This window comes from Phodopus roborovskii, unplaced genomic scaffold, assembly GCF_943737965.1.
Source record: "Phodopus roborovskii unplaced genomic scaffold, PHOROB, whole genome shotgun sequence".
In the NCBI taxonomy this organism is placed as follows: Eukaryota; Metazoa; Chordata; class Mammalia; order Rodentia; family Cricetidae; genus Phodopus; species Phodopus roborovskii.
The window spans coordinates 6442110-7016118 of record NW_026126638.1 but is presented as its reverse complement, the minus strand read 5'-3'; the positions used below and the strand labels follow the sequence as shown (position 1 = coordinate 7016118).

The 574009-nt window shown below is 43.4% G+C and overlaps 9 protein-coding genes, 1 long non-coding RNA gene and 1 pseudogene across 11 annotated transcripts; 4 read left to right on the top strand and 7 right to left on the bottom strand.

The window, feature by feature from the left end:
- Positions 1-9387: 9387 nt before the first annotated feature.
- On the bottom strand, positions 9388-12888 carry Apold1 (apolipoprotein L domain containing 1). 2 transcript variants are annotated; one of them, XM_051173197.1, is made up of 2 exons: positions 12529-12888; positions 9388-10350 (listed from the first exon to the last, which is right to left on the bottom strand). In XM_051173197.1, exon 2 carries the CDS (start codon positions 10345-10347, stop codon positions 9607-9609), a length of 741 nt encoding a protein of 246 aa, XP_051029154.1. In that variant the 5' UTR covers positions 10348-10350; positions 12529-12888; the 3' UTR covers positions 9388-9606. The 2 variants fall into 2 exon arrangements, with proteins under 2 accessions (XP_051029154.1, XP_051029155.1); XM_051173198.1 differs by lacking the exon at positions 12529-12888 and adding an exon at positions 11134-11190.
- A 25314-nt stretch (positions 12889-38202) lies between these two features.
- LOC127212985 (uncharacterized) lies at positions 38203-58832 on the bottom strand. The gene is made up of 2 exons (XR_007833603.1): positions 58562-58832; positions 38203-38472 (listed from the first exon to the last, which is right to left on the bottom strand). It is a non-coding gene; the product is annotated as an uncharacterized LOC127212985 (long non-coding RNA).
- A 3583-nt stretch (positions 58833-62415) lies between these two features.
- Cdkn1b (cyclin dependent kinase inhibitor 1B) lies at positions 62416-67344 on the bottom strand. Its single transcript, XM_051173199.1, has 3 exons — positions 66345-67344; positions 65698-65828; positions 62416-63738 (listed from the first exon to the last, which is right to left on the bottom strand). Exons 1-2 carry the CDS (start codon positions 66817-66819, stop codon positions 65707-65709), a joined length of 597 nt encoding a protein of 198 aa, XP_051029156.1. The 5' UTR covers positions 66820-67344; the 3' UTR covers positions 62416-63738; positions 65698-65706.
- Positions 67345-114076: 46732 nt separating this feature from the next.
- Gpr19 (G protein-coupled receptor 19) lies at positions 114077-115397 on the top strand. Its single transcript, XM_051173191.1, has one exon. The coding sequence runs from the start codon at positions 114094-114096 to the stop codon at positions 115339-115341; it is 1248 nt and encodes a 415-aa protein (XP_051029148.1). The 5' UTR covers positions 114077-114093; the 3' UTR covers positions 115342-115397.
- A 9860-nt stretch (positions 115398-125257) lies between these two features.
- Crebl2 (cAMP responsive element binding protein like 2) lies at positions 125258-155400 on the bottom strand. Its single transcript, XM_051173203.1, has 5 exons — positions 155099-155400; positions 137995-138192; positions 135336-135480; positions 134426-134463; positions 125258-128192 (listed from the first exon to the last, which is right to left on the bottom strand). The coding sequence occupies exons 1-4, from the start codon at positions 155111-155113 to the stop codon at positions 134450-134452; spliced, it is 372 nt and encodes a 123-aa protein (XP_051029160.1). The 5' UTR covers positions 155114-155400; the 3' UTR covers positions 125258-128192; positions 134426-134449.
- Positions 155401-225377: 69977 nt separating this feature from the next.
- On the top strand, positions 225378-263474 carry Dusp16 (dual specificity phosphatase 16). Its single transcript, XM_051173185.1, has 6 exons — positions 225378-225972; positions 227352-227490; positions 239791-239954; positions 253455-253614; positions 258353-258476; positions 259880-263474. Exons 1-6 carry the CDS (start codon positions 225745-225747, stop codon positions 261042-261044), a joined length of 1980 nt encoding a protein of 659 aa, XP_051029142.1. The 5' UTR covers positions 225378-225744; the 3' UTR covers positions 261045-263474.
- LOC127212972 (actin-related protein 3-like) lies at positions 246291-466808 on the bottom strand (annotated as a pseudogene).
- On the bottom strand, positions 268360-335573 carry Borcs5 (BLOC-1 related complex subunit 5). The gene is made up of 4 exons (XM_051173196.1): positions 335284-335573; positions 331996-332139; positions 291898-292055; positions 268360-268865 (listed from the first exon to the last, which is right to left on the bottom strand). Exons 1-4 carry the CDS (start codon positions 335510-335512, stop codon positions 268638-268640), a joined length of 759 nt encoding a protein of 252 aa, XP_051029153.1. The 5' UTR covers positions 335513-335573; the 3' UTR covers positions 268360-268637.
- Mansc1 (MANSC domain containing 1) lies at positions 341261-362811 on the top strand. The gene is made up of 4 exons (XM_051173190.1): positions 341261-341704; positions 349449-349764; positions 354150-354290; positions 361213-362811. Exons 2-4 carry the CDS (start codon positions 349542-349544, stop codon positions 362121-362123), a joined length of 1275 nt encoding a protein of 424 aa, XP_051029147.1. The 5' UTR covers positions 341261-341704; positions 349449-349541; the 3' UTR covers positions 362124-362811.
- Positions 401330-521860, top strand: Lrp6 (LDL receptor related protein 6). Its single transcript, XM_051173184.1, has 23 exons — positions 401330-401666; positions 420913-421306; positions 444458-444655; positions 453141-453337; positions 455365-455496; positions 458208-458604; positions 459592-459763; positions 481891-482107; positions 482565-482854; positions 484066-484292; positions 486658-486842; positions 487377-487703; positions 494003-494205; positions 496096-496307; positions 497265-497455; positions 499912-500121; positions 501659-501784; positions 507258-507494; positions 509229-509339; positions 512399-512629; positions 514029-514165; positions 515101-515198; positions 517245-521860. The coding sequence occupies exons 1-23, from the start codon at positions 401612-401614 to the stop codon at positions 517537-517539; spliced, it is 4842 nt and encodes a 1613-aa protein (XP_051029141.1). The 5' UTR covers positions 401330-401611; the 3' UTR covers positions 517540-521860.
- A 7783-nt stretch (positions 521861-529643) lies between these two features.
- Positions 529644-551368, bottom strand: Bcl2l14 (BCL2 like 14). Its single transcript, XM_051173174.1, has 6 exons — positions 551290-551368; positions 544370-544833; positions 539920-540090; positions 537002-537072; positions 534936-535202; positions 529644-530047 (listed from the first exon to the last, which is right to left on the bottom strand). Exons 2-6 carry the CDS (start codon positions 544824-544826, stop codon positions 530009-530011), a joined length of 1005 nt encoding a protein of 334 aa, XP_051029131.1. The 5' UTR covers positions 544827-544833; positions 551290-551368; the 3' UTR covers positions 529644-530008.
- Positions 551369-574009: the final 22641 nt, after the last annotated feature.

The window sequence follows — 574009 nt, the reverse complement described above, 5'->3', positions numbered from 1 at the left end:
GAAAGCCATGCATCCAACCTCGTCAACAACAAGCAGGAAATATGCACGTTACATTATAATCCTTACGTCAAAAGCCACAGAAGCTAGGGTTTCAAGGTCAAGTTCATGCTATGGGCTGGGCACTAATAAAGGAAAAGCAGCTTTGACTCATTTCCTGGTTGTTTCAGATTCCTTATGTACAACAGGGGTGTTTTCTTTTTAAAGGCATGCCCAATTAAAAAGAAAAACACAGGCTACTAAAGATGGATTTGTTTATGAAATTCCTCGGCAACCAGATACTTTTCCCATGCTAACGTGCTGACATGCACATACAGTTTGCCATGATGACATACACGGTAGCATTGCCGCATTTTAAAACAGGAAGCTTTCCAATATAATACAGTGGCATCAAATGATTGCCACCAATAAACAAGAAAGACAGCATGAGGGGGAGCTACTGTGTGAATCCCTAATGCTCGGTGATAATCTAGCATCTTTTGAACTGTATCCATCCCGTCACAAGTCCGTGGCCTTGAAGGAGAAACCCACTCATTCTTCACCCTGCCTGGAACACGTTGCCTGGCTTGCTTCAGTGGTGTATGATGGTCTCTGATTCTTTTCTCCTGGTCCTTCAACATCTCTAAGCTGAGCTGTAAGATAGCTAAGTGAGCGAAAGTGCTTGCTGCCCAGCCCGATGTCCTGAGTTCAATCCCGAGGCTACAGGATAGGGGATAACTAAGCTTGCACGAAGCCGTGGCTTTAACCCCCAGTTTCATGGAAGATATGGACCACTAAGCGCCTGACCCACCAAGTTTGCTTTAATCACTTTGCCTCCTGCCTTTCTCCCTCTCCCGATCACCTACTCCCTTGAGCCTGGACCCTGCACCTGCTCTTCCGGATGCAGCCCTTTTAACAGTCCTGCGCTAGCTACATTATCTTAGCTCTTTACGGTATCAGCGCCCTAATGCACTGAGTAGGTGGTGCGAACCCATAGAAACTCAGTATGCTCCTGAAATCTGCACTGAAGCTCAGAACCAAACTTGATTTATTTACTTATTTAGAGATTTTGTTTCTCCCTTGACAGACTCTCATAAGTTTCCCAGGCAGGGCTGGAACTTACAAGTCTCCTGACTCAGAACAAATATCCAGGCAAAACATACATACGTATAACATAAAAGTAAATACCTTTTCTTTAGAAACAATAACAACAGCGAAGAGTTAGAAAAGGAAAGGGAAAAGGGACGGGGCAGGCTGACTGGGAAAGACACATGCTGGGAAAGGCAGGTGAGAAGGGAGTCTTTGGGAGCGGTGCAGACAATGGAGTTAGCAATAGGCAACTGGAAAGCAACTGGAAAGCCGGCCTTGTCTTTCCCATTCCCCTCGCGTGGCTCAGTTTGGCCCCACACTCACCATGTAGCTAAGAACAATCCCAAACCTCTGCTTCTCCTACCTCCATCTTGCAAGAGCTAGGTTTATAGGGGTTTAGTGTGTACTATGTCCGATAGAGGCGGAAGAGTGGAAAACTTCGGGCCAGTTTTACTGTGGAGAAGGTGGAGGGGGCACTCTCCATGGTGGGAAGCCGTGTCAGTGTCTCTGTGGAGATGTGTAGTGCTGTTCCTGTGTTCACGCCACAGACATTGTTGCAGGAGCCAGAGGCACCACCATGGGGAGACTCAATGGTATCTGTGATGCCGTTTCTGTCCCTAAGGACCTCAGGGTAAGCAAAAACTTCTTCAGTAAAACTGGTCATCGGAAGAGCCACAAACACTATACTCTTGGATGTGCGGGTTAGAGAGCACATCAGTGTGACATCACAGTGTGGCTCGACAGTGACAGGCACGGGTCCTCGCAGGGACACAGCCACATCTTTCTCCTCCACACATTTTGGGTTTCATAGTTCTTCATCTCAATTCGTGTCCATCAAGCTCAGGTTGACCCAAGAGAAGAATGTTTTTGTTTTTGTTTGGTTGGTTGGTTTTGGTTTTTCAAGACAGGGTTTCTCAGTGTAGTTTTGGAGCCTGTCCTGGAACTCGCTCTGTAGACCAGGCTGTCCTCGAACTCACAGAGATCTGCCTGCCTCTGCCTTCCCACCCAAGTGCTGGGATTAAAGGCGTGCGTCACCAATGGCCAGCTGAGAAGAATGTTTTAAAGTTAGGTCCTACCAGATCAGGAGTGGGAGTGAGGCATGGAGAGTGGGCACATGTGGTGTGGCGGTAAGAGGGTAGCCACATAAGAGTCTAAAGTTAGGGGATGCTGAAGTTTAGGGATGGGGCGGGGGGGGGGGGGGCTACCAAGGAAGAACCAGAAACATCTATAGAGGTTGTTGTGAGAATCCAAAAGAGGAGAAATGCTTTAAGAATTGACATGTGCAGGGCACTGGATGTGATCACCAGCACTCAAAACAAAACCAAAGAAGGAGGGAGGGAGGGAAGGAGGGAGGGAGGGAGGGAAAAAAACAGAAGGAATTAGGAAGCCAGGCCTGGGGAGACAGCTCATTAAAGTTCATGCCACAGTAGAATGAGGACATAGATTCAGATTCCTAGGACAGAACTATATAACTCCAGTGCTGAAGAGGTGATGGCAACTGGGTCCCAAGGACTAGGTTTCCAGCTAGCCAAAAGGGTAAGCCCCAAGTTCAGTGAGAGACCCTGTCTCAAAAACAAGGCGGAGGGCAATCAAGGAAGACAACTGATACCAACCTCTGTCCTTCACGCCTGCACCACCACACTCATGTGCATACACACATACACCACACACAGCAATTACTATTTGTTTATGTTTAAATTAAAAGTTGAAAGATAATTTCATAGTGTAAAACACCACGATCAAAAGCAACTCCAGGAGAAAAGGCTCTACTGCATCTTACAACTCCCTGGTCACACTCGCTCGCTCACCCAGAGAAGTCGGGGCACGAACTGAAGGCAGGGACCAAAGCGGGGACCATGGAGGAGACCGACTTAGTGCTGGCTTTTTCAGGACTTGCTCAGCCTGCTTTTCTATAACCCAGGACCACCTGGGAATGGGTGGCACCACGTATAGTGGGCTGGCCTCCCTCCTTAATCATTGACTAGGAAAATGTCCCACAGATCAATCTGATAGAGGCAATCCCTCAGCTGCGGTTCCCTCTTCCCAAGAGACTCTATAGTTTTATCAAGGTGACACAAACTAGCACGGGCAGTCCACAATGTCAGATGCTTTAGGGAAGTTAGAACGGAGTGTAAACATTAGTGTCTTACTGCATCTCAGAGGGTAATGTCAAAAATAAATCATCTGACCAGAGCATTATGACTTGGCGTTATTTAATGGAACCCAGAGTCTTACTCATCTTCACACCCATTTACTCACCTAGAAGCTTCCAGAAGTGAGTGCGTGCAATTGGACTAAAAGTGAGTGCACACCCTAGCAGGAAGAAAATGAGAGCTGACAACCAGGGACAGTGGTAGTTTTGATGGCATGATCTCAGGAAGTTTCTTTTCTTTTCTTTTTTTTAGTTTTTCAAGACAGGGTTTGTCTGTTTTGTCTGTATTGTTTTGGAGCCTGTCCTGGAACTCGCTCTGTAGACCAGGCAGAAAGTTTCATTTTAAGGAGTTTGTTAACTATTTTTAGTTTCTATTGCTGTGGTAAAACACCATGACCAAACAGGGCGGTGGTGGCACACGCCTTTAATCCCAGCACTCAGGAGGCACAGGCAGGGGGAATCTCTGTGAGTTCGAGGTCAGCCTGGTCTACAAGAGCTAGTTCCAGGACAGCCTCCAAAGCCACAGAGAAACCCTGTCTTGAAAAACAAACAAACAACAAACAAAAAAAAAAAAACCACAAAAATAAAACAAAAAACACCGTGACAAAAAGCAACCAGGAGAAAAGGATTTATTTGGCTTCCGCTTCCGCCTCACAGTCGAACATCGTGGATAGTCAGGGCAGGAACTCAAGGTGAGAACCTGGAGATAGGAGCTGAAGCAGAAACGTGGAGGGACGATACTCCCAGGGTCCTCCCTCCTGGCTGGCTCAACCTGCCTGCTTTCTTGTATCATCCAAGACCACCATGGGTGGCCCCATCGGCAGTGGACTGGGCACGCGTACATCAATCATCCAACGAGAGAGAGCACCACAGGCTAGCCCACAGGTCATCTTGGGGGGGGGGGAGACATTTTCTTAACTGAGGTTCCAGCTGACTTTAGCTTGTGTCAAGTTGACATAAAACTAGCCAGTACATCCAGTAACTGCTTTTTTCAAGTCTGTGTGATCTCTGATAACACTGAAGGTCTCAGCGCCTCAGCAGTTAGCACAAACTCCTAATCCCTGCTCTTTCCACCAGTTTTGTTTTCACAAGAGCTATAGCCTCACTTTTAGCTTTAGATTTTCTTTCTTTCTTTCTTTTTTAAAGGCACAATATTATTCTGTATCCCAGGCTGGCCTACACTTCCACTCTATAGCCCAGGCTGGCCATGAACTCATACTTTTCCTGTCTCAGCTTTCAGAATGCTAGGATTAGACACATGAGACACTCTAGGAGGAGCTGTATTCACTAGTTGAGTAGGTAGGAGCATAACTCTAGAATGAGAGAGACCATTCTATAACTCAAATCTTGGGTTGCTGTCATTGTGTGCCTTCTCAGGTTCCTCATAGTATCTAACAATACAAGGTAACTAGAGTGTCCACTTGGTAAGAGTATTGTAAATTAAATGAGATAATATGGTCAAATTGTACTTAGAACAGGCTAGCAAGTTCTTAATGATTGTTAACTATGATTACTAAATACCTTACCAGAAAGCTCTTATATTTTTGCCAGAATCTAATTTTATAAGCACTGAAAAAAGTATTGGTTTTGATTGTTGGCTTTTTGAGGCAGCATCTTTAGGCTAAGATGACCTCAAAATTATTACTCAAGGTAGCTGAAGCTGGCTTTAGGCTCTTGATTCTCCTGCCTACAGGTCCCAAGTGCTGGGATTATATGCATGGATTAAATGCATGCACCACCAAGTCTAGCTAAAGTAACAACAATAATAATGGTTTTTAATTGCGCTGTAAGTATTATGTAATTAAATCATAAGGTGAGGGCAGTGGTGTTAGTTGCTAGAAAAAGCAGCTTCCACCTATGGGAAAGGTTTTTTGGTATCACTCCCTCCCAGCTCTACCTGCACAAACAGCCTCTCTCAATTTCAGCCGTCTTCATAAATTTGGCCATGGGGACCAGTCAGTATCTAGCTGTGGACAGGGAGCCCAGAGACCTTGACAGTGTCCCCTGGCTGAAGCTCTGAGACCAAGCAGGCTTCAAGCCTTTCTGCACCCCACTTTGGGCACAGGAGTGAGGGTGAGGATTGGGGTGTTACAGTGAAGCCACACAAAATCATTAAGTAGTAAGACCACAAAAAGCCACTCTCTCCACAGCCTCAGTGTCCATGCTGGACCGACCTCAGTTGCTGAGGATCCCAAATGTGCATTCCTGGTTCTAAGATGGAACTCACTAGCAACACAATTTCCCTTCAGACAACTCTGGTTGCTAAGAGAATGTTCCCAGGTCTTAGGGCTCTTCATGTCCAGCCCCAGCCTGCAGCAGGATTACATAACTACTTGCAAATTTGCCAAGAACAAAAGTAGCTTTCCAGTTTTCCAAATTCCTATCAAGAGAATCGTGGCGGTCAACGGAGAGGATGCTTACAGGAACTCTATAAGCATGGGACTCCAGCTTGTGGCAGGCTGTGGCTAACAGAGTGGAGCTGACACAGGCCATTGCAACTTCTAGGCCAGGCACAAAGTGCAGGTGCATAGATGGGCAATCAGAGAGAGAGACCATTCCAGAGTATCTGTCCCCACTGCTGGTGGCAACCACAGCTAGGCTTTTGCTTTGTTTTGGTTTTCAGTTAGGTCTATGTAGACCAGGCTAGGCTTGGATTCTTCTGCCTCCTACCTGGGGCTCCCTAGGGGTGGAATTTTAGCAATAGATACTGTATCTGACCACACCTGATAATTTTGAATGCTTTTTTTTTTTAATTGAGATGGGGTCTCATGGAGCTCCGGCTGGTCCTCCATAGCTAAAGCTGGACTTGACCTGCTGATCTCCCCACCTCTGCCTCCTGCCAGACGTGGCCTAAGTAGCTATGAGAAAATAAAGAAGCTTCGGACTTGAGCCACTGACTCCAATAGAAAGGGAAGGACTAACTGACTACTGTGGAAGGAATGAACTAGGCTGCTATATTCAGCTTTGTCTCTACTTATCTCTGTACAACCTCTTTTTTACATTTATTTATTCATTTATTTATTTGTTTGCTTGTTTGGGTTTTTTGAGACAAGGGTTCTCTGTGTATCTTTGACTGGTACTCCCTCTGTAAACCAGGCTGGCCTCGAACTCAGAGATCCACCTGCCTCTGCCTCCTGAGTGCTGGGATTAAAGGCATGCGCCACCAGTGCCCGCCACCTACAACCTTTTTTTAAAGACTATTTTTATCTATGTGTGTGTGTATGCGGGTCTGCAGGTGACCTTAAAAGGTCAGAAGAGGGAATTAAATCCCCTGAAGCTGGAGTTCCACATAGTTGTGAGCCAACTAAATGGGTGCTGGGGGAAAAAAACAGCAAATAAATGCCCTTAACCACTGAGTGATTGCTTCAGGCCCCTGCACAATCTCCTTGTCTAATTTATTTTTCATACCAGCTACTGAAGTAGAGAAATGTGAAGTTGACCGTCCGACCCAATCTGCAACAGTCTCCATACCCTCCTATCCCTTTCCCTGAAGCCACAACTTTTACCTTCGACATTTGCCCTATTGGAAATGGCAGGTGTCTAGGACAAATACACTGGAGTTAGGATCAGAATGCTCACTACAGATTATTTCTTTTTGTCTTTCTAAGATTATTTTATGTGTATGAATGTTTTGCCCACATATATGTATGTATACCATGTGCATGGTTGGTGCCCTCAGAAGTCAGAAGACGACATCCCGTGGAACTGGAATTACAGATGATTGTGAGCTCCATGTAGGTGCTGGGAATGGAACCCTGGTACTCTGCAAGAGTAACAAGTGCTCCTAATTGCTGAGCCATGTTGCCAGCCCCAAGGGTTACTTCTTAATGGAACGGAATGGCACTTTATTGGAGCTGTAGGATGCAGACCAAATGAATTCCCTTTGCTGTGTAACCATATAACTCAGAGGTCTGTAAGGCCAAGAAAGGAACAGAGAAACATTCCAACAGTTACAATAAGCATGTATTTCCCAAACCTGGCATCTCTCCCTCTCTCTCTTTCTCTCTTCTTTTGCAACAAATCCTTTCAACCTGTTTGCTTACAGAAGGGAAAGCTCACTCCAAAGTCCCATGAACAGAACAGACAATTTGTCTCTAGCATCAATTTTAACAAACTTTAACTCCTCTTAAAGCCTCCAATCTTGTGTGCATTCATGCGCCCAAGAAAGTGAATGATCCTTCTGTATCAAGCAGTCCCTAGTAATGCAGCTCAGATGTGTTTTCAGTTTTTGTTGTTTGTAGCTCCAGTGCCCTGAGACTCTCAGCCCTTTTGCCACGATGCCCTGGTTGCTTTTTTAATTACTGCTATATCCAACCTATTGATAGAAAGTAGACACTCTTCCACACTCGCAAACAGCAGACCACTGTCACAAACTTCAGAACTTTAGTGCTAAGATATTCCCATCTTGGTTCATAGGGAACAGCTCAGTATTGGGGAAATACGATCCAAGATGAAGCATCAGTACATGACGGCATAAGAAACGGCTGTAGCTGGATGCTATAATTATGGTGTGAAATGTACTGCAGCATCCACATGAGGCAGTCTAGAAACGACACCAGTTTAAAAACAAAAAACAAGGGCATGGTGGCATACTCATTTAATCCCAGCACTCAGGAAGAAGAAGCAGACAGATCTCTGTGAGTTTGAAGCCAACCTAGTCTACACAGTGTCCTCCCCAAGAATCAATGACAAATTAAGCCAGGATATGATCCAATTACAATTTATAGGCAAATAAAACAAATATAGAACAGCAACCCCTCTCCCTCATGCCAAAATTACATTTCCTTGGACACAAGGCCATCATTGGGAAGCATAGGAGTTGTACAAATGTTAACATTAAATAATTTAAAAATACAGCCAAGGTTTCTTGGGTATGGTTCCAAAGACTTTCCAGCTTATTTTTTAGGATAACTTAGGAAGACGTTGAATAAATTAGAAGTACTTTGTTAAACATAGCTAACAGGTTCTTACAACCCCCAAAGTCAAAATGCAACCTATCTCTACTGTAACACAATCTCCCAAGACATCAGGTTTCCAAGATCTAAATGCTTCCTTCACATGGCTCTATTTGCCCTCTTCTCCCCAAACCAAATTACAGGTTTTTCTATTCAAGTCAAGTGTTCTGTTCTGGCAAAGTACCTTCAGGACACATGTGCTTAATCATCCATATATTCCACAATTCCAGACTCCATTTCCTAGTTTAAAAATTAGCTTAGTCTCTCTATTCAGGACTCTCGCCCCATCTTACTCACAAGGATCATGTAAAACACTAGAAGAAGCATTCCCCTCAGAGGGAAGAAGGATTCTTTAGAAATTAAAATTTGGCCTCTTGGAAAGAGAGTCCCATTCAAACACTTACTATTCTTATTATTGTCTAAGTGTGATGGTTAAATAAAATTAAATGTAAATAATAGGCAGTAATTAAATAACTCTTTTTAAATAAATAAAATTATGTCACCTGGAGTTTTCAGAGAACAAAGATGGCTTTTCCCAGGAAGTTCACATTCCTTTCTGTACCAGTTTCTACAAAGAACAAGCAACAGAGCCCTCTAAAGGGCTGTAGTGTTCCGTCTCCTATCCCGTAGGGGACAGAGTGACTGGGCCAGCCTCTCCTGGGCTTTCTATGAGAGATTCTGAAGATCACAAAGCCCCTGGGAGCCGTTCAACAAGTCTATTGAAGAGAGTCGGGTTTGCGATCAGAGTTTTATAATCCTGGGTAGCCTCGAGCTTACTACGTAGCCAAGGATGACCCTGAACTCCTGATCCCCCTGTCTTCATCTCCAAGTTCTAACCTTACAGGTATATACCACCACACCTGGCTGGAAATGAATATTGCTTGCCATCCTTTTCAAACGTTATGGCGCTTTGGAATGATGTCTCTCATTCTAAACTGACTGGGGTGGGAAGAGCAGGGAGAGTCAGCTCCGGGGCCCAGTTTGCAGCTACAACCCCAATCCCTACAAAGGCAAGGACAGGCCTTCCTTGTTGTGGATTCTGGAGTTCTGTGTATCAGAATGTGGACTGCAGAGTTGTAAAGCAAAAGTCTCCTCTGGCCAACCTTTTGAGAGTCCCAGGATTCCAGTAAGAACTTAAAGAGATCCCAGCGGAGGGACACCTCTCCAGACCTCAGCTCAAACCATCAAGGTGCGCCCCCCCAAGGGAGAGTCAGCCCAGCTGTGTGTAGCAAAAAGGATTCTGGCCCCCCACCACCAAAGTGAGTGATTAAGGTCACATACGCCATTGGGATTACAAAAGTGAAAAAGTCCATCGCACACGAGGAGTCGAGGACCGACACCTACAAGAACAGTTTGTCTTTTGCCCTCCACTTATGTGGCGTTTCCCCGTGGATGCTACAGATCTAGACCATCCCACGAGGGTAAAGGGTGTTCTTAGAAAAACAGCGCTGCGTCCTGATCAGCGGAGACCCTGCGGTTGTGGCCACGGCCGGCCTTGGTGCAGAGCTGGACCCGGGATTCCAGCTGCTCGCTAAGTTCATCCAGGGCACCGGTGCAGGACTCCAGGCTCTCCGACAGTTTCTGAATCTTGGCCTTCAGCACGGCCTGGCTGACTTTGGTGGCCCCCTCGGCACGCTTGGGGATAAGGAAGCCGCGTGAGCCGAAGAAGACGATGAAGTACACAGAGTTGTAAAGAGCCATGGAGGCGTCCCTCCCGCTCTGCAGCAGCTGGCGGTCCCCTCGGCCCTGCCACTGACAGAAGAACTCCAGGCAGCTCAGGAGCTCGCGCATCTGGTCCTGGCAGGTGGCGGCGATCTCCTGCACCCTCCGCACCTCCCGGGAATTGCAGAAGATCAGAGAGAGGTCGGACGTGATGGTGACTGCCCCTCCGGCGGTGGCCACCCCTAGGCCCACCGCCGACGCCACGAGCGAGGCCCCCAGGGTGACCGGGCTGAGTGACAGCCCCACGATGGCGGCCACCGCGCCGGCGGCGCTCAGAGAGCTGCCAGCCACGTTGGCCGCCAGGGAGCGCCTGCGGAGACGCTCGAGCCTCCGGGCCACTTCGCGCAGGCGCAGCACTTGGCCGTGCAGCCGGCCTCGGCGGTCCAGCAGCAGTCCTTGGAAGCGACGTAGCGCATCCACGCCCTGCGGCTCCCAGGCCGCCAGTCTCTCCATGCCCTGTGGGGACACAGACAAGCAGTTACCCCGGAGTCCCGCTGCCCCAGCCTAGAGCTGGCCGGTGCACAAGAGGGAATCTTCGAAGATTAAGTAGACCTAAGGCTGGAAGTGTGTCTTAATGGTAGATCGCTTGCCTAGCATCCAACCCCTACATTTAATCCCCGACGCTGCAGAACTAAATACATGAATAAATAATTAAATGTCCGTTACTACCAGTCAGGGGATTGGGGAGGGGGTGCGGTAGGTTACCACCCACTAGGTCATGTGTCAAGTTTTCAAAGGCCAGCTCTGGAGTCATACAAATTCTCAGAACCCGTTAACTGCGCACATGCAAATAGAGATTGAGCTGTCTTCTGCTTTTACTCCCAGGGAAAAGAATCTATGGATTTCATACTCTGGTTAAATACGAATTCAGCGCGAAGGTGGAGAGTACTAGAAGGCTACTCCAATACGAAGACTTTGCTCCGTCTTCCAGATGACCCTTGGACTAAAGGTGTAGTTCAGTGGTAGAGCCACTGCCTGGCATTTGCAAAGTCTGGTTATGATACCCCCATCCTATCTCCCCTCCTCCAACCCCTGGCAGTCAAGAACCAAGAAAAAGAGGACAACACTTTACAAGTGGCAAACTGCGAAGTAACAAAAGCTTTTCATGTGTGGAGACCTGTGTCCTCGGGACTCGAAGTACAGCAATTTCCTCTCTCTCTCTCCCCTCCCTCTTTCCTCCTCCCTCCTTCTAATCCCAACACTTGGGAAGCAGAGGATCATTGATAGTTCAAGGCCAACCTGTTCTAAATGTTGAGTTCTAGGCCACCCAAAGCTACATAACAAGCATCTGTCCCTGTCTCGAGGCTAAGAAAGAAAGGGGGTAGAATAGAGAGAAACTCACTGAAGGCTTCCTTGGGTGGAGTTGGGCCCTCCTTCCCTCCTGCCATCCCTCCAAACACATAACCAAAAGCTCAAAAAGGTACATAATTTGTCAAACTAAAGAGACTATTCTTTCTAGCAAGGCTAGCCTGAGCTACATAGTGGATTCAGGGTTAGCCTAGGTTACATGAAGTCTCGAAAGGGAGGGTAATAGAAAGATTAGGGCAAAGGAGTATGGGAGAAAGAGAAGGAGAAGCAGCAAAAGCAAATTATGCTTGAAAATGGCAAAATAAACCCTACTGGGCTAACTTAAACAAATAAATAATCTAACTTAGCTGCTTCAGAAAAGCAGACTTTATGTTTTTAATCCATTCTAAGATATAATTTTCTATTTATTCTAAGTTAGGACCCTAAGGTCCTCAGACATCTTGGTCTTTGGTGAAAACTTAATTAAAACTAAATTACATCCAGTTAATACTAAGTCTCTTCATTACAAAAGTGCCATGAAAAAAAAAAATAGACTAGCCAATAGACTTTTTTAAAAATAGCCAAGTCCCTTGTGGTGACACACTTCTCTAATCCCAGCACTTGGGAGACAGAGGCCAGGCCAGATCCTTGAGAGGCCAATTTGGTCTAAATATTGAGTTCTAGGACACCCAAGGCTACATAAAAAGTGCCTGTCTCAAGGCAAAAAAGAAAGTGGGCAGGGGGAATAACAACTCCCTGAAGGCTTCCTTGGGTCAAGCTGAATTGAAGCCAATAAAAGGTGACTAAAAGAGAAAGCTGAACATACCAGGGTAAAAGTTCATCTGTCCCCGTTGCCAGAGACCCTGATTTTCATACTCACTAGACTTTCTACTATTTAGAATGTCTTAAAAAATGTCAAATTAGCCACAGAAAGAGCATATCAAAACTGAAATATCTGGACAGAAGTTATTAAATGTTTTGATCTCCATTTGTTGTCTTTAAAGACAGGATCTTATACAGTCCAAGTTGGCCTCAAACCCCTGAACCTCCAGCTTCCACCCTCTGGGTGCTAAGATCTCAGGCTTGCATCCGCTGGATTCGCCAGCCAGAATTCATCGGCATCAGTGAGGATAGAGGATTTTAGAGACAGGCTGCAGATCCAACTGATGCTTTCCAGAGCCCTGTAAAGAGCCCCGGTCTCCTGACTCAGGGGTCCTACTGTTCCTTGTTGACCTCCATGAGCCATCTGACCAGTAAGAAGTTGTTCTGAGTACACGATGACCCAAGAGTTGACCCCCCTTGTCACCAACTCCATTTCAGACTCATCTCCTGCAACTCCCCACTTACCCTTCACTCCGGACTCCAGGAAGAAAAGTAGCAGGCTGTTTCTGGGTGAGCTAGCTTTATAGTCCCCAAGAACCAATGACCGCTCTGGGAAAGCCTTGTCTCATTCTGAGAAGCTGCCATTTCCTGCCCTGACCCCTGCTGCCTTCAGCCAGGATATGACATGTTGGAAAATGAGCCGCTAGCGAAGCACATCCCGTATTTAGGAAATGAACATTGTGTGTTCGCTTTCCCCTCTAAACGCAGGAAGAGAACCACAGGCTCTTCCCCAACTTGAAACAAGTGCTGTCATCTCCCAGTGGGGATACCCTGCCTTTCCTTTCCTGAGAATAGCTACTGACGCCATCGGGAGGCTTTCCCATATGCCCCAGGCTGCCCAATTATAGTGTTTCTTTGAGAGGCCTCCATCAGAGAATCATTTTTTTAAAAAAGAAATGGGAGGGACTGGACGACTCAACTACAATTGATAGAGCCACTCATGGTCCATTTCAAAGAGCGCTGTGGCTCCGTGAGTAGCTGAAACATGTGATCCTCTGAAGAGCAGCAGCCAGCACCAAGAAGCGCCTAAGAAAGCAAGGCCACACCCACGGAAAGTGCTGCGTGCAGTTTGGGGCATCTCCAGCTGTGGAGAAGACACAGGAGGTCTCAGAAAGGGCACACACACTGAAGGCCAAGTGCGTCAGAAAAATCACTGGGGTCAAGCTGCACACCGAGCTAATTATACATTGTCCAGGCAGCGGAGAGATGATGGCTTCCGGGGTTTTCATCCCAAGCATGGGCTGTAGCTCACATGACTGCTCAGTGAGTGGATTCTATGTGCAGATTCCTCAGCAGAGCCTAAAGGGCAGTTATCTATTATAGATAATGCAGGCAGGAAAATGAGGGCATCTCCTATGTTCTTGCCGAGCATCATAGTGGGGAAATATACCATATCTATCCCCGAAGCAGTCAGAGGTGGGTGCACCATAGTCGGGGAAACTAGTCATAAGGCGAGTAGCCAAATACAGGATCCTTTGTCTGACACTGCCAATTTCAGATTAGAAAGGCCAAACTGGTTTTCACTTAATGATTCTTGTCTCCGACTGGGGTTGTAGTGGATTGGCTGGGGTTGTAATGGATTATCCAGGGGACATTGGATTTTACCACCTGCATCCCATAAACTCATCGTGGTGGCCCACACCTGTAATCCCAGCGCCAGGAGGTAAAAGCCTGAGGGTTAGACATTCAGGGTCACCCTCAGATACATAACTAGTTGGAATCCAGCCTGGGCTATGTGAGACCTTGCTTCCAGAAAAATCCCAAAGCTTCCCTGATTCATCTGGAGTCATTTGTGTTGTTTCTGTGAAGTGGGGGCGAGGGTTTCTCACTATGGAGTTCTGGCTGGCCTAGAACTCACTAAGTAGATCAGGCTGGCATTGAACCTGTGTTGATCCTCTTGCCTCTGCCTCGTTGGGAAAATCTCAACAGCTCTGTCCTTGCAGAATACATTTAAGCCCCTTGCTTTCATAAAAATAATCTGTCTTTACCTGAGCAATGCCACTTGCTTTTACACACACTCTGCTGCCCTTGAACTTGGTCAGTTTAAATTTAGGCCATGTCTAAGCATTCTGATAATAGAGCCTAACAGAGTAAACCTCAGGGGAGATGGCTCTAGTGTCTACATGTATCTTTGAGATAAGAGGCAGGATGGCTGGGCATGGTGGCACAAGCCTGTAATCCCAGCACCAGGGAAGCTGAAATGTCATAGTTGTTAAGAGTTCAAGGTCAGCCCAGGCTGTAGGGTGAAACTCAGAAGCACAGGGGGGCCTGAGTCCAAACCTCAGAACCAAGTGTGATGTCACTGGCAGCTCTGTCTCATGAAGATAGCCAGCACGTGCGGAACTACACTCAAAAGTTGTTCTCTTGCCTCCATATGCATGTGCATGTACACACACACACACACACACACACACACACACACACACACACTTTGCCTGAACACATAAGTTCATCCTGGTTAGTTTTTTGTTTGTGTGTTTGACATTAGACTGGGTCATCTGGGAAGAAGGAACTCAGACGATGGGTAGTGATTGGTGTAGAAGGGCTCAGCTCACTGTGAGTGGGTGCTGTTCCTGTGCAGGTCCTTGGTCCTGGAGTGGATAAGAAAGAGAACTGGCAAGCAGGGAATGGAAACCTCATTCCTGTGTGACCACTGCATCAGTTCCTGCCTTGAGTTCCCGCCCTGACATCCCTGGATAGTGGAGCACAAGAGGTTATAAACCCTTTCCTCCTTTAATTGCTTTTGGTCATGGTATTGCATCACAGCAATAGGAACCCTAAGGCATTCATACACACACACACACACACACACAAGCACACACACAAAACCAGAGTGCTGGAACACATCTGTAGTTGTGCACCCAGGAGTTAGAGGCAGAAGAATATCAAATTTGAGACCGTTCTGGTGTCCTAGTAAGATTTGGGTAGAGTGAGAGAGGAAGACGAAGATGACGAAGAAGAGAAGTATCGCTATTTTCATAACAATGTTAATTAGAAGTTGACTTTAAATATCTCTGTAATGTTCTACCTGGTAGATAACATATAGTACTTATTTTGAAGGCTTAATTTTGGGAAGAGGGTATTATGTGTGTGTGTGTGTGTGTGTGTGTGTGTGTGTGTGTGTGTGTGTTTGTCTGTGTCTATATAGGTATGTGCATATGAGTACAGCACCCTTGAATCCAGAAGATGATGTCAGATCCCCCTGGAACTGGAGTCATAGGTTGTTGTGAGGCAGATGCTAAGTACCAAACCCAGGTCTTCTGCAAGAGCAACACATGCTCCCAAGCACTGAGCCACCTGTCCCTGGCCCCTGAAAACAGTTGTGTGTTCTGCCTGCATGTTTGCCTGCAGGCCAGAAGAGAACACCAGACTTTATAACAGATGTTTGTGAGCCACCATGTGGGTGCTGGGAATTGAACTCAGGACCCTCTGGAAGAGCAAGTACTCTTAACCTCTGAGCCATCTCTTCAGCCCCATGATGTTTTTGTTTTATTCCTGTTTTCTGAGACAGGAACTCACTGTGTAGCCCTGTCTGGCTTCAGACAGAGTTCTGCCGGCCTCTGCCTTCACTGGGATTAAAGATGTAAGGCACAATGTCCAACTTTTGCTTTGTTTTTGTTTTTGAGTCCAGGTCTCAAGCAACTCAGGTCAGCCTCAAACTTACAGTGTTGCAGAGGATAGCCTAGAAATACTGGTCCCCTGCTTCTACTTCCTAAATGCTTGGATTCTAGGCCTCTGCCGTCACACCACCTGCTGCACAATACTTGGGGGCAGGTGGAGTCCATAAGATCTCAGCTGTTATTGTGATAAATGGATGGAATCTTACAGGTTCCAAAACACCCAGAGAACTCTGAACTGCAGCCATGTCCATTTTTTCCAGATTGGCCTCTGATCTTATTACTCTGTGCGCACACATACACACATCCATTCACACATCCTCAAACGCTAGCCTGTGTCCTTTTTTTCCACTTAACGTTCCTGCTGGAACATAGCTCGCTCTCTATGTTGACACTTCTCACCTCTGTCATTTTTAATAGCTATATAATAATCCCATTGTTTGCTCAGTCACTTCCCTGTTAGACACTTGGACTGCTTCCAGTTTTCACTATCATGACTACAGTTGCCTGGACATCTGTGTGCATTTCCCTCTTCTGATGGGTTTTTTTTTTTTTTTTCAATCTAGGGGAGTATTCACAAAGGGGGAAACCGTAAGTAAGGGAGAGTGGATGTCTGTCACATGGTAGTATATTTCTGTTCAAAAGAGCCAATCATTGTGTGATCTGCCTTGAAACTGTTGATGTTTGATCTGGTTTATTTCAACTGCACTAATGTGGACAGAGCACCTCCTGCAGGTGCTCTGGGCTTGAAATGTTAAGTAGAATATGGTCCCTGCCTTCAGCAGATAGTAATCTTTTGAAAGGGACGACACAAATCAGATCATTACAATTTGGCATGGAAAGTACCAGAGATGTGTGTGTACAGGAGGAAAAACACAAAACAAACAAAAAAGCAAAAATCAAAAACCCACAGAAAAAAGTGGGCAGCTGGAAGCACTAGACAGATTGTTTAGCAGCACTGGTACAGAGCTGAACCTGGCCAAGTAGTTGTGGGAGGGGACCAGCTGCTGGAGGGAAAAGACAAAGGCAAAGAGCAGTGCCCAGGACTATAGGCGGTTACATCATGCTGAGCATAGAAAGGGGGCTAGGAATACAGAGGGAATAGGTTGATGGTCTCAACAGAAGTCAAGTTGTGATGACTAAGAAGCGCCTTGTGGTGTGAAAAGTCACCAAAGGTGCTTCAACTGTGGCCTTGAGTTGGTTTTGACATCTTTGTCAACTTTGCAGAGGGTGGCTTTCTTAATGAAGTACATAACTAAAAGCCAGGAGGAAAGCTAGAAGCATGTTGAAGCAGCTGGGAGAGATTCTCACGGATTGGATAGTGCTGATAAGATGGGATAAGAAGGGCTAAAGGGCCTGGCATTCGTTAGGTCAGATGTAGTAGCATACACTTGTTATGTCAGTACTTGAGAGAGGTGGAGGCAGATGGATTGGGAGTTCAAAATCTTCCTCAAGTTACACACACACACACACACACACACACACACACTTCAGAAGCAAAATTGCAAAATTGACTAACTAGGCCTGGGAGTGTAACTCAGTGGGTAGAGTGATTACCTAGCATGCACAAAGCCCTGGATTCAGCCCCAGCATTGCACATACTGTGTTAGGAGCATGTTTTCCCGTCAGCCTGGTCCCACAGCCGCGCCAACCCCAAATAACACTCAGAGATGCTCTGTTAGATATAAAGCTGTTGGCCTGTTACTAGTGTTTCTTATTGGCTAGCTCTGTCTTAAATATTAACCCATTTCTATCAATCTAAATGTTTCCACATGGCCTTGTCTTACCAGAGAGAGGGTCTGGAGTTCTGCTCTCTCGGTCCTACATGTGGAATCTCCTCCTACCTCTTCTGAATTCTCCTTGTCTCCTAGTCCCACCTATCTTGCTTTCCTATTGGCCAACAGTGCTTTATTCATTAATCAATAAGAGAAACGTATTTACAGAATGACATCTCCCATCAATACTGTCCTTGCTACATACTCCAATCCTAGCAATGGGGAGGTAGAGGAAAAGAGGATCAGGAGTTCAAGGCCATCTCTGGTTATACAGTGAATTTGAGGTCAGCTTGGGATACATGAGAAACCTGTCCCCCTTGCCCATTTTTTATTTTAGTTAATCTCACTTAGATCATATTTAAAGCTTGTGTTCACATGTAGCACCCATCTACTTGCACTGTATGGGTCAATAAAGCCATATGGCCAATAAAACATAAAAGGGACAGGAAGCTATCTTCCTCCCATGGGGAGAGGTAAGCAAGGGAAACCCTATGCCCAATCCTGCCTGAGAACAGACAACAATTCCAAGGTGAACACAAGACCACAGGCCGCCTCCATCTTGTGTGTACACGTCCTCTTCAGGCATTTCTTTAGAATCTCAGGCTTCAAGTGGATGCAGCAAGAGCCTCGCTCTGGCTAATGAAAGGGAAGAACTGCTGGTGTCTAAGGGCACAGTCAAGAAGGGAAAAGCAGCCGAGTGTGGTGGCGCACTCCTCTAACCCCCAGCACCTGGGAGGCAGAGGTAAGAGGAGCTTCATGAGTTCAAGGCCAACCTGGTTTACAAAACAAGTTCCAGGACAGCCAGAGCTACAGAGAGACCCTGTCTCAAAAAAGGAAGGAAGGGAGGGAGGAAGGAAAAAGGAAGGAAGGAAGGGAGGAAAAGAGGAAGGAAGGAAGGGAGGAAAAGAGGAAGGGAGGAAGGGAGGAAAAGAGGAAGGGAGGAAGGGAGGAAGAGAGGAAGGGAGGGAGGAAGGCAGGGAGGAAGGAAGAGAATGAATGAATGAATGAATGAATGAATGAATGAATGAATGAATGTAGGTTCTGGGAGACCACTGGGTCTATCCAATGGCTGTGCTGGGCATAGTGAAAAAGAAAATTACAGCGAGGGTCAAATATTAGAGAAAAGTAACTGACAATTACAGAAAATATTCAGTGCTTTTTACTCTTATTTGACTCACCTGGATCTTATCCAGTTCTTCTCTGAACTGATTAGCAGTTTCACCACTTTTTATATAAAAATGCTTTGTACACATTTCATCAGTCTGGTCTGTTACAATTATTCATTACTCAGTTTATGTTTATTTATAATGCTTTGAGGTTTTGCTTTGTTGTTATGTTATGTTGTTGTTTCTTTTTAAGGATTGTTGGTTCTTTTTAAATTTTGTGTATGTGTGTGGGGTGTTTGTGCATGTGAGTGCAAGTTCCTCTGGAGTCCAGAAGAGGACTGGGTTTCAATTAGATTAGGCTGCCTGTAGCTGCAGTTACAGACCATTGTCAGTCACTTGACATAGGTTCTGGGAACCAGATGAGTCCTCTGCAAGAGTGGCACTTGCTCTTAACAGTGAGCCATCTTTCCAGGACCTGGTTTTGGTTTCGGTTTTGTTTTGAGAAAGGGTCTCATGCAGGTCAGGCTGGCCTTGAACTCAGAACATAGTCAAGACCGACCTCAAATACCTCATTGTATACGGTGCTGGTGATCAAATCGTGAACCTCGTACAGGATGTGCAAGTACTCTACCGACTGAGCTACATCCTCAACCCTTATTTTGGTCTCTGGAGACAGAATTTTGCTATACAGCCCTAGCTGTGTTCAAACCAGGGACAATCATCCTACCTCAGCCTCCTGAGTGCTGGGGTTATAGGCATGTACCATTACCTCTCTGCAGTTTATTTTAAATTCTATGATGCATTTTGGAAATCACTGCTCCAGAACCAGGGTTGGTGGTACACAACTGTAGTTAATCACAGCACTTGGGAGGCTATGACATGAGAATGACCCAAAGGGATCTGTCTCAAAAAAGCAAAGAAAACAAAACATGGCAGTTTTAATGCCAGAGCTTACCATCGTTGAGGGGTGTGTGTGTGCGCGCGCGCGCTTTTTTTTTTAAAAGGGAAATCTGCCCCTGACCCCCAGGGTAATTCAGTTGTCCCAGACTCCCTAATGTAATCAAGGGAAGGCAGTTTAAGTTTGCCTCCCTTCCTCCCCAGTGTGCACACCTGCACAGAACACCTGGGATCCTGTCGGGGAAACACACGTTTTATCATTAGCAAACCAGCATGCCCCATGGGCTGAGCTTGCAGCATATGGAGTTTGCCACGCCCCTTCTCCTGAGGTGCCAGAGAGACTGCAGCTGAGGGCACAGCCCTCCCTGCCCATAACGAGACTCTTATCTCCCGGGACACTGAGAAACAATTAATTGTGTCTCTTGGTTTCCCAGGCTCACATTATCTTGCAAGTTCTCAGACACACACAGTAGTCATTGCTCCTACAACACCTGCTTGTCTTGTATCTGCAGAGGCATCATAAATCTTAAGCTCTCCCTCAAATAGTTTCATTTATTGCCTGTCTCTTAGGAGTGAGATAACATTGGATACTGGTTTTCTATTGTAACGTTGCTAAACCGATTATTTTTTAGACGGCCTCGGTCTCACTATATAGACTTTTTCTTTTTCTTTTGGTTTGGTTTTTGAGGCAGGCTGTCTCTCTGTAGCCCTGGCTGTCCTGGAACCCACTCTGTAGACCAGCCTGGCCTCAAATTCACAGAAATCTGCCTGCCTCTACCTCCTGAGTGCTAGGATTAAAGGCGTGAGCCACCACCTTCCGGCTGAAATCTATAGGGAATTAATTTGCTTTTCTTATGTATAGGAGCAGTGTTTCGGTTTGGTCTCTGGTAGCCTGGACTGGCCCCAGGCTAGCCTCAAACTCACTGTGTAGGAGAAGGTGCCCTTGAGTTCCTGCTTTTGCTTCTCTACCTTCCAAGTGTTAGGATGACATGATGCTCATGTTTATACATTGCTGGGTACAGCCAGGACCATGTGCCTGCCAGGCAAGCATCTACTAACTAACTGCATCCATGGGCCTCTTCCTTTTTGTTTGTTTGGCTTTTCTGAGAGTTTCCTGTAACCTAGACTAGTCTGAGCCTGCTGTGTAGCCAAGGGTGCCCCTGAACTCCTGGTCCTCCTCTTTCCAATTCCCAAATGCTCAGAGACAAGCAGTATACCATCATGCCTGACTGTCCTTTGTGCACGCATGTGTGTGTGTGTGTGTGTGTGTGAGTGTGTGTGGTGTGTGTGCATGTGTGTGAGTGTGTGTGAGTGTATATATGCCTGTATTGTAGTATATGTGTGGTGTGTATATGTGTGTGTACGTGTGTGAGTGTGTGTGTGTACATGTGTGAGTGTGTGTGGTGTGTGTGAGTGTATATATGCCTGTATTGTAGTGTATGTGTGGTGTGAATATGTGTGTGTACGTGTGTGTGTACGTGTGTGTGTGTGTGTGTGTGTGTGTGTGTGTGTTTGTGACAAGCACAGGTGTTGTCCAGAGGTCAGCCTCTAGTGTCACTCTTCATCTAACTTGGTTTTGGTTTGGGGTTTTTGTTGTTGTTTGTTTTGTCTGGTCTAGTTGGTTGTATTTACTCTTTGGCTTTTTGGGAGCCCACCACCCAGCTCCCAGATAAATCACACAGAGGCTTATTATTACTTGTAAATGTCCGCCAGCTTTTCATAAATTATCCCATCTACCTTTTGCCTCTGGGCTTTTTCCTTACTTTCACTCTTACTCCACAGCTGTCTGGGGGGTGGGGGCTGGGGAGTGGGGGCTGGGGAGTGGGGGTTGGGGGGTGGGGATTGGGGGGTGGGGCTGCCCCCTGGTGCCCTCTTTCCCTCTCTTCTTGCTCCTTGATCCTCTCTTCCCAGATGTTTTCTTCTACTTATTCTCTCTGCCTGTCAGCCCCACCCATCCTTTCTCTTGCCCAGCTATCGGCCATTCAGCTCTTTATTAGGCCAATTGGGTGTTTTAGCCGGGCTAAGTAACACAGCTTCACAGGGTTAAACAAATGCAATGTAAAAAAATGCAAGACATCTTTGCATCATTAAAACAAATGTTCCACAGAATAAACAAATGTAACACATCTTAAAATAATATTTCACAACAGTCTGGCTAGTTTGGTTTTGTTGTTGTTGCATGTGTCTCTTTTTTTTTGTTTGTTTGTCTGTTTTCATTAATATCCCAGGAAAGAAGAATTTGTTTCTTAAAATAATTTATTTAGCCAGGCAGGGATGGTACATACCTTTAATCCCAGCACTTGGGAGGCAGAGGCAGGGGGATGTCTGAGTTGGAGGCCAGCCTGGCGTACAGAGTGAGTTCCAGGACAAGCAGTGAAATCTTATCTGAGAAAAAACAAAGATTTTATGTATTTTACTTTATTCATGTGTTTTTGCCTGCATGTATGTGTGTACCACATACATACCACATGTATGCCTGGTGGCTGTGAAGGACAGAAAAGAGCCCTGGATCCCCTGCAACTGGAGTTACAGACTGTTGTCAGTCACCGTGTGGGCTCTGGTAACCCAACCTGGGTCCTCTCCAAGAGTAGCAAGGGCTCTTAACCTCAGAGACAGCCCTTGATTTGTTCCTTTTAAATAACAAGTATAATTTTATTTTCTCAATGAACTTCCAAAACACCTAAGACCAGCATGGTTTTTTTCCTTTGGTCCAGGAAATGAAGATGATCCTGGGGGTATCAGAGGGAGAGAAGCGTGACAGTTTACTCAGGAATGGGGCCTGAACTGAGCCACAAGCCACTGAGGACCGTGGAGTGGGTTGGGGTAGACAGAGGGGTGCCTGGCTATAGTCATGGGAAGACGTCATGAAGGGCCAGTGTATCCGTGAGAAGGCATCAACAGAGAAGGTGATACTGCATCGAGGGGCGGGGCATAGGTGACCAATGGGAGGTCCTGGTGGGCTGTCCAACGGAGGAGGCCAGTATGAGATGTTCCAGGAGTCTGTCCAGATGGTGGCTGACCACCCCCCTTGACCCCAACATGGAGCACCAGCAGGGGAGAGTCCTAAACCATGAGGGCCATTGTGGGCTGGCTGCATCTAAAAGGACCCTGGTTAGGGCATCACAGCTGGTGGGAAAATGTAAATAGCCGTGATCAGAGACTTGAGTTCCTGGGCTTGGGGCAAAGGGGAGGGGGCAGTTGTCGGGGATGGGGAGGTTGTTGTATGTGGGGAGGGAGGTATCCCAAGAGGGACTCCAGAACTGGCAGTGGGCGTGGGAAGGAGCCAGGTGGGAAGGAGCCAGGAAGAGGTATGCTTGGTGAAGGAAGCCTACCTAGATCTGAATTATGATAATAACTGGGACTGGGAACAGAGGGCAGAGTGAAGCGATAAACGGATGGTGAGGGCTCTCAGCCTGGGACGGTGGGCTCTGGGCTGCCAGAAGTCACTCTGCTGCTGACATGGTGATCACCCTCTGAGGCCTTCTTGAAAGCAGCTCATGAGAGTTGGCTCTCTCCATTCTCCATTTTGTTCAGGGGATCTAGCTCAGATTCATTGTTAGACTTGGCAACAAGCACATTTACCCAATGGGTCATCTTCTCACAATCTCACGAGTATGGGTATTTCAAGTGTTACTGCTATTTTTCCTTTATGAAAATAACATATTACACATTAATGTGTGTGTGTGTGTGTGTGTTTTCACAAAAAATATATGGTACAGCACTGGGGGTGGGGTGCCTTGGTGGTAGCATGCTTGCTCAGCATGTATGAGAACCTGAGTTGAATGCCAAACTCTGACAAAAAAAAAAAAAAAAAAAAAAAAAACTTCTTGCAATAAGCCAGACGTTCAGGGCCAACCTGAGCTACATAGTGAGACCCTGCCTCAAAAGCAAAGAAACAAAAATATGTTCATTTGAACCATTTCTAACAGGGGCCCTCTTTATTAAGACAGTAGTCCAGGTTAGCCTTGAACTGTCTCAGGCTCCCAAGGTCTGAAGTTACAAGTGCGATCTACCAGACCACACACTGCTAGCATCTTCTCTTTTGGACAGTATTCCAAAGTACTACTCTTCTCTGTTGTTCATAATAGGGACTGGGTTACGATTCATTTGTCTAGGCCTTTACTGAGAAACAAATATATTTTCAATTGCTTTTCTATAAATAATAATTCAGAGAATATCCTTTCGTGTGGATTCTCATGTTTTACTTTCATACATGTATGTGCACCGCATACATGCCTGGTGCCCAAGAAAATCAGTAGAGGATGCTGGATTTAAGCCAGCTAGGGCTATATAGCAACACCTAGCCTCAAAATAAAACACACAGAGAGAGAAATAGCTAAAGTTTAAATTTATTGATTTAATTTAATAGAGATTCAACAGTTTCCTCTCCTGGGGACGCAGAACGAATGAACAAGAAACAAGCTACAGCTACAGCCAAACATTCATATTTAAGCCATTAATCCAAAAGAAATCATGGATATTTTTAACCCCCAAATAAATGTGTCTTTATAAGAATTTCTGAGTCTTACAGCTATTCAGACAGCGTAACCCTTCAACCAGCTTTCTGTCCAGCAAAGAGAACAATTGCTAACTGTTTGAACTAATCTGACCAGGAAAAGTCCCAGTAGTTTCTGTGTTGGATTAAGCACATGATTAAAAATAAAACCCAAAAGAATATCCTGATGATAAGTTTTAGAGAATGTTCATATAATAGACAACTTCTGTTTGGGCCCCCGATGCCAAGACATTTGCTACCATTAATTTTAACTTTAAGTTTACAGGTTTAGTGTCTCAAAGGGACAGGCAAGATCGCTGTCTTCAGCATTGTTTGTAAGAAAAACAATCTAAATTCCTATTGCTCAGAGAAAGGGTGGGGGAGGGGGGCCATCCAAAACATGGAATGTTGTGTTGTTCACTGTTTAATGTGTGTGTGTGTGTGTGTGTGTGTGTGTGTGTGTGTGTGTGTGTCTGTACAAGTGCCTATGTGCCTGCAGAGGCCAGCAGGTGATAGTCAATGTCCTAGTTTTATTTCTGTTGCTGTGAGAAAATAAAATAGCCTGACAAGATGCAACTTAACATCTCCCCTGATGTTAGTTTAGCTCGCAATCCCATGTTCTAGTCCATCATAGCAGGGTGTCAATGTGTGGGAACCCTCATAGTCACATTGAGAGTAGAGGGCGCAGCATGCATGTATGCTTACGACTCATCTAGCTTTCTCTAACTCAGAATCGAGGGCTCATAGTCCAGGATGATGCCATCCGCACTAAATAGTCCAGGATGATGCCACCCACACTAAGGTGGGACCTTCCCACAAACATGCCCACCAACCAGCCTGATGTCAACAATTCCCCAGGGAGACTCTCTTCCCACGTGATTCTAGGTTGTGTCCTGATGGCAAAGAAAACTGACCATCACATCAGATGTCTTCCTCAGTTTCTCCTGCCTTAGTTGCTGAGACAGGGTCTCTTGCTGAACCTGAAATTTCTGTCTGGTGACCACGAGGGAACCCTCTCTCTCCACCTACCCAGGGCTTAAAGTACTGGCATACCTTTCAAAGGGATGCTGGATATTGAAATGGAGTCTCTGTGCTTTCGTGGCAAGCATGTTGCAGATTAAGCAGGGTCCTCAGCTCTGTTGTTTGTTGTTGTTTTGAGACAGGATCACGTGTATTGCAGACTAGCTTCAGACTCACCATAAAGGTAAGGATGACCTTAAACTTCCATTCCTACCTATGCCTCCTAATGGCAAGGATTGGTATTTCCAATTTTAATTTTATTTTTATTTTATATACTTTGGTGTTTTGCCTACATGTATGTCTGTATGAGGGTGTCAGATCTCCTGGAACTGGAGTTAAAGACAGTTGTGTGCTGACTTGTGGGTGTTAGGAATTGAACCTGGGTCCTCTGGAAGAGCAACCAATGCTTGTTACTGCTGAGCCATCATCTCCAAAATATATATATATATACATATATATATATATATGTATGTATATATATATATATATGTATATATATATATATATGGTGGTTCATGAATAGCTACAAGCAGGAGTCAGAAAAGACTGTCAGATGCCCTGGAACTGGAGTTAAGGTGACTGTGAGCTGCCCAGTGTGGGTGCGGGGAACCAAACTCTGGTCCTCTAAATTTTAAAAACGTGGGTTGGGGAGGTGACTCATGAGTACAAAAGTATGCTGTATACATGTGGATACCTGAATTTGAATTCCTGACACCCACATAAGAAAAGCCAAATATGGCCACATAATCCCAGCATTGGGGGACAGAGAAAGGCAGATCCCAGTTACTACCTGGCCAGCCATCCTAGCTAAAATAATAAGCTTTTAGTTCAGTGAGAAACTGTCTCAATGCACCAAGGCAGAGAGCAATAGGGAGTCTCCAGATATATACCTCTGGCCTCCACATTGTGTGTCCATGAACATGTATGTGTACACACACACACACACACACACACACACATGCAGAGAGAGAGAGAGAGAGAGAGAGAGAGAGAGAGAGAGAGAGAGAGAGAGAGGTGGTACTATGAATAAAAATGTAAATTATATTTAAAAAAAAAAACTTCAGTGTTTAACTGATACCTGGACATAGCCAAGCCATGCTGACACATCACATAGCTCATTCTCCAAGATTCAAAGTCCAATGTTCGTGGATCCAAGGGGACTTTTCTACTTCCTGCTTCCTCCAGAAGACATATATATATGGATTACCAAGAATTCCTCCTCCTCTGCCTAGCATATCTAGTAGTTCCAGGTAGTCAGTCCTGTCTCAGAATCTTCTTTGTCGCTTGGTTTGTTTGAAAGTGACGGTAAAGCAGTTCTTACTTCCTGGGAAGGAGAAACTTAGTGAACCTGGTCAGTTTCAGGAATCCCCCTGAAGCCAGTTTGAGTTCAGTTCCTATCTCAATGAGTTTCCCTGAGGGACGGAGTGTTTCACCTCCCTGGAACCATCTTGTTTAAAACAGTCCGTTCTTTCACCTCCCTTTTATAGCCTGTGCCTTAAGGAGTTTCCCTCCAAAATGGAAGACTTTAACTAGGAGGAAATTGCCACACTGTAGCCCAGGCTGTCACCTGGTGTCCCGTTGTGTCACTCTCTGCCTTTGTACCTCTCTCTCTGAACATGGATCTTATCATTTTCCAGCTGGGCTGGCTGACCAGCAAGCCCCAGAAATCATCCTGTCTCCCTCCCATCCCAGTGCTGGGGTGACAGATACGCGTGGCCTCACCCCGCTTTTATGTGGGTGCTGAGAATTCAAATTCTGATCCTCATGAGCAAATGTCCTTGTTCTCTTTTGAAACATGTCTCCAGCCTTCATTCATTTATCTACTGTCTGTTTTTATTGTAGGTATCCACATAATTCATATAGCATACCAGAGGATCAACACTGAGATAGATAAAAACAACAAAAGCACACTACTTCTATGTCATGCATTTAAAAAAAATTTTTTTTTAGTAAGCCATGTGGTGATGGTGCATACCTTTAATCCTAGCACTTAGGAGGCAGAGACGGGAAAATCTCTGTGAGTCTGAGGCTAGCTTGGTCTACAAAGTGAGTTCTAGAACAGCCAGGGCTGTTTTGGGGTTGGGGGCAGAAACTTCAATAACACAATGTATCCTGTTGAGAAACTCGAACTTTAACACAAAGTTACTCTTTCCAAGAATGCAGGGAAGTTAAGTGTTACAGCTCTGGAGCGGAAGGTTTCCCCAAGGCAAGTGTTGCAGTTCTGAAAGGGAAAGGTATCTTGGCAGTCCAGAGTCGAGGAATACCTCAAAGTCACACAGCACAAAAAAAAACAAAAACTCACACAAGAGATTTATTGGGAAAAACACGGGAGAGTGTCTGCCTCTGCTCAGGCAAGATGCCCCAGAGAAACTGAGTGGGAGGCAGGCTTAGCGGGGGTGGAATTTTCTAGGGTGGGTGGTGAGATTTCAAGTCCTGAGCTGGGGTGAGCCCAGGGATTGGTGGGTATTTTAACTCAAGCAGGAATTGGTAAAATTTTGAGCCTAGGGATTGGTGGGTTTTTGAGTCCAGGGATTGAGCTCAGGCGTTTAACACTACGGTAGTGTCTGTCTGGTGGGGGGCGGGGGGTTTAACTGGGGTGCTCTGAGTCTCAAGACTGAGTAAGGATTTAACCACAGGCAAGAGGGCAAAGACCACCATGTAGAAGACATACTAGTCACTTTTATTAAGTTCCTAGGAAGACTATAATAGGCAGGACATGATGGTGGTGGCCCGCACTAGCAGGGTGTGTTGAAGGAGTGAAGGAGGATCATGCATTCAGGACTCCTCTGGGCTCCATTGTGTTGACAGGCAAGGCACATCCTGGGTGGAAGGAAAGATTTGACTAAAGTTGTCCTCCACACAAGTGGTCAGTGGCATTGCGCCCACATGAACACACAATGATAATAAATTTTAAATAAAAAAATATTAAAATCTGGACCAGTGAGATGTCTCAGTGGATTAAGTTAAAGGTCCATGCCACTAAGCCTGGACACTTAAAGTGGAAGGAGATAACTCACACCTAAAAGATGGCCTCTGATCTACACACACACACACACACACACACACACAGAGAGAGAGAGAGAGAGAGAGAGAGAGAGAGAGCTTAGCACATGAGTCCCCCTACATATGAAGGAATACAAATAAATAAGTAAATGTATTTGTTTAAAATTTGTAAATTCAGAAATGGTGGGTGGTACTTACCTTTAATAACAGCACCCTGGAGGGAGGCAGGGATAACCCTGTAAGTTCTGTACTAATATGATCTACATATTGAGTTCCAAACTAGCCAGGGTTACATAGTGAGATTCTGCCTAAAACAAAGAAACAATTCCTAGGAAGGAGCTCAAGCAAAACCATGCATGTAGAAGGGAGGGGGCAGTGAGGGATGGGGCAGGTGGGAGGGGGTAGGAGGGAGGGGGCAGAAGAGAGGGGCAGGAGGGAGGAGGCAGGAGGGAGGAGGCAGGAGGAGGGAGGGGGCAGGAGGGGTCAGTGGTTCATCAGTTCAGTGCACACACGCATGTACAATACACATGCATGTACACATGCACACACAAATAAATAAAATTAAATGTTAGTATGTAACTGAACCTTAAATTTTGCTTTTAAATCACATACACAGATCCAAGTGGCCTAACCCTGACCCTTGACTCTGCCTACTACCTTTCTCCTCCTCTGTTTGGATTTCCTACCTGGCTAAATCCTGCCTGTCCATTGGCTGAAACAGCTTTATCCATCAACCAATAAGAGAAACGTGTGTTCACAGCATGCAGAAGGAGATGCCATGTAGCTACCAAGGAAGCAAGAGACCCAGGCATCACTGTTAAGCTATGACATGTGGAGATACACAGATTAATAGAAATGGGCTAATAATTAAAAGAGCTAGCCAATAAGAAGCCCGAGCCAGCAGCATGATTTATATAAGCCTCTGTGTGTTTATTTGAGACTAAATGGCTATGGGACTATAGCTAGGGAAGGAAAAGCAGAAGAATCTCTGTAAAACTGAGATCAGCCTGCGGTACACCCACAGAATCAATATCAAACTTTTGAAGTCAGTTACAGAAATTGTGAACTCCCCAAGATGCTGGCTAACTGATGTCCTGAATGTGTTGCCTGTGAACATGGACATGTGCTAACCAGTAAGTTAATTTCAGGACTTTGGCATGTTTCTCTGAGAGAGAGCCATTAGAGCCTATGACAGAGAGTCTTCTTGCTAAGTTCAGAAATGTCCAACAGCAGCATCCTCCATCAGCACACCTCGTCTGAGGAGCCGTTCCATTGAAGTTTAAAAAGGATCTGGAGAAACAAATAGGCTGAATAGATGAACACCAGAAAGGTTCCTGGTCCCAAGGAGGCCTCTCGATGTTCTCCGGTCCCTATGCTACAAGCAAGAGAGCTCCCGGAGCCCCCTCCTCAGACTTAGTTCCCCCAGGTAACTTCTGCCCCTGGCCCCACCCCCAATGGGCGTGGTCTGTGCCACAGGTGCGGACAAAGTGAACGTCTCACTACTCTGTTCTTTCCCTCCTCTTCATTTGCATGTTCCTGCTAAACCCTAGGAGTCACTACCACCTGGCTGCAATGAGTGTGAACTCTGCCTGGTAAGGCCTCCACTGTAGTCCTAAAGGTTGTAATGCCTGTGCCTGCCTAGACTGTGCAGGCAGCCTGCGAGCCCTGTTACATCTAGCTTTTTAAACAGGGGCTGGAGAGTCAAACTCTGGTCTTCACAATTGCACAGCTTTCCCACGGAGCCATCTTCCCAGCTCCCAGGGCAGTGATTCCTGAGCCTTGAGAATTCAAATTTAATTCATCTACCCCCTCTTCTGCCCTTGAGGGTAACTCCAAACAACATGAAAGAAAAGTTAAAATGAGGGCTGTCTGTTTACTTATCGAGACCCAGCACTTGCTCACTGAAAGTGAATTCTTGTGATTGCTTTGTGGTCCATGAAGAGCCAAGCTGTCCCACAGTTAAACAAACAACAAAAGCCCCAGCAAGTTTCCTTCTCCTTAATATCTAAAAAGGCAACACATGAAAAGATGCCCCCCCATAACTGAACCCCTGCCCAAGCCTGTAGATTGGCTTCTCCACCCTGCTGACCCCTGCTAAGGCCCTAGCAGGACCCTGATGCCCTTGCCAAGGCCCTCCAAGGTCTTTTCCCCAGGCCACAGCTGTCACAAGCTGACAGCGCCATCATAAAAACCTACCTGGCCCAAGATAAACCTATACAAACTGCCAGCCTGGGATAAACATCCCTCACATGAAAGGGAAAGCACCAGGACCAAGGCCAATTTCTGGCCTCTCCAGAACCCCTGGCCTCTCTGTTTATTCTCTTGCTTCTCCCTAATTGTGTTTATTTCTTACTTATCAATTTTCTGACCAGTGCACCAAACGCTGGAACTCTGACAGGGTGCCCAGTGAACTAATTACACCCCTCCTCAGGATTTAAACAAAGCTAAACAAGACAGAGGAATGGAAGAAGACGCCAGAGTATTGCTTATCCCTGATGGGGCTGGGTTGCTGGACGTAGTTTAATATGAGAATCACAAGTTTCCCAACATCATGCTGATAAGTAAGACTCAGTGGTCTGAAGCCCTACTGGAAGAGCCCCAAATCTGCCAATTAGGCCACCAGCCCAAGGGCAGAGTTAGGAAAGGGGGTCAGAGAGAGCCAAGCTTACACTAACGCAACACAAACTCTCTTTACCTAGGAGGCTCTCTTGGTTTGTTTTGATTTGTTTTGTTTTTGAGACAAGGACTCATAGGTCACAGTCTGGCCCTAAACTTGATTGTAGCTGAGAGTGACCTTGAACTTCTGATCCTCCTGCCTCCACCTCCTGAGTGTGGAGACCACAGCTTTGAGCCACGACATGGCTTATGGGGTTCTGTGGATCACTCCGAGGTCTTACTGCTTGCAAGCCAAGTGCTCTGGTAGCTGAGCTGCATCCCCAGCTTTGGCGTGGCTTTGGCTTTTTGTTATTGTGCTGGATGTGTGGAGGTGTGCGTAGGTACAATCGAGAAGAGGACAACTTTGTGCAGTGAGTGCTCTCCTCCCCCTTTCCTGGGGCTCTGGGGATAGAACTCGGGTCCTGAGGGTGACCCCACCAGTGCTTTACCCACCGAACCCTCTACTTGGCCTTTAGTTGGTGTTTTGGGTTTTGTTGTTTGAAACAGGGCCATCCTGTGTTCCTGTGGCTGTTCTAGAATTCTATATATAGGCTGGGCTGGTTGTTCTATCTCTCACTGAAAAACAGTTTTTGCTCGACTCTCCCATGCCCCCTCCATGGCTATCAAACCCTGTGTGTTCTAAATAAACATTCTACCACTAAGGTCCAGCACCGCCACCCAGAAGGTGGTTTACTTATAACAGATACATTTGCATTATCTCACTATAGCTAGCCAGACATGGCTGCAGTGGCCTGTACTCCCAGGAAAGAGGAGGATGGACAGGAGGAGCATGGGGAGGGGAAAGAAAGGGAAAGCTTTGCTTGAGGCCAGCCTGGGTTCCACAGGGAGACACTGTCTCATTTGCTCGATTCTTCCTTAACCAATCAATTAAAAGAGAATTTCCTGACCGATCATGGAGTGGCCAGCTGACACCATTAGGAGGTATTAGACATGCCGCCGCCGACGGAAGCCTTGCTGTACCGTACCCAGGCAGGCACTGAACTCGTGTTACTCCTCCTCCCCAGCCTCCTGAGTTCTGAGATTGCAGGTGTGCGACACCCTGCCCAGCTTGAACATTTAAAGGAAGCAAAGAGAATGTGGAAAGCAAGAAAACTTCCTTTTAACTATTGTTTTGCATTTCCTTCTCTTCCTTTAAAACCTGTGCAGCTAAAATTAAAACAAAAACAAGATGTGCGCCATCAACAAACTGTATAGCTAACCCATCCCGCTTCCTCCTCAACTCACCTTTGTTGCCTTCTCAAGCTTCCGGTACACCTCCCTTCTAAGCATCACCCTCTTCTTGTGCTGGGAGGAGCCTTCTGACCTCCTTCAGCTTTTATCTCTCCCTGCTGACAATGCGCCTGCTTCATTTACCGAAGGCGCTCAAGTGAGCACACGGTACAAAGCTCGAATTCTTATAGACAAGAAGAGGCGTTGGCAGTGCATCGTGTTAACACGTCTCCTCCATCATGTGAGCATAAAATGAAATTCCGAACAGGCCAGAACCCAGTGGGGAAGAAAAGGCAATGGCAGGGCCACTCAGGAATGGGATCTAGGCAGACACAAGTTGGCTGCAATGGTGGTAGAGATTCCAGAAATGTGAATCTTGAGTTGAGGCAGGCATTGCCTAAAACCAGATTCCCACCTCAGCCAGGACTCAGCAGGCCAGGAGCTGGGGAGGGATCTCCAGAGATGCTGGGCATGGGCACAAGATGCAGAGTGGAGGGGACAAGCAACCTGTAAATTCACAGCAAGCATGGACCCCACTGACGGTGACAAATCCTGGAAATGGCAAGAGAGACAGCACCAGAGACATCTACCTAGTCAGCCCACCAGGCCAGAGCGGAGGAGTCGGGACCCAAACGGCTCCCGACTCCTCACACTTTTCATTCACACTTAAGAACATCAGCAGCCCTCTATGTCTGTAAATTCCACATGTGTGGGTTCAGCCACCCGATGGTGGGAAACATTTGAAAAATACTTGCATCTACACTGTATAGATTTTTATTCTTGTTAGTCCCTAAACAGTGCAGGATGGCTGTTTGTATAGCATTCACATTACAGACACATTCACATAAATACCAAAAACACAAATAAGGGACCGGAGAGCTGGCTCAGCGGTTAAGAGCACTGGCTATTCTTCCAGAGGACCCAGGTTCAATTCCCAGCACCCTTGTGGCAGCTCACAACTGTAACTCCAGTTCCAGAGGATCTGATACTTTCACACCAATACTTTCACACCAATTATTAAAAATATATAAAAAGTAAAATAATTTTAAAAAATAAAATAAACCACAAACAAACTTCTTTTTCGTGAAAACACCAAACGGCGTTTGGTACAGCAGGAGGGCTAGAACAAGGGGGTCCCAGGATTAGGAGGCCTCAGCAGCTTCTGTGGAGGATTCGGTAGAGATCTTAAGGGTTTGGGTCCTGGTCGCCGTCGAGGATGTGGATCTCCAGGAGGTAAAGCCAAAGACAAGGAGTGGTTCTCCGGCACCAAGCTGGGCATCCTTGTTAAGGACATGAAGATCAAGTCCGTGGAGGAGTCGTACCTGTTCTCACTGCCCACTAAGGAATCCAAGATTATTGATATTTTTTTCCCTGGGTGCATTCCTAAAAGATGGGGTTTAAAGACCATGCCATTGCAGAAGCAGACACTGCTGGCTAGTGGACCAGGTTCAAAGCTTTTGTCTCCACTGGGGACTACAACAGCCATGTTGGTCTTGGTGTTAAGTGCTCCAAGGAGGTAGCTGCTACCATCAGAGGGGCCATCATCTTAGCCAAGCTTTCCATTGTCCCTGTGCAGAGAGGCTACTGGGAGAATAAGATGGCAAAACCTCACACTGTGACAGACCGCTATGACTCTGTTGGTGAGTCTCATCCCTGCCCCCAGAGCATATTCTCTGCCCCTGTGCCCAGGAAGCTACTGATGGTGGCCGGTATTAATGACTGCTACACATCAGCCAGGGGCTGCACTGCCACCCTGGGCAACTTCACCAAGGCCACCTTTGATGCCATCTCTAAGACCTAGAGCTTCCAGATCCCCCATCTCTGGAAAGAGACTGTGTTCACCAAGTCTCTTTATCAGGAAATGACTGGCCACCTTGTGAAAACCCACACCAGAGTCTCCGTTCAGAGGACCCAGGCTCCTGCTGTGGCCACCACACAAGGGATTTTACACAGGGAAAGTAAAGTGAATTTAGTCTATTAAAATACACACACATGCTGGGCATTGGTGGTGCACACCTTTAAACCCAGCACTCAGGTGGGAGGCAGAGGCAGGCAGATCTCTGTGAGTTCTAGGCCGGCCTGGTCTACAGAGCGAGTTCCAGGACAGGCTCCAAAGCAATACAGAGAAACCCTGCCTCAACCCCCCCCCCACACACACACACCAAAAACTTTTCTGTTAGCTTCCTAGACAGGGATGTTTGTCTGTGTACATCTTTTCTCTTGTCTTGGAAGTCAAACCAAGAAACTGGATTATTCTTCCAGCCCAAGTGATAAAACCCCATGGCCAAAATCAACTTAGAGAGGAGAGGCTTTATTTTAGCGTATAGTCTCACATCACAATCCATCATCAAAGGAAGTCAGGCAGGGACCAGGAGTCAGGAGCTGAAGCAGAGACCATGGAGGGACTCTGCTCACTGGCTTGTTCCCCATGGCTTGCTCAACCTGCCTCTTATGGAACCAGGGACCACCAGCCCAGGGGTGGCCCCATCCACAGTGTGCTGGGCCCTTCCACATCGATCATTAATCACGAAATGCACCACAGCTTGCCCACGGGCCTTAGCAGATACGTGACTTTGATCTGGGCCTCTCTGCCTGAGAAAAAGGCAATGTTTGAGAAACACCAACACCCATGTTGACTCAAAACTTGAAAGGGGCAAGACTTGTTTGAGAAATCCACACCCTGGTTCTTGGTGGTGTTTCACTTTCTTCCTGCACACCTTCCTTTCTCTTAACCCTAGGGCTCCAAATCCACATTAAAATTGCATAACAAACTCCCAACTCTGCTCTAAAAACTTTAAAAAAAAAAAAAAAAAAAAAAAACCCAAAACATTCAGAACAAAACTTCTGACAGCCCAGCATGCTTTTCTTACCAAAAAATGTCCTTCATCCTTTGAGAAGGGAGTTCCCAAGCTGGGGTCACAGAAGCTTGCTCCTCCCTCTCTAAGCAAAGCAACCACTACCATTTTTCTCCTCACAGCCACCTTGTAAAGGGATGTCATTTTATCAGCCTCAGGAGAGACTGGGACACAGAGAGATAAAAATGTACCCCGTAGTCATTTGAATGCGGCAGGGTTGTGAGTTTGTTGTTTTAGTTACAATTATTATTATTATTATTATGCATAGTTATCTCCCTGTATCACAGGGTTCCAAGGACTGAACTCAATTGTTAGCTCTAGCGGCAACCACCTTTACCAACTCCTCAGTCCTCTGTTTATTTCATCAACTTTTGTTTTTGTTGGGGCACTTTGTGTGTGTGTGGTTTGTCATTTGTTTGAATTATAGCAGTGTAACATTCAGAGACCTCCATGGGGCAGAGCCCTGTCCATCTAGTAAGAGGCAGTGTGAGGAGTGGACCCTCCACACTTCGTGCTCAAGAAACTACCGTGACTTGGACTTGTGCGGCATAGCCCACCCCCTCTAGACAGTTAGCGCTGGTACAGAATGTTTGTTTCTATGGAAACAATTATAGGGCTGGAGATGTGGTTCAGTTAGTAGAGTGTCACCCGGCATGCACAAAGCCCTTGGTCTGATAAACTGGGCACATCTTTAGCTTTGGTACTTAGAAGGAGGAGGCGGGGGGTCAGAAATTAAAGGTCATCCTCAGATACCCAATAAATTGCAGACTGGCCTGGGCTGTGTGAGACCCGTCTCAACAACAAAAAGCGATTATAAAAGATATCAGTGTATCATTTTTCAATAAAACGGCAGGGCATTGCTGGCCAGAAATATTTAATCACCATAAGGCCTTTCAGTTTGGCAGAGGGAAAGGATAAATGTGGGATCAAGTGTCGCCCGGAGACAGCTGGCCTTGTTCTCCTCCAGATTATTTATGAGTGGCAGGTCTGCCTCTGAGCCACTCGGGAGTCACACACAGGAGTCAGCGAGACCTTCAACTGCCCTTGTTCAGCTCTCACTGTGACCCTGAGCCACAGCTCTGAAACGGTTTCCTCGTCAATATGGCTGCTTCCCAGAATCTTCATCGGGGTTAAAATAGGGATGGCAGCTTAGCTGCCTGAATATAGCACCTCGGAAATGGCAGCTTGTGTTATCATTCAGCTGGAGACAGAGAATTGTGTGGGTGGGGGATTGCGTGCTTCAGTTTACCTTCCCCTGTGTGCACATCTTAGCAAAATGCCTCCCAGGAACTCCAGGGAAGAATTACTCAAACCCTAATACCTGAAACCCAGCATGGTGACACATGCCTTGCCAGTATACTTGATGCAGGAGGATCACCAGGAGTTGTGGGCTAACTAGCAGGCTAACCAGCACTTCATAGCAAGACTGAACTTAAAAAGAGAGAGAGAAGGAGGAGAAAGGAGAAGGAGGAGGAGGAAGGAAGGAAGAAAGGAAGGAAGGAACGGATAGATAAAGAAAGAAAGAAAGGAAGGAAGGAAGGAAGGAAGGAAGGAAGGAAGGAAGGAAGGAAGGAAGAAAAAGAAATTTACCTTGAATAAATTGAAGGTTAACTCATGTTGCTATAAAATCCTTTGGTAGCAGTATAGAAGTCTGAAACTGAATATTCAGTAGTATTTGAATTCTTGCATGTCATTTTGATGAAATCCAGGCAAAGGATGAGGAGACAAGATTGATTAAAGAGATATTTCAGGTAGCATCTGTCTTCCCCTAAGTGAAGAGAAAGGCTGAAGGCAGTGCTTCAACAGACATGAAACGGGAAGGTGTACTAAGGCTTCAAATTACTTGTCCACGCCAAGTTTGGAAGGAAATTTAGAGTCCCAAATTCACATTTTTAAAAGAAGCATTTATTTAATTTATTCATATGGGTATCCGTGCATCATGTTTGTGCCTGGTGCCCAGGGAGGCCAGAAGAGGACCAGACGGGACTGGTGGTGGCTGGGAGCTGCCTCCTGGGTGCTGGGAATCAAACCTGGGTCTTCTGGAACAGCAGCCTGTGCTCTTAACTTCTGGCTCATCTCTCCAGCCCCCAACTCATGTTTTAAGAAAACAAAGAGATGGAATAGTAAGCTACCACATTTAGTTCACAAGCGATGTGTGGCATGGAATTGAGATTTATTGTTTTAACTTAAATTAGCAGCAGCAGTGATATTAATAGCTTTTGATGGTGTGTATGCATGCGTGTGAGCATGCATGAGAGAGACATGTGTGTAGGCACCGGTGAGGAAATCCTCAGGAGTCAGTTCCAGGCATCAAACTCAGGTTGTCAAGCTTGAGTGGAACCATTTTAGCCTGATGGGCCATGTCGCTGGCCCTGGATTTAGGTTTCTTATTGGTTAGGACACAACAGAAAGAGATGGCAAAATTACACAGGGCCAAGCCAACTTCTGTGTGCTTTACTATGTGTGCTGTAGAGCTGAGCTGCTTCTTTTCTTTCTTTCTTTCTTTCTTTCTTTCTTTCTTTCTTCCTTCCTTCCTTCCTTCTTTTCTTTTTTCTTTTCTTTCTTTCTTTCTTTCTTTTTTTTTTGTATCTTTTGAGAGGAAGGTCTAACACTGTGTAGCCCAGGCTGCCCTCAAACTCATTATGTCACCCATGCTGACCTTAAAGTCACAGCATCTTCCTTTCTCAGCCTCCCAACTGCTAGGTTCAGAGAATGAGCTAGAACCAGAGCATGGTCATATTTGGGGGGGCGTGGTCATATTTTTATAGTATGTATGTAAACAGTAAATGTCTAACGTAAAGCATCCTTTCTCACCTCACGGTGACGAGTTCATTATGAAGAGACAGCCATTCTCAGTGCAATTACATGCACTTTAAAGCTAGTAAAATCCATGGCCCCCTTAATGAAACCCGTAGTGCATGAATTCACTTTGTAAGTTACAGCAGGGTATGGTTTTGGACATTATTTAGTTGCTACCAAGTTAAAAGCAATCTTCATTAGACTTGGAATGTATCTTCTTAGACAATCGCATGTAACAAAACTTCCTTTCGCTGGGGCTGCCTCCAGGGAGTTGGCTTGACTTTCCTGTAATGCCGATACCCCTTCCCTGCTCCATCCTTCACCTGCTGCTTCTTTGGGCACAAAGAGCACCCATCTACTCAATGGCCCAGCTTTGAGGCCAGTTGACAATAGCAGACTTCAAATTACTCCATCAATAGACATGTAAATAGCCACTATATAATAGTACTTCATGGGAGGGTCCCTGGGGGAAAAGAAAATCAGTGACCCTTGGGAGGTGCACTGTCTGCCCCACCTGCCAAACCATCTTTACCTCCGGGTGCCCTCCAGGATGCTCCACTCCCCCAAATCCACCCCTGCAGAGTGACCAAACCAGCAGAATCCCATCCCAAGCTCAAGTTTGTCAAGGACTTCCCTATCAGTTAAGATTTGCATTTGGCAGTTAGTAACAGAGCCCAGAAACAGTAGTGGCATAAACCCGATAAAAGTTTATTTTTCTTTTCTGTAAAAGAATTCTGGAGATAAGAGACGCAGGGCTGGTAGGGCCTCGACTATATAGCTCCTGTATCTCTCCCCTCCACAATGGACCTTCTATCCTTACAGACAAAGACGCCTCCTCAGGTTGCTTCCGCCTTCTCCATCTTGTGGACAGCAGCGGGGGACAGATGGGCTCAAGGCAAGCTTCTTTTGTGATCACCTCAGGGCTCACCACGGTCCAGCATACATTGTGAGCAGCCCCTAAGAAACCATAAATGCAAAAAAAAAAAAAGTTTTTAATTTATTATTTGCATATGCATGTGGGTGCATGCATGTGTGTGGAGGTCAGAAGAAAACCTATAGGAGCCAGCTCCCCCTATTATGACGCAGGTCTGAAGAATGGAAGCCAGACCAAACTTTACTTGCTGAGCCACCTGTCTGCCCCAAAACATAATTTTGTGGCAACAACAGAGGAGACAATTTATCACTCACAAAACTTCAGCAAATATCAACAGTGTAGACCAGCAACCCCAGACCCCTGCAAGTGGATAGAGACAAGTATGATTTCAAGCAGTTTGCACAGAGAGTTCCAGGCCACCATAAGCTACATAGCAAGACCCTGTCGTGTTATTCTAACACTTTAGCTGGAAGCAGGAGGATCAGTAGTTTAAGGTCATCCTTGACTACAGCCTGGGCCATGTGAGACCCTGCTCATAAACAAACAAACAAACAGTATACAATATACTGTATAGTAAAATGTATAATATGCAGTATACAAACAGTATACCAATGTTGGAAACTATAGTTTGAAACTCTTACAAGGGCACTTTGTTATAAAACTATGTAATTAGGGACTGGGTATATAGGTGATCAGTACTAAGTGTTTATCTAGTATATGCAAGGCTCAAAGTGTGGTCCCTAGCACGGGAGGTGGAGGGTGTTAATAATAAAGTAAAATGTGGCTCACGATATTATCTGAAATCCCTAGAATTAAGTATTTCACCTGTTGCATTAAGAGACTGCACCTGCAGTAAAATGTACAGTATTACACCAAGAAAGTAAGGATGGGTACAGTAAGAGGCAACTTTTGATACATTCAAAGTTAAAGTAAACCCACAAAACTTTGCAGTGTGTGTGTGTGTGTGTGTGTGTGTGTGTGTGTGTGTGTGTGCGTGTGTGCGTGTGTGCGCGCGCGCCAATGTCTTCCTCAGTCAATGCCCACCTTACTTTTGTATTTCTAAACTGTATTTATTACTATGTAATAGTAATGCACCTGTGTGAGCTCCACGACACTCCCGTTAAGCCCAAAGGCAATCTTCATAGCATTCTCTCCTTCCACCTTTATGTGGGTTACCAGGATTGAACTCAGGCCACCAAGCTTCCTCAGCAAGCCACTTTACCTACTGAGTCATCTCGCCAGTCCTCCATGTTAGTTTTTGAGAATGTCTCTCTGAATCAGTTCTGTCAGGCTGGTAGGCCAGTGAGCTTCAGGGATTGCCTATTTCTACCTCCCCAAGAAGGGAACTTCAGGCACATGCCACGGAGCCTAGCTCTTTACTTGAGTGTTGGGAATCCACATTCCATTGCTGATGCTTATGGGACAGCTATTTTACTCATTGAGCCATTTCCCAGCCCTTCATCATTTTCGAAAAAGATCTCATATAACCCTGACTGACCTTGACCCTCACCTCCCAAGTGTTGAAATCAGCGGTGTATAGGCCATGCCCATCATCGAGGTAATTTAGAGGATGGAGGAAAAATTGCACAGGCTAGTGCAGAAGCTGCCAGGCTGCTGACTCACGGACCCAGGTGCTTGTGTGGGACATGCAGCCACAGCGACTTTCTAGAAGGATGCTGGACAACCTCTGAAAGTACAAGTGGAAGCCATCTGCACAGAGCAGAGGCATGATGGCTCAGTGCTACTTCTCACAGAGTGCTACTCCAGGGCTCAGCTGGCACAGCGATTGGCCAGTGTATATGAAGTCCTGGGCCTGATGCTCTGCGCCTCCTAAAGATAAAAGGTGATGCACACCTGTGACCTCAGTGTGGACAGGCAGACACGGGGGGGATCCCACAGCCCACTGGCCCGCCCTTCTACACAGTTGGAGCATTCCAGGTTCAAAGGGAGTCCTTGGTTTAAAATAAAGTATAGAGCAATAATTTTCAACCTTCCTAAGGCTATGACCCCTTTAATACAGTCCCTCGCGTTGTGGTGACCCTCCAATTGCAAAATTATTTTTGTTGTTACTTCATAACTGTAGTGTTGCTACTGTCATGAATCATAATGTAAATATTTTTGGAAGTGGAGGGTAGCCAACCAGTGGGTCACGGCCCACAGGTTAAAAACCACTGGTATAGAGCAATAAAGGAAGACTCCTGATAGCCACCTCTGGCCTCTGCAAAAGTACACACACACACACACACACACACACACACAGGTGCGCGTGTGCTCATACACATAGGTCCTCTGCTCCTGGGTAGGGAGTGTGTCATATTCTACAGAAACAATGTAATAAAATGCTGACTACAGCATAACTATTGTTCATGCGGAACTTTTAGCTAGCTCTTCACATGTATTAATTTGTTTTCTAGAAAAAAAAAAAAAAGATGCTTTTCAACATAAAGCCAGGCATGGTGGTGCACGCCTTTAATCCAAGCTCTAAAGATGCAGAGGCAGGTGGGTCTCTGTAAGTTCAAGGCCAGCCTGGTCTACATGGCAAGTTTCAGGACAGTCAGGGCTATATAGTGAGACCCTGGCTCAAGTTTTAATAATTACAATAAAGATTATTCAGAGAGACACACCTGGGAGTGAGGGATAGCACACGCCTGTTTTCTTTAGAAGCAGGAGGATCAAGAGTTCTAGGCCAGCCTGGTCTATATAAGATTTTTGTTTCGGGGGTGGGGGGGTGGGGGGGATGTAATTAGGGCAAGTTCTCAGTCCAAGTACACAAGAGAAACTCATTGTTATCAACGCTCCACTGAAGGTCCCAGGAGAGCCCCTTTTCTCCTCTAGATAACCAACCCGACACGCCTCCATTGTACACCCTCTTTCCCACGGTCAAAGAAGCAGCCAGGGACATCAGAGGTCCAACTCTTTTCAGGTGTATGGTACCAGTGCAGCCCCAGCCCTGGCATTCAGTTTGGGATCCCGGAGATAAGCAGCCACTAACCTTCGGCTCACTTTCCATCAGCACCACTCCTTTGAATGAAGATTGCTTTTATTTCGTCCTGTTTAGAAAGGGAGAGCCCGGTGGCAGAGGTGTGGGGGTGAGGACCGGGACACAGGGCAGTGGGGGGGGAGGACAGTGTGGGGGTGGGGAGTGGAAGGGTGGAGGACAGGGACATGGGGACATGGGACCACCAACACAGGGCAGTGGAGGAGAGCAGAAAAGGGAAACAGAGCTGATAAGATGTAGGGGTTAGTTCAGGGCAGAGCTGAGAGCTATTATTTTCAAGAATTATGAAAGATGAGGCTTTCAACTTTTCTCTCTCTCTCTTTTGAGGAAGATCTTGAGCTCACTATGTAGCTGAGGATAAACTCCAGCCTCCACCTCCCAGTACTAGGATTAAACATGTGCTCCACCACGGTCAGCTCTTCTTTGGTCTTAGTTTTTGTTTGTCTGTTTGTTTGTTTTTGTTTTTTGATGTGAGAGTTTACTCTGTAGCCCAGGCTGGCTTATAATTCACTATGCTGCCCAGGCTGGCCTCAAATCCATAGCAATCCTCCATACCCAAGTGGATGGCAGTACAAGTATGAGCTCCCATATCCAACAAGAACCCTTTTCCCCTGAAATATTAAAGGAATAAACAATGGGAGACTGAGGATATAGCTGCATTAGTAACGTGTTCATCTAGCACTGCCTAAGACTGGAGTGGGGGTGCTCACCTCAAACCCTAACACTTGGAGGCGGAGAGAGGCAGGAAGATGGGAAGTTCAGGGCCATCCTCAGCTACGCATGAATGGCCGGGGAGACTGGGTTGGGGGTTACAGATCACTTTCACGAGCTCCAAACAAACCTGAGTTGAAGCCAAAGAAATAAACAGAATAGCATCAATTTGCTAAATGAAAAACCCAAAGGTAGGTAACACTAATGGTGGCCTTTGCCCTGGCAACTGACCAACTCTAGTACTGTGCCACTTTAGCCAGCAGAGGGCTCTCTTTGCTAATCTTCAAGTTCCAAATAACAAAACAACAACAACAAAATAATCCCTGGGTTGCTACTCACCTGAGCTAAGGTAATGAAGAAACAGCAGGAAAGGGCAGCAAACTCCTCCAATCACAGCACTGCACAGAAGGAAGCTGAGCCAAGAGGATCAAAGCAGACTAGCCTGGGGAATAGTCTAGAAACTGATAATGGTAATAGTTTGAAGAAAAAAAAAAAAAATAGGAGAAAAAACTGACTGTGGATGTGACGGCATATACCTACAAATCCAGCCTTTGGGAGACCGAGACGGGAAGATGAGGATTTCAAGGATTTCAAGGCCAACCTCTTCTTCTCAGGTAACTTAAGACCTACCTGAGCTACATTAGACCTTATCTCAGAAAACACAGAAATAGGGGCTAGGGAGGTGGGTGGCTCGGTGGTAAGAGCACTTGTTGCCCTTTTGGAGGACCTGGATTTGATTCCCAGCACTTAATGTGATAATTCATAACTCTGGTTCTAGGGTATCCTGCACCCTCTCCTGACCTCCACATGTATGTGGTGCACATAGCATATATGTAGGCAAACACTTATATACATGAAATAAACAAAAACAATTTAAAACAACACAGAAATGAGAAACAAACACACCAAAAAAAGGTGCTGAGAGCCTATAGGATGGCTCAACAACTAAAGGGGCTTGCTGCCAAGCCTGACAACCTGAGTTCAAACCCTAGAACTGGATACATGCGAAGAAGAGAAGTGATTCCCAGTGTTGTCCTCTTTCCTTCACACATTTGCTGGGGCATATGCTCATGAGCGCGCGTGAGCACACACGAGCACGCGCACACACACACATTAAATAATCAATTAAATTTTTGTCTTTGTTTAGTCTGGTTTTTGTTTTTTTGAGACAGGGTTTCTCTTTGTAGCTTTGGAGCCTGTTCTGGAGCTCACTCTGTAGACCAGGCTCACTCTGTAGACTCAAACTCTAACTCACAGTGATCTATCTGCCTGCCTCTGCCTCCCGAATGCTGGGATTAAAACATGGCCACCACCACCTTGCTTCATTAAGTTTTTAAATACTGAGTTCTTTAAAGAAAATGAGTCTTTTGTTCATCCCAAGGCTATTTGCTCACACAGTCAGAGAGAAAACACCAATTGAACCTAAAATAGCACTAGCAGCCACTTATTAATGACGATAAAAAGGGAACTCGGGCTAAAACCAGTAACTGGGTGGAGCAGTAGGTCTACCTCCTGAGGTCTCTGACTCAGCATGCTGACTCTAGCTTGGGAGCTGGCCTTTCTCTCGCCCTTCTAAGCTGGTGGTGGAACCCAGGGTTATTATGTTGCTAAGCAAAGCTCCCTGCTGCTGAGTGGCACCTCCAGCCTCTGGCCTCTTTGAAAACCTAACTCACATCTTTGTGGCTACTGTGTGCTCAAGCCTGCCATCCTATATCTGGCTCACTTCATGAAGCCATAGTTTTTCTTTTCACATTCTTTGTGTGTGTGCATGCACGAGCAGGCTTCAGAGTGCTAAGCAACATATTGAGGAAAGATAAGGACTCACAGCTGGGCTGGGAGTGGTGGCATATGCTCATTATCTGGGTGCTTGGGAGGTGAAGGAGGAAGGGTCAGAAGCTCCGGGTCTGGGGCCTGGAGAGATGGCTCGGTAATTAAGAACACATACTGCTCTTACTAAAAACCCACATGGGGCAGTGCCCACCACCTAGAACTCTATCTCCAGGGGTTCTGACGCACTCTTGACCTCTGAGGACACAGCATACACACGAGCAAACATACAAGTACATAGTCATATTTTGTTTGTTTGTTTGTTTGTTTTTCTAGACAGGGTTTCTCTGTGTAGCTCTGGCTGTCCTGGAACTCACTCTGTAAACCAGGCTGACCTTGAACTCATAGAGATCCACCTGCCTCTGACTCCCTGGGATTAAAGGTGTGCATCACCACCTCCCGGCCACACAGACATAATTTTAAAAAATAAAAATAGAGGTTTTTGGACTAGAGAGATGGCTCAGTGGTTCAGAGCACTTGTTGCGATGACAGAGATGCCAGGCAGGTTCTAGCACCCACATGGTAGGTAACAACATAGGTAACTCCAGTTCCAAAGGGTTCTGATGCCTTTTTCTGATCCCCAGGGGCATTGCACACATGTGGTGTACAGACTTACATGTGGCCAAAGCGCTCGCCCACATAAAAATATAAATAAATCTTTAAAGAAAAAGTTCAAGATGCGCCTCTGCTGAGCAGTTCCAGGTTCAGTGAAAGCTGTCTCGAAAATAAGCTGGAGAACGAATGAGGAAGACGCTCAACTTCAGCCCCTGGCTTCCATATCCGCACACAAGTACACATCCAAATGAATATGCACAATTGCCTCCTAAAACGTTTATTCCGTTTATTTCTTTAGTGGGTGTGGGCGGCACATGAGAGGGCATACATATGCCACAGGCAAGCATGTGGCAGTCAGAGGACATCTTGTGGGAGGGGCTCAGTGTTCTTTTTCTACCATGTGGGTTCCGGGATCAAACTCTGGTTGTCGGGGTTGGCAGCAGCCTTTACCTACTGAGCAATCTCCACAGCCCTGTTTTAGTTTCTTGAGACAAGGTCTCATGTAGCCCCGCTTGGTTTCAAACTCCTTGTGGAGCTCAGGCTGACGTCTCCCTGCCTCTCTTGTTCGGTTTCCAGCACGCTTAGGGCATTTCTAGATTGTCTTTTCTTCATTTTTCTATTTAACATCAGATAGCATTACATCCGCAGATGAGTTAAGAGGGGTGTGTCGCGTGTTTGGTTTCCATGGCACATAAGGGAGGTATAGTTATCATCCCCATTAACTCAGGGATGCCTTAACAAACCACAGAGAATGAAGCCTCTTCCATCTTTTCAACCACATGGGATCCTATCGGGAACATTATTACCCAAACTCATATTCCTTGATCTTTGGCAGCTGGCATACCCAGAGATGCCGCCTGCGAGACCAGTTCCTGCCTCTGTGAGTTACTCAGAACACTGTACAGGGAAAATCGTCTCACATTTCCATCAGCTGGCCAGTCTCTAGCTGCCACTCTGCACTTGGCTGACCTGAGCTAGGTCACAGAGTTTTGGGTGCACGAGGTCACTCACCCAATCTTTCCATTTGCAGATGAGAACATTCTAATTTGTGATTTCCTGCAGGGACATTAGACAAGATGACTTATAGGTTCCTTCTGGCTCCGGTCCCAGGATCCCTGCTTCCTTGTCGGCATCATGCATTCCACTGACATAGATCAGGTTATTTTCCAAGAAAGCTAAGTTCCTAATTTTTAGCCACAAACCACATATTCACAGGAGTCAAAGGAAAACAATAGTGTCGTCGTGTAGGATGAGCAATGGACATATACGATCTTATTTGAAAAAAGAAAACCACGTGACACTATAACTTGATGGCTTAAACGAGCCAAACACTGCTTCATTCTGCAACCGATCTCAGGTCAGACTGTTATCATCAACATGACTAGTGTATTGTATTCACAGGCTCCAGTCTGCTTGAGGAGCTGGACAGGAATGTAATCACTACAGAGGATTAGGTAAGACTTCTATCCGATAAATGCTATGACGGGGCCTCAGAACTTCAGTTTTATGCTCTGAAAGTTTGAGGCTTGAGTAGCGGTGTCTAACTGAGCAAAGATGTAGAAGCTAAAATCTAAAATCTTTCTCCAGGCCAAACTGTGCTAGCAATAAATAAATAAACTAAAAAACAAAACAAAACAAAACAAAAAACAGGGAATCTTAAAAAAAAAAATCCATCCCCAAGGTCTAGGCATGATGGTACCCCTCCTTTAATCCCAGAATTAGAGAGGAAGTTTGAAGTCAGTCTGATCTATATAGCAAGTACCGGGTCAACTAACACTAACTTAACAACTTAACAACTAACTAAGACCCTGCATAGAAAAAAAAAAAAATCTGTTCCTAAGATTGAGCCATAGTAGTACCTACCTGTAATCCCAGAACTTGGGGGTTGAGGCAGGAGGATCAGGAGTTCAAGGTCCTCTTTGGTTATGTGGGGAGTTTAAGGCTAGTCTGGGATACATGGACTTTGTTTAATAGCTAATTCTGTCAGCTTCAGGGCCATTGAGATAGCTCAGAGGATAAAGGCACTGGCCACTAAGCCTGACCTCCTGAGTTTGATCCCTGGGACTCACATGGTGGAAACAGAGAATTAACTCCTGAAAGTTGGCCTCTGATCTCCCTGCATGTGCACACACACAGAAATAAATGTTTAAAAATGATATATAAAGCCAGGAGTAGTAGTGCACACCTTTAATCCCAATGCTTAGGAGGCAGAGGGAAATGGATTTCTGTGAGTTCCAGGCCGGCTTAGTGTACATAGAAAATTTCAGACCAGCCAGGGCCATGTACAGAGAGACTTTGTTTCAAATTAAAAATAAATAAATCAGTAGGTACAATGTGTGTATACATTTGTACACACATGTATGTACACTGCCAATTAGACAAGCTCTAGAATTGCTTTGTCTTAGTTTACTTCCTGTTGCTGTGATAAAATATCATGACTAAAGCAACTTGAAGGAGAAATGGTTTTTGTTTAGTTCACAGTTCCAAGCTATAGAACATCATAAAAGGGAAGTCCCAAAGGCAAGAGACTGAGTCTGCTGGTCACACTCCATTCAGTCAGGGACAGACAGCAGTGAATGCATGTGCACTCGTGCTGAGATCGGTTTCTCCACTCTTACACAGCCCAAGATCCTCTCCTGAGAGTATGGTGCCTTGTTGTCCCACACCAATTAACGCAGAAGATAATTACCCAGAGGCATGCCCAGCAGCCCACCTCCCAGGAGGGTCTAGATTCTGTCAAGCTGACTATTCCTAGGAACCATTACACGCCTAAGAGTCTCTCTCTTCTCTCTCTGCCTCTCTCTCGACAGTTTCTACTGAGATTGAAATATTTGATGGGAGACGTCATTCTGTAAATGTTTCTCTTATTGGTTAATGAATAAAGCACTGTTGGCCAATAGGAAGGCAAGATAGGCGGGACTAGGAGACAAGGAGGATTCTGGGAGATGAAGCACTGGAGAGTCAAGATGTAGGGACTTGAGAAGAAGGCCTGACCCTCTCTCTGGTAAGATAAGACCGCGTGGAAACACTTGGATTAATAGAAATGGGTTAATGTTTAAGACAGAGCTAGCCAACAAGAAACACTAGTAACTGGCCAACAGCTTTATATCTAATACAACATCTCTGTGTGTTATTTGGGGCTGATGCAGCTGTGGGACCAGGCTGGTGGGAAAACTGCTCGTAACATTACATCAAACAGGGAAGGTTTTTAAAGAAGGAATGTAAACAACTCAAAAGAGCTTCTGGAAGTCCCTGAAACGAACACGATTCACTGTGCCCCTCCCTGCCAGAATAATAAGTAATAATTGCCTGAAACAATAAAAGCTGAGAATACCTCTCAGAACAGAACAGACCAGCTACCATGGAGAAGCAGACACCCGCCGAGCTGCCCGGAAGAGGTTTGGACTGATGAGGCACCTGAAGGACACTCACTCTCGAACCTGTCAAGCCTCCTGCAGCTGTGCAGTGTGCTCCAGGTTTTCAACTTTGTGGCCTGTCACCAGGGCTGGGGTGGGCTTTTGGTGATGCTGCTGTCTCTGAGTCGTTTCTGCTCCTGTAAGTAACCCCTCACCCATATTCCTTTAAGTAACACCAATAAAACTCCACAAGTTGGACTTGGGTGGTATCTGTACTCCGGTCTGTTGTGGGTTCCCTATCTGGGGTGAGTAGATGTGTGTGTTGTATCTCCCCAGGAAAGTTTTGTCTCACAACACCATCCTAAATGTGAGTGGCACTGGCCCCAAGGAGGACCAGAGTTTCAGATTAAATAAAAAGGAGAAAGTATGCCAAACTCCATCATTCTTCACTCTCTCTGTTTCCTGACTTCAGAAGCAATGTCACCGGCTGCCTCATGCTCCTGCCAGTTAGTATACTAACACACACACACACACACACACACACACACACACACAGTCACCTGAGCCTGTGAAAATAAAATCAGTCACACAGAACTGATCCCGTGGAAGAACAGATTAGCAACATCATGGAAGAAGCAGCAGCCAGTGTAGAAGGTTGGGTCACTACAGATCAGAGGATGTCCCCAGCCCCAGATACTGAGAGAAAACCAATGAAGAACGGAGACACTGCAGAGAAGCTTGGGGTAAAGACAGATGAAAAGAAGACCAAGAAGACTTCCGAGGAGACAGGGCTGCAGAGCCCTGATGGAGCCAAGAAGTCTAGGTCTAGGGGCAAAGTCAGTGGGGAAAGAACTTACTCAGGGTTTGGAGGACACAGTGAGATTCCCCAGCCGCATGCAGCCAAGGAGAAAACGAGCGAGAAAAGCGCTGAAAGGAGTCTGGGAGATTCCAGTGTTGGGCGCTTGAGGTCCAGAAAAACTGGACAGTGAACCTCAGCCAAGAGTAACTCTAGGGACAAAAAAAAAAAAAAAAATCCAAGAAAGGATGAAGACATTTTTTAACAACAAGAAATTAGGAACAATAAGTCACAGAGACCGTGGAAATATGTAGCAAGACATTTAAGCAGGAAAAATTGGCTTAGTGACAAATTCCAGTCTGATTTTTACCTGCAGTGTAACAGAGAACTATAAATAATGCTGCCCGTGTTTAAGGGAGGAAGCTGTAAGCTTTCCTGGTTGCACTCTCTTCAAACTGCAATGGAGAGCATGATGGGCATCTCTAGGGATCTCAGAGCAATACCAATTTCAAAGTTTCAGAGTGGGCAGGCAGAAGAGTGGCCCTCTGTCCTGCACAATAAAGCTCCGACGTTAAAAACAAACAAACAAATCTATGCCTTTGAAAGGGGAAAAAGAAGGACCCTGGCCACTCTCCTGGAAGTGAGCGAGCACTGGGAGCTGGGCAGCTGCTGGAGCAGGAGCCAGAGCAGGCTCAGGTACAAGATAGGAAAGTCGTGGAAACAGGTTGGTGGCTTGTAACTATAATCCAAGCACTTAGGGCTGAGGCAGGAGAATTGCTACTACTTCAAAGTCATCTTGGGCTACATAGAATTCTAGGACAGGTTGGACTACACGAGTTAGAGCCTGAGGAGTTGGAGAGGGAAAAGACAGGGGAAGAGAGAAGTTTTAACGTCTTAGGTAACCTTCCAGGCCAGTGGTTCTCAGTGGAACTCTTCCTAACGCCACGACTCTTTAATACAGCTTGTCTTATTGTGGTGACCCCCAACCACAAAAGTATTTTCGTTGCTACTTCATAACTGTGATTTTACAACCATTATGAATCATACTCTAAGAATTTCTGGAGAAAGAGGTTTGCCAAAGGGACAGAGACTCAGAGGTTGAGAACCACAGTTCTAGGACCCTAAATTTTCCACCAGAATGTCTCATTCCATAAACATTGCTCTGATTGCTTTTTGTGCTCATACAACAGGGCCAAATTCGAATAAATCAAAACTGCTAAGAGATGCTTCATGTTTTTGGTTGTCCCATTGCTGGAGACTGAATCCATATACAAGTGCTTCCCCCACCCCGCCCACCTATAACGCAGTCCTACCAGGCACGTTTTAGAGTGTGTACTGCCCTTACAGAGGACCCAGAAGATCATTCCTAACACCCATGGCAAATGGCTCATAACCAACCCCAACCCCAGACACTCTCTTTCGTCCTCTACCGGCACCCATACACACGTAGCCTACACTCTCACACAGACACATACACGTGATTAAAAAAAAAAAAAAGACAGGGTCTTGTGATGAAGCTTAGGCTAACCTCAAACACTTGGCAATCCCCCTGTCTCTGTTTCCTAAGTGGGAGGACTACAAGTAGGAAGCACCATACTCAGGATCAAGTGTTTTGCTCAGTGACTTTTTTGTCTCAAAAGAAATCTGATAAGTAACAGTACAAGAGCATGCTAGAAAATACATCTGTTTATTTCCCAAAAAGTAAATTTGTAAAAAAAAGAATAGCAAAATAAAGAATATGCATTGCAAACCAACAGTGTATAAGAATGTGTATGCCATGTGTCTGTAAGTGTGGATATTTGTGCATTTGTGTGTATGTGCATATATGTATGTGTGTACTCTGTGTGTTTGTATGTGTATGTAGTGTATATGTGTGTTATGTGTATGTATGTGTGGTGCTATGTGGTGTGCATGTGTGTGTTGTATGTGTGGATATGTATGGATATATGTATAAGCATGTATGTGTGTATGTACATGTATGTATATGTGTGTGGGTAGAAGGGATTTAACATTTTCCCCAAGTTTTGCTATCACCTACCACTACGAATTGTGTATTAGTCTTTCTCCAATGATGTGATGTTTTACATGTCATGAAATAAATAATAGATGACCCGTCAGCTGAGTGTTGTAGCCTGAACCTGGGTTACATGCTTCACACTCTATCAAGAAAAAAAAAAAAATCTACTTGGAACTTTAAAAAGAGACTACAGTTTGAAGGCAAATGACTTGTCGGACAGCATCAGAAGCAGGGTGGCAGGCTTGTGAGAGGGCTGCAGAGGGCACCTGGGTCATCCACAGTAACGAAGGTGATGCCACTAAGCCAAGGCTTAGATAGTTTGAAGACAGAGATCTCATCCTGACTTTAACTCTGAGTTATTCACAAATCCCACAAAACAGTCTCCTTGCTTCCTTGGTCACCAATGAAGCTGGAGAAGTCACTGAGCCTTGGAGAGAAGTAACAGTGAAACTCAAGAATAGCCATGTTTGCTTTGGGGTGTTGTTGTTTCTGACTCAATTTACTTAAACTTTATGGTGTGTGTGTGTGTGTATGCGCCTACTCGTGGGAGCACAGTCTTTTTTTTTTAGTGGTGGGGGGTTGGTTGGTTTGAGATTTGTTGGGTTTTGTTGGTTTTGTTTTGGGGGTGGTTTTAATTTTCTGTCGGTTATGGAGTTAGACATGGATACTGGCCTACAACTCAATGTTGCAGAAACTGGCCTGTAATTGAACCCCTGCCTTCACCTCTGGGGCTCTGGGATTCCTAGCAGGTACTCCCATACACAGCAATGGTCTTTCTGTTCCTTTGTTGTTTGAGCCAGGCTCTCACTGTGTAGCCAAAGCTGTCTCAAATCCATCATCTTTCTGCTCCAGTCTCCCGGTGATGGTATTACAGACAGGTAGGATTATTACCAGCTAATGAATTGCCACTTTGATATATGTGTCCCAACCCTTTTTTACTTCAATATTGTCTTTGTATGTGGGTGAGTTACTGAGTTACTCATTACTACAAATAAAACTATGCTAGACCATTTCAGAAATTACGAGGGATGAGAGAGAATATAAAATTGAATACAAGGCATGTAGACATAATCCAAGTGGTTGGAGACAGACACACGGAGGATCAGTAATTCAAGGCCTGTGTGCTCTACACAAGACCATCTTTCAAAAAAAAAAAAAAAAAAAAGGAAGGAAGGAAACATTTTTTTAAAAGACAAGAGCAGGGGAGTCATTGCTTATCTTATTTACAAATATCCAATTGTTGTTATTTATTATATTCCAGGTGTTGTGCTAAGTACTGCACACATGCTAATTAGTCCATTGGATGGATACAGTGAGATCAGGCCTCACACACACCAAGCTGGCCCTAACCTGGACACAGACAAGGGTGCCCTCAAAACTCCTGATCCTTCATCTCTACCTCCCCAGGACTATAGACATTTCCCACCACACTCATCCTCAAAATGGTTGCTTGAAGTTAGGTGGTGGAGGCTGCCCTCAGCTACAAAGTACATTTGAGGTCAGCCTCAAAACAAACAAACAGCACTTAAGTAACTGGGTCTTAAACCCAAGCAGTCAGAGCTTGAAATCAAACTACTGTACCAGTTATCTGCTGTGACTGCAGAATTCTTTTAGATAGAACATGAACAAACTTTAATTTCTAATACAATTTGTGGATTTGTTTTTCTAATATTTAATTATTTTCAGTTATGTGTGCATGTGTGTCTCTACGTGCACATGTGAACACGGGTAACTGAGGAGGCCAGAAGAGGGCCTGGAGCTGGAGTAACAGGTGGTAGAACTGCCTGACATGGGCACTAGGAACTCAGTTCTCGTCCTCTGCCAGAGCAACAGTGCTCTATTGTTTTGTTTTGTTTTTTGGAGACAACCCTGTATTGTTTTGGAGCCTGTCCTAGAATTAGCTCTGTAGACCAGGCTGGCCTCAAACTCACAGAGATCCGCCTGCCTCTGCCTCCCGAGTGCTGGGATCAAAGGCGTGCGCCACCATAGCCCGGCTGCAGCAAGTGCTCTAAACCGCTTAGCCATCTCTCCAGCCTGGCCTCTGTGCAGTTTATTTTTTGAGTGTGTGATTAAAGACACATAGCTTGAATTTTATCACTTAAAATTGTTTTTAAGAACACAATCCATTGGCATTGAGTATATTCGCATTATTGGGACTGGAGAGATGTCTCAGTAGTTAAGAGCATTTGATGTTCTGGCAGAGGACCCAAGTTCTGTTCCCAGCACCCACATGGGGACTTAAAAACTTCAGTAAGTTCAGTTCCAAAACAACAAATGATGTCTTCTCACCTGAGGGCACCAGGAATGTACTTAGTGCATATATATATATGCAAGAGGGGGAAAAAAAACTGTTATCTACCGGACAATCTTTAATTTTTTCATTCACATTACTGTGCAATCACCATAATTTTTTAACTCTTCTTAAGTGTGCATTCCACACTGAAAAAAGTAATTAAAATTTTTAATTTTATGTCATCACATTTATTGTTATTTTATGTTTTTTTTTTCATAGAAATACCTCCTCCATTCTGATATTTAATTTTCAAAGATTTTCCCTGGGGGCTTGGCTGATGGCTCAATTGGTAAAGTAAAACAGGCAAGAAGACCTGCATTGGATCCCCAGGAGCCATGCAAAAATACGGTCCAAACAGGGCAGATCCCTGAAACGCAATGACCAGCCAGCCTATCTGAATAGATGCGTTTCAGATTTGGTATGAGAACTTCTCTGAAAATAATAATAATAATAATAATAATAATAATGTGGACAATGGTGAATGAAAGACACCTGACCTCAGCCTTTGGCCTACACACACACACACACACACACACACACACACGTACAAATGCCACACACAAATTCTCTCCGGTTTCCTTGTGTATAGTTATGATTTTATATTTTTCTACCCCATTCTTTTCTTTCCATTTTAGATAATTCATTGTGTCTGTGTTTGTGAGGGGGGCTTGGGGGTACATGACATGATGTGTGGAAGACAGAAGACAGGTTTGTTCTCTCCTTCCTCCTGTCCAGGAGTCTCAGGATTGAACTCAGGTTACCAGCTTTTGCCTAGTAAGCCTCTTTACCTACTCAGCTAATTTGCCAGCCCCTCTGCTACATTCTTTCTAATTCTTCAAGAATTTATCCCAGTGAAAAATGTGAGGTAAGGATCCCATTTTATTATTGTCATTTGTGCTGCCGGGTTTTAAATCCAGAACCTTGTGCATGTACGATTCTCCCACCATTACTGTCTAGCCCTTTCTATCTTTCCTTTTTCTCTTTCTTTGTTCTTTTATTTTCAAAGCAGAGTTTCATGTGGTTTGGACTGGGCTCAAACTCACTGCAGAGCTGAGGATGACCTTGAACTCCTGACCCTCTTGGTTCTGCCTTGAAAGTGCTAGAACCACAGGTGTGTGCCACACACATCTGGCCTCCCCTGTTATTTCTTTAAAGCCAACAATAATTAGAGTCAGAAAATTTAAATCCATATTGGACAAAGGAAGCTGGGAAATTTCTGGAAGGGGGTAAGAAAACAGAGCAAAAGAGTTGCTCTCACCAGAAATGAAACCATAGTCGGCATTTATATAAATAACATGGCCCTGGGTACATCAGAGACTGGAGGAAAAATAAAACAAACGGGGGTAGAGCAAGGGAGGGAGAAACATGGGGGGGGGTCAGGGGATGTGACTCAGCGGCATGTGCTAAGCATGTACAAGGCTCTGGGTTGGATCCCCAGTTCCGGAGGGTCATGGGGAGGGTACAGGATAATCAATGTATCGTTAGGTAAGTATAAATGCATAAGTGAAGGTTATCATCTTAATCATGGTCAGTGTATCAAAGAATACACTTCCCTTTTCCATCAGTCTGGGTCACCTGTCAGAGACCCCACCCTAGAAGAAGAATTCCACATCTTCTTCTGGTCCCTTAGAGAGTAGTAAATATGACCTGTTCAAATTTCGGAGTCTGTTTCCTTAATTACTCCTGATATACTGGACTTCCCTGTCTCTCAGCACACAGCAGGGAAGCTATGGTGATCAAGTCTGATTTCATCCGTTATACAGTCATGTGTTGTTGATCCCAGGGACACCTTCTGACCAATGTGTTGCGGCCGTGTGAACACCACAGAGCCGACTATAGACGGCAGAGTCAGCTGCACACCTAGGCTTCAGGACAGAGGCTGCAGCTGCTAGCCTGCAATCTGAGCAGCTTGCTTGTCCTCCATCACATACTTTAAGTGATTGTAAGAATAATGTTTGTATATCGAAACATCTAAGCCCAGAAAAGTAAAACTATTGTAGAAAACAGCTTACACGGCATATGAAACAGTGAGAGAAAATACTGCAGGAAAGATGGGAGGTGGAAGCTGGTTGTGGCCGCTCCTGCCCATTAGTGTCAGCACCGAGAGGCAGACAGGAAGACCAAGTGTGAGAGGCCATGTCGAGTGCATAGTGGTTTGAGGGTCACTCGGCCGTCTCAAAACAAACAAACACAAATACAAACGCTGTAACCGTATAGGACTCTTACCGAGACCAGAACACGCATGTCTGAGAGTTGCCCTGGGGTAATCAGTAACAGGCAATAGCGTGGAGACCACCGACACACACTATTGTGCACTCACTCTATACACACTTGGACACACACACAATTGGACTAGATGTCATTTATTTTAAGCAGTTTCTTTCTTAAGTAATAAATTAGCTTCTACAATATACTGGCTTTTTATAACATTAATTTTTTTTTAACTTTTTTTTTTTCCCCAACTGTGTAACCCAGGCTGTCCTCAGACTCAGTGTGTGTAGCCAAGAATGACTCTGAGGTTCACCTCGAAAGTGCTGGGATTACCAGCATGGACCATTATGCCTGCTTCTTAAAAAAAAAAAATCAACAACAAAACAAAACCCTTTTTAACCTTTGCAGTAAGATCTAGATATTTAAAAATATTGTCTTTGTGTGCTTAATCTGTGAGGTCATTTTTGTTTGTTGCTTGGTGGTTGTTGTTTTGTTTCATTTTGGGATAGACTCGTATAGACCAGGCCTTGTAACTTGCTTTGTAGCTGAAGATGACCTTGAATGTCTGATTCTCCTGCCTCTGCCTCCTGAGTGCTGGGATTACAGGTGTGCACCAGGCTTCTGTAGAGCTGAGGATCACAGCTAGGGCCTGCTCAGGCTAGGTAAGCACTCTGCCTATATCACCAGCCCTTCTGTTTTAATTTACTTTAAAAAAACATTTGGGGTTGGAGAGATGGCTCAGTGGTTAAGAGCACTGACTGCTCTTCCAGTACCCACATAGCCACTCACATGTAATTCCAGCTCCAGGGGACCTGATACCCATGGCAAAACACCAATGCACATAAAACAAAACAAAACAAACAAACAAAAACATTTTTTGTTATTGTTTTGTTATTGTTCAAAGCCAAATTCCAAAATACATTAGCCTACACATTAGCCTACACCGGATCAAGTTCAACATTATTTGAGCCAGGTGTAGTGGCGTACATCTGTAATACAAGTACACAGAAGGCTGAGAAAGGGAGATTGCTTCAAGCTGTAGGTCAGCTACTCGCTGAGTTCAAGGCCAGCCTAAGATCCACTGAATTTTAGTATGTTTGCCTACCATACACAAAGCTCTGGCTTCTATCTGGGTACTAAAAAGTATAATTGATATGACATCTTTTGCCTCCAGCTTTTTATCTGGACTTCCTGGAAGGTGGTTAAGGGTAGTGACATGCCTAAAACAGTTGTCTGTCGTGATGGCAATAATGCATTTGGAAGGACTAACTTGAGACTCTTTTTACAATTAACTTTCACACATATCTAAGTAGGAGTACACCCTAAGATGAGAGCAGAAAGCATGCTTCATTGCTGTGATAAACGCACGAGTCAGTAACAATCATTTAGTACTATTGGGTACTGTACATAACTGCATGGCAGTGCATTTGCACACTTGGCTCGTTTACACCAGCAGCACCACAAATGTGAGTAATGCACACTGCTATGATGTTAGAACAGCTGCGACATTAACACGCAGTACTTTTTCTGCTCCATTCCTGTCCTCTGGGGCCACTGTCAGCAGTAACATATCCCAGTAATTTGGCTCAAACCTAACACTGTTGAAGGATTAAACGGTAGGTGTTGATTCACCAGTAGAGTTCTTTTGTGTGTATACATGTGTCCTGTGTGCACACATCCATGCATGCCCATGTGGAGGTCAGAGGTCATCAGTGACACCTGTTATTAACTGTCATCTCAATGAATCTGGGACTCACTATGTTAGCTAGCATGGATGCCACTGTGACCCAAGAATCTACTTTTCTCTATCCAGTCACCAGCTAAGGGATTAAAAATTTGCACTACCGATGCTGGCTTTTAAAACAGGTTCTAGGAATCCAAATTCAGGTCCTCATGCCTGTGAAGCAGGCACTTAACCCACCAAACATCACCCTCCCTGCCAAGCCCTGGATGCTGGTAGATTTCTACTTAGTGGTTCCAGAGCCTGAGTTTAAGGCCTCTCTTTAACTGAAAAGTTACGGTGAGTGTAGTAGCACACACCTACGGGCCCACCGAGTCAGTAGATTAAAGTCAGAGATCCATTGAGCCCAGGAGTTCAAAGCCAGCAAGACTTCATCTAGGAGGTGGAGGGGGGGAACAAAACACTTTTTAAAATTATTTTTTTCTTTTTGGCCTGGACCTCATAGAGATCCACATGCCTCGGCCTGGTGAGTACTAGGATTAAAGTTGTGTGCCACTATGTCCAATGGGGTATTATTGATGGCCACTTTTGTTTGTACCCTTGTGTGTATGTTTGAGGGGCACGTGCAACCCAGGGTGACCTTAAATCCTCTATGTAGGCAAGGCTGGCCTTGAACTCCCGATCCTCTGGCCTCTGCCTCCTAAGTGTTCAGATTACAAGTGTGCTCCAGCATGCCAAGCTCAAACTTCAAAACCAGTTTGCACACTCATTTGCTGTCTGAATCTGATCTATAACACCCCATCGAAGAACATCCAGTGTTTGATTCTCACTCCAGATAAGGACCTGTTTCCTGAGACTAGATACTCCTTACACCTTAAAGTCCCTCCTTATGTTGGCACATTTTTCCTTATGGATTGCCCACTCTGATTAGGCGGGTCCTCCGAAAGGCAGAAGTGGCCAGTGCACCTCTGACAGAGTCAATAAATACAGCCTAGAGAAAAGCTCAGGGAGGTTGGTTTATGATGGGGGTCATAGACTTGGGAGTCTAGGAGAATGAAACGATTTGTCTGGCCAGTCCAGAATGGGGTAGCTAAAAACTAAAAGCAAGGTACACTGGTTTAGGATCTGTGGAGAGGCCAGGGCTGGGCATCTGGCTAAAACAGCGTGAAGAAGACACAGGGAAAAAAAATTTTTTTTCAAGGAAAAAAAAAGGGGAAGGAAGAAAAGCAAAGAAAAAAAAATAAATAAAAGGTATGTGTATGCTGGCTTCATTAATAGAAAAGTCTGATGTGGGACTACTTTTTATTATTATAAATGTTTAAAAGCTTCACTGCAAAGAGAAACATAGTTGGAGCCTAATTTTAAAAGGTCATCACTTGTATTAGATTTGTGCTACCAAACAAATCGTCCTAAATTTTCAGACCCAGAAATCAAAGGGACTTTATATCCCCTATCTCATCCTTGCTCAAAAACACAAAATAAGAGTTTGTTGGGTTTTTTGTTTGTTTGTTTGTTTTTTCTTTAAGGTTAAAAAAAAAGAAAGAAAAAAAAAGGAAATGGCACCGGCTGCCTTTATCATGATGGATTTTGACTTTCTCACGCCTGGAAATCACACTCTCTTTGCCCCAAATACAGTCTACAGACACACCTCGTATTTGGTTTATTTCCTTAATGGGGAAATACTCATTTCCAGGATACCTACCCGCTCCCACCCTCTCCAAATCTACCTTTCCAAGGCAGGGGAAGGTGAATCCTCGTCGGGTTCCCGCCTGTGCCTTCCTAGTACCTCTGGCCAGCAGCCCCGCGCTCCCTGGACATCCATGAATGTTTGATGCTACATCTCTACCCCAGCCGAAGCTTCCCGCCTGCACTCTGTCAACGGCATTTGCAGAGGGGAGGGGGGGAACTTTTGGAACAGAAAGCTCCACCCATCCTGCTCCCTACCGCCTTCAACCAAACCAGCTAAAGCACCCCACCTCAGGCTACCCAAGAAAGTCTCATCACATGATCGACGGTACTGTAATTTTTTTTTTTTAAACAAGAAAACAAGCAACCAAAAAAAAAAAAAAAAAAAATTCAAACTGCTTGCGCGGGCCAATGGGGAATCAAGGGAAGGTGGGCGGGGGAAGCGCGGCGGGCTGGGCGGAGACCCGCGGACCTGGGGACCGAAGGATTCGTAAAATGCAGCGATCGCACGGTTTGGGTTTTTTTTTTTTTTTTCTTCCAAAACTAAGTTAAGACCGAGGCTCCGCCTGCAGTTGCAGCCTCTCAGATCCACCTTAAATCTTCAGTGGACTCGGTGCAGGGATCAGTGGGCGCAGCCAATGCCAATCAAGTTTACAACCACCAGCCCAGGACCCGGGGTTGGGGGGTGGGGGAGGGATGGTGGGGGCGGTGGACGGGGACTAGAGTGAGGGAAAGAGGCGGGAGGGGGGAGGGAGAGAGAGATCTTCAGTTTATTCCTCCGCATGCACACATGACACACGCATACTGGCAAATACACGTACGCACGCACATGCACACGCACATGCACACGCACACAAAGGGAAGGAGGGGGCGAGAGACCGGTGCTCCCCGGCCGGGGTACATGTTTTGCAAACCCTTCAATCGAAGCTCACTGGCCACGGCCTGGACGCTCCGGGACGCGGGAAGCGCGGCCAGACCCGAGCGCCATGATGGTGGCTGCGGTTCGCAGCCCGTGTTCTGGAGGGGGAGCTACAAATGATGCAATTCCCCGGCCGGCGCCCGAACCGCGCTCCCTTCTCCTGGCCTTTCTCTTAACGTTCTTTTTAGAGGCGCGTCGAGGTTTCTCGCCCAAAACATGGATAAGGGTTTTATTTTATCTTTTTATTGTTAAGATTTTCTGTTTTCTAGTTCCTGTCTCTGCCCTGAGTACCCACGCATGACAAGCCTGGGACTTGGATGGAGGCCTGAGGGACTTGAGACTTGAGAGTTTACGTGGAAATAAGTACACTTTCGGTTCTCCGAGATCCGTCTGTGGAGGACCCCACCCTTTCCCAACCCCACGCGAGTGAAATGAGGGGGGAGGCGACCCCATAGTTTTCTAAGCAGGCCCCTTTCTCCCTCAAAGTCGTTAGCAAGATTTTTTTTTTTTTTTTTTTTTTTTTTTTTTTTTTTGGGCCAGGAAGAAGGGGGTGACAGGCATAGGGTGTGGCCCAGGTGAAAGATGGCAAATGAGAAAGAATCCGTACTTTGAAAAACAGGTCAGGGATCCTAAATGAACTAAACAAAACACCTTTTAGTCTAAAGTGCTAGAAGAGCAATCGGTGTCTTCTGGCGATGATGGTGCAATGGCGAAGGCAGAGTTCCCTGGCTCCTGGGAAAGGTCGTTCGGTGCGGCCAGGGCGGTGGGCACACATGCAGTGGCCTGGAAGGCCGACTACCTGCGCCCTCCCGCTGATGAATGTCCACGGCCCCCCAATCTAACCCATCACGCCCCCCACGCCCCAAATCCAATCCACATTTCCCCCAGTTCTTCCCTGCCCGGGTCTGCGGCTCTAGACAGACAAGGATTCAATGGTGGGGGACACTGTGCATCGCAGGGGCGATCCCCGAAAGTGGCAGTGGCAATCCACAGTTCCGCGCGCTTCGGTGACGGTCCCTTAGCCGCCGGCGAGCCGGGAAGGCTTTCGAAATGCGCGGGGCTGCGGATCATTGGAGCCCTGCGGGAGGGGTGGGAGCGGGCTGCCGCCCTGGAGGGTCCACGAACTCGGGGAAATTGGTCCCTTCGGGCAAGTGCCCTAGAGCTCTGGGGACAGCGGGGTGTCCTCTGGGAAGGACCGCGGGCCTTCCATAGCGATTTTCTTCGTCCGCAGGATCGATGGAGAAGGAGAAAGGTTTTTGTAAAGTAACCCTGCCCGGCTGCACGGACAGAGGCGCGGCCGCTGTCTGCGGCCTGCGAGCGCCCAGGGCGCGGGAACTGCGCGCAGCGACCCTGGCAGTGCGGGACTTGCAAGACGCCGGCTACATAGAGACTTTGGTCCACAGGCCCCAGCCAGCCCGACTACGGAATTGCCACAGCGACCGGGTGCCATCGGGGCTGCGGGACAGTTGGGGAGACTACCGCGTCGTGGCTGGAGCAGTGGGGTAGAAGGTGTCTGATGCCTGCGGCCGCAAACCCGCAAAGGAACGTTCGTGGAGGACACAAGAGTTCAGGTCCTGGGAAGAAGGACCATTTAAACCATCAGATTATATGTGGAGGCTTGACACAGACGTTCGGAGGATGGAGGACACAGTGACCTGGGCTGGGGTGGGGTTGAGGGGGTGCGTTCCTGTGGACTTGCCTGACCAGGAGCATCCACCTCTTCCCGGCCCAGCATTCCTAAAATGTAATCTCTCAAAATACACATTTTTAAAAGAAAAAAAAAAAGCTTTATGAAAGGAAAATGAGGTCTGTGCAGCAATAGAGAGGTGTGTTTTCACATTTTTAAATAGATTTTCTGACTCTTGGTCCTCCTACAAGTCACCCTTTAAATGTTTTAAACAGAACTACAAAAACACCTTTAGTCTTTAATTAAAATAATACCTACTTGAAGGACCGTGGCCCAGCCACCAAAAGATCTATTTTCCCATCCTGCACAGGAAGAAAAACCAACTCTTGCCTTATTTAAAAAAGGAAAAAAAAAAATCTTTCAGGCAAAAATGTTAGAACTACTTTGTTTATAAACCCTTTGGGGTGTGGTGTTTTAAGTGGTAGCATTTCAATGAATAGTTTAACCTGAATTTAGATTTTTCACAATTTACCCATAAGTTATCTTATAATTTACTTTTACACTTTAACCACATTTTAAAAATGGGAGCATGGTGTTTCAAGAATTATTTTGACAAACCTGGCTTTAAAGTGCTCAGTGTAAATAATATGCACCTCTGCTGAGCAGATGTGAGGACATGACTCTCAGTTTTAGTATTTTAACTTTTTTTTATGTTAACTATAATATGAACACTCAGAAATTGGGGGATTTGTCTATGACCAATTTTATTTACCAGCTAGTGTAAAATATACACCAGTTTCTTAAGGCCTTGTGTGTTTGGATATTGTGGGCCAGATTGGTCGGCTGGGGGTCTGGACATTGATTCTCATCACTCAGACCACTTCAAAAGTGTAAATAGAGACTCTAGAGAAGTCGTTATATCACTTTCATTTTCAATACTGAAGATGTGTGATCAGACTACACTTATGTAAGGGATCCCCCCTTTTGGTTCTCACACACTCATATCCTAGAAAACATAAATATTTGAATCAAATGCGGACTGCTGACAGTCCTACATGAAAATGTGGCTTTTCCTCTTCCACTTGGGCTTTGTCTACCCGGATAGGACTAGGGAAAAAAAAAAAAAAAAAAAAAAAAAAGGCCACTGCTTAGTACATTCAGGGGACACCCCCCAACACACACACACCAAAAAAAAAAAAAAAAAAAAAAAAAAAAAAAACCACTACTGACTGAAACCTAGGCCTAAATTTTCTAAATGTTTGTCACTTCACATTGTATTTGTGTAATTATCAGGGGCATGCCAGGCTGAATACCTCAAGCTCAGTAAAGCACATCACAGTTACACTCAGTGAATAGCTACGGAAGTTATCTTTATTGATTGCTTGATGTGTAACAATAATTGGCATCTTTTTCACACATTACAAAAATTATACTTGGCTCAGTATGCAACCTTTTAAGCATAGCCATATTATTTAACAAAGGGGGGGGGCTACTCTACCCAATACAGCATTTACAAATGCACAAAACCTGCCACTTTGGCTTGTATATTGTCTAGATTAAAAAAAAAAATCTCTTTTTAACATAAATAAGTTAGTATAATTTTCAGTGTCTTTACAGGGTTATATACACAGGCACACTTCAAAGGTTCTCATACACAGGCAATGAAGAAATACTGTTTAAAGATGTAGTATCCATTTCACTTATTCTACAAGTGTGCTTTTTCTAAAAGCACACCCCCTTTTTCCTTTAAAAACAGCGATTTCCTTGGGGTAAATTAACAAGTAGGATGAGAAACTTTTAATTAAAAATTATTTCATTATTTGTGTAAAGTTACAGACTTCTAAAGATATCCAGGGATTTAAGACTATTTTCAATGTCTCTACACAGCTCAAGTGAAAAGAAAATAAGAAATTTTCTCAACAAATATGGTGTGAAATGGTCAATTCTAAGAATTTAGAATTTCCTGTCATGCACACCGGATTTTTGCCTAGTATAACCTGGAGTGATTACTGTTGAACAATTAACTGGTAAATCCCAATTTTAAGGCAGGAGGTAGGGGAAAGGATAAGGTTTCTTTCTTTTTTTTTTTTTTTAAACCATTTGTGGCTACAAATCTTCAGAACTCCCAAATAATAAGCGTCATGTAAAAATAAATAGCAACTATATGTAGCAATTATTCAAATTTTGGTTATTTTAAAATAAAGGATCAGTTCTTACTGAAAGGGACACTACATCTTTAAAGAAAGCAATTCAAACCCTTCCCCCCACCTACGTTGCTTCTCTTCATGCAAGTCAAATATTTTCTCCTTGCTACAAATTGAAGCAAGTTCTTCACATCCCCCCCCATCCATGCTGATTCCTCAGCCCCACCCTGCCCTCCCATCCCTAATGTTTATGTGCTACATAGTAAAAGATAAAAACTATATACACAGGTAGTACAATGAAGCAAATAAGGAAAAACCTAATTGCGCAATGCTACATCCAATGCTTTTAGAGGCAGATGGTTTAAGAGTGCCTAAAATTTTTAGTGTTATTATGTTGCTGCTTTCTCAGTGCTTATACAGGATGTCCATTCCATGGAGTCAGCGATATGTATTTAAATTTTTTCATGTATATCTTCCTTGCTTCATAAAGCAGTGATGTATCTAACAAACAAGGAAATATTCTTAATTCTGCAAAAGAAACAAAAGAATTAGGGAGAAAGCACTAGAGTAACATTGCCAAAGTATAAGACTTATTCTGTTACTATCTTAGTTGACAAATACTTCAGTGATGGGGAATAAATACAGGCACTAAAGGCCTGATGACTACAACCACCTCAAAGGCTATCTTTCCTGAATTTTTGTTCTGCTCGGTATGGTGTTAAGAGTCAGGGTTCCTAACAAGTGGGCAGTTTTGTGCAGTCCTCCCATGCCCCAGGGGACATTTGGAAATGTGTAGGGACATTCTGATTGTCACAACTTCGGGAAGAGGATTGCTACTGGCATCTGGTGGGAGAGGCCGGAGATAATGCCAAACATTCTAAAATGTACAGGACAGCCTCCCACAACAAAGAATAATTTGGCCCAAAATGTCAACAGTACATGGGTTGAGAAACTCACGCTAAAGAATCTGGGTCAAAGAGAGTGACAAAGAAAAGAAATTCAGGAACCATAACACTTCAGAATAGCATAATTTCCTAAATTGAAAAATACCTGAAAATGCAATTTCAAAAGGACCCCAGAGGGGAGGATCTACGAATGCCTTTAAAACTGTAATTTATTTATAAGCACAAAATTTGCATGAATGCTTTTGACAACGGTCTTATGGCTACTTGGTCGGCTGTAAGCTGGTAATACAACTAACAAATGCCTCGTGATGAGGATGGGCCAGGTAGAAATCTAGGAGGCTCATCTGAAGAGCTAAACCACAAGTCCCACAAGCCAACTAAAGCTACAGGTGTGACAGCTACTTAGAAAGAGCTTCCATCCAATTCTCCCACTATATAATATGGAAAGTAGTTCTAATGTTCCATTTTCTATCCACTCTGAAAAAAACGCTAGATCTATAGAAGGTGTATTATGACATTATGATTTACAAACACAACAAACCGGAACTCTACATTCCTTAATTTACTTTTAAATTTCTATAGATGAGGACCTGTAAAGTTAAGAATAAATTGTTAAGATCTCTTTACATGCTGGGTTACGAGTGGACCTTAGAAATAGAGGCCACAGTCTTTATTTATAAGGAGCTCATAAACTATTAATATATGTAGTCAGATATTATGAATAGTTAATCTATGTAAATTTGGGGCTGGGTTACTCTAATTAGGTAATCAGGGTGATGAGATTTTGATACATGGTAAAATCCACACTGTGCAGACCCTCCTGGTCCTAATGTCTACCATCTATTTCCCCTACAAACATCCAAACCATCCTGTTCCAGCACAATTAGCATCCACAGCTGAGGATGGCTTCCTCTGGCTGCTCATTTAACTTCTGCTTTGTAACCCCAGGGTTAAAATGAGAAATTCTGTGGGAGCTATAGTACTTCTGAACTTTTTTTTTTTTTATATGAAGTTCCTTTCTCTCTCTCCAAAACTCAACCAGAATACAAGGAAAGTGACAGCTTATAAAATTCATAAAAAGAATGCAGGACACGGTGGCCCAATTCACACTCCTAATCAAATGTGAACTATTAGTACCTAACTTTTAAGATTTTTTTTTTTGTGTAACTGTATATTTGTCATTTTTCTATTAGTCAAAATAGATTATTAGCTCAAAATGAACCTCTGGGAAATGGATTTTCATGAAGTGAGACTGAGGGGGTACCTCAGTCCTTATTTACACGGGAAAGAAAATTGTCATTCCCGGCCTAAGTTATGGTGGGAATCATAAAATATGACCTTCCTATTCTTTAGAGCTTTGATGACAAGTACCTGACTCGGAAAAGATCTTAGGGATCTGATACCTTTGCCTTACGGTCCCCCACCAAATGAGTCCAACCTTCCCCACTGTTAATTTTCTGACCTAGGAAAATAATTCCTCCTGGCAGGCAACTAATCTGCCAGCAGACCTGGGGTCTGCAGGCCCCCCGGGGAGCGCAGCCCAGCTGGGGCGTCAGCTTCAGCTCCTTCCTCATTAACCCACCCGAGCTGTTTACGTCTGGTGTCTTCGGAGGCCGGGCTTCTTGGGCGTCTGCTCCACAGAGCCAGCGTTCAGGGAACCGTCTGAAACATTTTCTTCTGTTCTGTTAGCCCTTTTGTTTTGCGAAGAAGAATCTAAGAGGGGGGCAAGGGGAACATTTTTAAAGAACCCACACAAACCATCTTTATTAGCGAGAACAATGGCTGACAGAAGTTGGCCCGAGAGTCAAAGGATGAAAAACCCACCACCTCCACCCACGACCCCTGGACCGGTCATCCCCGGTAGCCACTAACGACACAAAATGAGGTTGTTTCCACTAACAGAAGGCGTATTCTACACCCCACATCTTTCTCGCCCTAGCCAAGGAGGAGGCAGTTGGTAAACATCCCAACTTTTGTCACATACCTACAGCTGGCTAGCGGGGAGGAACAGCGATGTGTTAGTCTGGGGAAGTTATCAGATCTTACTATCTCCGGCTTCTGACTTCAAAATCACAAACAGGCCAAGCAGTTGGCTAAGGGGCATTTCAAATCTAAGCTTCGCACAAGCTCCCTGATCTAAGCAGAACATGCCGGAAAAGCCAACTGAATACAGTCTAGCAAAGAGACGCTTCAGAGCCAGATATTTTACGTTTTTCAAAGGATCATTACCGTCCGCGGCAGGTCGCTTCCTCATCCCTGGGCACTGCTCCGCTAACCCCGCTGGACTGTCCGACGGATCAGGCATTTGGTCCACCAAATGCCGGTCCTCAGAGTTTGCCTGGGACCCAATTAAAGGCACCGCCTGGCGGCTCCCGCTGACATCCTGGCTCTCCTGCGCCGGCACCTTGCAGGCGCCCTTGGGGGGGCGCGGGGGTCTGTAGTAGAACTCCGGCAAGCTGCCCTTCTCCACCTCCTGCCACTCGTATCTGCCTTCCAGGGGCTTGTGATTCTGAAAGTCGAAATTCCACTTGCGCTGACTCGCTTCTTCCATATCTCGGCAGTGCTTCTCCAAGTCCCGGGTTAGCTCTTCGTGATTGACCGGGCCGAAGAGGTTTCTGCAGGCGGAGGGCTTGGGGTGCTCCGCTTGTCTGGCGTCCATCCTCTCCAGGCTCGGACTCCCGTTAGATACTCGTACGTTTGACATCTTCCTCCCCGGGCGGGCGTGGACCACCGCCTTGGCTCGCGCTCTCCGAGAAAAACAAAACAAAACAAAACAAAAAAATAACAATAATAAAATGAAATAAAACCGAACAAAAGCGAAACGCCCCGGCCGCAGCGCGAACCCCTCTTCGAGGTTCTGCGACTGCACACGGGAAATCCAGTGGAGCAGGGCCGAACGAGCGACCGCCGGAGCCGCAGGAGCGCGCAAGTCTGGGGGAGAGAGCGCAGGGACGCCCCAGCCGCCGCGCAGCTCGAGGCTCAGTGATCAAGTGTACTGGAGGGCGGGGAAGGGAGGGGAGGAGGCAGGAGGAGGTGGCGAACAGTCCGAGTGTAGGCTGGGGCGAGCCCGTGGGTCGCGCGAACGCAGCCCCTCTCCAAACCTTGCCGCTGCTCGAGTCCCGGAGCCGCGAGTGAGTGGGGACAAGGGATGAGGGGAGAAAAACACCCCGAAAGCACAAGCCCCCCCCCCTCTTTTAGTTGCCCAATATGGCGGTGGAAGGGAGGCTGACGAAGAAGAAGATGATTGACACTGCAAGTCTATTTAAACAGAGGAGGAGCTCCATTGGTCGCGGCGCCGGTTGCCGCTCCGCCCAGGCTGGCGAGCGCGCTCTTAAGGTGGCCCCGGGCGCGGCGCCGCCGCCTCTCCGCGTTCCCGAGCGCGCCGCCTTCCCGTAGCGCCGCCAGGACATTGGCTGGTCGCGTGACTGCTCGGAGGTGTACGACTGCCAACAAACCTGCTCTGGCTGGCCCCGGAGAAATTAAAAATAAGACAAACAAACTAGCCAAACGGCTGGAGAGCTGGGGAGGGGCCTGCGCGGCGGCCAGGCGGGGACCTGGGGATCTAGGTCCGGGAGCTGCAAAGCTGCGCTGGCAGGCGCGCCACCGCTCCCGACTGCGACCTCCAGGTCCTCTCCCGCGAAACCCAGGGCCTGGGCCAGTGGACTCCAAGGTCCTTGGGACTTATTAGGGGCCTCGGTGGCTAGTTGAGTCCACCTGCATTCGCCGAGATGGGAATGCGGGAGGGTGTGCGGGAGATCGGAGAAACTTTGGCTCAGCGAACGCCTGAGGCCACCCCCCCAACCCTCCACCCACCCCCCTTGGCAGGGTGCCTTAGCTGGGGTGCAGAAATCGGCCGCGTAGTCTGACCCCAGAAGTCTCTGCTATGCTACGACAAGCCGAGGGCTTCAGGAAGAAGCCAGGACTGATGATGGCTCCTGAGTTATTGAGGAGGGGAGTTTCTGAATCCAAGCAGCCCCCCCCCCATAGGGATCTCGAGATTGAAAACCCTCGGTGCTCTCTCAAGCCTTTTCATCTGATTTGTATCCACCTCAGGCACTAAATTTGGAAAAATCAAGTTACACCCCAGGATCTGATTTTCTTGTTTCCCGAAGCACAGCGGAGGCCATCGCCATGGGCTGCGTGTGGGAACTCGCCTCTCTACTTTTCAATTCTTTCCCGGGTTGAAGTCGTTTCCTCCACCTGAGTCCAGATGCCAACTACAACAGCTCCTTCCTTCCTCCCCTCTTCTCTCCCATCAGCCTGTTGCTCCCAGTCCACTCAGAGCAATATTCAAATGCAAGCGGATGCTTTTAGAGAGAATTGCGGGCTGTTAAAGGGTGAAAATACTTCCCCTTAAGGCTCCTATTGTCCATCACCATGACCGTATTACTAACTCTAGTAATGTTGTTGGGGCTTTTCTTCGCTCCTCTCACCGCTGAGCACAGCGATGCTTTGAAAAACAACATGCAGGCCTGTCATAGCTCAAACTGAGTTCAGTGGGACCTTAAGTCTAAGCTTTACTTACTGGTATTCCCAAAACAGTCTTGGTTTGTGCTGAACACAATACATTTTATTGGAAATTAAATTTGTTTTAGAATCATGCAGCTGCGTAGTTTTCTTATGCACCTATGCTGTAGGCAAGATTGAATGTTGGCTTGTTTTCTTAGCCACATCTTGTCTTGGTCAGTCTCTCGCTCTCTCTCTCTCCCCCCCCCTCTCTCTCTCTGTGTGTGTGTGTGTGTGTGTGTGTGTGTGTGTGTGTGTCTCCTAAATTCAAATGTAACAACAGTCCAGAAGGCCCTTAGCGACCCTGTGGTTTTAGCCTCTTTTTTTTTTTTAACCAATGAGGAAATTGAGACTCAGGTTTCCTGCCTGGGGACTTCCATTCAGTTGGTGGCAAAGCCAGGACTAGATGCAGGTCTCCTTATTCTCAGGCTAGTTCATTTTCTGTCCTTTCCTTCCTGGTGGCCTCATGGTTCCGGGTTTTGTCTGGATTCGCATGGACTGCAATCTGAAGGCCCTCCTCTCTTACAAGGATCCAAAATGGCTCATTCCAGGCCTGGGCTGCCTGCAGATGTTTCCTTGATATCACTATTATTTAGTGCAGCTGTCACTGGCCTTTGGCATCACCACCTACTAGTTCAATTGAAATACAGAGTTCAAAAAGATAGGTGATACCCAGAGAGCAGTGAACAGGGCAGCATCCAGGGTGAACATCAAAGTCAGGCCTTCTGAATTGACATGCATGGAAGACCTCAGTTGGATGAAGGTGGGAAGTTGCATCTTCTGTGGTGTTTTGTTTCAGGTGTTTTTACACTGTGTTGATCAGGCTGGCCTTGAACCTCTGGACTCTGCCTCAGCTTCCCAAGTAGCTAGAGTTGCTGAGCCAGGTGCCACTGTTCCTCATTGAGACAACAGGATCAGGAATTTAAGGTCATTCTTGACCACATCGTTGAGTTGGGGGTTAGAATGTGACACCTGAGACTCTATCTCACAAGACAAAAGCCCAGCAGCTGGAACTTGGACTACAGGCCTACTCCACTGCGCCCAGTTGTTTTTTGTTTGTTTATTTTGTTTTGTTTTGTATTTTAGATGTGGGCTGAGAGATGGCTCAGCAGGTAAAGGCACTTGCCAAAATGCCTGGCAAGTTCAGGTTTCCCAATCCATATGGTGGATATACAGTTGACTCCTGCAAGGTGTATTATGACCTCTGACCCACACACACACACACACACACACACACACACACACACACACCACAAGTGTAACAAAGTAATTGAACATCTTTAATTATTACTGTATATGTTGTGCACGATGTGCACATGATCATGCTGGTCAGAAGACAACTTTGTGGGGTCAGTTCCCTACCTGTGCCTACCTTTCTGTGGGTTCTTCGGTTCACACTCAGGTTGTCAAGCTTTTGTGGCAGGTGCCTTACCCACTGAACCATCCCACTGCCCCCCCCCACACATTTAACATTCCTACTTAATATGCTGAACTGGGGAAGAAGGCACAGTAAAATTGGGGTGGACCTTATGTATGTCTGCAACGTATGTTCATCCTCGACACAATACCATAAATCTTTTAAATTGCTGGAGATCCCAGCACTGTGGCGGTAAGGGCAAGAAGACCAAGAGTTCAAAGTCATCCTCAGCTTCACAGATAGTTTAAGGCCATCCTGAGCTGTGTCAGACTGTGCCTCAAACTTAAACTAGAATAAAATATGATTCCTAGACTGCAATAGCTCCTCTCTGTCTGTCTCTCTGTGTGTGAACTATAGCTCTTATGTAAAATGGAGAATTTACAACTCACTACAGAAGGTTTTGTAGTTCCTGACAGTAGTATCCGTATGAAAGCAGAAACTCGATACTTCTGTCCCTGTATGGCAGGAATCTTTCAGCGTTCAGTAGGAGCACCATTTTGTTGATGTGTTAATCTCACGTAAAGCAGCCCGGGCCACTCCACCTTAAGAAGTCTGGCTGCCAGCAGAAAGGCAGAGCTTAGCTGACCTCACTACGGATCTAAAGAGTTTTGTTTACAATCAAGGCACCCAAGAGCGTAAGGCAAATACTGAGAAGGCAGGAGTCTGCCGTAGTAGCGGCGAAGCGTGAAAAAAAAAAAAAAAAAAAAAACTATGGAGTCCTGAAGGAAGAGGCGGAGAGCAGAGGGCAGTCCCTTGTAGAAAGTTAGGGACCTGCAGAAAAGTGAACTAGGGGCGGATTTTTCACATGGGTAGAATAATGTCCCACAACACATTGCTTTCAATGGGGGCTTGCTTCGAAGCACCCCAGCCCTTCGTGAAGTTTGGTCATCTTCTCCACTCTCGGTGCTTTCCTAGTGCTGAGAAGTGTCACTCACAACCCTCCCCCGCCCTCCTCCTCCACCCACAGTTCTGACTTTCATGAGCTTAGCGAAAGAGGCTAAGACCAAAACGATTTAAAACACCTGTGTGGAAGGTCCGTGTCCCAAACCCGTAGTTGGGCGAGCAGCTCCGGGCTCCCAGGTGCGATCCTCGCGGGGCAATTATGAGCCTCAACTGTGTCTGTGAAAAATAGCCCGCTGCTGTCCTCCTACAGCAAACGTACACAACGGAACACCTTTCATTCAGTAGCACCAATCCTTATTCTTAGAGCTGTGAAAGCAGTGCCTGGTTTCTGAACTTTTAATTCATCTTAAATATTTACTGAGCTCCATCGGTTAACTTGCTGTTCTTTCTTGTGCCCCCCCTCCGCCCCCGCCCCCGTCCCCGCCCCCCCCCCCAGGCTACCTCAGCAGCCTCCTTTCCTGCCTGGCTTCTGCCTGTGCCTCTACTCTTCCCCTGTGAGTGTTAGGGTATTATTACTATAGGAGGTGCACCACCCCACCCAACCCGGGTTGTTGTCATTGTTCCTGCTTGTTTCTTTGTGTGTATGGGGGGGGGGGTGTTTTGGTTTTCTTTGGTTGGTTGGTTGTTTTTGAAAATGCTTCATTGTGTAATCCAGTCTGGCCTTAAACGTGCTGCAATCTTCCTGCTTAGGCCTCTGGGTTACAGGCCCCTACTACCACATAGCTTGCTTGCTTGCCTTTTTTTACACATTTATTGGCATCTCCTATAAACGAGGCGTCATCCTGGCACTTGGGGTATAGAAATGAAGAGTTTAAAGTTAGGATGAGACTTACCTTCTAATGGGGGGGGGGGTAAACACAGTGAGTGAAATGCAGGGCACACACAGAGGTGATAACCATGGAAAGGCCACGGCAGCGAGGGAAGGGAAAGTCATGGGACAATGTGGATAGGGTGGCCAGGGAAAGTGGCCTTCCAGAGAGACTTGAGGGCTTGAGAAAACAGGCACGCCGGGTGTCTGAGAGGAGAGGTAACAAGAAAGAGCAAACACAAACGCTCTGGTGGAACCTTGCAGGATATACTCGTTCAAGGACACCTGTGCTGTGGGCAAGGCAAAACAAGGGAAGAGCCTCAGCAGGGACACTGGACCACAGGGGCCTCAGAATACAGCTGTCCGCAGCAAGTGGTAAGGGAAGTCACCAGGCATCAGGAGGGTTTAAGTAGCAGAATGATGTGACTTTGCCATGTGTGAAGAAATCCGCAGGGCATCTGTTTCAGCAGCACTGAGGGATAAAGAAATGAATAAGCCATAGTTTTCGCCTGCATGGGAACATAGGCCCTTGGCAGGCAGACCACCACATACACAAAGAGCTGGAGGTAGGAAGCAAAGCACAGACAAACAGGATGCAATGAAGAGCTAACGTGTACGAATATTACAGTCCTGAAAGATGAGGAAAACTCGGGCCAGCTAGACAGCTCAATTGATTAAGAGTGCTTGCCTCCAGTCTCTGAAACTCACGTGATGGGAGGAGAGAACCGATTCCTACCAGTTGTCCTCTGAGCTCCATGTATGCCACATACATGCACACGATAAACAAATAAATGTCAAATAGATAAATGTCATTACAAATGTTTCTTTTGTTTTGTTTTTGGGCAGAGTTTCTCTGAGTAGCTTTGGAGCCTTTCCTAGAACACTCTGTAAACCAGGCTGGCCTCAAACTCACAGAGATCTGACTGCCTCTGCCTCCCGAGTGCTGGGATTAAAGGTGTGCCACCACCTCCGACAGCATAAAAACTTTTTAAAAGAAAAGATATCAGCTTGGTATGGTGTAACATGCCTTATAACTCCACAGAGAGGTAAAAGGCAAGAGGGTCATGAGTTCAAGTCCAGGCTTAACTACCTAAAGGGTTTGAGGCCAGGCCAGCCTGAGTTACTTGAAACTGTCTTCTGAGAGGGAAGAAGTTGAATATATGAATATACACATATGTATGTATGTACATATATAATCACAGCACCCTTGAGATGGAGGCAGAAGGATCCGTTCAAGAGCAGCCTTGATTACACAGAGAGAGCTGGAGATCACTCTGGATTATATCAGATGTCAAAAAAAAAAAAAAAAAATCAAGAAAGGAAGAAAATCCTGATAAAATCATAAGCATATATCATGAAGGAAGGTAATAGGAGGCTGAGATCAGACAGTCACAGGCCATGGAAGGCAAGCAAAACTAAAATCTGTCTTCTGTGTTCTGTGGTGGGTACTGCTAGAACCTTCTGGTGGAAAGAATGACATGACAGCTGTCCAAACCTGTCCCCTGAATGAAAGCAAGCCTGGGCCTGGGCCTGTGTTAGGGTTCTACGTTAGGGTTTGTATTTATCAGACAAAAGTGATTTCCAGATGTTGAAACCGAGGGGCATCTAAGAAACAGCAGCTAAGGCTGGAACTAACTGAAAAGCTGGGCAGACAGTCCTTCTGTAGAATGGGAACTGAGAGGCAGGAGTACAGGTAGGAAGCGGCCTGGCATGATCTCCTCACCGTCAAAGGCATGGCTGCACTTGTTTTCTGGTGCCTCCAGCCCTGGCTGTTCAGGGGCCCAAACTGTCTTGGACAATGAGGCCTTTGTTTTAGAAGTGGAGTCTGACAGCAAAGGGAAGGTTGGGTGTGATGAGCCTGGAGAGGCTCCACGGGGAGGTAATTTGGGAGGCTGCTGTACATGCCGGCCACAGATCGCGGTGAGTTAAATACTAATAAGGCAATGTGGACTTGGGATGAGGAGTGCTCTTTTAAGAACATCATCTTCAGCTGGTGTGTGATGGAGATGCTGATAATGGCTGTCTGCCAAGTGTCAGAAGAGAAGAAAAAGAACACTGGGTGATTGTCAGAAGTAGAGACTGGGACGCTGTAGACCTCACTCCTGGTAGCTAGTTTCAGTGTCATAGTCTTGTTAGTAGAACCATTGCCCTCTTTTGCCCCAAACCCTGTGTTACAGGCTTCTCTCTGTGGAATCTGACATTCACAGTTAACACAGTACTCTCCATAACCAAAGCAGCCTCCTCTGGCTTTGTCAGCTCTTAGCCTGCGCTGGCCATAGTTCTGATGAGGACTCTATGATCATCTTTTGCACACAAAACTCTGAGATAAGGACTGAATGTCCCACAGGCTCTCGGACTAGGGCGCCCCTCTTCTGGAGGTGACTGCAGAGTTCACTTTAGGAGACGCAATGATTTGATGGGTTTGCACATTGCACCCCTTCAAAGACCTCATCGGCTTAATTAATAGGGAGCTAGTCATAAACAGAAGGTTCTGGAGCTGGGAGATGGCTCACTAGGTAGACATGCTTGTCTCACAAGCCCGATAAAAGGGCTGAGTTCTATCTCTAGAATTCACATAAAGGCAGAAAGACCGAGCCAACTCCACAGAGCTGTCCTCTGACTCCACACATACATCCTGTATGTGCCCACACATGCATTATACACGCACACTCAGATAATTTTTCAGATACTTAGAGAAAAAAAAGTGGAATCTTTGGATGAAAACTACATGTAATAGGGAGGTTAGCAGGGTGTGGAGGCTCATGGTTGTAAGTCTAACACTTGGGGGATGAAGCAGGAGAAATGCCCGTAAGTCTGAGCTCTGCCTAGGCTAGTGAGTTGCAAGCCAGCTTGGGATTATAGAGTGAGGCCCTGCCTCAAAAACAAAACAAAAGGGCCTAAGAGTTATCTCATTGGTTAGGAACACTTGTTGATCTTGCAGAGTACTGAGTGCCAGAAGCCTCTTGACAGCTCACAATCACTTGTAACTGTAGCTTCAAGGGACACTACACCTTCTTCTTACTTCTCTAGGTACCAGATATGAATGTGGTACACATACAAACACGAAGACAAAGCAATCATATACATAAAATTAAATAAATACAAAAATGTTTTTAAAATAAAAATTTTAGGCCAGGCCGTGGTACACACTTTTAATCCCTGCACTCAGGAGGCAGAGGCAGGTAGATCTCTGTGAGTACAAGGCCAGCCTGGACTACAAAGTGAGTTCAGACAGCCAGGGTTACTACTACATAGAGAAACCCTATCTCAACCCCCCCCCCAAAAAAAATTTAAAAACTTAAATATGATAAGGTCCAGGATTTTAAAAATTGGCCAATTTTAGCTAGAGAGAGAGAAAAAAAAAAAAAAGAAATCTCCAGGAAAATGTAGTAAACAAAGGCAAGCTGAGCAGTATTGTTGGCATCCTATGGATAGGAAAAAACATAAGAACATGAATTCAAAAGCATGAACGCAATTCACTTTTCACATCTGTACAAAACATGGAGAAAATTTCCCAAGATCTAACCTTAGTCTTCAGTTTATTCAAAGTTACGCCTAAATAATAATATAATTAAAAAAAATTAAAATTCAACAACAAAATCTGGAAACTCCCCACTCTGTTCCTGATTAGTCTCTCTTAATAATCATTCATGTGATTATTTGTTCATTTCTTCATTCATTAAATTTTTAATGAGCCCTTAGCAGATGCCAGACTCTCTGGGGACAGAGCAGAGAACAAAAGTAACCAAAGTCCCTGCTGTCATGGAATGGTGCTTACACTCAAGTGTGGAAGGCATACAATACACAAATAAATAAGCGTAATACGTCATGTTGTTGTGAGTGCCAAAAAGGACAAAAAGACAAGTTGGGGGAGGAGAGATGAGAAGCCCACGCTGCATCAACAGGAAAGGATTCGTCAATAAAATGGCACCTGAGTAGAGACCTGAATTGGGAGGGCATAGACCATGGAGGTTCCTGTGTTCCAGGCACAGGAAATAGCAAATCTAAAGTCTCAGAGGTTCACAGTGTCCTTGGGATGGTTGAGGGACAAGGGAGCCAGAAGCATAGTGATGGGGGCTGGGTGGTAGACAATGAGATCAGAGCGGAAAACAGGGGCTCAGATGACATTCAATTCATAAACCTTGGTAAAGAATCAATTTTATTCCTATAGAAGTCTTTGAGAATAGTTTTGATCTGACTTTGGCCAACTTCTATTCCTTTCCCTGTTGACTGGGAAGTGCTTCTAATACGCAAGAGAGATACATGTAGGGAGACCGACCAGCTAGCAGACTCTAAAGAACCTCAGGTATGAAGGCTCAGCCCAGGGCAGTAGCTGGGGATGTGAAGAGAAGGAGAAAGCCCACGAGGTTTGCTACAGCTTTGGAAAATATCTGTGTATGAGAGAGAGGAGACCATAATGATGAGAGTTTTGGCCAAAACCAAGAAAGAAGCTGTTTGCTGAGCTGGGTTTGACTGAAGGAAGAACAAAATTTTGCTTTAAATGTACTGGGTTTGTGCCAAGCATACTAGCATATACTTGGAATTCTAGTACTGGGGAGACAGAAGTAGGAGGATTGCTTCAAGTTAAAACGTTTTTAAAAATGTTAAATTTGAAATGCCTACAACACCCAGATGGACGTTTGAATAGGGACTTGATTGAGTTCAGGGGAGAGAGATCTGTGTTGGAAATATGAATTTGAAAATTTTGAACACATAGGTGGTATTCACGCCGTAGGACTAGCCAGACCCACAGCATTTGGGAGGTGAACAAAAGAGGGCCAGTAGTTCAAGTTCATTCTCCATCTTCTTCATCTACACAGCAAGTTCAAGGCCAGCCTAGGCAAATGAGACCCTAGTGTTTTGTTTTGTTTTTAAAGAAGCTACAGGATGAAGTTAGGAGGAGTTAAAAAGCACTAGGCCAGGACAACTTTTAGAAGTGACTCAGAGACCATATAAAAGTGTTTCTAGGTGGGGGGGAAGGGGGAGAGCATTTAATCAAGTAAAAAAGAAGGGTGGGAGCTTACACTTGTGTTTAGTTGATCTTGATAAGAATGTTAACAGTGTAGTGGTGCAGGCTTTTAATCCAAGCACTCTAGAGGCAGAGGCAGGAGGATTTCTGTGAGTTCCAGGACAGAGAGCATAGACCCTGCCTCAAAACGAATTAACTAAATAAACAATTGAAGAAAGAAAGAATTGTATTGGGAGAGTGGAAGATATAGAAGTTTACTGAGGAAGGCTGAGAAGAAAGTTGTGAATCTGGCCATGTGGAAAAAACTAAACTAAACAAAACAAACAAACAAACAAACAAAAACCACACTAGTTGAAGCAGATGATAGGCCTAAGGTCAGGAGAGCAGTTTGGGAGCGGGCCAGATAGAAGCCAGCGGTGAGGTGTGGTTGCTAGGGGAGCAAAGGTATCAAAAAGTCACATAGGACTGAGATGCAGCTTAGGGGAAGACAGCATGTTTAGTGTGCTCAAGACTCTGGGTTCTATTCCCACCATTGAAAGAAGAAAGAAAGAAAGAAAGGAAGGAAGGAAGAAAAGAAAAGAAAGGTGTCCCCATATTGACCATCTCTTTTCTGTTTTATTGATTGGCTTTACATTGCTGCTTTCAATTTCTTTTATTAAATTTAAATTTTTTAAGACAAGCCTTCATATAGCCTAGACTGGCCTCATATTTGACATATAGTTGAGGATGGTCTTCAATTCCTAATTCTCCTGTGTCTACTTCCAAGGGCTGAGATAAAAGGTGTACATCACCATACCTAGCTTATTTTCTTACATTTCATATTACATTGCTGTGCCAACAAATAGCTTTACACTTTTTAGAAAGCTGAGTGTAGTGGCTAATGCCTATAATTTTTAGAAGGTTAAGGCAGGGGGGTTGCCCTGTGTTAGAGATTAGTCTGGGCTATGTGGTAAGTTCATTGCTAGCTTAGGTGTTGTATTAGTTAGGTTTCTATTGCTGTGAAGAGGCACCATGACCATGACAACTCTTATAAAGAAAAACATTTAATTGGGGCGGCTCACTTACAATTCCGAGTTCCAATCCATTGTCATCATAGTGGACATGGCAGTGTGCGGGTAGAGATGGTGCTGGAGAAGGAGGCAGCAGGAGTCTGTCCACACTAGGTGAGGCTTGTAGATCTCAAAGCCCACCCTGACAGTGACACACCAGCTCTGACAAGGCCACACCTCCGAATAGTGCCACTCCCTATGAGCTTATGGAGGCCAGTTACACTCAAACTACCACAGGTGTCAAAGACCCTGTTTCCAAAAAAGAATTGAAAACAAATATAATTTTGAGACCGGTAGCCCTGGTTGACTTGGAAATCTCTATGTAGCTGAAGCTGCCCTTGAACTCCTGATCCTCTTGCTTTACCTCCCCAAATGTTGGGACTGACAGTATGTGAAGAAGTCTTCAAGCAGCTGTTTTCCTTAGCCAATCACAGCAGGGCACAATCTTCTGAACCCACAAAAATAAAGTGTAAGGCATTACTGCAGAATTACCAAAAGGATAGTAATATGGGTGTTTTTGGTTGTTGTCCTGGGGATAGTGTCTCACTATGTAGCCACAGGTGGCCTGGAACTTGAATGTAGCCCAAGCTGATCCTCCTGAGTGCCGCCATGCCTGGCTATGCTGATTTTTACACAAAAAGCCTTTATTAGTGCTGTGCTCATGGTTCACATCTCAATTGTCTGTCTCGGATCTTTTCTATTTCAGAGAGGCCAGAACCATCAGCTCCAATTCTGCAAATATTCCAAACCACAACTAAATGTGCATCTACTTCTCTAACATACCTACGAACATTTTAATCTTCAGGACTAGAGAGAGCTCAGTTAAGAGCACTTCCTGTTCTTGTAGAGGACCTGGGTTTAGTTCCCAGCACCCACATAGTAACTCACAATCATCTATAGCTCCAGGGATCCAAAACCCTCCTCTGACCGCAGCAGCTTTAGGAATGCTGTGTGTGAACATATACGTGAACAAAACACTCATAAGATAAATGCATCTAAAAAATGTTAAGATTTTGTTTGTTTGCTTTGCTTTGCTTTGCTTTTTGAGACACGGCTTCTCTGTGTGACTTTGGAGCCTGTCCTGGAACTCTATCTGTAGCCCAGGCTAGCTTCAGACTTACAGCGATCTGTCTGCCTCTGCCTCCGGAGTGGGATTAAAGGTGTATACCATCAATGCTTGGCTAAAAATGTAAAGCTTTAATCCTTAGAACTTTGTTTTTGTTTTTTGTTTGTTTTTTTTTTTTTGTTTTTAGATGGGATTTCTCTGTGTAGCCTTGACTGTACTGGAACTTGCTCTGCAGACTAGGCTAGGCTCTAATTCAAAGATTCTCTTGTCTCCTGAGAACTGGGTTAAAGATGGTCACCATGAGGCCTGGTTTAATCCTTAGAAATTTAATTGAACTCCAAGCCTGCCAACATTCTACCTGCTAAACTTTTTCCCACAGTATAACATAATAATGTGAATTTAATTTTGGTAATTGTCTGTGTAGTCAGTATAACCCTTAAGAAGTTCATGGCTATGGTGGGACACAACTGTTACTACCAGCACTTGGGAGGAAGAGTCAGGAGAATCAAAAATTCAAGGTCAACCTCACCTACATACCCAGTTCCAGGTCTGGGATACATGCAAAAACAAAACAAACAAAAAAAAAAAAAAAAAAAAAAAAAAAAAAAAAAAAAAAAAAAAAGAAAAGAAAAAATTTAAGTTAAAAGGTGACTTGTCAGTTAGTTGTCCCCTTCACATATTTGTGGATGCGCACACACATGCACACACAACTATTTATTTATGTATGTATTTATTTATTTATTTTATGTGTATGAATATTTTGCCTGTATGGATGTCTGGCCACCAGATCCCCTAAAACTGGAGTTGTAGATGGTTGTAAGCGGCCATTTCTGCAGCTTCCTATAATGGCAATTAGCACAGACTTTGCCCTCGAAAAGGAAAATGGTTACTAATTAAGCCAACCTTACACTCAAAAGAATTAGAACTGAGAGGGATGGAGAGTTTACTCATTAGTTAAGAGATCTTATTTTTCCTGCAGAGGACTCAGGTTCAATTCCCAGCACCTGCAAGGCAACCCACAACCATCAGTAACTCCAGTCCAGGGGATCTGATGGTCTCTTCTCCATGGGTACCTGACAGAAACATCTTACACAAATATACATGCAGGCGAAAGAGTCATACACAAAAAACAATTAACAAAATAAATATATAAAGATAATTAGAACGGAGAGGTTCTTCTGTAGAATCAGAGATGTGGTTATTCACAGATCAGCAGTCACATATCCTGGAATGTTTAATCATGGACATCTACGGCAAGGTGTTTGATCCCCCAAATTTCTAAGAGATCTTCTATTCCTGTTTTTGTGTGACCCTTATAGCTGGGGTAGTGGTGCACACCTTTAATCCCAGCACTAGGGAGGCAGAGGCAGCTGGATCTCTGTGAGTTCAAGGCTACCCTAGTCTACATAGTGAATTCCAGGACAGCCAGAGCTACATAGTGAAACTGTCTCAACGCTCCCCCCAAATTAAAATAATAATAAAAACCACATGACACTTGTAAATGTCCCATAGTCCAGTTTTTTATTTCCTAAGAATTTGGCAGTATGGCTAACATTCTTGTGGCACACATTGCATGAACACACATGAACACATGAAAACACATATTGCACATGTTACCTGTGGTGACAAGAGAGACAGATCCTTTCATCCAAAAGACCTAATTCAACCATATCTCACAGACCTAGTCAGAGGCAGGTCCAGTTATGCTATAGACACTCTCCATATGATCAGTCAGGTCAGATTTAATAGTTAGCTCTCTGTATCTAAGACATGCACGCAGTTAACCCAGCCCAGATTGCACAGAACAGTAACAATTAGAGTTGATCATTCTTTTGGTATATTCCACTCTTTCTGTATGAATCTGTTGATAACCTACAATATGTCAGGCATTATGCCCAGTGGTGCAATCACAGACACAAGTAAGACTAAGTATCAGTGAGGAAGGTTCAGATACAACGTATAAAACCCAAAACAATGGGTCAGTGAGGTGACTCAGCATAGTTCTCATTACTTAAATGGTAGAGTCCCTTTGGCATTCGAAATTTTCTGACAGAGCTCCTATGGCCACATACAGCTTATCAGTCATGATGAGGTTTGGGTTAGTAAACTGTTTAACCAATCGAAAACACAAGGACAGGATTAAGTCAAAGCTCATCAGTGCCTCGATCATTTGTATGTGGGATGGCCTGACTAGACCAAGTTCAATGTAACCATTGTTTATTTAACACAAGCGCACACTTGGCAGGATTTTAATGTGACAGGATGTTTTAGACTTAAGTTATATATCCCTTAACAGTTTCTTGTCTTCATTTGTTTTCTTTTGTTTGAGACAGTGTCTCAGTATATAACACAGGCTGCAGGGATCCAAAGTTGACCTCAAACTCCAGATCCTTCTGCCTTAGCCTTCCAACTACTGGGTTTGCAGGTGTGTCTTAAGTGATTATCAACAGATGTAAACATGAAAAAACGTAAAAAAAAAAAAAAAAAAAAAAGAAGTAAACACATGTTTAACATTAGAGGAAGAAAGGGGGAGGCATTGAGTAAAGAGAAAGGAAGATATGGACAAGCCTTGACTCATCACGGGGGCTGAAGGGATGGTTCAGTGGCTAAAAGCACTTGCTGCTCTTACACCCACATGGTAGCTCACAACCGGCTATAACTTCAGTTCTTTGGGGGTCCCTGGTGGCCAGCAAGGATACCAGGTACACATGCATGAATGCATACATGCCCAAACATGCATGCAGTACTTGTAGGCAGAAACTCATACCCATAAAATAAAAATAAATGTCTTAAAAATATATATGACTCATCAATGTTTGGATCCAGATTTATCGTAGGTCCCTGTAGTCATACATAACTGCTTAAAATAAAATTTGAAAACTCCCATGTGCCTGCCTACTCTAACGTTCAGTCTGACTTTTGAACACTACTCATTCTGAGAGCACTTTGGGCCTCTCTGATAGGCTGTGGAGATGTGAGTCAAATGCCACCAGCTCTTGGGGTGGGAGTATATCTCAATGGTAGAACATGCACACAAAGTCCTCAGTTCAGCTGGCATGCTAATCCCCGTACTGGAAAAGCTGGGGCAGGAGGATCACTACAAGTGATCCTTGTGGATCAGGCTGCAAAGTGTGTTCCAGGACAGCCTGGAGTACAGAGTGCAACCCCACCAGAAAAAGAAAGAAAGAAAGGGGACAGCATTGGGTTCTCCAGCACCAAAACAATAAAAAACCTTTACTCATTTCACAACATCGAGTTATGTGGTAAAGCTGCAAAATATAAATGAAGGTGTGAAACCACTTTCTCCTGTGTGTGTTGGGGTACAGACTGATGAAGAAAGCAATATCCAGCCAGACATGGTAGCACACCCATGTGGCTCCAGCTACTGTTAAGGCTGAGGAATGGTTCCAAGTTCAAGGCCTGCCTGGTCAACTTTGGGAGAGCTTGTCTTGAAAAGCAAACAGACAGAACATGAGCATGATTCTACGTATGAAATCCAAGCACTAGAAAGGCCAAGGTGGCAACATCACTGAGAGTTTGAGACCAGCCTGGGATACACAGTGAATTCAAGTCTAGCCTGGACTGTATAGCAGGTCTGTAAGACCAAATAAGGAATCAGGTCTGGGAAGTGCTTGTTTAGCACATGCAAGGTGAGATTGCTCACACACACACACACACACACACACTCACACACACACACACACACATTCTTTCTCGATATTTATTTATTTATTTGGTTTTTTGAGACAGGGTTTCTCTATAGCTTTGGAGCCTGTCCTAATACTCACTCTGTAGACTCTGTACACCAGGCTGGCCTCGAACTCACAGAGATCTGGGATTAAAGTGCTGGGATTAAAGCCGTGTGCCACCAGTGACCCAACTCACACACAATTTTTTAAAGCAAACTTTTGAATCAGGTTTTAAATTTTGATGAAACCGCATTCGCTTGCTTCTGTGTCAAACCAGTCCTAGAGACTGAGCTTAAGGCCTTGTACAATCTAGGCAAACACTCTACCCCTGAGCTATAGTCCCAGTCATGATCTGGCTTTTTATTTAACTCAGTGTTCCACTGGCCCTGAACTTCTTCTAAAGCTCAGGGAAGCTCTGAACTGTAATCCTCCTGTCTCATGCTCCTATCTACGTGGGGCTGTAGGCCTATTACCTATGTCTGGGTGAAGCTATACTGTTTTCGTTTTCTTGAGAGGTAATATTGTTCTACAACCCAGGCTGGCTCAGACAGGCATATGGCACTACACTTGGCCTGCAACTGCTGTCCATTGTAACAAGTGCTCCTAAGGTTATGTATGTTCAAGGAAGCAGCCCCTGCTCTAGGGGTAAAGGCTCTAGGTGACACTGTCTAATAGAAACAGGGACACAGCAATTTGGGTTTCCTAATAGCTACGTTTTTACAAAGTAAACAAGAAACAAAAATGCATGTCATTTCAGCACGTAAGGAATATACAATTTATTAAGACTTTGTTGCTGTTGGTGAGGCAAGGTCTCAGTATATAGCCCTGGTTGGCTTCAGATTTAGAGACCTCCTCCTGCTTCAGCCTCCAGGCCCCAGAATTGCAGACCACTCATCACACCCAGCTTCTTGAGTTTTATATTTCCTTTTTCGTGCGGATTTCTTGAAATCTAGTATATGTTATGCTTACAAGCCATTTAACTTGGGTCGGCACAGTTCAGTGTTCCGTAGCCAGAGTGCTGGGCAGTAGCAGTGGGCGGGGAGCCTTAAAAGGCTAGGATAGTAAGTCCAAATCCAGTTGAGATTTCATTGGGTACTTTTCACCACTACACTATTCTCAAGGTTCCTAGGTAAAGTTTAAATGTACTACTCCTAACTTTAAACGTGTCATTTTTAAGGGCAGTTATTTGTGACAGGGCCTCATATAGTCCAGCCTGGCCTTGAATTCCTGATCTTCCCAGCTCTGCCACTGAACTGCTGGGACAACCACTGTGCACCACATGATCAGCTTAAAATGTTAGAGAAGGTTATTTTTCTATGTACGTACTTGTAGCTCAATATATGAGTTCAATATATGATGGAGTCCTAAGTAATAAAATACAAACGATTTATCTATTAAGTCATATAGAAAAGAAACTGTCCTTATGAGAGTGACTTCAAGAGGAATGCTGGAAAGCTACCCACACTCCTCATCCCTTATGTATTCAGAAAGATTAAGTAGCACAGGTTGGCTCCTATGTCAGCCTCCTAAGTGCTAGGATTAAAGGCATACGTCACTATGGCCAGCTGTCTCCTTCCTTCTTTTTGCAATATTTCCTATTGAGAACATGTATCATGGAATAATAAGGATGGGGGGGGAGAAACAGATAGGCTGAATAGATGTTTATTCAGGGAGAAATAACTTACAACAGAGACAGATGAACGCCAGCAGGTTCCCGTCCCAAGGATGCCTCCAGATGCTCTCTCAGTCCAGCAAGTGAGAGAGCTCCCGGGTCCCCTACCTCAGACCTAGTTCCCCCAGGTCACATCGGCACCTGTCCCCACTCCAAATGGGCGTGGTCAGTGCAACAGGTGCGGACAGAGGGAATATCTCACTACAAACAGGTTTAGGGGTATAACAACTAACTACCTTGGGATAATGACAAAAGACTCTTTAGCACAGTGAAGATAACAGAAGGGCATTTTTCTTATCAGAGATGTAAATTTATGAAGCCAACCATGCAGACACAGGACAAAGGGAGGCAAGGACAGAGTTCCCTATCAGAAGGAAAAGTGCGTCAGCAAGGTGCTCAATGGGCTTTGCCTAAAGAGTAACAACCCAAACCTGCCCTTCTCCCTGCCATTTCCCTCTCTTGCTACAGGTTCTTTCCTCCATCATCCCTTCTTCTGTTTTTAAAGACAGGGTTTCTCTGTGTAGTTCTAGTTGTCCTGGAACTCTACATGTAGACTAGGCTGGCCTCAAACTCACAGAGATCTTTCTGCCTCTGGGGTGCTGAGATTAAAGGCGTGTGCCACCATACCCAGCCCACATCATTTCTTTTTAAGGTACAACAAGAGCACTGGATTCCCCCACCCCCGGTAATTAAAGAATTTAGCAGCGCAGAGCTAAAAGTGATAGCAAAGATGTTAAAAAACCTTCTGCACTTGCCACCAGAAATGTCAAAGACATGCATTCACTCAATATGTGGACAGCAGAGTTTTCAGTGTTTCACAATGCTATGATAATCAGAGGCAAACATGCTGTACTCTGGTTTTGTGTGTCAACTTGACACAAGCTAGAGTCATCAGTGAGGAAGGAGCCTCAGTTGAGGAAATGCCTCTATGAGATGTAGCTTTAAGGTATTTTCTCAAGGAGTGACCAGTGGGGAAGGCCCAGCCCATGGTGGGTGGTGCCATCCTGGGGCTGGTGGTCCTAGGTTCTATAAGAAAGCAGGGTGAGCAAGCCAGGGGAGGCAAGTCTATAGCCTCTATATCAGCTCCTGCCTCCACGTTTCAACCCTCCTTGAGTTCCTGTTCCCATGACCTCCAATGATGGACTATGATGTGGAAGTGTGAGCCAAATAAACACTTTCCTCCCCAACTTGCTTTTTGGTCATGGCTTTCTTCGAAGCAACAGAAACCTTAACTAAGACATGTGCCCAGAAAGCTGGCTGAAGAAACGGCACTGCCAAGTGTTTGTTACTGACTGTGAAAACTTTAAGTATGTTTTCTGAGTTACATAGGAGACTAAATGGATGGCCATTACTTTGGTTCACTTCCTTTTCTTCTTTCTGTTTTGGTTTTTCAAAATAGGGTTTCTTTGCAGCCCTTGCTGTCCTAGAACTCACTCTGTAGATCAGGCTGGCCTCAAACTCAAGAGTTCTGCCTGACTCTGCCTCCCAAGTGCTGGGATTAAAGGAGTAAGCCACCACTCACAAGAAAGACATTTTGTTTGACCACTTACAATTTCTACAGTAATTTTTATCACATGTAGGTGAGTTAGAAACTCAAAGGACTCATTTCTTTTTAAATTCAGCTATCTTACATTTTGTGTTCGAGTGTGGAGACACTAAGCCCACATGTAGAGGCTAGGGGACAATCTTTAGAAGGCTGTGTCCTTCTATCGCTTTTGTCCAGAAAACCAAACTCAAGTCATCAGGGCTTGGTGGCAAATGCCTTTACTCACCGAGCTATCTTACCAGTCCAGGGCTCGTATTTCTAGCCACCTTTAAATTGGTTTTGTGTGTGTGTGTGTGTGTGTGTGTGTGTGTGTGTGTGTGTGTTTTATGTTGTTGTCCATTGCTGGGGTTTTTGTTTGAGACAATGTTTTGCTGTGCTCCTGAGGCTGACTTCCAACACCTGGATCTCCTCCTCAGCCTCAGGTACTGCCATTCCAGATGTACCACCAAAAGTGTTTTAGTTTTTGAGTTTCCCTGCATGCACTTGTATACATCACATGGAGCGCCCACAGAGGCCAGAAAAGGGTATTGGATCCCCTGGAGGTGGAAAGCAAGGGGTTGTGAACTGCCACATGGGCACTGGGAACCTGACTCCAGTCCTCTTCAAGAGCAAGTGCTCTTAACCACTCAGCCATCTCTCCCACCCTGCATGCACGAAGTCTTCATTTAACAGAATTTTCACTGGAGACGTATCATCATGTTCAGACTTTCAGGACAGCAATGGTGACACACTTCTGTAGTTCTAGCCCTTGGGAGAACGAGGCAGGAGGGCTCCAAGTTTGAAGCCATCCTGGATTACACAGCAAGAGTTTCTCTCAAAACAAACAAAAAAAACAAAACCCCCAAAACAACAACAAACAAAAAATTGCCACTATAATCTGCTCTTTTATGATAGCATTCAGTCTTGACAAAGCAAGCCCCCTTTTTCGACTTAATCTAATTACAAGTGTGAACCAGAAAGTTACACACCTTTTCTGTACTTTTTCCTTTATGAAGAAAATGTAGGTTCAACATAGGCTTGGAAAACTGGTTATCATTTTACCTCAGGTAAGATATTGTTCCTGTAGATAATGGAGAATTTTAAAGTAAGTGCCCACTTAAATCTGTTTTTAAGACAGGGTCTCATGTAGCCTAAGCTGGCCTGGAACTCAGTGTGTAGGTGGGGATGACCTTGAATTTCTGACCCTGCCTCTACAGCTGGGAATACCAAGCTCCATCCCATTTAGTTCTGGATGAAACCTGTAGCTTTTGTGCAAGGAGCCCACTAATTGAGCTACAAATCCCAGCCATCTATATTATCCCTTCTCTCTCTCTTTTTGCCATGTACCACCATCCCCAGATGGTACAGAAAAATTGTTAAAATGCTATATTTAATCTAACCATCATATTGAAGATGAAGAAAACCCACAGGCTAGCTTTTGAGATGATGGCTTCTCCTGTGACTGATTTTGGGGAGCATGAAAAGCCTTGTAAACCTGGCCCCGTTTGTTCACATACACACATTTTCCTCTTCTTACTGCCTGAAATCTCACTTTTCTAGTAGGAAATGATACAAACTTAAGTCTTCAAATTCACCAGTCAGAAAAACAACAAGGGTCTTAACAAATTGTCAAAAACACCAATTGTCTTATTAATCCTAGAAAAATATCCAGGCTTAGCTGATTTACTCCTCCTTATTTGTGGTTTTTGAGCATACTGGAATGTATCGATAGAAATTCTTTCATGAAATTTAAAAAAAAATCACTTTGCCTCTACTTGCAAGTGGATAATCGTGCCTAAAGCAAATGTGCTTGTCAGATCGTAGTTTATAAGCATTGTGTGTCTGAGTCCACTTGAAGCGAACTTGTAAGGGACACTGAAACTCTTAAAACCTGGCGTTTAGGCTTCTGCTTGATCTGGCTACTGCTTCTAGTGTCAACTCTTTCTAGTTTCAAAATTTGCATGGCTGCCTTTCTTCTGAGTTTGCTTCGAGAACCAGCCTTAAACTGTGCAGGAATTGCTCGAACTCGGCGGCCTCGGTGAGACTTATTTGCATCTTTGCCTTTAGCTAGCGCAGTCCATCCCTGAGTGAGGAAGGAGTCGGCGCCGCGCACTTCGGCGAGGGAGAGCGCAGCACCTGGACCACTTGCGCCCCTGCCTCGACACCGACTGCTGGGCGTCGCCGTTCCCACTTCAGTGCCCGGGGCTCTGGAGCGCCCTGGGCGCAGCGCTACCCCTCGCCGCACGCTTCCCCGTCCCTCGTCCCTGGTCCCCGGAGCAGCAGGGGCGGCTTCCCCGGGAGGGAGAGGTCCACGTCACCCGCGCAGGCGCAGGAGCGGGCTCACGCCGGCGGGAAGGGGCTGCGCTCGGCCCGCGGTAAACAAGCACTGCGCACGCGCCGCGGGCCCGGCTTTTGTCCTTTGTTTTGCATAGTAAAAAGGGGAGGGGGACGCCAACCCAGCCCTAGGACGCTCTTAACACTGTCTGAGGTGCCAGCTTCGCGGCCATGGGAGCCAAAACCCGCGGTCTCTGCCTGCACCGAGGCTGAAAGGAAGAACAGGCAGAAAAAGAATTTAAAAATTAATTTTTTTTTAAAGGGAGGTGGGCGGTCCCCACCACGTCACATAAAAACCTCCTGAGCCTTCCTCAGACAACGCGAGATCCTGCGCCGGGACGCGAGATCCGCACGCCCCGCCCCCTCCCCGAGGCCATGTGCGCATGCGTGTGGCTCTTTTGGCGCGCAGATCGGTTTCAAAACTTCCTGCTTGGTCACAGGTGGCCAGATTCGGGGCCCCGAGGGGTGTCTGTCAGGGGTCAGGCGCACAGCGTCACGTTCTCAGGGGTGTCGGTTCGAAATTCCACTCGGACGTAGCGCGTCCCCCTTCTCTGTTCGTAGATGGGTCATGAGTTCTGGGAGGTTCCAGCGAATCCAGTAGCCAGAGTGTTGGGCGAGCCCCCCACGCTTTTAAAATAAAACGTTGACTTTTAGCTGCGCAGAACGGTAACTTTGCGAGCAGCGTAAAAGGATGATGAGTCCGAGGGACGAAAGGATTCTTTTTTTTAGTTGAAGACCTTGAGAGGCTGTGAATGTGGACCGAGGTAAACAGTGGTATGAAGATGGGAAATGTTAAAGGTGGAATAAGTAAATGAAGGCAGTACCACATGCGTGAGAGATTAGTCCAGAAGGAAGTGTAGGTGGGAGACAAAGCTCAGCCTAAAGTATCTATGCATATTCATAAACAACAAGGCAAAAATGCCATTTGGCCTATGACAGCCGAGCGTGGAATGGAAGTGTCTGACTGAGGCAGACATTCCTAAATGGGTTATGAGCATTGGCTGAGCTTAGCACAGGGTAGAACAGGTAATATAATATGGAATCTCACTGATCTGGCCTCTCTTTTCTCCAGGGCATGTGGAACACCTGCACAAACACTGGATATTTGCCCTGCAACGTCTCAAAGGTACCATCCAACGCTCTGACGTGACCTCTTTCCAATAGAATCCCCCGACAATCGCCCACTACCTTCGCCCTTCAGCTAGAATGGGATTTAGCTTACAGGTTATTCAGATGTGCCACTGGCTCATTACAAGACTACATATTCCTGGTCTATAGCCTCTCAGTTTTGTAATCTTGGAATCCACCTTTTACACTGGGAGCAGTGCTATATAATACAGTCAGTGTTCAGTCATTTCTTATTATCCCCCAGCCATTGTTCCCAGGACCTTGCAGGGATACTGAAATCCATGATGCTCAAGTCCCCCGTGGAATAAGACGAACTATTCGCATATAACCTGTGTACATCTTCTTGTTAACGATCTCTAGATTACATGTGGTTTGTAAATCAGTGTAAGCACTGTGTAAATAGCTTCTTACTGTATTGTGTAGGGAGCAATGGCAAGGAAAGCGTTCAGTACAGATGCAAATTTTTCTTCTGAATATTTTTTTGTCTGCATCTGAGGATGTGAAACCCATGGATGTGAGGGCGTGTGGTGGTGGTGGTGGTGCTTTTCTCTGTGTGAAAGAGTCATCTCCCTGTAATGATCAAGACTGGCCTAAATGGGCTCGAAGCTAGGCTGTTGTCAGTCCTCCTTAACACTGCAGGAGTGTGCTGAATATGTTCAAGTCCTTTGTGTGCTCTACAGAGTAAACATAGGAAGACTGATGGGGCCCAAGAGTAGTGATAAGTGAGCAATATAGCTTCCTTCATCTGTAAGAAAACGGAATGCCATAGGATTAAAGCTGGCAGTGACAGAGAAAGAGCTAGTTATTAGCGTACAGAGGAAAAGGCTTAGAGGACATACACCAGTAGTCCCAGCTACCCAGGGAGGCTGAGGCAGGAGGACTGCTTGAACCTAGTTGGAGAATAGTCTGAGAGGTGGATGGAGAGAGGAAGAAGGATTGAGAGGAGGCAGGACCGCCATGAAGGACCCTAACAGGAAGTTCTCCGTACAGCGCTGTATTTTGGCAGACTGTATTCTGTCCTGTAGACTGTATGTGCTGAATTCACTGGAAAATGCAGGGAGAACATGGATACAATAGAATAGGATTTCTGGGTTGAAGCCTAGATATTTGGTTAGTGATTGTGATCATCTACTATCTAAGTATAATATAGAAACTGTTTAGAATCAGGGACCGAAAACCTGAGGCTGTACTCTCGGATCTGCCAGTCAGACCACATGACAGCTCAGAGGCTCACTTTCCCGATTTATAAAGGAAGGATTACAGTAAAAGCAGGCTGAGCGTATCTTTTCTTAAAAATTACTTTGGATGTGTGAGTGTTTGCCAGCACCATTTGTGTTCGTCATGCCCTCAGAGGCCAGAAGAGAACATCTGGTCCCTTGAGATTGGAGGCACAGATGGCCATGAGCCTCCATGTGGATGCTGGGAATTGAAACTTTGGAATAGCAGCCAGCTGTCTTAACTACTGAGGCGTTTCTCCATCTCTCTACTCAATGAATTAGTGTGATGACAAAATGAGCTACTACTGCAAAGATTGTGACTTCACAGCACAGAACTTAGCGTAGCCTATGTGATCGGTCAGGGAGAGCTTCTTGAGCAACATTAGTGCTTGCCGCCTACCGAATTGTGGGTGCTGCAAGGAGCATAAGTCTGTCTGTATTGGAAAGCCTTAAGGCAGGTCCTTTATCTTGCTTGTAGAGTGGAATTACCTGGGGAGCTTTGGAAGATTTTAATGCCTGGCTTTACCCTAGATCAGTGAAATCAGAACGTCTTGGAGTGGTGCTCCCAGACATCAGTGTTTTTTTTTTTTTTTTTTAAGATTTTTAGATTTATTTAGTGTGTGTGAGAGAGTGTGTGCATGCCACAGCTCATGTGTAGAGGAATTGGTCACACAGGTTTCAAACTCCATCAGGTTTGACAACAAACTTGTGCCAGTTAAGCCATTTCAGTAGCTCAACCATCGGTACCTTTTAATTTACGTTTATAATTATTGTGTACGTATTTGTTTGTGATGTATGTGGACTTCGATGCCTTTGCTTGTGCCTCAGTGTGCATGTGTAGGAGAGAGGGCAGCTGTGGAGTCAGCTCTTTCCTTCTGTTCTGTGGGTTCCAAGAATGGAATTCAGCTTGTCAGGCTTGCTTTGTGGGGCAGCAAGCGCCTTTACCTCTTTGACCCATCAGTATTATTATTATTATTATTACTATTACTATTTTGAAACCAGGCTAGCATCAAATCCCCGGATTCTCTTGCCAGGCACTGGGATGGAAGGTGTGCATGTATCCTATCATGCTCAGCCTCCATTAGTATTTTTGTGTTTTAAAGTTCTGGGTTTGTTTTGTTTGTTTGTTTTTTTAAGCAGGGTTGACCTGCTGAACCACTGTGTATAGAGTTCCCTCTAGAAAATGAGAAGGAAGTAAGACCCGTGGCTTAAGACCTGCTCTGCATAGTTACACACGTGAATTTTCTGGAGGAATAAAGGCAAGAGCTTGAGATGAGCACATGAGTTGGGCACAGTGAGGCAGATTGTCCGGGGAAGGCGCTGAAATAAGCACCCTAACTTGGGAGCAGCTAGTGTTGTCATTACTGCGTTTGCCAGGAACGCACCGAATTCGCTGTATGAAGACTTTGAAGCTCCCAAGCTGGCCTTTGATCTAGCACAGGTTTCTTTGCCACCTGGATCTGTTCTGCTCCATTGATTGGGGAAGGCATGATTAAAGTGTTTTCGCCCGGGTGGTCTTCTCTCCTGGGAGGGCAGGTGGGAATGCCTTCTCAGCAGGCATCGATAATGAAGCCTTTCCATAAGCCTATCAGAGGGATGAGGATGATCTGACCACACCAATGGTTTTGTTGTTGCTGACAGAAGAGAAAAGCGAGATTTAAGCCTATCGTTATAGGCCTTTCTCACTGCAAACAAAGTCACTTGGGGAAGGGGAATGTCTGGGAAAGAAACTTCTCCTTTGTGTGTATGTGTGTGCTCTTAACTCCTCAGTGATCTCCGCAGCCTCCGACCCTATCATTGAGTAGGTCCTGGTTTTTACGGAATCAGGCGTACACATGAAAGAGTCCTTGTGCAACAGACAGGTGTGCAGGAGAGATTGGTGTCTGGCTCAGGTAGTTCTGTTTTGAACTGGAATTAATTTATTATTGGTATGTGTGAGTGTGATGTGGGTGTGGGGTCAGGGGACAGTTTCTGGAGTTGGTTTTCTCTTTCACCTTTACATAGGATCCAGAGACTGAAAAAGCTCAGGGTGTTGGCTTCCTATGGTACTTTCTCACTGAGCCGGCTCACCGTGTTCACATGGATTTATGGGCTTGAGTGAGCCAAAAAACAAATAATGCTTGAGGTTCCTGCCTGATCTTTTCATTTACTGGAGATCATCAGTGCTTTTGCATAGGGGGCAAAACATGGCCCAACTGGGGAAAAAAATGTAGTTAGGAGGTTTGGATTGATAGCCTAGGGTAGAACACACACTCACTATTCTATTCATGGAGCCCTGCATTGGACCATCAGCTCAAAACCCGACACCACCTACCCACTCCCCACCCCCCCAATTAGCAAGTCTGGTAATTCTGTGCTTTCTGCTTTGTAGATAGAAAAGCAATGTCTGTTCAAAGTTTCATGCTATACCAATATGAGGTTCTGGTCCTTCATATAAGGGTGTCCAGTCCATCCTTCTGCTTCTTTAGGGGATGTTGGAAATTGAATTCTAATGAGAGTAGCTTCATTGGGTGTAATCGACTTTTCTTTGTAATGAATTATTTTTTTCTTTACAGAAAATATTTGAGAACTGGTGCTGTGAAGATCGAGGCTATGTTGTGTCTCCCATTATTGGAGTTGCAGCTTCCTATACCAAATGAAGTGTCATTTGGAAGCGTGGCAGTTTGCTCAAAGCACAGCTGACCCAGCTGAGATTAGAGCACTTTAGTCTGTGATAATCTAATAAGCATAGTGCCAAGAACTCTGAGCACTCAGGAGACAAAGAACAGAAGTGAAAGGTTTCAGAGGGAGGTTGCTAAAGTGGTACAGGGAAAAGACAAAAGCTTTAGTGTGTCCCACTCTATTTACCCATTTACCCACTTACCAAGAACATTGGTAAATGGCTACGCCCTGTTGGGGTTAGGAGGCCAAGGGTCCAGAGACTGCAGAGGCACATTCACCAGATGGATGAGGAACAGATTCTACAGAGGGTGAGCTGTGGGATGAGACAGAAAGAGAGATGCACATGGAAAGTTACACAAACAGCCCATCCATGGCAGCGCACGCCTTAGTCTTAGCACTTGGAGGTAGAGGCAGGCAGGTCTCTGTGAGTTTGAGGCCAGCCTGGTCTACAGAGTGAGTTCTGGAACAGGCTCCAAAGCAATACAGAGAAACCCTGTCTTGAAAAACAACAACAGCAAAAGGAAAGAAGAAAAAAAAAAACAAAAAACAAAAATCAAAAACAAAAAAGAAAAAAACCAACCAACACTAACCAAACAAAAAACCAAAACAAAAAAATCTACCCATATAAATGCTCAAAAAAGCAAATCAAAACAAAGACAGAATATTTTAATTAGTAGTATCTTTTAAATAATGGGACTACCCAAGTTTTAATTCAGAGATAAAAGGATCAACATATACAAAATGTTTTTAAAGGAACAGTGAAAAATAAAAATTAATTTGGGTAATACCCAAATTCATTTTATTTAATATATCAGAACATAAAGTTTTCAGTCACATAGCTGGCTTTTAAATTTTTTTTAAAATTATTTTGCGGTCCCTGGAGAGATGGCTCAGCATTTAAGGGCACTGGAGGGCCTCGGTTGGATTACCAGCACCTACACAGTGGTTCACAATTGTTTGTGACTGAAGTTCCAGAGGATCTGACACCCTCTGGCCTCCTTTCCTAGGTGTATCCATGGTGCACAGATGGAATAGCCATAAAATAAAACAGATTTAAAGAAAATTTTAATGTTTCTTTTTAATCTTGAAGCTATAAAGATGATTGGATGAGGATCTTTGAACGGGATGCAGTGTGTCACAAATGTGACTAATTCTGGCTCTTGGGAGGTAGAGCAGGAGGATTAGCAGTTCAAGGTCACCAAAAGAGACATGGGCCTTCTCCAAGCCAGCCTGGGCCATTTGAAGCCCTATCTCAAAAATAACAGCAATAACCCTTAAAACCAAAAAACTGAAATGCAATAAATTCATCGGTAGAAGTAGTATGTGTGAAAATTTGAGTAGCATATAGTGGAAAGGAAGATATGTGTGGGGTGTAGCTTGCTATAAAATGAATGCTTAGCAGCCTTGGCCCTGGTTTAGTGCTCAGCACCAAAGATCAAGAAGAGAGACAGGAGAGACTTGACTTGGAGGGTACTGTCTGAGTGACTATTTGTCGCTGTGAGAGAACCCTGATAAAAGCACCTGAAGACAGGAAGGCTTTGCTTTGGCTCAGGGTTTGAGGGGTATAGCTTAGCATGGAGAGGAAGGTATGCAGTGTGAGCTTGAACATTCAGGATGCAGAGAGATGAAGATTGGTGCTTAGCCCTCCTTGTTTTATTCAGTTCAGGACCCCAGCCAGGGGCTGATGTGGCCTGAATTCAGGGTAGGTCTTCCCTCCTCAATTAAATCACTGGGAGCCCCTTCACAGATAAATTCAAAAGGTGTGCCTCACTAATGCTTGTGTGTGTGAGAGAGGGAGAGAGGATGTCCACCTTATTCTCTGAGATGGAGTCTCTCACTGAACTTTGAGGGCACCAGTTTACCTGGGCTGGCTGACCAGTGGAGTTCAGGGATCCTCCCCAGCACTGGCATTACAGATCCTTGCTTCTGTGTCCAGTTTTTACATGAGTGCTGGGGATCTGAACCCTGGCCCTCGTGTTATAGGCCTGCCACTTTGCCCATTGAACCATCTCCCCAGTCCCTGGCTTTCTTTGGTAACTTGGCAAGGTTTCCAGTAGTGGGCCTGGTACACTAACCCAACCACAAAACCTTTGACCCACACCTGTCCTGCCTACAAGATGTTCTGGGACAATGGTGGCTTGGAGCTAGTGAGAGTGACCAACCAATGACTGGTCTAACTTGAGGCCCAAGCCGTGAGAGGGAGTCTGCATGGACGGCCTGGAGAAAGAGTCAATGATTTCTAATGATATTCTGCCATACTCATAGATCAGTGCCTAGTTCAGTCGTCATCAGAGAGGCTTCCTCCAGCTGCTGATAGGAGCAGATGCAGAGACCCAGACACAAATTAGGGAGAGCTAAGGGAACCCTGCAGAAGAAGGGAAGAAAGGATGGTGGAAGCCAGAGGGTTAGAGGACATCGGAAGAACATGGCCCACATAATCAGTTTGGCAGGGCTCACAGACTGGAGTGGCAACCACGGAACCTACGTGGGTCTGTGCTATGTCCTTTGCATACATGCTGTGGTTGTTTAGTTTGGAGTTTTTGTGGGACTTCTAACGTGGGAGAGGTGATGTTCCTGACTCCTGTTCCTGGGACCCTTTTCTTCCTACAGGATTGTCTCATCCAGCCTTGATATGAGGGTTTGTGCCTGGTCATGTTGTGTCTTGTTAAGCTGTTCAGTTGCTATTACTGGGAAGCCTGGTCTTCCTGAAGGAAAGCAGAGGAGCAGTAGATCTGGGGAACAGGTGGGGTGGGGAATGGGATGTGTAGAGAGTGTGGAGGCTGAGGTTGGTTGGGATGTATTGTATGGAAGGAGAATTAAAAAAAAAAAAAAAACCCAAAATCATAGTTTGAGAGACTAATCTGTTTTTGGAGTGGATAAGACAGAAACTCAAGTCTAAACCATGGAGGCATAAGTCAGAGAACTTAAAAATATTTTAATGAGTTTCCCAGGGACAATTGGATAGTGGTTTTCTTTCAGTTAATGTTTGAAGCAATCGGGGAGATCTTTTTTATTTTAAAACTGATTGCACTTACTGTGTCTGTCTGTATCTTTGTATGCATAGTGTGCATGTGTGGAGGTCAGAGGACAACTTATGGAAGTCATTTCTCTTCTACTACATGGGTCCTGAGGCTCAAACTCAGGCTGTCAGGCTTGGTAACTAGGACCTGTAGATCATCCTACCCCTTTCTCTTAAAAAATTACCCAGTCATGCGAGCCATTCACTTATCTTGTTTGGTTCTCAGAGGTTTATAAGTTCAAAGAATATAACCCTTGGAGGTTCTGAGGAAACAATGGGTGAATATAGTATTTCATTTTGTTTTTAATGATGAAGCCTTAGTATGTAGCCCAGGCTGGCCTTGAACATAAGCTCTTTCTAAGCCACCATTGATGGTGGATTTTGTTCATTTGTTTTGAGATAGTCTTGTTATGTAACCCAGGCTGGCCTTGGACTTGTTATCTTCCTGCTGTCCAAATGCTGGTATAGGTTGTTACCACCAAGTACAGTTTAGTTGTCCCTGATGCTACTATAAGTACTGACCAGCCTGCTTGCTGACTGGCAAAACATATTTAGAGCCTAGCTCAGTGTTACAGGACTGTAATCCCAGCAAGTTAGAAGGATGATGAGTTTGAGGACGACCTAACCCAAACAATACTAAACAAATAGATAATACATATCCAGCTTAGTTAGGCATTTTTAAATGTGGCAGATGTTAAAATTAAGAGCTGAATTTCTAACTGAGGATAGGAATATCCACCTGTAAACCCAGCACTGAGAGACAAGGGCAGAAGGACCATGAGTTGGAGGCTAGCCTGAGCTAAATAGGAAGAGTATTCTGAGTTTTATATAAAAAGGAATTAATGTGGCCTTTTTCATATAATAAAAGAAAACACAGGGCTAGGGAGATGATTTGTCAGTAAAATGCTTGAGGACCTGGGTTTGGATCTCAGGCACCCATGTCAAAAGCTGGAGCTGGCTGACTAGTCTAGTCAGATCAGGAGTTCTGAGTTTGGTGAGAAACAGATACTATCTCAGAAAATAATGAGGAGAGTGATTGAGGAGAGATTCAATGTCAACCTCTGGTTCCCACACAGATGTATATATGTGTGTCTGAGTGCTTACACACACACACACACACACACACACACACACACACACACACAGAGAGAGAGAGAGAGAGTGAGAGAGAGATCTTTTGATCTTTTAGTTGTGGATATTGAGCCAGGAAAGGGCCGATCTTCCACTCCCCCCCCCCCCATTTTGTTTTTTTAAGACAGGGCTTCTCTGTGTAGCTCTGTCTGTCCTGGACCACTCTGTAGACCAGGCTGACCTTGAACTTGCAGGGATTTACCTGCCTCTGCCTCCTGAGTGCTGGGATTACAGGTATGCACCACAACTGCCCAGCTGTCTCTCTGCTTTAAGTTTGCATTTTCACATCTTGCCAATCAGCATTTCTTCTCCAAAATAACAGCATTTGGAGTGCCTTGGTTTGTATTCTTAGTGAGAAATAATAAGTTATATGTCCACCTATGAAGCAAGAACATGGCTACACATATACATCTATTTATTACTTTTTAAAAGAGACTGGCAGAATGTATGAATGTGCACCATGTCTGGCATCTCTTGATGCCAGGGTGTCAGGTCCATTGGAACTGGAGTTACAGGTCTTTGTGAGCTACCTTGTGTGTACTAGGAACTGAATGTAGGTCCTCTGGAAAAGCAGCAAGCCTTTTCTCCAGCTGTTTATTTGGAGAGAGAGACAGACAGATAGACAGACAGGCAGGCAGATAGATACAGAAAGAGGTACAGCTACACAATGGCAGGCATGTGTGGAGGTCTTAAGACAACTATCTGGCATTGGTCCTGCATGTTGACCATGGGAATGAACTTGAGTTGTCAGAAAGCTATATTGCCAGCCAGGGTATAGCTACTTTAAATTCCTGATTTGGGGTAATCCAAATGCCCTCCAATTATTACATGATTTTATGTTTAAAAATTAATTTAGCAATCTGTAGTCAAATTGTATGTTTAGTTTCCCTGTAAAATGGCAAAGCATTTGCAAGCTGGGTCTCATGGTCAACTGCATTTGTGTTTCTTACATATCTGCAATAGGCTATTAGGAATTACATGAGTGCCTTCCAAAGAGAAATGCCTTTGTGTGTGTGTGTTCTTCCCACTGCTCTGTGGAAGTGGTTCTCAAATACATCTTCAGTTCAGTCCAAATGGATTTTTAAGGAAAGAAGAAGGGAGGATGGGAGGACTCACTGTTTTAGTGTAAATATGGGTTCTTAGAATTCTGGCAGTATGTAGGCCCATAGCAATTCAGTCAGAAAGAAGTTCACAAGCTAGATTTGGTTCTGCAAGTGCTCAGTGAAAGCTCTCTTCAACAATTCAGTTCTTTCCCCCTTTTCTTTAGTCTGCAGGGTCCCATGGTGACCGGTTTTGAAAGCAATAGTCCCCTTCAGCAGTTACCTAGCACCATGGCAACCAGGACGTCAGCAAAGCAGGCTAGACCCACACAAAATAGCTGTAACCAGGCTTCTATCCTGCCTCTCCAGTTCAACTCTGCCTGAGGCCCACTGATGGAGCTAAAGACATTTAGGCTTGTACACCCCAATGTTCTGTGTGTTAATGTGGATTTTCCCATAAGTAAAGATGTAGGAGCATTATATAGTAAACTATATCTTGAAATCCCCCCAACAAAACAAAACAAAAAACCCAGGAATATATTGAAGGGGCAAGAGGCCGGATAGGGGCTAGAAAGCAGATGTGGATTTAGTGAAATTAAGTCATTTCTTCTCCTAAGAACGTAAGTTGACAGTCATGGAAGTTAGAGCCCCAAATACATGGTGTGGTTTATATTTAAATATAAGACTTTAGGGAGAAGCTTTAAGAATATTCTTATTTACCTGGAATAGACAAATGGCTTTAAGATGTGCGGGAGGAAGGGCAATGCTGTCCGTGGTGCTGAATACTCCGTTGCCCAGATGTGCTCTAAGGGTGCCCCCGAGTTAGATTGAGGAGCACAGAGCCACACCCGCACGCTGATAAGAGGAGGATGAGGAAGTGGAGAGAAAGCATCCTTTTCTTCCTCTGCAAAGCAGCTGGGAGAGCTCAGGGTGAGATTACCTGATGGCAAAAAGAAAGTGAGGAAGGGAGGCTGGAGGTCTGCGTTCATCTTGCCCTTTTCATATGGAGATTTTCTGATCAGAGCCAATCAGGTCAGAGATTTCTGCTGCTTTGCTCCTGAAAAGAGAAGTTGGGGGAAGGGAGAGAGACGATGGCCACATTTCCCCCCAAGCCACATGATCCATTTCCCATGTGACAAATTCCAGAGCCTTGGAAAGGAGAAGGAGCCCCCCCCCCCCCAGTGGGGCTGGGGGTGGGAAGATGGTTTAACAGTCAACCCAGCACAGCGTCATCTTGTCTTCTACCAGGAAGCAGGCTGTGAGCTGAGGGAAGGCAGAGGACAGATATGAACGTGTTCCCAAGGTTTCCTGGTGGTTTATGGCACCCTCCAAAGTCCTGTTCGAGAGCTGCTCCTGATCAAGAAGACCTATGGAGACTGTCTCAGATCAAGTCCCGATGAAGGTATGTGCTCAAGATCACTCCATCACGGCTGAAATTTGGCTCACAGGACACAATACCTTCTCTTTCTCTTATTTTCTCCAGGCAGCTTGGAGATTTTGTGTGGGTTTGGGCGCTCATTAGGGGCATTATTAGATTTATTACAGGTCCAGAAAAGATGCCTAGGTAGTTCTGCAAAATAAATACTTCTCCTGAGTAAGCTCCTATTGAGGGAAAAAATTTGGTTGGAAATTGTATATAGTAATTGATAATAAAACCGTAACTCATTGATGAAAGGATTTCTCCTTGCTTAAACCCGGAAGGGGTGGGAGAATCATCACTTGGAAGAGCTAGGTTTCATTGTCACTGTTAGAAAACCCTGTCTCATCCCTTTGAGCTGCAGTTCTGTGCCCGAGGTACTGGCTGTGGCTTAGGGAGCCTGGGTGGGCAGTCCTGCTACTCCTTTGTGCTGTTAGCTCATGCTACTGATGTCCCTGACACCAGGAGCACCAGTGATTGTCCCCAAGCTCTGCTTTAAGATAGTGGACCGCCACAGAATTCCACATCTTACAGAAAGCCCCAGGGAAGCTCTTACAGGAATCTGCCAAATTTAAAGGCTACAATCTGCCATGCAGTCATCTTGATTTCTTTCAGTATTTCTGTCCAACACAAACAGAAGAGCTAGCAAATTCACATTTAATTTCGTTTAACAGATACTTGAAAAAGTTCTTGCTCTGTGCAAGCCATGATTCCAAGCATAAGCAATCATTAATCTTTACAAGAATACTGTTTAGAGGTAAAGAAACCCAGGCATAGAGGAGTTAGTTCAGGAGCTAGTCTAGGATCACTCAGGCCACATCATAAATGGAACAAGAACTGAATCTCAAGTCTTGAAGCCCTCTTTCTTAACCACTGAGCTATGCTGCTTGCCTTCTTGTGTTATCTCAAATGATGTCAACAGTCTATTGGGCTACAAATTTTGTTCAGCTGACGCTACTAGAAGATTGAGTCAGCTTGCCTGGCCAAAGCAGATCTCCAGTGAAATCTATATTTAATTTTGAATTATCCTGATAGTCATGTTCTGTACCCCCAAATAACCCAGTAAGTAATTGTCTGTTCTCTCCCTCTGTGCTGCATAGATACCTAGTAGTAAAACATGGTGTTACTATGGTAATCACTGATGTCTAAAGGAAAAAAAAGATAAATCTGGAATTATGCTATGGTTGACTTTTTAAATCAGAACTGAGTAACTAGCCCAGCCTAAGCATATTGCCTTCATCTGATACAAAAGAAAATGAATATACGAAGACAGATGATGGCTCGTGCCTGTCACCTGCACCAGGGAAGGAAAAGTGCCACAAATCTGAAGCCTGCCTGGGTTGCAGAGTCAGACTTTGTCTCAAAGAAAGAAGAAGACCTTAAAAAATTATGTATATTGACGATGATGCTTGACTCGGTTTGTTTTTTAAAATAATATCTTGCTTTTAAAATAAGGTGATCTCTCTTTGCAAATTATTTAAGGTTTTTAAGGGTAAAATAAATTTGTTAATACTTCTTTTAATAAGCTAGGAATTTCTGGGGCTGGGGAGATGGCTCACTGTATACAGTGGTTGCCAAGTGTGAGGATCTGACTTTAGATATTTAGCACTGAAGTTAGGGGGAAAAAAAGTTGAGTATGGCTATGTGTACCTATAATCTTAGCACTGGGAAGCAGAGGCAGAAAAGTCTCTTGGGCTTGTCAACCCTAGGGCTTGACCTCTGGCCTGCATGGTCATGGGTATGGGCATGTATACACAAACAATTTTTTCACTGTGAGTGGTGGACCATGCTTGCAATCTGCATGGGCATGTATACACACACACACACACACACACACACACACACAAAATTTTCTCACTATGAGTGGTGAACAAGGAGTGAGAGGTTAAATAAGAGAACCACCAAGAGTTCAAGGGTAGTCTGGGCTACAGAATGGACCTCTGTCTTATGAAAACAAACATGAAAAGTAAAAGATTTGGTCGTGATCTGTGTGGTTTTCCTTCTTACCTTCAATAGTAGGAGATACCTGGTCTCATTCCTCCATGCTTCAGAACCCTGAAAGAGGGGTTGGATTTAAAGCTCAGATTTGCAAACTTCTTTTTAAAACATTGTGTTTCCCTCTAATTCATTGCAGAGCACTTTGAAGAGTAGTTGCTTCCTTGGTGACATACACATTTCTCTGGGCCAGGTCACCTAAAAAGTGGCCTAGTGAATGGTAAGCTCTCAGTACACATGTGAACGCACAATTCGAAGACTCATTCTAATGGAAGCAACATTCTAATGGAGCTAATTTTGGTGCCTATGTCCATTTTATTTGTTTATTTATTTGGTTTGTTTCTGACATGGGATTTCATGTAGCCTAGGTTGGTTTCAAACTTACCATGTAGATGGCACGGGCCTTGAACTGATCCTCTTTGCCTCCTGTCCCTATCCTGGTATTACAGGCATGTACCACCATGCCCAGCTCGGGGTCTGTTTTATTTGCATGTGTTTATAGTGAAGCAGCAAATATGCAATAAGAAGTCAAAACTATGCTTGACATTTATGTGTCAGCTAGGTTCATCATGAACCGGAACTCCGTCGTGTCCATAAATTCTTCCCTGGGCGTCAGTGGCCCTCCTCATACTTCATTTGTACTTAACGGTGAAATTCTCATAGTATGCAGTGGAGAGCTGGATGGGGACAACTCCAGCGGTCTCATACTCTCCTCATATGTTTTGTCCAACACTCTCTCCTGTCATTAAAGAACTCACCCCAGGTTGAGAGTGACCATCTCCAGTGGTTCTGCCCCATGCATTCCCAGGTCACAGAACATTGTGCAGAGGAATCTCAGAACTGAGTAGACCCTTCCCTAGGGGTCCTTGAGATCCTGAGTGTCAGCGCTAGTTTGAGCCAAAATGTGGCAGTCAGGACCCATATGAAAGATACTGTCTCAAGGCATTGTCCCTCAGTGGCATTGGGGTCAAGCCCAGGGCCTGTGTGTATTGGCAAGCTTGCTTAGGATTTGAATTCAAGTTTGCAAGCTAACTAGTCAACTTCATGATCAGACACATAATACAGCCTTTATTGGTTTGCTGTCTAAATCATTGAAGACAGGAAGCTCCTTCCCTCCAGCATTACCTGCTAAGTTGTCTACACAGCAGAATAGCAGCCTGCTGCAGGAGTAGTTGCACTGCTGGGCAGCACAGCTGACGCCCAGCTGGGCTTTCTACCTGCCCCCTTAAATCTGAAAGGAGCAGCCCATCTAACTGGATGAACAGAAGACACAACAGAGTTGAGAATCATTGCCTTGAAGAGAGGCCCTCACAGTTTGGTTGATTTGGAGGGTAGGTGTGAAAGATCTTCGAGGAGGTGGACAACAGACCTGAGCAGAATCTGAGAGCAGTGGCTAGGTCCCATCTTGTAGACGGTGGTCTCATGTCTCTGTAGGCTGTATGTATAAAAGGGCAGGGAATAGAGCCAAGGAGCAAGTGTGGGTGGTGTACCCTCCAGGAGCTGTGGCAGAAGGTGCAGTGAAATGGAGTTGACTTCTCTAAGGGGATAGGTTAAGAGTGGAAGAAGAGTCACTGTCATGATTTTATTGTCCTGTTTGTGGTGTCACCTCCCCTTGGCAGAAACTTTAAAGAGCCATTTCCTGGAGTCTTCCATGCAACAGGCTCTCCCAGGCAGCTGTCAGCTGTCATATTGAATCTTCATAGCAACTCTGTGATCCACATTATTAGCCCTAAGGAAACCACAGCTCAGAGAGATTAACTGACCTAAATTCACAACTGGTAGCCAGCAATAAACTAGTTCTCTTTGATCCTAGTATATTGCCAATAATGTTCTTTTTTCTGTTCTTTAAAATAATATATTTAGGTATTAGAATAATAAAAACATAGTTCTCAAATATTGAACAGCCAGGCACTGGAGCTCTTCCATGGGACCCAGATTCAATTCCCAGCACTCACATGGTGGCTCATAAACATCTGTAATTCCACTTTTAGGGGATCTGATGCTTTTTTCTTGACTCTGGGGGTAACTAGTCATGTAGGTAATGCATAGACACAAATGCAAGCAAAACACCATGCATTTTCTAAAAAAGTAAACTGGGAAAATGCAGAATACTAAGCAAGAACATCTGTTAAATCCTGATGTGTTAAGCTCTTAGTTTGTTATAGATAATATTTGGGCTCCTTTCTTTGTTGTTATTTATTTTTTAACTTTTAACTCCTGTGTGTGTGTGTGTGTGTGTGTGTGTGTGTGTGTGTGCGCGCGTGTGCGCGCGTGCGTGTGTGGAAGCCAGAAGAGGGCATTGGATCCTCTGGAGCTAGAAATGAAACTGCTTCTCCTCCTGCCCCAGCCTTCCAGGTGCTGGAATTATGCTCATTCAACGCCACACCTGCATTAAACCCTTCCTCGTGTACTTTATTCTGACAGCAAATCAGTAGATATTGTCATTTTATTGATGAGGACAATAAGCACAAAGATAATTAGCTTGCCGTGCCTACACAAACTATAAGTGGGTTGAAACCCAGACAGGCTAGCTCGGGAGCATTTTTTTCACTACATTTGGTGTTTGGGGGCAGACAATTCTTTGTGTATTGTAGAATGTTTAGCAACACCCTTGGATTGTAACCCCCAGATACCAGTAACACACTCCTTTGAACCTAATGTCTCTAGATATTGCCATATGTCTTCTGGGAGGTAAAGTTGTTTCCACCTAAGACCTGTCCAACTGAAGCTCCAGTGCTCAGCCCGTGGCTTCTGCAACCTCTTTATATCTAAAATGGACAGAGTGTCAGGTGGCTCAGCCAGTAAAAGTGCTTGCTGCCAGGCCTAACAACCAGACCTTGAGCAGTGGGACCCACACAGTGAAAGGGAAAAAAACAGTCTCTTGTAAAAGCCAGGCTTGGGTGCACACTTGCAATCTCAGGATTTGGGAGGTAGAAGCAGAAGGACTATGAGTTTAAGGGTCATCCATGGTTGCATTTCAAATTTGGTGCCAGATTGGGCTATAAACCCTTATCTGAATAAATAAAAATTAAAAAAAAAATACTTAAAAAAATAGTAAGATGCGGGTAGAGAATTGGCCCAGAGGTTAAGAGCACTATCTGGGTACTCTTCCAGAGGTCCCGAGTTCAATTCTCAGCAAGCCCATGGTGGCTCACAACCATCTGTAATGAGATCTGGTGCCCTCTTCTGTCATACAGGCATATATGCAGGCTGAACACTATACATGATAAAGATTTTTTTTTTTTAAAGTAAGGTAAAGGAGTTTAGGGGTCTCAGTCGAGTAAACTGCTTGTTTTGAGACCAGGGGGATCTGAGATTACTCTGTAACACCTGTGTAATGTGCTGGGCATGGCAAGGATGCAGGCTTTGTGGATGTAATTCCAGTGCTGGGAGGTAGAGACAGGAGGGTCCTAGGGCCTTGCTGGCCAGCCATTTTAGCTTCATTAATGGGCTTAGGGCCAATGACAGACACTTGTCACAAAGGAGGTGGACAGCATTCCTGAGAAAGACACCTAAGATCGTCCTGCCTACACACACGCACGCATGCACGTGCACACACACACAAACACACATATGTGTAAACCTAAGAAGTAAGACAGTGAAAACACTGAAACACACAGCAAAAAAGAACAGGAGACACAGGGCAAGCACGTTTTGTAGCGCTTCTTTCTGGACCTGTCAGGTGGCTGAAGCTAGGGGCAGGGATAGTGAACTGGAAGCAGTGTCTGCCTTGTGATGTATGCTAGTGTGGTCTGTGCTGGACAAGTGTCAAAGGTCCTGTCTTTACTCTAGGAGCTTCCCTTGGTTCACGCCCGGGGCCTTTGTTGCCATAGTATAGCTTTGCAGCCTTTTCTGTGCAGGTGCCCGGCTGTCCAGTGTTTAGACCCTGTGGTGGCTATTGCTTTAGCTGGCAGGTGTAGGGGAGAAAACTACAGCACTGAGATCTGTACAGGCAGGCCATACTCCATACTCCAGCCACATCAAGCGCTCATCACCCTCCTGTAGGGGTGATGTGGCTGTGGATGAGATACAGTCCACTAGAGCTGCACAGTTCCCTCATGGCTGGTAGGCCAGTCCAGAAGTTGACTCACAAACTGACCTTGGACTCAGGGTTATCAAACTCCAAAGTGATTCTTAATTGATGAGGCCAGCATCTAACCCCTCAGCAGTTACCACCCCTGGAGACCCCACTGCACAAGCAGATCCTCCTGTGCCCCCAGCTGCCCTGTTCTCCACATTTGCATCCCTTGGAGGCCTCCTATCTGGGGACAGTGACGTGTTGATTCATACTCCATACATTGGCTGTCCATCCTCAGGTCCTTGGGGCAGCTCTGTTCTTTTTTCTGAGTTTCTCTGAACTGTCCTATAACATCCTTTGTGAATTCCCAATGTCTTTCCTTTTTTTTTTTTTTTTTTTTTAAATTTGGTTTTTCGAGATGAGATTTTTCTGTGTAATAGCCCTAGCTGTCCTGGAACTATCTCTGTAGACCAGGCTGGTCTCAAACTCACAGAGATCTGTTAAGAGCATGTTTCCCCCGCTGGTCTGGTTCCACCACCACACCAGCCCCAAATAACACACAGAGACGCTGTATTTGATATAAAGCTGTAGGCCAGTTACTAGTGTCTTATCAGCTAGTTCTGTCTTAATTATTAACCCATTTCTATTAATCTAAGTATTTCCATGTGGTCTCATCTTACCAGAGAGAGTGGCCAGCGTTCTGCTCTCTCCAGTCTTTCCATGCTGACTCCTCCCTACTTCTTCCTCTCTCCTCCTAGTCCCACCTATCTTGCTTTCCTATTGGCCAACAGTGCTTTATTCATTAACCAATTAGAGAAACATATTTACAGAATGACATCTCCCATCAGAGATCTGCCAGCCTCTGCCTCCTGAGTGCTGGAATTAAAGGGGTATGCCAATACCACCCTGCTGGAATCAGTTCCCACCCTGACTCTACTATACTGCATTAAAATGTAGCTTCTAATCCTCTACCTTCCCTGGAAGTCTAGCTGAGTCTTTTAATCTGATGGACTTTCTCTCCCTCCCACCCTCATTTTCTCCTTCCCTCCCCCCTCCTTCCTTCTTTTTAAAAGGAAGATTATATTATTTTTATTTCTATCTGTGTGTATCTGTGTGTGTATATATGCACCTGTACATGCAGGTGCCCATTGTGGCCAGAAGAGGGTGCCTTCCTGCCTGCCTTCCTGCCTTCTTTCCTGCCTTTCTTCCTTCAAGATTTACTTTTATTTATTATGTATACAACATTCTGCCTCCTTGTATGTCTGCATGCCAGAACAGGGCACTAGATCTCATTATAGATGGTTGTGAGCCACCATGTGGTTGCTGGAAATTGAACTCAGGACCTCTGGAAGAATAGTCAGTGCTCTTAACCTCTGAGCCATCTCTAGCCCCTGGCTTTTTGTTGCTGAGAATAAAAACCTCTGATCAAAAGTAGTTTAGAGGGAGAAAGGGTTAAATCATCTTACAGGTTGCATCCATCATGGAGGGAAATCAGGGCAGGAGCTCAGGCAGGAACTTGAATGAGAAAGAATATACACTGATTAGCTTGCAGACCCATGCTTATTAGCCAGCTTTCTCATAGAGACCAGGAAGAGCTGTCTGAGTAATGGAGCCTCCCACTGTGACATAGGCCCCAACCTCAAGAAAATCCCCACAGGCCAATCTGATGTGGGCTTCCCCTGGACTAAAAGTCCCTTCTCAGGTGACTCCAGACTGTGTCAACTTTACAGAGTTAGCTAGGGTGCCATCTAAACGTTCTTGTCACTCCCATTGTCCTCAGCCTTCCTTGTTTCCTTCTAGTAGTTTCGCAGTTTCAGGTCTAGCATTCAAACCTTTCACCCACTTTTAATTCTTTTATACCTGGCAAGAATTGGGGATACAATTTCATCCTGTTTCTTGCAGATAATCCTGTTTTTCCAGCACCATTTATTGAAAAGACAGTCCCTTCTCTAATATGTGTTTTGAGTACCTTTGTAAAAAGTCAGTGGGGTTTAGTTGTGCGGTTCACTTCTAGGAGTGTGTGTGTTTACTGTTTTATTTAAAATTTTTATTATATTTGTTTGTTTTGGGAGTGGCTGTACATGTCATGGCAGGAATGTGGAAGTCAGAGGACAACTTATAGAAGTCAGTTTTCTCCTGTGGATTCCAGGGATGGAGCTCAAGTTGTCAGGCTTGGCAGCAAGTGTCTTTACCTGTGGAACCATCTAACAGGCTCCTTCCCTCACCTCTAGTGAGTGTGTGTGTGTGTCTGTGTCTGTGTGTCTGTGTGTCTGTCTGTCTACGCCAAGACCATGCTGACTTGATTGTTACAGCTTGGTTTTGGCTATTTGTGGCTTTTGTGATTTAATAGAATTTTTTTCCCTAGTTCTATAAGGAATGTCATTGGTATTTTGGTAGCGTATGTGTTGAAACTGTAGAACACTTTGAGCATTATGGACTTCTATCCATGAACACAGACTTTATTTTCTTTTCCTTTTTCCCTTCCCCTTTCTTTTCCTCCTCCCTCCCCTCCCTCTTTCCTCCTATCCTTCCTAATCTTCTATTTCTTTCATCAGTGTTTTACAGTTTTCAGTGTATCAGTCTTTCACATCTGTGATTACATTTGCTCCTAGGTATTTGTCTCACAGCCACTTGAGGTCGCTTCCTTGAACCTAGTTTAGGTAGTTTGCTATTGGGGTATATCAAACTATTGGGCTTTTGTGTGTTTATTTTGTACCCTCTAACTTCGCTGAATTTGTTTATTAGTTACGTAGTTTTCAGTGGTTCTTGAGGGTTTTCTTCATGTAAGAGCATATTATCTGCAAACTGACAGCCTGGCTTTTGCTCTTTGCCACCTTGGTAAGTCCTTATGTCCTTGTTTCTTCTGCCTGTGATTCTCAAAATAACACTCAATAATGTGGAAATGGCACCCTTGTCTTGTTTTCCCTGAGAGAAGGGTCTTCAGCTTCTCCTCACTCATTGTGTTTGGCTTTTATTATTGCTGAGGGTTATTTATTTATTTATTTTCCCCTTCTATTCCAATTTGTTGAGGCTTTTTAAGTAATGAAGCAAGATTCAATTTTGAGTCAGGCTGTGGTGGCTCATGCCTTTAACCATAGCATTTGGGAGGCAGAGGCAGACAGATTTCTCAACCGGGTCTAGTTCCAGGACCCCTGCCTGTCTCGAAAAACAAAACAACAACATCAACAAAAAGATTCAATTTTGAATTTATTGTTACTATACTCTTTATTTCCTGAGACAGCATCTTACACTGTATCTCACTGTAGTTTTGGTTGGCCTGCAACTCACTATTTAGCTCAGGCAGGTTGTAACTCACTGTAGCCTAGGCTTGTCTGTAACTCACTGTAGCCTAGGCTGGCCTGCAACTCACTATGTGACTCAGGCTGGTTGTAACTCACTGTAGCCTAGGCTGGCCTATAACTCACTATGTAGTTGCTGTTGATCTCAGATCTGCAGTCCTCCTAACTTATTCCTCTCTAGTACTAAGATTAGAGGCAACACCTAAAATCCTAGCACTTGGGGAGTGGAGGCAGGAGCATTAGAAGTTCAAAATCATTGTTGGCTGTGTATCAAGTTTGAAGCCAACCTAGGACATGTCTACAACAACAAAAAACAGGAAAAAAAAAAATTCTTCCTTGATCCAAGGAAGTTCAAGAATTAGTTAACATTCACATATTTGCATACTTATTTTTTGTTATTGATTTCTAGTTTTATTACAGAGTATATTTAGAAAATAAACTCACTATGATTTCAGGTTTTTTGTTTGTTTGTTTTGCCACTTGTTGAGGCTATTTGTGGCCTATGAATGTCTGTCCTGGAGAGTGTTCCAGGTGCTGTTGGAGGAAGGCACCATGCAGTTGTTGAATGGGATGTTCCATAGATGTCTGTGCGGCCCATTGGGCTATGGTGCCATCAAACTCTGTTCTTCCCTTACTGATTTTACATCTGGGGGACCTGTCCATTCCAGAAAATGCTTTACCAAAGTCATCATTGGTTACTGTGTTGGCCACACACTCTCTCACATGAATATATGTGCACATGCACTAATTAATTAATTTTTGAGACAGGGTCTCATTGTGTAGACCAGACTGGTCTCTGATTTACAGAGCTCCATCTGCCTCTGCTTCCCAAGTGCTGGGATTAAAGGCCTGTACCACCATGCCCATTTTAAATGTTTAACTTTAAAAAGTTTTCTGCATGAAGTCTTAGGTTCAGTCTCCAGTTCCATAAAAGAAAATTAATTAATTAGCACTCAATGTGAGGGTTTCCACAAGGAATCCTCTGTCAGTTTCTGTGGGCCTCTTTTGACCATTGGCGAATCACAATTCCTGACTCTTTCTTTCCCTCCTCTGCCCCCAGCCTCTTGAGTCTGCTAAGAAAACAGTGTAACTGTTGCATCACCAGCCAAGTTCTTCGTTGTTGTTGTTTTTCCCTAAAAGTTCTCTTCAACAACTGTTACTTATTATTTGGTGTGTGTGTGTGTGGGGGGGTGTTCACGTGTCATGACCCAGTGTGAAGGCCAGAGGAAAACTTAAATTGGATTCTCTCCTCCCTCTTTATTTTAGTTCCAGCAATGGACTCAAGTATCCATAGTGACAGGCTTCTGCTAGCAAGACCACACCTGCTTCAACAAATCTATACTTCTTAAAAGTACCACTCCTTTTGGGGGGCATTTTCTTTCATATTCTACTCCCTGACCCCCAAAGACTTACAGCCATATAATAATGCAGAATGCATTTAATCCAACTTCAAAAGCCCTCTTGTCTATCACAGTCTCATCAGTGTTCAGAAGTCTAAAGTTCAAAGTCTCTTTTGAGATTTATACACTTTCTTAACTGTAATCCCTTATAAAATTAAAATAGAAAAGCAGATTACATACTTCCAGCGTAGAATGCCACAGGATATACATTACCATTCCAAAATGTAGGGAAGTGAGCACAGTGAGGAAATACTGAACCAATGCAAGACTGAAAATGAGCTGGGCGAACGCCAGACTCTGCATCTCCATGATGCTCTTCAAATTTCCAATTCCTTTTAGCTTTGTTGACTGCAACATACTTTTTTCTCTTGGGCTGGCTCCACTTTCTGTTAGCAGCTCTCCTCAGCAAGTATCTTGGGGTCCTCAAGGCAATCCAGGCTTCAATTTCACAGCTTCATGCAAGGATCTCTCTAGGCCTCTATTTAGGGACATCTCTGATACATGCCTGGTCTCCATGGGTTTATTCTATAACTCCTTTTTTTCTATCCTTATATCTAAACCCAGAACCACGTGGCCAGAGCTGCCAAGTTCAGTTGCTTGCTGGGGCTGGAACGTGGTCTCCATGTTCAGTTACATCTTCGTCAGCTTTCTGCTTTTGATTGTTACCCCCATTGCCTAAGCTTGGCTGTCCTGGAACTCCCTCTGTAGACCAGGCTGGCCTCAAACCCCCAGATCCTCCAGCCTCTGCCTTCCCAGTGCTGGGCTTAAAGGGGTGCATCCACTTTCCTTCTGCCTCTTCTGTGCTGAGATTAAGTGCATCACATCTAAGAGTACCTCTCTTCTTTGTGGCTCTTTTCTCCGTCTCATTAGCTTTCAGCTGCCTGCCTGCCTGCCTCCTTTCCTCCCTCCTCCCTCCCTCCCCCTCCCCTCTCCCTCCCTCCCTCCTTCCCTCCCATCCTTCTTTCTTTCCTTCTTTGCTTCCACTACATATGCATTTCAAAAAGTTAAATGTGTAACTTACACAAACATGGTGAACATGAAAGTTTTTTTTCACTTACTATTGAAGGAGATGTTGAGATAAGTGTGTGTCTAAGAGCATTTGAAGGAATGCAGATTTAGAGGCATTAAAAAAATGTCAGCATTAGAGCAGTGTCACCTGGTTAGACACAAAACTGATTAATGTGCTACAAGGCAGCAAGTGCCTAACCTTTGGGGCTATTTGTTCAGCTCCACAGGAATATGCAAGTTAACATATAACTTCACAGTGTATCTATAACTTCTAAAATTACCATGTATAGGTGACCCCAGACATAGTTACTAATTAAACAGCCCTTTTATTTCCCGGAAAGGCATTTGTTTCCACACTAGCAGAGGCCTTTGAGAACTTTTACTCTGGGATGCCAGAATGACAAGGGCCAGGCTTTGCCCTGCCTTGGGGTAGACCTGTCTGAGGACACCTATGCTGTCGCTCCTCTGGCTCAGTGTGGCAGTGGGACGGAATGACCAGTTTCTTCAGCAGTCATGTTTTCCTCTGTTCCTGTGGTCACCAGTGTCTCAGCTCCCTGAAGACACCGTCTTCTCTCCGCTCCCACTGAATTCTCTAGCAGAGCCGTGGGTAGGAGGAGTTTAAGTTCTCCGTCCTTATGGATTCAATTTAGTTAATACTTAACACGCAATTACTAATGCAGAGCCCTTCAGTTAGACTCTGTGGGGCCTGGAGAAAAGAATACTAATTCCTGCGGATCCCAGAGTTCAGCGGGGAGACAGAAGCATGTAAAGCCATCCACAGTTGTGTTTCTTAACTGTGACTGAACACTAGGGTCACTTGGGGCACTGAAACACCCTGATGCTTTCTGCGTTCCAGAGTCATTAAGTCAGGACCCCAGGGCTGGGGGATGGGACCCAGAAATCAGCATGTTTGAGAGGTTTCTGGGAAACTCTAGAGTATTGCTAAGCCAGAGTAAAACAAACTGGGAACACTTAGTGAAGGATTAAGTGCTGAATCAGCTGGGCACCACAGCCATTCTAGACAGGTGAGGAAGGCACAGCCTTTCATTGATAGCATGGGAAGTCTTGGGTCAGTTTGATTGCAAAGCTCCTACCAAACACACACTTTTGGGGGCCGGAGAGATGGCTCAGTCGGTAAAGTACTTGCCATGGAAGCACAAGGGCCTGATTTGATCTCCCAGAACCCAGTTGAAGGGCTGGGTACTGCGGGTGATCCTGTTGTCCCTGGTGCAGAGAGGAGACAGGAGATCTCAGGAGGGGCTAGCTAGCTGGTCTGAGAGCTGTGTCAGAAACTGCAGTGGGGGCCTCAAGAGGTGGCTCCGTGCTTGAGAGCGCCTGTGCTCATGCAGATACCCCAGCCTTGGTTCCCAGCACACATATCATGGTTTATAACTGCCTGTAACTCCAGTTCCGGGCAACCTGACGCCCTCTTCTGACTGCTGAAGACACTAGGCATGCACACAGTGCACATACATACAAGTAGAAAAACGCTCATACACATATATCTATGTTTGGCTATTACAACTTACCCATATTTATTTTAAAATGTAACAGAGGAGAGTTGAGTAAGGAAGACACTGGATGTCCATACACAGACAAATGCACTTACGGGCACACACACAAAGAGAAATATCTTAGGAGGTGTGCTGTGAAGGAAGCTGTGTCCGTTAAGGAGAAAGGGGCCTCAGAGATCAGCCCAGAAGGATACCTCTGGATTTATCCTCCGTGCTATTTTACCAGGATTTTTTTTTCCTCATGTCTATCTGAGGATCGATCCTCCCTCCCTCCCTCCCTCCCTCCCTCCCTCCCTTCCTCCCTCCCTCCCTCCCTCCCTCTCTCCCTCCCTCTCTCCAGACAGTGTGTCTCTGTCACTGTTCCTGTCCCAAAACTCACAGAGTTCTCCATGCCCAGCCCAGTAGTTATGTTTTCTTACCAGTGCACAAGTTCTAATCACTAACAGATGACCACCAAGCTCAATGTCAAATACGGTGGATCATCTTTCTGCCACTCCTGGATAATGCACACAGGACTCTAAGTTAGCTTACCACGGACGACCTGCATATCTGTGTTTACTGCAGACAGCACAAGTCACCACAGCCAAGATACGGAAATACAGAACCAGTCAACAGATGAATAAAGAAAATGTGATAACATACATACATACATACATACACACATACATACACACACATACATACACACATATGTATGTGTGTACATACACACACCCATACATACATGGGCACAGTAGAGTCCTATTCATCCATTAAAGAATGAAATGGAATCATTTATAGGAAAGTGGATAGAAGTGGAGATCCTAGTAACAAATAATGCAGACACAGACAGACAAATATCACATTTTCTCTCCTCTCCGGATCCTAGATTTTGAGTAGAGTAGATACATAAAATCATTGGTGTGTGTGCGTGCGTGTGTGTGTGTGAGAGAGAGAGAGAGAGAGAGAGATGACAGAAGCAAGATTGTCTGGAGAAGGAAGAGACTAACAAGAGAAGGGAGAAGAGGGAGCTTTGGAGGGTGAATGTGGTCAAGCACACGGCTTGCTTGAATGAAATGTCTTTATGAAGCCCTGTACCCACCGGTGAATGTTCTACAAAGACTTGTCTTGTTAGTAGGCGGCTTACAGGATACCATTTTAACAGGAGGCTTCGTTCTTCTCGTCCTATTCAGAACTAAGAGAACAGAGTGACTATGGTCTTTGCTCACAGAATGGATAACGACCAATCACCTGTACTTGCTGCTACCCTGCTGGTGCCCCTTCAGAACTACAGCTGCCTGGAAGCAGCTGAGGCCCTGCTGCCCCATGGCCTGATGGGATTCCCTGAGGAGCACGACTGGATGAGCAACAGGACAGACCTTCAGTATGGACTCAACCCTGGAGAGGTGGCCACAGCCAGCATTTTCTTCGGCGCTCTGTGGTTGTTCTCGATCTTTGGCAATTCCCTGGTGTGTCTGGTCATCCACAGGAGCCGGAGGACTCAGTCCACCACCAACTACTTTGTGGTCTCCATGGCATGTGCTGACCTTCTCATCAGCGTGGCCAGCACACCGTTTGTCGTGCTGCAGTTCACCACCGGAAGGTGGACCCTCGGTAGCGCCATGTGCAAGGTAGTGCGCTACTTCCAGTATCTCACTCCAGGCGTCCAGATCTACGTGCTCCTCTCCATCTGCATCGACCGGTTCTACACCATCGTCTACCCTCTGAGCTTCAAGGTGTCCAGAGAGAAGGCCAAGAAGATGATCGCCGCCTCCTGGGTCTTAGATGCAGCCTTCGTGACACCTGTCTTCTTTTTCTATGGCTCCAGCTGGGACAGCCACTGTAACTACTTCCTCCCTCCCTCCTGGGAGGGAACTGCCTACACTGTCATCCACTTCTTGGTGGGGTTTGTGATTCCCTCTGTCCTCATAATCTTATTTTACCAGAAGGTCATAAAGTATATCTGGAGAATAGGCACTGATGGGCGGACCCTGAGGAGGACAATGAACATTGTCCCCAGGACCAAGGTGAAAACGGTCAAGATGTTTCTCCTCTTGAACGTAGTGTTTCTGTTCTCCTGGCTGCCTTTCCATGTGGCTCAGCTCTGGCACCCCCATGAGCAAGACTACAGGAAGAGCTCGCTTGTCTTCACAGCGGTCACATGGGTATCCTTTAGCTCTTCAGCCTCAAAGCCCACTCTCTACTCCATTTATAATGCCAACTTTCGGAGAGGGATGAAGGAGACTTTGTGCATGTCCTCGATGAAATGTTACCGCAGCAATGCCTACACCATCACAACCAGTTCAAGGATGGCCAAAAGAAACTATGTTGGCATTTCGGAAATCCCTCCCATGAGCAGGACGATAACCAAAGACTCTGTCTATGACTCATTTGACCGAGAGGCCAGGGAAAAGAAGCTGGCCTGGCCCATCAATTCAAACCCACCAAACACTTTTGTCTGATTTCTAAGAATTCCTTCACTGTTATGTGCCAGAGATTAAAAAGCTTTAAATATAAAGAGGGAGTGATTTGCTTAGCTTTCACTCAACTGTCTACTTTGTAAAGTGCATACACGGTTGACTATGGTTTCTGCGGATTTTGTTCTAGTTGCCTTTGTTGGTTAATAGTGCTTCAACCATTAGATGCCCGTGGGAAGTTCTTTCCTGGGCTGGAGAGATGGCTCAGTGGTTAAGAGCACTGGTAGGTCTTCCCAGGACTCAAATTCAAACCCCAGCATAGTCCCCATTAATTCCAGTTTCAGGGAATTCAGTGACCTCTTTTGGCCTCTAGGGACAGCAAACACTTGTGATGCACAGTCATTTATGCAGATGAAACACCTGTACGTATAAAAGTAAAAACAAAAACCTGTTTGTTGGTGTGTTTGAAAGTTCTTCCCTGAATGTGGACACTGGTTAGGGGGTGAAGGCTCTTTCTACCGAGCTTGACAGTTTGAGTTCAATCCCAGTAACCCACATGGTGGAAGGCGAGACTCAGCTCCGGCAAGTTGTCTTCCGGTCTCCTCACAAGTATTGTGGCATGCATGCACTTGTGTGTGCACACACTTCCACTAAATGCCTGCAAAAGAAAAATCAGAAACACTTTGCTGTTTTTGCTCTGTCACACATCCATGTACACACTCCTCTATTTTTGGCTCTTGACAATAGGCACCTTCTTCCACTGAACTTTCTTACTGGTCTAAGCCTTGAAATCAGTTTACTATTTCCCCATACCTGTGACCCATCCACACAGTTTCTAGGATCCATATCTCCCTTCTCTAAGTCACCTACAGGCAAAGGAGTAAGTATACTTGCTAAGCCTGCCAAAAACAGGAATGAAATTTTTCTGTGCTCTGCAGTTCACAGAGACCTTCAAATGCTGGCCCTACTGTGACCACTGGGCAAGATTTGGCTACTGTTTCTCCTATAAATTCAGACATGAGGCCTTTTATTGTAATTGCAATTAAAAAATAAAACTTTTGCCTATGTGTATATGTGTGTGTGGGTGCCCACAGAGGCCAGAAGATGGCATCGGATCCTCTGGGGCCAGAATTACAGGCTGTTGTAAGACACCTAACAAAGGTGTTGGGAACCAAATTTGGGTCCCCTACAAAGACAATATGTGCTCCTAACTGATAAGCCATCCCTCTAACTCCATGAGGTTTATCTCTAGTCAGACATCCTCTTCTCTCTAAATTGAACCATAATTTGCTTCCATACTCAAACTTCCTTTTCCTGTGTGATTTAGGATTTGGCTTTTTTATTTCCAGGTGAACATTATTTGAAATCTAGCACTAGTATGTTTAGAAAGTTGTTTTTTTTTTTTTTTTTTTAATTGTTTTGTTTTACACCTGGGTGTATCTAGCCCTCTGGAGATGGAGGAAGAATCAGGAGTTCAAGGTCATCCTTGGCTACACATGTGAGACCTTGACTCAAAGGCAATACACCACAAGACGAAAGGAATTTATTTTTAATGAAGTAAGGGCTTACAGACAAGCCTGGTTTGCATTTTCATGGGCTGGTTAACAAGAGCTGCATGTAAAAACTCATTGTTTAGCAATCTGCTTGTATTAGCTCATTCTCTCAACAATTCCATGATGTGTTTATGGTTTTTGTTTGTGTGTGTGTGCCTGTGTGTTTAGATTGGGTCTCATTTTATAGCTCAGGCTGGCTACATACTCAAGGCGATCTTGCCTCAGCCTCACCTGTGATGAGTTCATAATTGTCTCTATTTACCAGATAAGGAGACTGGAACTTCTCAGTGAGGCAGCTTGTCAGGCTGGAATGTGACAGCTGGCGTTCTGACTCAGGCCCTCCTCCTGTGGCTCATTCCTTACCATTTCAGATGTCTCCTTAGAGAACATGAACTGCCCCACTGAGACATGCCCTCTTGGCCTGATCATGACTTAGGTAGAACCGAAAGGTCTAAAATCTGGCTGTTCCGATAACGTCAAGATGGAGTTCAATGAGCTGACTCGCACATTTCTCTTGGCCATGAATTGGTTCTTTAGTCTTTACTGCTGAATGTTTTGAGGTCCAGAAGTTAGTCTCAGAAACATCAGTAAGTAAGACAAGATTGTGTTTGGTATTTGTGACAAAGGACAGCAATGCAGGCACTCAACACTCAGGAGGCAGAGACAGGCAGATCCCTGAGTTTAAGCCATCCTGTCCTACATAGCAAGATCCAGGCCAGCTAGGGCTACATAGTGAGAGCCGGTCTCGAAAGCCCAGACAAAGCTAAGACATTTACTCTAAGAGCATCTACAGAAGTTTGGCATGCTGGCACACCCTTGTCGTCATCACTCAGGAGGCAGAGGGACCTGGAATAAGACCTAGCACTTCCCTCCGTCCCTCTTTCCTTCCTCACACGCTTGGCAGATGACTCCGGATGAGTCAGATGCTTGCCTAACTTAGTGCTTGCATTTTATGGTTCAAACTTTAGAAAGGACCCTTCTAGTTGTTCTATTTATTTTTGTTTGTTTTATTTTTCCAGACAGGGTTTCTCTGTGTAGCCTTGGCTGTCCTGGAACTCAGAGTACTCTGTAGACCAGGCTGGCCTCAAATTCAGAGAGATTCACCTGCTTCTGCCTCCCTCATGCTGAGATTAAAGGCGTGTGCCACCATGTAGTTATTTAAAGACCAATTGTAGTGTGTATGTGTGTGTGTGTTCTTGTAGATGTATACAAGTGCCTATGGAAGCCAGGAGAGGCCATGAGAACCTCCTGGGAAGCCAACTCTAGTCCTCTGCAAGAGCAGCAAGTGCTCTTAATTGCTAAGCCGTTTCTCCAGGCCCTGACTATTTTAACTTTATTATTGTTATTGTGTGCGTGTATGATGTCTGTGTGCACACTCATGCCAGGCTCACTCAGCAAGCACAGCCGTTTTCCTAGTTTGCTTCTGTTCCTGTGATAAACACCACAACCAGAAGCAGCTTGGGAAGGAAAGGGTTTATTTCGTTTTACATATCTCAGGCCCATCTTGAAGGGAAGTCAAGGCAGGAGCCTGGAGTCCGAAGCTCAAGCAGAGCCCAGGGAAAAAAGCTGCTTACCTGCTTGCTGCTATGGCTTGCTGAGTCCAGCGCCTCCAGCCTTGGGGTGAGCTTGCCTGCAGTGGTCTAGACTTTCTCATATCGATCATCTATAAAGAAAACACCCCAACAGACTTGCCTCCAGGTCAGTCTGATGGAGGCATTTTCTCAATTCAGGTTCTTCCCAAATGACTCTAGCTTGTGTCAAGTCAACAAAAAACTAACCAGCACGCTTGCCCCGGTTTTTTTTTGTTTTTTTTTTTTAATTTATTTATTTATGGATTTTTTTTAAATTTTTTTTTTATTTGTTTGGTTTGGTTTTTCAAGACAGGGTTTTTCTGTGTAGACTTAGTTGTCCTGGAAGGCACTCTGTAGGTCAGGCTTTGCCTCCAGAGAGCTGGGATTAAAGTCACGTGCCATCATGCCCTGCCACAGTAGGACCCTCTTAAAATTTAAAGAAGAAAATGTGCAAAGCCTCAGTGGCAAAGTGATGGTCTAACACATAAGACGTTGGGGTTAATCCCCACCACCACTGCACACACACTCAAAAATCAAAAGCATTTAGGTTCATGCGTTGGATCCTAGGAGGCTGAAGACTGTCTGTCATAGGTTTGAGGTCACCCTGAACTTACATAGTTGAGTTCCAGGATAGCCTAGGCTACAAAGTGAGACTATGTCTCATAAAAAGTAAATACATGAAATAAATAATGTTTTTTAGAGCAGGAGGGACACTGGAAACCTTCACCCTCCAGAAGATTGAACTCAGGGCAACAAGTAAAGTTAGGGATAATCTACCATTCTGGACAAACTGGGTGTGTGAGATGAGCTAGCCACCAAACTGAAGACCAGAGTTCTGTCCCTCCAGGGAAGGGCCAGCTCCTCAAGAACCATAACTGCTATGGTTCCCCACTCCCCCCACAGATTTCATTTAAAATTTATTTTTAAATAAAGATGGCAACTAGTTCTGTGTCTCTCACGATGCGCTTGTTGGAGAATAAACGTCCTCGCTGAGGGCGGCCCTAGAGAGGATACAATCTGCCTTTGTTCTCCTGATTCATTGCAAGGATAGGCTGGAGAACTCCAATGCAGTTCTGCGAGAGGCCGCTTGGTGGCGCTGTCCCTATCGGGCAGAGCCGGCCTCTCTCCACCACCGAGCTGGTCACCGGAATTCAGAGACTTCGTCTCTTAGCAACCACACAGCCAAGCTTAGCACCCAGACTCAGCTGTGGGCTAATCAATCAGCATGCTCTAAACATCCGAGGAAATTCCCTAGCAAACAATACCCGTTACAGGCGCGAAATCGCTATTCAAAATACTGTTTAAAATTCATTTTACAAATGTGTTAGTGCTTTAAAAATCCCATAGCTCACCAAACCGGCAGTGGTACCACCAGCATTTACCGAGGCCTCCCGGTTTTCTGTTCGCTTTCTTTCTTTTTAAGAGTTTCATACATCCCGAGCTGGCTTTGAACTAATTATCTCCTGCTTCTACCCCCATCTCCCTACCTCCATCCCCGCCGCCCCAAGTTCTGGGATTACATCACTCCTGGTTTTATTCATTGCTGGGCATCAAACTCAGGACTTCGTGTGTGCTGGGAGAGCACTCTACAAGCTAAGCGACACTGCACGCCTCTTCTGAGGCGTTTGTGATTTGGCTCAAAGTGCAGACTTCATAGCAGCGTCCTGCACTTAGTTCCCCCTGAGTGGATGTGCATGCTCACTTAGTGTGGGATGAATCCACTTTAGGTCCATCTCATTGACTGCACACCCGCTATAATGTTTTGATCTGCTACAATCTGGGCAGCTCTGGACTTTTTCCAAATGTGGACACTTCAAGAGTATTATATATTCTTTCTCCGAATCCTTTTTTTAAAAATATATATTTATGGTAGTGAGCCTAGCCTTTAACGGCTGAGCTACCCCTCCAGTCTTCAGAAGCCTTTTTTAAAAATACTGTTTTGGGGTCCAGTGAGACGATTTAGTGGTTAAAGTTGCTTGACATCTAGCCTGGGACCTAAGTGATTTCTAAACCCACAGGGTGGAAGGAAATAGATTCCCACAGTTTGAACTCTGTCCTGTATGCATGTACACACACACACACACACACACACACACAGACACAGACACACACACCTCTAAATAAATACAAAAAATAAATAAAAATAAAACACTGCTTTCAGCCAGCTGTAATGGCTTCCACTTAACAATCCCAGCCACAGGGACAGACCCTGCTTCATCAGTATCTAGGTATGGTGTCTTGTCTTTCTTAGTTCATTTTCTTGTTGATGTGATAAAATACTCTGCCAAAAGTAACTCGAGATAAAAAAACGTTTATTTTAGTTCCCAGTTCATGGAAGCTAACCAGAGACAGCAGGAGCTTGAGGGAGTTGATCATATCTCAGCAGCTAAGAAAGAACCAGGTGAAAGAAGGGGAAAGGGACAGAGGGAGGGAGAGAGAGGGGAGAGATGGAGGGAGGAAGGGAGGAAGGGAGGGAGGGGGGGGAGACAGAACAAGGAGACCCTAGCCGAGTCTTTCTTCATTCTAGGGTCCTCTGCAGAAGGAATTGTACCCTCATAGTGGAGGGTTTTCCCACCTTAGAGCAGTCAAGGTCTTGAAAATCCCCCACGTAGACACACCCAGGGGCCTGTCTCCCAGGCAATCCCAGGTTCCCTCAAATTGAACACACTAACCCTGATCATTTGGGAGGCAGAAACAGGAGAATTGGGAATTCAAGGCCAGGATTGGCTGCGGGAGATCCTGCTTGGGGGAAAAAACAAAACGAAAACCCCTAAACAAAACCCAAACCAAATCAAAACACAAGTGTTGCGTCACTGACTCTTACCGACTTCCCATCAGCTGTGTTATGCAATAGAGATTACAGAATTTGGATTCACTTCAAACTTGAAGGATGTGGGATCTTAGCTCTGTGGGGTGACCGATGCGTGTGTTGCTTCTGACTGAGGCGGTGGATCTGAAGTTCTGAGGACAGGATTTGGAGCATGTGGCAGGCCATAGGTTACTTATTTGTTCTTTTAACTTAGTCATTGCAACCTGGCTGTGGTTTCGTATATGTAAACCCAGAACTTGGGAGGGCCACAGGAGGGTCCTAGAAATTAGTGATCCCCAGAATGAGCGAGAAAAGAAGGTGCAGAGGGGTTGACAAAGACCTGCTGGCAACCTTCCTTCCTCCATGTCTCAAGCACATCTAGCTGCCTGTCCCCCTGCTGGAAGAGTCCCTGTCTCCTGAGCCCCGCCTTGTTGGGGTGCCCCCCTCCCTCCTGCCTCCTCCCTCGTTTTGAAACATGTGGTCCCTTGAACTCTGCTCGGGGTGACTGTGCTGAGCCTCCCCCACCTGAGTGCTGGGATCGCAGGTATTCACCGTTAGTGTGGAGCGAGGCATGGTTTGAGCTGGTGTCTGCTAGACAAGCTCTCTGCCAACTGAGCCCATGCCCTGGCTATGATGTCTTTCTCGAATTAGGCTGTTTCTCATTTGTACTCAAGGCCCTTTCTCGAAGCTCCAGGAAGGGCTCAAGGTACAAAAACATTCTTTTTTTCTTTTTTGGCCCATGCTAAGCATAGATCTTTGTCTTTCTGGTTGTAAAAGCTTGCTAGGTGGTAGTGGCACTCACCTTTAATCCCAGCACGTGGGAGACAGAGGCAGGTGGATCTCTGTGAGTTTGAGGCCAGCCTGGTCTACACAGCTGGTCCAGGACATCTAGAACTGTTACACAGAGAAACCCTGGCTACTATATGCATTTATCTTTTTGTTTTTTGAGATGGCATCTCACATTAGCCCAGGTTATATCTAAACTTGTTATGTTGCCGAGAATGACCCTTTTCTGTTCAGCTGTAAGGGGCCAAAATGAGGTCATTTCTTGTTTGTTGCCATAGACCTTGTATCTTCTGTCCTGTGGCCCTGGAAGGGATGGTCTTGGTGTGGTCTTTGCCCTGTTTGATTCTGAGCTGTCCCAGCCTTTAGACTCTGTCTCGGGGTCTTACAAGTGCTTGCCAGGAAGGGGGTACTGAGGGACGCCAAAGCTGGACTGTGCTTTTCCTGTTCAAATCTTTAATGATCAAAGGGTCTGTCAGGTACAGCTTACTGCTCAACTCTAGCCCAGTTCAACCCAGTCCAACCCAGTCCAGCCTAGTCCAGCCCAGTCCAGGCTTGCTCAGCCCAGTCCCACAGTGTTTGGGACCCTGTGTCAAACAGAGCAAATGGATTAGTTGAGTCTGTGGAGACCCCAGGATTTAAGAATTCAGCTGGATGTAGTAGAACAGGCCTTCAATCTCAGCTCTCAGTAGGAAGAGGCAGGGGGATTTCAGTGAGTTCAAGGACAGCCTGATTCACATAGCAAATTCCAGGCCAGCCAGGGATGAAGAGTGAGACCTTATTTAAAGAAAAGAAAAAGAAATTCAGCCAGTTTTCTGCCTCAGGATCCTAGAGTGGGCAGGGCTTCAGCAGCTTCCGGATGGTAACTACAACCTGTCCTACAACAGCCTGAACTTCCGGGCAGTTCCGTGCTGCTGAGTCCCTGAGTTCCTCCAGCCCACTTGTTCTGGGAGCCTACACTCTGGGGCCTCAAATGTGCCTGTTCTGAGATGGGCTGTGCTAGCCGACATTTGGGGGACATTGATTGTCCATGATCTGCGGCATTCGCTGGTTTCCGTAGAGTACACACACCTACCATTGCTGAGTAACTAGCACACTGATGTCACGGAACATGGAGTAGAAGAAACACACTGAACTGGGCTAAAACCATCTGTAAAATGCAGTTATTTTGCACACTTTTCAAAAGGGCACCCCTGGTGAGTTGAGGAATTAAACAGGTGAGCTGGTTGGGTAAATTCTGGGCAGACCTAGGCAACAGGCATGTCTCAATGAGCGGATAACAGGTGGCTTTCTCCCAAAGGACTTACTAAGGGGGAATGTGAGCTGGAGTTCAGGCCCATCAGCCACCTTCACTGTGTGTCTTTGTACACTGTGCCATCAGCACAGCTTTACATGACAGTCCAGACTTGGAACAACAATAACAACAACAAAACCCTGTTACTTAGCAGCCTGGAAATCGTTGTATGTAGATGATCAGAGCATAGTATCACTGGTTGGAATATCAGTGGTTCTTAAGATGAACCTAATTAATTAAAGGCTATTATTGTCACAAAGAGCCTCCAATTATACCAATTCAAAGGACAAGCATAGCAATATATAGAAAACAACCTGGGAATAGGCTAATATTACACATTTTTGTTTGAGCTCATTAAACATTTTTATTTTTGGTAATTTAAATCCTTGGATACTGGGAATATTTTTATTTTTTTCTGCATTTGTTTAGTGTGTTTATGGGTGTGTGACTAAAGAACATCTTGGGGGAGAGGGTGCTCCCTTCTGCTGTGTGTGTGGGTTCCAGAGATCAACTCAGGTTGTCAAGTGTGGTGACAAATGGCCTTTACCTGCTGAGCCATCTTGCCAGCCCAGTCCTGTGCTATTTGACAAGCTGGTTTCCATACCCAGTGGTTAATCTTGTCAATTTGATGAGATTTTATCACCCAGGAATACCTCTAAGTTTGTCTATGAAGGCATTTCCAGAGGAGTTAACAGAGGGAGCACTCACCCTGAATGGGGACAGCTTTATCCACTGTCTGGGGACACGAACCCAGGATAAAAAGAAAAGCTCATCAGAAGCATCAACCATGCAGCCTTACTGCAGGTGCAATGTCTGCTTCTTTATTGCAGGAGCAGTGACATCAACCCTGCATCCTTACTGCAGATGCAGTGACATCAACCCTGCATCCTTACTGTAGATGCAGTGACATCAACCCTGCATCCTTACTGTAGATGCAGTGACATCAACCCTGCATCCTTACTGTAGATGCAGTGACATCAACCCTGCATCCTTACTGTAGATGCAGTGACATCAACCCTGCATCCTTACTGTAGATGCAGTGACATCAACCCTGCATCCTTACTGTAGATGCAGTGACATCAACCCTTCATCCTTACTGCAGATGCAGTGACATTAACCCTGCATCCTTACTATAGATGCAGTGACATCAACCCTGCATCCTTACTGTAGATGCAGTGACATCAACCCTGCATCCTTACTGCAGTTGCAGTGACATCAACCCTGCATCCTTACTGTAGATGCAGTGACATCAACCCTGCATCCTTACTGCAGTTGCAGTGACATCAACCCTGCATCCTTACTGCAGATGCAGTGACATCAACCCTGCATCCTTACTGTAGATGCAGTGACATCAATCCTGCATCCTTACTGCAGTTGCAGTGACATCAACCCTGCATCCTTACTGTAGATGCAGTGACTAACTGCCTTACATTCCTACTGCAGTGCCTTCCCTAGGTTGGATTGAACCTTAAACCATAGGCCAAAGTAAAACCCTTCATCAGACATTTTGTCACAAGAAATGACTAAAATGACCCAACTTGTCACACCAGCTACCCTTTGAAAGTGACTCTGCTGATTAGATCATTCAGAGTGACTCAGAAAATGGGATGAGGATCTGCTTAGTCCCATTTAAATACAAAAGAGTTATGTTTACATGCAGGGGCCCATCAGATCCCTGTAGTTGCAGGCTGTGTGAGCCATCATGTGGGTGCTGGGAACTGAACCTGGGTCTTCTGCAGGAGCAGCAAGCAGTCTTAACCACCTTGAGTGCAGAAGCAGAGGATAGATCACGAGTCAATTCTCTCCCTTCCGCCCTGTGGGGACTGAACTGTCGGGCTTGGCAGCAAGTGCCTTTGCCGGATGAGCCATCTTGATGATCCGGTTCCCTTTTCCTTTATCTGCTCTAAGTGTATACAGAGGCATTTCAGCACTGTGAAACAGGCAATATGACTTGATTTTGGTGAATATACTTTATTTTTCATAAAAATATAATTGTACAATGCTCTTCTGAGAAAAAACATCCTTCATTGCCCCCAAATACCATGTGGTTTAATTATCTCTCATCTTTAAAAAAACGAAATATGCATTTTAAAATTTATAACATGCAGCTGATTTCTGTGAAATATATTTATTTTTGTTAAATTTACTTGCTTTTAACTAAAAGTGAAGCCCAATTTAAATATTTTTTTTTTTTTTTTAATAACCAGCCAAAGCAAATCCATCACAGTTCAAAGATGGTAAATTCTAGATGGCGATGCTGAGCACTGTCTGCAAGGCAAACAGTGGCAGGGATGGTGGCTATATGGTTGTCACAGAAAAGAAATTAAGAACTTCAGCTACAGCCTAAAAGCTGACCAGACCAGATCAATTCCATATTGCACCAGTTACTTTAATATGTGGAAAGTGGATTCTAAAATTATAGTGGATTCTAAAATGATAGAGTTGGATTGGTGAATTCACAAATATATTTTCTCCTTAATTTTTGAGATAAAAAGAAAAAGGAGACAGGCTCTGTTGACTGAGGCACATGGCCTCTTCCTGCCCTGGGTGAAGGCCTTGGGATCTGTCCTCTCAGCCTGCTATCCTCTGGGAAGGAGGCGCAGTCGCCTGCAGTGCCACAGGATGGAGATGGAGATGCTCCAGCTCTTGGGAGTCAGGACCAGTGATCAGATCGCAGGCTTCTGAGGAAGAAGGGCCAGCACAGTTCCCAGAGCAATCAGCACGTCCCCTTCAAACACTAAGGGCCATTCTCTTGGTTTGATTTCTCTAGAACACTAAAGCGATACAGGCACAAGAATAAACTCGAGTGTATTCAACTTCACTCCAAGGCCAACTGCTCTACTTGGGGATGACCCTGCATCACAATTAGAGCCTGCAGAGTCATTAGCACAGTGCAGACATTCCACTGAGGGCCACATTCATCCTGGAATGTTTGCTTTGAAATCAACTTTCCTAGAGAGTTCTAAGGTACTGAACAAAGCAACATAAAGTCATGGGCTGTTCTGCAGAGTAATAGTGTATGACTGAGTAGACCAGCTGGCAGAAACACACCCAGGACAGTCTCAACACTATATTTGAAAACACTTAAATTCTGAAGGGTCTGAATATCAACTACCCTTTGTCTACATTTATGGTCCTAAGAAGATATTAAATACCCTTAAATGCCCATTTTCTTAAACACAGAGAGCCCCAGCAAGCTGGGCTAGTGGTCTGTCGGTGGTCACACACACCTAACATGGGATCTAAGTTTGAAGCTTGAGATCTAGGGATCTTGAGCTAAGGGGAGGCATCTGTTTAAATGCCTGCCAAGAGACCCATCTCGTGTCCCACATCACAGAAAACCTGCCAGGCATGTCTGAACCATGGCTTGCAAGCTGTACATGCCTCAGAATAGCTAGGAATGTGTCCCAGCACAAAACTGTAAACTCACTTAAAACATTCAGTTCTCAGGCTTCAAGTCACAATGTCAAAATGTTGGACATGCCTGAAGAGTATGACACCTCCTCACCCTTTGCCAGTCTGTAGCAAACACTTCTTTTTTGGAAGCCAAGTTCCTGCCTCATCAGAGTGAGGAACAATTGTAGTTTAGCAGCAACAGAGAACACAATATCTGACTGAACTAGCAAGAGTGAAGAAGAAATTCCTCATCTTGGCATATCCTACTATGAGCTCTGCCCCTCAACTCTCACTCCCTATCGTGTAAATGCAGCTGGGATGGAGACCATACAGGGCCACCTGCCATTCCGTATGCCTGCCAGGCCCCAAGCTGCAGGGTAAGGCACAGCTCAGGGTGCCCCGGCACAGCGGAGGCACAGGCTAAAGCAGGCACAAGCACATGGTGGGTTCTTTCTGGCTCAGAACACATTCACAAGGACACTCGCGTCAGGGAAGACACTGAATACTCTGCCAAGGGCAGCAGCCATCAGCATCGCCAGCGGTGCGCCTGTGCTCTGACAGGCGGGAAGGCAGACACTCAGTCTCAGCAGCTAGTTTCATTCTATGTTCTTCAAAAAATTCCATGCTTTAGTTGAGCACACAAGTAAACGTGTGTGAACATTCACTCCTGTCTACTCCATGTACATGTAGATATACAACAGAAACACATGTGAACCCACACACTGCAGGTTCAGATAATGAATGCTACTGAAGGGTACTTTTCACCTAAAAATAAAACATGGCTAATTCTCCAAGCTCGGATTGGGCCCTAGCCAACTTTCATAAACACAGTGTGAGGAGACAGCAAAAGAGGCTGTCTGTGGCGTTCTTGTTGGGTTTCTTATGTACATTCTTTAAAACAGGCATATCACTATGGATTATAAAAATAGAAATGTGTATCTGTTAATATATACTCACAGCTTGTGCTGGAATGGCTCACAGACAATCAAACATTACTCAAGTAAATATAAAGGAGTAACATTGGGTCCATAAAGGCTGAGAACCACAGCAAACAAACATCCTGTTTGGTTTCTTTTTGCAGAGTGATTAAAACATGAAGAGAAGGGACAACTAAACACACACATAAACAAATACACGAATTACATAGGAAAAATATAAATTAACCAAAAAAGCCATACGGCTAAGGTGCAAACATGCGCTTTCCATCCACTTTCCTCTCTTCTTGTGGTTTCAGGCGTCATAACTTGTTGACCAACATGGAGAACAATACAGAGCAGGTCTGAATGTTGGCAAATCTAAGTGTTGAAAATTAAAGCAAAGGCCTTCGTGATGTATAATCACACGTTTTGGTAGAAACTTCGGATTTACAGAGATGCCTACTGAGCAGTAAGCGGTAGGGGGAGACAAGAAGCAAAGTCCTGCCCATGTGTCCTCCATAGTCGTTAGACCATTGGCTTTGATCACTGACTCCATTTTATATGCTCTTCACCCTGGACAGAAAACAAATACACCAGCAGGAGAATGTTTTTAGTCACGAGGTTTGATCACTCCAGTTTTAAATTTGTGAATTTGTTTATTCATTTATTTCTGTGTGAGTGTGAAAATGAAGAGGCCTCACCACATCAGTGCAGCCATGACAGGTGCAAACTAGCAACACTGGGACTAGGCCTCACCCTTACAATAACCAGGAAAAACCGCATGATCCCCTGGGGAGCAATCAGAATTGAGACAAGCAAGTACTGGATGCTCCAGAAAATTAAGAATAGCTTACCTACCTTATCCCTAACTGATACACAGGTTGCCAATTTCCTTACAGCAACACCAGTACCAATCCCTGTTTGACAAGACTCCTGCTACCCAACTCCTGCCAAACCAGGAGTTCTATCCCCATCTGAATCTGGGATCCCCCCTCCAATCCTCTACTCCTTAAAACCCTGCCATCGCTGAGCTCAATGTTCTCCCTGATCCAACAGCCATTGGAACTGACAGAAAGTCCAAGCTCAAGCTTGCAATAAAAGCTCTTTGCTTTTGCATATGAACTCTGACTCCTGGTGGTCTGGGGGAGGGGGTTCACCACTCGGGCATAGCATGTACAGGCACATGCCATGGCACACATGTGGAGGTCAGAGGACAACCTTACATCCAGTCTTCACTTCATGGCACATTTAAGGCAGGGTCTTTTTGTTTTTCGACCGTGTATACCAGAACTGCCACCCTGTGAGCTTCCAGAGACTCCTGTCTCCACATGCCCTCTGGCTATTGAAGCACTGGGATGGCACAGCAGACTATCGTGCCTGGCTTTATGATTCTGGGATTCAAACTCAGGTCCTTGTGCTGTCACAGGAAGCACTTCACTCACCGAACAGTTGTGGGTTTTGGAGACCGGATTTTATGTATAGCCCAGGCTTGTCTCAAGCACTCTATGTAAGAGGATGACCCTGAGCCTCTCTTGTCAAGTAATGGAATTACAGGTGTGTACCACCACACCCAGCTACAGTTCTTCACTTTTTCTTCAGGTTAATATATACAGGAAGGCTTGTGTTGATGCTATTGTTTGTTTTGTTATGAGACATGATCTTACTCCATCCCAGGATGGCCTGGAATTATGTTCATCAGTGGATGGTTACACTGATGAACTCTAGAATCAGCTGGGAGAAGGTTTGTGGGGGTTTACTTTGTTGCACTAATTGATATGTAATGGCTTACCTTAACTAATGGTGGCACCATGTCTGAGACAGGGGACTTTGGACTGCATTGTGTGGACAAAGAGAGCTGAGTATCACTACTCTTTGCTTCTTACTGGGGATGTGCTGTGAGCAGCTGCCTCAAGCTCCTACCTCTGTGACTTCCTCACCATGGTGGTCTGTATTTTGAACTGCAAGCTAACATAGATTGCAGTGGAATGATCCTTCTGTACACTGTGAAAGTGTATCACTCTCATTGTTGACAAGAAGCTGATTGGCTGATGGCTAGGCAGGATTTTCAGGGAGAGAGAATGCTGAGAAGGAGAGCAGAGGAGTAACCAGTCAGATGGAAAGGAAGCAGGACATGCAGGAGAGATGAAAGCCAGCCTTGGGGCAGCACATGGATGAATAGAAATGGGGTAATTTGAAAGAGTGAGTTAGTTAGTAATAAGCCCGAGCTATCAGCTGAGCATTTATAATTAACAATAGTCTCTGAGTGGTTATTTGGGAGTGGGTGCTAGGACACAGAGAAACTGCCTACAACAAACTCTTTTCCAGTTGGTTTCATCAGGGTATTTTATCACAGCAACAGGAAGAGAAACTAAGACAGTAGTCCAGACTGACCTCAAAATCATAGTAATCTTTTTGTCTCAGCCTCCTGAATGATCAAATAACAAGTGTGAGTCACACGTTCAAGTACTAAGGCTTTTAAAAAATTATAAATATATAGAAAATTAGTTATGTTGGTTATTTTAATAAGGCTTTTAATAAATTATAAATATATAGAAAATTAGTTATGTTGGTTATTTTAACTAGTTTAATTCAGATTAAGGTGTAATGTTATCTACTAAAAGTTATCAAAAACCAAATTCCTTTAATTTCCTAACTTTGAGATTATGTCTCACATAGCCTAGGTTGTCTTGCCTCCACCTCACTGGGCACCCAGTATGGCAACATTTACTTATAACTGTAGCCCTCCTAATAACAAGGAAAAGAAGGAAGTGCCTGCCATTTTCATCCTCCACCTCCTGGGTGACAGATTACACACCGAAACCATGACATCCTAAAACCTTCACTCTCTTCAACCAACAAACACGTGCAAGACATGAGTCTCTGCGTTGTGTCACCAAGGAGGCTGAGCTCATTGTGCACCCTTGATTATGGAACCTTTTCATGTGATGTTAAAAGCACCAGCAACAGATGATAAAAGAAGCTAACCAGAGTTAAATTTTTGTATATCCAAGGACACTATCAATAAAGCGACAACACAGCTGAGTAAGCAGGAGAAAAGCCTGCAGACCACACACCTAGTGCCTAGAGCAAGAGGGAACTCCTAAAACTCCACAGCAGAGCATGGGGAAACATTCATATCCTAGCTCACAGGAAGCTAGGGAGGAGGATCGCTGAGGTTCAGCAAGCTTGGGCTGGACGGTGAGACTCTGCCTCAAAAGAACACAAACAACATAAAAAAGTGTCAACAACATAACAAAACACTTCACTGAGACACTGGCAAACTTAAACATGTCTCCAAAAAGCATATACAAATGGCCAATGCCCACAAAAACAAAACACGGAATCAGTATTTATTAAGGTATTGTAAATGAGGTGCTCGTGAGATGCCTCAGGGGTTAAAAGTTCTTTCTATCTAATCCAGGTGACCGGAGTTTGATTCCCAGAACTGACATAAAGGCAGGAGGTGTTGTGGAATGTTAATTTAAGATGTGTTACATTTGTTTATGCTGTTGAACATTTGTTTAATGACCAAAGATGCGTTGCCTTCTTATGTTTCATTTGGTTAACTCTGTGAAGCTGTGTTACTTTGCCTGTCTAAAACATCTGATTGGTCTAATAAAGAGCCGAATGGCCAATAGCAATGCAGGAGGAAGGATGTGTGGTGCTGACAGGCAGAGAATAAAGAGAAGGAGCAAGAACAAGGAGAGGAAGATGCTGGGGGCCAGCCACCCTGCCACACAGTCAGCCACAGGGTAAGAGGTAAAGCAAGATACACAGATTTAAGAGAAAGGTAAAGCCCAGAGGCAAAACATAGACTGGCTAATTTAAGTGAAGAAAAGCTGGTTAGCCAGAGCGTGTGGCCTTGGACCCCGGCTGCCAGCCCACACCGGGAGACGGTGGAAGCTATTTGACCATGAACCAGACTCTCACCCTCAGCCCCGACTGCACCTAGAAGAGTGCTCACCATAGCCAAGGCACCACTGACACCGGGAGGAGGGCCCCAGAGCTGTGGGTCTACCTGCCTGCAGTGAAAGCAGTCTCCAAAGGCTCAGCTGCCTGCACCTGAAAGAATGTGCAGTGGAACCACAGCGCCCAGCTACACCAGTGGGAGGGAGCGGGAGGCCTGGGAGCACAGCCACCTGTGCTGATTGGAAGAGCTGCACAGACGACAAGGTAAGAGAGCATTGGACAACAGAGAACGATGCAGCACCAGCAGAAAACAGCGGTGCCACATCAGTAGACCTAAACATCCCAACACAGACGAAAGCAGGAAAACTCTGATGACAGCTTATGCTGGATATGATGGGGGCCAAGGGGAACACTCCCCCATTGCTGGTGGGAATGTAAACTCGTACAGCCACTTTGGAAATCAGTATAGGGGTTCCTCAGAAAACGGGGAATCAATCTACCCCAAGACCCAGCAATACCACTTTTGGGCATATACCCAAAGGATGCACATTCATGCCACAAGGACATTTGCTCAACTATGTTCATAGCAGCGTTATTCGTAAGAGGCAGAACCTGGAAACAACCTAGATGCCCCTAATGGGGCTTGTCCTTCTGTATACATGTTTCTCATATTGGTTGATGGATAAAACACTATTTGGCCAATATCCAGTAGAGGCAGAAAGATAGGCAGGGCTAGGAGATGAGGAGGATGTTGGGGAGAGATGCCACATAGAGACTGGGAAGTTAGGATGTGCCAGGCATTCTCTGGTAAGATGAGGCTATGTAGAATTACATAGATTAGTAGTTATGGGTTAATAGTTAAGAGAGAGCTAGCCAGTAAGAAACCCCAGCCATAGCTAACAGATTTATAATTAATATAGTGTCTGTGTGCTTACTTTGGGACTGAGAAACAGTGGTGGGACCTGGCAGGACAAGAAACTCCAGCAACATGCCCCTTAACCAAATAATAGATAAGGAAAATGTGGTATATTTACACAATGAAATATTACTTACTCATCGGTAAAAAACAATGACATCTTGAAATTTGCAGGCATATGGACAGTGCTAGAAAAAGCCATCCTGAGTGAGGTAACCCAGACCCAGAAAGACAAATATATTATGTACTCACTCATAAGTGGATATTAGACATAGAGCAAAGGACAACCAGCCTACAGGGCACACCCCCAGAGAACCTCAGTAACCGAGGACCCTAAGAGATACACGTGGATCCGTCTAGGAAGGGGAAAGACAACATCTCCTTTGTAAATTGGGAGTGTGGTGGGTAGGGGGAAGAGTGGAAGAGGAGTGGGGAAAAATGTATAACTGAATAAAAAACGAGAAAAGCTGGCTAGAAACAAGCCAAGCTAAGGCCAGGCATTCATAAGAAAGAATAAGCTCTGTGTGTGATGTATTTGAAGCTGGGTGGTGCGCCCCCGTAAGAGTAAAGAGTAAAATCAACCAACACGGAGAACAGATTCCACAAAATCGTCCTCTGAGCTCTACACATGCACTGTGTACATGCACGCCCAATCAAAGCACACACAGTACCAAACACAATGGTACTGCAACATGCTCACTAGAAGGGCTATAGTTTAAAAACAAATGATCAATCCATCAAACAGCTTGGACACTGGGCATGGTGCCTGCTAGCACAGATCTGTAACCTCGTCACCTGGGAGGGGAGGCAGGGGCAGAAGGATTGCAGGAAGTTCAAGGCCAGCCAGCATAGTAAACATGAGTCCTAGGTCATCTAAGGTAACATAGCAAAACTCTTTACAAAAATAAATAAAATAAAATAAAGCCATAATCCTAGTACTCATGAGACAAAGGAAGGTGAATCTGGGTTTGAGGACAGCCTGGTCTACAAAGTGAGATTCAGGACATCCAGGGTTATGCAAAGAAACCCTGTCTTGAAAAACTAATAAATGAATAAATAAAATTTAAAACAAAACCCCAAATAGGGCTGCAACAGTGGCACATGCCTGTAACCCTGGCTACCAGAGAGGCCGAGGCACAAGTATTACTTGAGCCCTGGATTTCAGTCCCAGGCAACATAGTGAGATCTCATGTCTCACAAAAAAGACAGAAAATGGCAAGTATTGATGAGATGTAGAGAAAGCACTGTTAGTGGGAATTTAACACACCTTGGCCATCATAGAAAAGAGTTCAGCAGTCCTTAAGAGAGTTAAACAGAATTCCTTATGGCCCAGCAGTTTGACCCCAGGAATACATGCGGAAGAGCTGGGCAGGCTGAAGGCAGGAGGGTCAGGGTGCAGTTTCTCCATAGTTACACAGTGAGTTGAGGCACCTCCCTCCCCCCGCCCAGCCAAGTCAAGCCCATACATGAACACCTGTATACACATGTTCACAGCAGCAATGTTGACAGTATCCCAGAAGCCAGCAGATAGAAACAAATGCCTATCAAAATGGACAGATGGATAGACCACCATGGTATGTGCATCTATAAAATAATGGATCATAAGAAAGAATGAGATTCTGATACATGGTATAACATGAGTCAGTCATGAAAAGACCAGACTAAGTTAATGAAGTCAGATGCAGAAGATACTAAATGATCCCAAATATACGAAATGCCTACAGTGGATTAATCTATTGGGACCTCGGGTCCATGGTTGCAAAGGGCTGTTTAATGGTCCAGGGATCTTTTCTATGGTAATCACATATTTGTGGTTAAAGATGACAGTTGTGTAACACCACAAATACACTAAAAGTCTCTGCACTGTAATTTTAAAATGGCAGATTTTTAAAGCTGCCATTTTAAAGTTCATTTCATGTCACATGAATTTCACCTCAACAAAAATAAAAACCACCCTGGGCTGGGCACGTAGAGAACTTACCTAGTTATTTCTGAAGCTATGGGTTCAATTCCCCAGCACTACAAAAGAAGAAAAACACCTTCAGTTACAACTTACTGTAGCAAGAGCCTGGACTCTAAAATTTCACTTGAGAGACCCGGGGCCTCACCCAGCCACTCTATTTCTCCTCTCCTTTCCTGTTTTGGTCTTTGTCCTGGGACTGAATGGTAGGCCTAGAGCAATGGTTCCATCCTGTGGGTCAAGACTCCTTTAACAAACCTCTATTATCTCCAAATATATCTACATTACAATTAATCTTTATTTTTGAGTTTTTGTTTTGTTTTGTTTTAAGACAGAGTTTCTCTGTGAAGTCCTGGCTGTCCTGGAACTAGGCTTGCCTCTGCCTCCCACGTTCCGGGATTAAAGGCATGTGCCATATCACCTGGCTTACAATTCATAACAGTAGTGAACATACTCTGAAGTAGCAATGAAAAATAATTTTATGATTGGGGATCACCAAAAATGAAGAACTGTTTTAGAGTCAACAGCTCTTTAGCACTGTTATTGGATTAAATGTCTAAGTTAAATGTTAAACTACCTTGTAAGCTGTGAGTAAATGCACATGTAAAAAAAGTTGTATTAACACTCTGAGGGCCACTTTAAATTATGGTCTGTCTACCATATATTCACCAGCTGACTGGGCTATTCATTCTGTCTTTTGACATGGGGTCTTTCTATGAAGCCCATGCTGGCCTCCATCTCGAAGCTTCCCTACGTGACGGCCGAGCACGTGTACACCACCACACCCTGCCTTCTGCTGGCTTTCACTTCAGGGTTTGGGATCTTCTACCACAACACTTGCTGACTAGCAATCTTAAAATGACATCAGTGCTCCATTTTATTTCAAGTCTCACTCACTCCACCTTGGGATGTTTCTGTGGACGGTACTCACACAAATTGGTGTTAGCATCTGTCTTCCCAGCTTTGGGATGCCTGCTTGAGTTCTGTTGAGACTTGTTCTGCTCCTCTCCGGTGAGTAGGGCCCTTATTTCAGAAGGGATTTTCCCTTGGTCCATTGCCATGCACCATTGCTTGTACTGAAATATTTAATACAGTTAAGTAAAATGCTAAATTGGAGTTCAGATAGCATGTGTGGAAATCCTAGATACAGGAGCTGCCCTGAGGGCTTGACTGTAGCTCACTGCTAGAGCACTTGCTTAGCATGCAAGAGGCCTTGGGTTTAATATCAAGTAATGGGTGAGGGGAGACTCTCTCTAGTAAATATTCACTAAACAACTACCAGTGGTAGCTGCACACACTACTATTACATGTATGAGAACACACACACACACATTCTACCACAGTGTACACTATAGACTTTGGGGGTATACAAAGATTCTGCCCTCAGGCAACTTATATTGCAGAAGCCAAAGTAATAACATGACATATAACAGACCAAATTCAACATAAAAATCAATAGCAATGTATTACAAGAAATAAACGGAAGAGCAGCCATCTGGAGCATCTTAATGCCTTTATTACTTCTTTGCTTTTTGTGCATGGGTACAAGTGCATGCCTGTGTGCATGTCTCACTGCATGTGAGTTCATGTAGAGACTAGCAGTTGATGCCAGTGTCTTCTGAATTTCTCCCCCATTATGTTTTGAGACAAGGTATCTCCCTGACCTGGGAGCTCACTGATTGGCTAGATTGCTGGCCAGACATCCCCAGGGACCCTCCATCTCCCCTGCCCCTAGCACTGGGATGTCAAGTGTGTGCCACTGTCCCTGCTATGTGAATTCTGGAGACTGAATTCATGTTTGCATAGCAAGTGACTCACCCAGTCATCTCCCAGTGCCCCTTAAGAATTGTATTATTATTACTGCGTGTATGAGCTCACATGGCACACACAGCATTTATGTGGTAATCAGAGGACAATGCTGTGAGCTGGTTCTCATCTCCCACCTTTATGTAGTTTGAGGTTCACTGCTCAGGACGACAGACTTCTGTGTTAAGTGCTTTACTCAATGAGCCATCTTGGCCCCTTCCTGTTTCTAAATTCTTTAGGCTTGGATCATTGCATGTGTGGAAGTCATATGACACAGCTGTGTGTGTCAGTCCTTCTCTTCCACCTTCAGATAGGGTCATTTGTCATTTGCTGCTGCATATTCCAGCCTAGCTGGCCCCAGAGCATCTGGATACTGGTGCTTTTGTCCTGCATTTTGCCAAGGAGCATTGGGATTACAGATGTGTGCTGCCATGCATCCAGCCTCATGTGGGTGCTGAGGGTCTGCTCTCAGGCACTTTGCTCGGCCCTATGGGTTTTATTTTTAGATGGTCTCATAGAATTCAGAGGCTGGCCTTGACCTCCTGATCCTCCTGTCTCTATCCCCAGGCATGCACTACACTACACCCCGCTTCCTTACTTTTTTTGGAAAGCCAGATTTGCAACAGTCATGGTAGTACCCTCTCTTCTCTCACCTGTTACCTCATCCCTGAGTTTACAGTTAAAGGGTTTTCTTTGTTTTCTCTACTCTCACATTTCCTCAATCACCGTTAACTCTGAATGCAAAGTGAATAAACCCATGGGAACACAAATGGCAGCCTCCCATGCAGAATCATGGACTGTTATGTGGCTCTTTCCACTAGGAATACATCGTGAGCATCCTTCTGCATCAGTAAATACTTCTGTGCACTGTGATTTGGGGGGCACAGGCCCTCTGCATCTTGCCTCAGCCTTCTAAGTGCTTCTCCAAACTTGACCGCATTGTGGCCCCCATACTTGTCACAAGTAGCCTCATCTATGAATACAGTGCGATCAATATCTCAACAGCCTGCTATTGCACTGTTGCCTTTATTTGGGGGTGGGTTAAGACAAAGTCTCATTATGTAGCTGGAAATGACCTTGGGCTTCTGCTCCTCTACCTCCTGAGTGCTAGGGTTACAAGCATGTGTCATCACACCCCATCTCATGCAGTACTGGCATCACACTCAGAGCCTCATGCTTGCTAGATAAGCACTCTGCTAACTACACTACATCCCCTTCCTGTTTAACTTTCATCACACTCACTACAGTGATGAGCACGCATGTGGAAGTCAGAGGAAAGCCTGCAGGCACTGGTACTCTCTAGCCACAAGGTGGGTTTTGGGGGATTAAATGAAGGTCATTGGTCTTGGTGGCAACACCTTTACCTGCTGAGCCACAAATGGGATCCTTGGTTCTTTTTTTTTTTAACTCCCCCTCCCCAATTTGGGGAGGGCCACAGCTTTTTTTTTTAAGGTTTATATAATTTATATAATTTACGCATGTATGCCTACACACGGGAAGAGGGCACTGGATCCCATCACAGATGGTTGTGAGGCGCCATGTGGTGCTGGGAATTGTACTCAGATCCTCTGGAAGAGCAACCAGTGCCATCTCTCCAGCCCCCATTTTTTCTACCACCAGCACTGTACTAAAAAATGCCTATTTGCCTACAGTGTGGCAAAAAAGATGAACATTCTTTCCATTGTTTGCCGATTAGACAGTAACGGCTGGTATGACTCCTGTTTTACTGCCAGTCACTGACAGCCAGGTTAGGATGGGTGTCTGTCCTGTTGCTGAGACTTTACCATTTCCAGTTCCTCTCGGAGTGCACATATAGCTCTCTCCCGGCTGGACACCAGCTCCTCCAAGTACTGGTATCTCAGCTTTTTCCTGGCCCGGCACTCTCTTGCACTCTGTCGGCTCCGCTCAAGTTTTGCTTTCAAGTCAATTTTGGCTGGCTTCCGTCCTCGTTTCCCAGGCTTCTTCACTTTGCCTCCAACCACCTTCAGCAAGAGAGAGGAGACACGGTTTTTCTTTTTAGTTTTCTTTATGACAAAGCAACTGTGGCTACCTATTAGCAAGGAGAACGCTTATAAATGAGGGAGTGAAGTCTACAGAGCCAAACAAGCATAAATCTGTCCCAAAATCTTTCTGGGTCCTCATTTTTTCATACTTTTGATATCATGAGTGTGAGATAATATATAATGCAAGCTTTTATTAGTTCTTCAATTATAATAAAGTTTAATAGTTTAACAATAAATTCTATATGTCACATGAAGTTGGACATTTTTTAAATTTTTATTTTCATGTTTTTAAATTATGTGTGTGTATGTTTATGCATATGAGAGCAATGACCTAAGGGGACCGGAAGAGGGGACTGGATCCCCTACAAGAGAGTTCTGTGACCTTCCAGACACAAAGGCTAGGATCTGAACTCATTACCTATGAAGGAGCAATACCTGCTCTTAACCACTGAGCCATCTCAGTAATGTTATTGCCTCAAGAAAACTACATCAAGATAAGTAAAAACACTCCAAATCTGGGGCTGGTTCAGAGGTTAGGGGCACTCGTTGCTCTTGTGGAGGACTCAGGTTTGATCCCCAGAATCCACGTGGTGGCTCCCAACCATCTGTAAGTCCACTTCCAAGGGATCTGACATCCTCTTGTCACCAAGTATGCATGTGGTACACAGACATACATGCAGCTAAAACACATACACAGAAAGTAACACAATGATTCAAAAGTAAAAATAAGTGTATCTTGGTGTCTTTTAGCGTTTTCTGTGTATGGGTGTTTTGCCTGCACTTAGTGCAGCACATGTGGACCTGGTGTCTATTGAGGTCATGAAAAAGTATTGGATCTCTAGCAGCTGGAGTTACAGGCAGCCATGTGGGTTCTAGGAATCGAACCCAGGTCATCTGTAAGAACAAGTGTTTTTAACCACGGAGCCATCTCTCCGGCCTCAGTTTATCATGACTTCAACATAAAAATGTTAGCAAACAAGGACTTCTTTGCTGGGTATTACATGTGTATTTTCAATATTTCTTTTCTTTGTTTGAGGATGGCTGCTGGGAGTTTATTTGCTTGGTACAAGCACAGCTATGGGGTCAGGAAAGTTCAGTGCTGTGAGAGAAGAAGGGGCTCTCCCTCTCCAGCTCCTGCTGGTGCCTTTGCCTTGTAGCAGCCTGCCTAGTTTACAGGGTGAAGCGGATGATTGGGGTCCTGGCCTAGCACCGCTGAAGCTTTGGTTGGCTGGTGGTTCTGCCAGGTCAGGATAGGACCCTGTTGTTGGCCTGGCCAGATAACTGGGAGCTGCTTCATGGTTTCATGAACCAGGCCATAGGTGATCCCGATTCTGGAGGCCTGGGGTGGGGGTGGGGATTGTACTGAGTTCTCAGGAAACTCTAACACTGGCCTAGGGGAGACCCCAGTGTAGGGGCCAGGTGTCCCCAGGGTACCAAGCATTTCAGCAGGAGCTGTTGCTGGGCGAGGAGCCCAGGCATCACAGATACTGGTCATGGGTAACTAGAAGGGAGCCACTGGAACGGATGGCTGCCATGCTTCGGATATCTCTCAGTGGTGTCACGGGTGGCAAGGACTACAGGGATAATCGTGTGCTACTGGACGACCTGCACACGCATACTTACGCACTTCTTATTTTCAAGATTTTTAACTTTACAGTAGATAAAATATATAAAACCTACATTAAATTGTGTGTAGATGTAAGTTAATACGCATCCTAAGTGACTTAGCTATAAGCTTCCTCTTCAAATTTATTGAGCCGGTAGGAGGAATCAGAAAGACCCTGAAATTTTCAGGAGTCCTTCCCTCCTGCCTTTAGAAGCCTGTAATTATTGCTCCAGACTGTCTCCGGTTTCTGCTTGTCCCACAGACACACACTCCAGATCACCATTTACTTACTGCTTAGGGACAATTGTCAGGAGACTGGCAGAGAAATTTAAACTTCCTCACTATTTAGTTCTGAAACTGAGTCACTCCAGCAATGCCACTCTTTATGTCTTTCTTGGGGGAACCCTTTTGGATAGAGTTTTTACAAGCCTCACTACTTCGGAGCTCTTTAAATGTCTCCACTATTTCACTGTCCATCTCTGTCTGACAAGACTGAATGATACCGCATTTCCCCTGAAAACCACCCACCCTCGGAGAAGAGTTGGCACTGGAGCTCGGTGACAGAGTGGGGGCTCACAGTGGTGGAACCCAACACTGTATAAAGCCCTAGGTTCAATCCTCACCATCACCACATTCTCACCCTCAATGTACTGAATGCGGGCAAGGCAAGTCTAAAGGAGAAGGTGCAAAATCAAACACCAGCAATTAATCACTGCAATAAATGTAAAACCTGCAAGGCAATAAAACTAAAGAGCAATGTTCATTTGTTTATCTGAGACCATTAATAGTATCACACTATAAAAATCAGACCACAAAATATAATGGTTAAATTTTTAAAAAACTAAGGTCAGTGTTTGTGGCACACCCTTTAATCCCAGTCTACTGGAGGAGGAGGTAGGTGGACCTCTGTGAACTTCAGGCCAGCCAGGGCTACATAGAGACCCTGCCTCAAAACAAACAAAAAACCAACCAACCAAAACAAAACACAAACAAAGAAAAAAACCCCAAAGCCTATTTATTGATTTACTTATTGGTTCTGGAGCTCCAACCCAGAACTTTAGCCCTAAAAACCAAGCAAACACCCTTCATATTTTAAAAACAAATAGGCCATTTTCATGCCTTTACCAAATTCCACTTCTATGCTTCTAGCATCTTACAGGATAGCTTTGAAAGGAGACAGTCTACTTAATAGCTGTGGGGAAAACCATGCCATTTCCACTACCATATTAGACGCTAGCTGTGGACTGGAGTGAGGTTCAATGGTTAAGAGCACTGGCTATTCTAGGATCAGGGTTCAATTTCCATCACGCGCACACACACACGCACACACACACACACACACACACACACACGGAGGCTTATAACCATCTGTATCTTCAGTCCCTGGGGATCCAATGCCCTCTTTTGGTGGATGTGGGCACTGCAAACATTTGATGCACATACATACATGCAAAACACAAACATTTAAAATTTTTATAATTTTTATAAAGCCATCTACTCTAATACTTATCTCTGATTAGTTTCAACTTGTCAAAAATTGGTCTTTGAAAGCTTTTCTGGTCTATACCATCATGTTTATCTTCCAGTATGATCAGAAAGCTTTTCAGGGCCAAATGCTTGTTAGTAATTCTAGAATGGCCTCAGTGACCTCAGCATTATGAAATTTTATATGATGTTCATATTTCATAAACTACACAAGTTAAAAACAATATTTTGAAACCACCCTTCATCTGATTTGTGATTGCTACAGTTTTTAGAAAGCAATATAAAGGGTCAAGTTTGACAAAACATAGAGGTACAGAACTTGCCCAACATGCACATGCAACATATAATGCCAGGCATGGTAGAATATGCTGTATTCAGGAGGCTGAGGCAGGAGGATTGCTTTGAGTTCATGATCAACCTCAGCTACAGAATGTGACCCTGTCTCAAAAGGTATAGACAGACAGACAGACACACACACACACACACTCACTCACTCACAGCGAGGAAGGGTATAGCATATGTCTATAATCTCAGCACTCAGGTAACTAAGCAAGAAGCTCAGGAATTTGAGGGCAGCCTGGGCTTCCTTCATAGTGAGACCTTGTCTTCAAATGAATGAACGCCACAGAGTAAAGGCTCTAGTTGCATAAACTTGATGACCTGAGTTCAATTCCTGGATCCCATGGTGGGACAAAAGGAGAAATCAACTCCTATAAAGTTGAATTTCTGACCTTCATATGCATGTCATGTCACAAGCGTGCACTCTTGATCTCTCTTTTCTCATAGAAACACAGAAATTGTTTTTAAAAAGGCAATCTACGTTGCAGTGTAGCTGAGTCAGCAATCATAGTGCTATATCCACTCCTTCCCACACTGCTGCTCTAGTTAATTTAGGGAAGGCTGCCTCCAAGAACAGCCATCTCTGCCAGCAAGAGAACAGCATGTACAGCAGTCTTCTTTGAGTTCTGAATTAAATCTGGCAACTACACATACCATATCTATTTTACTTTCATCACAAAATATGCAATTCATTTTTTTGTATGTATGGGCATTTTGCTTGCATGTATATCTATGCAGCACTTATGTGCCCAATGTCTGTAAAGACTAGAAGAGAGTGTGGGGTCCCTTTGGAATTGGAGTTAGAAGTAGTTGTGGGTGCTGAGAATCACACCTGAGTCCTCTGGAAGAGCAGCCAGTGCTCTTAACTGCTGAGCCGTCCCTCCAGCCCCAGCCCACGCACTCCTTTCTTAAAGTTGAAAGGCACAGCTAATTAACAGGGAGTTCTGTACTTTATGTTATCAATACAATTAGATTTAATGGCATATAACCACTACTTCTTTTGCATAACTGCTTCTGCACTGGGCCAAAGTGTCTGCTTTTTGTAGCAGCCACAGTCTGGTATTTAAGTACACCAGTGTTCTAGAGAGTTGTTAGCATCAGAGGACAGTTTTAAATAATCTCAAGCCTTGTAATATATCCCAGCAGTTTACAAACCAAAGCATTATATAAATATGTTAGATAATCAAGGCACTAACACTGAACTTTATGCATTCCATAAGCCATTCAAGTATTGGTGGGGGGAGGGATGGCCCAGTGGTTAAATATGTGTACTGTTCTTACACAGCACTCACATCAGGCATCTCACAGCTGTAGCGTAGAAAAAAAAAATCAGAAACTAATCTGATATTGGGTTTCAAGCTAAATATCAGAAAAGCAAAGCAGCCAGCCACTAGCTCTCGCCTCTACCTCAGCTCAGACCAAAGGGGCGATCCTCAGACTGCTCCTCAGTTTCACTCAGACTGCTCTGCTCTCCTCAACATGGCTAGAGACTCCTGAGATTGACTCCCGAAGACCCTGCTCCTATCTTTTATACCTCTATGGTACTGGGATTAAACATGAGCTCTGTTACTCTCTTTGATTGATTCAATCTTGTGTAGCCCTGGTTGGCCTTTAACTCAGAGAGATCCATCTGCCTTTATCTCCTGAGTCCTGGGATTAAAGGTGTGCACCACCACTGCCTTATCTCTGTAGCTTGAGGCTGACTTTGCTTTCTGAATCCTCAGACAAGCTTTAATAAACCATAAATAATATATCACAATTTCCCTTTTTTGTCTAATACAATGAGAAAAACTACTAACATAAAAACTATATACAATAAGTATGTATAATATATACAGCAATAAGTTCATCAACAATGTCTAGTCCATTTGTATTAGACAAATTCAGAGAAAATACTCCAGTATCTATCTTACCTTGGTGAGTCCAAAGTCTTGTACCTACTTTATTTTCTATTCTAATTTGCACTATCAAATTATTTTTTAATGTCTCTCAAACTTTTACACTTCACACCTCTTTAGTGATTTTCTTTTCTGGGTCTGGTAAACAATGAAAACATAACTATACTAATTAGTATAGACCCAAGAAGGAAATGTTATTGACTGAGTAAGCAGGAAGTACAAGCAGCAACTTTCAAAAAATGTGAGAAATGGTAAAAATAACTGGCTGTCTGGACAGTCATCCAAGGTTCCTCTGCAACATTGGGGCACCCATCTTTGTCCTACAGGCCTAGCATCTCTCACAGACTTTTCTGTGAAACAGGATTTTCTGAAGGACTGCCCGCCTTGTTTTGTTTGGCAAGGGTTTGCAGTCACTCTCTTTGGTGTCCTGTTTGTCCATTTGGACAGTATACTCTCAGCAGTCGAGGCAAGGGCATTTTTTTTGCCACAAAGAAAGTAAAGTCCATGTGGAGTTTCTTCAATACCCATCATCTTATCTGAAGTAGATTGGTGCTACCAGGAGCAGACATGTCTCATTGTCATAAAAAAGAACCTACGATTGTAAAACATTTTAAATGCTATATTTTGTAGATCTCTGAAGTGTTTGAAGACAACCTATCTAAAATCTATCTCCATTCAACTTTGAAAACATCTAATGTGACTACAAGTTCGATTGTAAAAGCTGACTAATTACTTTCCTGCACTTCCTTATTGACTCATGTAGTTGGTAATAATAATTTTCAAGAACCAGAAATTTGCATTACTTTGTTAAGTGGACTGTATAGGTACAATACCTTGAACAATATTAGAAGCATATATACAGTGTTTTAACCAATTAATTTAAAATGTATACCAATATTCAGTATTTGTATACAATATACAGAAGTCCAATCCAATGTAAATATTTAAAACTGGTAGTTGCTTTTTAAAGGTAGATTCAATAATCCACCTCTTCATCTCATTATATTTATATCCTCTGTTTTTTCTTTTCAGAGTAGATTCAACAATCTACCTTTTTATCCTATATCTGTATTCCCCTTTTTCAAAACAAAAACCTTGAATCTGATTTCTAATTTCTACAACTTTCTTCCTGACTATAACCAACATTTTGTAACCAATTCCCCTAAACAATAACAAACATCTATAACCTATTCAATGATCAAAAACCACACACCCGACTTCGTGTGCTCCAGGGGGATCCCAAGCCTCTGGCTGCTGTGGGCATCTGCACACCCCTACACAGACACACGTGCACAAAATTTTAAGAATAACATTTTTTAAATGGCTTTGTTTTTTTCTCTTTCTGGCTAGTTAGGATGATTAGATGGACGAGACTAGCAACACATCGGGAGTGATCCTCCTGTCTTTGCTTCCTGAGTGCTGGGATTTATAGGCCTGTATTTGTTAACTATCTGTTTATAACATCTTCTCTTAGACAATTGGAGGCAGAGGCAGGTGGATTTCTGAGTTCCAGGCCAGCCTTGTCTACAGAGTGAGTTTCAAGACAGTTAGGGCTACACAGAGAAACCCTGATACAAAAGACAAAACAATTTTTCCCCTTTAAGTTAAACTAAAATTAAAATGTCATGACTCTTAGAAACTAAATATCTGGAACAATATCATAATGTATTACACAGTAATACATATATTTAGTGTAATTAAAAATATTTCTTAACAATCAGAGAATACTGGGAAATTAGAAAACTATTTTGAGAAAACAGACTATATTGTTATTATAAGGGAATTAGAAAAACTTTAAAAAGAATGAGAGTGAAAAACAGTATGAAATGTAACTGAAGTGCTGCTCAGAGGACATTCCGCATTAACCGACTTCCCATCTTCAAGAGCAAGAGAAAGAGCAGAAAATCAGAGGCAAAGCAAAGTCAGACGGTAATAAACACACACAGGCAGCAAAGCAGGCTCAAGTCCACAGTGCTTGTGGCAGACCTCTAACAAGCAGTCTGAATTAGTTCTAAAAACACCCAGAGAAAAGCCAGCTTCAGGTGACTTCACCAGTAATTTACACCAACAATTAAATAATGAACACTTAGGCTGGACAGAGTGGCCTATGTGTATAACCTGAGTACTTATGAGGTATAGTTCAAGGTCAGAGTTCAAGGCTATTCTAGGCTACACAAGACTCTGCCTGAAACACAAAACCAAAGAATAAACACTAATCCTTCACAAACTCGCAAGAAACCTATGAGGGATAAACATTTCCCAATTCCAATGAGGCTAACACTAGATGGAGTCAGGGATGGTAATCCTAGGTTGCAGGAAGATGAGGCAGGAGGATCACATTTTCAAGGCCTGGCTGGGCTATATAGTCAGACTCTGTCTCTAAACAAGAATAAGGCACTGAGAGTGCAGTCTCGCTGGTAGAACACTCATCTAGCATAAAGCTTGGGTTCGACTCCCAACACCACACAAACTGGACACACTAGCACATGCCATAACCCCAGCACTTGGGAAGGCAGGAGGATCAGAAGTACAAGATCACACTTATCTACATATCGAGTATTAGGTCAGCCTGGACTACATGAGACTCAATCTCACAAAAAAACATGAGGGGGAACTGGAAAGATAATTCAAAGGTTAAGGGTGCTTGCTGCATAATCCCTAGTATCAAAGTTCAGATCCCTGCACCCATGAAACAAGCAAGGCATTTAGTATAGGCCAATAAGCCCCAGTTCTAAGGGAGGCAGAAACAGGAAAATCACTGGTGCTCGCCAGCTCTTAGCCTGGCTGCGAAAATATGAATCCCAGGTTCAGAGAGAACCCTAACCCTGAGTCAAAGGACTAGATGGAGAGTGATAGGAGAGGCTATTAACATATGCAGCTACACACATGCATGTACACACACACATGCACACACACACACACACAAATGAATAAGTCCCAAACAAACAACAAAACAGAAAACAAACAAAACTCATAAGAGTGAATTCAGTAACAAAAAGAGGACTCTACCCCTTGACCAAGAGGGATTTATCCAGGAATAAAGACCAGTTTAACATCTGGAGATCTTTTATAAAACACTGTATCACAAGGAGGGGAGGAGGGGAGGAATAGTGTCGGTCCATAGTGTTCAAGGGTATCCTGGGCTACATGAGACACAATATGAAGTAGACAACCCCCCCCAAATCCTACATAGCCAGTCGGTGGTGATGCACACCTTTAATCTCTGCACTTGGGAGGCAGATACAAGCAAATCTCTGTGAATTTGAGGCCAGCCTGGTCTACAGAGAGAGAGTTCTAAGACAGACTCCAAAGCTACTGAGAAACCCTGTCTCAAAACAAAACAAAACAAATAAAAACCCTACATTAATAGTTTTCAAGATTCAATTTTCATTTTAATTATACTAATTAACTTCCTTTATATAAAGTACAAACACAGCCTCATCTAAAATGATGAAAAGTACAGACTATACAATAAAAGTACCTCTGTAGACAGAGAGGCCTTCTCAGTCAAGTGACCCGTCCTCACCGATTCTTTGCTTGGCAAAGTGATGAAACTGAGCTGAGCAGAACTTAAGTGACAGGGGAGTTTCAGTGACCCTGCTTACTACCAGCTCGTGTGACCATAGTGACTGGGAAAGCAAGACCGGGCTCATAGGGCATCTGAGCCTAGAGGTGCAGAACCTCCTCTTCACCCATGGGGTAAGCACATGGGAGGCAGGGGCAGTCTTCTTCTGTAGAGCTGAACTGCCAAGCTGAGACCAAGGAGGCAAACACCGCAGCAGTGATTGCCCTGGCCATGAGTCTGTCCTCCACCTGTGTGTTTCAGCGTCTCTTCAGCTTCACCTGGATTCTCAAATTCTACATGCGTAGCCTTTGGAAAGATGAGGATGCACCCTTTCTATTGGCACATCAATCATTTTGATTTCCCCACAGGTAGAATACATCTCCATAGTGTGAGCGTTGGTCACATTCTTGCTGAGCCTCCTAGTGTGCACTTTGGTGGTTCAGGAAGGGCTCTGCCTTGTCCTCTGTCAGGTGGCTTGGATTCAGGGCAGGAGTGTCTATCATGTGTGGGCGATCACAGAGGTCTATGAGCCAGCAGAGTAGCTGTGGGTCATACCGGAGCTTCCTGAGCCTCTGCTCAGGCTGCAGCTGCTGCTGGATGCTGAGCTGGACAGAGACCTGGTGCTGTTGCTTGCACCCGAAGCACTGAGCCTCTTCAGTCTTATCCCTGCCAGTCCTCTTGGCTCCACGGCTTAGTGGCCCCCCAGATTTAGAGCCATCCATCCCTGCAGCAGTCCTTGGGGTTGGTAGAGTCCTAATGCTGGGCTTTTTATTTGACTCCTTGAAAGCTCTTCCTTTCCATTCCTGATAAATCCATGGTATCTCCTTCTGAAGTGTTCAATGCAGCCACACTGCCTCACTTATCTGAACTCCCACATTTAACTCAAGTCTCAGAAGAGATCCCTAAGCGATGGCAATTAGTTCAAAGGACAGCATCCTCCAACAGCTGCCACCACCTCACACTCCTCTCACACTGGTGTGCAACTCTCTCTCTCTCTCTTTTTTTTTTTTAAGTCCCAGGGCATTACATGATAACACTATATAGCAAATGCAGGGGAACATTCTCAGTCTGATTAAGATCATCTACAAAACACCCACAGCATCACAGTTGGTGAGGAAAGACCAAATGCTTTCTGCTGAAGATTAGACGCGAGACAAGGATCGTGTCTTCTCTCACCACTCTTAGTCAACAGGAAAGAAAAAGAAACAGAAGGCAATTCTGATAGAGAATTCTATAGATAACATGATCTTGTATGTTGAGAATCCATAAGAATCCACACAAACACTATTAGAGCAAATGAATGAGTACAGCAAGGTTTCAGGAGTCAATATCTACATACAAAGAACCATGTGTTTCTTTTCTATTCACTATCAAGGAAAATATGAAAATGAAAATAAGATAGAGCACTGTGGCTCTTCCAGAGGCCCAGGGTTGATTCCTAGAATCCCCATAACATGTGAACCACTCTAGTTCCAGGGTTACACCCTCCTCTTCTGGTCTCTTTGGGCACTGCATGCGCATGGTATACAGACACACATGCAGGCAAACACCCATACCCATAAAATAAATAAGTCTTTAAAAAAAGAAAAAAGGCAAACAAGCAATTTGATGGGCAAGCAGCTCTATCACTGCCATACCCATTGTTCTCTGCAGTGTGCTAAAGCAGCAACCTGTTTCTTCTTCGTTTTTCTTTCTTCAGTCCAGGTCCTTTATATCTGTCTGTATGTGAGGCCATGAATTCCTATGAAACATGCTCCAGCAGCTCAGGTTCCTTCCTGTTAGTCCTCACCAAGTGTGCTTCTCTGGGTGGAACAGGCTGGCACTTCAGCTGAACCCAGGTGCCCTTCTCCTTGGCTTCTTCTCATCATTTTCTGTCACCCACTACTCTGCCCTTAGAGTGCCTGAGGTGCTCAATCTGCACATTAATTCTTTTGGCAAGAGTTCTGACCTTAACTTGCTTGTTTACAGCAAAGCCACGCATGCTGTGTGATATCGCAGACTCTTCTGGTTTTGCGTTGCTTACACTTATAGGGCCTTCCCTTTTGAACTGTGCCCATCCCTTGATGTCTACAATGTCACCCTTCTTGTGGATTCACACGTATGTGGCCAAAGGAACAACTCCACATTTCCTAAAAGGCCAATGAATATGCATCGAGTGCCCCTCCTCTATCCCTTTGTGTTATTTTGGTGAGTTACTGGAAGATGGCTGCTTCAGCCAAAAGGAGAGCCTATTTCTTTTTATTCACATTTATTTATCTATTTATTTATGTGTATGGATGTGCATGTACCACACACAGCACATGTGTGATGGTGAGAAGACAACTTGTAAGAGTTGATTCTTTCCACCATGAGAGTTCTGGAAATTGGTCTTGGTCAGGCTTGATGGCGGTGCTTTTACCCACTGGGCCACCTCATCAGCCCACAATTTGTTTTAACAATAAAATAAATAAAAACCAAGATATATTAATGAAAAACAAGTAGGAATCTAGAAATACTCACATTCATGGTGAACTAATTTTCAAAACGTACAGGTGGGTGTAGCTCACCAGTTTAGCACAGGTACATGCTTTGAAAGTGTAAGGCCTTGGGTTTAATCTCTAGCTCCCTAACCCCCAAATATATCAAAATAACGTATTACTGTTATTACTATTATTTATTGTTGTTAATTTTGGGACAAAGAGTCTCATTACGTAATGCTTGCTGGTCTGAAACTTGATATGGAGTCTAGACTGGCCTCAAACTCAAAGATCTACCTACTTCTGCTTCCTGACTGCTGGGACTAAACACATGTACCACCATACCAGCTAACACCAAAACATTAAAGGAGAAAGTTCAGTTATACTAATAGAGTTCTGGGATAGAGCTGGGTAGCCACATGAAAAAGAATTGTGTTGGCCTTCTAACCCATTTTGCTGGCCCTTACAGTTAATTTTTGTGTATGTAGGTGCATACATGTGCACGTGTGCATACACACACACACACACACACACACACACACACAGAGTAATAAAATTTAACTACAAAGAGCTAATAATAACTAAAATTATCAAACTCTTTATAACTTTTTACTGGCCAATAGTTTCTTAGCTATGATACCACAAACACAAAGCAGCCAAAACCACTGTTCAGTGAACTTCATCCAAATGAAAAGGGTTGTGATTTAAAGACATTATCAGAGTGGAAAACTTAATAAGTCATATTTAAGATAAAGGAATTGTACTTTATCCTAAATGCATTGAAGAACTCTTAAAGTCAATAATGAAGAGGCACTCTAATTGAAAGGGTGGTAACCACATCATGGGATAGGATGGGATACTGAGGAGGTAAGGCTGACTGGCTGTTGGCACCTGGAGTCCATACTTGAGCCCATGCTCTGGGCCTGTCTGTTTTGACAAAAGCACAGGACCAGTGCCAGACAATGCAGTGTCACACAGAGCAGTCTCCTCCCCTTAATGTCCATAGTGCTCCACCTTCTCCTCTCTCTGAAGCCATGGGATCTTTCTCCATGGTTCTTTCTGCCTTTTCCAGACTGTCACACAGAAGTACCCAGCATGCAGCCTTTTCAAATTGATTCCTCTTGTTAGTAATTCACATTTAAGGCTCCTGGAATCTTAAATGACTCCGTGAAACCTTTCATAGATTCATAAGTTTCTCTGTTACTGAATAATACTGCATTGTATGGATGCTTTAGTCCATTCATAAGACTAAAAAGCAAATCATTAAATTTGTACGTGAAATGAATTTATGATACATGAATTATCTTTCAATGAAGCTGTGATTAAAACAACATGGGGGCAGACTACATGGCTTGACCAGTCAGGTGCCTGAATTCCATCCTTGGAACCCACGTGAAGGATGGAGAGAACTTTCCACTCTATTAGTGTATAGTGGCATGTGCACATCCCTCTTCTACACTAATGCAGTAACTTAAGTAAAATGAATAGTAGAAAGTGAAGAATCAAGGCAGTACACTAAGCTGGAATAGTGTCATGTCTGTTGTCATCCTGTACTCGGGAGGTGGAGGCAGAAGGCTCAGGAGTTTAAAGTCATCCTCAGCTATACAGGGAAGAAGAAAGAAAAGGTACATGGGCTAGGAACACTGCTTAGCAGAGCATCTGTTTAGCATGCACAAAGTTCTCATCCCCATTACGGGATGTATAAACACAGAAACTTATGAGAACAAATGCTATGGCTAGAAGAACCCTACCTGTCCTAATTAGGAGATTTAAAATCCAAGAATTTCCCTGGGTCTGGAGTTACAGACAGTTATAAGTCACCCTTTGGGTATTAGAAACTGAACCCAGGAGCTCTGGCTGAGCAGCCAGTGCTCTTAACCACTTGAACCATCTCTCCTATAAGGTTTCTGGGTCCAGAGAACAAGTGATCCATTTCACAGGTCACCTCAGGTGGCTTACAGGAAGAGGCAGAAATTTACTGCTATGCTCAATATCCACTTTGACCAAATACTGTAAAACTCTATTTTGCCATCTTTTATGCATGTATCCACATTCAAATGTTCTAGCGGTTCTTGGTTGGTTGGTTTGCCTTTTGAGATTGCCCATGCTGACCGAAATTCACTGTGTAGCCCAGAATAGCCTTGAACTCACAACATTCCTTCTGTCTCAGCTTCCCAAGTGCTAGAATCACATCTCTGACTATAATGCTATATTTTTAGGCGACTCGTTAAAGATCAGTGGTTAAGAGAAGTGGTGTCCGAGCTCAAACAAGAGAGGGGCCTTACTTCACCTTTCCCTAGGAAACACACAGCACGTGCCAGTTAAAGGAGACAGCTGTGCCTAGCCACTGCCCTTCCCCACCTTCAAGAAATGGCAAGAGAGTGTCTCTCTCTGGGGCTCCGAGAGACTTCCCTCACTGTGTGGCTTAGAACTTTTTTTTTTTTTTTTTTTTTTTTTTTTAAACAAGAGTTTCAGAAAGCAAGAGAATGTAACCACATCTTCCTGTTGCTAACCTTTCTGCCGGTTTCGCCTATCAGGAGAAAGAAGAAAATGCAGGCATCTCTAACTCCCACGGCTCCCTTTCCACCTCAGGTCTACCCTGGGGCCACACACAGCTATTCCGTTTGACCCTGTAGTACTGTACAGTTCATACCGTGTGGACCTTACCAATGCCTGCCTGCCTGGGTCCAGTGGTCTACACTTACTGTGTGTGCTTCTCTGTGTGAACTTCTTCCACAGTGGACATGGTTTGTCGTCTGCCCTATCACTCTGCTGAAACTGCTCTTGGTGAGTGTTGGACTGTGCAATACTCTGTAGAGGTCTTTAGCCAGTTTTCAGATGGGCAACAACACATCTGTTCTAGAATATTTCAGCTTATTCATTCGTTAAACATAAAATTAAAAATAAAAAACAAGAACCTCTGTGATTTAAAATAAGGTATCTCTATTTTCTTTCAAGACTGCAGGTCAAAAAGAGGTTTTAAAACAGAACAAAACTTCTTCCTGGTGGAAGATGCACAGGAAGACTTGAAAGTGACCTTTGCCACACATTTTATGTCCCATCATGCGTCTCTCGTCCAGTCTGGGGTACAGTTAGGGATACTGTCTAGTTCGAGTATAAACATGGCTACAAATTTCACTTAGGAATGGCTATAACAAGGATGTCAGAATCCACAGATGTTTCTTCTTGGTAATATGACACAGTCGTGTTTGCTGAGTACTGACTGTGTGTGAGAGTCAGTACTAACCACTCGTAGGTACCATCTCAAACCCTACCTGAGCAAGCCTCCACCAAACGGACTGGCCTTATTTAAAAAACTAGGTAGAAGCTCAGCAACCTAGCTAGTTTTTCTTTCCTATCTAACCTAATAGGACTCTAGGAAATCAGTATTTGAGTCTTATTGCTCAGCGCTTTCCCAAGCCCCCCATCCTAGGTGTTCAATCTAGCAGCTAGATTCTAGCTTAAGATCTATTTTTTTTTCCCCCTAACTGCAACAATGTCTTCGATGGCTGATGAACACACCTGGGGCACATTAGTCAATGAAGCTTGAGTACATGAGGCAATCTCAATGTCACTGTTTCAAACAATCACTATTACCTAGCATTTTAAGTTATACTACTAAATCAGTTTTATATTTAAATAAAATTGCCCCTAGCCCCACTGCCATGTGCTAGTTTCAGAAATAACCTCCATGGAGTTGGGGATGTAACTTAGTTGGTAGTGTGCTTACACAAAGCCCTAGGTTCAATCCCCCGCACCACATACACCCAGATATGGTAACACAAGCTTGCAGTCCCATCTCTTGAGAGGTGGAGGAGGGTCAGAACTTCAAGGTTGTCCTTCATAGAAAACTGGGAGACCAGCCTGGGCTACAAGACTCTTTTTCTAAAAACAAACACCCCCCTCAAAAACAAACAAAAATCGTATGCGACTTTGTTTTTGGTAATTAACTTAAAAACTGTTGTGGATTTTTGTTTGAAATTATCGGAGACCTTAAAAAAGCTGTTAAATATGTCAAAGGTCTGGAAAAAAAAATACAACCAGAAATTACATCCAGTGAAAACTCTCTAGTTGAGAAAGATGAATACTACAGTCCTTCAGCATCCTTGAGATTATTTTCTGGGAAAGATAATATTGTTTACAGACTTCATTTCAGAATCAACACCAAAAGACCAAGGTAGCAAAGACTGGAAAAATATTTTCTGGAAAACTTTCAGAACTCTCCCTTTCTATTTTGAAAATACCACTTCCTGTCAGAGGAGGGGTTTGTTATTTCATAAGTCATTGGTTCTTCTAGGTGTGTCCAGGAGGCAGATTACAGTACTGGGCTCTCCCTTCTACCACTCTTTTCAGAGCCTTCCGCATAAAAAGGAAACGCTACTAAAGAATAAACCAGCCCAGATAAACTGGAAACACACCCCCACCTGTCTGAGTATAAGTGAAACAAACAAACAAAAATTTAATAAAAGCAACAGAATTATGTTTTTATACGGTGGAAAAAAGAGGGGGGGAGGTCCTAGAGGGAAAGCTCTCCTAAGGGATAGAACATGCTATGAAACATTAGACTCCGGAAAGCATAGGGAAGAAAGCTTTAAATATTGACAGGATGTATGCCAGACATGAGGTTCCCACTGGACATGCCAGCCCTTGGCAGGTGGAGAAGGCAGGAGGGTCAGCCGAGGACCACCATCTCCCCGCTACTGAGAGAGTTTGAGGCTAGCCTGGGCTACACAGACCTGGCTCCACAAAGACAAATTTAAAAGTTTGATTCCTTAAAATAAAAGGTTCAACTCCCAGACATCATAAAACATTAATAAGGGACTCTCTGACCACTCCTATCTTTATGAAGTGAGAAGATAGAACCATCTATTAGTTAACCCATAAGGAGAACTATTTTATAGTCATACAAGTGTGCTTGAGATTAAAACGTAGCTGGGGACGGGACACTAAGTTGAATTTAAAAGGGGGGAATGCTGTTTTTCTTAAAGATTTCCAGAGGTTTGATTACAGGCTCGGGCCAGATAGCAACAGGAGCTAAGCTCGGTTCCAGCCAATCACAGGAAAATAGCTCGGGTGGGGGTGGGGGGCTGAACTGATTATATGAATGGAGCATTGAGTGAGCGAGGCTGAGGGAAGGAGGGAAAGCCATCAAGGGTGATTATGTCGAGTTCAGGATGCACTAATTAATCTCTCCCAACTGGAAAACGCTGGGAGGGGGCAAGACGGGGCAACCAGAAAAAAAGAGCACGGTAGTTTCTTCGCTTATTTCGACCTGCAGGTCAGGGCTTGCACTCCTTAGAACCCCTCGCACACACGGTTACCCCGGGAGCGAAAAATCTGCAAGGGCGAGGGCCCCTGCTAGAAAACTGCAGCCCGGTGCTCCCCAATGTCCTGGCGGGGTGCCAGGGCCCCGAGGCACACGGGTATCTCTGGCAGGTGTTTCACGAGTGCTCGCGTGGACTTCTGAACTGAGCCTGGGCGGCGGGACTACGTGCGGCGGCGACAAGCAGGCGGCGGCGGCCAGCCCAGGACTTACCTTGCTGTCATCCATCTCCGCAGACAGGCCGGCCCGGCCCGGCCCGGCGCCCTCCCGGCCCTCCCCCGCCTCAGCCGGCCAGGCCCGGCCCCCGCCCTGGGGAAGAAGGGGATATGGCTCTGACTGCCGCCTCCTCCTCCTCCGCCTAACAGTTCCCTGAAGCCACGGTCACGGGGACCCGGACCAGTTCAGGAATGGCAGAGCGGACCCTGGAGGCTGCCCCAGGCACCTCCCCGCTCGGCCACCGCCTCCTTCACCCGCCCCATGACAGGCCCCCGGCGTGTTTACAGACGTGCTGGCTGGCCGCCCAAGCCGAGGGGGCGGGGCTGTGCAGCCGAATTGGCCCCTCCGGCCGCCATAGCACGGCGGCATTCTGGGAGTTGTAGTTTTACCTCTCGTCGTCTCTGAGCGGCCGACTGTAAAGGGAACTACGACGCCCAGGCATCCTCTGCCGGCTGGGCTGTTTTCCTTAGGCCTAGGAGTGCCCTGGAGGCGGGTCTGGACCAAGACGGAACTATTTCCCCGGAACGCTTAGTCTTAGTAATGTTTTGGTCGTGGTGGGATGGGACGTTGCCGAGACTGTTCGAGGCCCTGCCGAGGCCGAGCAGGAGGTGGAGAACTGGAAACAGGCCCTCTTCTGGGAAACTAGGGCAAATGCTTCCTCTGCTTCCCGCGCCAGCCCACGGTAAAGTGGGGCAGCAGCTTTGGGAAGCAATCAGGCAGTTCGGAACATTAAACACAAGAGCTAGTTGCCGTATAACCACTTCTAGGTATGCGGTTAAAGGAAACGAAGGCACATAACCACTCAAAAGCGTGTGCACAAATGTTCTCAAATGTACTCAAAAAGCTTGGGCAGCCGGGCATGGTGGCAAAGCCTTTTCATTCCAGCACTCAGGAGGCAGAGGCAGCGAGTTCCAAGACACCCAGGGAATCAAAGTGAGGCCTGTCTTTAAAAAAACAAAAACAAGCAAGCAAACAAACAAACAAAAAAAAAAAAACCCAAACCAAAACAGAAAACAAAAAACCAGAGAAACAGGTACACTCTACTATACGAATAAGCTAAGTTTTGAATTAAATATTAGGAGCTAGACACTAACAGAAATGTCCAGCATTGGTACAACTAAAGAGAAAAGTCAGTCAGTTGCCAAACGCTGAGTCTGAGGAATGTCAGGGAAGAAGGAGAGGAATTCTGGTTTCTTTTTGCAGTAATGAAAACATTCTGAACAATTTTGGTGATGTCTGCACGGCCATGTGAATAAGCTAAAAGGTTATTGAGCATTTTGGTCAAGTTATGAAGAGAACACCTGGATGTCTCGATGCAACGAAGCCACTTTGTTAATGGTTATTTCAGCCTCTCCTGGGCTTTGTGATTTTTAATCTGTTACTTCTAAAAAGCCCCGAGCTCGTACTTTACAAACGCTTCTAAAGTACCCTTTCCGAAATTCAACCGAGTTAGTAGTAAATACTTAGGCTACAGAGTCACATTTATCTGTGTGTGTTGTATGAGGACGTTTGTGTGGGTGTGTCATATGCGTGTGTATGTGCATTTTCATAGACCAACCTCAAATGCCCTCCTCCGCTCTGACCCATATTTTGACCCAGGGTTATAGGGCTATCTGGCTAGTGAGCTCTCTGAAGCAATCCACCTATCTCTGCCTCCCTGGCACTGGGATTACAGATGTGTGTGGGGGGGGGGGCACAGCTTTTTACATAGGCGCTGGGGATCCGAACTCATGTCCCCATAATTGTGCACTGTAGCCCTCCCTCCTTTTTTGATAGAGACTAAAACTTAATATGTAGAGTCAGTTTATTTTTGGTTTCTTTTTGTTTTGTTTTGTTTTTAGGTTTTACATGTTTATTTTATGTCTATAGGTGTTTGCATGGGTTTCTGTCTGTGCACCACATGCATGCTGTTCCCACAGAGGTCAGAAGAGGGAGCCAGAACCCTTGAAACTGGAGTTAAAGCCGGTTGTGACCCACTGTGTGGGCACTGGGAATTGGACCCAGGGTCTTCTGGAAGAGCAGCCAGTGTTCTTACCAGATAAGACATCTCTCCAGTCCCCCATAAGATATACTTTTTTATTTTTAAACAAGTCCTTGATTTTCAGTAGAATACAATGTGAGTGGGCAGCTTGTCCTTCACCTGGTGAAACAGGAAGGTTGGAGGGTCTTTGTCGGAGCTACATGAACAATGAGAAGAATTAAAGCAGATCCATGTTTCCCGTGAGATGGCACCTCATCCCCAGATCCTGACATCAGAAGCAGGTCTGGCAGGGTGGCCCTACTGTGGTCAGGCCCAGCCAGGCCATCCCAGCTGGCTTTCCTAGTGATGAGAGGGATGCCTAGTGTTGTGCTTTCTAATGATTAGGGGAGCAAAGCCTGAGTAGGGTCCAGAGCGGTGGCTCAGTGGGTAAAGGCACTTGTTGCCAAGCCTGGTGATCTGAGCTTGGTCCTTGGGAACCTATATGGGCAAGCACGTACACACGCAGGTACGCAGTCGTGCCCATGCACACATGCACACACATACACACACCTTGTGTAGGGTGGCTTTCCATCTCAGAGCATATCTTTCTGTTATAGAAACTGCTTTTGTTAAAAAACAAAACCTAAAACATTAACTCTCCACTTGGGTTTTCAAGGTAGCTAAGCATTAGTGGTATAGCCCAGTTGGTAGAATGCTTCTCTAACTTCGGTGAAGGACTGGGTTTAAGCCCAGGGTCACATTGAAAAACAGGTGTCATAAATCTTCAGAGTTAGCGGCTACCCTGTGATACACAAGACCAGTCTTTAAAAAAGGGTGGGGGGGGGGGAGAAGAAGCTAAAGGTAAGATGATTCAAGGCGATCTCTGCTTTCACTTAGTGTTTGCCACCTTTATTAGGATCACCTGCTTCCCTCCCTGGGTACAGATGTTAACGAGTATATATAAAAACCAGCGGTAAAGGGCCTGTCCTATCCTCTCTAAGGCTGAAGGCACAAAGATAAGAACAATGGAGGAACCTTACCTTAGCCTTTATAAAGACTGCTCCAGGCCCCAAAAGGCACCTCCAGTTGTCCTAAAACTTTCAGTCACTTTAGATCACAGGGACACTGACCCTGAAGGACAGATACCCTCAAACAGCTTGCAGAACCAGAGCTGATATCAGCAGCAGCCAGGGTGACTTAGTACAGACCCCTGCCCTGCCCCATTCTCCCGCCATTGTGTCAGCACTACAAAGTGAACTTGGGGCCACAGTGTGCAATGATCAAATCCCCTGTTTTTTACTAATACTAATTTCTTTAATTGGCATTTATAATGGTCACATCTAGTCAGTGGAGGCTGCCAGGGCCTATGCAAACTCTGGTTATTATGACAGGTTCTATTGGGCTTCGATCCTCAACCCTCAGCCACACCCTGGTCACTGCTGAACCCGCTTTTTTCAGAGTGGAACTTTCTGGGCCCTCTGCTCCCCTCTCTTCTACTCAGCTGATAATGATTTAGCCAGTCCTCTGAAGAGGCACTTATCCATCTTGTCCTGCCTTCAGAAGACACGGGTGGCTAAGTGTGCCTGTGTGTGAACTGTACTCAGGTCCTTGCAGCCCTTCAGGAGCAAGGACCAAGAACATCTCAACCACAAGATGGACTCTCAACATTCAGGTGTGTGTGTTCTCCAGGTTCAGGGGAGTGGCCATCCCTGGGGAGGGAGGGACATGAGTAGGATGTAAAAGGCTTTGGGCAGTTAGCTGTATGTTTCTCTCTCTCCCTCTCTCTCTCTCGCTCCCTCCCTCTCCCTTTCCCTTGTTCTTATGAGATTGGTCTCATGTAGCCCATATGTCCTTGAAGTCACTATGTAGCTGAGGATGACTTTGATCTTAATGGCCATCCATCTCCATCCCTGGAACCACAGGCCTAGCTTATGCGGTGCTGGGGATCAAGCCCAGGTGTCTCTGTGCTAGGAAAGCCCACTGAGCTTCATTTTAGCCTTTTTTGGTTTTCTTTCTTCCTTTCTTCCCCTGCCCTTACCCCCTTTACACTCAGTCTCACCATATTATTGACCAAATTGGTTTAGAACTGTCCTCTGATGAGTGCTGAGATTATGTGTCCTTTAAAGGAATAGAAGAAAAAGGCTCTAACTTTGGTATGTATGAAACATATGATGTATTTATATTTCTTTCCATCTGAAAGTTTGTACAGAACAGGAATTGCATACTTGTTTTGTTTTGAGACAGGGTCTCTCAGCATACCCTGGCTGCCCTGGAACTCACTATATATGTAAACCAGGCTGCTCTTGAACTCAGAGAGATCTACCCACCTCTGCTTCCTGTGTGCTAGGATTAAAGGTGAATTTTCACTTTATTTAAAACTAAACTTTTCACTTGTTAAGACAGGGTCAGTACTGTGCAGTTTAGAGTAGCCTAGAGTTTGTGGCAATAATCTTGCCTCAGTCCAAACCTGCTCACTTTTTAAAGGCATAGGGCTGAAGGCAGAGCTCAGTGCTGAGTGTGGGCTTAGTCTGGGTAGATACTGGGCTCAATCCCCACACCAGGGAGGGGGTGTGGAAATATTCAAGCTTACACAAGATTAAATGTATCAAATAAATCTGGGGCTATGTGTAGTTCAGCGGTAGTGTGCCTGCTCAGCATTGGAGAGGCCTTCTGTCTCCAGCACCAAAAGAAAAGAGCGACGGAGTGAGGGACAGAGAGAGAGAGAGAGAGAATACCAATAAGGTCAAAAACACTTGGTGAAGGGAAGGAAGTCTTATGAGGGAGTATCCTGAAATGTTGTGAGGCAGCTTTTTATAAACACTTAAACACTTGCTGGAGGTACCCAAAATGATAACAGAGACCAGAGAGAGAAAAACAAAAGGATGTGCTGCCAGTTTGTGTCAAGGAAGAGGGAAACTTAGTTTCGGAATTGCTTCGGTCAGATCCTCCTTCTGCCACCTCCCAAGTTTGGGATTACAGGCAGATGCCACCAAGTCCAGGTTAACCTTTTCCTACAGTGTCTTCTCAAACGAAACACATGCAATTCCTTCGGCAAAGCCTGCCTTTCTCCTCCCTTCATCCCTTCACGTGTGCATCATCTACTACTGGACACCCACAGAGAGGCGCTGGTGGCTTGTGATGCAGTAAACCCGGCTGCCTTCAGAGTCTTTGTAGTGGTGCCTTGCACAGAAAGGTGCTCACCCTTCCTTGGTCTGCCTGCTCTCCATTCCCTTCTCTCTCCCTTCCCTTCTGTTCATCTCGTGCCTTTGGTGGCTCCCTTACAGCTGGGCTAAAAGAGCACGGACGTCCAAACAAAGCTGGGATGATTTTCCTCTCCAAGGCTCACATTTCTGCTGCAGCAGGAATACCATGAGGGAAAGCAGGTTGTGCATGCCTTTAATCCTACACTTGAGGGTGCAGGCTGGAAGTCAAATTCTGAAGTCACCCTCAGCAATACAGCCAGTTTGAGGCTAGTCTAGGCTACATGAAACCTTCTCTCAAAAAAGTCTTCCCATTAAGCATATGACTGAAAAATTAGAAATTGCTCTGCTGTTTCCTAGCTTTCATTGAAGCTAAAAATTTTTTGATGCAAACTTGGCATGAATGCAGTCTACAAATGTCTTTTTTTAAAAAAGGCCTGCCAAAGAGGGGTGTGTGTGTGTGTATGTGTGTATGTGTGTGGTTTGTATGTGTGTATGTGTATGTATATGTGTGTGTATGTATGTGTGTATGTATGTGTGTGTATGTATATGTGTGTATATGTGTATTTGTGTATGTGTATGTATGTGTGTGTATATATGTGTGTGTATATGTGTGTGTGTGTGTGTCTCAGTTGATAGCATGCTTGCTTTACATGTACAAAACTCTTCCTTCAAGCCACTTGTAACTCCAGCACTGCATAAACTCAGTGTGGTGGTGTAGGTCTATAATCCCAGCATTCAGGAGGCAGAGGCAGAGGCAGGAGGGCAAGAGTTCCAGGACAACTTTAGCTACCTATGGAATTTGAGGCCATCCTGGCTATATGAGACCCTGTCTCAAAGAAAACAAACAAACAAAAAACAAAAGAGATAAAGATGGCCATGAAATCCATTGTGTTAATGTGTGAAGATGTGGGTTTATGTATGTAGGTTTTTGTTTTGGTTTTTGTTTGTTTCTGAGACAGGCTGCCTCATTATGCAGTCCTAGCCAGTATTGAACTTCTTTTCTCAGTCTCCTGAGTTCTGGGATTTCAGGCACGTGCCTGACTCCTCAGTGTGTTTTACCTATATGAAGCCCTTGGCTTTGGGAACAAGCCCAGTGCTCTACTAGCGAGCTCTCCACTACTCCCTTCTGAGCCATGCGACCCAGCATCATGGATTTGGGTCTCCAGGGTCCATCCAGAAATGGCTGTTCATGACTTCTCTTTCTCTGACCTATCTTTAGAGAGTGGACAGTCTGTACCCGAGTGTTGAGATGTTAAAATGTAGCATGGTTTACACAATGAATTTGTACATTGTTCAAGCCATGACAGAGAGGAGAAAGGGAAGAAGGAAAATGAAAAACAAAACTGATTGAAGAGAGGAAGGGGGTGGAATGAGATTGAGAGAGGAGGCGACGGGAACAAAAATTAACGTTATCAGAGAAACCGTGAACAAGGGAACAGTGCAGTATTCTACATTTGGGAATGCTGTGGTACTGAGATACACATCTGGCACTTGAACAACAGGGTATTATTGCTGCTGATACGGTAATCTTCAGAGGTGCGGGAGGAAAAGTGGGCGGGTCACGTGACATTCATGAAATGCTCACGGTGAACTCACTGCTGAAGTATTAGTCACATTTTGTCTTGTGTGTTCCCTCTCCCAGTTTACTTGACAGAGAAATAATTCCTCTGTGTTCATTGTTTCCTAAAAGTGTAGCTTATTTTCAGCAGTGCTTTAAAATGTTTCATCTCAAAAGTTTGTTGCTGTTCTAAAGATGGTTGGCAACACGCCTTGCCCCCCTTTGGCCTACTCAAACAAATATGCCTACATTTACATACATACATACGCTCTACATTGACTAAAGTTCTGGGATAGTCTGAAGGACTATGTTCAGAGTGAGCAACTAATTTGGCCTATAGCTTTCAGAAAGAACAAAAGACTAGGAAGGAAGAAAGAATGAAAGAGATGGGGGGGGGGGGGAAAGGGAGTAAGGGAGGGAGGGAAGGGGAGGGGAGGGAGGGGGGGAGGGAGGGAGGGAGGGAGGGAGGGGAGGCTGACAAGAGCAGGGAATGTTAACCCTGTGCTGTCATCCCTGCACTCAGGAGGCTGAGGCAGAAGGTTTGCTGATTTGAGGTCAGCCTGGGCTATATAATGAATGTAAGGCCCATTTGAGATCTAATACACATTGAAACTCTGTATCAAAAGCGGGGTATAGTTGTGTGTACCTGTAATCCCAGCACTTGGGAGGCAGGACAGTTGCCATAGAGATCAGGCCAGTATTGTCTACATAGCTAATAGCCCTGGCAGCCAAGCAACAAAAATAAAGCACTACTTCAAAACAAGCAAGCAAGCAAACAAGCAAACAAACAGAACGAAACTGGAGCTGAAGAGATGGCTCAGTGGCTAAAGTGCTTGCTGAGCAAGATGAGGGACTGAGTTTGGATTGCAGCACCATTATAGAATCCAGGTATAGCTGTGTGTCGGGGGTCTGAAACCCCAATGCTGGTGTCTTGGGGTTACTATTGGTGTGATGAGACCCCATGACCACTGCAATTTGGGGAGGAGAGGGTTTACGTCACTCACAGTTCCACATGACAGTTCATCATCAAAAGCAGTGAGGGCAGGAACTCAAGCCGGGCAGGAACCTGGAGGCAGAAGCCAATGCAGAGGCCATGGAGGATGCTGCTTTCTAGCTTGCTCCTCATGACTTGCTCAGCCTGCTCTTTTTTAATTTTAATTTTTTTTTCCTTTTTCAAGACAAGGTTTCTTTGTGTACAGCTCTGGTTGCCCTGGAACTCACTTTATAGACCAGGTTGGCCTCGAGATCCGACTGCTTCTGCCTAGCTAGTGCTGGGATTAAAGGTGTGTGCCACCATGCCCAGCTCAGCCTGATTTCTTATAGAACTTAGAACTGTTGTTTGATACGTTTTAGTCTTTCAGGAGCCCACCACCCAGCTCCCAAATAAATCACACACAGAAAGTTACTATTACTTATGAATGTCCAGCCTTAGCTTGGCTTGTTGCTAGCCAGATTTTCTTAAATTAAATTAACCCATCTACCTGTCCCCTCTGGGCTTTTATCTTTCTTACTTTTGTGTGTCTTACTTTCCTTCTTATTCTGCGGCTGTTTGTCTGGGTGGCTGTGTGGCCCCTGACCACCTCCTCTCCTGGTTTTCTCGTTGTTCCTCATTTCTCCTGTTATTATCCTCTCTGTCTGTCTGCCCTGCCTGTCCTTGCTCCTGTCTCTCACTATTGGCTGTCCAGCGCTTTATTAGACCATCAGCAAAGAATCATAGCTTCAGAGTTAAACAAATGCAGCATAAACAAAAGTCACACACCTTGAAATAATATTCTGCCGCACTGAACCACCAGTCTAGGGATGGCACTGCCCACGATGGGTCGGGCCCTCCCCCATTACTCACTATTTAAGAAAAGCTTTACAGCCCATCTGTGGAGGTATTTCTCTGTTGAGGCTCCCTCCTCTCTGGTGACTCTAGCTTGTGTCAAGCTGACATAAAATTAGCCAGTATAGCTGGGTAGGCAGGGAATGGCAGAACCTAGAGGCTCACTGGGTCACCAGCCTAACCAAAATGGCACGTTCCTGGTACAGTGAGAGAGGCTGTCTCCAAAATAGAGTCTGTAGTGAAATATTCACCTTGTCTGCACCTGTCATAGACCACGCCCATTGGAGGGTGGAGTCAGGGCCTGATATGACCTGGGGGAACTAAGTCTGAGGAGGGGGCTCCAGGAGCTCTCTTGCTTGCAGCATGGGGACAGGGGTACATCCAGAGTGATCCTTGGGACCAGGAACTTGCTGGTGTTCATCTGTCCCATTGGGGGTGGAGACAGGGGGCAGAAGTTACCTGGGGGAACTGGTCTGAGGAGGACCCTGGGAGCGCTTCTTGCAGCACAGGGACAGGAGAGCATCCTGAGGCATCCTTAGGACCAGGAACCTGTTGGTGTTCATCTGTCTCTGTTGTAAGTTATTTCTCCCTGAATAAACATCTATTCGGCCTATTTGTTTCTCCTGATCCTTATTAAACATCAAGAGAAGTCAATTGAGGAAGATAATTGATATTGACCTCTGACCGCCACACATATACCCCCAACAGTAAATAAATATACTGTGTGTTTTCTAGAACCCTAAAAAATAAAGCCCAGAAGTATTAAAACTATCTGGCCTGAAAGGATACCGAGAGCCAATCTCCAGCATGAAAATAAGGAAAAGGAAATGAAGCTCAAAGAACCAAAACCTCCCTCATCCCAATGCTCTTTCTCACCTCCTCCTCTTCAGCAGGGTACCAAGAGTTTTTTGCCTCAGACTGAAGGTCTTGCTTGTAGCCCTCTCTGGCCTTGAACTGGTTTGTGGCAACTGTTCTTGGCTCAGACTCCTCAGTGCACCACCATACCCAGCTTTTGACTCTATTGTAAATACTATCTGGAATAATCCTCTTGTCCACTGTAAAGATTTGTCACTCAAATTGGTTTAATACAATGTTGACTGGCCAGTAGTCAGGCAGGAAGTATAGGCAGGGTGACCAAACTAAGGATGCTGGGAAGGAAAAGATAAGAGTGAAGAGTTGCCGGTTGGATGTGGAGGGAGCAGGAGCTGAATGTGCCATGCTAATAAAGGTACCATCAGGTGTCAGAATGTAAATAAGGAATAGGGATTAAGTTAAAATATGAGAGTTAGCCGGGTGGTGGTGGTGCACACCTTTAATCCCAGCTCTCGGGAGGCAGAGGCAGGCGGATCTCTGTGAGTTCGAGACCAGTCTACAAGAGAGAGTTCCAGGTCAGCTTCCAGAGAAAACCTGTCTCTGGGCGGGAGAAGGGGAGTAAGAGTTAGCCAGTAGCAAGTGTGAGCTATTGCCTGAGCATTTGTAAATACTATTAATCCTCTGAGTGGTTATTCAGGAACTGGTGGGTGGGAGAGAAATGTCCGATTACAACTACCCCCTTTGTACTTGAAATACTGCTATTTTTTATGAGTCATTATCTTCCACCCAATAGAAAAAAAGAAAAAAACAAAAACAAACAAAACAATAGGACACTCATTTAGGTAATAAGCAAGTGCTCAAAACTGTGTTTTTAACCTCTGAGCCACCTCTCCAGCCTTGGATCTCAGATATTTAAAAAGCAAAGGGTTAGGAGTCCTGGCAATTGAGAACGAAGCATGCTTCCTTTCAGGAAGAAATGGAAGAATGATAGAGAAACCACTTCTACTTGGGAAGCTGCCCACTTCCTCCAGTCTGGATATCCATCAATGACACACATGCTGTCCGGGGTGTGTGGATAGAAGAACACCATTGTTGTGGTGCGAATTTAAACTGTGTAACTGCTGTGCAAATCAGTGTGGAAGTTCCTCAAAAACCTGAAAAGGAGCTAACACGTGACCATGTGTGTGCTAACTACCGTGTGAACATGTGTACTAACTACAGTGTGACCCATCCCTACTTTGCTTATATACTTGGGACTCTGTCAGCAGATGCTTGCACACCCATGTTTGTAGCTATACTATTTACAACAGCCAAGAAGTGAAACAGCCTAGCATTCTCTCAGCAGACAAATGGGTAGAGAACATGTGACACACATGCACAATGGAATTTTATGTAGCCATGAGCTTAAATGAAACCATGGTATCTGCAGGAAAATGGATGCAAATGAAAGTGACGTTAAGCAAAATAAGCCAAGCAAATACTGCTGTGGAATATTATTTTAACTAAGCAAAGATATGTTACATTTGTTTATGCTGTGGAATACGACTTCAACTATGTGAAGGTGAATTTCAGCCATTTATGCTGCATTTGTTTCATCTGGCCCGCCTAAGGCACTCAGTTGGTCTAATAAAAACCTGACTGGCCAATAGCTAGGCAGGAGAGGGCTAGGCAGGGCTGGAGGGTAGAGGAATAAGTAGGAGAAGTCTAGACTCAAGAGAGAAGGAGAGAATGAGGGAGAAAGAACGGGAGCCGCCCAGGGTCAGAAGCCAGGCAGCTGTCAGTCAGACACAAGAAGCAGTAAAAGTAAGATACACAGAAGGAAAGAAAGGTAAAAGGCCCCGAGGCAAAATGTAAATGAAGAAAAATAGGTTAAGTTATAAGAGCTGTGAGACCAGCAGATAAGGTCCAGCTTTCGCAACTAATAAGAAGCCTCTGTGTTGGGAGCTGGGAGCCGGTTGGTGGCGCAAAAGAAAGCCTGGCACAAAACACCACTTTTTTCATACGTAGAAAGCGTGTGTGCGTGCGTGCGTACGTACGTGTGTGTTGTGTGTGTGTGTGAGCGTGTGAGTGTGTGCATGTGTTAGTGTGTGTGCATGCGTGTGAGTGCGAGTATGTGTGTGTGTAAGAGTGTGTGTAAGTGTGTGCATGTGTGTGAGTGCGAGTATTTGTGTGTGTGCATGTGTTAGTGTGTGCGCATGCGTGTGAGTACGAGTATGTGTGTGAGTGTGTGTGAGTGTGTGTGTGTGTAAGTCACAAAACTGGAAGGGGGTGCTGGAGAGATGGCAAGGAGGTTAAGGCCACCAGTGACCCTTCCATAGGACCCAGGTTCAATTCCCTCTACCATGTGGTGGCTCACAACTATCTGATTCCAGTTCCAGGGGATCCAATGCCGCCTTCTGGCTTTTTCTGTGCATGTGTGGTGAACAGACATAATTGCAGGCAAACAACCATGCACATGAAAATAAAAATAAGACATTTAAGAAGATTCATTAAAAAAGAAAACACTAGGAAGGGGATCATGAAAGGTGAGGAAGAGATCTTTAGGGAGGGAGAAGCAAGAGGGCAACCGGATACACGTGACAGGAAGTGGGTGTGCAGACCAATGGGAAGAAAGGGAACCAGCCCGAGGGGAAGAGGGAGATGTAGGTGGTGGCGGAGAAGAGTGATTGGGAACGGAAAATGACGCGTGCTGATGATGATAATGCAGGGAACTGTTCTTAACCGATGCGCCATATCTCCATATCACCCCACACGCACAGGGTTTTGTTTTGTTTTTTAAAGAAGTAACTTTTTCCTTGATTCCTCTGCTTCTCTCCCTTTCTTTTCTTGAGACAGGGTTTCATGTAGCTCCAGGCTGTCCTGGAATTCATTATGTAGCTGCAGATGAACTCAAACGTCTGACCTTACTGCTTCTAGATACGGTGTGATGGGATGACAGGGTTATGCCGCCATGCCTGGTGTGCGTCCTGCTAGGGAATCTGACCCGGGCCTTCATGAATGCTGGGCAAACACTCTACTAATTGGGCTTCACCCCTGCTCAGCTCCCCCATCTCTGAGGGGAAATATGTAAATTGAAATGTACTGCTGCAGGTATGGTAGCTCACACACGTAATTCCAGCACTTGGGAAGTCTGAGGCATGTTGATCACCAGAGTTTGAAGTTAGTTGGTGCTATGGTCTGAGGCACTGTCTCAAAATCAAACAAAAACAATAAAGGCTGGGTGTGGTGGCACACACTTTTAATCCCAGCATTCGGGAGGCAGAGGCAGGCAGATCTCTGTGAGTTCCAGCCCAGCCTGGTACAAATAGTGCATTCTAATCTAGCCAGAGATCAACAGTGAGACTGTCTCATAAACAAAACCTATCTTTTTAAATTTTTTTTAATTGTCTAGAGGAATAGCACAGTGATTAAGAACACTTCCTACTACTCCAGATGCCTGGAGGTCAGCTCCCAAGGTCCAGGTCAAGGGGCTCACAATCACCTGTGCCTCTAGATCCAGGGGCACCTGGTGCCCTCTGCTGGCCCCTGAGACATATAGCATACATTCATTTAAAACACGTAGCTGAACATAAAGAAAAAAAGTTTAAAAATTTACTATTGGGATCTTATAGCCACAGTTATGACCATATTGCCTCGTGGCTTGGACCCTTCTTTCAACATGACATGTTCATCTTCCTTCTGCCTGCATCTCTTGCAACTCAGGGGACCCTGTCCTTGTCCCAGCGTTCTGTGTTTGGCTCTTCTGCCTAACCTTATCCTGTCCAGCTATCAGCCAGTCAGCTTCTTTACTAAACCAACCATGGCAACATATATTCACACAGGGTAAAGGAATGCTTCACACCAGGCCAACCTGCACATCATGAGAGCGCATTTGAAAAATATTTCCACTCTGGTCTATATCTGTGTAAATGTGAAGGTATTTACTATCTATCTTCTGTGGTTAATTCAGTGATACTTGAACAGCATAGCATCTAAGTGTTTCCTGAAATATTTGTGTTAACATTGTCTTTTTGGAATGGGGGGGATTGCTAGCAACTTTCATTTATTTGTTTGAGCAAGTTCTTAAACTCACGGACCTTTCTGATTCGAGGATTACAAGTGTGAGCCATCACCTCTGGCCTAGCACATATTTTCTGTCACCATGAGTAGTCTTTTGTTAGAAGGAATAGTTGCTTAGCTGACACTATCCCTAAATGTCAGTATAACTCCGTTTAGGTGTCAGGTTTGCTTCTGCCATTAAGAAAGTCATCCAGATCACAAGGGATTACTTTTGCTGGCTATGTGAAATAGCCCTTTAGAAATCATGCATTCCAAGACTATCCCCGACAGGTTTCACATGGCACCCTTTCATGCTTACTTTGCAATCCAGCCCATGTTAAATTCTCTCCTCGCTGTGGATGGCTTTTGCAGACGCAGTCTCACATGTCCAAGGTAAATGGTGCTGATTGCAAAGGTCTTTCTAATGGCAAGATCTTACTGCTGAAGATACCACACTCTTTGGTTGCAGGATATGGAGAAACCAATCTGACCTGAAACCCACCCACCCCACCCCACCCCCCGCCCACCTCCTTACCTCCCCCACCCCCTGCTGGCCAACTTTTAGAGTGCTAGAAGGTACCATGCAGCCCCTCTAAGGAAGGCAAGTCATCAGTGGACTTACCAGCAGGGGACCCTTCACATTACAATGCCAACCTGTCAGGCAAGATGTGCCTGCCTACCTGTGCAATAGTGGTAACCAACTGTTTTCTACTCAGATTTGAGGCCTCTCCAGGAGGGAATTCATGCCTGGTAGTGTGGTCTAAAGCTCATGGCCCTGGGGGGGGGCACCTCTACTATTGTTTGCTGTCAAACTGCTTTTTAAATATTTACATGGATAGTCATATATTAGTGCTGCTCTCAACCCAGGTCAGAGAAGCTTCTTTTTGCAATGGGCAGTGGTCAATGCAGAGACTGGTTAAAGTGCCAACAGAAAGGACTATTGAATGAGCAGCCTTAAATGGGACATATGTATCAGCCATCCCATGCTCCCCCCAACTCAAGGAACATCAAGGAAAAGGGGGTAAGAGCCAAAGGACAGAGAGGAATGTTGTGAAATGCTTCCTTCTGGACACGACTTGACATGGTGCCCATGAACTCAAAACAGCAGTGTTAACCAGCACAAGGCTTGCACGAGATCAAGTCAGCATTCAGCACGGAGGGGAGAGGAGTTTGTTCTGCTTTCCCATGGCGGAGGAACTATTGGCGGTTGATAGATGCAGTCCATACCGTCATTTTTCTTTAGGACGGTGCATACTGCTGGTTACGGTACTCTAGCTCCAGTGGAGGCTCCACACAGGCAGAGCTAGCTGGATTCAGTGGCTCTATCTAAAAGAAAAGGGCATGAAGGTAGGAGGAGAAAGCATGAGGGGAATCCAGGGGAGTGGTGGTGGGGGCTTAGCTGGATATGATCAAGATACATTGTATACATGTTGAAATGGCCAAATTGTTAAGATATTTAAAACACACGCACACATGCACACAGGAAAGGCCTTATGATGATATATGCCTGTGATCTCAGCGCTCAGAAGGTGGAAACAGGAAGATCAAGAGTTTAAGAGCAGCCTGGGCTGCATGAGACCTTGTCTCAATCCCCCCTAGTTAAACCAATAGGTCTTAGCCAAGCGGTGTTTTCCTTGGTGCTCTTCCTAAAGCACACACCTGAGCTGTTTCCGCTGCATCTCTTCCTGTGATGGATGAGTCACAGTTTTGCTTGTCTGTTTTGTTTTGGTTTTGTAGAGCTGGGTGTTGAACAAGAGTCTTGTGCATGCTAGGCAAGCCTTTCCAACAGAGCTACATCCTCAGCCCTTTCTAGTTTATTTTTTAATCTGAGTGAAATGATAATCTCTCTCTCTCTCTCTCTCTCTCTCTCTCTCTCTTTTTTTTTGAGACAAGGTCTGCATATCCCTGGCTGTCCTGGAAATTTGCCCTGTAGACCAGGCTGGCCCCGAACTCACAGAGATCTACCTGCCTCTGCCTCCTGCGTGCTGGCATTAAGGCACATAACACCATAGCCCAGCAAATAGTCCCTTTAACACCTGCTCCCATAGTTGGCTTGACCTGAGGTTATCATCATTATTTTGTTATTAGTGTGTGTGTGTGTGTGTGTGTGTGTGTGTGTGCGTGCACATGTATGCCACAGTGTACATGTGGAGATCAGAGGACAGTGTTGTGTTCAGTCTCCCACCTTTCTGTGGTTCTGGGGGTGGGTGTCACACTCAGGTTATCAGGCTTGTGTGGCAAGTTTGTGTGGCTGAGCCACCTTTCCGGGCCCAATCTGGTATTTTCTAGAACTTTCTGCTAGAACCTGGCTTGTCCTGCACTTCGGGTCCCAAGCAAGGTGGAAGTGTGGACTAGCTACCTTTGCTTTTCTTTCCCAGTCATGTGATGTGGCTCTGCCCCAACCCCTTGTCTCTGTCCCTCCACTTGGATTTTGGGCTCTCCTGGCTCCCCAGCTCCCCCCCCCCCCCCCCCCCCGCTATGCTCAGGTAGGAGAGCCACTCCTGCTGTCTCACTAGATTCCCTGCCTGCAGGGTATCTGGGTCCCAGCCAGCCCAGCGTATTCCTCTTGTTCCCACGGGTGCTGTTGCTAAGCTCAGAGGTTGTGCAGTTAGGGGAAGGCTGGTGACAGAATTAGACTTCCCGGGGCATCCTTCAAGGGAGCTGCTTCCCAGCGTCTCCTTTCAATGCCTCCAGCACACAGGTGGTCCCTCCACTAGTAGTAAATTCCTGGGTATTTTTACCCAGTACTCCACAAACAAAAAGGCGATGTTATTGGAAATTTCATGCAATCAGACTAACTGTCCCCATTAATCATTTTGTCAAAGAAAACAAGTTACCATCCAAGCTTGTTTGGAGAGATGCTCGCTATGTGAAGGGTGAAGGTTCAGGCATTTGCCTAGAAGCTCCCGGTCAAGACGGGGATGATGCATAGCCGGTGCTCTGGTGAGTCTGAAAGTAAACCCTCCTCTGTGCAAGTCGGTGCCAGCTGTATAGTTCACACTGAAAGAGTCTTTGCAGTTCTCAATGCCAAAGCCATGGGGAGTGAGGGATTCCACGGGGACTGGGGATTCAAGGCAGGTGCAGGTTTGTCTCTGTGTCAAGAAACATCAACACTATAAAGACATCTTTCAGGGCAGGCAAGGTGGCTTAGGGAGTAAAGGTGCCTGTTGTCAAGGCTGGTGACCCAAGTATGTGCACTGGGAGAGAGAGAGAGAGAGAGAGAGAGAGAGGGAGGGAGGGGAGGGAGGGAGCATACACATGTATTTACACCCACCCCAATAAAACTATTTAACACTAAACTGGGTCTCTACTCTCAAGCAGTTATAGTTAGTGGGGATTTACAGTCTTTAAATGAGTATTTAATGAATAACTACAGGGTAGTATGTTAAGTTAGAAAATATAGGTACAAATGAAATATCAAGGAACCATGGCAAGTCTCTTGAAAGCCAAGTCTCAAAAAAGGAACACATGTTTTTGTCAAGCAGGTAAGTAAAGAAATATTTGCAAAGTCACAGTGGCATGGAGTAGAGAGGGGAAGGGCAAACAAGTAGGTTCGGGTGCAACACAGGCATCCAGCAGGATAAAGAGATAGACAAGTGACAAACGATGGAGCACTTTAAATGGCGGGCTTAGGAGAGTGGACTTGATTTGCAGGCAGTTGGGGACCACGGAGGACTCGGACATGAGAGTGGCAGAGTCCTTTCACACGTACTTAGCAGTCCCTTGTTTTACTCAGGGCAGTTCTATTGTGTTAGACCATTCCTATGGCATCGTATACAGAAATGAATGCTATAGCGTGAGGGCCTGGTGTACATGTTAACCACACCCATGACTCGTGCCTGTAAGGATGGTAAGTCTTTCTTCTGTGATCAATGGCTTGCTTCCCTGCCAGGCGCTGTCTGTCACACTGGAGCAATAAGTAACAAAATAGCCATTGAGAGGTCTCCCCAGATGAGCAATACAGTGCCCAGTATGTTCCCAGATGTTTGCTTAGCCCTCCCTTCACCCCAAATAGTAATTCACACTATTGTAACATCCGTGCAAAGTGACAATAACTGTGTTTGGGTCTGTGTGTGATGGGGGTAAAACCCAGGGCCTTGTGAATGCCAGGCAAAAGCGTCCTACCATTGAGCTACACTCCATTCATTTGGGGGGGGAGGGGCGAAGGCAGAGTCTCCAGGGTGGCCTCAAATTCAGTATGTGGCTGAGGCTGACCTTGGAATCGTGATATCCCATTATCTACTTGCCAAGAGCTGGGGTTATACACTCACCAATAGTTTTGCATGTCTTCACATGCTTACTGATGTGTTTGCGGAGAAGTATTCTTTTGTGTGTGTGTGATTGGGCCTTGAGTAGCCCAGGTTGACCTTGAACTCACTATGTAGCCAAGGTTGGCTTATGATATTTTTGCCTCTACCTCCCAAGAGCTAGGGTTACTGGTCTGTGCCACCATACCTGCTTTCTGTGATACTTAGGATCATACCAGGCTTTGTGCACACTAGGCAACTATGCCAACTCTACCAACTCAGCTACATCTTCAACCCAGAAATGTTTATCTTTAAATCATATTAACAACACCTCTATAGTTATTGAATGCTATGTTATAGTCAGAGAAAGTTTTCTCCATGACAAGATATACATATAAAGACTATACATAAATTCATTGTTTTATTTCAATAGTTTTCTAATTCCATTTTTATATTTAAATTTTTTACCCAGCATTTATTTATTTATTTACTTATTTTGAGATATGATTTTGCTATTTATCTTAGGGTGGCCTTGAACTCCCCATATAGCGTATGTTGGGCTTGAATTTGTAGCAATCCTCATGCATGATTTTCTGAGTGCTGAATTACAGGTGTATGCTATCCTGTCCTGCTCTAGGATCTATTTATTTATTTATTTATTTTTCAGCATCGAAGTCTTTATTCGTGTGAACTGTTAAAAACGGGCATCAATACCAGTACCCAGTGAGGGTGGGAGAGGAAGGCAGAGCAGGTAAGGAGCAGGAATTCATGTCTATTGGTAGGAAAGACCCAGGTTCATCCCAATGTGGTTTTCACAATCTCCCAGAGACACGTGGTCCTTAAAATCCATGCACCACTTTTTAAGAGTGATCTAATTCCAACGGGTGCCAGTGTGGGGCGCTATCAGTTTCTTTAAGTCCCTGATGGTGTCACTGGTGTTGCCCTTGACTGACTGTTTCCTAGACAATTTTGTTGCAAACCATCTCAGTCACTGTGGCTGGAACTCTAATCCCCTCAAATTTATCAGTGACACAACTTCTAGCTCGAACGCTGAGACCTGGCCCCATTTAAGGCTAGAAACAGGAAGAGGATTAGGATTTTTTTTTTAAATTTTTTTATCAAAGAGAAAAATGCAGATTTGCTGTCCTTTTGATTTTAAAATTGTATCTTAATATCACTCAGTGAGTAGTTTTCCTACTCATCTGTAATATTTTATTTGCCGTACTGGGGAACTGAACCTGGTGCTCTGTGCACGCTAGGCAAGTGATCTACCAGCCCTGGAATGTTCCTTTGATTATAAACTAATTTTATTGGTATGTGGGTCCATTTGTGGACTGTCTCTCTTTTTCCATTGATATGCCCTGTCTGGTTTTGCTTGTAGCAACTGTCTTAATTAGTGTAGTTTTAGAAGACATTTTGAAATCCAATGGAACTAATTTCCTGTCATCATTCTCTTTTTGTTTATATTTCCAGATGGTCTAGACTCAAGATCTAATAAAAAGTTTAATTGTATGCTTGTTTGATCAGAGTTACAGTGGCTAGGAAGACAATTTCATGACTCATAATGGCCAGTGCCATTTTGATTGTTGTTTTCATTCCCAATATTGCAGTGTAAACATTCCTAATGAGACTTCTAGTCATTCCTATTTTTCTGTTCACAATTATTACAAGTCCTTGTGCTTTCTCAAAGTACAGTATTGGCTGACAACCACTGGACAACATTCTCATGTTGACTTGGCCACCATACTAAGTCCTCTAAGGTGCATAGGAACAAGAAGCAGGAGCATTTAAATATGCATGTCAAGACTTACAACTTTCTCACCCCATGACCCCAGCAATTTTAGGGTTCTGTGGGCAATCTTGGTTCACTACTTTCCTCCTCTGTACTATTTCACATCTATGTATGTGATTTGAAGATGCATTTTTTCAGCCTTGCAAAATAGGGAGGCTTACCAAAAAGTACCAAGGAAACATTTAGAATCCTAACAGCCTCAGATACTTTGGCTAAATTCTGACCCTTGAGTGGTTTATCGTGGACCGGATCTGCTGTCTGCCTTGCCCTTCTTCTTGAAGTCCACAGCCTCTTGAAACCTGTGTGAGTCACAAATAGGGGGCTCAGCAATGGAAAGACAGAAAATTCACAGCAATTCAAACCTGGCTAGTTGCCAGGCTCTGCTCTTCCTCATCCTCATCCAGACATCAAGCTAAAGGTTCAGAGTCTTCTCCAAGGAACTTGCCAAGGGAATGTTTCCCTTAAGCTTCTAGTGCCTAACTCTCCATCCATCTTGCAACTTAAGGTAAGTGCTTTTGCCTTTGGTTCTTTTTTAACTTACTTTGAGTGCTATTTAACTGCTGACCACTGGAAAGGTGGAGGGACAGGACCTAATGGATCCATGATGAAATTCAGCAAGAGGTACAGAGGCAGGCATGGTGCTACAGCCCTTTACTTCTGGCACTTGGGAGAGGTTGGAAGGTTGCTATGGTTTTGAGTTCAGCCTGTTTACATACCAAGTCCACCGCCACCCCCCCCTTTGTGTTTTGTCAAGACAGGGTTTCTCTGTGTAGCCCTGGCTATCCTGGAACTCTCTCTGTAGACCAGGACGGCCTCTAACTCACATAGATCCACCTGCCTCTGCCTCCCAAGTGCTGGGATTAAAGGTGTGTGCCACCATCAAGGAGGCATTTACCAAGTTCTTGATCACCAGGGGTACACAAGGAAAAGCTGTTTCAAAAAATAACTGGTTATGTGTTGGAGAGAAGGTTCAGCAGTTAAGAGCACTGGCTGTTTTTCCAGAAGACCCAGGTTCGAGCCCCAGTATCCACACAGAAGCTCACAATTGTCTAATTACGTTTCCAGGGGATCTGATACCTTCTGACATCTTCTGATCTCCACAAAAACAGGCATCAAGTAATGTTCAGACACACGAGCAGGCAAAACACCCATAAAGAATTTTTTAAAAACATGTTTTTGAGTGGTTATGATGGACTTATATAGCCATGAGGTATGGCTGGTGGTCTTGTTCAGTCCTAAATGATCACTTTCCTGGCTACATGACTTAGAGAGTTCCTGGATTGGGCTAGGGATTGCATTAAATCATCTTTGGATTGGGGTCTATATGAACTCTAGAAAGTTGGTGGCAGCCATGTTGAATCTAATGAGACTGATACAGACACAAAGGCAGAGGAGGAGAAGACATGGTGGCATTCCAGGGAGGGGGGGACATGAGCACAGGTTTGCCGAAAAGGCGCTGTAGTGTGTGATTGTTGAATGCCAAGGAATAGATGTCAGAGGAAATGTTGACATAGGGAGTGGCTGGGCCCTGGAGGTCCTTGTATACTATGATCAAATAGTTGGGGTTTAGCCTAAAAATACTTGAAAGAATTTTAAGCAGATGGATGACAGGAGAGAGGCCATGTATAAGTTCCATAAAGGCGACCCTACCGAAAAGAATGTAAAGCAATTTTAAAACTAGTTAATGAAAGCCGGTGAGATTCTTGACACATATATACCACTAGAGGATCGTCACACCCATCATCATCATGATGAGAAGATGTCCCCACCCAGTTTCTGAAATTCTGTTCCCATATAGTGGGGATTTTGCATCAGAAGGGATGGCCCCAGGAGCTCTGAGGAGGACCATTTTAAAGGAGCTGAGGCTGGCAGTAAGGAGGTGGCAAATGAATGCTACCGTCTAGGCCAGTGATGAGAGTTTCTTGAGCTAGGTTAGCAGGGAAGCTGTTATTGAAGACAAACAGCATATTTGCTGCAGAGACAGTGACTTAAAGAGACAGCAATGAAAGTGTGCCGCCCGGAGAGGAAGGTTGCCCGTAAGTTCCCGCAGCTGCTTATAAAATAACACTCTGAGACTTAGCATTAACTAGAATGGTTTGGCTAATGGCTCAGGCATATTGCTGACTAATTTTCACTAATCTGTGTATCACCACATAGCCATGGCTTACTGGTGAGCTCTGACTTCTCACTCTTTTGGCTGCTACATGGCGTCCCCCTGACTCTACCTTCTTTCTCTCAGTAACTCTGTTTGTGATTTTCCCACTTAGCTATATTCTGCCTGGTCATTGGCCAAAACAGCTTTATTCATCAGTCAATAAAGGTAACACATATTCACAGCACGCCGAAGGGCATCTCACATCAGAGGGGTATAAGTGACCAGGGCACTCCCCTAGCGTGCTCTGAAACTTTGTCACGGCTTCTTGCTGAGACCATGATTTATTTTTGTTTAAAAAACATTTATTATTATTTTATGTGTATAAGAGTTTTGCCTGCATGTATGTAAGTGTTCTGTGTTTGTGCCTGTATCCTTGGAGACCAGAAGAAGGCATTGGATACCATGGGACTGGAGTGCTGAATGATTGTAAGCCAACATGTGGGCTCTGGGATTGAACCCACATCCTCTATAATAGTATTAATTGCTCTTCTGCAGCTTCTGTGATGAGATTTTTAATTCCTTCCTTCTTAAAAATTTTTCTCATTTTATTTTCTTCATCTTTATTTCTTGAATATTGTTTTATTTGGGGGCTATGTAGGGGCAGAGGGCAGTTGCAAAGGGACAGGGAATGAATGGGGTCAAGATACATGATATAAAAACACATAGAATAAGTAAATAAACAACTTAAAATAATAATAATAAAAAACAGTATCAGCCGGGCTTTGGTGGCGCACACCTTTAATCCCAGCACAGAGGCAGCTGTTTTCTCTGTGAGTTCGAGGCCAGCCTGGTCTACAAAGCAAGTTCCAGGACAGGCTCTAAAGCAATACAGAGAAACCCTGCCTTGAAAAACCAAAAAAAAAAAAAGTATTAAGTGCTCTTAACCACAGAGTCCTCTCTTTGGCCTTTTCTTTGTTTTCTTAAGATATGTTTGTTTGTATTTTATTTATATGTGTGTGTCTGTGTCTGTATACCACAAGTGTGCAAGTGTCTGAGAGGAAGACAGAGAAGGTGTTGAATCCTTGGAGCTGGACTGACACAGGCAGTCGTGAGTGCCGAGGTGGGTGCTGGGAGCTGTACTTGGGTCCTCTGGAAGCATACCAAGTGCTCTTAACCAGTCCCTTGTGATTCTGAAAGCTGTTTTACTAGTGGGTCAGCAGGGACAGCAAGACAAGTCTGTGTCAGAGGAATGAGGGACTACAATGATGGGCAACGTTACCTCTAAGATGTCCCACTGGTCTGAAAGAGGTCTCTTACCACAAGTGCAATCTAACACTGTCCCATCATCCTCCCTCCCTCCCTCACACTCTCCTCCCTTCCTCCATACTCACAGTACAACCTACATCACATGACTCACAAGTACTGTACCTACATCACAGCCCAACCGGTCGCCTAGGGAACCTGGACTAACACATAATAGTCGGTGAGCTTTTGGCCTCTAGAGCCACAATAACTTGGTGAGAATCAAGTTCCAGCTACCCTTGGTATGTGAGTTAAATCAAGCAAGAAATTCGACTTGTTGAACATAGTGCTCAGGCCAGTGATGCAGCTTGATTGGTAGAGTTTACTCAGCATTTTGAAGCCCTGGCATTGATGCCCAGCACCACATAAACCAGGTATGGTGGTGCATGGTTATAATTTCAGTACTTTGGATGTAGAAACAGGAGGATCAGAAGTTCAAGGGCTACATAGGCTAGCCCAGGATACATGACACCTTGTCCAAAAAAAAAAAAAAAAAAAAAAAAGAAAAGAAAGAAAGAAAAAGTCACTCTTGGGCTGAAGGAATAGTTGAGGGGAACATATTTGAATATTTGGTCCATAACATCATGGGATCTCGTATTTAATTCTTTTTTTTTAAATCATGACAATTGTGAGGATTAAAGTTTATAAAGTATCTGCATAGCATCTGGAAGATCATGATAAACGTTAGCCATTCTTACTAGATATGAAGAGTGAAGAAACAGGACTCAGAGAATTAGGTGCCAGGCTGCTTGCATTATTAAAATAATCATTCATAAATATTCTACCCATGCTTTTTAATTGTCCTTTTGCATGTAGCAGATATCCTCATGGTATAAAGAGATCAGGAAAACCCTTCCTTCCTACTTCTAAAATTCTTGACTTCTTCAGGTTTTATGACTACTGGCAAATATGCTATTAACTTAAAACTTCCCAGGGAACATGGCTGGAGAGATGGCTCCGTTGGTAAAGTGGCTGGTGTGCAAGCAAGAAGACCTGAGTTCAACTCCCAGCACCTATGTAAGAGAGCTTGACATGGAACAAACATCTTCAGTCCTGGTGCTGGCAGGGTGTGCACCAGGGTGGCCCTGGGCTGTTGGCCACCATTCTAGCCAAATTGGTGGGCTCCATGTTCTGTGAGAGACCAAAAGATAAAGAGAAAGATTAATGTTGACTTCTGACTGACCTCCACCTGCACACGTGTGTGTGTGTGTGTGTGTGTGTGTGTGAGCTCGCTCACCCCCCCCACTCCACCCCACACACTACAGACTCTGGAGTTCTACAAGGCAGCGTTTTGTTACACCATCTCAGTCATTCCTATTTCCTGCAAGAATATTCTTCTGTATTATATAAGAAAGGGCCTTATTTTTCGAGCACTATCATGTAAAAAGAAAATCAGCCACCCTTAAAAGAAACTAAGTGAATGGAAGTCTCAGTTAAATTGTTTTCATAAATAGAGCCTTATTTATGAACAGTTTAGATGTAAAATAAATAAGAACTTAAAAGGCGGGATGGGGTGGGGTGGGGATGGAGAAATGACCCAGAGATTAAGAGCATTGGCTGCTCTTTCAGTGGAGCCCAGTTAAATTCCCAGCACTCACACCAGTCTGTAACTCCAGTTCTGGAAGATCTGATGTCTTCTTCTGCTCTCAATGGGCAACGTACAAGTGGTGTACAGTATACATACAGCCAAAACATTGGCACACATAAAATAAAAATAAAAACTTTTAAAAAGAATAGTTTACTAAATATGAGTTCTCAGGTATTCTGTAAAGTACACACTACAAAAAAATTTCTCTTTTCTCAAAAAATGTTAGTAAAATTAAGACATTCCAAATTAAAACTCTAGATGGAAATATGGGAGTTAAAACTAACAACATGGAATTGAAAGGCAAAATGTAATCTGAACAAAAATTTAAGAAATTTTTTGGGATGGGAAAAATTGATCCAAGCAGTGGTGTATATGAAAAATATTATGGGTTTTAGGTTAACCACCAGCTCCACCAGAGCCAATGGTGCAATTTTAGCTTGTAGAAAACTGAGTGCACTCTATTCTAATAATGAGAAACTAACTTTCCTGTCCTGCTAAGTTAGGGCTATGTTAGCTGATTTGCAAACTCTTTTCTAGAAGTATAATTCTATGACCTGGAAGTTCTAAACTTGCAGGAGGCAGGAGAATTGTTATAAGTTGTAGTACAGCCTGACCTATATAAACTGAGCTACATGCAATCCTGAAGAAAAAAAATAGAAAAAATATGTAGGTTTAATGAGAGCAGGTTTGTCTGCTTAACTTTATACTCTTGGGGAAGAGGAGGGTCTGTTTGTGTGACACCCTGACCTTAGATGCCTATCCAAGTGAGTGTGGTGGTGGGGCAGCCTTCTTACATCTATTTCATACCATGTGAAGCTTCACACAAAACTACTTTTCTTGAGTGATGAGCTGGACCAGCCAGTTTTCCCCGAAGTTGCCTGATGAATACATTTCTGATGAGCTGGCCTGTCATTCTTCGGCCTTGCGATAGCTTTGCAGGGCCCATCCCAGGCTGACTAGCTGCCTGTTGACATTTGGTAATCAAGGATTTCAGTGGAAGGCATCAAGGTCAATGTGAGGCAATGATGGAAAGGCCTAGAAAGGCCTAGAGTCCAGAGTCCAGGGCCCTCAATTAAGCTTTGCCATAAAATGGCTGAGGGCGGGCATGGATCTGGGCTTTGGCCACAGTGTAAAATCTGGCTGACATGGTTTTGCAGGTAACCAATGGGCCTCCTTGTCAACCAGGGCTGACCCCATTCCCCTTTTGAGCGACAAACTGGCATTTCTATATACTATAAACATTTTGTAAGAAAAAGATGCTAAAAGAGACCAATCTTTGGGGAAAGCATCAATAAAAATAGAATTCCAAACTGTTCACTCAGCATCTTTGTCTAGCCGACAAAGATTTGGAGGTGGGTCAGAAAGCTCATCTCTCATTCCCTATGCTCTTGGGCAAGTCAGGTAACAACCCTGGGCCCCATTTCCTTACTTTAAAATAGTAAGGATAAAGAGGAATCTACTTCCGAGACAGCAGAAACACACAAAGGCACCCTGGTTTGTGGAGAAACCCTGACTTAGGGTTAAATTATATGGACTGTGGGAGAAGAATTGTCTATAGCTCTGAGATGTCAGTCAGAGGGTGGGTCACAGAACCTTACAAGAGACTTCCAAAAGACAAGCAGGAGCTGAAATCACGGGACTCCCACTTCCTTTCTCAGGCGATTCCCTTCTAGGTGTTGGCTGAAGTGCTTAGTGCCACTTTCTTAATTCTGCCAGGCGAAAGAGGTCACAGAGGGTGTGGCACTGGCCAGTGTGTCATGTTCTTAATGCTCTGGGAAATGACGGACAGGGGGCAGAAATACCAGGAGTTTAGGAGTTGTTTTGTTGGTTTGTTCGTTTTCTTTTTTGAGACAGGGTCTTACTATGCGGTCTTAAACTCATGATCCTCCTGCCTCAGTCTCATGTTTCGGGGGTTAGAGGTGAGTACTGCCACATCCAGTTTCACAAGAGGAATCTTTGTAACAAGTTATTCACAACCGATGGCCCTGTTGGCTTTGAAAACCTATAGGAATTTAGGGCAGCAGAGCTACAGGTATTTCCACTCTCAGCAATATGACCACCAACTTGGGTAAGGAAGGGGAAAATTTAAATTTGTCTCATGTAGCATAAGTTGGCCCCATCTGTGATATATAGCCACGGCTGGCTAGAACTCCCTACCCTTGCGACTCTAACTACCAAAGGCTGAAATTATAGATGTGCAAAAACCACGCCCAGTGCAAGGAAAGGAAGGTCTTTAATGAAAAGGACAAATGGAGAAGAGGCTGAGACTGAAGGGTCACAGGGGTCTTCAGGAAGTACACAGGTACTTATACCAGGGGGGATGTTTCTTATTATGATGTCATTTTAGGTGTACACCTCAGTGTAAGGCCCTTCTGATAACTTCACGTCTGTCCCTGGGCCGACGCCCACCACTCACTCTCTTTGGGAATAAGTTCCTGATTATTCTATCAGGCCGTCCAAGAAGCTAGGTTTGGCTTCTCTAGGAAATACCCTAGATTACCAGAAGCAACCGGAAGTTATTCTGAAGTCACCTCTCTCTGCTGTCATTTGCTACTGTGTCTCTTTCAGTTTCGTGTTTGGCTCTGACCGCCCGCCTTGATCTCTGCTTTGCTGTGGTTTTGTTCTGTGCTGATTTCTGACTCATTCCAATCTTTTTGCTTGTTTTGTTTGATTACCTTTCAGACAGGGTCTCATGCCACTCAGGCTGGCCTCAAACTTGCTATGTGGAAAAGATTGATCTTCAATTATTATTTTTTTTAATAAAAGTTAAAAAAACCAACTTCTTATATTATGTGCACGGATGTTTTGCCTTCATGTATATCTGTGCACCATGTGTGCCATGTGTGTTCAGTGCCCTCAGAGGTGAGCAAAGGACATTGGGTCCCCTGGAGTTGGAGTTAGAGATGACTGTCAGCTGCCATGTTCGTGCCGGTGGCAATCAAACTGGTCCTCTGGAAGGACAGCCAGCTTAACTGGAAGCTATCTTTGCAGCCCTGGCACTGCATTCTTGATTCTACAGCTCCCCCCTCCCCAGCTAACACAGCCAGTTTAGGCCAGGGATTGAACCCGGGCCCGGTGTGTGCTAGGCAAGCACTCTACAAGATGGGCTGTATCTCAGGCCCTCACACTGTTACTGACTGGCCATTCCACAGCCTTTCTCTGGTCAACTATGATGGACAACTTCTGTTTTCTAGCTTTTGCTCTCTACCTGAGCTCCAAACCCCAAACCTGCATCCCCGAACTACCTGCTGATTGATGAGTCCTTTAGGTCACTGTTTTATAAAAATAGATTGTAACACATTTATGTGCATTGGTGTTTTGTCCGCATTCATGTCTGCGTGAGGGTGCCAGATCCCCTGGAACCGGAGTTAAAGGCAGTTGTGAGCTGCCATGTGGGTGCTGGGGATTGAACCCAGGTCCTCTGGAAGAGCAGCCTGTGCTCTCAACCACCAAGCCATCTCTCCAACCCCAGGCTGTAACATGTTTAAGGACTTTTTTATGATGTGTCTGTCAGTAACCCACTGAGTCGTTTAGACCCAAAGTCCTCTTGGATCTCTCTTTGCTCTCAGCTACTCAGCCCCAAAGACATCAGATTGCCCTTGCTATTTTACACACTTACCACCTCTAATGTCAACTGGTGTCACATCCACTCCTTCCCTCATTTGGTTTCCTGTGCCCATTTTGTGGTTTCTGCCTTTGCCTCTTCCTTGCCCGTTTCTCTGTACTTAGCATCTGTGATGTTATCTGTCCTTTCCCTAAACCCGTTTCCAGCTGAGGCTAGACCTAGACTGATCCTCAGCAGGCCTGTTCAACCCTGATGTTCCTCCCTGTTCCCGTCAAGGCTTCTTGCTCTTCCTGGGCTGTCAAAATTTTCCACAGTTTGATCCTATCTGGACACTACCTCTGCCAGGTGGCTATATTGTAATGGAAAGTTTAATGGGTTTGGAATAGAGCTGCTTTCAAGTCATAGGCCCATATTCAATGGAGTGACTTGAGTAATTGGTTGACTCCTGGTGTCTTGGATCCTCATTCGCCAAATGAGGATAATGCTGCCAATGTCACAGAGATCTTAATGAGGATTTAATGAGATATGTGTGGAGGCAATTCGGCCTTGTGCTCGGAACCCATGTTTGGAATGATTCACCTGGCTTACTCCCAGACTTTTCCACTTACTAATTATGCGACCTGGAGCAAATTCCTTGACCTCTCTGGACTTAGCCTTTTTCCTTTGTAAAAATGGAGTCTAATATGAAAGGTCTACACTAAGCATGGGTGATTTAATATTTGTGAAGTGCTCAACATAGTACCTGGTACACTGTAAACTTTAACGGGTTAAGCTGTTGCTATGCTTGGAATATAACCAGCACTTATATGTTTACTGTGTTTTTATAACGAATCAGGAAAAAATTTTGTCACCAGGTCTTATGTAGCCCATCCCAGCCTCAAACTCCCTCTGTAGCCAATATTGACTTTGAACTTCTGGTCCTCCTGCCTCCACCTTCCAGTTGCTGGGATTACAGGCACGGACACACCGTGCTTGGTGCATGTGGTGCTTTGGGATGGAACCTAGGGCCTCGCGCATGCTAAGCAAACACTTCTTCCCTAGCCCCTGAATTAGTCTCGTTTATATGGTCATTCCCAGGAATCCTTGCTAAGTACAGCCTCACACCACCCTCCCCAAGACAGGCTGATGACCTCCGTTTCCATGCATGTGTGCTCCATTGTTCTTGCCCCCAGCTGTGGTTTTCCTCACTTTTAGAATGTCAGAATTTCTCTTCTCTTAGCCCAAGTGCTTCCCGTTCTATAATGCCAGTCCTACCTCTGTCCCCATGAAACTTTCCCTCATCACTTCTAGGTTCTCTGAAGTTTCACTTTACTGAACCAATTACCCCTTCCCTCCCTCCCCTCCCTCCCCCCCTACTTATTTTTGACAGGATCTTGCTGTATAATTCAAGCTTGCCTCAAACTTGCCATCCTCCTGCCTCAGCCTCCTAAATGCTGGAATGCAACATTAGCCATCACATTGGGCTCCCTTACTCTTACTTTAGCACTTGATGGTATTACTCGGATGGGTCCCCCAGCTACTGCTTGCCGTGTCTTTGTCTTCGAATAATTTGGGACATATTCTTTAATCTAGTATTATTTCAGAACACACCCTAAACATGGTGACTAATTTATGTCACATCATCTTTTGGGATCAGATCCCCATATTATAATTAGGGTAGGATTTGATGCTTAGTTTTCTAAGGGAGGGGTTCAGAATTTTGGAATAATTTTTCCTATCTAGCATCTTATCAATGGATTGACATATGAGAGTAAGTAGATACAGAACAGTTTGGCTAGGTCCTCTCTTTACATAAGAAGGGGCCAGGAGCCTCTGAGTCAAAGGGCTGAAGTGTTTAGGCCTGGGCACCCTGCATGTGGGGGGCCAGAGACTGGCCCTTGCTGACACTAACAGGGAAGTGTCCCCATTTAAATCTGGTTCTTGCCACAACAGGCTTCACTTCTAACAGTTTCTCAAGCTCCCTACACCTTGACACAACATTTGCCCTGTTGAGAAACTGGTTCTGCATGAAACTTCCCATGGCTTGAAGCAAGTAACCATGACGGTGTTTGCATACCACTGGGGTTTTACCCTCCCATAAGTGCCAATAAAGATGAAGTGGCATTTAGATGACGTGATATGAAGGACGACACTGCAGCTTGCAAAGCCCAGAATGTTTGAACTATGTGAAAGGTTCATACCAGGATTTCACAACACAAAGAAGGCCAAGAAAGCCTAGCCCACAATGCAAGGTGAACAGAACCCTTTGTCCCCATTCTCATGGATTTTTTTCCCCTGCCTCTCTCCATCTCCCTTTTCTCTGCACTCATGGAGTACCTGTTGTCTGGACCATTCAGTTCAGTATTGCATTATCCACGTATTTTTCAAGGTAGCTGTAATTTCCCTAAGGACATAGACTATATCCTATACTTCTTTGCTGCCTGGCAAAGCCTCATAATACAATTTAACTAGCGGACGCAATAAAATATCATCAATAAATGTTGCTTGATTTGTTTTATGAAATGAAAATTCATTTTAAAAAGGTCCACAAGAAGGAGGAACCAGAAGGCTTCCTTTAAATTTGTGTGTATGTTCCTGTATATGTGTGTTTCGAGACAGGGACTCACTCTGTAGCCCAGACTGACTTAAAACCCACTCTGTAGCCTAGCCTGCCCTCAACTGAAGGTGGGGCTCTTGCTTCAGCCTCCTGAGTACAGGGACTGCAGGCATGAAGCCCCGAGAGCAGCTGAGTCCTTTCACAGGGACAAGGCTCTTCCTAGGTAACAGAGAAAGACGTCCCCTGTCTTCCCATTTCCTTCCCAACCCCAGAGGCCATGCATACACTTAGAACTTGAGGGGCTCCGAGAGTGTCTCACTCAAGGCCCTTATTCTGTATCTGGAAGCACGTAAGAGCAGCTTTTGGGGAGGGGAGAAGTCATGTGGGGGCTTCATTTGGATTGTGAGCTCCCGCTCCTGTTTGGAGCCTCAACTCTTCCCGGTTGAAGTGAGGCTAATGAAGACTATGCATTCGGGTTGCTGTGGGAATTAAGTGAGATGGGGGATAAAGAGTGCTGGGCCATAGCTGCTGGATACTTGTTGACCGTTTCTTCTTCTTCCCAAAGACATAAAACAGCATAACAATGCCCTGCCTAGGTTTTCAAGCCAGATCCCCTTGATCTCAGGCTGAGCCAGCCTCCCAGCCACCAGCAAACGGGATCAGTATTAACACATTTTCACTGGAGGTTGGTCTACAATTGTCTTGAGAGCACCTATATAGCTTGAAGCAAAGGAACTCAAAAGATAGAATTACTGAATTCTAGGGTGAAACCCAAAGGCATCAAAGTTTGTTCTCTGCTAACTACAAGGGTCTGAATCTTGGGTGTTCCTAAAATAGAAGGACTTTAAACTCCCCTTTCTTTTTTTTGGGGGGGGGAGAATCCACCTCTGATATATTTACATGATCTGCCTTGCAACCTGATATTTTTCATCTGTCTGATGAGGACAGACTGCTGTTCATTAATCAATCAACCGAAGCTAAACTGAAAATACTGCTGTTGAGGGACTATTAAAAGAAATTGCTGTAATGGTGTACGTGTAGGACAGTTTATTCCCAGAAGCAATGTCACCATTTATAAAAATGAATAGCTAATGATAAATCTTTCTTTCCCTCACTGGACAAGGCCTACTGGGATCACTGTTTCTTTAGAGATTTGTAGTTAGTTGACACTCATTGTGTTTGCTTGCAAATATTTTGCTGTGAAGCTGTAGGAGTTTTTTTTTTTTTGTTTTGTTTTTTGCACCCATACACACACACACACACACACACACACACACACACACACACACACAATCTGAGCTCTACCATATGGCTAAGTACTTTTCTTCAGCATGGCATACTCTGTGATTGGCTCTCCAGACTCCCAAGACTCCACCCTTCTTCCCAGCATCCTCTCCTGCCTAACCTGTTCCTGCCCAGCTACTGGCTAGTCCACTTTTTGTTAAACCAATCAGAAGGAGCCTTGGCGAAGAAACATCTTCACAGTGTACAAAAAGATTATTATTCCGTAGTATGAAACAGAATCATATTACATCAGAAAAAAAAATCTTATGCAACAGTATAAAAATTTCCAAATTGGAATTGACCATTCATTTTTCATTTAATCAGGACCTGCAAGGCACAGGGACAAAGCAGGGTCAAACTTTCTTGGCATTTTCTTTGTGGTGGGTGTAGGAAGGAGAACACTGGTCTCCCAAAATGTTGATGTTCTAATCTTCAGGCAGTGGATTCTGTGAGGTGACTAGGAAAGGAGTTTAAAATTACAAAGGGAATTAACATTTCTAATTGCCAGGGGCATTGGGAAAGTGCTTGCTTTGCTTTGCAAGAATGGGGTGCAAGCTAGTGAGATGATTCAGTGGGTAAAAGCACTTCCTGACAACCCTGATGGTCTGAGTTCAATCCTTGGAACCTATGGTGGTAAGAGAGAACCCATCCTGGGAGTTAACCTTTGACCTCAATTCACTAATCATGTCAGTAGAGGGTACAGGAGCACACACTTGATGTACACACCAAACCAAACCGAACCAAAAATGCTGGTTACATGAACTTCTAAGTCCAGTACTCAGGTGGTGGTGACAGGCAGATGCCTGGAGCTTGCTGGTCAGCCAGCTTAATTGAATTGGTAAATTTCAGGTCCAGTGAGAGACCCTGCCTCCCCAAATAGGGCAGAGAGCAATTGAGGAAGACACCATTGCTGACTACTTGCCTCTACAAGCATATGAACATGCATGTACACACTCACAGCAATAAACACACACACCGATTACTAATTAGCAGAATAATTTGGATTTTCCAGGTAGGCCAGTATAATGACAGGGACCCTTAACACAGTGGTTCTTAACCTTCCTAATGCTGTAACCCTTTAACACAGTTCCTTATGTTGTGGTGACCCCCCAACCATAAATTATTTTCTTTGCTACTTCATGATTATAATTTTGCTCCTGTTACGAATAATAATGTAAATATCTGTTTTTCCCCCCTATGGTGATAGGTGACCCCTGTGAAAAGATCGCCCAACCACCAAAGGGGTCCAGACCCACAGGTTGAGAACCACTGCCTTCAAAGAAGTTGAATAAAAGAGAACCCTGTAGGGGCTGGAGCAATGGCTCAGAGGTTAAGAGCACTGGGTGTTCTTCTGAGGTCCTGAGTTCAATTCCCAGCAACCACTTGGTGGCCACAACCATATGTAATGTGTTCTGGTGCCCTCTCCTAGTGTGCAGTGCAGGCACATATGCAGGCAGAATACTATATACAGAATAAAAAAATAAACCTTAAAAAAAGAAATCCCTGGAACTAGAATTAAAGGCAGTACACAAGACTGTTCTCTGAAAGAGCAGTAAGTACTCTTCACCACTGCCCCTAAATTTTATTCTTAATTTGTTATTTGGTTTCAACATCTACAATAACAGCAATAGATAATTGTATCTATTCATCCACCCACCCACCCACCCATCTATCCATCCATCTATTTTTAGACAGAGTCTCTCTGTGTAACCCTGGCTGTCCTGGAACTTGCTCTGTAGACTCAGAGATCCACCTGCCTCACCCTCCCGAGTGCTGGGATTACAGGCCTATACCACCACTACCTGACTTAACAGCTCCTATTTAGTAAGAAGGCATTTTTGCTACTTTGACTTTACATGTCATCCATTTAACCCTCCCACATTTCTTAACACCATCTATTAGATGAGGAATTGGAGGCCTATGCAAATTGCTCAAGTTGAGATTTTTCATTACTCATCTTCATGTCTTTCCATAGTATATCATCAAGTCCCCTCAGTTCTCCCTCTGCACTGTGTCTTGGGGTTGCCACTTTCTTTCCATGTCCTTTGCCACTGGATCAGTGTCCTTTTCTTCATAATTCCCTTCCTTAGTTTCTCTAATATTCTTTGGTCAGACTAAGGTGGCTCAAATTCTACTTTTATCCAGACATCTTGACATTCACACTTGCAAGACGGAGGAGACTCTAACATCCCCACAAATCATTGTTGGATAGTGTGACAATAGAACTATTTTCTACAGAAATTAAATAACTTATTATATCAAGACGAAAGGGAGAAACATGTTACAATATATGTTGAAATTACAGGACAAGATGCATGACAAAAATAAAAACTTCTGTAGTCCATACATGTTTAGTTCAAACTTGCTTTGCTTTGGTTTCAGGGAGCTAATATTAGTAATAGGACCATCTCAAATAAGCAGTTCCATTTTGGAGACAAATTCTTGTATAAAAGGTAAGTTACTTGGGGCTGAGGAGATGGCTCAGCAGTTAAAAGCACTGGTTGCTCTTGCAGCATAAAAAAGGCAGCTCACAAATGCCTAACTCCACTTCCAGGGGATCTGATGCCCTCTTCTGACCCGTGAGGACATCAGCCATGTCTGCTGGGCACACTTAGACATGCAGGCAAACACTCATACACATTAAAAAATCTTTAAAAGAAAATACAAATCACATAGTGTTTTCTACATGTTTGTAAATGTTATTATTAATATTATAATAATAAATGACCATGTTAAATAATTAAAAAATGAAACGCAAAATATCATGACAGGAAATGCTACTAATGTGTGGTGATAGATGGTTATAGTTACCACTTCGAATGCCTGCATTTATTAAGTCATGACACTGTATACCTTGAATGTATATAATTTATATTTGTCAATTGTGCCTCGATAAAGTTGGAGGAGGGGAGAGAAAACACACTCACTCCTAGAAGATTTAACAAGAAAAAGTTTTCTCTTTTTTTTCAAGTAACCATTGATGAGGTGATCCCTTCCCCCTCCTTTGGAAGAGAATCTTGATATGTAGCTCAGGCTAGCCTCGACCTCATGTCAGCCCACTTGCCCAGCCTACTGAGTGCTGAGATATAGGTAAGGGCCATGAGACCAGATGAAAAAAAATTTTTCTTTTTCCTTCACACTGTGCATAATTTACTTTCTAAAATGCATATGTACAGTTTTATAATGAAAATAAATTATATATATATATATATAGTTTTATGATAAAAAAATCCTATCATTTCTAGCTACACATTCTTTGGCTGGGTCCTAACCCAGCTCCCAGCTGTTTCCCAGACTGTACACTGTTGAAGTCAAATGTTCTGTTTCCACACGCGTTCCCTCCATTTCTCCAGCAGTACTTGTTTTCTCTTCCTGGAATGAGCTTCCTCATTCTCTTGACCTCAGTTCAGTGCGTGGGTCACCAGCTGGGTCGGTTCCAGAGGAGACTTTCCCAAGGTGGAAGGAATCAGAATGTGGTGGTTACTGAGCTGTGCTGTCACACATGTCACCCTTGGCCGTTTACTTGGTACAGGATTTAACCCTCACAGTAACTCAGGGAGCCTGGTGTTAAGTACCTTCTCAGTGTCCCCCAAGTCCCCCTGGCATTTATAGCTGACTGGTCCAGCTCCATGTCAGCAGGCTGCCCTCCCCCAGCCTCCCAGCTTCCATTTGAGTTAAATCCTTCACAGGGGTCTAGTCTAGGAGAAGCCACATTGCTTCAGGGTTATTTGGAACTTACAGTCTGTGTTTTATCTTCTCAGCGAAATGATCTCATGGGGAAACTCAAGTTTAATGCTACCACTTGCGTGTCCTTGTACAAGCCCTTAGATTTTCCTAGTCTCAGTTTCTTTTACTGTAAAATCATAAAGAGAAGCTGTGTGTGGTGACACATGACTGTAACCCTAGCATTTGGGGAAGCTGAAGCAGGATGTACAAGTTTGAGGCCAGGCTAGGTTACATGAGTTTGAGGCTAATCTGAGCTACAAAGCCAGAACTCTTCTCATAAGTAAACAAAATAAAAATACATAGGGAATAAAATAATTCTTATGGCTGTTATAAGATTTAAAAACCCAATGTAACCCAGGTGTGGTGGTATACAGTACTTGGGAAATGAGATCATAAAAACACGGGGGGGGGGGGGAGAGGATTTTCCAGCACTTATATAAATACGTCTGACGTTTAAAACATCTTATTTATCCTTACTGTTTTATTCCACTTGCCAGAAATGCTCTTGACAAGAATCCCAAATTTGGATTCTATGTTTTACTGAAAATAAAGTCTGGGAGGCTAGTCATGGTGGCTCATGTCTGTAATCCCAGCATCCTGAAGACTGAGAATGTAGGATCAATGAAATTCCAGGCTGGCCCTGGCTAAGGAGAGAGAGTCTGTCTCCAACACAAAACAAAACAAAACAAAACAAAACAAAAACAAAAACAAAAACAAAAACAAAAACAACCCCAAAAGCATGGCTGGTGAGGTGGCTCAGGTAAAGGTGCTTGCCACCAAGCTTGATGAGCCAAGTTTGACCATTGGGCCCCACATTGTGGATGGTGAGTGATTCTCTGATCTTTGCAGGTGTATCATGGCACACTTCTATTATAAATAAACTTACACACACACACACACACACACACACACTCACACACACTCAGAAACCCACAGGAGCAAGAAGACTGTATGCAGGCTGTCATATCATTGACTGTAGGCTTTAAATGTTCGGCACCTATTTTAGTGGATACTATCCTGCTTTTTCTCCAGCCTTTTGAAAGCATGGTACCTTATTCTGTCCATTCTTTTCTAGCTCTCGGAAATCTCACCACTGCAAGACTGCTTCCTGAGAAACCCTGCTCTGCCAGCAGTTCCTTGTTAAACCAAGGGTTCAATAGTCATCACAGGCCATCCTCACGGGAGGGACTGCACTCTCAATCACTGAGCCATCGCTCCAGCCCCAACTTGCTTTTTCTTTTTTTAAAACAGGTATATGTTATAGCTTTCTGTACTTCATTCCCACTAAATAGTTAGGTGCTCCTATTTTATGCTAGGAACTACACCAAACTGACATGTTAGTTTCTTTTACGTTGTCAGATTATACGACTGGGAGCCCTTCTTTTGCTGGCACCCTAGGAGTTTAAGTTGTCAGCCTTGGGGGATCCATCACTAAGTCACCTCTATGTGCTGGGCATTGTTTTAGTTTAAGCTTGTTAACTTCTGAGATTTTGTTGGGAACTGTTTTAATTTTGCTGGTTGCTTTGGAGAAGAAATGGTATCTTCATTACATTTTTAAAATACTACTGTATTGGTTCTTCCGATCCCCGAAACAGCAAATCCCTCCAATCAGGTTAAATATTTTTCATGAAAATCTCATGATTCAGTCTTACATCTTATACACATTTTCTTATGTTTTGTTAACTTATGCTTTGAAAATTCATATTCTTTGCTGGGCATTGTGGCCCATGCCTACAGCTGCATTGATGTGGACGCTCAGGAGTGCAAGGTTATTTTGTTTGAGGTTAGTTTCTGGTACCTGAGACTCTGATTTCTATACAACAACCAAGGGGTTAATATTCTTTGGTGCAACTGTAATGGCATTAAAAAGATTTTCATGTTTGTTATCTGCCTGCGTGTGTGTGTGTGTGTGTGTGTGTGTGTGTGTGTGTGTGTGTGTGTGTGTCCAGTGAGGGAGGAGAAAGGTACTCTCAGTAAATGGTTTTTCTTTCTGCTGGTCTAGTGTTTATCCTAACGGTCAAGTGCTTCTATTATGTACCTCTCAATGTCTTTAATTTGACCTCATATCTAATTTGTAAAAACCAAGTCTCTTACTATGGGGAGGGCCTACTTCTTTGTCACCTGAACACACATTATTCACTTAATTTCCATGTCTTCATTTATCCCATGTTCCCTGTAAAATACTCCTTCCATGGAAGGCATGGTGGCTCATACCTATAACCCAGTGTTCAGGTGGCTGAGGCAGGAGGATTGCTATGAGTCTGAGACCAAACTGGGATATATAGTGAATTCCAGACCAGCCTGGGCTACAGAGGGAGAGACTATCTTAAAAAGCAAAACAAAACAAAAATAGTCTTTTCAGTGAGTCTTTTATCCCAAACTAAACCATGCTTATTTTCTAAGGAGGTCTGAACTGTTCCTGAGATGGCTGGACACGGTGGTGCACCAACTCGGTGGGAGGCAGAGGCAGGAAGCCTCTGTGAGTTCAAGGCCAGCCTGGTGTACTGAGTGGATCCCAGGACAGCCATAGTGAGACCATCTCAACCCCCCCTCTCTGAAAATCACTCTTACATCTCCCAACTCCTTTTCCCCTCTAGGTTATTTTTCATCCATTTACTATTATTATTTAAGACTGGGTATTAAAATGTTGATGTGGCTAGCCTGGAGCTCCCTATGTAGACCAGGCTAGACTTCAGCTCAGAGACATCTACTGGCCTCTTCTAGTCCAATGCTGGTACTGAAGGCTTGCACCACCATGCCGGGCTTTCCTTTCTGTAAGGAGTACGGTTTTTCTGAAAGGATCTCATTATGTAGTCTATGCTGCCTCCACCTTCTGACCTTTGAACTCTTAACCACTATTGTATGCCACTTAATCATTAATTCAGCCTTTACTTAGCTTTAATCCATGTCTTATCTCTTAGATCATATCCAGAGAAGACGCCCCCAGAATGGCTCTCACAGCATCACTTACAGAGAAGACACTACACTTTAATTGTATGAGTGAAGCAAGAGGCACTAACTTTTAAGATGTGACAATTACAGCGGAGCTATTGGAGCTTTCGCATGTACCGTGGAATTCTTCCGAGGCGAGAGCCACGCTCGGCATCTCTGTCCCTCCCTCCTCCCTCCCTCCCTCCCTCCCTCCCTCCCTCCCTCCCTCCCTCCCTCCCTTCCTTCCAATAAACCACAGCACCTCTGATTACCGAGGCTGAAGATGCAGAGCCTTTTAATCTCCCCTCCAAACTTCCAAACTGGCTTTCAGGTGGTAACGTGTCGGTTCAGGGAAGCTGCAGTACCACGTCCTGCCACGAGAGGACCGAGAGCCTCGGGACGGACACTCCCCCTCCTCTGAACTGCAGGTACAGCTTGAAGTCTTTTGCTCTGACACCTGGCCTGCAAAGGGGCTCCCTCCTTCCTCTGGAAGATGAACTGGAAGTACCCGGAGGCACGCTCCATAATGTTTCCCTTAAATGATTAATGATTACCAGTCATAACGGATGCACCTTTGTTGCAGGGTTTAAGGGCAGAAGCGTACAAACAGAGCTGTATAATCTTCCTAATCCACTCCAAACTTGCTCCTTAGTTCTTTTGCCAATTAAAAGAGCCCCCTAGGCAGCGTCCACACGGACGTACCTCAACAAACTGCCTTGAAGGGCCAGAGCACTTACTTCAGCACACTACGAATGGCATGTTGTGAGGGTTACATTCTTCCTACACAGGAATCTGGCACAGGGGACAGTCCACTCCAAGTGTGCTTTTCCATCATTAATCTATTTCATCTTTGTTATGTGATATCCACGTGAGTGTTTCTTAGAAGAAGCAGCTTCATGTGCAAATGCTCAAAGAACACTGGAATAAAGCTTCGATTGTCTGATTCTGTGACCGAGAGTCCTGGGTTGTCGCCACCTCGGCTCTCTAGTTTTCCAAAGTATGTAGTGTCTGAAAACAAAGCTACTTTGAGGGGGGAGTTAGTGTGGGGGGAAGGGACTGGGGAGTTGGATCAGCTAGGACTTGCATCTCTGAAAGTGAACTCTACTGACTTCCAAGACGATGCTGTAGGAAATATTTTAGGTGTATGGGTGTTTTGCCTGCACGGGTGTCTGTGTACCACGTGCCAGCTCCGTGTCCATGAATGTCAGTAGAGGGCATCGAATCCCCTAGAACTGGAGTTACAGATGGCTGTGAGCTGCCACGTGGGTGCTAGGAATCGAGCAATCAGTGCTCTCAACTGCCCCAAAACACCTTTAACTTTTTTTTTTTTTTTTCCCCTTTTGGTTTTTAGAGACAGGGTTTCTGTGTAGCTTTGGAGCCTGTCCTGAAACTCGCGCTGTAGACCAGGCTGGCCTCAAACTCACAGAGATCCGCCTCTGCCTCCCGAGTGCTGGGATCAAAGGTGTACGCCACCAACGCCCGGCTGGCTACCTTTAAAGTTTTTTTTTTTTTATTACTTTTCATTTATTTGTGGGTGGGGTGCATACATGTTCTGCGGCCGCCTTTCAAAGGCGGTTCTGTGCACCGCACGGCGAGCCCTTCATCCGTCGAGCCATCTCGAGGGCCCCGCAGAAACGATTTCAGATGATTCTGCTCCTTCGAGGACGAAGACGTGGGTGGACGTCTGACAGCACGTGTGCCGTTTCCCTTCAAGTGCCTGTGACTTCCCTCTCACGAGAAGAGCCCTGGATTCCAGAACCTTCGCACAGAGCGGCGACTGCCCCGGGGGTCTCAGGCCGCCGTGTTTTCGTTTCACGGGCGGGCGGGCTAGGGCCGCGAACCCGGAGCGACGGGGCGCGCGGGCGGGCGCAGCAAGCAGCGGAGGCCGCGGCCGGCGAGCAGCTCGCTCGCTCGCTCGCTCGGGAACGTGACCCGCGCCCCCGGCCCCGCCCCCGGCCCCGGAGCCTCCCGAGCGGCCGGCTCGCCGTGACGAGCGAGCGAGCGAGCGAGCGAGCGCGCGCCGAGGGGAGGGGCGGGCGACGCGCGGCCCCGCCCGGCGCCCCCGCCTCCCGGCCCGCGCCCTGCCCTCCCTGTCTCCTCCTTCCCCCCCGGGCTGCGCTGAGTTCATTCACTGGGATTGGTTTCAAGTGACGCCATCTCTTTATTTTTAAACCGATGACCTCATCCGCGCTTGAAGTTTCCTGACCAGCGACTCTTTCTCTCTCCCCAACCCCCACCCTGCGCCCCGGTCCCCTCCTGCGGGTGTCACCGTTGGAGGGGAGGGGGCTTCCAGCCCTCTTCCCACCGTTCAGCTCCCCCTCTCCGCTTTTCCCGCGCGGACCCCAACTTCACCTCCTCAACGTCTTCATCCCGTCGACATATTTTTCCCCCCTCTCTGTCTCTGTCTCTCCCCCGTCTTTCCCTTTCGGGGGGCGGTGGAAGAGAAAGCGAAGAGAAGTTGCAAGCGCCCGGGCTCCGCGAAGCTCTCCGCCCACCCCTGGGAGCTGGAGCCGCGGCGGCGGCGGCGGAGAGCGAGGAGGACGCGCGAGCGAGCGAGCGGAGGAACGAGCGCCGCCGCGGCAAGGCTCGCTCCCCTCCGAGCGGAGCCTGGAGCCCCGCGGCCCCTCACGTAAGTGTGCGCGGGCCGGCTGGGAGGCGCGCCCGCCCCGCTCCGCTCCTCGTGCCGGCCGCCGCGCGCCCTCCCCGGGGGCCGGCTGCTGACGACGGCCCGGAGCCCCGAGCGTGGGCGGCGGCGGCGGCGGGGAGGGGGTGCAGGCCGCGCTGGGGGTCGGCCCGAGCGGCGCGGGCGCAGGGCGCTCAGGGTCCCCGCACCCCGCCGAGCCGAGCCCTGCAGGGCGAGCTCCCGGGCGCGGGGCGCGGGGCGCGGGCACCTGGGCGGGCGAAGCTGCTCACTTGCGGACTGTTACACAACGCGCCTGCCAAGTGGGGCCCCGGCCTGACCGTTGCCATGATCCCGATTCACCTTGGGTGCAGGCAGCGGGGCCACCTGGGGAGTGACGGTGGCGCTTCCTCCAGCTCACCCCCCACCCCCGCCGTGAAAAGCCACCCCCAAACCTCAGGTTTCCTTCTGGGACTCCCGTCACCGTGCTGGGGGGCGGGGGGGACGGTGCATCGGTGACTGCTTTATTTACAGTAGCTGTAAGATGTGAGAAATAAAAACAGAAACGGGGTTGGGGTGGTGTGGAGGGGGGGACGGACAACGGTCGGTCTGTGCAGCGTGTAGTTTCTTGTAAGAGGCAGCGCTGAGTGGGACGTGTAAGCAAACTCTTTAAGAGCGGGTTCTGGCTTGGTTTCCTACAGAAAGCTGATAATAAACTCGGGGAAAAGTACGAGGAGAGCTTTAAAATGAATGGCTACTGCAAAATTCGAAAAAAAAAACTTTCTTAAACGTCTGTTGCAAAGGTCCTTGGTGTTTTGAAGTCGTGGGTGTCTCATTGTTTGGAGAACGCACACCTCTAATCAGCCTGTGATTAGAGAGGAAAAACCTGTTGCATAATCTCATTTGCTGTGGGGTTGGCTGTGCCGTCCCCTTGAACCAAGGGGAAGTGAGTTAAGATGAGGGTTTTAAAACCTCTGAAGATTTTATTTACCCAGTGCTCTGGCTGCCACTTTGCTTTAAAAGATTATAAGTAAATACTCTGCTCTTACAAGTGAAGCAAACCTATCAAACCTGTTTTGAAAATGACCAGGTATGTGTATCTTTGTGTGTGTGTGTGTGTGTGTGTGTGTGTGTGTGTGTGTGTGCAAGTGTAATTTGTCACCCATAAAAGACTTTCTAACCATTGGGGAAATAGACTGTCGGAGGAAAATGCCTCCTTAGCCACTACTCTGTGGGAACATTGACAACTGCTCCCTCAAAAGACCTACACTTTTCCATCTCCCTTAAGAAGAGACTTTTAAAGGTAAAATTTCAGGAGAAGGATTAAAAAAAAAAAAAAAAGGCCTAACAGTAGACTTAATTGCTTTTTAACTACTTGACAATCACATGTATTGGTGAGCACAGTTTGGGAAGCTGTAATTAAGATTTGTAGGATCCTGTATTTGGTGAAGGCCAGCAGCTTGGAGAAGTAAATTGAAAACTGAAATACTTGTGGAGCCGTGTGTTTTAGTCAAACTGTGATTAGGCACTCTGTTTAAAAAATAAAGTTGTGGAATTACTGTGTTTGAAGACAATGTGGGAAGCTGTTTTTTTTTTTTTTTGTTTTTCTTTTTGTTAACATTTACTGTCTTATGTACAAACTCAGGGTAATTAATTGTAGCTTGGTTAGTTTTTAGGTGCAGTAATTTGTGTTTATCAGAGTTCCACATGGAGAGAAAATTAGAAATAAGTTTAGAGTTTTAGTAATTAGTGAATAAGTTGATGTATAAACTGTTGGTAATGGTATTTGCAGTTTTTTTCTGTTTTGTCTTGTTTTAATCTCTGGTATGTCAGCAACTCAAGTGAAATATGGGTCTTAAAATTCTGTTGGTTTTACTTGAGTGTTTCAGATGGTAAATTGTAATGGACAGGGCTAGGAACGGAAGTACACAATCACCCCCATCCCCTACTCTGTTCAGTTTGGAGGTTCTTGCCCTTTGGTTCAGCTTGTTGAATGTAATTGAGTACCTGTAAAATGTAAACATGAAATTAACCAGAGAAGCCCCTGGTCTGTTTGGCCAAAGGCTTAGTTATAGTAACTAAGAAGGGGCAAAAAGGAAGATGCTGGTAACCAAGTCCTCCACCCCTTCTTACACACTACAAACTCATTTGTGGAGTGGGAAGGGAGGCTGAGGTCAGCTCATTTAAGAGTAGGTCTGGGCCAGAGTTAGGTGAAGCCCTAGATGTAAACCATGTTCCCCTCCCCCTCAAGGAAAGGAGTAGGTCCGAGAAGCATTGGCTAAAATTAAGAGAAGGGCAGGAATGATGTTGGGGTTTTAAAATAGGCTTTTTTTCTATAACTGCCTGAATTAGGAAATTGAATTTCATAGAATTTTCACTATATGGGCTTAATATATTGAAGAAGCCAGTTTATATAACTGTCCATTATTAAAGCTTTTTTTAATTTTCAACCAATCATAAAGTCCTACCAAATATAACTTGTTGTAATTTGCCAGTGTACTTTATCCTAGAGTCTCATGTGTTCCTGGGATTTCTGACAGTTTTCTGTTGTGTCTTACCTGGACTAATAATTTCATTGGACACCTCAGCGCCTTTTAAATTCGTTGTTCTCAAACAGAAGATACTTGAGAAGTAGGCTAATACGGGAAATCTCACTTGGATTAAAATCCCCCCAAAAGATAACCAAGGATAATAGAAAACAAGTTTCATGACATATTTCAACAGAGTAAATCTGTTAAAAAGGCTTCATAGGAATCAAAACACATGACTGTCTTTAAAGTTATAACTGCCTCAGCTTTTAGAAGTGAGACTGATATTCACCATCATAAAAGAAAAGTCTTACTAATGTTGGCATAAGTAAAACCATAAAGTAAATCTTGCCCAAAGCTACATATATTTCAAAGCCAAGTGTCATTTCCCCTGATTACTTGTGTAATCTGTTATTTTTATACATTTCTTTCATTCCGATAGATAAAGGGTTGGCTTTGTGAAGGAAGGGTTGTGAAGGTAAAGAAGCAAGCTTACACTTTGAGGCGGTCATTCTCATACCCAGACTGACTGAGATAGGAATTTAATCAAATAAATGACCAGAGAAAACAAGAGTGACTCAAAAGAAGGATCTAAGGCAGATTACTGAGGACAGACACAAAAAATTAGAAGCTTGCCAGGGTATGACCGTATAGGAGGAAATGGGGTGCATCTTGGCATGAAAGGAAGGGGGCATAAGTGGAAAATACCCTTTGGTACTTCAACAACAAGAAGAGAATAATAAAACGTCACTTCCTTCCTGATTGGTATTAGTTAGTTACATAGGTCTCATGTCACCAAAGTCATTTTGTTGTTGTTGTTACGTAAATAATACAATCTAGGGGTGCAGGAATGGATTACTATGATTATATAATTATATGAAAGCATAAAACTTAATTCCCAGAGGTAAGTTTAAAATAGAGGGATCCACTACAGTTTCATGGCCCACTTTTGAGTTGGGAGAGATAAATCATAAAATGTTTAAATTAAGTAAATTTCCAAATTAACTTACATGCAAGTCAAAAATATTCATTAAAGGCATGTTCTTTATTTTGTTTTGTTTATTCATTTAATTTTGAAGCAGGATCTCCCTTTGTAGCTCTGGCTGGACTGGAATTAATTATTTGGATATGGCTGGCCTCAAACTCACAGATATCTGTCTGTCTCTGCCTTCAGAATGCTGGGCTTAAAGGTATGGGCCACCATGCCCTTGGATAAGGCACTCTGTTTACATGGATAGGAAAAGTTGGGGACCCAGGTCTATGTCCTTAAGGAGTGGAAAGTTATACAAATTTTAAGGTGTACTTGAATATATATGTATATGTGTGTTCATGCATGTAAGCATAAATAGTTCTCAGACCAGATTCACTGTGTAAGGAGAAGAGAGATTGGGAGGTTCAAGGGTGCAGTTCAGAGATAAAAGAATTTGACCCTGACCTTAACGGATGGCTGTGTATACTGTGTGTTGAGGAAGGGAAACTAGGGAGATTGAAGAGTAACTGTTCATCCTTCTGTTTATGACTGAGTGCTATCAACTGAAAATAAGGCTTTGCCCTTATGAAACTTACAGTCTGATAGGAAGACAGTAGGGCAGCACCAAGTATCATAAACAAGTAAACAGTACTTGGAAAAGTCCTCTCAGGTGACTGGCAATAAAACAAAGATTAAGGAAGTTCCCATTTACCCTTCTGTTATTATTTTAATCAATAAATCATAATTTACTGTAACACGAGTAATTAAAACTTAGAGACAGATATTGGGGTTAAAGCTAAAGATCAGAAAAGCAAAGCAGCCAGTCCCTAGAGCGTTCTCCACTCTCCCAATGCTCAGACAGGAGGAGTGATCCACTAAAGTTCACTGCCCAACAGCACTGCTGCTCAAGACTGTAGTGAGCTGCAGTCCCCTCCCACCTTATACTCCTCTCTCCCATCTCCCCCTCCCCAGTGCTGGGATCAAAGACATGAGCTCTGTTTTCTCTTTTAGACTGGTTCACTCTGGTGTAACCCAGGCTGGCCTGGAACTCACAGAGATCCATCTGCCTCTGTCTCCTGAGTTCTGGGATTAAAGGTGTGGCCACCACTGCCTGTCCCTTGTGGCTAAGTAGTGGCTTAAGTATGTGGCAAACTAGTGGTGTAGTGTGTTTGTGGCTAACTAGTAGCTTAGGTGTTAACTAGGTGTGTGGCTAACTAGTGATTTAGCTCTGCACTCTGATCTTCAGGTAAGTTTATTAGATCAGAAACAAAATATTACCACAATTTACCTATTCAGACAGGGTCCCATGTGTCCCAGGCTATGATGACCTTGAACTTCTGATCCTTCGGCCCCCCCCCCCCCACCTCTGAAGAGCTGGGTTACAGGCCTTCACCATCACTCCCTGGGAGGTGCTAGAGATTGAACGCACAATTTCAAACATGCTAGGCAAACATGTTTGATTTTTTTTTTTTTTTTGAGACAGGTTCTCATATGGCTTAGGGTGGTCTAAAATTCAGTATGTAACTGAGGCTGGCCTTGAACTTGTCATCCTGCTGCCTGTACCTTTGAAGTACTGGGATTATAGCTGTTGCCCCATGGTTTTTTGTTTACCTCTTTTTAAAAAGATAAATGCCAAAATACTGTAGCCCAGGCTAGTTTAAAACTCAATATATAGCCCAGGCTGTCCTTGAAGCTGGCTTTGAATTCACAGCAATTCTCCCTCAGCCTCTGGAATGCTGGGATTATAGGCACAAGCCACCATATTACTTCCTTTTGCTTAAGTATCCTATAAAAAAAAATTTTTTATCCTGCTTCCCACTTTTGTACATCTTTAAAATTTGGGTAAAGAATTGAAATTGAGATAAAGAATTTTATAAAGTGTCCCCTTCACTTCTATAGAAATATTTATTTTTATGTGTTTATGTGTATGTATGTACATTTGTGTAAATGTATGTGTGTATGGGTGGCTGAAAGGCCAGAAGATGGCATTAGATCCCCAGGGACTGGAGTAAGATTTGGAGTGTACTATCAGACATGGGTGCTAGGAACTGATCTCCAGTTCCCTGCCGGAGCAGGAAGTATACTCTTAACCACTGAGCCATGTCTCTAGCCCTCCTCCATAAAGTTATTTCTAATGTGTATCTCTCTGTAGAAGAAAATTTCTCAAAAATTATTCTGTGTGTACTTAATCCATTTTTCTCAGTGTCATATTCTGACACATTATAGATAAGTATATGAAAGAAACATTTATGGCAAGAAAGGAGAAATTTTTATTTTAAACAGGGTCTTATATTGTAACTATGGCTGGTCTGACCTGGAACTTGCTATGTAGTTCAGGCAATTCTCAAACCTGTAGCAATCCTCTGGCCCTGGCCTCTCTATTGCTGGACTTGTAGGTATAAGCCACCATACCAGGCAAGAGTTTCTTTGATTTATTTCTTAAACTATTTTATCTAGAAAAGATTTGTGGATATAAATGCTGGGGATCTGTAGTTTGTGTGAGCAAGGTTAACCTGAGATCACCTACTGGACTAGGGCGTGGTCATCCCAAATACATGCAAACCTGGAAACCTGAGTTAATTGGTCCCCAGAACCCATGAAAAGGTGGAAGGAGAAACCCATTCCACAAAATTGTCCTCTATCTCCATGCATACCATGGCATGCAAGCCTGAACACAATGTTGGTTTGTGCACATACTCAATAACAATAGTTAAAAAACAACAACAACAACAAACTAACCTGACTTGTGTGCTTTGAAAATACTTATCTAGTATCTCTGTGTGATAGTGGTAGTTGCTTGGTACAGTTTATAGGAAAAAGGTTCATCATGTATGTTTTGATATGCTAAGATAATTAAAATATATCCATCTCCCCCTTAATATTTACAGGGGATATGTGTAGAGAGGTATATGCTACTTGTCTGCATTATATGTCTATTTTTATAATAGGCTTTCTTTTGGGCCATCAACCAGCTCCCAAATCATGATGCAGAGACTTAATATTAGTTATAAATGCTTGGCCTTACCTTATGCTTCTCCCACTAGCTCTTATAACTTAATTTACGCTGTTTCTCTTCATCTATGTTTTGCTTCGGGGCTTTCTACCTTTCTTTCATTCTGTATGTCCTACTTTTCCTGCGTCTGCCATGTCTGGCTGGCTGGTGGCTGCCTGCTTGGCTGGCAGCAGCCCAGCAGCAGTCAAGCCCCTGGCATCTTCCTCTCTTCCTCTCCCTCATTCTTTCTCTCCTACTTATTCTCTCTGCCTACCAGACCCACCTATCCCTCTGCTGCCTAGCTATTGTCTATTTAACTTTTCTAACAGACCAATCATGTGCCTTAGGCAGGCATGGTAAAACAAATTTACACATCTTTATGTCATTAAACACATGCAACACAACTTTACATAATTAAAGTAATATTCCACAACATATTTTGATGTATATGTTTAGTCCTGGGCATTGAGCCTTGGTCTTCTTGTATACTAGTCAAGCCCCCTACCAACTGATCAACATTCCAGGCCTTGTGTATATTAGTTTTTAAAAGCATAACTCATATCCTAAAATAGTACCTAGCACTGTAATCTTTTGATAGACATTTGCTGACTCAATTGAATATTTGCCTTGTTGCTGATCTGACCTCATCCTTTTTGAAATGTCAGGTGGTGATTCTTGTCACCTCTTTCTTTTCACCTGTGTCCTCCTCTAGTCATTTCTCAGAACATTCAAGTGTATGTGTCACATGACAACCTATCTTACAGTGTGCTTTGTTTTTTTTGTGGCTGTTTTTGTGACTTAGTTGGTGGAGGAGCTCAGCGAGGAAGATAGTTCTTGACATTGCTTTGTGAACTGTATATGGTATATGAAACATGGACATGGTATTGTTTCCTTTTCTTTTTGCTTTACTTAAAAATGGTGATTCTTGTGAAAAAACAGTAAGAATGCTACAGTGACATCCAAACCAACCAAAATCGAAGACTTTTTGAGACATTTAAGAAACTTGACCATGGAATTCTATGTGGTATCATTATATTACACTCTGGTCTGTTACAGATAAATCTAGAAGTATATGCATGACACTTGTTTTGAAAACTTCAGGATAGGCACAAGTACAAGTAGGGATAATTGAAGCCTTTTAATATTGTAAAAGTTTGGTAACGGGTACTTTGGAGCTTATTGTTTTCTGTAATTTGTATATACAGAAATACACACAATAATATGTTAAAGTATATATTACCAGATATCACTATGGAGAAATAAATAAAGTTAGGTGTTTTGGGCCACTCTGGGAATCCTGGGTATGGACATGGGCATTGTCCATCATCCTGGCCAGTATTTAATAAAGCTTGCTTCAAATTTGGCTAAAAACAAACAAACAAAATTTATAGATGTTTTGGCATTTGAACTAATTGGTTAATCAGAGATTTCTGTTTTGCATTTCTGTAATTTTTTAAGTAACAATTTATAAGATGGGATGAATTTTATAGAAAGGTAAGAAGTGCTTAAAATTCAACTTTGATATCTTACAGTAATATCTTATAGTATGTGCTCTGAAGTATTTTGTCATTTTTAATAGGAATTTTCTATTTTGTAGATGAGAAGTAAGGCCTTAGAGAAAGACAGTAATTTAGTTGAATCATAAGAAGTATTGCTAGAATTGGAGTAAAAATATTTATACTTGTATGTGTGTATAAATACAAAGACTATTTTTTCTTGAGTATTTTTTATTTTACATCCCAACCTTATCCTTCTCTTCTCCCACTCCCTCTTCCCTCTGACCCCCTCAATTCACCCCTCTGTATTTGCTTAGAAAAGGGCAGCCCCCCCCCATGAGCTTCAGCAAAGCATGGCATGTCAAACTGCCCTAAGAGCAAATACCTCCTCTGTAGGCTGAGTTTTCTTGTCTCAGCTGCCTGCTCCCAAATAACCAGCAACTGCTTACCAAATAACTGATTTGGAGACTTAATATAAATTACAAATGCTCAGCCAGTATCTCAGGCGTGTTACTAACTAGCTCTTACATTAACCTAGTTCTGTTCACCTATGCGCTACCCCGAGGCTTGTGGCTTTTACCTCTACCCCGTTTTGTGTGTGACTTGTTCTCCTTCTGGCAGTTCCTCTGACCCCTCCTCATCCCAGCGTTCTCAGTTTGGCTTCCCCGCCAAACTGTGTCCTGTTCAGCTGTTGGCTAGTCGGCTTGTTTGTTAATGTATGTTGTAATTAACCATATCAGTATATTCACACAGTGTAAAGAAATATTCCACAGCACTCCCCCAGCATTCAGGCTAGGCAAGGCAATACAGTGTGAGGAATAGGTTCCCAAGAGCACCAGGGACAACCCCCCCCCCCCATTGCAGGGAGTCAGTCCCATATGTAGACAGAGCCACACAACCGTCACATATATGTAGATGGCCTAGGTTGGTTCCATGCAGGCTCCCTGGTTGTTGGTTCAGACTCTGAGTTCCCATGAGCTAGGGTAGTGATTTCTGTGGGTTTCCCACTATGTTCCTGATCCCCCTTTTTCCTACAATCCCTTCTCCCTTTCTTCAGCAGGACTCCCTGGCTGCAGTCTCTGAAAGCTCTCCAGTGACAACAGGAGAGTCACCAGTCCTATCACAGACTATAAATACCTTCAGTACAGACTTCTAAGGAAATGCCTTCCTGTCCAACATAAGATGTATTTTAGGCACCATTGTGGGAAACCTGGTCCACTCTCACCTTTTGTGGGACATTTGCCATTTGATGATAGCATTCACACTGTATATTTGCTTTGTTAAGATAAAAGAGCAACGAATGACAGTTGATTCCTTCTGCATTGTATTAAAAAACTACACTTCAGTGAAGCAGGTACATGAGTTATCATGAAGAGTCTTCTGTTTTGTTTCATAGAACAAAACCTGATTCTTCACATGGAGTTTCATCAAAAGTTATATGAACTTGGGTACACAATGAGTTGAAAATCATATTCTCAATTCTAGTATATTATGAAATACTGTACTGTTGATGGGAGTTTGTTAAAATAGGTCCCAAACTACTCATCTCTACCAACACCAATTTCATAGAAGTACATTTTATTTCTGTTTGTTCTTTGTTTTTTGTAGTGTTGGGGATTGTTCCCAGAACCTTTCAGCATAGGCCAGTGTTCTATCATGTGGGGATAGGGGCTGTCTGTGTAAGCCTGGCTAGCTTTGAACTACTAAGTTACAGGGGTGTGCTACCATGCCTGGCTTTATCTGTTATTTTGTGAGGCTCATAAATTGCCCAGGCCAGCCTTGAATTTGCTGTATAGTCCAGGCAGGCTCAGAATTTGGGATTCTTCCGCCTCAGCATTCTGAGTAGTTGTAATTCCAGGCACATGCTACTATGTCTGGTTCCTTGGTATATTTTATTTGCAGGGAGGACTGTAGGATGTATACCATTAATTTAGATACTTAAAAATCAAAAAGCATGTGTAATTTGATTTGCATTTTTAAGAATAAGCTGCATATGTACTTAATGCCTACTTTAAGTGGTGTAAGGAGATCTAATTCCATTACCACCTAGTTTCTAAAGGTTGCCTAGAAACTACTACTCTTTTATGTATGTAATTAAAGAAGTTGTTTATATTTTATCCTATAAATGACTTAGAATCTAGTTAATGTAAATATTCATGAAGTTGCATTTTTATATCTTCTTAGTTTTTAATAACAACAAAAGTCATGTACAGTGGAAAATCCCATTTTCTCAACTTCCCTGTAGCCCCTATGAATGGCAGTAAGTTCTAGATCAACCTTAACTACATGAGATACTCTTTTAAAAAACAAAACACTATAGCCATTAGCAACTTACATGTGTGTGGGAAAGGACTATTTTTTTTATTTGCTTTTATTGATTGAAAATTTATTCAGGCTGTTATGAACAGAACAGCAATGAAAATTGTTCATGTCTCTAAGAATAGAGACACATGAACAAGTGCTCTGTGGTAGGATGTAAAGTCCTTTGGGTATACACCCTAAGAGTGCAATGGCTGCAAAGAATGTGTTCTGACCAAGTCTGTCACCAGCTCCCTCCCCTTCATCCTCTCCTGTATCCTCACCACCAACCATCATTCCTCCCAATTTCTTGTGTTTTTTTTCCCACTCTCTCTTTTTTAAGTTTATAGAGTCTAAATGCTGGCAGTATGTGTATGTGTGTAGGGCTATGTGCTAGAGCATGAATAGCTTCTGAGGGGTTACATCTCTGAAGAAAAGGGATTCCCCTCTCTTCCAGCAGCCATCGATTATCATGTAGTACTATATCCTTGTATCATCAACTGTCTTACCTGCATTTTGTTCTAAGCTTCATATCCTACTAAGGTACTCTGTAGAACTTTCTTCACCATTATCTCGTGCTAAGGTTTGTTTTGTATTACCTTTAATTAGAGAAGTGCTTCTCATCCTTCCTAATGCTGTGACCCTTTTGTACATTCCTCATGTTGTCATGACTCAACCATAAAATTATTTTCACTGGTACTTTATAACTGTCATTTTGCTACTGTTATGAATTGTAATATAAGTATCTGATGTGTGACCCCTGTAAAAGTGGCGTTTGCCAGCTTGAGAACTGCTGAGTTATGGAGTTAAGGCACACACCCAAACATTTTTTGGCACAGTGATGTAGTTTGTAGACTAAAAAGTCCAAGGTATTGTCAACCAGCTACTTTCATATCTACTACTATAGGCTGACCAACTCTCAACAGCCTAGACCATTTGCCTACCTCGTTGGGTTTCAGTAAAGTAAACTCATTTCTATTATTTTTCCTCCATGATGGTTATGCCTTGAGATAGATGTTACTGGCTAGAAATAACGTTATTATAATTTTATAAGATAACAATTAGTTGGAAGGCTTGGGTGATGTCTTTTTATCTCTTTTGTGTTTATAGTTGTGTTAGGGTATGAAAACTTTGTTTTGTACTCTGTGTGAGGAAGACAGAACTATCCTCTCTTTCTCTTCTTTAAGTCACTACCCCCTTTAACACGAAAAATAAAAGACCCAGAGACTGATATTGGGGTTCAAACGTCAAGTTGAATATCAGAAAAGTAAAGCAGCTGGCCACTAGCTTCTTCCCTCAACCCCAGACTGAATGGGCTGATCCTGTCTCCCTGAGCTTTCCCCAAGCCTCAGACTGTGACCTCTCTTCAGCATGGCTGGAGAATGTATGCCTCTCTGAGACCTTGCTTCTGTCTTTTATACCTTACTAGTGCTGGGATTAAAGGCATGTAATTTGTTACTCTTTTTAGACTGATTCAATCTCATGTATCCCTGGGTGGCCTTGAACTCAGAAAGATCCATCTACCTGAGTCCTAGGATTAAAGGTGTGTACCTGATTTCTATAGGTTGTGGCTGACTTTGCTTTCTGAATCCTCAGGCAAGCTTTAATAAATCATAAATAATATATCACTACAACCACCAATAAGACTGAACAATCTGCCTGCCTCCTAAAGGTGTATGGTGCTAAGTGGTTTCTTGCAGAGAGCAGGAAGCCTTCAGGGATAAGCCAAAGATAACTGCCTCTAAAATTAATAGATACTTTCTGGCCAGTGATGTCCTCAGTCCCTCCATACTTCCTTTGGCCAGAGTTTGTTTGTGTGGTACTTTAATGAGTTCAAGGAGGAGGGCCTCGTGGACTCTGCTTCCATGGTTTTTTGTTTGTTTTCATTTCTACTCCCCCCAAGACATGGTTTCTATGTGTGGCCCTGGCTGTCCTGGAACTTGCTCTGTAGACCAGGCTGGCCTTAAACTTAGAGGTCCACCTTCCTGTGCCTCCCGAGTGGATTAAAGATGTGCACCACCACCACCCAGTTTATCCATTTTTTTTTTTTTTTAAACAGTGTCTTTCATATAGCTCAGGTCAGCCTTGAATTCAAAATCCTACTGCCTCAGACTTCTGAATGGTGGGATTTATAGACATGCAACACCACTATGCCTGGCTTATTTTAACCTTTTTTTTTTTTTTTTAAATAGGCCAGTTGATTTTATTTGTAAACAGAAACTTGAACCTGGATATAGTGTTTATTTAGTTTTATATTAGCTCATCTGAAGCAGGGACAGATTAGGGTACCAAGATCTATCAGTTGTTATAGGATTTGACGGTATAGTCTAGATGCAGTTTTCATGGGCACTGTCAGTCAGAAAGTCTGTAACTTAATAAAGGTGTGTCTTAGTACCAGACACAGGCAGCGTAGCCTCTGGATGCTTTCCTGTCATGAGAGACTTGCAGTAACTGTTGTAGGCTGAGCCCATCCTTACATGTCTGAAACCGCAGGGCTGTATCTCAGTCTCCTTGCTTCAGTTTTCTCTTCAGTCTACTGTAAACAGTTACCAAGTGAGATTCTTCAGGGACACTTTCACATTATTTCCATACAGCTTATAGTGGCTTTGATGGTGTATGCTTTCCAGGATGCTTCACCAGCCAGCTCCTCCTGCTTTAACTTACTATTTATACACCGATTCATACACTACTCCAGCCCGGAAAATCTGCTTCTGTCTCTCTTTGAGTTCATACATTTATTTTATTTGGAACTTCTCTTCCCCATTTTGCTCTCAGGGTTCATATCTCAATTTCCCCCTCAAAAGTCATATTGAAATTAAATTTTTCTAGGAAGGCTTTCTTTTTTATATTTGTTCAAAATGTCATTTCAGCTATAATTAATTATTTTATACTTATATGAGCTTAGCTGTTTCTTCTGCTTTTCCCACAACCTTTAATTACTTTAAGGACACCAGTGCTGACATTGATGTATTTCAGCCAGAAATTGAAACTTGAACAGTATTTTCTGTATTTGGCATGCTTGAACCTAGCATCACCTCTGGGTTATAAAGGGCAGGGTCACCTTGCTGTGTGAAGATGGCTGATGACCTCTTAGAAAGACAGTAACCTGAAAAATAGAAGGCAGGAATGATATCAGACTTGCATTGTAGAATAGGTATTTGATGGACAACCTTTTTTTTTGACTCTGCAGTTATTTCCTGTGATTTATAATCCAGTATTTTTTTTTTTAATTGCATTATTGGGATTGCTCGGGAGTTGAGACACAAGGCTTATAATGGACACCTTGTGCTCTGGCCTTCTTATTTCTCTTTGATGTAATTTTTGGGTCAGGTTGTACTCAGTTAAACCAGTGGCTTACAAGGGGTTGGCAGGTCAGGTGGCTGGTAGGACCACAGGTGCCATCACACCCTTGATGAGGCTTGTGTTGTCCACGAATGCTCAGAGAACTTTTTACTTTTTGGTATTCCTTACTTGATATAATAGCAACATATCAAAGGCCTTGGCAGCCCTACCAAAAAACAAACAAACTAATAACAACAACAACAAAAATCACCAAAGTAAATGAAATACTGGTAAGTGCTTAAGTTCCGAATGCTAGAGGCTCGGTTTTAATTGTGAAGAGAGTACTATGAAGAGGGGCAGAGGAGAGAAGAGGAGACAGCTTCCTAGAATGAATTAGATGAGAGGGTGAGAAACGTCATAGGGAAAAGATGGGCAGTGTGGAGAAAGTAGCCAAGAGGTCAGGTAGTGTCCCTGGCTTTGCAAATGTTAGATCCCAGCTTCTCCTTATGCTGTCTATGGTTCTCTCCCTGGTGGTACAGCTATTAAATCCTCTTTACCCCCCCTCTGTCTCTCTCTCTCTGTCTCTGTCTCTAGTGTGTGTAGGCAGATGCAGTGAATTAGTATAGCCTAGGCTACTGGAGTGGGTAAACAATTTTCCCTGCTACATGGCTTCCTGTTATCCTGGGGCTGGCAGAGAATTGAAAATAGTTACTCTTGATCAGATCAAGCCTTGGGAATCCCCAGCCATAAAAGGGATGATTTAGAACAGCATGCTGGTGTGGATCCATTGCCCCAGAGTTATCATTTAATGTGAGTATATAAATTGTGACATTTTAACATGACTTGGGTGATCAGAACATCCCTGGCACCTTCTTGTTCTGGCACTTTCTGAATCATAAGCTATACTCACAGTGGTGTCTTTATGTTGTTAGTGAAGTAATCTTAGATATTAGTGATCACTCATTTTTTCAATTTACAGATTATACTAACACAGGCTCAGGAGTATTTAGTGAGATATTCTGTATGGCCTCTGAGTATTTTGGTAAAGTTGAAATTAGGAACAAGGTCTCTTGAGTCCTATCCAATTTTTTTTCCCTTTAAAAAAATAATACATCATGAAATCTCATTTTTATTTATTTTTTCTAAACTCCTAGGATTAGTTTTGGTTGGAAGCTGCAAAGAAACTGAGCTGGCCAGAGTTGTGGGTGCTTGGCACAGAAACTTAGAGAGGGAAGTAAGTGTGTGTGTGTGTGTGTGTGTGTGTGTGTGTGTGTGTGTATGTGTGTGTGTGTGTTTAACAGTTTTATAGCTCCTTCTTTCACTGAGTGGAACTGAGCAAGGGGCCAGTAGTTACTTCTGGGCCTGGCTGACATCCCATTTTTGAGGCCCAGCAATTATTTTTAGCCCCAGGGCCTTGGAAGCAGGTGTGGTCTGTGCTTGAAGGCCATGCCTGGAATGTGTTCTAGCCTTGTTGTACTTGTCTGCTTAGGAGCTGACAATGGTGACCTAACCCTGCTGCTTTACTTTGCCAGAAGAACTTGCACCTTTTTGGTGAGGAATGAAGAGTCATACTCTTTACATTTGTGATTTGTTTAAACAGGTTTGCTTTGGAAACTTTTAACAATTGAAATACATCTTAAGAGTATTAGTACTTTATTAACTAACATAAATATCAGTATAAGTCCTTTAGATACAGAAGGACTCTTTTTATATTAAAAAGTATACTCCAACTGATGTGTTTTATAATTCAGGTTTTAATCATAAGTATATGATTTAACCTTTAATTTTCTGGGTAGCTGAGCTATAACTCAGTGCTGTAGACAGTGTGTTTACATTCATAAGATTCAGTCACCAGTAAGCACACACACTAAAATTTAGTTTTCATATTTGTCTCAAACATTATTATTTAAAAGAATTTGTGTGTGTGTGTGTGTGTGCTTGTGTGTGTGTGTGTGTGTTTGTGTGTGTGTGAGAGAAAGATCTGTAGGTCCTTGAGCATGCTAGGCAAATGCTCTATCCTACAGTAAAAATTCTTTACAAGTTCTTTTGTGAAGCAACATATTAATTCATCTTCTAATCTGCTCACTCACCAACTTTTTTTTTAAAGTCAGTCCTGTTAAAGAATATAGCAAGGTAGGTGTGTGTGTGTGTGTGTGTGTGTGTGTGTGTGTGTGTGATGTCATTTGCAAATGCTTTCCTTAAAAAAAAAAATTGCAAGTTCATGTGTATCTCAAAATGGCCTCAAACTCCCTTTGTAGCCAGGGATGACTTTTGAGTACCTAATTTTCCTGCCTCTACATCCCAAGTGCTGAACTCAACAGGCATGTGTCACCACACTGCATTCCATTGCTTGCTCCTAGGGCTACCAACACTCTGAGAAATTAAATTATAACTTTCCTGCCATTAGACTGCTTCCATATTATTCATGTTTGCCCTGTCTTAGCACTTGGTAGTAATTTAGCTTTTCTATCAGCAAAGTATGCCCTGTTTTTCTCATAGTGGCTTTTGTTATGTTGGTGACTTGGCTGAAGGTGTTACATACAGATAGAGGTTCTGAAGTTACTGTTACCAAGCCCTTGTTAACTGATCCATCCTTTGACAAGAAGGACATCTTGAAAGCACTTTTATTTTAATGAAAAGATTTTAAAAATACTTTCTTGTATAATTTTTTTAACATGTATATCTTGCAAAGTATGTCTATTATGTTTTACTCCATTCCTTGATAAAAAACAAAAACAAAAAACCTTCAAGACTCTTACTATATAAATATTTTTGTTCCTAGAAGCAATATATTGTGTGAACATTGTAATCTTTCCTGTTACAATTTATTTCTTGGCTAAGACATACTAATTTAGGAGCCACAGCACCTTCCTTTGTAGTATTAAAAGGAAGAAAATGTTTTAAATTTCTTTAGTGTGTGTGGACTTACCTACATGAATACTCGTGTGTATTTCACACTAAAATGAAAAATCTCTGTTGCCTGTGTGTCATTTCAGTAAATATGGCCATAGTTGTGTAGAAAGACTGAATAAGTTTTATTAGAATTTTCCTAATTCAGGATTATTTTGGTCAATGTCTTCATTATTTTCAACTAAGCCTTTGGCATAGAGCTGCAGTCTTCCAGGTATCCTCTTAGCTTGCTTTCTTATCTCCTCAATAATTTTATGTCTGTGATGCCTCGGAAGGCCTCCAGCTGGTTGGTTTGAGCCTCCTATAGCGTATCTTCTCTCTTGACTCTGCTCTGTTTTTTCCTCCATAGTACTTTTCACTACCACAACATATTTTATTGTGTCGTATAATTTGCATTTGACTGTTTCCCCCCCAAAGGTTTGTCTGTAGTTCCTAAGTTAGTGTTATTGGGAGGTAGTAGAGCCATTAGGAGGTAAGATTTTGATGGGAAAATTTTAGGTCACAAGGGACATGCCTTCAAAAGAGATTGTGGGTCCTCTGCTGCTGCTGCTTCTCCTCCTCCTTCCTCATTTTCTTCCTCCTCCTCCTTCTCCCTCCTCCTTTTCTTCCTCCTCCTCCCTCCTCCTTCTCCTTCTTCTTCCTTCTTCTCCCTCCTCCTTCCTCCTCCTCCTTTCTCCTCTTCTCCTCCTCCTCCTTCCTTTCTTCTTTGTATGCAAGTTTGCTATATGAGAAATTTGCCTGACCTCATATTCTTGGCCATTGCTATCTGAGATACCCACAAGGTAAGTACCCAAAGCAGTGGATCTGCTCAGTTTGTCTCTGGAATTCTGAACCAAATAGCTTTTTTAGGAACTGGGGAAATGGTACAGTCAGTAAACCACTTGCAGTGTGAGCAAGAGGACCTGAGTTCAACACTCAGCACCCATGTAAAGTGCTGAGTTGTAACTGTGTGCTATAGGTAGACATTATTCAGAGTGAGAGACCTTGGAACACACAGCTCTAAATGGAACGTCTCTATCAAATCCTTCCCCTCAGAGCTTAGTGAACATCTTCCCTCCACACCCTACCTAGCAGCAGAGGAGGTTAAAAAAAATATAAGAACCATAGGGGATGGAGGACACCAAGGAAATAAGGCCCTCTAAATAATCATCATGAGCAAAGCTCACACCAACTCACAGAGAACAAAGCTGCATGCACAGGGCCCGTTTAGCTCTGCAGCAGGCCCTCTGCATAAATATTATAGCTTCCAGTTTAATGTTTTTATGGGATTCTGGAGTGTGAGTAGGTTTCTAAATCTTTGGTGTGTTTGCTTTTTGTTTTTTTGTTTTTTTGTTTTTTGTTTTTTTTTTTTTTTTTTTTTTTTTTTTTTTTTAGAGACAGGGTTTCTTTGTGTAGCCTTGGTTGTCCTGGAACTAGCTCTATAAACAAGGCTGGCCTTGAGCTCACAGAGCTCCACCTGCCTCTGCGGGTCCCATGTGCTGGGATCAAAGGCATGTACCACCACTGCCTGACTGGGTCTCTGAATCTTGTGCTTTTGCTTGGGCTCTTTTCCTTCTGTTGATTTGTCTTGTCAAACTTCAATGTGATAATTTTTTTTATCTTTTTTTTTTTTTTTTTTTTTTTTTTTTTTTTTTTGAGTGAGTGAATGAAAACCTAGCCAGCCACTAGGGTAAAGTTTAACAACTGAACTGTCACTTATACCTGCTGGGAGAGGGAAAATCAGTTTTCTGTAGTAGAGTGACACTGGGTATATCAACCAATCCAAGACAGGCCTCATGTTCAGGAGTAGCTGACCAACATATAATGGACTTTGTGTGTGTGTGTGTGTGTGTGTGTGTGTGTGTGTGTGTGTGTGTGTGCGCGTGTGCGTGTGCGCATGTGCGCGTACGCACATGTATGCTCACACACGCTTTTATTTGGTTACTGTTTGATTTGGGGGGGGTATGTTTTCTTGGTTTGGGGGTTTTGTTGTTATATTAGGTTTTTGTTTTTTGAGAAAGAATTTAAAGTTGGGTGGGTAGGGAGGGGGAGAGTATCTGGAAAGAGTTGGGGAGGGGAGGAATATGATCAAAATATATTTAAACTTAAAGATTGTTTTAAATGATAAAAATGTTGGGTATGATGGGACTTATAATTCCAGCTCTGGGAAGGCAAAGACAGGAAGATCTCTGGGTTTGTAAGCCCTAGGTTGCAGTGAAATCCTGTCACAAAAAGCAAAGTGAGTAGCAGCTAATGAATGGCACATGAGCACATAGATGCATATGAACACAATATTTTAATAAGTTAATAGTTTCAGATCTTTTTGCTTTTGTTTTTTAAGACAGGGTTTCTCTAAATAACAGCTCTGACTGTTCAAGAACTCACTCTGTAGACCAGGCTGGCCTGGAACTCCAGACACCCACCTGCCTCTGCCTCCCAAGTACTGAGATCAAAGGCACTTGCTACCACCGCCCAGCAAGGTTTTTTTTTAGAGTAATGGTAAAATGACTAATTCAGTATCCCAGTGCTAAATTCTAAGAGGACAAGAATTTTTTACTTCTATAATTCATATCTAGGCAATACAAATACAATTACAATTTATGATGAATAGTTATCACTAATACAGTATTTTCACAGTAGTGTCTGTAGTGCACTTTTTAGGTGTTCAGTAATTACTAATTGACTTATTTACAGCAGGTCTGGAGACCCTCAAGAGTACCAGGATGCATATAGCAGTCTCACTTGACCCCGGCTTGTAAATCTCTCTTCTAACTACCAGCTTACCTTTATCATGAGAAGCCTTCCAGAACATTTTCTGTACTCCCAGATTAAACCATCCCCAATATTTCCTCTTGCCTGGTGGCTCCCTCCTAGGGTTCCTTGCATTGCTACTTCCAGATGACCATCCTACATCCAGGCTCCTCTTCCAGTGGACAGTACCCATTGTTTTCTGGCAGGGTACTAGGAGGAAACATGAGATGTGGATCAGTTTGGGATAGTCAAGGTGCAGCAGTATGGGTAATGGAGGAAAGGGGAAGGTAATGAAGGACAAAGGATCAGGGATGGCACAGATCATCTTAACAAACAGGAAGCAGTTATAAGAAAAATGACACAAACTCCTGCTGAGCCAGTGCCTAGGGTATGTAGCTCCTGGCTAGCAGAAACTCTTTCCATAGATCTGGCCTTGGCTTTGGCTGGTCAGTTAATCTCTGGAAGTTAGCGCTGTTTCACCTTCGTCTGTGATTCTCCGGAAACATGTCAACAGCCTGAACCTGCTGAACACTTGTAGCAGTGCTGCCTGTCAGTGCCAGGCTGGGCTTTACCATGCTCTTGTCTCCATGTGTAATACTAGTTGTCTAGGTAGATTTGCTTTAGGCAGTCTATTCTGTTACTATCACTTGTCAGTATTTATGTCTTCAGGTTTGGGGTAAGGAAATGAGAACTATGTTTGTTAAGTTCAAGGCTGTTTTGGTGAGGGTGGGTTTTTGTTTGCTTTAATTGAACATATTTACTAACATTAGATCTGAATTTCTATCAGGTTTTTGTTCTGTTTTTACAGTTTTATGCTGACTGTGCTAGGGATTGACCCAAAGGGTCTCACTCTGCTATTAAACCACACCCTCAGCCATCTATTAGTTCTCTGACTCCGAGACGATAGCTTTAATCCCTGTAGAACTACAACAGTCAAAACCTAAGGTGTTCTTGCTTGCTTCCAGGCATCAAGTCTAGTATCACCTGTAGATTTGTACAGTTTCCTGTTACTAACATCCATTTAGAGCTTCCATAGAAGTCTGTTTTATTTTGTAGTCTGTTTGTTGGTTTTTATTGGGGAGGTGGTGGTGTACAAATAATAAAAACCCAGAGACAGATACTGGGGTTAAACCTGAAGATCAGAAAAGCAAAGTGGTCAGCCACTAACCCTTATATCTACATTAGACTAAAAGGGCAACCCTGTCTCTGTGAATCCTCTGATTGAGTCTGACTGCATCTGTCTCCAACAAACCTCAGACTGACTAGACTGCTCCTGTCTCCTCCTGCCTTACATTCCTTCCTAGTGCTGGGATTAAAGGCATGTCATCTCAAGTGCTGGGATCAAAGGTATGAGCTCTGTTTCTCTTGAATACTGACTCACTCTAGTGTAGCCCAGGGTGGCCTTGAACTCACAGAGATCCATCTGCCTCTGCTCAGTGCTGGGATTAAAGGTGTGGCCACCACTGCCTGTTCTCTATGACTAACTAGTGGCTTAGGTGTTAATTAGGTGTGTGACTAACTAGTGGCTTAGCTCTGCACTCTGATCTTCAGACAAGCTTTATTAGATTATAAACAAAATATCACATCCCCTTTTTGTTTAAAAAAGGCTATAACTAATATAAGAAAAACTATATGCAATAAGTATAGTAACTATGCAATATATATGGGCAATAAGTACATCAACAATGTCTAGTCCATTTGCATTTGACAAATTTAGAGAAAATACTCCATATCTATCTTGTGGTGGCATCTTGTTCTGCCAGTGGATTTGGGGTGGTGGCCATACCTTAAGGAATGGTTTCAGGTGTGCAGATGTGACCCCCTATAACAAAGAGAAGGGACTCACTCTTGTACTCTTGGGTTTCGGTTGGAGCATCCTGAAGGGCAGAGACTGCATCTTCAGGTGTAGGAAGACCTTGGTGGTTATTTACCATCATTGTGTGAGGGCTTCCCAAATAAATAGCTGTTACTACTTTATCGGGGTACTTGTGGACTCCTTTAACCCTGCCTTCAGTATTATGCCTTGGTGAATACCTAATTCACTTTCTGTTGTAATTTGCATTATCAAATTACCTTTTAATGTCTCTCAACCTTTAACACATTACACCATTTTAGTGAGTTTCTTTTTTGAGTCTAGTAAACAAGGAAAACTATTACTATCAAATCAGCTCCCTCAGAGATCTGAGAAGAAAATAATATTAATGGAGTAAGCAGAAGTATGAGAAAGTAACTTCCACAGCCAATTTTTAGTTGGTGTTGTTCAGTTTAGTGGTGTTATCATGTTCCTGGTGGAGTTGTTGTTGTGCGGACCCATCTGCTGAAGTTTGGAGACTTCAGCATGCTGTTAGGGGTATTCATGGATCCTGCAGAAAACTGATAGAGACCCAAATCCAAAATCCTGTACAGTAAGGTAGATGAAGCCTTTTTCTAGAATTAGAATTCTATATGACCATTAATATCATGACAAAAATTTTAAAATACATATACATTAATATCATAAATTTTGAGATATTTATGCCTGAAGAAAAACTGTCAATATAAAAATGAAGAATTATGAAGATTATTTGCAATAAAATAATCCTTAAATATTTGTTTTTCTTCTGTCCCATATCAGGTGGCTCTTCTGACATGAGAAAGAGATTTTGGATTTTACTTTAACAAGCATGCATGGGTTTAGAGAAGGAGAGAGTCACACTCCAACTCAAAGCCATCTTTAATCTTTAATTTACTGGGATTACAAAAAGACCATTTGCATTATAAGTCTGTACAGAACAGTAGAAACAAACATTTAGGAAGGTTTATGAAATTTTATCCTGTTGTAAATGTGATACACCAATAGGCCAATTTACTCTTTCTTGGGACAGTTTTTCTGGATGATTTGTCCTTTTTCTTCAGATGTCCCATTTGCCCAGTGCTCTTCAGATTCCTTAGCTGGATGCTTTTATTCTCCTGGAAAGACAAAAACAAAACCCTTCCCCAACCCTAATTCTTGGAAAGGTTCTCTTTTGGCAAGTTATATCTGATCAAATGAAAAATATTTATTAATTTTATAGGTTAGTTTTGATTAAGCAGCCATGCTGCTTGATGAGCTATTATCTCTTCTAATTAAGAGGCCTTGCTTGTTCAAAACGAATCTTTAACACTTTTGTTTGTATCCATAGCTTTTCTTCTTCCACGGAAACAAAAGGAAAACCCCTTCCCCAACGTAACACATCCTGGTTTCTATTCTGAGATCAACACATCTTTAAAGTATACCAGCTGGCTTCATTATGAAATTTTTCCTATTTTCCAATGTCTCTCCGCAGCTGTTGTTCCTTTCTTATTAGCACTTAGAAAATTCAAAATTAATAAAGCATATGATTCTGGGAGTTTTTAATCCTTTGTGTTTATTTAGCATATCCTTTAGAGTTCAATTTGATCTTTTCTGTATCTGCTTGCCCTATAGGATTATGTGGTATACCTATAATATGTCTTATATTATAATTAAACAGAAAAACTTTCATTTTCTTAGAGACGTATGCTGGAGCATTGTCTGTCTTTATTTGTACAGGTATACTCTTGATGGCCATAACTTCTACCAAATGTATGATTATTGAATCAACCTTTTCAGAATAGCATATAATTCTGACTTAATTATAAGGACTTAGATCCACTTAACTTAAAATTTCTGACTTGTAACCTACCTTTCCTTATTTATTTTCATCAGTATAGAATGTAGGGGCTCCAGTTATTGGTGTTACCTGTACAATGCAAGGAAGAATCCAGTCAGTTCTCTTTATACATTTAATTCTCTTGCTTTGGGGATATTTGTTGTTAACCTCTCCCCAAAAATCACTACAAGCCCTTTGCCAGGGTTTACTTTCTGTGCATAACTGGTCAGTGTCTTCATTAGTAAAAGGCACTATAATTTCTGCTGGATCAATTTCTGCTAATTGACAAAGTCTTAATTTGCCTTTTAGAATCAACTCAGATCTTTTTCATATAAGGTTTTAATTTCTTACTTGGTTTGTATGGTAAAAAGATCCATTCTATGATAATATCTTCCCTTTGCATTGAAATTCCTGTAGGGGAAAGCTTAGACAATAATCTGACTAAAATGCAGTTAATCTTCGGTCCATGTGATCCACATGTGCAGTCTATAATTTGTCTTCCCCCAAAGTGGATTGATTCTATCTGAGCTTCAGCTGTTAATTCCCTGGGACTATTTAAGTCCTTGTCACCACCCAAGGATTTGTTTAAATTAATCAGTTCATCAGGTTTTATCCCAATAGTGGGCTGTAGAAGGAAAATGTCTTCTAGCAGTCTTTGAAAGTCATTAAGAGTGTGCAATCAATCTCTTCTAATTTGCACCTTTTGAGGTACTTTTTTTTTGTAAATGATTAATAGAATCTCCTGTTTGTATTTTTTCAGGAGCAATCTGTAATTCCCAACAAGGCAAAATTTTCTTTACTTGTTCAAACATTCTTTCTAAATTATCTACATTTGAATCAGATAATGAAATGTCATCCATATAATGGTAAATTACAGATTGAGGAAACTGCTTATGTATTATTTCTAATGGCTGTCATCCAAATATTGGCATAGGGTGAGGCTATTTACATTCCCTGTGGTAGAACCTTCCATTGATATCTCGTAGTAGGCTGAGAATCATTATACGTTGACACTGTGGAGACAAATTTTTCTCTTTTTCTTGTAAAGGTGTACTGAATAACCAGTCTTTTAAGTCAATTAACTATGAGAGGCCATCCTTTAGGCAATAAAGAGGGTAAAGGAATTCCAGAATGTAGAGAGCCCCTTGGTTGAGGCACCTTTTTAACAGCTCTTAGATCTGTTACCATTCTCCCTTTTCCAGATTTCTTTTTAATAACCAATACAGGAGAGTTCCAAGGACTGGTTGATTCCTCAATATGTTGAGCATTTACTTGTTTCTGTACCAGCAGCTCTTCTAAAGTCTGCAGTTTCTCTGTTTTTAAAGACCATTGAGCAACCCATACAGGTTTGTCTGTCAACCATTTTAAAGGTAGGGCTGTTGGTGCCTTTGGTGGATCAGCAGCTCTTGTGTTCTGTTCTTGCACAAACTAAATGGATGGTGCTTGTACTTTATAATATCTTCTAATATTTTTCCCCAGACATATATGTTAACTTATGGTTTGTTTCTGAGATTGGGGGAAGTTAATCTGAGTATTCCATTGCTCTAACAAATCAAGTTCCCACAAATTCATTGCAATATTAGCCACATGTGGTTTTAGTATTCCTCTCTGTCCTTCTGCACCTATACATTGACCCACCTTACTCTGTTTTACCTAAGATAAAGTTCCAATCCTTGATGGGGGGATATCCTTCTGTATATATGTTTCTCTTATTGGGTGATGAATAAAACACTGGCCAATAGAGGTAGGAATCTAGGCGGGATTAGGAGATGAGGAGAATTCTGGGAAAAGTAGGCAGAGGGAGGCCACGGTGCAGTGAGACACTATGTGGCTGAAGGAGTAACATGCTGGATTTTGGGTAAGCCACAGCCTTGTGGCAATACATAGATTAATAGAAATGGGTTAATAATTAAAACAGAGCTAGCCAATAAGAAGCCCTAGCCACTGGCCAACAGTTTAATAATTAATATGTCTCTGTGTGCTTATTTGGGACCGAAGGGCAGTGGGACCTGGCAGGACAAGAAAAATTCCAGCAACAAATACCAAAAAGTTGAACATTTACCTCCTGAAGAGGGCTCAGTGCTTAACTAGTATGGCTGCTTGTATTAAAGGTGTGTATCACCACTGTCTGGCTCTATGAATGTGGCTAGCTTTGCATTCTGATCTCCAGTTGCTTTATTAGATTATAAACAATATATCACCACATATAAGAATTTAGGCTCAGCTGAGGGCTATGCTGATGTCTGTGGCCTGTGTTACCTGGGAGTCATATTGATGTCTGTGACCCATGTTACTACCAAAAGTGGGGCTGATGTCTGTTTTCCATGTTGCTGCCTGAAGCCAACATGGGCTGGGCTTATCACTGGGGACCATATTGGTGTCCATAGCCCATGTTGCCTAGGACGCCTTGTTATTGTCATTGGGCTATGCTGTCAAGGGTTATGATGGTGTCCGTGGCCTGTGCTGTGGTGTGGCAGAGGGCTGTGTTGATGTTCATGGTCTGTCCTGTCACAGATCATGCTGAGGCCCATTGCACATGCTGTTGCTGGACACCGTATGGATGCCTGTGATCCGTGCTGTTGCCAAAACCTATGATGTATAAATCCATGATCTGTGATCCTGTGACTGAAAAGAACAAGGAAACTACTTTTACAGTGTTGGTAATGACTGCAGATTCACAGCTGAGAAAGAAGGACATAGAAGGCTTCTGTGACAATTCCTATCCTCCTCCCACCAAAAAGTAACAGCTTATACAGAAAGCTATGTAAGAGAACTCTTAAAGGTTCTGATAAGGGTGTTCAAGTGTAGCAATCCACAATTGATGCCTTCTGGTAGGGCTGCAGGTGGAGAAGAACTGTTTTCTTTAACTGGAGTTTGACCATGCTCCCGTGGGTATGTGGCCATTGCAAACTGTACTTTTTTTTTCTTTTTCTTTTTTTGGGGGTGGGGTTACAAGGATGAGGAGTTAAAAAATTAAAGAAAAAAGAATTTAGGCTTCCTGTGATTCAGTTTAAGAATATTTATTCCTTGGACTTTGAGCAGAAATTTTGGGAGGGCTGTCAAGATGGCTCATCCAGTAGAAGCATTTGCTGTACAACAAACCTAACAACCCGAGCCTCAGCCTTCAGAGCCATCATGTAATGGTGGGAGAGAGCCAACTCCCAGTTGTCCTCTGCCCTTCACATGTTGACTGTGGCATACTGTGCCCATATCCACATATACATCACACATGCCACACATACAGACACAAGTAGAAAATTTGAAGGTAAGGGTATTTAATTAAAATTTTCTACGTACAAAGAAGCAAGGTTAAGGCCATTGGAACCTCACTCTGCACAACCCTTTGTCAGGGTTCAGCCACATAATCCAGGCAGGGCTACAGAAAATCAGATTTGGGGTATAAAGGGACAAGAGGGCTCTTGGTGGCTTCAGCACAGTACTGAATGTATACAAATTTACTCTGATCCCTTTGCTTAAGTTATATCCTGTATTAGAGTGAGTGAGTATTAGAATAATATCCTTTCTTGGTTGGGACAAGAGTCTTTCTGTATCTGCAATAGCCAGCTCAGGCCCTTTCATGCTTGGTCTGTTGAAGGGAAGCAAAGATGAGCATTTTCTAATTCAGCTTGTGCATGTTTGCTATCTTCTCCTTTTGTAGTGATCTCCTAACCCAGATCCCTGCTGTTCCTTGTCCTGATTTTATCATTGGGAGGAGCTGACCACACTCAGGGACTCAGTGCTGTGAGTGGAATCAGCTTGCTCTTGCTCTCAGATTTCTGCCTTCTGTGCCATCTGGGCGCCCTTGTGCACAAGTCCCAAATTCTCCCCCAGTTCAGTTCCATTATGGGAGCAGGTGCTGAGAGAAAACTGGGTAACCCAGTAATAGAAGGTCTGGTTTTTCTTAGTGCAAGGCCTTTGATTGCCATGGTCTGTGTCACCGAGCAGGCAGGACTTTATTCAGTGTTGTGGCATGTTGGGTACTTTGCAAAAGTTTGTTGATTGTCAAGACAGATCTCTTTCTTTAGTGTTTCTTCAGTTGAACTTAGAGGTGGTTTTTATTCCTCACTGACATAAATGTATATTGAAAACACAGTGTAATGAAACTTGGTACTTAAAAGACAAGACATGGGCATTCATATACTACATTAAAGGTAGGATTTGTAAAATAAGATTTCTCTGCTGCCTCTGTATCAGGCTCTGTGATAGCTGGACTTTATAGGAGAGGGACTTACTTCTATTTTCATTTAGTCAGTGATGTCTTTTTTAAATATTTATTTTATTTGCATCGATGTTTTGTCTGCATGTATGTGCTGGGTGCTTGTGAAGGTGCCAGAAGAAGGCATTGGATCCCCTGGATTGGAGTTAAAGATGGTTGTAGGCAACCATATGGGTGCTAGAAATTGAATGTTGTTTCTCTGAGAGCTGCTGGAGTTTTTATTAACTGCAGAGCCATATCTTTAGCCTAAGTGATGTCTTTTTGATTCCAGATATGAATGAGCTTTGCTCACCAGTGTTGCCTCCCACACCTGAGACAGAGAATCTTAACTGTATAGCCCAGACTGGCCTGGAATTCAAAAGTCTTCTTTTTCAGCCCCTTGAGTCCTAGCATTAAGGGCAGGCGCCATCATGCCCAGCAGGTGATGCTCCCTTCTTGAGTGCACTCCTCCTCTCTCTGCTTGATCCATGGTCACTCTCATTTATGAATTTTAGATAAATTAGGCAGTTTTGTCCTCAGAACAAATATGTGTGAAGAGATAGTCACTTCCACATCTGTATTTTGTAGAAGCTATGTAAGCAGTAAATTCCAGGCCACTTCTCTTTATAGCCTGATTTCTTCTCTATGCCTAAGGCTTGAAATTTAAGTTTAAATATAGTATATGACCTTAAGAGGATTGAAATCTCTACCATCTTGTTCTGAAATCAGGCAATCAAATATTTATTTATAATCTTAGTTCATTTTGGAACATGAAAGGTTTTACTTACTGTGAATGTTAAAATGAGCAGAGTGGAAGAAAGACATGAATACAAGCCATTTCCATTAAATGTTTATCTCTAGAAGTTAAATGCGAACAGCAAACTTCTCATTTTAGACAGACTATTTCATGAAAGGCAAATGGACCAGGATAGGTACAAATCTAAGAATGTTGAATACTAGGACCCAGCCCAAATTAAGAACACGAAACTCCAAATAATGTTACGTAGGAACTGGTTCCTTACAAGAGTTTGATGAGATGGAGGAAGCATCTTAAGGGCTCTACATGCTATCTTCAAGTTCCAGTTTAAAGGATTGTCTTAATTATGGTTTCTATTGCTTTGAAGAGACATCGTGACTATGGCAACTCTTATAAAAAAGAACGTTTAATTATTGGAACTTGCTTATAGTTTCAGGGGTTTGGTTCATTGTCATCATTTTAGGATGTGGCCTTGTGCAGGCAGACATGATGCTGGAGAAGGAGCTGAGAGTCCTGCATCTTGATGCGAAGGCAGCAGAAGCAACTGTGCCACGCTGGGTGTAGCTTGAGCATAGAAGACCTCAGAGCCCGCCCCACAGTGACACACACCTCCAGTCCTGCCACTCCCTAGAGGCCCACTCTCTTTCAAACCACAGGTGTGAGCTTTTCTAAGTCTGGAAGCCAGTGATCCTCCTGAAATGTGGCAGGAAAGCTGCAGGGGAAGTTCAGGACAGGTCAAAGGCCTCCAGGTAGAGAGATGGGCTTGGGAAGGAGATAGGCCAGGGTCATGGCTCTGAAACCGCCTGTTGTGTAGCTGTGTACATCACAGGCCTTATGGTGTCCCTTGACAAGCACACCAGCCGGTCTTTTGTCCCCTTTCTTCTTAAAAGGTAACTGAAGTTTGTGGAACCTTGTTTCCTGACTCTTCTCAAGGGGTTACTGTTTGCACCTGTGTACTCGGCACAGTAATTTCTTATATGGACTTGCTAACCCGATTCTTTGCTATCGTTCTGTTCACTGTTTTCAGGAATAAATAAAATAGAAGAACACCATTTGGAATAGTAACATTTTCAGCCACCCTCTCTAGTCCTTTTGCTTCAGTCACTTCATTTCATTTGAGATCACAGGTGTTTATAATTATGAATGCTAAGTTTTGTTTTTTTGCTGTTTTTATGTTGTGAGGTTAAAACTGAATTAATAGTACACCCCTTTCCCCCTCCTGAGGCTATGTCTACATAATCTTTTTTGTTTGTTCAAATGAAACAGTGCATTAAGTATGGAATTAGATTAATGAAGTAAATATTATGAATCATACACTCTAATCTGGTACTCATTCTTATTTTTCTGACCCCATGTTTTGTTTTCTGTCTTTCTTTCTCTTTTCCTATAGGTTGTCAGTTCAGTGTAAAGCTATTGGAGTGAGGGAGCAAAGGTAAAGGATGATGTAATGCCCTGGCTGCCCCAAAGCATCTTTTGTTGTGGATGGTTATTCCCGTCATCTCTCTATGAATCAAATGTGAGGGGCTGCTTTGTGGAAGGAGGCCTTTGCAAGAGCACATCAACAGGAAAGAGAAAGAGACATTCAGTTGGAGGGCTCTTGCTGAGATGGGTTTAACTCTCCTTTTGCCAGTCACCACTAGCCTGACCTCATACATTTGAGTACAATGGAGTGGCTGAGCCTTTGAGCACACCACCATTACATCAGCTTGGCAAATTAAAGAACGAGGTGGGAAAAGAGGACTTATTGTTGTCATGGCCCATGAGATGATTGGAACTCAAATTGTTACTGAGAGGTTGGTGGCTCTGCTGGAAAGTGGGACGGAGAAAGTGCTGCTAATTGATAGCCGGCCATTTGTGGAATACAATACATCCCACATTCTGGAAGCCATTAATATCAACTGCTCCAAGCTGATGAAGCGAAGGTTGCAGCAGGACAAAGTATTAATTACAGAACTTATCCAGCACTCTGCAAAGCATAAGGTAAATTCTTTTATAACTTTTTAAAGTGGACATACCGAGGAAATATTTTTAATTGAGGCTTCATTTTAAAGTATAGAAAGTTACTTGAGGAAATTTTGGTTGTTTTTGGGTTTTGGCCATCTTACAATACTTAAAAATACATTAACAGTCATATTATTATCACATTAAGAATATTTTAAACTAAGTCAGGCAATTGTAGCTTATACCTATCTGTAATCCTAATGTGATGGGTTGATGGGGAGGATTGCCACAAGTTCAAAGCAAGCCTGAGCTTCATAGCAAGATCCTGTCTCAAAAATGTCAGGACAAGGAAAAATACATTTTAAGCTATGCATAATAGTTAACTTACTGTAATTTGGATACATACTGTGTTTATGTATTAATGTCTTGATAAAATTGTCTTACCAATTTAAACAATATTTTCTTTTTTCTCCAAATCCACTGAAAGTTCTTCTTTTCAAGTGCTTTGAAAGTAAGAATTAATTATTAGAAGTGGAAGTAATATTTATATGTGGTAATATTGGTTAAGATATTTTGTTCAAGAAATAATTATTTTGGGGTATATGTGCATATGTTGGGGAAGGAGGTTTTCTTCCCAATCCCCTTTTGTTTTTCTGAGACGAGTCTTATATGGCATAGGTTGTTCTAAAAGTTGCTATATAGCTGAAGATGGCCTTGAACTCCTGATAAGTGCATCTTTAAATAAATAGGTTTTTTCTTGTTACATAGGAATCGTGTGCACACGTGCACATGCATATGTGAACACCAGAGGAAAACCTTGGGTATTATCCTCAGAAATATAATCTACCTCCTTTGAGATGAGGCCATACACACACAGAGCTCAAATTTTTATATGGGTGCTGAGGACTGAACTCAGATAGTCAGTCTCCTGTAGGAATTATTTTAATAAATGTTCTTTAGGTGAATGATTGTTATTTTTATTTTGCAAACTATATTGTTCGTCAACTTTACCCTTTTATCAAGTTTCCAGCACAGCATAAAAGTAGCATCAATTTTGCCTTTGAAGAAATTTTTTACAAACACTTAACCACTTCTGTGCTAATTTTATTCAGTAAATAGATTGAATCTAATTTTTATTCATTATTAATTGAAAATAAGCCATTAGTTGTTTCAAACCAGTAAAATGTGAGTTCCTACAAAGCCAGTAGCTTGTTAGATTATTTTTCTCAAACCATTCCCCAACCCAAACCCTTTTTGAGACAGGGTTACAAGTAGTCCAAACTGGCTCTAAATTTGTTGGGTAAGTGTGACCTTGACTCCCGATTCCTCCCCTTCTGCCTCCCAGCTTCGGGAACTGCAGGTGTGCACTGCCAGGCCCAGCTCTTCCTTTCTTAACCAGCCTCGCATCTGCATTCTAGGTTGACATCGATTGCAACCAGAAGGTGGTAGTTTATGATCAGAGTTCCCGAGATGTTGCTTCTCTGTCGTCAGACTGCTTTCTCACTGTACTTCTGGGTAAACTGGAGAAGAGCTTCGACTCTGTTCACCTGCTTGCGGGTGAGTCTGGGACACAGTGGAAAGGACTTGGGTGATTTTGTGATTTTTGTATGAAAACAGTATCACAACTGGTATGTAAAGTGAATTGCAGCTGTGATTAATGGTTCCATTGATTAGTAGTTCCATTGATTTTTGAATACTGTTATTCCTCCGCTAAGTTAGTCAGTGGTGTTTTGCTTTGTTTTTTGATTTTTTTTTTTTTTTTTTTTTAGGCAGGGTATCGCTGTGTAGTGCAGGCTACCCTCTAGTTTGAAGCAGTCCGCTTCCTCAGCTTCCCTAGTACTGGAATTACAGGTGTGAGCCATCACACCTAGCTTGGTCAGTGTAATATGACCTGGCTAAAATGCCTCTTGGTATTTTCTTAGCTGGAAATAGCACATATGGCTAGCTCAGAGCCACTTGCTTTGTCTGATGATTTTCTGTACCTGCTGTGTAAGAACACTGAGTGATTGACATCTCAGCTCTTAGGAATTCTTACCCTGTGGCTAGGGCCAGACCAGCATTACAGTGTCAGACTCTTACTGTAAATACTTGAAAGAGACTCCAGAGGTAAGCTCACCTTGGGCATATGAACAATAAAATAAGGAACAAATTATGCAGACTGTTTCTTCTAATTATTATTTGTGTGTGATATTTGTTTGTTTTTTTACGCTTGGAAAAAAGTTCCATTATACTATTATATTTGCTAAACAAGTGGGTAATTTTGTAGGGTACATGGAAAGGACTGCCCTTTCTGAGGAGGAGGGCAGCAAGTGCACCTCAGGGAGTCAGGCTCTACTACCCTTGGCTTACCTGTTGGAGGCTGGCTTTCCCTGGGGTGGCTGACCAGTGCATAGGACCTTAACATAGAGCAGCCACCACACAGCCCTGATACCCAAGAGTGCCTTTTTTTTTTTTTTTTTGGTGGCCTAAGAAAAGCTATTTATTGATAGGTGTTGTCTTTTTCCACCTTTGGTGTTTATTGGAAGATGGATGCAGTGAGCTTGATTAGTTATTAGTAATTAGTTATTAGAAATATATCAGTTTCAAGATTGGTCATTTGTTGGTGTGTAAATAGATTTTAAGTATTAATATTGTGAAACTCATGCAGACTTAGGTAAAATCTCCAGGTCTGTCATACATTTTTGCTTCAATTCTCTAGTTGCAAGGATAGCTTTTGTTTTGTTTTGTTTGCCTTTTGCCCCTCAGGTATCTCTAACCACATCTTATATCTAGGCTGTGATTCCCTTTGGTCTCTCTGTATGGTCGTTACAGAATTCTGTGACTACAGATTTATTGTATTTTTCCTATCTGTTGATAGATGCACGTAATGATAAACAGATGTTCTAGCACTGAGCTAATCAACAACCCCCCCCTCACACATCCCATACCTATATATAAAGGTATATAAGTGGGTTAGATATAACAACTCTTTGAGCTCAACTAAGGGTAACTTTGGTTCTCATTTCAAGTTTTTGTAGCCACTGATAGTTTACTTCAGAGTGCTATTAGTGAGTTTAAAGCTTGTGACCTCACTGCACTAACCATAAAATAGAGGGGATCACTCATGTTGGATAAGCACATACCCCTAGTCCTGGTCTTTAAAGAGTTTGTCTGTCAGGATGTCCCACCCTGCTTTTTTGAAACATTTTCCCTGTGGGGAGCTTTGACCTGGCAGCTTGGTCAACAGACAGCCATTCTGTGTATGTTCACAGTGAGCTTCCGTAGATGTCTTATAGTTCTTTGTTTTGTGAAAAGGTTATCAATTGTGTTCCTTCGGGAGAGGCACTCACTGGTCTATGAGGAAGAATAAGGGTTCAGTCTGACCAGTGGGACCAAATCTTAGGACACTGAATCCGAACACCTCATGCCCATTTCATTTGAGCAATGTTTCCTGGATGAGTGGGGTGCTAAGTTAATGGGAGGAGTATCAGGTAAGGTGGGTTTGGAAGTGACTGAAGGTAGAGCAAGAGGGGTGAGCTGCTCTGTGCTGTACTGGACCCAGGGCTCACCCCTGCTGTTTTGCTCTACACAAGTAAAATCCAAGCTTGTGAGGAAGGGAGAGATGGGCTGTACCACAATACAAACCAGCCACTGCCAGCGTTTGACAATACCCTTGACATAAATCATAGCTATTGGCAGAAGGAAGGGCTAGAAGAGGAAAACCAAGGCAGGAGGAGAAACACAAAAGAGTGGCTTTGGAGGGGCCGGGGCCTTCTGATAGCTGTAGCTTGGGGCCAAGGCTAGCACTGCTTCCTAGGTGTCGGGCATCTACGGACACATTCCATGAAGCTGAGAGAAATGGGCTATGTTTTTTACTCTGCTGTTCGTGCCTGATCATCTTTAGAAGCATCTTTTAACTGGAGTTAAATGTTTTGTTTTCTTCTTTCCCAGCCATTAAAATACAGATGTTCCATTTACTCTGAGAATGTTTTTATGTGTGTGTGAAAATCAGTACGTGTGGAATTTGTTTCAGTAGTCCTTTTGAAGACTACCATTATGAACAAAAGACAAAAACAGTCAGTTTCTAACTGACTTATGAATAAACTGTTTTGGTTTTGTTAACCTCAAGAAAAATTTAAAAACAAACTTGTTTCATGGCTTTTAATTACCCACTGTCGATCATTTTATCATCTTAGTCTTTTTGTCCATTCCCTTATCTAAGAGTGTTAGATTTATTTCACAGAACTGAAATAAATATAGGAGAAAAGCCCTTTAACTCAGGTGCTCATTTTATCCTAACATAGAAAAGATGCAGAAGTGTATTAATTTGATATCAAGTAGGTTAAAAGATAATCTACAGATAGACAGCACTATTCTGTTAACTTCTCTTTTCCTGTTTATTTTATTTTAGTTTTTTGATTTTAGTCTTGAGACACACCCACACCTCATGATCCTCCTGCCCTCAACTTCTGCCTCTTTATCATATTCTACTAACATGTGCTACCACAACTTATGCTCATTCTTCTTAGCTTCCTGAGTGTTGGAATTGTGAGTGGATGTAGCCATCCTGTCTCTTTTCCCACTGAGTAACTGCAGAAGGGCAGCTTTGGGTGTGGTGCAGAGGTAGAGAACGTTTAACATGTAGGATTCTGGACTCACTCTCATCATCCCCTCGCTTCTAGAAGGAAAGGTGGAAGAAGGAAGGACAGGTCCACATACTCAGTCTTTCCTTTTCTATTCCATGTTCATAAAAATCAAATACAGGGCAAATGCTGTGCCCTTAGCCGTATGCCCAGCTCATATCTTTCTGGTGATGAGTGGCGGGATAACTATATAGCATACGAAACTCACAGATGAATCAGACTTTGGCTCTTTCTCATTCAGTGACTCAGCTCTTGCAATTCTCACCATGCGCCTATGGCTTATACCTACAAGTATTTGCAGGATCTGTAAAATTTTCATAAGCCTAGATTAGATTGGGAATCAAGACTAATTTCTTTATAGCTTTCTTTTTTTCTTTTTTTTCAGGCCTTTCTATGTAGTTCAGCTGTCCTGGAATAGTTATATACCAGGCTGATATACCAGGCTGACCTCAGATGCATACAGATGGTCCTGCCTTTCTTTGCCTCCCAATACTGGGGCATGAACCACCATGCCCAGCCTAGGATGATTCTTCTCCTCTTCCTCCTCCGTCTTCTTTCTTCCTCTTCCTCCTCTTTTTTTTATTTATATATTTTATTTCACATGCATTGGTGTTTTTTCTGCATGTATGTTTGTATGATGGTGTGTCAGATCTGTTAGAACTGTACAGCTGTGATCTGCCATGTGGGTCCTGGGTATTGAACCCAAGTCCTCTGGAAGAACAGCCAGTGCTTTTAACCACTGAGCAATCTTTCCAGCTCAGGATGCTTTTCTCTAAAGATCTCTTTAGTAACTCTTTCAGACTGTTATGTATTTTAGAGTCATAATCTTCACACTTTACTGAATGAAACAATGTATAAGAATTAGTGTATATAAAAAACTTCAGAGCATTAAATTATCTTAGCCAGTGAGGGGCTCATCAAATGAAAGTGTAACTGTTTCATCCTATGCTGAACCATAGATCTGAGTAATTATAGAAGACATCATTATTCAGTATTTCATGGGATATAGTGCTGGATTAAAGGACAAATACTTTCTCTTTTTTAGGAAGTTTTGTCTAGTGTAGATTGAAGTGAACAAATAATGTATATTGAGTCTATGTATTTTAAACAGGGGTCTAGAATGATAGCTTCAGTAATAAATATTAAGCTTCTGTTTTACAGAATTAATTACTGAACTTCCCAAGGAAAGCATAATAGAACTCAATTTTTCTAGTTACAGATTTTTTGCTTGTATTATTATTATTAATTCTGTTATCTAGTTTGATACCTCTTCCCCTTTGGAAATGAAATAACATTTTAAGTCATTCCATACCAAAACTTGTAGCATCTGGTAAAAGATTAAAATAAATATATTTAAGTAAAAATACTCTAGATACTCAGAATCGCTTTTTGTCAAAAACAAACAAACAAAAAAACAAAAAACTAGTCACTGAGAGTCACTAAAAATAGGTGTTTATATTTACACATACAATAGAATTATTTAGCCTTATAAAGCAAAGGGCTGGGGGTTTCCAGTTCATGGTAGAATATTTGCCTAACATAAATGATGCTCTGAGTTCAGTCTCAGTACTGGAGGGGGGGGGAGCATGCAGTTTTCTATAACCTGAACCAGGAAAGAATTATGCTGAGTGAGGTCAGCCAGGTACAGAAAGATAAATGCTAGCTCAGTCTCACTTACATAGAGTCTAGAAGTAATTGTAACAGAGAATTGAGCCCAGATGTGGCCATCACACCACTTGAGAAGAGGAAGCAGAAGCATCGGGGGTTTAGGGTGATCCATCCTGGCCTATATCAGACCTTGTTTCAAAAAACCAAAAATTAATAATCAAACCAAAAAGGAAAGAGTTGAATGGGTGGGTGGTCGGAGTGATAGGGCTGATAGTGATTAAAGGATACAGACCTTTTGAGTTATTAGTTGAAAGGTTTGTAGAGATTGCAACATGGTGAGTATAGTTAATAATATATACTTGAAATCTGCTAAGAGAATAGAATGTGTTAATATTATATCTACAAAAAGATACTATATAAAGTATGGTAACATTTCAAAATTTATATCAAATGATTACTTATAAACATGTTTGACTTGCCAGTTATACTTTAAGCAAATTAGACAAAAAGAACCACTTTATCCTACTTGTTGCCATATATTTGCTTGGTGTTCTCTGAGTCTCAGTTTGCATGAAGTTACTTAAATTAAGAGTTTCTTTCCTGTATTTGTTACCTGTCAATTTGTTTGTCACTTCCTAGCTACCAGTGACTAAGACATTTATTTCCAGGTTGTTCACTTTCAGTTTAGTAAAGTATAGAATCCTTAACTTACTCTACAGTGACTGACTTCTTTCTGCCTCTCTGACTTTAGCTAAACCACGTTCTCTCTTCCCTTTCTGTCTCTCTTCTTCCTTTCCCCCTTCTCCCCCTCTCCTATCCTCTATTCTCTGCTTCCCTCTCCCTTCCTTTCTCCCCCCTTACCCCTTCTTCCTTTTCCCTCCCTCCCTTTTTTGACCATCAGTCTTTTTTAAAATAAATTTTTACTTAAATAAAAGCAATCTTATTTTACATACCAATCCCTCTCCCTCCCATCCTCCTATGCTCCCCACCAACCACCCAATCCCACCTCCCATCCACTCCCCAGGGAGGGTGAGGCCTCCCATGGGGGATCATCAAAGTCCCATCATTTGGGGCAGGGCCTAGGCTTTATCCAAGAGTATCCCTCAGGGAATGGGCTCCTAAAGTCCATTCATGCACTAAGAATAAATACTGGCTCCACTGCTAGAGGCCCCATAGACTGGCCAGGCCTCCCAACTGACATACACGTTTAGGGGGCCTGGTTTGGTCTTATGCTAGTTCCCCAGCTATTAGGCTGGGGTCCAGGCGCTTCCATTTGCTTAGATCAGCTGTTTTTGTGTGTTTCCCCAGCATAGTCTTGACCCCTTTGCTCATCACTTCTCCAGAGTTTGGCTCAGTGCTTAGCTGTGAATCTCTGCTTCTGCTTCCATCAGTTACTGGGTGAAGGCTCTATGATGGCATTTAAGGTAGTCATCAATCTCATTATAGGGGAAGAACATTTAAGGCAGCCACTCCACCACTGCTTAGATTTAGATCATCAGTCTTTATCCCATGTGCTTTAAATATGAAGCCTTATGGTCTCTGGATTTGCACAGAAACCTTTTCCTTCTCTGTCTCAGAGTCTCTTTCTCTGCCACTCATCTGTGTCTCCTATAGTCAGTGTAATCTTAAACCTTCTCTGCTCACCATGTACAGTTGGCTTTCAGTTTTTTTAGTTACCAAGCGTAAGTGTTCATCTTGTATTATTTGGTTGAAATTTTCTCACTAAGTTGTGAACGTCAGAAATTGCCTCTGTCTTGGTCCACTGGCCCCTTTGCTTAGCACGATGTCCAGATCTCAGTATGTGCTCATCGAATGATTTGGTTTTGTTGGCTTGTTTGTTGTGTGGGTTTTTTTTGAGACATGTATGCTCTGTATAATACTGGCTATCCTGAAACCCTATGTAGACTAGTCTGATGTCAAACTCATAGAGATCCACTTACTTCAGCCTCCCAAGTGTTGAGGTCAGGTGTGTACTACATACCAGTATATTGAATGGTTTTGTTTTGTTTTTTGTTTTTGTTTTTTAATGTAAACATGTGTATACATTTTCTTCCTGTGCTACTTTTTGAAGTCTCCTATGCAGTTGTGAAGTTGGTCAAAGGGGAGGACAGGGTTTTGTTGTTTGCATTACTAGAGATTGAACCTAGGGCATAGTGGACAAATGTTCTGTCAGCAAGCTATATCTCTAGTTATTACCTCTTTACTTTGGGACAGGGACTCATTAAATTGTCCAGGCTGGCCTTGAATCTGCAATCTTCCAGTCTCAGATTCTAAATAACTAGGCCAATAGGTCTACTCCCCCAGACCCAGCTAACAATAGTTGATAAGAGTAGAATACACAGATGGTCTTGGGAGTTTGTCCAAGAGTAGGTTAGGAAGTTTTGAGCCACACATAGAAAGGCGCTAGATATGAATGACTGACACATATAGTGAGTGGTTCATGACTGTACTAGTTGGATTTGAGTGAACCATTCTCTAGAGTGGAGACAGGTTTGCTTTTTATCCTGACTCATAAAGTCACCTTGATTGATAATCGTATTTCAAATCACTTCCAGCAGCCACCTCATCCTTCTTGGGGTGTGATTGTAACCATTGTCCTACAGGTTTCCTAAGGGATGTGCCTTTAATTCCCTGAGCTACAAAGATAGGACTGCCCTGCACACTGTTTTGGAATCCTGGGCCATTTAGGATGTCTGAGAAAATGTACTTGCTAGGTCTTTGTAGAAGTTCTCTGGGTAAAGACATATGAGGATACAGTGTTGCTTTTGGCTGACCAAAATGGCATTCACTAGGTCTTCCTTTTTCCCTTTAGTAGCAGAAAATTATTTTTCTTGCTCCGTGCCTTCTCTCTCATCTAAGAGTCTCTTGGACACTGAGGTCTACAAATAGGAAACATGTTTTGTGCCCCCACCCATGCCAGCTTAACTTTTGTCTTTGAATGGAATCAGGAAATCCTTTTTGAATACTAAAAATATACAAAACTTGTGTCCATCAACAGTTATTCATTGTAACAAGAAAGGGTTTAATAAACATTGCTGAATTCTAATTATATGCTAGGCACTATGTTAAATGGTGAAGTGATTATAAGAGTGTTATTCACAATGAATTATGGCTAAAGAAATAAGAGATCACAACACACACACACACACACACACACACACACACACACACAAATTCATAATTACCAGGTCATTCATAATTCTGCCCAGTCACCAGTATCTTTTAATTTCTACACATGCATTCTTTTGGTTGGATAGTAGAAGATTAACTAACAGCACCCTTGTAGTGTGTCTGTTTTTCTCTCCATCTCCATTTCTCTCCATACCAGAAGCCTCTGAACATGTATGACTGCCTGTTAAAACTTAAGAGCAACAGGAACTAGTGTACAGCTATTCTGAAGTTCAGCTGTATATTAGGGAAATGCATGTGAGTTACTGCCATTTCACATTTTCTACATTCCCAGATGACTAACAGTGCAAACTGTAGGGGGCAGAGATAGTTGGTCTTATCAATGAGACAATTCCATGAGAACTTTAAAAATACTGAGTTTTCAGTATGGCTTTTCACAGAGAAAAGTTTAACAGAGTGCTGCTATGTGTTTTATAATACACTACCATGGATTGCTTAGACAGAGAGCCTTATGACAAGGTCAGATAATCTGCTTTTAGTTTTTATCTGACAGCCCTTTGGAACAAAGTATACACAAATGAGCCCTGTATGCTTTTCTTCCCATGTAGCTCTTTTTTGCAAGAGAATCTTTGAAAGGAAAGGATACAGTTTAGGTTGAAACAGACAGTTTATAAAAAAAGGCTCAGGGTAGATCTTCAGTGTCTCATCTGTTGTTAATTAATGAAATCAGTGGAGTCACTAGAATACAGTGAATGAAAGGTCAGTGAATGGAACATGCTGTCTGTGAAGCAGAGTGAACATTGTCAGATACAGACCAGGATACAGACTCTTTGGCTGATATAGTATTTTCTGGAAGTGCATGGCTTGGGACATTTTGAACCAGACTGAGCACTAAATATTCCAATTTCATTGAAAATATTAAATATTCCAAAGTTTGGCCATTAGTATTTGTACTAAGTATTAGTTGAAAATAGCCAGACAAAAGTATGTTTTGTTGAGCAGCAAAGTCTTACTATGTAGCCTTCCTTGGTTGTCCTGGACTTGCTATGGAGACCCAGCTGGCCTGGAACTCAGAGATCTGCCTGCTTCTGGTTGGGATTGAAGGCAGTCGCCACCTCGCCTTCCTCCTCTGGTTTTATATGTGTATGCATTTTCTGGTTTTATAAAGCATTTCATCATGTATTGTTGATTTGGCATTTTTGTTTTGGGGTTGAACAGTAGTTTCTGTCAATTATTTTTATTCCCTGCCATAAAATTTCCTAGAGCCATCCTTTTGAGGTACAGTGAAGTTACAGTGACTTAGGATCCCAGTACTAATTTATGTTACAGCTGGGCCTTGAACAGCCAGGCTGACTTAATGATATTGTTTCCCTCTATAAGCTGTTTTTGGAAGATGCAGAAATGTGTCTCCCTGAAAGATATTCCATGCAAGCCAAGACAAAGCTTTAGCTTCACTGTCAGCTTGTACATACCTGATCACAAACAAACCGTGATATATTGATATTTTTTAGCTGTGAACTTTATCATGGATATCATGTTGTGCATGACTATCCTCTAAGCCATATTGCCACTATCTTCAGACATTTATCAGCCCAGCTTGTCAAAGATCATCTTAGCTGGGCTTCTTGATGGTCGGCATTCCCTTGTAGAGCAGGGTCTGGACCCTCATCTGAGTATTCCACTACCCCTCACAACCACTTGTATGCAATTCTGCCTTAATTGCTTGTGGCTTCTGGGTCTCTGGTAAGGGCTAGAGTGTATAGTTGGAGGACAAAGGGCTATGTGGGAGGAGTTAAACATCATACAAACCTTCCAGTGTGGCTGCTTTAGGGTCGCCCATGCTCCTGCCTATGACCCCTCACCCACTTCTCTGTAAGAAAGCCTAATAATAGACAGGGAAGAGATTTGTAGCAGCAGTTGTATAAGTCTCTTATCTCTGGTCATATTAGATACCCTTCTCTTACTGAAATACATACACACACCCACACCCCTACCTTCTCTTTGGGGAAGGCAAGACTTTTTCATCAGTTTGGAGAAGAGCTATATCCATTGTTGGACTGGTACTGAGAACTAGCAAATCACAGTCATAAGGCTTGGGACACCATAGTAAGGCTGTATCTGCATACAAGGGGAAGTTAGAGGACTTAAGAAGTAGACTCACACCATACATAGCTCTGCTAATTATTGCAGAATGTAATTCTGGGCCTGTGTTCTTATATGCAAATAGGAATAATAATGACTTTTATTTCATAGCATATTGTAAAGATTGAAGTACATGTAGAGCTAGGAGTGGTAATACTGCTTGTTGTAGTTTTTGTTTAGTATATTCTGTTACTATTTTTCAGTATGATTATTTACAAATTTAAAATGTGATTCAATAGTTTTTTGGTTTGCTTTTGGTATTCTCCTCTGAGAATATTTTACTGGAGGGTGGTTTTGTTATAATGACAGACTTTCTATAGACGGTATTGGAGCCAAAGACTTAGGCCAAAACAATTCTTAAGTTAAATAACATATAGCTGTTAAAATTTTATCATACAATTAATTTTAATCAAAATAGTGCCTGTCATTGGTATAAACTGAGCAAAGAAAAGTGAGAACCTTTGCTATGTTGCTGTAAGACCCACTTACAGGGGCCACACCCTGAAATACAATTATACATAAACAGTGGACATCTTGTGCCTGCCTCAGAGATCTGCAGTTACAGTTGTAGGAGTGGGGAAGTCTAGCTGATGGCAGCCCCGTAGCTCCAGCCTAGCATTTACTTGTATAATGCCACTATCAATTAAAGAATTTAGAGGGTTTTCCGTGGTTAGATCAGTTTGACAAAGCTCATTTGGCTTAAGTGAATCAAACTCATTTTCTTTGGAGATGACATTTTTGGAGTCCTTAATATGTTACTAAGAGCTGTGGCTCTCTGGGGGAGATAGGTATGTGCTGGGTTTCTCTTATGTTTTGGACAGATCCCTCCCCAGCTTCGTTCATGATGCCAGTGCTCTAGCACAGCCTTGGGGGTGTAACCACACATTCCAAGGCTTAGGCACTCTGCTTTTCCATTTTGTGTCTTAGAAGGATCCTAAGGAGGGGCTAGGGTGGAGGCTGACTGCTGTCATGGCATAACAGAAGAATCATCACTGGTACCTGCGGGAGTGCTTGCTTCGTGCGCACACAGTACTGCAGGTGTGTTAAGTAACCTTTTTAGCATTGATCTACAGATGAGGAAACTAGGAGCTGGGGGTTCAGTAACTTTACCACATCAGGCGTCTAGAATGTGCTGGGCCAGGAGTGAATTTGAATACAGGAGCTTGTATTCTTGTTTTCCCTACTGTGTGATCACTGGGCTCTTATGTGTATATGTATGGTGCAGAGCAGAATGGTGGCATTTCTGAAGTGTGAAACGATTTTACCTGGCTGGAAGTCATGTTTGGAAATGGTGAAAAATAAAACCAATACAGGTGTAGATTGAGGGCCTTGTCCATTGTACAAAGTAATTTGGATTTCTGCAGTGGATCTGATTCACCTGCTCTGTCCACCAGTTTAGTTTAAGACATTTTAATTCCTCATGTTTAATAATAGTTCTAAAATTATAGATGCTTAGACTCGAGGTAAGAATGTTGTCTTATATTTTGCTGTGGCTCAATAGTTGTTGCAAATTCCTGCTGCTGTGGCTCACTACTCCTGGACCCTGAACTGAACATAGACAGTAGGAACAGGGGTCCAGTTGGATTATACTTGAGTTGACAAGTATTTTTCGTAATTCTAATCTTCAAGGTTCCTGAGTTGATCTACTAAGAGGTAACAGTTTGGTTCGTGTGTTTTCATTTGGATAGAAAGGACTATTTATTTAAATTGGAAACTCCTGTGAAGACCCTGTTTCTCCCTCTCCTTGCTTTCCTTCTCTTCCTGGTTTCTCCTATTTATACTCTCTGCCTGCCAGCCCCGCCTATCCTTGCTACTGTCTTGCTATTGGCCATTCAGGTCTTTATTGGGACCACCAGGTGTTTTAGACAGGCAAAAAGAATCACAGCTTCACATAGTTAAACAAATGCAGCATAAACAAAAGTCACACACCTTAAAATAATATTCTACCAAAAGAGTAACATTCAGTTCATCACTTTTTAAATTACCCATTTGTTTGCTATTGTGAATAATTATTTTTGACTTCTTTGCTATTGGCTTAAAGTCCTCTTTAATGTCCTATAAATAACATTTTTATGGAAAGAGGAAAGGGGATCACATGTCATGCAGTGTATGAGCATTAAGAGACTGAGAAAGGCAGTGCCCTTCCATACTACGGCCTTACAAGTCAGAGTCAGTACTGGAGTCTACGTCAGTTTTAGCAACAGTAACTGTGGGAAGGAATGTGCACATAGGCAGTGTTACCTGCTTGGATCTGTACCGTCTGATTTTTCTGTTAAACAGTTTTAGTCAAGTGGTTCCCAGAAGGCTGGTTTGTTTTACACTGTACATGGCGTAATCATACAATGTTTATTCTCAGGTGGGTTTGCTGAGTTCTCTCGTTGTTTCCCTGGCCTCTGTGAAGGAAAATCCACTCTAGTCCCTACCTGCATGTCTCAGCCTTGCTTACCTGTTGCCAACATTGGGCCAACTCGAATTCTTCCCAATCTCTATCTTGGCTGCCAGCGAGATGTCCTCAACAAGGTGGGTGCTTCAAACGCCTTTCTTTTTGTATCTGTTGGTAGCAGCTGGAGAAGATGAAATGGAGCATTCTGTGATCCCAGAAAGGTGGAACACTGTTAGTGTGACTCCCTACTAAGTGATAATGCTAATTAAGTGCTAGTGTGACTCCCTACTAAGTGATAATGCTAATTAAGTGTTGCATTATCTCTCCAGTAGTACTTTGGTGGTGTTATTTATTGCCATGAGACACTCAAATTGATGTTTTCCTCATAGTTTTAGGAAACTTGAAATAAAATTGTTTTTTTTTTTGTTTTTTTTGTTTTTTTTTTGTTTTTATACCATTAGCCTTGGCTTTATGGGCTACTAATTATTCTATTACTGTAATAGGGTGTCCTGCACTTACAATGCATTGATTTTTTTTTTTTTTTTTTCAGCACGCTAGTAAGGGGTTCAGGTCAGGCCTGGATTGAGGAAGGTCCTCATGATAACAGCTGGGAGGAGAATGGGAGAGATGATCAAAAATGTCAAGGACAGAGACTCAGATGTGTGCTCTGTCATTTGGTTCCACTGTGTTTGAAGCTGGCTGGAATAGTCTGTGGAGAGAAGAACATTCCTAAAAAGCTGTGGACAGCACTGAACAGACATGTCCTGTTACAGAAACACATAATGGAGGGGGGCTTTTGTGTATAATGGCACAAGCATAAAAATATCAGAATTTTAATCTGATTCTACAGCTTACATGTTCTCAAGTAGGAATGCTAAAAAATGAAAGTGCTCTTCCTGTTTAGAAAAGTGATTTTTCCCCCTAAAATTTCTTAATTTATGGTGTTACTAATTGCAAAAGCAACTGGCAATCTTAATTCAACTCTTGGTGATTTAGAAATGCTACTTTATGAAAGCAGCGATTTCCCTTAGCATTTTCTCCTTGAATGATTTTTGGAAACAATTGGGCTGCTTGGAGCCTACACAGTGCTCTTCTTAGCATCTAGGAAAGAGTTTGTTTAGGAATAGATATACTGTCTTTGGGCATTTTTACTATTTTTCCATCAAAACCCTTCCTTCCATAAGATTTAATTTTACAGTGTGCTATTAATATGCTTGTTCATCTGTGAGAGCTGCCCACTTGATATTTATAGCTTATGTATGAACGGAACCTTACTGGTGGGGTCACAGCTCCTTTGAACATGTGACTACTATTAATCCAGCCTACAGATAAGTAAACTATTTTACAGAGAACAAAATTAACTTTCCAAAGTCACATGCATTCCTGTGGCAAAGGTAGAGATAGATGTTTGGCTTATTTAATTCAGGTAAAAATAAAACTAAATTACTAGTTAAGGTTTCTGTTTATTCTTGGTAAACCTTATCCAGTCAGTTCGTACACATAGTTGCTACACATTATTGGTTTTTTGCTTTGTTTTGTTTTTTGACAATGACACATTAATTTTACTCTGTTCCCTTTTCAACTTAACAACTGGGTAATGTTGTGTGAGGGCAGTCAAACCAGAACCTTGATTCAGAATAGGGAAATGTGGACCTTTCTGGTTTCATTCGCTGCCTTGCAGTAAATAGAGTATGTAGATTCTTTGTGGGTAGAGAATGGACTTAGAAGTTCCTGGGACTATAGGTTCAGTGAGCAAAGAACCTTTGAGCTGAAGAGTTTAGACATTTCGTTAGCCACTTTGGTTTTGCTGTGAGAAAGTTGTTATTCCAAAAGTGTCAAATGAACTCATAACTTGACCCAGTTTTGTTTTTAATTGATTATTTTTAAGTTTTATTTTTCTTAGATAAGGCCCATAAGTCCAAGCTAGTCTTGAGCTTATTTGCCTGCGGGTTACTTTGAACTTCTGATCCTCTTGCCACTACCTTTGGAAGGCTGGGATAACAGATACATGGCACAGATTTACTCTTTCACAAGCATCATTGTCTTAGGGTTTCTATTGCTGTGAAAAGACATTGTGACCACGACAGCTCTTATAAAGGAAAACATTTAATTGGGTGGTTTATAGTTCAGAGGTTCAGTCCGTTATCATCATGCTGGCTTACAGGCAGACAGAGTGCTGTAGAAGGTAGCTGAGAGTTCTACATCTTACATACAGGCAATAGGAAGAGGGACTGTCTCACTAGATGTGAGCATATAAGAGACCTCAAAGTCTGCCTCTACAGTGACACACTTCCTCTAACAAAGCCACCTAATCCAAGAAGACATCTCCTGATAGTGCCATTCCCTTTGGTGGCCACTTTCTTTCAAATCACCAGTCATTAACTAAATGATCTTAATGTTCAACCTCCTGACTTAACATTGCAAGAACAATAATATATGCCTATTTTTTCTTCAAGATATATGAAGGTAAAATTTTAATAATCTTCCATAATAATAATATGTTCCTTTTTATTAAAATTTAGGAGTTAAAGTAATCAAAAAAAGATCACAAGGCTGTTGTCTTAGGGTTACTGTTGCTATGATGAAACACCATGACAAACAAAGTTGGGGAGGAAAGGGTTTATTTGGCTTATACTTGCATATTGCTATTCATCAGCAGAGGAAGTCAGGATGGGAACTCACACAGGGCTGGTACCTGGAAGCAGGAGCTTATGCAGGGGCTATGGAATGGTGCTGTTCACTAGCTTGCTCAGCCTGCTTTCTTATAGAACCTAGAACCACCAGCCCAAGGATGACAACACCCACAATAAGCTGGGCCCTCCACGTCAATCACTAATTAAGAAAATGCCCTTCAGGTTTGCATTTAGCCTGGATCTTACAAAGGCATTTTCTTAATTGAGATTCCTTCTTTTCAGATAACTTTAGCTTGTGCCAAATTGACTTAAAACTGCCCAGCACATGTATAATGTTATTAATATTAAAATCATGAAGTGATAGAGCCCACATGGTAGGAATAGAAAACTGGCTCCTACAAGTTGTCTTCTGGCCTACACATGCACTTTATGGCATGCAAACATACACACTAAATAAATAATAAACAGATGTTACATATATCCATATATGTGTGTAATATATACATATATACATATGTGTGTGTGTGTATATATATATATATATATATATATATATATATACATGTCATATGTGTATGTGCTAGTCTAGGGCTGGGGAGATAGCTTAATCAGTAAAATGTTTGCAGCACATATATGAAGATTTTAATTCCATCCCCACCACCAGTGGAACAAAACTGGGAGTACTGGTGTGTGTTTGTAATCTCAGCATGGAGGAGGTGTAGACAATTAGATCTCTGGGGTCCACTGGGCAACCAGCCTAGTCTTGTCAGCAAGCCCCCAGGAGCTGATGAGAGACCCTACCTAAAAAATGAATAGACAAACGTGGATTGCTATTGAGGAGTAATATTTGAGGTTAGCCTCTGTCTGGCTTCTACTTGGATGCATGCCTGTGAGAGAGAGAGAGAGAGAGAGAGAGTGTGTGTGTGTGTGTGTGTACCTGACTGTATATCACTTGCATGTAGATACCTGCACGCGTGCACACACACTCACACACTCATATGCATAATAAAATGCTACCAAAGTATGTTAAAAGCACAGATAGTTTCTTAGGAGGCTCATCAGTAATATCACGAAAGGGATGTAATGCAGTGCTATGTTGTTGAACACAGGATGGCCCCAGATTTCAGTTACAAACTATAATTAGCTTAACATGCTTGGTTCTCTGGTCTTTACGAGTTGAAATGAGAACAGTTGATTCTGCTGAAGTAAAGCATTTGTTGATGCCCATTTCTTACCTGGAATGAGAGAAGTTGGAGAATCTAGTTATTTGAATGATGAGATTTTTTTTTCTCTTATAATGCTGGAGCTTTGTATGTGCTAGGCAGATGTTCTACCACTTAGCTGTATTTCCTTCCATCCCTCAAGTTTCTTGATTAGTTTTCTCCCTTATCCCTTGAAAGTTAGAGGCGTTTTTAAATGTTATACTTAAATGTTCCAAATGTACACATAAAATTACGTATTGTGAGTAGCCTGAAATTGTTGTGTGTCTGGAGTGAACCTGGTAAGCCGTCACCAAACTCCTTTTTTTCCCCTGGGGGGTGGGGGAGCTCTGAAACAGGATTTCTCTGTGTAACAGCTCTGGCTGTCCTGGAACTCCCAGAGATCCATCTCTGTGCCTTCTGAGTGCTGAGGTTAAAGGTGTGCACCACCACCACCTAGCTTGGTTTATGTGTTTTTTTATTGTGATCTTTTAACATACAACATTGATTTTTCCCACACTGTCTTATGATGCTTCTGGTAGGGCTAGTGTTGATGTATTTATTTTATACAGGTAATAATTGCCTGTATACAGCTTTGTCAGGTGCTGATGGGTTTCTCAGAGAAGTATATGATGTTGGAAGATAAGAAGATAACCAAAATTATCATTAAAAATATTGTAGGTACTGTGTGTGTAACACCATACACTTGCACATTGGTTGTTTGGGAGAAGAAAGACTTGTTCGTTAAACAATTTCACAGGACGAGATGACTCAGCGTAACTCCCCAGACTAAAGCAGCACTGCGTGGTGGCTGAGAGACCGCTGTGGGTAGAGACAGTGCTGCATGCCAATTCTCCACCTACCACTACCATTTTAACCAATTTACTAAATCTTGGGTTCTTTTCCTAAAAACTGATCATTTTTGACTCTTAGTACTCATAAAATGGCCTGTGCCATCTTGTGGGGTGGAAGCATGCATTACAGTCATGTGGGATAGCACGTGTAAGTGTGTGGTAGATCAGTGGTCTTTGGCATTTGAGAAAGCTGGCTGGGGGAGGTCGAACTTGAGGTCGATGTTGAGTACAAATAGAGTGGCAAATACAAAGTGGCATGGAATTGACTTCAGAAAAAAAAATTAAAGTGACGTTATCCAGAAGTCTGAGGTTAGCCCATATAATTCAGTGGGATCTTCTGTTCTCAGACTAGCTAAACAAAATGAATTTGTATGTGTGTGTTTTTCTTTTTAAATCAGTATTCCCTAAGACTCCACAATCTTATGAACAGATTATAGAATCTGTAAAAATCAGTCCTAACTGTAGAGAGAGCTTATTTCATAGTATAGGAGATAAACCTTTAAATAAAAAAAAAAAAAGTGAATCAAGTGCCAAGTGGGGCAGTGCATGCCTGTGCCTGCCCTTCAGAGGCCTGCAAGGCCAGCCTGGACTGACAAAACATTCCAGGCCAACAGGGTCTACCCAGTTAGTACGTGTATCAAGACCTTGTCTCAAAAAAGTTAGTGGAAATTATGACAACAGAATTAAATGTTTTCTTTTAACTCATCAATATTACTATTTTTGTTTTGAGACAGGGTCTTGCTATGGAATCCTGACTGGCCTGGAACTTACTATGTAGACCAGGCAGTTCATGAACTCACAGAGATCTTCCTACTTCTATTTGCCAGATGCTGGTATCAAAGATCTGCACCACCACACCTGGCTATAAATATTATTTTTGAACACCTTTAATTATGCGTTAGAACCAGAACCCATTGTCTAAGTTCATGGTTTTTACTTTGCAGGTGAACCCTTTCTTATATCTGACCTGTTTGATTCAGTTTAATGTCAACTAAGAGGAAGAAAAGTTTGAATTAATGGGAAATTTATATTACAGGCTTTTGGGTAATATGTGTGTGTGTGTGTGTGTGTGTGTGTGTGTGTGTGTGTGTGTATTTCATATCCCATATAATTTATACTCTTCTTATAAGAGAAGAGGATCTCATTACAGAGCCCAGGCTGGCCTTGAACTTGTGACCTTGCTTCTTGCTTTAGCCTCCTCAGTGCACATACAGGCTTGTGCCACTATGCCCAGTTATGAGCTGTTTTAAAAATAGGCTAAAATGATGTAATATTTAGTGAAACTTTATATGTCACATACTGCATTCCCTCATATTGTCTTTGTTATCACATCCCCACCACCAGCCTTAATTAATAGGAAGAAACTAAAGCTGGGCTGTGCCCTGGGTTTGGTGAACTCACTCGTTTCATTATTCCATGCCACACTGTTTATGAATTAGTTATAGTATGTCATGTGTTCATCAGTTTTCTTGTTACTGCATTTGATAAAATTCTTTTTACTTAGCAGTAGTGGGATGAATTGTGGAGTGGATGACACAAGTTTCTGCCATGTAGCTCTAGCTCTCCAGGTGTGAGCCATATCTAGATGTCTTTTTGAGATAGCATCCTCCTGTAGAAATAAGTCAGGAAGTCCTGGAACTCACTATCTAGCTCTGGATAGCCTCAGACTTGATGTAATCCTCCTGCTTTAGCCTCCTGAGGGCTAATATTACAGGAGTGAGTTGATTGATGCCCAGTAGCATTGAGACTCCTTAGATTGACATTTAAGACCTATGACTAATTTCACAGCTCTTCCGATCTCTTCCTCTGCTTCTCAGTTTCAGAGTAGACTAGCCTGTAGACTTCTGTAAATTTCTTTGTTTTTAGTTGTTTTCTGCATCTCACTCACAGTAACTATACAGTAAATCCCCTGTATCTTTGTGTTCCACATTCATAGAATTAACCAACTCCAGATTAAAAATATGCAAAAAACTTACACGTGTACTGAACCTATACAAACTTCACTTGTCTTTATTCCTGAAACAATGTACTATTGCATATGCTTACATAGTGTTTACATTACATTTGCTGTTATAAGTAATTTAGGCATGACTCAATGAATACAAAAGGATATATGCAAAGGCTGAGATTAAATGTCCAGTAATTTTATTGTCTTTATAGGTATGACTCAGTCTCCCTGAACACTGCAGGATGACTGTATCTCTGTCTAAGCATCAAATGAACACAAGTTCTCATGTAGTATCTTTCCAGGAGCCTTCTTTTTCACTTCACTCTGCTGTTTTGATTGTTCTGCTCTGCCATGAGCACCAGACTCCTCTTTGTGTTGTTGATGTTTGTGCAGCTAACCACCTCATAGACTGTTATCTCTTGGTGGGGTGGCCAGCTCCTCATGCTTGATACATAAGCCCTACATGACTAGTTTTCAAATACTGTATTTGTAAACAGTTGCAGGCAATTTACCTTGTCCTTGAAAATTACTTTAGTTCAGCTGCTAAATTTTTTTTCATACTGTCAATTTACTCAGAAATCCTTTTCTTCCTTTCCTAAATAAATCTGGGAAACCCTGGTAAAATAGTCTCTCATAAGTTATAAAATGACTGGATCATAGTTTAATGGCATTTTATTATGGATTCCCAAATGAAAGGGTCTAAGAAACATCTATGGAGATTCTTCATCAAAATATACTAATAAAGTAGTTACTAGATCATGATTTTAGTCATTTTAATCTTCAAATTGTGAAGCTCTACGTTTTGCCAGATCACATCCTCAGTACTGGGGACACATGTGTAAAAAGAGAAGAGACAGCAAGTAAGTGGAGTAAATGGGTAAACTGTGAAGTGCAATCCATTAATTATCCCCTGTGTGCTACGGTGATAAGTGCTGATAGAGATAAGTACCCTGAAGGAATAGGGTAAGAGGTTGGGAGTGTCTTTGGGGTATGGTTTTTCATGGAAAGGGGTGATAAAGGTAAGTCTCACCAAGATAGATTTAAACAAACACTTGAAAGAGATCAAAGAGCAAATCATCTGGTTATCTAGGGAATAACAACACAGGTAGAAGAAGCCGCCAGGAAGAGAGCAGAGAATTGGTATAAGAGGCTAAAGAAGACTGGTGTAGCTGGAACTAAGTGAGCATTGGGAGGTTTGGCCAGAGAGGAAGCCTGGGAGGAGGGCAAGGCTGTACATTGAGGCTTTGGAAAGATTTCCTCTGGGAGAAATAGGGCAAGATTTTATGAAGTCACTTTAGTGCCAGTGTTGGAAATAGGTGGTATGACCTACAGGACAGAAGCAGAGTGGCCACAACGCAGGCCTGGTAGTCTGATAGTGGTTGAATCAAGTTGGTAACAGGAGTGACACGTGGTTGAATTCTGACTAGATTTGAAGGCAAAGCTAAGAGTTTTCTGGTAGACTTGATGTCAGGAGTGTGTGTGATGTCAAGGAGAAAGGAGATGCAGCTGGCAAGTGCAGGAGGCGCTCAGTGAGAGAGAGACGGACCAAGTTTGTGGTGCCTGCTAAACTTCTAGGTGGGCATGCTGAGTAGTCAGGTGGGGCTCTGAATTCAGAATAAGGTCTTTGAAAGAGGAGGTATAAACTTGAGAGTAATTATTAGCATGTGGACAGTATTTAGTGTCATACAAATAAGATTATTAAGAAAATCTAAATGGAGAAGTAGATTAAGTCATAGGTCAATTAGCACTGAAAGTCTGCGGTCCTAAAACGTTTCAACAAAGTGTTCTTAGAAATAAATACTGAAGAAGGGAAGAAGTGGAGACTAGTAGTCCAGGAAGCACGTGAATGATATTATCCAGGAAGAGGATCTAATCAAGTGTGCCAGATGGTGCTGTAGGTCAAGAAAGATGAAAGCTAAGGGTTAGCCATTAGATAGGGCACATGGAGATCAAGGTAATTTATGATCTGTGTCTTGGTAGAGGGATGGGAAAGCCTGTGAGATAAATGAGTGCAAGAAATAATAGGCAAAAAGGAATGGAAATAGCAGTATAAGCAACTCTTCCAAGGAATTTTGCTGAAAAGGCAAAGATTTTTAAGGTAGGGGAAATAATTGTTTGATTATTAGTAGAGGAAATCATCTTAGAGAGTAGAAAATGGATGTAGGAGAAAGGCCAACGATTGCGAGAGTTATATCCTTGAATAAGAGATTCAATTTACTAAGCAAGTAGAGAGACTGACCTGTAGATGTTGGCTGTTCATCTGTAAAAACTGCTGGGAAGATAGATTGTGCGATGTGTGTGCTGGTAGAAAGCATATGTGGCTGCACTTGGTCTAGGATTCCCATGTAGCAGGAAAACAGTCTTTCATCAGCGAAGAGTGATGATGTGCAGGAGTGACACAAGACAGGGAAAGCACGTGGCCAGGGAAATACCCCGATTGCTGAGGAGTCTGAGTCAAAGGTGGGAGCAGGTGGCATTGCTGAGTGAGGTGTTTCCATAGTCATGTTCACATCCATGAGCACACACAAAAATTCAGTGAAGGGTTAATGTTAACTCGGAATCAGCTGACAAGCATGGAAAAGTGATGTAGAGGGGCAGAGGAATTGACGGAAGCAAGGCAGTGGTTGTAGCAATTGCCTGTGGAGTTTAAGTTGGTCAAGGAAGGCAGATTCCATGGGGATGAAGAACAGGGAAAGAGGGTAGCGTCGTCAGAATGAAAGGCTGAAGGGTTCTGGGTGTAGTGGAGTAAGAGAATGAACAGGAAAGAGGGCAATGGTCCAGGAGTGGGTTGCAGGCAACGGCAATTTTGTAAGTGTTGTAGCTATTAGATAGTAGAGGTCATGAGGGTTACTAGTGAACGTGAGTCCAAAGAACTCAAGCACCCTGAACTGAGGGTATTGCAGACTGGAGGTTTTCCTTACCAGTGGAAGGGCATGTATTAGCAGCCGTTCAAAGTCCAAGCTAAATATTTATCACTGTAAGATGACTACTCTCTAGAAGTTTAAAGATTGTGCTATTTAATCATAGAACAGAGTAATTATTCAGTTGTGTGTATTTTATATAATGTGGAAAAATAAGATGAAAATTATATAAATATCTAATTTACAACAAAGGCTTCAGTACCCATTTAAAATGAGGAAGAATAATCATTTCACAAAATATTTATTCTTCATGAATGTACTTTTTAAGTTATCCCCCCCCCAAAAAAAAAATTACTGTGCCTTGGGCTGGAGATGTGGTTTGGTGGTTGGTCCCCAGCACCTTCATGGGCAACTCAGAACTGCCTCTAACTACAGTTTCAGGAGATCTGACACCCTCTTCTGGTTCTATGGGCATCTGCATGCATGCTGTGTACATAAACCCACACATAAAAATTAAAAATTAAATTAATATACACTTATATGCATATTCATAAAAACATTAAAGAGGACAACTAGTAGAGCTGTTTTGAACTCTTAGGACTTATTTAACATCAGAAATTCGTGGTCAAGTCCTTGTGACCTCAGTCTAACTGGGCTCTTCCTGCAGCACACCTGACACCAGTGTTTGAGTAGTGTGCTTACCAGAACCAGTTGTTTACCCTCGGACCTGTGTGGGCCAGTATGCCTGTTATTGTAATTATGTACATTAATTAAAATAGTACATGTACTGATGAAACAAGAATGAGGGCAGAGACTTGTTTTCGGTGACCTAAGCTACATTAAATTAGGTGGGAATGAGGCAGCTGTAAAATATTTGGGAGGCAGGCATAATGGAGAAGGTGCCTGTACTGCCAGTTCCCTCAGCTTTTTGTTTTCTTTACTTTTATTTACTGTTTATTTATTTTGGCATTAGAAATAAAACCCAGAGCCTTGTGGATGCTAGGTAAGCATTCTATCACTGAGCTACATCTCTAGCCCTTTGTGAGATCTTGCTCTTTTTTTAAAAGTAGAAACAGATAGTTGCATTTAGTGTGGTTTTACTAAAAACGTCTCTCAATTATGGAGAGAACTTGCATTAGGAATTAGTGAATTGGCTGGACAGTGGTAGCACATGCCTTTGATCACAGCACTCAGGAGGCAGAGGCAGGTGGGTCTCCAGGTCAGTTTGGCCTACAGAGTGAGTTACAGGACTGTTTCACAGAGAAACCCTGTCTTGAAAAACAAAACAAGACAAAACAACAACATCAAAAAAGAAATTGTGAATTAATGTACATTTGCTTTACTTCTTTTTTTTTTTTTTTTTTTTTAAGCCCAGGCTGACTTGGAATTCTTGTTGACTGTAGTGCTAGGTTCCATGAAGACATTTCTACTCAAATGTATTGTGTACTTTGGCTAACCCATTTCTGTCCTCTATCCTGCAGAGTTAGTTCCCTTCCTTTTCTCAGATAGTTCTGCTCCTACTTTCATGTTATATGTTAATTGTTTAATGTTTAATTTTAAGCTAGAAGTCACATTTCAAGTATGTGTCAACCTTAGGTATGTATCATCCTTAGTGATTTCCTTCTTTAACTGACATTCCCACTGATGTAGTAACTATAAATCTGTACATAAAGGCACTATGGTATTTAACTTAGCAGTCAAATTACATTTTCATTTTATATGGTATGTTAGTATTTTGTTTGCCTTTTTGTTTTAAAAATTGGTCTTGTTTTATCTATCAAGTACCATCTTATTCCCAAAGGAATTTTAGGTAGCAGCTGGTAATACATTTAATAAATAGATTTGTGAAGGAGTGGGTGGGTTATGTGATGTGAGTGGAGGACAAAGGTGAACTTTGGACATCATTCCTCTATTTTGCTTTTAATCCCAATACTTGAGAGGCAAAGGCAGGCAGATCTCCGTGAGTTTGAGACCAGCCTGGTCTACAAAGCGAGTTCTAGTACAGCCAGGACTGTTACACAGAGAAAGTGTGTCCCAAAAACAACAAAGTTTAGATTCATTTATTCTTTGTGTATGTGAGAGCTTCTCCTGCATGTATAAATATGTATTATGTGCATGCTCGGTGCCCAAGAAATTCATAAGAGAGGTCAGAATCCCTGGAACTGGAGTTAAAATGTGAGCCATCATGTGGGTGCTTGGAACAGAACCTCAGTCCTCTTACAAGAACAAGTGCTTTTAATTGCTGAGCCACCTCCAGTCTCCTGCTTTTGCTTTTAACATAATGTAACTCAGTAATATACTGTAAAGAAGAGGAATAAGTATAGTGTGGGTCTTTGGTCTCCTTACCAAGAACATACTGTCCTGTGTTGAATCAGATGGTACTTGGGTGGTTCACCTGAGGAAAATGGTGTCCTTCTGCTACAAGCACAGAAGATTGAAGATTGTGATGAACATCAGTAAGGTCTTCATGGTCTGACCATGAGCTTTGTTGGAGCACATGAGCCCACCAAGGCCTTGTGCTGGGTGTAAAGAAGGGGTTGGTCAAATCAAGATGGCCACACAAGTGGAAGGTGTTTCTTGATGTTATCTCAGAAATGAGAAAGGGTTGCACACAATCTGTATCTTTGTACAAAGTAAAATACACTTACTATATATTAGCGGGTGTGTAAAATGGAGAGGAAGAGACCCAGCATGCTTCAGGAAGATAAACAGGAAGGAAGCCACCATTTGTTTTTAAACCAGTTGGAAAAGTCCAAAAAAGATGGTATTGCAAGAAAAAAAAAAAAAAGAAAAGAAAAAAAAAAAGAAAGACCAGAGTTGATTAGAGTTATATTCCAGGCTTAGATGTCCTGAGAGGCAGCACTGGGAAGACTCATCAGGGTGGGGCTGTTTCAGCTTGCCTGGTCATTGGGTCAGTGCTAGATGTGTCTGTCAAATAACAGATTCATATTAGTGCAGTTACACAAAAAAACAAGATCAGTTCAAGACTACTCATTGTTTTACTGCTTAAAAGGGGAGACAAAAATTAACTGTTAGAGCAATATGCAATGCTATGTTGTTATAATGGCGTGAACACGGCACTTTAGAAGGATAGAGCTTGGAACGGTTGTGTGTCCGTGGGAAGGAATTCTTAGATAAAAGTTCAGGCTGAGTAGGAGAAGTGGGAAGAAATTCATTAGACAGTTGGGAGGGGAGCTTTCTAAACACAGAAGGGTGGGTGAGTCCACATGCCATGCTTTGGGATTGTGTATATCAGGATATTAGTTGTAAGAAAGATCAGCAGAGTGTGGTTGCATGTGTCTGTGGTCCCAGATACTTTGGAAGCTGAGGCAGGGGAAACATTTGAGTCTGGAGTTTGAGACCAGGCTGGGATACACACAGGAAGATACTGTCTCAAAAAGAAAACAAAATTATTACCCTAGTTGTTGTAAAGAATGTGGTTTTGAGGGAAAATACACCCCAAGCATCGTGGAATTTAAAAAGTTATTTTGAGGACTGATCACTGAGTGGTGAATGGGAATAGAGAGGATGAATGGAAGAAGTAATACCAAAGGGATTTGGCATGCATTTGAAAAAGGGATTATGAGGAAGAAAAAGGAGCCATGTGCTGTTGTCATGCCAGCTGGCTGGGTGGATGGTCTCCATGTTCATCAGTGTTGGGATGAGAGAGAAAACAAGAGTTTAGGACCAAAAAGGGAGGATTCTGTGCTTGGTTTCTGGCAAATGAGTGTGAAAGGCCTGTGGGACAGCCCAGTACCCAGTAGGTATAAATTCACATAGATAGATGTAGCCTTCAAAAAGATTGTTTAATCCACACAAGAGTGCCTAGGCCTGGGTCCTAGAGAACACATTTCGTGGCCCATGGTGAAGAGCTGTGTGCTCTGCTGTTTTGTTGTATTCTTTGTTCTCCCCTGTCCAGCAATGGAGACAGCTGAGACTTGGCTGTACTGATCAAGTGTGCTTGCTCTTCAGGCATACTATTTTAAATGGCTTTTATGTGCATAATTTTCTTACCTTCAACTTAAATCTGCAAATGTCATTTCATTGGACTTTTGGATTTCACTATGTGAATTATTATTGTACAGAAAATGGTGGTATTTGTCAGTCTTATTAGTCCCTTTAATTGTTCTTTCCCTCTACAGGAGCTGATGCAACAGAATGGGATTGGCTATGTGTTAAATGCCAGCAACACCTGTCCAAAGCCTGACTTCATACCCGAATCTCACTTCCTGCGAGTCCCTGTGAATGACAGCTTTTGTGAGAAAATTCTGCCGTGGTTGGACAAGTCTGTGGATTTCATTGGTATGTAGCTTAAGATGAGGTACAAGCCCTTTGAACCAGGGCCACAGATAGGTGTAGCTATTCCCTCCCCACCCCTCTTAGAGACCTCAAATCTGAAAGCAGCATGTGATTTTGCTTACTGTTTTAATGGTCAAGGTGACGTGTCCCATGCTGCCCCTAAGGGATTGGCCTTGTGACCTGCTAGCTAACTTTTAACAACATCAAGGTTAAGCCTTTCAGGATCTGAGATTATGGGTTGTAAGTATTTAAAAATCAGTTCAGCTTTCAGAACTAACCCTTACCCTTCTACTTTTCAAATCCTTTGAAAACATTTGGTGAAGCTGGCTGATATTCCCTCTTACTTGGTGCTGTGTTTTCCCTGGGAAAAGTCAAGTCATGTGAAAACTCCCGTTGCATATAAAGTCCTTTTATATGCTTCAAGGTTCCCTGAGCCTCAGTCCATGCATCAATAGTTTCAAGTAGTTTTGGATTCAGTGAAATACTAGCACATGTTTAATTAGAATACAGTTCACAGTGAAGAATTTGAAAATAATCATAAGGAAAATTCTTCAAACTAATACTTTCTCATTGCACTTTTAAGAAATATATTCAGCATATCATTCATTCATTTTCCCTTAAAAAAGAAGACAATTATGATTAATGTTCCTGTTTCATGTCATGTTGATTCAGAGGCATGATCCAAGCTCCTGCTCAGTCCCACCCCCAAGTCACTCGGTGACTCTGCACTGAGGCAACAGAGTTGATTAAAAGGATGTACTTTGGAGCCAAACTCTTCCTTCCAGCTTATCGGTTAAGTGGTCGTGTGTAACTAACTTAAAACTCTCGTGTGCCTGTCCCTGAAATAGAGGCAGAAGGTAGTAGACCTACTCTGTAGAGACAGTGTAGGGTCAAAGCAGACACCGTGTGCACCTCACCCTCTCCAGAGTGCTCAGCTCAGAGTTAGCTCTGACCAAATGCTTGTGTTTTATTTTCTTCCCCTTGCTTTTTCTGGGACAGGCTCCTGCTGTGCAGTTGAGACTGGCCTCAAACTGTGGCCCAGGCACCACTCCCAGGTAGCAGGGGCCACAGGTTAGGTTACCCTCTGGACGGACCAACACTTTGAAGATTGCCATGAGCATTTCTTCGCTTTCCCTGTCTGTAGAGCTGCTCCCTTGCCAACACTTTTCTGAGCTCTGACTTCTCACCTTCAGTACATCCTGTTTTTAACTTCTCAGTCCTCTCCTTGGTGTTTATTTCTGCCCTTTCTTTTTAACCCTAAGCATGGTTCTTGGATTTCCATAGCACTAACTTGCTGTTAGGTTCAGTTTCACCATCTCTGTCTTCTTGTTCCTCACTCCAGAACTTGCAGAGGCCCTTTAATTTCTCACACAAAAAATATGTCTATGAGCCTACCACTCCCCAAAACACCGCTGCAACCCATGCTCCCACCTTTGCAGCCACCCCCAGTCATTTCCAGCCAGGGTAGACTGCTCACCCTGTTCCGGACTGACAGGGCTTTCCCTGATGGTTACTTTCCCCTCTCTGCCAGGTCTTTGGGTGTGTGACTCTAAGACTAGGGTGAGCACTCAGTCTCTCAAGACTTAGGTGTGAATGAGCCCACTTTAGAGTAACTGCTTTTATATTTAATTTTTAAAAATTACCAGATGAATTGCGGTTGTAAAAAGAGCATGAGCACAATACAGAAAATGGAAGAGGAAAAGGACATTCATCATCAGCACGTAATGCACATTACCGTTAGGTTTCTAAAAATATGTGTGCATAGTATGTAGTGAGTATAGGCGTGTGTGTGACATGTGTGGAGGTCAGAATGATGTACACCTTTTGTTTGGAGGCAGCATCTCTTGTTTCTGTGGCTTCACTGATACTCAGGCTGCTGGCTATATAACTTTTATCTCTTTGCAACGTCCTTCAAAATGTTTAATTTATTTTGTTGTCATTTATATTGTGTGTATATGATACAAGCATGTGGGCGCATGTGTGCCACTGCACATGTGGAGGCCAGGAACAACTTCAGGGGATTGCGTGAACTATCGAGTGAGAACAGGACCGTGATAGGTTCTTATAATCTATTTTTTAAATCATTTTTTTGATAAATTTTAATTTAAATTTGAAACAAGTCCCAATTCTTGCACCTGTCTGTCCTCCCCTCTTCCCCTTACCAACCCCCATCCCATCCCCATTCTCCTCCCCAGGGAGGATGAGGCCTTCGATGGGGAGTCTTCAAAGTCTGTCACATCATTTGGAGCAGGAATTAGGCCCTCTCCCATGTGTCTAGGCTGAGAGAGTATCTCTGTATGTGGAATGGGCTCCCCAAGTCCATTTGTACACTAGGAATAAATACTGATCCACACCAGAGGCCTCATAGGCTGCCCAGGCCTTCAAACTGAGACCCAAGTTCAGGAGTCTAGTTCAGTCCTCTGCTGGTTTCCCAGCTATCAGACTGGGGTCCATGAGCTTCCCCTTGTTCAGGACAGCTGTTTCTGTGGGTTTCTCCAGCCTGGTCTTGACCCCTTTGCTCATCATTCCTCCCCTCTCTGCAACTGGGTTCTAGGAGTTAGGTTCAGTGTTTAGCTGTGGGTGTCTGCTTCTGCTTCCATCAGCTACTGAATGAGGGCTCTAGAATGGCATATAAGGTAGTCATCAATCTTATTATTGGGGAAGGGCATTTAAGGTAGCCTCTCCACTATTGCTTTAGATTGTTAGTTGGGGTCATCCTCATAGATCTCTGGACATTTCCCTAGTACCAGATTTCTCTTAAAACCTATTATGGCTCCCTCCTTTATGGTATCTCTTTTCTTGCTCTCCTCTAATCTTTCCCTGACTCAGGGGGAGAGGAGAGGGAGTTAGGAGGAAGAAGAGGGGAGAGGTGGGTATGAGAGGGTAGGAAGATTGAGTCAAGATAATCATTTTTTAAAATTTTTATTTTAGATTTATATTTATGCATGTTTTACCTGCATGTGTGTATGAGCTTGGTGCCTAAGGAGGTCAGAAGAGGCGGCATCAAATACTCTGAAGCTGGAGTTACACACAGTTGCAGTGCAGTTACTATGAGCCAAATCCCCGTCCTCTGCAAGAGCAACAAGTGTTCTTCACCACTGAGCCATCTCTCCAGCCTCAGATCAGTATTAGTAATAATAGAAAACAAAACAGAACAAAACAAAAACAAAAACACTCAAAAGTAAGAAACTGAAACCAAATGATCTTAGTGTGTGCACTGGGAATGGGATTTGGAGCTTTAAACATGTTAGACAGTGCATTTTCCCCTTAGCCCTTCCCAGTCTGCTTCCCATCAGGATTTGGAGCAGCTTCCAGCTAGGTATTGGGATCAATATATACACATTCACCCATATGCCTTGAGATAGAAAAAAAGGGGAAGAATCAAATTATAGGAAAAGTACAATGGCTATGACAGAAAGTGAGATTGCCGTTAAGTGGAAACCTTAGCTTTGAGCCTCTCACCCAAGGAAAAGAGACTATGAAGTAGAAGGTGAATGCTGGTGGATGATGTGACAGGGTTTCTATGCAGGCCTGTGTGTTATTTATGTTAGCCTCCTCTGTGTGTTAGTGTGGATTGTGTTCGCCTGTTCTTCCTTGCTTTCCTTTTCTAGCAGGGATGCTGCTTGTTGCTTACTCTTTGCTTACTCTTAAATTGTTTATTATATAGTGAATAACAAATCATGTCTACTAGAAGTCTCTATCACAGGCTGCAAGGTGGGAGCAGCTTTATATTCAGGAGCCAGTGCAAGTTCTTTGTGATCTGAGAATTTTAAGAATTTTAACTTCGCCTCTATCAGTGGAGGCTCACACCTTTAATTCCAGCACTTGGGAGGCAGAGGCAGGTGGATCTGTGGGTTCAAGGCCAGCCTGGTCTACAGAGTAAGTTCCAGAACAGAGAAACAAACGAATGAACAAAAGAACCTCATCTTTGACTACTAAATGAAAGGGGAAGGATTTGGCCCCACGGCAACAACTTTATGACTGAGCACATATGTAGTTGTTCAGAACAGAGTCAATCATGGTAGTTGCTTCCAGGATGTTTGGGATAATGTCATCTGCTCCTACATGTAAACATTTGAAGCTCCTCATCACCAAAGAGGGCATCACTGTGTGAATCCCCCTGGCTTTTCTTCTAATGGCATCCATGAATCTCTCTAACATGTTCTGGTCTTGTGTACATGATTTTGAGGTAAGCAAGTAGCTGGGGAGATAGCTCGGTGTTTTAAGGGGCTTGCTGTGCAAGCAGGAGGACCGAACTTTGATCCCCAGAACCCATGTAAAAATGATGGCCTTGGTGGTGCTTGCTTGTAATCTCAGTACTGGAGAGGCAGAGACGGGAGTACCCTGAGGCTTGCTGGCTAGCCCACTAGCTACCCTAAGCTACTTGGTGAGTTCCAGGCCAGTACTGTCTGAAAAAGAGCGTACACCTGAGGGATGCCAGCTGAGGTTGACCTCTGTCTCCCACGCACCCTCATACACACACACTCTACGTGGCAAAAGCTCTGAAGAACCAGCCAAGCAGTCTTAGGTGGTACCATTGCTTACTAATAATTGTTTGGGACCTGCCTTTCCCCTTCCTCCTAATAAAACCACTAAAGGATGAGTAGGAGGCTACAGAGGTGAGGTCTGCTTTGAAGTTTCAGGTGAAGAAATTGACAGTAACATTCAGAGGAATGCTGAGAATGAGATTTCCTTACTACTGAAGCAATTCCCAGTGACCTCTCTTAAATTTGCTCCACAGAGAAAGCAAAAGCCTCCAATGGCTGTGTGCTGGTACACTGCTTAGCCGGGATCTCTCGCTCCGCCACCATCGCTATCGCCTACATCATGAAGAGGATGGACATGTCCCTAGATGAGGCTTACAGGTAAGGACAGACATGCTTTTCATTTTCCCTGAAACAGGAAGAGCTAGGAAGGTGGGTGAACAGATGAGTGCAAACCAAGATGAGTTTGGTTGCAGGTTCCTGGTGACTCAGGGTGTTGCAGAGACGGAGAGAGTGGTTCTGCTTGTCTGCCATCCTCTCTCTAGTGTGGTGTCACCCTCGGCTACTTTTTAGTAATGCTAGACGAAGGGAGGTTATACCTCTCTCTCCCTTGCTAGGAAGCATGGCCTTTTTGATTGACAGGTGGAGAAAGTGTCTCTCACACATCGCCCATCAGAGCCTGCTCTGCATCTGTATAAAATCTGAATAAAGCTTCCTGTCCTGTCTAATTGGCCAGGTTTTACAGGTAGTAATTCTGACTAGGCTGCCTTCCCTTCTATCTCAATGGGAAAGGCAGAAAATGGCGGGACTGGCATCCTCATTGGTGACAAATGAGTCATGCCATGACAGCAAGAAGTAGTCGGTTTTCACATTAAAAATAACAAGAATATAGATGCACCATGTTGGCTTGTCCTAATATTTGGGTTTCTCAAACTATAGACTCTAGAATAGAGAAATGCCCTGCTTAGCCAGCCTGTGTGGCTGGACACTGGAGGGGACGGCTCCTCTCTTCTGCACTCACTTTTCACCAGTTAGGCCTCTGTCCCTGTCATTCTTCTGCCTGGGCTGACGCCAGGTGGGAAGACCCATACCCTCATATCACATTACAGTTTACTATGTGTGCTTTTCTGTCTTAGTGAATTTTTAATATAGTGGTCACAAAAATGGGCCCAGGTGTTAGACAGTGCAGACTGTGAGCACAGCCCCATCACTGAGTACCTTTGTTTACTTTGGGACAAGTGAGCCTCGGGACCCTGTGAACGGATCTAGATCCGCAGGGTACAGACTGAGTAAGGCAGTACAGCTGTGCAGTGTTTAGCACCCAGAGATCACTTTAGAACCAATTGTCCTGTCATTTTGAATCTAAAAAGAAATATAGATCGTAGTGCCCTGACACTTTGCCATCTGGTGCCGTCTCTGTGGGAAATGTCTTGAGACCTGAGGGTATTTGTTGAAAAGGGGATCTGGAATGACAACACTGCTGAGTGGCTTTGTGCTGGTGTATATGGCAAGGAGTGGAGCTGAGCAAATGGTCCTCTGTGACTGCATTGGCGCCTTGGCTTCTTAGACAGTAGGAACCAGCCAGTAGGAACCTGCAGGCTGCCTCTGGCACACACTGGCCCATGCCACAGCCCCCTCATAACGTGTTCACCCTGACCGGACATGTAAATGAATCTTCTTCCAAAACATTGGGAAGGTGTGTCATCCTGTCTCACTTTCTCTTATTGCCCTCAAGACAAAGTGCAATTGTAAAATTCAAGGGTTTTGCTTTGTCCTCTCTATAGATTTGTGAAAGAAAAAAGACCTACTATATCTCCAAACTTTAATTTTCTGGGCCAACTCATGGACTATGAGAAGATGATTAAGAAACAGACTGGAATGTCAGGGCCAAAGAGCAAACTCAAGCTGCTGCACCTGGACAAACCCAGCGAGCCTGCAGCCTCAGAGGGTGGACGGAAGAATGCACTGTCTCTCAGTCCCCCCTGTGGCAACTCTACCTCAGAGGCAGCAGGGCAAAGGCTTGTACATCCTGCCAGTGTGCCCAGCTTAGAGCCTTCACTCTTAGAGGACAGTCCACTGGCACAGGCATTCAGCGGGCTCCAGGTGTCCGCAGAGAAGTTGGAAGACAGCAATAAGCTCAAGCGTTCCTTCTCTCTTGATATCAAGTCTGTTTCGTATTCAGCCAGTGTGGCAGCGTCTTTACATGGCTTCTCATCAGAGGATGCTTTGGAATACTACAAACCTTCTGCCACTCTGGATGGGACCAACAAGCTGTGCCAGTTCTCTCCCGTTCAGGAGGTATCAGAGCAGACTCCAGAGACCAGCCCAGATAAGGAGGAGGCCCACATCCCCAAGCAAGCCCAACCCACCAGGCCTTCAGAGAGCCAGAGCAAGCGGTTGCACTCAGTGAGAACCAGCAGTAGTGGGGCCACCCAGAGGTCCTTCTTCTCCCCGCTGCATCGGAGTGGGAGTGTAGAGGACAATCACCACACCAACTTTCTTTTCGGCCTTTCTACCAGCCAGCAACACCTCACCAAGTCTGCTGCAGGGCATGGTCTCAAGGGCTGGCACTCGGATATTTTGGCTCCCCAGTCCTCTGCCCCCTCCCTGACCAATAGTTGGTATTTTGCCACAGAGCCTTCACACTTCTACTCTGCTTCAGCCGTCTATGGAGGCAACAGCAGTTACTCTGCCTACAGCTGTAGCCAGCTGCCCACTTGCAGTGACCAAGTCTATTCTGTTCGTAGGCGGCAGAAGCCCAGTGACAGAGCTGACTCGAGACGGAGCTGGCATGAAGAGAGCCCCTTTGAAAAGCAGTTTAAACGCAGAAGCTGCCAAATGGAATTTGGAGAGAGCATCATGTCCGAGAGTAGGTCGAGGGAAGAGCTAGGGAAAGTGGGCAGTCGGTCTAGCTTTTCAGGCAGCATGGAGATCATAGAGGTCTCCTGAGAAGACAGACCCGTGTAACTTCTGTTCATGTTTTGTTTTGTTTCTTGTTCACAAAAAATATTCCCTGTAAATCTGAAATATGTATATGTATATACATATATATTTTTGGAATATAGAGCTACGGTGTAAAAGCAAAAGATGGATCAACACAGTTCTCTCAACACCTGCCATGAGAGCAGCTAATTCTCTCAGAAAAGAGTGGAAGGGTAAATGTTAGAATTTCCCCCAGCCAGGAGAAGATACTTTGTTCAGTGAATCGCACATCTTGTTCCTACAAAAGCAACAGTTTTTGTTTTTGATGTTAGAGGAAAATTCCTTCCCATTTTCATGTGCAACAGAGATCTCCAGAACTCATCTCTGTCCAGGCCCTTCCCTGTGCACTTAGCACTGAGACTGAGCCAGCTGTGGGTCAGGTGGAAAGACCCTCTTAGGGACAGACCCTAGTGGTAAGTCCAAGAGAAATGATCCTGTCCAGTCCAAGCTTGATTGACAGCTGAAGGACATGGACATCATTCTGCTGGATGAACTATTAGGAGCCTTGCCCAGAGCTACTTATAACCAATCCAGTACCTCAGACAAGACATTTGGGGCCATCACCACTACCATGTCTAGGAGCCCATTTTCTAGGCATTGTGAATTAGTAAGTAACTTGTCTCTTTCCAGACAAATTCATACTGTCTATGCACAAAATCCCAGTGGGCCTGGATGAGCAGTTGCCATGTACCCTTCTTCTCAGCTTTAATGAAGAGGGGAAACCAACTAGAGTTCAGCATAGCTAGAGATTGGGCAGTCGGGTAGCTTAGAGACTTAAGCCAGGGATGGGACACTAAACAATCTCCTTCCCTCTGTATAAAAATTAAAGAATTACCTACAGAGGGATTGTTAATCCTTAAATTGACTTGGTTGAGAGGTAAATGTGAATCATTGGGCTTGGTAGTCGCGTGACAGCACCTTCAGGTTCTCAGCCAAAACATCCTTTTCAGTTCTGTTTCGTGACATGGAATAAAAAGAAACTAATAGGATTCGGAACAGGCAGATTTAAGCAGGAAACCTGTTTCCTTGGTTGCTTTTTTTCCTGTGGTATGCAACAAGGGTACTTTTTCTAGAATCATCTTAGACTTCCAAACTTAACATGGGCTTTGATAAGCAGGAGCTACTCAGAGTAAAACATGCTAGAAAGTTTACAAAGGGGTTGTTGAATTTTGTTTAGTTGTGCATACAGGGAAGTGCTTTTTAAAGCTGTCCCAGCGTGCTTTCCGAGGAAGGGACATGTCAGAGTGGAGGACCACAGTGGCTTCTCAGTCCCTGGCATACAATCACTGTGTGGATGCAATCCTGGCAGCTGAGAATAGAAAGTGGTAAGAACAAGTGTGTACACGACAGCACATGTCTGCCTTTAAACTCCCTGGCCTGAGTGTCACCCTCTAGAGTACAGTCCTTGAGGCCTTAATTTACGTTGGCAGGGTGTGGGTAGGGGCAGGTATGGCCATTGTTCTTTACTGTAAGTGTAGCTGGGGCTGACTCGTATCTCAGGTGTTTCTATGTTTGTGAAATGGACGGTCTTTTGACTAGGATGTGACTTAATGTTCCCTAGAGTGATGCTAAGACCAGCATGGGATGACATGGTTCGAAGCTGGTGGGCTGGATCATGAGGATGAGGAGCCTCATGGGCACACTGGTCCTGCACGGATAAGCTGTGTCTGGGCATAAGATGAAGACAGAACAGACACTGCACAGGGGGCAGGCTGCCTCCCTGGGGAGGTTCTCTGTTCAGCAATCTGGGGTTTTGATATATATTAAAATCTTATGTAATCAAAATTTTTCAAAGCTTCACAGTAAATTTGGGTAAACACACTAAATGTGTAAGAATCCACCCTCTTGTCACACTGGTAAGACATAATGTAAAAATGAAAGCAGTAGCTCCATCATTAAGTATGTTCCAGGAGGATCAGGGGATTTGGCTTCAGTATCTTTGGGCGGTGTGCTGCCTGTGCTGTATGTCATGTAGGGCTCTCTGGACCGTGTCCCTTCTCTGTAGCTGTTAGCCCTACTCTACAGCTGTCAGTCTTCATCACTGATGCCATATTAGCAGTTCTTGGGATTACAACTGCACACGCTAAAAGGGCTGACCCTGAGGCACGCTGTGGGTGGTATGCTGGTTGGCTCTCCTCGTTTGAGCACAGGGCAGCCTGGGGTTTTCTGCAGTGATGCAAAGCAGTGATTTAATGAGCAAAACTAGACTGAGAAATGCTGGAAACCGTTTAGACCATTTGTAAAGTTAGAGTGGAAAGACTGTATAAATGTTTAATATGAATATAGTGGTCTTTGGAGTAAGGCAAGCTATTGAATGGTTCAGTTGTGCATTTCTCATTTTGTTGCGTCATTTATGTTAATATGATGAAATAAAATCAAAACTGGTACCTGTTTATACGGAAGTGTGAGAAGCAACCTCTCCTTGTAGCTCTTACCTGGATGGGAGCCACCCTATCTAAGTTGCAAAAGTAGGGAGTCACAGAGCCATGAACGAGAGTTTAGCCATTTCAGCTGAAGTGTCAGGTGATACATCACATGTTCATTCACATAGAACAGTGGTGGATGCAGGCCTGCATTCCCTATGCCTAGTGTACACTGAAGAAACCTTCCTAGCCACCTGACTTCAGGGTATACATGTACAGCACAGAAAGGAAATGCTAGCTGCCTGCATATACACCTTCCACAAATATGATTCCATAGTCCGTGCAGGAAAAACTGAGGAAGGGTAGTCTTAAACACTGTCCTCCGAAACTGGAATGAGGCTGGGGTGGTAGAGTGCTCACCTCGCATTCATAAGGTGCTGAATCTGATCCCTAGCTCCATGTAAAGCAGACGTGGTAAACAATGAACAGCCCAGCACTTGGAGTGTGAAGGTAGGGACTTCAGGAGTTATGGTTATCCTTGGCTATAAAAATCTGTTCTCCTCAATACTTCTACTTAGATATTTGACCATAGGAAATGCTTACTATATAACAAATATCATATTAGCCTCACCAGTTTAATCAAAAGTACACTAAAGGGATGAAATGCTGTCAGGAAAAGGTAGACAGAATGGGCATAAAGAAAATCATTAGCCAGTGAGATGCCTCAGTGGGTAAAAGGTGTTTGTCATGTAAACGTGGCAACCTGATTTCAAGATTCCCCAGAACCCATGTCAAGATGAAAGAAGAGAACTAATTCCACAGTCCTGTGAAACACACACACACACACACACACACACACACACACACACACACACACACACACACACACACACACACGGAGGCAGGAACACAGGGCCAAGCCAGTCAGGACTACTGTAGCTGGAAATGTAGCTCAGTGGCAGAGTGCTTAGCTAGCATGTGCAAGGCCCTGGGTTTGATTCCCTAGCACTGGAACCAAAGAAACCATAAAACTCAAAGAAAATGGGAAAAAATGGAACCACTCCTCTGATCCAGCCGATGGTGTTCCCAAAACTCATTTCATCAAGTATTTACTCTGCAGACAACACGGTATATTTTATATTCTGAGGAGTTAACTTCTAAAAGGTAAGAAATATGCATGCATATGTGTACATGTATGTATATATGATTACTAATGATACAATTTTGAGGAAAACGTATCTTAGGGTTGAGTTGCTGTGATAAAACATGACCAAAAGCAACTTGGAGAGGAAAGGGTTTATTTGGCTTATAGTTCCACATCACAGGCCATCATGGAAAGAAGTCAGGGTAGCAGTGCAAACAGGGCAGGAACCTGAGGCAGGAGCTGACGCAGAGGCCATGGATGGAGGGTGCCTCTTAATGGCTTGCTACCCACAGCCTGCTCTTAGAGAACCCAGGATTACCATCCCAGGAGTGGCATCCCCCCAGGAGCTGGTGTCTCCCACATCAATCCAGAAAATGCACTTCAGACTTGCCCCATGGGCTAATCTAACTTCTCAATTGAAGTTCCTTCACAGTTGACTCTGGCTTGTGTCAAGTTGACTTAAAAGTAGCCGGTGAATCATAAAATCTACAACAATGCCATAAGCTTTTAATCTGCTTTGTGTGTGTGTGTGGGGGGGTGTTTTGTTTTTCTTTTAGATAGCAGATTCACTGTAGTCTAGGTTGCCCTTGAGTTTGTAGTGATCCACCTGCTTCAGCCTTGCAAGCCCTGAGACAGTGTACACCACCAGATATCATGAATACATGCTTCAATGCCACTAAGCTGTTAACACCTGCACCTCTAATGAGATGAAGGCCAGTTGCCCTTCACTGTAGTAAAGAACCTGCAGTCAGTGCTTTATTTGTCCCTAAATACAGATAAATAAGCACATCACAGGGAAGCCAAACAGGTTCCCAGAGGCAGGGTGGACCTCTGGGAGGGGGGTACACCTAGGGGCCTCATCGCTTAAAGATGCTCTCCAAGTGCTGGGTGTGGTGGCACCTGTCTGTTATCCTAGCACTTGGAAAAAGACTGGAGCATCAGAAAGTCATGATCCTTAGCTACATAGCGAGGTCAAGGCTAGCAGCCTGGCTTCTATGAAACCCTATCTCAAACCAAATGACTATCACAAACTTCACAGCAGATGGGAAACTCAAGATTGTTCTCTTGCTTGCCAGTGACCTGATTGCCCTTCCACCAGGCCCCATCTCCTAGGTCCCACCTCTTCCCAACAGCACCGTTTTCTGGGGACTGGACCTTTCATATTCATGGACCTTTGAGGGACATTAGCTCCCAACTGTAGTACTGAGGGATACAAAAATGTCTCACTAAAAATCAAGGACAGAAACTTCCATCCAGGGCTCTGTGGTAACTCCAGGCTATTACTCCACTTCTACAGCAACCTGTACTGGCCAGATAGGCCATAGGATGCTAGCCCACCAAGAGACAGCATAAGGATGTTTGGTACGGTGCTCAGCTTCCCTCCCAGACTCCCTTGGAAAAGGACCAAGAAGCTCTCGGCACCTCCTCGCTGGGAGCTTTCATCCATGGGCATGAGTGCTCCAGGGCAGCTGACAGTAACCTGGGCACAGCACATACCAGTTAGCTGTGTACAAGATGGAACCAGGCCCGACCTGAGCCAACTTTCAGCACCCTCTTCATCCAAATCTCACTGGAACTTCGCTGGTGGCCAACCCCACCCTGAAGGAGAAACTGAAGAGCTTCTGGGAAATGGTTGGGCTTAGCAGAGCTCAACACCACCTCACCCATCTCATAGCAACACCTAAACTAGGAGAATCACCAGCACCTGCTCTGGCCACACCCTAATTTCCTGAAGAAAGAGGGCCAGCTGTTTTTTTCATCCTCAACCCTTCTGCCATGAAATGAAGAAACGGCAGGAGAGGCCTCAGGGGCTGAATCTGAATAGTATTTCAAGCACTCACTAAGCAAGGTTAAGTTGATGGGGGCAATGGAAGCCTGCACTGTGTACACAGCTCTGTGGACAATCAGCCCATCTTTCTTTGAAGGGTTATGAGCCTGTCTCTGTGTATAGAGCTGGGTTCTAAATATTCCAGAATCTCAGGGAAAGACGATGGTGATAGCTTAAAAACTGCCCCCAGTCTAGGTGGAGAAATGAATACCCACTGCATTACTGTTCAACTTATCTGAAACTTAGAAAAAAGGAAAAACTCTTTCTGAGGGTAAATGGGCCTCATCTAGCTACATCACATATTAAATTTGTGGAAATAATATTAAAGCAGTATGAAAAATCAAAAATGGAATGAAACACTGGGAAGAAAAGATTAATGAATCTACTCAGTTTGGAACTAAACTCAATTATCTGACAACTGGACGCACACATGAGACAGAAGGGTGGCGCACCATCAACACTGGGGAGCATGCTCTAGAACCTTTACAGAACCTTCACAGGACATCTGTTTTAAATCTGCCTCCCCGGGAATTGCTCTAGAAATGGGTAAAGTTCCAGTCATGAGATAAAAACGTAAGGACCACCTTCACCGGGGCCCGACACAGGGAAGACCCAGCCCTGCTCCCAGCTTGCTACTGCAGCTCCCAGCTACTTCCACTTGGGGAATGAAGGCATCTGCTCAGTAAGACAGGCAGAGCATGACCAAAAGGCTGCCTGGAAAGTGGCAGGTCCGGCCTGGGTTCTCCCCAAAGAAACGGACAACCTGTGTATTTAGTCATCTGGAACATACTAGGACATTAGGGATGGTGAAATGGTACCTGTAGCCTCAGCACTCAACGTTGAGGCAGGAAGTGGCTACAAGGTCACCTTGGCCTAGTAGCAAATCCCTGGCGAGCCAGAAGTACACAGTCAGACCTGTTTCAACTCCCAACACCCACAAAAAGAAATTCCTAAACATTATCATTTTCCCCTATTTCTGATTTAATCATTTTTTTCTTTCTTGAGTTTAAATACACTTCCTCTGCCATCCAACTGTCTTATAGCCTACTTTTATTTGAGGTTTTGAAAATGCTATAAACTAGTATCTCATTAAAACCAGGATTTTGTGGCTCAGTGGGCAGAGATACTTGTCACGCAAGCTAGAGACCTGATCAGTCCCCAGAACCCACATCAGGGCAGAAAGAGAGAAGCAACTCCATCCACACCGCTGTGTTCTGACCCCCAAGCATGCACTGTATGGCAGTCCTACTCATATCACACATCACATATGCAATAACAATAATAAATAAAATGTAAAACTAGGGTTAGAACCACATCAAGTTTAGCTGCTACACAATAAATTAAGCAGATTAATTTTAATCTTATAAAACACTGAAGGCTACTCTGGCTCCTGATAAATCACTTCTAGGTTCTGAAAGAGGGAACCAGGTGGAGGCTGCGAGGTCCCAGTGTGATGTCTTCAGACTCCAGCTCTCATCTTCAGCCCTGTTCCCTGCAATCCCCCCCCCCCAGGGCCTTGAATTCCTGTGATGGGCAGCAGCTTTTTCCCAGTTTTATGATCCACACGTGACGATGGAAGACAGAGGCTACGTCACCTCTTCGTGTCCCTGGCACATCAGTGGTGCTCGGTAGAACTCCAGTGAGTCGAGAATGACCACCATTCCAAGATAGGCTCAGATGTTGGTGTGAACCTTGTCATGGAGGCTGAGGTCTGCCCAAGCTGGCAGAGGCTGAACTCTGTAGGGGAAAGCAGAGTGAGGGAAGGGAATCTTCAGTTTCCAGTGACCCACAAAAGGGGCCTGGTACCTGGAAACAGGCAGTGTTCCTGCAGGGAAGGGAGACACTGCCAGATACCTCCTTGATGTGATGGCGCTTTCGTGGGACAATAACCACTCAGTAAGATCTTATATTTTCAACCACAACCCAGAGAGCCTGAGCCGAGTACAGTGCCAAGGAGAACACGGTTTCTTTAATGTTTTCTCCAGTTTCGTTGCAGGAGCTACTTACTCTATATAACTTTTAATTTAAAAAAATCTGAGCAAAATAAAAATAGCTCTTGATGCAAAGTTCTTTAAAGAATTCACAGGAATTCAACTGTCCCAACTTCGGTTATTAAGAATGATGGTTGCGGGAAAGTCCGTGTAGGTCAAATGTATCTAAGCAAACATCAGGGCCCAGGCGGCTGCTGGTGGAGCTGCTTCCCCCGGGAGGCGGGTGCCTGCCTGCTAATGCCGCTCACGCTCAGGCCGCATGCTGAAGGGCTCCAGGCGCTCGGCCTCCGGCAGCATGCTGTTAAGCCTCTCCATCAGTGGCACCGTCTGGTCAATGCCCATCTGAATGCGGCGCAGTATAGCCGACATCTCATTCACCTTCTGGATCTGCTCCGCATACTTAGCGTATCTTTTCTGGCGCTCCTGCATGAAGCAAAAGAGGGTCTCCACGGACAGATCCATCTGTAGGAGGCAAACAGAAGCAAAATGATAATAATAAATAATAATAATAATACTCTGCTTACCAGAGTCTAGAGAAGTGCTTCTCAACCTGTGGGTCACGACCCTTTCTCAGGGACCGCATATCATATTCTACATATCAGATATTTACATTATGATTCATAACTAGCAAAACTTCAGTTATGATGTAGAAGCAAAAATGATTTTATGATTGGGTCACCACAGCATGAAGAACTGTATTAAAGGGTCGCAGCATTAGGAAGTTTAAGAACCACTGATCTAGCACTTAACAGTGAGCCAGTAAGGGCTGTGTGTTTTCAATACCTCCTGTGCCATTCTGTGTGTAGCTGAGTGGGGACATGGATGTGACTGGCTGCTTATGTTATCTGAGTACGAATGAGCATGCGCTGACCAGGCCATGGGTGTTTTCTATCTATTATAGTGTTGGGGATACCACCACACTGGCTGAAGTGTTGTTCTATGGGCCAGCAACATGGCTTGGGGTGAGGCCCTAAGTTGCATTCCCCCAGAAGGTGAGAACTAATGCCTTCAAGTTGCCCTCTGACCTCCAGAGGCACTGTCTGGCCGTTTTATACACACATGAGCCTGTGTACACACGGAGTAGATAAAATGTAATTATTGGCAAAAAAGAAATGTTACTGTGCAGTTTTCTTCTTGGCAGAGAAAGGGACAGAAGGCATAAATATTAGTAGCTCACTTGACAAAGCCAGCCAACTCCTCTAGATGATGTCTATATCAGGATTCTTGTTTTGTTTTAAATTTACTTAATGTGTGCATCGGAATGTATTCACATGGGTGCCTGTGTGCCATGCTGCACTTGGGGAGACCAGAGGACAACTTGGAGGGTATAGGTTCTCTTCTTTTGGGTCTCTGGGATCAAATTTGGGGGACCAGATTCAGGTTAGAAGGCTTGGCTGCAAGCACCTTTACCTACTCAGCCATCTCACTGGCCCCAGGGTTCTCTCACAGAGAGAAGGCTCAACAGGGAATGAGTAACACACACTTCAGACATCCCAGGACAGGTCTCAACAGTCCCCAAGATAGCTACTGCCTCTGACACTCGTCAGCTACGGTTAGAATTATGCCTGGATGCCCAGCCCTCCCAGCAATTCTCAACCTTCCCAATACTGTGACCCTCTAATACAGGTTTTCATGTGGTGACCCCAACCATAAAATTGTTTTTGTTACTACTTTATAACTGTAATTTTGCTACTGTTGTGAAATGTAATGTAAGTAATTGTTTTTTTCTGATGGTCTTGGGTGACTCCTGTGTTGAGAACCACAGTGCTAGATGCTTTGCTCCTGTTTACAGAGAACTCTCTTTAAAAAAGAAAGGACTGGGCTCATGGCACACACCTTTAATCTGAGCACTTGGGAGGCAAAGGCAGGCAGATCTCTGAGTTTGAGGTCAGCCTTGTCTACAGAATAAGTTCCAGGACAGCCAGGGCTACACAGAGAAACCCTGTCTCAAAAAAACAAAAAATAACTGGGGGTGGAGGGAGAGGGAGGGAAAAGTTAATTGCAAAACAGAATGAACTGGGTCCTTGGGAGGCTTTGTCATCACAGGAAAGGACAGTCCCATGCCTGTCACTGCCCACTTAGACCACCAAATGGGACAAGAGGAAGGGATGGTTATTGGTTAAGAGCATTTGCCAGTCTTGCAGAGAGCTAGGGTTCGGATCCCAGCACCCACACGATGGCTCACAACCACCTACAACTCCCATTCCAGGGGATTCAAAACCTTCTTCTGACCCCTAAGGGCTCCTGCACTCGTGTGAAGCACACAGAAAAACTCAGTCATACACAAAATGAAACAAATCTTTATTAATAAAGTTTCAAAGGGAACATTTTAAACTAACAGGAAAAAGCTTGAGAAATATATATAAAGAGAATTTTTTGCATGGCAGTACAATGTGCATCTTAAGTATAATTACAGAAAAAGTGTAGCCAAGTACTTATCTTTAATTGGGAGTTTCAGACCAAACAGGGCTACATGGTGAGACCCTGTCTCCAAACAACAAACAAAGCAAACAACAAAACCCTTAGAACTTTATAAAGTAAAACCCTCCAGTAAGCGACGATCACTGTATTGAGTAAACTTTTTATATAAAGGCAGTACATGTCCAGTGTCTAGTCAGGGTAGACAGAGCAGTTTCTGCAGACATGCACCCCACTAGAATTCACTCACTGACACTGCCCATCCTGAAAGCTGCACTCATGTTCCTAGATGGGCATCTCATTCTCTGTCTCTTATATTGTACTTTTTATGTTTGGTTCTGTTGAAGTAAACAGATCCTAACCACTGTGTCACTAGAATATGCTGTCCAGGCTATGGCCTAGGACTAACTGGCACTGTCCCACAGCCTGAGTGTGTAGTGGCTAGTGGCTCTACCACAAAGCTGTGCGTGCTCGTACTTCACACACCACGAGGAAATTACCTTACACAGTTCTCAGATCTTCCATCTGTCATTAAAGAACACACACGGCGGTAATCCAGAGTTGTGGTAAGGACAGAATAGCACACACAGATACCTAACACACGATTCACAGCACAGAGATTTTTCAAAACCCAGTTTTCATCTTCATCTTTCTTCCTCCCAGAATGGCTTTGGTGAAGCTGTGATCAGTCAGGGAGAAGCTAGAGGAAGGCACAGTTCCCAGGCCATGACACCAAGTGCCAACTGTAACTCCAGTTCCCCCCCCCCCGCCCTCCCCCCAGGACCAGAGCATCACATCAGCCCCTGAGCACTGCCCAGCACACGATCTGTCACTGCTGAAGATAAGGGAGGCCATCTCCTGTGTTTTGCATGCCTGCACCCCTCTGCGAGGTCCCCACATCTACCCACACCCCCTTTCCTGACCAGACACTTGATCTGTCAAGACTCTCATCTCACCCCAAGCTTCTAAACACTACAGTCATCCCCCTGCCTCCACCTCCCCAGTGGCTCCCTTCCTGGCTCCAGCACAGAGCACAGAATGTCTTACCACATGGAGCCCCTGAGGAAGATTTCAGCAGAAGTAGGGTCAATGCCAGGCCTGCAGAAAGCCAACCTACTTTCACACAGTGAAGGGGGTGCAGACAGAGTTAGTCCTTCCTGCCTCAGCTGGTCTTTAAATGCTCAGGAGACAAAGAGGAGCTGTGGGGTGGAGCAGGACAAAACCCCAGATTCATCTGGGTGAGAACTCTGTGAAAGACCATTGGAGGGTCTGCCTATGAACGATGACTCAGCTCTGAGGAAGCGGTGGGCCAGTTGCTCAGTGCTCCTGTGGGCTGGCTTCTGGGCCTGCTAAGATGCCCCAGAATAAATCTCTTGGGCGAGGGTAGTGGGAGTGGGAAGGTACAGCCAGCACGGCTCACTCAACTGCTCATACTCTGGAACCTTCTCCAGCCATTACATTGTACCTTGCTGGGAGATCCCCTGCTGCCCATCCTTGACTCAAGCACAGGGACAGGGAAGACATATGAAGTCAGATGTAGGAGTCTATCTGAACTGACCTCCCAGGCTTCCATGGGCCATGGCTAAGTGCCTGACAATCAACTCATTAACGGTTTTTACAGCTGTCTTATGAAGCGTTTGTTCAGCTGCACACTGCCCTGCACAGCCCCATATCCAGCTGGGAATGCAGATCCTGCCTAGCAGAGGTGGCACTCCTTGGCGTGAACAATGCACACACCATTCCATAGTCAGCGACTCTCAGAACATGCCATGTGCCATGCTGGGCTCCCAAGGACAGAGACACTCAAATCACAAACTCCTGTCCACATCATTTGCTGTGCCTTTCCACTTTCTGTTAACATGATTTTACTGTTCCAGGAAACACAGGCAGGCCAGAAAAAGACAAGTTGCAAGTAACTGGGTTACGGGAACTTCTAGAAGAAACCCCAACTATTTAAACAAACAATTTGATTTTCCAATAAACAGTGAATAACTGTTTATCCTCCACAACTCCTGCTGTGTTCTTGGTGCTGCCATCCCTGCTGTGCCTGGGTTCTGGTCTGTTCAGTCAGTCATGGCAGCCTCTGGGAAGGTTCCTCAGTTGTCAGCTGGTAGTGAGCTGCTCGCTGTCTGCTTAGTTCCCTCCTCTCCACTGCAGCTGAGGGAGAATGTGTAAGTCATGCCCATGGCTTGACAGGGAAGAAAACTACAAGAAGCCCAAGCCATGGGACTTCTGTGGGTGAGAGCCACCCTGCCAGGCCAGGGAGATGCCGTCTGTGGTTTTTGCATAAGCTTCTGCAATGTGGGGGTCTGTGGCACTGTCACAGTAAAGAGGCAGTGCTGCCCTCAAGGTCTCACCATTCAGTTACCCTCTTCAAGCCTCGCCCTCCACCTCCACACATGGTCTCTGACAGCAGAATGTTTCAAAAGACCTCTACGCACATGCGCGGTATATGCGTACCCCACACACAATAAATACATATAAAAAGAAAAAGGCAAGCCACACACAAAGCATTCACAACACATGTATTTGTGAGATACATGTCCAGAAAAACAATTAGTATTGGCAGTTAGTGGAAAATCCATCAGGACAGCAGGGACATCCTGAGACCTGGGTGAGTCACAGTGGAGCCTGAGCAGAGCAGCCTGGAGGAAAGGACAAAGCTAGCGCTACAATTCCTGACTCTAAGATGTACTCTGAAACTACAGAAGTCAAAACAGACACGCTGACCAAGTGACAAAACACAGCCCAGAAATAAAATCCACATGTTTACAGCACTAAGAACACACATTAAAAAAGAATAGTCAGCCTAGATGTCCATCAAAAGATGAATGGTAAAATGTAGGACATACATTTTATTCAGCTCAGCTATAAGAATGAGTAAAAGGGGGCTGGAGAGATGGCCCAGTGGTTGGGAGCACTGGCTGCTCTTCCAGAGGACCTGAGTTCAATTCCCAGCACCCACATGGTGCCTCACAGCCATCTGTAATGGGGTCTAATACCCTCTTCTGTGTGCATGTAGGCAGAACACTGTGTGCATAATAAAGAAATAAATCTGTTTCAAAAGAATGGTCGAAGGAGAATAGAATTAAGTCATCTCCAAGGAAAATGAATATTACTGGAACCTGTCATTATAAGAAAAATAAGTGCAGCTCAGGTGTGGCATTCAGGATAACCTGCATCTGTGTTCCCAGACCACAGTCCTCAATTTTTGGCTTCAGAATAAACTATCTTATTCTCTGAGGTGAGAGCTGTGCTTTTACATGATCATAAAATAATTCCCTGAGGAGTGGGCCTCTGTTTCGTTACATAACAGGTGACGTCAGGGTGTGGGGGGTGTGGGGGGTATAAGTGTAGAGATAGGGGGAGTGGGGGTGGGGAGGAGGGTAGGGAGGTGGGGGGAGGGGAGGTGGGGGTGGGGGGGAGGGGAGGTGGGGGTGGGGGGAGGGGTGAGTGGGGGTGGGGTGAGTGTGGGGGTGGATGGGGAGTGGGGTGGGGGAGTGTGTGGGGTGGGTGCTATGCCACATGTGTGGTCAGTAGACAACCTCACATGTGTGGTCAGTAGACAACCTCAGGCATCAATCCTCACGGTCCACTTGGTTTGAGAGTCTTTCTTCTTCTGCTGGGTACAGCAGGCTAGGTGGCTTGTGAGCCACTGTATCTGACAGTAGGAACTACCCAGAGACAAAGGACGGTGGTGAGCCCGGAAGCCCCAGGGTCTGCAGAGTGATGTGAAAATTGAGTGGAAGACCTGAGTTCCAACCCCTTCCCCTCTAAGAACTCAGAAGCTAGGTATGGTAGAGCATGTCTGTAGTTGTAGCACTTCTAGGTGAGATGCGAGGAGAGACGGGGGAGTTCTAGAAGCTCACAGGCCACCTAGCTTGCACGTCCAGCTTCGGGAGGGCCCTGCTCCAATGGTCCTGGTCCTCACTGGGCTAGGGTGGAGGAACCTAGGTGCCTTCAGAGTCCTGAGTGACACTCCCAATGGTTCACGTCCCACCCCTGGACAGAGCTCAACCTCTCTCTGGTTAGGTCAGCCTTCCAGACCTGCGGACGGCCTGCGCAGACACAAGCAGTCCAGTCCAGGGCCGCAGAATGTGGAAGAAGGAAGAAAGGGCAACCACAGGAACAACACAGCGAACAGGAGGCTGAGGAGCCATTTCATTGTGACAGGCCCTGTGGAGGCTGAGGAGCCATTTCATTGTGACAGGCCCTGTGGAGGCTGAGGAGCCATTTCATTGTGACAGGCCCTGTGGAGGCTGAGGAGCCATTTCATTGTGACAGGCCCTGTGGAGGCTGAGGAGCCATTTCATTGTGACAGGCCCTGTGGAGGCTGAGGAGCAGACAGAGCTGGATCTAAACTCTGCTCTCACATATGGCAATTACCTTTGGAGGCTGCAGTTACTTAACAGATCTGGGCCCGGCTTCCCCCGCCCTCAACTGGATGGAGGCAGTAAGAGGGCCTGCACTAGAAGGCTGCTACAGGACAGAATGTAGGCAATGTCTAGAAGAGGCAGAAAGCAAGCTTTGTAAATGATCATAGGGCCTGAGGCAGGAGTGCAGTCTCGAACCCTCTTCAAGGCTGGGAAGTTCTGGTAAAGGGAAAGTGGCGTGTGACTGAAGTGTGCAGAGACACACGGTGTGTCCTTGTTGCAAAGGCGTCACTGCTGTGTGCCATCTCCAAGGCCAGGGCCATTCATCCTCAGGCCATGCATAATCACTAGATTTCCCACTGTGTCACCCAGACTTAATCTCTGTGGTGAACTTCTGACCTATGAAATCCAACAACGGAACTGTCTCACACCACCAAAGAACCCAAGTCCTCATTACCCATAAGCCCTTCCTGTCCTTTGTTTTTAGTTTGTAGTACTGGGACGGGACACATATGCTCTGGCCCAAGTCTTTTTAGTTGCTGTCTTCAGCTCTAACTATAAGCAACTCTTACACTACTTATTCAGACCCAACATGATAACAATAAAAATATGTAAGCACACACAAGTGCATGTGTTTTTAGAAATATTTTATCAGTACCTGGGATTAAACACGGGCCTCATACAGGCTTTACAAGCCTGAGCCATATCCCTAGCCCTTTTAAGACATTTTAAAAACATGCCCGGCATGGGGCACACACTTTTAACCCCAGCAACAGAGACGCAGAGCCCCCACCCCCACCCAACCCACAAGCAAGCATAGAGATTTCCTTTTTCTCCAGTACTTCAGTAAAAAGGAGACACAGCTGGATGTTCTATTATACATGTGTACTCTCAGCACTGACAAGATAGGAAGACTGGTCCAGCTCAGGAGTCTGAGGTTAGGCTGGGTGGCATAGCAAGACCTTATCTCAAAACAAAAACTGCTTATGGGCTTAAGTAAGAAACTATGTAACATTGTCTGTTTTTCTCATCTTTTTAAGTAATGTTTTAAAGAGCAATAGTCAGTGCTTACTGTGATGTCTCTGTTAACTTAAACCACAAGAGCAGTGTGAGTTGATCTCAGTAGGCAGCTCACCTGCTCACCTTCTCTGCACACAAACCCTATTTCCCAGGAACACATTAGGAGTGTCTCTAGGGAGCAGCAGGCCATGGGGGATAGGACCAACAGCTGCCTGCCACTCTCCAGTTCCACCTCTAACCCAGCTCTGTTCTCTCTCTGGATGGATGACAGAAGAACATGCAGGGATGCACGGGTCTGCTCTCTTCCTGAAGAGCCAAGTGGGAAATGACAGTCACTCGCTTAATGAATTCCGAGGTCATTAACGGTCTACTGGGACCTGGCCATGACCAGATTTGCCTATTTGGCACTGTCAACACAAAACAGCTTTTACCTCAGTGTTTGTTCTGGAGCCAAATATCAGTGACTGTGACCTGAGAGCAGTGTTCCACTATGGCTGTCACCTCACGAAGTCAAGAACCTTCTCAAGTACATTGGTGGGGACATCAGGTTGTTGGTTATAGTGGGCAGACATCTCCCGTAGGCCTTAGGCCTCTCTGACATCCTTAGCATCCAAGTTAGTAGAAGTTAGTGGTGTGTTAATTATTGCCACAAAGGAATAGAAATGAGAAGTCACAGATGTAAACTGTGCTACTTGTATGACTTTCAGACATCAGTCTTAGCTTCTGCTTTCTGAAATGAAGAGTGCAGCCCCTCTCCCTGCTACCTCACATGAGTGATACTAAAATTATAAATGAGGCTGGAGAGACAGCTCAGTGGCTCAGAGTGCACTGATCTTCCAGAAGACCCGATGTCAGGCTCACAACCATCTGTAACTCCAGCCCAAGTGGATCCAATGCCTCTGGCCTCAGAGGACACCTGTGCTCATGTGTGCATACCCAGTCACAGGAACACACACAACCACACACACACACACACACACACACACACACACAATTAAATCTTTTTAAAAGATGTGAATGAGATGATATGTGCAAGTATGGTTTGTAAACAGAGCTATAAACAAGTCTCACTGAATGGCCAAATATGTTTGGAGATTTGTTCTTCATAGCACTCGAAATGAAATTCCCAAGTTATATGACCACATTTCAAAGAAAACTCCTTTAACACCCCCCTTCTTCGGTGCATCTGCTCCTGGATGAAAGCAGCATAGCTACAGGAATTAGCACCGCCCTGCAGGCACAGTCTAGAGATGTAACTACAGTCTAGTCATTTCCCCAAAGAAGTCAGACACAGCCCGACCCATGAGAAGATGCCGTGTCTCTAGTCATTTGGAAAAGGAACAGCAGAGAGACTACTTCTCATCTAGTAGGAGACCTAAAGTCCAAAGGCAAACAACAGCGAGTACCAGTGATGGTGTAGGGAAGCCGACCCTTCTCCCAGACAATAGGCATTCAAGATGGCGTGGCCCTTTGATAGTTTCTCACTAGCCAGCAGATTCACTCCCAGGAAAATACACAAGGAAACCAAAATGTGTGTAAACGCACAACTTAATACATCAGTGTTCACAGCACTAACCCTTCACGGTAGACAGACACAGAAATAACCCAAGTGCCAATCAGTGTAGGGAGGGAGAGTCAGAATGAGGCGCATGCCCACAGAGCAGGGACCGCTGGCCATAAAGTCAAGTGAAATGTGCAACAGTGACTTGGATAAACCTCAGAAGTGTCACACTATGTGAAGAAAACGTGGCACACATGGCTCCATACCATAGTATTCCTTTCACATGTAAGGCCCCAAATGGGCCATCCGTGGAGACAGACAGTAGGCGAGTTGCTAGGTGGTAGGGTACTGAGAGCGAGTGACAATGCGCGCCCCTTTCTGGGATAGGGTAAGTGTTCTGGAATGGGCTGTGTTGTTACATGGTCTTTCCCCTATACACTGGACTGTACCTTGTAAATGAGTACGCTATGAGACTCAGATCTGAGTCTTAAGAAATAAACAAGGCTATCCCTGAACGTCCTTCCACAGCTGTAACAGCTCTGAGCCATCCCTTGAGGCTGTTCCTTGTCTGACTTGGACTGGGAGCCTGTCCTGACCCTGGACTCCAGGTGGCCTCTTGCAAAGGATCAGAGTTCATGATGATGAAACTGCTTGGCACTCCTGAGCTACAAACACTGTCCAGTGGCCCTCAAACAAACTACTGCAGATAAGGAAAAGATTACAAACCCAAGGTGGATGCTCAGGCCACAAGAGCAACCATCCAAGGAAAAAGTTCGATGTTCAGCCCCATGCTTTATTGTGACAATACCAGACCACAATGAAGGACTTGGAGCACCTCAGCATCCCTTCCTCCTTGTTCTGAAATTGACTCATGCCGGCTACATGCTTCTTTTATTTTTCCATAAAAACCAAGCATCCTTAAGGAGTATAGCATGCATTTTGATGTATGTGACACAGAGAGAAGGTTCTGGCAGTCGGGCCATTTCTGAAATGCTCCTGACGGAGGCGCCTTCAAGGCCTCCATTCTACACTCTGGATGACAAGGTTCCTCGTGCCAGCATCATCCATTCCTTAGCTGTCTCCACTTCCAAGACGAGGCAACACTGCTGTCACTCAAAGCTGGCCCATTCTGGCCGTCATCACTCCCGGCACACTCTTCCACTTCATGACATCTGCTGGGGACTCAGACAATCAAAGGCTGGCTAGGCCAGGCTCAACCCAGAGCATTTCAGGTTACAATAAGTGTTCTCTGGCCTCTTCCGTTCCCACAAAAGACAGCATTCTCCACAGGAGTCTTTTCTGGATGACTCTCTCTTGCACAATTGACAATGGAGAGATGTTTTCATTAATTATACCACAGGCTGAATGGCACCAGTTACCACATACTGGTATTCTAAAGTGACCCTGTTTCCCCAGTACAAGAGTTCTGAAGAAAACGGTCCTGAATAAACTACAATGGCAGCTTTCAGAATAAACTCCAGCCATTCATTCTCATATGTATACGTTTACTCTGAAAATTAGACAATGAAACCCCATCCCAGCAAATCACAGTTAACTTGATATACAGAAAACAAAATACACTGTTGGACTGTGCCTTTTGGTAATCCACAGATTGACTTGGAAAGTAGAGGCCAGTATACAATACTGACTGGTTTGCTCATTATTTTAACAAATGTGATGAGATACTCTACAAGTTATACTGCCGTTACCTCCATATGCCTTACTTTTCTGTCCTATGACAATCCTCAAGGGAACTATCATTTTCTGTAACGATGGGAAATTGGGGGTTCTGAGAAGACAAAAATGGCGCCAAGGTCACCCAGCTAAATCAGCAGAGCAGAGATCCACAAATAGACACTTCTACTTAACTTTTGCTCCTCTCTGCTACAGACTGCATTAATTCAAAGGCCAACTTGTTTTGATTAAACCAACACCACACTGAGTGAGGTTTGTAATGCCTCTTCAAAACCTGTGACACATGAACTTTCAAGTAAAGTAAGAAAACACTTGGTTTCTAATATAACCACCAACATTTACTTTACATTAGCGATCTAATGTGGATATTTACTAAGCAAATCTGAGTGAACGCCGTAGGGACGAGCATCTCCTTACAATCTGCACACTCTGATGGGCGTTCCAGCTCCTGACAAAGCACAAGAGACTTGAGAGCCCTGCAAGGAGTCACCCCTGCCCTTCATCTAAAGAGGAAGCCTCCTGCCCCAGAGTCGAAGGCCTCGTCTCTCACTCACACGGCTGGTATGCACAGCCAACAGTCCAGATCTCCTGATTTCAAGCCACCATAGTTAAGCCTGCATAATTCTTTCTGCCTTGCAACTGAAATAAAACTGAATGGGATCTAAAACTAAGTTTCTCAGGGCACCATTTCTAGCCATAAGGGGAGCAGAATCTATTGTTAAATGAGGTCAAAGCACAAACAACACTCAACAAATGAACCTCTCCATCTGTCCGTGTGCGTTAGGGAGAGGAAAGCACTCAGGTGAGCCACGCTCTGTAGTTAGAAAGCCGCCAGCCGAGCAAGCAGAGTGCTGGCCACTTCCTTCTGCATTACGTAACCCTTCTCCTTGGGTTCCCTATTGCCCTGCCACTTCCTGTTGCGCAAGGACAAACAATGGGCAGACTGTCGCCAATGTTTCCATTAATTACACCACAGGCCGGGTGGCATTGATTACCGCATACTGGACATTTTGAAATGACCCCATTTCCTTTGTTCACGTGCTCTAGCCAAGTGTCTCAGTAAAGGAACACATTTTACTCATGGCTTTGAGAGAATGAAGAGACAGTAGCTGGGGATCCAAACAGCATCGTCACCCTGGTGACCAGCTTCTCCTTAGGCTGGTTTCCCTTCTGCATTATGTCTAGCTAAGAAAGAAACCTCAAAGTCTTAACCAGTCAGTTCCCCCCCCCAAAAAAAAAAAAAAAAAAACATGTTAAAAACCAGACAGATCAGGTACAAATAGCAGCAAGTAAGAAAAAAAAAAAAAAAAAGGTGGGAACAAGATAGAAGGTCAGACAGACAGACGACAGGCAGGATTTGTGGGCTCAGTGCAAGTCTGAGAGTCTCACACCATACCACAATTCTCAGTTTGAGGCCCTAAGCCTGGAGGGCTGATGCTAAATCCTGGGCCCCAAAGGCTAGCAAGGGAATTGGAGGAGATAGACAGATGAACAGCCACCACCACCAATACAAAACAAAACAAAACAAAACAAAAAAACCATGCAGAGCTGTCATTGTAAGACTCCTTGTTCTGATGTCTAAGCTGAACAGAAAGTAGAAGTTTGCATGAGTTATGTAACACCGGTATTTGTACACCTGTGCTGACATCTATATGGTGGCAAGCTGGATTAGCTAAGTGCTCTGTGATGCCTTACTAAGGCACTCACAGTAGGAGCACTGCCCTGTGACCTGGAGTGTAGACCTCAGATGTGCTGGAGTTAAGACCTCACTAAACTCCTCCACCATCGGTCCAAAGAATGAACCTGGGTGGTGGGTGGTGACCACCGACTCAGGATTTAGTATGTCACCCTGGCCAGCAGCCAGGAGCTTCTCCACAGTAAACTGGAGGGCGGTTCATGGCCCGGGAGCCTGATGAGTCAGTCCAGAGGCCCATGTCATTCCCTACCCAGGGTAGGTAGGTATGCAACGTCACTGTAGAGCTGATCCAGGAAACATGTTCCCAACACTAAGGAAGAGGCAAGGGCTTCCTTTTGATAAGGGACACTAGGATGGCTCTGTCTGGTTAGGCTGGTGGCCTGATGGAGGACAGGGGCGGCAGAGGGTAGGGCATAGTTTATTCTAGCAGGCTGTTTATAACAGAAGGCATAGGAGATGAGCAGAGGCTACCCAGAAGCTTGGATTTGGTAGATTTTTGAGACCTCAATTATGACCACTGCACATAGATGGAAAGCAGGTAAGTATCTGACTACAGAGGGTCCAAGTCTCAGCAAAAACAGAAGGGAGGAAGTGCCCAGGCCGTGGCACTCTGGGATAGGGAAAGCCACCATGGAAGCCATGCTCTAACATCTATGGGATACCATTCCACACTTCTCTGTGGGTCTAGAAATTGTATTTTTGTTTTCAGAGCTCTGTTAGGGTCCTTTGCTCTGATTTACAGTCTGGTTGTCACCATACTGTCCTACGTGGATGATTCCCAGCAGTGATTTAGTCTGCCCTTAGACAAGCCAGAAGCTCTTCTGACCAGTATGCAAAGTGAGAACTGTGGTGTCCCACAAAATTGTCAACCAAGTCTTACGATTTTAGCATGCAGTCTGTCAGCATGGGCATAAGCAGATCAATTGCTGCCCCAAGCTTTGGGCCAGCCCCTGAAGAAATCCTTTAGGAATCTTCTAGGTTTAGAAGAAGTAGGAGATGTTTCATAAGGAGCGGTATAGGTGCTCAAGTGTCCCAGCAACAGAGACTTCAGAACGTGCAGGTAAGTGCAGTAGGGAGAAGACTGAGCCAGGCGGTGGTGGTGTACACCTTTGATCCCAGTGTACAGGAGGCAGAAGCAGGTGGAGCTCTGTGAGTTCCCAGGCCAGCCTAGCCTACAGAGTGAGTTCCAGGACAGGCTCCAAAGCTACAGAGAAACCCTGTCTCAAAAAAGAAAAAAGAAAAGACTGGTAAGGAGTAAACTCTTGGACATGGACATCAGTCAACACATCTCGTGACTTTCAAGTAGAGATAGTTCCAGGTCTTGTGATGCTCTCTGCATTAGCTAAGAGGCCTAAAGAGGTTTCCTTCCAGGAAAGCTTGCCCAGGCCACTCTGTCTATAACTTGTAGTCCACTGATAGTGTATAGCTTCCCTTTGCCTTATTTTGTAATTGTTAACCTTCATCTTTTTACATGCTATCTACTTCACTGTTCCCTTTTTCTATCTTCCTCATTGTCTGTTTCTCCACTGGAGTATAGTAAGATCTAGGAAGGACTTTTCCTGTTTGTTTAGTCATAATTCCCTGACACCTACAACAGAGCCCTGACATAGAGCTTGCTAATTCGTTCATCTAGTGGATGGAGAAAGGCTCATGTATACAGAGGTCCAAGCACATTATGCCTTAGTGGCCTAGTTTGCTTCTCAGTTGCTATGATAAAACCCTGACAAAAACCAACTTAGGGAGGAAAGGGTTCATTTAACTTACTTTCCATGTTGCAGCTGAGTGATGTTAAGGCAGAAATTCAAGTAGGACAGGGACCTGGAGGCAACTGAATCAGACACCATAGAGGAATGCTAATTAGGCCCTTGCCCTTCATGGTTTGCTCAACCTCTCTCATCCATCTCAGGACCACTGCCAGGGATGGTACCACTCATAGTGGGGTAGGCCCTCCCACATGGATCATTAATCAGGGAAATGCCCCCAAAGGGTTGCCTAAAGCACAATCTGAGGGAGGCAGATTCTTTTCCCAAGGGACTCTAGTTTGTGTCAATTTGACAAAAACTAAACAACACATTGGTAAGAAAAAAATATCTGCACATAGGGAGTCAGAACTGATGGTTGATTGATGTACTTGAAAAAAAAGTATTCCAAGATGAGAGAGGCGAGTACCACATGTTTAAGATGAAGACTGTATAACATAGAAAAATAAAGACAGGTGAAGAAGTCTCATTGAGAATCCCACCACTGATATGCAATGTAATCAATTAGCTGTCATGAATCCTTTCTAATCTTTAAGAGTATTGAGTACTGAACACAGTTGAAGTCATGTTGAATGTCTTGGTCTTGTTAGTAATCTTTGGGAACACAGTTCCCCAATCAACTCTGTTTCACTCACAGTAGGACTTAAACCCTATGGAGATTACTATATGATCTGACGCTCTAGCTTGGCAACACATATATGCTACTGTAGGAGTAGAAGCCCAAAGATGACACAGATGCTCCAACTATGGATCAAAGTTGAGTCTAACCATGAGCACACACCCATTCCCAGGCTCCTGGGGATCTGGCCATGTAATTGAGTTCAAGCCAGAGTAATGTGAAACCAGTAGGTTCAGCCCATAAGACACTCCCAATCATTGCCATTCCATGATGTTCTGCCAGGTAGATATTGTGGCAATCACAACGTCACAGATGTAAGGGACCTAGTAACTTGAACTCAACAGAGAGCCATCTGCTCACAAGAAAGATTTACTTTGAATATTAGCACAAGCTATGCTTCTGTAACATCTGCAAGATTACACAGGTCAAGTGTATTTACACTGCAGCCTAACCTACCAGCTCTAACACAACTCCAAGCTGTCATTTTCCCTGACAGAATGAAAAGGCTTATCAATTTGTGGGATGAGTAACTGAAGCCTCTAGGAAGCTGTTCACTTAACAAGCACTCGTTGTTTACTACAAGCCAGGCATTATTTCAGGCACTGCAGTAGTGAGTCAGCTTCCATTGCGATCAAAAACAAATCCTGATAGAACCAGCTTAGATGTCTACACTAGTCCTTAAATCTGTGCCACAGTAACTTGTAAGACAGACAGGGAGCGTGGAATTTTCTAGAAATGCTTTGCTTCCTGCAGCAAGGCTGGCATATAGGAGCTTATGGGAGAGGACAACTCCTCACATTGTGGCCACGAAGCCAGAGGTTAACACTGCACAGGTTGGGGTTTCTTTGAAGGGTTTGGCACCCATGAACAACCTGGGAATCTCCCTTCTGGGTGGCTCTACCAACTCCTAATAGTGACCTGGGGACCAAACTGGGCCTTTAGGTAGCATACAAGATCTAAACTATTGTTGCACCAATGTCCAAATTTGCTAACATTCCTTATTATTCTCAATAAAGACATGTTGTACAGGGAAGATCTTTTATAAGCCCAGTTACATTTCTATAAACTAAGTGTCCCACTAGTTTGTAGGCTACAGGCATTTTCTCAGGTTCCTTACAGGAGAAGGCGACCCCCAAAGCCTCTAACACTGCCCAGCCTGTGGAGGAAGGAGACAAGAACTCTAGGACCTGACACACGTGGCTAGCAGCGGGAGAGCTGACCAAGACAGCTGTCTAGGGCCATATGTAGGGCAGCAGGCACACTGGTGGTAAGGAGGGCTGCTCACACATGCTCAAAAGTTAGTGTCGAGAACGTAAAGGGAGTTAAATCTCAGAGCAGGAGCAGTCAAATAACCGAGCCGCGCTCATGCCTAGCCAAAAAACACAAGCCTACATTTCCAACAGGCAAGTAATAAATTCGCCTCGGCCCTCTTCCAACATTTCTGTGTCTTGGCAGGGCAGTGATGGTAGAAAGGAGCATGGGGCCGGGCTTGAGGAAGCCCTGCACAGCATCTTACCGCCAGAACCTGAGTAAGCCCAATCTCCCCTCTGTATTTCCTGCTGCCCAAGGGACCAGCTCTATTTTACTGCAAAGAAAGGTTGCCCAGAGGATGAGTGTGGGGGTGGGGATAATTACACAGCACAGTCTCAACTTGAAATTTATATCAGGGTAATGTGTGAGACAGAAAAGAAAATGTGGACTTTTCTAGAAATGCTTTGTCTCAGTAATTCAACAAAAAGAGAACCTGGCCATCCAGCAATCTCAAACCATTTTATAATTTCAGGTCAAGAAAGCAGAGATGGATGCCAGAACATGTTCAAAGCAGGGACAGGAACCAGCTGATGTGTGAAGGAGGTTCAGTGTACAGTGGCAGACAGAGAGTTGCCTGACCAGTGGTTCATGCTAAAAATTCCTTCCCTGGGAGACAGAAACAAAATAAACATCTACCCCTCCTCCTAAAGTCCTAAGGACAAATCTAGATATGATCCCACCAGAGCTTATTAGGCTTCCGTACAGAGAGCATGGGTGAGGCGTTTGTTATAGTCAGGACCATAGGGGAACTTATAGCAGCCACACTCAAAGGTCTGCACCCAGCATGGACAATGGCTTCCCCCATGATGGCATAGATGAAACCGCCATTCTCGTCACTCCCCACTTATATCCTTTAGCCCCATCCTCAAGACCATGTGCAATTAATGCAGAATGGGATGCACTTGATTGAGAAGAGTGGCAGGATACTCAGGCAAGGATCCCATGACCCTCTCCACTCCTCCTTTTACGAGGGAAGGGAAACACAGTCAACAGGCAAAGCTGTGATGGTCTTTTGTGAGCAGGCACAGCCGATTGCCCAAAGATGTGACAGCTGTGGCTGGAAGGAACAGCCCTGTTCAACCCCCTCCCCCCCTCAAAACACACTAGTTGGCAAGCAATCTCCTTCTCTTTTGCTTCTTACCAAACCTGAATTTCAAAGATAGACATAGCCTAAAATATAAAGTGTTCGTCATCTTCAACCTTTAACAGAAATGACAGGATATCAAGAAAACCTCAAAAAGTGATCAGAAGTGATGTGTCCACTGCCTAGAAGTCAGGGCTACTACTGTTTCACCACCATTCGTCTCATGTCTGCAGGAGACCCAAGCTTCCTAGGGAGTGAACCAGTTTGCTATTCCCAAGCATTACTAGAAGCAGACAAAACAGGTAAACTACAAACATTCCAAAAATTTCATAATTCTGGTATGAAAGAAATCAGTCAAAGAGAATAATCAGTCTTGTCTCTATCCAGGTCTTTATCCATGGGATGTTGAGGGCAGGGTTCTAAATGAGCCAGTACTTAACCTGCTTCTAGAATCAAGAAACTTCATAGGAGCCAATTCATGGCAAGGTCAGGCCTTTCTCTTTCTGTCACCACATGAACAGAAGACAATGACTGACACTATAGTACACCAGACCCGGTTCTAGGCATGGTACCTAGGGCATCTCAGTCAGTCCTCAGAGCTGTCTGAGGCAAATACTATTCTATCTCAGAACAGACCAGGAGACCAGTCTAAACCAGTTTGAGGCTACACAACTGGTCAGAGACAATGTGAGGGTCAGGACCTTGCTGTGTAGCTCTAGTGTTCACAGAAACATTATGTGAAATCCCTACAAATACAAACACCAGAATTTCAATACCCCCCCTCTCTCTCACACACACACACTTAAAAACATAAAAATTCCCTTAGATATTTATTCACTTTTTGGTCACTATCCTATTTTATGACTATGGGTAAGCTGCATTAATTGACTTCATCTAAATGATGAAAGACTAAACCAGAGATCTCCAAGGTCCTCCCAATGCCAATCAATACACTATGGTTCATCAAAACTCAAAGCTATTTCTTCACTGTCCCTGAAGTCCCAAAGCTGTCTCCACCTGTCCATACTCACATCCCAAGACCTGTTTCCTTGAATAAATATTTCTCTAATTGCTCCGGGATACCCTGATTTCTCTCACAGACATTCCATTACTCATTGCAACTGAACACTTCCGGTTGACAGCACTGCTTCACTGATAGTGATGTAGCTTTTGTATTTTTGTCCTGCATATTTTCATTTCCTCAGCCAGACAAACCTTTCAAAGAATAGGGATTAAGTCACATTTCCCGATAATCCCCAAGGGACCTCCCTTTAAATAGGTATGCCCTAGTTGCTGAGCAATAGTGGTTGAGTGATGGGTAGGGTCACCTTACAGCCAATAAGTAAACCAGTGGTCAAGGGTTACTATAAGGCTGTTATTGCAGAGCATTTGTTTAACTATGCAAAGATGTGTTGCACTTGTTTAACTGTGTAAAGTTGTGCTGCATTTGTTTATGTTGCAGAATATTTGCTTAACTATGTAAAGATGTGTTCCTTTTTAAAAATTATGTAAGGATGTACTGTTTTTACCTTACCTGCCTAAGGCACCTGATTTGTTCAAAATAAAAGGTGAACAGCCAATAGCAAGGGAGGAGCAGGACTTGCCAGCAGGGAGAATGAATAGGAGAAGGAATTTAGGCCCAACGGACAATTTTCATATCAAATGCTTATCCGAATTTGATATTGTTTGTTTTGTGTGAATCAAAAACGGTTCCCGCTAGGTTTCCTTTTGATGGGAACAAAGTGATTGTAGGGGCTGTAGCTATATGGATGTTTGCTTAACATACCGCTGCATATGCTTGGTGATCACCAAGTCTCTACTTTTCAACACATACAGCATTATGTCACTGCTTCACACTTCAACCAAGTCTTCAGGAAGCATCTGGGGTGAGAGCAGAGAGTCTGTGCTTACTCAAAACTGCATGTTCTGCCTTATTTGTCTGGAAGTGACTAATCCCAACCCTTGGGTATGCGGTGAGCAGAGATGCTGCATGTTTCAGGGGTTTGCTAACGCTCACCCGCTGAAACACATGACACACATGACATCACCAGTGAAATCCTGAAACTGTCACTCCCTCTGCCCCAAGAGCTCAGCACTGTGAGAACTGTTCCTTGTTTTGTAATAATCCTGAGTGACTAGTGACTGACTATCCCATCTCTGAAATGCTTGGCGCCAGAAGTGTTTAAGGAGGTGTTATTGTTTGATTTAGGAATAGCTACACAAACACAATGATATATCCTGTGGATGGGACATAATTCTAAAAAGAGAAACTTATTTGTATTCCACATGTATTTTATACACATAGCTTGAAGATAATTATATATCGTTTTCTTAGCATGCCCGTGTGGTGTTTGTTTGCTTGTTTATAGTGCTAGGGATAGAACTCAGAGCCTTGACTATAATAGGCAAGCACTCATCCATTGAGCTACATTCCCAGCCCTCTGCCTGTTTTGAATGTGATCATCACATTAACTCAGGTTTTTCTACTTGTGGAAACTTTTCATATTTGGGGGCATTTCAGACTATGGATTTTGCCCTGGAGATGCTTGATATATCCTGACTACTCAAACTGAATCTCAAAGTTCCTCAAACAGAATTTTAAACTCAGTTTAATGTGTTTATGTGAGTGCTCCAAAATACTGGTTGTCAGCCCTGGCTCCATATGAAAATCACACAGAGTGGTGATTTGTCACTCTGCTTTCCCTACCCTCTGACCAGTGCCTTTAAAAGATTTTGATCTAACTAACTTAGAAAGAGATTGGGCATCAGCACTTTCCAATCAAAAAATAGCTGGCTACCCCTATAACAGTCATGTCCCTATTGTACCAACAGGCAAATCATTGCTGGCTGGCTGGTACTATAGCTCACAGGACCCACAGCTAGGTACGACTCGATAACTGATCCTCACTCCCGGCCCACAACAGCCTATAGCACCTCCTGGCACTTTGAAAGCCAGCTAAAAAGGAAGAAACTTCTAGATCAGTCCCAGCAAACAGTAAGTGACTGTGGAGTTCTTGGCTCTAAATGGACACAGGCATCATCCCTGCTCCCTCAGGGCTATGGAACAATACAGAGGAAGCAGCAAGAGCCAGAGGCTGGGTAGGACCACTGTAAAGCAAGGCCCTTGCATTCATGAGTTCATATCAGCTACAGTTACCTAAACAAGAACGGGCCAGGCAATATTCCAGCATGGATGGGAGAGGGTCCCATAAAGCCTTTCTCTAGCTGAGGAGATACTGGCAGCTGATGATGGCTCTTGGAAGAGGACAAGTCACTAATGTAGCCTCTGATAGGGATTCTCATGATCTAGCATATGTGCCACAGCCATGCACATAGGAATAGCACTAACTGTGACTCAGTGGGCCATAAAAAGCAAAAGAAGACATGAAATTAGAAGGGATGCATGTGCTGAGGGCACTGAGAGGAATTAGGGGGAAATGGGATGGGCATGATACAAAATACACTGTATACATCTCTGAAATGCAAGAATAAATAAAAATACTATTGAAAATGCATTAAGACAAGAAAATGGAAGGAAACAACTTGAAGATGATCAACAGAGGAATGAAGAAGGACAAACAAGAGTAACAGAGGTGAATGTGATCAAATTATATGATAAACATTTATGAAAATGTCATAATGAAACAGATTATTTTATATGGTGAATATATGCTAATAAGAAGCTTTCTTTTATGGGATGTTAACAGATACTACTTAAGACAAGGAATTAGTTTGGAATGTTCTGGCTGTCTTTACTGTGAGACTCCTAAGAACTTTAAATAGTATGCAGAACTTTAAATGTCTGTGATATGAGTTTCCAAGGTGTGGTGATGAATATGCAAGAAGGTTAACCTACATGGGATGAGTTTTTTAGGACTTGCTTTGGAAAGTAGCCATTTATACCAGTGGTTCCCACATGCTAGCTAATGAAGGGCAGTATTAGGTATCATTTGGCAAACTTATGAAAACAATGATTCATGGGCCACACCCTAGTGGGGGAGGGGAGAACATATCATTCAAATGAACATACTGAAGTGATACTTATGCATCTTGTGTTTGGGGATAAGAGCTATGTGAATCATAATATATGAAAGCATATAATATTTGAAAGGCCAGGGTTGGGAATATAGTTAAACTGGTAGAGTACTTGCCTAGCATGCCCAAGGCCCTAGGTTCCATCCCAGCATAGACTGGGAGTGGTGGTGCACACCTGTGATCCCAACACTTAGAAAGTGGGAGCAGGAGGACCCTAAGTTTAAAGTTACCCTCAGCTATGTATTGACCCTGGCTACATCAATGCCAAGCAGCCAGGGAGGTCATTTAATAGAGCCAGATAATAGCATTTCTATGATTTGGACATGAAGTCTTCCTCAAAACGTTCCTGTTTTGGAAACCTGGGCTTCAGCATGTGGATCCAATCACTGGAAGGAAACTGGATCATAATCAGTGGACTAACCCCTTGGAAGACTGACAGGAAGATGGGGGCCTGGCTGTAGGGTGCAGTCACTGGGGGCCTGCCTTTGAAGTGTGTTTTACCTTGGCCCCTGCTGTCTGCCTCTCATCTGTCACAAGTGAACATCTCTACCTCTGCTCCACCACATGCTTCCTGCCATGACCTACAACAATGGAGCCAAGTAGCCATGTTCTAAAACTAGAATCAATTTATGTCAGGAATTCTGTGATGTAGGTTGATAACCAAGTTTTTCGCTCAGGAAAAAAAAATGCATGTACTCATATCTTTCATGAAAAACAATGCCAAGTGTTGAAGCCTGCTACTGTTAGAATGACGACTTCAGAATCTCCAAGAACAGACTGTCTTTATTACTAATTGGAAAGCAATGTGTACGATGAGCAACACTTTACTTGTTTCTTTCTTCATTTTCATCTTCTCTTACCAGAACTGATGGCCCATGGCCAATTGAACAGACTCAGTGGTGCCATCCTCCTAAGCAATTGCTCCTAGATAAAGCTCTTAACTTTCCTTCAAATGATACTGTCTCACAGCAGGAAGATGAGTGCTTCCTGGAGTGAAAACTTTAGAATACATATTAAGTCATTTCAGGGATCAAGCAAGGAACCCACTATGGTTACTGGCAACTATACATCTGTGCCATATTTTAAATTTTATTTACTTATTGATAGGATCTCATATATCCAGGCTAGCTTGCAACTTGCTATGTAGCTGTGAATGACCTTGAATTTCTGATCCTGTCTTAACTGCCTGAGTATTGGGATCATATGTTTACATCAATCATACCCAGGTTACATGGTCTGGGGATGGAAGCCAGTGACTCACGGTTGCTAACCAAGCAGTCTCCCAACAAATCTGCAACCCCAGGCCTGGACTGTATTTTTCATTTGTAGGCTATTTCACATGAATGATATTATGTCTGTAGTCACAAAGGCATTTAGGGTTAAAAAGTCATAATCACAGGCTGGAGAGATGGCTCAGAGGCTAAGAGCACCAGTTTCTCTTGCAGAGGACCTGAATTCAATTCCCAGCATACACATAGTGGTTCAGAACCGTCTAAGATGAGATCTGGTGGCATTTTCTGGTGTGCAGGCATACATGCATGTAGAACACTGTATACATAATTTAAAAAATGCATATTCACATATAACCAATAAGAACCACCACACTTTTTATGTACTAACATAGTGAAAAGTAAAAGCAAAGAATATGTCAAGGCTTTTACATTCAAAGTAAATAATTATCTACTTAGAAAAACATAGATATTATACACAAGTAAAGGCTAAACACAGATATAACTAGAGCAAGTTTTTGATGTCAAGACTTTCTACATACTAATACAGCTAGCAGCCACTGAGCAGTCTCATCACACTCAACCTTGCGACTACTATTAGGTCCACGACTCATTCTCGGAGAAACTACACAGTCTGGCTAAGTCAGCGGTGAACTAGGACTCAGATTCCAGGCTGTTTTCAAGTGGAGCCATTCACCAGCCTGTCTCACTACTGCCTGAGTCTGGGATGGCACCCCCCCACAGGGACGTTACCTCTTTGATTCGCTTGACGAGAGCGTTCTGATCAAAGGCAACCGCTTCTGCACACTGGTGCAGGTGATCCTGGTACCGTAGGCAGAGCTGCAGCACCTGCTGAGAGTCCAGCTTCCCCAGCTTGGCATTTGTCGGGGATGTCTGTCCACTCAGGAGCCCTTCAAAGGAGAGGGGGAAATGAAATGAGAATCACTGCGGATAGACTGGTGGCTAACCTAGCCGAAGTTCACAGAGGCAGGGAAAGAGACATTTAATGTTTGCATCTTCTGCTCTACGCAGATGGAAATCATTGCATCTGCCTTTTATGGAGCACGACCACTCGCTGACTACTTTTTCCATGTGCTTCTGGCCTGTGGCTTTCTTGGCCCTATTTTCCTCATGAGGGAGCCAGGACACAGAGAGGCAGTGGCTTCTGCAGTGCCCCTGGCCTATCACACCACCTCAAAGTGTGAGGAAGACATATCTCTTCTTGATTGAAAAGGATTGAAGATGCATTTACTTAATTTTAATTCCTATCGGTTACTAATATGGTTAGCTGAGAAACTGAGAAAAACTGAATTTGATACCAAAACTAAACCAAAAGCCAGACTGTCAGCTAGTGGGCCTGAGACACTGTGTCTTTTCCTAACATTTGGTTGGCTTAGCTGTAGAAATGTCAGTAAGTGCAGAAGATTATGTTCTCGACACCTTTATATTGAACCACCATGCTTTCCTGTAGGGGCATAGGTCAGGGTAAAATTAGCATTATCTACTGCAGAAGAAATAATTCAGTTACAGAGGCTATACTTGCCTATGGTCAAGAACTTAAGCCCATGGACTTTTGGTACGCGTGGTATCAAGAAAGTTCCTCCTATATATTCTCAAGGATTATTGACATTGTATCTACTGTTATTAACCTGTTAAAAGTTAAGACTGACAAAATTCTTTAGTGTTAAATTACTGCATGCTTCTCACAAAAATCTGAAATAATAGTAACCCTTCACGAATTAACATATAGCTACTTTGAGTAAATATATCAATTTTCCAAAACAAAAAAGTCAGAAGGTTTTATATTTTCACAAGTCTTTTTAATGTTTTGCTTCAAGAAAATGATGGGTCCTCTTATCTCCTTTATATGTAAGCTGCCATTTCTCTTCAGAGTTTCTGGGAAACTCTAATATACCCTTCTAAGATTGACACTGGTCTGTAAATTGTGTCCAAGTAGTATCACAAAAAAATAGCCTGATCTCAAAGCCTCCCTTACAGGGCCTTGGGGACCCTGTGACACCGGCCCTCCAGCTAGCACATTCTGATAATCCCTCATTATGCCATACTGCGCTGTTTGTACACTAGAGCACAAGGAGTATGAAGACATATGAAGCAGGGCCTGTGCTGGGCCTCCCATGCCACAGCTCATCCTGTCCCCTCCCACCATCAGCCCCCGCTGTCCTCATACACGGCAACTCAGCCCAAAGTTCTTCCCCAGCAGGATGACACACAGTGGGCCATCCGGCTATGCTGAGTGCAGGATGACACACAGTGGGCCATCCGGCTGTGCCGTGTGCAGGATGACACACAGTGGGCCATCCAGCTGTGCCGTGTGCAGGATGACACACAGTGGGCCATCCAGCTGTGCCGTGTGCAGAATGACACACAGTGGGCCATCCAGCTGTGCCGTGTGCAGGATGACACACAGTGGGCCATCCGGCTATGCTGAGTGCAGGATGACACACAGTGGGCCATCCAGCTGTGCTGTGTCAAGAATCCTCAGGCACACTATACACGCTCACATCTTCATGGGACTCAGCCCTTGGGAGGTAGGAGAAGCATGAAGATCAGAAATTCAAGTTCCTCCTCAACAATGTAACAAATCCAAGGCCAACCTGAGTCACACAGAATCATGTCAAATAAAATAAAGAATGAATTATATGCCAGGGTAGAGTTTATGCTTTAATAATTTATTTGTAAGAGGGGTTTTTCTTTTTTACCCTTTATTGCACAATTTTCAAACTATAGAAAACCAGGAAGTAAAAGAATACCCAAACACATCTAGGTTCTACCAGTCACATTTTATAATATCCAGGCCTTTTCTAAGCCAGAGAGAGAGATTAGCTGAGTGGTGGTGGTACATACCTTTAATCCCAGCACTCAGAAGAAGGGGCAGGTGGATCTTTAAGTTTGAGACTAGGCTGGTATACAGAGTAAGTTTCAGGACATCCAGGTCTACACAGCAAAACCCTGTCTCAGACTCAAAAGCCAAAAGCCAAAAAAAAAAAAAAAAAAAGAAAACAGACATCGTGGCACCTCACTCCATAAAAGATGTGTTAAATAAAGTTTCTAAATTAGTAAGGACAGGGCCACTGCCTTTAGTTTTCTAGTTGTCTTTAGCTTTAGCTTGTAACAGAGATTCACATACAGTAAATGTTTACTGAGCTAAAACCTGGTCTAATGGACTCCCTTTATTAAGTGGTAGGGTTGCAAATGGCAAACACTAGTCATATTTCTTAAGAGCATGTTGAAACTACTCTTTTTATACAAACGTGAGGAGTGGGCTCCAGGGACTGGTGAGGTAAGGATTCAGACAGATGTTAAGAGAGCTAACAAATTGCCAACCATACCCATCTCTTTATGTAAAGTGCTAAGTGGAAAAATCATGGGGGTTAAAAATTCTGTGCCCATTTTTCCAAGTCCTCGTGTTAAACATAATAAGGGTTAAAACATAAGCATAGTACAGAGCCATATGCTTATTAAATTAGGCCACTGCCAAACTGAATTTCTCAACCCTGAGAGCTTAGTTATAAAATTAGAAATTAACAGTATGATGTTGGACACATATTTTTAAAATGACAGAATCTAGAAAGTAGACTCTTATGACTTTGGCAAAAGTTACTGGGAAGGTATAATTAAGCAATATGCTATAAAAAAAAAAAAAAAAAAAAAGGAAAAGAAATCCCTCTGTGTGAGCTAAATGCTAGTGTCCTCCTCCCCAAATTGCCATTTGAAATCCTACAGGTACTCGTTTCTACCTCTCAGTAGTAGGATTATAGTTATGCACCAAGTCTGGCTGTGTGTGTGTGTGTGTGTGTGTATGTGTGTGTGTGTGTGTGTGTGTGTGTGTGTGTGTGTGTGTGTATACCTCAGTACTACCGTGTGAGTGCACATTATCTCAGTACTACTATGGAGGTCAGAGGACAACTTCTTTTATATAAACCTTTAAATTTTTCTTTAGTTTTTATTGTTTTTATTATTTCTGAGAATTTCATACAAGCATGAAATGAATTTTGATCTTCACTGCTCTCAGATCCTCATCTCATCCCCCTCCTAACTTCTTGTCCTTTTTTAAAAGTAACCCATTGCTTCCAATTAGTTCTGCTTGTGTACCTGTGGGTGTGGGTGGGATCATGCGCTGGAACCCGGTCAACTTACCAGGAACCACTCCCCTAATGAAAACCGACTCTCCCTCCTCTAGTAGCCATCAACTGGCAACAGCTCTGGAGGACAGCTTTTGGGAATTCATTTAGTGTTGTGTGTGTGTAAGTAGACTAAGTGCCTTACCCTGCTTTGCCAGTTCATCAGTCCGACTCCTCCCTTTCTAAGAATGGACCGGTAGGGCTGATGGGGCTGGGGAGGCAGCTCAGCTGGTCCTGGGCTTGTCTAGAATGCACAAAGCCCACGTCCATGCATAGATTGGGCATATCTGGCTTGACTACAATTCCAGCATCATTTTGAAAGTAAAAGCACGAAGATCAGGAGTTCAAAGTCATCCCTCTCTACACAGCAATTTGCAGCCTGGGCTATATGAAATCCTATCAGAAAAAAAAAATCAATAACTTTGAGGTGGCACTCGGTGGCAGGACATGAGAAGCTCTTCCTCCAGACAAATTTAAGTGCTTATTTGGAGATGGCATATGGACCAAAGAAACAAGAAGAGAGGATGTCCAACCAAAGTACATACAGCTTTTCCACAGGTGATCAGCAATCAAGAAATCTCCCCTCCAGTTAAGAACTTAGCATTTTATAATCTCCCTTTTCATCCAAATAACTAAGTTAAATATTCGAGTCCTCTAGCTTCTAGAAGGCTCTCCAGGCTCACAGGCTTGTTCTCTATTTGAACTCATTCAGTAGGAAATACAGACACTGAGGATACTGGCAAAGGTCTGAACTCTGGGTCAGGGAGACTTGGGATGATCCAGATTGTCACCGAGTGCTGTGCAATGGTGGAAAAGTCATCACAATCCTCCACATTCCAGCTCTTCATGACCTGGACCTTAGCGTAACTGTAAGAGTTACATGATGCTATACTCTTGATACAGATTACATACTCAACTCTCACTCTCTGCCCCAAAGTCTCCAGCTCCCAACTACTGCAGGAGTCAAATAAGCAGGGGTACAAAACCTGTCTGTAAGACTGTGATAGCGTATCGTACTATGTGTGTGTGTGTTTGCTAGGTACATCTCACTATGTACTAGCCTTATAGGAAATACCAAAAACACAATTCCACCTCCCACGGCAACCATCAGAAGAAGACAGTAAATGCAAGAAGGTTGAGAGAGAGAGAGAGAGAGAGAGAGAGAGAGAGAATGCTGGGCAGCAGTGGTGATACATGCCTTTAATAGCAGCACTTGGAGGCAGAGGCAGATGGATCTCTGAGTTCGAGGCCAGCCTGGTCTCCAGATTGAGTTACAGGACAGCCAGAGCTACACAAAGAAACTATATCAAAAACAAAAACAAACAAACAAACAAAAAAACAACCCAAACAAAAATGAACAAACAATAAACAAAAAAATAGGTGCTAAAATAAAAATAATTTTTAAAGTATAACTTAAAGAGGCATTTCTCAAAAAAAAATCTTTAAAAGGCCAGCCAATAATACATAAAAGCTATAATACATAAACAATGCCAGACATAACTTCTCATCAGGGAAATGAAAAACAAAACTACAAGATGGGCAAGGTGGTAGCACACATCTCTAAGAGGATTGCACTAAGTTCAAGGCCAGCTTGGGCTCCATAGGAGTTCCAGGCAAGCCAAGATTAAAAGAAAAGCACCTGACTTCAGACAAGAAAACAAAGCACAATGAGGTAACAATCTTCAGGCTGGCTACTGTTTAGATAACAGAAAGCAAAAGGTGTTAGGGGAGGGTTTGAAGTAGGTAGAACCTGCCTACACTTCTTTTTTAACTGGAGGGACACACAGAGAGAAGTATTGCAAAGAGACAGAAAGAGACAGAGACACAGAGAGAGAGAGAAACAGTAACTTGAATTACAGGCAAATTCATTTCTCAGTGTGGTATCAGCTACCCATCCCAAATACCCCAGCTCCACAAACAAAGCTGTACACGTACCAAGTAAAGGGTTGAACATGACCTGATGGAAGGGGGTGGACAAAATGAACCTGTCCTCTAAATATTATTTGCATCACAAAGGAGCAGAGAGGCATCAGTCAACACCCTTCAGAACATCTGGGCAACTTGCTCTGAGTGGCTAGGGCTACAAAGGTCCTTGGAAGCAGGTGTTGGATCTCTTGTGTCTGGATTTATGGATGGTTTTGAGCTGCTATGTGGGGACTGGGAACTGAACCTGGGTCCTTTGTAAAAACAGCCTGTGCTCTTCTTACCTGCTGAGTCAACTCTCTAGCCTCCCAGATTTTCATTTTCTAAGGGAAGGGTTATCTACACACTAGGTGCTTCCTATTGATTTGACTATATCCCCTCCAAACCTGTGACAGTCTGAGGAACCAGGGCCTTTATGAGGTTACTATGCAATGAGGTCCCTTTGTAAGAGGGCTCAGCAGAGGAAGTCTCTTTCTCTCCTTTCAGTGTCTGTGGTGTGGGATCAGAGAAAAGCCTGAGCCCGGAGCCCCTACCAAACAACTGTGAGCACCAGATCTTGAGTAGCCAGCTTTTAAAATTGTAAAAACTAAATTTCTGTTCTTTCTAAAGTATGCACTCTTGGTTATTGCATTACAGCAGCACAAACTCTCTTGGGCCAAGCTCAAACACTCTACCACCATCTAAGAAGCTTAAACACCACCACCCCACTCCATTTGCCCAAGCAAGGCCCTGGGTTTAAATGTAATTATCCTTTGGGTAGCTCTGTGTGTGTGTGTGTGTGTGTGTGTGTGTAAGAGAGAAAGAGACAGAGATACACACAGAGAGAGAGAGAGAGACAAAGTCAGGGAGAGAGATTTAGACAGGGTCTCACTCTGTAGCCCAGGCCAGCCTGGAATTCATTTTGAGGCCCAGTTAATACTATGAACCTGCTACAATCCTCCTGCCTCAGCTTTCTGAGTGCTAGGAGTGTAGGTGTGCCCCACCATACCCAGTGTATGACATACATTTTATACTGATTAGTACAAAGAATGAACTCATTTCTGCCTCTGAAGTAAGCTTACGTCACCCTTATTTGAAGATATGTGTAGGTTCGAAGTGAGGCCTTATCTATAAATTGTTTGACTGCAGCCTTTGAAAATACAGAAAAGCAGTTATATGGAAGTACAAGATAAAAGGACACTGAAGACCAACAACACCATGTAGTAAACTTTGCTCCTTCTCCTAGCAACTACATGAAAACACACACAATAGCCCATCATCATCCAGTCGGAGCCTGACTGATCTACAGCAATAAATGACACATTCAGTGGGTCCATTAGTTAGTCCTCTGACCCTGGCCCCAAGTTCACTGTGATAATATATCTGGATCTCTATGAAACCATAAACACAAAGATCCCACCATGCTGAAAGAATAGACTTCCACATCCTAAGTCCCAGAACACATGCATCAGTGCCCTTGCTGTAGAAAATAGTTGAGTTAAAAAGATTCATATTTGTCCCCCCAATGCCCCTAAGGCACACAGCTGTGAAAACAGGCTTTTTTGTAGAAAATGTGGGTCAATAACATTCATAGAAACATCACGTGGTTCTCTGGACCTCTCCTTTCATTTTGTGCTTCAGTTTTCCCAGAAGCAGAAAGGCACCACAAGAGGACAGAGAGGGCTGGGCCACCACAGGAGCTGATATTCTGATGTCCCCAAAGCAAAGAGAGCAGGTAAGCAGGACAAGGGGAAGCAAGCAGAAGCCATACATCTCCAGAAATCACATTCATGCTGCCAGTGTGACAAAGTGACTAATCCAAAGTCATACTGGTATTCTGAACAGGCACATGTTTAAAATTCATGTTAAAGTTAATGCAATTAAGGCTAGGGAAATAGGCTTGCAAACTGATTAAATCAACAGGCTTTATAACTAAACTTGTGTTTAAATTTCAGCTCTGACTACTCTCTCAGTCCCAGCAACCCTCATTAACAAATGAAGCAATGCTGAGCCAGATATTTATAAAGCAATTAGATGAGATCATGTATGTAACATCTTTAAACCAAATAAGAAAGAGAAGGAAGGAAAAAGTAGTTTCTATTGTTAATTAAGAAGACTGTATGTACTCAAATCACTTCTTATATATGATTTCTAAAAAAAAATATTAAAATGAGTAGTGCCCTGAACACTTTGAGACTTATCAACCACTGAGTATAAAAATACATAGAAAGTTTTCCTATCCTACCACTGTTTAAGTATATACTTTTCTCTACAGACCAGATGAAACAATTTAATAAAAGCAGGCTGGAGAGTTGGCTTGGCAGTTAAGAGCACTGGCTGCTCTTCCAGAGGAGTTGGGTTCTATTCCCAGGATCCACACGGCAACTCACAAGCGTCTGTAGCTCCAGTAATAGGGGATGTGTCCTCTTCTGACCACAGACACACATGTAGGCATGCACTCATGCAGACACTCGTGTGGCACACACTTATACATGCACACATGTAGGCATGTACTCTTACAGAAAATAATAAAATTAAATAAATCTAAATTTTTATGAATTTAAAAGCAAGCCAGCCAAACACGTGTATGTTTTCAGGCTAGTAACAGTAGAAACAAATAAAAAATACATAAAGTGAAAATATTTCCAAAATTATTTTCAGGAGTATTGAGGAAGGTGGGCTTTGAACCCAAAGCCCTGTGCATCTACCACTAAACTATACCCTCAGCACTAAGTAGTCCTTCATTATAAAATAAGACTAAGTGAAGGATATAATCAGATTTAGGTTTATTTAAAGGAGGAGATTCAGTTAATCAAAACTGTTCAAGAAGGGAACTGTTGTGTTATAGTACAATGAGCTCTCTGGCCACACAAGGCCAACAGGCTACTTCAATAAAGAAATTCCAAAACAGACATCTGTGATGGTTAATACTGTCAATTTGACAGCTCTTAGAACCAACAAGAGTCAAACCTCTGGGGATGGCTATAAGGGAGTTTCTAAGTTGGGTTAGGATTGAGGTGGAAAGACCTACCCTAAATTCAGACACCAACATTTCAGGACTGACTAAAACAGAGAAAGCAAGCTGAGAACAAGTACAGATATCATCCTGTGCCTTCCTGGCTGGATACAGCAGGTCCAGCTGCTGCCCACCTAGCCTTCCCTGCTATGATGAGCTGCACCGTAAGCCAGCGTAAGAGAAACCAGCACTTCTTTAAGTTGCTTTTGTTAGAGCAATGAAAAAAGTAGATGGCTTGAGGAAAAGGACATCTCTTGGGGGCTCAGTGGCTAAGAGTGCTTACTGCTCTTCCAGGGGGCCTGAGTGCAGTCCCAGCACCTACACTGGATGTTTCGCAATCACCTGTTACTCCAGCTCTTAAGAGATCCTTCTAGCTTCCTCTGGAACCTGCATACAAATGACATTCATTCACAGAAACACATACATATATGTATATACATAAGATGATAAAAGCAAATCTTTTTTTAGGAAGGAAGGAAGGAGTAACTAGCCTATCACTCAAGTCAGAAACAAAGTCCCTTCTGGCTCTGAGATCCTATGAACCTTGTATGCTACAGACATAACTTTCTGTTGGTCATAGGAAGGTAGATTTTGCTCAAGTACTGCCCCTAGTAAGAGAGGGGTCTCCACACTGAAGCAAGAGACTGATTTACCACCCAGCTCAAACAGGAGAGAAGGCAGATGGGTGCCCTGACGCTGGAGCACGTTAGTTATTCCCCTCTCTCAGTGGTATTTTCCTTCCTGGACGCTCTGCTCATAACCTACCAGATCCAAACCCACCAACATTCCCTGACCTCTCCTACAGAGCTGTCCCAGAGACACAAACATATGAGGATTTACACTGACAGAGTTTTCTTTTTAGAATCAAGTGTTATTTGAATGTCCTCAAACAAGAGAATGACTAAATTTGTATTTGCCCACAGGTGGCTATTAAGCTGGTGTTTTCAAATAATACCCAAATGATATGGCAAAAGCCAGAATGCAATTTTAATCAGAACTGTGATGTAAAATACACATTCAGTACAATTCTAACCGTAAGCAAATGCATGCCCTAGTGTCTACCCAATTGACAAGTAGGAAACACATAACAGAATGTTAATGGTGATTCCTATATGGTAGAATTTTTTTTTTAATTTTCCCTTTTGTAATTGTTTCCCCATTTCTTTAAAGTAATTACAATCTTTTGTTATCAAAATATGAGCACAAAAAGCTATGTAATAGTTATCTTGGATGTGTGACACAGGAAGTGAAATAAATCCTTTCAAAGGAGGACAGCTGGAATTAGAAAGCCAGGTTTCTATTGGCCTGTGCTTGTGCTGGTTGCTAGGCACGCTGCTACCTTTAAATTAATTGGTAAGCATGGAACAGCTGGACAATATCGGCTTTTATTGAGGACATGGAGCAACAGGAACTCAACATAGGAAGCAAGGGTATAAATTGGCATACCACTCTGAAGGGTAAATTAAGTGTGGCAAAGCGAAATATGTGTGCTATGGGACAAATTAATTAATTCTTTACTATTATGGTTTGTTTTTGAGACAGTATCTCATGTACCACAAGTTGGCCTCAAACTTGTTATGTAGCTGAGGCTAGCTTTCAACCCCTGATCCTGTGTCTACCTCCTAAGATTAGGATGACAGGTATGTGCCACCTGGCCTCCAAGAGTCTCTTAATCTCAAACTGACAATCAGAATTAGCTATTACCCATGAGATAGGGGACTGAATTTATTTGTTTCTTTTTCTCCTTGAAGGGGCAACAGATCTGAAACAAATATAGCAAAATTATTAAAATCGGATAAAACTGAATGAATAGAGCATCTGTTACTTCGTCTAGAAGCTTTCTATATGGAAGAGTAGCTCTAAGTAATCCTACGATAAACATTAGTGATCTCCACTAAGGCATTCTCTGCTGAGGACAAGGCTCTCTGTCCACAGAGGGAATTCTTAAACTCTTTGGGATGTAAGAGACCTCTGCAAAGTTCATGCAAGCCATGGTGCTACTTCTCAAACAGGGTTTGGTACACCTTGCCCTCAGCCCTAGGCAACATTTGCCAAGAATTATGACTCTCTTTAGTCATGTGTTGGCCAGGTAATTTCTATTTGTGGTAAGAGTTAGCCAGCTTAGACGAGTAACAAGATGGTGACACATTGGGTGACCAGAGAAATATCCTGTGACACAATCAAGACTTTCACTTGAAGAAAGACTGCTAGAGTGACAAATGGCCAAAGTTTTAAAACCCAGTGCTAAGCATGCAACTGAAGGGCCTGTCTGTAGAACCGAATGAATGCTGGGGAAGCATTCCAAGAAATGTTCTTAGGTTCAATTAGACCTTGGTGCAAAACCAAGGTTGTAAGTTGTAGCTGATAACAAAGATTAGGGAGACTTGCTCATATCTCATAAAGTTTTCCTTTACTTGTGCATCTTATTTAATAGCATTTCATCTGGCAAATTTGAAGCTAATGTTTGGCTAGTGTTTGTGCATAGCTTTTCCAACAATGCATTGCATTAGCTTCAGAAAGTCCAGATCGGTGGAAAGCTGTGACTCTGGGTTAGACTTGGTGAAATCTGGAGGTAAATGGCGGCAGAGACCTAGAAACCACAATGAAAAATTTAAAAGCACAGTGTACTACATAGTGGCTTAATATCTAGGAAGAGACATGTCTTCTGAAGGTCATGCTTATAAACTGAAATCTGCAAATGGACATTAAATGTTGTATTCCAACGTACAGATAAAGATCTGTAAATAGTAACCTTATCTTAGAGGGCTTTTCTCTTAGAAGCTCCAGATCTATGGCATTCCAAATTGTTCCAGAACTACCACTGTCCTAAGTGTGACAATGACACAGGCAATCTCCAGTTTCTTTGTTCCCATCGTTCACTATCTCTGTCTCTCATCTTTGCACACCAATCCTAACCAATCCTAATTACTTCATCATGCCTATCTCTTCCCATGTCCTGGATCGCTTGTCTCCTCCAACCCCTTGTCTCCACCTTGAGCTACTCACTTCCAGCCTCTCAGAGAGTAGAGGAAGCACCCATAGGACTAGACAGATGATGCAGCTTGGGAAACAAGAAGCTACTTCAGAAGCCATGTGTCATTTCCCCTTTCTTGACAATGTCTTTCCTGCCATCCATTTTTTCCAATCTATTTTATTCAGTTTTTTTTTTTTCAGAAATAAAATCCATTCCAAATGAAAGCTATGTTACATTGCAAATGCACAATTTCCTAAAACAACAAAGAAAACTGTACTGTTTGGTATGATAGCCTGCCTTCAGTCTCCTCTACCTCTCGAGAAAGTCCCAAAGAATGGGAGCTTCTCCTAACTGTTACAGAACTGGGGGCACTACTGGTGTTTAGTGAGCAGAGAAGCTCATCAGCTCCAAAACACAGCACAGTGCACACACAATGAAAACTAGTCCACCCAAGATACCTGTGGTATCAGCAACCCACTCCTTCATTCTAAGAAAGCCTGGGCCATAGATAGACATTTAACTTAGATCACCCCAGGTAACCTCACCCTATGTTTGGTCAATCTTGATACTTCTAAATTTTTAGAAATATGGACAATTAGTCACCTGAACTTGGCTGCTCAAATTTCCAATAAATTCACCTAGAACTGGGGTGGGGTGAGGGGAGGTCAGAGGTGGTGGCACTTCCTCCAGTGTGTGAAAACATCTGCTAACATGACTATTTTGAATTCCACATTACCAAGTTTTAGAAGCTTTACTTGTTGTTGCACGACTATTTTGAACCAAAAGAGCAACAGGAACCATTCCTCCTAGACAATGAGTCAAGACAATTTCACAACCCTCTTCGGGGATCAGCACACAGCGGCGCTCTGAGCCATGACAGCAGCCAAGAAACATCCCCCTTCCTCAGCTTCTGTTCTAAGGCAGAGTCCTCCTGATAAGAAAAGCATGGCTTTTATACCATAGTCATTCTATTCACAACAATAAGTCTTTCTTACGCTCCTTCTCTAGCTTATTTCCCCCTAGAACTCTTTTCCCTTTGCTTTCAATCTTTCCTCCCCACCATGTTGTACTATTTGTATATAAAAAAAAATTGCTTCTGGCCAACTGTGACATCAACTCATTCTTATTCAGTGATGTCCAGCATGAACCTTGCTCTCCCAAAATGTTTGCTTAGTCCTGAAGCAACAAAGATGATTAACTTCCTTCTGTTTGCCCTTCCCATGTTCTTGATGTATTTGAAGATCTTCTGAAACATCTCTATGACCTAAGGCCCTATATGTGTGCACAAAGAACTTTCCAGGCAGCCTCAGCAAGACAGAACACTGCCCCCGAGTTACTAAAAAAGGGTACCATCACAAGACGACTTGACCATTTTTAACCCCTGAAAAGGTATTTCTGTTTGGGTACTAAAATAAAGAGCCAATGGATCCTAAACAAAATGCAAGCTGCAGACTATTCTAAATTATTTTTATTACTTATGGGATAGGAAGAAGAAATGATAAAAATAGCAATGAAGGATGTGTTACACTACTTTCCACTATACATTTTGGCAAGGCACCATTTGAGTGCTTTTGAATGACAACACCTTTACTCTATACACAAAGCACCCTAAAATTCAAAGGGCTTGCTAGAAAATAAGGTTCAAGCGTGTTTACATGTGGCCAGAGTGATGGAACTAGCTAACTATGTCAGGATTGGATCTGCCCTTGCAAAGTCTCCTCGGCCTCAACTACCCTGGATAGGAAAGGCCTCATTCTGGGTCTGAGCATCAGAAAGCAGAAGCTGCCTCCAGTGTTGGCTGATTCAGTCATATCCCAGGAGATGCACAAGAAACCCAACCCACCGAGCTCCAAAAGGACACAGCATTGAGGGCGTGCTAGAGGAGTTCATTCAGGTGATTGGAGAGGCACCACTCTGAGCCCAGTAATGTCTAAGCAGATAGCTCCCTGTTTGTGGGTTCCAGCATTCTCAGAAATACAAACTGGAGTTAACTAAAGAAGGAATAAGAATAGAAAAATCTCTCTCCCCCTGAAACTGTGACTATTTAAGAAAATCCTAGGATATGGTATAGCTTAGCCATACAGCACTTAACTATCATGCAGGGGTCTTAGGTTCCATCCCTGGCAACACACACACACACACACACACACACACACACACACACACACACACACTCATACACACACACACACAGAGAGAGAGAGAGAAAAAGAAAAGCATAGGTTGCTGCACTGCTGTGGCTGCTGGGTTTGTTTTAAGTTAACCTGAAAAAGACAAAGGGAGCAGCTCTGCAGGGTATAATTACAGAAAATTGCTCAGGTGACTTCATCCCACCCACAGGCTCGGATGAGTACTTTATAAACTAGTATTCTGGAATGGTACAGCTGCTAAGCATGGATTTCATATGCTTCATTTAAAACATTATTTTATCAACACAATTGTTAATGACTTCTAAACGAGGGTAGCAATTTTCACAAGAGTGCTGTAAATTCCTATTAGTATTCACCCTGGGTTTAAAGATGCAGACCCACAGATGGATTGCTCCCTGGTGCAAACACTAAAATAATAGTACAATGATTTCATAAACCCCCTTCCCAAAAGCCTTGCATATAACAGTGCGTGTATGCTAAGCACATGAGTGTGGAGTGTTTGCCATGCCTGGGAGACTCTCCCCAGGGCAAAATCAACAGAAAACCACTGGAAAGATACCTGTTGCCCTTCCTTTCCAAACCCCTGCCTCATGATAGTTCATTCATGAAGCAAAGCGCTTCAAGGTGCTAGGCCATGCCATTCAGCCTACACCACACAACTGAAATAAATTACTCTTCCAACATGGTTCAGATGAGCCAATATAACAAATTAATCTCCCCTCCCAATTCTGCCATTATTCTGCTTCCCCAATCACATACGTTTTCTCTTGCTTTTACTTCTCATCCTCCATCTACCCAGCCTTTCATCTCTGCTTACACTCTGCTCCTTCTACTGTCCCTAACTCAGCCAGGACTTTGATCATGGCTACCTAACTGGGCTGTCCATCTCAGACCATCGCCATACCAATCACCCCCAAAATATAGCTTTTCACAGAAAAAGACTTATTCATTTTACTTATATGTGTGTATCTGTGTGAGAGTGTGTCAACTGTGTGCAAGTGCCTGTGGAGTCTGGAAGACACATCGGATCCCTTGGAGCTGGAGTTTAGGCAGTTGTAAGTTCTCCCATTGTAAGGGTGCTGGCATTGGATCATGACAGAGCAGTAAGCACTTTTAACCTCTGAGCCGTCCCATCTCTCCAGCAACCCAGCCCCCCAAATCCTACAGCTTTGAATGTGTCAGTGTCATATTTCCTGTTGCAACAAACAAAACCATAATAGTAGCTGTTAATCTCATGGCATTGCCTCCACATTCCTTTCTTAGGCCTGAAGAGCCCCATCAGTCATTGGGGCCAAACACTGTGCCTATGACGGCCTTCTAAACTTGAGACCAATAAAGATCTGCACTGAATTGTCATTGTCATTTGTACCACACCCATGAATGACTGATTATTTTTAAATCAAATGTATAACTTCATGTATTGATTTTAAATGTTATTGTGGTTTCAGCCTGCCTTTCGACCCTTAGTTTTAGCATCCATCCATGTTAGATAATCTATCCAGTATCATCTACAAATGTGACTCATATGTCTCTACCTCTTTACTGAAATCAACAAGTCTCTAGTGACTGCATAGTACATCCGGGTCCTTCAGGTAGTAGCTAAGTCAACTGGCATGATATTGCATAAGTTCAAGGGCAGAACCCTCCTACATCTTTTGATTTCTTATGGGCTGTGGTGAATTGGATAGGTATGGCCCTATAGACTCATGTATTTGAATGCTTGGACAATTGGGAAGGGCACCATTAGGAGGTGTGGCCTTGTTGGAGGAAGTGTGTGACTGTTGGGGTAGACTTTGAGGTCTCAGAAGCTCAAGTCAGTGACAACAGGAAGCATGACACAGACACACTCAAAGCTGTGCGATATGGGGGGGGGGGATTTACTGGAGAGATGGCTCACAGGTTAAAAGTGCTTACTGCTCTATCATGAGGGTCAGGGATCAGATCCACTGCATGTGGATCAAGATGTAAAGCTCTCAGTTTCACCTTGCCTTTCACTAGAAACTAAAGCAAGAGAGCCGGCCCCCAGCCCTCACCACAGGCCAGAGTGAACTGACCCTGAGGGCACATGTGTGTGGGAGCTGACTCCATCCCATTGCCCAAGGCAGGTGGCTCCAGGGGCACAGACAGACCAGCTTGGCTACCACCCAGGCCCACAGCCAGGCCTTGGGCTGACCCACCCTAGCATCTACCCCATCTAGGACCTGCGGGAGCTGGTTAAGAGACTGGTCTAAGACCAGCCACAGGATAGTCCAGAGGAGTTCCGGTGACGAGCCAGTGATGACAGTGTACTAGAAACCAGAGCCTTGAACCAGACCAGATACTCACTGCAGTGAACATTTGTCAATAAAACTGATGGGGCAAAGAAGTATTCTATATGGCACACTGTAGCCTCCCATGAAGAGGTGTTGGAGAGGCAGGAAAGAAAGAGAAGCAAAGAGATTTTTCTGTTGTGGTTTTTGTTCTGTCTTAATTTTGGGTTTTGATGTTGGTTTTGCTTTTGTTTGTTTGCTTGCTTATTTTTATTTGTTTGCTATTGGGGGGTGCAGCAGGGATGAGGGGAAGATATGGGGGACTGGGAGGTGAGCAGAATTGGGGTGCATGATGTGAAACTCCCAATGAGTCAATAAAGAAGTTAAATTAAAAAACAAAAACAAAAAACCTCTCAGCTCCTTCTTCAACAGCAGATCTGCCTTCATGCCACCGTGTTTCCCACCATGAAGACAATGAACTAAACCTCTGAAACTATAAGCCAGTGCCAAATAAATGTTTTCCTTTATAACAGTTGTTGTGGTCATACACGGTATCTCTTCACAGCAATAAAACCCTAACTAAGACGTGGACTTCTTTTGAAATTTGTTGGTTTCTAAGAGACAAGAGGAACTGGAGACACTAGTCTTGGAAAGGGAGCAAGCTCTGAAGGGAAAGGGAGAGTTCGATCTGATGTACAGAAGCTACAGTGGGGTCCCCCTTTGGTCATTTGCTACTCTAACTTCCTCTTTCCTTTGTCTAAGTTTTTGGCATCTCTCTGTTCTCTACAATTCATTAAAAAACCATAGTTTAATAATTCCATTCACAAATCCTTTCAATACACTGGACAGGAGGGATGGCAAGGCGGGAACTCAGGGAGGGAGACTGCAGTGGAAATGAGGCAGTAGCCCTCATCAGCTCCCAGTACTTCCTGAGTTCTGCCTGGGGTTTCAGTGACTTGTGTCCTGTCATCTTCAGTTAATCACTTTCCTTTATGATAAAAATATGGAAGTAAAGGAGTTCTTACACAGCTCTGCTTTGTCATACCTTGGATGACCTCAGCAAGCCCAAGAAGCTGATGGGCTCCTCATCACTGCTTTCGCTCTGACCATAATTCTCCTTCCTAACCATCATCTAAGAACTGCCTGCTGATCCCAGCTTTGACATATCCTGACTCTTCTCACTCATATCCTATTTTCTAGTTGCCTTTGTTACATTTTCTACCCTCTATACATACTTTGAAATTAGACTTTTAACATGTTCCTTGTACAACCACAGCAGTCATCTCAAATAGCTTCCCCTTTTCTCTTTTATGATTTACTTAAATATGTCATTATCAATATGGAGAACGTAAAAAAGGTGACGAAGGAGACAGGTTAAGAAAAACTTCCATTCTAGTAGACTGAACCATTCAAATGTAAGTTCTAGCACTAGGGGTGGTGGTGCACACCTTTGATCCTAGCACTTGGGAGACAAGGCAGGCAGATCTCTGCAAGTTCAAGGCCAGCCTGGTCTACATAGTGAGTTCCAGGACAGCCAAAGCTATACAGTGAAATTGTCTCTAAAAATAACAACAAAAAAGGATGAAAGAATATGAATCCTGTGTCTTAGGGTTTCTATTGCTGTGAAGAGGTACCATGACCACAGCAATTCTTATAAAGGAAACGATTAATTGAGGTGGCAGCTAATAGTTTCAGAGATTTAGTCCTTTGGAGCATGGTAGCATGCAGGCAGACATGGGGCTGTAAAAGGAGCTGCTACATGTTGAGATGCAGGAAACAGGAAGTAGACTGTCTCAATGGGCATGGCTTGAGCATATATGAGACCGTAAAGCCTGCCTCCACAATGACATACTTCCTTCAACAAGACCACGCTTACTCCAACAAGGCCATACCTCCTAATAGTGTCACTCCCTTTGGGAGCCATTTTCTTTAAAACCACCAGCCAACCAAACAACTAGCAAAACAGCAATAAAACCAACTAATTAGAAGTTGTGGTGAAGCTCAGTGGTGAGTGTATATGCTTAGCAAATGTGGAAAGTCCTGGGCTGAGTTCACCAGCACAAAAGGGAAAAACTCTACAAATGCATACTAAAAACACATTTATTTGTGAGGGCCAGGGAACTTGTTCAGGGATAGAGTACTTTCTGCATACATGTGAAGACCAGGGCCCACATTTAAAAAACAAAAACAGGTTGGGTACAGCAGGCCAAGCCTGTAAGCCCAGCACAGGAGAATCCCAGGAACTGGCTAGCCTGCCAGGGAAGCCAGAAGGGCAGCTTCAGGTTCAGTAAAAGACTTTAATTCAAATAAAATAAATAAATATGGTAGAGAGGCTGGGGGATGGCTTAGTGGATAAGGTCAACTGCTGTACAAGCATAAGAATCTTGAACTTGGAACTCATGCTGAAAAATAAAACAAACAATCAAAAAAGAGCCGGGCATGAATGTGCCTGTGCCTAGAACCCAGCATTGTGGGGGATGGAGACAGGAAAATCATTATGACTTCCTGGCTGCCAGTCTAGCTCCTGGTTCAATGGTCATAGGGAATAATGTAGAAAGTAATAGGCCAGGATACCAAATGTCCTCCCCTGGCCTCTGTATACACCTGCATACATACACATATACCACACATAAATAAATACAAACTAAAATGAAGTGGAGAAGTGATTGAGGAAAGACGTCCCAAAGTTAACCTCTTTGAGGAAAGACATCCCAAAGTTAACCTCTGTTCTCCACACAAAGTTACATGCGTGAGCACATCCACATTCATACAAGTGCACCTCCACATACCACACATGGATGCATATATGTACGTGTGCTTACATATGCCTGAGCCTAGGAAAGTACTCTGGCTGGAGGCAGTTCTCTTTCTGAATACTTTCTAACTGAACTCACAGCATCTGCCTCAACAACCCGCGTTTTATCCCTAAGCTTAAATGACTGAGACTCAGTTAAGTGTTACCAAAGTCAAAATAGGAATAAGCCAAGGCCAACATAAATAAGCCTCAGAAATATAGCTGCTTGCCAGAACGTACTGCATGCTGGAAGAGGGCTGACTTCAGTCACTGCTAACCAAAGAGGTATGCTCCTATCTAGGGATTCTTCCCATCTCCATGCCCTTACTGTGTGGAGCTGACTGTGTTCCAGTCTCTTCTAGAGGCTTCCAGGAAGCACTGCAGAGTACTGACACCTATCTTGTTCAGTGTTCACATCGGTCCTCCCTGGTGCTCAGAGTGGTCTCAAGTGGCTCTCACCTGTTCTTACCTGCATCTTCCTTCTACAGCTGGTTTCCTTTCATCATTGAACCTTTGTCCTGTTTCCCCTTACTGTATAATTATGGGATGCTGTCTGACCAGGTGGTTTTATTGATAGGATTATCTACCACTGGTGTATGACTACAAGCAAAAACAACAGTGGATGTCATTATTAGATTCACTTTGTTCACAAATACATTGCTTTTGTTGTTGGGTATTCATAGCCAACAGTTCCTTTGTGTTGATACCATGTAGTCTAAATTCCTGGCAGCCTTGACACTATTAGCCTTCCTATCTGAGGTCTGGGGCAGGTCTTAGAAGCAAATTTTTACTCTTTTCAACGGCATGATTTTTCTCTCTCTGGTTACTGTCACTGTGATTAAGAGGCGGGGCACACCCAGTGGCTTAAAGTCTCAGGAGGAAAAAAAAATCCTCTGTGTTTGAAGTAGAAATAAATACCCAGAATGGTAAGGAATGGGCTATCATAATAAATCCTGCATTGATTGTAAGCAGAATAAGCACCATGCTGATAATAAAATACTAAATGAGCCACACTTGGTGCATGTCAGCAGAGAGTAAAGTGCTCACCAGCATCCACATTAAAAAATAAAAATTAAGAAAAAGGCAAGTGTGGACAGGCACTTACAATCCAGCACCAGGAAGGCTGAGAAAGGGCATCTCAGGCTCAATGGCCAGTCTAATTAATGAGCTCCAGGCCAATGAAAGACTGTCTCAAAGAGATGCATGGCATCTTCCTAAGGCCTCCACCTGCATACACAGGAACATGTGAGTACATGTGCACACACACACACACACACACACACACAATTTAAAACAACAGGGAGAGAAACTTCTTTTTGCAATAGATTGCAGTTAACACAAAAATCAATAACTGGCTAAAGTACTAAGAATAAGTAATTGGTAAATGCTCAGCTCTACACTGGGCATCTCTATCACCTCTACCAAGGCTCAAGGACCATTCTGGAAGAGGGGGCAGGAGTGCTGTCAAACACTAGACACTAGCTCACAGCAGCTGTGCTTACCTTATATGACTTACACAAAAGAGAGCCTGTCAGCAGTCCAGCATGGATGGGGGATAGGCTCATAGGTCCCATCCCTTGTTAAGAAGTTAATGGCTACTGGAGGAGAGGTAGTAATTCTCTTCAATGGTGTAGACACTAGTAAGAACCCCATGCTTCAGTACAAGAATAGAGCACACACATACCAAAAACATGAGTGCAAGGAGCTGGAGAGATGGCTCAGTGGTTAAGAGCACTGGCTGCTCTTCCAAAGGTCACAGCAACCACATGGTGGCTCACAACCATCTTTAATGGCATCTGATGCCCTCCTTCTGTCATAAAGGAGTATATTCAGATAAAGCACTCATACATAAAATAAATAATAAGTCTTAAATTAAAAAAAAAAATGAAGACGGTTCCAGGGAGAGGTGGGGAGGGGGGTAATGGATGGTGATCATGCCAAAATATATTAGAAACATGTATGGAAATGTCAAAGAATAATTTTTTAAATTAGGAATGAGGTGCATTTCAATGGTAGAAAGGGGCCCTGGATTACATCTTCACTGTGGAGAACTGAATGACTATATCCTGGCTATAAAGAAAACTTAAAAAATAAAAAGATATGATGGATGTGACTCTTGCTAGAGTCATGTAAGAAAAAGTCCTCTCCACAATAACTAACTGTAAAAATGGACAAAAGTAAGTTTTTGCTTTTTCAAGACAGAGTTTCTCTGTGTAGTCCTGGCTGTCCTAGAGTTGGCTCGGTAGACCAGGCTGGCCTCAAACTCATGGAGATCCTCCTGCCTCTGCCTCCCAAGTGCTGAGGTTAAAGGTGTGAGCCACCACTTCCTGGCATAAAAAAAAAAAAATTAAAACAAATGATTATCAGGATTACGAATTCAACCAAAAGCCGAACAAGCATTTGGGAAGCATTTCAGACACGCATGCTCAGCTGAGATGATGGGGATCATCTCTCCTCCCTATGCATCGGATGACAGAGAAATTGTACCAGAGTGGAGCCGGTTATAGCAGGAGCACGGGAGATCTCTGACTTATCAGCGGCTCTGTGTCACTGCGATCAAACACCTGGGGAAAGCAACTTAAGAGAGGCAGGCTTTCTTATTCTCAGAGTATCTAAGCTCTTGGTGCCAAGGGGGACACTGTGGTGGCCAGGAAGCAGTGAGACCATCTCCGAATAGACGAGAGAACACTACACAGACAAAGGGCAACAATAAAAGTCTTTTTTTGGTTTGTTTGTTTGTTTTTGTTTTTCAAGACAAGTTTTTTCTGTGTAAAGGGCCTAGCTGTCCTGGCACTAGCTCTGCGGACCATGTTAGCCTTGAACTCACAGAGATCCTCCTGTCTCTATCTACCGAGTGCTGGGATTAAAGGATGCACCACTGCCGCTCAGACTGTTCTTCTTTTTTTTTTTTTTTTTTTTAAGATTAAGGCAAATTTTTAATTTTCTGGAGTTACAGGTGGTCGTGAACTATCCAAAATGGGTGTCAGGTACTCTAGAAAAACAGCAAGAGCTCTTGAAACATTGAGCCATCTCTCCAGCCCCTAAAATATCCAGTTCTTACCAAAACCTTAAAGAGTAATTCAAAGGAAAAGAATGTGTGAGTCACACTCAATGGAGGAAACAGTAATGGAAATAGCTGCTCGGTGTCCAATGTGTAAGATATGCCAGACAAAATTTCCAAAGCAGTTATTACAGTAGATAACCAAAGGGAATCATAATAAAATAATTGACTAACCATGTCAACATAATGAATCCATAAATAAGAGATTCTCAATAAAGAGGACACGGACACACACAAACACACACACACACACACACACCAAAAGGAAACTGTGATGGTGAATATATAATAACTGAGCTGAAACAGTCCACTCAGGAGCTGGGGATGTCAGGAGCCTGAAAACAGACACATGTACTCTAAAGACCAGGAGGAAAGCATAGTTCAGGAAAATTAAAAGGGCCTCTGAGGTCCATGCAACAACTTCATACATGACAACACACACAGTGGGAATTCCAGGACCGAAGCTTACTAAAGCTGATGAAAATGTTAATTCACAAAATTAAGAAGTTCAACAAGCCCCCACAGGACAATGACCAAAAACTAGCCACAGCACAAACTGCTGAGGACCAAAGTCAAAAACTTCTGGAACATAGGAGAATGGCAACTTATCTAAAATGTCAGGAGCCTGAGCGACACAGACAAAGTTCTGGGGAAAAGCCTGTCAGCTGAGCTTACATATCTAGTAAAAATAAAGGAGACGGAGGGAAGCTGCAGAGAGGGCTCAGTGGTTAAGAGCATTGGCTGTTTTTCCAGAGGACCTAGGTTTGATTCCCATCATGAACATGATGGCTTACAACCATCTGTAACTCCAGTTCTAGTGGATCTGACACCCTTTTGGCCTCCACAGACACCAGACATGTACTACAGGAACATACACACAAGCAAACATATACATATAAATTAATAATTTTTAATATTTTTGAAAATGCAAAGAGAATGAAAGTATCTATAAACCTGATAAAAAGGGGTATCAACAGAATGTATAAAGAAACTTTTGTATACGTTAAAAACAATTTTAAATGGGCATAAGATTTAAATAACTATTAATTTATAAAGAATCATGAATAGTTAATTAACATGAAAAGAATCTCATCATTAGAGAGATACAAATGAAAACCATAATGGCATACCATTACATATCTACTCCAATGGCTATATTCTGAAAGACTAAGGAAATGGAATACTTGAACACTGAAAAGGGTTGGCAATTTGGTAATATTAAAACAAAAGTTTGCCATCTATAACCTAGCAATTCCATTGCTGGGAACTACCCTAAGCAATGGAAAACACTCAAATAAGCACATGTATACAAAGATCTAGAGCAGCATTAGCTTAATAGTAAAAACCCTAGCACTGGGGCAGGGGTGAGGCTCAGTTGGTAGAGAACTTGCCTAGCATGCATGAAGTCCTGAGACGTATCCCTAGCACCATGTAAAACCGTGTGTGTGGTGGTGAATACCTAAAAGCCCAGCACTTTGGAGGTAGATGATGCAGGAGGACCAGGACTTCAAGGTCATTCTTGGCTACACAGAGAGTTCAAGGCCAGCCAGGGCTACAAAGACCCTGTCTTAAGAAAACAAAAACAAAACAAAATAACCTTAGATATTAGAATCAAGAAATAGTTAAGCACTAATAGGTTTGGGGAAAGGGAACTGTTGCCTTCAATTATGTACCTGCTTGTGACCCTATCAGGCTCCAAGGGATATTTCCAATCTGATAGTCACAAAGATGGCCCCAGTTAAAGCAAATTCCTCACAAAACCAAACCAAAAATCAAGTATGAAATGAGACAGGATATTGGAGAATTTATGGGAATGAGAGAAGATAAGAGGGTACAGAAAGTAAGTAAATGAAATACATACATGTATGAATCTGTCAAAACAACTAACAATAAACAAAATAAATGACACAATTCCACCTATACCCAATATTCAGAAATTCAGGTTCAAAGCTTCCCAGACTGTAAGGCAAGACAGGATTACCTGCAAACTTAAGATTATTCACTGAAGCCTTGTTACCTCTTGGCTTCTACTTAGATACTTTCTTCCCATCTATGGTTCCTTCTTCCCTGCTGAGGGATCTCTTAGGAATTGGGTTGGCTCTCCCAAATCCATGCATCATGTTTTTGCAGTTCATCCATTATTTTCATTTTAATGCTGAATTCTATTCTATTCTATTCCTGGACATACCATATTTCAGTGATCCACTCACCAGTAGATAGACATTTAAACAGCCTCCAATAAACTCTATTATTTCTTCGAGCACAGTGATAGCCTAAAAGGGGCTTTCTACACACATAGTACATTTTAGTTACTACTGAGTTTCCTGTGGTCAATTTTTCCCCTTTTCTACCTTGATTATCACTAAAAGAAGCAATTATAGATTGCTAGTATGCCATAGAACATGTATATTTTTCCAACTAACTTGCACTTGAAATGAGCTGTGATCTGGTTCTAAAAGAAACCCTGATGGCTTTGTACCCCCCACCCCCCACCCCAAGAGCCTTTCGAAACACTGGGCACAGGGGACAGATACTTCTGTGGCTAACTACTTTAGTCTAGTGACATCTAGTGGCAAAAGTATTGTCAAAAACAGAACAGCTGGGTTGGCAACATAGCTCAGAGGGTTAGGGTACTCCCCTCCAAACCTGAAGACTTCAGACTCTCTCTCTCTCTCTCTCTCTCGCTCTCTCCACACACACACACACACACACACACACACACACACACACACACACACACACACACACACCTAGGGGCTGAGGAATGAAGCTCCATGATACAGCACTTCCTAGGACGCCTGAGGTCCTGGCTTTAATCCCCAGCACCACAAAGGAAAAAATCCCACTGAAATAATTAGCTGAATAATATGTTTTGTGACAATAAGTAGAATTCAAGTTCATTATCTTCGAACATTAGTTTTTTCCCAAAGTATGTCCCATACACCCATTCAAGAACACTTTAAATACTAGTGTAATAAACAGATGCCTTATATCTCAATTACTGAAAAGGAATCTAAAGCCAGGGTCTGACCATCAGAATTTTTAAGTTTCACCTGGTAGCTTCTTTCCAGGAGTGGGGGTTTTGAAACAGGGTTTCCCTGTATAGCCCTGTCTGTCCTGTCTGTAGACCAAGTACCCTCAAACTCAGAGTTCACCTGCCTCTGCTTCCCGAGTACTGGAATTAAAGGCTCATGCTACCACAACCCAGATACACCCAGGAGCTTCTTATGCAACATTTTGTAATATTTTGGAAGTAATTATAGGTCGCATCAGGCAGTGGTCGTACACACCTTTAGTTCCAGCACTTGGGAGGCAAAGAAGGCAGATGTCTGAGTTTGAGGCCAGCTACAGGCCCGCTAAGCCTACACAAAGAAATCCTGCTGGGGGGGGGGGGGAGTAATAGATTCAGCATCTTTAATCCAAAAACTGGAAATGCCCCAAAATAAGAGACTTTTTGGACATGGTGTTGGTGCTCACAAGTTTCAGATTTCAAAGTATTTCAAGCCTATGAGAATACATGAACAACTTCAAAACCAGAAGCACTGATTCTCCAAAGCATTTAGAGTAAGGCATGCCTAATCCACACTAGCAGGATCACAACAGAAGCTTGTCCACACTGTTCCTTCCTTTAGGTCCCTACAGGCTTACACTGTGAGCCCTTACTATGTGCTACTACAACTCCCCAAAGCAGACCAGGAACTCTTCATGGAGCACAGTCATGCTTTCTGGTTTTGTATCTTCAGGCTAAAAAGCTCTGATGAACAGAAAGAATAAATAAATTTGTTTAGATGAATGAATAAATATGTAGATAAACATTTATCACAGTTCTAAACCTAGGATTTGACTTCCCGTCTGTTAAGAAAATTATCTGTAATCAACTCTGAATGCTGTAAGATTGTTATCCAAACAAGCTATCCAATCATCACTTCAAATCTGGGAAGTGGAAGGAACAGAATTTTTTTTTTTTTTTCAATTCTGGGAACAGTTTTAAAGGTTCGCCTTCCCTAAATTCATATTTCATTGCTAGATGTTAGCATGTTTAAAGATAGCTTCTATGAGGGTTTTTGAAAAGTAGAGAAGCTTAAAATGACTGACAGATGTTTATACAGTACACCCTTATGTATTCCAGCTGTCACAAACCACTGACAAACTAGAGCTTCAAAGTAAATAAATACATCTCTTATTGTCACACTTCAGCAGTATTTTAACTAGCTCAAACAGGAAATAACATTGTTTACAATGATTTCTTTCCAGGTACTTACTTTTGTTTAAATTTAGAACATAACACAAATTACAAATGTAAATAAAAAGAATGACTAGTCAGTATGTATGCCTGCAATTATTCTAATGTGTTAACTCTTACTTGTTTGAGAGAGGGTTTCACCATGGAGTCCAAGTAGACCTGGAACTTGCTGCCTCCAACTTAGAGCAGTCCTCTTGCCTCTACCTCCAAGGGCTAGGGTTTACAGGAGTGATCCACCGTAACCAAGCTGAGCTAACCACAAGCGTAACTGAAGTTAAATCAAAGCTTACTGTGGAAAAGGAGGGATGGCTCAATACTAAAATTTTTCTATCATGGTCTAGGCAATTCGTGAAGAACTTACCCCAAAGTTGGGGAATGAGCAAAGGCCTAAGCTGAAGTCAGAATTCTACCTCCTTACCCATGACTGTCAAGATTACAGTATATCCAAAAAAAAATTTTAGCAGACAGATTTTTGGCTTTACATAGCTTCTTTTTACTTATATCAAAGATGTTAAGATTAAGAATGTCCTCCTGGTTCTGTTTTATTTGGCAACTTCTCACTCATACGTTGGAGTCCAGCTCAAATGTTTCTCCTTCTTGAAGCCTACTCCCGATTTACAGGCTAAATTAATAATCTTCCTCCATGCATGCTATCCTTTTGAATATAATGGCAGTATTACTCACACTATGTTACTGTGAGCTGTTTCGCTGTCAAAAGTGTTCACAAACTACCCAAGCTCCTAAGGGTTAGTGACCATGCTGTATCATTTGCATTTGTGCTATCTAAACACTTTCAGACACATGGCAGTGTGTTGTAAAAATGATTTAAACACTATAGGCTTGAAGATGAAAGACAAGGTAAAAATAGAAAAAAAAAACATGGATTAAAAAGTTTACTTCTACTGTTGTAGAAATTTCTACAATGAATTAACTACTATCATAAACAAATAAAACACATGAGCTACTCTTCAGATACAATACAACAGGCAGAGACAGACTTTGGTCCCCGAGAGGAGGAAAACAAAGCCCACTGTTTTCCTAGCTCACTCCCTAAAGGCAGTTTCCAGGATGTAGACCAGGGAGGTGACTCAGTCGTGGCTGCTGTAACCAGAACAACATGGATGGGTGGCTTAAACAACAAATCTTTCTCCTACGTCTGAAGCCTGGAACATCCATGGCCTGGGAGCCCGGAGACTTGGTTCCAGTTTGCAGATGGCAGCCTGATTACTGTCTCATCACCTGGCAAAGGCAAGAATACTACTCCTCATCTTCTCCCGTAAGAGCGTGACTATCACCCCTAAGGGTGCCACCCATAATTAAATCACCTAGAGGCCCAAGGGCCCAGCTCCTAGAGATTCCATAGCAACCTCCAGTTTGAAACTGAAAAAGGCGTTCAGTCCTTAGCAAAGGGGCTCCCTGAGAAAAGTCCAGCGTTGTCGCCTGGCAGGAGAAAGGGAGCCGTTGTGGAAACACTAGTGTCCCCAGCTGACACAGCAGAACGTGGGAGAGGCAGGACCTCAGTCACGAGACCCTTGAACTCTGTGCCAGGGCCAGGGTGCCTGTGAATCTCCAACTAATACTAATACATGAATGCACTGAGCGAATAAAATTCCACAAAGCTGCAGAAACAGCCACAGGAAAGTGGTAAACCAAACAACTCCTGAATGTCATACTAGTCACAGTAGAGAAGTTCATAGGACCTGGGGCCACCGGTCTAGTTCTCACGGGGACAGTGTTCAGAGTCTATCACCAGGGTAGCAAGGATATGACACCTTAGTATGCTCTCACTAGTTGTGGTGGGCCATACCTGAAATCCCAGCACCTGAAAAGTAGAGACAGGAGGATCAAGAGTTCAAGGTCATCCATGTCCACATAGCAAGTTGGAGGCCAGCCTGGGCTACATGAGACACTGATCTAAAAAAACAAAAATAAAAAAAGACTGCACTGGATAACAGTACTGGGGAACAGAAATGCCTATAAAGGGTCACACTGGTTATAAGGAACCCACAACAGAGCTGGGCATGGTGCCTGCCTTTAATCCCAGGACTTGGGTGGCAGAGGCAAGGCCAGACTGGTCTACACAGTGAGTTCCAGAACAGCCAGGATTATATAGAGAGACTGAATCAAAAAGGAAAAAAAAAAAAAGTAACTTCAAAAATAAGTAAGCTGTAACATGTATGGCAGAGCAAAGTCTAGCATCTTGCAAAGGAACACAGCAACTAAAACCATAAAATGTGTAATATTTAACCTATAAGATACTTCCAGTTGACAAAATCTAACACCCTTTCATGAGAAAAGTCTTGGAAAGATCAGGGATACAAGGAACACACCTAAACATAACAAAGGCGATGTATAGCAAGCCTATAGCCAACATCATATTTAAAAAAAAAAATGACATCATAAAGTTTGCAGGCAAATTGATGGAACTAAAAAAGGTCATCCTGAGTGAGGTAACCCAGACCCAGAAGACAAACATTGGAGGGGTCAGGGCACCAACCCAGCCACAAAACCTTCAACCTGTCCTGCCTATAAGATGCCGGCATACAGGTGGCACAGAACTTGTGGGAATAGCCAACCAATGACTGATCTAACTAAAGATCCATGCCATGCCATGGGAAAGAGCCCACGCCTGACACTGCCTGCAGAGTCAGGAACCAGAGGCTAGATAGTCCAGGGAGATCTAGGATAGAACCAAATACAACTGGGAGGGTCAATTAAGTTCTTCTTAATGGTATGCTGCTACACTTACAGACCGGAGCCTAACATATTGTCATCAGAGAGGCTTCATCCAGCAACTGATGGGAACAGATGCAGAGACCCACAGCCAAACATTAGGTGGAGCTTGGGGAAACCCTCAGAGGAGGACGGAGGATTGTAGGAGCCAGAGGGGTCAAGGACACCACAAGAACATGGCCCACAGCATCAACTAATCAGGGCGCATAGGAGCTCATAGAGACTAAAGTGACAATCCAGGAGCCTGTATGGCTCTGACCTATATATGTTATTGTTGTAGAGCTTGTTCTTGTGGGAGCAGGGGCTATCTCTGACTCTTTTTGTCTGCTTTTGAGATTTCCCCCTTTTATTCCCTCTTACTGAGTAGCCTCATGCAGCCTTGACGTAAGGGTTTGTGCTTAGTCTTATTGAAACTCGTTATGCTATGCTGATATACCCGAGGCCTGTTCTTTTCTGAAAGGAAATGGAGGAGAAAAGTGGGTCTGGGGGTGGGGTTGCTGGGAGGAAAGGAAGGCAGGGAAACAGTTGGGATGTGAGAGAAGAATAAGTAAATAAGTTATAATTTTAAAAAATGTCCAGTCATGCTAAGAAGCTAAGGAAGAAGACTTATAACCAAGAGGAGGTTTGACCAATTAAAAAAAAAAAAAAAAAAAAAAAAAAACCACACACACACAATTCAGAAAAAGAAAAATGAATGAAAAAAGTAAATAGAAATGCACTCAGATTTTTAAAACAGAGAAAGATAGTATGATAAGCAGGCAAATGGAAGAGTTTCAGGGTGGTTAGCTAAAGCTGAACAACACAAAATCTGATTTAAAAATGCTTTGGATGTGAGCTACCACCCAGGCCCAGAACCAGGGCTATGAGTTGTCACACATCACATCCACCTCATCTGTGAACTATTTGAGTAGGTGAAGGGGACAAACCTACAGATCCAAAACAGCAGGATCTCCATGACACAGGACAACAAAAGGATGTCCCCAAGGAGCCCCAGTGAGAGCACAGCAGAAGCCAGAGGCCTCGGGCCACATCAGTGGCTCCTGGCAATGAGCAATAAAGATGAATGGAGTAAAGGGTAAACTGAGTGACTCAGCTACAGCTCCCATGACAAGATCCTACTCTTTCTCTCTTGTTTGGTTTCTTTGGTTCGTATTTTTTTATTTTTCTTTTAAATTTGGTTTTGTTTTGGGGGTGGGTTACAAGGGCAGAGGGTGGGTGTGAGGGGATGGAGAGATAGTGGCGTCAGACTGCATGATGTGAAATCCACGAAGAACCAACAAAAGTTAAAAATTATTTTGTTTGGATTTAAAATAGTATTAACAAAAAGATAAAACAGACTACTGAATTTTGAAACACAGCAGTGACAGCAATCTAAAATAAAGATAAGAAGGAAAAAGACTAAAATTAAAAACCGGAGGCTGTACCGGGCTGGAGATGGAGACTGGTGTCAGTGCGCTTCTTTGCTAGAGCCCTGGAGTTTGAGCCCAAGCCCTACACAAAGAAAACAAGCAAGAAGGCTAAGTGCTAGGAGCAGCCTGTAACCCCAGCACCCGAGGCAGGAGGACGCAAAGTTCAAAGCCACTTGCCCCACATAATGAGTTGTACGTCAACTTGGGCTGTGCTATATAGCAAGACTCTAAAGACTCTATTTAAAAGAAAAGAAAATAACAGCCTGGAAGGGAATAGCAAGTGGTCCAACATAGACTACTGAGTCTCACAGAAAGGAAAATGTGGGGGCAAAAATAAAAGAAATAATAGCCAGTAGCATTTAATTAAAGCAAACAGGTATGAACCAGGCCAGTGAGATGGCTCAGGAGGTAAAGGTACTTGCTTTGCAATTTGGTGACCTGAGTTTATTCCCAGAACCTATGCAAAGAAGGAAGGAGAAAACACATTCCACAAAGCTGTTCTCTGACCTACACACAAACTTATCATGCACGCGTGCGTGTGCGCGCACACACACACACACAATTTAATTAAAAAGCTATCAGAGGATATATATATGGCACATATATTTTTGAAATATAGGTTAAAAACAAAAACAAGCACATACTGGTATAAGTATGTATATTCAGGTAGACACATATACATATATTTCCTAGCTAAATCCTCTGTGGAGATGTGAGAATGTCACATTCCACTAGAAGATTCAGGATGTACTTTGGAAAGTGCCTGACTTTAGGGTTAGGGTCAGGCAGGACAGCATGATACTGTTCTAGAAACTAAGGATATGTTCAAGGAAAATTAGGAATCCATCAAAGGGACATGAAACATTAGACTAAAAGTGTGCAGCTGAACACACTTGGAACACTTGAAAGAAGGGAAAAAAAGACTTTATTTGAAAAAAATAAAATAAAAACAAAAACAAGAGTCCACTGTCGTACACTTATTTAAATAAATGAAAAATAAACAAATAGGAGAAGAAAGTTCTCCCGTATAGTAGGATGCTAGCTGGTCGCTGTAGAAGGGTGAAGGCGCAGGAAAGGCGTTGTGCGACCATGACAGCATAGCTAGTTCCAACGGAAACCCACGCTGAGTGTGGTGGCGCACGCCCCCACGGTAACCCTAGGCACTTGGGAGGCGGAGACACAAGGACCACGGATCCAAGGCCAGCATTGGTTATATGGTAAGTTAGAGGCCAACCTGGATTACATGAGACTCTATCTCAAAAAAGGAACAAAAAAACAAAAGTAAGAAATGTAAATACAGCAAAAGGGTAGGGTGGAAGATGAGAGACTTACGGATCTGTTTAAAAACAGTGAGGACTTTTTGTACTCACTTTTTAAGGATTTTATAAAAACCTTAATGACATTTTTCAGCTGACCTGCACTACAAGACGCACTAGAACTTTTAGACTAAAAAGAAAATGGAATCAGCTTGGCATGGTGATCAATGCCTGAGGCAAGAGAACTGTCTCAAGTCAGGCCAACTTCAACTACAGAACAAGATGCTGTTAAAAAACAAACAAGCAAAACTAGGAAAAAACTAAAACAGAGTGCTAAAATAGTCAACTGATCTAAGAAGGGCAGAGAAAACATACAAAGGAACAAAAGCACAGGGCACAAATAAGAATAAACTAAATGGAAGATTTAAATTTCAACAGTCAGGTCATGTCGTCCATCATTAAAAACAGACTGTCTGACCTAACACAAGAGCAGCAACCTAAAACTGAGACAGTTGTCTGTAAGACACACACTTTCAACGTGAGGGTGTAAATAGACTAAAAGTGAAAGAAAGTATAAGAATTAAGTAAAGAAAGCTGGGCAAGGGAGGCTGGAAAGATGACTCAAAGGTTAAGAGCATTGGCTGCTCTCCCAGAGGTCCTGAGTTCAATTCCCAGCAAGCACATGGTGACTCACAACTGTCTATGGTGAGATCTGGTGCCCTCTTCTGGCTGACAAATGTGCATGCAGAATGTTGTATACATAATAAGTCTAAAAAAGAAAAAAGAAAAGAAAAAGAGGAAAAAAGAAAGAAAAAAAAAAAAAAGCTGGGCAAAACAGACCCCAGGATGAGGCAACAGTACAGATAGGAACTTCATAATGATGAACAAAATCAATATGCAACCATTACTGAGCCAATAATGGACTCCCAAACTACACAAAGCAAAACATGGCAAAAAAAAAAAAAAAAAAAAAAACAAAAACAAACAAAAAACCAAAGGCAAATTGGAAACCATAGCTGAGTATTTTGTACTTCTTTTAGTGAATGATGACATTAAATAAATCAGAAAAGATATACACAATGTGAACACTATTAACTCATTGACGCCTAGAGGACTTGACACCCAACATTTATAGAACCCTTTCTCTTCAAGCTATTAAAAAAAAAATCACCTGACTTTTAAAAAAGTCTCAGGCTAGGAGCAGTGGCGCACGCCTTTCATCCAGCACTCAGAAGGCAGAGTCAGGCAGATCTCAGTGAGTTCAAGTCCATTCTGGTCTGCAGAGCAAGCTCCAGGACAGTCAGAGCTACATAGTGAGACTGTCTAGAAAGAAACAAAACAAACAAAGAAATAGTCAAGGGACTGAGGAGACAGGCCAGTCAGTAGAGAACTTGCTTCACAAGCGAGAGGCCCAGAATACACACTAAAAACAAAAACTAACAAAAAGGAAAAGCAACAGAGTGACGGTAAGCAGTAATGAAGCGGACAGAGGCAGTGAAGCAGACAGAGGCAGGTCCTGGGAGCTCACCAGCCAGCCAGCTGATACTTATTCCAGGCTAGGGAGAGTCTTGGTCTCAAAAGAAGGGGGACAGGGGCTAAAGAGATGGCTCAGCAGTTAAGAGGGTCTGCTGCTCTTCTAGGACACCCAAGTCCACTTCCCAGCACCTACACTGGGTAGCTCACAAGTCTCTGTAACTGCAGTTCCTGCGTATCCAATGTCCACTGTGTATCAATATCCAGTGATCTCTGAGAACACAATACATATGACAATATGACCACACACGCACACTCACACTCACACACACAAATAAAAAATGGTGGGCAGTGCCAGAGGAATGACACCCATGTGGCTCTTTAACCTCTAACTACACATACACATAAATGCAGAAACGCACAAACTAAGGAAAAATGGTGTTAGTCTGGCTGGGTGTGTAGCTCAGTGATAGAGTGCTCGCTTACCTAGAACATGCAAGGCCCTGAGTTCTACCCTCAGCACCAGGGGGAGACGGGGGCTTTCTGTGATTATTGAATAAGCACGTAACTGCATAGGCAGAAGATGGACACATTGAATCTAACACTACATAGTCCTGGAGAGATGAGTCCCTTGGTGCACAGACACTCAATTAGGCTGTCTGGTTTGCTTTCTATTGCTATGATAAACACCATACCCAAAGGCATGGGGGGAAAGTATGTATTTCAGCTCACAGCTCACATCAATCACCGAGGGAGGGCATGATGGGAACTGAAGAGACCAGCAATGATTGCTGCTTTCTGCCTTGTTCCTATGGCATGCTCAGTTTGCTTTCTTCCCTCTTTTTTAAGTTTTTTAATTTTAATTTTTATGTATGCTTTTCCTTGAGTGTATATCTGTTTACCTTTTGTGTATCTCATGTCCACAAAGATCAGAAGAGGGCATCGGGTCCCCTGGGACTAGAGATATAGGTGTTTGTGAGCTGCCATGTTGGTACTGGGAAATGACTCCACTTCCTCTGGAGGATTAGCCAGCACTCCCCAGCCATCTCTCCAGCCCCAGTTTGATTTCTTATGCAATGTCCCAGGACAACTTATCCAGGGATGGCACTGCCCTCCCATATCATCACTAATCAAGACACTGCCCCAGAGACTCCCTAAAAGCCAGTATGATGGAGGCATTAGGTTCCCTCCTTTTCCCAGACAAGAGCTGGTGTCAAGTGACTGAACAAAACCTAACCAATTCACAGGAAAAACATCCAAACACATAGAGTAAAATAAAAAGTTTTAATTAAAAAAAAAAAAAAGGAGGCCAGCCTGGTGGGCATAGTAAGTTCCAAGACAGCCAGTGCTACACAGTGAAACCCTGTCTCCAAAAACAAACAAACAAACAAAAAGGAGGTCCCAGCACTCAGGAGGCAGGCGGATCTCTGTGAGTTTGAGGTCAGCCTGATCTACAGAGTGAGTTCCAGGGCAGCCAAGACTGTTACACAGAGAGATCCTGTCTTGAAAACAAAACAAACACATATACAAAGGAACAGTACAGGGCTAAATTACTAATTCATAGGAAGAGAAATAGTACAAAAAGCTAAAGTTGACAATACAAACTTAGAATCATCTTGATGTCTACATTTCAAAATGTTTAAGATCCTTAGAACCTTGTTTCTCCAGAAGAGCACTAGGCATGCAGAGAAGAGCAGAGGTTAATGAGCAGCACAGAAACCCTAACCCTAACACCATGGGACTGGAGTAGTGATGGCGCCAAAGGGGAATGTATGAAATGGGATGAAGACCTGCATTAAATATGAGAAGGAAGAGGCAGCTGTGGCCTGAGGGAAAACGTCAGGTATGAAGAGAGAACAGGAGTACTTCTCTGCCGAAGCAAATCAATGAAATGAAGGTGGAGCCCACTGCGGGGACGCTTCGGTGGCGAAAGGTGCATGCTGCCACGCCTGCCCACCCAAGTTTGATCCCCAGATCCACATGTTGAGGAGAGAACTGTTACTTCCTGCAAGTTGTCCATGTGTGCTCTGTGCACGCGCACACACTAAAACATAAGAACTTCAAGAACAGCAAAAAGAGGAGGATAAAGGGACAGCATGTGGCCGCCGCTTAGTAAAAAGGCTTGGCAGCAGAGATTTAAACAACAGAGCGAAGCATGGCAGTTAGGGGGGATGGTGGGATCTAAACAAAGTGATTTTCAAAGACCCATTCTGTATATAACTGAACAAGACAAGAGAGGTACACTAGCCCAGATAGCAGAGGACATACCGAGCAAAGTAAATGTGTGAGGGGCTATAGAAGGCAGGCATCCCTGAGATGTGACGGGAACAAGGAAGATTGCAGGCCCACGTGTGGACCTGCTAGTGAGGGCCGAACACTGCCCATGCTCTGACGATGGCTTCACCTTCCCTGTCGACTTGAGCAACTCTTCACCTGGTATTTCCTCTCACTCATTTAGGCTGGGTCTTCTTCGTGAATAATTCATGTTTAAAAGCTTACCTCAACAGCTACTACACATAAATCTGCAAGGTACTCAGGAATAAGCCACGAACTTTCCCAACATGATGTCTGAGAGAAACGGTATTTAAGATCAGTCTGTGCTTGGCTTTGAGCTATTCAGAGAAGACTTCGGCTCTGATTAAGATCGGTTCTCTGGTGGGCTCAGGATGCATGATGTGAAAAACACAAGAATAAATACAAAAGAAAGTCAAAAAAATAAACAAGATCCATTCTCTCAGCCTATCATTTGGTACACCATTTTCCAATTCAGTGACGTCTGGCAGCTGGCAGAGACAGCTGTCTGATGAATTCTGGTTGTGAAGAGGGATAGTACATGGTGCAGAAACTGGTCATAAGACACCTCACAGCCAGGTGGCAGTTGCATATGTCTTTAATCCCAGCACTTGAGAGGCAGAGGCAGATGGATCTCAGTGAGTTTGAGGCCAGCCTGGTCTACAAAGTGAGCTCCAGGACAGCCAGGACTATTACATAGAGAAAGCCTGACTCAAAAAATGAAAGAGAGAGAGAGGCGGAGAGAGAGAGAGAGATCTCACTTCCTCTTGTCTTTCTCATCCTTTCCCTGGCTTCATTCTCTTCCCAACTATGTATAGTTCTCAGAGATCCAAGTGTTCCAAGGGTCTGAGACCCTTCACTGCTGTTCTATGTGATTTAGCTCCACCAAGAAAAGACCAAAAGGCTGGCTTTGTTTCTTTGTTTTTGTTTTCTTTTTCTTTGTCTTTTCTGCCCAGGCTTGACACCGCTGCTCTCTCTCTACCTCTGCCTCCTGGAGTTAGGACCTCAGGCATGCACCCCTCACCCAGCTCCAAGCTCTTCAATAATCAGAGCCCATTTTACATGCCTTCTGTTCTTAACACCCACTCTCCAAACACCCAACAAAGCTGCTTAGTGTCACTCAAGCATTTGCGTTGTATAAGCTGGACCTTCCTGACTGATAACAAGGACAGTCCTTTCTTAGGCTGTAAGACAACCCCTTATGTTATATCCAAGGTCATGAACAAAAATGGTAGGTCAGTCACAAACAATGTTGCGTGTGTGTTTATGCATCTATTCATCCACCAAAAGCAAATAGGATGTTTTTGTGACTTTAACATAAAAACAATATTGCATTTCTCTTGTGAGTGTTTCGTTCCTATACAATGATATAGAATACATTCAGCTTCATTTTTTAAAAAAAATGAGTGGTTGAATTTTAAGTAAGAAATGTGTAGGGCTAATTTACCTCATTGGAATCTTAGTAGCGTACATGAAATCAACAATTTGCTTCTGTGTTCTGTCATACCCACATTGCTACTTTCTAGTTTTCTTCCATTTCCTAGTGTTTTACATATGAAAATAAATTGCTAACTCAGAGGTTGTTATGAAAAAAATAAAAATTCTTTGACATGAAAAAATGAGAGGAACAGATATTTGTGTCATAAAGCATAAATTATACCGTGGTATATTTATGCAAAAAAGTTAAAACCAAAGAATTTGCTTGCTTATTAAAATGCAAACATTACCTCAGTCATACAAATAGCCCCAAACACGCCCAGTCTCTGCCTCTGCAGATCACCCACCAGCATTAGATTACCTCATATGACATTATGGAACAATAGTGAACTCTGTAATGGTTGAATATATTGTCTTGAAAGAATAAACTGTCATTAACTTGAATAAAAGCTTTCTGAAATCAAACCTGGGGGGTACAGCCTTCACTGGGTGGCCTTTTTTAAAAAACTACTTTAAGAAATTGCCTCACCCTGAAAGCAAGCAAGGGGGTACAAAGAGATGGCAGTATAAAGGCAACGGTAATGAGTTGCCTTCAAGTCCTACAACGGCCCAGCAGGCGGGGGCCAGAGCTTTAAATTACAAAGCAGAACAATGTCAAAGCATGAGGCTCTGCCACAAATTTGGCACCTAAAATCCAAACAAGCTCACACACACAATCTCCCTAGGCCCTCTGTGATTTATTCAACAGGTTCTGTTGCAATGGGAACAATCCCTACTCTACGGCCGGCCGGCATGTCCCATCTAAAGAATGGCTATTGATACAGCTAGTGATGTTAGTGAGGTCAGGAATTTAAGGTGAATGCCAAGGTTTTAATCTAGAAAGGAGAAAACAAAATAGCTCTCGTGGGGAAGTACTGGGGGAGTTGGAACACTTATTATCGTTAGGCTACTCAGTTTTCCTGTCTGCCTGTCTCTTCCAATCACAATCCAAGAGGTTGCTTGTTCACAGATGGCACACAAGCATCTGTAAACACTCAGTGCCTTTTGTTTGTGCCTGTGGTCTAAGTGCAGCCATACACTGCCATTTCTAATCAAGTGAGCTCTCTATCTTCCTTAGCCAAAACCAGAGAGGCACTCAGAGTCAACTGCCCTTCACCAGCTCTCCTCTCCTCTATACCTACTCTCAGTGAAGTTAGATGGTGGAAAAACCTGATTACAGCCTAGTTACTAGGGTAACCAAGTCCAGGTGCATCACTTTGCAAGACACTCACTTCCATCACACTCATCACTCATGTTCACGGTGAAGGACCTTAACTTGGTTAGCTTCCCTTAGCACCAAGTCTTCTCCTAGACACTTCCCAACTAGTTAGTTTATTCTCATATCAACCATTTCAAATGATTAAACAACTAATCCCAGAAAATTTTTATGTATATCTCAAATTCTAGTTTGCTTTTAGTATTTTCCTAATGTAAGAAAAAAGTCAAGACTAAGTAGTCACAGAAACCGGTGAAGGACTGGAAGACTTTGGGGAGTGAGAGGGTAGGGTTAACAGGAAGAAGGAATGTGAAAACTGACTGCGAGCAGTACTCCATGCAGATCCAGGAGGGTGGAGTGAAGAATATTAATATCCAGCTATTCCGCTTCTAAAGATTGGACAAGTATATGTGAAGGTAGAGATTTCATTAATGTTGGCTCCTTTGGAGAATCAGGTTACTCTTCAGAGTAAGGGAAACGAGGGAGAAGAGAGTACGTGACAGAGTGTAATATGTTCCTTTATAGAGTAGAGGGTTATCAAAGGCTAGTCTGGGGGCCAGCACAGAGAAGAGTGGAAGTGTGAATGGGCTCACCTGTAAAGTAGATGAGTTGCTGGGAAGAATATATATATAGATCCACCTGGATGTGCTTTTTGTTTTTGTTAGACACAGCATGGAATGGTGCAACTAGTGTAGGACTTGACATTGGTGAAGAAATTTCAAGTGCAATCTCTATCTGCCAGATGTCTGATCTTGCACAAATCCCTTAAATAAACTCAATGATGCAAGAATTACAAGAATGGTATGTGTATATATGTGGAGCCAGGGTACATTCTAATACAAATAACTACATAAGATGCTTTATTCCAGTCTATGAGACCAGCTTGCTCTTGTCTGGGCATTTGCTACCTCTAAAGTTCATACTGAAACTTACTCCCCACAAATCATAGGTTAATGGGATTTGGAGGGGGGCTTTGGAAGGTAACCAGGAAGGTAACCAGGGTAAGGCATAGTCATGGAGGTGGAGCCTTATGACTACACGAATGGCTTTATTTGAAGAGAAAGAGAGATCAAGTTGGCAGCTTGCTCTGCCTTGTGAAGTGATATCCTCCTTCATGTCATGACCCAGCAAGGAGGCTCTCAGCAGATGCCAAGATGATACCAGAGCCACGGTCTTCATCATGAAGTACAAGGTAAATTAACCTCCTTTCTTTATACATTTCTCAGTCTGTGTATTGTTATAAAAAAAAAAAATGAAGACACAGTTTGTGTAAACCACAGCCTTACTTATGCTCATTATTGCTTAGGTTTTGTTTTGGGTGTTTTTGTGAGCGGTAGAGGCAAGGAATCTGAAGAACTCATATAGCAGAAGCAACATTCAGTTCACAGGAAATTGTTTCCAGGAACAGGGAGACAGCTCAGTCAGTAAAGTGCTCCTCACACAAGTGTCAGAAATTGAGTTCGATCCCCAGCATGAAAAGCTGGATGTGGTAGCACACCCCAGCTCTGGGTGTGTGGGGACAGCCAGACCCATGATGACAGCTGGCCTTGCTTAATTGGCAAGTCCCAGGTCCCAGTGAGAGACCCTGTTTCAAAAAACAAGTGGATGGCTCCTGAGAACACAGGAGGTTGACCTATGGCTTCCAAATATGTACACATACAACGTTCAGACACACCCACACAAAAGATCAAGAAAATAAACTCCATTTAATGGAGATATAAAAACACTAATGGTCTTTGCATAAAGCACCTTGAAATATGTGACCAGGTCATCTCTCCTCTCATAAGCAAACTTTTCTCTCATGTAAAACAGTTGCCAGAACTAATTACCAGTACATTAATGGCGATAGAACTTTCCTATGGGTCTGAACTAATCAACATATACCATGTGGAAATATAATGGTGAAGGGCCACCTCCAGTAACATCAATTCGTTCATTAATTTACTTGATCCTTATTTTGTATCTTGTTCTTCCTTGGGTGCTGGGCTTCAATAGTGGAAAGAAACAGAAAGTTCCTGTCATCATGGAGCTCACATTGCAAAAGGGAAATACGGACAGTAAACCAACTGGGCTGGGTCAATGGTAAAGGTGCCAAGCCTGATGACCTGCCTCGATCCCTAGTACCCATATGATGACAAGAAAGAACGCATTCCCAAAAGCCGCCCTTGACCTCCATAAGCAGGCCGTGACATGCACACGCATACACAACAAACAGATACACATAAGAAAATGTTTTCTAGTTACAGTATTTCAGAGGTGATTAAGTGCTACAGGAAAAAAAGAAAAGAAAAAAGGCAGGGAAAGAGACTCCAATTTCAGACATGGCAGTCAAAGAAGACTTCTCAGAGAAGACGCCAATTAAAGAAAGAAGCAAAGAGTAAGGAATACAGATATGTGTGGGAAGAGTAGCAGGGTCATCTATAAACCTCCCCAGCAGTCCAGATGACACAAAGTGTAACCCTCACCTTTTAAAAGAGGCTGGAAGGTTGGGATCTCTTGCAGCTTGATGACATCAGGGTCATTGCTGACATTCCTGGAGGCCTGAGAGCCCTGAGCCACGACCACGATGTCATCCATCTTGGCCCGATGTTTAGCTGGAGATGGAGTCACTGCAAATCAAGCGACACAGATCAGGAACCGCATGCTGGAGAGCCACCACTGCCCACCAGCAGTCACTAGAAGGTAGTTCACATTACACAGAGATCCTTCTAGTCTTAATATACATGCTTCTCATCAAAGCCATCCTTACTTAAAATCACAAACCACTTCTTCTAAGAGTTGTCATGCCTACTTTTTGTCTTTGAAATGTTGAAGTGGATTAAATTTTAAAAACAAATAAATAGTGACAACAACAACAACAAAAACCTATAAGGAAATGCTGGTATGGTGATAAACACCTTTAATCCCAGCAAGTGGGAGGCAGAGGAAAGCGGATCTCTGTGAGTTCAAGGCCAGCCTGGTCTACATAGTGCATCCCAAGACAGCCAGAGCTACATAGTGAGACCCTGTGTCAAAATAAGTAAAAATACATAAATAAGTAAAACTAAACAAGTGACTATGAGGGGATGTAATTCAGCTGGTCATAAAACTGGATATAGTGGCTCATACCTCCACACTCGAGATAGAGACAGGAAGATAATAATTCAAGACCAGGGGCTGAAGATATGGCTCACTGGTTAAGTGCACTGGCTACTCTTCCAGAAGACGCCAGTTCAAGTCCCAGCGTCTTGGTTCAAAACTATTTGTAGCAGGTGGTGGTTGTGCATGCCTTTCATCACAGCACTGAGGAGGCAGAGGTGATGGGAGATGTCACTCTGTAAATATGTTTCTCTTATTGATTAATGAATAAAGTACTGTTGGCAAATAGGAAGGCAAGGTAGGCGGGACTAAGAGACAAGGAGGATTCTGGGAGATGTAGTAGGAGAGTCAAGATGTAGGTAGGATGAAAGATAAGGGGTCCTGACCCTTTCTCCAGTAAGAAAAGACCATGTAGAAACAGATTAATAGAAATGGATTAATATTTAAGACAGAGCTAGCCAATAAGAAACGCTAGTAACTGGCCAACAGCTTTATATCTAATACAGTGTCCCTGTGTGTTATTTGGAGCTAATGGGGCTGTGGGACCAGGCTGGCAGGAAAAGTGCTAGTAACACAGAGGCAGGCAGATCTCTGTGAGTTCAAGGCCAGCCTGGTCTACAAAGCTACTCAGAGAAACCCTGTCTCAAAAAAAATAAAAAAGTAACTCTACTTCTAGTGGATTCAGTGCCCTCTTATGGCCTCCTCAGACACTACATACATGTGGTGCATAAACATGCATGCAGGCAAAACACCTATACACATAATGATAAACTAATATACAGTAGATCAGCTTAGACTACATGAAACACTGTCTCAAAAAGTCGTCATTTTGTAGTGGGGGCGGCTGGCATAGGTAGACTGTAGGGAACTTCTACTTTCTCTTTTGTAGTGCAAGGGATTATAAACAGGGCCTTTTGAATAATAGGTAAGTGCCCTACCACTGAGCTATGACCCTAGCCCAGAACTTCTATTTCCTATTACAGACACACACACACACACACACTTAAAAAACACTATAACATGTATGAAATTCTTGTATAACCAAGCATTTTACTATTCAATACACAAATGCCTCCTTTTTTTATTGTCCTGATCTGATATATGTCCATAGTTTACAAATGAAGGAACCACACTGTCTGGGACTTGCCCAAGGCCAACAGGCCTAGAAACAGAGTTAGGAAAGGTACTGAAGGTCTCTGGGCCCTTGGTACAAGGACTCTTAGTGATACAGAATGCAAAGCTGTCTCTCTAACCTACGAAAGCCATCCAGGTGTGCTGAATGGAGCCGGTTGTACCCAAAACCTCGGGTTTCAAACCCAAATTATAAGTCTAAGGTTCCAATGAGCCTTAGTGCAGCATTAGTGAAAGAATAACAGGGTCACTCAACACAATTATTTTCCACTCAGGAAACCGGAGGTGCTTGAAGCACGTCAACTTCAGGTTCCTTAGGAGGAAAGAAGTTCAGCGCCCCCCCCCCAAGCATTCCCTAGAACAAGACATCTCAGCCAAACATCCTCCTGGTTGGAGCAAGAACGAATCCTTGTGGTGTCTTATACTGGAAGGTTCTAGTAGGCAATAGGTATACTCGGGCTCATCAGTCTGCTCTGAGGATAGATACCACAGAGCTACTCTGCCTTCTGGAAACTAGCCTCTCCTGATACTTGGTGTTTGTCCTGAAGGAGGGCACAGGGGTGGGGGGTGGGGGTATCTCTGCTACTTTTATTGCTTTTCAGGAGTAGCTTATCCTGGCTTGGTAGATTATCTAATATTTTACAAAAGCAGTACCAAAACATCTTTCCTGCTACAAACTAACATGATTCCTCCTTTCCCCAGACACCAAGGGAAAGGGGACTTCAAAGCATGCTAGTCCACCTCTATTATTTTATGCATAAAATGGGTAAAGATGTGTGTAAAAAAAAATGGGGATACTTTAAATACTACACATAAGCATATGTAAAGCACCTGGCACAGGAGTGTGTGCAAATTCTCTCAGGAATAAGCCTAGATTGTTGGTTACCAGATGAGCAACAGTGCTAAAGCTAAAGGATGCCACCTTGCTTCCGCTAAACTATGCTTCTGGCCAGGCATAGACAGAAGGAAGTAAGAGATGACACTCTGGGTTTTCCAAGGAAACAAAACATGGCAAAGGAGATACAAGTTCCCAGACAGCGGATCTGGAGGGCACTGTCTCAGAGGAATGCCCACCATCCCCTACATCTGTAGCTTCCACGTTTCTAAGTGGCAGATGTTAGTTACCAAGTTGGGGGGGGGGGGGAATGGACAACAGAAGATACACCAGACCTTGCCTGCTATCTGACCAACTTAAAAACAAAAACAAAAACAGGCCCGACACCTGAGTGGAAAAAGCAGTTTCTGGAAACATATGCACCCAAACATTGAAGGTGGCGGCCCAGCGATCATGGGTCCCTTCTCTAGAGGAACCTCGACCCCCGGCGTTTTATCAGAAAGCCTGATCTTAGAGGGCCTGGGTGGTATCCATCCTCAGTGAGCCAAATCTCGGGCGATCATTCCATTCCCGAGCGTCTCGTACAGACTGAGCGTGCCGGTTTCGGGGAGCAGGGCTGGGGCGGGAGGCCACGCCTTTTCTGCGCTGGGGCGCACGGTGGGCCCGCCGGCTCCGCGGGCAGCGCCCGGGCGGGAGGTGAGGCACCGACCTGAGGCGTTCAGATCGCCGGGGCGGCTCTCGGCCTCCGCGCTCTGCTCGCTGCCCATGGCGCCGGCCGCGGAGGGACAAGCGGGGCAGGGGCCGGGGAGAGCGGGGAGGCCCCGCTGGGCCACAGGCACGCGGGCGGGCAGGCGCGGCACGAAGGCGCGCCGCGCTGACAGCAGGCTCGGGACACCGGCGGGGCCGCGGCTGCGACCGGCGGGCGGCGCTGCTGTCATTCACTGGCTCAGTCGCCTAAACTCGCTCCTTCCGGGACGCCGATTGGCCGCACCGGCGACGCGGAGCCATCAGTTCCGGGTTCGGAGGTTCCCGCCCCCAAATCCGAGGGGCGGGGCGGGGAGACGCGCGCTGAAGGTTGGGGCGGCTCCGTCTTAAAGGGCCAGGCGTCTCCAAGGCCAAAGGTGTCCAGAGGGTGAAGCTTTGAGAACCACAGGTTAAGCATCGTGACCCCGATGATCTTCTAATAACTTTGCAAAATGGACTATGTTTTTGTTTTTGTGATTGGACCCGCACACTGTAGCCCCGGGTGACCTTCGACTAACCACCTCTATAACCGGTATATTTACCGGTTTTACCAATGGAGAATAAAGGTGGTCTGTAACACAAACATGCTCCCTGTTTCAAGTCTTTTAATTGTCACAGCTCTAAGACCAATAAATATGTAATTTCCAAAGTTATCAGGTGGTAAGACGTGGGACTATTTGGGACTATGATTTCAAAGCTGGTTCTTGCTTCAATCCCCTTTACAATGCAATGGCAAGAATGCAAATAGATTTTCAAGTTCAGTATTTTGTAGGAATATGAAGATAGACATAAAATTTACCCATCATAGGCTCGTAGAATATGTTTTGCTTTGTCTGGGTTTTGGTGTGCTGTGTCAGGGTTTTGTGTCAATCTCTCTCTCTCTCTCTCTCTCTCTCTCTCTCTCTCTCTCTCTCTCTCATCTAATATTTGATACACAAGTCCAGATCAGATGATCCTCCTGTTTCATCCTCCTGAATGTTGGGATTACAGGTATGTGCTATCATGACCAGGTATAGAATGGTGAGGGAAGATGTTTTAAAAAGTGCTTTCCTTCTCCTCCTCCTCCTCCTCCTTTTCTTCTTCTTCTCCTCCTCCTCCTTTTCTTCTTCTTCTCCTCCTCCTTCTAAACTTTATTTTATTTGGAGCAGGGGATAGGGGTTGGGGTTTATCAGTGGAGACCAGAAGAGAGTATCAAATATCTGGGAACTAGAATTACAGCCAGTTGTCAGCTACCCAATGTGAGTGCTGAGAACTGAATTCAGGCCCTCTAAAAGAGCTGTTACAATTGTTACAATTGTACAGTTACAATTGTTACAGTTACAATTGTAACTGCTGAGCCATCTCTCTCTGCAGTCTTTGAAGCATACACTTTAAGTGGGTGGATTTAATGTAATGTGGAATTTAGTATGCCCTTGCTTGCTGGCTCAGCATTTTCTGGGAACCTGTCAGGTGCTAGGCACATGTTAGAGGTAAGAAGAAAAGATTCAACAAGACGTATGCTTAAGAAACTTGCAGTCCAATCCAATGACAAGAAAATGAGTGTTTGTATAATAAGTTTCCTCCATTTGTGATTGATGCCTCTTAGCATCACTTACATGTGAGTATGTATTACATGTATGAACAGCCTTTCCAAGTTAATGGTGCTTTCATATGAATTAGTCATATATCACATAAGAAAAACTTTTTAATTTTCTGTGGATTTTGTTGTTTGAGACAGGGTCTTGCTTTGTAGCCCAGGTGTACGGTAAACTTACAGAAATTTTCAAGCCCTGGGACTATAGGGCTGTGCCATCAAGCCTGTCTTGATTTTCCAGTGAAGTGGTTTATTCTTGATCCTACAGAGAAGATGTGAGCTACCCAAAACTAAAGTCCCCTTACTTTCTTTGTTCCTATGCCTCCTCCAGCCTGGTGCTTCCTCCCTATATTACCCAGCACATCCACCCACCCGGTCTCCCATCCAAAAGTCTACTTGGCCTCACCGGCGCATCTGAGCAGCCACTAAGTCCCAGAGAGCCTGTCTCTTAATTCCTCCTTTATTTCCACTTCCAAATTCAAGGTCATTTCTTTCATTTCTTGGAAGTCAGAGGCCTCTGAACTCACTTCCTTCAGTCTATTCTCCATGTAGCAAGCAGAGAGAATTTTCCAGAATACTAGTATATTCTAATATCCTTTTTTTTCCTTGATGTACAGGCAACTTTCCTGCCAAATGGGCTGGTGCCTGAGTGGTCTGTTTCCTCTCTATGGATTACTCATTTTTGTTTCTCCTCTTCCTCCTTATTTAGCTAGCTGAGCGTCCTTTTTAGATCTAACTTATATACCTCTTCTTGGAAGATCACCCTCCAAGATTCCTTAATTAGCATATTCTATGGTAATATCTGTTCTTCCACAGCCATTGATGTATCTGTCTCGCTCATTGAACTAGAAGCATCTTGAAGTCAGGCCCAGTGTCTTAGTCTTCGATTTCTTTATGAGGTACGTAACAGATATTCTCCTAATAAAACACTTTTTTTTGTGCTTTCATGTAGACAGGAGTCTTAACTCTCACGGAAAAGAATCAAACACCTCTTGAGGTGCCAGACCCAATGGCACACACTTGTAATGCTGTGGGGATTGGAGCGAGCCCTGAGTAAATGGGCAAGGAGGAGATGAAGCCCTGGGTTACTGTGATGTTGACATGAGCACAGCCATGTCAAGGCCTCAGTGCCTCAGACTCACTGGAGTAGCAAAGCTTTCCCGGTGAGGCTCATAGGGATTGCAAAGGCTTTCTGTGGTCCAAGTTCAAACGCTGTGCGTGGAGAAACTACTAACCGAAGCTTCCTCTCCAGGATGGCTGCAGCATAGAATGAATAATAGTTGGTCTTAATAATAAAAACTCAGAGACAGATAATTGGGGTTGGTGCTAAAGACCAGAGAAGCAAAGCAGTCAGCCACTAGAGAGTTCTTACCTCTACCAATGCTCAGACTGAAGGGGCGATCCAGTCCTCAGATTGCATCTCCAGACTGCACTATTCTCCACTAAACAGAGTGCTCCTGTCTCCTCCCACCTTATATTCCCCTCTAGTGCTGGGATTAAAGCTTTGTCAACCCATCAACCCAAGTGCTGGGATCAAAGGTGTGAGCTCCGCTACTCTTTTAGACCGATTCACTCTCATGTGGCCCAGGGTGGCTTTGAACTCACAGAGATCCATCTGCCTCTGTCTCCCGAGTGCTGGGATTAAAAATGTGGCCACCACTGCCTGTCCTCTATGGCTAACTTGTGATTTAGGTGTGTGGTTAACTAGTAACTGGTGTGTGTGTGTGTGTGTGTGTGTGTGTGTGTGTGTGTGTATAACTAGTGACTTAGCTCTTAACTAGGTGTGTGCCTAACTAATAGCTTAGCTCATAAACAAAATATTGCCACACAGCAGCCTGGGACTGCCCCTGCCAGTCTTCCTACCAAAATTAGCTAATTCTGCCTCCTTAGTCAGCTGTATGCCAAGGAGCATCTCCTCAACCTAGAGCACTTACTTTTTGGTTTGCTGTTGCTGTAGTGGTTGGTGCCCTCCTCTGGATCCCAGCTTTTCTGTACATATGTCCATGTGTCTGTCCTACCTTCATTCTCTCATCACTCCAGTCAGGTTTCAAGGACCAGGCAGTGCAAGAGGGTAACATTATCCCAGCACCCAAGAAGCAAAGGAAAGAAGATCCTGAGTCTAGGCTAGACTGGGCTTCATAACAAGACCCCATTTCAAAAACATAATCAAACCTCACCATGCAACAAGGTAGCGACAGATTTGGTTTCTATTTAATCATCTGTCTTATATCAACAGAATTGTGAAATGTTTATTTTATAGTTTTTACTATTCTGTGAATTGAAATTAGGACCTTGAATATGTTAGTAAAGAGATTATTATGTGGTTAAGAGCATTTTCTATTCTTGCAGAGGACCTGGGTCTGGTTGCCAGCACCTAGAAGGTGGCCCATAACTGCTGTAATTCCAGTTCCAGGGGATTCAATACCTTTCTCTGTCCTTCCAGATACTGGATATGCTCACATGTGGTGCATATACATCCATTCAGGCAAACATTCATATACATATAATTAAATCCTTTTTTTTTTTTTTTTTTTTTTTTGAGATAGGGTTTCTTATATCTCTGGCTATCCTGGAACTCGCTCTTTAGACCAGGCTAGCCTCAAACTCACATAGACCCACCTGCCTCTGCTTCCTGAGTGCTGGGATCAGAGGTGCATGCCATCATGCCCTGCAAAAATAAATCTTAAAAAAAAAAAAAAAAGTTTAATATGGAGTTGTTAGCTGCCTGATGTGGGTGCTGGAAACCAAATTTGGTTCCTCTGGAAGAGCATGAACTCTTAACCATTAAGGGTCTCACTAAATTTCCCACTAGTTAAAATCACCCTGTAGCCCACACAGCAGTGGTTCTGCTATCTAACCTTTAGAGGGGATTGCAAACCTGTGCCTCCAGGCCCAGCTCCAAGAAGTTTTGTTTAGTCATTGTTTTCATCGGTGACCTTTATTCACTGCTGTAATTGAGGCACATAACAAGTCCACTGTAGTGGAACACTAAAGCTGGCATTTCTTTGTCATTTGAGACAGGGCCTCATGAAGTCCTGGCTATGCAACCAAGGATGGCCTGTGTAGTGAGATAGTCCGTACTCGTTACAGGCCTGATCTTCCTGTTTCCCCATCTTGAGTTTGGGGGTTACAGGCCGGTATGGAAACACCCTGCAACCTGAAGTTTCTGGTGATGGAGAGTTGCTTCGTTCCCATCACCCCCAACCATATCATCTACAAAGATGGGAGTATGCATACTTGGAGTCTTGTTTGCAGCAGGAAAATTATCCCAGTGAAGTAATTAATCCACACTGGAGTCTGGTTTTCCTTGGCAGCTCTTTGGTACCAAGCTATGGCAACATTACTATAACTGGAAAGTAGGTCACCTTCTACCTACCATGAGATGGTTTCACATGGTAGACCGTTCATTGTTCCCAAGCTTTCTCTGGCCACATATACTTCCTGCATCTATTGGTTAAAGCTGGGCTTATCCATTGGCTAAGCGTGCCTAGAATAATCTTCTATAACTACAGTTTGAGAACTTTCACACCCAAAAAAGTGATGAAAGTTAGACCAAATTACACCAGCGTTTTAGTGAGGTTTCATTTGTTTGGAGTTATATGCAAGCAAGGGTGAGGGAAGGAGGTGGATGAGAGCTACTTTAACCCCCAATGTGCATTTGACATTCATTTGGCAGCAAGTACATTTTAGTTAAACACATTTAACAACTCTGCCATACAACATACTATGCTAATTGTCTAGGGACGCCATTTTAACTATGACAATGGACATCATTGCCTTCATCATTACTCTCCACGCCCATAAACAAATCATAACTGGAATTGTGCCCCTGTAATCCTCGCACTTGGGAGGTAGAAGTAGGAAGATCGGGACTTAAAAGTGCATCCTCAGTTACTTATGAAGAAGCCAGACTGGTGAGAACCTATCTCAAAGAAGGAAAAACAAACAAACAAAAAACATCAAAAAACAAAACAAAAAAAATGAACACAAACGAACAACACACAGCAACATCATCAACCCAGGAACCCCACCACCATCACCACCTCCAAAGCCAAATGCCTTCCCCCAGGGTTGCCTGGGAACCGCCAGCTGTGATTGAGGCCCCTTCTGATCTCCAGTTATGGAAATAGGATCCTCCCAACTATGCCCAAATAGGATGCACTGTGAACTTTAACCAAGAAAGTGTTCTTGAACCAAATGGGGTTCCTACACTTGGGAAATAGAGGTAAGAGGATCAGGAGTTCAAGGTCATCCTTGCCTACAACCAAAAGGCAGCAACTGTCGCTTAAGGCGGTTGCTTTTGAAGCGAAGGACAAGAAGATTGCGACCCTGGAGTGGGGCAGAGTACACCTGTGTGTATGACTTCCTCACCAACACCTGTGCGTTTGCTCTACAGGGCCTCTCCGAGGCCCGGCAGCACAGCTGCAGACCCTTGGTGACCCGGAGGGTCCGAAGTTCTCCCTCTAGTGGCTCGCAGTATGCTGGGTTCTGTGGCGACGCGGGAAGCTGGGGACCTCGAGCCTGGGCTTTCGCACGTCCCGGCTGGGGCAGTCAAGCTGGATGTTGCTGGGAAGCAGCTCCGGGTTGCAGGGCAGGGACGCGCCCTTCCCCCGTGCAAACTTTCAGTCGCTGCAACGGAAGCAGGAACTTGATCACGACAAAAATCTGCGGGGCCGGCGCTGGAGCTGCGGAGGATACCCTGCTATCCTCTCCAGACCTTTGCGCGCTTCACCCGCCCTTTGAAAAAAAAAAGCGACCTAGCCGTCCTTGAGCCCAAGCGCCACGGGGACTATAGGGATCAGCTCGCTTGCAGGTAAAGGCGTCTCTTTTCCCCTGGCTAGCCTCGGGTAGGATCGACCCCTGCCGAGAACAGCTCGGTTCCTTTCCCCAGCCCAGCTCAGACACCCACACGGAAGCGACCCCCCAGGGACCAGGCCAGGACAAAGCCGGACTGGTCTGGAGAGAGTATCGTTCAATATACGAAAGCAGATGGCCAGGCGGGCCTGAAAGCACCTGCTATAAATGGCACAAGCTGCAAGTTGTCTGCAGAGGGAGGCTAAACCACCCTGGGAGCAGCATGCCGTTCGTTCAAAGGGAAAAGTGGAAAAGTTATCATGTTTTCTTGTGTGGTTTGTCTCTTTCAACCTGCCGTGTGATACTCTGTAAAGGTGTGTGTGTGTGTGTGTGTGTGTGTGTGTGTGTGAGAGAGAGAGAGAGAGAGAGAGAGAGAGAGAGAGAGAGAGAGAGAGAGAGAGGAAGGACAGTTACTGATACTGACTTCTTGATAGTATGTTGTAAATGGTCCCCAACAACTGAAATAGCTATGCACAAGTTAACTTTGAGTGGCTCTAGGAGGCTGGAGATTCTGGCTTCCAACTTTTCAGCAGGATGAGGTTGAGCTTCTAGGCCTTAAACCCCAAATAATAGCAGATTAGATAACTCCATGGACTGCTGTGTAGCTTAGTGCAGAGGGCTCTGGGTCCAGGCCTTAGGACTGTGCTGATATACAATCCTTAATTGGGGACCAGTAACCAGCTGTTGGGTGTCTTTAATGAAACTATTTTTAATTTAATTAACTGCATTTTCACTGTGTAGCCCAGACTGGTCTGGAACGCATTATGTAGACCAGGTTGGCCTCAAACTCAGAAGATGTGCCTGCCTCTGCCTCCCAAGTTCTAACAGGCTTTCTTGTTGGACTGTCTTTGCCAGCCAGCAAATAATGAGCCAGAGACTTGCTATTAATTATGAAAGCTTGGCCTTTGCTTAGGCTTTTTTCCCACCTAGATCAGTTGCACAGAGCAGGTTTGTGTGCAAGTGCTGGAGGCGGGCTAGACTGGACTCGGCCCTCTCCTCCCTTCCTCCTCCCCTCTCCAGGCCCCATGGATGGAATTCAGGAAGTCTGTGAACATGTGGAAAATTTATTACTTCCCTAGCCTCTCACTGAAAAGCAGCATTTGCGTCAAGACGAATGTAGGCAAAAGCCATCGTAGTGTTAGCAGTAACTGGTTTGCCACCACTGGAGAGCACACGTACTTCCTGTAGGTGTTCCTCGTTGCCAACACCTCAAAAGATTATACTCGACACTACACAGTTGTGGCAGTTATTTGCTATTCCACTCATTATTGTGATTACTAATAAAGAAGCATGTATACCGCACAGCTTTTTTATTTGTCTTAACTGGAGGTGGGACCAAAATGGGCTGTTCGTGAGGATATTCTCTCTCTCTCTCTCTCTCTCTCTCTCTCTCTCTCTCTCTCTCTCTCTCTCGTTCAAAGGGACAAGTGGAAAAGTTCTCATGTTTTCTTGTGTGGTTTGTCTCTTTCAACCTGCCGTGTGATACTCTGTAAAGGGGTGTGTGTGTGTGTGTGTGTGTGTGTGTGTGTGTGTGTGTGTGTGTTAAATAAAGGTCTTACTGTATTCTAGGCTGGCCGGGAGTTCGCTGGGTAGCTCAGGCTATCCTAAAGCCTGGTTCTCCTGCCTTATCTTCCCAAGTGCTGGGATGTCAGATGTGAACTCCATGCTGGGTACACTGGGTTTCTTGTGAGGACATGAGGACATGATCTGTATAAAGAACGTAGAGACTGATATGTGAAGATGATACGTGTTTCCATTTGACTGTACACAGAAGCTGGATGTAATAACAGTCACACTTGTCTATCATCATAGGCTGTCTTTGTATGCTAACTTTTGTTGGTTAAGCACTAAAGTTCATTATTTGGGAAGGGTTCACCTGAAGTGTGACGTGTGTCTAGTAGATATACAATGACATAGCCATTATAGTATCATACAGAGTAATCACACAGCACAAAGAAGCCTTTGTACCACATCTGTCCACCCTCTGTCCACCCTCTGCCCCACTTAGTAAGCTCTGATATATTTTTAGGGTTTCAAATTTTTTTTTTCACCAGGCTTGTGGTACACACCTTTAATTTCAGCACCTGGGAGGCAGAGACAGGCAGATCTCTGTGAGTTTGAAGCCAGCCTAGTCTACATTTTGAGTTCTAGGACAGCAAAGGCAATGTAGAAAGACCCTGCCTCAAAAACACCAGTAATAAAGAAAAAATAAAATTCTCCTTTTCCTTTTATTTTATGTGCATGGGTGTTTTGCCTGCTTATATGTCTATGCCCGACCTGTGTGCACTCCCCAAGGAAGCCAGAAGAGGGCACCATAGCACCTGGGATTGAGTTACAAATAGCTGTAAGCAGCTGGGTGTTGGTGGTGCATGCCCTTTAATCCCAGCATTTGGAAGGCAGGGGCAGGTGGATCTCAGTGAGTTCCAGGCCAGCCTGGTCTACAAAGCAAGCTCCAAGACAGCCAGGGTTGTTACACAGTCCTGGAAAAACAAAACAAGCAAACCAAATAGTTCTAAACCACCATTCCTATGCTGGTACTAGAGCCAGGATCCTTTAGGAGACAAGTCTACGAACTTACTCTCAAAGCCATCTCTCCAGCCCCAGTTCTACTATTTTTTGGTTTGGTTTTTCCAGACTATCAGAGTATATTCTGAGTCAAATGCAGAGTTCAGACTGTCTTCTTTCACTTAGCAATTTACAGTTGAAGACCGCCCCCATTTTTCTGTTGCTTGATACTTCATTTCCTTTTATTGCTGAATAATATTTAAATATATGGTTGTGTCTTGTTTATGTATCCACGTATGGAATAATGTCTTGTTTCTAGCTTAGCAATTTGGAAGAATGCTGCTATAATCCCATGCAGACTTTTGTTTGTTTAGAAGCAAGCTTTTCAAAATTTTAATTTTAATTATGTGTGGGTGTATGTCCTGGTTTGTGCATGAGCCTACAGTGCCTGAAGAGGCCAGAAGAGGGTGTCAGTTCCTCTTAGAGTTTGGAGTTTGACAGCTCCAGAAAGGCAGTCTCTGTTCTTAGTAGCTAAGCCATCCCTCCAGCCCCTGGACACAGTGTTTAATGCATTTGGATAAATACATGTAGGGCAATTGCTGAATTGTATGGCAAGATGACCTTTAAGCTTTGGAAAGGCACTACCACACTTCTCCCAGAGTGGCTCTACCGTTTTGCATTTTACCAGCAAGGAATGGGAGGTCCTGTTGGTCCATATCTTAGTCAGTGTTTGGTGTTTCTTGGATTTTTACCTTTCTAATAGGTATGTGATAGTGTCTCAGTGTTGATTAAATTGCAGTTCCTTGGTGATGCAATGTTGATGCAATGCATTTTAGTGTGTTTATTTGTCATCATATATATGTATACATATACATATATAATACTGTATATAAATTGGTGACATCTCAGATATTTTTCCCATTTTTGATTTTTTGTTTTTGTTGTTTAGTTTGGGGTTTGTTTCTGTTTGTTTGTTTCTGCAATTTTTTGTTTGTTTTTGTTTTTTGGATAGGGTCCCACCATGCAGTCCTGGCTGGCCTGGAACTCAGTATATAGATCAATCTGGCCTCGCACTCACAGATGTCTGCCTGCCTCTGCCACTCTCTTCTTGTTGGGAATTCTTGGTATGTTTCAGATGTCAGGCCTTTAGCAGACAGGTGTTTTACATTTATCCTCTCTGTGGCTGGGGTGATGTAAAGCTCAGCGTGGGAAGCATGAGGACTGGAGTTTGGATCCCAGCCCTCACAGGTGCTGGGTGGGCTGAGCAGCCTTTGAGAGGCAGAGACAGGATCCTTAAGCAAGCTGGCTAGAGAGACTACCTGTGTCAGCAAGCTCTGTGTCTGGTTCAAAACCCATTCATTCCTCGCCGGGCAGTAAGCAGCTGGGCGTTGGTGGTGCATGCCCTTTAATCCCAGCACTTGGGAGGCAGAGGCTGGCGGATCTCTGTGAGTTCAAGGCCAGCCTGGTCTACACAGCAAGTTCCAGGACAGGCTCCAAAGCAATACAGAGAAACCCTGTCTCAAAAAACAAAACAAAACAAAAACCCATGCCTCAAAAGAAGATGGAAGAGCCATTGGGGAAGATCTGAACATCAACCCCACAGGCAAGCGCAGCTGCTCTCTCTCTCTCTCTCTCTCTCTCTCTCTCTCTCTCTCTCTCTCACACACACACACACACACACACACACACACACACACACACACCCCACAAGGGAAGAACACTGGCTTTTGCAGAGCAGCAGTTTTTAGTTTGTATTGAATATGCAGGGGCTGGAGACACGGCTCAGTGCTTAAGAGCACTGGTTGTTCTTGCAGAGGACCTGGGTTCAGTCTCAGCATCCACATGGTGGCTCACGACTGTCTGTAACACCAGTGTCGGGGGATGCTTTCTTCTCACATCTATGGACCCAGATAGGCAATGGTTCATATACATACATTCAGGCTAAATACTCATACACATAAAATAAGTGTAATTTTAAAACAACAGATTTGTTTAGGGATTGTACTTTTGCTGTTGCATCTAAAAACACACCATTTAATTAATCAAAGAACACGAAGACTTTTCTCCTCTGTTATTGCCTGGAATTATATAGATTTATGCTACACATTTGTGGCTGGGATCCATTTGAGTCCTTGTTCTCCGTTTATTTTACATGAGTCTGTCCCGCTGTCCTAACACTATTTTTTAATATAGTTTATTTTTATTTATGTGTTGATTTGTAAATATGTACACATGTGTGCAAAAGCCAGGAAAGGGTGTTAGAGCCCCCCGGGGCTGGATTTACAGGTGGCTGTGAGCCCCCTAAGGCGGTGCTGGGATCCAAGCTCCAGGCCTCTGCAAGAACAGCAAATGCTCTCTGAAACCAAGCCATCTCTCTAGCTCCCAGCCCTGTATTTGAGTTGCCTTCGCACCTTTGCTGAAGATTAATTGTCTGTATTTGTGTGTGTGTCTCCTCATGGGCTTTAACCCTTTCTGTTAACCTATTTGTCTGTTCTTCTGCCGTACACTTTTTTCCCCTTAAGTAACTGTCACTTTGTAGTAATCATTGAAAGAGGAATTGTTGTCTGCACACATTCTCCACTATTGTGCTCACTGACTCTCACGGGTCTCAGCATTCCCATGTCATTATTAAAATTGTTTTGGGGTTATCCAGAGTGACTTGCTAGGGTTGAATTTATAGATGATATCAGGAGGAACTGATGTCTTAATAATAATCTTCCTACCACAAACATAGACTTTCCATTTACTTAGTCTTTGATTTCTTTCCTTAAAGGTTTTTTTTTTTTTTTTTTTTTTTTTTTTTTTTTGAGGCAGGCTTTCACTAAGTGTAGCGTGAGTCGCTCTGTAGACCAGGCTGACCTCAGCCTCCCTGGTTCTGGGATTAAAGCTGTGCACTACCACCTCCTAGTCTTGTCAAGTATGTTTGCTAGTTTTTTGCTTTGTTTAGTTTTTTTGATGCTTGGGATTGAACCCAGGAACTTGCACACTAACTGAGCTATATACCACTAATCTAGGCCGGCAGCTCTCATTAGTTTTGTAGGTACATTAAAAACAGCAACAAGAAAACTATCCTGTTTGGTTTGGTTTGTCTTTTTGAAACAGGGTCTTATATATCTTAGACCGGCCATGTAGTCAAGGATGACCTTGAACTTCTAACTGTGTCTTTACATCCTGAGGGCTGGGATTATAGGTGTGTGCTGCCAGGCCCTGTATATGTTGTGCTGGGAACCAAACACTGAGCTTAGCAGCTGTTACATGAACAGTACCAGCTGAATTGTAGCTGAAACGTTTTGCTAATATAAGCAGCTTCCAGTGGGTGCGAAGGTATGCTGTGCAAGTGTCCTAACGTTGCTCTGCCTCGTCCACTCCTCATGCATGCATTTCTCTCAGGATAGAGCCTACCCGTTCTTTGATTATCAAAGGAGACCGTAGTCAAAGAGAGCTTCAAGCAGCAGACATTGGGAGCTGGGAGGCTGAGTCAGTGGGTAATGCACACGCTGCTCAAATGAGTATCTGAGTTTGAATCCTCAGCACCCGCATAAAAAGCCAGGCATACCATGTATTTGCATAACCACTGTGCTGGGCATTGGAAGGTGAGGGTAGGGAGTGTCATGGCAAGCCAGCCCAGCAGAAACCCTATCCCTGGGGAATAAGCTGGAGAATGCTAGATCAGGACACCCAACATTCTCTCTGGCCTCCGCACACACGTGTAGGGTCATGCACACTATATTGGTTATTTTTGTTATTGGTGCTAGGGTAGAGTACCTTGAGCAAGAGTGGCTTATAGAAGAAAATCGTTATTTTGGTTTATAATTCCAGAGGGAGAGTCTATAATGGCCAGAAAGGCAGGATGGGGAAGCTTGCTGATTACATCTTATCTACACAGGAAAGCAGAGAGAAAATGGGGGAGGGGAGGGGAAGGAGGAAGAGGGAGTAGGAAGTGGGACAAAACTATAAATTGTCAAAGCCCACCTCCAGTGACGTACTTCCTCCTGCATGGTGTATATTTTAACGGTTCCATAACCTTCCCCAAAGTGGGAAAGTTCTAACACATGAGTCATGGGGGACATTTCTCATTTAAATAACCACACCCACCCACCCATACACATGTATCTCTCTCTCTCTCTCTCTCTCTCACACACACACACACACACACACACACACACACACACAGCCACATGTAGTAGCACACAGTTTTAATTCCAGCACTTAGCAGGCAGAACCAGGGACCAGATGAAAAAGAGTTGTCAGACTCACAGGCAAGATTTCCATTTATACCTCTTCACGGGTGTTTCCAGCTTTTATTTGTTAACTATTATTATTATTTGCTTTTTATTCTTGTTTGGTTTTTTTGAGTATTATTATGTTTTGTGTGTGTGTGCTGTCTGTCTGTCTCTCTCTGTGTTAGTGCCTATGAGAGGTCAGAAGACGGTGTCAGATCCTTAGAGTTGGAGCTATAGGCAGTTTGTGAACCAGTGAACATGGTGCTAAGATCCAAACCCTTGTGCTCATGATAGAACTTGGCAAGTGCTCCTACCCACTGAGCTGCCTTACACTGTAGCCCAAGCTGGCCTATAGCTCCACTATGTAGCACAAATTCTAATTGTTCTTAATAATAACAACTCAGAGTAGATATTGTGGTTAAAGCTGGAGATCAGAGAAGCAAAGTGGCCAGCCACTAGAGAGTTCTCACCTCTACCAATGCTCAGGCCAAAGCGGTATCCTGTCCTCAGACTGCATCCTCAGACTACTTAGACCTCACTGTTCCTGAGACGTCACTGCTCCTCAGATTGCATCTCTCTCCTGTCTCCTCCCACCTTATATTCCTCTCTCCACCCAGCCATATCACCCCTGTATCCATCTCCTTAGTGCTGGGAATAAAGGCGTGTCACTCCAAGTGCTGGGATCTCCTTTGTGTGAGCTCTTTTCTGGTTTCATGTAGCCCAGGGTGGCTTTGAACTAACAGAGATCTGTCTGCCTCTGTCTCCTGAGTGCTGGGATTAAAGGTGTATGCCACCACTGCGTGGCCTCTATCGCTAACTAGTGTGGCTAGCCTTGCACCCTGATCTTCAGGCAAGCTTTATTTGTTAGATCATAAACAAAATGTCACCACACCCCCGTGGGCCTTGAACTCATGGTCCTCCTGCTTCAGCCTCCCAAGGGTCATTGATAAGTTTCTGTCTTTGTTGTTGTTCTAGGGGGAAGTGACCCCGTATAATCTTCCTGAAGTAAACTGAGACCAGAAGAGTCACCTTGACCTCTGAAGAGACCAGGATTAGCAAAAGTTCAGAATGCTCTTCCAGGAGGAGCGGAGCTGGGCTTATACTTTGGTGATAATTTGCTTCCTGACACCAAGGCTGGCCGCTGCTCAGAAGTGCCTCACCGAGAGTCTAGAGGATGCGGTCATTGACATCCAGTCCTCCCTTTCGAAAGGAATCAGGGGCAATGAGCCCATCTACACCGTAACTCAGGAAGACTGCATCGGTGCCTGCTGTTCAACACAAAACATAGCGGGTAAGTAACACGGCCAGCTGCGGTGTGTGTGTTTTGCCAGCTGTGGCTGAGTGTTTTGCAGCAAGGTAGTTGGAGGGCGTGGCTTGTTCGTTTGCACCAGTGCTTCTCAGTGGAGCAGAAAGACAAGTGAAACAGTTACTGGGGAATTGTCCATGAGCACATTCCACCATCCCTCCCCAGAGCTGTATTAAAGTTGCTGGTAAGTGTGTCCATGTGTACCTCAGATGGGTTCAGGGATGAAACTCAGGTCACCAGGCTTACGCAGCACCCCCTTCACCAGATGAGCCACCTTGCTGGTCCAGGATGGAGTCATTTACTCTGAAAACATTTATGGGACACAGAAAACAGGCTCATGGATTTAAACCAATGCCTTCAAACACTCCAGGCTTCAAACTGAAAAGAGAAGCGTGAATGGGGATCTGGCTGCAAGACTCTGTCTGAATTCTCCACACGAAACAATGTTGACTTTGTCCAGTGTGCCACACCTTGCTAAGTGCTAGAATTAGTACATGGGACCAGAAGATGTCGCCATCAAGGACCATGAAACAGTGCTGGGCGAGACAATAAGCAGGTGTCTGTTCTTGAACTTCTCTTCCTATGATGCTGTGGCATAAGGAATGTATATGTAGTCTTTGTCTCGGGTCCTTATTTTTTGGTGGTGCTGTAAGTGAGAACAAAACCCGTGGTCTCATGGACATGTATGCTAGGTAAGTCCTCCCCCACTCAGCTCTTTTCCCCAGTCCTCTTTTTACTTGAACAAGAAAGGTTTGTTTTTATGTCATGAGTGTATGTGCACCATGTGGGTGCAGTACCAGTGGAGGCCAGAAGAGGGTGTCTGACCCCCTGAGGCTGTTACAGGTGAGCTGCCGTGTGGGTGCTGGGGACCAAACCTGGGTCCTCTGTAAAAGCAACAAGTGCTCTGAACCACTGAGCTGCCTCCAGCCCCCAACTTTGTACTTTGTAATTGAGACATGGGCTCACAAAATTGTCAGGCTGCCTTTAAAACTAGCACTTGTGAATCTCCTGCCTCTGCCTTCTGAGTTACTGGGGTTACACACAGGCTGACCTGTGTTTTTGGCACAGAGCTCCTAAGCCCTTGGCATGTACGGACAGGAGCAGGTCCCATGACTGTGAGTACCTTTCAACTATAACTTACTTGTGCTAGTTGAGGCTACGTTAGCAGGCTCACAGACTGTTCTAGATGTTGCTGATCATGAGAATGAGCAAACTCTGGTCAGAAGCTGGGGACACTCAGCCCTGTGCCCTAGTACTCCAGGGAGGGGTCACCAAACCAAAGGATTGGCAACTTTAAGTGATTATGACTATACAATAGAGCTGTCATATAGGTCCCTAAAGGATGAATTTTGGAGAGCTTCCAGATAGGTGGGTGGATATGCTTGTGTGGTAAGAAGATATCCCCTGACTCCATGAGAAATGAAGCTCCTACACTGGTGACAATTCTCTGCCTCTCCTTACGTACCCCTTCATCCAACTGTTCATTTGGATCCTTTATATTATGTATGGGGGAGGCCCTGGGCTTGATAGCCAGCGCACATGCCAAAACAATTTCTGGCCTTCATCTTGCAACATGATTATAAATATAACTATTCTTTGAGTTCTATGAGCCAGACTAGCAAATTATTAAACTGGAAGGGACAGGGTTGTGGCAACCTCTGAGTTTGTAGTCAAGTCACTGAGTTTGGAAACCTGAGACCTGGTACTTACCACTGGCTTCTGAGAGGACAGCAGGCTTGCAGGAGAGAACCGGTAAGCCTGTTGAGTCTGGTGCTGACCCAGCGGGTTAGATTAGGAGTCAGGTGAACTAGGATGTAGTCATTGGCAAGCATTTGGAGGGATGCTGTGGAAAGAGACCCTATACTAGATATCCATAGGAAGTAGCCCTTTGATGGCCTCAAATTGAGCAGTAAGCTGTCTGGTGCTGTGCTTTATAGAAAGTATAGAGATTTAACTTAAATCCCTGCCTTTTAAAAATATATAAATGTTGATGTGGAAGCTTCAGTAGCTCGGGGGTTAAAGCCTGATCTCCCAAACGTGGAGACAAACATTTATCTGAAATAGAGGTGAACACGGTGATTGACGCATGTCTGAAATCCCAGCCCTCAGATGATCATGAGTTCCATACCACCCTGGACGAGACTAGACTAAGGCCTCGGGCACCAAGGGCTCGAGCAGATCCTTGCTCTCTCTGTTTATGTCAGTTATTTTGTCATAGTAATAGGATCTTAGGTAAAGTGGCAGGTCCAGAAAAAAAACCCAAATCACAAGCAAAATTTTGTGTCCTTCGTGTTGACGTTCATCTTCCTACAGTCTATAAATCTGTAGTCTTTATTCTAATGGCTGATAAGTGGGGAGGGGACACCAAGGGAAAGCTCACACAAATGACTAGCCTGAGCTGATAGGTGCTCAGAGAGCCTGAACCAACAACCAGGGAGTGTGCATGTTACAGTTGTGTAGCTTGGTTCTTATGGGACTCCTAACAGTGGGAACAGGAATAGTCTCTGACTTTTCCCCTGGCTTTTGGGACCCCACTTCTCATATTGGATTGCCTTACCCAGCCTTAATTATTATATGGGGAGGTGCCTAATCTTACTACAGCTTCATATGACATGTTTTATTGATACTAATAGGAGACCTGTCCTTTCCTGGATGGAGATGGAGGAGGATGGGATTGGGGAGAGGGAAGCGAGAGGGATTGGGAGGGGAGGATGGGGGGAGGCTGCAGCTGAGATGTAAAATAGATTAATAAAAACAAACAAACAAATAAATAAAAATGTAAAACAACAAAAGGAAAAAGAATCTGTGAACTAAGATCCATGGGTGGCAAAACTGTGTGAGTATTTTCACTGTACCACAAGGCAGAGAACTGTGTATTTTCACTGTACCATAAGGCAGGGAGGGCCTCAGTTCTTGGAGTTGAGGACAAATGCCTGGTTTTCTATGTCACCAGGTAACACCCACACATCAGTATTCAGTCCTCACAGATAATATTCATATTTCCCATAAATTGTTTTGTTGGCTTGTTTTTGAGACAGTGTCTCACTGTACAGACTAGAGTGCCATGAATTTGGGATGATCCTCCTGCCTCTGCCTCCTGAGTACTGGGATTACAGAATGTACAACTATGCCCAGCTTTTGTTTGCAACTGGGTGTTATGTAGCTTAAGATAGTCTCAAACACATGCCCTTGAGCTCCTGACCCCTGTGCCTTGGTCTCCTAACTACTAAGATTACCTAACTGTACCACCCACCCAGCTAGCATCACTCCCCCCATTTTATTCTGCCTTATTGGGGTCTCCAGTCTAAGGGATAACGTACCCACGGTCAAGCTTCCCCCCTAAGTTAATCCTTTCTGGAAGTAGACTCAGGACACACCCAGGAGTGAGCTTCACTAACTCTTAGGTGCATCTCAGACCCATCAAGTTGACAGTGATATTAACCTTCACAAACGCTACTGCAGGCATGCATTGTTGGAAAAGGAAACGCAGGGCTGTCCCAGGTTGAGTGAGTGATGGAGGGGAGAAGCAGTAGAATCCTGGTGAGAGAAAATTCTTTCCTATCTGCAGAGTTTGGCATTTTGAGATAGGATGTTTTTTTATAGACTGGCCTCAAATTCGCTATGTAGCTGCATGAGGATGGCCTTGAACTCCTGATTCTCCAGCTGCTACCTCCTGAGTGCTGACATTATACGTCTGTACTACCACACCTAGCTAATCCATAGGATTAGGGGGGGTGGTTCTCAAGCTTATTTTTATTTTATGTGTATATGTGTTTTGACTGCATATACGTTTGTTTATCATGTGTGTGCTTAACCAGAAGAAGGCATCAGATCCCCTAGAACTGGAGTTCCAGATGATTGCATCATGTATGTGCTGGGGTGCAAACCATCATTCTAGCCTCTGAAAGCTATTTTAACAAATAGAAGATTTATCCCGAGAGAACTAAATGTGCTGCTAAAGACTTTGTTTCAGGAGATGAAGAGATGGCTCAGTGATTCAGAGCACTCTGCTCTTCCAAACGGTCCAGGTTTGGATCCCAGCACCCACGTGATGCTCACAACCATCCGTAACTCCAGTAACAGAAGATCTGACGCCACCCTCTCCTGGCTTCTGTAAGCACTGTATGCACATGGTACACAGACGTGTGCAGACACACACACACACACAATAATAATAAAATTTTAAATTAAAAAAATGGTTTTTCCAAGATTAACTTAACTTGGGTTTATAAACCAAGTCAGTGTCTTTTGAAGTTGCTTTCTACCATTAAACTAATCAAAAGGAAATGACCTGAGCGGCAGAGGAGAGAACAGAGTACTCCTGGTAAGGCTCCTCCAGCTTGCACTACACTAAAACGCTCTCATTGTAGGGGATAGACCCTGTAACCTGATGATCTTCGACACCCGGAAGACAGCCAGACAGCCCAACTGCTACCTGTTCTTCTGTCCCAGTGAAGAAGCCTGTCCACTGAAGCCAGCAAAGGGACTCATGAGCTACAGGCTCATCAGAGGTAATGAAGGCATTGTCCTCTTTCTTTTAAAGCTTCAGTTTCTGTGGAAGATTCCCTGTAAGAGTCTGAGTACCAAAAGGGTTCATAAATATTTCATGATTTGAAGTTCATTAAACAAAAATATATTTTCTTATAATAGCATCTGGCAGTATTTTTTTCTATTTTGTTTTACCTTCATATTATTAAAAGTGCACAGGTCTGTTATGAAACCTTTTCTTTAAAAAAAAAAAAAAAAAGAAGACAAACTCTTCTATGTAACCCAGGCTAGCCTACAAGAGAACTGTTAGTTGTTAATATTCTTTTTTTTTTTAGTTGTTAATATTCTATCTTTTCATTTGTTAAATAACTAACAAATGCTATTTAGCATTTCTTATGCATCGGCACACTTTTTCTACTACAGGGATGAAGACTGAACATGAAAACCACAGTTCTTGTTTCTTCTGAAACTGACTTTTGGGGGGATGGAGATAATATCCATAATGTATGCTGGAGAAGAGAGTAGAGGAGTCATGGGGCTGTGCAGGGCTGAGGTTGTCCTTTAAAGAAGTCACAGGGCTGTGCAGGGCTGAGGTTATCCAACAGAATAACCACCAAGGCAACCCCCTAAGTTAGGTGATCAGTGAACAGGTAACCCCTGGACTGAGATCTGAAAAGCCAAGGACCAGATATGAGAGGATGGAGAAGGCCTTCCAGGATGATGATGATCCTCAGGCAGAGTGGATTTGGAATGTTTGAAGGCCAGTCGCCCATTCTGAACCCTTGGAGGCATAGTAAGCTGTGCAGGGAATGGGGGCAGGGGGCAGGGGGCGGGGAGAGACAGGGAGACCAGACCACAGTGCATTTGTCATGTAGAGGAGGTGGGTTTTATTCCAGGTGTAAAAGGAGTTCACAGGGGAGTATGCTCGTGCACGTGTGCACATGGCATGGCATGCGTGGAGGGCAGAGAGAGGCCTTGTACACTTAGTTTCCTAAGTGTGCATTCTGGGTATCTTACTCAGGTCTTGCGTTGCAGGCGTGGGCGGTAAGCATCTCCACCCTCTGAGCCATCTTGTTTGCCCAAATAATTTGTTTTGTTTTTGTTTTGTATTTTTTGAAGGTTTTCATTTTTATGTGCATTGGTATCTTGCCTGAATGTATGTTTGAGGGTGTTGGACCCCTGAAAGTAGAGTTACAGGTAGTTGTAAGTTGCCATGTGGGTGCTGGGGATTGAACCCAGGTCCAGAGAGATGGTAAAGGAGATCGGGAGAGGTGGAAGATGAAATGTAGAGGTGGCAAAGGAGTTGGGGAAAGGTAAGGTTGGTAGGACTTGCTGGTAGTCAAGGAAATGAGCACAAGAAGGCCGAGACCTGGTTTTTGAATTGAACATTAAGGGATTTTGAGACAAGCAGTTTTAAAGCCAGGAGGTGGAGTAGAATGAAGGGTTCTCCCTTGCCGTTAGGTTGGAGTGCTTTGTGGAATGAACTACTAGGGGCACACCGGTGCTGACTGCTTCATTTTCTCAGCGGGGGTGTGGGGGGTGTGGGGGGTGCCTGAAGTTTGTTCCAGAACCAGGGAAACCCAATGTGCCAAACACTTCCTTGAACAGGTACAAAAAGCACAGATTGTTTTAACGATCTGCTACGGGGACATAAGTTACAATGGAAGGTTAAGTCTTCTAATTTTCATAATACTTCTGTACAGTTATTGCTTTTATGATGTATGAAAGAAGAAATACAAGATAAAGGTGTTGGCAGATAGCAGAAGAAAGGGAAGGTGGCCTGCCTAGGTAGGAACCTTTTAAGGGCCGGTACAAAGGTGTGGGAGCTGGAATCAAGCTGTTCTGCTGGTATCCACCAGGGGGCATCATGAGCACAGAGCAGGTGCTAGGATTTTTCCTGGCAGTGACACCAGACCCTGGACACATGCAGAGGACTGTTTATTCCTACAGGATGTATACAAGTTATGTTCTTAATTCTATTTATAAATACACCCGTGTTTATGGGCTGAGTTATTCCAGTGATCATAAGTTATCCTGTTTGAACTGAAATGAAATGTAAATGTCTGTTTGGTTTGTTTCTGAAGGAACTTCTATTTCCTGTAACCGACTGACTAATACTTACAGACTGACACTTTGAAAGATGACAATGGACTCTGCAGCTTAGCATCAATGTGTCTTTAATAGTTTAGGGATGTATCTTTTCTACCAAGCACCGTAAGAATGGGAGCATTCAGAAACCCAATAAATGGGAAGTCTGTTTGCTTAGCTGGTTTCCAAGAAATAGTCCCTCATTTATTTACTCAGTAAAATCCCTTGAGAAATGAGACTCAAAGAGGTGAAGGCCCAGGGCTGTTTCCCTGTCCGGTGCCTTATATCCACAAAGAGAAGCCCCGCCCAGTGCGAACAGCAGTGTGCGAGGCGAGAGGAACAGCTGTGGAGGGTTCTGGGTGCTTCCAGGCTCTTTGCCAACACGTGTATCTTATCAAAAGGGGCCGGTGCCGGCTTTTCATTACAGCTGAGCACACAGGCTTGAGAAAGTAAACAGCTGTTTTGGTCAAGCTTGTCAATGGACATATCTAACTTCTAACATACAGACTACAGGTCATTCAGCTAAATAGTCTTGTTCTTGCTGCCCATTATTTTAGAATATTATTTAAAGGTCTTAATGTTTTGTGTGTGTGTGTGTGTGTGTGTGTGTGTGTGTAGCTCATCGTGTTGGTAGTGAGGCAGTCAGAGGACAACTTGTAAGAGTTGATTTTCTCCTGCCATGTAGGTCTAAGGAACTGACAGAACTCAGGCTTTTCAGGAAGCCCAGTTGAAAAATCTAACTGACTTTTTTTTTTTTACTTTAAAATGAAACGTGCTGAGGTGTGTGTGTGTGTGTGTGTGTGTGTGTGTGTGTGTGTGTGTGGTCATGAGGATCCACCTTGGGACCTAATACCTGTTATAAACTATATTCCCAGTCCCTAAGTAACCATTTTTATTAAATACCTAACGTTACGGACGGTGACATCACCTGTAGTAATATATTAAAAAATAAACAAGGATGATATTTAAAGAGAGAGAGGAGCAGAGAAAGACAGAGACACAGAGGGAGAGAGACAGAGACACAGAAGGAGAGAGACAGAGACATAGAGGGAGAGAGACAGAGACAGAAGGAAAGAGACAGAGGGAGAGAGACAGAGACACAGAATGAGAGAGACAGAAGGAGAGAGACATAGAGGGAGAGAGACAGAGACAGAGGGAGAGAGACAGAGAGACAGAGACCTGCCTGTGCTGATGGAGGAAAGAGGAAGCTCAGGCACCCTGATTTGGGGGATTATTGGAGAAATGTTTCGAGACAGAGTCTCATGTAAACCAGGCTGGCCTTGAACTCACCATGTAGCTGAAGATGACTGTGAACTCTTGACCCTTCTAGTTCTGGAGTGCTTGGATTATGGGCATCGCCAGTACACCCTATTTCTATTTTAGAGTACAGTAGCCTAGAGCACAGTTTTTCTGTCTACTGTCAAATAGTATTTAGGTTTTGGAGGCCTGTGTTTGAAGTACTTTGGCCATATGCGGCCAGTTGGATCTATTCACGGTTGACCTTGCAGTATAAAAGCTGCCACAGGGGATATGTAAATAAATGAACTTCTATTCTGGACACCAGTAAAACTTGGTTGAAGAACACTAAAATTCAAATGGTGTATGGTTTCCACATGTCAAAAAATTCTTTTGGTTATTTTCAGCCATTTAAAAATGTAAACTTCATCCACAGCTTGCAAACCACAGAAAGGTAGGTGGCAGGGAGGATTTGGTCATTCCTGTTAAGCCATGCCCTAGATGAGTCAAGTGGTGGTTTTAAAGGCTCATGTAGTCTGGGGAGTGGGGTGGGGGGTTACATGCCTGTAGTTCCAGCAGGGTGAAGGCAGAAGGATCAGGAGTTCAAGATGAGCCTTGACTACATATCAGATTCAAGAAGAGCCTGAGCTACGTGAGACTCTCTCAAAAGGGAGATGAAATGGAGCCAGCAAGATGGCTCAATGGGTAAAGGCATTTGATGCCAGGCATGATGACCTGAGTCTGCACCCTGGGACTGACATGATCGGAGAAAACAGGCTTGTACAAGTTGTCCTCCTCCATACACACACATGCTGGGCATGTGCCCCCACACACACAAATACAAGCTTAAAAGTAATTTTAAAGCTGAAATAAATGATAAAGAACCATGCAAAGGTGAGGATTTTCGAGCTCTCGCAAACTGTCATGCCTCTGGAGTGGCCTCTGTTAGGAGAGGTGACTTTGGACCATGAAAAAGAAAAGGAGAGCAGAGGCTGCCGCCTCCTGTGTTTCCTGCAGAACTTTCTGTCTTGTTTTCTCTGTCCTGGTTCTCTTTAGTGCATGAGATGGGGTCTCGTGTAACCCTGGTGGCTTTGACCTCTCTATGCAGCAGCTGAGAATGGCCTTGAGCAGTGGCTTCTGCTCTCACCTCCTGGATGCTGGGATTAGAGGTGTGTCCCACTGTGCGCAATTCAGGGGACGCTGGGGGTGGAGCCCCAGGCTCACACTTGCTGGACAAGGTGCCTTACCAACTGAGTACATTCCCAGCCCAGCCCTGCAGTTCTGGCACTATCAAAACAGCCAAGGAGCAGAGTTCATTCTGAGCAACTTAGCCCTCACTGTACTCGACTGCCTTAACAAGCTTTTCTAGTCTGGACTGCGATGATTAGCTGTGTGGCTCAGAGCAAAACCATGAGCGTTTTCTGGCCGTCAAATCCCCACCTTAGGAGTTGGTCTGAATAGCCACACTCTTCCTATCCAGTGTGGGCATTATGATTTCAAACATCATACTCACAACCTAAGGCATTCTCTCTGCAATCCCAAGCCTTGAGAGTCAGAGTCGAGTCTCCTGGATAGCCTCCCTCTTCTGATAACACTCCAGAAGCGTCCACCCCCGACTTCACTTGGAAAATGTTATCTGCCTTGAGCTATTTCTTTGGCTCGGCGTTCTTCGACAAGTCCCTCGACCCTCGGAGTCCACTCCTCCACCTTTCTCTCAAACCCTTGTCACTGCTGAAGACCTGTTGTCAGGACTCTGCCTCCCCAGACTCCTCATTTTACCAAGGCTTCCAAGGCTCTTTCTCAGCCATCCCACGCCCAGGCTGGAGCATTGGTCTGCATGATTAGCTGTCTCATAGACAGTTGACCTGTCTACAGGGACGATTGTCTCATATCAGCATTTTCCCTGCCAGTACCCATCCTGGTCAGGCCACCCTGGCCCTGCCTGCCCTGCCCTGCACCATCTGCATCTCCCTAAACCTCTTCATGCCTTCCACATGGCTCTCCTCTCGGGCTCGTTGCTACCCCTCCCCACTTTCTCTTCTCTTCTGTCCCACCAAGCTAGAAATAAACCACACCATGAGGTAGACAGACACTGCTGTGATCATTTGTAATTTGTGTTTTTCTATTGTATATATGCTTTGGTGGATTATCAAGTATCTGAGGCTGAGGTTTAGCTAAGTGGTACAATGCATGCTTAATGTGTACAGGATGGCCTTGTGTTCATTTCCAGCATGTGTGCACAAGTACACACACACACACACACACACACAGAGAGAGAGAGAGAGAGAGAGAGAGAGAGAGAGAGAGAGAGAGAGACAAGTTGTCAGTCTGTAGTGATATCTTGTTTCTACTCTAACAAATAAAACTTGCCTGAAGATCAGAGGGCAGAGCTAGCCACTAGTTAACCATAGAGGTCTGGAGGTCTGCAAAGACAGGGAGTGGTGTGGCTGGGCAGAAAGAGGAAGTGATAAAGGGGAGGAGATGGGAGCTCAGTCTCTTTTTGGTTGGGGAGTTGAGTAGGTAAGATCGCTGTGGTTTTGCTCCTTTGTCTCTCTGATTGCTCAGCGTTTCCCCCTATATATAGCCAATGACCCTGAGATTAAGAGTCTCATGCTCTTCTGACTGAGCTACCCACGTTACATCAGTCAGTCTTAGTTTGCTATCTGTTGCTATGATAAAACACTGACCAAGAGCAATCTGGGGAGGAAAGGTTTCATCTGGCTTATACATCCTGATCCCAGTTCATCACTGGGGGAAGCCACAGCAGGAACCTGGAGGCAGGAGCTGATGCACAGGTCATGGAGGATGCTGCTCACTGGCTAGCTTTCCACTCCGCTCAGTCTGCTTTCTTATACACTCTAGGGCCACCAGCCCCAGAGTGGCACCACTCATAATGGGCCAGGCCCGTCCACACCAGTCATTAACCAAGAAAATGCTTGACAGACTAGCCCACAGGGCAATCTAATGGAGGCATTTTCTCAATGGTGGTTCTCTCTAGCCATGTGACTCTCCTTTCTGTAAATCAACAAAACAACAACAAGAAAAAGACAACTGACCAACCAGGCATCAAGTATGCTTGGGGGTATAGTAGACATTTGTATTTTACTTATATGTAGCATGAATTAATAAAAGACCCAGTGACAGATATTGGGGTTTAACCTGAAGACCAGGGAAGCAAAGCAGCCAGCCACTAGCTCTCACCTCTAGCTCAGGCTGAAAGGGCTGATCCACGCACGAGGTCTTCACCAAGTCTCAGACTGCTGCCTCTCCTCAGCGTGGCTGGAGAATGAATGCCTCATACTGAGTCCTTGCTCCTGTCTTATAACCTCTCATTAGTCCTGGTATTAAAGGTGTGAGCTACAATTCTCTTTTAGACTGATTCACTCTTGAGTAGATCTGGGTGTCCTTGGACTCATGGAGATCTGTCTACCTCCTAATCCTGAGTCCTGGGATTAAAGGTGTGTACCACCACCTCCCAGCTTCTGGCTGCTGGGATTAAAGGTGTGTGCTTGGCTTCTATGGCTTGTGGTTGACTTCGCTTTCTGGGTCTTCAGGAAAGCTTTAACGAATCATAAATAATATATCCCCACACATCTCCTTTTTGTTTTCTTTATATTTCAGACTTTCCATTTCCCAGAGCCACTTCACCACTCCAGAAGTTAACACAAGAAGAATCTCTCTTACTTGGCCATACCTCGACAGCAGTCTCTGTCCGGGCACCTCCTCCCAGAGGTTACCCAAAGCCCACCAGTCTGACTTGGAGAGATGTATCTTCTCAGAGGTCCACCGCCTCAGCTCACTCACAGAAACTCATCAAGATTGATGGAACAAACACACAGCTCCCTGTTTATAAAGAAAGGGGCCAGTCTCGGAGCTTAGAGCTGTCCTCAGAACTGAAAATGGCTCACCTGCTCCCTGAAAATGTGACCACTCCCCCTATCACTGTAGCTCTTGCTTCTCTCCATAATGTCCCTGCCACTCTGAAGCCTGCACTTTTGTTCACCAGTGCCTCAGTGACACTGGTGCCTTTACAGCAGAAGGGGGCCGCCACACCTTCTCCACCCTTAACCACAGTGACCTGGAAGCCTCCTGCAGGCCCCATGTCTACAAGTGTCACACAAGCAGTTACACGCCAGGCAGCTCTGACCACTGCCTCTCAGGCACATATGAACTCGAAAGGTATCTTAGAAACCGCACCCTTTCAAGCAGGCTCCAAGCTAACCTCAGACACGGGGCATGGGAAGAGCTCTGAGGCCCTGTCTTCGTCAACCTCAGAGTCTTCTGTTATAAGCAAGACGGCTTCCTGGGAGAATGGGAAGGCCAGTGTAGGCAACACATCACTGAGCAGGGTTCCAAAGAGCCAGCATGGACTTTCATTTGAGAAGTGGCTTCTCATTGGGACCCTCCTCTTTGGCGTTCTGTTCCTGGTAATAGGCCTGGTCCTCTTGGGCAGGATGCTGGCAGAATCCCTCCGTAGGAAACGGTATTCAAGACTTGACTACTTGATCAATGGCATCTATGTCGACATTTAAAGACAAATTGGGGATCTCTTAGTTGGTGTAATAACTCGTTGCCAAATGCACCTGTTTCTCCTGCCCAGCCCATCTCAGTAGGAACTATATCTTGAAGGACTCTAATGCTACTTTTCTTCATTTTCGTTTCCTTTTTGAGACAGGCTCAGGTAGCTGGGGCTGGTCTTGAACTCCTGCTCCTCTTGCCTCTGCCTCCCACCTCTACTTCATGGTTACAGGTTTTCACTACCTTGTCTGGATTTTTAATTAAAAAAAGATTTTTTTTAAATTCCTTTGTAGCACTAGAGGTCAAATTCAGGGCCTTCTGCATGCTGGACACTCTACTCCTGGGCCTCATCCCCAGCCCAACCTCTTTCTGTTTGTTTGTTTGTTTTTTCAGAAGAAGAGAAAGGATAAAAGAAACTAAGTTATTTAAGTGACCTGTCTGTAAAATAGTAGCTGAAAATAATTCTGAGTTAAAATATTAAGTCCACTTGAGTATAAAGTAGAAACCTGTATCTAAACATAAGTTTAGGCCATCTGAGTTGGAATTCATTACTATTTCTCATTCCAGATAATGGCAACTGTTTGATACTAGTTCTAATGGATTCTCTTTCCTTTTTTTTTTTTTTAATATGGATTCCAATAAAACTCATTCCAGATGTGTTTCCCCCCAATTAAATATTTGAATAAATCTCTTGTTACTCAGAATTGTTCTAAGTGGCATGGCCAGCTGGATAGCTTTCAATTTCTTCCCACCAGCAAAGTGGTGAAATGATGAAAATATGTTCCATGTTAAGAAATGACAACCTCTCTCTTCCCATCAATGACCAAAGGAGCTCCTTTGGGAGAATCTTAGAAGAGTATTAATCCACCATGGAGACGACGATAAGTTAGTTTTTGTTATTTATTTATTTAAGACAATGTTTCTTGTAGCCTAGACTGGCCTCAAACTCTCTATGGAGCCAAGGATGATCTTGAATTACTGACCTTCCTGCCTCCACCTTCCAAGTGCTGGGATTACAAGTATGTACCCCATGCCTGGCTAGTAAATTAGTTCTAATACACAGCCAAGCAAACCCATTTGGGATTTGGCTTAACTTTTTAAAGTGTTAACATTTTCTAAAATTGTACCAAGTTTCAAAATTATTGATTTTGTTTTTGACTATCAATTACAGATTTACTGGGGATAATATTAGAAGTGATACATAGCATTTGGGTTAATATGCTACACCTTTTTATTTGCTGAAGTTCTGAAACTTCTGGGAAATGCTTATGCAGAAGAGAGTTTGCCAAACAGGAGTGTAGAAGGGCATTTAGGTCAGGTGGGCGCCTCACCTCCCAATTCCAATGGGTAGACCCATCCAGATGTAGATGGGTTTGGACACATCTGTGTGTGCGTATGTACATCTATGTAGGGTCCAAAGTCCAGAGCTGGGTGTTCATCTAGTTTGACCCCTGTTCCTGTGATAAACATCATGAGCAAAGCAACTTAGGGCAAAGTTTATTTGGCTTACACTTCTGGGTGGAAATCCATCAGTGAGGGAAAGCAGGACACCATGGGGGAACTGGCTGGCTCCCTTTCTTACACAGCCCAAGTCCATCTGTCTAGGGAATGTACCACCCACAGTGGGCTGGGCCCTCGTACATCAATTAGACATGTCCGGAGGCCACTATGACGGAGGATGTTCTTCACCTGAGGGTTGGGTTTCTTAGGTGTGCCAAGTTGACAACCAAGATTAACTACCTCTATCATTTTCCACACTTTTTTTTAATTCAAGGTCTCACTGAATACAGAGCTTACCATCTGGCCAGACTAACTGGCCAGTGAGCTCGGAAATCCTGTCTCGGCTTCCCAGGGCTAGGATTACAGACATGCACCATTGCACTCTGCTTTTTCAAGCGGCTGCTGGGATCCGAACTTAGGTCCTCAAAGTTGCATAGCAGCACTTTCCTGACTGAGCTATATTTCCCAGTCCCTAAACATGGTTTTAAAGAATGGGTTTCAGGAGGCTGAAAGGATGACTCAGCAGTTAAGAGCACTTGCTGCTCTTTCAGAAGCCTGGGGTTCAGTTACCAGTACCTATATATACACAGCAGCTCACAGCCATCTGTGACTCCAGTTCCAGGTGACTGAACACACCCTTCCCCTTCTGATCCCTGCAGGTATCTACATGCAAGTGACACACACACACACACACACACACACACACACACACACACACACACACTTTGGACTTCATATTGCAAACTATATAGCAAGCACTAGAGGGCGGTAGCTGGTTAACTAGAGTAGCCATGAAAGGAGAAAATAACACCGATTTCTCCCCTTCATCTTCCCTTCTGTGCTCCTAACAACCACCCACCACCACCATGGTCTAGGCAAAACCCAGCTAAGAGAAAAGCTGGCCCATTGAAAGTCCTATTTTTCATGCATTTTTTTTTTTCAGTTTAACAGTTTGACATGAATCTCCAAGGAGTTTACATAAGCTTCAAGTAGATTGAGTAATTAAAGCCTTGAGATGATTTAACAAGCATTTTTTTAATATAAAAATGTCCACATGTAGGGCAGAATCTGATTAGTAATCAGGTGCCTTGGGGCTTGAAACTGGCTCCCCTCTTTGTTAATGGACTTGGAGAGGACAGAGAAAGAAAGGCTTTTGCTGTATGTGCTTCCTCCTGTCTCCTGCTCCTCCTAGCTGCAGCCTCTCCTGCGATGGGAAGCCTTGCTTTGCCTCTTTCTCTGTTTTTGGAGACAAGGTCTCAGTCTGTAGCCCGGGCTGGCCTTGGATTCTCAATCCTCTGCATTCCATTTAGAAGTACCGGATTACAGCCATGTACCACCACACCTGGCTCTAAATGTCTCCTTCCCCCACACCTCTCTTTCTTCCATCTTTTATTTCTCTTTGAGATTAGGGTCTCACTGAGCCCAGGATGGCTTTGAACTAGCTATATAGCCAAGGATAGCCTTTGCTGGGGGTCCAGGCTCAGCTCAGGTTCAGGTCCTGAGATAGGGTAAGGGCATCAGAGTAAGGAAAACTTCTGAGCACTAAGTGGATTGCACTCAAGAGGTCCTGAAGAGCTCAAGCCATCTTTATTTATACTTAGAGTTCTTACCAGGGTTACATGGCTCCTATTTTTGATTTTAAGAAATACATTGTATTTTATGGAATACATTGTAATCATTATGAAAGCCCCATTGTTCCCCTTTATGCTTCCCCAAATACACCTCCCCCTCCCCATATAACCTTATTCTAGACATAGAGTTCAGCATTTTCTGCAGGCTGAACTAAATATCCAGCTAGACACATCCTGTTCTCAGGACACTTATGTCAGCTGGCAGCTACTTGTGCTGAAAAGTTTTTATGCAGTTCCCTTTTCTACAAGAGGGCCCAGTGTCTCAATCTCTCTGTAAAAGGCAGACCTTGATAAGGCACTCTTCCCATCTCACTAGATCATGCATCTTTTACCAACACGAGCTCCTGTGTATGGTGAAGATGGATCTTTCCACACCATATTTTACATTACATTTCCCCCCATTGGATCATACTAGATCCTATCATTGATTCTTTGTTCGGTGTCCAGGGAACTCAACAGTTGGCACTGTGTGTGTTCTTGAGGCCGTTTCTCTGTTCTGGGTATGTATGCCCTACTCTCCTTTGCAACACTGTGAGACATGGCTAAGGTTCCAAGCGTTGTTTTCTCATGCGTACCTATCTCTATTTAATCAGGAAAGTTCCCAGGGTTGGGAGTTGTAGTTAGTAATTCCAGATAAGAGATTTGAGAACTATTAGTCTCCTGTTGAATCTTAGGGGGGAAATATTTGAAAAGGAACAGTTTCCAGGGAAAATTATAGCTGTTGCATGTGTGACTGACAAAGTAAAACTAAAAACCTCCCAAAGAATCACCATTATAATGACAGAGAAAAGAGCCTGTAGGCTGCACAAATTTTGCAAATTCCTATGCTGTCCATGCTGGGACTGGTCCTTGCTGAGTGAGAGTCTATTTCCACAAGAGCTTTGACCTGTGGAAACCCTTTGGACAGGTAGTCATATGCAATCAGAGACTAGGCTGCATGGCTCCCACAATCCTTGACCTTCTGACCTTCCTACCTCTGTTTCCAGAGTGCTGAGATTACAGATGTGTGCCATGGTGTTTGGTTTTATGCAGAGCTGGGATGGGAACCCAGGGCTTTGCACACCTTGGGCAAGCATTCTACTGAATGAAATATATCCCAGCCCCCCTCTCCCTTTCTTCCTTCCTTTTTCCTTTCTCTTTCTTCCTTCCTTCCTTCCTTTTTCTTTTTCTTTTTTATTTTGCATTTTCTACCACTGAGATACCCTGCCCTTTCTTTTTTTATTTTGAGACAAGGTCTTTCTAAGTTGTCCTGGCTGGCCTTAACTGCAGCTCTACAGCCATGCAGGCCCTATATTCATGGTCCTCTTGCCTCAGACTGCTGAAAAGCTGGAATGGGCATGCACAAGCCTCCTAAGTGTTTCCTTGATGAAGCAATCAGAGTAGAGGCTGTAGCCATCCATAGTCCAGGTAAGGAGCCAGAAGCTCTCTGCCTGTGACCGTAGAATATGTCTTATAAGTAAGGAGTTGTATTAAAGATGTCATTGTTCAGTTTTTGAGGCCATGCCTCAGGTAGAATAAGCTAGCTTTGAATGTATTATGTAGCTGAGGCTGTCCTTCAACTCCTCATTTTCTTGCCTCCACCTCCTCAATGATGGGAGTTCAGGCCTGTGCTACCACACTTAACACAACTACTTTCTAGGACTAACATGTAGCTACTGATAGAGTGCTTGCCTAGTGTTCTGTCTGGTTTTATCTCAACTTGACACAAGCTAGAGTCATCAGAGAGCAGGGAGCCTCAAGTGAGAAAATGCCTGCATAAGACTGGACTATTTGCAAGGGCGTTTTCTTAAGCAGTGGTTGATGGGGGAGGGCCCGGCCCGCTGTGGGTGGGGCCATCCCTGACCTGGTGGTCCAGGGTTCTTCAAGAAAGCAGGCTGAGCAAACCATGGGAAGCAAGCCAGTCAGCAGCACTCCTCCATGGCCTCTGCATCAACTCCTGCCCTCAATGATTGACGAACTGTTAACTGGAACTCTGAGTGAAATAAACCCTCTCCTCCCCAACTTGATTTTGGTCATGGTGTCTCATCACAGCAATGGTAACCCTAAGACACCTATCATGTGTCAGGACCTGGATTTGATTCCTGGAACTAGGTGGTTAGATGGTGTGGAACATGGAAGCCTTACCATGCCACATCAGCTGGTAATCTCTGCTACTGTGGTAGCAGCAGGCAGTCTCATGTATGGTTGACACATCTACAAAAGCCTTTAATTTTCTTTTCTCAATGCAAAACACTTTAATTTTTAAACATCAACTGAGAGACAGGGCTATCTTGTAAAACAAAGGATCTGTGAATGTGGCTTGGAAAATGCTCATAACTCACACAGGTGGGCTGTGATGGCTTTCTACTCCAGAGAAGGTCTGCTCCTCTCTCTGCCAAGGCATAGGCTTGCATGTGAACTCAGGAGGCACCTGGCTGTTAACATCTGCCTTCCTCTCACAAAATCCATCATTTTTTTTTTTTTAACATGCCAGACACACAGGTAAATCAAAATACCCACTATGCTTGTAGGTAAACTTCCTCTCTTCACCTTGCAAACCTTCTCATCCTTCAAAACCAAGGTCAAGTATTATTCCCACCTCCATCCTCTTCCAAGGTGGGTTTTATTCCACCTGGGTTTCTTCCTTGTCCCTTTGTTGTTGTTGTTAGTATTCAAGCATCTGTACTGATCAGTCCTTGGGGTTCTGACAGGATGTGCCCTCAGCTGCAGCCACTAAGAGCACACCTGTGCCTATTCCCTTTGAAAGGGCCCTGCCCACCTCCTGTCTTTCTCTCTCTGCTTCTCTGCCTGCCTCTGTCTCTCCCTCTCTCCCTGCCCCCAGCTTCTCTTCTGCCACTTCGGTCCCCAGTCTTCCCTTCCCCTCCCCCCCTTTCCCACTGATGTTTAACATTGCAACACTTTTTCATTTTTTTTTTCTTTTTGAGCGAGGGCCTCACAAGCAGCCTAGGCAGTCCTCAAATTGACAGCGATCCTCCTGCCTCTGCTTCTGAAGTGCTGGGATCGTAGGGAAGTGCCACCATGCTCTTCACTATTCTTTAGTAAACATTTAGGGGTCCCCCGTTCTTTGTAAGAAAAACAAATTTCCATTTACATTGAAATAAAAAGAAATGAAGGTATATATGATCTGTTAAAACTAAATTCTGTACTTCTGATGACTATGTACATAGTGTCTTTAAAACAACAAAACAAGAATCCCCTCAGCACCTTGGTACCCATTTTGGATTTTTGTTGTTGTTGTTATGTTACATTTCTCGGGCTGGCCTTGAACTTGTGGGCTCAAGTGCTCTCCTGCCTTAGCCTTCGGAGTAGCTGCAGAGAAGCTTTGACTGCTGGCACGTGCTACCTAGCCTGGGTTGTTTTTGCCTTTTAATGTGGCTAATTTATCTGCCTGGCAATATGAAGACTGTCTGGAAGGTGAATCCTCGTCTTACATTCCCTTTCATGTCAGCCATTTATCGTTTGCCATCTGTGGCTAGAATGTGTACCTACCCCCCACACACACACACCTCCATTTAATCCTAATTATATGTTGTAAGGGATGAGAAAAACACAGCTCCAAGAGCTGCAGGACTTGTCTGACCTGTCCTAAACCCTTCCATCCTTGCTTTATCTACTTTTGAGCCCCGACGGCCTTTGCATTGAATTAGTGATCAATACATAGTGATTGGAAGGCCTGGGGAAGATAGCTCGGGGTAGAACATTTGCTTGGCTTCGGCAAAGCCATGGGTTTGGCACTAGAATATAGTTCAGTGAGAGAGTGTTTGCCTAGCATATGTGAGGTTCTCAGTTCAATTCCAGCATTACCAGAGAAAGGGAGGGAAGGAGAGAAGGAATGAGGGAAGAAGAAGGAACCTAGTGGTTTGTTTTGACGTCTTCTAGACTACCAATGCTACTAAAAGCTACTGACTTTTGTTGTTTTTTAGATATATGTATTATATAGACAGTGTTCTGCCTGCATTTATGCTTGTAGACCAGAAGAGGGCACCAAATCTCATTATAGATGTCTGTGAGCCATTATGTGGTTGCTGGGAATTGAACTTGGGACCTCTTGAAGAGCAGCCAGTGTTCTTCTCTCCAGCCCCCATGTTTTGTTTTGTTTTGTTTTTTTCCACAGCACGAAAGGAAACACAGATGCAGCCAGATGAGACATGTAAGAGTTAGGGAGGGAAGGCATTCCCTTCTCTACTTTCTGATGTAGCCAGAGTCAGCCTTGCACTCCCACAACTATTCTTTCCTGCATGGCGACTGTACCCTCTTTAACTGTAAGCCAGAATACGTACATCTTCAATAAAAGTGAGGTGGTGGCCTTCAAAATTCAATCCCCCAAAACGTGTTTTGTTTTGTCTTTAAGCCTCACAATTTTAATTCCAGTGCTGGGGAGGCAAAAATAAATAAATCCCTGGGGCCTGCAGGCCAGATTCCCTAGTCTACTTGGTGGGGATCCAAGCAAGTAATAGATTCTGTCTCAAAGAGCAAAGCAAAACAAAACCCATTTCACTTGCGGCATCAAAGAAAACTTTACCAGCTCCTACATCACCTTTCCAATCACATACATCTACAGGCTTCGTGTCATAAGCTTAGGGATGAAAAGAAAAGTGAAATGAAGAAATCAGAGTGGCCACGGAGGGGAACTATAACCTGGAGCAGCGCTTGGGCTCATAACTGGGTAAACCAGGATACACAGGTTCCCAAGAGTCCAGAGACCGGGCAGATGAACCCTGGCAGGTAAATGTAGGTGAAGATTTGTTTTGTTAGTTTTGAGACAGGGTCTCGAATAGCCCAGGCCTGCCTTAAACTGTCTATATGGTCAAGGATGAACTAGAACTCCTAATCATCCTGTGCCCACCTCCTCATGCAGTGATGGGCTTGTGTGTGCTACACAAGCATTCCACCAATTGAGCTGCCTCTGGGCCCTATTATTTAGTAGTTACCGAAACTACACATACAGTGACTTTCTTAACTATGGCTGATGTCCGCTAACCAGTAGGGGTTTCCTTGCTGGGATGAACAAGTACAGTGGCAACTAGGACAAATGTTGTTGCTAAGTGTCCTCCTCCCTAAACGCCCAAGAGTGGTGGGGACAGGGACAGCTGCATTTTTGCAGACAGCAAGGAGCCACCAAAACACATTCTTTCCCATCCTCCCTTGCCTTCTAGACAAGCATCCTCATACTCTAATTAGGTGCTGTAAATCTCAGTTTCCAATCTTAAGGCTTTGGCTGGTGTAGAGGATGGGGATGAGGGGGTGGCTAAAAGGAAGGAAGGAAGGAAAAAGGAAAGACCTGCATGGGAGGAACTTAGTCCATGCCGTTCCCATCCCCAGCCACAATCACATAACATACTTATTCCTGGCTAGATTTGTGACCTCCCACCCACTTTCCTGCAAAAGGCAAAGAAAAACAGGAGGGCTGATGGCATGTGCTGAACTTTCAAATGCTAAATGACGGTGAAAATTCTTTTGGAAGAGAAACTATCATTGAAATTGTGCTACACAGTAGAGTTAATGCAGCCCATATGTCCCCTACTAAAAGTTAGAAAAACAAACTAAAAACAATACTTTCACGCCTGCCAGGCTGAAATGTGATCTACTGCTTAATATTCGCTTAACCCAGAGCCAAATACTTTAAAATGGTAATGATTCCAAAGGGCAGGCCGGACTCAGCACAAAAACAACAGACCTTAAAATTTATGTTCCACTCCTAGCTCTGGGCAAGTCACCTGATCTCCTCGTTGCTTCTCGGTTTTTCTCAGCTCTGAAATGGGGGTATCGGTACTTTGGAGGTGTTTATGAGCCACACCAAACTGACTGCAAAGCACATTACAAATGTTTAATAACTGATGCTCTTTTTTTTCATGGCGTGGCTTTATGACATCATTTATTGTTCATCCAGTGGCATCAATGACGGCAGCTCAGATGAGTGTGGAGGACATTCATACTCAGAGCTGGCTGCAGCTCAAGGCAGGCAGAGGAGATGAAAAGAAAATTTAGAGTGGGAAGGGACAGCTTTGGATACTCTAGGATCGGAGGTCGTTGGAACAGGGGAGGTGGAGGCAGGTTACCAAGAAATGGGCTGTCTCAAGCAATTGGTTTGGGAATTGTATTTGGCTTTCTCTCTGGCTGGTTCTGTGTCGGAAAGTGAATGGGATTCTGGGTAGATGTCAGTTACTCACTGTGGGTCAGAGTTTACCGGCCACAGTTGGTCTAGCCATTGTTCATTGAATGTATTTTGGTCTCCTCACGGAGAATTACAAGAGAAAGTGTTCCAGTTGCCTCCAAGAGACAAGCTGCCGCTTCCTGGTAGCCAGGGATATGTTTGATGTCATATAAACCCCAGGTGTGGTGACACACATTTCATCCGAGCACTCAAGAAGCTGAAGCAGGCAGATCTCTGTGCATTTGAGGCCGGCCACGTAAGAGCTGGGAGTGTCCATCACTTACAGGAGCAGCCGCATTCCCTAGTCTGAATCCAGGACTGTATAAATGTGGAGAAAGCAGGCTGAGTGAAGCCTGCATGCGTTCATTCGCCCTCTGCTCTCGGTGTGAATGTGACTAGCTGTTTCAGGTCCTTGCCTCCGTGACTGCAATGGTGAATTGTAACATGGGACTGTGAGCCAAATAAACCCTTTTGCCCTTAAGTTGCTTGTGTCAGGGTGTCTTAACACAGCAACAGGGAATGCAAGGAGAAAACAGGGTGTCTCACTGATCCTGGACTGGATGGGCCAGGCTGGGCAGCTAATGAGCTTCAAGGATAGACCTGTCTTCAGGGCGACTGCCCAGCTCTGAGTTAGACAGGCTTGGGACTAAAGGTGCTGACTAAAGCCTGAGCCCGGTCTTTAGTGCTAAGGATCTAAACTCAAGTCCTTATACTCAGATGGCAGACTGAGCCATCATCTTCCTGCTCCATTTGAACACTCCCAAAGAGAGTCAATCTAAGCCAGACATGGTGGACACCGGTTTGTAATCCCCGCCATTTGGGTGTCTGAATCTGAACGATGGCCAACTGTGAATGTTTGAGACCTCCTTAGGCTACTTAATGAGGCTTTTTCCCAAAATAAAAACAAAAAATACTAGCTGGGCACACCTCTAATCTCAGCACTTGGGAGGCAGAGGCAGCTGCTCTCTGAGTTCGAGGCCACCCTGGTGTGCAGAGCGAGTTCCAGGACAGCTAGGGCTACATAGGGAAATCAGTCTCAAGAAACAAAACAACATCAAAAAAAAAAAAAAAAAAAAAAAAATTAAAGGATCAAGAATATAGCTCAGGGGTGGAGTACTTGTCAAGCATACATAAACCCTAGTTTCAATCCCCAATATCACAAAAAAGAAAGAAAGAAGATGGACGGTTGTGGCCATACCTTTAATTGCAGCAGAGGAAGGTAGGTCTCTCTGAGTTTGAGGACAGCCTGGTCTACACAGAGTTCTAGGACAGCCAGGAATACACATAGAAACCCTGTCTCAAAATAAACACCAACAAACAGGAAGGATAGAAGAAAGGAAGGAAGAAAGGAAGGAAGGAAGGAAGGAGAAAAAGTAAATTCAGAAGACAGACTGCTAAACTGACAATGTTCACTTGACACTGTGGACATTGCTACCAGACTAGCAATCAGGACAGCAGAGTTCTAGCCAGGAGCCAGAGCCTTCATAGGGCCCCAGTTCCTTATGGGTAGGCCAGAATATGCCCCTTTGGTTTGGGGCTTAAGTGGCCTAATGTGTGGGAAAGGACCCTATAAAACCAGTTTAAATCTTATAAAGTTTTTTTTTTTTTTAATATTTTGAAGTGAGAGAAGAAAGAATATAACATAAGCCTGTGGAGTTCTACCATGTGGACTATGACCTTAGATTCATTTCTATATGTCCAGTTAAGAGAGACCACCAGACTGAGACTCTCCATCCTGCCCACAGTTCCCACCCCCATACCTCACCCTACCCCCACCCCATACCAATGTTGTTGTTGCTTTAAAGAAATAGTTTTCTTTTTAATCCCTGTAAGAAGAATAAGGCACAATGAAATCACTCCTGTGTCCATGCCATTAAAGCAGAAACAAAATTATCTGGGCGAATGAAAGGGAGGGCGAAAGGAGAGAGCACACGCGTGCAAATATAGTCAATACATATAATGTACATGTGTGTAATATAGTGAGTGTACATGATGAGCATGTGTAAATATAGTCAGCGTACATGTCATGCTTGTGTGTAAATATCTTTTTGAAACCCATCACTATGTATAATGAATATCTGCCAATAAAATTATGTGTAGACAAGGATGGGAGGTTGTTATACGGACAAGCGAGTGTGCTTCAACCTAGTCTGTTTTCCATTTGTATTACTTTCTTGTCAAAGGAAATCCTGGAGGAACAGTCTCAAGAGCCAAAAAGTCATCTAAGGTACTTTGCGACAACTGAAGTTACAGATAGATGTGTTGTGAGCCCCCATGTAGGTGCTGGGAACCAAACCTGGGTTCTCTGCAAAAGCAGACACATTTACAGCTGCTGAGCCATCTCCCCAGCCCCAAACTTGAACTTCTGATCCTCCTGCCTCTGTCTTCAATGATTTGTCTTTTCATTTTGAAACAGGGTCTTATATAGCCCAGGAGGGTCTCAAACCCTGTACATAGCTGAGAATGCCCTGGAGCCCTAACCCTCCTGCCCCTACCTCCCACACGCTTAGACCCCACACCTCCACGCCTTCTCAGACCCTTCTCTCAGCTCATGCAGCCATTCACTAAATAGTCACTGCTGACTCCTCCATGTCGGGCACTTCAGAAGTTAGAGTCAAGGGTCGTTGTTTCTGTTGTCCTGTTTTGTTCTTTGAGATAAACTAGATACTGCTATGTAAACCTGGCTGGCCTCTGATTTGATCCTGTTCTCTTGCTTCTGCTCTTTGAGTGGAGGGATTTCAGGTGTGTGCCATACCGCCCAATTAATACACAAATAATTACAGAAAATCGTACCAAATATGACTTTAGACATGAGCAAAGCAGTATGAATAGAAGTGTTCTTAGGAAACTAGGAACTGATTTGAAGTTCAAGGTTATCCTTGGTTACATAGTGGATTCAAGACCAGCCTGGGCTGCATGGAAACCATGCCTCAAATAAGTAGATGATTGATGGATAGATGAAAATAAGATGATAGATAGGTAGATAGGCAATAGATTTTTAAAAATGAGGGCTAGATGACAGTTTACAGAGGGTGAGGAGTCACATCATCCAGAAAAGTCAGTGCTGTGTTCATATTCTGTCCAAAGACTTGAGAACCGAAGGATGTGGTAGTTAAAATCCTAGTTTGGGAGCAAAGGAAGACAAAATAAGAGGTCTCAAGCAGTAAGGTGTGTGTGTGTGTGTGTGTGTGTGTGTGTGTGTGTGTGTGTGTGTGTGTTTCTCCTGTGTTTTGTTTTCTTCAGGCACTTAACAGATTGGATAATGCCCACCCGCATCTGGGAGGGTAGTTACTGAGTTAAATTCAAGTACTAATTTCTTCTGGAAGCAACCTCACAGTCACACCCAGAAATAATGTGATCCATGGCCTAGCCAGGCTGATACATAGAGTCACACCTGTCTTACTATCTGACCTTATCTTCTAGTATGCAGGTGACTGCCTCCTCCCAAGCTCCAGATTTCACACAGGAAAAGGGGAACATTAAAATAGCAACATGGTGTAAGCCTAAGCCCCAGCCACTCAGGAGACTGAAGCAAGACCAACCTGGGCAACTTAGTGAGACACTGTTTCAAACAACAAAAGAAGCTTTTAGAGGGATATAGCTGTAGGTAGAGCACTTAACTAGCATATATGAGGTCTTAGGTTCAATCCCTAGCACTAGGGAAAGAAAAAAGCAACCCAAGAATCTAGAGCAGAAACAGTTGTAAGATGTGTTATGAATGCTTTTGAAATGTATACTTAACATAGTTCAAATAGTAAATTTTGATATGTGTATTTTACTACAATTAAAAATATACTATTTATTTGTTTATTTCAATCAAAAGTATAGGCACAGTGCACACGTAGAGATAAGAATGAGATGATTTTCTCTTTCCACCATGTATTCCTGGAGACCAAAATCAGGCTGTCAACCTTGACCCATAGCTACTTTATCTAACAAACTGTCTCAATGGCCCCAAAATCATTTTAAATATGACTTCAAGCACATGCATTATTCAGCCATGAAAAAGGATGATGGATTCATATATGCTGCAATATTGATGATGCTCATGTCACATGGACCCAACTGTGTGAAGTGTCTAGAACAGGTAAATTCATGGAGGCTGGAAGCATGCAGATCAGTGCAGATCAGTGGATGTCAGGACTTGGGATCAGGGAGAAATGGAGAGAAGCTTCATGGATTTGAGGTTTAGGAATGATGGAAAGGTTTGGGGACGGGATTGAAGATGCGGTGGCAAAGCATTAGGGAGTACTAAGGACACCAAATGGTTAACTTAGAGCATGGGATTCCGTCATGTACCACATGAGGTCAACAAGGGACTGCACAGAGCTGGGCCCATAAGATCATAATGGAGCTGAAAAAATCTTTATTGTCCAGTGACACTGTGGCTTTCTGTATGGCATGGAATGACGCATCCATCACTCAAGTGTTTGTGCCAATGCTGTTGTGACAACCTACTATGAAGCCACTTAAACAGACACATGAGCTGTACTCGATGGCGATGATAAATGGCTGACTTAGGCTCACCTATGTACTGGCCTATACTTTAAACTTATAAAAATTACATGGTGTGTGTGTGTAGGGGATTGTGCTCACGAGTACAGGTGACTGCAGAGCTATGGAGGCCAGAGGACAGTAGAGTCTCTGGAACCCCATTAAATGCTTTCTGTTGTAAGTTGCCTTGTTCAAGGTCTCTCATCACAGCAATGAAAATGCTACTAAGACAGGGGGAAACAAGGACATGTATGAAAAAGCCTTACGTAGACACCCTCCACCATAGGCTATTAAAACAGAATGAGCCAGGTGGTGGTGGTGTACACCTTTAATCCCAGCACTCAGAAGGCATAGGCAGGTGGATCTCTGTGAGTTTGAGGCCAGCCTGGTCTACAAAACTACACAGAGAAACTCTGTCTGGGGGGAAAAAAAGGAGTTTGACACAAGTACATGGCACAACATGGATAGATAATGCTACCCCCAGAAGACATGGTTCAATAAATGGATGCCAGCTATGGGCTCTCTTCCTATGTTATTGCTTAGGCAAACAGCATATTCTCATTACTTTTGGTTGCCCACCATAACTAGATGTAAGACCATATTGCTGAAGGCACTACGTATGTCCTTTATAGGACATAGATCATGCTGGAGATGACCAGGGAACTTACTCCTAGCTGTCTAGCTTTCATGTAGGTCCCTCGGGGTGGGGAGAAAAGGTCCCAGTGGTCTTACCCATAGGCAGATCTTGTATGCTACAATACCAATCTATTATCTAAGGCATAGCTTTGGTGGGATTTACAACTGCTTTCTGGTTGGATTTGAGGCTCTTTCCACAGAAGGGAATTCATGCCTGGTATCATAGACCTGGCCAAAAGCACATGGCTTAGGGGTCATAGTCTCTGTGGGAGACCCTACAACTGGAGTGCTCTGCCTTAAATGGGACAGCGGTGTCAATTCCATCAATTAAGGAACATCATGAAAGAAGAGGCAGGGAGAGCTCAGAGCTAGAGGATGGGGAGCAGTGCTGTGAACTTCTGTCTTCTGAACACAGCTGCTGTCCTGAAGCTCAGAGCAGCTGTGGTCACCTACACAAGCCCAAGGCATCAAGGTAAGCCAACATTCCAGTGGGCAACTTTACTGAATTCAGAAGAGAACAGTGTGTGTTGGGGTGTGCATGAGGGAGAGCAGAAGGGAGAATTGGGGTAGGGATGATCAAGATACATTGTATCCACCACGAAGTTGCAAAAGAACACATTTGCAATATTGTTAAAAGTAAGGCTAAAAGGCTGGGTGTGGTGGGGAGCACTTTGAAGGCAGAGGCAGGCAATTCTCTGTGAGTTTGAAGCCAGACAGATACACATAGTAAGTCCTAGGTCAGACAGGGCTACATAGTGAGACCTTGTCTCAATCAATCAATCAATCAATCAATCAATCAATCAATCAATCAATCAATCAATCGGCCAACCAACCAATCAAAAACAAGAGGTTGGGGACGTTGACTAGCATGTAAAACCCCTAGTTTTGATCTTCAGTAACTCAGTAAGCTCACATCTGTGCTTCCCACATCCAGAAGACAAAGACAAATAAAAACAAAACCCCACTCACTACCTGCAGGATAGTCTGTGCCTGTCCTAGGGTTTGAGAGTGGAAAGGTTTCTAGAGCGAGGTAACCTGGAAGCAGAGCACCAGGTCACGAGCATGCCAGACTTTTGCCATGCTGCCCCCTGGGTGCACTTTCTTCTCCTCTTGGCTCTGTGCCCCAGGAAGCTGCCCTTTAAGGGCTGCATGGATGACTTCCCTTCCCCTCTGGCTTCTTGCTCAGTTCAGCTCCCAGAACTTGCCAGCAGGGGAGCTGAAAATAGATAATGTGAGCCAGCTGATTGTTCTCCTGGCTTCTGGTGGGTTGGGGGGGGGTCTCCCTCCAGTGACTCTCTGACCCTACTACACCCCTTCTGCTCCGGGTCTAAGGCTCTGGTAACCCTTCAGCCCTTCAGGTAGATGAGTAGCTGTGAAACTTCCCACGGCCCCTGTTATATTGTGAATCCAGAATTGGCTTTCTCTTTCCACTTTATGGGTCCCAGAATCAAACTCAGGCTGTCAGTCTTGTTGGCAAGGCCACACCTTTCATGGAGGAGCCATCTTGTTGGCCCACACACCTGGTGTTTTCAGTATTCACAGAGCAGTGTTCAATAAGTTTACTTTTTTTTTTCTGTTATTCTTTTAGACAGGGTCTGACTATGTAGACATTGGCCGTGAACATGCCTTCTTCTCCGGTGCTGCGATTACAGGAGCGCTTTGCCACACCTGGCTCAATTAGCGTTTGTTTCAAAGCGGCAATACTGGCAATTGGACCTAGGACTCCACACATTGTAGGCAAGCACTGAACCATATCCTGAGCCCCCTTTAAAAATACATCCTTGTTTTGTTTGAAGCAGGCTTGCATGTAGCCCCAGCTGGCTTAGAAACTGCTGTGTAGCCAAGGATGAGCTTGAGCTCCTGATCCTCCTGCCTCCACCACCCAAGTGCTGGGATAACAGGTGTAAACCCATCGTCTCTTTCTTGGGTTTGTTTGTTTACTGTTGGAGATGTTGTATTAGCTACTGGTCTAAGTACTATGGCAAATGCCCAACAAAACCCTAGCCCACAGGGAGTGGTGCCACCCACAGATAAAGCGGGCCTTCCTATCTCAGCTCAACAACTCTAGATACTCTGTCACAGGCATGCCCAGAGGCTCTGTCTCCTGACTGATTCTAGATCCCCTAACGTTTACAATACTAACCGTGGTAAATGGTGTCAATGTCCAGGCTGGCATTGAATTCACTCTGTAGCTGAGCCAGGCTTCAGCCTTCCTACTTCAGCCTCCTGAGAAACTGTGATTATGGGCTTCACACTTGTTTCAATTTGCATTGTTTAGCAAAGCAGTACATGAACTTCCCACCTGAAATCCTTACCCCAGTTCTCAACAAATGGAATTTCCCCTTTTCACGAATGTTTCATTTATTCTTTTTTATTAAAGGGGGATTACGTGTGTGTGTGTGTGTGTGTGTGCACGCATGCATGCGTGTGCATGGGTGTATGTTATGAGAGTGGGCGTGCCTATAGACAACACAAGAAGGCATCAAATTCCCTGGAGCTGGGGTTATGGGCCGTTGTGAGCACCCGATGGGCATCCTGGGACCTGAATCAGGTCCCCAGGAAGACCAGGAAACTTTTAACCACAGTGCCATTTCTAGCCTGCTCAATTTACTCTTATGTCAGTCATATCTTGCTAAAAGGCCCCGAGTTTAGGGAAGTATACATTTTGGTAGTAAAGGAATTAAGGCCTCTAAGTTTACCATAGTTATAAAACTTTCACTAAAATAAAAACACTCACACTCTTCATTAGCGAAGAAATTCTCAGAAGAGGAAGCAAGTGATATCCAACCACATTGTTACCGGGGATCAAGGGACTTCCATTCTCCACCCACTCCTGCGTGAAAATCAGGTTCCTTTTTGGACTTTGAAGTGTGTGTTAACATCTGCAGACGTCCTAAGGGAAATTGGCATGAAATACATCCATGTATGCTATTTTTAATTCCACAGGGTGGGGTGGGGGTGGCTAGGATAAATTAAGTTTCTCTGTATGAAACTTGGAATAGAAACATTTTTCAGAAGTCTACTTAAGCAAAAAGAAAAAAAAAAAAAGTAAGGTTTTCATAGCCACAACCAGACACAAGATCCTACACTAGTAATCACTATACAGCTTACAATCAGGCTACAATAATAAGTCCTGGGCATTTGTGAGCTTGCAAGTAACTTTTCTTTCTTCCTTTTTTTTTTTTTTTTGTTTCTCTGTGTTGCCCTGGCTGTCCAGCCTCAAACTCAGAGATCTGCCTGCCTCTGCCTCCTGAGTGCTGGGGTTAAAATGTGCACCCCCCACCCTGCATCTGTCTTTTAAAACTGTTGAATTTAGTTTTTACTCTGTTTTCATGTACATGGGTGTTTGCCGGCATGTATGTCTGTGTACCACATGCATGTGTGGTTCCTAAAGAGGCCAGAAGAGGGTGTCCGATCCCCAGGAGCTGGAGTTCTGATGGCGATGGCTCATGAGGGTGATGGGGATTGTACCCAGGTCCTCTGGAAGAGCAGGCACAGCTCTTAACTGCTGAGCTATTACTCCAACCTAACTTTATTTCTAATTATGTGTATTTCTTATCATCTGTGTGTGGGAATATGCAGGTAGCTGAGGTGTCTGATCCATTGGAGCTGGAGTTACAGGCAGTTGTGAGCTACAGGCATGAGTACTGGGACTAGAACTTGGTTCCTCCGCAAGAGTAGCAAACACTCTTTTTGTTTTATTTACTGTTCTGTTTGTTTGTTTGTTTTCCAGGATTTCTCTGTGTAGGTGTAGTCCTGGCTGGCCTCAACCTCAGTGACCCACCTACCTCTGTCTCCGAGTGCTGCGGTTGAAGGTGTGTATCATCACTGCCCAGCTAGAATTGAGACAGGGATGCCAGAGTGTTGGTGCCCCAAGTGTCTCCAGACGACCTGGGAGATTGTAAGTGAAATGCAAATCTGGGGGCCACACCCTGAGCTCTGGCTTGGATTGAACTATCTCTGTGTTAAACCCTGCAGGTGATTTTACAGCTAGATCAAGTCTGAGACTCACCCTGCCAGGGAATTGTTTACACAGCACCCACCTGCCTGCCAGCCTATGCAGCCACCAGACTCTTCTGAGCCTTTTATTTCAGGAAGTGTTCTTTACTTCACTCTTCAATGTTTGCTGCAGCCAGGTACACCTGTGCGTTCAGACAGACAAACACATTGAGGAGGGTATCTAATACTCAAAGGGCAGGAAGTCTTAGGACCTATTTGGTGTTATTCTTGTTGGACCAGCTAACTCATCAGTTTTCTTAAAAATGCTTCATTTAGTTAGCCTGGACCGATAGCCACAGGAGGGTCATCCCAGCTACTCAGGAGGCTGACGCAGGAAGAGCACAAGTTCAAGGGCTGCCAGGGCTACAGGGTGAGTTCATGAGCAACCTGGAGAACTTACAAAACACACACACACACACACACACACACAGGACCTGGGGCTGGGGAGATGGCACAATTGGTAAGGTATTTGTCACACAATCACGAGGACTTAAGTTTGACACGACAGAATCCATGAAAACAAACAAATAAACTGCACTTGTTGGTTCCTGTCTGTAATCCCAGCACTGGGGAGGCGCAGGCAGGTGGACATCTGAGGTTGGCTGGCGAGCTACAGGTTTAGTGAGGGAGCTGAAGAGAACAAAGGCTCACAGTGCCTGGCAAAGCTGTAGATGACCACCCTGGAGCCACTAGGGACATCAGGTATGGCTTAGTTAAGATGGCTGCTACCTGATGTCCCGGGAACCATGAGCAAGCAATAAGCAAGACAGATTTGTAACTCATCATGTAACCATCTCTGGCAAGGACACACTTGGTGTGACTTCCTATAATAATATGTCCTTGGGACCAAAGGGACCAAAGGGACCAAAGGGACCAAAGGGACCAAAGGTACATGCTCTTACCTGAAATAAAATGTGTCACATCTGCCAGCAGCTGCTGATCAGCCATCTCTGCTATCCTAACTCAACTGTATCAGGACCCGTATCTCAAAAGATGGAGGGGCTGATGAGACAGCTCAGTAGATGGCTACACTGTCCTGATCTCCCCAGTTTGATCCCTTGGGTGTGCTAGTTTTGTGTCAATTTGATATGGGCCAGAGAGTCATTTGGGAAGAGGGAACCTCAACTGAGAAAATGCACCCACCAGATTGGCCTGTGGGGACATTTTCTTGATTGACAACTAATGTGGGAAGGCCCAGCCCACTGTGGGTGGCACCATCCCCTGGGCAAGTGGTCCTGGTATCTGTAAGGAATCAGGAGGAGCAAGCCATGAGAAGCAAGCCAGTAAGAAACCGTCTTCCATGGCTTCTGACTTAGTTCCCTGCCTCCGTGTTTCTGCACTGAGTTCCTGACCCTATTTCCCTCAATGGTGGACTGTTGTCTGTAAGATGAAACCAACCTTTCCTTCCCAAGTTGCTTTTGGTCATGGTGTTTGCTCACAGCAATAGAAACCCTAACTAGACATCCCTGGAATCCATGCAAAGGGGCACAGGAGAGAACCAGCTACACGTAAGCCACCGTTGGACCTGCATGTGTGTTGTGTGATATTTTCTTCACATTCTGACACTCCAGAGACTGCCACTAAAATTTGCTTTGAATCAGAGGGCGGAGCTAGCTACTAGCTGACCAAAATTAACCATAGAGGTTTTTGAGGACTGAGAACAGAAAGAGAGACTCAGGAAATAGTAGAGTGGGGCTTAGAGGGGGGGTCTCTGAGTTTTTGGATTGAGGAATGAAAGAGGGGTGGAGAGAGAGAGAAAGTAACTAGTCACTTTTCCATTGTTTCTCAGATCATTCAGGTTCTTACCCTGATATCTGACTCCTGAGTTTTTATTGGTAAAGAATAATTAGATAAACACTTCACACATGAATGCCATGGAATGCCTATATACATACATCATATAAATACTATCAAATAATCAAATAATAATAATAATAATAATAATAATAATAATAAAATTAAATCTAAACAAGTAAGGTACAAAGAATTGAAGAACCCTTCAGATACAGATACATACACGTGCATATGCTCCACAGCCCCCCCCCCAGGGATGGGGATATAGCTCATTGCTGGGGTGTGTCACCTCCTCCACAGGGATGGGGATGTCGCTCATTGTTGGGGTGTGTCTTAGTCAGGGTTTCTGTTTCTGTGAAGAGACATCATGACCAAAGCAACTCTTATGAAAGAAAGCATTTAACTGGGGCCTGCTTGTAGGTTTAGACATTTAGTCCGTTTTCATCATGATGGAAAGCATGGTGGCTGCAGGCAGAGTGGTACAAGACAGATAGCTGAGGGCTCCACATCCTCAGACAAGAAGGAGAGGCAGACTCTGGGTCTACATCCACATCCTCAGACAAGAAGGAGAGGCAGACTCTGGGTCTACATCCACATCCTCAGACAAGAAGGAGAGGCAGACTCTGGGTCTACATCCACATCCTCAGACAAGAAGGAGAGGCAGACTCTGGGTCTACATCCACATCCTCAGACAAGAAGGAGAGGCAGACTCTGGGTCTACATCCACATCCTCAGACAAGAAGGAGAGGCAGACTCTGGGCTGGGAATGAACCTGAAATTTCAAAGCCCACTCCCAGTGACCTACTTCCTCCAACGAGGCTCTCATGACTCTTATTATAAGGTGCCAATTCTAGTGACTAGGGTTGCCCTCCCTAAGACCTAATTGTCTCCCTATAACTGCATCCCCTAATACCCAGACTTTGCTTGTTAGGCTGGCCTTGAACTCAATATGTCTCTGAAGATGACCTTGGACCATCAATTCTTCTGCCTTTAATTCCCAAGTGCTAGGATGACATGTCCTCTTTGGTAGTACCATTATATAAATAGACAAAAATATAATTTCAGTACCTCACAAATCGACACACAGACAGAGCAAAAGTGACTTGGAAAGGCAATTCTTTTTGTAAAAAGCATTTGCTAAGACCCAAACTGGGTAAGCAAGCATGCTTGGCCAAGATGGCTTCTGTCTTTCATCCATGACATAGGTGTGACTTTGCCTCACCCTATTGATGAAAGCTCTACTTCACAATCTAGCTTGACTGACTAATATATGTAAAGAGGAAGGAGAAGATTCTGGAAAATATGAGTCCTTGCTAGCTGATAGAGAGAAACCTACTTATCTTTGGTAGAAACAAAACAAAACATTTCTCACCAGTATGCTAACACATGAGTTTCAGAGGGCACATTCAGCCCTGTAACACACTCAGATGAAAAAAGAAAGTTCAATGCTAGGAAAATGGCCCATATACAGTGAGATGATCTTTAAATCAACAAAGGTCTACAGAAATTAGTATCTACACTTCAAAACAATTTTGAAGAAAAAGTAGAAAGTGGCTTTGGGAAAGTAGAGACGTAGACTTCCATCCGAAGGAACGGTACCAGCAAAGACAGGAAGGCTCAAACAGAGCAGGAGTTGCTGGAGTCCAGAGATGCTTAGAAGTCAGAACCTAAGGAACTGGGCTGCTTGAGAGGGAGCAAGCAGACAACCAACCACCCTGCCTTGCCCAGAGCTATCCTGGGATAGCAGTGACAGTTCTTAGTTCTCCAGTTCAGGACAAAGCACGATGGCTGGCCACACCAGGAGAGAAGTTGTGAGGCAAACTCTCATATGGCAAGATACACAATTGATCCATGGAACCACAAAAGGATTAGAATGTATTTAGGAAAAATGTCAGAGGGCTGTATCACCAAGCACCATAGCCAGAGGTCAATGCCTATGCTTTGCAAGGGAAGGCAGACTCAAGTCTCCCAGCCGATGCGAGTGGAGAAATGAAGATCAAATAAAGGTGTTAAAGAGGAGGAGGGCATAGGCAGGAGGGCTGGGGGTGGGTGAGGAGTAGACAGCACTGTGTGCATTCCTCCCAGCCACTCACATGGCTCTGAGAGCTTTGTCTTCTGCATCTGTGAAATGGGATCATACCTCGTTGGTTTGTGAAATGGATAATACCTACCTCCTTGGTTTGTCTGAGGATCAAACGGCCCAGTGTGTGTAAAAAAAGAGTGGTTAACTATAAAGCCCTCCATGGTAGCTACTATGGTACCACTGTCACACTCAACCACATCAGTCTGGACGGAGTAAAGTTGATCGTCATCGAGTTACTTCCTGCTGTTCAATAGCATTGTGTCATTAATAAACCCTCAGCGTCAGCTGGCTTGGATAGGGTTGAGAGGTTGCTCGGGAGATTCTCTAGGGAAGAGACAGCCACAATCTTTCCCCTTTCCCTACACACTGTAAACATTTAGACTGGGTAGAGTGGGAGTCAGCCAAAAGGCTCAGGCATGAAAGCTAAAATTCCTGAGCATCCACGTGGTGGAAGGAGAGACCTGACCCCCCAAAGTTGGCCTCTAACCTTCACATTTACGTCTGGTATATGTATTTTTCCCTACGTGGATATATCACACATAGAGAGACATAGGCACATACACACAAATGAATAAATAGATCAGGTAAAGTGAAGAGTAAAAGTAAAAGAAAGCTATGTGTTGTGCATAAGCCTCTAGTTCCAGTACTAAGAGGCTGAGGCAGTAGAATTTCTTGGCCCCCAAGAGTTTAGGGTCTAGCCTGGCTTATATGGCAACCTCCCCATAAAAAAAAAATAAGCAAGTAAATAGGTAGATAAGGTAATAAACGAATAATAGAACAAGGAGACAGAGGGTAGAAGAGAATGGGAGAGGTTGTCCTCGACTTCAAAGTGTGCTCCTAAGGGTTGCTAGAACTTTAGGTTGCGTTCTGCTCATGTCCTGATAATCCCTTTCCAGAGGACAAAGCCAGGCAGTAAACACAGTTTTCCTGGGTGTCTGGCATGTACAAATCCCTGGGCTCAGTTACCAGCACCATGTAAACTCATACTTTCCATCTCAGCGCTCAGGAGGTTGAGGCATTCCAGGTGACCCTCAGCTACATATGAAATTCAAGGCCAGCCTGGGCAACATGAGACCCTGTGTCAAAGAAGAACACATCAGCAAAGCTCACATTTCTTGATCAGGGGTCTGTTTCCTCTATTGTATTTAGTTCTCTCTCTCTCTTCACAGCTTAGATTACTGGCCAACACATGGCTTACCATGGTAAACCGTGCCCTTTCTTCTAGCTCTCCTACTTTTTTTTAAATCTAAAAAGTGTGTGTGTGTGTGTGTGTGTGTGTGTGTGTGTATGTGGTGTCTGAGAGAGAGAGAGGGAGAGGACGAGAGAGAGAGAGAGGGGGGGGGAGGGAGAGGACAAGAGAGAGAGAGAGAGAGAGAGAGGGAGGGAGGGAGAGGATGAGAGAGGGGGGGAGGGAGAGGGCGAGAGAGCAAGAGCGAGAGAGAGTGAGAGAGAGAGCGAGCGAGCGAGCGAGAGAGAGAGAGAGAGAGAGAGAGAGAGAGAGAGAGAGAGAGAAGGAGGGAGGGAAGGAAGCCAGCTTCCAGGAATCAGATCTCTCTTCACCTGTGCTCTGGAGTCCTAACTGTGGTTGCCAGGCTTGGGTGACAAGGGCTTTGCTTACTGAGTCACCTCCTCAACCCTCTTTTTGTTTTGTGTTTTTGAGACAATCTCATTTAGTACACATGGCTGAGGGTGGCTTTGACCTCCTGATCCCCCATCTCCACCTCCCCAGCGCCATTTTTCGGGCACTCTCCACCACGCCTAGCTTCCCCAGCTCTCCTTGTCATCCATGCTGTCCCTTGTCTGAGCTTCTTCTTGGTGTAGGCACCCTGACACTTCAAATCCGAGCTCAGTGTCTGTAAGCAATGTGTGAAATCTACTTTGGCTTCCTCAGGGAAAGTCAGAGATCTGTGAGCCTGGAGCATCTTGGGCATTTTTCTAGTACAAGGGAGAAAGTGTTGTGTTATGTGTTAGACTGCTATTGTGAAAGCAACTTACCTGGGGAGGTGTAAACAAGCATCTACCCATCTCTATAGAGCACCGGAGACAAACCAAAGACAGATTCCACCGGAGTACAGCTTGGGGAACCAAGACATTATTAGGCTCACTTACAGAACATGGTGAAAGGGTTCCCACAGGAGTGTAGGTGGTCCAAGACAGCCACAGCCAGCAGTGGGCATTCCCACCCCAGCATGAACGAGGACTCACTGATAGCTTTATAGGTGGAGTTCCCCATTGTGCTAACCTTCAGCTGCCCTTTACTCTTTTGCCTCCTGAGATCACAAAGCCACGAATCCCAATGTTATTTGGGCAGAAGCACAAACAATTAGGTAGAATGTGGGTGTGGTAGTAGCTAGAATCTCAGGTGACAGTCTAATGACCCTTGGCATCTCCTCCCTCACTGAGGAAAAGTCAACAGCCAACAGACCTGATAATTGAGGATGTCTTGCAACTAGTCACAGCTCTTCTGATAATGATGAGGGTTCCTAAGTTTTGGAGGATGGTGCTTCACAATGGGCATGGAATTGGGTTTGAGGTTAAACTCTACCTTTTAAGCTCACATCTGCCATTTTGCTCCTTTTGGATGAGGCTTAAAAGAAGTTCTGTAGATTATCAATAGCCTCCATTCTGGGACCAGATGGCCTGGCTGTGAGGTCTCAGACAAGTTACCAAGCCTTTGGTCCTGCCGTGCCCACATGTATAAAATGGAGATGTTTGCACTAGTGCATATTTCATAGAATAGCTTAAAATATATGTGTGCATATATAGGACTATATCCATGGATATACACATTTATGTATGAATAACCCCCATCTTCTTTTTGTGCAACTAAGGATTGATCCCTTGACTCTGGCCATGTTAGACAAGCTTCCTCTATCCTGCCAGTGTTTTTAGCTTTTATTTTAAGATAGTCTCACCAAATTGCCCAGGATGGCATTGAATTCACTCTATAGCCCAGGAAGGCCTTGACTTTGCAGTCCTGCCTCAGTTTCCTAACTAGCTGGTATTACAGGCCAGGAATATGAGACTCATCCCTCTCTACTGCTCTCTGACCACTGAGAGTCAGCTTGTATAAAGACCTGCAGGAGTATTTTTGCGTAAGTTGAATTTTAATATGACTGATTGTTTTCTCTGTATTTTGAAGGCAAAATCAAATTTATACATCCCTCAAATAGAACTGATTCTGAAATTAGAAAAGGAAAAAAAAAATCTCTCCTTTCCTGATTGTAGTATTCCTCTTCATTCTCTCTTGCAGAGATGGCAAGGATGACTAGGGTTGGGAGTTTAGGAATGGGCTAGAAGCGGGATTAAGACCATGTTTTCAGTATCTGGACATGTGCTTTCTTTACAACTTCTTTTCTTTTTAAAGATGTATCTATTTTATGTGCATCGGTGTTTGTCTACATATTTGTCTGCATAAGATGTCAGATCTCCTGAAACTGGAATTACAGACAGTTGTGAGCTGCCATGTGGGGGCCAGGAATTAAACTTAGGTCCTCTGGAAGAGCAGCCAGGACTCTCAAACACCCAGCCATCTCTCTAGGCCCTGGGCATGTGCTTTTTAAAGCAGCAATGGTATTATTTCTTTCATTTTGTGTGAAAATCGAAGGAACCCCACATTTCACAGTTCAGATTCAGGCTAAAAGCATGTTAAGTGGTGAGATTTTAGTGAGGAGCAGAATGACGTGACAACTCCCTAATGTCACCAGACCTTTTCAGAGCACGAAAGAAAACTGTTGTGTTGAGAACAGATGCGCGTGCTAAAACACATCGTCAAGGATGGGACCTTGAACCCCCAGGCCACGGGTCCTGCTGCTGCTTTACTAACAATGCAACTTTAAACCTATTTGAGCTGGGAAATTTGTTATCAGATGACTCATGTGGGGAAATCCAGTTCAATGGTGCCAAAGATGACAGAGAAAGATTAGGCATTTAAATGCTGAGGTTCCACTCCGTCTTGTGAATGAACCACAGCTCTCTTGGATGGGGAGAAAATAGAGAAGGTAGTTTCTCAGGTTTAAAAAAATAAAATCATTAAAGAGCTCTATGGATTTAAATAATAAAACTTTATGCTTACAACATGTTTGTCTTTCAAATAGCCTAAGTACTTTTTTGTAAAACATGCCAAGAGTTTTTTTTTTTTAAGTAAATTATATAAGAATACCTTTTTGTCTTCAGCTATTTGAGATTGAGAACTGGATTTCCCATCACCCCAACACTTCTTAGAATTATTTCCCAAAAGACCTTTCCTCTATTGTGATGAAGGGTTGGTCCCTCCTGGTGGACCCAGTTGAGAATTCACTGGATCGTGAGAGCACTACCAGAATCAGTGGGCAAATCCTTGACCCATTCATTCACAATCTGATGGTGTTATCCTTGAGTAGTGGCATTAGAAAATGTGGCATAGAGAAGTAGGTGTGCCCCGGAAGGGTTTGTTTTGTATCTGGCTCTTTGCTGCCTGGCAACCATAAGATGAGCATCTGTGTCGGGCTTTGTCTTCCACCGTGATCCTGTTTCACCACAGATCCAGAAACCACCAGCCAAAACAAACCATTAGTGTTTACATGGTCTCCCTTGAGCATTCTGTCACAGTCATAAAACATCTGACCACACCCATAACACCCATGTGAAAAGTTTTATGGCATCCACTTATAGAGAAGCTTCGAACAGCCTCCTGCCTCTCTGTCTCTGCGTCTGTCTGTCTGTCTTTGTCGCATTTTAGTCCAGCGCAGCTCAGATTGCTAACCTGCCAGCAAACTCATCATGACCTTCCTGCTTCTGCCTCCTAACTTCTGGGCTTACAGGCAGGTGCTAGTTCCATTCATTTTTCTTCCCCGTGCTTCTATCCTAGCATCTGTTGGAATGAGAGTAGAGATCAGATGATGGATTTTCCAAAACTCCAGGCAGCAATACCAATCCTTTATTTTTTGTTGTTGTTTGGCTTTATTTATGTATTTATGTATTTATTTATTTGTTTGTTTGTTTATTTATTTTTGGCTATCACTGACAGTCACTCCAGGAACGGGAAGGAACCAGAAGATGGATGCAACACCTCGCTCTGTGCCCACAGATGCATGATCAGCTTACCTTGCCTCTTGGGGGAGTGGAGGGAGCATTGTTCATCTGGCAATTGCTGCCTTCTAGGAAGCACCTGGCCGACATGAGCTTGCACTGATCCCAACAAAGAGATGGGCAGAGACCCCGAGTATCGCAGTTCAGCTAGCCTTCATCATTGTGTGTCTCATGAACGCGAGGCTGTTCTTTGTGTGTAGGGTCTGTGTGTGGTGTGTTTGTGAGTGCATGCTCATGGCATGTGTGCTTGTGGGCAGAACACGTGCACAGGTGCCTTTCACAGTGACTCTCAACCTGCTAAGTTTTTTTTTTCTATTGTCTAGCCTTAAGGTCACACTCTGCCATTACTCCAGTAGGTCAGCCTCATCCTGTGTGAGACAGAGTTCACAGAGATGTGACTACCAAGAGATGAGACTCATGGGAGACAATTCCACTTTGGTAAACTCTTGCTCATCAAATCTTGTCTTGGTGTCTGCTTTTCAATAGCTACATCTGCCTATAGGACAGGGATAGGATATGCATATATCTATGTGTATCTGTCTATATATCTCAACCTTTAATTTTTTTCTCCTTCCCTTCCCTTCTCTTCCCTTCTCTTCCCTTCCCCTCCCTCCCTTCACCTCCCCTTTTCTCTTCTTTTCTCTTCCTTTCCTCCTCCTCTCTCTCTCTCTCTCTCTCTCTCTGAGACAAGATCTCATGTAGCTCAGGCTGAACTTGCCCTTGAATGTCTCTCCTGATCCTTCTGCTCCTCACTCTCACTTCCCAAATGTTGGGATTAATAGCATGCACCCACCTTGTTTGGGCAGGTTTTCAAGACAGGGTTTCTCTGTGTAGCCTTGGCTGTCCTGGAACTCACTCTGTAGACCAGGCTGGTCTTGAACTCTCAGAGATCTGCCTCCTGGGTTGTTTATTTGTTTGTTTTTAAGTATACTTAAGATAGTTGACTTAAAATAGTCTATGTATTGTGTGTGTGCATGCGTGTGTGTGTGAGTGAGACATGCTTGGAGGTCAGAGAACCATTGAAAATTGTTTGTTTCTCTCCATACTTACATGGGTTCCAGGGATTGAACTCGGGTTGCTGGGTCTGGGTGACAAGACAAGCCCTCCACCATCTTGCTAGCCAGAGTCAGTCTACGCTTCTTTTCTCCTCCTCCTCTGAAGACAACAATGCTTCATTGTTCTTTGTGTGTCTCACTTTTTTGTTGTTGCTGAAACTGGGACATTCTGAACACAAAGTGAGTTGGCATTTCCTCGGGATTTGCTGTCTTTGCTTGTAGATGTTGGTGTGGTGATCTTTCTAAACTGCTTTTCTAATGGTAGCATTTTTAACAAAAATTTCCTTAAGCTCCTACAGTCAAAAAAAAAAAAAAAAAAAAAAAAAAAAAAAAAAGAAAGAAAGAAAGAAAGAAATCAAAACAAAAAGTTGATCCTAGGTCTTTGCCAATTAGCGTTGTGTTCGATCCAACACAAGGCCATTTGTAACTCTGCTTTAGGCTTCACTTGCTACTTGCAATAAGACTAAAGAAATAAAACAAGGCTGAGTGGTGATGGTGCACACCTTTACTCCCAGAACTTCAGAAGGCAGAGGCAGGAGGATCTCTCTGAGTTCAAGGACAGCCTGGTCTACAGAGTGAGTTCCAGGACAGCCAAGGCTACACAGAGAAACACTGTCTTAAACAACCAAAACCCAAAACCAAACAAAACAAAGCAAAAGAACCCACCAACAACACAAAAAAAAAAAAAAAAAAAAAAAAAAACACTTTCATACTATATTATAATGTGTAGCGCCAGCGCTATGATCTGCTCCACTAATCCGGTAAAGGCCTAGAGATTAAAATAAGAGACAGACATCGGGTCATTCGTTCAACATCAATGTTGGAATGCTGAGTGCTGTTTATTGAAGGGATGGAGTGGGCTTATAAACTGACTCACAGCGCAGTGGAAAACAACAGGGTTTTTAGGTCTTGCTCCTAGGCAGTAGATGTGTGTTAGCAAAACAGGAAGAGTACCAATAACAACTCGGGGGAGGGGGTTCCAGCCAACAGCTTCAGGCTTTCAGGCTTGCTCAGGTGCCTCCGAGGTCCATGCAGGGCCCTACGTGTGTGTGTGTGTGTGTGTGTGAGTGTGTGTGTGTGTGAGTGTGTGTGTGTGTGAGTGTGTGTGTGTGAGTGTGTGTGTGTGTGTGTTGGCACAGTCCATGTGTGGAAGTCAGAGGATAACTTGTGGGAGGGGTAGGTGCTGTCCTTCTACCATGTGAGTCCCTGAGGGTTGAACTCAGATTGTCAGGACTCACAGCAAGTGCCTTTACCAGATGAGTCATCTTGCTGGCCCATGCACAGAGCCGCCCTGATTCCTCAATATGCACAGGACTTTTGCAAAGCCCTCATTCTCTAACCACTCAGTCTGCAGTTTTTCCTCTTGGATTTCCCACATATTTGTTATTTGCATCAACTGTTATCTTTTCTCCTAGAAAACAGGCTTATTTATTTACCTTCCAATGTTTCAAGGAATCAATAAAGAAATCAGGAGTAAAATACCAGGACAAGAACCTGAAAGACCCGAGAAGCAGGGAGCAGTTGCCTGTTGCCAGTTACCTCCCACCTCTTTCATTTCTCTGCCCCAAGAGGCTGAGATCCTTCCATAGCCCCGCCTTACTACTTCCTGTCTCCTCTCTGTCTACAGTCCTCCAAACCTCTATGGTCAGCTAGTGGCTCATTCCACCCTCTGACTCCAAGCAAGCTTTATTTGTCAGAACACAATCAGAATACCACACCACACAACATTTCCCCCTTTTTGTCTAAATAAAAAACAAAGGTTTTAACTAATATAGTAAAGCTGTATAGAATAAGTACAATAACTACAAATTTATACAGGTAAGAATTATATTAACAATGTCTAGTCCATTTGCATTTTACAAATTCAGAGAAAATACTCTTGGTGAGTTCAAAGTGTTGTACCTAATTCACTTCCTATCCTAACTTGTATTACCAACCCAAAACGATCTTTTGATATCTCTCAACCTTATGCACTTTACACCTCTTTTGTGAGTTTTGGTAACAAGAAAACTATAGCTATAACTCTTTAGTCTTCAACTCTATCAGAGATCTGAGAAGGATATATTACCTGAGTAAATAGAAAATGCAAAGCAAACAACTTCAAAAACTAAGAAATGACAGAAACAGCTGGCTGACTGGAGAGTCACTCAAGGGTGCTCTGTAAAATTGGGGCATCCATCCTCGTCCTACAGACCTAGAACATCTGACAGACTTTTCTGTGAAGCAGGAATTTTGAAGGACTGCACTACCTCATCTTGGCGAAGTTCAGCAGCCACATTCTTTTGTGTCCCGTTTGTTCAATTTGGATGACATATTGTTGGCAGTTGAGGCAAGGGCAGTTTCTTGCCCAGTGGCTAACTTTTGCCACAAAGAAAGCTCCATATGGAGTTTCTTCAATGCTCATCATCTTCTCTGAAGTAGATAGTAGGAGCAGATGTGTCTTATTGTCATAAAACAAAACAAACAAAAAACGCCTCATGTTATTAAAACATCTAAGGTGCCATATTCCATAGATCTCTTAAGTGTTTGAAGACTATCTCTCTATCTAAAATATATCTTTTTGACCTTGAAAACATACCTAATATGACTACAAGTTTAATTGTAATAAGTGACTATTAACCTGCATTTCTTTTTTTCTTCCTTTCTCTCTTTCTTTTTCTTTTCTTTTCTTTTTTTTTTATTTCTTGAGACAGGGTTTCTCTGTGGCTTTGGAAGCTGTCCTGGAACTAGCTCTTGTAGACCAGGCTGGCCTCAAACTCACAGAGATCTACCTGCCTCTGCCTCCCAAGTGCTGAGATTAAAAGTGTGCATCATTAACCTGCATTTCTATATTATCCTAAATAGTCTGTAATAATAACTTTCAAGTACTAGAAATTTGTGTTACATTGTTAAATGAGCTGTATAGGGATAATATCTTTAACAAGAGTATAAATGTGTGTACAGTAAAAGTTGGTTCTAATGAAAATAACCTTAAGTTTATATCAATATACAAAAATATCTTAAACAAGATGCACGCCTTTAATCCCAGCATTTGGGAGGTAGAGGCAGGCAGATCTTTGTGATTTTTTAGGCCAGTCTGTTCTACAGAGAGAGTTCCAACATAGCCAGGGCCACACAGAGAAAGCTTGTCTCAAAAATGAAATGAAATCAAACCAAACCAAACCAAACCAACCAACCAACCAAACAAACAAAAAAACCCATAGTATACGAGGGCAGAAAAATATATACATAGTATAACAAAAATAACCTCAAAATTGTATCAATATACAAAAACCCATACCAATGTAAAATATTTAAGGCTAGTAGTTGCTTTTTTGGTTTAAAAGTAGATTCAATAATCTACCTGTCATTTCTATACCCCCCCCTTTTTCTTTTCAGAAGAAGATCCCTGAATCTAATGTCCTTTATTCAGTTTTTTCCCTGACAATTACCAATAACAAATTGTGATCAACCCCCCTAAATGATGATAAATATCCATATCCCACTGAATTACCAAAAACTGCCCACCCCACCTTTTGCAAATGTGGGTGTCAGGTTCTTAAAATGACTTCTTGTTGTCTGGGGATGATGGCATCTTTAGAGGACCCTAAACATTGGGATACTTGTCAAGAGAGCTAGCTCTTTTTGTTGTCCAGTCTGTGTGTAATGGGAAAGTGCATGGCTTGTCTCAAGTCCCTGGCTGAAGTAGTCTGTGGGTCTGGACCATCTCAGCTAGGCTCCTCCAAACTTTCTTGAATCATTTGTAGCCCGAAGCTGATCCTTGGGTGATGCCTGTCAGGTTAGTGGCATTGCTAAAATCTAGATGGAATCATCATTGTGGGGCCCCATCCTCCTTATGGGACTTCAGAGGTCACTGTTAGGCATGGTCATGGTTCACTGCAGAAAACATAAACATTTTAAATGTCATATGCAGCAGGCCTCAAAGAGGTCAAAGGACCACAATTTGTTAAGTATGTCCAGAGTACAGAAACTTAATTCCTAGTTACCTGATAGAGCCTCAAACCAGAAATCATGTACAGAAAGGTAGATGAAGCCTTTTTTTCTAGAATTAGAACTCTATATTAATGTCATGACAAAAGTTTAAAATATATATGTCATTTTTATAATTTTTAGATAATATTTATATCTTAAATGTTTTATTTTATTTATTTTTTTTTCAGGAAAGGGTTTATTTCATCCTATGCTTCAGGGTGACAGTCTACAGTTGAGGGGTGTCAAGCAGGAACTCAAGCAGGAGCAGATGCAGGAACTCTGGAGGAAAACTGTCTCCAGGCTTTTCTTACACAGCCTAGGCAAACATGCCTAGGAATGGTACCGCCCACTGTGGCCTAGGACCTTCCACATCAACCACTAATCAAGAAAATCCCCCATGGACATGCTCACAGACATGCCAGTCTGATGGAGGCATTGGCCATTTGAGCTGTGTTCTTGCCTCCCCCCTGGACATGCTCACAGACATGCCAGTCTGATGGAGGCCTTGCCCATTTGAGCTGTGTTCTTGCCAGGTGTATCAGTTTGCAAGATGGCAGACCATGATGCCACACAGAGTCTTTTAACATGAGTTTGTCTGTTGTGTCTGCAGGTATGAATGTGGTCCAGTTCTTCTCGCCGACTTCTGACATATCACTGTCCCTGTTGACCGGGTTTGACTGAGGGGGCATCTACCAGGCTAACCCTGTGACTCGCAGCTCACTCCTTTCCACATTGTAACTCAATGCATTTTGTGGGCAGGAACTGTGAGCCATGAAGTCTCATTCTTTATCCGCCTGCGCCCACTGGCTTTGACATCCCTTAACCCTTTTGATCGAGATACTCTTTATTGTGATGATCAGGCTGCCCTAACTATGCACTATAGACTGGGGAGGCAGAAGGGCCTGTCAGCAACACAAATCTTTTTCGAAGAGAGGAGGCTCAAAGTCTGAATTCAGGGTACTTGTCATGCTCAGGAAGGCCTTCTTCCCTCTCCAAAGGCCAGCTTCTCCTGGTTAAGTCTCCTCAAAAGACTTCCATGTCTGTGTTACTGCCTAAGGCCATGTTGGTCCATGACCCGTCGTACTGCCAGAGACCATGTTTGATGTCTGTGACTAGTGAAGCCACCAGAAGCCATGCTGAGGTCCATGCCACCAGAAGCCGTGTCCATAACCCATGCAGCTGCCAGTTGCAGTGGGCAAGGAAGCTTTTGCGGTGGTATCGATGACTGCAGGCTCATAACTGAGAACGACAGACATTGAAGGCGTCTGTGCCAACCTCTTCCTTCCCCCCTCAGTTCAGAGGTTTCCATTGTTATGGCGGGAAGCTTGGCAGTATGGAGGCAGACATGGTGCTGGAGAAGGAGCTGAGGGTTCTCCATCTGGATTGGCAGGCAGCAAGAAGAGGACCAAGAAATGTTTTAAAGAGTCAAAATAAAACCAAAGAATTATAAGATTAGTGGCAATAGAATTGTCTCTTAATTTTGGTTTATCTTGTGTCCCGAATATTAGGTGGCTCTTCTGACATGAGACAGAGACTTTAGATTTTGCTTTCAAAAGCATGCTTGGGTTTAGTAAAGGAGAGAGCCACACTCCAACTCAAAACTAGCTTTTATTTTTAATTAAACTGGAACTACAAAAAGACAATTTGCCTTATATGCCTATAGAGAACAACAGAAACAAACATTTGGGAGGATTTACAAAATTTTATCCTTTTCATTGGGACATTTTCTCTGAGTGATTTATCCTTTTTCTTTAGAAGTCTTGTTTGTCCAGTGGTCTTCAGGTTCTTTAGTTGTATGCCTTCTTTCTCCTGGAAAGACAAAAACAAAACCCTGCCCCAACCTAAACTTTGGTGAGTTTCCCTTTTGGTTAAGTTATATCTGATCAAATAAGAAGCATTTTTTAGTATCATAAGTTAGTTTATATTGAATGGTCTTGCTGTTTGATGAACTATCACTTCTTCTAATCAAGAGGCCTCTCTTTTTTGAATCTAATCTTCATCGATATTGATGGTATTCATAACTTGTCTTCTTCTGTGGAAACAATGCAAAGCCTCTTCCCCAATGTAATACATAACTGTGGTTTCCATTCTGAGGTCAACACATTTTTAAAGTATACAGGCTGATTTATTTCAGTAGTTTTTTTTTTTCTTTCCTATTATCCAATGTCTCTTTGTAGCTGTCATTCCTCTTTAGTGTTTAGAAAATTTAAAGTTAATAAAGCAACATGCAATCTATCTCTGGGGGGGTTCTTTATTACTCCGTTCTGTTTATTGAACATATCTTTTAGAATTGAATTAGATTTTTCTATAACTGCTTGCTCAGTAGGATTATGTGGTAATATGCTTTATGTTGCAATTTGCAAAAAACTGCTTTATTTTGCTAGAGATATTTGCTGGACCATTGTCAGTCTTAATTTGTATAGGTATCCCCATGATGGCCATAACTTCTAATAGATGTGTAGTTATAGAATCAGCCATTTCAGAACTCAAAGCATTTGCCCATTGAAATCCTGAATATGTATCTATTGTATGGTGATGAAACACATCAATTTGCCAAATCTCATTCCTTTGAGTAACCTTTGGGTTACTTCCTGCGGGTTGTGGAGTTTGACTATACAAAGAACAAGTCGGACATTCCCTTTTAATTTCCTTGGCTTGTTGCCAAGTGATAGAAAAATCTTTTTCAAACTTTTGCTATTAACATGGTGTTTCTAGTATATTTCCTACCAATAGTTGATCAATTTCATCATTACCTTGTTGTTAGAGGGCTTGGTAGACCTGTATGGTATCTGATATGTATTATATATAAGGGATGATATCCATTTATGATTATTTCTTGTAACTGAATAAATAACAAAGTCAATTCTGAATCATCTGGAATAAATTCAGCAGTTTCAATATGTAAATCATCTCTTTTTGCACACTGAGAGTAACTATATAAAGAGCTTCTGGAAAATCCAATAATACCATGAGGATAGCATGTAATTCTGATTTTTGAACAGATTCATAAGGTCTTTGAGCTACTTTACTTAAATTTCCTGTCTTGGGGGCTGGAGAGATGGCGCAGTGATTAAGAGCACTGACTGCTCTTCCAGAGGACCCAGGTTCAATTATCAGAACCCACATGGCAGCTCACAACTGTCCCTAACTCCTGTTCCAGGGGATCCAATACCCTCATAAAGACATTTATGCAGGCAAAACACCAATGCATATAAAATAAAGTAAATAATTAAAAATTCCTGTCTTATAGCCTGCCTTTCCATTTGTTTGCATCAATATAGAATGTAGGGGCTCCAAAAATTGGTGTTCCCTGTACAATGTGAGGAAGGATCCAATTAGTTCTCTCTATAAACCAAATTCTCTTGCTTTGGGGATATTTATTGCTAATCTCTCCTGAAAACTAATTCGAGTTCATTGCCAATGTTCATTTTCTGTTTATAAAGAGGAAATTTCTGTATTAGTAAAAGGTACCGCAATTATTGCACAAAACATCTTCATTATCAACAGGCTGCAAAACAAACTCATCTTGGTTTACAAAGTTTTCACTAAGCCAGGTGAAGTGTGGTGTCCTATCAGTTGGAAGATGGAGGCAGGAAGATTGGAAGTTTAAGGTCATCATGACTATATAAAGAGTTTGAGGGCACCCTGGGTTACTTGAACCTTTGTCTCAAAAACCTCAAATATTCCAGGTGGTGATGGTCTCCATCTTTAATTCTAGCACCTGGGAGGTAGAGGCAGGTAGATCTCTGAGTTTGAAGTCAGCCTGGTCTAAAGAATGAGTTCTAGGACAACCAGGGCTACACAGAGAAACTCTGTCTCCAGAAACCAGATACAAACAAACAAAAACCCAACCAAAACCAAAACCAAACAAAAGACAAAAGAAAACAAACCCAAAAACCAAAAACCACCACTACCAAAAACAACCCAAACCACAACCACCAAAAAGTCCCCCCAAACCATACATGAGTAAATGAATGAACAAATGATTAAATAGTCAGTGTTCTCTAGTAATAAACCCAGTTCCTATGTGCTGGTTCTGCCTCATTTTTGGACATTCCCTCAAAGCCCCACAGTTTAGCAAGATGGAGCTACTTTCAAACCCCCAGCATGCCTCGTGCTCTCTGGTGAGGCCCTGCCTTCTCACCTGCTCTGTCTGTTTCTACTTTCCATGCCTTGTCAGCCTGGTCAACTGAGCCGACTCTTGAGTGACATTTCAGGCCATGGTTCTCCAGTTTTTCTCATCCTTTGAACTATCTAGTCAGACTTAAGAGTTTCCACATTCAGCAAGTGTAACATTTTAACTCATTTGTGTTTACAAATCAGTTTGTTACCTTGAGTGTGAGGGCCGTTGATTAACTTATTGTTAAATCATCAAGACTTAAGCCAGGGACTGTGTCTAATGCGCACAATCGAGTGACAAATCAGTTCTATAATAAGAATAGCATCCTTGGGAGGACTTACATTACAGAGGCTCACTTGGGTATCTTATGAAAATTTGTAGTAGAAATACAATCTACCAAAGGAGAGAAAAGAAAAGTGCATCTCCACTCTAGCATCCACTTTGTGTTATTATTTCTGGTCTTTTCTTAAATATGTGGTATGAGTGTGTACACATAAGCACACATGTATAGACTACATATAGTTATATTTTATACAAGTGTAATTGAAGTTTTCAGTTTCTTGCCCCAGCACAAGAGACTGAAGTCTAGGGCTTTGCACATGAAGGTCTACCATTGAGCCAAACCCTTTTCCCTCTCCATTTTCATCATTTGTTTGTAGGCACGTGTGTGCACGCCTCTGTGTGAGTGTGTGTGTGTGTGTGTGAGTGTGTGTGTGTGTGCGAGTGTGTGTGTGTGAGTGTGTGTGAGTGTGTGTGTGTGAGTGTGTGTGTGCACGCCTCTGTGTGAGTGTGTGTGAGTGAGTGTGTGTGTGTGAGTGTGTGTGTGTGCACGCCTCTGTGTGAGTGTGTGTGAGTGTGTGAGTGTGTGTGTGTGTGTGTGAGTGTGTGTGTGAGTGAGTGTGTGTGTGAGTGTGTGTGTGAGTGTGAGTGTGTGTGTGAGTGAGTGTGTGTGTGAGTGTGTGTGTGAGTGTGTGTGTGCACGCCTCTGTGTGAGTGAGTGTGTGTGTGAGTGTGTGTGTGTGTGTGTGTGTGAGTGTGTGTGTGTGTGTGTACTGGAAAGTGTGAGGGCCACAGCGTATATGTGGAGGTCAGAGGACAGTTTGAAGGCGTTAGATCTCTCCTTCCACCACGTGGCTGCAGGTATCTTTGTTCCCCGGCTGAGCTACCTCACCGGCCTTCCTGCACATGTCCCCCAGCACTCTTGCACAGTCATCCAACCTGGGTTGGTTCAGGTCCTGCTCTCAGGACTTGAGTGGCCTTGGATAAGTCTCCAAATGTTTCAAATTCTCATTTTCCTCCTTTTTGCAAAGGACACCTCAGCAAGTGCTCGAAACCTCTGGGCGAGTCCCTTTTCCATGTGCCTACAGATAAGGGCATGTGATGGCTGGAGAGAACACACTTTATGTTCTGGTTTAACACTGGGAGCGCCCAGCCTAGGTCGAAGCTGGCCAGGGGAATGCAGAGGACATCTGGGTCATCAGGAACGCCCACTGCACAAGTAGTTGTACAAGTTGTTGGGGGGGGGTGACTTTCTTTCTCAAGCAGAGAACCACTCACTCATTCACTGCAGCTCGTAACCCCCCGACCCCCAGGTCTGTCTTCCTGCCTCTTTGCTGTTGATGCTTCTATCAGAGGATTTGCTCTCTCAGTTTAAAAATCTTCAGTCCTTCTCAGCTTAGTTTGCAAAAAAGTCTGTATTTTTGGGAAGGCATGAAAAAGGCATGGGAAAGAAAAGAAATGTCTTTTCGTTATTTTCTTTTTTGGTTTATATTCATTATACATAATGATGGATAAGATTCAAGCATGTAATTTTTTTTTAAAACATTAACCCCTATGCCCCTATGCTCACCCTTTTCTCCCCATCTCACTAGCCCCTTCTTTCGCCCAGATAGTCACTTTTGTCTTCTTATCATATATGTAAGCTCATCTATCTATCTATCTATCTATCTATCTATCTATCTATCTATCATCTATCAATCATCTATCTATGTATAGAGAGACACACAATCTAGCAATCTAGATCCACATATGAAAGATATTTGAGTCGGGCTTACTACTATGTGTAAAAAAAATCTAAGACCTACAATCTTTGTCTTTTCAAGTTTGGCCTTTTTTTCGCATATATGCGACTTTATGTATATATGTATGGCAGACTCCACAGTGAGAGAAAACACACTTTTAAATCTGAGTCTGGCTTATTTCACTTCATATGACGATTCTCAATTCAGCGCACTAGAAATCTGCTTCGCGTCGGCTTCTGCACGTCGCCCACCCGGCCCACCGCTCCGAGCCAGTGCACGCCGCACTGGCACTTCTTAATTTTCCGAGGCGCAGCGCTGCAGCCCGGGGTCGCGCAGCTCCACCTGGCTCGGCGGCCGGGCGCACAAAGAGCGGCGCGGGCGGCGACGGGCCGGGACGCAGAAAGTAGTCCCGACCACGCCGGCCCCAGTGTCGGCCGACGTCGCCTCACGCCCTCCGCCGCCCGGGGAAAGAATCCCATTGGAATGCGCCCCGGGAAGACCTTTTCCCCGCCAGCCTGCCGGGGCTCGCGAGGCCCAGCTCGCGGGGGGACCCGGGGGGGCCGTTGGCGCGCGCGGCGGTGGCGGCTGCCGGGGTCCGGCGGCGGCGCGCTGAGCGGGCGGGGGGGGGGGGGTCGGGCGCGCAGGGAGACGGCGGCGGCCCCGCGGCGGATCCCTGCGCCGCGGCGAGAGGAAGAGGCTGAATGAGGCGCCGCGCGGGGGACGTGGGGCGCCGCGGGAGGAGGCGGCGGCATGGGGGCAGGCGCTGGCGTCGCGCGAGCCCGGGCCGGAGCGGCGCGCTAGAGCCCTGACGTGCGCCCTTTCCTCCCTTTCTTCTCCTCCTCCTCCTCCTCCCGGCCGCGGAAAGCATGAGCGTGCAGACCCGCCGCTGCGGCGGCCGCCCCGGCTCCTCGCTCGCGCGTCCCCTGGCCGCCGGCCGCCGGTGAGGGCCGCGAGCGCGCGCCGAGGGGGGAAGATGGGGGCCGTGCTGAGGAGCCTCCTGGCCTGCAGCTTCTGCGCGCTGCTGAGAGGTGAGGCGAGGCGGCCGGGGGTGGGTGCGGGAAGTTGCCGGGGTCGGGGACGGGGGGAGGGGAGGGGAGGGGAGGGGAGGCGGCGGGGACCGCGGCGGGGACCGAGAGGCCTGGTGCTGGGGGAGCCGCGCGAGCGAGGGGGCCCGCGATCGGGGGCCGCGCCCGGCCACGGTGCACACCCCTCCCGGCCCCGCGGCGCGGCCGGACAAAGCTGCGGGCCCTGGGGCAGCGCCCGGTCCCCCCTGCGCCCCGTCCCGATGACCGACTGCGCCTCGCTCTCCCGGGCAGAAAGGCTCTTTTGTAGTTGGGCTTTCAGCACAGTCGGTGTGGACCACCTTCTCCCTCCAAGCCCCCACCTTTCCCGTGACTCTTAGGTGAACTTTTTATTTTCCTCCTCCTCCTTCAAACCTCGCTGTTCCCCCCCCCCTCCCCTCCAGGCCTTGTTACAAACTGATAATTGGCTTCCGTTTGGGATAGAATGATCCTGGGTGGGAGCACAGTTGGACATTGACTCTAGGGTTATAGGTCGCGCTTTTCAGCGTTGGGGACTCGTCTGAGCCCATAGTAAAACACAAACGTTGCCCTCGCAACTCCCGGTGTTCAGGGCTCGCCCCCCCCCCCCGTTTTCGGAGTGTGCAGTGTACACTTGGCACCAAGTAGGGGAGTCATCCTCGTGTGGCGAGGAGCTTATCCTGGGAACTAAATTATCATTTGCCGGGCACCCCTGGGAACTGCTTGGCACTTGAGTAAATAACAGAATGCCCTGAGTAATTCGCTATGGGAATCGCTTAAATTTAGTGTTTGGAATTGGACTGCGAAGCTGACACCTACATCCTGACTTTTTGTCATGCGACAGTTTGCAAAGGGAAAGCTTGTCGATGGTCTTCTCCTCGGCTGGGGCCGATGCTGTTGAGTGTCACCTGTGCAGGAATTTAGGTGCCTCTGACGCTGTGGCTTGTAGTTTTGCTTTTGTTCATTTCACTTGTGCCAGTTAATGGAACCTCTCTGGAATTCTTAGTTATTAACAAGCTAAACTTTTAAGTCCTCTAGAAGTAAGGAAGTTGGCAAAGCAGGATAGTAACTAACATAAACGGGACAGGTGTGTCATCTCCGGGTATGTGAATAAGAGTAGTAGCCTTTAAAAATAAGTAAGCATTTTCTAAAAATAAGCATATCCCAAATTGTCTAGTCTTACTTGTAAACTCCAGAAAGATAATTGCTGTTTAATTTCCATGGTAGAGAAATTAATATTATTAGATATTTGAGAGATTTAATAATATGTTTATTTTGTTATGGTAAACTCTGCAAGGAAAGGAGATTTTGCTGTAGCTGTGAGAAAGTTGTAATTGACATGAGAATGTAATTGGCAGGTTCATAATTAAATACAAGAGCCAGTGGATTAATCAGAGTTGGGAAAACACAAATCCATTATCTAGGTTAGGCTTAGCTTCTGATAGTCTAGTTGCAGTTCTTGGAAGGGCATGGTGTGGTGCAAATGCTGTTTGTTTTGATATGAGGGTTGAGTCTAGAGTAGATTCATTACTTTTGCGGTAATAGCTTAGAAGCATGATACTATGTAACAAGCTCAAGAACAAGTAACAATCCAAAGTGGAGTTTCCTTTAAATGTAGCATTTAATGTCCTGAGGAGGTCTTCCTTCTGTTTAGCACTATGTAAATGTATCTATCTTTTCAACTGAAACTGTCTTTTGATGTAAAAGATTCTTGTTCATAATTTAAATTCTGTTTGCTCCTTGATAATGTTATCCTCTGTTATAAATGAGTTACACTTGGTTTCCAAGGAGCAAACTACGGTTTAGTTCCTTGTAGTTCACAGAAGAGGTGGGTGGCACTTTCATACTGGGTGTGTGAGCTTGGGACTTTGGTCCTATAGCCTTGTTTATCCGCAGTTGAGAGTCATTTACTATTGCCAGCATCAGGGTCACCTCCCTACCCCTATTATCAAGTGACAGGTATATTGGAAAAAAAACGTGGAACTTGAGGATTTCAACCCTGAAGTCTTGAGTTTAAAGTTAGATCTTTATTTTTCCTGTTCTGGTTCTCTTGGTCTCAGTTTATCTATAAAACATGGGTAATGATACCTGTCTGTCTGATTTGCAGGGTTATTAGTTGTCTTTAATGAAGTAACATATAAAGTGCTTTCCAAATATTAATTAAAAAATGTTTTAAAGACAAGATCTTTCTATGTTGCTCAGGCTGACCTCTAAATGCAACAATTCTCCTTCCTCAGCCTCCTGAGTGCTTAACATATGTCTAAATGTTATTTTTTTGTGTGAACATTTTTGATTATTTATGGATGTATCCTCAGTTGTTGGTGATTAGAAGATTTAATTTAAGATCCAGAAATAGTTAAATTAGACGAAATTGTGGTCATTTGCAAGGAGCAGGGGCATTATCTGCCAGCTAGTTAATGGTAGAGCAGGGATTTGCTCTATTCCCCTGGCAAGTGTGCCCAGAGGAGCTCCTGTGTGTTGTACCCCACCCAGCTCCCATATATCTTGGAATAAGGCAGACAGGGCTGTGCTCTATGAGACTCCATAGTTTAGATTAGGTCTACCCAGCTACCAATAGAAAAAATAGTGTCTGATTTTTTACATGAAATATTTTTTGAAAGAATTATGATTCTATAAAAGGTTTTTTTTTTAATTTTTAAAAATTATGTGTGTCTGTATATAAAAATATAGAGACCAGAAACATGGGTTCTCTGGAGCTGCAGTTACAGGTGGTTGTGAGCCACTTAATATGGGTACTGGGAATTGAACTCTGGTCTTTTGGAAGACAGTTTGTACTTTTAACCACTGGGCCTTCTCTCCAGCCACAAGAATTAGTGTTTGAAGAGAAGCATGTAAGCATGTGCCTGCAATTCCAGCACTTGGGAGGTAAAGATAGGAGACAAGGCCAACCTAGACCACATAGTAAGTTTGAGGACAGTTTGGGCTACATGAAAACTTTTATCGACAACAACAATCACTCCCCAATACACAAAAAACAAACTACTTTCAAATGATATCAAAATATGTACTTGGTAAATGCAAGCTTGGTTTTCATTGAGGAAGCTTTTTAAACTTATTATTGTCTGTATAAATATTTTAATTTTTTGAGAATTTCATACATGCATACAATGTATTTTGGTTTATATTCATGCCTCTATTCCTCCACCTAACTCCTCCCCCTAACTTCTCCCCTATCTATCCTCACCCTGGAGTTCTTAAAATAACCCACCAAGTCTAATTTGTGCTGCCCCTATACTCGAGTTTGGAGACATTTATTGGAATATAGTAAACCGTATAGGGGCCACAGACTGACTCTTCTCCTGCAGAAGTCGTCAGCTCCCATAGCTGCTCAGACAGTGGTGGGGCCCATGAGCCTCTCTGTATCTCCATGTTGGAATGCTGCCGTTGAGTTTGTGCAGGTTTTGGATAGCACCCACAACTGCTGTGAGTTCGTGAGTGCAGTGGTCCTTTTGAGTCCGGAAGACATTATTTTGCCCTGATCTCCATGAATTTTGCTCTTACATTCTTTCAGTCCCTCTTACGAGATCGTTTCTGATCCTTGTGGGGAAGGGAGTGTGTAGATGTCCAGTTTGTGTCTGGGCTTGTTATATGACAGTTCTTTGCTGTCTTCCCCCCCTCCCAACCTCCCTTTAGACTGGTGAATGGTATCAGAACAAACTAAAATGTTTCCAACTTAAGTTTCTAGAAAAGTGAGTCTTCCAAAAATGGATTTTCCTATAAACCAGTTATTACAAAGTTTTGGGGTTATCATACAGGTGTTGGTATGGGAACCAGGAGATAGTTCCAAGGGTTATAGTTCTAAGTTTGGTGTTCTATGTTTGGGTTGGTCACTTAGTCTCCTTATAGCTTATTGGTTTCATCAAGACAAGGGACCCTTTTGAGGATTTCTGATCCATTTAAGGGATTTGAGAAGTCTTGAAAGGTGAAATGGTCAGTTGTAGCTTTCCTTGCATAGTGGTCCTCAAACTTGACAATGATGGGTTTTTGTTGTTTTGTTTTTTCCTTTTTGAGACAGGTCTTCTAGCATCAGGATAGTCTTGCTTCTACAGGCATGCACCACCATGCTCTGTGCTCTCCACAGCTTTGTGTGTTTGTGTCTGTACGCTTGCACACCTGTGTGAGTGCACTCACTGTGTCTAGGCTTTGGGCATCTTCAGTTGCTCTCTACCTTATTTTTTGAAAAAGGTTCTTTCACTGGATCTGGGGCTTACTGATCTGATTGGCTGAACTCAAGCTCCTTGGGCACTCCTATCTTTACTTCCCAATGCTGAGATTATAGATTCTGGGTGGCTTTTCCCATGGATGCTAGAAATGTGAACCCAGATCTTCATGTTTGCAAAGCAAGCAAGCACTTTACCCACTAAACCATTTTTTTAAAACTTTTTTTTTTTCCCAAACATTTTTGGGAACTTTTGCGGAAAGGAACACTGGAGATTGGGTGATATTTTGGGTTTCAGGTTGACTTGGGTGAATTGGTAATGTTTGATTACAAGCTGGTTTTGTTTGATCTAGTGCTTTTGTCCTAGCTTACTTGTTCTAGGTTTGCCCATCTGGCTAGAGAATAATTTGTAGACTTCAAAGTTTCAGTTCACTGTTATCAGATATGCTAACAGTGTTTACCACCCCCCCAATCTGTTTTTTTAGGGAATTTTTTCTTTTGCTTTAATTAGAGGTGTTCCCATTTGCTAAACTGACCTGTGTCCTTAACCACACTTTGACCATCAAAAAGAACTTATCTTGTTTCACTATCAAAGGCAATTCTGTAAAGAGATATGTTGATAACTGTTTTCTGAGAACAAATTTTGTCTGAATAATTTAGATGTATGGGAAAAACTAGTAAAAAAATTTTGGTGCTGCTGGGCTGTGGTGGCACACGCCTGTAGTTCCAGCATTTCAGAGGCAGAGACAGGAGGATCTCTGTGAGTTGGAGGCCAGCCTGGTCTACAGAGCGAGTGCCAGGACAGCCAAGGCTACAAAGAGAAACCCTGTCTCAAAAAACCAAGGGGGGGGGGGGAAGAAAAGAAAAAAAAAAAAAAAAAAAAAAAAAAGAAAACTATTTATTGACTACTCTGGGAAAACTGGTTTTCACTGTAAATTGTAGTGAAAGTTTATGTTGGAGATGATTATAAAGGGGCTACTGTGTTAGAAAGGTGTGAGTTTTTATCATCTTGTTTTCTGTCACTCTTATCTCTAATGACAAGTTATGTAGCCTCCTTTAATTTTCTGTTCATCACAGCCAACAAAACTTTAGTGAGACGCTGTGCGGAGGTTTGTGAAGGAGGGGTGGTGCTGGTAGTAGGCACTGATAGGTGGCTGCTCCTACGATGGCTGGGCTAAGTCAGGCTTGTTGGCTGTAATTCCATCAGAAAGCACTGTCAAGCTGCATCCCAGTGTAGTAAAACTTTTAAATGCTCACTGTGCTTACGCCACCACTTTGCCAGCCATTAGTTTCAGGGTAACGTGCTTTGGAAGTTTTGAATCCGTTACTGAAACACCGTACTTCTGATGCTTTGTATTTTGTCTTATATGAAGTAGGATGGCTGCTGGCAATTTGACTTTCTTTTTTTGGCAGTCTCCCTGTAGCCCACTGCTGCCCCTGTGCTGCTGCCGCCTCCGCCTCCTGCCCGTGTGCTGGGGGGTGCAGGTGTGAACAGCAGCTTTCTTTTTGCCTTCTGTTCTTGTGTGCATATGTGTGTGGGGCCACAGATGTGTGCAGTTCCTTAGAAGCTGGATTCTGAGTATTTTCAGTCAGGGTGTCTCCCAGGGCTGGGACTTGACAACAAGTGAGCCCTTGTGACTTGCTGATCCCTTCCTCCCTCTGTTGCTGGGCTTGCAGTCTCATAACTTCTGGCTTTTTTTTTTTTTTTTTTTTTGGGTAAACATGGGTTCTAGGGATTAAATTCAGGTCCTCTTGCTTGCAAGTCATTTTAAAACGATACTTTATGGACTGGTCGGTTCTCCCAGCTTTCTTTTACTTTCTGAAGGGTTATAACCTTAACACTGATTTAGGTGATGATGACTATATAAGCTAGATAGTAGAGAATTGAACCTCAATGGATTGTGATATTTTTCACTTACCACAGAGTTAAGTAAGCCGGTATGGTGGCATATGCCTTTAATCCCAGTACTCGGGAGGCAGAGATGGGTGGATGCAGATCTCTGAGTTTGAGACTAGCCTGGTGTAGATAGGACAGCCAGGGTTGTTACATGGAGAAACTGTTGTCTTGAAAAAAACCAAAACAACAAACAACAAGAAAGAAAGAGTTAAGTATAGGTAATATAATTTTATCAAAATAATTAGAAGTATCCAGTTGGTGGGTTCTTTCCTGAGGACAGAGTAGATGCTGTCTGTACTAAGTTCTTATGTGTCTTAACTGTGTTCCTACGTCTGCTGTAAAATAAGTTCCACTTTAATGACTAGAGCATTGCTCTTTAGGAATAACTTTGAAATGTCAAATACATGATGAAGAATCAATCTGCCCTTAAGACGATTTATTTTGCTGAGTATGACAGTGCAAGCCGTTAGTCCTAGTTAGTTGAAGGCTAAAGAAATATTGAAGCTTGGAGGTCAGCCTGAGATCCTGGCTTGACTTTAAAACAAAAAGTCTGTGTGTGCATAGGCACAGGGAAAACAGTGTTGTTAGAGATCAGCACAGAGTTTCGTTTCTTACAGTTGTGTTTTTTGTGGCAGTGACTGTACTCAGGAAATGGGTGAGCTGTTCAGGCGTGCGATTAGAAAACAAGAAGTGCTTGGTCCTCCTGGTTGAGTGATTGGCACTTTGATGCTGTGGGCCTGTTCTCTGTTGTTTAGCTTGCTTAGAAGGGCCGTTTATAAGTGCTTTGACCATCTGGAACTAATCTCAGGAGATTGCAAGATTCAAGACGATATTGAGGTATATAAGTGACTAATTGATACCAGGCGTAACGTAACTGATCACATTTCTGGAGTGAAGTGAAAATGCAAAGGGGACCACGGTCAGCAGTTGCCACCCCCTCCCCCAAGGAAAAAGTCAAGTAAAAAAATAAAACCATACCAAATGTTTGACTAGGAGGTATTTTCTGCATTGGCCTTGGTTACCTTTATCACTGTGAGACCCAAGTCACACTGTGTAGATTATTAGAATATATTAGACTTGTATTATTGGCCAGCTTTATTAGAAAGTGATGACTAAGAATATTCCTATATTTTGGGAGGCAGAGGCAGGTGAATTTCTGTAAGATTGAGGCCAGCCTGGTCTACAGAGGAGTTCCTTGTCAGCCAGGGCTACACAGAGAAAACCTGTCTCAAAAAACCCCAAAGAAACTTGTATCTGTGCTTGACAATACAGAATCCCCCTTCCTGTCTTTAGTCCCAAAACAGTAATGTAACATCTGTTTTACAAAGTGTTTATATTAGGTGCTGTATTCTTGAGATGATTTAAAGAATTCATGGTGGTGTGTGTGTGTTAAATGTACATACTATGAATTTTATATAAAATTTTATATCTACAGGTTTTAGTAGGGAGGCTTGGTTAGTGTGTGGGGTAAGGGAGGGAGTGAATGGAGGTGCTCAGGAATTGTTGTGCAGAAAGTGACTGACTGCTGTGATCACCTCTCCACCTGCCATGTTAGGGATGGAGCCCGGATCCAATGCCGGAAGGCAAGCACTCTCCACTGAGCTGTATTCCCAGTCTTTGCTTCTTTGGAGGGAGCGCAGGTCTTTCCATCTTCTTGCCTTTGCCTCCTGAGTGCTGGATTATCGCTTATGTACCATCATGCCTGCCTGTGATTAGCTTTTAAAACACATTTTAGAAAAGGCATAGTTCACTTTGTGTAAAAGTTTCCATTTTTAAGTGTGCAGTGGTTTTTAGTGTATTCACAAGGTTGTAGATATCACCATGATCTTTTCCAGAAGACTTTTAGTACTTGCCAACAGTGTTCACACCCTTAGCAGTCCCTTTGTAACTCTCTCTGCCCCGGTCTCTGGCAAGTATACATTTGCTTTGTTCCTTTGTGGATCAACATAACGTGTGGCTTTTTGTGTCTAGCTTCTTTCACTTGGCATACTTTGTAATGTTTATTGTATAACATGAATCTATATTTAGTTCCTTTTTATAGCTGAGTAATTCCATTGTGTAGACATGTGGAGTGAATATGGACCTGACTGTTGGAGTCTTTACCTTAAGTTATTTTAAAAATCTTATCCTCTCCTCCCCCATTTGTCTTGAGAAAGGGATTCACTGTGTAGTCCAAGCTGGCCAGAAAATTGTAATCTTCCTGCCTCAGCTTCCTAAGTCCTGGGATTATTTGCATGTGTCACACATGGCAGAAACCTCAACGTTTTTGAGGTTACTGAAAAGAATACAGAATATCGTTTTTATTGGGCTGCTGAGAGTTAGCTAGATACTTGCTAGCATTTCTTCTCTCTTGACTTATAAACAGCCTTGTCTTAATTAAGCCATGGTGTGTGTGTGTGTGTGTGTGTGTGTGTGTGTGTGTGTGTGTGTGTGTGTGTGTGTAGAGGTCAAGGTTGGTGTTGGGTGCTTTCTTTAGTCCCCTCCCTACCTATGCATTGAGTCTTGAGATCACTGAGTTGTCTGACTTGCTGGCCATGAGCGCCAATGGTTGCTTGTTTTTCCTTCCAGGTTTGTTGTTGTTGTTGTGTTTCAACCTGAGTTCTGGATATTGAACTCTGGGGTCTCATGCTTGAGCAGCAAGCTCTTTACTGACTGAGTCATCCTCTATTTTATTTTTGATATTCACATCTACCGAGTTCACATCCACTAGACTAATTTTTAGAATGGTAAGATAGAAGAGGCTTGGAATTCTGTTTCTTTTTACAAATTATAGAGCGGTGGGCAGCTGACTTATGGCTGGATGGCTAGTGCGCTGACGGAAATTCCATCTTCAATGCTTCCTGTAGGTATCTAGTCCTACCTTTTTACCTAAGTCTTTTTTTAAAAGACAGAGCCTCACCATGAGCCCAGGCTGGTCTGTAATTCATAGTTATCCCATCTCAGCTGGGATTGTGTGAGTGTAGCACCATGTTTATTATGGTTTTTGGAGTGATACTGAAGAAATAATGATTTATTTATCTTTGACACTGGGGCTTGGTATGCTGCCCAGGCTGGCCTTGAATTCCTGGGCTCAAGTGATTTTTTTTTTTTCCCCTCATCTTTTTAAGTAGCTGGTATTATAGGCAATGTCACCACACCCAGCTAATCGCTTTTGATAGAAGACAATAACATGATTTTGGAGTTTGCAAATAGACGGTTTGTTACAGGATTGCAGATGAAAACCAATCTGTACTTAGGTAAAAGAGAGGCTCATTTTAGCAAAAGTGCTTTCCTTAGACCCCACCTATCTCAGTACCAAGTGCAGGGACGCTTTCTTTCTGCAAGGGCCAGAAAGCTAGCAGGGGCTCTGTGAGTGGAGCCAAGTGGAAAGGGCAAGCAGATTGCATGATCACAACCGTTTAACTGGAAAATTATGTTTTTGTCTGGTCAGCTGATACTTGGAATGAGGGAGAAAGTTGTGCATCTGCTTGCTTAAGCTGAGGGTGAGCCAAAGTTTAAGGGCTTGCTGGAGGAGAGAAGTCTGACTGAAGCTTGGTCAAGTCTCATCAGTGGGGACTGTGACTGCGCATGTGTCAGAGTCCTTGTTGTTTAGAACAAAACCTGTCTCCCTTGGAGATGGAACAAGAGGTGTGGACTTAGTCTCTTCAGATTTGGCCTGATTGCTCTCGTGGTGTGATGTGAATGGTACTTCGCCATTCCTCTAATGGGTCTTTTAATGACTTTGCTCAGAATTTTTGAAGGACCCTCACATCTTTTTAAAGCCTCTTGAGGCTAGAAATGTAAGTGAAGAACTCAACATCAGTTTCAATCCTGGTATAAGATTTGGGTTAATTCCCAGATTTCAGATGTTCCCCAAATTTTGTTCCCCAGATTTTGGGCCCTGCCAGGAAGTGACCACCCTTCATGTACCCGAGAAGTTGGGAACTGTATGAGCCAGAGAACAGGGCCAGTTTCTCTGAAAGCTATGAACAAAGTGTGTGCATTCAGCTGAGTGGAGCTCCCTAAAGTGTGAGGCTGAAGCTTCAGCCCATCCCGTGCTTCCTATTTGGAGGCGCACTCAGTGACTAGGGACCACCTGAATTCAGGAGGAGCTTTGGGACTGAGGAGATTGCATGATCACAATCGTTTAACTGGCAAGGAGAAAAGGCAAGTTAGATTACAAAGGGTCAGACTGTTAGCAGCAATGGAGAGTTGGAGAAAAGAGTGGAGGATTACTTACATCCAGGACGTAGGGCATTAAAGCACCAGCAGTATTTTCAGCAAAACCCACAATCATCCTTTAACAGTTCATTCAGCTCTGTGTAATTAATTCTTGTTCTGCTGGGTCCATGTGTTAGTTTCATGAGCCCATCTGTTTATCTACTACCAGCTCTTTGGAAATCCTGACTCAGAAAGATGCCACTAGGCAACTGTGCACAAGAGTCACCTGGCACAGGCCGACCCTTTTCAGTGTCAGCTTTTTCTTTTTGTTTTTGTTTTTGAGTTAAAGATGAATACTTCCTGATATGCAAGTATGACCTAGGTAGTATCAGAATATATCATATGGTCTGACTTACCCATTACCAATAATTTTAAAAGAGAAGAAAAAAATCTGGTGAGAGGTTGCTACAAAAATAATGCATTTGGCAAGGATGTGTGGTGTGTGGTGGTTTTTGAAGCATGCACACCAAGCTGGGTCCACCCAAAAAAGTTTTAAGATATTTTAAAAGGGGAGTGGCTAGTAATCTAATAAGTGAATATAGATGAACATAATCTTTTCAGAGATAATATAAAGATGTAATAATCCTCAGACATAGTATTCTCAAAAAACCAAGCAAACATAGTATGTCAAGAATATATAAACATTATCAAGTAAAAAGACTTAGTAAGTTTGGAATGGACACTTCTTCTCTATGTAGTAAAATACCATAAGTTAGTAACAAAGATCCCTAGGTCTGCCTAGGAGTTACTATGTTCAAGTCAGTTATGATCAAGTTAACATTGAACCAACAGTATAATAGGGATGGACTGTGCTGTATTGTAGTCTTAAGCAGACCAGAGCTCTGGTAATAGAAACACATCACTAATTTCTAGTAATTTCATACTAGTGTGCATCTTTTGAAATAATTCAGATTAATAATGTCTTATCTATACTCCTATAACATGTCTCCTATAACATTGGGAGGATAAGCTTTCTTTTGATAGTGCCTACCAATAGAATTTTTAATGTTTAATCAGATAAGCAAAATTGTTAGCTTTGGACTTTTACATTTTAATAAAAAAAAGCTCTTTATGATTTGTCAGGGTTCCTCTCATAATCTTAAAGGTAGTACCTTAGACTCGCTCCATTTAGGATTTAGTTTTGAAAGGGCAAAATGCCATTTGTTGTTAAGAGCATGAGGAATGCTGATAAGAGAGAGAACCTATGCTTTCTAGAGGGTTATTATAGTTATTTATAAGGTAAGCAAACCTTTTAAATTCTCTCTTTGATCTCATACCTATAACCTAAAAATATTTATTAATTTTAAGAATACCAAAATCTAATTTTTATAAGGATTCCAAAGAAACTCTTGTATATAAACTCACTGGAGCCCAGCTAATTTTGACTTGAACAACATTTCCTTCTAATGAATAAATTACACACTTTTATAGCCATTTAGATGTTGCCCTACATTTTCCTACAACCATATCATAACAGTAATGATTATTTGACTTTAGAGCAGGGCTGTTGTCTTTTTCCTTCACAAAACATACCCTGCATTGCATACAAAGTTGTTCATGTGTGACATTTTGAATAGTCTCATTTGCATATAAAATTATAACTCATGTAATTGCAGCAACCGATGTTTTCAGAGAAAGCTACTTGGTAGATAATTATGAAACTTGTACATCAGCATTTCATAGTAGACTAATAGAACTTACGAATATACCTCTTAACTCTTTATAGCCAAATGTTTCTTGACAGTACTTTTCTTTGTCGCTCTTATTTTTTATCAGTATTCTTTTTTTAGTGGACTGATATTAAACTTGACCTTACACATGCTAGGCAAGTATTCCCAGCCCAGTAGAATTTTTCAATGTGACAAAATGAGTTTTCTTTAATAAACTCATATAGCCAGGCAATGGTGGCACACTCCTTTAATCCCAGCACTCAGGGGGCAGAGGCAGGCATATTTCTGAGTTCCAGGCCAGCCTGGTCTACAGAGTTTCAGGACAGCCAGAGCTACACAGAGAAGCCTTGTCTCAAAACAAAGAAACGAACAAACACACCAACCCCCCTATATATTTAGCTTTTCTAGCATGAAAATAAGAGGCAGGAAACTATGTAATTAGAGAGCATGCTTCATTGTTATAGTTTACTTAAAATAATGTAGATAGGTAATAAGCTTCGTGAACTAATAATGTAACTCAAATCTGAAGTTTTATAGTACCAAACATTTTGGAAACTGTATTTACATTGGCTTAGTGTATGGTGCGTGTGTGCTTATGTGAGCACATGTAGTGTGCACATTTGGAGGCCAGATGTCAAAACGTTGGGCGTCTGCTTCAGCTGCCTTCACATAGGGTTTGTCACTGGACCTGGAGCTCACCATTTAGCCCTGCTGTCTGTTGCTAGAGTTCCAGGATCCACCTGCTTCTGCCTCCAGCACTGGGATTAGTTGTACTGCAATTCCCTGCTGTTCGTGTGGGTTCTGGAGACTCAGGTCTCATGTTTGTGCAGCAAGCACTTCACCAGCTGAGCTTTTTCCTAGCTTCACTTTGGTTTGTTACCATACGTAATTACTGTTAAGAGTCGAGTTTGTCTTAATGACTCCATTCAGCTAAATGCAAGTGCAGATGTAATGCTTGTTTATTTGGTCAACTAATCTTAAAAGTTTAAGAAAATATATCCAAGCAGAATAAATATTTATGCTGGTTATATTTATTGAGTAACATAGAAGACACAGAATACAGATAAAAACAACTACTTGCAATGAAATGGAATGTTGTGCCAACTCACGTGATTGTATAAATTTTAGTAAACCAACAATATTTAATTAATCTCTTTTGTCAGTTTATCCAAAATCACTTTTACTTAGCCTCTCCCTCCCCCCTTTGAGACTGTTTGTGTAATCTAGATTTCTGTAGACTTGATTTGTAGCACAGGCTGGCCTAGAACAACTCCTGTTCTAGCTTCCTGAGTGCTGGGATTACAGGTGTGAGCCACCATGACTGGCCTTAACTTGGCTTTCTTTAAAAATACTTTGGAAGGTATGTTTTGGATATCTCAGGGATGATGGACTGGAGGGAGACCAGCTCTCTTTTTGGGTATCTCCAAATCTCATCTGAGTGTATAAGAGCCTGTTCTAGCTCTGTTCTTGCATGGATCCCCAGTGGAGGATGGGCAGCCTCAGGGTTAAGCAGGCCTGTAGTGCTTGGGAGATTAGAGATGGAGAAAGAATCTGGTAAGTTACAGGTCATTGCCCTCGAGCTGGAGGTATTGAAGGAAGAAGAAGGTACATGGAGGGGTTAAGGGAGCTTCAGGGAAGGTTGAGGACAGAAGAAAGGAAGAGAGTGTGTGAGGGGGCTTGAGAGAGAGGGAGAGAGGGAGAGAGATGCTAGTTATAAAGGGTTAGGTGAGGCAGTCAGGGGAGATTGAAGGTTTTAGGCATTGAGCTCTTCTCAATTGTCATTAGTAGAATTTTGCCATTTGTGAGGCGTTGAGCTGGGTTAGTGCCATGAGAGTACAGCATATGGTCAGAGAATAGAGAAGGCATCTGCTAAAGTTCCTTGTGAGGGCTTGAAGGATCTAGGAAAGAGTACTTCACTGTGAGTAGCCAAGGAAATTCTTTCATGTCATACCCCCCCCCCCAGGAGTAAAGGGAAAACAGAAGACCCTAGGATACTTCTGTTAGTGTCAGAGTCTGCTTTCGTACCCATAGCCAGAGGAAATGTTTGCTTTGAAAGATTCAAAGCAATTCTTTTGCTACTACAGCAGACAGGTCTGGAGAAGTAGTTTAAGTGTTTATCTCAGGGGGGCTGGCTATGTGGTTAAGAGTACTTGTTGCTCTTGCACAGGACCCAGATTCAATTTCCAGCAACCGCATAGCAGCTCATGCCCACCTGTAACTCCAGTTCCAAGGGTCCAATGCCTGCTTCTGACCTCATTGGGCACCAGACACACATGGCATAACATCATGCACATAGGCAGACACACACATTAAAAAAAATGTTGATCTCAGGAGCATGGCCTTGCTGCATCTCTGAACAGGAGAGACATTCAAGTAATTCTCAGAGCACTGTCTTTGGGGTAGGGTTACCCATAGATGATGTTCTCTTTCCGTACAATGATGTCGCCACCCAGATATTGAATGGGGATAAAATCTAGGCAGGCCTATGTAGAAAACAAAACAAAACAAACTTTAACAGGGTTATGTTTTGATAGTAGGATCTCTAGGAGCCTCACAAACATACAGAAAGACTAACAGGTAGAGCCGACAGTGCTGTAGGGCTTTTCCTGGGGAGGTGAGTTGCGGTTAGCAGGTGTCAACACTAGGTCACTTTAGCAAATGACTTCTGGTGTGGCCTGCTGACTTCTGAATGATGCTTCAGAGAGGATTTTCAGGGGCTAGGGCTGTGCTCAGTGGTAAACCCTTGTCTAGAATGTGTATAGCCCTGGTTCTATCCTCAGAATAGCAAATAGAGAAGAAAGGAAGAAGGGTGAGAGGAAGGGAAGGGGAGAGGAATTACATTTGCCTAAGCCAAGTATGCTGAAGCAAAGTTTAAGGGACTATAGAAGCCTGACTGCATTTAAAGCCACCACAGTGGGTAGTTTCATGGGCATTTGTGACTCTTGGTTGGAACTTAAAAGTGTTTTTGTAGATGTATTTGTTTTTCTGGGCTGAGGATGTGTTCCAGTGCCTTGTAAATGCTAGATAAGCACTCTACCATGGAGCCTACCTATGTTGCATGGTAAATTTCTTCCTTCCCTTCCCTTCCCTTCTCTTCCTTCCCTTCCCTTCCCTTCCCTTTCCTTCCCTTTTCTTTCCTTCCCTTTCCTTTCTTTTCCTTCCCTTCCTTCCCTCCCCTTCCTTTCCTTCCTTCTCTTCCCCCTCCCCCTTTCTGTGTGTGTGTGTGTGTGTGTGTGCTCGCGCGCTTGTGGGTGTGGGCTTGTATGGGTGGGTGCAATTTGGGAGGGGTCAGTTCTCTTCACTATGGGGTCTGAACTCCAGTCATCAGGCTTGTTGGCAGGCATCTTTACCTGCTGAGCCATTTTCCCGGTCTCTAAATGAGGTTTAGATTAGGCTCTGGAAGATGGAAGATTACTTTTTTTGTTTTTGTTTTTGGCAAGGCTGGGGATCTAGCCAGGGCTTTGTGCATGCTGTGTAAGTGTTCTACCACTGAACTCTACCCCTAGTTCTGGACGAGGAAAGATGTAGATAAGGTTTGACTCTTGCCTTGCAGGGCTTAGATTTGTTCACTGGAGAGAAGCACGAGAGAGCAGGGAAAATGAATGCGCTGGTGGCGGGTGACGTGGCGCGATGTGCTCCCAGTTTATATGTTAAACTTTATGTGCAGGGCTAGAAAACATGAATTTGGAGCTGCAGGAGGAAGCAGATGGGGAGCTGAGGTGTTGGCTTCGTGTCTCACACAAAGGGAGTGAGAAAGCTTTTGAGTTGGGGGAAACACAACTATATATCAGACGTAGGAAAGGGGATTGCTGAGATCATTCACCGTTAGGGTAGTTTAGCTGCGAGCTCATGAAGCCCAGGGCAACAGAGTGGTCCTAGAAATGAGGGGCACATTTAAAGAAATGGTAAAGGAGGGTTAATTACACAGTCATTGGCAGACTCTGGGAAAGGGGAAAGGGGAGGAGACCTAGACTGGGGAGACATCTTTATGTAAAAGTGCCTGCTATGCATGTGTGAGTACCTGAGTGTGGATCCCTGGTACCATGTAAAGCCAGGGGTGCCACAACCCCAGTACTGGGGGCCTGCTTCAGGAAAATGGGGGCAGGGTAAGGTGGGGGTGCTCACTGGCTGGCCAGTCTGGGCTCAGTGAGAGATCCTGTCTCAGGAGACATCTGATGTCCACAGGTGCATGCATGGGCTAGAGCAGCCATCCCACACTTGCACACACTGGCCTATACCATCCCTACCCCACAAATAACAGCTTTGAGGAATTTTTTTTTTTTTTTGGAGGGAAAGGAAATGAATTTTAAGTAAAATGATAGAAAGATTGCAGCCCCACTACCAGGGGAAAAAAAGCCGGAGGAACAGAAGATGGTGTTAGGTTAGCTTGAAGATGATGGTTTAGAAATCAGTTGTGTAGAGCTTTGTGGTGATCAGGAGAATCTGGTTATGCTCTCATTTGGGGACTAGAGGTCTCAGAATACTATGTGAGAAGTGGGAGAAAGATTTGAAACAGACAAGAATAATAGTATGATATGGAGAGAACATTGCACTCGCATGGCTATAGCAAATGCTGCAGCGGAGAAAAGAATAAGGACTGAGAAAGTTGTTAGCTGGATTAAAGAAGTCACTAGAGAGTGAATGGTGGTGTGAAGTATAGTCAGGAGAAAGAGAAGTATTCTCTTGATAGCAAGCAAGGTTAGAGTTGGGTAGTGTTTGAACCTGAGTCTGCCATGAGCCTTTGAAGATACAGACAGCTAAGTTGGGGAGAGAGTGAACCTAAAGTGTTTCCCCACCCTCTACTGAGGAAATCAGCGTGTATCCCTGACTGGCCTTACAGCATGCATATATAGACCAGGCTGGCCTTAAACTTTCAGACATCCACCTGGCTCCAGTGCTGGGATTGATGGTACATGCCATCACACCTGGACCCAGATTACCTTTTGAGATGGATAAGAAAGATATTGAAGATGTGACCCCTGCTGATATCCTAGGACCTAGAGAGAATTGTGACTGTTTGAGACCCTCCTGGGCTACTGAGCAAGACCTCGTCTCCATCAGGGGAAAAAAAGGAATGTATGGCTTTAACCCTTCTTCCTGAGACACTGTGTTTATGAGTTGGTTTGAAAACGAAGGATTAAATGGACCCCGAGAGCTTGTTCCGAGGTTCTAGCAGGGGAACACAGCTACACTTATACCTTTGTTGAAGGTCATCCTCTTTGACTGAGCACACAGTTTTGGGAGGGGTGCACGGGGAACATTCCGGGGGTGGGGTGGGGTGGGAGTGATACCCGCTGAGCCTGCCAGATCAGCTGAATCGACGCTGAAGATCAGTGGGGTAACAGATGTCCTCACATCCATTGGAGGATTAAGGTGTGAAATTTTATAAAACAGAGGAGGTTCAGGAAGGAAATTTGGTAAAGAACAGATTCCTGAGCTCATGCAAGTCTTTACTAAAGAGATGTGGCTGCTGTTTGAATTCACTTGTTGTGAAGTCAGGTAAACATTGCGGAGTGAACACATGGTATCTATTATGTGGGCTACTGATGAGAAACAAGTGTGTACAGTCTGTTGTATCTAGTAGATAAAAACGGTATTACAATGTTCTCCACTACTCAACAGACACTGTTGACAATGTTGTAGACCCTAATCATGCATCAGAAGGGTAACCGTACAGATGAACCTTTTGATACTATTCAGGTTAGTATAACAGTCCCTAGAAACCCTCAGCCATAACTAATGCTGTTAACAGGGTAATGTACAGTCCCCACAATGCTTAACCATAGCTGGTACTGCTAAGTTCAAGCTATTAATCTGCGTCTGGTCCCCTCCAACTCCAATGGTACTCAGCAAGCCCACTAGACTTTAAATTACCAGAAAAGTTCTTTAGATTTTTGTAGATTAAAAATTGTTCAGTGGAAATATTAAAGTTTGACTTAAAAATTATGAAAGTCATTTGGCTGCCACTTAATGCCACAAACAGGTTTGGTATATAAAGTCTTTCATGGATGGTTGAGCCATAAAGTATCTGTTAACTACTGCATTACTTTTACTCTTAAATTGTAAAGGTTAAGTGTATCGGGACTACTGTTGTTGTTTTTTGCTTTGTTTTGTTTTTCTTCAGCCTTTTGGTGTTGAACTCTTCACTAATAGGAATGTTTTTTTTTTCTGATATTCCTGTTTGGCTATTCTATAAAAACCTGAATGTAAGACTAGTCAATAGTGACCATTGGGTGTGATGTGTGCACATCTACAGTGAGTTTAGGGGAATTTGATGTACTGTGAGCTCTCTGTAGTCGTTACATACAGTAAGAAGAAAGGACCATTTTCTTTTTCTAGTGAAGTGGATGCTCAGATGTATTTGTGTGGTTGGACCAGAAATTTCATGTTATTTAACAGATGAATAGAACACATACATGTTCATAACTCAGTTGGCCAATACAGTTCTACAAATGGGCTTAACTATTGCTTTTTTTTTTTTTTTGGTAGTAGTTTTGTGAGCCACTTTATGATTTAAAAAGGAGGGGTACTTTTAGGGGTGGATAGTTGAGCGCACTTGATATTCTTGCACAGAACCTTGGTTCTGATTGCGAATATTTACAGGGTGACTCACAGCCGTCTGTAATTCCAGTTCCAGGGGATCTGAAACCTTTTTCTGGCCTCTGTGTGCACCAGGCATGCATGTGGAACACAGACGTAGGCAGAACACTCATATCCATATACTTCAGGTTAGATCACCAGCTCTGCAAACAGACAGCTAACCAAACACCTGGCAGCTCTTAACACGAGTAGAGTATGAGTGTTCAGTTACTCATTGTTTAGTATGGAGAAGGTTTTAAATTGTATCTGACAGACTCTCAGTAAGAAAAGACGTCTGGGTGGAATTGATTTTAATTCTCACTATGTTCTTTTTTAAAGTGCTAGAAAAAAAAACCATTTTAAATGTGAAAAGATTTTAGCCAGTTCACTATTGATTTATTTCCCATTTAAAGAAAAGTGAGTTTCATTCATGTGTGTGGATATTTGCTGTGCGAGTTTATGTGTAGCACATGTGTACAGTGCCCACAGAGCCTCGGGAGGCATGTGATCCCTGGAGCTGGAGTTACAGGTGGATGTGGGTGCTAAGAGCCAAACCAAACCCAGGTTCTTTGCAAGAGCAGCAAGCCTTTTTACCTGCTGAGCCGTCTCTCTGGCCTCTTTATTTCCTACTTTCTTACTTTTGATTGCTGATTTGAAACCCAATTTATAAGATCTGACCTGTTTTATTCTTATGTATTTTTGTTTCAGCGGCCCCTTTGTTGCTTTATGCAAACAGACGGGACTTGAGATTGGTTGATGCTACAAATGGCAAAGAGAATGCAACGATTGTAGTTGGAGGCTTGGAGGACGCAGCTGCGGTGGACTTCGTGTTTGGTCATGGCTTGATATACTGGAGTGACGTCAGCGAAGAGGCCATTAAGCGGACAGAGTTTAACAGAACTGAGAGCGTACAGAATGTTGTTGTTTCCGGATTATTGTCCCCGGATGGGCTGGCATGTGATTGGCTCGGAGAAAAATTGTACTGGACAGATTCGGAAACTAATCGTATTGAAGTTTCTAATTTAGATGGATCTTTACGAAAAGTTTTATTTTGGCAAGAGTTGGATCAACCCAGAGCTATTGCCTTAGATCCATCAAGTGGGTAAGTTTCTGTGTATTATACAAAAGGCATTCAATTTCTTTTTCTAGTCTTCTTTCACTGGTAAATACTTCCTTACTGCTAGGGGAAAAAAAAAGAAAGAAAGAAATGGGACTTTTGTTTTTTTTTTTTTTTCAAGCAGACTTGACTGTGGAAAGTTGTGTTTATTCCTAAAGGACAGTCTTTATCCATGTTGGTGGGGGTGCAAATTAATAGAATCATTGTGGAAATCAGTTTGGAGATTTCTCAAAAAATTAAAAATAGAATCACCATGTAACCTAGTGATTTCATTTCTGTGCACATGTCTAGAGAACTATAGACCCACCAGAGAGGTAATTGCATGTCCATGTTTACTGCTGCTCTAGTCAATACAGAAAAGCTTTGGAATTATCCTAATTGTTAGTCAATAGATGAATGGATAATATTATAAATACTGTTCAGATCTAAAGAAAAGTGAAACTTAATTTCTGAACATTGCTCATTTTGCTGCAAGCAGGGCAATTCTGGAGAGCCTACCTGGTGGCAGAGACAGGACAGCTGGTAGGCTGACCAACCCTGTAAATACCCAGGTCCAGAACCAGGGTTTTGTGTTGGTTCATGCCAACATCCACCCCATCTGTGAGCTGCTGGATTGGGGAGTGGGGGTGGGGTCAGTCCTGTGGATCTGTGGTCCTGTGGTCAGGGCTGTAGGATCTCCAAGACACAGGGCAGCAATGGGATGCCCAGGAAGAGTCCCAGTGAGGACCCAGGGTCGATGGTGCAACAGAGACCAGAGGCCTCCAACCAGACCAGTGATTCTTGATTCTTTTCAGTAAACTCTTGCATGTAAAAATATAAGGATAAAGGGGTTTACTGAGTGAGTCACTGTCACACTGCATCTTCCATAATGAGATTTCCTTCCTTCCTCTTTCCTTCCTTTTCCTTCCTTCCTTCTTCCTTCCCCCCTTCTTCCCTCCCTCCCTCTTTATCTCCCTCCTTTCTTCCTCCTTCCTTTTCCTTCTTTTTCTCTTAAATCTTAGTTTGTTTTATTTTGGGGTAGGGAGGGAAATGAGTGGGATCAGGAAACATGATGTGAAAACACTAAGAATAAAAAAAAAATCCCAGGAAAGTGGATGGACTTAGAATGTGAAAAATATTAAGTGAGGTCACAAAAGCTCAGGGGAAAAAACCCTGAATATTCTCCTTCATATGAGGAATCTAGTTAGATACACACACAAACACATGTATGTATGCATACAGGCATGTACATGTAAACAAATGTACATGTAGATAATAGTATAACAGAAAAAAGAACAAGAGGGTAAATATTAGGGGTCAGGAAAGACTGAATGTATGTAATGGACAGGAGATATGAAAAAGGCTACAAACTAATTGTTTTTATGGTTCTAATACTGTTGTCGATTTTTTTGTTTTATTAATAGTGAATGAATTAAGTGAATGTGTAAATTCAAATGTGAATCTTATGGCTTCAGAATCAGTATTTAAACTGTAGAAGTTCACTGAGTCTGGTTCACTTTGAGTCTGGTTTGTTTTGGTGTGTGATTTTTTTTTTAAGTTTTTTATAATACAGTTTATAAAATTAAGAAATATAAAAACTGTAAATAGTTTTGTTTCTTACAGCAGTTATAGAACAGCCATGTTAATAGTTCCTGGGTTTTTTTTTTTTTTTTGTAATTAAGAGAGGAGGAAGATAGTATCTGATCACTTAAAATGAGATTTAAAAAAAATATTCTTGATCATAGACTATCATATAATCAATTTTTGCAATAGCATCTTTTGTATTAAGCTATGAAATACTACTTAATGTATCTGTGCTGATACTTTTTTTTTTTTTTTTTGAGACACGGTTTCTCTGGTTGGAGGCTGTCCTAGAACTAGCTCTGTAGACTAGGCTGGCCTTGCACTCACAGAGATCCGCCTGCCTCTGCTGCCTCCCATGTGCTGGGATTAAAGGTGTGCGCCATCACTGCCCAGCAATTTCTTTTTTTAAAAAACCATATTAGAATGCTTTAGACCTCTTTGTAGATGGGAGCAAATTAATTTTATGTAATAAAGTAGAACTTAGAGCAACTGGATAAGGATTTATATAGATCCTTTTGTTTTGATATCAGGCCTGATTTGCTGACACGGATTAAAGATAATGCCATGTTGTAAATAAATGAAAATTTTGTTTAGCTGTAAAAGATGACAGTAGTGCAGTGAAATTTTAGGGTTTGGCTATTCTGGAGAGAACATGCATGCATATGTATACATTTAATAATATTAAGGTATAGTGGGCCTAGGGTTGCTCAGAGATTCACAATGACCATGAATAAATTTTAATAAGAGGAGGCTTTTTATTTAGGTCCAGCACCCAAACCTGACACCATGTTTACATACCTGAGAGCCCTCCCAAGACACAGCCCCTAACCATATCAGCCCAGGGCTTACAAAGGCCAAACCCTTGAAGTTCCATTTTTGGGTCTTGTGATTGTCTTTTTGAACAGAGTAAGCAAATTTGATTACAAAAGCAGAAATAATGGTTAGTCGTATGACCTATTATTTTGTAAGAACAGCAAATTTTACAAGATTAGTCAATTTAAGGACAGTCTTCAACATGTGGGGAAAAAGGGAAGTGGATTGACAGGGTACAGCCTGTACAAGCTAGGGCTTATTTGTTAGAGGCATTTTTTTTTTTTTTTTCCCTTTCCCTTTTTGGTCTCAAGCATAGTAATGTTAACCATCACAAAGGTGAGATGGTCCTTTAAAACACACCATATTTAGGGTGTGCAAAAGTGGCAGGGCAGCTTTCAGGGGGCCAGTTCACCCAACCACATGGATCAGATTGGTGGGCAGGCTTGGTGCAAGTGCCATTAAGTGACACCCTCGCTCCAAGGCATTTCCCTTAGTAAAGCATCAGAAAGTGTGGAGGTAGCAAGGGGTTGGGAACCAGAAGAAGGACTCTTAGAGACCATGTATGCTATGCTGTTCCAGTGAGGCTGGGGTTGTTGAGAACTTTGAATGTAATCTTGAGGAGTGGAGCTAATAGTGGTTCTGCGGGGTGATGATGTGTTTGCAAGGTTACTGCTTTTGTAGGATCCCATTGGCTTTGCTGCTCTCACTGATGAGTAGGGAAGAAGACTGGTGAAAGGAACAGTCCTCCCTCTCTGTCCTCTTCCCTTCTTCCTCTTCTCCCTCCTTCTGTCAGGTCTTCTCACTGTGCAGCTCAGGCTGGCAGGCATTTGGTAACCCTGCTTCAGCCTTCTGAGGGTTGGGATTAGAAGTTCCTGCTCCACCACGCCTCCTTTTCTGTTTCTTTGTGACATGCTGCTTATCACAAGGGTGGTGATGGAAATTCGCTATTCAGTGGTTACTATGTTTCAGGCCTTTCCATTTGTTACTTCCCTTGGGAGGTTAAGGGTCTTAAGGACAGACAGTTTGGGAGAGAGAACTTTCTTCACAGGATTTGTATTGTGCTGCGTGTATTTGGAGATGGAAAAGGTAGTATTGAAGGAATGAGAAGGCCAGTGGGAGCTCTTATTAGGTTGATTATTACAATCCATAGTTTTATAGCCTGAATACTACAATTCTGGCATAGCACCTTGTTCATTTCTACATGAGGTTATAATTGCGTGTGCACTACACACACACACACACACACACACACACACACACACACACACACACACACACATGCACATATACACTCTTTCTCAACTCTTAAGTAATTGTGGGATAATGATTTAGTGAGTGGAAATTACTATTTTCATTTCATTCCTCAACGAAGGAGCTTTATTGCTGCTAATGCTTGCTATATCACTAAGAAGTACATTAGAGGTTTTTGTCTATCTGTTGCCTTTTCAGTATTAAATGAGAGCATTTTCCAATGACTTATCATTGTAAGAATCAGTGATAATGTACTTTGAAGGTAGAAATAGTATCATTTAGCTTCTAAATGTGATTTGGTGAAAATATACACATTCTTTTCCTGAGGCCCAAACAGTGAAATATTTTTCATTAATTCTGATGTTTGTGGTAATGGAATCGGGATGTAAGTTCACCTTTTCCTCTTCTTCAGTAGTTCTAAAAACTTCTTTTACTTTTTGGGAAGTTACTTTGACATGTCTATTTAAAACATAATTTATGGCTGATGAGATGGCTTATTAGTTAAGGGTACTTGTCACCAAGCCTGATAACCTGAGTGCGGATCCTAAGACTCACATTGTGCAAGGAGAGAACCAACTTCCACAAGCTGTCCTCTGACCTCCACATATTCACACACACACACACACACACACCCCCCAATAAATATGATTTACATGTAATTGGGACCAAATAGAATCCAGCCAAATGGCATATACTTGATAATTAATATGATAGGGAAAATATTTAAAAATTATGTTTTAGACTCAAGAATTAAAAAGATATTGCCCTTTTAGTATTATTGATCTTAGATTTGTGTAATGGGTTGTGGTTTTAATGCAAAAACAGTCACAGGTAGAGTTTACCCCTTGTCAAACAGAAGAGTCGGATTTCCAGATTTATTTTCTAGGGAAACATGAAATGTTTACTTTTTAGATAAAGTGCTTAAAACAGTACTGAGGAAAAAGACTTTCAGTGTCCAGGAACCTGAGTTTTGAGACTCTCTGATGTCATCATGTGAGAGGAAGGCGGTTGAATGACCAGTATTGTTGGATGCTGGGAACCAGTGCAGCCATCTGTGTGCTTTGAGATGTATGGAGTTCTTTGTATTAACAGCTCATTCATCCTAGACTGGAGGAAGATTTTTCTAAATTGGGCCTCTATTAGTCTGCCCTGACCCCTGTGCTTTTAATACTGACTGGTAGTGTAGAATTCAGGCCAAGAAATAAGAAAATGTGTGTCTTACGAAAATTGTTCCAGGAAGTAGTGTTGTCTTTTATATGGGTAGAGGACATTCCCTACCACCCCTGTTCAGTTCCTCATTCTAATTCCCACATTGCTATCCTGCCCTCATGATGCTGAGAACCTGGTTCAGGTACTAGTCTCATAATAATTCTAAAATTTTTTTTGCTTAATTCCAAATAACAGAATATTTCTTGCAAGCTAAATGGTAGTGATCCTGTGTGTGGCCAGCAGACTTGTGACCCCAGTGGTACAGGTTTTACAGATACATTTTCTAATATTTATGTTAAGTGTAATAATTAGTAACAGTAAAAGTTGACTCAAAAGTGCCTACGTAAACAGTCAGGAGGTAGAAGTAGGAGGGGTCAGGAAGTAGAGGGAAGCCTGGGCTGCACAGCAAGTGTAAGCCAAACCTGAGCTATTATATATAGTAAGGGTGTGTCTTAAAACAATCTAAGGGATAGGGATGGAAGAAAGAGGGAATTCATGTGTGCAGCAGATAGGGAAATTAATTACCATGATTATGTTTAAAATATATGTTACACTGGTATATCAAGATGAATGAACCAGTTCCTATCACATTCAGGTGTTTGATAAATGTGCTTTGAATGGCTGAACTTTATAAATTAAAAATGTTCTTATAATGTATTCTCTTTAATCTATACTCTCAGTTTTCCTCATTTAGAATATAAAGCACTTTTAAGGAAATGTAAATTTCAGCATTGTCTCGTGACTTAGCTATTATATAGCCTGTGGCTGGTGAGATGGCTTGGTGGCGAAAGGCGCTTGCTGCTGAGCCTGGCAACCTGAGTTTGATCCTTAGACCCCGCATGGTAGAAGGAGATAGCCAACTTATGTTAGTTTTTCTCTTCCACATATGCAGGAGGGTGCGTTTGCATCCCCACCTCTAAACACACATGCGTAAAAATAGGTACACGTTTTAAAAAATACAGCATAACTTTTATTAATGAATGTTTACATAAAATTAAGAATTTTAAGCCTTTCAAAAAAATACTATCCAGGTAATCTTTTATTAGAATATGCTAACCAAAGTTTGTTTCGTCTCTTACTCAGCTTGTCATTTACTAACATGTTACTTCGGGTTTGCTGTTTACTAGTGTGTTACCTCAGGTGTTGGACCTCTACTTCTTCATCTGTAAGATGAATTCTTTCATCAGGCTTTCCGCGCGCGCGCGTGTGTGTGTGTGTGTGTGTGTGTGTGTGTGTGTGTGTGTGTGTGTGTACTGAAGATTGAATCCAGAACTTTGTCCACAATTACTACAAGCTCCTCTCAGTTGTGATATCAAGTTTCAAAAGAGACATTTCAGGAGAGCTGACATGATGGGTTATACCTATAATCCTAACTCTTGGGAGCTGAGGCAGGTGGATTACCATGCTTTTGAGGCTAGCCCAGGTTTCATGCATGTGTTACAGGCCAGCCTGGACTACAGAGTGAGACTCAATCATACTACAAATACAGACATTTTATGAAAGCATTCTAAATATCAGAACTTTTTATTTCACGTGTATATATTCAAACCAGCAATTTAGCTATACTTAGATTTGCAGAGCTCTGCCCCTTTTTAAAACCCAAGTGATTACTTATATATATGTATTTAACATTCATTCTTTCATAATTTCATACCTGTACACATGGTACTTTTATTGTATCTTCTCCACCCATGTATCCCTGACCTCCTCTCCTCAAGTTCTTCCCACTTTTCTATACTGTTTTCATGTCTGCTCAGATCTCACTGTGTAGCTCAGGTCGGTCTCGAGAGCCGCAGGGAGGCTGAGAAGGCTTTGGGCTAGCATGCCGAGGTTAGAATTGTCCCAACAGAACAGAGTGTTCTTATTGCGTATCTTACACTGGGCCTTGCCTTTTCAGAGCGGTTTTGCCTTTTAAACCTAAGTCCTCCCCTCGCGCCAGTTTCACTTGATACAACTGAAAAATACTTTAAAATGTAAAAGGAGTTTTTTTTATTTGTAGGATGGAAAATGTAGCCAAGGGATTTGTATTTATGGTTTCTGTTTCCTATTTTTTAATTAAAGTATTACTTATTTGGAAGTGAGCTAATATTTTTATTAGCATATATGCATTGTAAAAATAATAGGTTTATTATAGTATTCGTATACATATGCAGCATTTAAAAATTTTTCTTATTGTCTATAAAACAAGCCTTGCTCCCCTTCACTGCCCCCTATACTCATTGTTATCCCCTAAAAATTAACAGTAGTATATTAGAAAAATTATTATTGTCAGGAAATACTATTATAAGTTCTGCTTGATCAGCTTCTGGGATACGAATCCAGGCCCTTATGTATTGTGTGTTCTCAAATATTAGGATAGAGCATTCATTTTTCCTGAAAATGTCATACCCCTCATCCAGTTTTTCCTTATATAAAATGAAGTTCATTATTTGCCTCAAGTTCATGAATTTTAATTGTGTTTGTTTGTCTTAGCTATGTAGCTCTGGCTGGCCTGGAATTCACTGTGAAGACTAGGCTGGCCTCCAGCTCAGAGGTCTACTTGCCTCTGCCTCTGAGGGAATTGTCTGAATTTTTTCTTTCTTTTCTTTCTTTTTTTTGGTTGTTGTTGTTGTTGGCTCTAGGTATTTTAAGTCCACATTTACTAAGAGAACGTTGAAAGGGAGCATTTGTGATAGTAAATGACTTACTATAGCATAAAAATTTCCGGAGCTTTGTTTTAGAGTGAAAGCTGTCTATTTTTGTTTGCTTTTGTTGCCAGCTTTTCAAATTGAAACTGGGCCTGGAGTGCTCCAAGCTACATTCCCTGTTTGAGACAGGGTCTTACTCTGTGGTCCAGACTATAACTTCACGATCCTGCTGGGAATGTAGGGCCTAGTACTGCTTGCTGCATAAGTTGTCTTCTTAACTGGGGCCATCCTCCTGCCTCAACCTCCCGAGTCCAAGCACTGTTACCTGGTTCTTTATTTAGTTTTGGAGATGCAGAGTTGGGAGTTCCTATATTATATGTGATAAATTTGAACCCTAACCCTTTGTGAGGGCGCTCTGTGCTTACACAGTATTTGGTGAGGTTTCATTGACCGCATCTTCAGTGGGTTAAGCCAAGCAAAACTTTGTGCTCCCTGCTGGTGGGCGCGTTGTTCTGTTGTTGTCCCTAGAGTGCTTTGTGCAGGGATCTTACAGGCGTGTTTGTGCTCCAGGGTTTGTTTGTCTTCCTCAGTTTGCCACTGACATAGAAGTCCTTTAGTTCCCGAGACCAGAAACCCCGCTAGGGTTGTTGTTCACCCAGTCTGGCAAGTTCTGCCTTTTTATTCTGTCACATTTGGTCTCTGCTCACCACCCCTTTCTCCATACCCTAGCTCTATGCTGAAAGAGGTGTTTCTGTATTTTATTTTGTGTATCTGTACAAATCAAGTAAAAAGTTGTGGTTTTAGGTGTTTTGTAAAAGTCTTTCTTTTTTTTTTTTCTGGTTAACTAGTTACCAATTACTATAACTAGAAATTTTGACTTCTGTATTTCATATATTGGAAGGCAGCTGCTCACCACTATACCACAACACACCACCTGTATATTGCCTATTAACACAGTTGGACATGGTGTCTTCTTATGAACAGAAAAACATGCAAAGCTTGAGTGTGCAGTTCGAGCTTTGACAGATGGAAAGTGAGTGTGCCCGCACTGTCATCATAACAGACCACCCTGTGTGCTTCGAGATTCTCACTGTGTGTATGCTAATGACTTACAGGTAGGGTTACATAAATAACTTAAGGATCATGAAGAGAATTGCCACTTAGTAAAGATCTGGTTCACTTGGTTTTTATAGTTCAATTTTTATGTTAACTTTTTGTGTAATAACATTTTGTAAAGGACAAACATTCTCTCATCAGTTTAGATTTATTGCAACTAAAAATTTTTGAATATTTTATTTTGGAAAGCTGGACTCAGATTGAATGTATAGACCAAAATAAGGTTCCATGAAGATTTTGAAATTTATTATTTTTCTTTACCTAATCATAGAAAATACATGTTATAATTTAATAAATTTGTATAAAGTGGACTGTGTATAATTTATCAGTTTGAGATACTTTTACTTTTTTTGGCATAACAGTTTCTGATGTCTTAAAAACTCAATATGAGCCAGGCAGTGGTTGTGCACACCTTTAATCCCAGCACTTGGGAAGCAGAGACAGGTGAATCTTTCTGAGTTTGAGCCCAGTCTGATCTGCAGAGTGAGTTCCAGGACCGTCAGTGCTACACAGAGAAACCCTATTTCAAAAAACCAAAACTAAGCTCAGTATGTATTTACTTTAATTCCTTTACTCCTTTAAAATTATGTTTTCAGAAAGCATTACAAATGAAAATCAGGCCAGACACAGCAATGAAATCATATTCATATAGACACTAATCAACAGCTTATAACACCCTGGTAGTACTTTTTGTGATTTTTGATGGATAACAGATGTGCATAGTATTACAAAGTAAGGCTGGAACCACAGGTCCTTAATTCTTTAATATCAAAGAAATGTTTACACTCTTAATTCAAAGCTAGAATAGAAGTCATTGAAACCAAAGTGAATTAGGAGACTAGTAGGCTACATGACTCAAGAGTTAATAATTGCTGATGAGAAGAGGTTTCTCTTGTAGGAGACGGTAGCCATTGGAGATAATTTATCAAAACCTACTGAGTGTTTCCCTAATTTTACTTTTGAATAAGTTTATAAAAACTTATGGAATATATTTCTACACTAGTTGAATTTAACAACTTTCTTAGTACTTCTAAGTATCCACAGCTCCCTGTGAATTTCACTGCAATAAAAGAAATCAGTCAAACCTTCTCCTTAATCTGTGCCCACCAATTAGATTATGCCCACAAAATAAGATTATGAGTGGCAGTCAGGGTCAGTTTTGATGGGTGGGTGAGGGTGGCATTTGACCTTGAGACTGATTCTGAACTTCCGAGAGTTTCTTCTGCACCCTAAGGTATTGTAGACTTCTGATGCTTTTCATTCCAGAAGCTCATCTCTAGATGAAAAGTTCCCACATTTCCTTCCTCATGCTGCTTATTTCCTTTTTCTTCTAAAGAAAGAAAGAAACAAAGAAACAAAGAAAGAGAAAGTAAAGGGAAAAAATTTCATTACCCTTTAAAAGATTTATTTTTATGAGTGTTATGCTTGCATATATATGAGCACCGTGTGTGTGTGCGTGTGTGCGTGTGTGCGTGTGTGCGTGTGTGTGTGTGTGTGTGTGTGTGTGTGTGTGTGTGGTGCGAGTGGAATTTGGAAGAGGGCTTCTGATTTCTTAGAACTGGAGTTTGTGAGCTGCCATGTGAGCATTGGGAATGGAACCCAGGTCTTCTGCAAGAGCAGCAAGTGCTCTTTCCATTTAGTTTAATACAGGAAGAGTATACCTTTTACACATTATTTCATTAATCTCAGAGCCTTTACCCCGAAATTAGGACACAATGAACAGAATTAAGATCGGAATAGAAAAATATATTGTCAGTACTTTGAGTATTTCATTTAAGACAGTGGTTCTCAGCGTGTGGGTTGTGATTCATAACAGAAACAAAATTATAGTTATGAAGTAGCAACCAAAATAATTTTATGATTGGGGCTCACCACAACTAGAGGAACTACATTAAAGGGTGTCAGCATTAGGAAGGCTGAAAAACACTGATTTAAGAAATACTGTAGACTTTGTCAGACTTTAGGGACAAGTGGTGGAGGGTGGGAGAAAGGAAGATCCTAGACGCAGGCATGTTTGCTACTAATCATTGCTCAGTGCTTCCAGCATGAGAAAGAGTTGTGCTGATGCAAGCCTCATGATCACAGACTGGCTTCAATATTTTGTGGTACTTAAAATTTTGTTAAATGTAAATATAAAGCTCCTTCTCAAAGCAAAAGCATTCAGAATGTTTACATAGTTGGTACATGTACTTGCGTTTCAATTAAACACTTGTTTTGTGGCAGGACTTGTAGTCTGGTCACTCAGAGATGCTGATAAAAGGTCTTGTGATGTGAAAACTCAGGGTACTCACACCCTGGCAAAGTGAGGTTTTGATTGAAATAGACAATTCTTAAAAAATCTTAAGTGTCTCATCATTGTTTTTCTTCTCCATTGGCATGTGAGATTACCAAATTGTCTGGGAGGATGATTTTAAATACTTTGATATTGGATTGTTAAGTAATTTTGTTAATTGGAGTTTACCAATTGCTTTGTAGATACCTGGAAATATTCCTTAGTGATTTTTTCCTATACATTCCTTCATATTATGTGCTGACTGTGCAGTTTCTGATAGAGAATCGTTAGGAAAGATAACACTTGATTTTATTCTGTTGTTGTTAATGATTCTTTACTCAGGTGGAACTTGATTTTTCTGAGCCTGGTGGCTCAAGGACCACACTTTGAGTAACAAGGTTTAGAGAGGGATAGCAGATGTTTTCTATAAAAGTGCAAATAGTAAATAACTTAAGGTTTGGCAGACCACATAAGGATCTTGTTACAATGCTTTTCTTTTTCCCTTTTGGAGTTTGTTTTTCAACTCTTAAAAATATGTAGAGATCGTTTTTTAGCTTGTAGAGCCATACAAAAACATGGTGTGGTTAGATTGTTGGTAATTGCTTGTCTCTGAGAAAGGTGTATGCATTTAGTCATTCCTTGAAACAAAAATTCTGAAATAATGTTTATGATTTTTTTCAGCATTTTAGATGATCATGTGACCCATGTGACTTTTTTGACCTAATTTATTGATAAGGTGAATCACTGTTGGTTTGAAAGCTATTTGTTTGTTGCAGATTTAAAATTTTTAATGGAGCTATAATTTATATACAGTGAAATTTACCCTTTAGTTCCGGTATTATAAACAACTTCATATAATTATTCTGTCAAAGATAAAGTCACACATTAAAGTTGTATTTTAACCAGCAATGTATTGCAGTGGGGAAAAGGTTAGCACTAACTGAACTCTAATTTGTACAAAGGTGTCCATTCTACAAGGAAACTAAGGGAGGAAGAAGAGGAAAAATTACCTCTATTTGTAGTTTGGCTTAGTGGTTAATAACTTACGATGCTCATGCAGAGAATCAGAATTCCTTTCCCAGTACCTGTGTTGGATTACTCACAGTTACCTGTAACTCCAGTTCCAAGGAATCTGATGTTTTCTTCTGGACTCCTTGAACCCCTGTGCCCACCTGCACACAGACACAGACACATAGATAAAAGCAAGCCTTAAACTACAAGTGGTTACTAGAACTGTTAAGTGAGTTGAGCCAGATCACAGGTTATTAGATTGTTTGCAGTGCACCTGCTGCACAAAGCTGGTTACCAGACTCTGACACCTGGAATTTGTGTAAGGATGGAAGGAGAGAGCCAGCTCAACAAAGTTGTCCTGTGACCTACACCGTGCACTTGTGCTGTGGGACACGTGCACCCATCCTTTGTGCATACATACACACAGTAGCAGGGCACAATTGGAAACTAAAATGTTAAACAGTATGGTTTACTATAAAATCTGGAATGCTTAAGAGTAAAAGTAACTATGAAACCTGCATATCTCTGCTGGAAACTGCAAAGGAGGAGCTTAAGCAGTCAAGAGATAGGATGTAAGGGGGAACTGGCAGATGTAGTAATTGATATGCCAATTCTCCTATGCTGATTAACACTTTCAGTCCCAAATACTCAACATAATTTAGAAATAGGCATGCTAGTCTAGTACTGATTAAGAAAATCAGAGATTAAGTTGCCAATACTACTTGATTATGACATTAGAAATAAAGAATAGTTTCATTGTTGTACAGAGGAACACATGAACAAAGCAAAAGTAGCTTGGTAAGGCAATTTTTGCAAAAAGGAGTTCTAAACCAGACTAGCAAGAACACTAGGAGAGAAAGTTCACTTGGTTTTTATTCTAACTCTGGTGGTGACTGTGGTTTTGTTCCCCCATTGGCTGGAGTAATTATCTCACAGATGATGGAATATAATAATAGATCATTAGGGATTAGTTTAATATTGTGTCCATTTATCCAAATAATAATTGTAGGTTTTCTTCTAGGGTCTGGGATCTGTGTAGCCACAGGTTCTTGGCCTGATAATGGTGCTGGGTTTGAACTTCATTTTGTGGAGTGGGCCTTAAATCTTAGTAGAGAGTGCTTGGTTACTCCCATAACTTGTGTCACTATTGCAGCAGTCATCATGTGTAGATGGAAGTTCCTGTCCCACCTGGTCCTGCACCCATTCAGTCCCAAATAAACACACAGGGGGCTTATATTAATTATCAACTCTTTGTTCTGTTGCTCAGGCTTATTACTAACAAACTCTTACAACTTAAACTAACCCATACTTATTCATGTTTAGCCACATGGCTTGGTGCCTTTTCTCTGTATGGCATTCTCATCTGGCTCATGACAGTGTCTCTGCATTTCCTCTTTCCAGAATTCTCCTAGCTTGGTAGCCCTGCCTATACTTCTTGCCTGGCTACTGTCCAATCAGAGAGTTTTATTAAACTAATATGAATGACAAATCTCTAGCTAACCATAGAGGTCTGTACAGACAGACAGGAAGTGAGATGATTGGGCTGAAACAGGAAGTGAAGTGGCTGGGCACAGACAGGAAGTCAGATGGCTGGGCAGAGAGGATGTAAGTGGAAAGAAACAGTACTTGCTCTCTTGTCCACTGGCTGTGGCTTGCTCCTTCTCTCTGATCTCTCAGCATTCTCCTCTATATCTGATTCTGGGTTTTTATTGCTTAGGCCAAGTAAGAACTCCTTTTTATAATCATGTCTTGTTAGGCATAACAAGTTGTTATTGTAGTTTACCAGGTTTGTACCTGGGTAAGATTGATGATTTGTTTCTCCTCTGGTAGCATGCATTTCACCTTCCAACATTAGGAAAGCTAGTCAGTAGGGATGATGCTTCCAGGTGAGTACCAGCTAGATTACTTCATGTTCTATGAGTCAAGTATGTAGTGTTTTAAGCAGTAGGGTCTTATCTTCAAGCTCTGGAGAGTAACCAGGAGTTGCCAATAGACTAATGTCTGGAGGTCTTTAGGGACCCACTGGTCAATAATTCCAGAGGAAGTAACTCATTCCTGGAATAGGCCTTTTCTTTGTTAGCCTTGTGGTTTCTGGTCGGGGCATTGCTGCCCAGTAGGTAACTCCATCTTTTACTTTTCTAATGTGTGTGTGTATAGATATATTTTAAGGACTTCTACAGTAGTAGGTTTCCATATGACTTTTGAAAGAAAAGCTTTTAGTATTATTTTTCCTTCCCATTTTCTCTCTTCTATCCTGCCTCCCTCTCCTCAGCACAAGTTATCCTTTCTTGTTTCCTTTAAAATTTTATTGATTTTTATGTGTATGAGTGTTTTGCCTGGGTGTCAGACTCTAGGATTGATTTACAGATTGTTGTGAGCTACCGTGTGGTGTTGGGAATTAAATCCTGGTTCTCTGCAAGAGCAGGCAGCTAGTGCTTTTAATCCCTGAGCCATCTTTCCAGTCCCCATAATTCCCTTTTATCCTTTTATACCAGTGTGTTCTATTTCCTGTCTCTTGAGAACCCTTCCTTCTCCATGGGCCCTGACTGGTAATGTCTTGAGCCAGCTGGTTAATGAACTAAATGCATTAACATCACAGGTGTAAAAACACTGCCCTATGAATGAATGAACAGGTATTGAAAAAAATCACATTCCACTTCCCTGGTTCAAACCCTGTCTGAATATATTAGAATTCTTTGGGAACTTTTTTTTTTACTTATACTTTATTTTGAGACAGAGTCTTGCTTGTAAATACAGGTGTGCACCACCATGTTTGTCTGTCTGTGTATACATGCGTATGTGCAAGTGTGCACCTAAGTTCTCACCTTCACGTATTGAGACGGGGTCTCTGTTGTACACAACTGCATATACCTGGCCTCCCAAGCTTCTAGAGATTTTCCTATATGCTCTTCCCATTTCTTGGTACAGGTGTGCTGGGATTACAGATGGTGCCCTGCATCCTGCTTTTATATGGGATCTAAACCAAGGTAGTTAGGCTTACATAGCAAGTGCTCTACCCACCGAGTCATCTCTCCAGCCCCTGGTTGAGACTTACTGGAATTTTATTCACCCATAAAGAAAACGAAATTAAGAAATTTGCAGGAAAACAGATGTATCTGGAAATTATTAAGTGAGGAAACCCAGACAAGAACCACATGTTCTTTCTTATATGTGGATTTTAGCTTTTAATGTATGTGCACATATGTGGGTTTGAGTGTGGGTATAGGTCATGAAATAACTAAGCCAGAGAAGAGGTTTTGAGGAAGGTGGGGTAATAAAACATGTAGCATTTGGAGACATGTAAGGGTTCAAAGTAGGTCAGGGGATTTGGGTAGGGGAAGAGGATCAACAAAAGCAAGCTATGCACGAAAATGCCATACTAATAAGCCAGGCGGTGGTGTTGCACACCGTTAGTCCCAGCACTCAGGAGGTAGAGGCAGGCAGAGCTCTGTGAGTTCAAGACCAGCCTAGTCTACAAAGCTACACAGAGAAACCCTGTCTCCAAAAAAAAAAAAAAAAAAAAAAAAAAAAAGCCACAACAACAAACTACATTGATTCCTGGTTCCACCTCAAACCAATTAAATCAGAATATGTGGTGGAAGATTCAGGAGCAGTGCTGTTTTTAGTAAAATTCCTAGGTTGTTCTCAGTTGCTAAGGATGAAAATTCCTGCAGCAGGCGCTTCCTTGCTGTTGCTCTTGTTTTGTGTGTTAGAAGCCAGGGAGGAAAACATGCTAAAGAGAACTTATTCGGAACAATCTTAGTTTTTTAATATCCAAGAATTACTGGATTCTCATAGCTATCCTCAAGCCTCTCCAAATGCTGATGAGCAGTAGAGTTGCCTAACGAGCAGCACTTGTTAGGAATGTGTGGGTAATGCTAACTGCTTATTTGGGGTCTCTCAGCTCCACTGGCTCATGGTTATGGTCGTGTAAGTATCATTTTGATGCTGTGTTGGCCATTTGATCTGTCATTTGCTCCCTTATCAGTTTACATCAGCACACTTCCTGTCTGGATACCTGCACTGCAGGGAGGTCTGGCTGCTACCTTGCCCTTGGCCATGATTGTGGGGAAAACTGTGTGGCTTTGAAAGTGCCCTTGGTTAGAGGCAGGATGTTCTAAAGGGATGTTGCTGGGATGGCTTTGGGTCTAAGAGTGTGTGCTATCATTCATAGTTTTAATCAAAAGAGATCTTTTTAGTTTAGTCACCAAAAGATTGTAGGTAACAAGCGGTTGGGTTTCTTATGATGTCTTAAGCCATAGAACTTGGGTGAGACTGTATAGGAACAGTGCTACAGATCACAGCCATCGCTGGCCCTGTGTAGGCAGTGCTGTTATCCTGTGCTGCTCTTGTCAGTGCCCTGCTGTGAGAGGACACACCCCTAAAACTACCGTAGACCCCTTTTCACACTTCACTCTTCTTTCTCTTTTTGACACCAGGTCTGTTTGGCCCAGGCTGACCTGGAATTTGCTATTTGTCCCAGGTTCACCTCCAACTCCAGGCCCTTGAGCCTCTACCTAAACACTAGAGTCACAGATGTTTGCCATAACAACCAAAAGTTGGGTTTGGTCTGTCTGATTGGTAATGACTGGGGCTTGTGCACAGGTTCTGATTGCAGGGGAGGATTGGGAAGCAAATATCTGGTTCTGTTTCTGCACTTTCAAGATGTGGTTCTAGTTCATAAGATGAAGGATTCTTTAAGTACACAGGGAAGTATTTCAAGTGCTGGGTGACCCCTCCCCCTTCCCTAGTGCCTTCCTAGTGCCAGGTATCTGACAGCATTTTGTGAGTGAAAATGAGTGCTCCTCTGGTTTGTAGATGTCTTCGCTACACTTTGAATCTTGCTTGCAATTTTCCCCTTTCTAATGTTGGAAGAATGATTGAAATATGATAGTGAATATAAAAGGAGATAGCATAGAATTAAAAAACAAACAAACAAACAAACAAAAAACCAAACTTGTAAAATCAGATCCTAAGAACAATCTACTTGGTCTTCTTGTTTTTTAAAGTATTAAAGAAAAGTTAAAGTATGTCAGTATCTGGCTCCTACTTATGCAGGTTACAAATCAAAGCTTAGATACTCCAAAGTTAGACTACTGGCAGGTCTACCACATAGATTAGGTCATGCATTACTTTTATTCATGTGGATTTAGGATTCAGATAGTTGGAAAGATTGTGAGAGCCAGAGGTGGTGACTTAAAGAAAACTTTTCTGGACACACCAAGGCAGTTGCACGTAGGAACACCCAGGGGTTGTGACAGTACACACAAAACACATGCTCCCCACCTGCCAAAAGAAGCTCAGACAGACAAATATCAGTATTTCCTGTAAGCTTATGCCTCCTGTATTTAGTTCCTACAATAGCAGCCTTATGCCTCCTGTTTTAAATTGTGATTATTTACTGTGGAATGACTAGCATGGTAGAAGTTACACTTATAGTCTCAACTGTTGAATTATTAAGTGTGCTTGTTAGCATTTTAAATTAGGACGGGATAAGATAATATATGCTAAACTATAGATGTAAGGAGCTGTATGATGTCTTTTGGGAAGAAAATATTTGCTCACTGTGTTCAGAGTAGGGTCAGGCAGAGGCAGGGCTGGTGGGACTCCTGTGTTTTTGCTTGAGCTGTGCTTCAGTATGTGAATGGTATACCACAAGAAGAGAAGTATTTGTTAGTCTTATCATGAGGATTTAAGGTAGGAAGTATTATAAGATGGGTCTGGAAAGGTACGCTTTGTATAAATAAGTATTTCTGTTGTTCAGCTACCATTGTTTTATTACTCTCCCATCTTTTTTCATTCTTCTAAATAGAATTAACGGGTACATATAAAATGTACATCCTAGACTAATGTTAATGGTTTCCCAATACCATAATAAGGCCAGTTGGGGCTGGAAAAGTGTTTCAGTGGGTTAAGTGCTTGCCATGCAAGCATGACCCAAGTTTGGATTCCCAGAAGCCATGTAAAGCTGAAGTGTTATACCTGTAAGATGCTGTGGAAGGCAGAAACAGGAAGCTCCCAGGCCCATGAGCCTAGCGCCTACTGTGTACATCAGTGAACAAGAGGCCCTGCTTCAAGCCTCATGCATCCCTCATACTCCCCCCTCACCCCACAGGTGGCTCGAGAGAGAAAGCTGCCATGAGACAGAATTCAAGCAGAAGTATTTTTTTTTTTTTTTATTAAGGGAAAAAGATTGTAGGAGGGGGAGGGGAGAGGCCAGCTTCTGGGAATAGGAGAGAGGAAAGGGGGGGGGGGTGAAGGAGAGGGGGGATGGGAGGTGGGTAGGGCCATTTCAAAAGGGAACATAGTGAATAGGCCCATGTGGTGCTCTTAGTGGCCACAGCTGAGGACATACCCTGTCAGAACTCTTGGACAGGCCGGTGCAGATGCCTAAATACTAACATCCTCCCCGCACAGGGTTTTTTTTTTTTTTTAAATCAAATTTAAGCTTGTGATTTCTTACCCAAGGTTTTGTTGGTGATTTGACGCGTGTGTGTCATCATCTCAGCTCTTCTGTTTTACGCTGTAATAATAATAGAGGCTGTGCTCTGGAGTTCCTTTTTGCATATATTGTGCCCAGTGTGGTCCCTCTTCCTTGAGTGTTTCTTCATCTGAGGCTCAGACTCAGATGTCTGTCTGTGGGACTAACCCCCTTTCTGAAATATATAAAGGAGAAGAGATCTTTACTGTATGTGCATTTGAATGGGGAACACTCAGATTGTAAATTAGCATGCCAGACTGTAGTGATACAGCCTTCGTCTCTCAAATTTATTGTGAATTCCTACTCAACCTTTTCTGTCAACTCATTAAGTGTTACTTTTTCTGGCTAAATCTTTCAGAAGCTATAAGGTAATCGGTAGATTATTAAGGATCAGCGGGTAGAGGGTTGCTGGGGAGATGGGATGGCTCAGTGGTTAAGAGCACATGCTGTCCTTGCAGAGGGTCCAAGTTTGGTTCTCAGCATCCTTGTCAGGGGGCTCACGACCTCCTTTAACATCAGCTCCAGGGGATTAGATGCCTCTGGCCTCCGAGTACCTTCACGCATATGCACATGCCCCCCACCCCCCAAGATGTATTCACACATACCCTTAAAAATAAAATCTAGAAGAATCACCGTGTGGGAAATCATAAACCTCAGAAAAAGCAATTCTTTCATTACTTCAAGAAATAGAAAAATAATAATTTTTTTTTATCTTACTCAGAAAAATATGTAGAACTTAAATGTCAGAGGCAATAAATCCTAAACATTAATTAGCTAACATAACTTCTACAAGTGTAAGATACTCTTAAGCCTGTAAGGAGCATTGACCGGATTTTGCACTGTTGGAGTTAAACTGTGGGAATGGTGGTGTGTGGAGGGAAGTGGCCGCGTTGTGCTGGTGACCTGCAGATGTGGGGAAGCAGATGTGGGCGGGCCAGAGCTAGATTGTGCTGAAGACCCTGCCCTTTGTTCCTGAAGGGAGGAACCAGCAGAACACAAGGGGTGGGGGCACTGAGCTCTGTGCCTAAGTCTGTATTTAATCCTAAAGTTGTCGGGGAAGAGCTAGGGACAGAGAGGTCACTGTAGGAAGTGCAAAGCTTCTGTCCCCTGAGACATTCCCTGGAAATGCCTCATGATGAAAGCACTTGTAGCTACGCTGGAGAGCGTGTAACTGAGAATGACAGCACCCTGGTCTCCAATGCTGTACCCATGCTACCAGGTAGATCCCCTTTATTTACTCTGTATTTATTCTAGGATGTACAGACGCCTCCCTTCTTCAGAGACAGTGGCTTCTTTCCAGACTCCTGTAGAATCCATCCTCGATGCCTGCTGTTCCTTGCTTGCATCTTTTTTCTCAAAAAGATGGACTTTTTGTCTTCCTCCAATTGCAAATACTGAAAATATTTGCTGGGATTATTTGGATAGCGTTGCAACCACTTTTCTCTGTTTTGATAGCTGTGTTCAGTGACACTGTAAAGGATTAATGGACTCTACAGAAGATTTGACAAGGTTGTTTTTAAAAATTTTGGCTTGAATTTAGTTCACAATTGTAACCTACCGTTGTCTGTGCAGGAGTGGGTCTGTTACTCTTGTGTGGGATAATTGCAATATTCCCCCATGGCCTTGTTAGGTCTGCTCTTTGGGAAAATAACTTGGCAGTTCCCCAGCTCCCGTTACCTGGCAGGGGTCCTTGCTCTCGCGGCCACAGGCAGTTCTGAGTGTTCTTTATCTGTGTATTTGTTTTTAAAGGACTATTGATTCTAATGGAACCGGACAACATGTAATTTCTCTGGATTCTTTCACTTTATGATAGTATTCTTGAAGTCTCTCACATACTCATCCATGAATCAAGTATGTAGGTTTTTTTTTCATTGCCATGTATCATTCTATTGTATGAAGACAGCAAATTTTGTGTATGGCTTCATCTATTAATGATTTGGCAGGTTTCTGCTTTTTCCTATCACTAGTAATACTGATACAAGTGTTGACATATAAATGTATATATGAATATAGTATTTTCATTTTCTTGGGTAGAGAAATTGCTGGATTATCTGACAAATCCAGGTTTACCATACTTACAAAAAACCCCAAAACTCCTAAATTGCATGTTTTATTAAAGTAGTTACACCATTTTATGTCCCCACCTTACCACATCCTTCCAAAACTTAAAAAAAAAAAAAAACAAAAAAAACAAAAAACAAAAAAAACAAAAACAAAAAAAAAAAAAAACTGTGGTTACTCCTGTTTTCAAGTCTGTATTAGCTTTTGTATATCTGATGAAATAGCTGTCTAAGTCTCTTCTGTCCATCTAACTTTTTTTTTTTTTAAATATCACTGGGAATTACATATAGGACAAGTGCTCACTGAGCTGGATATACCCTTGCTTTCTATTTAAAGTGTCATTGATTGCCTTCATATTGAATTATAAGAATCTATTGTTCATTCTGAGTAAAATTCTTTATCATGCATATGACTTCAAACCTTTTTACCTAGTTTATTACTTGTTAAAATGTGGATATAAAGGGTCCTTTAGAGGGCTTGTGTGTTGAAGGCTTAGTCACTGACTTAACAGTGCTCAGAGGTGGCTGGCTCATAAGAGCTATGGCTTAATTGATCCATTGACAATGTGGTGGTTGGTGGAAGGCACTGAAGACTTAAAGAGGTAGGCAGTTAGAGGAAGTAGTCAATGACAAGAGTTAGAACTTTACAATAACTGATTAACTGATTTCAGTTTTAATTAGCTGGAATAATCAAGGTAACTTATGATATGTGTGCGTATGTATGTATGTATGTATGTATGTATGTATGTATGTATAAATATAAGGGTAATGGAACAGAATACAAGCCCAACATGGTAGCTCAGGCCAAGAGTAATCCCAGCATTTGGAAGGTGGAAACAAGAGAATTAGGTGTTCAAGGTCAAAGCTACAAAGTCAGCTTGAGGCCAGCATGCATGAGACAGTCTCAAAGAAAAAGTAGGCAGAAACAACCTGGTGTGGTGGTGCCTGGCTGCCTGTAATGTCAGCAGGAATTATACTATGAGTTGAGTATAGTCTGTGCTGCAGTAAGTTCAAGGCCAGCATAGTCACATTTGAGACTACATCCATACCATTTAGACACTCTATAGAAATAAAATCAACTATAGACTTAAATTTAAAAGCGAAAACATCTATCAGCAGCTTGATTTTAGGTACAGATTCCTTAGATAATGATTCTGAAAATGCTGTTCATAGATGAAACCCTGGCCAAGCGGAGGATCAGTGAGCAGTGTAAAGAAAAGGAAAGCAACCATGTTAAGACTATGGAAGCCCTGCACTTGACATTCCTTGGCACCCCCCAGTCTTCTCCTCATTGCCACCCGTCTCTAGGGTCTCTAGTTCTCCCCACTTTCCCTGAAACACAAAGCCAGCCATTTGGTCTTCAACTTAAAAGTCTCCAAGTGTCTTCATGTTGCTCTTAGAATAAAAACATGGCCTGCCTACTTTCCTGTGTGACTTTATCTTGTATGAGCTAGTCCTTCTCTTACTCAGTCTAGACAGCATCCACCCATCACCCTTCATTTAGGAAGAATTTGCCTGCTTTCTAGTCCTTAAACACCAAGGCTATAGCATGATCCTCGGCTGTAGAATTAGAGAGTTTTGTTTGAATTCCTCTTCTCCATTTGTTAGCGAGACTGAGAAAAAGTAGATTTTCTGGGTTTGAAATATTGTCTGGAACAGTGAAGTCTCCTAAGCTCGTCGGAATGACATGTGAGTTGGGTGCTTCTGGTATCTCACTCCCATGCCTCTTGGTTAGGCCCTGTATGCAAGAGAGACAGTGCCAGTAGATGCAACACAGGCAGCTTATGGTCATTGTCTCCATGCTTGAATATATTTATTAACTGCCTTGTATTTAAACTTGAACATTTATTATGTGTGAGTGGAGTATACAAATGCTGGAGTCCTCACGTGGGGTTCAGAGATGGTTCATGGGAGTTTACTGTGTGGGTTCTGGGGCTAGAACTCAGGTTGTCACGCTTGATCGGACGTGTATTTACTTGCTGAGACATCTTCCTAGCCTGAATGCCTCTTCTTTTATAGTTCATATTATCTCCATTAGCTTTCTTAAAAATGTGCTGTTAATTGATGCATAGCACAGTTTCCCTTTATATCAAGGAAAATTATTATTATTATTATTTTGTCTGTAATGAGAGCATAAGACTTGTTTGCTTATCATGTTTGGTCCCCTCTAGTCTGGGTTGGCTCCTTAGTCTTTCTGTGACTTTCATGATGTCAGTATTGTCAAGAGGCCAATTTTATGGAATGTCCCTCAATTTGAGCTCTTTCGTGTACACTTTCACTGAGACTAGGCGTTCTCTGGGGGTGGGCAGGAGTACACAAATGGTGCCTTGTTTTCAGTACCCACAGTGAGAGGTCTATCCTGTCAATTCTGTCTCTCATTGATGATGTTGGCATAGATAGCTGTTTTTGCTATTGTCATTCAGACTTTCTTTCTCTGCAGTTGCCATCTCCTTGTTAATAAGCATTCTGTGGGCTGTACAATGGGACAGTGTAAACGTTCTTTTTTGCAAATAAACACTGACTTTGGTTTTGCACTCCTGGTGTTCCTTGTTTATATTGGGCACATTTGTATATTGGTTTCAAGTAGTAGATTATTAAAATGTGGAAAAAAAGATTTCTAGGGTTTATTTTCAGTTTGTAGTCTATGAGAGAGCATTGTGCAATAGTAGTAATTACAGGTATTTTGTGGTTATGTATGTCATGGCTTTAATTTTTGTTTTTAATGCGTTTTAGGTTCATGTACTGGACAGACTGGGGAGAAGTGCCAAAGATAGAGCGTGCTGGGATGGATGGCTCAGATCGCTTTGTTATAATAAACACTGAAATTTACTGGCCAAATGGACTGACCCTAGATTATGAGGAGCGGAAACTTTATTGGGCAGATGCAAAACTTAATTTCATCCACAAATCAAACCTGGATGGAACAAATCGGTAAGACTGCCTTGTTTTACAGTTTAATCTTACGTATTTGTCTACATGAGTGTGTGTGCACAATGGCTGTGCCTGGGGTGTGGAGGCAGAAGATGGCTTTGCACCCCTCAGACGCTTCTCTTCCTACATGAATTTTGGGATCAGAGCCCCACTTACTATGGCTGCTCAGCAAATGCTCTTACTGTTGAGTCATCTCTGCCTGCCACGCCTTTTTTCTTCTTTAATTTAGGAAAGCTTCATTATATCAACCAAAGCAAAAACCTTTTTTATCTTTTCTTTTTAAAGAAATTAATTTATGTTTCTGTGTCAAGAGGGGGTAAGGGGATTAGAGTAGACTTTTATTTAGGTCTTTTAAAAAGTAGCTCTATTTTTCCAAGCTTGCTTGCTGTGCAAGTGTGAGGACCTGTGTTTAGGTCCCTCCTGCCCTCCACAAGAAGTGGGATATTGCAGCACATTCCTGCCATCCCAGCTCTGCGAAACAGAAACAAGATGAGCTCTGCCTCCTGGCAAACCAGTCAAGCCAGTCGCTGAAGTCTAGGTTCAGTGAGAGACCGTGACTCGAAAAAGTAGAGAGTGCTAGAGAGAGTCATCCAACATTGAGCTTTGGCCTCTACACACATGCATGCATGCATGCATGCACACACCAGTATTCATATGTGCACAAACATGCTCAACCTCCTCGCTTCCATGTAGTGACATTTCTCATGTGTTGTCGTAACTTAGTGAAGCTTTGTTTAGGAAGGGAAAGGCTGGCTGTCTGGGTGCACACCTTTAACTCTAGCACTCGGTGCAGCGGCAGTGGGAGCTCTGAATTTGAGGCCAGCAGAGAGGTGACATGGCATCACTGTCTATGCAGGGATGAACAGAGAGGCAAGCTGAAGATCAGAGAAGCAAAGCAGCTGGCCTCTAGCTCTCACCTCTGCCCCAGGCTGAAAGGGCCAGTCCTGTCTCCACAAGCTCTCACCAAGCCCTAGACTAACCTCTCCTCAGAGTGACTCGGGAATAAATCTTTCTAGTCTGACCTTGCTTCTTCCTTTTACACCTCTGAAATCCTGGGATTAAAGTTGTGGGATCCCAAGTACTGAAATCTCCTTTGTGTGAGCTGTTTCTCTTTTAGACTGGATCAGTTTTGTGTAGCTCAGTGTGGCCTTGAACTAACAGAGATTCATCTACTTGTCTCTTGAGTCCTGGTATTAAAAGTGTGTGCCACCACTGCCTGGCTGTATGTCCAGCTGGTATGGCTGCTGGGATTAAAGGTGTGTATTACCACTGCCTGACCTTTATGACTTGTGGCTAGCTTTGCGGGCAATCTTTATTAAATCATAAATAATATATCACAACAACTCTCTATGCTGGGGTGAACAGATAACATTGTATCGCTGTCTGTGCAGGATGGTATCACTATGTAGGAGTGAGAAGAGAGATAACAGGTGTCACTCTCTATGCTGGGATGGGCAGGGGGGTGATGTGGTACCTTATAGGACTTGAAAGTAGGGAAGCTCCAGAAGAACCTCAGCTCTGAGGGACAGCAGGATGATTGACAGGAGGATCTCTTGAGTTCAAGGCTAGCCTGGTCTGTACAGCTGAGTTCCAGGACTGCCAGGGCTACACAGAGACCCTGTCTCAAACCCCTCTCTTCCTACCCACCCACCAAAAAAAGTATTGACAGGAGATACGGAGCATGAGTGGCTGCTCTGTCAAATATGGCAAGTATAGTGAGTGTGTCCATGGGTGGAGCTAGCAGTTTAACTTCAGTGAACTTTTTGAAAATGGTAGTGGCAGAATTCTTACTCAAGTTAGGAGACCACAGTGAATGGAAATAAATTGCATAGGAGAACTGATTCACAAATGCACAAAAAGGGCCAACAGAACAGGGAGAAATAAAGCGGAAGAAAAGAGGAGTTTTCCAGAAGGATCAAAGGGGACAGCTAGTGGTTCTCAGGAACTAAGCTGTCATAACTTTGAGCATCACAGGAAGAAGGATGCATTTTGTGAAGCTAAAAACTACCTTAAGTAGAGCCTTTCTTTTTAAAAGTTCAGAGACAAAGGAGAATCAGAAAACTATCAGATGAAATGCCATGTAAAGTTACTTCAAGGGAAAAATAAGGAACATAACTCTCTGTCCCTCCCTCTTTCCCTCCCTCCCTCCTCCTCTCCCTCTCTTAAGAAAACTTACCATAGAAGAGAAATCTTTGCTTAAATATGACCAAAAGTTAATGAGAAACCAGTATAACATCTAAAGGAAAATGTAACATTAGAAAAGTTCTGAAATAAGATCATTAAAACTCAGAAAATTTTATAAGTAAAGGAAAAACCATTTTAGGTAAAAAGGAAAAGCAAACAACTGAACAACAACAAAATCTACCTTAAATGATCAGTGACATAAAGGTGAACAACAGAGAGTGTGGTGGAAGTTTAGAGGGAGGAAATGTAGTTTTATAGATTTTTGTTAAGAGACCTAATAGAGACTTTCAAATGCCCCAGTAGCGCTGGGAGACCTACAGGAAGATGTATAAAAACAATGGAAATTAAAAAAAGCAGGAAGAAATTTCTGTAACTGAAACGAACAATTCCTGAGGTGAAAAATGCAGTAGGGAATTTAAAGACAGATGCCTTTAAATATGAGTAAAAGATAAAAACAGGAAACTTAGGACAAGGTAGAGAGAGAGCATCAAATCTGAGGACCAGAAAGAACAAAGACTCTGAAAGGGAGAGCGCCGGGACACCACTGGGTGGACTAGCGTGCTCACGGCCTAGGTACCAGAGGGGAAAGACGTCTGAAGAAAGCATTGCTGGAAACCCTTAGATGTGAAGGAAGGCAGGAGTGCCAGTGTTTGAGAAGCTATTGAACTTCATGCAAGAAATTATAAGCAAATTTAGAGAAACCAAAGATACATGATGTTAAAAGTAAAAAGAGAGGTGACTTGTTATGTACAAGGCAGCTTAAGTTAGAGAAACTATGTAGACCAAAAGGCAGTTGCCCAGTATTCAAAGTGCTAAAAGGGGAAGAAGAAAAAAAAAAAAAAGTAAACTTAGTGCTCTCTATCAATCAAAACTTCAGATATGAGTAAAAGCGAAACATTCCCAAATGTACAAAAGCTGGAAGGATGTTTCCATATAACAATGTTTCTTTGGGCAAACTAACCATCAAGGTACAACAGACCAGGAGACCTGCTACACAGATTTGTTCCTTTTGAAGCTGGTGATTAAGCTGTAGGAAATGTTCTTTGCATTTGCTTTAGCATGGACTTTCCATAGAGCTCTGTTCATTTTTTATTGTCTCGTCCTCCATCTCCAGGCTTGCTAGTTTCTCATGCTTACTTAACTTCTGCTGTGGGCTCTGATTTAGCATTATCAGCTTTACCAAGTTATTAATTCCAAATTCCACTGGTTTATTTATTAACCTATTATGTCTTACTTATTTTGAAAACAAAACCCAGTTTTTCATTTCACCTATAATTGAGGTTGCTAGTATTGATATATATTTACAAATTTATGTTATATACACATGTGCATAATAAAGGATTAGAAAAGTAACCTTTACGTTTTTATGTTTCTAAATTTTTATAGAGAACTCATTTATTTCTTTTACAATCAGGAGAAAAATAACAACTGGGGAAAAAACTCAAGCATTAGAGTTTGCCATGTCTTTTGGTTCCTTTGTGTATTTCCTCTCATTCCTCCTACAGACCTTACTAACTGTCCTTGCTTTTGGCCAATCTATAATCTTTTGGGGGCCAAATTTTAGCTTAGCTTTTCCTCGTGAGGCCCAGTTAGATATTATTTTGAAGCATTCTGCCAATCAAAGTTTCTTATGTAGGGAGGCACATGCCATGGTTGGAACTTGGAGGTTAGAGGATGACTTTTAAGAGTCAATGCCATTCTACCATGTGGGCCCCGGTAATCCTCAAGTCTTAGCAGCAGGCAGGTGCCCTTACCTGCTGAGCCATTTTTATGGTCCCCATTCTGTCAATTTTAATAATGGTTTACTCATTAGTTCTATTACCAAATTATAAGAGTATTTTCTTTTTTAATGTAGATAAGATTTCATCATTGAACATATGATTTAGGAACATTTCTGTCACTACAGCTTCGCCTTCCTTTTCTTTATGGCATATTTTTAAATGAATATCAAAAGTTTTTATTATATGTAATTTATCAGTTTTTACTCTTGTTAATATTGCTTTTGGTGCTTGCAGGAATCTTTGTCTGACACAAAGTGACAAATATTTTCTTCTATAAGAGACACTCCCAAAAGTTTTACTGGTTTAATGCTTATATTTAGTTCAGATGTATGATCCGTTTTGATTTCTTCTTTGTGTAAGATAGATTTTAAATTCCTTTATAAAATGTATCCCTGATAGTATTTTGAATGTATGCCATAAAAAGTAATTCAGTTTTATATATTTATGTATGACTATAATTCTTTCTTTGTAGTGCTGGAGATTGAGTCCCTGGCCTCACTACATACTATGGGCTGAGGATTGATGCTAGGCAGTGCTGCACCCCTGAACTATATATTCTTAGCCCTTTGTGCTATTATTTATTTTTTAAAAAGTAAATTTCAATGATTTTATTATTCACATGTACGGGGAGATCAGAGGACAGCTTTTGGGAATCAGTTCTCTCCTTCACTGCCATATGACTTACAGGACCAAACTCAGGTTGCCAGACTTGCCTAACAAGTACCTTTACCTGTTGAGCCATCTTGACAGCGATTTTTTTATTTGTTTGTTTGCTGCTTGAGATTGAACCAAAGACCTCATATGTCAGGCAAATACTTTTATTCCTAGCCATTATTTTTAGTTAAAAAAAACCATAACATTTATTTTTAATTGCTTATATGTAGAAGTTTTAACTATTTTTGTATATGAATCAAATATCATACAATCTTGTTGAATTCACTAGGTTTGGGAAGATTGTGTTTTAAAAAACTAAGTATATTCTGTGTATAGAATCATGTCATGCGCTAATAATGCTTCCCTTTGTGGTCTGGGTGTGATTGTCTTTTGCTTGGTTGCACTGGCTACATCTTGTGATACAATGTAGAATAGAAAGAAGACATCTCTTGCCCTTCCAGGGTCAGCGCTTACTGTCAGATTAACAGAATGGTAGGTATACATTTGTTTTGTAAAGTGCTTTCTTTAGGCGAAGGAAGTTTTCTTTTATTCCTAGTTTGTTGACTTCATTTTAAATCATGAATGATTATGGATCTTGCCTATTTATTTTATATCTATAGAAATAATTGTGTGTGGTTTTAAAAAAATAAATATTGTAAATTGTTCTTTTAATTGTTGAACCAATCTTGTATTTCTTGAATAAATTCTATTTAGTGATGGCTTATAATTTTTTTCAGATGTTCAGTTGAGGATTTTTATGTCCTTATTCATGAAGGATATTAATAAATAGTTTGTTTTTTTCTAGTACCTTTGATTTTGTTACTAATTTAGAACCAGACTTTAAGAATGAGTTGGGGAATGTCTTCTTTCCCTTTATATTCTCTCAGAGTATGCTACTAAGTATTTCTATGCAGCATTCATTCATTCATTCATTCATTTATTTACTTACTGTAAGTATCTGATAGATTTAATCTGTTATGATGTCTGAGCCTGCCTATTTCTTAGGCATTCTTTAAATGACTTGAGTTTGTTTATGCAGCTCTGTTGACCTCCATGAATCTGTTTTAGTAATTGGTTTCTTTTAAGAATGTTTCCATTTCTTGTAAGTTGACTAATTTGTTGGCTCAAAGTTTTTTATGGTTGCTCCTTATAATTACAGTTTTTGATTTTTTTTTAAAAAGTATGATAATGAGATTCTCCTTTCAGTCATGATGGTTTTTCATTTTTATGGTTTGTAACACCCCACCCTGCACCCACTTTGACATTATTCATTAATCTTTTCAAAGAATCAACTTTTTGTGTTACTGTCTTCCCATGCTTTTTGCATTTGTGTGCTCTTCCTTTTCTAATGTCTTCAGGCTGAGACAGGTTGAAAGGAGATTAATTTGTCATCTGTCTTCTAATTGAGGGATCTGTAGTCTATACATTTACCTCACTGTTTTGGTGGGTGCTCACAAGTTTTTATGCATTGTATTTGTGTTTTGTTTAGCTCAGTATTTAGCCAATCTTGTGATTCTTCTTTGATGGCTGCTGTTTTGTTTGGTTGGTTTTTTGTTTTAGTTTTTCATATTTTGACTGGTTCTCACTTTGCCTACACAGGCCTTAGATTTGTGGTACTATTTCTGCCTCAACCTCTAAAGTATAGGATTATTGCCATGATCTACCTGCCTTGTGACACATTGCTCATTTAGAAGAAAACGAGGAAGAATTTAGCAAATGAGAAATTAAAAAAGGCTTAGTTTTTTTGGTTCTTTATCCATTTTTATTTCTTTTATAAAAGATTTATTTATTTTATGTGTTTTACCTGAGTGAATGTATGTGCATTTATGACGTTGTGTGTACTTGGTGTCTATGGAAGTGAGGGGAGGTTGTCTGATCCTCTGAACCTGGATGGTTGTGAGCCAGCACAGGGTTCTGGAAACTGAACCCAGGTCCTTTGTAAGAGCAGTAAATGCTCTTCACTGGTGAGCCATTTCTCCAGCTCTGGTTTAGTTTCTTGATGAAGTTCAGTTTAGACAGAAAAAACACTTTGTATAATGTAACACGAATAATAAAAGACCCAGAGACTGATGTTGGGGGTTCAAACTTTAATCTGAACATCAGAAAAGCAAAGCAGCTGGCCACTAGTTTCTTGCCTCTACCTCGGGCTGAATGGGCAGATCCTGTCTCCGTGAGTCTCAGTGTGGCTGGGGAATGAATGCCCCTCTGAGACCTCGCTTCTGTCCTTACATACTTCCCTAATGCTGGGATGAAAGGTGTGAGCTATAATTCTCTTTTAGACTGATTCAATCTTGTGTAGATCTGGGTGGCCTTGGATTTACAGAGATAGATAAATCTCTTAATCCTGAGTCCTGGGATTAAAGGTGTTTGCCTGGCTTCTATGGTTTGTGGCTGACTTTGCTTTCTGAATTCTCAGGCAAGCTTTAATAAATCATAGATAATATGTCACTATAATATAACTTTAGTATTTATTGGTGATGAGGCAGATCTCACCATAGGCCTTTACTTAGTCTCTGGAGTACTGGTGTTATAAACCTGTGTCTCTTCACCAGGCAGAAACATGCATTAGTATGTATGCTTCTATTTTAGTGCTGGAGATTGAACCTGTATGAGTGTTAGTAAGAGCTCTGTTTCTGAGCCACACCCCTGAGATTGTGGTTTTTAATGAGCTGGCATGTGGAATTGTAATGTGATGGTAGAAAGAGCACTTGCTCAGTGTATGCACGCGCTGAATTCCATCTCCAGGACTTCAGGAAAAATAAGGAAAATGAAAGGAGAAAATTGATGATTTAGGTCAGCTCGTCAGCAAGATGGTTTAAAATGTAAATTAGTTGTCTTCATCTTGTACTCAATTTTAAAAACAAAATCTGTGTTGAATTTATAACACTTTAGGTCAGGATTGGTTCATATGTAACAGATAGATTCCACAGTTGTCCCTGTCACCCCGTGACCCTGAAGTTACTCGTTCTCTTCAATAGCTTATGTGTCTGTCTGTCTTCCCTTCCCCGGGCTGGGTATTGGAGAACATTGTTTATGAAAATATTGAAGCAGTTATTGTCTCAGATGTTTGTTTGGCTGAAATCACAATTTATTCATTTTGTCTAGAACCTAACTAATTGCACAACTCTGACACTGCAAAGTACTGTTGGCTTGAGTACCAAATCTTCTTTTTATGCAATATGTTTTGTTTTTGAAATTCTAGTTTTGTATTATGAACATATTGCGCCAATGCAGGACTTTGCTTAGCTATCTGAATTGAGAGGTTTAATTATAGTATAATAAAAATAAACAAAATATTATTAATAAACAGAAATTATTAAAAGATAATTTTCTGGAGCTAAACTGAGTTCTGTCATTTTAGCACCGTGTGTGTTTTCAGTTGCACTTATTAAAATCAGAAGATTGAAAAGCAGGCTTCGGCTCTTTGCTTTTTCTCATCAAGAAGGGACAGACCTCTCCTTGCCTTACGTCTACTTCCTAGTGCCAAACTGTCGCCCTGGGATTTTCTCCCTTGCTTACTTTCTTCCTGTCAGGGTCAGTTATATGAACGAATAGAAGGTGCGAGTCTGGAGAGAGCTGCTGAGAGGGGGTGTGGACAGCAATGTTAAAGTTTGGTTTCTCTGGCTTGTGACTTGTTTACCTGCTGCCAAGGCAGGGACCGTTCTGACTGTTTGGTTAGGGCTTTTTGACAACTTGAAAACATACTTGAATATGCCATTTGAATTGTTTTCCACAGATGGATTTAATCTACAGACATACGTGTGTTCCTTAGCATGTGTGATATGAACTGTTTTCATTGCTCAGTGATAATGTTGTCATAAAGGAAAATTTAAGAGTTTGAGTCTTCTTTCTATGTTTGTTAATAGGCAGGCAGTGGTTAAAGGATCCCTTCCACATCCTTTTGCGTTGACGTTATTTGAGGACACATTGTACTGGACTGACTGGAATACACACTCTATTTTGGCTTGCAACAAGTATACTGGCGAGGGTCTGCGTGAAATCCATTCTAACATCTTCTCTCCCATGGATATACATGCTTTCAGCCAACAGAGGCAGCCAAATGGTAAGTGATCTGGATTTTTAAATTCCAGGTTGGAACGGCTCTGCAGCACTCCAATGTCTGGCTTTAGAGAGGCCCAGGAGGAGGAAGGGCATATCCAAACTAGGCAGGAGGAATAAAAGAGAAAAACCATACAAACAGAATTCAGGTTAAACACTAATCTAAACCCTTGTGGCCTGAACCTTTTATCACATAGTATCTTGTCTTTTATTTGGGCCTGGTATAAGAGAAGTGGAGAAAAGAAATGAATTAAAAATTAAGAATATTAACTTTATATATAAATGAGTTTCTTGTCCATATTTTTCTTACTATTCTTGGATGTATGAGTGTGCTAAAAAAAAAAAAAAAAGAATATTGATTTAATAGGAAACCTCTGCTAACCCAGCTGAGGAATTCCAGTACCTAAGAGTGGTAAATAAACTACCTGCGCAGGCATTCATTTGCATTCCTTCTTTTCCTTTTATGCATTTTACTTTCTAGCTTTGCTTCTGGTCGGATTACCTTTTACAATGACATGGGGCTGTGTCTGCTGACAGTGACCCCTTGTAAGAGAGGAATGGAGTTGGGTTTTAAAAGGAATATGAGAATGGTAAATGTTTGGCACGTATGTGTAAATAAATGTCTGGCATGTGTCTGAGTATATTTCAAATAGTTTTCCATAGCCAAAGAAGAAGAGTGCTTGGATTTTGAGTTGTGTGGTATTAGTTCTTTCCATTTAGGGAGAGATAATCAAATATTGAATGTGTTACACTGGAGTCTGAATACTGTGAGCCCATAAAAGCATTTTAAAATAGTTGTGTTAATCTACATAAAAATAAAATGTTTACTTAGTCCTTTGTGAGCTTCATATTCTCATGGTTAGTCCTCAAAAAGTCTCCAAACCCCATTTTAAATGGCACAGTTGATCCTTTGTTTTATTGGTTTGAGAATTTTATTTTTGATGATCTTCTGTTTTATGTTTATGTCTTATTATATTGATATTTCCATGAAATTACTTGAATATATCTGTCCACAAGCTTGGCTGCTTTTGTATAATTTTTTTTTTCTCCCGTCTGTCTCTTTCTTCTTTGTTCTTTCTTTCTGATTTTATTTTGCAGTGCTAGAGGCTTACCCTAGTTCCCTAGTTCTTGTACATTCTAGACAACTACTCAAGCTATAGTTTAGCCTTAAAATAATAATAATAGTAATAATAATAATAATAATAATAATAATAATAAAAATGAAAACAGCATCCCCTGTATCTCACACTGGCCCCTATCTTACTGTACCTAAGACTGACCTTGAGCTCTAGTTCCCAGTGGGGGGTTTGGGGTGTGCCATTGTGCCTTTCTGTGGTTCACTTTCCTTCCTCTAGTCTATTGACTTACTTTTTCATCTTGTTCATTCCAGAGCATAGCTTTCCAACATTCTAACTGTATTTTTTGGCTTCCATACTCTCTGCCACAGTGTTTCCATTCTTGATGTCCAGTGTTCAGAAACCGTGGCCTTTATTTAATAGTGTCCTCCTTACTGCCTCTCAGGCCTGGTCTCTAATGTTTTATTCTGAAGGCTTTTTTTTTTTTTTTTTAACCACACCCCAAATGTTCAGAATGTCCCCCCTTGTCCTTCAGGATGCCTGTGGCACCCATGCATTCTGTGAGGGTCCCACCCCCCCTTCAGCCTTTTAAACACCTAGATTAATTTTCTTATTGGTTGTCTACCCTCTTACAGTTGGCAATGTGGAATATAGTATTTAGCTTCCTTGTTTTCTTAGTTTATTTTTTGGTCACTGATAAGTTTATAAGCGCCACTAAAAGAACCTTCTGCTTTTCTTCTTAGTTACCTCTCTTAGGGTAAAAAATGCTAAGTAAGTTTTCACTAATTAATTCCTTTCCTTACAGATGGTTGGTAGTCAAGCACCTGGATGAAATTTGGTAGTCGTTTTGGTTTATCACAGTTGCTCATGTTATGGTTGTTAACCTTTGTATATCTAAAGTGAGCGAGGTCATCCCTAATCATTGGCATTAATCAGTGTGATTTATATTTGACAGCTACAAATCCATGTGGAATTGATAATGGTGGTTGTTCCCATTTGTGTTTGATGTCTCCAGTCAAGCCTTTTTATCAGTGTGCTTGTCCAACTGGGGTCAAGCTTCTGGAGAATGGAAAAACCTGCAAAGATGGTAAGATTGGGTAAGACTGTTATTACCTGGGGCAGGGGGAGTGCTGAGAGCATTTGGGTTCTTTATGAGCAGCTTTGTATTTCTTTTGTAATTCTAGTGTTGGCAGTGCTTTGGGAGATTATTCACTCAGGTGGTTGGTAGCTGGGATGTTTTTTAGTTTTATTTTACGTTTTCTCATTTATTTAGTACTTAGGAAACATCCTGTTTTTGGGAAAAACAAAACCTAAAATGGGTACTATTTCTCCTCTTGACCAAATTTCATACCCACTGAAATCACCATCTCATAATAGGCATGTAACACTTGTAAATAAAAAACTGAAGGGAAATTATTTATTAAACTTTTATTGATGAAGACTAAAATTGGGATAGATGAGTTTTTCTATTAACCTTTTGAAAAGATACTTTTGACTGCTCTTTAATGACAAAGAAATACTTTAAGCAAAAGTCCCACATTGTACTGTTGAAGTAACTTTTAGTTTTGTAACTCAGCTAGTCCACTTGGCCTCTTCTCCTCACTTTTAATTCCCTATAGACAGAGGACATGGTGGAGAAGGGTGCTGGCTTAGGACATTGCAAGGGGCCCATAGTTTGGGAGAACACCAGCGCTTTGCCTTAATGAGGATGTTGTTATTCATTCTTACCCCTATGGGTCACCATTCTCTGGCAACCAGCACAAACTGGCAAGAACGCTGTCATACATGCAGTGGCTTCTTGATCTACCTCTGAAAGCCAGGCGCCTTTACTCCAGAGCACATTAGAGGGCTCCTGGCAAGGAGGTCAGCGAGTCAGTGAGATGGAATCAAGTTAACTTAGTGGATGTTTATTAGGAGTTGGCGTTGATAAATTATCCTCATAGTCAAAGGTGAAGCTGGCTGACTCTTGTCAGATGGTTTCCATGGTAAACAGTGATTTGGTTTCAATTTAAACAAAGGGGTTTTTGTAATGTTGCTTTTCTGTTTAAACATGTACCTTGACATTGAAAAAGAGGATTTATTTCGGGAGTGAAAGTTTATCTTCTCCACAGTGGTACATATATGCACATGCTTTACCAGTTTAAAGTTTCAGATGCATATTTGGCACCTTGTAGCCTGAAGGTAACTTTGTTGTTTTGATCACCTTGCTCAAATGAATAATTCTGTGAATTCTTTGCAAAGTTTGAAATGGCTCCCTTTGGCGGTTACCAGGGGCAGTGAGTTGTGTGGAACCATTTCTTCTTTGTGTGCTGTTAGTGTTTGTGCTGCATTTCCTCCAGTTTAGAGCTCGCTTGTGGTCAGCCCTCCATCAAACCGCTGATGTTGAGACTTGCCACTCCTTCCTGACTTTGCAGCTATGATTCCAAATTCATACTTCAGTTTACACGCCAAGATTTCTTTACACCTGTATTTTAACTGGGATTTTTCCCCCTTGATTATTCAGTTGATAGTTTATATATATTTTTAATAGCTTCTTAGATGATTATTTTGCTGATGGTTTACTTGAATATTAAAAATAAAAAAGTAAACTTAATATTTTTATTTTTAATTATGCTTTCTTTGGATACTAATTCATGTTAAAAATTTCAGAAATCGGATTTATAACTCAGCCTTTATTTTTATTATTATTATTATTATTATTATTATTATTATTATTATTATTATTTTCGAAACAGGTTTTCTTCACTGCCTGGCCCTCAGTCTTTATATTTAATGATGGATTATTTGGTGCTTATTGACAACCTTTTATGATTAGTATCTTCCTGAATTGTATAACTATTTATCTTTATTTTTACAGCAACCTTTACACATTTAGCCGAGTCTAGGCTTAGAGCGGCTCTGTGTTTTGTCTCAGTTTGTACCCTACCTGAGCCAGATTCTATTGGCTCAAGTCGTCTTAACCACGGCTGCAATTCTTAGGTTCCGTCTTCACAGGGCTGCTGCTCCCTCTGCAGTGCTGAAGATAGTTTCACCAAGAGATAATTTATAGACCATAACATTCTTCTGCTTCAAAAGTCAGTTTTTAACATTCTTGTCCTAGATTTTTGTCATTTTTGTGCCTGTGTATGTGCGCACACGCATGTGTGCATGTATGATCACACTTTTGCACACACGTCTGCTCATGTGTACGGGTGTACATAGAGGTCAGAGAACAAACTCAAGTGCCAGCCATCTCTTTTTTTCCCCTTGGGTATGTGGCATGGAATTTGCCAAGTATGCTAGGCTGGGTGGCCTGTGATCTCTTTACCATTCTGCCTGGATTGCTAGTGTATTGCCACCATGACTGGCTTTTGTATGTGGGTTGAGGGGGTCAGACTCAGGTCTTCATGCTTGTAAGGCAAACACTTTACTATTTTTCTACCCCTTCTTTTAGACCCTTTAAAACATGCTTCTTGAATAAAGGATCTGTATTCTACAAATTTCTTCTTAACTATGGGGAATGAAATGATAATTGATTACTTTTGCAGACCTCTTACATACCTTTGTTGTCTGGGACTTATGGGACTTATCTAGTAAATGAAAGCAAGTGTGGATCAAAACTTGATTTGGACAGGTTAGCCATTATGGAGTTTGCACTGACTCTTCTGTTTCACAGTATCGTTTTTAGTTCTACTCTAAATAGAGTAAATTAAACTCAGCTAATTTTAATTCCTGAGGACTTCTGCATACTTTATATAGAATGGCTAAATTTTGTGTGTGGCATTCGAATGATTGTTTGATTTTGCTTTGTTGGTTTAGGTGCCACTGAGCTATTGCTTTTAGCCCGACGGACAGACTTGAGGCGCATTTCCTTGGATACACCAGATTTTACTGACATTGTCCTGCAGTTAGAAGATATCCGGCATGCCATTGCCATAGACTACGACCCCGTGGAAGGCTATATCTACTGGACTGATGATGAAGTGAGGGCCATCCGTCGTTCCTTCATAGATGGCTCTGGCAGTCAGTTTGTGGTCACTGCTCAGATTGCTCATCCGGATGGCATTGCTGTTGATTGGGTTGCAAGAAACCTGTACTGGACAGACACTGGCACCGATCGAATCGAAGTGACAAGACTCAATGGCACCATGAGGAAGATCCTGATTTCAGAGGACTTAGAGGAGCCCCGGGCTATCGTGTTAGATCCCATGGTGGGGTAAGAGCACTTATGTTAGTCATCTGTTTTCCAAGTCCCAGAGGCAACAGCTTAGTGCACAAGAGCTACAGGGATGTGTTATTCTCAGGAAACAGTCACATCAGCTTTAGAATGCAGGGATAGAATGTGGTCTCAAAGATTGTCACTTTTTAAAGATCTTGAATATCTTCAGTAATTTTTTTTATTTCTATGCTATTAGACTTGTTGATTTGGATGTGATCTGTAGATTTTGCTCAGATCATATCATGGTCATGAAAAATGTGGAAAGAAATTACTTTCAGAACTCTGTTCTCCCCCCCCCCACAGATTTAATTTTATTCTATTTCAGTAGTTATTGTGAGAATTATATTGCTTTATATTCCTTGGTACGTGAGTGACTCACTTTCGAAAACCTTGGGAATAGCTTTAGTCTACATGTTTTTGTGAGTGACTATAGTCCAGGGAAGAAACGGTTTTTTCTGTCTTTCCAGTGCTGTTTTACTGGGAGGTGATTTCTGAGGGCTGATAAAGTAACAGATGTTATGCCTCATTGTACACAGTACCTTAGAGCCACTTAGACATCTAGGAGCCTCAGGATTGCTTAGTGCCACAGGGGACGTTAGTTATTTGAGGAATTCAGTTTGTCACCTATTTATACTAGGTGATTTTCTGTACCAGATCTGAGAAGCCATCAAGCAAGTGTGGTACCTCATGGGAAGAAGAAGAAATATGTTGTATTAGAAAAAATATAAATAGTATTGGGGGACATTTTTAATCAATTCAAGAGAGCAATTTTGATCTGAAAGTTTACTTATATACTGTTGTGATAAATGTTAGAGACTTTGCCAAAGCTTAGGTAGTCCTGTGTTATTTTTCCTCCCTCCCTTCTCCCCTCCCTCCCTCCCTCCCTCCCCCCTCACTCCCTCTCTCCGGATAATAATGTAACATTTGGAATGGGTTTCCTTTTTTATTTTCTACTTTCAGCTTGATTTTTATGTGCTTCTATAGGTACATGTATTGGACTGACTGGGGAGAAATCCCTAAAATTGAGCGAGCTGCTCTGGATGGTTCTGACCGAGTGGTTCTTGTTAACACTTCCCTTGGTTGGCCCAATGGCTTAGCTCTGGATTATGATGAAGGCACGATATACTGGGGAGATGCCAAAACAGACAAAATTGAGGTTTGTTTCTTTCTTTTTAAAAAATATTTCAAACCAATTTTATAACGTTTCTGGGTGAATAGTAGTTTGATTCACATGGTCTCTCAACAGTTGTCTGGGACTCTATGATATCATTTCTAGAAATTTCCTCAGTGTTCACTGTTCTAGGGATAATGGATTGTCTTCCTAATCCTAGAGTTTCTGAGTTGTTTGTTATAGGAAATGTGCATTCTATTGTTTCTGGGCTTAACAGCTTCTAGATGATTTGCTTCATTTTGGGTAAAGTTGCTACCTGAATTTCCTAGAGCCAGTTTCTGCAAACCAAAATCATATCAGATAGACAGGGAGCAATCTAGCTGTTTGTATAGATAGATATATAGACATATCTATATATCTACCTATATATAGATATAGATTGTGTGTGTTTGTGCGTGCGTGCGTGCGTGCGTGCGTGCGTGCGTGCGTGCGTGTGTGTGTGTGTGTGCGCGCGCGCTCATAACTTCTTGTTGTTTTGGGTTTGGATTTGGTAGAATATATTAAATACTCTATTTGTTACATAAAAACAAAAAATTTGCTTGTTTTTGAGACATGGTTTTACTATGTAGTTCAGGCTAGTCTCAGACCCATGATTCTCTTGTGTTAGTTTCCCAGGCATGTGGCACCATACCAAATTAAAAACAAGTTTGTTTGTTTGTATTTTAATATTTACTTATTATGTACAGCATTCTGCCTGCATGTATTCCTGCAGGCCAAAAGAGAATACCAGATGTCATTACAGATGCTTGTGAGCCACCATGTGTGTGTGAGGAATTGAACTCAGGACCCCTGGAAGAGCAATCAGTGCTTTCAACCTCCAAGCCGTGTCTCCAGCCCCTAAAAACAAGTTTTACTTTGATTTGTGGATTATGTAGGAGAAACAGTTAGCCAGATCCTGGGAAAAAGATTTGTCAAGTGATAGAATTAAGTTTGTGGGCAGTAGAAGGATGGTGAAAATAATCAGTAGTAAATATTGTAATAGAGTGTCTTGTAAATGGCACATCCTTATGCTGAATGTGGACTAGGTTGTCCTTTTGGGAATTTGTGGCTTTTCATATAAAGAACTTTGAAGAAAAGAACTCTATAAAGACAGCCCCTTGCACATTCCTTGTGGATCCAGTTTGGATTGTGGAACAGTTATTTTAGAAAGATAATTTTGAGGAGTTTGATGGGCACTCAGGGAATAATGAGCTAAGGGCTTTCCTTTCAGAGTGGAGACTTAAAATTGAAACAAACAAACAAACAAAAAAAAAACAACAACATTGATTCATCGCCAGTCTCAAATATTGGAAATTACATTTTTTCCCCTGGTTTCCATTAGCAGAAAGTTTTGTATGGTATAACTGTAACGTTTCTCCTTGACTAGAATTTGGTGTACCATCCCCCATCCCATTCCAGATTAATATTTGGATCTTCAACAGCTGGAGGGGAGTGGAAACATAACAGAGGTGACAGATTCCCGTTTCAGATGGGTTGCTAGCGTGTTTGCTTACGTCTATATCACTCGCCCTACGTGGGCACATAGGAAAACAGCTAAAAGCTCAAAGCCCATGTGTCCATGTGTCCCCGAGGTGTCTAGTCCTGGGGTTTTATACAAGGGGGAAATGCTTGATTTATTATCACCTTGAGGGTTTGTTTCTACTTTTTATTTGTTTCTGTCTTTTTTAAGTTTATTGTGATTGGCTTGATAAGAAAAGTGTTGCTTCTTACTGGGAACATGTTGGCTCTCTTTCCCACTTTCAGTCAGAGTCACAGGTAGTAGAGGGGTCTTCAGATAGAGAAATGAGGAATTATTCCTAAAGTGAGGACATAATAGTTAAGAAGAATTTATTGTGTCTGTGATGGTATTGTTTGTCCCTTCTCCTTCTGTTCTTTTTCCCTGTGGTATTATTTGTTGCCTTGCTTAACTTGCACAAGGCTTTGGGTCCTAGCACACAGATGCCAGTTGTGTGCCTCCCCTCAAGAAGGTGTGTGTGTGTGTGAGAGAGAGAGAGAGAGAGAGAGAGAGAGAGAGAAAGAGAGAGAGAGAGAGAGAATCATCCTCCCTTTGGAGGTGATAGATTTACTCTCAGGAAAGTCTTCCTGTTTTTCCCCTGGAAAGTTTGATGTGCTTTCATAAGTTAAACATCGAAGCTCCTGCCCTTTCTTCTCAGATACAGCTAGAGCACAGCAGGATCTCCGCTGCCTTCTTCTCCCTTTCCTTCTTTTTGTCTTTCTTTGATCTTGCCTGTGTTGCCCAAGCTTGGTTGTCCAGGGCTGCAGTGATTTTTGTGCCGAAGCCTCAGAGGATTGGGACTTAGTGTGTCACTATACCTTGCTTGTTTATCTTCTTTATACTAATGTGTAAAGATGCTGATGGATAACTGAGCTGTGAAAGGACAGCTTCATCTAAATTTGTCTTACATACTTTGAGGAGGAAAAGCCTCCATTTTCTATTGTGAGGCTGGTAGTGATTATGGAACCCTGTGCCCCCAGCATGCCCACCTCCATGTGCTTTAGAATAGGCAGAAAGTATTTAACTTGCCCCTCTGGGAAAGGTGTATAATTTAAAAGTTTAATTGTTAGACTATTGTTATAAGCAGCAGTTTCCAGGTGATTCCTATCTTCTGAGAAGACTTCCTAGCTCTGTCACACGGAGGAGTGGGAGCTGCTCATTCTCGGGACTCAAGGGACAATCAGGCCATGGCCCTGTTTGCTTCTGAAGACACTCGAGAAGAAGAGATAGTTATCTGGTAAATCATTCTGTGGCAGAATAATTTCTTGTGTTTTGAATGGAGGATAAAGAAATGCTCTGAATACCTGGGCCTTTGCTCCCTCCGTGGGTGGGGCTTGGAACTGCTTCTACCTCTTTGTGTTGATGTGGGTGGTGCTGGTTGTGTTGAGTTGACTAAGGATTCAGAGAAATGAGGGAGGAAGCACAGGGAGCTCTTACTTTCAGACTCGACTCTTCCTTACAGAGTTGTTGACAGGTAGACTAGATTTGCTTGACCCTTAGAGTGGCCCCTGCAGATAGAGGCAGGGCACAGGGTGTGGTCAATGTCACTGAAAGACAGCAGGCGCTGGGCTTCTTCCATATAAAGATGTGGAGGTGAGGGCAGTCTGCTCCCTTAGCTCAGCAGCTGCTGTGGCTGCAGAGCTGTGGGTGGTGTTTAACGGTGCAAGCTGGTGCTTGTCCTGTTGTTTCTGCAGTCCATGGGAATGCTCCCGTCATCTGTGAGCAGACCTTCCATAGCGTTTACACTTCCACAGTCTCCAGTCTTTACTGTAGTATTTTATGGCTTCTTGTATTAGCAGAAAGAAGTTTCAATTTTTTTGGTAAAGATGTCAAAAACCTTTATCTCTCTTTGATATGACCTTCCAGTTATTGGAAAACCATTGTAATTTTGAAACATTTACATCTTCTTGGTAAAGTGTCATTGCCCCAAACATGGTTCGCGTGTAGTAACTGCAGTCTGCATTACTGCTTTCATATAGCAAAGACATGTCATTGATGTTTTAAATTGTTCTTTGCATGGTATAAAATTAAGAAAGTACTGTTCATTTTTTTCCCCCTCTTTTTAATCTTTGGGAATGGTTCCCTACATTGCCCAGACTGGCCTCAGCCTCATTCTCCTGCCTTGGTCTCCCAAGTATTGGGAGACTACAAAAGTGCATCACCCTATCCATTTACTTGTGTTTTCTTGAGGATGCTGTCTCACTGTATATTCATTTAACTAATTAAAAAATAAGTTTTGATTATTCTTTTTCAAAATAATAATAATAATAACTTGACAGTTTGTATTTACTGGGCTTTTTATTTGTCCCCTCTCCTATTCTGAGCTTCTACTCAGAGTCTAACAATACTTAGTAGTTAAAACTAAAAAGGTTTTGCTTTTGAACATGTGTAGATTTGCTTGAAATCTCTTATTGTAAGATCCTTCACTTTGATGATAGAGTATCCATAGGTTATGTAGTTCAGATCTGATCATACATGGCACATCTGTGGGACACAGATTATTAGAGCCCTCTGTACCAAGCAGTTTTGAATAAAGAGGTATTATTGTCTGTGTTGTGTGTTGAAAACTTGGCAGTTGGTGAATGTTCTGTTTCATATTCTGAACCTGAAATTGCTGGGCTACATTTTCTTCTGTTTTATCAATACCCAAAAAGGAAAATGCCTTTACAAGTATTCAGATTTCAGATTTCTCTTTAAAGGAATCTCTTTGTCTTACATTTCTAGCCGACATAATGTGAAAATCTGTCGGGACCATGGATCTGTCCATGCTGCTTTTCCTTACTGTTGGTTTCTAAGATTAAGAAATTATAACAATCTTTTGTTTAAGATTTTATATGCCAAGTGTCAGTGAGTACTTCTTTTTGAGTCTTCGACAGTTTATAATATTCATTGTTCAAAGTTCCTTAAAATTGATTATACTTTCAATTTGAGAAATCGAGATAGTGTAAATTCCTGAATCTTTGCCCATTTGTTCTTCTTTGCCTCGCTGTGTGTATGTTTGTGAATATTTTATTTTCCTCGACATCTTCCTGACATCTGATTAGAGAAGAAGAACTGATAAAAACTCGAGCATGGTCTTGCCTTATTCTGTCATTTTATGTCCTGTAGGGTACATAGGAGTTTGTGAAAGGTTGTTGATATGATAGTCATAGAAACATTATTTAATGTGTTACAACCTACAGCACCAGGGCAGTCCGTCGGCCACTGGTGTGCTGTTGTCTCCTCATGTGAAGCGAAGCGAGCCTCCATGGCGGGTGTGGTAGCTCTCCTGAACTGCCTCAGTAACCCTGTGCCCTCACCAGGGAAAGCAGTTCACTTCAGTTATGGACATTTCACCCATACAGTTTCAGAACAACCTAATGCATCTTGATACTTAGTGTTTTATTAGCCTGTTGTTGAACTTGCTCTTGAACCATTTTTAAAATGTTATGCTATTTTGGTTTTACATCTTGTGTTTAATATAAAACCATTTAATATGTACACTGATTTTTTTGTTTCAGTCCTATTCTTTTTTTTTTTTTTAAAGAAAATTTTGCCTTTATTAGAATGGCATTAGGCCTTAAATATGCCAATTTTGGTAATCACATTGTTGTTTTAATAAGAAATGACTCTACAGAATTGCAATACTGGTCCAACAGTCTTGTCTTTTCTTTTAAAGCAAGAAACAGAATGTGAGTAACCAGAAAGCAGGGCAGACATCGGCTAACCCAGAAGACTAGCTTCCTAGATCCAAAGCGTTTGCAGACAGAGCCGTTGGTGGGCTAGGGAGGGGTGGAGCAGCTCGAGATAACCGGAACCCAGAGTATGCGGCCAAGTCCCATGAGGCTGCTTGTTGAATTCATCTTTTCCTTGATCACATTTTCCCTCCAATACTACAGTTTTTCTTTGACTTTGTTTCCTCAAAGTATAAAAAAGTATGAAATATAAACAAGCTCCTGCACTGCCCACTCAGCAGTGCCCAATCAGGCAGGCGTCACAGGGCTCTCTATACACCCACAGAGCCCAGCACATTGGGTAAGTCAGTAATATACAAAATATCAGGGCACAGAAAGAACTAAAACCCATTTCTTTTTTGATACAGGTAAGATTCAAATATTTAACCTAAAGGAAAATAATTGTCTTATATTTGCATGTTGACAAACTCATTAAATATTCCTGTATGATCATGTTTGGTAAAAACCTCAGAACCATCCATTCAGACAAAACCTGGTCTTCAGAAAGATTATCTCGTTTCCATCTCCCTAACCCAATAAACAAGTCAACTTTAGGACATAACTCCAAACACTGGATTATGACGACAAATGCTAGGTCCAGTTTCTTTATAATCCTTTTTGGTGTGGCATACTTGGTAGAACTCAGGCGTGGACCCTCCAAACCAGACTGCATACCATTTCATGTGATGTGTAATAACTTGTACATCAATAGGCTTGGGCTTCAATCTACCCCCGCTCAGCTTCTCACTTAACTTCAGCCTGGCATCTACAGTTCTTTTCAAATCTTTGCAAACGATGTCCGAAGTCCCTGAACATTGTTGTTGCACTATCAGAGAGGACAATGTTCTTGTAGAGAGGATGCCTGACATCAATGGGACAGTTCTGAATGACTTCATCTACAACTTCTGAAATAGGCTGAGTAAAATCTGTATTAGCAAACTCTGGGTGGAAAAAGATCTCCGGTGCCAGGAATCTCTCATAGCTAACGTAAATGGAGAACACTTTCTTTGAGATCGCGTTGACTCTGGTGTACTGTTTGATCCGCTTTGACCCAACAGTGTCATAGTTGTTAAACTCTTTTACTAAATCTGGGCAGACATACTATAGTATTCCTTCACTGCTTTTGCAGTGTCCGGGACTGTTGGGGGGGGAGGGGTTGAGGAGGGAACTCCTACTTCCCAGTCTCGCAGCAGTTGCTGAGTAAAGTATGTTATATCTCTTCCTGTAATTGGAATGTGTTTAATACAGCTGCTGATGACATACCCTTCAACCACAGGAATGACATGAGGGACTCCATCTCCATTGTCTATTAGTGTACCTGTCAGTGTCCTCTCTCCTACTTGTCTTGAGGTCCAGGATGCAGCTAAGGCAAGAACAGCCTGCACAACAATGTACAAGCCTGGAACATTGAAGGACTCAAACATTATTTCAGCAGTATATTCCCTGTTCTCTGGAGTATTCCGTGGAGGTTCAGTCAAAAGAAAGTATTGGTCTTCAGGCTCTGCCCTTAAATATTTAAAAATCACTTGCTCCATAAACCTTTCCATCAAATCCCAATCTTCAACTATACCATGGCGGATTGGCCACTTTGTTGCATACGTGGGTTTTTTTTTTTTTTTTCTATTGCTTCATCACCAATGAAGAAGTCTAAGTCATCCACTCCTTTCATCTCCCTCCTCGGGGCTTGGTCACCTACTTTTGCAGACTCTTTGATTGCAATACATGATGGGATGATAAACTGTGGCTCTGTATTTCCAGCATGTCCTAGTTTTGTATATCCCGTGCCACAGTCCACCACACAGGCTGGCAGCCATCCCTCCATCTCCCTCCTCACCCGCTGCAGCCACCACCGCCACCCATTCGTTCCCTGCTGCTAGAGGCCTGGGATGGAGCTGAGCATGCACAGGCTCTTAGTCCTCAAGGAGGAAGGGAGGGTGCTGTGGGGAGCCCGAGCAGCAGCGAGTGAGCAGCAGGCTAGTACTTCTGCAAGCCTGGTAGGAAGCTGGCCAACTGGCAGGCTGTCCCTGCCCAGTCCCATAGCTCAGTGGGATAGCACTTGCCTAATATGTACAAGGCCCTGAGCCATTGGCTGCCCTCACCAACTAAAATTACTTCATTCCTTTAGGCTTTGGACTCTCAGGGGAAGGGGGCACTTGTTTTACTATATATGTGTGCTCTGCATGTGTGTCTGCATGCTGGAAGAGGGCATCAGATCCCATTGTAGATGATTGTGAGCCACCATGTGGTTGCTGGGAATTAAACTCAGGACCTGTAGAATAGCCACTCTCTAGCCATCTCTTAACCACTCTCTAGCCCCTATCTTACTTTCTTAACAAGTGGAGTCTGCACCTTCAAGTTTATGTCAGTGTTTAGTAGTGAAGAGTGGTAATCCCAAAAATTATTTTTTGAAACATTTTATAATACTGGGTCCTTACCTTTGTTTGTTATTTTTATATTTAAATGAGTGTCCCTAGATAACTTACATCATCTTTAGTGTTTGCATTTTGGCCATAAGACCATTTGAACCAAATAATAGTTAAGGATCTTCTTAGCTGTAGCATTTCTGGTGTTTATTGTTAACTGTTCTGTTAGGAGAGGATAATTTACTCTGTTAGGAAAGGAGAATTACTCAAAGGGACTTGGGTTTTTATGTGCTGCACAGTTAATCGATATTAACATTAAGAAGCTGGTTGGGAGCTGTAGCTCTTTAGTATCTCAGTTTCTCTGAAAGGACCTTTCCTGCTAAGCTGTCCATGACTTCTCTTAGGGGAGGTGTGGTCAGATGTCCATTCACTCCAGAGAGCAGACCAGTGGCAGACCAAGGAAACGGTTCCTTTCAAGTCTGGCTTGATGAGCCTGTGAGCTTAACTTGAGGGGTCACCCATGGAGCATGAGTAGTAATTTACAGGCAACACCACCAAAGAGCTTCCAGGCGGAGCCTCATGTACTGTTTCCTTGAGTGTCTTATTAACTCGTGAATCCTTCATTAACTGTCCATCGAGCTCCCCCTTCTATAATGGAATGTTAATGAGGATGACCTGTGGGTAATCATAGCTACTCTGATTTCAAGACTTCAATGGCTGTGTCGTGTCCAGAGGACAGTTTCATAGCTCCTGTATACAGTCTCTTGCATTACTAACAAAAGTAGTAGGTTAAATAATGTTTAAAGCTATTGTTTGATGCTTGCCAAATACATTTTTTTTTAATTAATAGAGTCTAGGTAAATACTATTTTAGGGGCTGAAGATTGTTTTTGTGTTTTGATTTGTTTTTAGATGTAGGGACCTACTGTAGTTTTAAAAAGTCATTGATATTTTTACTGTCTTTAGAAAGGTTGGAAAGTGTAGGTGACTAAGTAATGGCAAAAGATCAGTCTTGGAGAGTTTCTTGCTGAAGACCGAGTAGTTAACAATGTAGGAGTTTTTACTTTTTACATCAACTTGTAATTATCAACAAGTATTTACAGATTTCATCTCTGTTCACTTTGAAAGTCCTTTGTGATTTAAAAAAAAAAAAAAAAAAAAAAAGGAAGGAAGGAAAAGGATTCTTCAACCTGTCCCTTGCCCACTATTCTGCTTTAAATGTGGTGTGCAATGCAAAAACTTAGACCTGTAAAGAATATGATGATGCAAGCTTAAAGGGCTAGGGATGTGTGAGGCTCTGGTAGTAGAACCCACCACATAACACCGCCACAACAAAATAATCCATACCTGTAATTTATTTGTTAAACTAATTTTTTTTAGTTCTCATAACTTGGCTTTGATAATCAGTAAAGACCTGTAATACCAACTTCTATGTTTTAGCTACTATGTTAATCTTAGAGTTTTGAAAGTGAATCATTCTATGCTGTCTGAGTTACTTTTCTGTTCCACTAATAAGACACCATGAACAATGTAGTTTACAGAAGGAAGGGTTTTTTGGGCCTTAGTGCTGCAGAGATGGTAGAGCCTATCAGTGGCCTAAGGAGCAGGCAGCAGGCAATGGAGCAGCTCAGCGTTCACGTCTCTGCCCACAAACAGGAAGTAGAAAGGTGAGGTTGGAATGACATAGATCTTAACCCTCAAAGTCTACTCAGGGACCTAGTCCTCCAGCAAGGCTACACTTCCCAATCCCCAAACAGCTTCCACCAGGGGACCAAGTGTTCAAAGCCCAAAGACTCATGGGGAGATCTCATTCAAACCATCAAATGGGCCTCAAAAATCTCACCAGCTTACAGGTAATGAGTTGATGTATCTACTTCTTGGGTTTTCAGAGTTTTACTGCTTTTGAACAAAAGGAAGGTGTTTTCAAATCTCATAAAATTAGCCATTATTTGTTTCCTTCTGTCCCAGTCTCCTCTATCTGAAAATTCAGGATTATTGGTTTTTGTTCAGTTAAGTCTTTTATTTGCTGAAGGAAAAGAATGGAATTCATTTCCTACTCCCAGCATAGGACTCAATTTTAAACCTGTTCACTTTGAATACTTTCAGACTTAGTTTTCAAGAACCATGTCACATGATCATGCAGATATCAGCACGAGGAAGTTAACACTAGTGCCATTTTGTAATCTCTGTATTGAACCTCCTATAGGGAAGTACATGCTCCTCTCTCCTCCCAGTTTAGCCTGCTGTTTACCTGTGCACTCATAGCTGCTGGTGCAGTCATTTAAGGCAGTTTCACTGTTTCAGGAATTGTCCCCAGGTTCTAGTTGGCTGTGGTTCTCCTTTTACAGACCTCATTTTCTTTTTTTTAAGTTATAAAAACATGGACAACAGACATTATCTTAACATTTTTAAATGTAAATACAGTACGTCTTTTTAATATTTTTCATCATCTAAAACAATTATAGCCGTCGAAGAGTAGCTTCCCTTTCCAGTTTACTTTTTCCAGTATGAAACAGCCACCATTTTGGTGTTACTAAGACAGTGGAGTATTATGTCATCAACACTTGTTCTTATCATGTGATCTCTTCCATGTTTTAAAAATTATTATAAGGCTGAGTAATATGTATATAGGTCACGTTGGTGTAGCGTTGCGTGTGTATAGGACACATTGGTGTGGCTTGTCCATCTGCTGATGCACATTACCTTTGCTTCTACTTCTTGGTTGTTGTGAACAGTCTACAACAAATGGAGTATACGTGTCCTTTGAGATCTAGTTTTCATTTCTTGTGGATATGTACCCAGAAGTGGGATTGTTGGATCATATCATTTAAGTTTTTGAGGAGTCTCTGTCTTTTTAAATCCACTTCTATAGCAGTGTAGCCTAGCCTCCTCTGACATCCCTCAACTGCATCCTAGAATCTGTTATTTTTCAAGGACCTCTGGTTCTTTTTAGAGAGTATTTAAAATCCGTATCTGGATATAAGTTGTGTTTACTGGACAAGGGGCAATCAATCTGTCTTTTAATATTAAGGTATTTTAAGTGATGCATTTACTACTTGGGTTGCAAATAGAATTTACTTTAGGTGTGTTTGAAAAGAATAAGAGGAAATTGAAGTAATTTTCCATGTTAACATCTTAATGTTTCTTGATTTATTTGTGACTTCAGGACTGTGGAACACTCTGAAATATTTCATAAATCACTGAGAATAATTAACTATGTTATTAGTATTCATCATAATGATGCCTTTATCTGGAAATCAGTTTGTTGTTGTTTTGAGACAGGGTTTCTCTGTGTAGCCTTGGCTGCCCTAGAACTATCTCTGTAGACCAGGCTGACCTTCAACCCAAAAGATCACCTGCCTCTTGCCTCCTGAGTGCTGGGATTAGAGGCATGTGCCACCCTTCCTGGATTGGGAATCAGTTATTGATTATCTAGTTTGCCTGAGTAATTCAGGTTTAAACAGATATGGTCACAACAGTAACTCTTAGCTCTATTTGAAAAAGGAGCCTGGTAACTGGAAATGTCTAATTCTAAGTAAGCATGATTACTTTCAGTGATGATATAAAATTATGTAGTATAATTAACACACTCAAATTCTCTTTCCATGATTAAAAACATGTATATATTCAGATATAGGTTGTCTTGGCCTAGGTTTAAGAATTTAGAGGGTGATACTTTAATTTCCTACCCAGAGTTTTAAACAGTTGTAAGGTATCCCTTAATTTTGCCTGCTGTGTCCAAAGCATTCCTTTGTGCTTGTCATTTTCCTAAATTTTCTGTTCTGGCCTTGAACTGTAGTAATCCTCCTGCCTCACCCTCCTGAGTGCAGTATTCCCTCTCCTACCATCTCACTCTCCCAGCTTATTCTACTTCTACTTTTGACAATGACGTTTTACTACAGTTACAGTTAGGTATCTTAGGAAGTTGTATCAAAGATAAAATATACTTCTAAATCCTGATTATACCTTTCTTAATACACAAGCTTTTAGCAACCTGTTTTATTTTGGTTATTGACTGGAATATTTACAACAGAATGATTCATTTAATTCAGAGGTTCTCAACCTTCTTAATGCTGTGACCCTTGAATACTTCCTCATGTTGGGGTGACCCCCAAATATAACATTATTTTGTTGCTACTTAATAATTGTAATTTTGCTACTTGCTATATATCACGATACAAGTATCTGATATATAAGATATCTGACATATGACCTCCAATGGGATTGCAACCCACGGTTGGGAACCACTGGTTAAGAGCGTAACTTACGTCTACCGTGTGGAACTTTGTAGCATCACCATTCTCTGTACTGCTGTCATGTGTTCCTCCAACATGTCTAGTCATGTGAAGTTACATAGGAGCAGTTTTAGTAGCTGACGGGCAGCTTTCCAAGATTCCACGGGTAAATCTGTCTTGACATTTAATTAGCTGATGAAGCTGCTGAAAAACTGGATGTGGTGCCTATAGGAAGTTTGCCATTACCTAGTCTTTGTGTGCCTGGTGTTATGGTTTGCCTACATCTATTGCCTGTTGTAGCCTATATTCTCAGTGTGGTTACCAGGATTTGGGAATGCCTCAGAATGTTAAACATCATGCCACAGGGTGGTGGTAGCTGCTGAACCACTGAAGACTCTAGTTCAGATTTGGAGTTAGATTTTAGAAATGACAGAAGTATAATTTCAGTTTAGCTAATTAAACTAGTCTGAGGTAATACAGTAAAACACTCTCAAGGGTTGCCAGATATAATTAATGACGGCTTAGTTTTTAAAGTATAAAAGTTATCTTTTGGAATCACCTGATTTTTGTTGTTGTTGTTCAGGATTCAGATACAAATGAGCTTTTACCATGATTTACTTTATTTTAAATGTAAAGGGCTTAAAATCATATGTATAAATCTAATAATCTATCCCAAATTGTTGCTTGTTGGCTGTTAGAACTTGATAGTGGTTTTCTGGAGACCAAGCAGCTTGTCCGTCTGCCATGTTGCTGCTGCCCACCACAAGGGCAGTATGGCTGAGCCGAGACCACTGTCTCCTAATAGGAATGTCACCTCTGCAGAAGATGGGTTTCAGAAATCCTCGGATCTTACAGAGGGAAACATCAATCTGTAGATCGTAGTTCCTACTGTTGGGCCTGGCTTAAGCTGTTGATCCTTTAATCTCTTCAGAGGAGCCTTTTAATTACCCTCTGCATCATAGTAACAACAAAAGTGATAAGCACATTTATTCCTCACAGTAATTATCATTATTGTTATTATTCAGAGGCCCTTGGACTTGTTCCTTATCTCCTTCCCTTCATTTCTGTTGTTATGGAAAACTTCAGGCACATAGAAAGCAGAATAGAGATAATCATGAGCCACCCAGATGTCCACGCTTGGCTCACCCAGAGTGCTACACAGCTAGCTCAAGGGAGGAGCTCTTTTATTAATGTGCCTGAATTGCTAAGACTATTTGAGACAGAACAGTAAGGCCTTTTAGTTATTTTTACACACATCAGATAGTGTTTTGAACTGTAAACTTATAAATGAGATGTAAAAAGAATGATTTTAAAGTGTATTTTTTGTCATACCCTCAATCCTAAACTGAAGGTAACAGGCAAGGGAAAGAGAGGGCAGGGTTATACATTTATAATGGAGAACACTAAATTCATTGTGTGCAGTGCAGTCACCTCATTGAATTTGAATCCCACATGGCCCAGTGTGTAGCTACTAGCCAGATGTGTGAATGTAGCATTTACAGTATGGCTTGTCTGTGTAAAATACAGAGTGAGAGACCTATAATGAAAACAGAATATCCTAAAACCTAGTTAACAAGCTTAGTATTTATTACACTGGGAGAAAACATTGGCTATGTCAGATTGAGTGTATAATGTTGTATTTGTTCATTTTTACTTTCAAAAATGTGTTTGCCAGAAAGTTTGTAATTAAAAGATAGGTGTGGTGGCATACATAGAAAGCCACAGCAGTCTGAGGCCAGGACTGGGTGGGCTACATAGTGGGAAAGACATTGTTTCTGAATACCAAATAAAAAGAAGTTGAAATTTCCAAATCGCTTTGCTCATGCTTGTGAATTGCATTGTATTTCTCTTGTACAACATTGTTTTAGACCTGATTCTTTTGTAAAAATTACATCAGATGAGAACAGAGAGACTAAGGAATTAAGAGAGAAAATATGTACACAATTATGTTAAAATATTTAGCACATTTTAATTACATTGACTAACTTGAAGTATTGTGTGGTTCATTCCTTCCCTCTACCCTCCCAAAATCCTTTTATTTTAGCTTTTCTTAAAAAAAAAATCTTCTTATTCTTTGGCAATTTCATACATTTTGAACATCTCCATGCCCAACTCTCCCCTCCCAAACCTCCTACACATACCTCACATGCCCCCTACTACTTTCATACCCTCTCTTTAAAGTCCCACTGACTCCTACTGCTGCATGCTGGAGTATTGACTGACTTTGTTGGCTTGATCTTGTGTAGATGAACATAGCTCTTAGCTTCTTAGAGTAAGAGATTGGGGGGCAGTTAGAAGGAGTGCTCCTGAGATGGGGGGGTAGAAGGAGTGCTCCTGAGATGGGGGCAGTTAGAAGGAGTGCTCCTGAGATGGGGTAGAAGGAGTGCTCCTGAGATGGGGGGTAGAAGGAGTGCTCCTGAGATGGGGAGGTAGAAGGAGTGCTCCTGAGATGGGGAGGTAGAAGGAGTGCTCCTGAGATGGGGTAGAAGGAGTGCTCCTGAGATGGGGAGGTAGAAGGAGTGCTCCTGAGATGGGGTAGAAGGAGTGCTCCTGAGATGGGGTAAAAGGAGTGCTCCTGAGATGGGGGGTAGAAGGAGTGCTCCTGAGATGGGGTAGAAGGAGTGCTCCTGAGATGGGGGGTAGAAGGAGTGCTCCTGAGATGGGGTAGAAGGAGTGCTCCTGAGATGGGGGGTAGAAGGAGTGCTCCTGAGATGGGGTAGAAGGAGTGCTCCTGAGATGGGGAGTTAGAAGGAGTGCTCCTGAGATGGGGGGTAGAAGGAGTGCTCCTGAGATGGGGAGTTAGAAGGAGTGCTCCTGAGATGGGGGGGTAGAAGGAGTGCTCCTGAGATGGGGAGTTAGAAGGAGTGCTCCTGAGATGGGGTAGAAGGAGTGCTCCTGAGATGGGGAGTTAGAAGGAGTGCTCCTGAGATGGGGTAGAAGGAGTGCTCCTGAGATGGGGAGTTAGAAGGAGTGCTCCTGAGATGGGGGTAGAAGGAGTGCTCCTGAGATGGGGAGGTAGAAGGAGTGCTCCTGAGATGGGGAGTTAGAAGGAGTGCTCCTGAGATGGGGGTAGAAGGAGTGCTCCTGAGATGGGGGTAGAAGGAGTGCTCCTGAGATGGGGGTAGAAGGAGTGCTCCTGAGATGGGGGGCAGTTAGAAGGAGTGCTCCTGAGATGGGGGGCAGTTAGAAGGAGTGCTCCTGAGATGGGGGTAGAAGGAGTGCTCCTGAGATGGGGGTAGAAGGAGTGCTCCTGAGATGGGGGTAGAAGGAGTGCTCCTGAGATGGGGTAGAAGGAGTGCTCCTGAGATGGGGGGCAGTTAGAAGGAGTGCTCCTGAGATGGGGGGCAGTTAGAAGGAGTGCTCCTGAGATGGGGAGTTAGAAGGAGTGCTCCTGAGATGGGGAGGTAGAAGGAGTGCTCCTGAGGTGGGGGGGTAAAATGAGTGCTCCTGAGATGGGGAGTTAGAAGGAGTGCTCCTGAGATGGGGGTAGAAGGAGTGCTCCTGAGATGGGGTAGAAGGAGTGCTCCTGAGATGGGGTAGAAGGAGTGCTCCTGAGATGGGGAGGTAGAAGGAGTGCTCCTGAGATGGGGGTAGAAGGAGTGCTCCTGAGATGGGGGTAGAAGGAGTGCTCCTGAGATGGGGTAGAAGGAGTGCTCCTGAGATGGGGGTAGAAGGAGTGCTCCTGAGATGGGGTAGAAGGAGTGCTCCTGAGATGGGGTAGAAGGAGTGCTCCTGAGATGGGGGTAGAAGGAGTGCTCCTGAGATGGGGTAGAAGGAGTGCTCCTGAGATGGGGGTAGAAGGAGTGCTCCTGAGAACAAAGCTAGCTGCAGCTTTCCAGGAATTTGAATTTCTGACTGTTGAGTCTTCTGAAGATCTTAAGACTTTATTGTTAGTTTTACCAGATGTTGCTTTAAAAAAAAAATAACAAACTCCCCCCCCCCCTTTAAAAGCATGTGATTTCTTCGCGTTTCTTATCCTGAGACCCTTGTCAGTACTTAGAGCACATCTGACATAGATCTGATCTGTTTTGTAGAGGATCCCTGCACCTGCATTTCTGAGACCCGTAAAGCATTGAAGGCTTGGCATGGTGTCTTTGGTTGCTGGTCTTTGCCTCATTGTGTGTGTGTGTGTGTGGTGGGGGGGAGGGGTAAGAGGTGCTGGTTTTGTTATTTTGTTTTGGTTTCTTACTGTTTTGGGGAGAAAAAAGTATGATCTGGCAATGAAGTAGAAATGTCATGTGAAGTACATTGTTAAGGTTTCTAAATATCAGAAAAGGGTGAAAGAATTATAGCTGGCAGCTGGTCCTAGGGCATTTAGGTAGGAGATTTTTGTGTGTGTGTGTGTTTTAACTTTTATTACCAGTGTCACAGGAACACATTTTGGTAGCCATAATTCTGTACCTTAAATTAGGTAACTTTAGCATAGAGTAGACAGTTATCAATAAGGGCTGTCTGAAATATGGCTTTGTTATACCATTCTCCTTAAAGGACTTTCCAAGCTCTGTTTTCTGTAGTTGCTTTTATCCTGGATTTAATACATACACAGTGAAGCCTGATGCTGTCTCAGAGTTCTCTGTGAGTTCTTTCTGCTTCAGTCAAAGCATCTCCTTTGGAATCTGGCAGATGACAAGCTAAATGCTTTCTTGACCATGTGACTTTAACATATGTTAATTCTTTTCTTCTAGAAATACCTTATCTCTTTGTCAAAATTCTAGTTCCTTAAGATGAGTTCCAGCCACTGCCTGCTGAAAGGCTTTCCCTGTTCTCTGTAGCCAACAAAGAGGGATGTACTTCCGCTTTGACTGTAAATACAGCTCACCTCCTTGACCAGGCTTGTGTCACCTTAGGCGGGAGAAGCCTTGTACTCAGTTGCCTTAGCATTCATCATGCCGTTGGTGGTGATTTTGCTGTTTTAGTTGCATTTATTAATGTTTGATTTAGGGAGATGTGGGTGGGAAAGTCACCTAGCTGGCAAAGTGTTCCTTTTGTGTACTAACCTAGTTTTCCTAAGTAGCAGAAGCAAATAGACTGAAGTTAAGAAGTAGGAATACAGCTGCAGCCTCCTCACAGTTGTTTGCTGGCTCTCAGGATATCATAGGCCTGTATTAGTTTCATCCTTTAACAGTGTGGTTAGTTTGGTCTTTTGTTTCTACATACTCTTATCTACTTATTTTTATTTTATAATGCTATATTGTAATAACTTTATCTATTATGCTTAGGTATTAAAGCATTTCAGTAAAATAAAATTTAACCAGGAGGAACTAACATTTCCCAAGCATCTACTGTACATTTGTCACTGTTACATATGTAATGTTATTTTAATTAGTTTTTGAATAATCAGTGTTAGTTCACTTGCTATCCAGTAGAGAATCTGAACTCAGTTTAACTGTCTCTGTTACTATTACTTGCTATCATTTAAGATTTAAATAAAAAGAGAGCAGGGGACTTAAGAAAGGGTAGTTACTAAACAGACGCAACAGAATTATAGGAGTTAAAAATTTGTCATTTTGAATTGTGGCTTTAACTTTTTTATATGTGATTTTAGCCTATTATCCAGATCCATACATATATCATCCAATGTAAAACATTTTTATGTGGATGAATATTTTGCCTGTATATAAGTGTGTACATCATGTGTACGCCTGGTGCCTACAGTGGCCATACGAGGGCATCAGATTCCCTGAAATGGGAGCTACAGAAGGCTGTGAGCTGCTTTTTTGGTGCTGAGGGTAGAACCTGGGTCCACTGAAAGAGCAGCCAGTGTCCTTAACGACCAGGCCATCTCTCCAGCCCACAATCATTTTTTTTTTTTTAATTAAAAATTTTCCTTTTATCTTGTGTATGGGGTTGCTGGTGTATGTAGCTACATGTGGAGGCCATGTAACCTCAGGTGTCATTCTCAGGTGCTGTCTAACATGAGACAGGGACCCGTAGAAGCTCATTGAGTAGGGTAGGCTGTCTGGCAAAAAGCCCAAGAGTCCCTGTGCTCCCCTTTCCAGGGTTGGGATTGTGAGCCTGTGCCACCATATGGAACTTTCATGTGGTTTCTGGGGAGCAAACATGCCCTTGTGCTTATGCTACAAACCCATTACTGATGAAGCCATCACCACAGTTCCCAGCCATCTTGCATTGCAGCCATTCATTCAGTCATTCATTTGTTCATATGACAAGCAGAAGCACCGTGCAGGGCGATAGAGCTCAAAGCAAAGAATTGGTAGATCTTGTGATATTTTTAAGTAGAAATATAAATTTTATTTACAACATTTGGTATTAGTCATCTCATTTGTACTTTTAGACCAGCAAATCATTTTAATAGGATGGATAACTTTGAATATAAAAAGACAAATTAATGTAATCTATTAAATGTAATATAATGCAAGATAATTGATTTAAGATAGCAATAAAACTAGTCATAAAGTCGAATCAGATTTGTTTTAGTATACCATAAGCTTGTGAGAAAGTTAATAAAGAATATTGAGTACTCTGTGTAAGGTGCTCTCTGGTGGGATGATGGGTATCCCTAGAGAACACAGTTTACTTTTTCATTTTGACTTTTAGATGAGATAGTAGTATACTTTCCTGAAGAGGCATGTGGAAATACTGCCATTGAAATTAACCAGAAAGCCAGGTTAGTCTAGCAGTTTGGAGACTGTGTGAGGCAGGATGCTGGAGGGTTCCCAACTCTTTGGCTGTATAACAGGAACCTCTGACCAAACAAATGTAGAAGACCCTAATTTGATCTTAGACTAGAATTTACAGACCTTCCTCCCTCCCTTCTTCCTTCCCTCCTCCCTCTGTGTGCTCTTCAGCGTGCTTGTGTGTGTACACGTGCATTTGGAATTCAGAGGTCGGTGTCAGAGGTGTCTCTCACTGAGTTGGAGCCTCACTGATTAGGTAGGCTGGCTGTAGACCACCTGTCTCTGCCTCCCCATCACTGGGATTATTAGGCCATGCCTGGTTTATTGTGTGGGTGCTAGGGATGCCACCAAAGGTCTTTGGGCTTTTGTGATAGGCAATTTATTAACTGAGCCCCTCCAGTCCTAGAGCTTAAGGTTTGTAAGTTTTCTACATAGGTTAACAGAATAAATCGGGTTGACTCAGGATATTTGAAATCTATTAATCTTGAAAAATATGAAGCAAGAGTTTGGGGTGGGGGAAGGAACCAGTGAAATAAATAGAAATGAAAAGCAACTTCACTATTCAAAACAAAACAGATTTTGCTGAATCAGTTTGGTGGCATTTCAGTGAGTGTGTAAGGATACTGAGTATGAAAAGAAATGGAAGAGCTTAGGGACTGAGGGAAAGGAAAGGGTGGGAAGTCAGTTTTAATAGTTCATCTGTGTTACAGTTTGGATTCCATTTCAGCAAGTTAAAGGAATTAATGATAGGAGGAAGATGCAGTTGTCACAGATCATATGCAAATAATAAGGCAACAAAATGACAACAACTGGTTAACAGTGGATGTGTAGAAACAGTCTGTTTGTATACATGCTTCCTGAGATGTTAGTTAAAGCACAAGGGAAGCTCCTAGAAGTATTGGGAGGAAATCCTTGACATGTGTGATGGAGCTTAGGATGCATGAAACCCTGCATTCCAACTCCAGTCTTGGGTAAGAGTCAAATAATCTTTTATTAAGATGGGGACGTAATGGGGCTGCATAGATGGCTAGCTGTTAGGTACATTTGTTCTTCTTCTGAAGGACTCAAGGTCAGTTCCAGCATCCACAGCAGCAAGCTCACATCGGTCTGCATCTCCACCTTAGCCTCCCTTGAGTGCCTGTATTAATGTGTACACACCCACATACAGACACAAACACTTAAACATAGTTAAAAATAATAAAAATAAATCTTAAAACTTGCCCTGCCTAAGGCACGTTTTCTAGTGGATATCTAGTAAGGAAAGATTCTTCATGACAAAATTGAGAGAATAGAGTTCTTTCTGTATCTCTGACTTCAGAAAGGAATGGAGAATGTGTCCGTTCACCTAGCCCATTGTGTCTTGCCACGGATTTAAAAATTTGGGGGAGGAGAGCGTTTGTGGTTCAAGTAATAACACTGTAGGATTGAGAGCGAGGGCGTTGTATAAATAAGTTCTCCTGTCTGTTGTTGGAAGTTGGCTTGAGAGCTCTGCACCGGTAATTTCTAGCAATCTTCACAATCCCATTTTAGGGTAGTAGTCACTGATACTTTAAAAGTGTATTCAAGCTGGGAGTGGTTGGGAGTGGTGGCATGACCCTGTTACGCCAGCACTAGGGTGGCTTGAGTCAGAAAAATCTTAAGTTAGTGACCATTCAGGGCCATATTGCGATGCCCTATCTCAGAAGAAGAGCACTAAAATAAATAAAATGTTAATTCTAACCCTTTGTATATTACAAACTACTTCTAAGAGCCCGGGTAAACTATAAGAGTTGGAGAGTGGAGAAGAAGGTTTTTATAGACATGATGATAGCATAGCAGCCACAGTAATTATTTATTTATTTTTCTTTAATCACGGTTAGATTCTTCCTACATATGACTTTGTGCCCTCTAGTTCTCTCAAATAGGCAGTCTTTTTTTTTTTTTTTTTCTCCTTTTTAATGAGCAACACATATTTTGTAGTAGAAGAAACCAAGAGCTTAAAAATAAACACGTTAGGGCTGGAGAGATGGCTCAGCCGTTAAAGGCTAGGTTCACAACCAAAAATAAACACTTAAAGCATTCATGTTAAAAGAGAGTACAAATTGTTTGTAAAAGCCAGGCATACAGACAGTGTGGTTTCTCTTGCTTTGCTTTATTTGTGATAAAAGTATTCATCTCATTCTGTCCCCAGTTTAAAAGCCACTTACCTTTTACTGACCTGTTGCTAGTTGCTTGAATAGTGGTGACTAGAAGGAATTTGAGGCTAGAGTACACACTCATGTTAGACACAGGAAGAAATAACCAGCTCCCTGTCACTGGTTACCCTTTTACCTCCACACACTCTTGATACCTAAAAAGTGGCTCGGCAGTTAAAAAGCACGTGTTGCTCTTGTAGAGAACCAGAGTTTGGTTTCCTCATACTGGGCAGGTTACAATACCAATACCAGTGACTCCAGTTCTAAAGTCTCCTACACCCCCTTCTGGTTTCCATGGTCACACACATGCCTGTGCTCATATATACATGTTCATATTCACACATAGAGCTAGACCTATTTAAAAAAATAAAAATAATTTAAAAATATTGCTTACACATAAATATGATTTAAGAATGACAAATATAATCTAAGAATGATCTATTGAAAGAAAATGTGAATAATCTCAAAAGTTTAAGCTTGTTTTTTTTTTAAATTAGATGTAACTTCAATAAATGTTTTATGAAGGACATGGAATGGTGTTTAGGTTTTGATCTTCAAAAAATGTTTACTGTTACAGTTGTCTAATAGCCCTATTATATCTGATGAGATAATCTCTTCCATTAGATATACATCAAATATTATAGAAACTTGCAAGTGACAGAACAAGGATACAGCACAGTTTTGTTTGATCAATCTCCAGGTGCTAGATTTCTTTGATGGAAGTTCAGCAAATGTCTGTGAACTTTCAGAGAAGATAGAAAAGATAGCATCTGGTCGCCCGTGTAGGCAATTATAGTGCTGACTTACTTGGAATACCCTGCCTATGCCAGCCTCTGAGTTGTTATGTAGTCTGAGGATGACCTTGAACTTGTGATCTTCTTGTCTCCACCATGCACGCCTCCCCTCCTCCCCCGCCCCTTTATAGTGCTAGAGATTGGACTCAGGGCTTTCTATGTGCTTACATCAACTGATCTATATAATCTTATGAAGTTAAACATAGGTTGCTACAAATACACTGCTGGATTTACTAGTATTGCTCTTGGGTAATTGGGGAGGATAGGTGTAGCCTTGATTATTGAAATGTAATTGCACAGAGGGTATTGCAGGCTCCAGGTACAGTGCTTTTATAATTATTTATTCAGACATCTTACCCTTTGTCTATTAAATTTTTGGTGGTGTTGCTATTTAAATAACTAAATTAGAAGCATTAACTCTTTACAAGTGATGTGACTTTAATGAATCTTACTTTCCTTAGAAAAAACCCAGACTCTGAAGGATGAAATAAAACATTGTAAAACAGTAGTGTGTTATATACTTTATAACCTGAGAAGAACGTGAAAACTCAAGTTAATGATAGATAATTCTTGTTTAATTTTGACAGTCATTCAATGCAAGAGTTTTGTGATGCATGCATTGTCTTAGCAGGAGTTTTCATTTTACACACATTCAGAGGGTAAACCCTGACCTAACCCTCCTCTTCCACCCTGACCTGAAGGTTATGAATACCGATGGCACTGGGAGACGAGTGCTAGTGGAAGACAAAATCCCTCACATATTTGGGTTTACCCTGTTGGGTGACTATGTTTACTGGACTGACTGGCAGAGGCGGAGCATCGAGAGAGTACACAAGCGGAGTGCAGAAAGGGAAGTCATCATAGACCAGCTGCCCGACCTCATGGGACTGAAAGCCACAAGTGTTCACAGAGTCATTGGTGAGTTCTTCCAGAATTGCTTAGAAATGAAAACTAGATCTAGGAAAGACTAAGAGAGGCAGGCAGCAGCTTGTAAAGCATAGAGGTGAATTGTTGATGTTTGAAGTGATTTAAAATCATCTTTACTGTATCTGCCTAGTATTCTGACTTTACAGTGTGCTGTTCTGTGCAGATCCATAGGCAGCCACCTTCACCAAAAGAACTCAGCCCTGCTGTATAAGTAATAAGTAATGCCCCTTATTTTAAATCTCACTGTGGGTATAAAGCATTTCTCCATACGTTTACTCATGGATCGTCCTGATACTGCTTGTCTGTAAAAAATGGAGTTGAAACTAGGTTAGGACCAATGCAATCATATATTAATGAGCCAAATATGCCCTACTTTAAAAATGGGTATGTGTTGATTGTGTGCATGCGTGTGTTTTTCTGTGCCTTTTGTAACATATTTTTCTTTTAGGTTCCAACCCCTGTGCTGAGGAAAATGGAGGCTGTAGCCATCTTTGCCTGTACAGGCCTCAGGGTCTTCGATGCGCCTGTCCCATTGGCTTTGAGCTCATCAGTGACATGAAGACCTGCATTGTTCCCGAGGCTTTCCTTCTGTTTTCACGGAGAGCGGATATCAGACGCATATCTTTGGAAACAAACAATAATAATGTGGCCATTCCTCTTACTGGTGTCAAAGAAGCCTCTGCTCTGGACTTTGATGTCACTGACAACAGAATTTACTGGACTGATATATCACTGAAGGTTAGCAAAGAAGTTTGGAGTGCAAATACTGGGGCTCAAAGTGAGAGCTAGAATTGCAGTGTCACTGAATTACAGTGACATACAACCTCGGCAGCTTATACCAACTGACTGTGGTGGAATGTGCCAGTTGTGAATTATAGCACCCTTCTGTTTCGTTGTTCCGAGAATTAATACTTAGAAGCTTTTTGAATTAGTGAGGAAACTGCTGACTATAAAATCTGGAGGGTAGTCGTTCCTTCTTTTAGATTGTGCTTTATCTCAGATAACTTTTGTACACTTGTAACTTGCAAAAAACATGAGTTGTTGGAACCAGACAGTTGGATTCTAGTGGTTTTTAAGAAAATCTTCTAATGGGGGGGGGGGGGAGAAGAAGGATAAAACTTGGCTTTAGTTGGGTGAACCACCATCTTGCAGGACTCTGTATTAAACAAGAATATCTCCAGATAGACACCACTTATACACCGCTTGGCCTAGAACCTGTCAGGAGCTAACATCTTGTAATTACCTTTTAAAATTGATGGGGTTCAAAACCTTAATGATGATACAGAAATTGGTTTGCTTTATGAGCTTAGAGGCAGCTGAGGTCTGAATTGATGCCGATCTAGCATACTTGCAGATGTCTTCAGACAACTGACTTCCAGTAAGCGCACAGCATTCTGGTCTCTTCTTGTTCATTTGATTGCCTAGAAATTTCCAAAGAAAACTCATTCTGGGGAGATGGCTCCATGAGTTAGAATGTGTGCTTGCTCTGTAAGCTTGATGACCTGAGTTCAAATCCCTAGCACCCATATAAAAAGCTATATGTGTGTTTTCATGTCGGAACCCCAGTGTTGAGGAGTAGAGACAGGGTCCAAGAGCCTGCTGGCTTGCTGGTCTAGCTCAGTGAACCTCTGGTTCTGTGGGAGACCCCACCTTAAAGGAAAATGGTAAAGAGTGGTGGAAGGAGACAGACGCCCAGTGTTACTCTCCGGCCTGTGTCTGTGCATACCCGACATACACCACACTAGATATACAGAAAACAGCCATCTCATTTCATTGCCTTAATAAGAGCATTTTTTATTCTTCACCAATTCAGAAATTTCCCCCTAAATATACAGTTGCATATATTAAAACTTGACACTTCTGCATCTTTGTACCAGCTGTAATCCAGGCTTCTAGACAATGTTCTAACCTTAAGCCATATGTCTTAGTTGCACATTTTACTTTTGCAGACCATTAGCAGAGCCTTTATGAACGGAAGTGCACTGGAACATGTGGTAGAGTTTGGCTTAGATTATCCCGAAGGCATGGCAGTAGACTGGCTTGGGAAGAACTTGTACTGGGCAGACACAGGCACGAATCGCATCGAGGTGTCAAAGTTGGACGGACAGCACCGACAAGTTCTGGTATGGAAAGACCTTGACAGTCCCCGGGCCCTGGCATTGGATCCTGCTGAAGGGTAAATAGCTTTGTGTGTGTGTTCTTCATAGCATCATCACACAGTAGTTTTGGATTATATCCCTGCTGTCTTAATGTTTATTAATAATCTGACAACTAAATGATAGGCAAGATTTATTTTAAAGCCACTTACTGCTGGGCATAGTGGCTCATGCTTGCAGGACCAGCACTTGACGTGCTGAGGCAGAAGCATTGCTGGGAGTTCAAGACCAGCCTCAGCTACATCATGAGTTCCTTTCCAGTTTGAGCTACAGATTGAGACTGTCTCAAAAACCAAGAAAACCCAGGGAATTCACATTTTGCTGCTTAATAATAGCACATTGCTAAAATCTACCCCATCATAACATTGAATGAAGAAAGTGAAATAGGTATCACAATAAAATATTAACTGATCGGTATTATTATACCGAGGGAACAGTGTTTTATCATCATCCTACATTTAGTTACTCTCGCTCAAATCCCTCCAAGCATGTAGATTCCAGACCTCTATTGGAAACCCACTAAAACAATGTTCTATACTGAAAAACAACTAATATGGACCCCCCACTCCCACTCTGGTTTTGCTTTTCACAATTCTGGTTACCAACCAGTAGTCTAGAAATATTGGATAAAGCATTCAAGAAATGAGCATAAGTTCTAAATGGCTTTTACTAGGCTATGAATTTTTTTCTACTTTTTATTACTTGTTTGTCTTTTGGGGGCAAATTTATACATTAAACTTTGTATAAGTGAGTATAGAAATAAACACAGTTTATATAGTTAGTTACTATTATAGTTTTAGATATATAGTATGGGAGAATTTATTAGAATGTATCCCTCACAGGTAGAAGGGTTGTATTAGTATGCATTTTTGAAAGCGCCATTCATTTTATCTGTGTATGTCTGTGTGTGTGTGTATGTATATGAATGTTGTTTGTAATCCAACCCAAGTCCTTGCCCCCAAAAGTTGCATTTTAGGATTTCCATTAATTTAAAGTGGGCAATTAGTGCAGTCTTTATTGTAAACTTAGAAATCAATGGTATTGTGTAATAGACTAAACCTGCTTATTACAGCACAATTTTTTCAGAGTTAGATGATCCATATCAGCATGTTTTCATGTAGCAGCTGAGACATCTGAAAATTAAAATAGTTTCTAATGAAATTCTCACATTAAGTTTGCCATTAGGTCTTTGTTTATCTACCTGGGGGGAGGACATATAAAGGACAGCTTCTCTGTATACCAGAAGTTATATTGGGGTCACAGTGATCTTTGCACTAGTTGTCAATCAGATAAATTCAGTACTTAGGATACTGCTGGCAAGAATATCTATCACAGTTGTTTGTAATGCGACAACATTGCAGATTGCAGTGGTGTGCTCATGGCTCTCAATTGACAAGAGCAAATGCAAACAAAGTCTAGGACAACTCTAATTTGTAGAAAACATGTTCACAGCAAATGCTACCAAGTAAACCTTCAGTTGACAGGCTGTTGAGTGTATATATGTTCTTCAGCATTTCATGAGAGCTGGCCTGTGGAATGATTACCCAGATGCTAAGGGATCACTAGCAGCTTAGCTGGAAAGGCATTTGGTTAAAATTAAGACTCTAGTTCTAGCTATGATGTGTAACTGACTTGGAAACATCAGATGGAACCTTCATACTTTTCAACCTTTTCGGCCTTCCATATATAAGAAGGCATAGGGAGCACTAAGATTAAAGGGACCCCTCAGAAAAATAATGTGAAAGTAAACAAGTATTTTAAAATGTCATAAGGAAATTTATTAGTAGTTGTGCTCATTGCTCAGCCAGCATACTAGGATGGCATGTTGTGCTTATTTGTGTAGTGTGTTCCCTTGAACTGTATGACCAAATATATTTTCCAGCTTTGTCTTTGATATGAGCCTTTCAAGGGCTGCTGTTTATTTTTATATTAGTGTAAGAAAAGTTGATTATACAAGTTGGAAGGTAAATCTGGTATTTAAAAATTTTAAGTTGTTTGCATTCAGAAATGTACAAAGATATTTTAGTAACGTGAATCATATTCTTAGATTAGCCTGTTAATCCTTTTCTTAATACTAGTTTTATAAATGTTAATGCTGCAGTAAAGAAAGCATTGGTTTATTTACAGTTCCTAGGTCTGGGTGGAACAAATTGATTAGGAAGACTAAGGAGAACTACATGACTCACATCTTTCTTGGAATGTGAGGAATGTAGTTAGTTGGAAACAACTAAATACTTGGAAGAATCATAGCCATGACTTTGTTTTATCCATTTACTTAAGTTACTATATATTTTCCACATTTATTCAGTTACTATATATGAATATGACCTCTTTTCTCCTGAAAATCAGATGTGAACTATTAAATTTCTGTTGTTTTGAATCCAGATTTATGTATTGGACCGAATGGGGAGGAAAGCCTAAGATTGACCGAGCTGCTATGGATGGAAGCGAACGTACTACGTTAGTTCCAAATGTGGGGCGAGCAAACGGTCTAACTATTGATTATGCTAAAAGGCGGCTTTACTGGACAGACCTGGACACTAACTTAATAGAGTCTTCAAACATGCTTGGTAAGTGTCACTATGTGGTTCTTAGATGCTGCAATTCTGTAGAAGTCAGTGGCTGCCACCCATTGTTTAGATTGTGTTGCTGACACTTCATGTCAGTAGCTAGCTTCTTCTTCTGTCCTAGAATTGCATCTTTTTTAATATTATTATTAATAGCTGCCTAGCAACCTGATTTATTTACTGTGTGAACTCATTTCTATTGGCTCTATACTGATATATTTGAAGGGATACTCCTGAGGTGTACATATATATTTTTCCCGTCTTTTTGTAGGAAAAAGAAATACTGAACTGTTAAGTCCTCATGTAGAATGAATAAAATGAAAATCAAAATAGTCCACAGGAATTTAAAGAAGCTTAGTGATTTATAGCAAGGATAGGAGTTTGAGGCATGGGGTCAGACTATAGATGCTTTAATTTCAGAGGCCTGATCTGGTTTTATAATTGTTTTTATGAATTGTTCTATTTTAAATTGCTTACAAAGATAATGTTTCATATGTTGCCTTTTCTCTCCCTTGTCTACTGACTTTCCCAAAATAGGATTGAACCGTGAAGTTATAGCAGATGACTTGCCTCATCCTTTTGGCTTAACTCAGTACCAAGATTACATCTACTGGACGGATTGGAGCCGACGCAGCATTGAACGTGCCAACAAAACCAGTGGCCAAAACCGCACCATCATCCAGGGCCATTTGGATTATGTGATGGACATCCTTGTCTTTCACTCCTCTCGGCAGGCAGGGTGGAATGAATGTGCCTCCAGCAATGGGCATTGCTCCCACCTCTGCTTGGCTGTGCCAGTTGGAGGTTTTGTGTGTGGATGCCCTGCCCACTACTCCCTGAATGCCGACAACAGGACCTGTAGTGGTAAGCTACAGTATGCCCCAGAGGCAGCTAGAATTAGAAGAGAAACCAGCATTTTGAGAATGCTTAGGAAAAAAAAAAAAAAAAAAAAAGGATAGAGTAAAAAGTTGTGTAATTAATAGGGAAGACTAATGGAAGACCTACAAGTTTTTATCACTTAATTCATTATAGCAGCTTAATTTCTTGCAATGCATCTTGTCTTTTACTTTTGGGCTTTAAGTATTTAGTGATAAATGTGTAGTGTGAGAGAAACATACATGTGTTAATACATACTGCTTATTTATTCATAAGGGAGAGCAATGCAGTAGAACAAAGAGAATCCTAAAATACACTTCTTTGAAGAACATAAAACAGGACAAACAAGCACTTTAATTGTCTGTGAAGCTATGCAGAAAATGCACATGAAGATGGGGACGGTTCCCATGCCAACCTAGTATGTAGTCACAGCCTGATTCTAGATCTTTTCACCTATCATGGTCAGAATTTGAAATGATGAGAAGGAGGGATATCCCTATGTCTTAATCCAAGTTCTATTGCTGTGGAGAGACACCATGACCATGGCAATTTTTATAAAGGAAAACATTTAATTGGCGCAGGCTTACAGTTTCATGGGCAGCATGCAGGCAGGCTGAGTTAGCTGAGAGTTCTGTAACTAGATTCGCAGGCAGAGAGAGACACTGGGCCTGGCTTGAGCACTCAAAGCCCACCTTGAGTGACTCACTTCTTCTGAAAAGGCCACACCCACATCACAAAGACTATACCTCCTAATAGTCCCTGGTGACCAGTCACTCAAACCTGTGAGCCTATGGGGACCATTTCTATTCAAATCAGCACACCCCACAATATCTTTTTAAGGTTAACCAAAAGTTTACATTAAAAATAAACACACACAGTGCTAACAACAAAGCATGTTACAACATTGTTGGCCACTGAAAACCTGGTGTATGACTTAAGTATCTATGGAAACCCATATCTTGGGGGTTAGATATGAAAATTAGTAAATGATCAGATCAGGAAGTCTTGGACAGCAGGTGACTGTCAGTTTGAAAGAAAGTAATGGCTTGGTGTAAGATTTTAGTTATATTGTTATCTGAAGAAATATATCTGAAATCATAGGGGAAGATTTAATCTACTCCGAAATAGGCTTTAATTATGGAGAAAGAATACAGATTATAGTTAAGAGATTATACTTTAGAGATTCCCACACATCTTTTCTTTTTTGCAAACTATTTCTAAGCCTGAATTTTTCTCATTTTAAAAATGTGAATAATAGCTAGAGTTGCTGTAAGAATCCAACAATATGTCAGTGTGTGAAAAGTGATGTGGCTCTGGGGAAGACCTGGACGGCCAGTATGTTGGTGATGGAGAGATGTGCTTTGGAGTTAGGATAGATCTTGAAAGTATGCTTAGTATAGAGAAGAGCGATACAGCACAGCAAAGATGATTTCCAAGTTTTGTGTTGGATCAGTGCACTAACAGGGAAGTGGTAAGGCTGAAGACATGTGTTTCAGAGCTGCAGGTGTTTGCATGAGCTTGCAGAGAGAGTTGAATGCTGGGTCCAGTAGACTTGGGAAGGACCAGATAGCAGTTTTAGGCACATGGGAGTATGGGTTCTTTTAACACTACTCAGGTCTGCCCAGCTCTGTCGATAGCAGCCACAGACAGTATTATATTAAAGGGCAGCAGACCAGGTTTAGTTTATGGGCCATAGTTTACAATACCTTATGGAAAGAAAAGAAGATATCTGATGGCCAAAAGCACTGGCTCAGGACAAGTTTGCAAAGGGTACTGAGATTTGGCATAACCAGAGACCAGAGAACTAAGAAAAGCAGAGATCATCAAGGTACCAAAGAGAAGAGGTAAGATTGTTTCAAACAAGAGTTGCTGACTGCTGCTGAGAGGTTAGGTGAGGTCTTAAAAATAGCATCCAATCTTTAAATAGTTTCCATTTTGGCTAAAGGTGGGTATGGCTGACCATGAAGACAGTAATTTCAGGGAAGTGATGGTGGCAGACAAGTTGAAGTACACTTATACAACGAGTCTCACAAAGAAAAGGAGGGAGCCGTGGGTACACGGGTATTTCTCTCAAGAACCTCAGCTTTTGAGTAGAAGGAGAACTATTAGAGATTAGAGACATAAGGAACATGGCAATACTTCCTGAGATCATTGTGTATGTAGCTGGATATGTCCCGTTGGCTGGCTGCTTGGTTGGTGAGTGCCCCTACCTAATATCTGTATTTGACCACCTGATACAGTCAGTGGTGCCTCAAGACTTCTTGTGTGCTGTTTTTATGAGTGCTATGTAATATTTGCTTGGAGTTGTATTGGATTCCATGTTTTATGAGAAGCTTAATGCATAAGTTCTTGCTTTCAAATGTGTTCCAGCATTGTTTAATTTGCATCTTGACTGATTTTAAAAGCCAGTTTAGACCAGCTTGTCTCTGGTCTCAAATGTCACAATGCTATCTCATGCTGAGTAAAACCCCTGAATCATACAAGGCCTTCAGGGCTCAACATGAGCAGTGTCCCTCACGTCACAACAGCTTCCTTATTTCTCACTTCATTACTGCATCTTCATCCCACATACCCGAGTTCCTTCTCTAGCTGTTTCTACTGTTCTTTAATTTGCTGTCTCTAGAACAGACAGTTTGGACTCATTGCTGGTTTCAGATATGCAAATCAGCCCCATTTCAGGACTGTGATCTGCTTATTTCTTCTCCTTGGTGTGCTCTTCCTGCCGAACTTTGCATGGCAAGCCTTCATGCCAAGTCTTTTGCTTGTGACCCTTGTAGCAAGATCTAGTCTGCAGCACTCACCACGGGGGGTGGGGAGGTGGGAAACGGGACACGGACGGGATGGACAGACCTTCCACCAGTGCCATTGCCAGGGTCCTGCAGCTTCCTTTCCAATAGCACTTAGAACACTCGTGTATAATGTAACTTATACACTCTACTATTTACATACTGTTACTTCCTTTGCTGTGCTTATTGCTTACTGTGTATCCCATGAAGTAGCAGCTTTGTTTCTGTTTTCTTCACTGATGTATCTGAGGTGCTTCTGGTACATGGTAGATACTGGATATTATTGTTAAGTAAATGAGTGAAGAAATAAGGCAGTTCTGGCAGGATGTGTGGCTAAAAGTGAGAAAACTTTTAACTTGTCTGAGTTTGCTCACCTATAAAATGATAATGTAGGAACTGAATGACATTCTGTGTGATGTGTTGGGATATAGGGATTAAATGGCATTCTGTGTGATGTGTTTCTGTATGTGTGACATATTGATAATATAGGGATTAAGTAGCATTTTGTGGGTATGTTAGAATATAGGGATTAAATGGCATTTTGTGTGATTTGTGACATATTGATAATATAGGCACCCTGTTTGATGTGTGATGTGTTGTAGTTTTTCAGTAAGTACTTATTTCTTTTACTTCCCTCCTCTAATCTTATTGTTACTTAACAAAACCAAGGCTACAGTGCTGTCTTTGTTGTCATTCAGTGTTTGTTTCTTTACATCATTTTTTATTCTTTCATTACATATGCATTAAACACTCATACATGCTAGGTCTTATTTTAACCTGTGGGAAATGCTCACAATGAATGAAATAGACAGAAATGCCTGCTTTCACCAAGCTTACATTTCCCTGGAACTGTTAAGGTGAATAATGTGAGGGCTATATGGTGGTAAGTGTGATGAAGAAATATTAATATTATGCAGTGTTAATAGTGTTGTCAGGGAACTCCATACTGAAGTGATATTTATGTCAAGACTTGAAGGAGGTGAGGAAATGAGCTATGAGGGAGTCCCACCTGACTTGGTGGGTTACTCAGGAGCTCAGCAGTGGAAGAAGGGTGAATGAGGATACTGAGGGTGATGGAAATTTCTAGTAGACTGGGTACTTCCCGAATCTTCTAAGCTGGCTGTGGACTTTTCACCAGTGAGGAACTTAACAGAAATGCAGTGTTGTAAGTATCAGACTTCTTTGTCACTGCCAGTGAGTTTCTTTGTATACAGTTGAGTGTGAGTGTAAAGTAAGCCCCAACCACAAGTAAGAGCCGAGAAGATCGGGAGTCGGGCAAGGAGTTCTGGCATGGTCTCCTGTGTTTATATCGCCGAGAAGGGCATGTTTCTGCTGCATTTAGGTAATGGCTGAGCACCAAAAAATAAATAAATAAATAAACAAACAAATAAATACAAGTATTGTCATCAAGTTTATGTATATAAACTATAGGAAACTTCCCTCCCCCACTGCCATCATTTTCAGTGGTTTCCATTACCTGCTGTCAGCCTCCATCTGGAAATAATGCATGGAAAATTCCAGAAATAATTCATAACTTTGAAATTGCATGTGGTCCTGAGTAGCACAATGCAGCTCATTTCAGCCCTACCAGGATTGGAATCATTTCTTTGTCCAGCACTCTGTATGTGCTATCCCCCTGCTAGCTCCTTGGCAGCCATCTCTGATGTCACATCAGCTGTCACAGTATCCTGAGTGCTTGTGTTCAGGTGATGTTAATTCTCCCTAGTAGTTTCCCCAAAGCAAAAAGTAGTAAGAGTGGCAATTATATTATGGTATATTATAATTTTTCTTATTTCCTTGTGCCTGCATGTATGCTTGTCAATCACACCAGGTTGTCTGGTGCTCAGGAGATAAGAACTTGAGTTAGAGAAAGCTGTGAGCCACCACATGGGTGCCGGGAGTTGAACCTGGTACTGCAGCAAGAGCAACACTTGCTCTGAACCAGTGAGCCATCCCTCCAGTCCCTCCACTGAGTTTTAGGATAGCTATATATGTATAGGGAAAATACAACAAAGGATTTGGTGATGACAAACTTTTGTTTGTTTTGAAGAGAGGTTCCTACCATATAACCCAGGCTGGCCATGAAATCAGTTCAGTAACCTCCTGCCTGTACCTCTCAGATGTTTTCCTGAACTGAAGATGACTGCATAAATAATGAAAGGCCGCATTCTAGGAAAGGGAAGTGTTGTCTTGGATACATTTTCTTGTTCTTATGAATTAGAGTTTCATCTTACCATGGAACACATTTTTTAGTGAAGACATAGATGCTTTTTAAGTTTCCTTTATTTTATGTGTGTGAATGTTTGCGTGCATGTATGTGTGTGTGCCATGTACATGGCTGATGCCCATTGGGGCCACAAAGGGATGCTAGTTCCCCTGGAATTGGTGTCACAGACATGATCTGCCACATGGGTTCTGGGGACTGAACTCACATCCTCTACAAGAGCAGTAGGCACTTTTAATCACTAAGCCATTTTTTCAGCCCCTGGTTTTTGTGCTTGGTTTTTAGATACCATCTCACACTGTCCACCCTCACATTTACAGTGATTATTTTGCTTTAGTTTCTAGAGTTCTGAGATTAAAGGCAAGGGCCAGTACACCTGACCTTTATACTGATCTTCACTATTATAGATGAGTGTCAAAGTGCATGCTGGGACTTGAATCCAGGGCCTTAAGCAGGCTAGGTGAGACTTCTCTCACAGAGCTGCATCCCCAGTAAGCATATATTGTTAGCTTTTTTTTTTTTAATCATTTTTATTTCCTTCCTCTTCCTGCAAAGCAAATGAAATCTATAACTTCTTATGTTTTACATAATTAAAATCACCCAGAGAGATGTAATTACAAAATTAAGGCATTTCTCTAACCATTTTAATTACTAAAGATGAGACACACAAATCATTTATAGGTTTCTTCCCTTTTCTGTAACTCTATAAGTAAGCCATTTCCCTGCTAATACCTTTATTCAGATACAACTGAGTATTAACTTTTTTTTAAAATCAAATGCACATTTCTATTAAATGAAAGAAGACATATTAGTTATTTACAATGGAGCCTAAGGTCTAATATGTACATATGGTATGAAGATCTAGTAAATAGTTAAGTAAAGGCAAACTGGAAAGTAGCAAGTTTTCTTCCAGAAGTGGGAGAACCATATCTGGGTGGGAGTCAAGGAGATCAAGCAAGTTACATAGAAGATATGGCAGTGAAATGATCCTGGTGGCATGGGTGGGATTTAGAACTAAACCAATGAAAGAACTCCAGGCAGCAAAACCAGAGAAAGCAATTAGAAAATGCAGGGCCAAGTGGATGGGAAACAGTTTACAACTGGGTTTACAACCAGACTATTCTCACTGTGAAGGGAGTTTCTGGAGGTCTGCCACAGGGCTCTCCCCTCAGCCTTAACCTGTTCTGTTGTTGACACACAAAATAGGCTCAGCAAACCTTGGGGTGGTGCAGAAGAGAGTCACAGTGTTTCAGATTTGCTGTTTTTTCTCTTTTAAGCTCCTACCACTTTCCTGCTCTTCAGTCAGAAGAGTGCCATTAACCGCATGGTGATCGATGAACAGCAGAGCCCTGACATCATCCTTCCCATCCACAGCCTTCGGAACGTCAGGGCCATTGATTATGACCCTTTGGACAAGCAGCTCTACTGGATTGATTCTCGACAGAACATGATCCGAAAGGCACAAGAAGATGGTGGCCAGGTAACTCAGGCTTAATCTAGAGTCCATTTCTGACTAGAATTACACTACCCATCCACATGGCTTCATCTGTATACAGGGAAAATAGAAATCTAGGTATGATTTTTTTTTTTTTTTTTTTTTTTTTTTTTTTACTACTCAAAGTAGCTGTACTCTATTCATCATCATCATTTGCTGATGGCATTGTCAGGGAAGCTAGGTCATTAGTGACTTTGCCACCACTGGTCCCACCCATTAATGCCATTGTTTCCATTGTCCCCTTGTATGCATGTTTTGAAACCAAAAGTCTTTGTTCTGGTCCCAGCCCTATCACTCACTAGAAATCTTAGGAAAGTTTTTGGTTGAACAGAATGTAAGGCATAAAGCCCCTACCTGTTTATAGTTATATTACTAATTACATTTTAAGACTCATTGATTAAGAAACATAATAATCTTAGTAAAATTAAAAATGTCAGCAATGTGTTATTGATTCTGTGGGGATTTTTTTGTTTTTGTTTTTTTTTGTTTGTTTGTTTGTGTTTTTTTGGGGGGGTGTTGCTACTATTTGGGGACCTTAGAATGAGAATAAGGATAATAGCAGTTTTATCTGTGCCTATGTGCCATTGTGGATTTCAATACTATTATTTATACACCTTCCTTCTGGGGTCAGTCAGTGTAAGCTTGAGATTACAATAGCTATCTGTTGTCTTCCTTGCGGATTTGAAATGGATGTTAACTTGGATTTTGAGTAGCTAAAATTTAGGGAAATGTTACTCAACTTTGCTGTCTTACTTTACAGTGAAGGACAAGGAGGGTGAGGCATACGTTCGTACCTATGAGCGCTGAGGGATCATTTAGCAATGTGGGCACACTTTGTACTCCAGCTGTACCTTGCACTACATAGGCTAGTACTAGTGGCCAATAAGCGATGGAGAGAAATTACATAGCCAAAGAGATAGCAAATAAATTAAGTAATCTTTAAAAGGCTATGCTCAGAATCTTAGTAAATGAAATAAAATTTATATGGACAGAATAAATAGACAAATCTGCTTTTGGTTGGCTTTGTTTGAAAAAAAATTATTAATTTGTAGTGAGGCATCTTGGTATAGGGCAGTAGTCTCAGCATGAAGGAAGCTAAAAATGAGAGCTCCTGGCCTATAGAGTAAGACCCTGTGTGTGTGTGTGTGTGTGTGTGTGTGTGTGTGTGTGTGTGTGTGTGTCTGTCTGTCTGTCTGTCTGTCTGTCTGTCTGTCTGTCTGTGTGTGTGTGTGTCTGTCTGTCTGTCTGTCTGTTCCTGATTGTTATTTTCTCCAGAGTAAGACTGTGTGTGTGTGTGTGTCTGTGTGTCTGTGTGTGTGTGTCTGTGTGTGTCTGTTCATGATTGTTATTTTCTCCAGAATGGGGTTTTTCAGACTTGGTACTGTTGGTGTTGGGGACTGCACAGTTATTTGCTGGGAGATTACCCTATGTATGTACTTCAGGATGTTTAGAAGCATTCTTGGTCTTTACCCAGTAGTCTTCAGTAGGCTTCTCACGTCTTGATAGCGAGGTATCTCTGGACATTCCCAATGCCCATGGATGCAATTATCACCGTCAGTTGAGAACCACTGCTCTAGAGGTATCTCCAGGATGTGATTGAAGCCACGGTTGTTTTTAGTTAGGGAGAAAAGCTGTTACCGTCTCTGATGAAGACATTGTCAGATCCCTGGACTATCTTTGCTGTCCTCAGCATCCTCTTCTGTTCCATAAAGCAACTCAAGGGGATATTTGAAATGCATGTTAACAAGCAGGTACATCACTCCTAAAAACCCTTTCTTTAAGAAATATCCCCGAAGACTGGATACCCTTCTTTGGTATTACAAATTGTTGTTGTCTGCTGTGGAATCTAACTTGTGTGTTTTTCTTTTTCTTTAGGGTTTTAATGTAGTTGTTAGCTCAGTTCCAAATCAAAACCTCGAAATACAGCCCTATGACCTCAGCATTGATATCTATAGCCGTTACATCTACTGGACCTGTGAAGCTACCAACGTCATTGATGTGACAAGATTAGATGGAAGATCAGTTGGAGTGGTTCTAAAAGGCGAGCAAGACAGACCTCGGGCCATTGTGGTAAACCCTGAGAAAGGGTAGGTCCCAGAGCTGCAGTCGGCCCCTTCCGCCCCTGATGCCCTCTCCATCCTTCCTCGCAGCAGCAAACAACTCCACCATGTTTCCCACTTACTTGGCCCTGATTTTACTGCCCAGGGTTCTTCATTGGTTTAGTTCTAAATCCCACCCATCCCTCCAGGACTGTTTCACTGCCTGCATGTCTTCCGTGTAGCTTTCCTTGACCTCTTTCATCTCCCAGCCGGATGTGATTCTCCCACTTCTGGAACCCCAGTGCCCACTGTGTCTCTTTAGTCGTGCTTATTCCTTTCCAGTTTGCTTTTACTCAACTGATTTTCAGTTACACTTCGGCTCCGTTGTAAATAACTGATATGTCTGCTTTCATTTAATAGAGGTTTGTGTTTGATTAAAAAAAGTCAGTACTCGGTTGCATCTAAGGAAAATGGCTTAATCTGGAGTTACAGAAAAGGGATGAAACCTGTCAATGATTTGTGTGTCTCATCGTTAGTAATTAAAATGGTTAATTAGAGAAATGCCTGAAATTTTTGTAACTAGATCTCTCCATTGAGCAGCTCTAGTGCACTCCTGCACAATAGGAGCAGCTGACTGCATAGTGCATACCCCAGAAATCCATCAGAAAGACTGCTTACCTTAAACAGCAAATTCTCCAGGATATAGAGTATTTAACATAACTACAGAGTATATACATGCTTTGAAATGTCCAATTATTCCATTATATGCATAATTTTGTGTGTTTGTATATAGCTGAAAATTTTTAAATAGGTTTGAAAACATTTTACTCCATCTTTAAAAATGAATGTGTTTTGCCGAATTAAACTCAAGGAAGGCCTTGCTCATGTTATGCAAGTGATCTCCCCTGAGCTGTCCTTTCTGCATTTATCTTAACAAGAATATTCTCAATTTGTCTGATTCTTCAGTAAATTTTTTTTTTTTTTATATTCTCCTATTGTCTTCAGGTATATGTATTTTACCAATCTTCAGGAAAGATCCCCTAAAATAGAACGGGCAGCCTTGGATGGAACAGAACGGGAGGTCCTCTTTTTTAGTGGCTTAAGTAAACCAATTGCTTTGGCATTGGACAGCAAGCTGGGCAAGCTCTTCTGGGCTGATTCCGACCTCCGGCGAATTGAAAGCAGTGATCTCTCAGGTACCTAAAACTGTTTCTGTATTATATTTGTATATGATTATAATTTTTTCATTAAATATATTCTACATTATGTTAGTTGGGGGAGATCTTTGATATTACGTCCTTGTCCCCTAATTACTCAACAGTTTTATTGATCTGAAAATTATGTATCTTTTTTTTTCCTAATTCTTCTGCTCTACTTTTATATCCTGTCCTCTCTGAACTCTAACCTATGATTGGTCTCTGCGCATTTTCCAATATGAAAGTTCAGAAACAGTCTTCCATATGCAGACGTTCTGAAGTGTGTTTCCTAATATCTCTCCTTAAGACTTCAGAGTATTCTCACTCAAGGAAAAGCCTGGCTCACAAAGTCATCACTTTTACCCTTCCCTGTGATCTTCTGTTTGTGGCCTCATTGGTGTCCAGGAAAATAAAATTGAAATAATAATACTGTTTATTTTTGTCAGAGTGTCAAAAAGTGTGTTATGGCTTATTATACCCAGTACTTGCCAGGATAGTAGGAGTAACATGCTCTCCTAAGTGTGGAGTATAGCATCTGCCAAATGTGAATGCTGAGTCCTGTCTCCAGCACCACAAATCCAGGACCTTTACTGGAGGGCAGTCTGCCAATAATTACCAGGATTTGAAGGAGGTAGAACCTTTGATTTGGCAGTTTCTGTTTTAGACGATTGTCCTACAGAAATACTAACAGAGTGATGACTGAACATCATCTGTGATGGTCTTTCGTAGAGAAATTCATTGTAGCACATGAGTGTGTGGACCGTCAGTGCCACGCGAGACTAAGGTGAGGCGGTTGTGGTGAAGTGCTTGTAAGCACAGCACTTGGAAACAGGAGCAGGAAGACTTATTTGAGGCCTGCCTGGACTAGTCCCAAGAACCTGTTAAAACAAAAACAGACCAACAGCCCCCACAGTGCTACGTGAACCTTCCAGTGAACATTTCTCTGGCCTGAAACTAGTGGAATTCCTATGTGATACAGATAGTAGCACATGTATTATACTGACATTTAAGACGAGTGTGGATTCTCTCCCAAAGTTGTAATATTAGTCTAAAGAGCCTATCAGCATTATATGAGAATTGTCTCCTAGCACCTGGTAGTATTGGAGTTTTACAAGTCTAGTAGTTGGAAGTGTATAACATAGTAGCAATTTTTTCATCTTACTTATGGAAATTGAACAAAATTTCTTTTGTGTTGATTGACAATGTGCATTTCCCTGTTTCTTACCATTCATAATTTCCCCTCCCTTAAAGAAAGCCTTGCCCTGTTGACCACACTGGCCAAAAACTTAAGGTATCCTTGCCTGCCTGTGCCTCCTGGCCTTCTGAGTAGCTGCAGTGTGGGCATATTGCACTGTACTCATCTGCCATTTTCCACTTTGAATTTCTAGAGTTTTTTTGTGAGTTCAGAATATGAAACATACATACATATGTCCATATGTGGATATGGCAAATCTACCTGTTTAGGATCAACCTTGGCCTTGCTTAGTGGAGTTTTTGTCTGTAGTTATCTTGTACTTTGAAGATTCATAGGAACCTCCATTTGCTGATAAGAGAAGAAACCTTGCGTTTTTGTCTGTGTAGTCAACAGCATTGACTAGACAATCTGTCTTTTCCACTGTTTTGAGACATAAGTTTAAAAGTGCGTGTCTGAATGCATGTCTGTGTTACAGGTGGATGAGCTGCCATGTGTGCACTGGGAATCACGTAGCTCAGTGCTGGAGCACTTGTCTAGCTATAAGCAAGGTCTTGGGTTCATTCCTCAGTAACACACACCTGCAGGAAACCCTTACACGTATGAGTCCATCTCTGAGTCATATTGCATAAAACTTTTGATGTTTGCTGACTTGTACGTGGTCCTCCTTTTTCTTCAGAGGATAAGTTCTGAGATCCCCTGAGATCTTACATATGCCTTAGCATTTCCACATCATCTAGAAGTCAAAACCCCTCCCTCCCCCAGTTTCACTGTTCTTGGACATTGAGTCCAGGATATTATAGGATAGGATTAGTCCACAACCTGTGAGTCACATGAGAAGCCAGGTGGAGTGAGAGTAGAATGTTCGCTAAGTGTCTTCGGTGTTTTCAGAGTGGGGGATGCTAAGCATAGGACTCTGGACTTTGTTACCACTGCTTCATCTATATAAGCATTGCTTTCATCTGCTTTATTGTTACTTTTTCATAAAATTTAATTTGAAAGTAGGTTCTGCTAAAGACAAATTGAAACTCACTGTCCCAACTCTTTGCTACATGTTATAACTAGAAAAGGTCCCTGTATATTGGGACTTGATTCCTATTTGCACATGTCTGGTTTAATACCATTTTCTGGTACATTTAAGTCTCATGGTGCAATGCTTGTATTTCCCACACTTCTGGGATCTACTTGGTCTTCATTGGATGACTGCTGAGAGTGGGATTTGGCCACACAAATCAATTGATGTGGAATATTTTTCTTTTCCAAGGTGCCAACAGGATAGTGCTAGAAGACTCTAATATCTTGCAGCCTGTGGGTCTGACTGTGTTTGAAAACTGGCTCTATTGGATTGATAAGCAGCAACAAATGATTGAAAAAATCGACATGACTGGTCGAGAAGGAAGAACCAAGGTGCAGGCTCGAATTGCACAGCTGAGTGACATCCATGCAGTAAAGGAGCTGAACCTGCATGAGTATAGTAAGTGAGGTGGATGCTGCCAAGGGGCCAAGGAGCACTGTGTGTGTTGTAAGAAACAAGACACAGTCTCATGGCTTTTTGACATCATCTTTTTTCTTCACTTTGTTTTTATATTTGGGAAAGCACTTTGTTGAGTATGAACTCTTAGCACCAAGGGGAGGCAGGAAGATTGCCAGCTTGAAACCATCTTGAACTATCTAGCTAGACCTAGTCTCAGTAAACCTAAGACCTGGAATGTAGCTCAGTGGTAAAGCATTTGCTTAGCACCCACAGGCTCTGGGTTTCCTGGGTTTCCTGGGTTTGATCTTTAGATCAAGTAGATAATTGAATAGTGTTGTATCACCTCTATTGATGCACATTTAGATATGAGTACTATCTATTTTGGGCAATCTACTCCTTTGTGGATAGTTGACAATCTCAGTATCTACACAGATATATGTGGCACTCATATTATGATGGAAAACAAATCATAATTGATGGCTATATTGCATAATGATAATGATACTGTAATAGCAAACATCAGCTTGTTTGTAGCACAAGCTAAATAGACAATTCAGAGCAGTGACTTCATAAAGTACAACTTGTGAAATAGACATTGAAAAGTCACCCTAATGGTTTGTCTTTTTAGCTTCACCCAAGTAAGAGGAAACTACATCTTTGTCATGCTATCTTTGGCAATTGAACAAGCAAGTAATTTTGTCTGTTTCAGTTCCAAGTAACCATTAAGTTTTTCCTTTTACTAATTTTAATTTTCCATAAATTATTTATTAAAATATGCATTTTAAAATGAAATAATTTTATCTTTTAGAAAAGTAGAAGTTCTGAGTTAAAAATCTTTCGAAGAGAATTCTCAGTTTTAAAAAATAAAACTATGTGTCAGCAGTCACCCCTGGCAATTTTTGTAGTTCTATAAATCATTTTTTTATTATTAGGCCTTTTGAATCCAGCTCTTGTTGTGTGGTCCTGGCTGGCCTGGAACTTACTGTGTAAACAATCCTGGCCTTAACTTATGGGATCCACCCTGCCTCTGCTTCCCAATACTGAAATACATCATGGCTGGCTAATACCTTAATTTAAAAAGTACTGCAAGCCTGTCATAGTTAAGTTTTATTCGTTGTATTTATTCATAGTTTTAGTCATTATCTTCTTTAGGTTTGTTGTTGTTTAGAATTGAACCAGGGCCTTACTCATGGCAAGTACTCTTACATGGAGTAATTTCCCCCAGCCCTTGCTTATATTTTTAAAAAGAAAATATGTATGCCTATGTAATGTGCTAGATTTTATACATGCCTGTAATCTCAGTAGTTTTAGAGGCTGAGATAAGAGGATCATCACTTGGACTTAAAACTGGCTGGGACAAGGAGACTCCCATCTCATTTCCCTCCTCCATGCAGTGGTTATATGGAGATACTTTGTTATAGGTTATAGAGATAGAGTGTGGAATTACACTATATAGAAATAAAGTCAGAACTTACTTATATTTAGTATTGTTTGTGGTTTATAAATGATTGATTTTGGTAATTACAATCTTTTCCAGGACAGCACCCTTGTGCCCAGGATAATGGCGGCTGCTCACATATTTGCCTTGTAAAAGGAGATGGTACGACAAGGTGCTCTTGTCCCATGCACCTGGTTCTGCTTCAGGACGAGCTTTCCTGTGGAGGTAAAGAGTTAAAATCTTTCCTGGGCAAACCAGAGCCCCACATCCTGACCTAACCATCTATGGCTAGGCAGGGAAGTTGCTGTTTTTCCTGACTTAATTGGTAATTTGTGTTCTATTTATTTGCACACCATCAGGCTTGCCTTTTTTACTCTCTGTCGTCACCCCCCCCCCCCACTGTCCCTAATACTACAGCCTCCAGTGACCATCATTTTAACAAACTCTGTTTCTGTATGTTTGGATTTTATACATTCCACATACAAACATGATTATGTGATGTTTACCATTTTGTGCCTTTTTTTTATTTCATTTAATATATATTCTCTAGGCTCATTTCTTTGTAGCAGATGATAGTAGTTCCTCTTTTTTAAGTCAAATATTATTTCATTATATATGTGCTGTGAATTTCCTAAAAATATAGCAGCTTCCCCACTTCTCAGGGGAGTAATAAGATGAATTCACTCTGGTCTTCGCCCATTGAATTCTGAATTTTGTCGGTGTGTCATTGTTTGGAGTGTGTCCAGTGAAAAGAATATTCTTTTGTTCAAATCCATCAGGATTTTCCTATTGTTTTAAAAATTTTAAATTTTCCTATTGTTTAAAAAAGACTAAAACAAAAATAAAGCCCAATATGTCTGCACATATGTAGAGGTACACACATGCATGTTCCCATGTTCTGCACATGCAGAAGACAGATTCATGATTTCTCCTCTTCTTCCACCTTGAGATGGTGTCTGTTCAAGCTGCACTCCAGGCTGGCTGGCCTGTAAGCTGCTGGGCAGTCTCCTGTCTACTTTCCGTCTTCGGTAGGAGAGCTGGGGTTACAGAGGCTCTCACCTCAGTCCTGACCTCGGGCCACACTCACACCCGCTGTGTTCTCTCCCCAGGGTGCACTCCTAGTGCCTTCTGTGGTCACTCGTGAGGCATGACAAACCTTCGATACGTTCTTTTGAGCACCAAGTTCATACTCTTAATCAAGAAGTCCTCTTCCTGGAGATAATGCACAATTAATTTTAACTGAAGAAAAAAAGCTGTGGCATGCTGCTACCTGTAAAAGTAGCGATTTAAAAATACTCTAGTTTCTATTATTTGAAAAATTGTTAAATATAGCAACTGAATAAATAAAATACTTCATTTTACTTATTTATTTTTTAGTGCTGGGGAGCGAACCTAGTGATGTGGATATTAGTCAAGTGCTGTACCACTGAGCCTTATCTCCAGCCCACATCATTCGCTTAATAAATATTGTGCTTATGAAGCTGATATAAAAATGTATTTGGCTTACAGGGAAGGGGGTTTTGTTTTGATTTGTTTCTTTGTAGTGCTGAGACTCACCAAGCCCTTCATTTGGATCTTAAATTTTCCCATTTTAAGGCCATGTCCTACCAGATTGTGGGGTTGTTAGGTCTTGGAATCTCTGGCATTTTTTAAAATAGAAGTTGACTATATTATCTAGGCTAATCTCCACTGCCAAGCTTAATTGGTTCTATTACTTATTACTTCAGCCCCCTTAGTGGCTACGGTAGTGCAGTATCTGCCACTGTGCCGGGCACAAAAAATCTTATCACTGATGTTTCCTAGGGGTGCAGCTCAGAGCGCAGTACTTGCTAGCTCATGTGAGGTCTTGGGTTCTGTTCTATGCATTGCAGTTTAGTATTAGAAAGTTTTTTTCTTCTGTGAGGACAGTTCTGTGAATTAAGATTTAAAGAAATTGTATTCAGAAGATAAAAGGTAGAGATAAAACAGGATTACAAATTAATCTTTCTGATTTGTTAAAGACACATGTCTGCTTAGATTACAGGGAACTGAGGTTCAAGGTAGTGCATACAATTTGAGAACATGGAAGCCCTTCTGGGTGCACTTACTGTAATACTGAATCTCAGTACTATAAATTCATTCACTAGAAGAGCTACACACACACACACACACACACACACACAAATAACATTCCATGATTCCATGCTGTTACTTCAAGAGGAGTCAGAGCTACTTTATGTGTCTAAAAATGAAAATATCCTTTTCCAGAAGAAACTGACGGCTGTGGGATACTAGGGTGTCCCTCTTCAGAGACCTAATGTGCACATAGAGGGGAGGGAAGCCTTGCTGAGCGTGGAGATGTGCACTTGGAATTCCCACAGAGCAGCTCTTACAAGTCTGAGGCAAGCTCAGACAATTTAGGGAGACATTATCCAAAAAGGGAAAAATTATTAGAACAAACAAAACAAAGTCAAACCTTGCACAATAATGTAGACATTTAATAGTATCGAACTAGATACCTTTAAATGGTTATATTGGTAAAATCATGTTTCATATATTTTTAAAAATTCTTGTTTCTGTATAGAGCATTAGATTTTCTTTAAAAAGCAAATCCTGAAATAATTTCTCACTGTGTTAATAACATATAAAACTGAATCAGATCCCATCTTCCAGTTAGAAGATTTCTTTTAAAGGGACTTAATTTTTTGCCGATAAAGTGAATTTTTTATTTGTGTATAAAATGAATAGCAAGTTTTAGAAAAGTATACAACTGTGCTATTAACTTGACTCAAGATGTAGAGGGTTACTATTAAGAAAAGTACTCTTAAAGGTGGTGTGCTTGAGAGATGGAGGTCAGCCTGGGCAATGTGAGATCCTGTCTCCAAATAACAGCAAAAATGGATGAAGGAATAGAGGGTTAGGAAGGAGAGGTCAGAGCAGTCACAGAAGAAAGCGTTGCACTGTAACAGTGTGCATGCTGTGACCCAGCACTGGGCCACAGGGTGAAGTCACAGAAGAAAGCGTCGCACTGTAACAGTGTGCATGCTGTGACCCAGAATCTGGACGGGGTTGGGGTTGTCTAGTGGGGGCTTGTCTCACCCACCCACTGCAGAAGAGAAGGGAAAGGAGGGGCAGAGGGAAAGGAAATGGGGAAAGAGGAAGCAGACTCGGATTCATACTGAGTAGTTTTCTAGTAAAAGCACCTACTCTTCAGACTGTAGCTCAATGCAGAGTTAGTTTCTTGAACATTATCAGTGGAATCATGGCATGTAATCTTTTGGTTTTAGATTCTCTTACATAATATATTTTTGAGATCTGATAAAATGTGTCAGCTCTTTTTTGTTGCTGAGTCATCATTCATTATGTAACACTGCAGTTACTCTCCTGTGAAAAACTGTTAGTATTTAATTTTTAATAAAACTTCCATGCATGTTATGTGTGGTCTTTAACTTATATTGATTCCACAATTGAAATAAATGAAGCATAAAAATCTAAATTTCTGTCCAGTTTTTACAACAGGATTTTATTTGAACTTGGCGCACCTTCTTATGTTGTATTTCTTCTCAACTTGTTCTCTGGTTTTATCAGGTGATTTTAGAGTCTAATGTCCACTCTGCCAGGTTCTCTTTTGTTTTTCTCCTGTGTGCTTGTGTTATTACAAATAGCTGGACATGGCTGTGTGTACATGTGATGATCCTAGTGCTGTATGAAGGTAGGAGATCAGTGGGGCTTGTTGGCTGCCAGTGTAGCTCCAGGTTTAATGAGAGGCCCTGTCTTAAGCGGAGAGCAATAGAGCAGGACATCCAACAACCTCCTGACAAGTACCTGTACATACACATGTACAGACACCTGTGCATACGTGTGTACATATACATATGGAAGGGAGGTAAATGGGGGGAAGAGAGCTGTATGTGGTATATTGTGCCTGTAATCCCAGAATTTATCAGGAGGAGCTAGGATTACTGTGAATTTGAGCAAGCTTGAACTACAGAATGAGAACTTGCCCCAATCCCCTAACTCTGCCCTTGCCTCGATGTTGATTTTTGTTACTGTTGTTGTTTGAGACAAGATCTCTGTATGCACCCCATTTGACTCTTAAACTTGAGATCTTCAGTCTCCCAGTTGCCAAAATTGTTTACAGACAGGACCATGCCCAGCAGTACCCGTCTGTTTATTTTCTGTGGATCTTATGTGGCATTTTATAGTTTCAGAACTATGGAAATCCATTCATGAGTCTCTAGAGGGGTTTGGGGAGATGGTTCTCTGTACTTGCTGATCTTGTAGAGAACCCAGATTTGGTTTCTAGCCCCCAATACTAGCTCACAGCCATCTGTAACTCTGGTTGCCAGGGAGCTGGCTCCATTGGCCTTCAGGGTATTGTACATAAGGGCAGGCACTAACTCATACACAGAAAATAAAAGGAAATCGTAGATCTTCAGATTCTGACCTGTTTCATCCTTCACGATCAAAAGCTCACAGCTGTTAATGCTGACACACCCTCAAGGGAAGAGCCTGAGAGTGCTGAGCTACAGGTGTGCCGTGTGGTACCCTCAGATTCCCTGAACCCCGTCTCGGATCCCAAGTCCCAGTTTTACAAGTAGCTAAAAACCAGCCATTGTCTTTTTTTTTTTTTTTTTTTTGGTTTCAGTTTGTTTGTTTAGTGATAGGCTCATTAAGTTTTTTTGTTTTAATTCCCGCCAAATCTCTGAATATAAGTACAATCAATTTCCATGTAGGTCATTCTTTCAGATAAAAACAGTACTCAGTTTTCACTTAATGTTGACAATGTGAACAGATGCTTGCCTATTAAAAACCAGCCTGGTTTGATGTACAGTGTAAACTTAATGTGTACCTTCACTTTTAAACAGTAATGAACTCAAGACTTGATTTTTAGCCATTAACATTTTTCTTACTGACTTACAATGAATTTTTTGTTTCTTAAAAGACAGGATCTCATGTAGTCTAGGCTGCTGTCAAACTCACTTTGTGGCCAAGGACGGCTTTTAACTTGTGGTTGTTTCCTTTGCCTCCAACGTGCTGAGATAACGGGTGTGCTGTTGAGACCAGCTCCCATCACAAGCATCCCTACGAGTAACTGGCTTCTTTTGTTGGTTAAAGCTGTGGCTCTGTGGCTGTGGAGCATACAGGGACTCCTATTAATGTGGTACAGCTGCAGTCTACTAAGATCTCTACAGCTTTACCCATAATTCCTTCTTCTGTAGCATCAATGCAAGTGTGAAAAGGGCAAATGCCACTTTAGAATTGTTATAAAGAGTTCTCATCTGTTTACTGTTCTGACTGGGGTAGGACCTGAGACAATGGAGCTGATAGCTGAGATGGGCTAACGTGCAGTAGCCCACTTCATTCAGAGCACCACACAAGGTTAATAGAGTCACATGAGTAAAGTATATAGTCACAAGGACAAGGCCACACATGGCACGCAAGCCCTATGTGTTGAACAGCTTGCATGTGACAGAAACATGTTTTCCCATAGAGGCATCTAAACCAATAACAATGGCCAGGTGTAATGAATAATCTGAAGGAAACTTACTGCTATCGACTAGAGAAAAATTAAGTTACAATCCTCTTACTGTAAAATACTGTGTATTTATCTTTAATGAGCTCCACTTGGCTATACATGTTCCTTCCTCTGTGTGACCACTATTTTTTTGTTTTGTTTTGTTTTTGTTTGTCACTCCCTCCCCTTGTCCGTTTGAAGAACCTCCAACATGTTCTCCTCAGCAGTTCACTTGCTTCACCGGGGACATTGACTGTATCCCTGTGGCCTGGCGGTGTGATGGCTTTACGGAATGTGAAGACCACAGTGATGAACTCAATTGTCCTGTATGCTTAGAGTCTCAGTTCCAGTGTGCCAGTGGGCAGTGCATTGATGGTGCCCTTCGATGCAACGGTGATGCAAATTGCCAGGACAAATCGGACGAGAACAACTGTGAAGGTATCAAGAATTCTCAGTGCTTGGTTTTAGTTTCTTTGCACCAACTTACTTGAAATTCGCTGTTTTTGGTTTTATCCTCAGTAGATTTGGGTTTTATATTTATGGCATGAACATTATACATGTTGCTAATTGAGCCATTTCATATGTGTAAGGTCTAACCCTGGAAGTGGGTGAGACTAAACTCAGAAAGCCCATCCCCAGTGCCGTGCCTCCTCCAGAAGAGCTTCAGCTTCCCATAATCTCCCATAACAGCTCCACCAGCTGAGGGTGAGCCTGTGATGGGGCACTGCTCATTCAAACCGCCACAGTGGCCATCTTTATAAAGAAAAGGGTTATGTAGATCACAGTTCTGCAATGTCAAGGGCATGTTGTGGAATAATTAACTATGAAACGTGTTATATTTGTTTATGCTGCATTTGTTTAACAACATAAAGATGTGTTGCTTTGCCTGCCTAAGGCACCTGATTGATTTGATAAAAAGCTGAGTGGCAGTAGAGGGATAGGCGGGGCTGGCAGGCAGAGAATTAAGTAGGAGAAGGAATTAGGCTTAGGAGGAGAGGGAGGGTGAGGTGAATGGAGAAGAGAGAGAGATTCCTGGGTCTGGCCAGCCAGACTTGGAGTAGGAGGTACAGAATGAAGAAGGGTAAAAAGCCCCCAGTAAAATGTAGATGAAGAGAAACAGGTTCGCCAGGCATTGGTGGTCACGCCTTTAATCCCAGCACTCGGGAGGCAGAGGCAGGTGGGTCTCTGTGAGTTTGAGGCCAGCCTTGTCTACAGAGCTAGTTCCAGGACAGGTTCCAAAGCTACAGAGAAACCCTGTCTCAGAGGGGGGGGGGGAGGGAGGGAGGGAGGGAGGGAGGAAGAGAAAGAAAAGAAAGGGGTTATATAAATTTAAAAAGCTGACCAGAAACAAGCCTAAACTAAGGCAGAGCATTCATAGTTGATAATAGTGACATGATTTGGGGGCTGGTGGCCCGAGAAAGCTACAAGGTCATGTGCTGCCTCTGTGCCTGGTGAAAACCTCGTGGCAGGTGGCAGCACATTGGCAGGAACACTTGGGACGCTTTGAGCATATCTCAACAGGAAGCCAGGGCAGGAGGAGGAGCCAGGCTCTTGTTCTTTTAAAAATGTGTGTGTGTTTTGCCTGCATGTATGTCTGTGAGCCTAATACCCAAGAAGGCCAAAAGAGGGCGGCAGACCCCTTGGGATTGGAGTTATAGATGGCTGTGAGCCTATATGTGGGTGCTGAGGTTGAACTGAGGGTTCTCTGGGTGAGCTGCCAGTGCTCTTGGCAATTGAACCATCTCTACAGCCCCAGGCTTGCTCCTCTTATAGCAATAGTTTTTCTCATGAGCTAACCCAGGGTACATCAAGAGCTCCCTAACACATCTGAGAAAGAGGTCCAGGTACCTCCCACTGGGCCCCCTCTAACCTCCATTGGATCCCTCCACACTCAGGGTCAGGCCTCCAACATGTGAGCCTTTGGGGGAACCGTATAAACCATACCAATAAGCTCTGAAGACTGATAAAGGGCACCAAAAATTAAGTAAAATAAAGTTTTAAGAACAAAGAATGAAATTTCTCTTTCCTACCAACCGGAGTCCTTAGAGAGTGGAGTTTGCTTTATGTCCACGCCTGATCTGCTTTTAGGTTGTACTTAGAAGGTATTTGACTGTTGGTAGAATTTGTCTTCATGCTGTAATAAAAATAAAACTACTGTGCCTTTTTTTCTAGTGCTGTGTTTAATTGATCAGTTCCGCTGTGCCAATGGTCAGTGTGTTGGAAAGCACAAGAAATGCGACCACAGTGTGGACTGCAGTGACAAGTCTGATGAACTGGACTGTTGTAAGTAGGAAGGCAGCCTTCTAATTGTTCTCAAGGGAGAATTCGAAAAGCGCCCTTTCCCTTTTGTATTTTACTTACAATCCAGACTTCCTTGTGTAGAACACAAATACTAGGTGTTTGTGCCAGAGCTGTTTTCTGTTTTGCTTTTAGTAATTGTTTCTTTGTGCACAGAGATAGTAAAACACCAGGAAAAATAAATAAATAAACATTGCCCTGCCATATCAAGTCACACAATTTCCAGGTAATTTAGATACATGGAAATTAATTGCTAATCTGAACTTCTTTCTGAACATAGTTTGAAGTGTTTCTACCAGCTTCTTGGGGTCTAGAATTTAAATGTTTTCTTCTTCCTCCTTTCTTGCCATCTTCCTTTCCTCTCATTGCCTCAATGACTGCTTGCCTGCCTCTGCACCTTGGTTCCCTCCGAGCTTTCCCGCCTCCCAGGCTGATCTTGAACTCACTAGTGCAGAGTGTAACAGCCACATAAGTGAGTGGTAGCACAAAGATGGGGTAGATCCAGGAAGCTTCCTAGAAAAAACGATGCTGATGAATGAAAGTGTTCGTCCCATACAGATGAGTAGAGATGCTGCATTATGTTTAGAGCCAGGAAGGTGTGAAACCAGTTATTTTTCTGAAACTGTGTAAGTGGGATTGCTACATTAGCTGTCTTGTGTGTCACCCAGAGAGAATAGTGTATGTAGATCATGAAGGTGATACTGTACTCATGGTTCAGAATTGCTGACATTTCTAAGAAAAGGCTAGGGTGGGAACATGAAAGCAAAAGCTGTAAAATGTGTTGGAGATGATATGATGTATTAATTAAGCTATTTGTTTTGAATTTCTTTGGACCACATGAGGAGAAGTGTAAAGATAAGATGCCTGTGTAGAGAAACAGGTGTCACGCAGTAGCTTTTCTGCACATGAAGTAGACTACATCACAATTTTTCTGTTCCCTTTATTTTAAATGCTGGCTGCAACCTGATAGGTTATTTCCCATCTACTAATACTTTGCAGTCTGTAATTGAAAATGCTCAGGAGGCATTTGTGTTCTGACTGCAGATGATCTAAATCAATAGGAACAGTGTGGCTGGGGAAGGGAGGCTGGTTCTCAGTTACTGCAGGGACAGAGGGGTTGGTAGCCACTTAGCTATAGTTGGCAATTTTGAGTTGACTCACGGGTGCCTCACAGCCAGACTGCAGTCCTTAACCATGATTGCAGCAGGAACTAAACACTGAAGGTATGGGTGTGATGCTTGGATAATGCAGTGCTGTTTGCTCTTTGCTTTAAATGTAAATGGCTTTCACAGACATGCACTTTAATGCTTGTTGTGGCCATGCCAGTCTTTATTGCTCTTAATCGGTCTACCCCAATTATTATGTGTTTTACCTCTAGATCCGAGAGAGGTGGTGATAAGGGTGAGTTCAGTTTGAGATATGTTACACTGAAGGTAATTATGGGTTGTCCCTTTAATATCGTTAGGAAGTTGATTGAATGAGTCTGTGATTCAGGAAGGTATTTGGCACTGTTCAGATTAGGATGGTAATTAAAGCTATGGCAATGGGTAAAATATTCAGAGAGTAGAGAAGGAAGCAAGCAGATAGTAATAACTCAGGGAAGCATTCACAATTGATTGACAGCAGGGTGGGGCATGGCCACACACACTCATGACCCCAGCTCTCAGGAGGCAGGGGAAGGTCAAGATTTAAGGCTTAGTTTAGCTACATAGCAGGATTGAAATTAGCCTGGACTAGGAGATACCCCATAACAAAAAAACAAATAGTAAAATTAGGGGAGTGGTGTCTTCCATAGTGAGCAGATAATTGCTTAAAAGAAAGCAGGAGCCCACTCTGTTGACCATGTAGAGAGGTCTGTGAGATGAAGAGTCCCTTGAATGTGGCAAAGAGGAGAGCTCTAGCCTTGCCAGGCAATTTCCCCGCAGTGGTGATGGGGGAAGCCTGACATGAGCAATAGGACTCAGATACCAGCACTGTGGGGCAGGAACTTCCAGAAAGGTTTATTCTTTCTTGAATTTTGACATTGGAAGGGAATACCAAGACCCTAGAAGAGAATACAAAGTCAGTAGCTAGCCAGGATTAAAGAGCTAAAGAGCGTGTGCTTCAGATTCCACACTCTGCATTTGGAGCTGATGGCCACAACAAGGTAACTTAGTGCTTTCATTGTCATCCATTTATTTTTCTATTAGAGACGAGTTTAGCTACATGGGTGGGAGATTTGAATAACAAGAAGCAGAAAGTGTTTTAAGGGTTCTTCATTGTGAGATTACCTGTGGGTTAACTTGTAATCCAGGCAAGCCTGTCCCTGCCTCTCACCCATCTGCCCATGACAGGTGTATGTAACCTAGCTCTTTAAAAGAAAGATCCCAGCCTACTTTGTTCTCTTTCCCACTGTTCTCCTGGGGCAGACAAGACTTTTCCGGTCTCCCTCTTCTCTTCTATCCTCTCTCTCTCTGTGTCTGTGTTTCTTTACCTCTTTTTCCTTTCCTTCCTCCCCCTCCCTTTCTAATAAAAGTTCTCACTAAGCTCTGTCTGCCAGGCATGTGTGTCCTCTGCCTCGGTCACCCTTGTGTCCGATATGGAATCCGCCAAGGTCCCCCATGCATTTATTGTAACATAACTAATCAGATTGGAAGAATTTTCCTTCTAGATAATAGAATGGTGATAAATTTGATAACCTACTTCTTGCTCTTCCCATTCATGCCTTCTGCTTCTTAAAGACTCAAGTAGCCAGGAGTCCAGGAAGGTGGGTGTCCTGGGCAGGGTCCTTCGCAATGCCCTGGCCTTCCTTTGGGAGCATTCGAGTAATCAAGTTAGAGACCTATGTGCAACCTACTCTCTGCCCTCCTTTTCCCAGAGTTCTCCTGGTCTGATAATCCCACCTATAAATTCACTGCATACAAAAGGACATCCCCCATCAGTATATTTATATATAAACTATATAGTTTGATTACTCAACATACTTTTATTTTTGCATTCTTTTATTGCTATTTTGAATGTATAATTGTTTTTCCATTAGATTACTATAGTATTTTCCATTTTAGATCCAACTGAAGAGCCAGCACCACAAGCCACCAACACAGTTGGTTCAGTTATTGGGGTAATTGTCACCATATTTGTGTCTGGAACCATATACTTCATCTGCCAAAGGATGCTGTGTCCTCGTATGAAGGGAGATGGAGAGACTATGACGAATGACTATGTGGTTCATGGCCCAGCTTCTGTGCCCCTGGGTTACGTCCCTCACCCAAGCTCTCTGTCGGGATCTCTTCCAGGTAAGTGAAGATTGTGACAATCTGGTCTTGCCCAGTTTTAAGTTCTAACAATATTATTGCATTTCCGTTGTGGAAAAAGGACACACCTAGGATTACAAACTAGATTACTTTGGGTTTAAGAACTTCTGAGAGTGAATTGTTTTTAAACGTTTATATTGTCTTTCTATGCAGAAAGACTTAGGTGTGACTCCGTCAGTCAGCTTCAGGCCTCTGATTGCCTTGTGGGGCTGCACTGTATTGAAAGCAGGTGAGCCAGTGCTTTGGTGAGCCTGAGGCTATTGAGTCTAGGAAGAAAGGAGTGCAAAGACAGATGGCTCTGCTTTCCACAGGCAAGGGTTTGGAAATAGCTGGTTGACAAGGAAGGGGCATACTCCTCTGTCTTCTCCTGATCTGACAAGGTGACAGGAGTGTGAGGTTGGTTAAGGTATAGCCAAATGCCAGAGTTCCACCACTGGGGAGGCAGGAAAGCTTTTTCTAGTGTTTTGTGGTACCTTTGTTGGAAAATAGAGGTGTAAGAAGTACGGTTTTTCTACCCGCCGCCCGGTCTTGTCCCGCCACTGCGCCAGCCCCAAATAATACACAGTGAGACTCTGTATTTGATATAATCTGTTGGCCCATTACTAGTTTCTTATTGGCTAGCTCTGTCTTAATTATTAACCCATTTCTGCTGATCTATGTATTTCTCTTACCGGGGATCTGGCCAGCATACTGCTTTCTCCAGACTCTCCATCTTGACCCTCCTTCCTACTTCCTATTTCCTCCTTGTCTCCTAGTCCCTCCTATCTTCCTCTCCTATTGGCCAGCAGTGCTTTATTCATTAACCAGTATGAGAAACATATACAGAATGACATCTCCCATCATAGAGGCAATGTCTAACCTCTGAAAATTGGAATTTACTATGGCTGTGACTAGAGTAAGCAGCTGTAATATTTAAGCTTGTAAATGACAATGCTTCCTTGTTGTCATCCCTATTTCCAGTGAGTAGAAATGGAAACCTAGTTGGAACAGACAGACTTTTTTCTTTAGCATTAATAGTTGTGAGGTATCTGGGTGTCTCTGTGCCCTGGCGCATGTCTTCTAAAAGCTTTGCTTTCTGCGGCGCTCATCTGTCACCCTGGTTCCCAGTCCTTTCATGAAGTCTTCATGAAAACCTCTCACTTGGAGGGCTCTGTTTCTTCGGATCAGACCAGGCGGGAGCAGCTTGGCCGTATTAGAAGCCAGTTCTCAGTGGAGCCATTCATTTCAACATCCGTTTCCTACTTGTCATTAACTCTTTTCAGCAACTAGTAGGAAAAGAGGACATAACTTGTTTTAGTTGGGCGGCTTGTGACTTCAATGTTGATTTGTGATTTTATATATTTTTATAGATGCTACTCATCTTCATTTTTATCTCCTTCAGGAATGTCTCGAGGGAAATCGATGATCAGTTCCCTCAGTATCATGGGGGGAAGCAGTGGGCCCCCCTACGATCGAGCCCACGTCACAGGCGCATCATCAAGCAGTTCTTCAAGCACCAAAGGCACTTACTTCCCTGCAGTAAGCAATCTGTTTTTGCTTTGTTTTTCTTTCACTGTTAAAATATGTAGCATGTTAGATCAGTTCATTTAAACATGGGTGCTCAGTGATGGTAATGTAGAAGTTAATACAAGATTGAAGTACATAGGAGTCAATGGAGAATTTGCCACCACTGCCCTGTGCTTGTAAATCTTTTACGTTTACTCTGTAATAATAAATGTAGCTGAAAGCATAATAATAATTTCACAGTTCAAATGAAAAATAAACTACTAAGGTACCAAACAAACTTAGGACCTTTATTTCGTAACCCACTAAAAGAAGAAACATGTGGCTGGAGAGATAGTTCAGTCTGTAAAATGCTTGTCTCCAGGGTAAGAGGACCTGAGTTCCATCCCCAGCTCCAAGATAAAAAGCTGGGCTTGGTTCATAATCCCGAAACTACAGAGGTGTGGGTGGAGAAGAGAATCCCTGGAGTGCACTGGCCAACCAGTGTAGACTAATTACTGAGCTCTAGGCTAATGAGAGCCTGCCTTATAGGAGATGGACAGTGTTCCTGGGGTGCCTCTATGGTTTCCTTTGGCCTGCAGCTTCATGCGTGCACACATGCCCTTGTACTTGTGCATATAAAAATAAAATTTAAGAGGAAGCACATTAGAATTCATCCTAATTTTCTACAAACAGAAAAGTTGTGTTTAAAATTTAGAGCCAGTGATGTAGGTGACAGCCTTTTTGTTGTTTTATTTTTCTTACCACTTGTTCAGGGTAAAGAACTTGTGGTCTAGGAAGGTGTAGCCACAGCCATGAAGTGCTATTGAAGTAGCTGTTTTAAAAGAAGACCATGCTAATAGTGTAATGGAAAATAGACACAAAGTGAAGAAATAGATGATAACGGTGCTCTGCATCTGTATCTGTGGGAAGTTGTTATTAGTTTAATATTTTCATTGTTTTCCTTTTAGATTTTGAACCCACCACCATCGCCTGCCACAGAGCGATCTCATTATACCATGGAGTTTGGTTATTCTTCCAACAGTCCCTCCACACATAGGTCCTACAGGTAAGACACACCTTTTTCCCATATTCCACTTGTGAATATACCAAGCCTCAAGTGAACACACAGGCCATAATCACCAAAGAATAGGTCTTGGCAAGACCTGACATTCTCCACCCCCAAATCCTTTCTTTTTCATTTTATAATATTTTATGAGAGAGTTGCACAGCTGGCTTTTAGAGTAATGCAGTTGAGGATTGGGCCAGACAGGTCAGAGTTGTGAGAGCTTGCAGGCAAGCAGCAGTGTGGATCACAGACATTGACAGAAATCAGGAGGAGGTTTTCACATGTCACTGTGGCATGGAATAAACCAGTCGTCACACAGGAAATGCCTCTGTGCTCACTGTGAGTGTGTCAGCAGGTCTGTTACTGTGTGTGCACCTCACTCTCCCATCCTACTCAAACACCAGCAGAAAGTCTGTACTCTGTCTGAAGCCTGTGTGCTGGGCCCACGGTCCTCAGTGCCTGTTACCATTTGGATAATGTTTCCTTTCAGTCACTGACCTGATGTCACTTTGCAGTGATGGAAACTGCCTACCGAAGTCGGTTAAGACAGATAGGGTTGGCTCCGACATGATTGTTTCTATGAGTCATTGTAAGACTTCTTTGCATGCCACAGTTTTGTTCTAAATGACAAGACAAAAGCCGAGGCCTGAAAATTGAAAAACAAGGCCAGAACCTAAAATTTCTTTTAAAAAATGTACTTAATTCATCTTGAATAAAACATCAGGCAACGTATACAGCTGCTTTAAATCATTTCCATGTCTAAAGTAGGCTCCAAATCTATGTCAAACTTTATCAATTGCCATGATTTTGCCTAAGCTGAGACATCACAGAATTTTGTTGTTTGACTTCCTTTTTTTCCCCCTCTTCTTTTTCTTTATGAGATTAGAAGTTTCTAGCCTTTAAATTTTAATCCAGAAAGTCCCCCAGGCTTTGGACGTGTTTGGACAGAAGATGAAACAAAAAACAAACAAGAATGTCCTGTAGGCACTGTGACAAAAGTCCAGGGTCCTGTTCAGTGGGGCCTGTGGGGCAGGGCTGAGTGACAGCAGGCAGGGGTCCTGAGTCACTAGGAAGTTTATGAATTCCCCATCAGTTAGTGGTTCTGGCTCTTGTCCCCTGTCTTGCAGCCATTGTACTTTAGAAACAGTTTGTGCGTGGATCTTTAGGATGAGTATGAAATAAGTTAAGCTTGGCCATACGTAGAATGAAAGTTGTAGGAATCATACATAACATGCCAATGCTTTAGGTCAAGTCTTACCTTCTTGAGTAACTATAGCTCATTTAAAAGGTATATAAACAAGTGTAAACATGTATTAAACTCTTACACTGTGTGGGAAAGTTCACTGACCCTCTGGGCATTTTAACTGCGCTTAAGACAGTATTTCTGACCATACAGAAATCAAAACTACTGTCAGGCAGTTATGAAATGACCAAAGAGTGTTGAGTGAGAGTAGACTGTGATGACCCACTTCCACTCTATGAAGCTGCAGAAACTGCTCAGATCTGTGAGTGTGAGGTGTGCAGCAGGTGGGTCAAAACTGGAGTTGAGTAGTTGACCACTTGCTTTGTGTGGACAAGGCCCTGGTTCAGTCCCCAGCACCAGGGGGAAAGGTTTTCCAAAGTGCATCAATAATACAAATACTGGGGGTCAAACCCAGGGCCTTATTACAGCCCCTGCACTTAAATTTACCTCAGGGTAGTAGAGCACATTTGGAGCCCCATTGAGTTCCTCTCTGCCCGCCAACTCCATCCATTTTTACTTGCCTTACATCTTACTTGCAAATAAGAAACTGCAAAAGTCCCCTTTATTGATGTACCATTGCCTCTTCATCTGTGCCCATTAAAAGCGCAGTGGCTTTGGTTGTGGCAGTGATACTGGGGACCCATGGCCTCACTGCACATGCCAGGCAGGAGCTGCCCAACCTTATAGACTTGAACTGCAACAGCTTATAGCTGTCAGGTGAATTTATACATTTCTCTGATTCCCGATACAGAATATTCTTCCATAAAACTAACTACGCTTTTCTTTATTTCTTTCATGTCTAGCTACAGGCCTTATAGCTACAGGCACTTTGCACCGCCCACTACACCCTGCAGCACTGATGTTTGTGACAGTGACTATGCTCCTAGCCGGAGAATGACCTCAGTGGCAACAGCCAAGGGCTACACCAGTGACTTGAACTATGACTCAGAGCCTGTGCCCCCCCCACCCACACCCCGAAGCCAGTACTTGTCAGCAGAGGAGAACTATGAAAGCTGCCCCCCTTCTCCATACACAGAGAGGAGTTATTCCCACCACCTCTACCCGCCACCACCCTCCCCCTGCACGGACTCCTCCTGAGGAGGGGCCCTCCTCCTCTGACTGCCTCCACCGGGAAATGTAAATACACATCTGGTTGAGATCTGGAGGGGGGGAGGGAGCTCTAAAGAAGAGTGAGGCAGACTGTACAGTTAATGTTATAAAGTGGGCGGGTACTAGAGATATTTGTACAGAAGAAAAGGATATTTATATATTTTCTTAAAAGAGCAGATTTGCTGCTTGTGCCATAAAAGTTTGTATAAAATATAAGTTTGTACTAAAGGTTTTATTTTTGCAAACTAAATACACAAAGCATGCCTTAAACCCAGTGAAGTGACTGAGCACAAAGGAAACAGGGACGATAGAGGCATCACTCACTGCCCGGGAGTGTCTGGGTTTTAATGATACCAAAAACTAAAGAAGAAGAAGAAAGTAATTCCATCTCAGAGTGGCAAACTTGGAAGTAGCCAAATCGCCTTCAGATTAACTAACATTTGAGGGCCAGCAAGTTAAGAAACCATAAAAGAAAAAAAAAATTACAGTACAAACTTTGGACAAAGGGCTTTGTTTTCTCTGGGAATCCAACAGTTTTCTTAAGGGAAGTAGATCTTGTACAATCCATCTTGAAGGTCGCTGTTGCAGGAGATGACATGTCTGTCTGTTGCAGGGTGCTGTGCAGCTGGTGAGAGCCCGCGCCCACCTCAGTTCTTGGTAGCACTGGCTGCTTTCCCCTTGCTGCCCAGAACTCTGTAGGCCATTCTGCCAAGAGCCATGACTTAGTCAGGCTTTTTAATCTGCAGAACTGACTAAATGGAATTTACACAACAAGGCATTGATTCGGTGTATCTACTATGCTTGTTCACTATTTGGCTGAGCTTTTAAGTTGTAGGCTGTTTTTGCATAACCAAAAGTTAGCCATATTATTGGTCTTCCATGATTGTTTTAATGCTCATTAAAGTGTCTTTTTACAACACATATAGACAATGCTTAAAAATCACAAATCTGTTATATTCTAGTAAATTAGTTTTGTATCCTTGCAGCATACAACATCACAGTGTGAAATCATTTTATGTACTTTTTTTTACTAAAACATTGACATGTGCTCTGGTTAGAAACAGAAACAGTCTATTTAAAAAGAAGGGGCTTTTTGTTGTGTTTGTTTTGTTTTGTTATTAGGTTTCCCCTATATTAACTGTTTATGGCATTTTCACTTTCTGTGGACCAGCTTTTCTCAGAGTGACGTCTACAGGCATACCTCTGTTAGTGAGGTGTGAGGTACCTTCTTGTTATGTATGCACTGTGAATGTGCTGTTTTTACCTAACCCACAGTCAGTTCTTATAGTCATCTGTGTTTCTGCGTATGTTCTCTCTTACTCCATTATGCATTCAGATGGTTTCACAAATGTAACAGCGGGGATTAAATGAGAAGACTCACTGTGAACTTGTCAGCTGCAGTAACTTGAGTGGTGGAAGCTAATAGAAGCCTCTGCGGCTGTCAGGGCTGACCTGCGCGATGACTTTAGCTCACCCTGTTCTGCCACTGCCAGACATTAGTCTCTTGTTTCTTACCTGTGTCTAGCACTCCTTCGCTAAAGTTGAACTGTTTTTAAGCTAGTGTGCTTTTACTTTAGCAGGTGTTGATTACTTATTGAAAATATTTTTAAATTATATATTGATGTGAGGCTTCTCTGGATTTTAGAGACTAAGCAAAAACAATGAAAGAAATGACTCCAGAGTTTTGGCGGCATTTAAATAACTTTTTAAAAAACACATGAGTACATTTTAAAGAGAAAAACAAACCTCTCAAGATAATGCTTGTGTTGTTGGGGACAGCTTAATCAGAATCAGGGGCACTTATCTTGCATATAAGCAAATGGCAATCCATCCGTGTCTTGCATTTCAGTCAGATAATCATAACTCTTCCTGTTACTGAAACAAAGTGCTCATAGTCTAAGACAGAATGGACATCGAACTTGCCTTCTGTTATGCACAGGGGCACTTGATACTTAAGTGAATATGGAAAGGTTAGTAATGACTGGCTATCAGTTAGAATTTGAGAATTCTGTATGTTTACATTTTTAATGTGCATCTTTATCTGGTGGGCTTCCCATGTAGAGACTTGCACTATAGTGAGCTCAGAAGGGTGCTGCCTTGTTTCGTCTCAGCCCAAGTGCTTGTGCTGCGATGGCAGTGGCCTCTTCTTGCAAAATACTGATTTGTGTGCCAATTTGTTGAAATGATTCGAAGGCAGTTCAGGTTAATCTCAGTATCCTCTTTCTGGGGCAGCTGAGTTTGTAGAGAGTATTTCTGAGAGTATTTTTTAGTGAGATGGATGTTAAACTTGGGAAAGAGATAATGATACTCAAGTTACATGGACAGTTAAGTTTAAGTAAATTGTGTCTTAATTATTGAACATAAGAAAAAGAAGGAGAAAAAAACTTATGAGAACAAAAATTGGAAAAGGAGAAATTTTTAAATTAGGATGTGTCTGGATTAATTGTTTAAGAGGAAATGTGAATAAAATTTGATTAGGTTCCATAATTACATGGATATTTATTTTGAATTTTTATCTTAAAGTATGCCTATGGGAGCGTGCATGAGGTGAGCTTTGGTGTAGCTTGCTCTTGTACACTTCCGTAAGCTTTTCTGTATAGAAGTCTTTTATAACTAGGACTCAAACTTGACTCCTTTAGAGTCCTAGTCTTCTAACCAAGGCCGGAGAGTTCTTGTTTAGGTCAGATAAATGGCACAGTCACAGAAAAGGTTTAAACTAGAGCTGGTGGGTAGAATATTTCTAGTATTTTTCTTCTTTTTAAAATTTTTACAGTGCTTTTGGCATTGCACACCATGTTGTAAAACTAGCCATCCGTCTTAGGTAACAGTCTGGGGGTTGGGGGCATATTTGTCTCGCTGTGAAGGCCCGTCAGTGAGCACTGTTCGGGGTTCATAGCTGTGTTTACCTCACCAATTAGTTAAGTCTGTGTTTAGTGATCAGGACAGCTTTCTGCAAGTAAGCCTGCCCCCCCCCCAATCTTCTTGTCCATCCCTAACTAATATGCCGTTTTTAGTGACTGTGCAGTGCTTCTCTGTAGCCCTTGTGACTTTATAAAGAGAATTTCAAACTGACTGCTCACTGAGAATTAGACTGTAGGTTGGGTGTCTGTTGGTTGGCACTATTTAAGAATTCCCAAATAAGAGCCATGCACAAGTGTGGGTAGTCCCAATCAAGTTTACCAAGCATTAGTTAAAATGTTAGCATCCCTTGAAATCTCCTGGGGTTTCCTTATCCCAGGCCTAAAACCGGCACGAGAAGAGGTGAGATTTTAGGACTTCTGTGATGGCTTTGTAAAGAGTGTCAAGATGTGGCTTTTGAAATCCTCAGGTTTTATAGTCAAGGATGTAGGGCCTCAAATACGGAATTTCACATTTGTAACTTAAATGACACACATTGTGGATCCATATTTCAGTACTTTTCTCTGACTGCACAGCTCATGGAACTCAGCTTACACCCGAGTAGAGGTAGGGGGACAGGACACTCAGGGCTATCTTAGTTGACTTTGAATCAAATGACCAATTCTGTCCATGTCACCCTCCTGCAACAGAAGGTAGCGTTAGCATTTTTGGTTTTTCATTTTCACAGGCATTTATGAACCATTCTTAATTTTATTCCTAGAGAATTTTTAGAATTACAGACTGATGTACTGTATTCAGAAACAGAGTATGAACCCAACATATACTAATCATTGGGTTTTCCATCATCACTTAATGTTTGCCCAAAGTCAACACCAAAGAGTTATAGACAGCATGCTTTTGCTTAACTGTCCATTTGGGCTTTGTTTATCCATTAACTATGGGAAGGTTGGGGGGGTGGTGTAGCTATACATCCATGTGGCTATGTTTCTATATCAGTGCCTAATTGTGAGTAGTAAGAGGAAAGTAAAGGAGAATGATTCCATCGGTGTGTGGTAAGGGGAGGCTGGAGAAAGAGGGTACGAGGGGCTGAACTGGACTGGCCTCGTTGCAAGTGAAGGATCTGGTGCTGCTTTCGGATGTTTGTCCTTTTATGAGTCTAAACTGTTTCTTAACCTTTAATCTTTGTCACTGTCTTAAAGTCAGCTGGTGTTTCTTGTACATCGACTTTGGTACGATGGTGCTTCGCAAGGATGTATTTATATTATAATGGCCAACATTTGGCCAGCCCTTGTCCACTTATTCACTTCCCCCTTTTTGTAAAATAAGTGCTTTAATTATAAATTGTATAAAGGTACCTTGTATAAACCCCCTTTTGATTATTACAATAAGCTGAACTGTAACAAATGAAATGTTGATTTTTATAATAAAACAATGGAAAAATCAGTGAAAAGGCGGAAGTGTCATTTCTTCACACCAAGAAATAATGACAGTGGTTATGCTTTGTGTGATTAACACCGTGTATGTCAGATAATGGCAAATGCAGCTTTGATGCAGTTCATATGAACTGAGAAGGATTGCTGACTAGCTCAGGGCTGGAGCGCCTGTGCCTAGAGACACGGAGAACTCCAGGCTCTTTGTTTGGCACCTGCCTTGTTCTCGTCAATGACTATGGGTGATGCCTTTCTCTCTCCTAATGGAGCCTTAAAGTGGTATCCTGGTTTGGAGCCCAGTGTGGTGTTGCCATGAGAGCTTTGTGGAGCTAACCCAATAAGGATGTCTGTATTAGGTCCCACCGGGTCTCCACTTGCTGGTGTGATGGAAAGTGGCAGTTTTACGTGCAAGCCACATTCTAAGGTGGGGTTATATGAGATGCTCTAGAGTTGATCTTGAGAGAAGTCGTCTTCACTTTTCCCTTCTGAGGAAGGAGCAACCACTTAGGTCACACCATTTCCAGTAAAAGGGAGGGAAGAGACACAGCTTTACTTCAATTTGCCATGGTCTCAAAAATGGTGAAAAGCCACGTGTATCTTGGGCCTCTTTTTGCCAAATAGGCTTTTGGTAACATTTATACAGTCCTTTTAACTTGAATTCATTGCCTTGGATGTACAGCTTGTATGGTTTCTGTAAATTTACCTCATGAAGAATTGCAGCCAGTGAGGTCTATGTCACTTACGTAATGCAATCTGTACATTCGGCTTTATTCTGGAAAGTTTTCTACTTGAGATTTGCTTTTGCAAAATCAGATTTAGTCAAAGCAGAAAATTGATCTTCCCTCCTACAAAGGCTAAAATGAAGGATAATTTTATTGAAATATGGCCAGCATTTACTGTGCACCAGCCACTATGCTGAGTCCTCCCATTAGTACATTCAAAAGTAATCAACTCACTGATGAATAAACTGGGTAAGAAATGCCTTTTGGAGGATGGACTTCTCCACTGTAAAATTTCTATTAAAAACAGGTTGTGAGTGCAGAGAAAGGTAAGACAGGGACCTATATTCTTCTCTGTTGTGTCACAATGGGGTGTTGTTGTCTTAGTTACTTTCGTATTGCTGTGCTAAGACACCGAGAGCAAGGCAACTTATAGAAGAGTTTGTTGGGAGCTCACAGTTCTAGAGGGTGAGTCCATCATCATGATGGGATCATGCATGGCATCAGACGGGCAGGCGTGATGCTGGATCAGTAACTGAGAGCTTACATCTTGGTCCACAAGCACAAGACACCCTGGGAATGGCTTGGACTTTGGAAATCTCATAGCCTGCTCCCAGTGACATATGCTGCCCAACAAGGCCACCCCTAATTCTTCCCAAACAGTTCCAGCAACTGGGACCAAGCATTCACATATATGAGCCTGTGGGGGTCGGTCTTGAGACCATCACAATTGTTAAGCCACGGTTTAAGTCATGACACTGTTAGATTTTCTTCACGTGGGGGAAGGTGGTTCTTCGTTTGTTTTGAGATGGGCTCATAAACCGGGCTGATTTTGAATTTAGAGATCTCCTGCATCAGCCTTCTGAGTGCTGGATTGAAAGTCTGCATCATCAAGCCTGTACCGGCATGCCTGGTTCCTAAGTGTGCCTTAGTTTGCTTTCTATAAATGTTTTTATTAAAAACCATTCAATTTGTAATGTTCTGTTTTACTGGGAGTTTTTTATTCTTTGGATAATGAATCACACAAAAGTATGCTTAATTTCTAAATATTTGGGGAATTTTTCAATATCTTGTTACTTTAAAATTCATATCCATAAAGGTCAGATTTAATCCTTTTAGCTCTTTTGAGACTTGTTTTTATGGCCAGACTGGTGATGGCAGTAGATATTTCTGGAGCCCTGGAAGAGAATGTGCACTCTGCTGTCGTTGGGGCTAGCTCTGAATGAAAATCACTGGGGTCGCTCATGTCTTCTAAGCATGATGGGTTTTCTATACTGTTACCAAGAAGAGTTGAAATCTCCAAACATCGCTGTGGCGTTTCTGCCTACACATAAGAGTGTTGTGACCCTTTAGCATTACACGGTGCTTTTCCGTCCCCGTGCTTGAAGTCTGCTTTCTGATAGTGATATACCCACCACACAGCTTCTGATAGTGATATACCCACCGCACAGCTTCTGATAGTGATATACCCACCACACAGCTTCTGATAGTGATATACCCACCACACAGCTTCCTTGTTACCCCGGGGGCTTTTCTGGCCTTTCACTTCCGACCTCGGCTTTGTGCCTAGACTTTAAGTATTGAAAATATAAATCGCCACTGAGATGGATCAGCAGGTAAAGGCACACTTGCTGCCAAGTCTAAGGACCCGAATTTGGCCAGCATGGAGAGAACCAATTCCCCTGTCATTATATAAATGTAAAAAATAAATGTTAGCCCCATGTTTTAATGGGGTCATTATTCTTTTGTTTATGTTTGTATGTTTGTTTTGAGACAGGGTCTCACTATGTAACCTATGCTGCCTTGCTTATGTAGACCAGGCTGGCCAAACAGAGTGCTGGGAGTTTTGTTTTGTTTTTCAAGACGGTTTCTCTTTGTAACCCTGGCTGTCCTGGAACTCATTCTGTAGTCCTCTTATCTACTTGTTTGGTCATTTCTCTAAAGCGGATGTCCTAACCGATTCCTGCCAACCATTTCTCCCTCCATCTTACTCCCTTCTCCTTGCCCTTGAGACAGAGACTCAGTTTATAATTCAGGTTGTAACTTATTACATAGTCCAGGCTGCCCTGGAACTCAATCTTCTTATTTTACTTCCTTAGTGTGTCTACATTTGTGTTTCATCATGACCAGCTTTTAGTCCAATGGTTCTCAACCTTCCTAATGTCATGACCCTTTAATACAGTTCTTCATATTGTGGTTACTCCCAACCATAGTTATTTTTTGCTACTTAATAACTGTAATTTTGCTATAGTTATAAAAGGTAATGTAAATCTGGTATGCAGGATATTCGTATGTGTCTGTGTGTCTGTCCTTGCTTCCTTCCCTCATTGCCCCAGTTAGGTCAGTCCCTGAAGCTGTGCAGAGCTCAGCACCATGCAAGCTTGAGGACCAGAGTTTGGGGTCTCAGAACCCACATAAATGCTGAGTGGGGCTGGTGACTCACCTGTAATTCCAGTGCTCGGAAGGCAGACGGAATTCTCACATCAGGCTTGCTAGCCAGACTAACAGTATTGGTGAATATGGGTTTAATTGTGAGAACCTGTCACAGTGAAAAAGACAGAAGACTGCCCTTGTCAATCTCAAGCTTACACACACATATGTTTACTTGCCTGTGCATCGAATGAAACACATGTGAACACACATACATACCACACATATATTTGGAAAAAACATGCCCAAAGTCTAGCAAGACGGTTTGACCAGTAAAAGTGCCTGCTAAGCATGACCATCTGAGTTCAGTCCCTGAGTTCATCCCCACCATGGGTGGTGGATGCAGAGAATAGACTCCTGATAATAAACTCACCTCCACAAACCGGCTGTGACTCTCACCTCCCCTTGCATGCCCAATGTAAGATAAAGTTGAAAGGTCTCTGTTCAAGTCTTTGCTTTCAATTCTGTGGGAATCCACCCAGAGATATAATTGCTGTGTTATGTACTAATTCAGATTTTAATTTCTTGAGTAGTTATTCTACTGTTTCCAAAGCTCAACCCCCATTGGAGGACAGATGAGACGCTGTTAAGGGAGGGAGAATTACTTACCTTTGGAGTCATGGCCACTGTAGATGGCCCATGCCTTAGTGGATGGCCACATGCCCGTGGGTATCACTAATTAAATTCAGGTGGTTAATAATTATATAGACATAAATATATATGAACATCATTGTATAGTCAAAGATGTCCTTGAACATATGATCCTCCTTCCTAGCCTCCGGTCTGCTACCACACCCAGCTTGTACCTTCTGTTTTCTGAGACAGGGTCTTACTGTGTAGCCCTGGCTGGCCTGGAACTCAGGTCTACCAGCCTTTGCCTCCCAAGTGCTGAGATTTAAGGTGTGCACCACTATGCCTTGCCTCACTTACATCTTCTTGATGCGTTGAAAATATTTTAATTTACATGTGTGTACATGTGTGCATATGCATTTGTGCGTGTGAATTCAGGTGCCTGTGTGCCATAGTGTGCTTGTGGAGGTTAGACAACCTTGGGTGTTTGGTTTTCATTTACCACGTTGTTTTGAGATAGAGTCTCTTTTACTTTTACATTGTGTACATCAGGCTGGCTGGTCTGCAGGAGTCTGGAGACGGTCCTGACTCTGTCTTTTATCTCCCCATAGAAGAAATGCAATTACGGATGTTCATGCCACATGTCAGGACTTCATGTGGGTTCTAGGGATTTGAACCCTGGTCCTTATGCTTGCATTTCCAAGTCCTTTTACCCAGTAAACCATCTCCCCAGCCCAAGCATTCAGATTTTATCAACATATAAATGTCCTCCTTTGCCTTTGTAACCTTCCTGTGCATGTGGTATATTTGTGTGTGTGTGTGTGAACATATGTGTGTGGAGGCCAAATTTTGAAGTAGTGTCTTCCTCCGTCAATAACTTCCCACCATATCTTTTGAGGCAGAGCCTCTCCCTGCACCCAGAACTTACTGACTCAGCTACATTGGTTGGTTCGCGAACCCTGAACTCATGTTTCTACCTCTCCAGCTCTGAGTTCCTGGTGTGTCTACTACGCGGGCAATGGGGCATTGTGCAGCAAGCTTTTCGCTGAAGAGAAATTCTGAGCGTTCTGCCTATCTCTAAAACTGTCATTCCTCCTGCCTCCAGTGAACGCTCCTTTCAGTAGTTGCAGGGGGTTGTGAAGCCTCTGGGGAGATTTGTCTACAAGTACATGTGAATTACCCTCATCTGTAGACTTGGGGAATGTCTGCAGCTTGGGGTGCTGCTCTCCTCTCTACCCTACCTTCCCTAGGCCCTGAAGCCACATCACCCTTCCTGGACTCCTGCTCAGCAGACTGCTGTGCTTTGGGTGGTTCCTGTCTCAGAGTGCAGCCAGAGAATGCTTTCCATGACACATTCTAAAGCAGTCGTGGGCTCGTGTACCTTCTCATCTGTCAGCATTACCACTGCCGCGTCGTCGAAACCCTTGTTCCATTTATTTTGTCTGCAGTAAAATGAAGACTCGGGCAGGGGATGAGATCTGGTTACTGTCGCAATATCCTGACTAGAAGCTGCATATGATTTTGGAATCACTTGGGGAGTTTGTTATGACTCCGTGGATCTCGGGCCACACTCCAGCCCTACTGATTTACAAGCTGTGGCAGAGGCTGGGGTATGATCTGCAACCAGGTGCCAAGAAGCTGCCTGGTGTCAGATGTGTGAAGTCAAAACTACACAAAAGAGCTCCCGCGCCACTGAGAAAAGCTGCGTGTGCCAGTTTATAGGGTGCAGCGCACTAAATCCAGTGTCTGCAGAGGGAGTGTTTTGGACCTCCCTCGAGGAAAGGCATCCAGATACAGCCTCGTGGTGGCCAAGGGTGGCGGCCAAGGGAGTCCTGAGAGTTGGTAAATGACGCACGGGGCGAGGTGGGGATGGAGGGGAGGAGGGAAGATGAAGGAGTAAATTTGGATTAGGAGACTGGGGAAAGGAGGCTGGAAGGCAAACACATTCCAAGGGGTGAGGACTTTGTTTAGGATCTGTGGTGCTGGAATGCATGATACATCTGGGAAACCTCGAATAGTTAGGAGTGGCTGGACAAAAGAAAGAGCAGGGAGACCCACAGGAGGAAACAGAGGAGGAAGGCAGGCCCTGTGCTACACAGGTTAGTGATACCTTTTATTTTAGGTCAGACTACATTCTAGGTGCCAGCAATCCAAGAATATGCAAGGTCCTGTAATAATAATATACTACTGAGACAGGGTCTTACTATGTAAACCAGGTTGGTTTGAAACTTGCAATCCTCCTGCTTCAGCCTCTCATAAGTGTTAGAAACATAGACAACTGCTACCAGGCCTGCCTAAACGTCGTTTGGGGGTTTGGTTTTTTGTTTTTTTGTTTTTGTTTTTGTTTTGGTCATGATATCGATAGCAAAAGAGCAATCAGTAACTGAGAATTGTTTTTATTCTTTGTGCTTTTGGCTTTTTGAGGAGGCCACCATTCAGCTCCCAAATAAATCACAAGTGGAGGTTTATTCTTAGGACTGCCTGGCCTTAGCTTGGCTTGTGTCTACCCAGTTCTTATCATCTTAAATTAACCTGTCTACCTTTTCCCTCTTCCTTGTTTTTTTTCCCCCCTCCTATTTATTCTCTCTGCCTGCCACCCCACCGACCCTTTCTCCTGTCTTGCTATTGGCCGTTCAGCTCTTTATCTGGACCACCTGGTGTTTTAGACAGGCACAGTAACAGCTTCACAAAGTTAAACCAGTGCAGCATAAACAAAAGTCACACACCTTGACATAGTATTCAACCACAGAGCAACGAGCACTTTCAGCTCACAGTAGGAAACCAGGTGACACTAATCAGGTCCCGAGAAACATCCTGACCACTTCATGGAGGTTAACACATTTGGTCTTCACGGAAGCCCTCCTATGACAAATAACTTACTATTTTAACAGAAAGCACTGTTGGGTGTTGGGAGGGGAGTGTTGAGACAAATTCTTGAACTCATTATGTTTGTCTGGTTGGCCCCAAACTTGTGGTCCCTCCCACCTCAGCCTCCCGCCTCCTGAAAGCTGGGGCTGCAGGTAACTGTCACCACACCCAGCTTAGATGACACTTTTAGCAACAACCTTCCAACGGTATTTATTTTACTAGTTACCAGCCTCCAGGAATCATAAAATCCCGGAGCTGGGGTTGGGGGTAAAGTGTTAGCCACAGAAGTGTGAGGACCTGTGTTTGACTCCCTAAACAGCCAGATGTCTCCGTGCACATCTGTAACCCTAGTGGTTAGGAGGGGACAGGGAAATCCCCAGATTCGAGCCTGGGGTCTGAAGCATCGCACAAGATAGATGCCTTGCTGCCCCTTGACCTCTGTACACATGCTGTGAGGTGTACCCCCACTCTCAGTCCCAGAAACCTGGTGGGGTGGAGGTGTGTCATACAATGAAATCCGGAGGTGGTGAGCTAATGATTTTGTACCAAATGGAACTTTGTCAGACTGCCACAGTAGGTAAGGGGTCAGCAAAGCTTATACCCAAATGTGGTGATGTATTATGATTTAATAAAGCTTGCCTGAAGGATCAGAATGCTAAGCCAGCCACAGTAGTTAGCCATGGAAGCTGGGCAGTGGTGGCACCTTTAATCCCAGGGCTCAGGAGACAGAGGCAGATCGATTTCTGTGAGTTCAAGACCACCTAAACAAGAGTGAATCAGTCCAAAAGAGAAACTGAGCTGATGCCTTTAATCCCAGCACTAGAGAGGTATAAAAGGAAGAAGCAAAGGGTCTCAATGTGGCAATTAGTCCCTAGCCACGTTGAGGAGAGCACAGCAGAGCAGAGCAGTTTTGGAGTCTGAGGCTTGGTGGAGAGCCCTGCAGTCTGGAGGTGCAGTCTGAGGTTCAGTGGATTGCCCTTTTGGTCCGAGCATTGGTAGAGGGGAGAACTCTCTAGTGGCTGGCTGCTTTGCTTCTCTGACTCTTCAGGCAAGCTTTATTAAATCGTAAACAATATATCACCACACCCAAACCAGAGCTAACAGTAAACTCGAATAATGGCATCTTCCTTCCTAAAGGTAAGCTTGAGATGGCGTGATTACCAGGCTATCCCAAATGTAGCCTGAGAACAAACAGTACCAGAGACTAAAAAAGTAAGCACGTGCACAGTTTATTGTTTCACCTCCATGAGATCAACAGACACCCACCGAACACTTCCTCTAATGTGACTAATGGGATGGTTTCCATTCAGAATGTTGAAAGGTAAAATGACCTCAGGTCTTTATGGCTCCTTACACTCAGCTCAAATAACCTCAATGCAAAGGGCATGCTACTGAATCCTAAGAGCTGGAAGAGCAAGGCCTCTCCCCACGCCTCTTGAGTCAAAGGAAGGATGGTTCTAGAAAATGTGGGCTCCATCTGCTGCATGCATTTGAATTTCCTCCTGAAGTCTATGCTGAGAGCAGTGGGCACAGGACTACCGTTGGACATGGAACATTCCAGAGGACAGGCCTTTGGATATTTCAGTCTACTTCTTCATGTGATATCCCTAGTATTTTTTCCTAGAGGAGGAAAGGAAAGAAAGCCCTTAACATTCAAAGTTTGATTCACGGCTGAAGTGACGACACAGGATGAGGCTGGGCTGGAGCTGGGGAAGGTGTGGATGGCTGGCTTGGCATCCTTGGGGTGCCTGCAGGGAAACTAAGAGCTAAGGCCTTCCGTTACACATGCAGGGCTAGAGAATGACCTATGCAACATGCTAAGGCCTTGAGACCCCTTCTAAGATTCCAAAAAAGAAGCGGGGGTTGACGCCGATGGAGGCTTCGTGACTCCTCACCCAGCAAGGAGGAAGCCTGTTTAGTTTGTGTCGCGCTTTGAGTATGAAGGGTCTCTCCTACACTCTTGTGTTGAACACATAGCCCCGGCTGGTGGCCCTGTTTCGGAAGGTTGTATTGTGGAACCTTGACAGGGTGGAGCATTGCTGGAGGAAGTGGGCCCCTGAGGGTAGACCTTGACGGTTTTTTCTGTAGCCTGGCACCACTTCCTGCTTGCTCTCTGCTTCCTGTTCGCCCAAGATGTGAGATGAGGGGTCCCAGACTCCCACCACCATGGAACTGCCTTCCCCTCCATGACTATCTGCCCCTTCAAACTGTGAGGTAAAATAACCCAACCACCCTCAGCACCGAGAAAAGTAATTAATACAGCAGGGTTTGGGATGGATCTGATGAAGTTACCACTGAACAAAGCATCCTTGATGTGTGTTAAGTAACAGCAGCTGTGAGAAAGACAAGAGACACGCACATACCGCCCCAGGCAAACTGTGGCTTTGAGTCGGAATGGTTAGCGGGAAGCCTAGAAAACCTGCAGTATGGAGACAGGCGCACAGAACTTCCTTCCTCCCACCCCACTTCCTTCCCCCTCTCCTTGTCCCCCTTCCCTCGGGGATTTTCCTTCCTTCCCTACTCCTTCCTCCTCGCTCTTCCTTTCTTTTCCTTCTCTCGTTCTGAGACAGGGTCTTGCTCTATGGCCTCATCTAGCCTCGATCTCACAGCTGTCACCCTGTCTCAGCCTCCTGAAAGCTAGGATTATGTGTAAATCGCCACGTCCAGCTCACGCTTCCCCGGATGGTATCAATTCATGGTTGTTCATAAATATCCCTTTACCAATATCTCTTAGCTTTTCAATACTTTCCTGGCACTTTTGGCAAAGTCGGTTGGTTCTCTCAAGCCATTGCCTTCTCCAAATTAAACCTAACAAAGGCCAAGAGTTATGATTGAGGGTTATCATAACCTCGGTAGCCACATTTGGATGGCAAAGTACAGAGGCTGTGGCTGTGGGTGTCGCAGGAGGGCACACGGCTTTTCTAGCATGCACGAACCCTTTGGGTCTGATCCCCAGTACAGGAGGAAATAAGGAAGGAAGTACCTAAATCCCAGCATTTAGGAGCTTGAGGCAGGTCGTTCAGGAAGCCAAGGACAGCCTGAGCTACAAGAGACTCTGACTCAAAAACAAAAGCAAAAGTATATATAAATAAATAAGAAAGGGAGAAATTTAAAAACAAACAAAAACCAGATACCAGGAGGTACACCTGAGCCTGTATCTTGCTTTCATTAGCACATGAGGTCCTGGATGGGATCCATAGGGACACAATGCACACACACCCCTTCCCCCCCAACCGCACACACACCCCTCCCCCCAACTGCACACACACCCCTCCCCCCAACCGCACACACACCCCTCCCCCCCAACCCCATACACACCCCTCCCCCCAACCGCACACACACCCCTTCCCCCCCCAACCGCACACACACCCCTTCCCCCCCAACCGCACACACACCCCTTCCCCCCCAACCGCACACACACCCCTCCCCCCAACTGCACACATACCCCTCCCCCCAACCGCACACACACCCTTCCCCCCAACCCTATACACACCCCTCCCCCCAACCCCATACACACCCCTCTCCCCAACCCCATACACACCCCTCTCCCCAACCCCATACACACCCCTCCCCCCAACCGCACACACACCCCTCCCCCCAACCGCACGAGTGTGTGTGTGTGCGCGCGCGCGCACACACACACACACACACTTCAGCAGTCCTAATCTCTGAAAAGTCCTCTCCAAATTCCTCCTGAAGGACTCATTCATCTACTACCTCTGACTGAATCTGCTTCTCTCTCTATCCAGTGCGACCAAGCTAAATAGTTCAAATGTTTGCATTTGCTTTTCCTTCTTTTTATCCGATTGCTGGATTTAGAGTTTATTACTGGAATATAATTTATAATTAATAATTTCTGGAATGTAATTTTACCAGAGGGTTCTTCCCATTAAAGTACATAGCTTAGTGGCATTTAGTATTCAGAGCCGTACACCGTTACCCCTGGCCCTAGAACCTTTTATCACTCCAAAAGGAAAGTCTGAGTCTACTAGTGCTGAGCCCCTGGTCCTTTCTGTTTCTATGACATTATCTATGAATAGAACCATATTAACAAGTGGCATTCTTGTCTGGCTTCTTCCCATAATGCTTTTTTTCAATTTTACTTTTATTTTTTTTTTCTATTACATATACACATGTGTGTCTGTGAGTGTGGACACATATGTGTGAATGCCCACACAGGCCAGAAGAGGGCATTGGAACCCTGATATCTGGAGTTATAGGCAGTCATGGGTGCTGGGAATCGAACTTGGATCCTCTGAAAGGGTAGCAACTGTTCTTAACCACTGAGCCATCTCTCCAGCCCAGCATAATGTTTTCTATGGTTCATTCGTGTGTCAGTGATTGTTTTCATTTTATGGTCCCATCATAAAATGCTTCATTTTGCTAGTTCATTAGCTGATGGATACTGCAGTTGCTTCTACTTCATGGCTACCATGAATAATGAATTCAGCCATGAACATTCATGTACATGTTTGGGTTGAAAATCTTTTCAGTTTTCAAGGGGTAGAGATGGTAGCTCTATTTTATTACTATTTATTTATTATTTATTGGTGCTGGGGATCGAACCCATTGCCTTCACCGCTGAGTATACACTCTACCACTGGGCTACACACCCAACTCCTGATGACTCTACTTAACATTTTGCTAACATTTGTGAGAACTGCCAGATTGTTCTTCAAGAGGCTGCATGGTTCTGGAACCCAACCAGCAATGTACGGAGGAGGGTTCTGATTCCCAGTCTCCCAGATAGCCTTTCTCCTAGGCGGGAGGAGCTCCTCAGCTTTTTGACATATCTTCCCAATATTGAAATGAGCATGCCAAGCCTTTTCTTTTGCTTATTGACTATTTATATAGCCTCCTGGGAGAATCAATGTATAAATCTATTGCCCATTTAAAAAAGTTAAATCACTCACCTTTTTCATTGTGAAATTAATTGTAAGAGTTCATTCATTACATCTTCCGGATGCAAATCATTTCCCCCATTCCGTGTACCTCCCTCTCTCCATAACTTATGTTCTCTATGTTTGTTTATTTTGCTCCTTCCTTCCTCTCTCCCTTTCTCTTTCCCCTTTCTTCCAACCTCTTATTTTCCTCTCCATTCATTACCTTATTTCTCCCATTCCTCTCCCCCCACCACCCTGCCCCATACTGGGGACTGAATGCAGGGTCTAATATGTGCCAAACACACACTGTACGGAGCTGCATCCCTGGTCATTCCTCTTCTCGTCCCCAACCCCCTCCCAGAGGTCAGGAAAGGAGGGCAGCAGAGGGACAGGAGAGGAAGAAAGGGAACCTGGAATACTGCTGTGAGAGCTCATCTTCAGAATTGGTCAGGCTTGAATTTGGGGGTGGTTAGCAGGCTTCCCAGTTCTCACACTTGCTGCAAATGTGGGCCATGGGAGGGAGCCGAGGGGTGCTTCAGGGAGACCACTGAGGACAATGGCGGCCTTTTCAGCTCTGAGGGGAATGTATGTCACACTTCTTTGTGAGACCCAGGAGGCCAGCCTATGAGAAAGACTCGGGACACGCCAGCCATACCTAAAGTCTGGCCATACCTAAAGTTGACTCAAGTGTCCTGCTGGCCTTGAAACATTCTTGTGGAAAGAACCCATCCTCCTAAGACTAATCTTGACCAGTCGGAAATGAGAGTTCAAAGTTGGCCTGAAGTCAGTCTTGAACAATTTGGGGGAAGGGGGACAGGTCTCAGAGAATAGAGATTAAGGTGGAGGAAAGGCAGGGTACAGGGGAGAAGGAAGCTGATGTGATTAAGTCAGCTCATCGAAAATAGATGCAAGTTCCATTGCTTGTTTTTCAGTCTGTGTCACAATGTTCCTGTTGAGGTCTAAGCAGCAGTGGCAGAATGCTGTGAGCCTGAGTCCCTGTGTGAAGGTCAGCCCTACATCGTGTTGGTACCCAGGAGCGAGAGCAAGTGTCCTCTGCCCTCATCTGACTAGCTGCAGTCTATTGCTGCAGAATTTGTGGGAAAAGACCTGGCATCCACTGAAACATTGTCTCACCAGCTCCTCGTTTCCTGCTTCCCCTGACACTTTGCCCCCTCACCCAACATACCCTCTGGGAGCTCAGTAACTATTTGTGGATGAGGAAGATCGTTGCTAAAAATATGTTCCAATTGATGGGTCTTGTCTCTTGCCACTTGAGTGTCCTAACCCCATGAGAACTGATTCCCAGATGTGTTCCCTTTGTCGTAAAAAAAAAATCTTATCATTCATCCTTTTTTAAAGTAGAGAAGGTGTGTGTGTGTGTGTGTTTGGTATGTGTGTGTGCATGTGCTGTGTGTGTCTGAGTGTGGTGTATATGTGTGTCCATGCACACATGTATTCATGCCGGTGGGGTGTGTGTGTGTGTGTGTGTGTGTGTGTGTGTGTGTGTGTTAAGGTCTCACTATGTAGTGCAAGCTTCTCCCAAACTCACTCTCGTTGCCTGGGCCTCCTAAGGGCAAGACATGGCACAGTGCCCTGTGGTGAGGACCCATTTGGGTTACACTTACCCATCCACCATTCTGTTGGACCCAGGGGGAGAAGTACTCTTTTAGATACTTGGTTCCAAAGCCCAGCATCCTATTCATTGGGTGGTTGTCGATGGCCGTGAGCTTGGCTATGGCGTCTATTGCAAGGGCGGCCTTAAAGCCCCGAGCTTTGACTTCTGATTCTCCTCTGGTGTCTACATCCCTCAGGAACAGGTCTGTGATGGTCTTGAACACTGAGTAGGACAGCCCGTCCTGGAAGCTGCTCATCAAAGCCTTGTCTTTCTTCATCTGGGGATGAAAGGAGAAGCAATTAGGAGGCCTGGGGAAGGCCACACTTGCACTAAAAAGACCCTGGATTGCAATGTCAGTCATGGCATGGCATCCAACGGAGTCAAGAGGAGCTAGGTACCTGCTGTATGGATTCCTTTCACACAAATAAGAACAAAACTGAAAGGGTTATTCAACACTCAGGCACTTCCCAAACACCAAGGATAGAAAGGGGTCACAGGTGACTCAGACTTACCCATGGGCCCACAGTCTAGTGGGAATGGCTCACAGTGCTTTCAAGAGGCAGGGTATTGGATGAGACCTGGACCTTAGTGAGGCCTTGGGGTGTGCACTCCGCCTCACCCTTACCAGCAGCACGGTCTTGGGGACAGTGTTCCCTTTTCATATGTGTTGACTTATCTCTAAACTACCGTAGTGGCAGTACAGTATTGGACATGAAGGAGGCGTTCTGGGGGGAGGGGCACAGTGCAGCCAGGGAAGATTCCCCATATGTGTTTGTTTACTAAAACTAAGTGTGAGAGAGAGACAGAGAGGGGGGTGGTGAGATGGCTCAGTCTCAGTACTTGTTGCTAAGTCTAAGTTTGACCTCCCCCCCCCCAGGACCCTTGGTGGAAGGAGATCACAGGCTCCTGCCCGTCCTTTGACCCCGTCCTTTGACCTCTATGTGCATTCCATGGCACGTGAACAGGTACATCCCATTCCATTTCCGTAGGAAATAAATAAATAAATGTTTTTTTTTAAAAAAAGGCCACAGATTCCTTTCTTATTATTCTACCCAACTGATGTCACCTCCCACCTGGTCTTTGAACCCGGATCTCTGTGGACTGCTGTTTGAGTTCTGTCTGTTACAAGCATCCTGTTTCCTCGCAGGCCCACTCTGGCTCACACGAGAGACACTCTTCTCTTTAGCCCAGTGTCCCTGGCTTCTGCTCTACGCCTTCCATAGCCCTTTCATCCCGTCTTGTCACCACCTTATGGGCACGTGTCTGGCAAGGCCACTGGAGAGGAGCTGTGGTCATGCCGGGACTGCCATTTTCTTCTGCTCTTTCCTCCTGCAGAAGCCAGCACTCTTTGTCCCTGGACCTGACTTCCTCCCAACAGGTCTTGACTGCAAAACAAGGCTCACTAAGTCAGGTCCCGGTTGACAGACCCCGGAGATAGCTGATAGTCTGTGGGCACAAAGGAAAACGCCTCCTGGTGGCACTATAGGCTCATTCTTCGGTGTCACCCGAGGACAGCTGTCTCGCTTTCTAATGAGTAGGGTGGGTCTCTACTTCTCCACTTACGGGTTCCCTAAGTTGCACTAGCCTGCCTCTCTGGGTGAACTGCTAAGACATTCTTTAACCAGGCCAAGTCCAGCAACAGTATGGGGGATTTCAGAGAGGACCCTTGAGGCAGCTTTGAGACCCAAATCCAGGCTGCTGGGCAACTGCAACCATCTAGGCTCCCCCGAGGCTGAGTTACATGAGAAGGAGGTTGATAAGCCTATGCAGCAAATTTCCATTCTCCCCCCCCCCCTCCAGTGTCTTTTCTTACAGCAAACACAGTTGCATTTCTAGTTTCCGGAAATTCCAAGGAGGTTCCAGAAGATCTACTTGTGTTTCCCAAAATGATTCATTTTTGCAAAGCTGCCCCTGTGAAGATGCAGACTCCAAGGGAAATGAAATGTCGCACTACGTGGAAGGCAGGACTCTGGAGAGGACGAGGGCCAGAGCCTGGTGCACAATTCCATCGTCCTGCCCTAGTGCGTGGGCGCAGACGGGAATCACACTAGCTCGGGGGGGGGGGGGGTTGCATACCTCTCTTCCCAGATGATCCCCTGAGTATTTCAGCAGCTCAACAATTCTGCTAATTATTTGGTCCTCACCATCTGTTGGGGGGGGGGAGAGAGGGAAATTCCAGTTATTTCTTTGGAGACAGGCACAAAATAATGAAGCTTTCCTTCCAGTGGCAATGCACTCAAGAGGCACGCACTCAAATCCTTAGTTGATAAATCTCAGCCTTCCAGACTTCTCCGGTCCTATCCCTTGTTTTCCTTGCTCAGTGCATCCTTTCTCTTGTATTCTCACCGAGAAACTTACCATATTTACTGTACAAATATTATTGAAGACAACTGTTCCACTACACATAATCCTGTCCATGGAAATTCTTAGGAGACATTTCCCTCTTATTTTTATTTTGCCACTAAGCAATAGCTACAAGCAGCCTAACCCTAATCCACCTGCTGGGGATCAAAGCCAGAGCCTCAAGTCTTCTAGGCAAATGTCCCACCCCTGAGCCATACAGCCTTTTCCTTGTTTTCAGGCTAGTTATCAGAATATAGTATTTTTGTGAAATATAAATCTCCTGTGTGTGTGTGTGTGTGTGTGTGTGTATGTGTGTGTGTCCCCGTATACATGCGGAGACCAAGGGTCAATGGTAGGCATCTTCCTCAATCAGTTTTTCAGACAGGCACTCTTACCAAACTAGCGCTCAGCTGGGCTGGCTGTGACTGGCCAGACACCCCAGAAACCCCCCTTTCTGTGCCACCAGCACCCTGTGCTGGTCACATAGGCGCATGCCACTATGCACAGCTTCACCGGGGACCTGGGCATCTGAGCTCAGGCTCTGAGCACAGACAACACTTCACCAGCTGAGCCAACTTTCCAGCCCCATAAATCCCACATCTGGTCATATTTCTACCTTTGTCATAAAGCAGGGAGCCAAATATACAGACATAATGTGGAGTGACATTTTCCTGGCCTACATTTGGGGACCAGTCTCATTCTTAAGCCCTTTTTATATGCTTGTGTGTATTTTCTTTTTTTTTCTTTTTACATCATTTCTAAACTTTGTTGATTTTCATGTATTTAAAATTACCTCCACGACAAGGTGGGGCACATAGAATGAAATGCACAAATTCCTGAGTTCCCCAAAATGAAAGGCAGTTGGATAAAGTGTGGCTATCTTTGGCGTGGACTATGATGGCTTTTTTTTTTTTTTCTTCTTCTCCTCCTCCTCCTCTCTTCCTCTTCCTCTTCCTCTTCCTCTTCTTCTTTCTTCTTTCTTCTTCTTTCTTCCTCCTCCTCCTCCTTCTTCTTCTTTTCCCCCAACAACTTCCTACTTGGTAAACATGACTGTGAAAATGGTCATCACTTCAGCACAGAATCTAAACAGAAAAATGTTACTGAGGGGATCGGGTTTCTGACCTCAAGCCCAGTCTCTGAAGCAACGCTGGACCCATGTGTTTATCTCAGCTAGAGGCACGGGAGGCCAGGGGATTAATGCAGCAAAGCCCAAGAAGGTGTGGGGAGGAGGAGCAGAATGATAACGGGACTCACAATGCCTGAGAGAAAACAGGCGTAAATCTCTATAGCCCTGGACCTTTGCCCTGCCTCCCTCTCTCTGGGAAAGATGCTGTGCTGGAGTCCTGGATCCCTTCCGCATGCAGGGGCGGGGTGCCCTGGCTTTGGCTCGTCTCGGGATATCACTTTCCACCTCCCAGGCACACTTGGGACAGCCGCAGAGCCCCAGCTCTTTCTTTTTGGCATGCGTGGAAGGTTCCTCACTCAGAGCCCCGTGGCAGTTTTTAGTTTCAGATGTGCAGCAGACAGTGGGGAAAGCCCTGTCCGGATGCCTTTGTGGGGAGGACATTTGCTTTGTCCTTTGCGATGCCACAGACTCAGGAGCCACTTCGCCACCATCCTTATACATCTACTTGATTCTGGGGAGAGAGCTGAGAGGAAGGTCAATGACGACGGAAAGCAAAGCCCAGCATTTCCACACGGCTTCTAGAGTCTGTAACCGTGCCAGCCTCTGCTATTGTGTGGGCAGTGACTGACCAAATCTGGTCCCCGGTTCTCTCGCCTGTCAGCACCTTCTGAAGCAGGCCTGGTGTTGCGGGATCAAATATGAGTGGTCCCCACAGGTGCACGCCTTGAATGCCTGTCCTCACCTGTTGGTACTATTGGAGAGGTTGTGATTTTAGGGAGCAGGGTCTAACAGGAGGAGGTGGGACACTGAGGACGGCCTCTGAGGGTGAATTATGACAGGGACATGAGGACAGCCTTGAGGACGGCCTCTGAGGGTGAATTATGACAGGGACATGAGGACAGCCTTGAGGACGGCCTCTGAGGGCGTATTATGACTGGCTTCACTGGCTTTCTTAGCTTCCTGGTTGACTGTACAATGAACAATTGCCCTCTGCTGTACCCTGGTGCCAGAGTCTTCTGCCTAAATGCATGTAGTCCACCAACAATGGAAGGCACCCTCTGATATTGTAAGCCAGAATAAATAGTTTCTCCCTGGTAGGCATTTTTTTTCCCACAATGCAAGAAAAATAACTAATACACACTGGGTGTCTGACAGTCTGGGTGTTTGCCACGAGTCCTGGGATGGTCCATGTGGACCATGTGCACGACCATTATAACATGATTAGATCTGACATTTCTCCTCTCCCTCCACAGGAGACATTTCTTCTGACTTAGCAGTGAGCTGACATGTTGGTTCAACTTACTCATAGCATCTCTGTCGTGGGCTGATGTCTTAAGCTAGAGCCCAAGGCCTCTACCATGTTGCTGTGAAGTGGGCTGAGATTCCCAATGTACAGAGCCCTTAGCTGAATAATATATGCATGCATACAGGCATGCATACATACATTCACACATACACACGTACATGTCCATACACTTCTAGCTGGCACATGCTCAACCCAACACACTCACAAAGCAAGGCTTACCTTTCTTAGAATCACAAGTTACAGACTGAAGGCCTTCGAAGTACAGATGCTTTGGGACACTCTCTTTGGACTTGAAGCTGCATCCCTGGCTGTGGCTGTCTTCTGGTGGTGGCCAGGAGTAAACGATTTCAGCCACCCGGTTAGCAATAGAGGCAACTTTGGGGTCCACAGCTGAAACAAGAAAGAACTGCTTAGAGGGTACCTCCAGTACTGGGGCTGCTGCATGGACTGCCCAGTTGCCTAGGATGAAGAGGCCAGCCTGGCGTGAGAGGACCATTTCCAGGGGCTTGTGTTTGAGGTGGGGCATTCTTTAGACGGGACTAACAACTCTCCAGTAGAAGCTGGGATGAAGGGGCGGTATACAGCTGTTCTTCCACACCCTCAGTGCCCCCCCCACTGCAAAGGAGAGAGCACCAGAGAGGGAGGGGAGGCAGCGCATTGCTTGACAGAAAGCTCATGGTGCTTTTATTTTTATTCTTTTACATTTATTTATATTTGGGGACACCCTTTACACCTTGGAGAGGTGGCCTCTACCAAAACACTAGAGAGTGTTCAATAGCTTGATACTCTTTGCTCTTATAGCCACAATTTCCCTTTTATATTTAACAGAAAACATTCCATTTATGCTTATAGGTAAACAAGGTTGCATAGACATGGCCAGATGTGGAGGTCACATCTGTATCTCAGCACTTAGGATGCCAGGGCTGCAGGATCATGAGTCCCAGGCTACAAAGTCAGACTCCATCTCAGAAGAACAAGTGCATGAAGTACAACTCGTCCTTCATGAAGCCGTAATCCTGGAAATGATGTAGCACGCGTTCCCACTCAGGGCAGGAAGGTTTACATGGCAGACTCCCTTATTGTTACCGCCAGTCAGACATAAGTTGGCTTTGTGTCTGCTTGAGGAGAGACAGGTGGGATGGGCCGGTACCAGCTGACTTGCTAGGTAGTAAACCTGTCACTCCGCTGTGGGAACTTGAGGCAGCTCTGTGTTTGGCGCCAAATGGAGCAGCTGAGTTGTATTACACTGTGATTGGAGAAATTGTCCATTCATCTGAGAGGCCTAATGATGGGCCGTGGGTCTGCCTAGGCTACACAGTGAGGCCCTGCGTCAGATAAGTAAACAGACACACACATGTATAGAAAGAGTGAGCCGAATAATCTAGAAAGAAAGCCACCTCTGCCTTTCCCTTTTCTTCCTGTTTAAAATGGAGATGTGATATCTAGATGTGCATAAAACTATGTTCTCTAGTTATATACATAGCAATCTATGGTTATTCAGCCTCAGATACAATTTGGCCAATAAACCCACTCTCTGTTTAGCTGAACCTTCTATTCTTAATCTCACCTGAAAGTTATTTTTCTTTACTTATCTCCCCATAAGAGGGGGGAGGGTGATATGAGCCTTTTAAATTTAGGGGGAGAGCCAAGTGATAACAAATGTTGTGTCATTTACTCCAGGGAATGGGGAATGAAGACTATAGACACTTCCTGTCTCCCTGTGCAGCCACATTGACCCACAGAGCCCGGTCCCTTGGGGCCTCCAGGCTCCTAGCCCTGATAACTGCCACCTGTGTTGGGAAGGCTGGGGCCTGCTGCAGCCTCAGCCATGCTTGGGTTTAGGGGGTAGATGCTTCCGTTTGCTCAGAGAGTTAAATAAAGCTGGGGAGATAGGTAGTCTCTGTGGTCCAGGCTGTGTCTCCTTCAGCAATAACCCTTCCAGAAAGTTCTGTTGCCCCTTAACTGACAGGTTCTGCACATCCTCTGGACCCTGGGCTTAACTGAAGTATAAGTTCCCTTGTCACAGGATGGAATGAACCTTCCACACGCAGGGGCACAACACTTCAAAACTGAGCCGCTACTGCCATCTGTTGACTAATTATGGACAGGCCCATCAAACCTGGCAGGAAGGGGCCCTGCTGAGGTGAGAGTGGGTGCTGCTGCTGAGGTCCCTGAGTCCTCAGTGACTTGTTCAATACAATTGATTTTCCTAACAAGGGAAGACTTTATCAGTTTTTGTTTTAAAGATTTAATTTTTATTTTATGTGCATTGGGGTTTTGCTTATTGTATCTGTGTGTCAGATACCTTGGAACTGGAGTTATAGATAGCTGTGAGCTGCCATGTGGGTGCTGGGAATTGAACCTGGGTCCTCTGGCAGAGCAGTCAGCGCTTTTAACAGCTGAGCCATCTCTCCAGCCCCTTTATTTCTTAAAAAGGTGGTTCACATTTATTTTTCTTTTTAGAAAACCTTTCTTTTAAAAAAGATTTAATTCATATATTTTATGTATATGGATGTTTTGTCAGCCTGTAAATCTGTACCGCAGGAAAGGGCATCAGATTCTATGGGACGATAGTTACAGACTTCTGTGAGCCACCGTGTGGCTGCTGGGAAATTGAACTCAGGTCCTCTGGAAGAGCAGCCAGTGCTGCTCTGACCTCTGAGTCATTTCTCCAGCCTGGTGGTTTACATTTTGAAATGTATTTTTATTTTATTTTATTTTATTTTTCAAGACAGTCTCTCTGTAAGCTGACCTCCAACTTTCTGGCCCAGGCTGGCCCGGAAATGACCACTCTTTCCCTCCTGAAACCTGATGATGGCAGGAATGAGACACTGCACCCAACTGAAAACTATTTGTTTAAATCTATTTAACTCTCCTTTCCTCCCTCCCTCCCTCCCATCCTCCCACAGTCAGCAAGAAAACAGTTTAGAGAAAACTACAACCGCTTTCCCAAGAGCTGGGCTGTGGAAGGTTTTTGATTATTTTGTGGGTCATGAATTTTTTTTTAAATAATTTAGGGGAATATAGGATAAAAAGACCACTATTAATCTCAGATATTTTGCCTTGGCATGGATTTTGGTATATGGATACAAATTAAGTCAATTTGTTACACTGTATATATTTTTGTTCTTGTTTAGAAGATTTTTGTATATTGAAACCAATTTAAAGTTATTTTTGTTATAACATGTTATACATGTTTCTGCTGTTTAAGGTACTGTACTGTGCAGTTCATTTAAAAATGTAAGGTAAAATTCTAGTTATTGAAGGCTATTATTATGAACTATTTAGAATAATCAAGAAACACATGTTAGTAGTTAGTCATCTATCACAATCAAATTTGTAGCTATGCTAGGTATGTTTTTCCAATCATATATAGATATATTTTGGATAGGTAGGTGGCCTTCAAACCCTTCAAAGGCCAACAGAATATGGCATTTTAAATGTTTTGTTAACTTAGGGCTTTTCATGGCAATGAGACACATCTGTGCCTGGCAGCACCAATTACCTTTAGAGATGATGGGCATTGAAGAACCTCCGTGTGGAGTTTGCTTTCATTGTGGAAAAGTTAGCCATGGGGGGGGGGAGCCCAAAAAACAAAAACTGCTCTTGCTTTTGACTCCTGACAACGTGCTATGCAGACTGGATGTGTGAGACACACAGGAAAGTGACCACTGACCTTGGCCAAAGCAAGGCAAGATGGTCTTTCAGGGTCCCTGCTTCACAGAAGAAACTGCCAGACATTCTGCAGGACACAGAGCAAAGTGACCGACAAACTTTCAGTATAGGCAGGGCAGTCTCGCAGATTTCTTGCTTCACTGAAAAGTCTGCCAGATACTATGAGCCTGTGGGCTGAAGAAGGATGCCCCGACGTTGCAGAGGAACTTTGGGTGACTGTCCAGGCAGTCAGATGTCTCTGCCATTGCTAGAGGTTTTGGAAGTTATTTGCAATGCACCTTTTGTTTCTTTAAATAATATTACATCCTTCTGGTGCTTTTGATGGAGTTGAAGACTAGGTAGTTATAGTTGCAGTTTTCTTTAGATGTGATAGAAAAGTAAGTTAGGTATAAAACTTTGGACTCACTAAGATAGGATAGATAATGCATTATTTCTTCTGAGTATGCTAACTACAAATGGACAGAATATTGTAAATGAATTCTTACTTGATAACTGTTTTTGTTGTATATAGTTTTACTATGTTAAAGTTAGAAACCTTTCTTTTTATTTAGACAAAAAGAGGGAAACGTGGCAGAACTTTATTTTAAGGCGTGTGCCTTCTGTTTATGCTGCATTTGTTTAACTCTGTGAAGCCGTTACTGTGCCTGTCCAAAATGCCTGATGGTCTAATAAAGAGCTGAACATCCAATAGTCAGGCAGGAGCAAGGACAGGCGGGGCTGGCAGGCAGAGAGGATAACTGTAGAAGGAGAACCCAGGGGCCATGGAGTAAGAATAAGATTCCCATAAGTAAGAGAACAGGAAAAGCCCGGACGCAAAAGGTAGATGGGACAATTTAAGTTAAGAAAAGATGGTTAGAAACAAGCCAAGCTAAGGCCGGGCATTCATAAGAAAGAATAAGCCTCTGTGTTTGATTCATTTGGGGGCTGGGTAGTGGGCCCCCAAAGAGAAAAAACATCTCACTACAGGTGTGAATGGGATTCTCCAGAAGCCTACCTTCACACTCCAGGCGCTGCTCCACATTGGAGAGAGACCTGGCCCAGTGCTGGTTATGGAAGCCACCCTGAAGCTTTAGACCCTGCCTCTCTACTGCGAAGGGACCCTGAATGCCCTGAGCTCGGACCTCCTTTGGGGAGCTCGGTGGGCCTTCCTCCTCCGTTGCTCTGAAGAATGTTCTCCAAGAAGACTTCTTCTTGCCAAGGCTTATGTGCTTTTCACTGGACGGGGAGCTTCTGCAAGGCAATGACACCTGTGTCCATGAATCAGTTGACCAAGTCCCCAGTGCTTTCTGGGACAAACTTCTTGTTCTGGAGAGCTTGGGTGAGAAAATAGCTGGGGGGCTCTTGAAGACATGGTGTCTGGCGTAGAAGACCAGGATTTTGAACTCTATGCTATTTGGGTCATCATCTTCCAGGGGGATGTCTTCCAGGTCACACACACTGTGGCTGCACATGTTGAGTCTGGAACGACAAACGGTACATGCTATTCTTTCTACACGTGGGAGCATTTACTTTGCAGGCTCAGAGAAAGCATGGGAAAGAACTGGGGAAAAAAAAAAAAGCATCCCTTGGTTCTGAAGAGACAAATGCATAGACAACTTCAGGTAGCAATAGAGTAAGAGCTCTGATGGTGGCGAAGTCAGCTGGGTATGCGGAGGCAGGGACAAGCCAACTTCAAATGGAGGAGCAAGAGAGGGCAACTGAAAGAAGAGCTGGACAGGGGATGTACATTCCTCTTTAAAACTGCACGGGCAGAGAATAGACTCATGGGTACATGAGTGAAGGTTGTTCACAATGGTACAGCAGAATCGTCTGACAGCCAGGGCTTGTACCAGGTAGCCCAGGCTGGCACCGAACTCACTAAAGTATGAATCATTCAGGGAAAAACTGTGGCCAGACTTTGGTGCCTTCATGTTTTGAAAACATCATCGGGAAACGTTATGTCCACAGTGCATACCAATACAAGCTAAGAGGGTTATCACGTCACTTGGTGATATTTCAAGGAACAATTCCTTTTTTGTTGTTGTTTTTGTTTGTTTTTTTATGTCATGGTTTCTCTGTGTAACAGTCCTGGCTGTCCTGGAACTTGCTTTGGAGACCAGGCTGGCCTCCAACTCACTGAGATCCACCTGCCCCTGCCTCCCAAGTGCTAGGATTAAAGGCATTCGCCACCACCACCTGGTGCATAGGACGATTCTTATATCTTGTATTAGGCATTGTTGACCAAGACATTATTGTGTGGTGCAGAACTGTGTAACTTTCCCCTCCTCTGTCCTTGGTAGGGCTCTTAGCCACGTTTCCTTATCACACTGGTCTTGTTGGGTTTTTGCCTTGGCAGATGAAACTATAACCATAAACAAGCTATAGTGATATAATGGAATCCACTAGCACATCCCTCCATTTCTTTCCACCATACCTGGTCATACCAGGACCAACCTAGAAAGGAATGGGTTAGTACGTGCAGACAGGGATTGAGGAGGCAGGATGTGATACAGACAGATTGGACTCAGTTGTGGGACTCATGGTCATGGTCTGATAGCTTCAAACTCACATCAGTGAGCAACTCAGTCTCTTTGGTCCTTGTTTTCCATACAGACTGAGAATCGAGTTTCAAGGATGCTCACCTAGCATGCGCAAGGCCAGGCATTCTCAGCACTGTGAGAAAACAGTAAGCAAGCAAACCTTTTCTTGTCTAGACTGAAAATGCTCTCTAATTCCTTTACCTTGGCTTTGATATTTGAAGGAGGGACAGGGCTCTGGTACCTCAACAGGTGCATGCTCCCTGATGAGGTGGTACCCTTGCTTTATTTGGAAGAGGCACCAGCTGGCCCCTCTGAGGAGCAGCTTCAGGCCAGGCAGTCCCAGGGCCTAGATAGGCAAGTTCAGGTGGAAGGCAGTGACCAAAAGTCTAGTGAAAATTGAGGAGCAGAAGAAGCTTTCCCAGGGCAGCTGTGGGCAGCCTTGTAAAGCCCAGCACCTGCTAAACAGCCATGTTTATACAGCTCCTCCCTTGTCCACAAGCAGCCTCTGGTAACTGGGTGTGACCAGGCTCTCGGGGAGCACAGCACACAGGGGTCCGAACCAGCATCCTTGCTCTCTCTCTCTCTGTTTCTTCACATTCTGGAGCAAGTCTATGCTTTGGCACGGCGTCTTTCCTCAACTGCTCCAATTGCACACTCACTATGCTGAGGTCTAGGGCTCTGCCAGGAGCCACGTGGTTGTCTGGAGAACACGGTTCTTGCTGCTTTTTCGTTGCTGTCCCTTCTCTACCTATAAAGCCCATCTATCCCGTCTTTCCCACACAGGTCTTCTCACGGGTTGCTAGCTCCCCCCACTCACCCAGCCAGTTTCTCATCCCCTCTCCAGGCCCCTTACCACCTTAGCTGCTCTGTTCCCTTTGGAACACCATCAAGTCTCACAGAGACCCACAAGGAGATCCTCTCGTCTCCCCATCAATCACTATTAAGAAAATACCCTACGGCTCGCCTACAGCTGATCTTATGGAGGCATTCTCTTAGCTGAGGCTGCCTCCTCTCTGATGACTCTAGCTTGTGTCAAGTTGACATTAAAAAAAAAAAAAAAAAAAAAGAGCCAGTACAATGGCTCATGGGTCAAATGGCCTAGAATAGGCAGCATGGCAGAAACTATCCTGCCTCGGGAGACGATGGAAGAGGAGAACCTCCAAAGTTGTCCTGTTACCCCCATACTTGTGTTTCACTGTCAAACGCATTCCACCCCTGCCCCCAGAGTATGACTTAAAACCTCAATCATGTCACTAGCTCCTGAACTCAATGACAAATGCCCATCCACCAAAGCTGAGATGAGCATTCTGTGCCATTATTTGTGATAAAAAAACAAAAACAAAAACCTAACAACTGTGATGTGATGAAAAGAATAAGATCTTAGAGACATGGCTCAGCTCGTGAAAGCACTTACTGCTCTTGCAGAGGAGCTGGGTTCAGTTTCTAGCACTCACATGGTGGTTCCCAAGCATGTGCAATTCTAGTTCCAGGGGACTCTGATGCCCCCTACTGGTCCCCACAGGCTCCTGTTTCTATGTGGTGCACATATACATATACAGGCTCATAATCATACACAAAAGAAATAATCAGATTTTAATCTGATCAAGGGGGTATAGGAGGCGGAAGCCTAATGGTCACGAGGAAGCAATGATCTAAATTCAGAATGTGGTCAATGCTACAAGATACATGCAGATGTATTTGTGTCGTAAGCCTATAATCCCACCTACTCAAGAGGACCAGGCAGTAGAATCCCAAGCAGGCCTACATAGAAAGACTGTTTCAAAAAGAAAGAATTAGGCAATGGGCCATATTTCTTAACAGCTATGTGGAGCTCATGCACACACGCAAACACACACCAAGGTAAGGAGACCGTTACAGACAAAAAGACACCAACACATCCCTCGGATGCAATGAGTGGTCCTCCTTTAGATCTGAATTCAAACACATTTATAAAGATGTAGATGATTCAAGATGGTGAGGTTGGTCTGAATATGAGCGTGCTTTACATGACTTTGAGTTGTATACGTGTTTGTGCTGTGTATGCAAATATGATAAGAGTATTTACCGTGCAAGGATATGACAGCTAATCTCCATTGTCACCTGGCTGGACTTAGAATCACCTTGGGGGCACATTTCTGGGTATGTGTGTGAGGGCCTTTTTAGAGAGGTTTAGCTGAGGAGGGAGACCCCTTCTGAATGTGGGTGGCACTATCCCATGGCTTGGGGGCCTGGACTGAACGGAAAGGGAAGAGAGTGAGCTGACACTGGCATTATCTCTCTCTGCTTCCTGACAAGAAACGCAGTGTGACCCAAGCACTGGAAGCTCCTGGCACCACAGCTACAGCCACTCTCCCTGTCAGCCCTTCCCTAAGTGTGAGCCCAAATAACCCCTCCCTCCCTTAAGTTGCTCCTGTCAAGCATTTTGTTCCAGTGACAAGAGGGTAACGGATACAGATAGGAAAGTGGGGCTTTACTTAACGTTCCCAGCACCCAGAATAGTGCCCGGCAGCTTGCAGGTGCTCAACAAATTGAAGAGTCAATGAATGAATGGATGAGTGGATTGAGTGAATAAGTGGATGGATGGATAGATGGATGAGCAGATGGAAGGATGAATGAATGAGTGAGTGAATGATAAGACTGACAGATAAGACACAAGACATCTTCTGGTGGAATATGAATTTAGGCAATTTGTTTGAGAAATTAGGAATAAACGTTACTGTAACTATTGCAAATTGAACTAAAATACAACTTGCTTATTTGAAGTTCAAATGCAACTGGATGTCTCCTATTTGCTAAATCTGACAACACCATTGATGAAAGATGCTGCTGAGAAGCCCTGAGACCTAATGGCTAAAACGTTGGTATTGAAACTGAGGCAGTCAGGAAGTATGGCCCCAGTAGGGTCTTCAGTCACAGTGGGCAAGATTGTGACTCAGGAGAGACTGAGCCCACATCTCTCAGGGGAGGGCTTCGGAAGCTTCCTTTTAAACTGGGCTGTTTGCCTTAGGTGTAGTGGGGTTAATCCCAACACGAGGCAGGGGCAGACTGGCGGAAGCAGGTGGATCTCTTTCAAGACCCGTTCGCTCTCACTGAGAGATCCCATCCAAAACTAGAAACAGACTGGACAGCTCAGGACACTCTTGTCCCATAAGCTTTTCATCTGAAGATGATCAGGGAGCCCTGAGTCTCCATGAGAGATTTTCATGGACTCTAACAACCCAAACGCCTCACTGCCTCACGGACTAGGTGGAGGCACTCAAACTGCAAACATGTGCTGTTTGGGAGAGGAAGGATCAACTTCTTTGAGAAACAGGCTCTTAAATGGCTGAGTCAGGAGGCCAGTCAGACATGAGGGAAACCACCGAGCTGAGGGGGACCTGATGTCCTTTCACTTTGCATAAGGCAAGACTTGTATCTAGCTGGTTAGACTGACCTGGGAGACTTAAGTCAACTACAGAGAAGTTAAGAAGAAGAAAGAGAGTGGTCAGGATGCTGTGGATGCGGCCGGACAGAAGGAAGACAGGGTTCTGTGGTGGGAGCTTGGAATGCATGTAAAGAGAGCATAAGGAGACAGGTCAGGCAGTTTGAGGCCAACCTGGGCTGCAGGGGAATGGGGGGGGGGGCATGTAAGATTTTGAGAGTGTGTATATATGATCAAAATACACTGTGTAAATGTGTGAAATTCTCAAATAGACAAAATGAAGGTTTTTTTTTTTTTAAGGTTTGAAATGGTGTAGGGTTTTCTTCACACTGAACCTTAATTAAGGGAGCGCTACCACAAAGCTGAAAGCTAGGTCTTACTTTCTGGCAGTAAGAGAACTTGTCATGTTTGATGCTATCAGTTCTAAGTGATCCCTAGTGGCCTTTCTACTTAATAGAAGGCACTCCAACTTCTGGACAGTAGAAACGAAAACGGTAAATCTTGTGTACATGGAAATCCCAAGGGCTATGTCAGAGGCCTTATGTTAATTCAGGGATTCAGGGACACACCCTGTCTCTCACCCCACAGAGACAGCTTTTTCCTGGTCAGGGTCACATGATCAAAGGCGTATGCAGCAGCACTGGTCTCTTTTCCCTTCCCGAGAGAGTCCCCAAGAGCAGCATGTGAGAGACAGTGGCTTGGTATGTCAGGGTCCTCCTGGGAGGACCAGGTTGCAGATGCCACCCAGACCCTGCTGAGTGGCAGCCACACTGAGAAGTTTTCCAGTCTGTGAAAGTGAAAGCGACATTTCACTTCCCTTCCTGAGGCAGGTGGGTGAGGGCTGGGAGGAAGTAGCAGGGAAATGTCACTGTTCCCAGGGGCCTCCACAGCCTGGTGTCCTGGCTCAGCTGCATCTGGAACCTCCCTTGGTTTGCTTCACCTCTGCTTGCCTTGGGGGTGAGAACGGGGAGAACCCACAGGCCTGAGTGTAACCCCGTCCTAACACACTCCTCAGGGAGGTCGCTAGACTCAGCTGCAAGCTCCACGGCGCCTGGTCTCCTTGAGCTGCACCTCCAGCATCCTGGGTCCCTTTTGACAGGTGGCCTTTGTCTCCTCCCTGCCTCCCCCAGACCTCTGTGTATCTCTGCTCTTTCTGTCCTCTCTGTCATCTCCAAGGATAAGACGCAGTTTTCAATTCCGAAGGGGAGATGAAGAACGAGATGAAATGTTTTAATTTCACAGAGACAAAGCCTTGGGCTTACTTATCATACAGGTACAGGCCCTGACTGGGAAATGGAGCAGAGAACTCAGGGAAAAGAGCTTTCCATGGGGAGTCTGCTAGGACTAGGTTGAACTAGTTCTTGCAGAGAGATCATGAACTCCAGGTTCAGTCACAGGGGGTCCCATCCTGTACCCCCAAACCCTGCTCCAAGGTGGGTTCATCATCTCTTCGGGCTCTAAGCAGCTATCACGCCATTACACACCTTGTTATATTTACATGGAGAGAGAAGAGTGCAATTAAAAAGTCAGCCATCCAACCCCTCTGCAGGAAGAGAAATTAAAAGAGACCCCTTCTGCCAGGTGTGGTGGCACACCTTTAATCCCAGCACTGTGGAGGCAGAGGCAGGCAGATCTCTGAGTTTGAGGCCAGCCTGGTGTACATAGCAAATTCCAGGGCAGCCTGAGACCCTCAAAAAACAAAACAAAACAAAAACCAACAACAACAAAAAAAAAAAAAAAAAAAACAAGAGATGAGAGAAAGAGAAAGGGTAAGAACTTTCATAACCTCTCGCTCTTTTCTGGAAACCCCAATGAACTAGTTTCTCGGCGTCTGCATTCCAAGGCTCACGTGATAAGAACGTTTGTTACAGGTGCCCATAGTTCCCGAGTTAGATGGCCTCTTTTGACCAGTGCAACCTGGCCGCGAGCTCCAGAGGGAGTAGAGACAAGACTGATGTCCCCTGCTGCTGTTACCTGGTCTTGCAGGCTGTCAGCCGGCTTCCTCTGGCTTTGCGTCAGGTGTCAGGTAGCTACTTGTACACCAGCGTCTCAGGACAAGCAACTGAGAGGAAACCTCCTGCTGGCCTGGACTTCTCACCACCCAGCTCTGAGTCTGGAAACTGGATGGCTAAGGATCCTGAGGTTTGGGAACAAGACTGAAGAGGCTTAAGGGAGGAAGCCACTTCCTCATTAAGCTCCGCCTCCGGCTCTTTAACTGAAGGAGAGGCTGCCCTTTGCTCAAGTAATTTGACTCGAAAAGCACTTGGGTAGCCTTCCTCAAACACTTTCAGAGCCCTCGGGAACACATGGGTGGGCCTGTCCTGTGGTTGGGTCTCTGCTTTGCATTTTATCAGTTTAGTCAGTGTTTACTGACCAGCTAATCTGCTGCAGGTACACGTTTAACCTTGGCAAAGACATCCAGCGCTTCTATTCCTTATAAATGGTGCACTGTTCCATAGGGACATTTTCATACAGGCATCTGCAGCACATTGTGACTGTCCTTTCTTGTCCTTTCTCTTGAGCACCCTCCCCACACACACACACTCCGCCCGCCCCGTACCCTTTGTTCCTCTGGCTAGTTTTACTTCTAGTTTCTTGTTACATGTATATCGTTATGATTGAAAAAAAATCGACTGTGTAGACACGCCACATTTCTCTGCCCAGTCTTCTGTTGTTGTCATACCTAGGTTGGTTGGGTTGCATCACTTAGTTACTGTGAGTCGTGGTGGAAAAATCGATGGGCAAGTGACTCCTTGATGAGTTGAATCTTTGAGTCCTCTGGGTGAGCCTGGAGTGACACAGCTAAGTCACCTGCTTCATCTATTTTAGCTTTTTGAGAAACCACCCTGCTGACTTCCATAATGGCTGACTGGTTTAACATTCCTATGACCAGGACACAAGAATTCCCTTTTGTCCACATACTAGCCTGCAGTTGTTATTTGTTTCCTTTTCTTATTAAAAAAAGGGGGGGCATGGGGGAAGGCTCTGCTTATTTTTATTTTACATGAATGTTATTTATTTATTAACGACTGTCATTCAGACTGGAGTAAGACATAATTTAATTTTAATTTGTATTTCTCGGGTGGCTAGTGAGGTTGAACTTTTTTCATATGTTTACTGGTCATTTGCACATAATCTTTTGAAAATGGTTGATTTGGTTAGTCCACTTATTTATTGTGGTATATAATTTTGTGTTGAGTATATATATGTGCACACACACACACACACACTCACACACACACTCACACACACACACACATTCTAGATATCAATCCTCTGTTTTGCTAACAATGATTTTCTCTCATTCTCTATGCTGTCTGTTCACTCAACTGTTTCCTTTGCTGTATAGAAGTTTTGTCATTTCATGAGGTTCTGTCAGTGCTGACATTATTTTCTGGGAGACTGGGGTCTATTCAGAAAGGCCTTGCCCAAGCCTGTATCTTGGTTTTTTTTGTTTTTTTTTTTTGTTTTTTTTTTCTATATTTTTTCTTCTAACAGCTTCATGACTCACATGAGGGGTTTGGATCATTTGGAGTGGATTTCTGCACAGAGTGAGAGATAAGGATCTAGTTTCTTTTTTCCACATGTGGACAAGCCAGTTTTCCCAGCACTGTTTGTTGAAGATGCTATCTTTTCTCCACTGTGTGTTTTTGGCATCTTTGTGAAAAAGCAGATGGCTGTACCTGTGTGGACTTCTAGCTGCATCTCCTACCCCACTTGCCCGATTTGCATGTTAGGTTCTAGTACCCTGTTGTTTCTGTTACTCTGGTCCTACCGTATAACTGAAATCAGGCACACTCCAGAATTCTTTGTGTCAGGATTTCTTTAGCTATCTGTGTGTCTTTGTGTCTCAGTGTACATTTTAAGATTTTTTTCTATTTGTGAGAATGATACTGGAATTTTGGTGGGGAATGTATTAAATTTGAAGATTTTTATGTTAATATAGCCATTCTCACAATATTAATTCTAATCCATGAATATGGGCATTTCTATCTTCTAGTGTCTTTTAAAATTTCTTTCTCTAATGTTTTAAAGTTGTTGAGGTCTTTCTTGGCTAGGATTAGTTTAAAGTTTTTGGTTTTGAAGCAATTTTTACTGGAGTTGTTTTTCCTGACTTCTTTCTCAGCATTTGTACTGGTATATAGGAAGGCTCCTGAATTCCAAATGATAATTTTGTATCTTAGTGCTTTACTGAAAATGTTTATATGATCTGAAAGTTTCATGATGGAGTCTCTAGGGTCTCCTGTATAGAACTTATCTGCAAATAAGGACACTTTGACTTCTTGCTTTTCTATTTGTAGATTATCTTTCCTTCTCTTGTCTTATAGCTAAGTCTTTTAAGCACAGTGTTAAAAAAGAGGAGAAAATGGACACCCATGCCTCATTCCTGAGTTTAGTGCAACACTTTGAATCTTTTCCCACTTAGTGTAACGTTGGCCATAGATTTGACATATAGAGCCTTAATTATGTTGAGATGTGTCCCTTCTGTCCCTAGCCTCTGGAGCTTTTATCATGAAGGAATATTGGATTTTGCCAAGCACCCTTTCTGCATCTATTGAGAATATCATGTGACTTCTGTTCTTGAGTCCATTTATGTGATGCATTACATCTATTGATTTGCATATGCCGACTCATCCTTGCATCTCTGTAATAAAGACAACTTGATCATGTGAGTAGTCCTTTTTATTTTCTTCTTAAACCTTGTTTGCAAGTACCTTACTGAGTTTTTTTTTTTTTTTTTATATCTAAGTTTAACAGGGAGATTGGTCTATACTTTTCTTTTGTTGTTGTTGTTGTTGTTGTTGTGTCTTTGTGTGGTTTGGTATAAGAACTGTCAAGTCCAAAAGCAACTGGACAGATGGCTATCCGTGGTGCCTATTAGCACACCCAAGCACATGGCGGCCTGCAGGCTCACTCCGCGCCTGTGGACCTTCTCAGCTCGCCTCGCCCTGCTCCCTATCCTGAATCTCTCCAGCTCACGGGCTTCCTTCACCCAGCGTCTCATTCCCAAAGAACCCTGTCATTTCCACCATGTGCTCTTCTTCTGTCTTCCTCTCTTGCCCCTCTCTCTTGGTCCCCTTGGCTCCTTTCTTCTTTCTCAGTCTCTCTTCTCTCTCATGGCCCTGTCCATCTGCTAGTCGTTTTCAGTCTATTACTTTCTCTCCCTGCTCTGGGCTTTTCCAGATGCCCCTGGCTGTATCTATAATGAAAACCTACCCATCCACCATACCTTGCAAGATGGGGTTTCCCAGCGTGTGCAAGCGGGGAGAAGAGGTGAACATTGAGTTGTTCCTTTATTCAGTACATAGTGACTTAATCTTTTTTGACTGAATTATTAGATTATTATTGTGTGTTTGTGTAAGGATGTGGACATACCACAGTGCACACATGGAGGTCAGAGAACAGCTCTTTGGAGTAGCTTCTCCCGTTCAGCCTTTGCTTTTATGGAGGTGAGGTCTCTTTTGTTAATTCTGCCACTCTGGAAAATTCCAGTAACTGGAATGAGCTTCTGGATGGCTCTCATGTCTTTGCCTTCCATCTCACTGTAGGAGTCCTGGGATTACAGATGTGCTCCAGGACATCAGGCTTTCTATGAATTCCAGAAATTTGACTCAGATCTTTTGGCTTGTGTGACGAGTGCTTTTACAAACATCGATGGTCCCTCTTTTGACTAATTTTGGTTTGAATTCTATCCTGTCAGATGTTAGAACAGCAAAACCTACTTCCTTCCTAGTTCCATGTGCTTAAATGCCTTTTCTAACTTTTCACCCTGAGGTTGACTGTCTTTAATGGTGAGGCGTGTTTCTTTGAGGCAACAAATAGATCTTAATTTCAAATCCAATCTGATATTTTGTGTCTTTTGATTAGGAGAATCGAGACCATTAAGACTCAGGGTTATTACTGAAAGGTATGCATTCTTATCTGTTTCACTGGCTCTGTACTGTTTGGTGTTTTCTAGCTCCTCGTTTGCTTGACTACTGTCCTGGTTTCTTCTTTCCAGTGGCATCATGAACATTCCCTTCTCAGAAGGTTGACTACCTTCTGTAGGTTACTCTTAAGTCATGAATTTCTTTAGTTTGTGTTTACCATTTTTTTCCTCCTTTAATTATGACAGATAGTTTTGCTGGGTATAATATTCTGGGTTGCAGCTGCTGTCTGTCAGAGCTTTAAACACAATACTCTAAGGACTCCTGGCTTTTAAAGTTGTGTCGATAAATCTGACATCGTTATAAAGAAACTACCTTTATATGAGACTTGGTTTTTCTCTCTTCACACTTCAATATACTTTCTTCTGTATATTTTAGTATTCTTTCTATACTATGACATGGGCAGGTTCTTCTACAGTCTTGTTTGGTTTTTAAAAATACCTCTTGAATCTATCTCTTTCCTTTTTCAACCATGATCTTGCTGTCTGTTTTCTATCCCTTTAGTATGAATTTCTTCTTTTTCTATGCTTATGACTCATAGATTTTCATCATAGTGTCCCATGAAACTCAAGTACTCTGTTCACGTTTTATTATTTTTCTTTGCCATCGACTGAACGTCCTAACTCTTCCCTTTCGTTCTTCCTACTGATGCATCTTCCCACAGACATTTCTGTTTGCCTTATTGCAAGTTTCCTTTCTTGTGTTATTTCTTTTCAGCATTCCTAATTCTTTATTGACTTCTACTTTAATATACTGACCTGAAGTTTTTTACTCCTTCCTTGGAATTAATTCAGAAGTTTGTGTCCTTTTTTATTTCTTTGATGGTACTTACACTCATTCTTTAGAGTTCTTTCTCTGGAATTTCATCTAATTCACTCTCATCAGGTGCCATTATTGTGGAATTAGTAATTTTTGGAGAATCATGGTGCCTTGGTTTTTCATATTTCCTATATTTTTGCATTTGGAGTCATATATTGGTCAAGTTGTCTTTTTCTTTCAAAATACCTGTTGTTATTTCAGTGGAAGTATTTGAAATGTTCAAGAGGGATTAAATTGTAATAGATTTGAGGTGTCAGTTCATTTCTGGTGTTTGGGGTACCAAGCTCAATCCTCAGTACTCCTTTGGAAGTGGAGTACTGTGTGCTCGGTAGTTCTTGTCTTTGTTCTCCATGTTCCCTCCTGGGCTCTCAGACCCCTGGGTAGGTTTTTGTGAGGTCAGCTCGGAGATGCTTGTCTTACCAGTGGACATCCTCCATGAGTTGGGTAACAATTGCTGTTTTTGCCTTTGAGTGGACTTCTGAGAGTTTGGTCCCATCAGTGGGTGGTCTTTCGTGGGTCAGGTCACAGATGCTGCTCATCTCTGGGTGGTCCTTCAAGGATCCAGACACGAATGCTGGCTGAGACCCTGGTCTGTCTTTCCCAGTGTTAGACATATTGCTTCGACCCTGGGTCAGTTTATTTTTTTCCTGTAGACTCTGGCTCCAACCAGGTTTTCACCTGGCTGAATACTGTACAGTTCTAATGAAAACAATTTCCCTCACTGTCTAGAGGAAATGCTGGCCAGGATTCCGTGTACACTTATTCTGCGTTCCCAGAGAGTGTGGCTCTCAGAGGTTCCTAAGCCAGCTGCCCAACTGCTGGCTTACCAGGGGTCTTTTAAAGAGTGACTCCCGATGCTGGTCAAGTGCCAAGGAGAGAAGTTTTTCCCTCTGCTGCTCCTGTTTGCAGTTTTATCCCTCTCTCTCACTCCCCCACCCTTCCCTTCTCTAAAAGATTACTCACAGGAGCATACTGTGATGGCTTTCTGAGATGCTGAGAGAGAGCATGAACAGGGATGCAGGCTGACTTATCCGTAACTTTTTGCTTTCTCCACATGGCCTGCCAACCCCACCAGAGCCGATTCTGGGCTCCCCACATCCCTCTGTCCTGCCCTGTACAGTTTTCTATTTTGCTGGCTGTGAAGCTGGTACCTTTCAGCCATCACTTCCTTCATCTGACAGCTGTTATTCACCTTTCCCCAGTTTAGTCTCTGGAGCTTCTAGCTTGTCCACAAATGTAATCTTAACCATGCAGAGAGAAGGTGTCAGGATCCCTGTTTCCCAGAGGTGAAAGGTTAAGAGCAGTTAGGGTTCTCCTCAGTTGACTGAGATCCAAATCTTGGTCCTGCTGGCTTCAGGCCAGATACAGCATCTCTCCTGTGACCCCCAAACACCACGTTCAGGTAGAAAAGCTTGTAAACATGAATTTAATCCCAGTCATAGCAAAAGCTGCAAAACCTAATTTTAGACATAGCAGGCCACCACTCTATGCATAGAATTCCCCGTGTGTATGAAGTAAGGAATAGATATGGTTTTAGTCTCTATCCAGATACTTAACTGACATAGACATTTGTAGTCCTCTTTATGATCAGAAACTTGGAGCAGGGCCAATTGAAGTGGGAGATAAAGGAACCAGGAATGGTGGAAGGGAATAAAGACGATTTTCATCAAACTTGGGGAAGGACTGGTCATTTAGCTCTTAGGCTGACAGACCCAGGAGAGGGGAACAGATGGCTTGACCGAGGCAAATCCCAACTCTTGGTGACCCAAAGTTTACTGTTACCAGCAAACTAGTGTGATGTTCAGGGTTTTGGTTAAGTGAGGGAATATTAAGGAAATAGTAGGAATTGGTTTTCCTCATTAAAAAAAAAAAAAAAAAAGAGCTTAAAAAGTTATTCTTGTGCAAGATAAGATACTAAGTGCTTCTTTGAAGAATTTAAGAAAAATAGAACGCATACAAGCAACACCTGAGTCACACAGCATGCGCACAGCTGTCATTAGAGGCCACCAGGGAAGCTAAATGACCCTGGTTACAGGGACTATTAAGAATCCCCAAGGGGCACCTGTTATCCCAGCAACCAGGAGGAGGAGGTCATCCTTGGTTCGAGTTAGGTATGAGGACTCCTGACACTTGTCATAAGAGAAAAAAACCAACCAACCGAACAAAGAAAACTTCCCAAGCAAAAGATGTCAGGAAGGAAGCTAAGAGACAGGAAGTGAGCTCATCAAGAGCAGAGTCCACAGTCATGCTGGCGTCCCCCATGCCCAATGAGCTGGCACATCACAATGCCACACTCAACACATTTTATGTATTGAGAACCTCATATGAAAACTACTTTTCTCTCTCTCTCCCTCATACATACATACACACACACACTATACATAAAGTTCTAAACATATGTATATATATATGCATATATATATATATATATATATATATATACTGCTGTAGAAAACATGCAAAACCTAAAAAGTACATATAATAAAGATGTGCCTGGGTGGTGGTGGCGCACGTCTTTAATCTCAGTGCTCAGAGGCAGAGGCAGGCAGATCTCTGTGCATTCAAGGCCAGCCCGGTCTACACAGTGAGTTCAGGAAGTCAGAGCTGTTAACACAGAGAGATCCTGTCTCAAAATAAATAAATAAGTAAGTAAGTAAATAAATAAATACTATGCCCTTCCTTCCTTCTTCCCTTCCTTCTTTCCTTCTTTCTTCCTCCCTTCCTTTCCTCCCTTCCTCTCTTCCTCTCTTTCTTTCCATACCAAATATTGTTAAAATGTGGTGGTTCATCCTACCTGTCATCTTGGTAACTAGTCCAGGCTTTGTTCTGTCTTTTTATATTGCTGACCCTCCAGGGACTTAGAAGATGCCACCTCACAACCCATCACTCTGACATAGGTCATTCTGAGGTGATGACAGTGGCCACAGGGCAGACTCTCCCCCCCTCCCTACTGTGTGAGGAGGGGCAGGAAGGTTCTCACTGAAGCCCAGGCTAGACTGAGGCCCTGAAGACAGCATCAGACCTCTCTGGAGTGCGCTCTGCCATCACCCTACCGTGGGCTGCCCCGCGGAAACCCAGAACCTTTTCCTTCGCCTTGCTACTTCCCTCCTAGCTGATAGGTTTTATTTTTGTTGCTAAGATGCCATGAAATCCCTGGATTCTTATAGGTGTCTGTTGCTTTCTTTTTCTTCTGTTTTCTTCCTTTTAGTTTCTTGAGATGGGGTCTTGCTGTGTGGCTCAGTTGGCTTTGACTCTGTGATTTCCTGCTTCTTTTACCTGGTGCACAGCCCCAACTCAAACAGTTTACTCATCGCTCAGTGCCCCTTTCTGTGTGTTGCCCTGCCATGAAGCTTGGTTTTCTTTGTTGTTTGGGTGGTGTTTTTTTTTTTTTTTTTTTTTTTTTTTCCTGAGACAGGGTTTCTCTGTGTAGCTCTAGCAGTCCTGTCCTGGAACTTGCTCTGTAGACCAGGCTGGCCTCTGCCTCTTGAGTGCTGAGATTAAAAGTGTGCACCGCCACTGCCCAACTGCCAGAGACAGGGTTTCTCTGTGTAGCCCTGGATTTCCTAGAACTCAATCTGTAGACCAGGCTGGCCTCGAACTCACAAAGATCTGGCGGTGGGCTTAGTTAAATGTCTTTTGATTGACAAGAACGGGGAGGGAGGATGTGGGAGGAGTAAAAAGTTTTGTTTTTTCCTTCCCTATCCCTGTCAGGAAATTCAACATTGGGTTCGGGCAGAGGCAAAACACAGAAGGCTGTGCAGTGGTCAGCCAGAGGCAAGGCCCAAACACGATACAAGCTGCTTCTATGCCGTGCAGGGCTCTCCTGGCAGAGATTCAATAGGACTGTTGTGGATTTTGCTATCCCAACTTCCTCTGAGGACTCCACAATCAAGAACATCTCATACTTGATGCTAAGCCATGAGGGCAAATGTTGGTCTACACTTGAGTCTGACTGATAACTAGGCAGGGGCTTACTCTAGTAGAGGCCATGGGAAGCCTGGAGAAAATGAGCATTCATCTTGTGAGTTTAGGATCACTAGAGGAGAATTCAAAGCCTAATCAGTCGTCAGCTTTAAAAATAAACACAAACATGCTTTCAGTCTCAGCTGCGAAGAGGCGCGTAATTACAATAGCCAGTGTTTTCTGGAATCCCTCAGCTATGTAGAGTTTCCAGTTACACCCATCTTACAGATAAACAGAGGCATGGAACTGCTCAAGGTGACCTGTATATGGCAAAGCTGTGGTTGGAGAGAGCCTAGGCAATCTGTCTTTAGAACACATATACCCTGCCATCTTTCCAGTCACTATTTAGACGTGTCTTCCTTTTTTTTTTTAACACTTTGTCTTCTTTTCTGGACCCATGGTCATTGTCACTTGATTCTGGAGGAGAAAAATACTGCAAGATTTGAAACAGGTAGAAGATACCCTTTCTGTGGGTTGTTGAGAGTTTAGAAGCCATCTGGTTTCATAGAGGCTTGCCCCTTGCATGATCTAGATTAGTCCACACCGCAGTTCTACAGAGATGCAAGTTAATGTGTAGAGAACGAGGGTAGTGTAAATACAATACCTCCCATGGAAATGGGAACTGGTTCCTGCAGATTGCAACCCTTCTTTGTCCTGTAGAGAGCAGCCAGCATTTCCAGTTTTTCCTGTTTGTAAATCCACCTCAGCGTTCCTTATCTGGCTACAAATACGCAGTGTTTGAAGTCCTCCTTCGAACCGGTAGAATATTTTATTGCTCTCAGTTAAATGGGTTATAGGAGGCATTTGACATAAGCTCTTTTTGACGTATTAGTTAAGCCAATTTCTTTTTTAAAGTTCAGTACGCGTGCAGTATATTGTAGTCATAGTCTCTTCTCAGTGCCCACCATTTTCCCTCACACTCTCTTCTTCCCACTCGCCTTTGCACCTCCACGTCCTTGTCCTACTGAGTTTAATTAGGGCCGCTTGTGTGAGCATGGCTACCGGATCGTTTACTAAGACCTGGGCAATTTACCACTGAAGAAACAATACCCTCAGCCCCAGCAACTGTTAATAGCTCCTTGGGGGGGGGGTGTCTCAGCAGCCCCTCCCCTATCTGTGGTGGAATGTTGAGGGCCCAATCTGAATTCTTTTATAACATGTCGTGTTACGATTTTACATTCTTCTTATTATTAACATTAATTAAATCATTTAGATTCCTTGGCCCTCACTATAGTTTCTCCTTGGACTATACACTTGATTGACCGAGGCACTTTTGGATACATCGGAGACAGTTCTCTTCTGACTAGGTGAAGGATGTGAGGCAGAACTTATAGTTTGAATCTGGTGTCCCCTCCCTTCGTATGTGTTTGAATCTTTGTTACCAGCAGGTGGCGCTATTTAGGGAGGTTAAGGACTGTTGGAGGTTTCAGGAATTGGTTGCTGCGTTTGGACCTTGGGTCCCACGGGTCTGCACAGACATGGACAAGCCACGTGACAAGCTGGGGGAAGTTGACTGTTTTAAAAGAGAGTGCTGAGCAAGCTACAGGAGCAAAGTTCCTCCACTTTCTCAGGTCTCTGCTCCAGTTCCTGTCCTCAGTGTTAAGCCAAATTAACCCTTTCTTCCCCTGGTTGCTTTTGGCCATGGTGTCTTTACTGTGGCCACAGAGAACAAACTGGAAACAGGTCACTTTTGAGGGGTGTCGGAGGAGCGGACTGGATTTTACAGTCTTGGGAGTTGTTGGTGCAGAAGCCTCACACTGTGGTGAGCGCCCTGTAAAAACCTGGGTTATTGGGTGGATAATTACATGGACAACGAGTTTCATGCCTTCCTGAAGTGTCCATGAGGAGGGCGGGGGCTATAGTTCAGTGGTAGAGTGCCTGTCTAGCATGCCTGAGGTACCGAGTTCAATCCCAGCACAACCCAAACGACAAACACCTAAAGAGTTGGTGAAGGACATTTGAATTACATGTTCCATAACTAGGGGTCAAAGGTCTCAAGACACGGAATGAGGTGGAGAATTACAGGCCAGGTGCAGATACAAAATTTCTTGGGTGGCTTTCTCATTGCTACCCAGAGTGTAAAGTATGGGTTGATGGAATGAGGAACTTGACCCTTCAACTTGTTTCTGGCTAGATGGCTGAGTGGGGGTAAGTTGTTTAATGCCTCTGGCCTCCAAACATTCTGTAAGAAGTGCCTCATCTCTGTGACTGTGAGTAACTGGCCTATGTAAGCCACTTTTGCCCTTGAGTCTGTCTGACACTTTTTCTGATGATTGGCTGAGGGAGTGACAAGGTTATAGAGTTGTGAAGATGAGGTTGGGGAGGAATATGGATGCAATTTCAGGCCATGGAGTGAGACGATCATTCTAGATGCGAGCCTTGGGCCTGTCACTTCGTAATTGGGCTCTCTCTGTCTCTGTCTCTCCCCTTCCCCAGCCCATCTCCACCTCACGGAGCCTGGGGCTTTCTGCTTCAGCTAGACTGGCTATCCAGCAAACCCCAGAGATCTGCCTGCTTCTGTTCCCAGCACTGGGGTTACAGATGTGTGCAGCCACACCTGGCTTTTTCTGGCCCTCCAAACTGAAGTTCTCTTGCTTATGCAGCAAGCCCTGTGGCCACTGAGCCGTAATTCTAGCTTCCTAAACAGCTTACAAACAGTTTCCTTAACCACACTAGCCTCAGTTTCCTGGTATATTGAAAGAAGACTAAAAGACGTGACGTCATGTAATGACCATTTTTTGGGGGGGAGGGGGGAACGTAGCAGGTGTTATGTACAAAGCTGATGTTCCCGAAACTGCCAAATGCTCTTGACATGTGTGTGATCGTTATTACACTTGGAGAAGTAACAGTAGGTGATATATGAGATCCCAACATTATTGTAGGGTCAAGTGTGTGCTAGCATGTAGAACGTTTAGGGTTACCTAATGTCAAAAGAGAGAGAAACTCGCTTAGGAGGGGCTTGAGTCAAAAATGCTTTATCTCTGCTTCATTTGAAACAGTGTAACAGCTTCTAAAAAGTGATGGCAGGCCAGCGGGATGGCTCAGTGGTTAAAGATACCCATAACCAAGCCTGATGAGCTCAGCGTGATCCCTGACTCCGGCATGGTTGGAGGGAGAGAACCAACTTGCGTTGGTGCTGCCCTGATGTGAGCGCGCACACACAGTAAATAGATGGAGTTTTAAAATGAAACAAAAGGAAATGATACTGGCATACCACACCTGCAAAGCCGCGTTCTGCTTTTATGAGTTTGTAGAACTCTGTTGACTCCAGGGCCTGTACACACGAGGCAAGCATGTTACCATCAAGTTACAGCTCTGGCTTGATTCTTATTTTATTTAGACTGGGTCTTTCTGTGGAGCCCTAGCTAGCCTGGGATTTGTTGGGAAGTTTAGGCTAATCCAGAACTCACTTCGAGCTTGTTGCCTCCACTTCTGGGATTACATCCACATGCCAAAATGCCTGCCACCCAGACAGACTTTTAGTTGTGCCTTTTAGTTGAGGAACTAAAGAAGACAGCCAGACTGTCTGCATTCATATCTCAGCTCCGTCTTTAGATCAGCTCTAGGAACCAGGGTGAGTCGTTTGACTTCTCTGTGCTGCAGGTAACTTATTTGGGCAGAAATGAAAACTAAGATGGTTTCAGTTAGGCCAAGAGTGCAGAACTTCTCTGAGCCCATACAATTGCATCTAATAGAGCAAAGTTTACATTGAGGACACAAGTTTCTCTTCCTTTTTTCTTTCTTTCTTCCTTTTTCTTTTCTTTTTAATAAATGGGTTATTGTTATTATATATTCTTTTCCTTCCTTCCTTCCTTCCTTCCTTCCTTCCTTTCTTTTTTTCCTCCCAGTTTCTTGAGACAGGGTTGCCTTGGCTGCCCTGGAACTTGCTCTTTAGACCATGGTGGCCTTGAACTCATGGATATCTGCTTGCCTTTGTCTCCCAAGTGCTTCGATTAAAGGCATATGCTACCACCTCTCAGTGGACACAAATCTCTTAGCCTTTACATTCCAGACAAAGACTTCTGTCTGAAAACTGTTAGACACCACCCCCTTCCAGTCCTGCGCTTCTGCTGTCTTTCTGGAAAGGTTCATGGCTTTGGATGATCCCCTGGTGACAGCCTATGACTACAGATTGAGCCTACCAACCAATTACTTGTAACTAAACACATGCCCAGATTCACAGCACCAGCCTACATTCACTCCTAACAATGTGTGTAATTACCAGAGCCAACAGGAAATTGTCTAAAAACTTACTTCACCCCATCTTGCTGTTCTCCTCTTTTCTCCATAGGAAAAAAAACAACCCAGTAAAAACGGATCTGAGTTCCATTCTCCAGAACCCAGATTCGTGATGCACAACCCCAGCCCAGGAAAACCAGAAACAAGAGGATTCTGAGGCAGCAGGCTCTAGGGGCAGTGGGAGACCCTCTTTCAAAAGACAAGGTGTGGTGGGGGCGCTGTAGCGATGGCTCAGGAGTAAAGGAATGCTGCACGAGCCTGAGGACATGAGTTCAATACCTGGGGCCCATGTGAAGGTAGGCGGAGGGAAGTGCCCTGGCGGAGGGGAGTCGTCTGACCTCCACTCACGCAATGTGCCCTCCCTGTGTGCGTACACAGCAATAGTCTCTTACAAGTTTAGAAACAAAGAGAGGGGAGCAGTTAAGGAAGATAGCGACATTGACCTCTGGTCTCCCTCCACATATATGTCTATTCACACAAACGCGCGTGCGCGCGCGCGCACACACACACACACACACACACACACACACACACACACACACAGCCCAGTCCTCTTCTCCCTTGATGCTTAGTGTCTAACTGAACTGGTATTTTCTTTTTAGTAAGTCTCTTCTGTCTTTGCTTCCTTCTTTAACCTCAGATGCCCTGGCTCACATCCGTAAAGCTGGAACACTAAAATCATCACGCGTATCCAACAGATGTCCTTCCGTATGACTGGGTGAAGCGCTCCCAGGGGGTGTGGCTCACAGCTGTAATTGCAGGTGGTGGTGCTGAGGCTCCACCTCCAGCCTAGGAGATTGTCTCGGGCACAGAGACTTCCTGGGATGGTGATCCATGCTGCATCCAGATCACAGGGAGCGTGTGACTCAGTGGTCCCCCTTGGTAGCTCCACTACCTCTATCCAAACACTCCTTCCTATGATCGGCTTCACATAAGACGTACTGTGCATTCACGCTTATTTCCCATGCATTTCACTGCATCCAGGATGTATGGATCATGTTAACTGTCCATCCTAAGCTGCATGGACGGAGAAATTGTGATACACATACAGCTTGGGAGTCTCAAAAGGAGAGAAATCCCGTGAACTGTGATAGCGTGGATGAGTCTGGGGTGCTCTGTGTTAAGTGAACAAAGCCAGAATAGGCAGAGAAAGGCTACTACTCAGCCTTCCTCCCCCAGGCTTGGGGTTGACTGGTGTCAGACAGAGGTTGGGGGAAGGGACACTTGGTTAAATGTACCACAATTCAGTTGGAAAGTGATTATTGTACAGACTGGTGAGCCATTGCAATGAATAATTCATTACATGTTGTTTCAAAACAGGTAACAGTGTAGAGTTTAAGGAGGTCACTTGCTAATTTAGCCTGATTTAATCAACATACATTACAAACTCTTATCAAATCATCACATTGGTCTGGTGATGCATGTCGTCTATAATCCCAGCACTTAGGAGCAGACTCAGGAGGGTCATGAGTTCAAGGCCAGCCTGGGCCACATAATATGACCCTGTCTCAAAAAGCTGAAAAAACAAAAATATTTGCATTGTACCCCACCAATGTACACAATTATTACTTGTCAACCGAAAGCACAAAAAGAAAAAAAAAAGAAAAAGAAAAAAAAAAAAAAAAAAAAAAAAAAAAAAAAACTGAAGCTGGGCCTCCTGATACAGGCCTGAAATCCCAGCCACTCAGGATAAGTTCAAGACCAGCTTGAGCTTCTGCCTGATTTCAAAGCTGGGAAGTAAGACCCTGTTCAAAAAGAAGAACCCTGGGGCTGGAGATACAGTTCGGTGAGAAAGCATTTGCCCAATGCCCGTAAGGCCCTGATATTAAAAAACAGAAATAAAAAAAAAAAAGTGAAAAAAAGCAGGCACAGATCCTCACACCATGTCCTACACTGTCTCCGTGTAGGACCCGCCTTCTCCCCACAACTTCTGGTAGTCTTCCCAGCTCAACTTTGACTCACCTTTCAGGAACCTGCTCAAACCTGCCTGAAAGGAAGAGTGAGGGTTAAGGAAAGAGACAGACAAGAGATATAAGATAGAGTCGGGAGGGTTTCTAGTAAACACTGTGATAGCCCCGAATTTTGTTTTACAAAGCACTTTTATACCCAAAGCAAAAGGGGAGGGCTGAAGACTTCCTTACCAAGATACAAGGAACAAGCAAGTGTAATTACTTCCTTAATTCTCAAAGCACCCAGGAACCACCCACTTTGCTAAACATCCTGCCATTTGGCCTTGAGGAGTAAAATATCTAGTAACCAGGCCTTACATCAAACATCCTATTATCTACCTTGGAGGATGAAGAATAGGCTTGAAGCCGGGCATTGGTGGCGCACGCCTTTAATCCCAACACTCTGGAGGCAGATCTCTGTGAGTTTGAGGCCAGCCTGGTCTACAAAGTGGGTTTGTTTCAGTACAGGCTCCAAAGCTCCGTAGAGAAACCCTGTCTCAAAAAACCAAACTTAAAAAAGAAAAAAGGTTTGACCTCTCTGACTTTAAGGTTTCCACACTCACCTCCTTCAGAAGTGCTGGCGGGCCCTGTAAGGAGCGGAGGTTCACTCTTGCATGCACTGTCCCATAGTAGGTTTGGAATGCATCTTTCAGTGCTTATTGCCCTTCTGTGTATTAGAGTCCGCCGGCCAGGCCTCTGCTTTCACCTGGTTTGCCTGAAGAGCAAGGAGACGTACGACTCACCTCAGGGTTCCTCTCAGAGAGAGAGAGCTGACTGGGAATGGTTTGGGCATTTGGAACCTGGAGAGCTTGCCCCTGTGACACATGTTCTCCAACAAGGCCACACCTCCTAGTCCTCCACAAACAGTCCCAGCAACCGAGGACCAAATATTCAAAAACATGAGTCTACAGGGGCATTTTCATTTTAACCATCACACATTCCAAAGTCGTGAGCCTCATCTAAAAGTATCTGGGGTGTCTCATGAGAGCCTCTCCGCTTAGCTTTGGTTAGTCATGATATTCAGTATCCACGCTGAACGCGTCCACAGGAAAAGCCCTGGCTCTCTCCTTTTTTGGGACACTTAGTCTTTCTATTTTTTTTCTGGGATTCCATTGCATTTTCAAGTTTCAGGTCCAGCTACTCCTTTGCTACTTGCATCCCAGATGGACAGCTGTCCCTCTGGTTTCAGAGGAACTGGTTTCAGACTCCTCCTGGATAACAAAATCCTCAGAGGTCCAAGTATTTGCAAATGGCAGATACTTAAATTACCTTCAAGTCACTTATAACACTAGACACAATGTATATGCTGTGCAAATAGTTGTCATACTGGATTGTTTTGTGTTGCTATTTGGTTATGAAGCGCTGGCCTCTGCCCACCCAACCCAAAGGCTCATGTTGAGGATTTGGGCCCCAGTCGGTGATGCTTCTTTGGGGAATACTAAAACCTTTAGGTGATTGAGCCAGTTGAAGGGAGGTCATTGGGGGTGGGTCCCTGGGGGGATTCCTGTCTCCTCCTCTCTACTTCCTGTCTGCTATGAGATGAACCATCTTTGGATGATGCCCAGGAGCAATAAGCCAAGTGGCTATGGCCTGAAACCTGGAAACCATGAGCAGAGGCGAATCTTTCTTCACTCATTGTTTTGGGTATCCTGTGAGAGCAATGGATAAACAAATAACACACTCAGGGAATGTTAAGAAAAAAATTCTGTGGTGGCCCAGGCCTTTAATCGCATCACTCCAGAGGCAGAAGCAAATGGGTCTCTGTGAGTTCAAGGCCAGTCTGGTCTACAGAGCGAGTTCCAGGACAGGCTCCAAAGCTACACAGAAAAACACTGTTTCAAAAGCAAAACAAAATTCTGTACATTTGCAGCACAAATGCATTTTTTCTCTCCACATCCAGTTAAAGCCAGGATGAAAACCATTCTGCAGACATAAACGTGTCAGGCTGAAACGCTCTGATTTTCTTCACCCCCTTGGCATTTCTCTTAGGACCTGGTGTTTTCTTGGTTCAAAGTCGTTCAAAGGCCCCTCTCCAGCCTCTGCATACCAGGGTGTCGATGATGGGCTCCTAGCGAACATCCTGCCTCAGGTCCACATGCCACTTCTCTTGTATTCCTTTCCTCCCACCCTTGGCCTGAGGACCCTCTGTCCTCTTCCCTGAGGATTTTGTTCCTCGAGGCTGGTGATTTCACTTGGCAGATTTACTGCTGTCACTTAAAGCAAAAAGTTCTAGAAACCATCAAGTTTAAGAGGGGGTTATAAATCCTTACTTATCAGGGAAGTGCAAATCAAAACCGCTCTGAGATTCCATCTTATACCGACCAGAATGGCTAAGATAAAAAACACCAATGACAGCTTATGCTGGAGAGGATGTGGAGAAAGGGGAACACTCCCCCATTGCTGGTGGGAAAGCAAACATGTACAGCCGCTGTGGAACTCAGTATGGCGATTCCTCAGAAAATTAGGGATCAACCTAACTCAAGACCCTGCAATACCACTGTTGGGCATACACCACAAGGACATTAGCTCAACTGTTCACAGCAACATTATTTGTAATAGCCAGATCTTGGAAACAGCTTAGATGCTCCTCAACTGAAGAATGGAGTACTACTCAGTGGTAAGAAACAATGACATCCTAGAATTCAAAGGCAAATAGAACTAGAAGAAACCATCCTAAGAGAGGTAACCCAAAACCAGCAAGACAAATACAGAATATACTCACTCATAAGTGGATACCAGACATAAAGTAAAAGATACCCAGCCTACAATCCACAACCCCAGAGAAGCTTGAACCCTCCTCCAGAAACAGAGGGAAGCAGATGCAGAAATCCACAACCAACCAATGGGCCAAGCTCCTGGAGTTCAATCACAGTGAGGGAGGAGCGATAATATGAACAAAGGAGTCAAGACCATGATGGGGAAACCCATAGAATCAGCTGACCTGAGCTGGTGAGAGACCACTGACTTAAGTCTGACAAATAAGGCCAAACTAGACTCCCTTAATATTGGTGACAATGGTGTGACTGGGACAATATATGAGGCCACTGGCAGTGGGTTCAAGATCTAACACTAATGCACAAACTGACTTAGTGGAGCTCATCCTATATGGAGCGATACCTTGCCCAACCTAGTGTGTGTGTGTGTGGGGGTAGCAAGGTGCCTTGGCCCTGCCTCAACTAGATGAGGGGACAGACTTAGTAGACTTCCTAGGGGAGGCCTTACCCTCTCTGTGGAGCCCATGGGAGGAGGGGGAAGTGGAGGGTTTGGAAGAAAAGGAAGGAAGGGGAATTGGGATTGGAATGTAAAAAATTAGTAGAAAAACAACAACAACAACAAAAGAACAGCAGAAATATTAAAAAGGAAATAAATCTGAAAAAAAAGGGGGGATGTATTCTAAAACCACATTATAAGTGACTTGTTTAGAACTCACTTTTTCCCCTCGCACCGATGTCCTTCATGATGGTTACTTTGGCCAGGTTGGGCCAGGAGAGGCCATTTAACTAGTAGGATTAATCTAAAGTGTGAAACCCATAGAACCTTAAGGACTGTAATAGGTAGAACACAGTGTTTCCATGGGAAGATGTTTTCTGGGTTCTGCATTGGAATGCTGGGATTTCTCTAACTGACCACAGGGAGTCTGGGCACACTCCCACCCCCATTTACATTTAAAAATCACTACAGTAATTTTCGAGGGACGACTGCACATTAGGCATTGTGCTTCGTGTTGTTTCTTCCATCAATAAATACAGTGAGGTGGGAGCTGTTGCCATCTGTTTCAGATAGGACAGTCAAGGCTGCTCTTCATGATTCGCATGTCATAGCAATAATCTAAGGCCTACTCCACAAGTTGAAATCTATACCTGGGACAGTTATAGAGGCCAAGACCCATGGCTAGAGGTCATAGGCCCTAGGAAAGAACATATTACTATTACCTAAATCGACATAGTATTAAACTGAGTCCTCAAGACTTACCATTATACCCACAGATTAGTGTGTCAGCAACCCTCATTAGGGAAGCTTTTTTTTTTTTTTTTTTTCAGTAGATGGTGATTAATGCAGAAACCCACAATTGTTAAGATGCAGAGAAAAAGGAATTTTTGTTAAAATTTCATTTAGTAGATTCTCTATTCTTACTTATTATCAACATCTCAGTTCCTTTCTTCGGCCTGTAGAGACTGTTCTTAATGTTGACCTCTGGATTGCGCCCAAGAGCTTTGGATGCTGTCGGCATGCTTACTTATTTACTGGTTTTCTTTATTTGCATTTGAAGGTAACACATTTCAGCGTCGCATGTCGTCCCTGTCCTGCTTTGCCAGCTCTCACTGATGGTGACCATTAGGCCTTTGAGTCACCGCACTTTTCATTTCCAACAGTTTTTTTTTTTTTACAGAATTTGAAGTTTTTGCTGGCTTTCTCTTCCATTTTGCTGACTTTTCCCATCCATATTGCTGACTTCTCATCTATTTGGCAACTTTTCTCTCCTGTGTTGTTAGCTTTCCATGCCCTGTGCTGGCTTCCTTACTTCATCCATGTGTGTGAATGGTATCCTTTTAGAGACCCTTAGTCTCCTTTGTTGGTAAACTCTTGAGATGTTTTTCTTAGTTCTTTTTCCTGTCGCTGGGATAGAGTGCTTTGGCAAAAGCAACATGAAGGGGAAAGGGCTTATTTTCGGCCACAGTTCAGATGCCCATCATAGAAGGGAAATGGAGACGATGGACACTTGGAGCAGCATGTCGCATTGCATCCATGATCAGGAAGGCGAGGAATGAATGCCTACATGCCAGGGCTCTGTTCACCTTCCCATTGTATGCAGACTAGCGTCTGTCCTGTCCACAATTAAGCAGGACCTTTTCATATCAATTGTAATAAAGAAAGAGTAGGAAGTGGTATGAGGATCTATGATTCCTTGCTTCTGTCCTTTTTCATTTTGTTTTGTTTTTCAGTAAAAGGGTCTTCAAGGTGTTGGGCAAGTGCTCTCCCACTGAGCGGCATCTCTTTTTTTGAGGATCTTACTTCTAGCTTTGAAGTCACACAGAGGCTCAAGCTGGTCTTGAACTTAGCATCCTGAGTGGCGGGGATTTCAGGCCCGTGTCAGGAGGCCCAGCTTCAGTTTTTGAGCTTTCCCATTGACAAGTAATAATTGTGTGTATTGGTGGGATACAATGCAATGGCTTATTGTGTTTTCAGCTTTCTTGAGACAGTATTATTATATGGCCCAGGCTGGCCTTGAACGCGTGATCTTCTGAGATTATAAACATGCATCACCACGTCAGACCAATGTTATGCTTTGATACATTTGTAACACGTATTGATTAAATCAGGCTAATTAACAAGTTACTCACTTCCCATATTTTATTTTGTGTAGTAAAAATACTTAAAAGCCACACTGTTTTGAATCATATAACGAATTATTCTTTGCAAGGGATGACCAGTCTGTACAGTAATCAAACTGAACCTTTGTGCCTTCATCTTAATTCCAGAAGGATTGTTTTTGCTGGACATAAATCTGGTTGTGAAACAAAACTCACAACTTACTGCTTTAGAGGCGAACATTGACAGGTGACATGTTTTAACAACATGGAATTTATGAAGAAAATAAAGTGACCTTGACTTGTTAGCATCGGCATGAGACTACAACTCATTACCCAGTGTCAGTGTGTTCCATTGGGTACTGCAGCTGCTCACCGTTGTGCTTGGTGGCTATGGAACCAGGATGAGTGTCAAGGGCACTCAAGTTTCCTATGCATGAGCACCCCAGGACTCCTGGTGAGGGAGGGGGTACCATTGCAGACCAGAAAGTTCTTTCCTGCTGCTGTTTGTAATCAGAGAAACGTGGTTTCAGGAAATAATAAATACTTGTTAATTTAGAAAAAACTACGTGACTTGCTTATATGTTTGCGCTTTGTGCTTGCGAAGAGACAGGAGATTTTTCAGGTGCTACATCAAAGTGACTGAGTTCTCAGTAGACTGCGGACTGTGGGAGAGAAGGGATCTTCTGTCCCAGTCTGGAGCCTTTCACAAACACACAGGGCACGGAAGGAAACGGTAGTGTTCAGTTGTGGTCGCCAGGTGGCGCCACACACACGCTATCAAGTCAATTATTCTAGTCCTTGGGATTTTCAGTTACCAAAGCAAGGGCTTGGAGGTGGGGGATTGGGTGGAGTGACCGATGATGACTCTACAGGTCCTGAACTTCAGTGCAGAAAAGTAGAGCTGAAAGGAGGCGGGAAAACCCCAAAAGAACTTGCCCTAGTTGTGCAGCAGATAATCCTTTAGGGGGTGGAGACTCAGGAGTCTGGTAAAGAAAGCTGACATTCCAGACCCAAATTCCTCACGGTTGGCGGGCCACTTGTGTGGGTCCTGTTTCCACCTGAGTACTCTGGTCTAGGGAGAAAGGCGATTTCCATTTCTACCCCGGAAGCTTATTTCCTTCGGTATTTCTTTCATTTGTTTTGTTTGTTTGTTTGCCTTCCAGAGACAGTCTGGAACTTTCAAAGGAGTCGTTAGACAAGGCCACGACCCAGTAGTGTCTTTGGGGGAGACCCAGGGACACCTAGTTTTATCCATCCCTCCAAAGGAAACTTGCGTGGGTACAGCCATGCCGCTCCACATCCTGAATCTTCTAGTCTGTTCGGCTAATTTGCTCTGAAGAGGCGAGAACCCAAAGCCCACGCTTGCATCCACAGAGCCATTTCTTGGTACCACAAGAAACAATCGAGTACTGGCTGTCTGCCACTCTTGATTGTGGGTCAGGGACCACTGCACTCCGACGACCACGGGCCATGGGATGCAGGCGGCTGCTGTGGTTGCCAGCCCTGAGTATGCATTAGTGGCTGGGCCAGACTCCCGAAGTTTCTGATGCAGATGCTACTGGCCTGGAGACCACACTTTGATGATCAGTTTACTCAGGGCAGAGTGCTGGTGGGTAAAATCCGCGGCAGAGAAAAGCTGATGGTAGCGGTTTGGAGGGATTTTTTTCTTTGGGGGTTGTTCATTCGAGGATGGCAGGTCACTTCGAAGTGTCTGTATTTTGCGGATACTATAAACCGTTTTTCTAGAACAGCGCATCTGGCTTTGGCATTGCAGTGGGATGAATACGTGCTGACTCCGGCTTCCCAGAGAGCCGGGTTTAATGGTTTTCTTATTGGAAACCCTCAGACCCCTTTGCTGTGTGTACCTGAAATCCCAGCGCTCGAGACAGGGAGGCAGCATGACGGTGAACATGAACCCAGCCTGGACTGGGCACGGAGACGCCGTCCTGAGCAAACGAGACTGTTGGGGGTGATTCTGGGCTCAACGATCAGTTCTAGTTCCCGCTGTTCCCCCATCCTTCCATTTACCGATTCTTTGTTTAGAGGCAAGCTCTTACACAGCCCAGCTCTAGAGTTGGTTATGTAGCTGAGGATGATTTTAAACTTTTCATCCTCCTGCCTCCACCTCTTGAGTGCTGGGCTCACAGGTGTGCACCACCATGACCAGTTTATGAGGTGTTGGGGATCAAGCCCAAGGCTCTGTGGATGCCTGTCAAACATTCTACCAACTCCAGCCCCAGCCGGCTTTCTCACACTGTGACTGTATCTGTAGTCTATCTGCAAACCCCCTTTTATCCTTCAAGATCTTGTTGAAATATTCACTAGAAGCTGGTCTCCCTCTAGCTCCTGACAGTTGCTGCTTTGTCCTGTCTCTGGACGCATGCTGGACGTGCTGAACTATTACCTCCTCACTGGACTATGGCTATTGATGTTCACATCTTTCCTTCGCACTCGGTGGCTGTCCTCTCACGAGCCTTTTTACTTT

Coding starts and splice junctions, on each gene's coding strand:
- Apold1 (XM_051173197.1), bottom strand. CDS start 10,347: ATGGAGAGACTGGCGGCCTGGGAGCCGCAGGGCGTGGATGCGCTACGT.
- Cdkn1b (XM_051173199.1), bottom strand. CDS start 66,819: ATGTCAAACGTACGAGTATCTAACGGGAGTCCGAGCCTGGAGAGGATG. Junction 65,829..66,344: donor GAAGCGACCTGCCGCGGACG/GTAATGATCCTT, acceptor CCCCCCTCTTAG/ATTCTTCTTCGCAAAACAAA.
- Gpr19 (XM_051173191.1), top strand. CDS start 114,094: ATGGTCTTTGCTCACAGAATGGATAACGACCAATCACCTGTACTTGCT.
- Crebl2 (XM_051173203.1), bottom strand. Junction 135,481..137,994: donor TCCGAGAGGAACTGGAAATG/GTAAAGTCTCAG, acceptor TAAATATTTCAG/TACAAGCAATGGTGCATGGC.
- Dusp16 (XM_051173185.1), top strand. CDS start 225,745: ATGGCCCATGAGATGATTGGAACTCAAATTGTTACTGAGAGGTTGGTG. Junction 225,973..227,351: donor AGCACTCTGCAAAGCATAAG/GTAAATTCTTTT, acceptor TCTGCATTCTAG/GTTGACATCGATTGCAACCA. Junction 239,955..253,454: donor AGCGAGATGTCCTCAACAAG/GTGGGTGCTTCA, acceptor TTCCCTCTACAG/GAGCTGATGCAACAGAATGG.
- Borcs5 (XM_051173196.1), bottom strand. CDS start 335,512: ATGACAGCAGCGCCGCCCGCCGGTCGCAGCCGCGGCCCCGCCGGTGTC. Junction 332,140..335,283: donor CGGCGATCTGAACGCCTCAG/GTCGGTGCCTCA, acceptor CTTGATTTGCAG/TGACTCCATCTCCAGCTAAA. Junction 292,056..331,995: donor CTTCCAGCCTCTTTTAAAAG/GTGAGGGTTACA, acceptor TCTCCTTTGAAG/GGCTCCTGAGTGGACAGACA.
- Mansc1 (XM_051173190.1), top strand. CDS start 349,542: ATGCTCTTCCAGGAGGAGCGGAGCTGGGCTTATACTTTGGTGATAATT. Junction 349,765..354,149: donor TTCAACACAAAACATAGCGG/GTAAGTAACACG, acceptor CTCTCATTGTAG/GGGATAGACCCTGTAACCTG. Junction 354,291..361,212: donor GAGCTACAGGCTCATCAGAG/GTAATGAAGGCA, acceptor TTTATATTTCAG/ACTTTCCATTTCCCAGAGCC.
- Lrp6 (XM_051173184.1), top strand. CDS start 401,612: ATGGGGGCCGTGCTGAGGAGCCTCCTGGCCTGCAGCTTCTGCGCGCTG. Junction 507,495..509,228: donor GGACGAGAACAACTGTGAAG/GTATCAAGAATT, acceptor CTTTTTTTCTAG/TGCTGTGTTTAATTGATCAG. Junction 514,166..515,100: donor AAGGCACTTACTTCCCTGCA/GTAAGCAATCTG, acceptor TTTTCCTTTTAG/ATTTTGAACCCACCACCATC.
- Bcl2l14 (XM_051173174.1), bottom strand. CDS start 544,826: ATGTGCAGCCACAGTGTGTGTGACCTGGAAGACATCCCCCTGGAAGAT. Junction 540,091..544,369: donor GCAGCGCCTGGAGTGTGAAG/GTAGGCTTCTGG, acceptor TTCTTGTTTCAG/CTGTGGACCCCAAAGTTGCC. Junction 535,203..537,001: donor GGGATCATCTGGGAAGAGAG/GTATGCAACCCC, acceptor TTTCATCCCCAG/ATGAAGAAAGACAAGGCTTT.